Source organism: Pinus tabuliformis, chromosome Q (genome assembly GCF_031772625.1).
Source record: "Pinus tabuliformis cultivar Carrire ecotype Pingquan chromosome Q, CPIR1, whole genome shotgun sequence".
In the NCBI taxonomy this organism is placed as follows: domain Eukaryota; kingdom Viridiplantae; phylum Streptophyta; class Pinopsida; order Pinales; family Pinaceae; genus Pinus; species Pinus tabuliformis.
The window spans coordinates 1,141,467,126-1,142,043,841 of record NC_142296.1 but is presented as its reverse complement, the minus strand read 5'-3'; the positions used below and the strand labels follow the sequence as shown (position 1 = coordinate 1,142,043,841).

Genomic DNA, 576,716 nt, shown 5'->3' with positions numbered 1-576,716 from the left:
ACTGGATTTGGTTTCTCAGCAAAGGATGGTTTCACAGGGCAAGATAGCTAAAACAAGGAGCAAATGATAACTTGATAGGATGGGATGGACTTAAAAGAGAGGAAGGGAAATTAAGAATCCTTCAACATGCTTTAAGAGAAAAGAACTTTAATGATCACCAGTAAAGAGCAATTAAGAATTCTTTAATAAATTATCAAAATGATTAAACTAGGAAACAGGAGCAATTAAGAATTCATTGTTTAAGCTAGTTTAGAAGAAAACATAAAGAATATAAATGATTGAAAACAGATTGCACTGAAGCACTTTCTGAATTAAAATTTTTCATTTAAGTATTCAAATATGAAACATAATTGAAATATTTAAACAAGAGAATAGTAACAAATGAGTTATAAATACTTATTTGTCTGATGTATTTCACATGAATCCTGTGAAAAGTCCTTTGTTTTAATTCTTCATCTAGCCAGCCATGTAAGATTTGTCCAACAACACTTTATTCCAAAATAATTAGTTTTACAACAATGTCTAAGAATCCACCCTCAATACTCCGAATGGGGGTGTATTTATACAAAAAAATTTACAATAAAATATCTCATAACAAAGTGATATATATTCTGAGATGACTAGCTATACATTACATGAAAATAGAGACAGATGGTCTCGTAGGTAACAGATAGAGGAAAACTGATGGTTTGTTGTCTCTATTTTTTAGAGTGTTCTGGAGTCAGGTGCTATAATTTGGCATCCTACTGTCTTTGATGTAATTCTGTGCTTGCTGCCCTTCTTTTTATCTTCTTACTGATACACTTTATCCTGCTCTGATACTCTTTACCTGTTTGATCTCTATTTATCCTCTTTACCATCATTGACTGTAGTAAATAATCAAAATTTTCTTTTTACCAAGGATAAATTACAAAATTTCTAGCATTTCTTCCCACCATTTTGGCTGTGGTATTCTGGTTTTTTGAAGTTTTCTGAGGGTCTCATCAGTCTCGGTATATCTGAAAAAGGTAGGTTGAATTGGAAACAAGTGTTTTATTTCATGCTCGACATAGAATAAGTTCTCTAGGCTGTCATAGAGAACTCTCCCTGTAGGCAGTGCTTTTGATGTTGATGCACTTGTTGATGAACTTGCCTGGTTGCCTACATATTGATTCAATTTGTCCACATAATCTATATGCCTCATTAGTTTGTCATTAATAACTAAAAGGTTAGGCAGCCCTTTGCTCTGCAAAATACCAAATTTCTTCATAAAACATTAATTTCTTTCTGCATGTCATGGCATCTTCTTTCTAAATTTTGCATCAGAGTCCTTTTAGTTAATACCCTTTTGACTTCTAAAATAGTTCCTGTTCTGTCTTCAATGCCCAGTTCTTCAAGCTAGTACTTATTCTTATTATTCAAAAAATTTATGAGCCTGGTAGCTTCCTCAGTCATATTTCCTAATTCTACTCTTGTTCTCTGAATCTCTTCTCGGTCTGCCTTTACCAAATCAACTTGCTCAAAAATTATTTGGATTGATGGCCAAACATCATTTATTTACTGGGTGATGTTGGTCCATAAAATATTCTTAATGTCTGTCAGAGGCTTGTCAAATGTGAGATCTTTTTCTAATGATTTCACCTTGTTTTCTAATCCTTTAATTTCCCTTGTCTTTTCTGCAACATTTATCTTTAAGAGATCATATCTTTGTTCTAAGTTAACATATTGTTCTTCCACCTTCTGTAACTCTGAAACTTGGGGTTTCATCTCCTCCATTGATCTTATCAGTTCCTCTATACTTAGATTTGAAATCCCTGCTGATGCTGCTCTTGTTCCTATACCTGCTGTTGTTGTACCTGTGACCACCTCTGCTGTGGCTACTAGAATGTTTGGTGCCAGAGCTATTCCAAGGGTTGATGGGACTATATTCGAGACTACTGGTATCACATTGGGAGGTTGAGAGGTCGACTCTCCCTGCTTGTCCTTCAATGATTTTTCTAGTTCTTACTCTGTCTCATTCAATCATTCATTAAGTTTTAAGAGTAAATCCATCAATTGTTCTTCAGATTTTTGCTTTATGATCTCAGCAGTTTTTGGATGCCTTGAAGGAGGCATTTTTAGTTGCTTCCTTAAGGCAGCAATATCTTCATCTTTGTTTTTGAATAAGGCTTTTGCAGCCTTCACATCTTCGGGATCATGTCCCAACCTAATGATCAATTCTTCTAAAGATTTTATTCTGTTGTCTTTAGCTTGTGAGGAGGCTTTCTCCAGATGTAGTTGGGCAGTTGTATTATTCAAAGAATTTTCCAGCCTTTGGGCCATCATGGCCTTACCAGTCAATGTAGAATAAATCATCTCTCCTGTTTGTTTGTGCAACTCAATTTGGTCCAAAGGGTGAATTTCCTTTGCCATGACCTCAAAATTGGTCCTCAAATAGTCTGTTGTTGATTGAGGCTATTGCACTTTAGGTTTGAAATAACCCAGTATCATTTTACCATCCTTGATGTCATAGGCTGACATCAATCTGTTTTGATTAGTGGGAGCCATTTTCAAATATTGGTTGTAAACCTAGAGCCTTAATGGATCATTTCTGGCTTTTATTCCTATAAATGTTTTCTTGATATCTAAAGTATCTTTTCTTGGTGGCCTGAAAGATGATACTTCTACACTTTGTTGTCTCTCAAGCTCTTGTCTCTATGAGCTAGTACATGTCCTACCTACTGGGAAAGTTTGATGACTATCTACTCCTTCTTTCCTTTGACTATTAGTAGTCTCTTAAAAAAATTCCTCCTTTGAAAGAGGATTTAACCTTTGCCTTTTTGCACGAGGTTGTTCTGAGGGTCCACTAGCAGGGGTAGCTACTTCCCTGTCTCTCTTTTTCTTATTTTCCTCATTCAGAGGAGTCTGCGGGATTGGGGGTTCTCCCACACTACCTTGAGTTGGAGGAGTGTGCATTTGAGCCTGTTCCTTTGAAGTTTCAGGCTACTTAGACATTATAGATTGTTCTATAGCTTGAGTACTAGTCTCTGGTCCCTTTCCCTTGGCTGTTTCTGTAGCTGGTGTACCGGTATCTTGTGAGTGTTGCTGAGAGGTTCTTGCTGTAGAGGCACTAATCCCTGACCTCTGTGAAGACTCAAATCGTACCTGCCCAAAAGAATCCAGGTCAAGTGTTTTCTCAAGATCCCTCATAACATTTTCTATATTGACCTATTCACTATCAGTTTCTACTAGGGTCCCTTCCCTCCATTCATCCATATTGGAGAATTGTTCAATCTTTGGGATTCTATGATGTATGTATGGTGATAGCCTGTGCTTCATTCTTCTATCACAGATAAAGCTATTAGAGTCATATGGCATCCACCCATAACCTTTTTGTAACTTATGGTGATCTTTTAGAATTCTCTCTGCTTCTCTCCATGCTTCCTTAGTGTTGCAAAAAAGAGGGCCTAACTGGTTTTTGATTCTGAGTTGAGATTTCTTTTTGGCATTATAAAAATGGACCAAGTCTGAATTTATCATTTGTCTGAAATATTCCAATGCAAACAGTCTCATTGGAACATATTTTGGTAACTTGAAAGGGCAGAGCTCACACCCATATATCCTGATTTCTGTATGGTTCTTGTATAGATACCAATCACCTATTCTGTACTGCTTGGAGAGCTGTAGGATTCTCTTAATGTCACCACTGATTCTGGGAGGGGAAATCCCTATCAATAAGGTAGTTGCTGGATGAACAAACTGATCAATGAACTCATTGTAGGAGTAAGGGGACTCAGGGGTATCATGGAAGATAGAACTCCAAAAAATAACAGACCTTGGATTGCCTTTGGTATCAAGTTTCATGATAGGGAAAGGGAAGTTTTCTGACTGATAATACAGCATGAGATGATATATGAAGGTGGTATACTTGAAAACTCTTTCATTTTCTAGTCTTGTGAACTGGTCATGAATCTTATTAGCAATATAGGAGGCATAGTCATACTTAACAGCAGGGGGCTGTCCAGGAGTGAAAATTGACAACAACACTAGGGTTATCTCATCAACAAACTCACTAGTGTTGAATCCCATAATCAAAGATATTATATCAACTATGAGTCTTCCCATATCTGTAAAGAAAGTCTGCAAATAAGGAGGTGGGCCCTTAGGTTGATGTTTAGGCAACATGAAAGACTGACAGATGCGATTCAGTTCTAACTGGGACAATTGAGTTGATTTCTCAAGTAAATATCCCATGGAGATGGGAGTGAGAGCTTGACTGGAGTGGAATTGCAACATTTCATTGATGGAATCAGCAGTTATTGGGAAGAGGACTTTTTGGCTTGGAGACATAACTGCTCTGCGGTTAGGGTCATAATTGGCCTGGCATTGGTGAATTATGTCAGGGAAAACATGGACTGAGGGAGAAAATACATGGGAAGGTTAGATTCCCATAGTCCTAGTATATCAGAACCATTCAGGTAGTTGTCTCTACTTTGGCAAAAGACTTTAAGGTGGTTCTTATCAGTGGCTAAGTCTTTTATCTGGAAGTCTTTATCCGCAAGAGGCAAATAGTCTAAATCTTTATGAGGAGAATTCATGGGTGCAACATTCAACACCACAGCGGTTTCCATTTCTGGTTCTTGTGGATTCAGAAAGGGAATTTTAGGTTTTCTTTGAAAAATGGGCAAAATAGTAGGTTTAGGAACTTATATGATGAAACAAAGACTGAATTGTAATGAATTTGGGCCTTTTCTGTCAAATTACAGTGGAAAACGAGAACTTGCAGGGTTTTGTTGTGAATTTGGATAAATACCTGTGTCCGGGGGATGAACAGGGAAATAATAGGTACTGGTAGTGTCTAACAGGTTATGGGCTGCATCGGATGCGAGTTTTTGAGCCAGTTGGCGGTTGAAAACTCCGACTTGTTGACCTTGACGTTCTTTGCACGGGAGCACAGGTTTGCAATACAAAGCTGAGAAAACGACTTATTTGTTTTATTTACAAATTCAAGGGTTGGCAGGGTTTTTTGGTTTCCGGATGGGTGACATTAGCGGGTAGTGACATGATAGTTTTTTCGTATGTGGGAAGGCGGTAAGTGGTTCAGTATCACACTGCTTTTGGGGATGAGCGGTAACAAGCCGGGAGCCAGCGATTCCATAGGTTCTTCGACACATGGCGGGGGTGCTATGCAAAAAACCACTTTGTGATTGCACATTAACGCACGGTCACAAAGGGTTGCGTGATATTGATAACAGCCGTCAGATCCTAAGGACTTGATCAAACGGTTGACGGGAAGCACGATGCGATGGGGTTTAACAAGGCGAGCCCGACATAGTTAAGGGTTAATTTAATTATATCGAAAGTGGCATGATAGGTCGGGGAAGGTTCTTAATTAACCATGAGGGTTAATTAATCCTGTTTAATGATGTATTATGGTTATAACTAACCCGGGGCGGAATATATAGAATTTCGGGGTTTTTGATATATTTAAATAATATGGGAGAGGGTGAATTTTTATAGGGGAATTACATATTAAATAAGTTAATAGTTAATATGACGATGAAAGGTAAAAGCGCCAAGCATAAAACATTAAAGTGTGTATTTAAACTTAGGCTAAGGTGAAAAAAGGGTTTTTATGAGATATTATGTAATTTTCCTAAGTAAAATAGGATTTTACTTAGGAAAAGACTTATGAAAGTGAATGAAAGATTTATGGATGGTTTTAAGTACTTAGGCTTTTAAATTATTGGGCCGAGGGTCTGGTCCCTCCAGAAGTCAGAGAAATGCTCTGAGCCCCTCCAATTTAGCAAATGCCTTAGTCCTTAGGGGAAATTAGTGAAAATTAGGGAAAATGAGAAGGGGAGTTAATTATTCTGACTTTGCTTTGCTTGAAATGCTTCAATGTATTGTATGTTTTGGCCTTGTGATGAAAGTGAAAGATTAACACATTTAGAGACATTATCCATCACATATGATTCTGCAACATCATCTACCTACCCTACCTACTTTAACCTAGCATTTTTTCTTCTTTATTAGGGTGCACTTAGACTGGAAAACCCTTGTCAAATCTTCCTTTTCTTTTACATGGCAAAGCCTATCTAAGTCTGCACTTATTACATCCAAGGGCTCAGATTAAATTGTTGAGCTCCTTTTATTTACTATACCTATCTACTTATCTGCCAAGATTACACTATTTGGTCAGATATTTATTCTCTATTTCTACAACATGAAATTTAAATATGAATTAGCCAAGTTTAAACAATTTGACTATTCATGAATTGTGGCATAAGTGACAAGCTGCACACAATTGTTTATTATACAAAGTGAAAAAGTAGTGGCATTTAGACTTGCACACTTTCCTGGTCTATTTTTTGTTTGGGGTTCATTTTCTTTCATTTTTTTGACCATCTTTTATTCTTTTTACCCTTTGATTTTTCTTTTAGGGTATACCCTCTTTACATCATTTTTTTTTTTTTTTTTTTTCCAAAATATGGAAAACCTTTGCAACAAGAAAAGGTATGAACATATTACAGAGCTCATCAAGTCAAGCATGACATATGACACCTATTGGTATAGGGTCCTAACAGTGGCTCCACTTGGGGATGGCTTTCCCTGGTGGAAAGTCAAGAACAATAGATTAGATGGCCTCTGAATGACTTTGACTGTATTCTGCAATCTTCTTTTTCCTGCTGCTTTATTATATGTATGACAATGGTACTTCTGAAGCTTAGGGCCTTCTCTTCGGGCTTCAACTCCAAAGGTTACTATCCAATCAAAATTGTGACATTACAAAGGATATAGTATGTACATGTTAATCATCATGATAAATCCTAATAAGTAGGATCAAAGTAATGTTTTAACATTCGACCATTGACTGGTCCTTCTTTTGCTTCTGTGCCATCCAATTTTTTTATAAAATATGTGTTGATTCCTTGTAGGGCATGGATAATGTATGGCCCTTTCAATAGGAAGTCAAACTTCCCATGTTTCCCCTTATCTTCTCTTTTGGAATCCCATCTTAGCACTTTATCTCCAAGGTGGAAATATTTTGCCTTGGTTCTTCTGTCAAATATCTTCTTGAGCTTTTCCTGCCATATTTGGGATCTTTGGTACACTTCCTCTCTAGTCTGCTGTAAATTGATGGTCTGATTTATCCTCCTTTGGATATCATTAGGTTCCACTTGAGCTTCTTGAAGTAATTTCATAACAGGAACTCCTAATGATGAAGGAAATACAGCCTCCATACCATACACTAACTCATAGGGACTAGTGCCAATAGATTTTTTGGTTGTCAACCTGTCTACCCATAGTGCATTTATTAGTTTCTTATGCCAAGTCTTTTTATTTTCTTCCAGCAGTTTCTTAATGATATTAATAAGGATTTTGTTGGAAGATTCAGCTAAACCATTCCCTTGTGGATAATAGGCTGTGGAATGGCCTAGGGTAATGTGGTATTTGTTGCAAAAACTGATCATCTTTCTTGATTTAAAAGTTTCGGCATTATCAGTTATGATTTTAGTAGGGTAGCCAAATCTGGAAAATATGTTGGTTTCTAAGAAACCTATGATTACAGTGTCATTGGCCTATCTGGAGGGGATAGCCTCTATCCATTTGGTGAAATAATTAGTGGCAATGAGAATCCATTTATGCTAGCCAGAGGAGGGAGGATGGATTTCTCCAATGAAGTCAAGACCCCATTGTTGAAATGGTTTTTTAGTAGAGATTGGTTTCAGGGGTAAAGGTAATAGTTTTCTCTTGCCCTCAAAAATTTGGCATTTATGGCATGAAGTGACAAATTTCTTCACATCAGTAAACAAGGTTGGCCAATAGAAACCAGCCCTTAAGATCTTATCTGCAGTTGATTTCCAGTAGAGGTGTCCACCACAATCTCCTGCATGAAACTATTGAAGAGCCTTGTCAGCTTCATTTTTTAACAAATAATTTAATAAGATTTCTTCATGATTCTTCCAAAAAAGAATGTTATCTAAAATACAAAACTTTAAAGATTTGATCTTTAAAAACCTATTTTTTGTTATGGTTAACCCCGGAGGAGCTTGTAGGTTTTGTAATACATAAATTATGTCAGCATACCAAGGTGAATCTAAAAAGGCCTGGCTGATTTGTGGAGTCGCCATCTCCTGTTCGTCATCCAGTTCATTTATATCTAGGGCTTGACAATTTGTTTCTACCATGAGTTTGGCCAATCCCTGTCCTTTTATCAGTTTTGTAGGTTTTATTTCAATATCATATTCTAATATGGTAGCAATCCATTTGCCCCTTTTGCCTTCAATTCCATCCTGAGTCAGGATGTCCTTGACAACAACATTTGGTACATAGGCTATCACATGAGAATATAATATGTAAACTCTAAAGTCCTTAATTGCTTTAACAAGTGAAAATGCTTGTTTTTCCATGATCTTGTATTTCAGTGATGCATCTCTTAGTGCTTTACTAAAAAAGGCTATAGGTTTTTCACATCCTTGGTCGTCCTTTTGTAGTAAAACAGCTGCTATAGTGTGCTCTGAGGCAAAGGAAAAAATTATGAAATCTCTATCAAATTTGGGACTTGTAAGGACCGGTGTTCTAGTTAAAGCCATTTTAATTTCTTCAAATGCTTGTTTGGCTTCTACTGTCCATTTTATACTTGAATCCTTTCTTAACATGTTATTAAGTAACCTAATTAGTTCTGCTAAATTAGATATGAATCTTCTCAAAAAGTTTATCTTTCCTAAGAAAGCTTGAAGTTCTTTGATACTTCTAGGATGAGGTATTTGTAAAATTGCATCTATTCTGGCAGGGTCAATTCGAATGCCATCCTTTGAAATGATGTGACCTAAGAGCTTACCTTCTTCCAGGCCAAACAAGGATTTCTTAGGATTTAAAGAGATACCATATTTTCTGCATTTGAGAAATACCTGTCTGAGATGGTCCAAATGCTGCTTATCTGACCTAGAAAAAACAGTTAGGTCATCCAGATATATGACAAGAAAATCATGAATTTCTTTAGCAAATGCAATATCCATTGCTCTCTGGAAAGTAGCTCCTGCATTTTTAAGTCCAAATGGCATTTTGATATACATGAATGTGCCCCATGGTGTGGTAAAGGAAGTTTTTTCTTGGTCATCAGGATGAACTAGAATCTGGTTATACCCTGAAAATCCATCTAACAAAGAAATTCTAGAAGAACCTACTACCCTTTGCAAAATATGGTCCATCTTGGGTAAAGGGTAATTATCCTTCAGAGAAACCTTGTTCACATTTCTCAAATCTACACATAATCTGATTTCACTAGTTTTCTTCCTAGTAGGTACTAAATTTGATACCCATTCTGAAAATCTTATAGGTGCAATTATCCCTGCCTCATACATACGTTTAATTTCTTTTTCAATCAGTGGTAGTAATACAGGGTTGATTCTTCTGAGTTTTTGTTTGAATGGTTTCTGGTCTTCCTTCAAAGGTATTGTATGTTGAATTATTGAGGTATCATATGATTTCAAATCCTCATAACTCCAGGCAAAAACATCCTGGAATTCTCTCATGAGTTCAACATATTTTAACTTTTGGTCAGGAGGTAAAGACTTTGATAGTTTTATCATTTTTGGATTTTCTTTTGTCCCCAAGTTATATTCTTCAATGTCTGCCTTTAATGGTTCCATCTTTGGTTTCTTAGGAATGGCATTGGAATCAAAGAGGTCCTATAGAGGGGCTAATGGTTTAGGCAGATGATTATCTTTTAAATCAATGACCTCTGTTTCTTCTTCATTTATCTCATCAAGGTCCATCTGTTTTAGGTCTTGAACTTCCTGCTTGGTGAAAGTTGTGGGATGAAGCATTTGAATTGAGCTTTCTTCTAAAATGTTGGCATCTACCTCATCTATTTGTTTAGTGTTACTGTCTGTATCAACATCTATGTAATTGTGAGAAAATTCTTTGTCTAAAGTTAGAAAGTTATTAATCTGTTCATCACTTTTGAAAACTTGCCAGTTCTTCAGATTGTCAGGGATAGCTGGCCTATGCCTAATTTCAGCAGTGAAATGATGATTAGGTTCGAAAGGTAATTTACAGGTGCTGGCAAACATAGCCAGACTGTGAGCATGTAAGTTGTGTTTCCTAGGTACTATAGCAAGCTTAGTTTCCAAAAAAGTATTAAGAATCTCTATAATTGTTCCTCTATAGTATCCTAATCTAGGATCCCTAGTTAAATACTTCCCATTGATCTGTTTTATGATTAACTCTGAATCCCCTATTACAGATACCCTAATTGCTCCTAATATTTTTACAAGTTTAAGTCCAAGCAAAAGAGCTTCATACTCTGCCATATTATTGGTGCATTTAAAGTTTAACCTGTAGGCATGGCCTTCAGCATGGTCATTTTCTAAGTTATGCACCCAAATTCTTGCTCCAGCCCCTAATTTATTGACTGAGCCATCAAACTCTAAATGCCAAAGAATTTCATGGACATAATCAGTGTTAGGGGTGGTGGGAATTTGTTTAGCAGGGGGATTTAGTTTTTCATTTCATATGATTTTTCTTTACTGTCTGAATCATCATTGGTATCTGATATTTCCTGAATCTGAACACTTGTTTTTCCTTTTTTAATTTCTTTTGGTTCTGTTGCGAAAAATTGTTCATTGCTGGCAGGATTGGTTTCAGCATTGTACAAAATGAATGAATCCATATCAGAGTGTACTGAGTAGATAGGAAAATTTTGTGGTTTTTCCTGACTACTTACTACATATTTCATTAATGTCTCTCTGTATAGCTTCTTAGGTTGGCCGAAAACAGAGATAGTAGCATAAGACATGTCCAATTGAAGTGATCCTTGAAGCTTAGCACCCCAGGACCTGGATAATAACATTCCATATTTTGGAGGTATATCTACTACTACTATATCCATTAGGATTGTTTTGGCAGGGTATTGAACTAAAGAAACACACAAGTCTTTTATTAGTCCTAAACATCTCACTTGACTTGAATCAAAAGAAAAGAGATCTTTATATGGTCTAGTGATGTCAAGATCTAATTTCTCCATTACTGACTTGGGCATTAGGTTGTGAGATGCCCCAGAATCAAACATGGCATTGTGAAGGATTTTATCATGAATATTCAAGCTCACATAGAAGGGAGGAACACTTCCTTCTAAATGTTTCCCATTTACTTTAGGACCAAAGATTAATTCTGGTTGGTCATCAAAAACATTTACAAAATCTTCAGTCCCAGTGATGTTCAATGATCTGTTGATTTGACTTCGGTAGGCATCATGTTTAGCTAATTCTGACAATGGAACAACAATCTTTAACTTGCCTACTTCAGTTTCCAGATTGAAAGGTTTTTCTGTTTGGGCTTTGGTGTTTCGAACAGTGGGATTCTCTTTGTTTTCTATATTTTCTGTGTTTTTCTCCTTTTCAGGAGTAGGGTTATGATTAGTTGTTTCTCCTAAATCAACTTCTGGGGGTTCTTCCACATTTCCTTTGGGAGGAGGAGGAGTGGAGGAATGTCTGTTATTTTGTTGATTGTCAGAAACATCTTCAATTATAGGGTTAGATGGGTTATTATTTGATCTAGACAAAATTTGTACATGTGGAGGGACTGCTTTACCTTTGATATGCTATTTTGGAGCTTTCTATTTGTTGCTTTTAGGAACATCAATTCTTCTACTCCTTAAGTTATATTGCTTGTGCAATTCATAGATAGTTGTGTCATATCCCTCCCTGAAATCAAACGATTCTCCTAACTGAGTTTGAAATTGTTTGAGAATGTGGGCTTCTTGATCATCTTGAGTTAGGAAGATTTCTCCTTCATTGTTAAGGCCCATTATATTTATCTGAGTGTCTTCTGGTGGATCTTTGGAGCTAGAAGCTTCTACATAATTTTCCTGGAAAGGGTGTCTAATGTTTTGATATGGGCCAGTCTTTCCAAGGTTCTGGTTTTGGTTTTTTCGGAAATTTGGATTTCTCCCTGTGTTGGATGGTTGTTCATCCCAAGGAGATTTTCTTTCTATTTTTTCCACTCTATCTCCCAGTCTTTCCATCCCTTTTATTGCAGCATCCAGTTTCTGTTCAACAGGTGAAGTTTCTTCTTTCAGTGGTATCCTTCTTTCACTTCTAACCTTGGCTTGTTTAGACATCAAGTTAGCCTCCACACTAACAGCTATACTTTGTATTTCTTCTAAAGTTCTAGGAGCTCTTTCCCTTAGCTGAAAAGCCATTTCCGAATCAAATCCATCTAGGAATTTGATTAGGGCAAATCAGGTAGGGGTCTGAGATTTTGAGGAATGGCATTGTAAATAGCATTGAACCTAGTACAGTAATCTTGCATAGTTTGTTGGGTTCCTCTCTTGAGGTTTTCATACTCGGACAAGATCTGTAGAGGATATTTCTTTTTCTTCCAATGCTTCAGGAATTGTGTATAAAGGGTTTCTAGACTATCTATGATGTTTGCTCTTAGAGCCCTAAACCAGGTTCTGACTTCACCAATTAGACTCTGAACAAATATTCTCATTCTTACATCATGAGTATCAATCTCATATATTTCAAAGTAGTCAGTCATTTTTTTGGTATGCTGCTGAGCTGTGTAGGTACCAGAACCATCAAATGGAGTGATTTTACTTTGGTAGTCTTGAGGCATGGCACCTAAATTGGCTGGTAATACTAAAGGGGTATACATGTTTACCATTGTTGTAGATAGTGATGTAACAACAACTGGGTAGGGGTAACAATGGGGATTTGTGTTATGGATGGAGGAGTAGAAGGAGGGGTCTGTGGTGGAGTAGTTTGGGGTTGAGATGTATGGGGGAAAGGTGAGGAACTTTCAGAAGCAGCATTAATTTTAGAGGGATCAGGTGTTCTTTCAGAAGTAAGCTCAGATTATATTAAACTTTGTAAATGTCTGTCAATTCAGGAACTAACAGCTTCAAATTGTAACTCTTCAATAAATACTGGGTCTAGAACTAAGCGAACCAATTCAGAGTTAGAGAATGTTACAAACAAAGAGGTCTCAAATTGCTCATCAAAGGGTTCGTCCTCAAGATAAATCCACCTTACAGGGCAGGATATTGATCTGTAGATGGGCCGAGAAATAGCAGTAGTTTCTTGGCATTCTTGTCTCCTAAGAATTATGGGAATCAGATTGGGGTTCTCAAACACAAGTGGTGGATTTGGATCAGGATTTGACCTAGTGTAACGAGTTCTTTCTGAAGCCAAATTTCTTGGTTTTGATTTTCTAAATTAATGTCAACAACAACTTCTATGATTTCTCTAAGATGTTTCAGATTTGAATTTAAAACATTCCTAAATATTTGTTTGACTAAGGAACTGGTTTATGTTCAGTTCATAAACTAGACCGGAGATAGACTGAAGTAGCATTCATCTACTTATGATCTGCAGGGCAAGATTAGTTCGAAGGCTACGTGGCTAACTTCAGGCTTCGTCTGTAGTTTATAAAATAAACAGCAATAACAACAAATTTTTGTTCCCTAGTGGAGTCGCCACTATGTTATCACTCAGATTTTACTAGAAGTTGTAAGAAGAGGAAAGGGGTTTGAGGTAACCACAGACCAACTTTTGGGCACAGAATATAGCCAATCTATACCTAGAGAGGGCTTTCTCTTTAAGATTTAGCTTTGTTTTATAAGGTTTTAGGCTAGTTATTAGAGCTTTGGGATTTGATTGGATTCGATGGTGAAATTCAAGAGCAAAGCGTTGGAACTGAGTATTTAGGCCATTGGGCTAATGGAGTCAAGAGAAATGGCTCAACTGGATTTGGTTTCTCAGCAAAGGATGGTTTCACAGGGCAAGATAGCTAAAACAGGGAGCAAATGATAACTTGATAGGATGGGATGGACTTAAAAGAGAGGAAGGGAAATTAAGAATCCTTCAACATGCTTTAAGAGAAAAGAACTTGAATGATCACCAATAAAGAGCAACTAAAAATTCTTTAATAAATGATCAAAATGATTAAACTAGGAAATAGGAGCAATTAATAATTCATTGTTTATGCTAGTTTAGAAGAAAACATCAAGAATATAAAAGATTGAAAATAGATTGCACTGAAGCACAATTGAAATAATTGAAATATTTAAACAAGAGAACAATAACACATGAGTTATAAATACTTATTTGTCCGATGTATTGCACATGAATCCTGTGAAAAGTCCTTTGTATTAATTCTTCATCTAGCCAGCCATGTAAGATTTGTCCAACAACACTTTATTCCAAAATAATCAGTTTTATAGCAATTTCTAAGAATCCACCCTCAATACTCTGAATAGGGGTGTATTTATACAAAAAACTTTACAATAAAATATCTCGTAACAAAGTGAGATATATTCTAAGATGACTAGCTATACATTACATGAAAATAGAGACAGATGGTCTCGTAGGTAATAGATAGAGGCAAACTCATGCTTTTCATCTTCTTACTGATACACTTTATCCTGCTCTGATACTCTTTACCTGTTTGATCTCTATTTATCCTCTTTACCATCATTGATTGTAGTAAATAATCAAACTTTTCTTTTTACTAAGGATCAATTACAAAATTTCTAGCATTTCTTCCCACCATTTTGGCTGTGGTATTCTGGTTTTTTGAAGTTTTCTGAGGGTCTCATCAGTCTCGGTATATCTGAAAAAGGTAAGCTGAATTGGAAACAAGTGTTTTATTTCATGCTAGACATATAATAAGTTCTCTAGGTTGTCATAGAGAACTCTACCTGTAGGCAGTGCTTTTGATGTTGATGCACTTGTTGATGAACTTGCCTGGCTGCCTGCATATTGATTCAATTTGTCCACATAATCTATATGCCTCATTAGTTTGTCATTAATAATTAAAGGACTAGGCAACCCTTTTCTCTGCAAAATACCAAATTTTTCCATAAAAGCATTAATTTCTTGTTGCATGTCATGGCATCTTCTTTCTCAATTTTGCATCAGAGTCCTTTTAGTTAATACGCTTTTGACTTCTAGAATAGTTCTTGTTCTATCTTCAATGCCCAGTTCTTCAAGATGGTACTTATTCTTATTATTCAAAAAATTTATGAGCCTAGTAGCTTCCTCAGGCATCTTTGCTAATTCTGCTCTTGTTCTCTGAATCTCTTCTCGGGCTGCCTTTACCAAATCAACCTGCTCAAAAATTATTTGGATTGATGGACAAACATCATTTATTGACTGGGTGATGTTGGTCCATAAAATATTCTTAATGCCTGTCAGAGGCTTGTCAAATGTGAGATATTTTTCTAATGATTTCACCTTGTTTTATAATCCTTTAATTTCCCTTGTCTTTTCTCTAACATTTATCTTTAAGAGATCATATCTTTGTTCTAAGTTAACATATTGTTCTTTCACCTTCTGTAACTCTGAAACTTGGAGTTTCATCTCCTCCATTGATCTTATCAGTTCCTCTGTACTTAGATTTGAAATCCCTGCTGACGCTGCTCCTGTTCCTATACCTGTTGTTGCTATACCTGTGACCACCTCTGCTGTGGCTGCTGGAATGTTTGGTGCTAGAGCTGTTCCAAGGGTTGATGGGAATACAGTCGAGATTACTGGTATCACATTGGGAGGCTGAGAGGTCGACTCTCCCTACTTGTCCTTCAATGATTTTTCTAGTTCTTGTTCTATCTCATTCAGTCGTTCATTAAGTTTTAAGAGTAAATCCATCAGCTCTTCTTCAGATTCTTGCTTTATGATCTCAATAGTCTGTGGATGCCTTGAAGGAGGCGGCTTTAGCTGCTTCCTTAAGGAAGCAATATCTTCATCTTTCTTTTTGATTAAGGCTTTTGTAGCCTTCACATCTTTGGGATCATGTCCCAACCCAATGATCAATTCTTCTAAAGATTTTATTCTATTGTCTTTAGCCTGTGAGGAGGCTTTCTCCAGTTGTAGTTGGGTAGTTGTATTATTCAAATAATTTTCCAGCCTTTGGGCCATCATGGCCTTACCAGTCAATGTAGAATAAATCATCTCTCCTGTTTGTTTGTGCAACTCAATTTGGTCCAAAGGATGAATGTCCTTTTCCATGAACTCAAAATTGGTCCTAAGATAGTCTGTTGCTGATTGAGGCTGTTGTACTTTAGGTTTGAAATAACTCATTATCATTTTACCCTCCTTGATGTCATAGGCTGACATCAATCTGTTTTGATTAGTGGGAGCCATTTCCAAATATTGGTTGTAAACCTGGAGTCTTAATGGATTATTTCTGGCTTTTATTTCTATAAATGTTTTCTTGAAGTCTAAATTATCTTTTCTTGGTGGCCTTAAAGATGATACTTCTACACTTTGTTGTCTCTCAAGCTCTTGTCTCTGTGAGCTAGTAGATGTCCCACCTACTATGAAAGTTTGATGACTATCTACTCCTTCTTTCCTTTGACTATCAGTAGTCTCTTCAAAAAATTCCTCCTCTGAAAGAGGATTTAACCTTTTCCTTTTTGCACCAGATTGTTCCGAGGGTCCACTGGCAGGGGTAGCTACTTCCCTGTCTCCCTTTTTATTCTTTTCCTCATTCAGAGGAGTCTGTAGGATTGGGGGTTCTCCCACACTACCTTGAGTTGGAGGAGTGTGCATTTGAGTATGTTCCTTTGAAGTTTCGGGCTGCTTAGACATTATAGATTGTTCTGTAGCTTGAGTACTAGTCTCTGGTCCCTTTCCCTTGGCTGTTTTTGTAGCTGGTGTACTGGTATCTTGTGAGTGCTGATGAGAGGTTCCTGTTGTAGAGGCACTAATCCCTGACCTCTGTGAAGACTCAAATCATACCTACCCAAAAGAATCCAGGTCAAGTGTTTTCTCAAGATCCCTCATAACATTTTCTATATTGACCTGTTCACTATCAGTTTCTACTAGGGTCCCTTCCCTCCATTCATCCATATTGGCAAATTGTTCAATCTCTGGGATTCTATGATGTATGTATGGTGATAGTTTGTGCTTCATTCTTCTATCACAGATAAAGCTATTAGGGTCATATGGCATCCACCCAAAACTTTTGTGTAACTTAAGGTGATCTTCTAGAATTCTCTCTGCTTCTCTCCATGCTTCCCTAGTGTTGCAGACAAAAGGGCCTAACTGGTTTTTGATTCTGAGTTGAGCTTTCTTTTTGGCATTATAAAAATGGACCAAGTCTGAATTTATCATTTGTCTGAAATATTCCAATGCAAACAGTCTCATTGGAACATATTTTGGCAACTTGAAAGGGCAAAGCTCACACCCATATATCCTAATTTCTGTATGGTTCTTGTATAGATACCAATCACCTATTCTGTACTGCTTGGAGCGCTGTAGGATTTTCTTAATATCATGACTGATTCTGGAAGGGGAAATCCCTGTCAACAAGGTAGTTGCTGGATGAACAAACTAATCAATGAACTCATTGTAGGAGTAAGGGGACTCAGGGGTATCATGGAATATAGAACTCCAAAAAATAACAGACCTTGGATTGCCTTTGGTATCGAGTTTCATGACAGGGAAAGCGATGTTTTATGACTGATAATACAGCATGAGATGATATATGAAGGTGGTATACTAGAAAACTCTTTCATTTTCCAGTCTTGTGAACTAGTCATGAATCTTATTAGCAATATAGGAGGCATAGTCATACTTAATAGCAGGGGGTTTTCTAGGAGTGAAAATTGACAACAACAATAGGGTTATCTCATCATCAAACTCACTACTATTGAATCCCATAATCAAAGATATTATATCAACTATGAGTCTTCCCATATCTGTAAAGTAAGTCTGCAAATAAGGAGGTGGGCCCTTAGGTTGATGTTTAGGAAACATGAAAGTCTGACATATGCAATTCAGTTCTGACTGGGACAATTGAGTTGATTTCTCAAGTAAATATCCCATGGAGATGGGAGTGAGAGCTTGACTGGAGTGGAATTGCAACATTTCAATGATGGAATCAGCGGTTATTGGGAAGAGGATTGTTTGGCTTGGAGACATAACTGCTCTGCAGTTAGGGTCATAATTGGCCTGGCATTGGTGAATTATATCAGGGAAAACATGGACTGAGGGGAGAAAATACATGGGAAGGTTAGATTCCCACAGTCCTAGGATATCAGAACCATTCAGGTAGTTGTCTCTACTTTGGCAAAAGACTTTAAGGTGGTTCTTATCAGTGGATAAGTCTTTTATCTGGAAGTCTTTATCCGCAAGAGGCAGATAGTCTAAATCTTTATGAGGAGCATTCATGGGTGCAACATTCAAAGCCACAGGGGTTTCCATTTCTAGTTCTTGTGGATTTAGAAAGGGAATTTTAGGTTTTCTTTGAAAAATGGGCAAAATAGTAGGTCTGGGAACTTATATGATGAAACAAAGACTGAATTGTAATGAATTTGGGTCTTTTCTGTCAAATTACAGTGGAAAACGAGAACTTGCAGGGTTTTGTTGGGAATTTGAATAAATACCTGTGTTCAGGGGATGAACAGTGAAATAATAGATACTGGTAGTGACTAACAGGTTCTGGACTGCGTTGGCTGCAAGTTTTTGAGCATGTTGGTGGTTGAAAACTTCGACCTGTTGACCTCGACGTTCTTTGCATGGGAGCACAGGTTTGCAGTACAAAGCTGCGAAAATGACTTATTTGTTTTATTTACAAATTCAAGGGTTGGCAGGGATTTTTGGTTTCCGAATGGGTGAAGTCAGCAGGGAGTGACATGATAGTTTTGTTGTATGTGGGAATGCGGTAAGTGGTTCGGTATCGCACCGCTTTTGGGGATGAGCGGTAACAAGCCGGGAGCCAGCGATCCCATAGGTTCTTCGACACATGGCAGGGGCGCTGTGCAAAAAACCACTTTGTGATCGTGCGTTAACACGCGGTCACAATGGGTTGCACGATATTGATAACAGCCATCAGATCCTGGGGACTTGATCGAACGGTTGACGGGAAGCGCGATGTGATGGGGTTTAACAAGGCGTGCCCGACATAGTTAAGGGTTAATTTAATTATATCGGGAGTGGCGTGATAGGTCGGGGAAGGTTCTTAATTAACCATGAGGGTTAATTAATCCCATTTAATGACGTATTATGGTCATAACTAACCCGGGCCGAAATATATAGAATTTCGGGGTTTTTGATATATTTAAATAATACGGGAGAGGGTGAATTTTTATAAGGGAATTACATATTAAATAAGTTAATAGTTAATATGATGATGAAAGGTAAAAGCGCCAAGCATAAAACATTAAAGCGTGTATTTAAACTTAGGCTAAGGTGAAAAAATGGTTTTTATGAGATATTATGTAATTTTCCTAAGTAAAATAGGATTTTACTTAGGAAAAGACTTATGAAGGTGAATGAAATATTTATTGATGATCTTAAGTACTTAGGCTTTTAAATTATTGGGCTGAGGGTCCGATCCCTCTAGAAGTCATAGAAATCCTCTAAGCCCCTCTAATTTAGCAAATGCCTTAGTCCTTAGGGGAAATTAGTGAAAATTAGGGAAAATAAGAAGGGGAGTTAATTATTCTGACTTTGCTTTGCTTGAAATGCTTCAATGTACTGTATGCTTTGGCCTTGTGATGAAAGTGAAATATTAACACATTTAGGGACATTATCCATCACATATGATTCTGCAACATCATCTACCTGCCCTACCTACTTTAACCTAGCATTTTTTCTTCTTTATTAGGGTGCACTTAGACTGGCAAACCCTTTTCAAATCTTCCTTTTATTTTACATGGCAAAGCCTATCTAAGTCTGTACTTATTACATCCAAGGGCTTAGATTAAATTGTTGAGCTCCTTCTATTTACTATACCTATCTACTTATCTGCCAAGATTACACTGTTTGGTCAGATATTTATTCTCTATTTCTACAACATGAAATTTAAATATGAATTAGCCAGGTTTAAACAATTTGACTATTCATAAATTGTGGCATAAGTGACAAGCTGCACACAATTGTTTATTATAGAAAGTGAAAAAGTAGTGGCATTTAGACTTGCACACTTTCCTAGTCTATTTTTTGTTTGGGGTTCATTTTCTTTCATTTTTTTGGCCATCTTTTATTCTTTTTACCCTTTGATTTTTCTTTTAGGGTATACCCTCTTTACATTTTTTTTTTTTAAATATGGAAAAGCTTTACAACAAGAAAAGGTATGAACATATTACAGAGCTCATCAAGTCAATCATGACATATGACACCTATTGGTATAGGGGCCTAACAGGCACATTGTAAATTGTAAAGAAAAAATTATTTTGTCTTTAAAGTGTCAAAATACCTCCAAGATCAAGTCAACCTAATGAGTTGTCAAGTCGACCTACATGAAGAGCCACGTCCAGCCTTGAAGAAGCATATATATAAGAGGAATTCGTCCTCCACTTGGTTCACTCACTCACTCATATCTTATGCAAAGAAGTATAATAAGGAGAAGTAGAAGAAGGAAGTGCGAGGAAGTCCAAGTGTTTTTGGGCCTTATCTATTCTTCTAGGAAGATCAAAGTTAGGGTTTCTGCACTGGATCTTTTGGGGTTCGATTTTGGAAGCAAAAGAGAAGGGAAGGTAAGAGAAGGTCTCTTAGGGCATCTTACTAGCCCTAACACTCAAGTCAAGGCAAGGGAAGTCAAGAGGAAGGCTATTAGAGGGAGATCAAAGTCTCCTAGAGAATCAACAACAGTCAGTTGAAATATATGAAATATAAAGAAGATATTTATGGGTTTTCCCCTCCAGATTAGGGGTTTTGGCCCTGGCTTGCAGCCTATATGCTGTGTCATTTTTCTTACTGTTTTGGTATTTTTTTGATGTATTGCACATTGGAATAATAACGAACAAATATAATAAGTAAAAGGTAACAAAAATAGTTATCAAGTTAATAGAATCAACATATTCATTTCGCTATTGATTTCTCAACATGGTATCAGAGATTTGGTTCTCTAAGGGAATCATGAAGATCTCCTCAACAATGAAGAAGTTCATCAAGAAAATTGAAAGCCATCTCAAGAAAGGTATCAAGGAAGCATGGAGTTTCTTATTCTCTTCAAAGAAGATATCATTCAAAGAAAGGGATGAAGGTCACTTCTTGACTCTCTCTGGTACATTCTAAGATGAAGACCTCTAGGTAATTGATAGTTTTGCATCAAGGCACATGACTGGCCACTCCCACAGGTTGAAGACCTTATCAAAAGGAAAATCCACTTAATCTGTAGAACTTGGAGACAACAAGAGATATCATGTGAAGGGCATCGAATCAACTTCCATAAAACTTGAAGATGGAAGCATCATCCACCTCAACAACATTTTATTTGTTACAGGTTTGTGCAAAAATTTACTTTCTATTTCAAGTTTAGAAGACAAAGAAGATATATTAGCCTTCATTAATGGAAATTTAGTTGTTTGGGGAAAAGAATCAAGCATAGATCAACAAAAAGTTATTGGTATCCGAGAAGGAATGCTTTACAGCTTAATATCTCACATAAACCAAGCCCTAGTTCACAGTAATATTAGTCCATGTGAACTTTGGCATCGAAGGTTTGGTCATCTACATTTCAAAATGCTTCCAAATTTAAGTTCCATAGTAGATGGAATACCGAATTTGAAGGAGGATCATGAAGGTGTCTACAAGGGATGTGCATTGGGCAAGAAATTTACCAAGAGACCATTTGAGAGCAGTTCTTCGCGGTTGAAAGAAATCTTGGATCTCAATCACTCTGATGTGTGTGTCCTATGACTCCAAAATATCTTGGAGGCCATCTATACTATGTCACATTCATAGATCATCATTCAAGAAAAACTTGGGCTTACTTAATGAAAACCAATGATGAAGTACTTACATAATTTCAAGAATTCAAGGCTGAAGTGGAGAACCTTATAGAAAGAAGAATCAAGGTACTGAGATCTGATAATCGAGGAGAATATACATCCAAAAAGATTATAGCATTTTGTAAGGTGTCTGGGATTAAGAGGGAGCTGATAGTCCCATACAATCCAAAACAAAATGGAGTCGTAGAAAGAAAGAACAAATCCATTGAAGAAAGTGTAAAATAAATGTTACAAAATCAAGATCTACCTAAGTTTCTATGGGGAGAGGCAACAAAGACAACGATCTACATTCAAAATCTATGTTCTCACAAATCTCTAGACAACAAGACTCTAGAAGAAGTGTTCATTGGGAAGAAGCCATATCTAGGTCATCTCTGAATCTTTGGGTTTCCTATGATTATTCATATACCAAAGGACAAAAGAAAGAAGTTGGATCCTTCTAGTATGAAGGGAATATTTGTTGGGTATAGTAACTCATCAAAGGCCTATAGAATCTATATGAAATATGGACATCACATTGAAGTTAGTCGTGATGTCATATTTGATGAGAGTATAACATTCAAGAAGTCAAAAGAATTTTCCATAGAGTCTGATGACGAAGAACTTCCAATATTTGAGGAGGAAGTTGACAAGGAAGTAGAAAGATCACACCATGAAGAAGAAGGGCCAAGTGAACATGTTCAAACCATGGCCATTTCCAAAACAAGGAAAATACCTAATTGGTTGAAATCCACACTTCTTGATGCAGGAGGTTATGGGGCAGCACAAGGATCATTTAGAGAAATTAAGAGACCCAATAAATATTCTAGGTATGTTGCATAAATGACAAAATTAATATAAGCATAACCATCCACCTTTGAAGAGGTTGTAGAACATCGAGAATGGGAGGATGCCATGAATGAAGAGTATCAATCTATAATGAATAATGGAGTCTGGGAGATCGTACCTAGGTCCGAAGAAAAATATGTGGTTACTTCCAAGTGGATCTATAAGATCAAGCATTCAACTGATGGAAGTATAGATAAGAATAAAACAATATTTGTCGCTAGAGGTTTCTCTCAACTTGAAGGCATCAAATGTGAAGAAAAATTTTCTCCAACAACAAGATATACAACGATTCAAGCATTAGTCTGTCTGGCAACATTGATGGGATGGAACATTGACCAAATGGATGTCAAGATTGTGTTTCTAAATGGCACAATAGATGAATAATTCTATATAGAACAACCATTGGGATTTTAAGTCAAAGAGAGAAAGGCATATGTTTGTACATTGAATAAATCATTATATGGCCTCAAGAAAGCACCAAGGGCATGGTATGCTAGAATGGATGCCTACCTCCAATGAATAGGCTTCGCAAAAAGTTTTGTTGACTTGAACCTTTATATTAAGGTTGAAAATAATGAACCTATAATATTCTTATGTATGTAGATGATCTTCTCTTGACAGACGTAGAAGGTCAAATTGAAGAATGTAAGAAGCAGCTGGCAACATAATTTGACATCAAGGATCTTGGGCTCATGCATTACTATTTGGGACTAGAAGTCTGGTAAGGACTTAATGAAATCTATTTGGGTCAAGGAAAGTATGTGATCAAGATTCTAAATAAGTTCGACATGATGGACTATAAACATATGAGCACTCTGATAATCACAAACTTGAAGAGACTAAGGAGTTCTAAATCAAGCCGTATGGATCCTTAAAAGTATAGACAACTTGTTGGCTCATTGATGTACTAGTTATACTCTGCAAATACCAATATAGGGTAGCAACATCTCCAACCCTATGGGTAATATATAGGGTGATACCATATTGTTTAAAGATCCCTCAACCCTATGAGCCCTCCATATCAATTCCACACCCTGGGAGCTCAAATGTGGAGGAAGAGTTGACTCAATGTCCTGTTGAAGCCCCGAAAATCGGGTCTACAAAAAGGGGGATACCCACCTGGTCCGGACCTTGGTTAGCAACTCCTTTTCCATTTGGTATAGTGGGTCCGACTGGGGATATGGGACCAGTTTCCCAATTTGTGTATGTGTGTGTGACAGACTGATATTTCTCTTTCTAATAGTTTCTAAATGGAATACTTTTACTCTAACTCTAATCTAATAATAAGGAAATTGTATTCTAATAAGCAGAAATATCTAAGTCTACACTAACCCGGGGTGTAATCTTTCCGTTATGCGATCTAAAATGATTTCAAATAACAACTAGTAATAAAGATCATTCAACTGTTATGAGAAAAGAATTCAATAAGGATGAACCACTTCGTATAAAAAGTTAGACGAAACAGTTGTGAAAAACATATCGCATGATAAGCTATTCATACACCAAGCATAAATAAATAGCTATCACCGTATAAAAGTGCCAAATGATAACTCAGGCATTCATGCATCAATATATAAACAACTGAACATGAAAATCACTTTAACACAAAGGCAGAAATAGTTAAGAGATAGAAGTACCATTTATAACTAGTCCTACTCATAAGCTTCAAGTGATAATGATTTATCTCTTCTTGATCTAACATCCACTAAGAGTACAAAAGTGCAACATCAGTAGCAGATATCAAATGCAAATATCAATCAATCTTGTTCCATTCATTCATCAAAACCTCCTCAGAGGGTACAAAAGTGCATGTTCTAGGGATCAGTTTTTGACAAATTTTAGGACCCTTCTCTAAATGCATGAGAAGGGTTTAAATACTACTAACTAATTCTAAAAATAACTTATTACAAAAATGTAGGATGTGGTTTAAATTACTGTCCTCATTTCAGGAAAATAAAACAAAATTAAAACTAAAATTGAATCTAAAATTAAAACTACTTCTGTATCTGCTCCTTGAAATCACACGTATGCAGCATCTATTTGAGAAGAGTCGGCTGGCCGACTTCTGATTTTAGCTGAGCTGAGAAAACAGAATCGACAAGAGCCGACGCCATCTTTTCAGCCGAATTGATGATACACTTGATAGTCATCCACTGGCTATGTGGCTTTACCAAGTATGCCCAGTAATAATCCTAGTTCAACTTGGTTAACCCTTGGATTGCTTCTGCCTTTTCTTGAGCTTTCTGCTTCCAATCTGTCTCTATCGTTGCTTTCTTGCAATTTTCGGGGCTTGCAGGTGACTGAGCAATTAGCAGCTTTCCTTTTCGAGAAATTTTTCTCAGCGATGTGCGATTAGTGCTAGGCGCTAATCGCGCATCGGAAACTGCCTCCATTTCTTGGTCCAGACTTCCTTGATGCGTTTTTCGCCTTTTGTGCTTTTTCCTTTTAGCAGATATAAAGCTAAAAATTTGTAAAAATAATAATTCCGTAAGCTCTTGACCCTGAGTCTTAAACTATATATTTCTGATATCAACAATGTCCAGTATCCACTTAACCATGTCCGTGTATGGGATAATTTTGGGCCTTACTACTATCCAGTGTAAGAATGAACAATCTAGCTCTGTAATTGATGCCTCAGAAGAACTATGTGAGCCAACAGTAGCAGTAACTTCCATTACTCTAGGATTCTCCTCTTCAAGTAGATTATACATGCCTTCCCACGTAGCTATACCAGCATCTCTGTTACAGGTTGTGTCTGTATACAAGGGTGCCATTTCTTTCTCTTCAGAGCTCGAAGCTTTGCTTTTCTTTCCCATTTTATCCTGTGTATTGCTTTGTATCATTTTCTGTTCTCCGTTCCTGCAATTCACAAGTGAAGTGAAAATAATGGTAAGGCAGGGTGATGGGAAAGTTTTAAATGCTGAAGACGTATCAAATATACCACCTTACGTGAGATGATTTTTCGATAAGCACGAAACCATATTCCATTAATAACTGGCAACTAACTCATTTATTAGCATTAAAGCACATAACCAGGTGTCAGTTTATGGAAAATACTTTTTTGAACCACGCGCCCGAAAGATCTGCGATGAAGCGATTTTGCGATTTTCTTCGCAATATCGCAGATCGTAACATCACAGAATCACGATATTGCTTGCTTGCTATATCGCGGACTTTCAATATCGCATTATTCGCATAATCGTGCTATCGCATTGCCGCTTTTATCGCAAAACTGTGATATCGCAATATCACAATATCACAGGAACGTAATATATGACAATCTTTGTTAACCTGTTTTCTGTGAAATGCGATTTGCGATCAGCGTCATCGCATATCGGAAATTAAAGGTGTTTCAACGTAAGTTGTATTTGATGTATGTGATGCGATATTTTCTTATCGCGTATCGCGATCTCGCAATGATAGAATTCGGCTTGTAAGGAGGTATCCTTTTATTCTTTTGCGATGCGATATTTCCTAAGGAAAGATTTTTTGTCTTACCTTATCATAAAACTTAGACTTTTTAGATTTTTCAAGGGGATTTCCTAAGCTTATGATGGTAAGTTTTATTCGAAAAGGAAATTTAAGCACTAATTTGATTTTTGAATTTTTTAACTAAGGGTCCCCACTTATTTAGTATTAGGAATAACACTAAATAAGAAGGGGGGTTGTTGCTGGCCACAACAATTGGCGATTCACTTGGAAGAACCAGTTATCTCTGCTTTTCTTTTGAATTTTCAAAACTTCCAAAACAGAAAATTTTCCAGAAAATTGAACTTTATTATAGAAAGACTAAGTACATTATGCTTTTGCCTATCAATGATATTTCATTTCTTCTTTTTCCAACTTTGATTATTTACTCCCTCAAGCTAGTCCTTGTATCTACATCAGTCATTACTTGGTTTATAAAGATAAAAATAAAGCTTTCTCTATAAATCAGTTTTAAATATGCTCATTTGTCGTAGGTAGAGCCTCTGCTGCCAGCAAGCGTTTATAGCTTCGACAAGGTTACCTGTTACCCAGCAATGATCCTGTATCCCACTTAGAGAAATTTACAACTTTCAAAGAGGAATCCATTTCCACACTTATTGCTTTCATTTTCTTTTTTATCCTTAAAGAACAATGTCTTGGTTTGATAGCCAATTCATGACACAGTCATTCACTGATTTATAAATTTGTTGAACAAGCTGGCTCATGATGAGCCCCCTTGTCTTTTGATTGCAACAATCTTGAGTCATTGCCCTATTGTGGTATGCAGTATTGGCAAAGTCAGCAAGCTATAATATCTATGATCATGATAAGTCGGCTCGTGATGAGACCTCTTACTCTTTAAGTTAAAGTGTATCTTTGGATCATTCTCTGAATATTGTAGTTTCCTAGGTGGGGAGGAAGTCATTGTTTCCTTAAGACAGCTCTGGACGACAATGATAGAGTTTTTGGAAAGAGCTTTTCTACAGAGAACCTTCATTTTTGTTATTGATACCTTTCATTTGACTGAAATAAAACAATTTCTAACTAAAGGTGGCTTTTCATCAAAATTTATAAAGTTGAAACTAATATCATTTCTAGGCCTATAGTCTTTAACTGTATCTTTCAATAGTAATGATCAATTTTTTAGAAAGAATTCTATTTATACAAGTGAAAAAAAAAAATCCAGAAGAGAATTTGTGTCCTTTTCGTGAATCTCAAATGTAACCATTTACAACTGGTTTTATTATGAAAAGAAAAACAACTAGTCTACAAAAATAGAAGAATGATCTTCTATGGAAAATATTTTTTGAGTATCTGACCATTAACAGGTAAAGAATCTCTTCTCCCTGTTAAATCCTGTAACATGAAAGTGGACGGACCTATGACTTCTACAATTTGAAAAGGACCCAGCCACATTCTTTGAAATTTTGTATGTTTCCCTTTTTCCTCATGAGCCTTGTCCCATTTTAAAACTAGATCTCCTATCTGAAAATCTTTTCTGGATATCATATTGGAATCAAAAGAGGCTTTCACTAATGCTTGATGATGAGCGTGAGTTATCTTAGCCCGTTCTCATTGTTCTTCTAACTTAATCAATTCCAGCTACCTTAGTTGTAAGGAAGAAGTTGGTGCTTCATCAATATATTGAACCAAGGCTAAAGAAGGAATTGCCAGATGTGTTGGAAGAACCACTTCTTTCCCATAAACTAAATTAAAGGGAGAAGTGCCGATAGAGGCTTTCTGCATTATTCGATCTGCCCATAAAGCATATATTAAAGACTTATGCCAATTTTTATGATTTTGATCAATGGTTCGCTTAATGATTCTAATTAAGTTCTTATTTGTAGATTCAGCTAACCCATTCCCTTGTGGGTAATAATTAGCAGAGTATTTAAGCTTGAAACCCCTTTTGAGTGCAAATTCAGTCATTGCATTACCAGAAAAATATGATGCATTATCAAACATTAAAGCAGAAGGCAATCCAAACCTGGTGATTATGAATTGATCTATGAATTCGATGATATTTTCAGCGTTAGCCGTCTTGAGTGGGACTGCTTCTACCCATTTAGTAAAGTAATCTGTTGTTGTAAGGATATATCTATGCTGTTTAGAAGAGTGAGGAATGATCTCACCTATTATGTCCAATCCCCACTGATCAAAAGGTTGTTCAATGTTAACTGGTTGCAGTGGCAAGGATGGTTTCTTTTGTCTCCCAGCAGCAGTTTGACAGACTTGACATTTCCTCACGTAATTATGTGCGTCTTTGAATAATGTGGGCTAGTAATAGCCTGCACGTAAAATTTTGTGAGCAGTTGCATCTCCAGCATAGTGTCCACCTGCTGGCCCATCGTGGAGTTCCTGCAAGACTTTTTCAGCTTCAGATTTCTCAAGACATTTAAGGAGAACAAAATCATAATTTATTCTAAAAAGAATATCATTCACGAGCTGATATTGTTTGGCTTTTAACCTTAGAGATCTTTTCTTGGTATGATCTAGGTTTGAAGGAGAATATCCTTTCTTTAGATAATAAATAATATCAGCATATAATGACTCAACATCGTTTAGGCTTACCTCGTACACTTGTACCTCTGCAGATGGATTTTCAGACATTAGCAATGCTCCTGCCATCATTTTGCAAAAGCCTTGACCTTTTACAATACTTGCTGGTTTGATTTCTACATCATATTCTTGTAAGGAAGTAACCCAATTGGCCCTTTTCTCACCCACATCCTTCTGTATTAGAAGATTTCTTACCGCTGGAAACGGTACTATGATTTTGGTATGTGTTTTGAGTAAAAAAGGTTTTAATTGCTTTGAAAATAGCATAAGCTTGTTTCTCCACGTCTGAATAACTTAACTCAGCTCCTTGTAAATTGGAGCTGAAAAAAGCAATTGGGGCTTCCGCCTTTTCTTGATTTGCTTGAGTGAGTATCACAGCATATGATCTATCCGAGGCAAATGTATACAAAATAAAAGGATCGGAAAAATTTGGAGTTGCTAAAGATGGAGCATTAATAATTGCTTGTTTGATTAGATTGAATGCCTCATGTTCATCTTGGCCCCATTTAAAGTTTGCATTCTTTTTAATCATGGCTTGTAAAGGAGACACGATTCTTGAAAAATCTGGAACAAACCTCTTTACAAAGTCAATCTGGCCGAGGAAAGATTGCATGGCTTTGTTGTTGTGAGGTAGGGGTACTGCGGAAGTTTCCTTGATTCTGTCAGGATCAATGTGAATTCTAGATTTTGAAACTATGAATCCTAGAAGTTTTCCTTCACTTAATGCGAAAAAGGATTTTTTCGAGTTAAGTGAAATTCCATACCTTAAACAACGTTGGAATATTTTTTTTAAATCTCTGAGATGGTTGTTTCGCTTCTTGGAATACACAGTTATATCATCCAAATAGATTACCACTGATTTATTAACTAACCCCTTGAATGCGATGTCCATGGCTCTCTGAAATGTGACACCCGCGTTAATCAAACCAAATGGCATCTTTTGATATGCGTATGTGCCCCATTTAGTTCTGAATGTAGTTTTTAATTGATCGTCGAGATGTACCAAAACTTGATTGTATCTTGAGAATCCATCCAAGAATGACATTAATTATGAGCCCGCAACTGCCTGCAGTATTTGTTCCATGGGGGGGAAAGGAAAATTATCCTTTTGGCAGGCCTTGTTAAGGTTTCGAAAGTCAATGCAGATTCTAATATCTCCATTTTTCTTTCTAACAGGGACCATATTGGAGACCCATTTAGAATGTCTAACAGGAAAAATTATTTTGGCTTTCAACAACTTATTGAGTTCAGTTTTGATCTGGTTTTCTAAATTGGGATGGATCTTTCTCAACTTTTGTTGGACAGGTTTTTCATTATCGATCATTGGGATAGTATGTTGGATGATGGAGGTGTCGTATGTTTTGAGTTCATCATAATTCCAAGCAAAGACACTTTTGTATTGTCTCAAGAGACGAATATACGCTAATTTTTCTTCAGGGGCTAGGCCAAGGCCTAGGTTGATATTCTGCGGTTTGGCATCAGTTCCTAGATTTACTAATTCATAATTCAAAGTTGAGCTTTGGATTTTTGAATTGGTAGATCTTTTGAATCGATCTTTCAAATCATAAAGGTCTTCTAATTTGACTACTGATTTAGGTATAGCATTGTTAGTACTATCCTGCTGCAATTGTTGGTTATGTTCGTCTGCGTCAATTATTTGATTGGTGTAGGATCCTTCATATGTGAGGAAACTCACGATATCAGGATCGTCGTTGAAAATCCTCCAATTGGTAGTGTTATCAGGAATAGATGGTCTAAAAATTAATTCAATTGAAAATCGGTCAGGGCTAAAATCTTCTAAAGGAATGAGCTTGGAAGATACGTTGGCTAAGAGGTCTGCGCTAGCATTCTAGAGTCTGGGAATTGATGAAATATTAAATGCTATAAAGTGTTCAGTCAGATCTTGAGCTAAATATTGGTAATGCTTTAAATGACCTAATAAACAGTGTATAATATTACGTACCTGTCTGATTACAATTTCCGAATCTCCGAAAACTTGCAGGTATTTGACGTCTAATCCGATTGCTTTGTATAACCCTTGGATTAAAGCCTCGTATTCTGCAGTATTGTTGGTGCACTCGAATTCAAGTCTGCAAGTTAGCATAGTTTTATCTCCATCTGGACTTACTAACACACATCCTACTCCTGCTCCTTCGTTAGACTTAGAACCATCAAAAAATAATTTCCAAAACAAAGATTTATTTACAGGACTATCTATAAAATTAATGCATTTAGAACTATCTGTTTGAGAGAAATTTTCTATTTGAGATAAAACAGAATGTTCTAAGTAAGGTGAAGTATGAGCATTAAAATTTCCTAAGAAAGAATCTACTGAATAGTTGCCAATGATGTTAGAATTATATGCTACTGGTTCATTTTCTCCCTCGAGTTCTGTTACTATGTATTTCTGATGTCGTTCGCGTTCAACTTTTATTTGGTTTGGTTTACCATTGTAAGGGAGCCACATATGCGACCAGTCAGTTGCAAAGTATCCATGAAGTTTTTCTGGCCAATCTATGCTAAGAATTAAGCCACAAAATTTCGGAATATCAGCAACTAAAATGTCAATAACTTGACATACCTTTGGGTTGGATGACAGCCTTATGGTAACCTGATTTAATTCGCCAATCACTTCGACTTGCGATCGATATAGCTGAACTATGTGCACAGCGGATTTCTGTGGTTGAACATTCGATTTTTCACATATTGATCTTGGTAAAATATTCGATGAAGCTCCAGAATATACTAAGCAATTATGCACATTTTTATTGAAAATTTCATAAGTAAGGAGAAATGGGGGAGTATGAGATCTCGATCTTCCTCCAATTAAGGCAATATCATTTGGATCAACCTTATTCATCAGCTGGAGGTCTTCCCATGTCATGGGAAGCTTGAGAGATTACAGCAGCTGGTAAAGGTGCAACTGGTACAGCATGTAATTCTTTCAAAGGTACTTTTTGTTGGTGTTTTAACTTGCTCAATTCAAAAAGAGTAATATTGGCCCTAGTCTTTTTCATGTCTTCTGTGATATTATACTCCATTTCATCTGAAACGATTAGCGTTTTAGATGGAGTTGATGTGTCTGTTTGGACTATGCTAGTTTGAGTCACTTTAGGTGATGTTTTCTTGGCTGCGACTTTATCCTTAGTCATCGAGCTTGCACTCTTTGGCTTAGGTGTAGGTTGAGGAGGATCAAGTTGATTTCTGCTGCGAGTACTAACCGGGAATGCCTCTTGATCCTCTTCATCTGGGAGGATGAAATCCCACATACCTTGTAACTCTACAACTTCTTCTTCATCGGTATGTTCTTCAGTAGCGATTTCCTCTTCTTCTTCTTCTGATTCAGCATTTGTAATAGCATTAGGGGGTTTGGAATCGGTTGAAGGATTTCTTTTAAAAGGCCTGTATGAATTTTTAGAAGAAGTTTCTGCTACTTGTTTCTTAATGTCGACCATTTCGTTAGACATGGTATTCAAAACTTTTTGTAATCCTTCTAAATCGAATGGATCTTTCGATTGTTTTTTCTTGGGATCTTCTTTGAAAGAAACCTTCTTAGATTTTCATTCCTCTATCGTGTTTTTCTTTTCTAGGGCCATAATACGTTTCTCTACTGCTATTGCTTCTTTCATATTTTCAACTAAGGTTGTTTTGTTAGCCCTATCAACAAAGATTGCTAAGTTTGATGGTAAAGCGGTGATGTACCATTCACTTCGCACTTCTTCGCTAGGCTGAGAAGCAGTAGGAATTTTGTTTAAGATTTTATTGAAACATAAATTGAAATCTTTGATAGGTTCTCTTGACTCGGCCTTAAGGTTAGACAAGTCATTGATCAGTGTCGTTGTAGACCTGTCATCACCGAACTTGGTCAGGAATTGTTCTTGGAAGATGTCCCAACTAGTAATAGATCCAGATGGTAATGAGAAATACCATGATCTGGCTATTCCTTGCAGAGTATAAGGAAAATGTTGAACAACAGCATCTTCGTTAACAACTCCATTGAGATTTATGGATAGCATAAAGTTATTTATATGTTCTTCCTTTATCATGCCTGCCTCAGGATTAAACTTAGGTAGCCATTTTTCAGGATGGTCCGGTAACTGACTCAAGGGTGCAGGCATTAAGACTGCCCCTGGGTTATTCCATGGAGATTGGGCCATCGTTGAACTACTAACAGAGGAAAGTGCAGAAGATGATCCCTGCAGTTGAGAAGATGAGGATATTACGACTCCAGATGGTTGAGAAGGAGTTGTGGAAGTTCCAGTAGGCTGATGGACAATGATCTGAAGTGGAGGAGTGGATGGTTGACTTCACGGTGAAGAGGTTGAGATGGATGATGATGATGAAAGAGTCTCACTATTGGACCCTTTAGGAGACTTCCTTGCTCTCTTCCTAGTAGGTAGAGGTAATTCGGTCGGCTGAACACCAAAATTTTCACTCTTTAACCTGGTAAGAGGATGAGGAGGGTCATATTGGGAAGTCACGTTGCCTTGAGATTTATCAGATTTTTGAGGAGATATAGAAAATCGTTGAAGTTTGTGAATCAAAGATTCAACTTCAGGAGGTTCAATAGTAGATTGTTCTGAAATGTCAGGGTTTGTAGCAGCGGCTGTTACTCCAGCGACTTATGACTCTCGATTTAAATGAAATGGAGAAGTCGGAGGAGATGGTGAGGGCGATTTACTCTCAAAATGGTATTTAGATTTAGATTTACTTGCCATTCACAGTTCGGGGCCCTCCTTCTAGCGCCAAATATGTTGAAGCCCAGAAAATTGGGTCTACAACAAGGGGGATACCCACCCGGTCCAGACCTTGGTTAGCAGCTCCTTTTCCATTTGGTATAGTGGGTCCAACTGGGGATATGGGATCAGTTTCCCAATTTGTGTATGTGTGACGGACTGATATTTCTCTTTCTAACAGTTTCTAAATGGAATACTTTTACTCTAACTCTAATCTAATAATAAGGAAATTGTATTCTAATAAGCAGAAATATCTAAGTCTACACTAACCCGGGGTGTAATCTTTCTGTTATGCAATCTAAAATGATTTCAAATAACAACTGGTAATAAAGATCATTCAACTGTTATGAGAAAAGAATTCAATAAGGATGAACCACTTCGTATAAAAAGTTAGACGAAACAGTTGTGAGAAACATATCGCATAATAAGCTATTCATACACCAAGCATAAATAAATAGCTATCACCGTACAAAAGTGCCAAATGATAACTTAGGCATTCATGCATCAATATATAAACAACTGAACATGAAAATCACTTTAACACAAAGGCAGAAATAGTTAAGAGATAGAAGTACCATTTATAACTAGTCCTACTCATGAGCTTCAAGCGATAATGATTTATCTCTTCTTGATCTAACATCCACTAAGAGTACAAAAGTGCAACATCAGTAGCAGATATCAAATGCAAATATCAATAAATCTTGTTCCATTCATTCATCAAAACCTCCTCAGAGGGTACAAAAGTGCATGTTCTGGGGATCAGTTTTTGACAAATTTCAGGACCCTTCTCTAAATGCATGAGAAGGGTTTAAATACTACTAACTAATTCTAAAAATAACTTATTACAAAAATGTAGGATGCAGTTTAAATGATCGTCCTCATTTCAGGAAAATAAAACAAAATTAAAACTAAAATTGAATCTAAAATGAAAACTACTTTTGTATCTGCTCCTTGAAATTGCACGCATGCAGCATCTGTTTGAGAAGAGTCGGCTGGCCGACTTCCGATTTAGCTAAGCTGAGAAAACAGAATCGACAAGAGTTGGCGCAATCTTTTTTGGCCGAATTGATGATACACTTGATAGTCATCCACTGGCTATGTGGCTTTACCAAGTATGCCCAGTAATAATCCCAGATCAACTTGGTTAACCCTTGGATTGCTTCTGCCTTTTCTTGAGCTTTCTGCTTCCAATCTGTCTCTACCGTTGCTTTCTTGCAATTTTTGGGGCTTGCAGGTGACTGAGCAATTAGCAGCTTTCCTTTTCGAGAAATTTTTCTCAGCGATGCGCGATTAGCGCTAGGCACTAATCGCGCATCGAAAACTGCCTCTGTTTCTTATTCCGGACTTCCTTGATGTGTTTTTCTCCTTTTGCACTTTTTCCTTTTAGCGGATATAAAGCTAAAAATTTGTAAAAATAATAATTCCGTAAGCTCTTGACCCTGAGTCTTAAACTGTCTATTTCTGATATCAACACTGTCCAGTATCCACTTAACCATGTCCGTGTATGGGAGAATTTTGGGCCTTGCTGCTATCCGGTGTAAGAATGAACAATCTAGCTCTATAATGGATGCCTCAGAAGAACTCTGTGAGCAAGCAGTAGCAGTAACTTCCATTACTCTAGGATTCTCCTCTTCAAGTAGATTATACATGCCTTCCCACGTAGCTATACCAGCGTCTCTGTTACAGGCTGTGTCTATATACAAGGGTGCCATTTCTTTCTCTTCAGAGCTCAGAGCTTTGCTTTTCTTTCCCATTTTATCCTGCGTATTGCTTTGTATCATTTTCTGTTCTTCGTTCCTGCAATTCACAAGTGAAGTGAAAATAATGGTAAGGCAAGGTGATGGGAAAGTTTTAAATGCTGAAGACGTATCAAATATACCACCTTACGTGAGATGATTTTTCGATAAGCACGAAACCATATTCCATTAATAACTGGCAACTAACTCATTTATTAGCATTAAAGCGCATAACTAGGTGTTAGTTTATGGAAAATACTTTTTTGAACCACGTGCCCGAAAGATCTGCGATGAAGCGATTTTGTGATTTGCTTCGCAATATCGCAGATCGCAACATCGCAGAATCACGATATTGCTTGCTTGCTATATCGCGGACTTTCAATATCGCATTATTCGCATAATCGTGCTATCGCATTGCCGCTTTTATCGCAAAACTGTGATATCGCAATATCGCAGGAACGTAATATATGACAATCTTTGTTAACCTGTTTTCTGTGAAATGCGATTTGCAATCGGCGTCATCGCATATCGGCAATTAAAGGTGTTTCAACGTAAGTTGTATTTGATGTATGCAATGCGATATTTTCTTATCGCGTATCGCAATCTCGCAATGATAGAATTCGGCTTGTAAGGAGGTATCCTTTTATTCTTTTGCGATGCGATATTTCCTAAGGAAAGGTTTTTTGTCTTACCTTATCCAAAACTTAGACTTTTTAGATTTTTCTAGGGGATTTCCTAAGCTTATGATGGTAAGTTTTATTCGAAAAGGAAATTTAAGCACTAATTTGATTTTTGAATTTTTTAACTAAGGGTCCCCACTTATTTAGTATTAGGAATAACTCTAAATAAGAAGGGGGGTTGTTGCTGGCAACAACATGTCCTTGATCAATGATGCCCCTTATCAGGAGGGGTCACATCCATTAGTCCAAGCTACTCTCTGAAGAGTAAGAACTTCCTTTTGGTGAAGCCTTGGTGAGAATATCTATAATTTTCTCATTTGTTGATATGTGATGGAGTCTAACGGCTCCTCTTTGCACCATGCCTTGAATGAAGTGATATCAAATATGTATGTGCTTGAACTTATCATGAAATACAATATTCTCTGCAAGTGGTATCCCACTCTTATTGTCGCAATATATCATTGTCATGTCTAGGAATTTCTCAAATAGCTCTCCAAACAACTTCCTCAACCAAACTGCTTTGCAGTTAGCCATGCTAGCGAGAATCTACTATGCCTCGGCAGTACTCAATGCTACGAACTTATACTTTCTACTCATCCAAGATAACATGGTAGATCCAAGGCTAAAACAACATCCATATGTACTTTTCACGTCAAAAACATTTCCCGCCCAGTCAATATTGGTGTATCCATGAAGTCGAACATTTCTGACAAAATATCTCAGACTAAGTGTGATCGTCCCATGCAAATATCTCAAAATGTGTTTGGCGGCGATCCAATGTGCATGGATAGGCTTGGTCATAAATTGTCTCAACATTTTCACTACATAGCATATGTCTGGATGGGTGTTCACTAAGAACATTAGATCCCCAATCAACTATGTATAGTTGGATGGATTTGCCAAATTGGGTCCTACAACTTATCCACATAACTTCTTGAAATTCATCTCCATCGATATAGGCAAGGATTTTGCATTCAGTCATTCCAAATTTCTCCAAAAACTTCACAAACTATTTTCCTTGTGAAAATAAAATATCATCGAGCCTTTGACATGCCTCAAAGGCCTAGAAAATAGTGCATGATTCCAAGATCTTTCATCTCAAATTCAGAGGCTAGTTCCCTTTTACACTCAATCATCAAGGGATCACTACATGCCAAGAATAGATCGTCAACATATAAAACCAAAATCAATGACATGCCTTGGACTACCTCAAAGTAGAGGTTAGGATCAACATTGCTTCTCGTGAATCCCAACTTCACCAAATAATTGTCTATGTGGGCATATAATTCTCTAGGGACTTGCTTCAAACCATACAATGTGTTGTTCAACCTGAAAACATGTGTCTTTCGATCCTCTACTTCAAATCCCTGTGGCTTATTAATGTACACTTCTTGTAACATGCCATGAAGTAATGTTGTCTTCACATCCATCTGATGAAGGGTCCATCCTTGACTTGTGACAAGGGAAACTATTGAACAAATGGTTGTATATTGAGCCATAGGTACAAATATGTCGTTATAATCTTCTCCCTCTTTCTGGGAGAATCCTCAGGCCACGAACCTTTCCTTGTATTTATCAGTGTTACTGTCAAATCCATTTTTTATTTTGAATAGCCACTTTGAAGTTACCATGGATTTCCCTTTGGTCTCACTACAACATTCCATACATCATTCTTCATAATTGATTCATATTCTTTGGAAATAGAATCCTTCCAAACTTGTTCCTTCACGACTTCTTCAAAGGTGGGAGGTTCAACTTGAATCATAGTGCTCATGGCTGCAACATATCGATGTTATTGTTGGGTTGTGTTATATTATTTCCACAACTAGCCTACGTAGTTTTTTTTTTGGGGGGGGGGGGGGGGGGGGGGGGGGGGGCGGGGTGTGGGGCGGCGCAGAGCCCCCCCTTCGTTGTGTCGATTGTGCAGAGGGGGGTCACAGGGGGTTTGAGGGGGTTGGGTAGCCCCCCTCTACAGGGTCTGGGGCAGCACCCTGGGGAAATTTTTTTTCGACCCTATATTAGGTTCGACAGACCTACCTATAGTTTTGCGCATGGTTTTTGCACATGGTTTTTGACGTGATGGTTTTCGGTCCATTGTATTATATGCTTCAGCATGTATAAATATTTATTGTAACATTGAAAGGAAAATAATGGAAAATCAATCTGGTAGTCCCGGTTTTGGGATCCAGGGGAAAATCTCTGTGTATATGTGTTTTATGTGTTATGATCTCGCATTGTTTATTTTTTGTGTTTTAGAATTCGTATGCAAGCAATTTTTGTATGGGGTTAAAACCTACATTTGGTATCAAAGTTGTTTTGGCTTCAAGGGGACGCCTTTGTTGCTAAGGGGTTTCGCTCAGGCCTATGGTAGACCTTGTTCAATGGGAGATTTGCGGGATTGATTCTGGTGGTGAAAGAATATGGCGGGCATTGGAAAGATAGAGATCAAGAAATTTAATGGTCAGAGTTTTGAGTTGTGGTAACTCAATATGGAGGATCTGTTGGTGGATAAAGATTAGTGGATCATGGTATAGGTAGTAAACCAAAGGGAGTGCCCAATTAAGAATGGAAGAATTTAGATCGGAAGGCAAAGAGCACAATACGATTGTGTATCTCATATTCAGTATTGCTGAATGTATCAGTGGAAGTTATGGCTAAGGCTATGTGGGACAAGTTAGAGACTTTCTACCAATCTAAGTCTCTAGTGAATAAACTGTTCCTATGGAAAAGGTTGTATAACCTAAGGATGAAAGATGGAGACTCGATCACATAGCATCTGAACGCATTTAATGCTATGGTAAGTTAGTTATTATCTGTTGATATTAAAATTTCAGATGAAGATAAGTGCACCAGTTTGTTGTGTTCTCTACCAGATTCATGGGATAGTCTAGTTATTGCAATAGGTAGCAATGCAATTTCCTTGCAGTTCGATGAAATAGTATCATCCTTGCTGACAGAGGAGATGAGACGGAAAAATATGGAGAGCCAAAATGATGATGCCTTGTCTGTACGAGGATGGTCCTAGAACAGAAACAAAAATAATTCATCGAGTGGGAGATCTAAATCTCCAGGAAAACATGTAAAGGTGGTGTGCTGGAAATGCGGAAAGGAAGGGCACTACAAAAGGGACTGTAAATCTAAAGCTCTTGACAAAGGAAAGGGATCTGATGATGCTCCTTCTACAGAGTTGAAAATGACCTCAAATGAAAGTGGGGATGTGTACTCGGATTCTTCAAGTACACATGTAGATCACAAGGCATGGTTGATTGACTCAGGTGCATCCTTTCACTTCACTCCCCATAGAGAGTGGTTTTGTGAGTATGAGAAATACGATGGTGGTGATGTCTTCTTAGGGGATGACAGGAAGGTTATAATCATTGGTTGTAGAAAAGTAAAGTTGAATTTGCAAGGTGGAAGTGTTAGAACACTTCTGGGTGTTCTGCATATTCCTGCATTGGCCAGAAATTTGATTTATGTAAGCAAGCTGGATAATGTAGGTGTAAAAACAATGTTTGATAAGGATACCTACAAGATAGCTCGGGGAGCATTGGTATTGATGCGAGGAGTTTGGATTGGAACTCTGTACAAGCTATAAGGTAGCATTATTGTTGATGGGTGTAACAGTTATATGGTTCCTGAAAGTGGAGCAGAAAATATAGTGGTCTCTAGAGAGAAGACCATGTTGTGCCATCAAAGGCTTGGACATATTGGAGAGAAGGGCCTTCGAATACTTCATGGTAAAGGTATGGTAGAAGATATGAGCAATAACTCTTTGGATTTTGATTTCTGTAAAAATTTTGTATACGGGAAGCAGAATCGAGTGAGTTTCCCCTCTGGTGGTAAGAGGGCGAAACAGATATTAGAGCTTGTGCACAGTGATGTGTTTAGACCTGTGAAGGTTCCATCACTGGGTAAGTCTATGTACTATGTGTCATTTATAGATGACTTCTAAAGGACTACATGGATATATTTCCTTAAGAAGAAATCTAAAGTCTTTGACAGGTTTAAAGAATTTAAGGCTCTGGTGGAAAACTAAATAGAGAAGATAAAGATGCTGAGGTCAGATAATGGTGGAGAGTTTTGCAGCGAGGAATTTGAAGAATTCTATAAGAAGTGTGGTATAGCACGGCAGAAGACTACTCCATACACACCTGAGAAAAATGGAGTTGCAGAAAGAATGAACAAGATGTTGATGGAAAAGGCAAGAAGCATGCTTAGTGGTGCCGGGTTAGGACAGGAATTTTGGGCAGAGGCGATGGAGACAACATGTTATCTGGTCAACATATCACCTTCATCAACGTTGGAGGATAAGACTCCACAAGAGGTATGGATTGATAATAAACCCTCTCTTTCACATCTGAGGGTATTTGGATGTGATGCATATTGTTGGGGCGAAGTTATTGCTTGTCATTTAATTTGTCAACCGGGGGTTTTCTAAACTTGTGAAGCATGTGTGCATTGTATGTGCTAGAAATTGTCTTTCAGTTTAGATCAATATAACTACAAAATAATTAAAACCAATTCATCTAGTTTATGAAATCAAAATAATGAAAATGAAATTCAACTAACCTGTGAAACAAAAAACAACTAATGTATACTTAGTTACTCTAGCATTCAATTATGAGGTGTTACGTTCTTGAGATGATGTGTAAGCAACTATTTATACCTTAACTTCTAATGTCCTAGAAAAGCAAGTGTGCAAAAAATAACTCAGTAATTGCATGTATTAAATATTCAACCATTCAATCTTGAAATATGATTAAATCAATTTCTCAAAATGATATTTAGGAATATCAGTTAATGCAATTAAATGATAATCTTAAAAGCAAATATAAAAGCATGAAAAAGTAAAACTCAATGATTGCATAGGTTGAACATTCAATCACCCAATTTGAAGTCACCTTCTTGGTCTGATCCTTTATTCAATTATACAATGAATTGATGGTTTGATCTAAGAAAGTAAATAACAGAACATGAAAGGAAACTAAATAACTATGAGCCCTTCCCTCAAACTTAATCCAATTAGAAAATACATAAATCTTCCCTATTGAAATGTTTTTAGAAAAACAAAGATTACATAGTCATTCTAAAACTAATACTAAGAAAGAAAATGAAATTTAATATATAAAAACAATTAAATCTCACAATCATTAGATGGCCATTCCAATGGTGTATGAGGATGGCAAGTGAAGAAGCTCCATATGCAAGCAAAACTAAATCTTTAAATCTCCAAGTATAAGCTCCAAATTCTCTATTAAAAACATGAGCATTTCTCCAACTTTACACGTCTTTCAAAGGAGAAGGCTCTCCTATTTAGACAAAAACATAAGAAGCTACCCTATTCAATGAAGATCCACTAAAATCTCATATAGTTACAACCAAATAGCTCATAATGAGACACATATCCCCTAAGTGTCTCATAGAGTTTTAATCCAAATAGAGACACCTCATAGAGTTACAATCCAAATAGGACACATATCCTTCTTTGACCTTTATCCAAATCTTCTTTGAAGGGAATTCGAATTTGAGCATTGGAGGCCACTTAAGGGTGCCTTGGAAGCTTCCAAATGACCTACACATGTCATGAAACTCAAGCCACATATATAGATACATGAAACCATGTTAATTTCCTAGTTTTTAATCATAAATTCACTTTAAACACATAAAATAAATAACTTTGGTAAATAAGGATCCTAACCCATATATTTATGAAAATGGTGGCTAATGAAAGATTATATGGTTATGGAGTTGCGACATGTGAGTGAAATGGTGGCGATAAAGGTGAAAGTGGATGTCATTTTAAAGACATTTTGGAGGCCCAACATACCCCCCAACTAGAGTAATTGCATGTCCTCATGCAAATATTGCATTAATTCCTTTGATTTGCTCACAACGTCTTTGCTTTTGAATGAGCTTGGCTTATATCATATGTCCTTAAACTTTGCATTTGACAATTTTATTTATTTTTGCAAAGTATTCCTTGTCATACATTGAATTGCAACATGTTTGGTTGGTTCTTGTGTTTCAACCAAATTCTAATTGGTATTGGTTCTTGTGCTTCAATAGCTTGATTTTTTGTTGCGGCAAGATTCATTGAACATATTTAAGAATGCATCTTTAAAATCAGCCATATAGTGTGCTCATAATTTAGGCATTATTTGCAAATCATATAACTTTTTGAACCATAATGCAATTATAATTGATTAGGACAAGTATGGTATGATGAAATAAAAATGTGTGATGGTGTATGATATATGAATATGAAATGATGTCCCTTCCCCCAACTAAAGATATGACAATGTGAAAGAGAAAGTGAGGAATTTCCCAAAGTTACAATTTCAGTGTTTTAAGGAATTGCATGATTAAAAATCAGAAAACCACATACCTTCACTTACTTTTAATGTCCATGAGTTATGGAAATTGAAGAGTGTGGCTGCTTTTGGATCATGGAATGAAACGTAGAATTCATCTGTTTCTTGGTTGCATAAATGGTGGATGAGGTTGCAAAGTGGATTCTTTATTTCTGCTACTAAATTTGTTGTATATGCTACAAAATACTGAAATGATAGTCTTCATGTCTTCAAAACTCGTTGGCACAATTCATGCTATGTGAATAAATGTTCTAATGTCAAACATAGCAAGAAATTGTTGACTTAGTGATCATTAATGGATACCACTAGTCAGCACGAGAACTCTCACCATTGATGACAATGAGAGTCAAGATGCCCAAACACATCTTGCTAAGTACAAATAATTTTGTTGTTGTCAAGTACCTAGAAGATCCGATGAACAAAGGACATTGATGTATTCCCATTGTTCGTTGGCATGAGGACTTGCCATTAAGGCATGCAAGCCTTAAGGTGTTTTTTCAAGGATTTTAGACTCAAAGGACTATGGACTCAATAATTTGTATTGAAGCAGGGCTTATTTGCGAAATGAAAAAGGATAGGAAAGGAAAAATAAAAATGGAAGATGACAATGGAAAATAATAATGACAATGGGTAATAAGAATGTAAGTGAGTTTCTTGCTTTTATTTCTGGGTCAGGCGGAAAGTGTATGTGAATAAATGAAAATGAACAACTGACTCTTACTAGGAAAAATGACTGTGGCTTGCTTTGAATTGCTTGGTTGGATTTATAATTCAAAAGGGAGGAAAGGTAATGGTTTTGGTGGATATGGACATGGACTTATTCTTATGTTTCTCATGGAATCGATCCTTTGAAGACCAATTGTGCACACAATTAGTTTTCTTCAATGATCATTTGATCATCCCAAACCTGCAAAAAAACTTGACATAAAGAACATAAGTGTGTTAAAAAATAAATGGCCAAATTACTTTTTGATTCTTATGCAAAATGTAAATGTCAAATAAAATAGATTAAAGAAAATCAAAAGTGTTATAATCAGTCCAATTCATGATATAGATAACAATCCATTTTTAAGAAATAACCATGAAAATTAAATTAACTCCCTATTGTCAGATGACTTCATGCACTGCGCTCAATAAAACAATTGGCATCACAAAGATTTGTTGTGCTCTGCAAGTTAAAACTTCATAGAAAATACACAGCAACAATATTAATGCCAAATATTCATAAATCATCTAAATAATTTTCCAATTGTTTTGCAAGTCATTATTGAATCATCATTTGTGCTGCAAAAATAACATGCTGTCAAAAATATTTGAAGCGGCAAAAATATGAAAAAGTACTTGTAAAAAAAAAAATTATTTCAATCAAATTTTGCAAGTATTTTTCGTTTTTATAAGTTGCTTCAAAAAAGTTGATTGCATCATTGCAAAAAAGAAAAAGAAAAAAGAAAAAAATTATTATTTTTTTTTTTATTTTCTTTATCAAAAATAAATTATAATAAAGAAAACGATTTTTTATTTTTTTAATCATGAGACACATATGTGTCTAAAATCAAATTGGACTCTTAGACCTTATGCCATGTGGAGCAGATTTTGTTATTCATTTGAATTCTTTTAAAATCAAATTTATTAAATCAAATTGGATTCTTAGACCACATGCCACGTGGAGCAGAGCTTGTTATTCACTTGGATTTTTTTTCTTTCAATTTGCCATTTTAAAACAGTTCAAAACAAATTATTTTTCCCTCACGCAATCCGCAAAGTGGAGCTCTGAAGAACCCTGAATTTCTCCCAAATGGTTAGGAATCCAAGGAAATGGTTTCTAGGTTACTAAAATCATCTCATTCCAAAAAAATCCCATATCCCAGTTTTTTCAGATTCGCCCTAATTTACTCAGAAAATTCATTTTAAAATTGGGTGTCAAGACAGTTTACGATTTCTGGAAATTACGTTTTCGGCAAAAATCAATTTCAGATTTCTCCTAAATGGTTACAAAATCTAGGAAATTGTTCAAAATTTACCTAATTACCCCCGTTCTAGAGAAAACCCATGTCTCAGTTTTTTCAGATTCGCCCTAGTTTGCTCAGAATATGCATTTTAAAATCATGTGTTTATGTTGCTACGTTTTCTAGAAATGTTCCCATGATTTTTGATTTGCAGGTTTTGAAGGTTGGGCTTGTGTTTGTGTGGATGTCTTTTAGCAAAGAAAAAGAGAAGATCTATCTATACTTGAAATCTGGAATGAGATAAAAGATGGGACAACGCTTTGAAGAAATCTAACCGCATCATTTTTGTAATCCCGCAAAAAACTCTTGCATTACAGAGGTAAGGATTTTTGCACATGGATTTGCAAGTCTTACAGTAACTAAATATTTCTTATGATATACTAACAAAACAATTTCTTTTTTCTGATCCTCCAGGTCACACGAAGTGCAGAAGGAGAGCATACTTGAGAGATTTATTTTGTTAGCATAGTGAGGATTTTATCAATCGATTCTTTTGTACATTTTGCAAAAAAAAAAATGAAAAGACTTGATCTCATACCTTAAATTATTGTTTGTGATCTTCGCTTGCGCTCCTTGTTCTCAACCATTTGTTTTATTGCAAATTTTCCTACAAAGGGTTAGTAGATGGGTGGTTCTTATTGCACCATAAAACATCAAATTTATCCTAAAAACTATAAAAATTTATTTTTATTTTTCCTATCTATCTAAAGGCTATTTTTTTTAAGTATTTTTATGCTTCCAATGAATCCATTTACAGATTAGAATTTTTGAAATGCTCATATCCCAACTTGAAAAATGTATCTGATTATTTGTAAGGATATACGAAATCAACTTGACCTTTGGATTCGCTGCAAAGATCTTTTGAAGAATTGATGAATATTGTGGCATAACCACTTCTTGATACCATTCCTCAATGTAGTCTTTGGGCTGACTTCTAAATCCTTTGTCCATAAATGGTTAGTAAAAACAAAATCAAATAAAATACACTATAAACTGGAAGTTAGTTTCTATGCACACTTCCCCGACAACAACGCCAAAATGTTGGGGTAAAGTGATTGTCTGTCGTTTAATTTGTCAACCCAGCGGTTTCGTAAACTTGTGAAGCATGCGTGCACTGTATGTGCTAGAAATTGTCTTTCAATTTAGATCAATCTAACTACAAAATAACGAAAATCAATTCATCCAATCTATGAAATCAAAATAATGAAAATGAAATTCAACTAACCTGTGAAATCAAAAACAACTAATGTATAATTAGTTACTCCAGCATTCAATTATGAAGTGTTACCTTCTTGAGATGATGTGTAAGCAACTATTTATACCTTAACTTCTAATGTCCTAGAAAAGAAAGTAAAATGTGCAAAAAATAACTTAGTAATTGCATGTATTAAATATTCAACTATTCAATATTGAAATATGATTAAATCAATTTCTTAAAATGATCTTTAGGAATATTAGTTAATGCAATTAAATGAGGATCTTAAAAGAAAACATAAAAGCATGAAAAAACAAAGCTCAATGATTGCATAGGTTGAACATCCAATCACCCAATTTGAAGTCACCTTCTTGGCCTGATTCTTTATTCAATTATACAATGAACTGATTGTTTGATCTAAGAATGTAAATAACAAAACATAAAAGGAAACTAAATAACTATGAGTTCTTGCCTCAAACTTAATCCAATTAGAAAATACATAAATCTTCCCTATTGAAATGTTTTTAGAAAAGCAAAGATTACATAGTCATTCTAAAACTAGTACTGAAAAAGAAAATGAACTTTAATCTATAAAAGCAATTAAATCTCACAATCATTAGATGGCCATTCCAATGGTGTATGAGGATGGCAAGTGAAGAAGCTCCATATGCAAGCAAAACTAAATCTTCAGATCTCCAAGTATAAGCTCCAAATTCTCTATTAAAAACATGAGCATTTCTCCAACTTTACACATGCCTTTCAAAGGAGAAGGCTCTCCTATTTATACAAAAACATAAGAAGCTACCTTATTTAATGAAGATCCACTAAAATATCATAATAATGAGACACATATACCCTAAGTGTCTCATAGAGTTCTAATCCAAATAAGAAATAATGAGACACCTCATAGAGTTAAAATCCAAATAGGACACATATTCTTCTTTGAGCTTTATCCAAATCTCTTTTTAAGGGAATTCGAATTTGAGCATTGGATGCCACATAAGGGTGCCTTGGAAGCTTCCAAATGACCTACACATGTCATGAAACTCAAGCCACATATATAGAAACATGAAACCATGTTAATTTCCTAGTTTTTAATCATAAATTCACTTTAAACACAAAATAAATAACTTTGGTAAATAAGGATCCTAACCCATATATTTATGAAAATGGTGGCTAATGAAAGATTATATGGTTATGGAGTTGTGACATGTGAGTGAAATGGTGGTAATAAAGGTGAAAGTGGATGTCATTTTAAAGACATTTTGGAGGCCCAACACATATGTACATGTTCCAAAGGAGAAAAGAACCAAGTTGGATGGTAAATCTCCAAAGTGCAACTTTATTGATTATAAGGATGGTTTAAAGGGTTATAAGCTTTGGAACCCAGTAAAAAGGAAGGTTGTGTATAGCCGAGATGTGGTGTTCAAAGAGGTGAAAGATGTTATTAAATATGAAGTCCAACCAAAGGAACCTGAGAAGATAGAGTTTGAGCTTAAAGAGGAAAAATCAGACTCTACAGTAGAAGAGGAATCAGAAGATGAAGAACCACAAACTCCAAGTGTGAGAAGATCAGTTCGAGAAAGAAGGCAGCCAGAAAGGTATAGTCCATCTACTTTCTGTTCAAATTTTGTTTTATCTGTTACTGATGATGATCCCAGAATTGTGAAGGAAGCAGTAGATTCAGAGGATGGAAAACTCTAGAAAGAGGCCATGGTTGATGAAATGGCATCTTTGCATAAAAACGAGGCATGGTATCTAGTGGAGTTGCTGGCTGGAAGGAAATCCATTGGCAACAAATGGGTGTTCAAGGAGAAGACAAATGCAGAAGGAAAGGTGGAGAAATACAAAGCTTGGTTGGTAGCAAAAGGTTATTCCCAGGTGCCGGGAATTGATTTTGGTGATATTTTTTCTCCTATTGCCAAGGTAGCTTCTATTAGATTACTGTTATCTGTTGCTGCTGCTTTTGATTTTGAAGTAGAACAGATGGATGTGAAGACAACATTTCTTCACGGGGATCTGGAAAAGGATATCTACATGAAGCAACCTGAAGGCTTTGCGGTGAAGGGTAAGAAAGAACTGGTATGCAAGTTAAAGAAGTCTCTGTATGGGTTAAAACAGTCACCAAGGATGTGGTATCAAAAATTTGATACATTTATATGGGGACTTGGCTTCACTAGAAGCAAAGCAGATCACTATGTGTATTTTAAATTAATTGGTGACCGTGTTATCTATCTGGTCTTATATGTGGATGACATGTTGCTGGTTGGAAATGACAAAGAAATTATCCAGGATTTGAAGACCCAATTGTCCTCCAAATTCGACATGAAAGATCTTGGTGCTGCAAACTATATTTTGGGCATGGAAATTAAAAGAGATCAGGAAAAGAGGAAGCTCTGGTTAAACCAGAGGAAGTATGTCAAGACAATACTGCAGAGGTTTAATATGCAGGATAGTAAACCGGTGAAGGTTCCTATTCCTGTAGGTGTAAAGTTATATGTTGAATAGTGTCCCAAGACACAAGAAAAGGAAGAGGACATGTTCCGTGTTCCATATGAAAGTGTAGTCGGTAGCCTGATGTATGCGATGATCTGTACTAGACCAGACATTGCACATGCAGTGGGAGTATTGAGCAGGTTTATGTCAAAACCATGGAAGGAGCATTGGACAGTAGTGAAGCGGGTCTTCAATTATTTGTGTGGCACTAGTGATTATGGTTTGTGCTACCTAGGAAGACCAGGATTGGACAAAGTTTTGGATATTTGTGGCTTTTTGTATGCAGACTAGGCTGGAGATCTGTATTAGATAAGATCTACAAGTGGGTATGTGTTTAACCTATTTGGAGGTGCAATTAGTTGGATGAGTAAGAAACAATCTGTAGTGTCACCATCAACTACAGAGGCAGAATACATGGCAGCCACTCATGCAAGCAAGGAAGCAATTTGGTTGCAGAGATTGTGTTCAAGTATGGGGTTAGTACAGGGAGCTATAAGAATAAACTGTGACAGGAAAAGTGCAATTTTGTTGGTAAAGAACCCTGCTTACCATTCAAAGACAAAGCACATTGATGTTCAGTATCACTTTGTGAGGGATATGATAGAAGACAAAAAGGTGTTGCTGGTAAAGGTGGATACTTTGAAGAATACTGCAAATGCATCGACAAAATTTGTGAGCTCTGAAAATTTCTCTTGGTGTAGAGAAACAATGGGCGTTACAGGGCTGGATAAATGAGTAAGCTCTCATGTGGCCCCCTGTGGAAAGAAAGCAACAAGTAGGAGAATGTTGGGTTGTGTTATATTCTTTCCACGACTAGCCTACATAGTTAACTGGGGATTAGAGGGGAGGTGGATCCCCCCCTTCGTTGCACCGACTGCACAGTGGGGGGGTTACAAGGGGTTTTATGGGGGAGGGTAGCCCCTCTCTACGATGTCTAGAGCAACACCCTGGGGAATTTTTTTTTGGACACTATATTAGGTTGGGCAAACCTACCTATGGTTTTGTGCATGGTTTTTGCACATGGTTTTGGACACGATGGTTTTCGGTCGATAGTATTGGATGCTTTGGCATGTATAAATATGTATTGTAACATTGAAAGGAAAATAATGAAAAATCAATCTGGTAGTCCCAGTTTTTGGATCCAGGGGAAAATCTTTGTGTATATGTGTTTTATGTGTTATGCTCTCGCATTGTTTATTTCTGTGTTTTAGAATTCGTATGCAGGTAATTTTTGTATGGGGTTAAAACCTATATTACTTGCATGGATTTTTTCTTTCTCTAAATTAGCTTCAAATAGGAATGTGTTTCTCATCATCTTGTAATGTGTCATGAAGCCGAAGTGGCCTCTTCCTAGTGGGAGGATCACATGGAGGAGGATATAAGGGATCCATGGGCTCCATGGGAACATCAAAAATATTTGTCTAATATTCTAGCATGAAAGGACCATCTAAAATATCCATATCATCACTCTTCTCAAGAGGAGGGGGCCGAGGAAGGTGACTTTATTTACTAAGGGTAACATATAAATTGAATGTAACATCCCTGCTAATTGCAACCTTCCTTTGACCCAAAATATATATTCTAAATTCTTTATAATTTTCACAGTATCGAACAAATGTACATTTTCTTCTCGTGCCTTCCAACTTGTTTCTTTCGCCCTTAGGTATATGAAAGTATACACGGCAACCAAAGATACAAAGATGGCTAAAATTTGGCTTGACACCTATGAACACTTCTTTGGGGATCTTGCTGTCCAATGCTTGTTGAGGCACCCTGTTTTGAGCATATACAACAACATTTGTTGCTTCTCCCCAAAGGAACTTCGACAAATTTTGATCATGGAGCATGGCACAGGAAACTTCTATAATGGACCTATTCTTTCTTTTAGCCACTCCATTTTGTTCAGGAGTATATGGAACAATTTTCTCTTTCTTGATACCTTCCTTATTTCAAAAATCAATGAAATCCTTTAATATGTACTCTCCACCATTGTCAGACTTGAATATTTTGATTTTATTCCCTATTTGATTTTTATCAAAGCTTTGAACTCCTCAAACATTTAGAAGTATTCATCCTTGTGCTTCAAATAATATATCCACTTATTTCTTAAGAAGTCATCAATGAAGCTGATGAGTATAGATGGACACCAATAGAATGCACGGGCATCAAACCACATATGTCAGAATGAATGAGATGGAGGATATCATTTATCTTGTTTTCGCTAGAGGGGAATGGTCCCCTTGTCTTCTTTCCAGTGGACCAACCTAAATATACTCCATCATGTTAGTCCTGAACCTTGGGAATCCCTAAGACCAATTTCTCCATTTCAGAAGAGCATCATAATGTATATGGGTCAATCTTTGGTGCCATAGCTCACTTAGATTATTAGTATCATGGACCAATGCTATAATAGGTTTACCAGTGACTCTGTAGAGTCCTTCAAATCTTGATCCCAATGTGAAAGGATCTCTCATAACTGATTTAATAGGCCAAGTAAGAACCTTTACCTTGATGAAGGAAACACTCATCCATTTGTCTTCCAAAGTGGATATCGATACCAAATTCTTCTTTAATCCTGGCACATACATCACATTATGGAGAAAAAAATATTTCCTGGAATCCATATGAAATTTGACAGACCCAAAACCTTTGATAGGATGAGTGGAGTTGTCTCCAAGAACACTTTTCAAATTTGACTCCCTATCTACCAAATTAGAGAGAACTTCCTTATATCCAGAGAAGTGATGAGTGGCTCCACTATCAACCAACCAACTATTCCATGAATCCAGAGGAGATGAACTAGTATGGGTAGAAATAAGAATATATTCAAATTGATTGACAACATTACTTTCATACTTGGAGAATCTTTACTTCTTTTGGGGATGATGATCTTCTTCATGATTACTTGGAGCATCTATTCTTCTTCTTTCATCTCTTCCATTGTGATCATTCCTTCTGTCATCTCTTCTTCTTCGATCATCAAACACATTGTTGTTGCTTCTAGTATTTTAGCATGGTCCATTGTTTTTCTTGGGGAAATATCAAGCATAATGCCATTTCTTATGAAAATTGTAGCATTAAATGTGAAATAATTCCTTCCTTCTATTTGAATTTCGAGGAGGACGCTCTCTTGAAATTGATGGACCTCATTTTCCTTTCTTATTCTTCTTGTCATGAGTGATGAATGCAGTGGGCTTTCCCTCTTTATGCTTTTGAATCCTTCCTCTTGATATCATCCTTGACTCTTCTTTAGTGAGCTTTCCAACATCATCAAATGATGGAAAGACATTGTTTTTTCTTATAGTAGTAACAAAGTTTTCCCAAATAGGAGGGATACATCTAAGAGTAACAATCACCAATTCCCGATCAGGCACAAATTCCCCAACTCTTTGTAATTGATCTCTAATATCATATATCCTCATAATGTAGGATTGCACAAACTCTCCTTTGTTCATCTTCGTGTATTTGAGTTGATATTTCAAGGAGATTATTTTATTCAAATTTTTGACTTCATACATGCCAACTATCTTATCATACATGTCTTTAGACTTCCTCAAATTTCCAACATATTCAAGTAAATTATCTTGTAAACCATTAGCTATAATTTTGTTTCCATTTAAATCACCTTTCTTGTACTTGTCCTTGGCGATAGCAGAAGCATTCTTAGGAGGCTCAAGTACTTTTCCTTGAATGTATTCCAAAACATCATTATTATCAACTACAATCTTCAACCTGACTTTCCATGCAACAAAATTAGATGAGTCACCCAACTTCTCATTTTCCTTGAAGAAGGAATACATTTTGACTTAACTAGATTGGCTCCTTCAACTTTCCAAATATTATTTCTTCAATGCTTGTATCCTTTTGGAATTGTCCTTCACCTTAGCTATGATACCATGTAAATTTTTAGATTGTTCTATGTTGTATCAATTACATTAGCCCAATTCAATACTTCAATTAACAATATTTTCAATATCAATTAATGTTTCCAATCACTAACAGTAATTAAAGACAGAACGATAAATGAAATGACAAAGGAGACAATCAACACATCAATAAGAGATATCAGGTTTGGTCAAAGACCAGGGAAAAAACCCATAAGGGGGAAAACCCTTTGAAATTATTCCTCTATTAGATTGTCATAAAATGTGTAGTAGAGAGTATAATGAGGCCAATACAATATCATCCAACAAAATTATCCCAACAATATTTAGAAATATGTTCCTAACATCATTGTAGATCAGAGACAAATTTTCTTTTCTGCGGTTAGCTTCAATCAACTGTCAAATTTTAGCCCTACTTTCCAGTGGTAGGGAGGAGGAGATCTGTGTGCGACTGTGAGATTCCAGTTGTTCCCTTGAGCCTGAAAACCTATGACTGCAACCAAAAATATCATTTGATGAGCCAACGACTGTAACCCAAAACCCTAGAAACACATGCAAGCTTCGGACCCTGTAATCTCAAACTTTTGTGAACTTGTTTTGTTGACCCAACATCAAACCTGTGCAAACCAATCAATGAAGAATAGAAAAATAATATGCTTGGTGATGTCCAAATGAGCTTGAGGTCATTTGTATTTATAGGCTTCCAAGGGTGTCCAATTTCCTTTTAGGGTCAACTTGTCCAAATGTGCATATGTGGGATTTTCTTCATAAGTTCACTTTCCCTTATCCAAATTGAACGCTTTAATAGCCCAAATTGGTCCTCTCGAAAAGTGAAATATGTTCCAATGGTTGGAATTTGCCAATGAGCTTCCAAATTAATAGAAACAACCTGATTTTGTTTTGGATAAGGAAGCAAGAGTCCGCACCAGCTTTGATATCCTTTTGAAATGATAAAGATATTGTTAAACTGGGTGAATACTTCAACAAAATATAATCCAACATAAATCTTGAAAAAAAAAAGTGAACACATAAATAAGAGATATGGTGAATATAAGAAAAAATCAATCACTTAAGAATCCTAGATGATATACAAATTATTCCTGTGGCGAGTATTTATATACAAATAGTGGGGTTATAGACCCACACAAATGCTTAGGTTGGCCTTGGACTCCTAAATTGATATAAAATACGTTCACTAGGTTGATTATTAAACCATAACCTATTAACACAATAATGAGTTTTCTTAGCCATAATCAAGTAACAACAAGTGAAGATCACCATCATTTCAACAACTAGATCTTTAATCTGCATTTCAATTAACATTTATTAATGAGGTTCACTTTAATTTCTCATTAATATAATAATAGTGTAATACTCTTTTTTAACACTCAAATTGTCCCATATAAAAAAGAATTGATGGTAGATTCCTTTCCCCACTAGGAGAGTTATGGCCCCACTATAAATACTTGGGTTGGTCTTGACATCCTAGGAATAATCTAAACCATAACATAATGTGATTTTTTTAACTATAATCAAATAACCACAAATGGAAATTACCATCGTTTAAACATTGAAATAATTGAAATACTTTTTGTGCGGTAACTAAATAATACAATTCACTATAATTTCAAATTGATTCATATGAGAACAACATAACTAACACCAAAATTGTCCCATCTTAAGCAGAACCTATTTTAGATGCTTTAGCAGGCTCTAAATTTTCTATCATACTTTTAATATGACCATTTCATGAAGAAAATTATTTACTATATGCAAAACCTCCCTATTTTGGCCTTGGGTTTTTGCTCCTCTACAAAATTAATCTGCTTGCATTTTCAATGCAATTCACCACACATGTTCATGATGAAAAATAAAATACTCATTGCAGGCTCAAAAATGATTTTTGGTGCCTACTAACCATTTAACCATTGGAATCCCTTTTAGGGTTTTTAAACTAATTGATGAAAAAATGTGGTTGAGGTCAACTCACAACAAAAGAAAAGAGAATTTCCATTTCAGATATCGATATGTAGGAATCAAGTTAACAAATGAAAAAATACCAACTTCAAGTTGTCATTATTGCACCTTGATGGAAAATTTAGTAGCACTGATCACAATAATAATAGAATAGTGAGTGAGGACACACTCGACAAAAATTCAAACAATATGAAGCATGTACATAGATGATGTTTGTATCCATTCCCATGCCCTGAAAGCATAACTAACTCCTGATATTTGAACCTTCTATGTGGATTAGGCATATGGTTTATGTTCGTAGATGAATATTGGCCATCGATGGTTGCATAAATGCTTGTTGAATTGATATTGCAAAGGGGAGAATTGGGTGGAAAATCAATTATGCAACTCATTTTGTGCGTTCATCACTAGTACCAGCGTCTGACCATGTCCATGTGCATTTTATCAACTAATTATAAAGATTAATTCAAAAGAAAATTATGAACATCACATGCATGCCATGAACTGCAACGAGTTGTCCCCTCCAAAAATTATGGGCTAAATTGATGGATAATGTGTACCAATTCACTAGTATTATGTGAGCTACAATAACAAGTGAATAATTAGAACTAAAAGGATTGAGAAAATTATATAGGAATAGCATATATAGTTTTGAAGAAAACAATGCATTTTCTAAACCAGTATATGAGAAAAAACATTCCACTTTAGGCACCGTAATTGAGCGTTACATATGAGCTTCTATTAAAAGTATAATAAATTGTAGATTGTTACATATGAGATTCTCTTAAAAGTATAATAAACTGTAAAATGGAGGAAAGACATCTAACGAGTACAAATATATTCTACAGATCTAATAAAAAGGAGTTCCTCGGGCGTAATGTTTCCCTTTCTAAAAACATTTTTTTTAAAGATATACAATAAAACAAAAATATTCATTTTTTTTAGTATAAAGCTAACAAAAAATTCATTTCATATGATTTTTTTCAAAGGTTTATGATAAATTTTTTATTTCTAGCCCTACTTGCAAATATAGCTCCACACATTTGTGCCTGAAGGTTTTATCTCACCTATTTTAGATTGAATTAAAGTCCTTAATATTTATGGAATTTAATTTATAGCAAAAAGAGTCATATTTGGTGAAACTCTAAATCTAGTGTTTAACCCTAAAAGGTGCATGACTGTTTATAAAGCTCATTTAATACAATCTAACAATCAAATTCATCTAGTAAGTGCTTCATTGTGTTTATATTTCATTTTAGAGATTTTGGTGAAACCCTAAGTGGATTCAGAACCTGGTGATACAAATTAATGATAAATCATATTCTGAAATTTGTACACAACAACAAGTTTGTCCTTTTTGTGGCATACTATCTTGTAGTAACTCAAGTATATCATTTCCCCTTGATTTATGCAATGCTATTTCACTCTTGTATTGGAAAAAGTACTTATTCTTTACCTTGAAAAATGATTTCATATTGTTTAATTTGTATTTTTGTTGTAGCTAATATCTACTTCATATTTCATTCATTCATTAATTATCTCTTAACCCTCTCTATATAATGGTGATTGATGCCCTAGATTTTCGTTGAATATTCTTAAAGCATCTTATCATTTGATTGGCACTGGTATATCTAATTACATATTGGGGTATGTGTTGCTTGAAGTGAAATGTATAGTGCATACAATGCTTACTTTATAAGTTCATTTCCATAGATTGGGATGCCGCCCATAACTTCAAGGGGCTAGCCTAAAGTGAAGGGGAGATTCCACTAAGGTGACTATGTTGTGTTTCCCAAGTGTACTTACCCTTGCGACACCACTTGACTTTCAAAAGGGTATTATTTTGGGTACTACCACTACCAACACAAGCTTTAAGAAAACACTCTAAAAAATAAGACAAATCTACACAATATAATGTTTTTCCCAAAAAACAACAATGAATTTTGGCAAAAATAGAGAGAAAGATAGGGTGACTTACCTTATAAGTGTACATATCTACTGAAATTATTTCTCAAATTTGTTGGAAAAAACAAAAGCCACTAAAAATATGAAATTATTTGTGGTAAAGAACGTATAAAGCCTTAAAATAATTGTGTATGGAAATAGTGCTAGAAAACAATATTTTCAAACAATGAATAGAAACAAGGAGATATTTACCGTAAAAGGGAACACATCTGCAAAAGATGCCTTTATATCCATTGAAAAACCTTAGAAATATGTTGTTGTCCAAAAAACTTTGCAAATCCCTCATTTCAAACTTGAAACAACCTAAAAACAATTTTGGATAGGGAAGCAAGAGTCTATACTAGCTTTGATACCCTTTTGAAATGATAAATATATTGTTAAACTGGGTGAATACTTCAACAAACTCTAATCCAACATAAAGATTGAAAAATAAATATAACATAAAGAAAAGTGAATACATAAACAAGAGATATGGTGCTTGTAAGCAAAAAAATAAATCACATAATATTCATAGATGATATACAAAATATTCATGAGGTGAGTACTTATATACAACTATTGGGGTTATAAACCCACACAAATGCTTAGGTTGGCCTTGGCCTATTAAAATTATATAAAATATGTTCACTAGGTTGATTTTTTTTTTGTAAGTAAGAAAGTATCTATTAATTCAAAAGATGGTATTTATAAACAGAGTGGGGTAGCTCGAGCAGGATGCTCATACACTAGTTCCAGACTTTCCTTTTACAATAATTATAAAAAAAAGACCCTCTTACACCAATTATAGACTTTTATTTTACAATAGTTAACAAAAAATATCCTACTTCTAGGCAGAAAAGAGAGATGGAGGTTATGCTTGCAAATTATGCAAAAAGTTACAAAAATCGCCTATTAACTTGAGAGGGCGAGAACTGTGAGTATCAGGGGCAACCGAATCACAAACAGTAGCTTTACTGTCGAAAGTGCCACAATTATGAGGATAGTTCCAAAGACCTGTAGAAATCATCATATTCATTAAGCAAAGTCATCCAAAGGATCATCATACAACCTGAGGGGCTTCTCCAGAGAGCTGCTAGTAGGGGCATCCGACGTGACCTGGTGACTAGTGGAGGCATTGGTTGTCTCTTACTTAATGCTTGGAAAGACATCGTTGCTACCCTACATGGTAGCTATACGATGCTTTCGTAGAGCATAGTGTGGCGAATCATTCGTGACAAAGTGTCAGTGGTAGACACATTCCACATAGACAGTGAATTTATCATTCAACATGTCTAACTTTGCCTCCGCAGCTTTAGTATTCTCAGACTGTTCTTGCAATGCGAGTCCAAGAATGGTCTTAAGCTGCCATGAGAGCTCAATGGTGCACTAGGTTGATTATTAAAACATAGGCTATTAACACAATAATGAGGTTTCTTAGCCATAATCAAGTAACCACAAGTGAAGATTACCATCATTTCAACAACTAGGTCCTTAATCCGCATTTCAATTAAATCTTATTAATGCAGTTCACTATAATTTCTCATTGATACAATAAAGTGTAATACTCTTTTTTAACACTTAAATTATCCCATCTCAAAGAGAACCTATGGTAGATGCCTTTCCCCACTAGGAGAGTTATGGAAGCACTATGGATTGGTCTTGACGCCCTAGGAATAATCTAAACCATAAAATAATGTGAATTTTTATTTATAATCAAATAACCACAAATGAAAATTACCACCATTTAAACGTTTAAATAATTGAAATACTTAATGTGTAGTCACTAATTAATACAATTCACTGTAATTTAAAATTGATTAGTATGAGAACAACATAACTTTTTTTTGACACTAAAATTGTCCCATCTTAAGAAAAGCCTATTTTAAATGCTTTAGTAGGATCGAAACTTTATGTCATACTTTTAATATGACGATTTCATGAAGAGAAATATTTACTATATGCAAAACCTCCCTAATTTGGCCTTGGCCTTTTTCTTCTCCACGAAACGAAATTGCTTTCATTTTCAATAAAATTCACCAGCCATGTTCACGATGAAAAATAACATATTCATCGCAAGCTCAAAAATGATTTCCAGTGCCTACTAACCATTTAACCATTGGAATCACTTTCAGGGTCTTTAAAGTAATTCATGACAAAATGTGGTTGAGGTCAACTCACAACAAAATAAAAGAGAATTTTCATTGTGGAAAACGATATATTGGAATCAAGATAATAAATGAAAAAATACGACCTTCGAGTTGCCATTATTGCATCTTGATGGAAAATTTAGTAGCATTAATCACAATAATAATACAACAGTGAGTGTCAACACACTCAGAAAAAATTATAACAATATTAAGCAAGTCCATAGGTGAACTCTGTATCCACTCCCATGCCTTGTAACCATAACTAATTCCTAATATTTTAACCTTCTATGTGTATTAGGTATATGATTTATCTTCGTAGATGAATATTGACTACCGATGGTTGCATAAATGCTTGTTGAATTGATATTGCAAAGGGGAGAATTGGGCAGAAAATAAATGATGCTACTCGTTTTGTGTGTCCATCAGTAGCACTAACTTCTAATCCTGCCCAAGTGCATTTTATCAATTCGTTAGAAATCTTAATTCAACAAAATTTTGAACATCACATGCATGCCATGAACTACAACAAGTTTTCCCCTCCAAAATGTTTGGGATAAACTAGTGGATAATGCATATCAATTCACTAGTATTATGTGAGCTACTATAACAAGTGAACAATTAGAACTAAAAGGAATGAGAAAATTATATAGGAATAACGAAGACACTTTTGAAGAAAACAATGCATTTTCCAAACCAGTATATGAGCAAAAACATTCCACTTCAGGCACCGTAACTAAGCATTACATATGAGCTTCTCTTAATAGTATAATAAATTGTATACTCTTACATATGAGCTTCTCTTAAAAGTAAAATAAACTATAAAATGGAGGAAATACATCCAACGAGTACAAATATCTTCTACATCTGATAAATAGGAGTTCCTCGGGCATATTGTTTCCCTTTCTAAAAGAAAAAATGTTAAAGATATACAATTAAAAAAGTTTTATCCACTGTTTTAGTACAAAGCTACAAATTATTCATTTCCTATGCATTTTTTCCAAGGGTCTATGATAATTTTTTTATTTCTAACCCTACTTGCGAAAATAGCTCCACACATTTGTACTTGAAGGTTTTATCTAGCATATTGTAGATTGATTTAAAGTCCTTAATAATACTGGAATTTAATTTATAGAAAAGAAGTCATATTTGGTGAAACTCTAAATCTAGGGTTTGACCCTAAAAGGTGCATGATTTTTTATACAGCTCATTTAATACAATCTAACAATGAAACTCATATAGTAATTGATTCATTGTGTTTATATTTAATTTTAGAGATTTGGTAAAACCCTAAGGGGATTCACCACCTAGTGATGCAAATTAATAATAATGTCATTTTTGTATATCATAGGAACATGTAGATTATCATTTGCATGCTCTTTCTATAGTTATTTTTAATTACCCAAGGAAAGTTGTCCATGATCTAACATTCTAAGTGACTTTTAAGCACTCATAAGAAGTTTTTCCTCATTCAAAATGTGAATTTTCTATGTTTTTATTCATAAATCATATTCTGTAATTTGTACACAACAACAAGGTTGTCCATTTTGTGGCATACTATCATGTAGTAACTCAAGTATATCGTTTCCCTTGATTTCTGCAATATTATTTCACTCTTTTATTGGAAAAAAGTGCTTATTTTATAGCTTGAAAAATAATTTCATAGTTTTTTATTTGTATTTTTGTTGTAGCTAGTATCTATTTCATATTTCATTCATTCATTAATTAGCTCTTAACCCACTCTATATAATGGTGGTTGATTCCCTAATGTTTCGTTGAATATTCTTAAAGAATCTTATCATTTGATTGACACTGGTAAATCTAATTACATATTGAGGTATGTGTTGCTTGAAGTGAAATGTATTGTGCATACAACGCTATACTTTACAAGTTCATTTCAATAGATTGGGATACATCCCATGGCTTCAAGGAGCTAGCCTAAAGTGAAGGGAAGATTGCACTAAGGCAATAATGGTGTGTTTCCCAAGTGTGCTTACCCTTGCGGCACCACATGAATTTCATAAGGGTGTTAATTTGGGTGCTACCACTACCAACACAAGCTTTAAGAAAAAAGACTAAAAAATAAGAAAAATCCACACAATACAATGTTTCTCCCAAAAAACGACAAATAATTTTGGAAAAAGTAGAGAGAAAGATAGGGTGTATTACCTTATAAGCGTACATATCTACTAAAATTATTTCTCAAATTTGTTGGAACAAACAAAAACCACTAAAAATACCAAAGTATTTGTGGTAAAGAAAGTACAATACCTTGAAAGAAATGTGTATGGAAATAGGGCTAGAAAAAAATGCTTTCAAACAATGAATAGAAAGAAGGACAATGTTACCCTAGAAGGGCACACATCTGCAAAAGATGCCCTTATATCCATTGAAAATACTTAAAAATATGTCGTTGTCCAAAAAAAGTTGCAAATCCCTCATTTCAAACTTGAAACAACATGAAAACAATTTTCAAATAATAAAGATATTGTTAAACTATGTGAATACTTCAACAAACCCTGATCCAAAATAAAGCTTGAAAAATAAATATAACATAAAGAAAAGTGAATACATAAACAAGATATATGGTGCATGTAAGCAAAAAAATCAATCACTTAAGAATCCTAGATGATATACAAATTATTCCTAAGGTGAGTATTTATATACAACTAATGGGGTTATAGACCCACACAAATGCTTAGGTTGGCCTTGGCCTCCTAAAATGATATAAATTATGTTCACTAGACTTATTATTAAACCATAAACTATTAACATAATAATGAGGTTTATTAGCCATAATCAAGTAACCACAAGTGAAAATTACCATCATTTCAACAACTAGATCCTTAATCTGCATTTCAATTAAGTCTTATTAATTCAATTCACTATAATTTCTCATTAATATAATAATAGCATAATACTATTTTTTAACACTTAAATTGTCCCATCTCAAAGACAACCTATGGGAGATTCCTTTCCCCACTATGAGAGTTATGGATCCACTATAAATACCTGGGTTGGTCTTGACATCCTAGGAATAATCTAGACCATAAAATAATGTGATTTTTTGAGATAATCAAATAACCCTAAATGAAAATTAACACCATTTAAACATTTAACAAATTGAAATACTTAATGAGCAGTCACTAATAAATATAATTCACAGTAATTTCAAATTGATTAATATGAGAATAACATAACACTTTTTTTTAACACTAAAATCGTCCCATCTTAAGCAAAACCTATTTTAGATGTTTTAGCACGCTCAAAACTTTTTGTCATACTTTTAATATGATCATTTCATGAAGAAAATTATTCACTGTATGCAAAACATCACTATTTTGGCTTTGGATTTTTGCTCCTCCACGAAATGAAATTGTCTGCAGTTTTAATGAAATTCACCATGATTCTTCACGATGAAAAATAAAATATTCATCGCAGGCTCAAAAATTATTTTCAGTTCCTACGAACCAATTAACCATTGGAATCACTTTCAGGGTCTTTAAACTAATTCATGACAAAATGTGGTTGAGGTCAAATCACAACAAAAGAAAAGAGAATTTTCATTATGGATATCGATATATAGGAATCATGATAATAAATGACAAAATACAACCTTTGAGTTGTCATTATTGCACCTTCATGGAAAATTTAGTAACACTGATCACAATAATAATAAATCAGTGAGTGACAACACACTCGAAAAAAATTCTAACAATATGAAGCATGTCCATAGATGAAGTTTGTATCCACTCCCATGCCCTGTAAGCATAACTAACTCCTGATATTTGAACCTTCTATGCAGATTAGGCATATGATTTATCCGCATAGATGAATATTGACCACCGATGGTTGCATAAATGCTTGTTGAATTGATATTGCAAAGGGGAGAATTTGGTGGAAAAAAAATGATGCAACTCCTTTTGTGTGTCCGTCACTAGTACGAAATTCCAATCCTACCCAAGTTAATTTTATCAACTAATTATAAAGCTTAATTCAAAAGAAAATTATGAACATCACATTCATGCCATGAACTACAAAGATTTTTCCCCTCCAAAACTTCTGGGCCAAATTGATGGATAATGTCTATCAATTCATTAGTATTATGTGAGTTACAATAACAAGTGAACAATTAAAATTAAAGGAATGAGAAAATTATATAGGAATAACAAAGACACTTTTGAAGAAAACAAGGCATTTTCTAAACTAGTATACGAGAAAAAGCATTCCACTTCAGGCACCGTAACTAAGCGTTACATAGGAGCTTCTCTTAAAAGATAATAAACAATAGACTTTTACATATGAACTTCTCTTAAAAGTATAATAAATTGTAAAATGGAGGAAATACATCTAACGAGTACATATATCTTCTACATTTGATAAATAGGAGTTCCTCAAGCATACTATTTCCCTTTCTGAAAGAAAAAATGTTAATGATATACAATAAAAGAATATTTATTCATTTTTTTAGTACAAAGCTAACAAAATATTAATTTCTTATGCTTTTCTTCCAAGGGTTTATGATTTTTTTTTCTAACCCTACTTGCAAAAATGGCTCCACACATTTGTGTGTGAAGGTTTCATCTAGCATATTCTATATTGATGTAAAATCCTTAATAATTCTAGAATTTAATTTATAGAAAAAAAGTCATATTTGGTGAAACTATAAAGCTAGGGTTTAACCCTAAAAGGTGCATAATTGTCTATAATTAAAATTTAATACAATCTAACAATGAAAGTCATCTAGTAAGTGTTTCATTGTGTTTATATTTCATTTTAGAGGTTTTGGTGAAACCCTAAGGGGATTCACCACCTAGTCATACAAATTAATGATAATTTCATATTTGTATATCATAGAAACATGTAGTTTATCATTTTCAGACTCTTTTTACATGTATTTTTCATTACCCTAGGAAAGTATTCCATGATCTAACATTCTAAGTGGCTTTTAAGCACTTGTAAGAAGTTTTTCCTCTTTCCAAATGTGAATTTACTATGTTTTTATTCACAAATCATATTCTGGAATTTGTACAAAACAACAAGGTTGTCCATTTTGTGACATATTATCATGTAGTAACTCAAGTATATCATTTTCCCTTGATTTATGCAAATATTATTTCACTCTTGTATTGGAAAAAGTACTTATTCTTTAGCTTAAAAGATGATTTCATAATGTTTGATTTCTATTTTTGTTGTAGCTAATGCCTATTTCATATTTCATTCATTCATTAATTATCTCTTAACCCTCTATATATAATGGTGATTGATGCCCTAGATTATTCTTAAAGCATCTTATCATTTGATTGGAAATGGTATATCTAATTACATATTGAGGTATGTGTTGCTTGAAGTGAAATGTATTGTGCATACAATGCTATACTTTACAAGTTCATTTCCATATATTGGGATACCACATGTTGACCCTTAAGAAATCAATTTCCAGGTTGTGGACAAATTGTGCTTAAGACATTAAGTTTTGTTATGCATGTCACTTATTTGTATAATGTATCTTCATTTGAGAGGTCTGAAGGACCTGATCTTAAACCCTTAATATTTAGCTGATATGAAAGTCTCAAGATGCCATGTGATGCTGAATATAAATGTTGTGTGAAGAATATTTTGAGAAATTAAAGACAATATGTTGTGTTTGACAGAAACTATTATCTGTAACTTAGAAGAAATATAGGGAAAGGAGTTTTAAATATGGGAGCGCTATTTTAAGGAAATTTAACTTTATTCACATAAGCAAACAAAGACCTGCAACTTCATTACCATATTTAAAGAGAGGAAGAGACATAATGACACATAATAGAGAAATTACAAAATCATACCCAACATTGTATGGAAAACTCCTGATTCTTTCATTAATCATCAATTTATCAAGTACAAAATAGTATAGTCTTCAGATTCTTCAAAATTTGGAGCCTTTCTTCTATAATTTTCCCTCTTTTTATACATCATGAGACAGTTGGTAACTACCAAAACTGTCAAACTACTTAACTACTTTCTAACTGTCTAAAGTAAAAAGTCATTTCAGAACATTACATTGGAGGGTAAAAGACACCTCATTTTCCTCAGGAAATAAGATAACATAAAGTAAAAAGGAATTAAACTATGATTGGTGATTGTTGATCATTGTTCGAATCTATGGCTTGAGTAGGTGGTCCTGCTGGTGTATCTTTTGTCTGCTCTATCATCCATTCTTTGCATTTTCTCCACAATGGTACATTTGACTTTGGTGCTTCTTCCAATTTGTTGAGTGCTATTTTGCATGCTGTAATCCTACTATAAGTAGGCTTATCTATAAACAAAGTCTTCACCATCCACAAAAGCTTAAAATCTTTATTAAGGTAATTCACAATAGTGGCTCCCTTCAATACTGTTGTCTTTTCATGAGTGTTGTCAACTTTGATTTTTGCCTCAACTAGCAAAATCTCATATGTTTTCCATGGCAGCAAGTTTCCTTGTAGATCCCAACAAGAGGGAAGCCCAGCTCTAACCCTTTTATCAAACAGGATGTTAAACTTGGAAATTGCTTCCTTTATCTCCTTTATCTTCTTCTCAGCAGTATTTCTGTAAATATTTCTGACAATCATCTTGTTAAAATCTATTGCACATAGCATTCTGTCTGGAATGTCATGCTCCTTTAGTTCTGAAGCAGATTTAGAATTAATAAAATCTATCATTCTCTTTGCAAACTTTGATCTGTCTAAATATTTCTGCTTATCTTGCATAACCACACTTTCCATGTCTCAGACAATTGCTTTCTCATCAGACATAATAACAAGGAACTCCCAGATGCTCCTGATAATTTCAATGATTTCATCCCATAGAATATCCCTGGCTTGAATTAAGGACATATTGCCCTTCATTTTCTCCTTTAGTCTTTTAATTTCCTCTTTAGCCCTTAGAAGATCTTCTCTATACTTCTTTGTGTTTTCCTTTTCCATTCTTGCTTCTTCTTCACTCATATTCAATAGCTTACAGGCTGTTTCCAATTCCTTTTGTGCTTTCTTCACATCATGCTCAACCATTTTTAACTCTGTTCCCAACTGTAATACCTGTGCTGTTGGATCCTTTGTATTGGCTGGCATTACTATTGTATAGACATGAGTATCTACCTATTGTTGCAGCTTATCCAAAGATTCTTTAAGTAAAGAAACTTCTTTAGTTTTCTACAATACATCCTGTAACAGCTTCTCCTTTTCATTTTCAACTTCAGCTATCCCTGCAGCAATGGGATGCTCACCTATAGGCAGATTCAATTTCTTCTTTAAAACCCCAATCTCTGACTTAGCAGATTGCAACAATTTTTGTATTGCAGGTTGATCATTAGGGTTGACACCTATTTTTACAATAATCTTCTTTAATTCATCTACTTGGGCATTCAGAGCCCTGGAGTTGGCTTTCTCCAACTTTAATTGTTGAATTACTTTATTTAACATTTTCTCTGCTTTAATAGCAGTTGCATTTGTTTTATGTAAATCATTGACAATCAATTGCCCAGTTTGCATGTGCAAATTGATCTTGTCAAGCATTGGAAGCTTATGAGTATCAATAGTCAAATTAACAGTTTTGAAATTACTGGTGGACCCAACTGACATTTTAGTAGGATGAGAGAAAGCAATTTTAAGTTGACTTTTCTCCAAATCCATAGCAGATAACAATCTGGTTTGCTCAGGAACAACTTGAGACTCAACTTGAGCCTCCATATTTAACTTCACTTTCTGGTTTCTCTCAGCTATTTGAGCAAACATACTTTGAATCAAAGGAACCTGATCATGAACAGGTTCTCTAGAGGATGGAGAAGCTGGTGCACCCTCTGTTTCTCCCAATTGGATTACTAAACCAGGTTGTGTTGAAGACATTGCATCCAAAAGTTTAGTCCTTTTTGCTGCTTCTGATTCTTCTTCATCCAAATCAATAACATCTTCTCTAGCCCTCTTGACACCTTTTTCTGAAATACTAGGGGTTTCAATCTCTATCCCCTAGGTGTTCTGTAAACCTCCATTTTCCATTTTCTCTGTTTCTGGTCTACTCTCATGCACAAAGGCTGAATATCCATTCTCTAACCTCCTCTTTGAAATAATTTGATGAGGGTCATAAGCCCACTCAACCACCTGTAAAAGACACATGTCATTCAATAATTTCTCGACCTCTTGAGCAGCTTGTCTAGTGTTCACAATGAAGGGTCCTACTGCTTTGGGAAATTTAAAGAAATAGCCTTTCTTCATGGGAACAAAATGAACTTGATCCACATTCAAGCTCTGTCTGATAAATTCAAGAGAAAAGAGCCTCATTGGCACAAATTTCGGTAACCTATATGGTTTGATAGAGGCTCCATAAAGCCTAATCTCTGCATGTTCTTCAAATATGAACCAGTCTCCACACCTCACATCTTTACTCAATTGAAGGAATTCTTGAGCTTTAGGAAGAAATGTTGGGGGAAAGGTTCCATTCAAGATCTTGTAGGCCACTGGAAGGAATAAAGAAGTGAATTCAAACAAGCCACCATCTCCTGGATCACCCCTTATCAGGTCTGTCCAGAATACCACTGACTGCTTCTTTTTATTTATGTCAACAATATTTAGTTCCAAACCTGTAAAATGTTCAACATTCTGGTACAGAAATAAATAAGTAATAACTGAAGGAAACTTAAAGGACCCAGTAAGAGGCAGAGTCATGAATTGAGTATTGATAGTGTCTACCCAAAATGTTGGAATATCTAGTACTACTTCTGGTTTCATCATTAAAGAGAAAAATCCCAGCACTACTTTATCAACCTGCCTGGAGTCTTCCTTCCCCATAATCTTAGAAATTACTTGCAAGACTGGTCTTATATCTACTGCAAAGATGTCTAAAGAGAACAAATTTCCATCTAGAGAGAATTGTCCAGATTTAGGAGCTAGGAATGAGGTAGCATAAGAAAACTCTTGGGATGATAGGTTATCATAATATGAGACCAAAGACTCTTCAGTAAAGGTGGTGTAAGTTCCAGATACAGGGTAATTCAAAGCTTGGTGAATTAATTGAGAGGTTACTTGGAAAACACTCTCCCCAGACTAATTCATTACAAAAAACCTATTGGGGTACATTTTTGAGGCTAACCGCTGAATGAATTCAGGGAACTAGTGAGTCTTTGGGACAAATGCTGCTAAAACACCTGACCTAAACATTTCCATCAATATAGGGGACTTTTTATGGCTCAGAGTGACTTCTTGATATAGTGAAAGGGGCTTAATTGTGCAGAGGGTACAGTTGCTAACTCGGAATGCTGAATTGGGGGTGAGGTTGCTCGATACCGAAAGAAAATGTCTAATGCAATGGGGTTTTTTAATTTTCTTTTATATATTGTAAGAAAAACATATGGAAGCCTGCAATTAGTGTAATGAATTAATTGAGTGGTGGATGAGATGACGGGGTATGGTGGGTGAGGTGGACAGTAATGAATGGGAGTGACGGATGGCATGGAAGCGGTGAGGTGGAGTGAAACAGTGTGGGTGGTCCGCTACGAGGGTAGGGAGTGTATGGGAGGTTCATCAGGCTTGAACCCCCGCTGTGATCACGGTCCGTAAATCTTGGTCAACCATGTTGACGTCATGGTAAACTGCGGGGGTTGAGCTTGAATTATAATCCGTGCTCATTGTTCCCCCGCAGAGCACTTTGCTCACCTCCTGAACTATCTTTTGATCACACTTCATAGAACCGTTCGAGTTTTAGTAGATGGGTCGGGCCCAATTTATATTTCCTTGAATGTCGTCGATAACATAAATCAAATCACTTTGGACTATCAAATTCTCTTTTGATTTTTCAAAACTTTAGACATAATATTTTTATTTTTATTTTTGTGATAATATTAAAAAATTCAAATGACAATGGATGCTACAACACCACACATGGCTTCAAGGAGCTATCCTAAAGTGAAGGGGAGATTGCACTAAGGCGACAATGGTGTGTTTCCCAAGTGTGCTTACCCTTGCAGCACCACATGACTTTCATAAGGGTATTAATTTGGGTGCTACCACTACCAACACAAGCTTTAAGAAATAAGACAAATCCACACAATATAATGTTTCTCCCAAAAAACAACAATGAATTTTGGCAAAAATAGAGAGAAAGATAGGGTAAAGAAGGCACAAAATCTTAAAAGAATTGTGTATGGAATAAGGCTAGAAAACAATATTTTCACACAACGAATAGAAAAAAGGATAATGTTAACCTAAAAGTGCACACATCTACAACAAATGCCCTTATATCCATTGAAAAACCTTACAAATATGTTGTTGTCCAAGAAAAAGTTTCAAATCCCCCATTTCGAACCTTAAGCAACCTGAGAATAATTCTAGATAGGGAAGCAAGAGTACAAACTAGATTTGAATCCCTTTTGAAATGATAATGATATTGTTAAACTGTGTGAATACTTCAACAAACTCTAATCCAACATAAATCCTAAAAAATAAATATAACATAAAGAAAAGTGAACACATAAACAAGAGATATGGTGCATGTAAGAAAAAAACTCAATCACTTAAGAATCCAAGATGATATACAAATTATTCTTGAGGTGAGTATTTATATACAACTAATGGTGTTATAGACCCACACAAATTATTAGGTTGACCTTGGCCTCCTAAAATGATTGAGCCGAGAGGCTCATTCTACAACCCAGTATGATGTGTAACCCTGTTCGTCCATCATCAAAGTTGAAATTTTTCTCATGTCGGCTCAAATAAAAATTTAAAAAAATCTAAAAATTAAAAAATTAAATAACTATACCAAACATTTAAATAATGTCGGCTCATAAAAAAAATTGCATGTGAAGAAATTGGATCCCTCTCGGTTCATATTAGATCCGTATTTAAGATGGATCTACACTGGTATAAAATATGTTCCCAAGGTTCATTATTAAACCATAAGCTATTAACACAATAATGAGGTTGCTTAGCCATGATCAAGTAACCAAAAGTGAATATCACCATCATTTCAACAACTAGATCCTTAAATTTCATTTCAATTAACTCTTATTAATGCAATTCACTATAATTTCTCATTAATATAATAATAATGTAATACTCTTTTTTAACTCTTAAATTGTCCCATCTCAAAGAGAATCTATGGTAGATGCATCTCCCCACTATGAGAGTTATGGACCCACTATAAATACTTAGGTTGGTCTTGACCTGCTATGAATAATCTAAACCATAAAATAATGTGATTTTTTAACTATAATAAAATAACCACAAATGAAAATGACCATCATTTAAACATTTAAATAATTGAAATACTTAATGTGTAGTCACTAACTAATGCAATTTACTATAACTTCTATAACTTCAAATTGATTAATATGAGATTAACATAACACTTGTTTAACACTAAAATTGCCCCATCTTAAGCAAAACCTATTATAGATGCTTTAGCAGGCTCGAAATTTTTTCTCATACTTTTAATATAACAATTTCGTGAAGAGAACTATTTACTATATGCAAAACCTCCCTAGTTTGGCCTTGGATTTTTGCTCGTACGCGAAATGCAATTGCCTGCAGTTTCAATGAAATTCACCACGCATGTTCACGATGAAAAATAAAATATTCATCACAGGCTCAAAAATTATTTTCGGTGCCTACCAACCATTTAACCATTTGAATCACTTTCAGGGTCTTCAAAGTAATTCATGGAAAAATGTGGTTGAGGTCAACACAAAAAAAAAGAGAATTTTCGTTTTGGACATCGATGTAGAGAAATCAAGATAAAAAATGACAATACGAACTGCAATTTGTCATTATTGCATCTTGATGGAAAATTTAGTAGCATTGATAACAATAATAATACAACATTCCATAGATGAAGTCTATATCCACTCCTATGCCTTGTAAGCATGACTAACTCCTGATATTTGAACCTTCTATGAAGATTAGGCATCTCATTTATCTTCGTAGATGAATATTGACCACTGATGGTTGCATAAATGCTTGTTGAATTGATAGTGCAAAGGAGAGAACTAGTTGGAAAATAAATGATGCAACTTGTTTTGTGCATCCATTGCTAGCGCCAGCTTCCAATCCTGACCAAGTGCATTTTACCAGCTCATTAGAAAACTTAATTTAAAATAAAATTTTGAACATCACATGCATGCCATGAACTGCAACGAGTTGTCCCCTCTAAAACTTCTAGGCTAAATTCATGGATAACGCCTATCAATTCATTAGTATTGTGTGAGCTACAATAGCAAGAGAACAATTGGAACTAAAAGGAATGAGAAAATTAGATATGAATAATAGAGACACTTTTGAAGAAAACAAGGCATTTTCCAAACCAGTATATGAGTAAAAACATTTCACTTCAAGCACCATAATTGAGTGTTAAATATGATCTTCTCTTTAAAGTATAATAAATTGTAGACTATTACTTATGAGTTTCTCTTAGAAGTCTAATAAACTGTAAAATGATGGAAAGGCATCTAATGAGTACAAATATCTTCTACATCTTGTAAATAGGAGTTTCTCGGGCATACTATTTCCCTTTCTGAAAGAAAAAATGCTAATGATATACAATCAAAAAATATTTATTCATTTTTTTAGTACAAAACTAACAAAATATTCATTTCCTATGCTTTTTTTCCAAGGGTTTATGATAAAAAATATATTTCTAACCTGACTTGTGAAAATAGTTACACAAATTTGTGCTTCAAGCTTTTATCTAACATATTGTAGATTTATTTAAAGTCCTTAATAATTCGAGAATTTAATGTATAGCAAAAAAAGTCTTAATTGGTGACACTCTAAAGCTAGGGTTTAGCCCTAAAAGGTGCATGATTGTTTATAAAGCCCATTTAGTACAATCTAACAATGAAATTCATCTAGTAAGTGCTTCATTGTGTTTATATTTCATTTTGGAGATTTTGGTGAAACCATAATGGAATTCACCACCTAGTCAAACAAATTAATGATAATGTCATATTTGTATATCATAGGAACATGTAGTTTATCATTTCTAGGCTATTTTTACATGTATTTTTCATTACCCTAGGAAAGTAGTCCATGATCTAACATTCTAAGTGACTTTTAAGCACTCGTAAGAAGTTTTTCCTCATTGAAAATTTGCATTTTCTATGTTTTTATTCATAAATCATATCTTGGAATTTGTACGCAACAACAAGGTTGTGCATTTTGTGGCGTATTATCATGCAATAACTCAAGTACATCATTTTCCCTTGATTTATGCAATATTATTTCACTCTTGTATTGGAAAAAGTACTCTCTTTAGCTTGAAAAATGATTTCATAGTGTTTGATTTGTATTTTTGTTGTAGCTAATGTCTATTTCATATTCCATTCATTCATTAATTATCTCTTAACCCTCTATATATAATATTGATTGATGCCCTAGATTTTCATTGAATATTGTTAAATCATCTTTTCATTTGATTGGAACTGGTATATCTAATTACATATTGACATATGTGTTTCTTGAAGTGAAATGTATTGTGCATACAATGTTATGCTTTACAAGTTCATTTCCATAGATTCGGATACCTCCCATGGCTTCAAGGATCTATCCTAAAGTGAAGGGGAGATTGCACTAAGGGGAAAATGGCATGTTTCCCAAGTGTGCTTACCCTTGCGGCACCAAATGACTTTCATAAGGGTATTAATTTGGGTGCTACCATTACCGACAAAAGCTTTAAGAAAAGATCCTAAAAAATAAGGCAAATCCACACAAGGAAAAAATAAAGAGAAATATAGGGTATTTACATTATAAGTGTACATATATACTGAAATTTTTTCTCAAATATGTTGGAACAAACAAAAACCACTAAAACAATGAAATTATTTGTGGTAAAGAAGGTACAAAACCTTAAAAGAATTTTGTATGGAAATAGGGTTAGAAAACAATATTTTCAAATAATGAATAGAATAAAGGAGAATGCTACCCTTAAAGGGCACACATTTGCAAAAGATGCCCTTATATCCATTGAAAAACCTTACAAATATGTTGTTGTCCAAAAAAGAGTAGCAAATCCCTTATTTCAAACTTGAAACAACCATAAAACAATTTTGGAAAGAGAAGCAAGAGTCTGCACTAGCTTTGATACCCCTTTGAAAAGATAAAGATATTGTTAAACTATGTGAATACTTCAACAAACTCTAATCCAACATAAATCCTGAAAAAAAAATAAAAAATAAAAAAATAAAAAAAAAATAAAATAAAATAAAATAAAATAAAAATAAATAAATAAATAAATAATAATAATAATAATAATAATAAATAAATAAATAATATAAAATAATATATATATATATATAACATAAAGAAAAGTGAACACATGAACAGGAGATATGGTGCATGTAAGCAAAAAAAAAATCACATAAGAATCCTAGAGGATATACAAATTAATCCTGGGGTGAGTATTGATATACAACTAATGGGGTTACAGACCCACATAAACGCTTAGGTTGGCCTTGGCCTCCTAAAATGATATAAAATATGTTCACTAGGTTGATTATTACACCATAAACTATTAACACAATAATGAGGTTGTCTAGCCATAATCATATAACCACAAGTGAAGATTACCATCATTTCAACAACTAAATCCTTAATCTGAATTTCAATTAACTCTTGTTAATGTAGTTCACTATAATTTCTCATTAATATAATAATAGCCTAATACTCTTTTTTAACACTACGTTCCCCACTAGGAGAGATATGGATCCATTATAAATACCTAGGTTGGTCTTGACCTCCTAAGAATAATCTAAACCATAAAATGATGTGATTTTTTAAACTACAATAAAATAACCACAAATGAAAATTACCATCATTTAAACATTTAAATAATTGAAATACTTAATGTGCAGGCACTAATTAATACAATTCACTATAATTTCATATTGATTAATATGAGAATAGCATAACACTTTTTTTAAACACCAAAATTGTCCCATCTTAAGCATAACCTATTTTAGATGCTTTAGTAGGCTCAAAACTTTTTGTCATACTTTTAATATGACCATTTCATGAAGAAAATTATTTACTATATGCAAAACCTCTCCTAGTTTTACCTTGGCGTTTTGCTCCTCCATGAAACAAAATTGCCTACAGTTTCAACGAAATCACCACCAATGTTCATGATGAAAAACAGAATATTCATTGCAGGCTCAGAAATGATTTTTGGTGCCTACTAACAATTTAACCATTGGAATCACTTTCAGGGTCTTTAAAGTAATTCATGATAAAATGTGGTTGAGGTCAACTCACAACAACAACAAAAAGAGAATTTTCATTTTAGATATCAATATACAGAAATCAAGATAAGATATGAAAAAGTACGACCTTCGAGTTGTCACTATTTCACCTTGATGGAAAATTTAGTAGCACCGATCACAATAATAATACAATAGTGAGTGACGACACACTCGGCAAAAATTATAACAATATGAAGAATGTCCATAGATGAAGTCAGTATCCACTCTCATGCCCTGTAAGCATAACTAACTCTTGATATTTGACCCTTCATGCAGATTAGGCATACAATTTATCTTCGTAGATAAATATTGACCACTGATGGTTGCATAAATGCTTATTGAATAGATATTGAAAAGGGGAGAATTGGGTGGAAAATAAATGATGCAAATTGTTTTGTGCGTCCATCGCTAGCACCATCTTCCAATCCTGCCCAAGTGCATTTTATCAACTCATTAGAAGGCTTAATTCAAAAGAAAATTATGAACATCACATGCATGCCATGAACTGCAACAAGTTGTCCCCTCCCAAACTTTTGGGCTAAACAGATGGATAACGCCTATCAATTCACTAGCATTACATGAGCTGCAATAATAAGTGAACAATTAGAACTAAAAGGAATGAGAAAATTACATAGGAATAACAAAGAAACTTTTGAAGAAAATAATGCATTTTCCAAACTAGTCTATGAGCAAAAACTTCCACTTCAGGCACCGTAACTGAGCGTTACATATGAGTTTCTCTTAAAGTATAATAAATTGTAGACTATTACATATGAGCTTCTTTTAAAAGTATAATAAATTGTAAAATGGAGGAAAGACATCTAACGAGTATAAATATCCACTAAATCTAATAAATAAGAGTTCCTCATGCATATTGTTTCCCTTTTTTAAAGAAAAATGTAAAAGATATACAACCAAAAAATTTTTTTTTTTTTTTGAGTACAAAGCTAACAAAATAGTCATTTCCTATGTTTTTTTTCCAAGGGTTTATAATAATTTTTTTATTTCTAACCCTACTTACAAAAATAGCTCCACATATTTGTGTTTGAATATTTTATCTAGCATATTGTAGATTAATGTCCTTAATAATTCTGGAAATTAAGTTATAGCAAGAAAAGTCATATTTTGCGAAACTCTAAAGCTAGGGTTTAACCCTAAATGGTGCATGATTGTTTATAAAGCTCATTTAATACAATCTAACAATGAAATTCATTTAGTAAGTGCTTCATTGTGTTTATATTTCATTTCAAAGATTTTGGTGAAACCCTAAGGGGGTTCAACACCTAGTCATACAAATTAGTGATAATGTCATATTTGTATATTATTAGAACATGTAGTTTATCATTGTCAGACTCTTTTTACATGTATTTTTCATTACCCTAGGAAAGTAGTCCATGATCTAACATTCTAAGTGACTTTTAAGCACTCATAAGAAGTTTTTCCTCATTCCAAATGTGCATTTTCTATGTTTTTATTCATAAATCATATTCTAGAATTTGTAAACAATAGCAAGGTTGTTCATTTCGTGGCATACTATCATGCAGTAACTCAAGTATATAATTTTCCTTTGATTTATGTAATATTATTTCGCTCTTTTATTGGAAAAAGTACTTATCCTTTAGCTTCAAAAATGATTTCATAGTGTTGGATTTGTATTTTTGTCATAGCTAATATCTATTTCATATTTCATTCACTCATTAATTATCTCTTAACCCTCTCGATATAATGGTGATTGATGCCTTAGCTTTTCATTGAATATTCTTAAATCATCTTATCATTTGATTGGCACCGATATGTCTATTTACATATTGAGGTATGTGTTACTTGAAGTGAAATGTATTGTCCATAACAATGTAAACTTTGAAACGAGAATTGTAAACTCAAAACGTGAACTCTAGCCAAAAAACATAAAAAAACAGCCTAAGAACAAAAAATGTTGATGTTGGAACATTGAAACACTGGAAAATCTTACAATTTTGACAATTTTTCAATCATGACATTATGAACAAAAATTTATGACTAATTTTTTTTTTTAAATGAACACATGAATGAGAGAGTCATTAAACCAAGAGTAGTTTCTTTTTTAAATGTTAAAAATATGACGACTTGAAAATCTTAGCCTAAGACAACTTAAGACATTGCAAAAAAAATAAAAGTCAACCATCAAATTGACACAGTGTAGGCAAACTCGACCCACTGTAATGAAAACTTAAATATCAACCATGAAATTGACACATTGTGAGGGCAGACTCGATCCTTTATAACAAAAAATTTAAAAGCAACAATCAAATTGACACATAATGAGATCGGGTCACTAGTCGAGGATCGACATGGACCCTGTAGGAAAAATAAAATAAAACAATATAATAAATAAATAAAAATGAAAAATACAAAAGAAAACAAAAATTAAAACATTGAAAAAAATTAGAAAAATAATAGTAATAATAAGTAAATAAAAATATATATCTTAAAACATAAAAAAATAAAAAAACATCACAAACAAAGAAAACAAAAAACAAAACATTGAGAAACATATAAATAAAACAATAATTTTTTAAAAATAATAATAATAAGTAAATAACAATATATATTAGAATAAAAAAAAAATATGGCAAAAAAGATAAATATAGAAAAAAAAAAAAAATCAAACATAAAAATATGTCAAAAAAAAAATTATTTAAAAAACTATAAAAAAAATATTTAAAAACAAACTTAAAAAAAAAAAAAAAAAAATAACGGAAACAAAAAATTAAAATTAAAATTAAAAATTAAAAACCATTAAAATTAAAATTAAAACATTAAAAAAAAAACATAAAAAACAAAAATAAGTCAAATTAAAAAAATCCCATAATTAATAAAAAAAAAAAATTTAAAGCATACTTAGAAAAAAAATTTACTAAAAAGACTTTAAAAAAATTAAAAATTGAAGGCCCTGGGCTTGGGAGAGAAATTCTCAGAATCGACTTTCCAAACCCACAACCACCAGCCAACCCAGCGGCTAGGCTACCATGGGTCTGCTTGGTCAATTCTCGCAATCGGCTCGACATGCCCAGCCGTTGCGCTGGTCGGGCCACCCTAGGCCTGCCTGGGATTTGTCCAGGGCCAGGGTGGCCCGACCGCTGGACTAGCCTACCATGGGCTTGGCAAGCCAATTCTAAGGATCAACCTACCAAGCCCAGGGCCTCTGATTTTTTTTTTAAGCCTTTTTAGTAAAAAAAATTTCCAAGTATGTTTTTGGTTTTTAATTTTTCAATTTTTTTATTGATGATGGTGATGGTGGTGGTTAACATCCACTGAGACCAAATTGGTCTATTGGACCTATAATTTTCTTAGGTCTTAATTGTTTGGCTTCTCATCATTCTTGGCGAGATTGGTGTTGTAGCTTTCTTTTTTTTCTCTACAGTCTTCCAACTTCCTTTCTCTTGCATCTCCTTCATCTCTTCTGGTTCTTGGGACATTGGTGTCTTAGCTTCACGATCTGTTGTGTTCGTCCTTTTGAAGATAGTCGGAGAAGAAGCTTGGTCTAGGAGATCTGCTTTGCTGTTAAATGAAGATTTATTTTGTGCGGTATGCGAATCCTCATAACTGTTGATGCTTGAGGGGTTGTCGAGTTCACTTTTTTGCTGTTGGGTGGGGCTTTCCCCGCGCTTGTCTTGAGAGTTGTTTCTTTCTTGCCCGATTTCCTGCGATTCAGAGTTTTCTGGAGAGTGTTCTTCCTTGATGACAGTGTAATGTTCTTTTTGGGCTCCTTCCCACCATGTAGATTTGTGGTGATTCTTTCTAGCATAATTTTTCTGGGAGGATTTTGGGCAATTTTTGGCTAGATGGCTTGTCTCAAAGCACGATCGACATCTGAAGAGGACACTTTCATAATCGAGTTTCTAGTTCCACATATAGTCTTTACTTGTTAGGTTTTTTTTCAGCTGGGAATCCGGCGTTGAAGTCCATTTCCACACAGATGCGTGCATAGGTGGTTCTGGCATATTCCTCTGTTTCTGGGCACCTGCAGTAAAATTTCCCAATTGCATTTCCAATGGCTTTTAGTGAGGAGAAATTCTAGAGATGCAAGGGTTTATTTTTTAATTTGAAATTTTTATGTTTTTTTTCTTTGTTTATTATAAATTTTTAATGTTTTTAATTTAATTTTAACAATGTTTTTATTTTTTTTATTTTTTAAAATTATTTTAAATTGTTTTAATTTTTTTTTTTGGTTAATCTTCTAGTTAGTTAGTTAGTTAGTTTTTTTTTTGTATTTTTTATTTATTTATTTTTATAGTTTTTTTAATCTTTTACAAGATAATTTTGTTTCTTTTTTTTACATTTTTTTATGTTTTTTTGTCTTTTTTTGTCATTTTTATATTTTTTTAAGTAATCAACATTTAAAAAAACAGAAATAAGACAACTAGAAAATTTGTTAAGTAATCAACATTTAAAAAACAATTGTGAATAATTAGAAAATTTAAAGTGGCCAAAATAAGCCTTCTAAAAAAAGGGGTTGATGTTGCATCAACATGTTTCAAAACCAGCATGAAAATCACTAACATTTAAAAACAATATTTATACTTGATACATGAGAAAATTTAAAGTGTTAAAAATAGCTCAAAAAAAAAGTGTATTATGAATCAACGCTTTTCAAAATTGGATGATTTTTTGCTACCTCAAAAGAAAGGTTAATTGTACTAGTTCTCGTTTCAAAGTTTACATTGTTCCACACAATGATATACTTTCAAGTTCATTTCCATAAACTGGGATACCTCCAATGGCTTCAAGGAGCTAGCCTAAAGTGAAGGAGAGATTGCACCAAGGCGACAATGGTGTGTTTCCCAAGTGTGCTTACCCTTGCGGCACCACATGAATTTCATAAGGGTATTAATTTGGGTGCTAATACTATGAACACAAGCTTTAAGAAAAAATCCTAAAAAAGAAGACAAATCCACGCGATATAATGTTTCTCCCAAAAAACAACAATGAATTTATGCAAAAATAGATAGAAAGATAGGGTAAAGAAGGTAAAAAACCTTAAAAGGTTTGTGTATGAAAATAAGGCGATGAAACAATATTTTCAAACAATGAATATAAGCAAAGAGAATGTTACCCTAAAATGGCACACATACGCAAAAGATGCCCTTATATCCATTGAAAAACCTTACAAATATGTTGTTGTCCAAAAAAAGTTGAAAATCCCTCATTTCAAACTTGAAACAACTTGAAAACGATTTTGGATAGGGAAGCAAAAGTCCACACTAGCTTTGATACCCTTTTGAAATGATAAATATATTGTTAAACTGCGTGAATACTTCAACAAACTCTAATCTACTATAAAGCTTAAAAAATAAATATAACATAAAGAAAAATAAACACATAAACAAGAGATATTATGCATGTAAGAAAAAAATCAATCACTTAAGAATCCCAGATGATATAAAATTATTTATGTGGTGAGTATTTATATTCAACTAATGGGGTGATAGACCCACAAAAATGCTTAGGTTGGCCTTGGCCTCCTAAAATGATATAAAATATGTTCACTAGGTTTATTATTAAACCATAACCTATTAACACAGTAATGAGCTTGCTTAGCCATAATCAAGTAACCACAAGTGAAGATTACCATCATTTCAACAACTAGATCCTTAATATGCATTTCAATTAACTCATATTAATGCAATTCACTATAATTTCTCATTAATATATAATAATAGCGTAATATTGTTTTTTAACACTTAAATTGTCTCATCTCAAAGAATTATGGTAGATGTCTTTCCCCACTAGGAGAGTGATGGACCCACTATAAATACCTAGGTTGGTCTTGACCTCTTAGGAATAATCTAAACCATAAAATAATGTGATTTTTTAACTATAATCAAATAGCCACAAATGAAAATTACCATCATTTAAACATGTAAATAATTCAAATACATAAGGTGCACTCATTAATTAATACAATTCACTATAATTTTAGATTGATTAATATGAGAATCGCATAACACTTTTTTTAACACTAAAATAGCCCCATTTTAAGCAGAACCTAGTTTAGATGCTTTAAAAGGCTCAAAAAAATTTCGTGAATATAACCCTTTCGTGAATAAAATTATTTACTATATATAAAACCTCCCTAGTTTGGCCTTGGATTTTTGTTCCTCCACACACTTGGTAAAAATTCTAACAATATGAAGCATGTCCATAGATGAAGTATGTATCCACTTTATGCCTTGTAAGCATAACTAACTCCTAATATTTGAACCTTCTATGCGGATTAGGCATATGATTTATATTCGTAGATGAATATTGACCACCGATGGTTGCATAAATGCTTGTTGAATCGATATTGCACTGGGGAGAATTGGGTGAAAAATAAATTATGCAACTCATTTTGTGCATCCTTCACTAGCACCAACTTCCAATCTTGCCTAAGTGCATTTTATCAATTCATTAGAAAGCTTAATTCAAAAGAAAATTATGAACATCACATGCATGCCATGAAATGCAACGAGTTGTCCCCTCCAAATCTGGGCTAAATTGATAGATAATGCCTATCAATTCACTAGTATTATGTGAGCTACAATAGCAAATGAACAAATAGAACTAAAATGAATGAGAAAATTATATGGGAATAACAAAGACGCTTTTGAAGAAAACAAGGCATTTTCGAAACTAGTGTATGAGAAAAAACATTCCACTTCCAGCACCGTAACTGAACATTACATATGAGCTTTTCTTAAAAGTATAATAAATTATACTGTAATGTTACATATGAGCTTCTCTTAAAAGTATAATAAATTGTAAAACGGAGGAAAGACATCTAATGAGTACAAATATATTCTACATCTGATAAACGATAGTTCCTTGCGTGCACTGTTTCCCTTTCTGAAAGAAATTATGTTAAAGATATACAATGAAAAAAGATTTATTCAAATTTTTAGTACAAAGCTAACAAAATATTCATTTCGTATGCTTTTTTTCCAGGGGTTTAGGATAATTTTTTTATTTCTAATCCTAATTGCGAAAATAGCTTCATGCATTTGTGCTTGAAGGTTGCATCTAGCATATTATAGATTAATTTTAAGTCCTTCAAAATTATAGAATTTAATTTATAGCAACAAAAAGTCATATTTGGCAAAACTTCAAAGCTAGGGTTTAAGCATAAATGGTGCACGATTGTTTATAAATCTCATTTAATACAATCTAACAATGAAATACATCTAGTAAGTGCTTCATTGTGTTTATATTTTATTATAGAGATTTTGGTGAAACCTTAAGTGGATTTTCCACCTATTCATACAAATTAATGATAATCTCATTTTTGTATATCATAGGAATATGTAGGTTATCATTGGCAGACTCTTTTTACATGTATTTTTCTTTACCCTAGGAAAGTAGTCCATGCTTTAACATTTGAAGTGAATTGTAAGCTCTCATAAGAAGTTTTTCCTCATTCCAAATGTGCATTTTCTATGTTTGTATTCATAAATCATATTCTCGAGTTTGTACACAACAACAAGGTTGTCCATTTTGTGGCATACTATCATACAATAACTCAAGTATATCATTTTCCCTTGATTTAAGCAATATTATTCCATTCTTGTACTAGAGAAAGTACTTATTCTTTAGCTTGAAAAATGATTTCATAGTGTTTGATTTGTATTTTTTTGTAGCTAATATATATTTCATATTTCCTTCATTCATTAATTAGATCTTAACCCTCTCTATATAATGGTCATTGATGCCCTAGCTCTTCTTTGAATATTCTTAAATCATCTTATCATTTGATTGGCATTGGTATATCTAATTACATATTGAGTCATGTGTTGCTTAAAGTGAATGTATTGTGCATACTATGCTATACTTTACAAGTCCATTTTCATAGATTGGGATACCTCCCATGGCTTCAAGGAGTTAGCCTAAAGTGAAGGGGATAATGCACCAACGTGACAATGGCGTGTGTCCCAAGTGTGCTTACCCTTGCGGCAACACATGACTTTCATAAGTGTATTACTTTGGGTGCTACCACTACTAACACAGGCTTTAAGAAAAAACCCTAAAAGATAAGACAAATCCACACAATATAATGTTTCTCACAAAAAAAAAGAACAAATTTTTTTGGCAAAAATAGAGAGAAAGATAGGGTGCATTACCTTATAAGTGTTGGAACAAACAAAAACCACCAAAAAGATTATATTATTTGTAGGTTAAGAAGGTACAAAACCTTAAAATAATTGTGTAAGGAAATAGGGCTAGAAAACAATATTTTCAAACAATGAATAGAAACAAGGAGAATGTTACCCTAAAAGGGAACACATCTGCAAAGATGCCCTTATATCCATTGAAAAACCTCATAAATATGTTCTTGTCCAAAACAAAGTTGGAAATCCCTCATTTCAAACTTGAAACAACCTGAAAACAATTTTGGATAAGGAAGCAAGAGTACACACTAGCTTTGATACCCTTTTGAATTGATAAAGATATTGTTAAAATGTGTAAATACTTCAACAAACTCTAATCCAACATACAACTTAAAAAATAAATATAACATAAAGAAAATTGAACACATACACAAGAGATATGGTGCATGTAAGCAAAAAAATTAGTCACTAAAGAATCCTAGATGATATACAAATTATTCCCAAGGTGAGCATTTATATACAACTAATCGGGTTATAGACCCACACAAATGCTTATGTTGGCCTTGACCTCCTAAAATGACATAAAATATGTTCACTAGGTTGATTATTAAACCATAACTTGTTAACACAATAATGAGGTTGCTTAGCCATAATCAAGTAACCACAAGTGAATATTACCATCATTTCAACAACCAGATCCTTAATTTGCATTTCAATTAACTCTTGTTAATGTAGTTCACTATAATTTCTCATTAATATAATAGTAGCGTAATACTCTTTTTTAACACTTAAATTGTCTCATCTCAAATAGAACTTATGGTAGATGACTTTCCCCACTAGGAGAGATATGGACCCACTATAAATACCTAGGTTGGTCTTGACCTCCTAGGAATAATCTAAACCATAAAATGATGTGATTTTTTTAACTATAATCAAGTAACCACAAATGAAAATTACCATCATTTAAATATTTAAATAATTGAAATACTTAATGTGCAGTCACTAATTAAAACAATTCACTATAATTTCATATTGATTAATATGATATTTGCATAACATTTTTTTTAACACTAAAATTGTCCCATCTTAAGAAGAACCTACTTTAGATGCTTTAGCGGGCTTGAAACTTTCATTCATACTTTTAATATGACCATTTCCAAAATAAAAATATTGACTACATGCAAAACCTCCCTAGTTTGCCCTGTTGGCCATCAATTTTGATCTTCTTTTCCTATCCTAAATCCATTTATTTACCACCATATTCCATCCTATTTCAGCTATATATTCCTCATTTTAGTCCTATTTTTCATATTTAGGCAACTAAATTAATTTTTTCATTTTTTGGAAACTTTTGTAAAAGTTAGGTTTTAAGAGTAAATTTGGATTGCATTAAAAATTCTCGTAATAGCTTCATGAAAGTCATATGTGCATGACACCTGGGAAATATTTGAATGCATATTTGGAAATTTTGGAAACCACGGATGAAGAAACACCTATTGGTTCAGTCAAACTGAGCAAAAACAAGCTCGATCAACTCTGGTCAAACTTGACCTGTCATTTAGGAATTCCTAGTAAAAATGAGCATATGTATTATTTTGTGGGATTTTTCCTGATTTTGTGAACCAAACTTCATGAGTTCAACCTATATGGATAGATTATGATTGATAAGGTTGTTAGTGCCATTATAACAAAGTTTGTTTCTGATTTTCCTATTTAAACAGAGTTTATGGACCATTCAAAAAAAGTGTAATTTTGTATTAAGATTATTGGAGACTTTTGAGATAATTTGAAGAATCATTTCTACTGTTCTATTTGTTGTTCATGTTGTGGATGCTTTATTAAGTTAGTTTTAGCTGAAGAGTTCTTCAAGTGTACAAGGCAAGGTTGGAGGGCCCCCATACCAAGCTACGTACACTTTGGTTAAATTCTGTACAAATTATCATAGTTTTGATTCAGTATTTCTTGTTTCAGTGTTGTGATTTAGTTATTTAGGTGTGTTATGATTTATGTCTGATTTTTGGATGATTTTGGTTTGAAATCTAATTTGTGTACAAAAGGACAAACAAGTATTTAAGTTAAATTCTCTTTCAATCAAATTATGAATCACAACTAAAAATCATCATTTTGCATTTCTTGAATTGTTTCTTGAATTCCAGTTTATGATTTGATGCAATGGTAATGTTGTTGGAGTATAACCCCAAGGGTTAGCTTAGTTGGTCAAAATCAGTGCCTCTCTGTTCGGGAGGTCACAGGGTCCATTCTGCCTGAAGCCCTTGGGATTAGGCCTTGCTAGTGGGCTACGGGGCTAGATTCCCTTCAAGGTCGATCAGCCTAGATTTTTCTGTGGAGGTAGTGGCCACCCATTGACCAAGGTGTCCGTGAACCACATCCAAAAAAAAAATGTTGTTGGAGTATAACTGTAAGGAAGGACAACCAGGACCTCCTAATTTAGGAGTCTCTTCTCTTGCTTTCCACACATCAAAAAATTTTGCTCTTTAGTTTCTCTTCTTGAGGACAGTATTGTGGGGAAGAACAACCAAGACCTCCTAAGTTAGGTGCCTTTTCCTTCACTTCCCGCATCTTGAATCAGAGACTTTTTAGTTTCTTTAAACTTAGAACTTATATGTAATATGCATTTCCCTTGACCTTTGAGCATTGCCTTCCAAAATTGAATTATCTGAAATCCATATACTTTGGACGTGCTTCCAAGTCTATAAACCCATATTGTCAAGTAAAACACCTGCGTTAGTTTACTTAGTAAATTGACCTGACATTTTTGGCGCCGTTGTCAGGGAAGCACATCCATATATAATCAAAATAGGAAGATTTAAACAAAAACAGAAATAAAATTTTGTTGTTAGGATTTTTCCATTATGATTCTATATGACTAGAAAAAGAGATGAAAAAGGTAGATACATAAAACAAGACCCCCCAACTACTAAACCATTGGTAGAAGCATGACTACTTACATTCGAATTAATTACACCAATTGCAGGAAAACCAACTTTGGAATAGTTAGAGGAGAAACAATGTTCAGGACAGAGGTTAAAGCTTGTTGAAAGATAAACTTTTTTAGCTTATGAAGTGAAGAGAAAACAAAAAAAATAGGAACATATTCCATAGGAAAAAAAAAAGAGAAAGAAGAAAACCAATTGATTAGCCTATTCTTGAACAGTTAGATCGGCCTATCCTTGAACAACTAAATCAACCTATCTCTAAACAAACAAAACAAGTTGAAAACACAGTCTCAATTCATTACTGAAACATTTAAAACTATTGAAAAAGATATGGAAGAAGAAGGGCAAGGATCTAATATCCCAATACTAACTCCAAAACAAAGGTTACAATATGAAAAGCAACAAAAGGAATGGCAAAGAAAAAGAGAGGAAGATATGAGAAGAGAAGCAGAAAGAAAAAGAGAGGAAGATGCCAAAAGAGAATATGATCATAAGAGAAGACAAGATGCAGAAATAGATAATGATGAAGAAGCTACTTTTGGATTCCCAATTTTAGATACTAGAGCAATTCTTGGAGAAGAGGTAAAAATGAAGAATATTCCACCTTCGATTTTACCAAATTTCTATGGAATGTCTTCTGAAGATCCTAATTAATTCATGTTTGAATTTGATATCTTATGTTGTACTTATGGTTACACTGATGATACACATAAGCTTCGTCTTTTTCCTGCTACTCTTAAAGCAGTTGTATTTAAATAGTTTATGGGATTAGGAGAAGACACTATTACTTCTTGGAAAGACATGAATAATTTTTTTCTTAAGAAGTATCAACCCTATTGTATGCCTAGAGATTCAAAGGAAGATATTTTTAGGATGTCTCAACAAGAAGATGAGAATTTGGAACAATAATTAGAACGATTTCTTTACAACTTACAAAATCCAAACAACATTTTTTAAATCCTGATACCATTCGAACATTTTTTCTCAAATGAATACGAGATGAGTATCTTGATATTCTCAATGTGATGGGTAAAGGAGATATTCCATACTTACCATTCGATGAAATTTTTGAATTATGTCAGAAGTATTCTAGAGGTAGAAACAAAATAGGAAAAAGAGATATAACTTCAAAAGCTTCTAAATCAGCAACAAGAGGAGTAACAAGAGCAAAAATAGGGAGTTTATTAGAAAACTTTAAAACTAATATTTTGAGCACCTTAGAAACATAGGTTGATGTACTGAAAGCAAATAAGAAACAAGAAGAAGAAGAACAAACTCTATTAATCTTTGTCCTAAGTGTAGGAAGAAGCATCAATTACGAGAATATCCCTTGGATAATATACATGTTTGTAGACTTTGTACAGAAAATCATGTCACAGATGATTGTCCAACATTAAAATAGTTGCAAGTGGGCCAACTAGAAGAAACTCAAAGATTTTATTATATGGCACCAAGAAGAGCTTGGAAAACACGTTTTGCAAGTACATCTCAACAATTTCCTTAACAAATTCCCCAAAATTTTCAGTATCAAAATTCATGGAATACTCCTACACCATGGAAAACTTGGCTCACTCAAACTCAACACCAAGGTGGGAGAGGATATGCCTATCCATCTCAACCATTCTATCCATTTCAAGCTTATCCTCAATAGCCAACTCAACAACCTTACCCTTAGCAGCCATACCCTCAACAACCAATGCCATTTCCACAACAAAATCTTGCACCCTTACTAACTCAACCACAATAGATTCAATTTCCATCTAACTAACCACCACCCAGACCAACTCAATTACCATCTCAGCCAGTAGCAAATCCGAGTAATAGAGTGGAAAGGCCAGCATATAATGTGGAAGAAACAACATTATTTCCTACATATTCTATTCTTCCTATTCAAGACATCCACTTGAGGTCTGGAAAAGTTCTACAAAAAGATTCTCCACCAATCATAGAAGAACAAATTGAAGAAGGAGAACAATCTGAAAAATCTAATCCAAAGAATCAAATTCAGAAAAGTAAAACTATTATGACTCAAACACCACCTTTCCCAGAAAGGTTAGTAGAGCAGAAAACTTCAATTTCTCTTCCTGAATTTGATATCTTAGATGAATTAAAGAATTCTTATGTCAAAATTCCTTTGTTGCAAGCTATCAAATATATTCCAATCTATACAAAAACAATAAAGGAATTATGTATTAAGAAAACTAGCAGAAAGAAAAGAGATCCACCCACAATCCAAGTCATTGGCAAATTAGCTAGTCTCATGTCTGCAAAAACAACAATTGAAAAGTATATTGATCCTGGGATACCTATGGTTACCATTTCAATCAATAATTTTTTAGTTCCTAAAACTTTAATTGATTTAGGAGCTGTTATAAATGTCATGACAACAAAAACTATGAAGTATTTAAAATTGCCAAATATCCGACCTACTACTACAATTTTAGAACTAGCAGATAGATCTAAAGTTGTACCAGAAGGAATACTTGAGGACATCATTGTTTCTTTGGATTCATGGGAATACCTTGTAGACTTTCTGATCTTGCAACCAAAAACATATCTAGCAAGCCATACTTTAATTATTGGCAAACCATGGTTAGCTAAGCAGATGTCTTCATTGGATGCAAGTCAGGAAGCATGACCATAGCACATGGAAATGAAAGGAAACATATTACACTCTATCCTCCTACTCAATCTCCTTCTTTACTATCATGGCTTGATAACCAACAAGAAGAAACTCAACATTTTTTAAGCATTAATCAAGCCTTTAATTTTAGAGAAAAGGAAGAAAATGAGGATTTAATAGATCTTTTTATCTTAGAACCTGATATTTCTAAGCAGCTAGGAATAACACAATATGAAGTTGCAAATCATCTTTTAAATCAATGTTTTCAAGAAAAATATACTATTCAATCATTGCAGAATTCATTTGAAAGCATTTTTCCTGTCAAGTCAATTACCAATTCTCAAATCAAAACCATTAAAATCAATCCTGGAAAGAATTTAAATATTGGTAATAATCTACAATCATCACAAGAACAACATGTAATTGAATTTTTACAAAAATATTCAAAATATTTTGCCTGGGACTATACAAACGTGCAAGGAATTTATCCAAAAACATGTATTAACCATATTAGTATTGATGATAATATCAAGCCAGTTAGACAACCACAAAGAAGAATGAATCCAATGATGAAAGAGATAGTTAAGGAAGAACTACAAGAACTATTACAGGTAAGATTCATCTACCCTATCTCAGATAGTCAATTGGTTTCTCCCTTTGTTGTGGTACCAAAGAAAAATGGAAAATGGAAAATATGTGTAGACTATAGGGAACTGAAAAAAGCAACATTGAAATATTATTTCCCATTACCATTCATTGATCAAGTACTAGATTCACTAGCAGGAAAGAAATTCTTTTCTTTTCTTGATGGATTTAGTGGATACAATCAGATTAAGATATCATTGAAAGATCAGGATAAAACTACATTTACTTGTCCTTGGGGAACATATGCTTATAATGTTTTACCTTTTGGATTATGTAATGCAGCTGCTACATTTCAAAGATCAGTCCTAGCTATCTTTGCAGATCGTATACATGAATGTGTTGAAGTCTACATGGATGATTTTACTGTCTATGGAGGTACATTTGATGATTGTTACACTAATGAGATGCATAGAAACAAACTTATCCCTCAATAATGAGAAATGTTTTATGATGTTAATTGAAGGGATAGTGTTGGGACATCACATTTCTTCTTTTGTAATAAAGGTAGACCCAGTAAAGATACAAATCATTGGAAAATTAATGCCACCAACAACACATAAATAAGTAAGAATTTTCTTGGGATATGCAGGCTATTAGAGAAGATTCATTGAAAAATTCAGCAAAATAGCTTTACCCTTGTTCAAATTACTTGTAAAAGACGTAGAGTTTCAATGGACTACAGATTTTCAAGACGCGTTTAAAAAATTGAAAGAAAAATTGTCTATAGCACCCATTCTCAGAGGACCAAATTGTTCATTTCCATTCCACATATCTATTGATGTATCAAATACAGTTATAGGAGCATCTCTAGGACAAAAAGAAAATTAGTTTAACTATGCCATTTATTTCATTAGAAAAAGTCTAACTCCGGCAGAATTAAACTATACAGTAACTGAAAAAGAAATGCTAGTTGTTGTGCATGTAATCAATAAATTTAGGCATTATATAATAGGCTATCAAGTGTTTATTCATACATATCATTCAACCATTAAATATTTAATGAACAAAACAATTACCAATGGCAGAATTACTAGATGGTTGTTACTAATGTAAGAATTCAATCTCATTGTTTTAGATCAACTAGGAAAAGATAATCAAGTGACAAATTTCCTATCAAGACTTCATTCTCTTGGTGATCTTATTCATGTTTCATACAAATTTCCTGATGAACATCTATTTTCTATAACAGCTAAAACCCCATGGTTTGCAGATGTAGCTAATTATTTATCATCTAGAATATTACCATCTCATTTCACTAACAAGCAGAAAATAAAAATAATCAGAGAGTGTTAGATATAGTTGGGTCAATGGTGACGTCTTCTATACTAGTCATGATCATTTGATACAAAAATGTGTAAGAGAAGATGAAATTCTTGATATTCTAAAAGCATGTTATGATGAACCATGTGGTGGCCATTTTGCAGATAAACAAACAACTTACAAGGTACTCAAGCTTGGCTACTATTGGCCAACAATTTTTAAGGACTCAAAGGCCTATGTCAAAAGATGTGATAGATGTCAAAGAATAGGAAGACCTATAGTGTCAGATGAGATTTCATTCAAACCTCAAGTACTTATAGAACCATTTGAACAATGGGCTCTTGACTTTATGAGACCTCTTAACCTGCCTTCAAATGGAAAGAAGTACATCATAGTGTGTACAGACTATGCTACAAAATGGGTAGAAGCAAAAGCAGTGGCACGAGCAAAAAAAGAAATAGTGGTTTCATTCTTCTTTGAAGAAATCTTTTTAATATTTGGGGTCCTAAGACAGATTGTTACAGACTAGGGATCACAGTTCACTTCTAAATTTATCCGAGATCTTATGAAAAAATACAAAATCAAGTATAGAAAGTATACTCTGTATCATCCTCAAGCAAATGGACAAGTGGAATCTACTAATAAGGTTCGGGAAAATATCATGACAAAGAGAGTGAAAATGAACAGAAAAGATTGGTCAGACAAATTAAAAGATGTATTGTGGGCATATAGAATTACATGGAGAAATACTACTGGATTTAGCCCATATCAATAAGTATATGGTAAAGAAGTTTTGCTACCAATCGAATTTCAAATTCATACATTTAAACTTGCAACAGAATTGGGATTGGACCTGTCATAATCCCAACAACAGAGAATTATGTCACTGAATGAACTAGACAAAATCAAACAATAAGCAGTTGAGCATACATCACTGGTACAACAGCAGAGAATCAAATGGCATGACAGATTTACCAAAAACAAAATTTTGCATAAGGGATACTAGGCACTTTTTTTCGACTCCAAATACAAAGATTTGAAAGCTATGTTTACTACTCATTTGCTTAGGCCATATGAGATAGAAGAAATCTTTGACAATGGAGCAATCAAGATCAAGACAATTGATGAAGTCGCTATTTCATTTCTAGTTAATGGTCATAGACTCAAATTTTATAATACATCTATCAATAAAGAAGACTTTCTGAAGAGAGTCTCAACATAAAACAATATGGAAGTACTGGAACAACATAGTGATATGCCTTCCTTACTTCCAGAATAAAAAATAATAAAATTTATAAAATAATAGAGTTTGGTTGTGAAAATCCAAAATACTGGCACAATACAAACTCAAATTCATATTGGAAAACCAACTTGTTTTGCCAATATGAATTCTCTTTTATGTTTTTCAATTTCATTTTGCAAAATCATCCTCTAAAATTCTAAGACTTGAGGACAAGTCTCAAGATCAGAAAGAGGGAAGATTCATAATAAACCAACAAACTATGCAACTAGTTTAATGTCAAGCAGTTGTATTGCAGAAGGGACCTGAGACATCATAATCAATATTTATCAGTAAGGGGCCTGAACAAGATCAATATCATACATTATTGCAGAAGGGACCTGAACAAGATCAATATCATATGTTATTGCAAAAGGCACTTGGTTATTCATCTTGAAATCAACATCAATGGGACTTGAGAAGCATCTACAATCCAACAAAATCATTCAGAAGAATTCATTTTGAGGTCAAGGTATCATCATCATTAGCAAAAGGTCAAGTGTTGACAAAAGAGCTAAGGTCATCATCAACAAAAGAAAAGCATTGACAATGAGCTATCAAGCGAAAGGAAAGTGCTGTAAGTTTAAAGTATTCTTAATTCTTTCGATTTTGAATTTTTTCTAAGATTGACAAACTAGTTTAAACTTGAATATGCAGTACCCCTATCCATGTATATATTATCCTACATTATCCTACATTACCCTAGATCCTACATCACCCTACATTATATACATTTATCTCTTACATTATTCATTCATATTATTACATTCATTAATCTCATTATAACCTTACATTCATCAATTCATCATTCACTCAACCACATTTATTTCCATTTTTTACCAAACTTTTTGGCCACATCTCCTTTTTGGGCCAAAAAAAAAATTGCCTCATGAAAAATTGCATAAAAACAAGAAGGATTAGTCTCATATGCCTACAAAACAAGGACAAAGAGAATTAGTATCATTACAAATATACTTAACATCTTATTTCAAAAAGAATTTGATTTGAAATGACCCAAGATTATGGTCATTTAAAAACCAATCAATACATAAGTATATGTAAATAATGACAAAAAGTAGGGGCAAGTATGCAATGATAAAGGCATAATAATGGATATGCAACATGCAATGCAAGTATAATGGATCTAAAAATACACAATGAACAAGCATAATGCATAATAAAAAAAACATGCAATGCAAAATCCATAGACTAGTCCTAATAGTGATGAGTATTGAAAGCTCTAAACTACAAGAACTTACGAGCTATGATGCAGCATTAGCAAGAGAACAAAACAAGTATCGAGACATGTACAATGGACAACACTTATGTTACAAAGTGGTGATAAGAGTATAAAACCATGATGCATCAAGTGAAACAAGTGGCATATAAAGGTACAAGTGACAGGATGAACAGCCAGCTAGTCAAATCGAAAAAACGCAGCAACAAACGTCAAAATATGTTTCAAAGGGTTGCATGCACAATTGAACATTATCTGCACATTTTTCTTCATCATCACAGCAAAGTTTCATCATAACCCAGCTTAGAATCAAAGGACATTGTGTATTCATTGTTTATCCACAGCTTATAGAAAACACGACAAAATAAACCTTGTTTGACTAAGAAATACGCAGAGATTGGAAGAGAACTGTGTGCAAAGAGGAGCACCATGTGCAGTAGAGATAGTGTCAAACCAGGAGGTAACTCCTCAAATGTAAACATATTATTCATTCAGGTTGTTCATTATTATATACAAGAGGGAGTCTCTGTTCAGTTCATCTCCCAATGACTCTCCATTTTCTCTATTATTTATTTACACTAATTACAGTTGTTCACCCAATCCCTATGATTAAGTGTCAACATTTCCCCCCTTAATCTGAAGGGATGTTGGTGAGTCCAAGCATCGTTCTGAATCTTTCAATCTTTTCCCTTCTAAGCACTTTGGTGAAGATGTCTGCAATCTACTCATTAATGGAACAATGGAAAAGGTGGATTGTTTTGGCCTCAACATGATGTCGAATGGGATGATATTTTGTATTGATGTGCTTTGTTCGATCATGGAACTTTGGGTTCTTGGCCAAATTTATTTCTGAGGTATTGTCAATCATGAGTGGAGTCAATTGTACTTGTTTTACCTGCAAGTCTTCAAGAATTTTCCTGAGCCACACAATTTCTTTTGTTGCCTCAGCTTCTGCCACATATTCTGCCTCTGTTGTGGAATTTGTTGGAACTGATTGTTTGCATGATCTCCAGGAGACAACTCTTGATCCAAGACTCATAGAATAACCCGAAGTAGATACCCTAGTTCTTTGTCTCCATCGAAGTCTAAATCAGAGTATCCAATCAAGCTGAAGTTACCCACCTGTGTATACTTGATTCCAAAGTCTTGAGTTCCCTTCAAGTACTTTAGAACTCTTTTTGCAGAGGGCCAATGTCCCTCACAAGGCTTTTGCATAAACCTGGAGAGGATTCCAACAACAAACAAAATGTCTGGTTTGGTAGTAGTTAGGTAGTTGAGACTTCCTACAAGCCAACTATACTTTGTTGCATCCTCAAATTCTTTTCCTTCAATGGATGTGAGCTTTAAGTTTTGTTCCATTGGAGTAGTAAGAGGATTGCATTCTTTCATGCCAAACCTGTTCAACAGATCTCCAATGTATTTCTTTTGAGAAAGGAATATGGACTTCGGATGTTGAGTTACTTCAATACCAAGATAGTAATGAACATAGCTCAAATCAGTCATTTCAAAACCATTCCTCAATTCCTTCTTTATGGATGCAATTTAGCTCTCATTTTTCCTTGTCATCAAAAGATAATCTAAACATACCACAAGATATACAACTGTTTTTCCAACCTTCTTGACAAACAAAGTTGCATCATCAAGATCATAATGTTTGAAATTGAGTTTCAGAAGATGCTTAGTTAGTTTTTCAAACCAGGCTCGCGGTGCTTGTTTGAGGCCATACAAGGATTTCACAAGTTTGCATACTTTATGTTCATGTCCTTTTACAGCAAATCCTTTAGGTTGGGAAATAAAAACATTCTCTTTTATATCTACACTCAAGAAAGCAGCTTTTACATCCATTTGATGGACTTTCCAACTGTTTTGAGTTGTTAGGGCAAAGAGTGTCCGATGATAGCCTATTTTGCTGTGGGAGAAAAAGACTCCTCATAATCGACCCCTTCCTTCTGTGCAAAAACTTTTGCCACAAGCCTGGCTTTGTGATTGTCAAGTGAGCCATCAACTTTATACTTTTTCTTGTAGACCCACTTGCAGCCAATTGGTTTGGTTCCCAATGGAGGATCAACCAGCTTCCAAGTTCCATTCTTTATCAAGGCATCATACTCCTTTTGCATTACTTATTTCCATTCATCATGAGAAGAAGCTTCTTTGAAGGAATTTGGTTCAAAATCTATAGACAAATTCAATTCACAATCATAAGAAACATCCATATCAACAGGTGAATCAGATTCATCTACATCATCTCCATTTTGCCAGGTTGAATTTCTAGTTCCTATCTTTCCAACCTCATCATGATGAACACTTTCAAGTGTCTTTGTCAACCATTTTGGGGGACCTTTCTGAGATATTCCAGGCTACTCTGTTGATTGAGTTGGGACTGAATCAAGATTGAGTCTCCCAATTTCGTCAATCACATCAGTCAAAGTATCATCCATTGTTGGAGTTTCATGTGGGGGATAGAGTGCTTCAGAAGGAGATTCCATAGGTTGATCTAGTATAGGAATCCCCCCTTCAAGATGTGGAATTTAATTATCAAATTCTTGAAATGATTTTTCATTTGCGAATCTATCCAAGCGATCAAGTTGTCGCTCAACAACATTGTCAGTTTTGGATGATTCAAGAAAGATTACATCTCTAGATACAACAAACTTTTTATTGACTTCATCATAGAGATGGTATGCTTTGGAGGTGTTTGAATACCCCAGGATGATACACTTACGAATTCTTGCACCAATTTTGTTTCTATGTACCTTTGTTATCAAGGCATAACATGTGGAACCAAAGATGCTGAGATGCTTTACCAAAGGAATGTGCCCATACCACATTTCATAAGGAGTCTTGTTTCTAATAGCATTAGATGGACATCTATTCTTTACATATGCAACACATAAAACTGCATCAGCCCAAAACATCATTTTTACATTTTTGAAAAACATCATGGAGTGCACCATATTTAAGATTTTCCTGTTCATTCTTTCAGCTACTCCGTTCTATTGGGGATTATAACGCACAGTTGTTTGATGTTTGATTTCATGTTGGCAAAGATAGTTTTCAAATTCATTTGAAGTGTATTATTTTCCATTATCAGTGCAAATAGAGCCAATATGAGATTGTGCATCATTTTCAGTCCGTGTAAGAAATTTCTTGAATGTTTAAAAAGCATCAAATTTGTTCTTCAATAAATAAACCCAACACATTCTGGTGTAGTCATCAATAAATTTCATCATATATTTGTTTCCATTTGTAGAAGGAACAAGCATTGGACCACATAAATCTGAATGAATGAGTTCAAGTTTTCTATGTGCTCTGGAATGTGAATCATGAAAAGAATGTTTGCAATGCTTTCATAGAATGCAAGCATCACATTGCTTAAGTTTCCTAGGAATTGTAGGCAAACCAGTAACACCATTTTTCTTCAACAAGTGGAGGTTGTCATAGTTCAAGTGTCCAAATCTAGCATGCCATAATAAACTTGATTGCAATGTACCTTCTTCATAATGAGAATTGTGTGAGAAATTTTGTGCACGAGTAGAGGTACCCTGCAGCTTGAGAAGCCTTTCTTCTTCTATCCCCGTCATGACAAGTGAGTGGTTTGATGCTTTTTTCACCTCAAGCTTTCCATCAAACATATGAATGGAGTGTCCTTTCTGGCGGCTGTGGACCAAGGACAACAAGTTTCTCCTCAGTTGTGGGAGATATAAAACATGGTGCAAAAGAAAGTATGGAAGACCAGGAAATTTAAGCCTGATTGTACCAAGCCCTAATGGCTTGAGTTTTGATTTGTTTGAAAAGTATACTTCTCCATCAACATTGTCAGTAAATTCTTCAAACAATCTGTTTTAAAAGTCATGTGGCAAGTTGCTCCTAGATCAAGAAACCAATCATTTTTCCAAGAAGCGAGGCATTAAATAAGTCTTCATTTACTCCAATATTATAGTGTATCACAACATAGTGAGCGGATTCAGGTGCTATACCTTTTCTCTTTGTCATTAGTTTTACCTTTGGGTTGGTTTCTTTCATGGTCAATTATGTCCCAAGGCAACTTGCATGTGGATGCATCATGTGATCCATCTCTTTTGCAGCATATGCAGTGCAAATCTGACTTTTCTCCTTAAGAGTGTTTGCCCCCCCACCTCTAAAATTTCTTCCTCTTCCTCTTCGACCACCTCTTCCTCTTGAAGAATTTTGGGCAATATTCTTCTCTCTATGTGCAAGGCACACAACCTCTTCAGATGACTGAGGAGTTGTCTTCTTCCTAAGAACTTTCTCTCTTTAACAATTTTTTTCACAAGGGAGTCCAAGGTAATATCTTTGAGGTTTCCATTTGCTTGCAATGACTCAAGATAATTTGAGTAAGTGGGATAAAGTGCCTTGAGAAAAGCTATCAGAGGAATGTCCAATTCAACATTAGTGGCTTTGACATCATGCATAATAGATTTTACTTCTGATGCAAGAGCAAGAGGATCATTATTTTGTAATTCAAGGGTGAACAATTTAATCATGAGTTGAACAACTTCAAGTGCAGAGTGTGAGTCATAGAGTTCCTTCAATTTTTGTAAGGCTTCAAAAGCATTTGAAAATGGAGAAATATGGTGACTCACCTCTTCATTTACTGATGTTGCAATCAATGCATATGCCTTGCTGTTCTTATTTTCCCAAATGGCAAATTCCTTGTCTGAGGTAGGCTATTTTGGCTCTTTGTCTCTGTTACAAACACACACTTCTTTCCACAACTCATTAAAAATGAGAGTGTATTGTATTTTCCGAGACCACTCAGGATAGTTATCCTTCCCATTGAGAACCACTCCCACAACAGATATCAATGAGTGCATTTTAAAAATATGTATTGTGTAAAAAAAATCGCTCTTCTGCTGTGTACAAAAATGAGGTGGTAGTCTATAATTCGACTACTGGTTAACTTTGTAACCTCATCAACAAAGTTGCATCTTTACACAATTCGCAGACCTATGGGTTATGGGCCCTCAACATTTTATTAATTTATTTATCACAACCGAAATGAACATGATTTCTTTAACGTTTATGACCAAAACCCAAATAAATTTAATCTCCTTTATGATCATTTCGCATCCGCCAGAAATGTTAACCTATACGCATGTTGTGATGTGATTATCGTCCGATCAATCAACCAATGAACGGTCATGATGGCCAGAACTCAACGAGGTTTTAATCCCATTTTATAAAACCTTATCGCATCCAAAATTTAAATTAACTCACATGCATTTTCTGACACGATATGTGTCTGATTACCCATTAAATAGAAGGTCCAATCACTCTGAACCTTAAACTCTTTTTAATGATTTTATCAGATCCCCTAGCCGAGGTAACTTGCTTGCAAGTTCCCACGCGATCACCGTGGATCTTCTTAAATCCAGTTCTGTACGTGGATTTTCCCCTTGAGGGTCCCGCTTATCTGACCAATCACCGTCAAGGCCTCGTTCACTTCTCCTTTTATCAAGTGCTTCAATCCACGTCGTTGATCTCATTCTCCAGATCCAACGAATATCACGTCGTCCGCTCACCAACCAACCCGGACGATCTCCACCATCGATTTGACCCGTTCAATCAAGTGGTTGTCACGCAATCTCGCGTGAAATCTTGCACGACTAGTATCAGGTCGAGAGCAAGCGAGAAGAGTGGTTTTCCTGTGCTACGTGTTGCCCTATATGGTTAATCGTGTGAATTTTAGGAATACAGTTTACAGCCTTTAGGGCACGCGAGATACGTCTGCAACAGTTTCCAGAGAGGGGCAGCAGTTGCGATAGAGGGGAAAACCTACAAGAGGTCAGTTCTGCAAAATAGGCAGAACATAGGCAGAAGGGAGTTACAAAGTAGAGAAGGAAGCCAAAAATGGCGTTGGCTCTGATACCATGTCAGACCAAGCTCCTCAAATGTAATCGTATTATTCATTCAGGTTGTTCATTATTATACACAAGAGGGAGTGACTATTCAGTTCATCTCCCGATGACTCTCCATTTTCTCTATTATTTATTTGCACTAATTACAGTTGTTCACTCAATCCCTATGATTAGGTGTCAACAAATAGCTCGAGGAAATGCATGGAGAAATAAGGAGGAGCATTGTGTTTAAAAGGAGAGATAGGAAAGTGCAAAACCGAGATTTCTTATGCGCTGAGCAGACATATTTGTTGGCATTATGATTCAAGTGTTGTCCTTGATGGCAACTCACTCAGAGGATGGTACAGGTGCTCAGAGGTTGGTACAGGTGATGGCAACTTAATCAGAAGACAGATCTCAGTACAGCATACCAAGGAAGCTCATACATGCCGTTTCGTTAAGCCCAAGTCGCGTGTACACGCAAGTTCGATTCATAAAAAGCGCGTGTATGTGGAAAGGTTCCTTTGGTCCATGGTGGTTAGTCCTTGGAAGTTGTGCCTATGATTTCGGACCATTGTGTCTCGACGGGCGTGTCGATCCCTAGTTTTGAAGTTGATGGTATTGTGTTACTATGGTTTTGGCTCTTGGTATTGAGTTAGGCCTAAGACTATATAAGGAGAAGAAGATCATTAGGCAAGATCATCTTTCGACAAGGCTTGAATATCTAAGAGAGAAAGAGATCTGATATGCAGGTTCTGGGTTGCTTGATCTAAGCCAAGGAGAGATCACATCGGTTGATGGAAGACTAGATCTAAGGATAGATCGGGATCTAATGGTTTGAAATGCACTATCATGATATGGTTGATTATGCGTATTTCTAGATCTGCATATTGTCGCAATGTTACGTTTTGGATCTAACTAATGTCTGGTACAGCTGCAAATTGAGAAAGTTTATTTTTAGATCTGTACGCAGGTTGGCTTCGGTAAAAGAGCGTGTATACGCGGGTTTTGCTCATTGAAGTAGCGTATATCTTTTGAAGCTTGATTTTGGGTTTACAGTGGGGTCTGACTGTTATTGCAGAGTTCTGTAGTCTGCTCTGTGTTCTGGTAACTGGTGATTGACAGGGTTCAGTGGTTCAGTGATTCAAAGTTTGGTTGTTTTATGCTTCAATGATCTGTTGTGGAAATTGAATGATTTGTGGTCTTCAGATTGTAATGTTGTGCTTCAGGAATATCCAAGTCTGAAAATGTATGAAAAGTGATATCTGAAAGAAGGAAGATTGTAGGTCAGCACCTACGTACTAGTATCTTGGCTAGTACAAGAGCAAAGGGGGTTGGAGCTCCCTTCCAAGGAAGTTTGGAGAACGAGAGAAGGTTGAAGCCTTCTGCAGGTTGTAGCCTGCGTACTGGTATAAGGCTGCACCAGTACAAAAGATTGTAAACTGAAGTTTCATATTAAAGAAAGATAGAGACAACTTGCAGCAGGTGGTTTTCACCCACATTGGGTTTCCACCTTATATCTTGGTGTTCATGTGTGTGGCTTTTTATCTGTTCTGTTTTACTGCACATGTTTACTGTTAATGTGATGAATAATGTCCTGATGCACTTAATTGAAGAAAAAGCTAACTAAATTGTGAGTTTTCTTCCTATACGCTGTTTTACTTCGTCACAGTAGCGTGTACACGCTGGTTCACTTAACTGAAGTAGCGTATATGTTTCTGAGCATTTAAAAAGTTTGATTAATCAGATAATACTGATTCACCCCCCCTCTCAGTATTATTTCCAACAATATTCTCCATCAAATCCCATAAATTGTGCAGTGATAAGTTAAGAGTAGATCTCGGGGTCTTCTCAACAGTTAAAAAATTTCTAAGATTGTGTTATTCTCTCAAAAAGGGTTCAACATAAGCTCTTGTTTAAATTTATCATACTATGAGAGAAACACGACTTGAGTCCTAGATTAGCAATGCTCTGTTACCCTAAAAAGACTCTGCCACCTGTAGACCAATGATTTTTCGAATTGCTAGAGACAGAGAGTTTAACTAGGATTGTATGTTTACACATGAGCAAACAAACCTTAACAAGATAATCTCTACAAGGTTTCGACAGTCATTTGCAACTCATGTATCGTTCCAAAAATGATTTCCTCATACATTTTTAAACACAGTTTGCCAAATTTTGCACATAAAAAATACAGTGAACATGCTTTTGTATACAAAGTGAGCAATTTTGTATGAAATTTTGCAAACAGAGAAGGTTTTTCATCGATTTTTATGGGAAATTTTGCAAACAAAGAGGATTTTTAAACACAATTTTGCAAACAGTGAGAGATTTTTGCAGTGGAGATATTTTCACATGGTTTTTCACACAATGAGAGTTTTTCATCCAATTTTACAAACAAATGATTTTTTTAATTTTTTTTAACACCACTTGTTGGAGACATAGGAATTAAAAACCTGAAGGCAGAAGAAGTAATATCATTATTTTCTTTTTCAAAGCTACAGAGGTTTGGTAAGTACATTCACCACTCATGATAGTTCTCCTTCCTCATCATGATGAACACTTTCAAGTGTCTTTGTCAACCACTTTGGGGGACCTTTCTGAGATGGTCTAGGCCACTCCGTTGATTGAGTTGGGACTGAATCAAGATTGAGTCTCCCAATTCTGTCAATCACATCAGTCAAAGTATCATCCATCGTTGGAGTTTCATGCGAGGGAGAGAGTGCTTCAGAAGAAGATTCCACAGGTTGATCTAGTATAGGAATCCCCCCTTCATGATGTGGAATCTGATTAGCAAATTCTTGAAATGATTTTGCATTTGCAAATCTATCTAAGCGATCAAGTTGCCACTCAACAACATTGTCAGTTTTGGATGATTCAAGAAAAATTACATATCTAGATACAACAAACTTTTTATTGACTTCATCATAGAGATGGTATGCTTTGGAGGTGTTTGACTACCCCAAGAAGATACACTTACGAATTGTTGCACCAAGTTTGTTTATATGTACCTTTGGTATCAATGCATAACATGTGGAACCAAAGACCCTGAGATGCTTTACCAAAGGAATGTGCCCATACCACATTTCATAAGAAGTCTTGTTTCTAATAGCATTAGATGGACATCTATTCTTTACATATACAACACATAGAACTGCATCAGCCCAAAACACCATTTTTACATTTTTGAAAAACATCATGGAACGCACCATATTTAAGATTGTCCTATTCATTCTTTCAACTATTCTATTATGTTGGGGGATTATAATGCACAATTATTTGATGTTTGATCCCATGTTGGCGAAGATAGTTTTCAAATTCATTTGAAGTATATTCTTTTCCATTATCAGTGCGAATAGAGCCAATATGAGATTTTGCATCATTTTCAATCCATGTAAGAAAGTTCTTGAATGTTTAAAAAGCATTAGATTTGTTCTTCAATAAATAAACCCAACACATTCTGGTGTAGTCATCAATAAATTTCATCATATATTTATTTCCATTTGCAAAAGGAACAGGAATTGGATCACATAAATTCGAATGAATGAGTTCAAGATTTCTATGTGCTCTAGAATGTGAATCATGAAAAAAATGTTTGCAATGATTTCGTAGAATGCAAGCATCACATTGCTTAAGTTTCCTAGGAATTGTAGGCAAACCAGTAACACCATTTTTCTTCAACAAGCGGAGGTTGTCATAGTTCAAGTGTCCAAATCTAGCATGCCATAATAAACTTGATCGAAATGTACCTTCTTCATAATGAGAATTGTATGAGAAATTTTGTGCACGAGCAAAGGTACCCTGCAGCTTGAGAAGCCTTTCTTCTTCTATCCCCGTCATGACAAGTAAGTGGTTTGATGCTTTTCTCACCTCAAGCTTTCCATCAAACATATGAATGGAGTGTCCTTGCTGGCGGTTGTGGACCAAGGACAGCTAGTTTCCCCTCAGTTGTGGGAGATATAAAACATGATGCAGAAGAAAGTATGGAAGACCAGGAAATTTAAGTCTGATTGTAACAAGCCCTAATGGCTTGAGTTTTGATTTTTCTGTAAAGTATACTTCTCCATCAACATTGTTAGTAAATTCTTCAAAAAATCTATTCTAAAAGTCATGTGGCAAGTTGCTCCTAAATCAAGCAACTAATCATTTTTCCAAGAAGCAAGTGAAGCATTAAATAAGTCTTCATTTGTTCCAATATTATAGTGTTCCGCAACATAGTGAGCGGATTCAGGTGCTATACCTTTCTCTTTGTCATTAGTTTTACCTTTGGGTTGGTTTCTTTCATGGTCAATTATGTCCCAAGGCAACTTGCATGTGGATGCATCATGTGATCCATCTCTTTTGCAGCGTATGCAGTGCAAATCTGACTTTTCTCTTTAAGAGTGTTTTCCCCCGCTACCTCTGAAATTTCTTCCTCTTCCTCTTCGACCACCTCTTCCTCTCGAAGAATTTTGAGCAATATTCTTCTCTCTATGTGCAAGGCACACAACCTCTTCAGATGAATAAGGAGTTTTCTTCTTCCTAAAATCTTTCTCTCTTTCAACAATTTTTTTCACAAGGGAGTCAAAGGTAATATCTTTGAGGTTTCCATTTGCTTGAAATGACTCAAGATAATTTGAGTAAGTGGGATAAAGTGCCTTGAGAAAAGCTATCAGAGGAATGTCCAATTCAACATTAGTGACTTTGATATCATTCATAATAGATTTTACTTCTGATGAAAGAGCAAGAGGATCATTATTTTGTAATTCAAGGGTGAACAATTTAATCATGAGTTGAACAACTTCAAGTGCAGAGTGTGAGTCATAGAGTTCCTTCAATTTTTGTAAGGATTCGAAAGCATTTGAAAATGGCGAAATATGGTGACTCACCTCTTCATTTATTGATGTTGCAATCAATGCATATGCCTTGCTATTCTTATTTTACCAAATGGCGAATTCCTTCTCTGAGGTAGGTTGTTCTGGCTCTTTGTCTCTATTTCCAACACACATTCCTTTCCACAACTCATTAAAAATGAGAGTGTATTGGATTTTTCGAGACCACTCAGGATAGTTATCCTTCCCATTGAGAACCACTCCCGCAACAGATATCAATGAGTGCATTTTAAAAATATGTACTATGTAAAAAAAATCGCTCTTCTGTTGTGTACGAAAATGAGGCGGTAGTCTGTAATTGACTACTGGTTAACTTTGTAACCTCATCAACGAAGCTGCATCTTTACACAATTCGTGGACCTGTGAGTTATGGGCCCTCAACATTTTATTAATATATTTATCACAACCAAAATGAACACGATTTCTTTAACGTTTATGACCAGAACCCAAATAAATTTAATCTCCTTTATGATCATTTCGCATCTGCCAGAAATGTTAACATATACGCATGTTGTGATGTGATTATCGTCCGATCAATCAACCAATGAACGGTCGTGATGGCCAGAACTCAACGAGGTTTTAATCCCGTTGTATAAAACCTTATCACATCCGAAATTTAAATTAACTCACATGCATCTTCCAACGTGATATGTGTCTGATTACCCATTAAACAGATGGTCCAATCACTCTGAACCTTAAACTCTTTTTAATGATTTTATCAGATCTCGTAGCCGAGGTAACTTACTTGCAAGTTCTCGCGTGATCACTATGGATCTTCTTAAATACGGTTTTGTACGTGGATTTTCCCCCTGAGGGTCCCGCTTATCTGACCAATCACCGTCGGTGCCTCGTTCACTTCTCCTTTTATCAAGCACTTCAATCTGCATCGTTGATCTCATTCTCCAGATCCAACGAATATCACGTCGTCTGCTCACCAACTAACCTAGACAATCTCCATTGTCGATGTGACCCGTTCAATCAAGCGGGTGTCGCGCAATCTCGAGTGAAATCTTGCACGACCGATATCAGGTCAAGAGCGTGCAAGAAGAGTGGTTTTCTTGTGCTACGTGTTGCCCGCTAAGGTTAATCGCGTGAATTTTAGGAATACAATTGACAGCCTTTAGGGCACACGAGATACCGCTTCCCACTTATCAATACGACCCACGTCCTTAATTCATACTTTTAACAAAGGTGCTAAAGGAAAGGTTTAGCGCTAAAACTCAGTATTAATGCTCAACACAAATTGACTGTGATTTATAAATAAAATGTATGAACAGAGAAACATACCTCGCATAACCAGTTGAACATCTGCAACAATTGCTAGAGAGGGGCAGCTGTTGCGAGAGAGGGGAAAACCTACAAGAGGTCAGTTCTGCAAAATACACAAAACATAGGCAGAAGGGAGTTACAAAGTAGAGAGGGAAGCCAAAAATGGCATTGGCTCTGATACCATGTCAAGCCAGGAGGTAACTCCTCAAATGTAATCATATTTTTCATTCAGGTTGTTCATTATTATATACAAGAGGGAGTGACTATTCAGTTCATCTCTCGATGACTCTCCATTTTCTCTATTATTTATTTGCACTAATTACAGTTGTTCACTCAATCCCTATGATTAGGTGTCAGCAAATAGCTCGAGGAATTGCGTGGAGAAATAAGGAGGAGCATTGTGTTTAAAAGGAGGAGAGATAGGAAAGTCCTAAACCGAGATTTCCTCTGCGCTGAGCAGACATATTCTCCATCAAATCCCATAAATTGTGTAGTGATCAGGTAAGAGTAGATCTCGGGGTCTTCTCAACAGTTAAAATATTTCTAAGATTGTGTTATTCTCTCAAAAAGGGTTCAACTTAAGCTCTTGTTTAAATGTATCATACTATGAGAGAAACACGACTTGAGTCCTAGATTAGCAATGCTCTATCTCCCTAAAAGGACTCTGCCACCTATAGACCAATGATTTTTCGAATTGCTGGAGACAGAGAGTTTAACTAGGACTGTATGTTTACACAGGAGCAAACAAACCTTAACAAGATAATCTCTACAAGGTTTCGATAGTCATTTGCAACTCAGGTATCGTTCCAAAAATGATTTCCTCATACATTTTTAAACACAGTTTGCCAAATTTTGCACATAAAAAATACAGTGAACATCCTTTTGTATACACAGTGTGCAATTTTGTATGAAATTTTGCAAACAGAGAAGGTTTTTCATCAATTTTTATGGGTAATTTTGCAAACAAAGAGGATTTTTAAACACAATTTTGCAAATAGTGAGAGATTTTTGCAATGGAGATATTTTCACATGGTTTTTCACACAATGAGTTTTTTCATCCAGTTTTACAAATAGAGGATTTTTTTAATTTTTTTTAATACCACTTGTAGTTGGAGACATAGAAACTGAAAACCTAAAGGCAGAAGAAGTAATATCATTATTTTCTTTTTCAAAGCTACAGAGGTCTAATAAGTACATTCACCTTGATTGTTATCCAAGTATTGCATGAATGAGAAGGTCATCTATATATATATATATATATATATATATATATATATATATATATATATATATATAGATATATATATATATAGATATAGATATAGATATAGATATAGATATAGATATAGATATATTCATGATGAGGTTATTTACTGGACAAGGCCGTATTAATTGGTACAAAGATCAGATGCAAATGGCAACCAAAACTGAACCTAAAGACTTCAAGACACTACAACAAAACCAGCGATTTGCGCCAGATTTTGCGCCAGGTTTTAGTGCATTTTTTTTGTAATTGTGATGAGCAACCTGGCGCTAAATCTGGCTCTATTGTACAATTTTTAAAGCGTCCTTTTTTGCACCTGATTTTGCATCCTTTTTCACGCTAGATTTTGCATCATTTTTTACACCAAACTATGCATCATTTTTTGCGTCAAATTTTGAACCAAGATTTGCATCTTATTTTATGACAGGTTTTGCTTCTAGTTTTGTGTCATTTTTTGCATCTATTTTTCATTCTCTTTTGCTTCCTATTTTGTGTCATTCTTTGCTTCCATTTTTGCACCATCATTTGCATCAAGTTTACACTGTATTTTGAATCCAATTTAACGTCTTTTTATGCATCCATTTTGTGTCAGTTTTTGCATCTAGTCTTACGCCAAGTTTTGTATCTAGTCTTACACTAGTTTTTGCTTCTATTTTTGCACCAGCTTTGGTGCCTATCTTTGCACCATGTGTTGAATTTGGTGCTAGATTTAGCACCAAATTTTGCATCCATTTTTGTGCCCATTTTTGCATCTTTTTTTGGACCATTTTTTACATCCACATTTACGTTTGATTTGTCTCCATTTTTCCCATCTCATTTTGCACCATATTTTGCGTCATTTGTTTCATCCAATTTTGCATCATTTTTAACACCATCTCTTGCATCTAATGTTACATCATTTTGAGCATCGAAATTTGCATTTATATTTGCATCTTATGTTGAGTCATGTGTTGTGTCCACCTTTGCATCTTATTTTGTGTCTAATGGTACATTCAATTTAGAGCCATTTTTTACGTCTACGTTTTTGTTTTTGCACCAAGTTTTACATCCAATTTTAAGCTATTTTATGCCCCTTTTTGCACCATTTTTTTGTGTCTACTTGTGTCCAATGTTGCACGATTATTTACACCGACTTTTTCATCCAATTTTGCATTTTTTTGGTGTCTAGTTTTACATCGTTTTCACCATCCAAATTTGCATCTTTTTTTTCCTCATTTTGTGTCCACATTTGCATATAATTTTGTGTCTGAGTTCGAGCCTAAATTTGCATGTGATTAGGAATCATTTTTTACATCCAATATGGCATCCTTGGTTTCACCTTTTTTCAGCCCCATTTTGCATCTTGTTTTATGTCTTTTCTTACATCTTTTTTTTTCCTTTTTTGCACCCAAGTTTGCATCCCAAATTTACACCATTATTTGCATCATCATTTGGCATATTAATTTGTAACGTTTTTTGTTTCTTTTTAACGCTCAACTTTGCATCTTATTTTACATTTAGTTGTTGTCTTTTTTTGCATCTAATTTGGTGCCCATTTATGTGTCCTTGTTTTTGCCCAATTTGATATCCTTTTGTATGCCATGTTTTGTTCCCTTCTTTGTGTCAACTATTGCACAATTTTTCACTTCTAATTTAAAACACTTTGTATGTCAATTGTTTCCATTTTGTATTAATTCCTAGTTTAACATCCAATTTTACTTTCAATTTTGCATCCATGGTTACATCCGCATTTGACTTCTTATATAGAGTATATTTTTCTTTACATATATGACCCCCTTTATAGATTCATAGTGAAATATATGATAGTTTCTAAATATCATTAAAGCAGATATCACAATTCAAAATCATTTGTAAAGAAATTTAAGAGAAATTGACAACATCCATCCAAAAAAATAACAATGTGTCATTAACAATTTTCAAAACATGTATAAAATAGCAACATAATACTAATAAAATCAGTATTATTTTTAATCAAAACAACTAAAATTCAAATATGATTAACAAATCAAAATATTTCATGAATATCGTTATTCTACGATAAATTAACAACATACATAAATCAAACTCATCGTATGATTACAAAATCAAAATGTCTCATTGATATAGGGTAAATTCACAACACCCATCTAAACATAACAATGTCATTCTACACAATAATTTCTTCATAAAAAACAATGCATGTGCATGCCTAGCTACCACCACCAAGATCATCCTCATGATCATCTTGACCATCCTCATTACTCTGATCCACATCATCACCAACACCGCAACTATCATCATCATCTCCTCCTTCACCACCATCATCCTCATCCTCATCCTCATCATCTCCTGATATATGTTGAACATAATTTGGATCATCGTCTTGGCAATCATTACCTATAGCATTCTGACAAAAAAAATCAATATTACATGTTAGTATTAATTACATAACACAACGCATGTTTTTGTTATACAATGTTAACCATAAAATGAGGTAAGATATAATATCTAATAATACTAAAAAATAAAATGAAAATATGGTTTAAAAGTATATTGGAAATCCAACTAATATTACATACCATAGAGTCCATCCAAACAACAAATTCAACCCATCTCTTTTGCTGCAGCACCTCCTTTTCCAAATGATTTGGAGATCTTCAGGGTAAAAATATATATCCCATGGTTTATATTTGGCCTTAAAAAACAGTAGAAAAAAAAAAATTTGAGAACACAGGAGCAAGATGAAAAAGGAATTGAATGTCTAAACATTTTGAAGTCTCAAAAAGCATTCATCAACATAAAGAAGACTACAACACTACTCTTCACTTCCAAGTTTTCAACTAATGGATTTAACTGACCAGCAATGTTTTTTGCATGAACCATTCTCAAATGCTCAAGATGAGGTAATGAATGGATGTTATGCGCCTATCTGTGAATTGCAACCATAGGCATACATGTAAGTGCAAATTTGTAAATCTCATACCCAGATTTACCCATCATCAAGCACACAACTTTTGCGGGATCCATTTGACATATCTTATGTTTAAGAAGGAATAACATCCTTGAAGAGACTCATGGCTTTTCTTAGGGAAGGATCTTTGCATGCAGAATCTAGATTAACTCTGAACATTTCAATCAAACTAAGGTAAATGAAAGGCAACAATCCATCGGTCAAACCTCACAGGTTAAAAGCACCCGCTGAGTTTCACACAAATGAGAAAGCCTAAGGGAAAAGATTTGAGACATGCATGCTACATGATTTCATGTAGGATAAGTACCTAAGCTTAAGGCAAAAGATTTGAGACATGCAAATGTATGAAGTACAAGATTCAGATAAAGAGAAAGAAGCTCCTTCATGCCATATTCTCATTGACAGTGAATCTCAGATTAGGTACTTATCAAGCATGAAATCATGTTGCATGCCAAGCATGAAATCATGAAGCACACACCATGATAAGATTATCTGACTCCAACTACTGCATCAAGATGAAAAATTCAGCACTCTAGACAGTCACATAAGAATAAAAAAACATTCAAAAGATATGAATGCATATTAGCCACTATAGAGGACCAAAACATAAACTTACGCCATAGACAGTGTGGCTGAACCTTTCCCTGCTTTTGCTTCAACAACTTCATTTCCTCCATCCTGTGTGCGCTTTGTTAAGGCTTTAATGTCCTCCTTAGACAATACAGAGTTTGGCTTTGGTGTTGCCTAAAAAAAATTATCAAAACAAAAAAGTGTATGTTCCCTTTTTAACTGTATTGAAGGGTAGGTAATTATGATCTCATTTTATCTTTGATAAATTAGTTTTCTAATATCCAAGAGTAAAGAACAAACTCAAGATGAGGATCCAACAAAGTCATATACATGTGAAAAAAGTGGAAGAATTGTAACACCCGCATGTCCACCTACAATAGGAACATCAACTTCTGCAGACAGCATAGGATGACAACAACAACAAACATAAAACTGAGAATTGTATCTAATGTTAAAAAAAGCATGATGTTGGTAAGATCCTGCAGCATATCATGTATTGGGTCTAGCCTAGATGGTTGTGTGCAAAGACTGTTATCCTTCCCACCCGGGTTCAATTCCCTCAAGTGACATCTTGAGCTGACTATATTTTTGATGGCCTTGAGCCCTATGATACCATCCTTGAAATGAGGAGAAGTGCCTGGCATGTTTGCCCAGGATGCATATTTCATGATTAAATTATAAAAAATAAAAATATTTTACAGAATACTAAATATTTGAGAGTAGCTAAGCATAACAAGCCAAAATTTTAAATACCTTCAACAGGAACTCCTGCTTTTGAAGCATAGAACGTCTTTGCGCGGACAACATCAAGAGTAGTAACACCAAAGAGTTTCTTTTCATTATAGGTCCCTGCCTTCTTAAAAACCTCAGCAGCTATTGGTAGAGTAGAATTTACAGGATTGCTGATGATATTTACAATTGCCTGCCATGGATATCAAGTCCTCAGCAATGCCATAAAAACCAATTCTAGATGATTTCTTGAATCCAAATATACCATTCCTGATAGAAGGAAAACGTTATCCAGTACACTCTCCCCCCTCTCCATATCTCTATCTATATAATATGTAACAATATACTATACATACTGTACACACACACCAGTACATGAACAAAACAAATAATTGTGAAACATACTTCTTTATCTATTAACTTGCCACACTAATGGTAGTACATACTGATTGTATGTAATATATAATGTTATAGAGGATACCTCGTGATCAAGTGGATTTGTGCACAATTAAATAGAAGACCAAGGATATTTTTTATATTGATATTCATATGCCAATTTTCTCAAAAGTCCAAAAGCTAAGTTACTAACTACAAGAGGAGAAACAAGAATAACAGGGCTTTAACAGTGGCTGCAAACTTGCATTGGACTACACAGCTAATTACTCTTAAGTTCATTTCAATTAGTATTTCCTTCTTATGGGCAAAAGTTAGCTGCAATTTGTCTAAATAAAGAGTCAATAATGAGTCAATCACCTATTCGTTTGACTCAAAGAAGTCTTCAAGCTTCCTTAACCTCTCCAGTAGAATTGATTATATACAAGAACAGTATGTAAATCTAGATCAACAACTTGCTTAAAGATTCTTGCAAATATGTATTTGTATATATTGCCATCTCTATAGATCTGAAACATACAAAGCCTTCGACAAAGCAACTTACAATTAACGTCATGCTTATTCCTATGAAATAGTCAATAAGAAAATCGCATGAAAACAAAAACTTCAAAGAAGATCATAAATCATGACAACTTACCTCTGGGCAGTATTTTGCAATTGCAGAGCAAAGAGATTTAACAAACCCTGCATTGATGTTGAAGAGATCATCACGAGTCATGCCAGGTTTTCGAGGCACACCAACAGGAATAATCACAACATCTGCATTCTCCAATGCCGTGCCAAGTTGTTCCTCTCCCATATATCCTGCAACCTGCACCCAGGTCACACTGCTGTGAATTACTGACAAGGTCGTGACACAAGCATGATAAAATAAATATGGCAGTACCAAATTAAATTATAAATATGTAGACCAAAAAATAAGAAAAGAAATTATTATCGCAAAGTTCCAAAAGAAGTAAAACTTGTTATCCTTGTTCCATGACCCAAGCAATGGTATGTCCTCCTCATAGTGAACAAGAATAGGATTATTTGTATTCTATAGTAAAATCCACCTTTTGGCTTTTACCGAGGAGATAGAGCACCAAAAGCAATGATTATGCTCGTAGGAGATTGAAGACCTATACCAACCCACGTTTCAATCAGGGTATAATCTTGTCCAATCTAGGTATACGACATTTCAATCAGGGTATAGTCTTATCCAATCCAGGTATAAAAGTGATGCTGTGATAAATAATTAGCATCTCACAAGCCACTTTAGGGAGTTTATTCAACCTTAGTTTAATTTACGCTGCGAAGACTATTTTGATTTAATCTACTCATGGATAAAGAGGCAAATCTAAACGACCCCAAAAAGGTTGGATATAGAGGCAAATCCAATATGCAGAGGGTCATCAATTCAATCCTCACAAAATAACAAATTGACAATGCAATGAGACTATTCTAACTTCTAAGTAGTCATTAGGCCAAGTATGACTTAGATCCATCAGATCAAAAATCTTATTAAGCAGAGGCATATGATCCAGCCGTGGATTCTGCTAAAAATATAGATGCACTTTTCATCAAAAAAATATGAACTACCTCGTCCATTGGGCTGTGGTTTAGTGGCAAGTTGTAGGGTGCTTGTCATGAGGATGACCCAGGTTCAAAACCCAGGAGGCATATTCCCATGATAATGCGGCTGCGCATGTCATTCCAAAATATGAAGTCGGGTTAACGTGATAAACACCAGTTCAATGATAATGCAGAGGTGTTGTTAATGATGACCCCTGTGCTATTGAGGTTTGCACAGATGAGCCCACCTGCAAGTCATGCGTGACTTTGATGAATAGATGCAATTAAGGTGTTTCACCCATGCCAGTCAAAAGGCCTTGACCAAACAAAAACAATAATAGTGAGCCCAACCTCAATTTCAACCTTCTCCTATCAATAGCAAATACTACTACTGCTAATAATAATAATAAGCACAGCCCAAATTTCAATCTAGCCATAAATGTCAGGCAGATTGTAGTCAAGTAGTTAAATCATAGCACTTTCATTGCCCTCTTAGAAGTATGTTGCGGCATTATCTCACCATCGGAGTTAACTACCATATTGAGATTCAACAGACAAGATCAGGTGCAAATCCTGCATGAAATTGGTGGAATAGAGATTCTATGTTTGTAGCATCTACAATGAGGGCAAAACCCACTATGTTAACAGAAAGACATTTGCCAACAAGAAAACAATCAAAAATAATAATAATGTAGCCCTCAATATCTGCCTCTTTTGAAATGGCCCAAAGAATGTCAGGTATAGTCAAATCCAATATTCACGGTGTACAATACAATCGTTTTAGAATGACAATGCGATGGGCGTTGCTTCAATGGATTGTTGGGCCAAATGTCACCTAGATCCATAAAATTAAAAACCCTAATCGAGTAGGTGCACATGATGCAGCCATGGATTTCCACGAAATAAATATCTAGGTGCTTTTTTTCATCAATCAAAATATGCACAAACACATTTACAAACCGACCATGAAAGTGAATTGAGTTGACCATTAACGTGAATTGGGTTGTGTTTAAGAAATTAAATCATTGCGCTTTCAGGGCTCAAACCCACGTTCAAAAGCCCCAGAAGCCATATTTCCTGCAAAAATGTGGCCAAAAGAATAAATTCCACATTCGAAGAATCCCAGAGACCTTGACAGGTTATAGCAGTGGAGTCTAAGCCTGGTATAAGGCCTGGTTCCTTTAAAAAAATAGGAACTTACCAAAATAAATAAATTATCTGACCATGGACAATATCAGAAACGTAAAATCAAAGAACTAATAACAGGTAAAACACTAACGAAAAGTAGATCCTACCAAGTGGGTCGTCATACGATCGATCCCAATGGAGATCCCTTGAAACTAAAATCAAAACATCTCTATCGTTCGCAGAGAGAACAGATCCAGCATACAGAGAACGAAAAAAACGCAGTAAGAAAAATATATATCCCATGGTTTATATTTGGCCTTAAAAAACAGTAGAAAAAAAAAAAATTGAGAACACAAGAGCAAGATGAAAAAGGAATTGCATGTCTAAACATTTTGAAGTCTCAAAAAGCATTCATCAACATAGAGAAGACTACAACACTACTCTTCACTTCCAAGTTTTCAACTAATGGATTTAACTGACCAGCAATGTTTTTTGCATGAACCATGCTCAAATGCTCAAGATGAGGTAATGAATGGATGCTATGCGCCTATCTGTGAATTGCAACCACAGGCATACATGTAAGTGAAAATTTGTAAATCTCATACCCAGATTTACCCATCATCAAGCACACAACTTTTGCGGGATCCATTTGACATATCTTATGTTTAAGAAGGAATAACATCCTTGAAGAGACTCATGGCTTTTCTTAGGGAAGGATCTTTGCATGCAGAATCTAGATTAACTCTGAACATTTCAATCAAACTAAGGTAAAAAGGCAACAATCCATCGGTCAAACCTCACAGGTTAAAAGCACCCGCTGAGTTTCACACAAATGAGAAAGCCTAAGGGAAAAGATTTGAGACATGCATGCTACATGATTTCATGTAGGATAAGTACCTAAGCTTAAGGCAAAAGATTTGAGACATGCAAATGTATGAAGTACAAGATTCAGATAAAGAGAAAGAAGCTCCTTCATGACACATTCTCACTGACAGTGAATCTCAGATTAGGTACTTATCAAGCATGAAATCATGTTGCATGCCAAGCATGAAATCATGAAGCACACACCATGATAAGATTATCTGACTCCAACTACTGCATCAAGATGAAAAATTCAGCACTCTAGATAGTCACATAAGAATAAAAAAACATTCAAAAGATATGAATGCATATTAGCCACTATAGAGGACCAAAACATAAACTTACGCCATAGACAGTGTGGCTGAACCTTTCCCTGCTTTTGCTTCAACAACTTTAGTTCCTCCATCCTGTGTGCGCTTTGTCAAGGCTTTAATGTCCTCCTCAGACAATACAGAGTTTGGCTTTGGTGTTGCCTAAAAAAAATTATCAAAACAAAAAAGTGTTAGTTCCCTTTTTAACTGTATTGAAGGGTAGGTAATTATGATCTCATTTTATCTTTGATAAATTAATCTTCTAATATCCAAGAGTAAAGAACAAACTCAAGATGAGGATCAAACAAAGTCATATACATGTGAAAAAAGTGGAAGAATTGTAACGCCCGCATGTCCACCTACAACAGGAACATCAACTTCTGCAGACAGCATAGGATGACATCAACAACAAACATAAAACTGAGAATTGTATCTAATGTTAAAAAAAGCATGATGTTGGTAAGATCTTGCAGCATATCATGTATTGGGTCTAGCATAGATGGGTGTGTGCAAAGACTGTTATCCTTCCCACCCGGGTTCAATTCCCTCAAGTGACATCTTGAGCTGACTATATTTCTGATGGCCTTGAGCCCTATGATACCATCCTTGAAATGAGGAGAAGTGCCTGGCATGTTTACCCAGGATGCATATTTCATGATTAAATTATAAAAAATAAAAATAATTTACAGAATACTAAATATTTGAGAGTAGCTAAGCATAACAAGCCAGAATTTTAAATACCTTCAACAGGAACTCCTGCTTTTGAAGCATAGAACGTCTTTGCACGGACAACATCAAGAGTTAACACCAAAGAGTTTCTTTTCATTATAGGTCCCTGCCTTATTAAAAACCTCAACAGCTATTGGTACAGTAGAATTTACAGGATTGCTGATGATATTTACAATTGCCTACCATGGATATCAAGTCCTCAGCAATGCCATAAAAACCAATTCTAGATGATTTCTTGAATCCAAATATACCATTCCTGATAGAAGGAAAACATTATCCAGTACACTCTCCCCCCTCTCCATATCTCTATCTATATAATATGTAACAATATACTATACATACTGTACACACACACCAGTACATGAACAAAACAAATAATTGTGAAACATACTTCTTTATCTATTAACTTGCCACACTAATGGTAGTACATACTGATTGTATGTAATATATAATGTTATAGAGGATACCTCGTGATCAAGTGGATTTGTGCACAGTTAAATAGAAGACCAAGGATATTTTTTATATTGATATTCATATGCCAATTTTCTCAAAAGTCAAAAAGCTAAGTTACTAACTACAAGAGGAGAAACAAGAATAACAGGGCTTTAACAGTGGCTGCAAACTTGCATTGGACTACACAGCTAATTACTCTTAAGTTCATTTCAATTAGTATTTCCTTCTTATGGGCAAAAGTTAGCTGCAATTTGTCTAAATAAAGAGTCAATAATGAGTCAATCACCTATTCGTTTGACTCAAAGAAGTCTTCAAGCTTCGTTAACCTCTCCAGTAGAATTGATTATATACAAGAACAGTATGTAAATCTAGATCAACAACTTGCTTAAAGATTCTTGCAAATATGTATTTGTATATATTGCCATCTCTATAGATCTCAAACATACAAAGCCTTCGACAAAGCAACTTACAATGAACGTCATGCTTATTCCTATGAAATAGTCAATAAGAAAATCGCATGAAAACAAAAACTTCAAAGAAGATCATAAATCATGACAACTTACCTCTGGGCAGTATTTTGCAATTGCAGATCAAAGAGATTTAACAATCCCTGCATTGATGTTGAAGAGATCATCACGGGTCATGCCAGGTTTTCGAGGCACACTAGCTGGAATGATCACAACATCTGCATTCTCCAATGCCGTGCCAAGTTGTTCCTCTCCCATATATCCTGCAACCTGCACCCAGGTCACATTGCTGTGAATTACTGACAAGGTCGTGACACAAGCATGATAAAATCAATATGGCAGTACCAAATTAAATGATAAATATGTAGACCAAAAAATAAGAAAAGAAATTATTATCGCAAAGTTCCAAAAGAAGTAAAACTTGTTATCCTTGTTCCATGACCCAAGCAATGGTATGTCCTCCTCATAGTGAAAAAGAATAGGATTATTTGTATTCTATAGTAAAATCCACCTTTTGGCTTTTACCGAGGAGATAGAGCACCAAAAGCAATGATTATGCTCGTAGGAGATTGAAGACCTATACCAACCCACGTTTCAATCAGGGTATAATCTTGTCCAATCCAGGTATACGACATTTCAATCAGGGTATAGTCTTATCCAATCCAGGTATAAAAGTGATGCTGTGATAAATAATTAGCATCTCACAAGCCACTTTAGGGAGTTTATTCAACCTTAGTTTAATTTACGCTGCGAAGACTATTTTGATTTAATCTACTCATGGATAAAGAGGAAAATCTAAACGACCCCAAAAAGGTTGGATATAGAGGCAAATCCAATATGCAGAGGGTCATCAATTCAATCCTCACAAAATAACAAATTGACAATGCAATGAGACTATTCTAACTTCTAAGTAGTCATTAGGCCAAGTATGACTTAGATCCATCAGATCAAAAATTCCTATTAAGCAGAGGCATATGATCCAGCCGTGGATTCTGCTAAAAATATAGATGCACTTTTCATCAAAAAAATATGAAGTACCTCGTCCATTGGGCTATGGTTTAGTGGCAAGTTGTAGGGTGCTTGTCATGAGGATGACCCAGGTTCAAAACCCAGGAGGCATATTTCCATGATAATGCGGCTGCCCATGTCATTCCAAAATATGAAGTCGGGTTAACGTGATAAACACCAGTTCAATGATAATGCAGAGGTGTTGTTAATGATGACCCCTGTGCTATTGAGGTTTGCACAGATGAGCCCATCTGCAAGTCATGCGTGACTTTGATGAATAGATGCAATTAAGGTGTTTCACCCACGCCAGTCAAAAGGCCTTGACCAAACAAAAACAATAATAGTGAACCCAACCTCAATTTCAACCTTCTCCTATCAATAGCAAATACTACTACTGCTAATAATAATAATAAGCACAACCCAAATTTCAATCTAGCCATAAATGTCAGGCAGATTGTAGTCAAGTAGTTAAATCATAGCACTTTCAGTGCCCTCTTAAAAAGTATGTTGCGGCATTATCTCACCATCGGAGTTAACTACCATATTGAGATTCAACAGACAAGATCAGGTGCAAATCCTGCATGAAATTGGTGGAATAGAGATTCTATGTTTGTAGCATCTACAATGAGGGCAAAACCCACTATGTTAACAGAAAGACATTTGCCAACAAGAAAACAATCAAAAATAATAATAATGTAGCCCTCAATATCTGCCTCTTTTGAAATGGCCCAAAGAATGTCAGGTATAGTCAAATCCAATATTCACGGTGTACAATACAATCGTTTTAGAATGACAATGCGATGGGCGTTGCTTTAATGGATTGTTGGGCCAAATGTCACCTAGATCCATAAAATTAAAAACCCTAATCGAGTAGGTGCACATGATGCAGCCATGGATTTCCACGAAATAAATATCTAGGTGCTTTTTTTCATCAATCAAAATATGCACAAACACATTTACAAACTGACCATGAAAGTGAATTGAGTTGACCATTAACGTGAATTGGGTTGTGTTTAAGAAATTAAATCATTGCGCTTTCAGGGCTCAAACCCACGTTCAAAAGCCCCGGAAGCCATATTTCCTGCAAAAATGTGGCCAAAAGAATAAATTCCACATTCGAAGAATCCCAGAGACCTTGACAGGTTATAGCAGTGGAGTCTAAGCCTGGTATAAGGCCTGGTTCCTTTAAAAAAATAGGCACTTACCAAAATAAATAAATTATCTGACTATGGACAATATCAGAAACGTAAAATCAAAGAACTAATAACAGGTAAAACACTAACGAAAAGTAGATCCTACCAAGTGGGTCGTCGTACGATCGATCCCAATGGAGATCCCTTGAAACTAAAATCAAAACATCTCTATCGTTCGCAGAGAGAACAGATCCAGCATACAGAGAACCAAAAAAACGCGGTAGGAAAAGAGGAACCCACCTCAGCACGGCTATTGATGTGGCCGACATCTGCAGCCACACCTGGAGTGCCAGCGATATCATAGAGCGCCAACTTTGACACCAGAGGATTGAGTTTCATCAGAAGAGCCAATGGATGCCCGATACCCCCAGCAGCTCCCAACACAAAAACCTTGCGTGGCGGACTTCCACCACTCGAATAAAACCTTCTCGGCATAACATTAGTTTTGAAAGAAGAAGATGATGCATTCTTCAGTGCAGATCCCACCAATCGTCGCATTGCAGAACTCATTTTTGCCGCTGGTAACACTGAAAGAATGCAAGCTGAAGGCAGATGAAGAAGAAGGGGGAGATTCCAGAGCTTAAAGGCCGAATCAATGGAGATGTGTGGATACGACTTTGTTAAAAGGGATTTTAAAGCCTCACGGTACTATGCAGGGCTTTGGTTTAATCTATTTTATTGCGAAATTCTTAGTTATTGACAATCAGACAGCTCGTGATAGAAATCCATCTTTTGGGGGGACGAGGTTCGGGAATGGAACATCATGTGATCGAAATTTTCAGTTGGTCAAATGTTAATTAAGTTATTATAAAATAGAGATATTTTTTATTTTATTTTTTTAAATAAATTTAATAATATTAGGAGATTTTTATCAAACTCTGGTTAGGGGTCAGACTAGTTTACAATGTATTTAAACATTGCAAATCTCGGTGTGTTTAAAAGGAAAGTGTTTTTTTTTCAGGGGTGTTAGTTATTTATGGAATATGTCATATTGTGGATATTTTGATTGATATTGGACCATTTTAGTTGTTTGTTATGTATGTTGAATAGTCCAATCCCAAGGAATCCTCGAAAGTGGTGAATCTTTGCAGAGAATCTTTAAAAGTGGTGAATATGATGTTAGGGTGTTTTTTAAAAGGGAGTGATAATTGAGATAGCTATATATTTTAAAAGAATATGTTTTTAGGGGTTATAAGAGTGTGAAGGACCATTTTCCATTCTAGGGAAAGGGAAAGGTTTATATTTAGGGATTAGGATAGTTTTTAATTTTTATTTCAAGGTAATAAGATCATTGAGGAAAGATATTATAAAAATATAATTGTTGATGGAGATATATAATGATAATTAAATCTTTTTATAAAGGTATAAGGTAGGGTTAAAGAATGTTGTTATAAATAGTTTACAGGATAAATAAAGAGATAGAATTGTTTGAAAGAATGGAGTTATTTCATGCGCTTAGCGTAGTAAATAACAAGGTAGTTGGGTTAATGTAGCAAGTAAGTTAGATAAACGAGTATTTTAAAATAAAATCCGGTAAGTAAGGGTATTAATCCCATAAGAGTTCAGCCTTGAGCTAATAATGACATATTTTTGTAAGATTAGAGGATTTAGATTATATTACTGCGAGAAAAAACGTGATTATAACATAGATGGATTGGTTTGGTCTATCGTTAGGGAGGTCAAAGCAATAGCACATAAACAAAATTTTCATATTGCTCGCATTCTTTCTGACCTGAGAGTCTGGGAATTTAAACCAAAAACAAGGATATACATAGACAAAATTACATAAACTAAGAGACCAAAATACATTCTGAAACAAGTAGAAGAATAGAGACGGTATAGAGAGAGTTATCATTTTTCCTAGAGTTGCACTTGAGTTGTCATTCTACAGGGTGTTAAGTATGAGCTCGAGGGTGAGAGTCATCTCCTGTGGTTGATGGAGGCTAGGTAGTAGATAGAATTTGGTTGAGGTTGTCATCCATGTCATTCAGCATGTTCTCCATGTTGTTCATTCTGTTTAGGAGTTCTAACATCAAATAAGGAGCTCTTGTTAGGTGTCAACCCTGTCAGTAAGTACCCGGCCCATGAGTGTCTCAGTATGCCATTACAGGTTAATATTCTTAAGCAGAGGCCCTCGCCCTGGTGGAGTTTCTGTTATCATGAATATAATCTTGTGTTTCTCGCTCCACGTCATGATTTGGCACGTATCTTCTAGCCTAACGAACTTGCCCTTTGATGTAAGCGATAGCTCACTACATGACCTCAAGAACGAGACGTTGATAATGGTCCACGATGGCTCCGGTGGAATCCTGAGCATGGGAGGCATGCAGGGAGGGAGGAGTAGGAGAGGGGGGTTGACTCGATCTGCCCCTATGTTCTGCCTCTGTGGAGATGGTGGTGCAACATCGAACCATGACTGAGTGAGAGGTAGGGGCGGCAGAAATTCGATTGAAAGGAGGAACAAGTCGATGGTGGGTAAAAATAAACTAGATAGAGGTTAACCTTTCTAACTGAAAGTGGGGGGGGGGTTAAAATTGTGAGGAGGCTCAGGTGAGGAAACCTGCAACAAAAATAAAGCCAAGCATGGGGACAGAGAGACAAGATCCGAAATTCCAAATCGGAGCAAGAAGAGAGGTTGTGGAAAAGAACCAATCCTGAAGTGAGTTGCAAGGGGAGTAAAGGAGAAGACCAAACTTGATTGATAGAGATCCTTGTAAAGGAGAGGCATGGATGATAACCGAAAGTGGAGATCCTAAGGGGTTGATTGCAAGTGCAAACGTCGGGGATTACATGGCGCTTGCAAGCTAGAGTCATTGATAGAGTGTTGCAGGACCCCATGACCATATGCCCTATTTTAAAGGCTTCGAGAATTGGCTGTATTTTTCTCTTAATGATCCAACATGATATGCTTTGCTTCTTTAAATGACAGTGGTGTACTCACCTACACAAAACCATGAATGTGTGCTCGATTTGAAGAGTGTGAGATCTACGAAATGATAGTAGCCCACCTCCTTTCGTACAAATGCCTCTAATACCATAAATATCATCCTCTACTGAGAATTGTGATGGTGGTGGCAGATATGCCATGCAGGTCGCTAGGTGTGGGCATCTTGCCTCCCTCTCATATGATTACTACAGATCATGGTCAATCAGGAAAATTAATGTTGTGCACCCACCTTAGGGAACTTTGTCTTGTTCAACAATGTCCTGACATTCATGCTTCCATTGAGCAACAAAAATTTGTTCCCATAGAGATTCCATGACCTCTAAAGTGAAGTTGAGCCCTTCATTGGCAAGCATGTTTACCAACTTGTTGCCCTTTCTTAGTATGTGTTGGAAAGCGAGTGCATTGAAGTTTAGGAGTTGTTTTGTGATATTCTCTAGACTAGCCAAAAGTCTCCAACTCCTTTAGCTCGAGTAGCCCCGCCTACCACCATCTATTTGATCTCTGCAAAGAAATGTAGTAAGATCATTTCACAGACTAGGAAATTTGTTTTCCTTATGATTCACCCTCAGGACAAGAAGAAGATTGTGGCCACAAATTCCAAACATGGCTCCTCTGCACAGTAGTAGCAGATGGACAAGGTCATGGAGGAGTACAAGGACATTTTCACCTCACCTGCGGGGGTACCTCTCCATTTTCAGGTCAAGCACTCCATCGATTTGACCCCAAGCGCGTCATTCCCAATGGATCAATATATCGACGTTGTGTTCTGGAGAAGAATGAGATCAAGAGGCAAATTTAGGAGTTGTTGCAGAAAGGGCACATTAGGAAAATCTCATCACCCTGTGGGAGTCTGATTGTATTGGTACATAAGAAGGATGGGACCTGGAGACTCTATATTGACTATCGGGTGCCAAACAAAATCATTGTCTATAATAGGTACCCAATCCCATGGATTGATGACCTTCTGGACCAGCTCAAGGGGGCCAAATATTCCAGCAATATTAACTTGAAGTTTGGTTAATTCTGATGTGTGGAAGACTGCCTTCAAATCCAAGGAGGGACTTTTCGAATGGTTGGTCATGCCTTTCAAGTTGACAAATGTTACTGCAACCTTCATGAAGTTGATGGATGACATCTTGTGACCCTTCACCAATGCATTTGTGGTGGTGTATTTAGATGACATCTTAATCTTCAACCAAAGTTGGGAATGAACAAGAGGTTAGTCATGATGATAATACATGTAATGAATACTTTGATACAATTGTTATACTTTGTGGGTGTTATAAATAAGTTCATTTATAAATTAATGGACGATATAAGTACATCATATAGTCTAATCTCTAACCTTGGAAAAAATAATGCATGTATCAATTATTTTAGGTTGGCAATGGAATCAGAACAAATGAGGAGTTTAATCATTTTGATAGACCAATACAAATACCTGCATATGGACGTGGCCTACGTCGTACAATTAAATCACGCAAAAAGAAATGGGTGGAAGAGGATATGACAATGGAGTTTGTAAATGAAATAGAAAATCAACACAATGAACAAGAGGTTGGTCATGATGATACTACATGCATAGATGAATAATTTGAGACAATTGTTGTTTTTGGATGTTCCTAAGGTAGAAAATCTAAGAATATGAAATTAATGTGGCTTGTTTTTAAAATAATGTGTTCAAAAATAATATTTTTAATTTATTGTATACATGTATAATGTTGTTTTGTTGAGTAATTTATTGCATATATCTTTGAAATGGATCCATGTTCTATACAGTAATTGCTATCTAACATTAAATAATGGTTGCATTTAATTATAGGTAAACGATGTTGATGATACACCTATTAATGATCAAGATCCAACTAGACCATTAAGAATTCAACGAGATGATCCAATTCATCCTTTAAACCATACTAGGAGAAGAAGAGAAGCATTGAAGAGAGCACTACCACGTGAAAAATTTGAGGAATTGATGAAATTAGCATACATTGATGACATGCCATCCACTACTCAGAGTAGAGATGTCGATGGAAATGTAATGCATGAAGAATGATAGTAATACGTATCCAGAAGATGGTATTGAAACTAGTAATTGTTCATGAATCCATAAGATTGTAAGGTCATTCTCATTATCATAATCATTGTCATCATCATCACCATCATCCTTGTCATTGTTATTGCCATCATTACATTATCATCATAATCACCATTCATGCCATCATCATCATCATTATGGACATTGTTTGCAATTGTTCATAATTGTAGATGTTGTAAGAAATATCATCAACCCAAAAAATGTGATCAGTGCTAGAAAAGGGTTGTTTAGGACACATTGATATATGTAAGAGAAATAACAACTCTATTTTTGACAGATGATCGATGATCATCATCATCACCACCATTATCATCGTCATTGTCATTTTTATCATCCCCATCATCATCATTAATGTAATTTCTATCGACATTGTTGTAATCATGCATCATCATCATTCATGCCATTATTGTTTTTGATGATGACCTAGATGAAAATGATGATCATGACACCAAAGATAATGCTTATGATTATGACAATGACAACATCTAAAATTGGGAAGATTCGCCAACGTCATTAGCATCGTCATCATCATAATCATTGCCATCATCATCATTGTCATTGTAACCACTATCGTCTTTATCATCATAATCACAATTCATGTCATCGCCATCATCTTCATTTTCATCACTGTCAATATTATTGACATTGTCATCAATTGTTCATAATTGTCAATGCCATAAGGAATATCATCAATGCAGAAAATATGATGAGTGTTGGAAAAGGGATGCAAAAGCGAACATAGAAATGGGGGCAACAATAGAAGTAAAATTGGATGAAAAGTGGATACAACATAAGTAGATGCACAACAACATGAAAACCTGACACAAAAGTGGATGCAAAAGTAGATGCAGTTGTCAATGCAAACTTGGATGCAACCATGAAGGCAAAAGTGGAAGCAAACATGGGTCCAATGGTAGGTGTAAAACTTGGCACAAATTGTGGTGAAACAAATGTGGATGCAACAACGGAAACAAAAGTATATGCAAAAATGGATGAAACAAAAGTGGATGCAATAGGGGATGCAAACGTGGAAGCAAATGTGGTTGCAATGGTAGGCGTAAGATATGGTGCAACAAAAGTGGATGTAACAATAGACAAAAAATATGCAAAATAAGATGCAAAAATGGATGTAAAAGTGGAAGCAAACATTGATGCAACAGGCAAAACAAAATTGGATGCAAAAAATGGATATAATGTAAGTAGATGCAAAAGTAGATACAAAACGAGATGCAAAACCCAATGCATAAACCTGACATAAAAGTGGATGCAAAAATAGATGCAATATTTGATGCAAAAGAGGATGTGAACATGGATGCAAAATTGGAAGCAAACGTGGATACAACAGTGAGTGCAAACATGGTGCAAATTGTGGCATAACAAAAGTGGATGTAATGATAGATGCAAAAAAAGAATCAAAGTATGATGCAAATGAAGATGTAAAAAGGGATGCAAAAAGTGAAATTTAAAATGGGTGCAACAGTGGATGCAAAATTGTGTGCAAAAGTGGATGCAATAGAAGTCGATGCAAAAGTAGATGCAAAACGAGACACAAAACCCGATGCAAATCCCGGTCCAAAATTGGATACAAAAAGGGATGCAAAAATAGATGTAGTAGTTGATGAAAACCTAGACGCAAATGAGGATGCAAACGTGGATGCAAAATTATAATCAAAAGTGGGTGCAAAAGGAGGTGCCAAACTAGGCGCTAATTGTGGCACAAAAATATTAGATGCAATAGTGGGTACAATAATAGATGCAAAAGAGGATGTAAATATGGATGCCAAACAAGAGGGAAAAGTGGATGCAACAAAAGTAGATGCAAAATTTGATGCAAAACTAGACACAAAACTCGATGTAAAACTTGGCGCAAAAGGGATGCACAAATGGATGCAAAAATGGATGCAAAAAATGATTTAAAAAAGGATGCAAAAGTCGATGCAAAAGTTGATGCAAGTGTAGGTGCAAAAAGTGGATGCAAATGAGGATGCAAAAGTATGTCAAACAAAATTAGGTGCCAAACTTGATGCAAAACCTGGAACAAAACTTGGTGTAAAGGATGACACAAAACTTGGCATAAAATTTGGTGCAAAACGTGGTGCAAAACCTATTGCAATACCTGGTGCTAAACTTGGTGTAAGATTTGGTGCAAAACTTGATGCAAATTTTGTGTCAAGTTTTGCACCATATTTGATAAATGGATGCAAATAGCACCAAAAATGGGCTCTAGATGCAAAAAAAGAAGTAAAAAGGGACGCTAATCGCTGGTTTTGTTGTAGTGAGATAGAAAATTGGAGTAAGGGCACAGTAGCAAAACTATACCAGGTAGGGCTACTAAAGTTTCTTAAAAAGTTCAATGGTCACAATGATAAAATCACATAGGAGTTTATAGAGTATTTTCAACATGGACAAACCAGAGTTAGTGAAATTTCTATACCATTGAACCCAACCTTTCTTTCTCAAGCATTGGACCTTTCTTTGATAGAAGAAGAGTATCACAAGTGTTTGCATTTTAAGGAGAAGGGATGGACCTTTTTCCTGGAGAAACAAAGGAAGGGGTCCTTTGATAGGACAAGAGGGATTCCAAGAGATTGGCTCAGAGAGCCATGGTTAGAGTTGGTTTTGATTATCCAAAAGTACTTCACTTGTGATAATCGGTACAGTGTGGTATACCTCTATCATATCAAATTGCTTCAACATATGAAGGGAGATTGTAAAATCAACTTACCCTACTTCTTTTCAAAAAGCCTAACCAAAATGATAGAGAATGTCAAGAACAAAACAAAAGCCAAGGAAGCCAATATCTATCATCATGGGCTAATCAAGATACTTGTTGAGTATTAGGTAAGGAATAAGGGGTTGCTTTGGAAGGATTTTTTGGCTAAACATCATTTTGAAGAACAAACAACAAGGAATGAGGAGAAGTTTGAGCAATTGCATGTAAGAAGAAGTATCATGCATTCTCCTTTGTATCCTAAAACAATATTGAAGAAGAAGCAAGATGATATTATGATTGAAAAAGATAAATCCTTTATGTCCATTCCTAGGAGGCCTAGAAGAAAATCACAAGAGGAACCAAGCAACAAAGGAAAAGATCCAGAAATTGAAATTATTGGAACTGAGCCTCCACAAACATCAAAGTAGATTGATGAGATTATACAGAGATTTGAGGAGGAAGTTTAGGAAGAGCCCATAGAGAAAGACTCCTATTTTGTGATGCTTGGGTAGGAGCCACCTCATCTCACTCATATGCCAAAGAGATCAGGGAATAATCTAAAGAACTGCACAGTGAAGTATATCTTAAGAAAATAATAGAGCTGACAAGTGAGCTGGAAGACAGCAAAATCATCGAGATACATTTGAAAAAGGAGAACAAAATGTATAAATAAAATAACAACAACATAATCAAGGAGAACAAGAAATTGAGCAAGCAGATTAAAAATCTTGAGAGTCAAAATATCCTCATCTCCAAACAAGCCTACAGATGGCTAAAGGAGAAAAAGTTATGGCAGTACAAATATGAGAAACAAAAAGTGAATACTGCCATCTACAAAGAAGAGAAACATGAGGGTATTGACATTCTCCTCTAGGTTGCACAAGAAAAAGCTATAGGATTAGGAACAGCGAGGGCATCATCACTCAAGAGATCCAAACAGAGGAGGAAAGCATGAAGACATGCTTGAACATCAACAAGGGGGAGATGTTGGCCCTCAATTTTGGTCATCTTTGCCTATCCTAAATCCATTTATTTACCACCATATTCCATCCTATTTCACCTATATATGCCTCATTTTAGTCCTATTTTTCATATTCTGGTAACTAAATTAAGTTTTTCAATTTTTGAAAAAAAAAATTAAAAAATGGATTTTAAGAGTAAATTTGGACTGCATTAAAAATTCTCGTAATAGCTTCATGGAAGTCATATGTGCAGGACACCTGGGCAAGATCTGAGTGCATATTTGGAAAGCTTGGGAACCACGGATGAAGAAACACCTATTGGTTCAGTCAAACTGAGCAAAAATAGGCCCGGTCAACTCTAGTCAAACTTGACCTGTCATTCAGGAATTCCTAGCAAAATGGAGCAGATTTATTATTTTGTGGGAATTTTCCTGATTTGTGAACCAGACTTAATGAGCTCGCCTTGTATGGATGGATTAGGATTGATAAGGATGTTAGAGCCATTATAGCAAAGTTTGTTTATGATTTTCTTATTTAAACAGAGTTTATGGACCATTCAAAAAAAGTGTAATTTTGTATTAAGATTATTGGAGACTTTTGAGATAATTTGAAGAATCATTTCTATTGTTCTATTTGTTGTTCATGTTGTGGATGCTTTATTAAGTTAGATGTATCTGAAGTGTTTTTCAGGTGTACAAGGCAAGGCTGGAGAGCCCCCATACCAAGCTAAGTACACTTTGGTTAAATTTTGTATAAATTAGCGTAGTTTTGATTCAGTATTTTCTTGATTCAATTTTATGATTCAGTTACTTAGATGTGTTATGATTTCTGTATGATTTTTGGATGATTTTGGTTTAAAATCTAATTTGTGTACGAAAAGATAACCAAGGATTTAAGTTAAATTCTCTTTCAATCAAATTATGAATCACAACTAAAAATCATCATTTTGCATTTCTTGAATTGTTTCTTGAATTCCAGTTTATGATTTGATGCAATTGTAATGTTGTTGGGGTAGAACTATGAGGAAGGACAACTAAGACCTCCTAAGTTAGGAGTCCCTTCTCTTGCTTTCTACACATCACAAACTGATGTTCTTTAGTTTCTCTTCTTGAGGACAATATTGTGGCGAAGGACAACCAGGACCTCCTAAGTTAGGAGCCTCTTCCTTCGCTTATTGCATATTGAATCAAAGACTTTTTAGTTTCTTTAAACTTATAACTTATTTGTAATATGCATTTCCCTTAACCTTTGAGCCTTACCTTCCGAAATTGACTTTACCCGAAATCCATATACTTTGGACGTGCTTCCAAGTCTACAAACCCGGATTGACAAGTAAAACCCCTGCGTTAGTTTACTTAGTAAATTGAACTGACATGGCCTTGGATATTTTCTCCTCCATGAAACGAAATTCCCTGTAGTTCTAATGAATTTCACCACACATATTCACAAATGAAAATAAAATATTCATCGCAAGCTCAAAAATGATTTCCAGTTCCTACTAACCATTTAACCATTCGAATCATTTTTAGGGTCTTTAAAGTAATTGATGACAAAATGTGGTTAAGGTCAACTCACATCAAAAGAAAAGAGAATTTTCATTTCAGATATCAATATATAGGAATCAAGATAACAAATGACAAAATACAAACTTTGAGTTGTCATTATTGCACCATGATGGAAAATTTAGTAGCACTGATCACAATAATAATACAACAATGAGTAACGACACACTCAAAAAAAATTCTAACAATATGAAGCATGTCCATAGATGAAGTATGTATCCAATCCCATGCCCTGTAAGCATAACTAACTCGTGATATTTGAACCTTTTGTGCAGGTTAGGCATATTATTTATCTTCGTAGATGAATATTGACTACTGATGGTTGCATAAATGCTTGTTGAACTGAAATTGCAGAGAGAAGAATTGGGTGGAAAATAAATGATGCAACTCGTTTTGTGCGTGCATCGCTAGCACCAACGTCCAATCCTACCCAAGTGCATTTTATCAACTCATTTACAAAGCTTAATTCAAAAGAAATTATAAACATCACATGCATGCCATGAACTATAATGAGTTGTCCCCTCCAAAATTTTTGGGCTAAATTGATGGATAACACTTATCAATTCACTAGTATTATGTGAACTACAATAATAAGTGAACAATTAGAACTAAAAGGAATGAGAAAATTATACAGGAATAGCTAAGACATTTTTGAAGAAAACAAGGCATTTTCCAAACCAATATATGAGCAAAAACATTCCACTTCAGGCACCGTAACTATAAGTTACATATGATATTCTCTGAAAAGTACAATAAATTGTACATTGTTACATATGAGATTCTCCGAAGTTATAATAAATTGTACATTATTACATATGAGCTTCTCTTAAAAGTATAATAAATTGTGAAATGGAGGAAAGATATCTAACGAGTAAAGATATCTTCTACATTTGATAAATAGGAGTTCCTTAGGCATACGGTTTCCATTACTAAAAGAAAATGTTAAGATATACAATAAAAAAAAAAATATTCATTTTTTTAGTACAAAGCTAACAAAATATTCACTTCCTATGATTTTTTCCAAGGGTTTATGGTAATCTCTTGATTGCTAACTCTACTTGTAAAAATAGCTTCACACATTTGTGCTTGAAGGTTTCTTCTAGCATATTGTAGATTGATTTAAAGTCCTTAATATTTATGGAATTTAATTTATAGCAAAAAAACATATATTTGGTGAAACTCTAAAGCTAGGGTTTAACCCTAAAAGGTGCATGATTGTTTATAAAGCTCATTTAATACAATCTAACAATGAAATTCATCTAGTAAGTGCTTCATTGTGTTTATGTTTTATTTTATAGATTTTGGTGAAACCCTAAGGGGATTCACCACCTAGTCATACAAATTAATGATAATGTCATATTTGTATATCATAGGAACATGTAGTTTATCATTGACAAACTCTTGTTACATGTATTTTTCATTACCCTAGGAAAGTAGTCCATGATCTAACATTCCTCATTCCAAATGTGCACATGTTTTTATTCATAAATCATATTCAGGAATTTGTACGCAATAGTAAAGCTCTCCATTTTGTGGCATACTATCATGCAGTGACTCAAGTATATCATTTGCCCTTGATTTATGCAATATTATTTCACTCTTTTATTGGAAAAAGTACTTATTATTTAGCTTGAAAAATGATTTCATAGTGTTTGATTTCTATTTTTGTTGTAGCTAATATCTATTTCATATTTCATTCATTCATTAATTAGCTCTTAACCCTCCCTATATAATGGTGATTGATGCCCTATCTTTTCGTTGAATATTCTTAAAGCATCTTATTATTTCATTGGCACTAGTATATCTAATTACATATTGAGGTATGTGTTGCTTGAAGTGAAATGTATTATGCATACAATGCTATATAAGTTCATTTCCATAGATTGGGATACCTCACATGGCTTCAAGGATCTAGCCTAAAGTGAAGGGGAGATTTCAATAAGGCAACATTGGCGTGTTTCCCAGGTGTTCCTACTCTTGCGACACCACATGACCTTCATAAAGGTATTAATTTGGGTACTACCACTACCAACACAAGCTTTAAGAAAAACCCTAAAAAATAAGACAAATCCACACAATATAATGTTTCTCCCAAAAAACAACACTGAATTTTGGCAAAAATAGAGATAAAGATAGGGCGCATTACCTTATAAGTGTACATATCTACTCAAAGTATTTCTCGAATTTGTTGGAACAAACAAAAACCACTAAAAATATGAAAGTATTTGTGGTAAAGAAGGTACAAAACCTCATAAGAATTGTGTATCGAAATAGGGCTAGAAAACAATATTTTCAAACAATGAATAGAAACAAGGAGAATGCTACGCTAAAAGCACACAGATATGCAAAAGATGCCCTTATATCCATTGAAAAACCTTACAAATATGTTGTTGTCCAAAAAAAAGTTGCAAATCCCTCATTTCAAACTTGAAAATACCTTAAAACAATTTTGGATAGGCAAGCAAGTGTCCACAATAGGTTTAATACCCTTTCGAAATGATAAATATATTTTTACACTGCGTGAATACTTCAACGAACTCTAATCCAACAAAAAGCTTGAAAAAGAAATATAACATAAAGAAAGGTGAACACATAAACAAAAGATATGGCGCCTGTAAGCAAAAAAATCAATCACTTAAGAATCCTAGATGATATACAAGTTATTCCTAAGGTGAGTATTTATGTATAAATAATGGGGTTATAGACCCACACAAAGCTTAGGTTGGCTTTGGCCTCCTAAAATGATATAAAATATGTTCACTAGGTTGATTATTAAACCATAACCTATTAACAAAATAATGAGGTTTCTTAACGATAATCAAGTAACCACAAGTGACGATTATCATCATTTCAACAACTAGATCCTTAATCTGCATTTCAATTAACTCTTATTAATGCAATTCATTATAATTTCTCATTAGTATAATAATGTAATACTCTTTTTCAACAATTAAAGTGTCCCATCTTAAAGAGAACCTATGTCAGATGCCTTTACCCACTAGGAGAGTTATGGACCCACTATAAATACCTGGGTTTGTCTTGACCTCCTAGGAATAATCTAAACTATAAAATAACATGATTTTTTAACTATAATCAAATAACCACAAATGAAAACTACCATATTTAAACATTTAAATAATTGAAATACTTAAAATATTGAGTCACTAATTAATACAATTTACTATATTTTCAAATTGATTAATATGAGAATGGAATAATACTTTTTTTAACACTAAAATTGTCCCATATTAAGCAGATCCCATTTTAGATGCTTTAACAGGCTCGAAACTTTCTATCATACTCTTAATATGACCATTTCATGAAGAAAAATATTTACTATATGCAAAACCTCCCTAGTTTCACCTTAGGCTTTCTGCTCCTCCACAAAGCGAAATTGCCTACATTTTAAATGAAATTCACCATGCATGTTCACGATGAAAAATAAAATATTCATCACTGGATCAAAAATGATTTTTGGTGCCTACCAGCCATTTAACCATTGGAATCACTTTCAGGGTCTTTAAAGTAATTCATGAAAAAATGTGGTTGAGATCAACTCAAAAAAATAAAAGAGAATTTTCATTTCGGATAAAAATATATAGGAATCAAGAAAACAAATGACAAAATACGACCTTTGAGTTGTCATTATTGCACATTGATGGAAAATTTAGTAGCATTGATCACAATAATAATACAACAATGAGTGACAACACACTCGGAAAAAATTCTAACAATATGACGCATCTCCACAGATGAAGTTTGTATCCACACCCATGCCCTATAAGCATAACTAACTCCTTATATTTGAACCTTCTATGTGGATTAGGCATTTGATTTATCTTCGTAGATGAATATTAACCACCAATGGTTGCATAAATGCTTGTTGAATTGATATTGCAAAGGGGAGAATTGGGTGAAAGATAAATGATGCAACTTGTTTTGTGCGTCCATCACTAGCACCAGCATCCAATCCTGCCCAATTGCATGTTATTAACCCATTAGAAAACTTATTCAAAAGAAAACTTTGAACATCACATGCATGCCATGAATGACAAGGAGTTGTCTCCTCCAAAACTTCTAGGCTAAATTGATGGATAATGCCTATCAATTCAATAGTCTTATGTGAGCTACAATAACAAGTGAACAATTAGAACTAAAAGGAATCAGAAACTATATAGGAATAACATAGACACTTTTGAACAAAACAAGGCATTTTCCAAACCAGTATATGAGCAAAAACATTCCACTTCATGCACTGTAACTGAGCATTTCATATGAGATTCTCTTAAAAGTATAATACATTGTAGATTGTTACATATGAGCTTCTCTTAAAAGTATAATAAACTGTAAAATGGAGGAAAGAGACCTAACGAGTACAAATTTCCGCTACATCTGATATATTGGAGTACCTTGGGAGTTATGTTTCCCTTTCTAAAAGAAAAATGTTAAAGATATAAAAATTTATTCATTTTTTAGTACAAAGCTAACAAAATATTCATTTCCTATGCTTTTTTCCAAGGTTTTATAATAATTTCTTGATTTCTAACCCTACTTGCAAAAATAGCTCCACACATTTGCGCTCCAAGGTTTCATCTAGCATATTGTCGATTGATTTAAAGCCCTTAATAATTCTGGAATTTAATTTACATAAAAAATAGTCATATTTGGTGAAACTCTAAAGCTAGGATTTAACCCTAAAAGGTGCATGGTTGTTTGTAAATCTCATTTAATACAATCTAACATTGAAATTCATCTAGTAAGTGTTTCATTGTGTTTATATTTCATTTTAGAGATTTTGGCCAAATCCTAAGGGGATTCACCAAAATAATGATAATCTCATTTTTGTATATCATAGGAACATGTAGTTTATCATTGTCAAGCTCTTTTTCCATGAATTTTTCATTACCCTAGGAAAGTAGTCCATGATCTAACATTCGAAGTGACTTTTAGGCACTCATAAGAAGTTTTTCCTCATTAAAAATGTGCATTTTGTATGTTTTTATTCATATATAATATTCTAGAATTTGTACACAACAAGGTTGTCCATTTTGTGGCATACTATCACGCAATAACTCAAGTATATCATTTCCCCTTAATTTATGCAATATTATTTCACTATTGTATTGGGAAAAGTACTTATTCTTTAGCTCAAAAAATGATTTCACAATGTTCGATTTGTATTTTTGTTGTAGCTAATGTCTATTTCATATTCTATTCATTCATTAATTATCTCTTAACCCTCTCTATATAATGGTGATTGATGCCCTAGCTTTTTGTTGAATATTCTTAAAGCATCTAATCATTTGACTGGCACTGGTATATCTAATTACATATTGAGGTATGTGTTGCTTGAAGTGAAATGTATTGTGCATACAATGCTATACTTTACAAGTTCATTTCCATAGATTGGGGTACCTCCGATGGCTTCAAGGAGCTAGCCTAAAGTGAATGGGAGATTGCACTAAGGCGACAATGGTGTGTTTCCCAAGTGTGCTTACCCTTGTGGCACCACCTGACTTTCATAAGGGTATTAATTTGGGTGCTACCACTACCAACACAAGCTTTATGAAAAATGCTAAAAATAAGAGATATCCACACAATATAATATTTCTCCCAAAAAACAATGAATTTTGGAAAAAATAGAGCGAAAGATAGGGCACATTACCTTATATGTGTCCATATCTATTGAAAGTATTTCTCAAATTTGTTGGAACAAGCAAAAACCACTAAAAGTGTAAAAGTATTTGTGGTAAAGAAGGTACAAAACCTTAAAATAAATGTGTATGGAAATAAGGCTAGAAAACAATATTTTCAAACAATGAATAGAAACAAGGAGAATGTTACCCTAAAAGGGCACACATTTTCGAAAGATGCCCTTATATCCATTGAAAAACCTTACCAATATTTTGTTGCCCAAAAAAGAGTTGCAAATCCCTCATTTCAAACTTGAAACAACCTAAAAACAATTTTGGATAAGGAAGCAAGAGTCCACACTAGCTTTGATACCCTTTTGAAATGATAAATATATTGTTAAAATTCATGAATACTTCAACAAACTCTAATCCAACATAAAGCTTGTAAAAGAAATATAATATAACGAAAATTGAACACATAAACAAGAGATATGGTGTATGTAAGCAAAAAAATCAATCACTTAAGAATCCTAGATGATATACAAATTATTCCTAAGGTGACTATTTATATATAACTAATCATAGACCCACACAAATGCTTAGGTTGGCCTTGGCATCCTAAAATGATATAAAATATGTTCACTAGGTTGATTATTAAACCATAACCTATTAACACAATAATGAGGTTGCTTAGGCATAATCAAGCAACCATAAGTGAAGATTACCATCATTTCAACAACTAGATCCTTAATATGCATTTCAATCGACTCATATTAATGCAGTTCACTATACTTTCTCATTAATATATAATAATAGTGTAATACTCTTTTTAACACTTAAATTGTCCCATCTCAAAGAGAACCTATGGTAGATGCCTTTTCCTACTAGGAGAGTTATAGACCCACTATGAATCCCTGGGTTAAAATAATGTGATTTTTTAACTATAATCAAACAACCACAATTGAAAATTACTATCATTCAACCATGTAAATAATTCAATTACTGCATTCATACAATTCACTATAATTTCAAATTGAGTAATACGATAATAGCATACCACTTTTTTTAACATTAAAATTGTCCCATCTTAAGCAAAACCTATTTTACATGATTTAGCAAGCTTGGAATTTTCTATCATACTTTTAATATGACCATTTCGTGAAGAAAATTATTTACTATATGCAAAACCTCCCTAGTTTGGCCTTGGCTTTTTGCTCCTCCATGAAAAAAAATTGTCTGCAGTTTCAATGAAATTCACCACGCATGCTCACGATGAAAAATAAACTATTCATCACAGGCTCAAAAATAATTTATGGTGCCTACTAACCATTTAACCATCGGAATCACTTTCAGGGTCTTTAAAGTAATTCATGATAAAATGTTGTTGAGGTGAACTCACAAAAAAAGAAAAGAGAATTTTCATTTCGGATATTGATATATAGGAATCAAGATAACAAATGACAAAATATGACCTTCGAGTTGTCATTATTGCACCATGATGGAAAATTTAGTAGCACTATTCACAGTAATAATACAACAATGAGTGACGACACACTCGGTAAGAATTATAACAATATGAAGCATGTCCATAGATGAAGCTTGTATCCATTCCCATGCCTTGTAAGCATAACTAACTCTTGATATTTGAACCTTCCATGCAAATTAGGCATATGATTTATCTTCGTAGATGAATATTGACCACTGATGGTTGCATAAATGCTTGTTGAATTGATATCGCAAAGGGGAGAATTGGGTGGAAAATAAATGATGCAACTCGTTTTGTGCGTCCATCGCCAGCACCATTTTCCAACCCTGCCCAAGTGCATTTTATCAACTCATTAGAAAGCTTAATTCAAAAGAAAATTATGAACATTGCATGTGTGCCATGAACTGCAACGAGTTGTCCCCTCCGAAACTTTAGGCTAAATTGATGGATAACGCCTATCAATTCACTAGTATTATGTAAGCTACAATAACAAGTGAACAATTAGAACTCAAAGGAATGATAACATTATATAGGAATAACATAGATGCTTTTGAAGAAAACAAGGCATTTTCCAAACCAGTATATAAGCAAAAACATTCCACTTCAGGCACCGTAACTGAGTGTTACATACGAGCTTCTCTTAAAAGTATAATAAACTGGAGAATGTTACATATGAGCTTCTCTTAAAAGTATAGTAAATTATAAAATGGAGGAAAGACATCTAACAAGTACAAATATATTCTATATATGATAAATAGGAGTTCCTCGGGCGCACTGTTTCCCTTTCTAAAAGAAAAAAATGTTAAAGACATACAATCAAAAAGAAATTATTCATTTTTTTAGTCCAAAGCTAACAAAATATTAATTTCCTATGCTTTTTGTCCAAGGGTTTATGATTAAAAAAAAAATCTAACCCTACTTGTGAAAATAGCTCCACACATTTTTGCTTGAAGGTTTCATCTAGCATATTGTAGATTGATTTAAAGTCCTTAATAATTTTGGAATTTAATTTATAGCAAAAAAAGTCATATTTGGTGAAACTTTAAAGTTAGGGTTTAACCCTAAAAGGTGCATGATTTTTTATAAAGCTCATTTAATACAATATAAAAATGAAATTCATTTAGTAAGAACTTTATTGTGTTTATATTTCATTTTAGAGATTTTGGTGAAACCCTAAGGGGATCCACTACTTAGTCATACAGATTATGATAATGTCAAATTTGTATATCATAGGAACATGTAGATTATCATTATCAAGCTCTTTTTGCATGTATTTTTCATTACCCTAGGAAAGTAGTCCATGATCTAACATTCTAAGTGACTTTTAATCGCTCGTAAGAAGTTTTCCTCATTCCAAATGTGCATTTTCTATGTTTTTATTCATAAATCATATTCTAGAATTTGTACAAAGCAACAAGGTTTCCAATTTGTGACAAACTATCATGTAGTAACTCAAGTATATCATTTTCCCTTGATTTATGTAATATTATTTCACTCTTGTATTGGAAAAAGTACTTATTCTTTAGCTTGAAAAATGATTTCATAGTGTTTGATCTGTATTTTTTATTTTTGTTGTAGCTAATATCTATTTAATATTTCATTCATTCATTAATTAGCTCTTAAAACTCTCTATATAATGGTGATTGATGCCTTAGCTTTTTGTTGAATATTCTTGAAGCAGCTTATCATTTGATTGGCACTGGTATATCTAATTACATATTGAGGTATGTGTTTCTTGAAGTGAAATGTATTGTGCATACAATGTTATACTTTACAAGTTCATTTCCATAGATTGGGATATCTCCCATGGCTTCAACGAGCTAGCCTAAAGTGAAGGGGAGATTGCACTAAGGCAACACGTGTGTTTCCCAAGTGTGCTCACCCTTGCAGCACCACATGATTTTAATAAGCGTATTAATTTGGGTACTACCACTACCAACACAAGCTTTAAGAAAAAATCCTAAAAAAATGACAAATCCACACAATATAATGTTTCTCCCAAAAAATAACAATCAAGTTTGGCAAAAATAGAGAGAATGATAGGGTGCATTACCTTATAGTGTACATATCTACTGAAAGTATTTCTCAATTTTGTTGGAACAAACAAAAACTACTAAAAAGATGAAAGTATTTGTGGGAAAGAAGGTACAAAACCTTAAAATATTTGTGTATGGAAATAGGGCTAGAAAACAATATTTTCAAACAATGAATATAAGCAAGGAGAATGTTACCCTAAAAGGGCACACATAAACAAAAATGAGACAAGAGACACAGAATGTAGGCGATTAGCAAGGGAAAAAACCTCCCCAACTTGAGAGGAAAACCCAAAACGAATTCTTCTTCTTATAGAGACTTCAATTGACGAATACCAAGACCAAGACCCTTGACACAACAACTTCTCCAAGACCAAGTCACAAGACCCTTCTTTGTTGCTGCTTCTTGCCCAAGTCAACACAAGTCAAAATACCTCCTTGCACTGCTAGTCTCGGCTACCCTGAGATTTCAGTTCTTTTCCACAAACTTGCAATCTATACCTCTGCAAATTCGCATGTGGGAGGTGAGGGAGAGAGTATAGGGATGTTTTCCTCCTTCGCTTTACTTGAAGACTTCTCTTCATGATCTCGGCTAGCAAGGGAGCTGGAATGGAGACCTTCTTGATGAATTTCTCAAGGACTAATATATCATCACTATAGAAACCCTAGTTTTTGTCACACGTGTGAGGAAACTAACCCAAAAACAATGCCATAGATCTTCTCTCTTCCTATCTTCCTTCTCGCTAGTTATGAGGTTACTTTTCTTGTGATTTCATGTTCCTTTTCTTGTCTAGGATGCTTGACCGAGTTCTATCCTTGGTGAGGCTGAGATGCCCTATAGTTCAGTCCATGAGATATAGGTTGACTTGACATGGTGCCTAGGTTGACATGTCTTTCTTGAATCATCCTTATTCCTTTTTGTAGGACGACTTCAAGGGGTTCTTGTGACAAGGTCTTGGAGGGTTAATGACTCAAATGATTTCTCTTTTTACAATGTATAATATGCCCAAATGGGTCTTCAATCTTTGACATTGACTCATTAGACTTTATGACATGATGACTAACCCTAAAGGCTCACAATGGGAGCCTTAACTATAAAAATAAAATTCCTTGACCATGAAACCCATGATTCAAGCATTATAAAAATAATTTTATTTTCTTCTTTACATCAATTACATAAAATCATAATTACACATGTCATTATGAAGACCAAACTTAGTTACATATTTCAACACTCACTCTCAACTAGGGAGGTATTCATAATCTACATAAGCTACTTGAACATTCTCAATATGAAGAATTCTCATAAGAAGAGTCGGATTGGTAACCCATCTGTATAGCATCATACCATCCAGCATTGTCACATAGCAAGGCCTTAACTAACAACTCTATCTCTCCACAAGATTAGAGCTCAATGTTGGCGAGACCAACGATGTATAGACACCCTCATCATTGTTTCTCTTGGAACATACCCTACCCAGGTTCTCAAACTGTGTTCCATCAGGACTATTCTTGTCTTGGATTCCCAATCCTCAAAGAATAGAAGCCCTCTACAACTACTCTTATCTTGGATTCCCTAAGACATCCTCAAAGAGTATTGAATGCCAGATGTTTACCCAATCCTCCATTTTGTCTTCCCAAGTGAAGACAAGAATGATGTGTCTCTCTCTCCCTCTCAACTTAGGGAGGACATACCCATTCCACTGAAGGAATGTTCCCAAGCTCCTTCTTAACTAGGGACTTGACCAAGCTACCTCTTGACTAGGGACTTGCTTCTAGAAGCTCTTCAGGTGGAGATCATGAGATAACAGCTGCTTGTAGAAACCCTCCTTTTGATGTGTTGTAGATGCTGCAACACCCTTCAAAATTTTGGCTTGTACTCAAACTTCAGAGCCTTCCTTGGTTTCTCCCTTGATTTTCTCAAACGCTTAAGCTCATTCCACGAGCTTTCCCCAAGTTCTTTGAACCCTTTTGCTTGTTGGATTAATTTTCATCTTTTGGCATGTTTCATTGATATGTCATGTTTGCGAACCTTTTTTTAGTGGTTTTGAAGGTTCGTCTTTGTGTATATGAGTTGTCCTAGTCATGTAAACACTTGTCGCACTCATACACACAGTCTTGAGCATTGTCACACAAGTGTCATCATGGTCATCCAAAGGTCTATTTCAAGTGTCGTTTCTTGTCATGAGATAGTCACACAGAGGGTAATGCTCTATCTTGTTGTTCCAGTGGTCTATGTTGTCGTGTCATCAATGTATGCTAAGTGTGTGATCACAGTTCAAGTTTATCACGAGTCTATCTTCCTCCTCCACTTAGCCATTTTTGGAAAATCTTCCCGACCATGCAACTCAGCTTCACCGGGCCCCAACTGAGTTGCACACTATGCAATCTCAGCCCTCATTGATGTGACCTTGTTGCCTGGAACTGTGCAATCACTGTCCTCCAGGGTTGTTGTACAGTGCAATCCTAGAGCCCAGCAACCTTCCTTGACCCCTAGAATTGCGCAGTTGTGCCTCCCAGTCTGCCTTGAACTCCACACTTCACATTTTCAGTCCTCAAGATTTTATGTCGCCTACTGGAACCCTACAATGTGTAGAGAGCCCATCCTCCCTTGGCCTCCAAAACTACGCAAATGTGTCCTCCAATGTCCTTCCCTAAGCGAAGAACTGCGCAATTTTGTCCTCCAAGTCTCTTTGTTGCCCAGTCCCCCTAGCCTCTAAAAATTACGCAGAACTGACCTCATCCCGCTCCAGCCACTGCTTGCTTGAACTACACAATCCTAACTCTCAGTGGATTCTGCACAAATTTTCTCCCTAGTGGGGACTGTGCTGAAAAGTTCCTCAGTCAAGCCTGAGTTGCGCTCTGCACAGTCTTAGTGATCAAGCTCTCTCCCTATCACTTGGAACTATACAATGCGCAGTTACTGGGCCCTCTCTCGCAACCCATCACTTGTCACGGGCTCAGTTCATGGATAATAATGCATCATCTTAGGATAGGGAGTTGTCATGAGTGAATTGCAGGAATAGGTACACTATCAAGTCATTACGAGATGATGAAGAAGGATAAGAAGGGAAGAATGCCTAAAGACTCACTTGTAGCTGAACGGACAAGTGGACCTACCAAGAGCAAGCAAAAGGAACACAAGTGTGCAACCACCTTACAAGACTGAAGATCATTGAAGACCCTACATCATTAAGCTATGTGGAGAAGAGAAAGCATATCCAAGAACACATTTATCACTTAGCAACAATATCAGCTTGACATTGCAACATCATCAAGCCAGCCCATGTCAGCAATGTCATGTCAAGTTGTGTCATGAGTTGTCATATGCCACATCATTATTGTGGGCCATGTATATTGTAAATCAAATGTTTTGTAAAGCGGAAGTCTAATGGACACACATGAATATGAAGAGTCATGTAAGTTCAAAAGCCATAGGAAGTCGAATAGTCATGAGGGTATTCAAAGAGTCACAAGGCTAAGCATCACCCCTTAGTTATATATATCCCCTCATTGTATGAGCATATGACTTTTCACCTTCGCTCCTCCCGCAAGGCATTAGAGAGATCAGCGAGTTCTTTGAGGAGAAAGGAGTGGCTCCAATGTCCCACTACTAGGGCTAGTGATGTACAATGTAACCTTGAAACTTTTACTTAATAACATAAGCCTTTTCAGGCCAGCACGTTCTTCATGCATGAACTATAGATGTTTGTAAGACTGTGAATGTTTGTATTTCATGTTTGCTTTCACATGTACTAAGATAGTTGAACTATTTCGGTTATTTTAGTGCTTATCTTTTTGAGAATGTGTTGTAATGGTTGTTATCGTTGTCTCATCCTTGTGGACTATTCTACAGGATACTAGACAAATCTTTCTTTGCTTATTGGTTATAACGACTGTCGCATCCATTGTGGACTATTCTGTTGGATGTTAGACAAACATCCCCTTCTTTGTTGGTTGTAACGATTGTCGCATCCGTTGTGGACTATTTAGTTGGATGTTGGATAGGCCCTTTTGGTTCGTCTGCATCTCTTCCTAGGTGGTATTATTACCTCTCACTTAGAGGTTCACTTTTTCTCCCCCCCCTTTCGCAGTAAGAGAACCTAGACACAATTGCGCTGCACACTCACCAAGCGCACTCACCTTGCTTTTCGAAGATACCATTCCATCACTCTCTTGTGCTGACAACTAGAGCCAAGGCAAATCTTTAAGGAGTTGGCAACTGGGCCTTTATACTGGATGGGACTCCTACACCAAACGTTGTGAGGTCTCATTACGACTCCATATCGACGAGATCCCCTAATAGTTGGTGGGTCCAACATCGTCAACATTTTTGGCGCTAGAAGGAGGGCAACCAGTATTTTATGGTTGATTGTCCCACCAACCCCACTAATCCATCTTCTGGTCAAGGCAACAACGTTCACTCCATCTCCCCTACTCGTAATTCTGAAGTTGGTAACTCTTCATCGCCCAAGCCTGAATGTGAAATCCTGTATCATCAACTTCGGGCCATCTGCCCCATCACCCGTCAGTTTGCAAAAGTTGTTGGGTTGATTCCGGGAGTAATCAGTCTTCCATATTCTCAAAAGAAGAACAAGACCACCCCCACAAGAGTAGTGGTCTCATCTATTGAAGAAGTGGTCCTCGCCACTCTTGAAGAACTAGCAGACGTTGTGGAAAGGGAAGAAGAACCTCCACTCTTTCAAGGAGGAGAAGGAGGTCACCCCTTACTCTTGGGTTCAAATTCTGGCGGGACAGGCGGAGAAGAAGAAGAAGAAGAAGAGGAAGAGGAACCATCAGATTCAAAAGAGGAAGAGGAGGATAACGAAGAAGACATGGCAGAGCAGAATCTAGATTGGATGACTCAGGGCCCATTGGCACTTTTGGGTGTCCTGCACAAGATGTCGAGGCATGCGGAGAAGCTCTTGACGAAATATGACCATTACAAGATAGTGAAGGTTGAAGACCACTTGATAACTTCTACCTACATCTGCAAACAATTGAGGTACGTTATAATGATGTTGCATGCAAACTTTTTCCATGTACCTTGGATGGTAGAGCAGTTGTATGGTATCACAACCTTCCTCCAAACTCCATCCAGAATTGGAGGGCATTCAAAAGAATCTTTCTTGAGAAATTTGTTGAAGATAAGACCCCTGCCATGTTATTGAAGGAGTTGGGTAGTCTTAAGATGGAGCAAAAGGAAAAAGTTAAAGATTTCAATCAGAGGTTCAATCACATCTTGAACAAGTTTTCAGATGACACAAAACCTCATGACTCCATCACCATAGACTACACTTCTGCCTTGTTGACAAGTATTGCGCAATTTGTAAAGCAAACTGCGAGACCAACATTGACAGAAAACTACGAAGAGGCTATTGTCGTTGAGAAGGACTTGCGCGCTATTGGAGTCATCACAGATGATGAACCCACAAAGGACTCCAAGGACACAGGTAAGAGGTCTCAGGCCTCTGTGAGCAAGGCTAAGGAAAAGGAACCGAATGATCTTGAAAGCCTTACTCGTCTCATCAAGTCCCTGACCACCGAAATGGCTAAAATCAAACAAAGGACAAGCAAGACTACCATGAGTAGTAGACCCCCCAAGTTCATGCTTAGAATGAATGAAAATTCCAACAACAACAGCAATCAACCGGCAAAATCTACACAGAGTTCCAATGTGGTGCTGAACATTGAAAAAATGGACACGGATTCGTACTGCATGTTTCATAATGAGCATCATTCAAAGAAGACGTGCCCACAATGGAACTAGCTTATGAGCAGAATGGTTGCGCAGTTTGTTGACTCAGTCATGGTTGAAGAGCAGGCTGAGCCCAATGAAGAGAAGGAAGAAGTTGTTGCAGTTGATGAAGCTCCAAGCACTAGGCATATCATTGGATTTGAGGGTTTTCTTATTAAGCAATATTAGAGTACAATCTAGGCACTGAAACTAGCCTACCCAACAAAGAATTTCCTTGGTAGTAATACCTCTCAGTTTCTGACAAATCTCCTAGCTGAAACCCCGGATAATCCTTCTGGCAACTCCTCAACACAAAACTACTTAGAAACCCTAGCATCTGCCCAATCTGGACCGCGTCAGCCTCTCCTAGCCCAGTGTTGGCCCTGGGTCAGCCTATCTTGGCCTGCGTCAGCTCTCTAGGCCTCTGCATTAGATACGTTGGCCTTTGCATTAGATACGCTGGCCTCTGTGGTGCTCTACACAGCACTTGGCTACCTTTGCGTGGCTCTGCGTGAGCACTGGCTGCTCCTCCGTCACTATCTCTGGCTGCTCTGCTGCTCTCCCGACGTTATCTCTACCTCTCTGTCTCTCTGTACTCAATGCCCCTTAGCTTCTCTCCAATCACTGATTCTATCTCTCTTAGCAAACCCCACTCTAGAGAATAGAATCACTGATCATCTGGTGTATTCTCCAAGTGACCCTCAAGCCTCCTCTTATACTTTTCCTGTTGACATATCAACGACCGAAATTAAGTCCCTAATCAACGGCTAGGATTAGATCTGACTTGATCCACATCTTTTGGACCATTCTAACACATATTCATATTAATACACATTAATATTTTATTTTCCCTAAGTTTAGACTTAGGGACTCCATTAAAAATATTAATTATTTTAATATTTCCTGATTTCTTTAGAATCTACCCAAACCCTTTCTGAGTATTGGAGATCTCATGTACCCCAACCTCTCCACCAAATTTCATGGCTAGAGCACATCCGATGCTACCCCAAATCAACATACCTTTGTTTCTTGACAAACCTTATCTTGAGTGGCTTTCTTCCATACTCTTTGAGGATATAGCCAATGTTTTCCTAATCAAGACAATAGAGGGAGAATGGTTATTAGTATTTAATATAATCAAAACTAAATGAGAACATGAAACCAAAAACTGAAAGGAAATGAGATACTTATCTTTGGGAGTTTTTGGGGGCTCCCTCCAAAGCTTGAGGGATACCTATAAACTTATAAAACAAAAGAAAATTTATTTTCCAAAAACATGTTAAAAACCTATAAATTCTAAAAATCCAAAATAGAAGATCTAAAGACTAAAACAAAGGACTTAATATTGTAAATTCCTTATATCAGATTCTTCGGGTTTGACTTTCTTTGGGTCTCCTTCTTCAGCAATGTTAGTGTGATCTCTATCTCTCTTCTTATTCTTTGGATTGTCGGGGCAGTCACTTCTGTAGTGACCCTTCTTATGACATTGATAGCATTCTACCTTGGACATGTCTACTTTCTTCCTTGGTCCTTTCGATTTCTTTCCTTTGTGTTGAGCAATGTAGGCATTTGATACTCCTTCAAGATTGGCAACTAGAGAGATCCTCAATTCTTCTTGACTGCAGGCAGTCCATAGTTCTTCAAAAGTGGGAGCTTCCTTCCAACTGTTAAGTCCTGCAGCAAATGCACCCCAAGTAGGTGGCAATCCTAATAGAGTAGTGATCACGAGTTCTTTGTCTGGAACAATTTCATCAATGGCCAAAAGATCATCTCTGATTCTTGTTATCTTCACAAAGAAGGAGGTCACTGTATCTTCTTTAGTCATCTTTGTGGTCCTTAGTTCATTCTTCAAGCTTGCCACTTGACCAATGTTCTTAATAGTGAATAACTTTGATAAGGCTTCATACATTTCCTGAGCATGATTGATGTTGGCTATAAATGGGACAAGATTGTCCTTTATTCCTTCTACCATTAGAGTCATGGCCACCAATTCTAATTATCTGAATTTTACTTTGTCAGCATCACTATAGTAATTTGTAGGCTTGTTTGCTTTGCCTTTGACCAAGTCTAGAACCTTGTTCTTTTCAAGGATGAGATTAATCCTCTTCTTCCAAGACCTGTAGTTTGAGGCTCCTTCAAGTTTGTTCTCTCCCATGATTGTTTTACACATCTTCCTTGAATATAGTAGATTCCTTCCCTGAGATAATCCTTTTGAATAGTTCCTTGATCAAGTGCTTAAGACTGCCTTTTTCTTCTTTCTTCACCAAAGCTCTGATACCGTGTTAATAAATCAAAAAGGCAGAAAGATTTTCTTAATCTTGATAATTATTTGTGATGTTCTTGATTTGTTATTATGATTCTTTATATCTTCTTTCTTTTAGATCATCAAGCAATTACCAAAGCGAAAGCACAGAAAACAATGGACACTAGATGTAGGCACTAAGCCAGGGAAAATCCCCCTCAAGGGGAAAACCCAGTCAAAATTATCTTCCTTTCAATAGTATTCTTTGAGAATCTTCACCTTAGACAAAGACCAAACCTTCTCTCCACACCAAGGCAACCTCCCAGATCTTCGACCTTTCTTCCAACAACTTCGACTATCTAGCAGCTTTCGGCATCAGGTAGTTTCCGACATTGAAAAAACTTGGAAGACTTCGATCTCCCAATCTAGGGCACGAAACAGAGAGAGAGAGGCACCAAAATTTTGTTTTTCTTCTTCTTCTTAGACTCCACCCAACTCGCACTTCCTTTGGCTTCCCGGCTTCATACTTCGCACTTTCCATCTTCCTTAGAGATATCGAACTTGCTTGAGATGAAGTGCTCAAAATGAATTCGACTTGCTTCTATTTATAGGCTTCAAGGGAGGTTGAATTGATATCCTTAGGCCAACTTGATCTCTTCTAGGCCGACTTGATGTGGAGGATACATAAATTATATTTGACTCAATACTTAACCTTTTTTACATGATTCAAAAACCCAAGAAGGGTCTCTTTAAAAGTACAATGACTTTATTGACTCAAAATAAATCTTAGAAGTCCTCAATGGGGACTTTGACCTAAAACATGGTGACCCAAGCATGAGACCCATGCTTTAATACGTCACAATAATAATAATAATAATAAATGTATTCTTTTGACAAGTACATTACAAGATGACTCAAATACATTAAATGAAGACCAAACTTGTTACATTTTCCAACATAAAGTATATGACAGTCTTGTCGAGCACAATAAGCAAGTAAAAAGTTGATGGAGGATATTTCAGTTATCTTGTAATAATCTCAATGGTTGAAGAACCATGTCGATTCTTCAAAATTTTCCTTCTTGGAGTTTATTGAGTCTCATCTCTCATGGGAAGTTCATGAAATCATCTAAAGCAAGGCTTCAATGAGAGCTATAAAATCTCTTAATTAATGTCAGGATGTAGATAGCTCGATGGATACATTTTGGGTAAGATTACATTCCCAATAGTTAGAGGGAGCTATGATGTTTAATCTTTGGATACATCCATTATTAACATCAGATCAACACACAATGACCCTCTCATTTATCCATGTAAGAGGAAGTTGGGTCAAGATAAAAGACCCTAAGACTAAAAGTCTGAGATATTTTTGTGATTGTCCAGTTCATTGCCGAAATTTTTCTATTCTGACAAAGTGCACATCTAGGTGCTATATCTCTTAAAATCCACTTCACTTCGTGAATAATCTGAAATTTGGGATCACCATTGAGGCTGAAATCAGCAAGCATAACTTATCAGGATGAATGTGCAGGTTTTTGTCATATTCTCAAAATCCCTTGGTAAGGATAGTTTAACTTCCTTCAAAGAGAGGTTGGGAGTCATGGATAGACCCTACCATGAGGGTCTTTGTTGAAAATTGAGCTTTGGGAGCTCTTGGGGGCTTGGGGTACTTATTGAGCTATAAGCGACCATAGGGTGAGTGATTCACCTCACCCTATTGTTGCGATGTGTACAGAGTGAGTGGTTCACCTTCCCCTGTGATACCCCGTGTACAAGATGAGTGGTTCACCTTCCCCTGTGATACCCCATGGTGGTTGACATGTGTGTAGGGTGAGTGGTTCACCTTCCCCTATGATTGTGGACACATGTATATAGGCTGAGTGGTTCACCTTCCCCTACTGTTGATGACTAATGTTATTGTACTCTCTCATTGTTGAACATTTGATATAATAATAAGAAGATTTGATCAAAGGGTTTTCCCCATCTTGGCGTTTTTCCCTAGCATCCGCCAAATATGTTGTCTTCTTGTCTTGGCTAGTCTTCTGCATTTATATTTTATGTTCTTTCATCAATTACTGTCATGGTTAATGTGATTACTTATGGATTAAGGGAATTTTAATGGGCTAATGGATAAATTAAGTATTTGATCTAAGCAAAGAACAAGTTAACTAAAAAATTAAAAATTTCTCTTCCAAATTTGGGGCTTTGAACATGTATTGGTGTTACCTTCCTAGGTGGGAGAAGTTAATGAAGGACCCTATTAGATGGTTTCAACCTCTAAGGGAATGACAAGTCGAAGGCACACCTTTCAAGTGGTAGGTGTCATGTGAAATAATGATGCAATGGAGTGGGAACAAAGGGAAGGGTCCAAGCCAAGCCACATGCCATGGTACAAGGGTAGGTATGATGAGGGAAGCCCACACCTTTGAGTATATGAATGCAAGAGGGAGAAATTGTGGTGCATGTGTTACTTCGGTCTTTGTTTTTCCACCTTTCTTCATTTGTCTCTTGCCTTTTATTGATTTTTCTTCATTTATTGCTCAGGGCTCAAGGGGGCGAGAGCATGATGTTTAAGATATAGCAGTGATTGCCCCCATAAGATAGGGTTGTTCATTGGCCACCTGGGGTTGGGACATTCATGGGTTCCTTAATGATGTAAGAGGCACTCATAGAAGCCTTAGGAACCAGGGTGATGGCCATAATGATAGGGGGTAAAGCTCATGTTTGGCATTTTCCCATGTGCTAAATTTTGTTGTCTCAACCATCATTTGCATTTTGTGGTACATTTCTTGCTGTATATGGTAGTGTTATGTTTTTATCTTTCTTTTTAGCTGCACCGACCTTTGGGCATCGTTGTAGGCCCGACCCAAGGTGTGGACAAGGGGAAGGGGAAGGGGATGTTAATACCTTGTGGACCCAATGGACAAATGTGGACCCAGATGGGAAAAATGTGAAAAAGGCTCGTAATGAGCAGAGGGGAGTGAGATATATAGTGTTAGGAAACGAGAACACACAACCAAAATCAAGGTTTCCCATGTAATGTCACTCCTAAAGCTAATAGCCAATAAAGGATATCCCACGGGATTAGGATACAAGATTAACTCCCTAGTTAAGGTAAGGGAACAAGAGTACAGTCAAAGCCCTTCCTTCTTCCAAATCTCGTAATAATCCATGCCCAAGTGTGCCCAAGAAAAACAAGCATTAACTCCCAATTACATAATGAAAAATCATACCTTTGGGATTAGATGGCCCACCTTCAAACATACGATCATGACAAATGAGTGAGGGTACACAATCGCTAGTTGAGGTGGAGGAGGATGGTAGCACATAAAAGCTATCAAGTCACTGCAAGGGGCTGCTGGATATTGAATGAAGACAAATTTAGGAGAAAATTCTCTCCTATGGGGTCACCCACCAATGGTGGGCAACAATTCTAATAGCTGATTTACACAAGACCTCTGATATGGAAGGGCATATCACATGTGCAAAAGATAGATGGACTTGTTTATAAATATTCTTCCATAAACCAATGTTAACTAATAGATGTGTAAAAGTATCTTGCAACACAATATAAATGCAATATCAAAACAATAACATAGAGAAACCTATTCTTAGTGGAATAAGGTTCAAGATTAAACTTTATATCTATCAAAAGATGCCCAATATGTATCCAGAAGATGGATAGAAGTTCAAGAATTCAGCATTCGACAACAACAACATGTCAGGACATTACTAGAACTCTTGCATGTTCACATCAACTTAGGAACGTTAGTATACGATGGAGAAAGATGTATGCATACTTCTGATCATAGTATGCAATAGAAACAAACTATTACCAATTAGAGAAACATAAAAGCATTCAGACTAGAATATTGCACATCCTCGAAAGTAAATACTAGTAGAGTTCTGTATGTACGTTGATAAGACAAATCATTCAATGCTTCCCCATTAGGTGGATGACAAAACCTTCAACTATTGATATTCGTTTATATAGTTTCTAATGTTACATTTTACCTATCTATCGAATGTGACAATATCTACTCTAATTCTTGCAATAATGACAAACACCAAAGACCAAGGTGCCACTTGTAATGACTTTAAATTCCTGAACTATTGGACAACAATTTCAGTGTTTAATGGGTACGTAGTTTTTATTTCTAGTCACATTTTGTATTCTGATGTGTCCTTAATTTGCTGCAATTTCAGAATATTGTGTACACTACACGTCTTCATAAACCATTGAATGTTTAGGCATTTCTAACTTTAAAATTGACATTTCTCTAATCTGAAATTTTGTGGCATGTCATGTCTGAAATTCGTTGGCCCTTGTTTCAATACCTACACCACCTTAGATTTTTATTGCCAGTCTCTCTTCTCACTGATATTGTATGGGCAATTTGTGTGACAGTGCTAATTGTGGTGTTTCCTTAAATCCTATCCATTTTGTTCTAGGAAAGCTTCACTGTGCTCTAAGGAATCTACCATGCTAACAAACTTAGAAACCTTTTAATTTTTTTTCACTACAATATCCATCAGACCAACAGTTTTTTCAAAAACTCATCCATTAAAGAGATACCATATTGTTGACTTTTAGTGATTTCCTTAACTGATAATTACTTCCAATGATTTTTAACAAATTCATCTTATACCACTTTCATCATTAAGTAATTATAAAAGAAAAATCATCAACTGTAAAACATTAATGTTAGTGAAAAACATGAAGAGACAGCCAAACACAAGAAATACAAAATTTACCTTAGGGAAAACCCAACAACCTTTTCTTAGAGAAATCTGTCCATTCAAGAAGAGCTACAATCTGAAAATTTTCAGTCAAATCAAATCAAACTGACCAGTTATCAAACAAAGATAAAATTCGATCTCCTGAAATTCTGGCCTCCTGCCTTGGAGAATTCATCCTCCTCTCATGCCTCAGAAATTTCCTCAGATTTGTTCTTTTACTCTGCCTCAGATTGGCCCGAAATTCTGCCTCATAAGATTTATTATGTGATCCGAAAATCTTGTTTGAAAGGAGAGGACAAACGGCTTATTTATAATGAATGTGTTAGGTCCCTATAATACTAGTGATTACCCCATTACTATTGTAGTTGTATCCCTTATTAATATTGTTGTGCCCCTATTTGTCCCCATATTGTAATTACTGTGCCCCATAGAATCCCTCTATTGTTATTTTTGTGGCTATATATTATTATTGTTAGGTCGGCTGGGTTATATTCTGACTCCTTAAACTCCTATATATAGAAATGAGGTTTTGTCATTTGAATCATCAAAGAATCATTCATTTGTGTAATGTAAAGGAGGTTGCCCCCTCGAAGAGGCTGAATTCTAAGGCGTTGATCTATCTTTTCTATCTTTTTGTGAGCTGGTTTTATAACATTTGGTATCAGAGCTTTGGATTCTAGGGTTTCGCTGCTCCAAATAGGTCATCGTGGCATTTTCGCTATAACTTTTTTTCTGCGACGTTTCAGAAGTGAAAAAAAAAACCATTTGAGACGAAATCGCGTTGAACCTCGGGTCCGAATTTCAAAGCTTTTCGCGTTATATTTGCGGAGATATGATCTAAGGAAGTTGGTCTTTTTGCAGACTCCTGAATTACATTCCAAACAGGTGACCTAGGGAAAATCGTCATAACTTTCTCTCTGAGCATCAGATTGAAATTTCGTAAGAAGGTACAAAAAGAGGACGGACTGTAGTTTCTTGTATGTATTTTTCAGAGCCAAAGGTCGAAACAGGGACACGTGGCACGTCATACAAGTTCGCTCTACTGAACTAGTCTATAATCAGGTCACTGTGGGAGATTTGGCATCTCTTCCTTAGAGAATCCAATTTGGATCAGACTGGTGGCATTGGAAAGAGGATACAGAGGACTACTGCAGAGCGCAATTTCAGAACTAGATGATCCGAAATCACATAGATACATTAGAGGCAATATCGAGCTCCTACAAAGTGAAAAAAGGTATGTATATTTTTTTAAATTTTTGCTTAAGCTTAGTTTGAAAAATTATTTTGAAAGAATTCAAAGGGCATAGTAGAGCACTATTATCGGTAACTGATGCCCCGAGGAAAGAAAATGCAAACACCTAGTAAGCAACCTGAAAGCTCTAGCATGACTCATGAAGAAGAGGAAGAAATGCTACATGATATATCAAAATTACAAGACCAAGTGCAACAAATGTCACTCTCACAAAAGCTAACAGAAGCTAAGATAAATGGTATGGAATCTAAGATAAAGGGCATGAAAGCTAAGATGAATGGCGTGGAAGCTAAGATGGATGATTTGAAGATAGATTTGAAGACAAATTTGACGACAGGCATGGCAGATTTGAAGACAGATTTGACAAATTTTCTACAAGAAATACTTACTAATGGTGAAAGGGTAGTAAAGGAAACTCATGATGCAAACAAAAGAAATGTTAATCATGATTTCATAGACTCTAATGTTGGATCGAAGACCCACCATATTCCAAAAATCGATATGAGGAAGTTTGATGGCAAGGATCCCACAACATGGATATTACAAATGGAGCAATTTTTCAACCTCAATAATGTGCAAAACACACAAAAGGTACGTATTGCAACTTTATATTTGGAACCAAATCAGTTTGTATGGTATCAATGGCTTTGCTCTCGTAAACAAATTATCACTTGGGCAATTTTTACGGAAGAATTGACAGCACATTATGAGGATACAAAAAGCAACACTTTTTTTAGCCAATTGATAAATCTCAAACAAAAGGGTTCAATAATGGAGCACATTGAGGAGTTTCAAAAATTGAACATAAAGGTAAAAAATATTCCAGAGGAGCATAGGATTGATGTGTTCATAGGGACTTTAAAGGATAATATCCAACATGATGTTCGCCTTTGGGAACCTGATTCATTAGAGAAGGCATTCACATTAGCAAGAAAAATGGAAAGCAAAATTATGGCAACCAAGAAGCATACCACTCACAACTATAAAGATGGAAGTGTTGTTGCCCCTAGTCTTCCACAACCTATAAGGTTGACACCACAACAATTGGAAGAAAAAAGAGCAAAAGGGCTTTGTTATAGTTGTGATAGCAAATACACTAAAGGTCATAAGTGTGCTGAGAAGAAATTATTCTACATAGATTGTCAAGAAGAAGAAGAAAATGAGCAAGAAAGGTCAAAAGAAGAGGATATACTCCAGGAACAAAGCCTAGATAAAGAAGAAATGAATTCGACCATATCTTGTAATGTATTGGCTGGAATTACCACTCCTCAAACCATCAAGATAGAAGGACAAATCAAGAAGAAAAAGGTAATAGTGTTGATTGATTCAGGAAGTACCCACAATTTTATTCATTGTAAGGTAGCAAAAGAATTGAATTGCTTCCTATATCCAACACCAGAGTGTCAAGTGATGGTTGCAAGTGGAGGAACAATAAATTGCTCTGGAAAGTGCCATAATATCAAACTATCCATGAGAGAATATGTATTGACTAGCCCAATGCTTTCCATTCCAATGGGAGGTGCTGATGTTGTACTAGGAGTCCAATGGCTACAATCCTTGGGTACAATAGCTTTTAATTTTCAATAACTTTTCATGAAATTTTCTGCGGAAGGAAAGGAAGTTGAATTAAGGGGTATTGCAGAGAAACCGGGAAAGGTAATCAGCTCTAACGGTATGACCAAGCTTCTAAAAAATGAACAAAGAGGTGTAATTGCACAATTATGTTCGCTAGATGTTTCCACATCAGAATCATCTATTTCTCCAGATCTCCAAAAAGTCTTGGACAATCATTCCAAGGTATTTGAGACTTCCAAAGGTCTCCCACCTATTCGTGATCATGATCATGCTATTCATCTGATTCTAGGAAGTCTTCCTCCAAACATCAGGCCGTACAGATATCCCTATGCCCAAAAGAGTGAAATTGAACGTATGGTTGCAGAAATGCTAGAGGCTGGTACAATTCAACCTAGTCAAAGTTCTTTCTCTGCTCCAGTAGTATTGGTGCACAAGAAGGATGGATCATGGCGCATGTGTTCGGATTATAGGGAGCTCAACAAGCTCACTATTAAAGATAAGTTTCCCATTCCTGTCATTGATGAATTACTGGATGAATTGCATGGATCAATTTACTTCACCAAGTTGGATCTTCGTTCAGGATATCATCAAATAAGAATGAAGATTGAAGACATTCCGAAAACAGCGTTTAGAATTCATGAGGGTCATTACGAATTTTTGGTCATGCCTTTTGGCCTTACCAATGCACTTTCTACATTTCAAGGTTTGATGAATTCCATTTTCAAACCCTTCCTTAGAAAATTTGTGTTTGTATTTTTTGATGATATACTAATCTACAACAAGTCTTGGAAGGATCATGTTGATAGGGTGCTACAACTATTGGAGGAGAAACAATTATATGCAAAAAGATCCAAATGTTTCTTTGGAGTACAAGAGGTGGAATATCTAGGTCATATTGTATCTCATGAAGGAGTTAAGGTAGACCCTAGCAAAATTAAAGCCATTAAGGAATGGAAAATCCTCACATCCATAAAGCATCTGCGAGGATTTCTCAGGTTCACAGGGTATTATTACAAGTTTGTTAAAAGTTATGGGAGAATAGCAGCACCTCTAACAACATTATTGAATAAAGATGCATTTTCATGGACTCCAGAAACAACAAAGGCCTTCGAACATCTTAAAGAGGCAATGTGCCAAGCACCGGTCTTAGCTACACCGGACTTCACAAAAACCTTTATTGTGGAATGTGATGCTTCAGGAAATGGAATTGGTGTTGTTCTAATGCAAGATGAAAGACCCATTGCTTTTGAAAGTCGTCCAATCAAGGGAAATTTTTTACACAAAGCTATTTATGAGAAGGAAATGTTGGCAATACTACATGCGCTTAACAAATGGCAACCCTACCTAATGGGAAGACACTTCAAGGTAAAAACGGATCATGATAGCCTTAAATACTTTTTAAAACAAAGATTATCCTCTGGAGAGCAACAAAAGTGGGTCACAAAGATGTTGGGTTATGACTTTGAAATCATCTACAAAAAAGGGAAGAAAAATGTGGTGGCAGATGCACTCTCAAGAAAGGATGAGGATGTGGAAGCATTGTTGTGCGCCATTTCTATTATCCAACCAGATTGGATAAACGAAGCAAGAGAGGAATGGAAGAATGATAAAGAAGTGTGGGCACTTATTTGAAAGTTACAACAAGATTCCAGTACATCTGATACATTTAGCTGGCAAAATGATTCGTTATGGTACAAAGATCGCTTATACCTCTGTAAGAATTCCCAACTCAAACAAAAGATTCTTATGGAATTGCACGCTTCTCCCTTAGGAGGGCACTCAGGATTTTTAAAAACTTACCATAGGGTTAAGAAGGAATTTTTTTGGGATGGCCTTAAATCGGATATTCAAAAGTTTGTGGCGGAATGTTTGGTTTGCTAACAAAATAATGTTGAAACAATTAAGACCCCGAGTCTATTACAACCTTTATCCATTCCAAGCCAACGTTGGGAGGAGGTTTCAATGGATTTTATCACAGGTTTACCCAAGTCTGAGGGAAAGAGTGTCATCATGGTGGTAGTTGACAAACTTACCAAGTATGCACACTTTTGTGCATTATCACATCCATTTAAACCCAGTACAATTTCTACTGCATTTATGGAAACAATTCAAAAGTTACATGGAAACCCAAAGATTATTGTAAGTGACAGAGATCCCATTTTCATTGGAAATTTTTGGACAGAATTATTTTCTTGTCTTGGTACTCAGTTAGCTCATAGCTCATCTTATCATCCTCAATCTGATAGGCAAACTGAGATAGTAAACAAATGTTTGGAAGGATATCTTCGTTGCTTTGTATCTGATAAACAGACACAATGGGTCAAATCGTTGCCTCTAGTCGAATGGTGGTAGAACACTTCCTTCCATACAGCAACAAAAATGACCCCATTTATGGCACTTTATGGATATCAGCCACCATCCATCACATCATATTTACAAGAAAATTCTAAGGTTCAAGCAGTGGAACATCACATCGAACATCAACAACAAGTCCTTCAACTCTTAAAGGATAACCTCATGTTGTCACAAAATAGAATGAAACAACTAGCAGATCAACATCACAGCGAAAGAAGTTTTGATGTAGGTGATTGGGTATTCCTACGACTACAACCATATAAACAAATGTCCCTCAAGCAAGCTAAGAAGGATAATAAATTATCACCAAAGTATTATGGTTCGTACAAGGTGTTGCAAAAGATTGGTACTATGGCATACAAATTGGAGCTTCCTGCAGATTCTCGAGTGCACCCAGTTTTCCATGTTTCATGTTTAAAGAAGGTTATAGGCGACAAGCTCCCAGCTCAAACAATATTTCCAGAACTTGATGATGAAGGAAAAATTATATTGAAAATGAAAGCAGTCACAGAAACAAGAACTCGACATCTACGAAATCGATCAATTTCGGAGTATCTCATCAAGTGGAAGAACTTATCCGCTGAAGATTCCACATGGGAGGATGAGAATTTTATACAGAAGCATCCAGAACTACTCAAGCATTGAGAACAACACTTTTTTGAAGGAGAAGGGCATGTTAGATCCCTATAATACTAGTGATTACCCCATTACTATTGTAGTTGTATCCCTTATTAATATTGTCGTGCCCCTATTTGTCCCCATATTGTTATTACTGTACCCCATAGAATCCCTCTATTGTTATTTTTGTGACTATATATTATTATTGTTAGGTCGGCTGGATTATATTGTGACTCCTTAGACTCCTATATATAGAAAGGAAGTTTTGTCATTTGAATCATCAAAGTATCATTCATTTGTGTAATGTAAAGGAGGTTGCCCCCTCGAAGATGCTGAATTATAAGGCGTTGATCTATCTTTTCTATCTTTTTGTGAGTTGGTTTCATAACAGAATGGATGAGGCCAAATAGGTGTAACTTTTGGGATGACCCGACTCGAACTTGTGGAGGAGCTGAGGCAAAAATTCAATATTTGAAAATTCAAAATTCCCTCTTTTGAAGCCAAGATGAAGAACAGGTCTTACATATATTTGGAGGGTTAAAATATCAATTATGAAGACCAACCATCACTACAAAAGTCAACACTCCCTCTTAGCTAGGCTGGTATTCATAATGACTATCCTGATGTTCTCTTGTTGACAAATTTCTCTATGAAAGGGTTCATCATTTATCATCAACAGCATCATTCTGTTACCATAATCCTGGTCAGCAACTTTGACTCATGGTAAATCAACAATATCACTTAGTTACCATAACTCTGGTTGGTACCTCTAACCTATTATTGTTAGCATTTCCATTACATGATTAATCATATAATGGAAATTGTTAATTACTTGTGAAATTGTTAGCATTTTGTTATTATGTTTTCGTTCTTTATTAAGCAATTATCATAAAACATGAAGATCACAGAAGACAATAGAACACTAGATATAGGCTCCAAGCCAGGGAAAATCACCTTTAAGGGGAAAACCCAGAAAAATCTCTTCTTATAGAATCAGATCAAATAAGACATCCAAGACCCATAACCACAAAAACTCCCACATCTAGATGCCAAGTCAAATCATTCTTCCTTCCAGCAGATTCACCATCAAGAAACCAGCAACAAGAGATGTACCAAGGCAAATCTTCTTCCAGACTTCAGCCTTCCTCATCTTCTATGCGATATTTCAGACTAAAAACCATTCAAGTGTGTGTCCAAATGAGTCCATCTACCCTCTATATATATAAATTAGAGGCGTTGTTGATAGACACATCCATTGGGGCATAGCCAACTTGACATGTAAGCTGACTTGGCATCTAGAGGGGTTTTTGTCCCAAAATTTACATTTAAATTTGTTTTTTTCCTTTTTCTTTTTTTACAATAGTTCCAAAATATGACTTTGACTCTTTGACTCAAAAAACTAGAAGCACGAAGAACATGCTTATCTAGAAAATAATAATAATTTTTCTTTTTTCTTTTCTTTTGTCTTTTCACATAAAAAATACATAATGGTACAATTATGAAGACCGAAACTAGTTACATTCTCCAACAGTCCCTCTTAACTAGGGAGGTATTCATAATTGTACACCTGGTACAAGGATATTCTCAAACTGAAATATTCTCATAAGAAGAGTTAGATTGATAAGCCATCTATAAGCATCAACATTATGACCAACACAGTCATTGAGGCCTAACTTGACAAGCTCAACTTCTATTGAAAGCATTATGCTAGGAGACTTTACGTGAGGTACCACACTACCACTAAGGCACATACCCCATCCAAATGGTCATCGGGGATGTCCTTTTAGGACTATTCTTATCTTGGATTTTTATCCCTCAATCCTCAGAATATCAGTCCTCTTCAACCACTCTTATCTTGGATACTTGTCCTATCCTCAACAAGTGTCGGCATCTTTCCTTTCTTGGATTGTCTATCCTCAAGGAAACCACAGATGCTTTATCCAATCCTCCATTGTTCTCCCTCCATGGCCTTCCCATAGACTTACGGTTGTTAGTCATGGTCAAGTGCATGACACATGAAGAAGAGAATGCACACGTGATGCTCATCACTACTCCCTCTCAGCCAGAGAGGATATCCCCAACTTCCTTTCAATTGTATGTCATAACCACAAGCTCTCTAGCTTGTTCCCATAAGAGTATTAGCTATCAGTTCTTCGTGGAGATAGTTGCATGGTTCCTTCTTTCCTTAGTATCTCTCCCTTCAATCTAGTGAGAGGAGAGGAATTCGAAGTGATCTTTTGCAGTGAGGGGAAGGATAGTTCCGGATGGAGATTTCTCCTAATCCGAGAATACTCAGCAAATAGGTAGAGAGAGATCCAGCAGAGCCAGAGAGGCTAACGCAGGGCCACGCAGAGGCAGCAGAAAAGCCCAAAGGGGATCCGTAAATTTGTTGGAGAATCGATTTTCAGAGCCAGAAGCCAAGGTGTGAGACCGAGAGGGCAGAAGTCAAAGTTTTAGAGGCAAATCGATCAGTCAAGAGGAGTGACGCAGGGCCTATGCAGAGATTGCATAGAGACTGCGCAGAGGCAGCCAGGGACTGTCCATTCAGTGGTTGGATCAACGAGGATTTGCAGTCGTAGTGTGAGGTAATCTCACTCATCTCTCCATCAGTAATATTCTCTATACTAGATAGCCAACAGGGAATCCAAAGATTGTATTCAGAATTACTACTGCATAATAATAGAACCCTCAGTTTCTGCACCAGTTTTCCCGCATTGGGTTTTTCTGGGGACATTTGTCCAAAAATAACTGTATGGATGTGTTGTGTATTTCTTTCTTGTTCAGTTTCTTGTTTCCGCATTTTATTTAAATGGTGAAGGTTGTAGTGTATTAGTTTCGGTGTTTACTGTAGGAAACAATAAATAATTTTGTCCAGTAATTAACAAATAGAAGAAACTTAATTCGTTGTTGCAGTAGAAATTTGGCTTCCAAATTTTCACATGGTATCAGAGCTGCAGGTGAAACAAGAGAACAAAGTCGGAAGAGCCCAACGCTGAAGGAAGAAGGGAAGTCGAAGTGCTACATAGGCAACAAATCAAATCCCTAGAGGGTTGACGCAGTGCAGGACAGGAAGGAAAGATCTTCATGGAAAATATCTCTAAGTGAGTCAACAGAGAGGAAGGATTTCCATATCGAAATTTGTCAGCGACAGAAGGAGCAGCAAAGAGGGGTTTCTAGTGTGACGCAGTTTTTGCAAGCAGTTGCTAGGCGGAAAGACGTCAAAAGGAAGAAGAGATACACCTGAGGGAATTTCTTCCTCAGAGAATTCCTAGCCAACGAATTCGAATTCTCATTTGTTGAGCAGCAGCAATGGGCAGCAGATCTACCGATTTCAACAGGGAGTGCGTAAGCTAGCCCAGCAGTAGCACAAAGGAGAGAGGAGGTCATTCGACTTTTTCGATTGGCAGAGATGGCAGCTAGTGGATTGTGAGATCAGGATCGATTGGATGGTGCATCCAACTATGTGATCTGGAAGGCAAGGATGTCATGTCTTATGAATGAACATTTTCTCAAGATCTACATCGACAATGTGGTAGTTGAGCCCGCGGATCCAAATCCACTCAAAAAGTACAAGGGAGAGATGGCAAAGGCCAAGCGGATGATCCTTGATGGAGTGAAGGATCATGTAGTGTGTCACATTGTCGACAAGGATACTACCCAGCAGATGTGGGAAGCATTGGCCACGTTATACGTAGGATCTTCCAAACAATGGAAGATTTACTTGGAGCAGAAAATGAGATCCACGCAGATGCAGAAGGGGGAATGCATTGATTTGTTCCTTACGAAGCTTCAGGAGATCTGAGACTCGTTGGCAGTTGTGGGGTCAACACCTCAACCTACCGAGATGGTGAGGCTGGCCCTAAACTCAGTTTCAGAAGAGTGGCAAGTATTTGTCTAGAGCATCTTGGGCAGGGAGAAATTGCCAGACTAGGAAGGAATGTGGGCTGCTATTCAGCAAGAAGAGATGAGGACAAACTTGGTCAAGTGTAAACTTGATGGCAGCAGCAACAGTGTGTCGAAGCCCAAGGAGGAGGATGAGAATGCAGCCCTCGCATCTAAGGGGCAGCAGGAGCAGCGGAAGAAAAAGAAAGATATTTCGAAGATCAACTGCTTCTGATGCAGTAAACTTGGTCACTACGCTACATAGTGTCCTCTCAAGAAGAAGGCAAGGACAAGAAGCATGATCCAAAGGTTGCATCCGCAAAGATCGAGGAGGAGGAGTTTACCATGATCGTCTGGAGGTGGGGTGATACAAAATTGTAGTTCGGAAGAACTACAGATGGGCAAGATCCTTGAGGAGTCCACCTCTTGGATCAATACCTTACTACGGGTGCCCAAATCAGAAGTAGCAGGATGGACCGGGTCAATTGATGCAAAGGAGTGTCGGAGTGACAGTTGTAGTGGCTAGGAGTGCCCAAGACTAAGCAGCACAAAGCTAGAGTTGGTAGTAGTGCAGTTGGCACAGAGCAGAGTCAACAGCAGAGCATACGCTTCAAAGGGTCAACGCAGAGACTATCAGCAATCAAAAATCCAACAACAGATGCATCATGTTGAACACCAGTTCAGTGATTTTGGATGCTTTTCCGTTGTTGGTGCAGTAGCAATAGCAATTGGATAAGATTGCCGTGCAGATGCAGTGTCGGCAGTGGAAGTGCCAGCAACAGCATGGATGTAGAATTTGAGAGGGAGTGGCAGTACAGATGCAGAGTTGACAGTGGCAATTTCAGCAGCAGTACAGATGCAACATTTGTAAAGTAGTTGATGGGCAACGATGTCAGACATCAACAGCGCAGAGGGAGATGTTACAGAAAAGGGTGATGCTTCAGCAGGTTGCATTACTAGAGTACATCCCTTGCTAAGAGGGAGTGTTGATTTCTAGTAGCATCAGATGTGCTCTGAGCCTCAAAATTTGCAGGGAGGCTTGGACACATGTATTCCACAATTCCCAGAAATCGTTTTGGGAAATTCCACCTGGAGATAGTTTTATTAAAATAATTAATTATTTTTAATGGGTGCCTAAGTCTAAACTTAGGAAATTAAAATAATTAAAGGGTTTTAATTTAACTATGGGTAAAACTTCTAGAAGAAGATGAGGATCAAGCCAAAATGATCTGAGCCATTAATTAGGATCTAATCTGGGTCGTTGGTTCTCAACAGAAGGATTATAAGAGGGGGTTTGAGGGGCATTTGGAAAATATATTGTGTTGAGATCAAAAGGTCAAATTTCTAAAGGACAACAGTTGTCGGGAGAGGAATTCGAAGTGATCTTTTGCAGTGATGAGCAGAGGCAAATCGATCAGCTGGGAGGAGTGAAGTAGACCCCAGGAGCTGTGACGCAGGGCCTACATAGGGATTGCATAGAGACTGCGCAGAGGCAGCCAGGAGCTGTCCATTCAGTGATTGGATCAACCAGGATTTGCAGTGATAGTGTGAGGTAATCTCACTCATCTCTCTGTCAGTGATATTCTCTATACTGGATAGCCAGCAGGGCATCTAGAGACTGTATTCAGAATTACTACTGCATAATAATAAAACCCTTAGTTGTTGCACTAGTTTTCCCGCATTGGGTTTTTTCGGGGACATTTGTCCAAAAATAACTGTCTAGATGTGTTGTGTATTTCTTTCTTGTTTAGTTTCTTGTTTCCGCATTTTATTTAAATGGTGAAGGTTGCAGTGTATTAGTTTTGGTGTTTATTGTAGGAAACAGTAAATAATTTTGGTCAGTAATTAACGAATAAAAGAAACGTAATCAGTTGCTGCAGTAGAAATTTGGGCTTCCAAATTTTCACAAAACCCTCATCTGCCAAACTAATTTTCCTTTTGGGGTTTTTCCAAGGACAATTTGTCCAAAAAAATCGATTGCAAGTATTTTGTGTATGTGCATTATTTCTCAGTTCCTATTATTATATGTGAAAATTACAATAGTGATTTAATCATTATTTGTCATAAATTATTTTGAAGACAAATAATCTCCAGTAGATAGAAGATTAAACTCTAGTGGCTACAATTAAGGAAATTTCACATGGTATCATAGCAAATTAGTGCAAAGGGTTTGCAGGAGTAAAACAACGCAGGGCATAGGAAGAGAAAGCCGAGGGTGTATAACATAGTTTATTATTCTCTAGATTTATTTGGGATTCGCTATATTTTCAAATTTTCAGAGATGCTCGCAACAGGTTTAAGAGATCAAGACAGATTGAATGGAGCCTCCAACTTTGACATGTGGAAAGCATGAATTTCTTTTCTATTGGACGAGTTTGGACTGAAGGAGTATGTGAATAATGTGATAGTTCTACTGACAAATCCATAGCAGCTGGCAACCTACATGAAAGCTAAGTAACCTAACACAGGTATTCGAGATTCTTCGGATACAGGGATTCAAGTGTTGGATTCGAACACGTTGACCCCCCGGAACAAGACACGTTAGGATACGTTATTCGTCGGATACAGGGATCCAAGTGTTGGATTCGAACGCGTTGACCCCCCGGAACAAGACACATTAGGATACGTTATATATATATATATATATATATATATATATATATATATATATATATATATATTACAAATTAGATATTTCTTACACAAGTTCTCATTAATTATACAAATTCATTGATTTCAAACATAGATCTTCATCTAGATGTAAGTTTTACTGGTTACAAAGTAAGTTAATAACATTATAGCATGCATAGTACATACAAAGTTCAAATACATGTCACATAAATGATAAATCAGTGAATCATAAATTCTAAATTCATAAATGATAAATCATAATATATATTCAATTCATCAATGATCCAATAGGAGAAAGACAAGATAGTAAGATAAAGACACTGACAGCTATAATTTTCTCATTAAGTCATCAAAATCAAACTGTGTTACATAGGTAGTGCAATGCCAATGGAAAATAGAAATACAAAATACAAAACAACTACAGGTATACAAGCCTCAAGGCAGCAGGTAGCCCATGACTCATGAGTCATCAATCCTCATAGTCATCATCAAAATCAGCATCACTGTCCTCATCACCATGGTCACCACTGCTCTCCTCTGCATCCTCCTCCTCCCCTATACCCATAGTTGTCTCTGCATCTGCTGGTGTGGAGGATGACCCCTCTACAGTATCACCATCATCAAATCTAACAGGCTCTAGCATTGAATCATTGAGATCCATGTTGGCCAATGCCAACTCAACACTGTTGTCCAGACCCATATCATCAGAAAAGACATCCCACATCTTTGTCTTTGCCTTCAACCACTCTTCCCTCTGCCTATAAATAAGACAAAAGTTAGTGTGCACATACACCATTGTCTCTGCCCTGGATTGCTCAAGCCTGCTCTTCTTAACACTATACAAATTCCCATATGTGCTCCAATTCCTCTTGCAACAAGAGGATGAAGTCACCTAAGAGAGGAGCCTCATGGCTAACTATTGTAGAGGAGGGCTTGTTGCCCCATGATTTGCCCACCAAGAATAGGGCTTCTTAGCCCCCCTGTCTCTAATCACATCATAACCTACAAATCGACCAGTGCCAATGGAACACTCTGCAAAGGCATCCTCCACCTCATCAAGCAATGCTCTATCCTAAAAAACCCACCTGAATGCATTTTTCCTCCCCTGTGAGATTTCACCATCCATGTGAGGAGGTAATCTGCGGGAAGGTCCACCATTCAACCACCCATGGCCGTAGTATTTTGGGTTCAATGAGTGAGCCAAACAATGTAAAGGTGTGCAATTCTTCTCCCATCTGCGGACAAGAATATCCTATATAGTACCACAGAAGGCCTCTGGTGATGTCTCATACTTGAGGCACTCACTCTATAAAATAATGCTCCTCACAGACTCAATCATGGAATCCCATCCCTCACAAACCTCTCCTACGATGGGTTTGTCTAGATCTGCAAATTGAAGCAAAGAAATGATAGGGTCCATGATCTGAATAATTAGATCTACCCTCTCCCACCAAGCATCATCTAGCACTGTGTCCTTCACTCTTTTAGAGGCTAGTTGATTTGTCTTTCTCCAAAAAAACAAAAACTCTGAAATAGCCATGGCCCCAAGAGCGGTCTTAACCTCCCTCAACCTATTCAACATGATGAATGAAGAGGCAAACCGTATCAGCAATCTTCAACAATGATAGATTGTTGTACTCCTTGTAGATAGTGAGGGCATTTGTATGATTTTGCACAAAGTTATGGATATGCCATGCATCCTCAATAATGTTACCAATCCAAAGCACATCAGAAGCAATGAATTTCAGTGCTAAATTCAATGAATGGACAATGCAAGGTGTCCAAAACACTTGTGGATATTTAGCTTCCACAATCATGCCAGCAGCCTTGCAAACAGGTGCATTATCTGTAATGATTTGCACACAAGAATCAACACTTACATCTTCAATAACTTTAATAAACAACTCACCCATATATTGTGCATCCTTGTATTCTCCAAGTGTATCAATTGCTTTCTAGAAAATTGGACCATTCAAGGAAGACACCATGAAGTTGATGAGTGGGTGTCGTGTTGGATCTGTCCATCCATCAAAAACAATGCTAACCCCAGATGTTGGCCATGATGCTTTAATAGGCTCAAGCATTTTTTGCACCTATTTTTTTGCCTTCATCAACAATGTGGTTCTAAGCTTCTCTGAACTAGGAGGCACATAGCATGATGGAGACCTGTGAGTTAGAGCTCGGTAAATTTCAATAAATAGAGGTGAACATGCAACATTAAAGAATATGAAGTTTTGATAGAAAAAAAAGGCAATGGTGAGATCAAGCTCTTCTCGTTTCTCTTTTTGAAAAATCTTGTCCAATGGACCAAGTGAAATTGTTTTTCTTTTTGTTGCTTGTCCCCCAATAGAACTCAAATGGAAATTTGGTGGTGCCTTTCCTCAAAAATGGTAGGGGGTCATCATTCTTGGGTTTTTTTTATTTTGCAGCCACGTTTGCCATACCAACAGTGAACTCTTTTTCCATTTCTTTCCTCTTTTATAAAGAAACTTATGTACAAGTTCCAACTCCACAACTTGGTAAAGCCAACAAATGGCATTTCACATGAAAATATGTGCTTGTAAAAGTATTGTGGCAAAAGTTACATCTCCAATTCACATTGCCTCCTCCCTTCCCCTTGTTGCTTGGCCCATCCTCTCTTGTGACATATTTCCACAAGGGATATTTCTCAATGTTACCTTCAGGAGGAAGTCTTCCCTCAACATTACTTGCAGCAAACTCTAATGATATTGGGGGAGGAGGGGCATCTCCAATGGGGACATTCTTCCCCTTCCTTTGCCCCTACCTGCTGCCCTTGATTGAGCCATGAATACTGTAAAAACATAAACAAAACATGCACAAATTTGTAAAAGAAATGCATATACAAACTGTTGTAATACAAATGCAAAAAAATAGAGAGGAAATGCACTTACCTGTTGCTTGAATCTCCTTGAAAATGCTCCAAACCCTTGGCTCCTTGCACCTAAATCATAACAGCGAACCCACATCTCACTTCTTGCAAAAGGAATGACACAAAATGATAAAAAACATAAGCATTTCGCCCTTTTATGGTCGCACAAGTCCCAATTTGCCGGATCCGTGTCCGGATGTTGTGGCACATTGTGTCCGAATGGGACACGATCCGGATTCGATAATGTCCCATTCGAACATGATTTAGGGTGAATCGAATCCGATTCTCTAGATTCAGACATGACCAAAAAATAACGAATCTGGTTTCAGAGGAAACAAGAGATTGTGACATCACCATGGGAATCATGAAGGACAAAATCCATGGCAGACAAACATGTAGGATATATAACTCTTGGGAACCTTAGTAGACATTGAAGTAAAGAAAGGAGTCATCTAAGGCTCATCATACATCAAGTCAAAAAGGAAACATCTGCCAGTTGGGGATATACAAGATCCTCAAAAATTCTCTGATGGAATCCTCATCGTCAAGTTCACTTATCTAGAGAGGACGCAAGTGTTTCAACAAGAAATCCAACTTATGGAATCCATGAGATAATGGTGTGATGACATGAAGCAGATCATGGGATTGAAAATCACTTCAATCAAGGATGCTGCTAGAAGAAGCCTAGATGACCTAAAGGTAAGATGAGGTATGTATGTATGTATTTAATTTTATAATGTCATGTCGTATGGTTGCAAGTAATAAAGATCATCACTTCTATCTTAAGAAGCATGATCAAAAGAAAAGGATCTCCTCCTCTGAAAAGATGCAGAAAGGCATAAGTCACACTAGATGAAATCAACATAATATGTCCTCATATGAAGTATGAGGTGGTTGACTACAATTAAGAAACTCTGATTGAAAGATCCTGGGAATGGAATGTGTGAGGAAGGAAGAGATCAATATGCAACCCTAATGAAGGCGATCAACATCCAAAAGACCAAGAAGACTTGACTAGGAAATCTCCCGGAGAGATATGAAGACTCTGATAATGAAGACCCTTGACAATGGATATCTTTGGGAGGTGTGTCAACATGTATGCAGGATGTTGATACCTACAGGAAGATGTCATGATGAAGAGCCATCTCGTAGGTTATGATTTGATTTAATATGATGTTTTGATTTCTTGAGTAATATCTAGATGAGTTTATGTAGGGCTACTAGAATAAGCTTGTAAGAACAAGTACAACCAACATTCATGCGATGGATGGAAACTCCTGAAAGAAGCATGGAGAGAAAAGAAGTAGCCATATGAAGAAAGTTCCAGATGTATGCCAAGAAGGCCACTTTCCATGAAGAAAGGAATGACATGACAGAATAAGAAGGAAAGTGATCGATGGATGTTGGCCTACAAGGAAGAAGCTCAACTAAATTTCATGACATCAAGGAGAGAAGTTGATCAAGCAGCTGAAGAACCCACAAAGAAGAAGTTGTTGATGTATAAAAGAGTCCCTAGCTAAGAGGGAGCTCTGATAGGTCCCTGATCAAGAGGGAGTTTGAATTAGATCACCCCTTATTACAAATGAGTGACAATTGTGATTTTCCACTTCATGTGTCATGCACTAGACCAAGACTAACAGTCGTAAGTCTAGATGAAGGTTATGAATGGAAATGTAGACACATGGTAGACACAACATTCTTGTCTCCACTTGAGAAGAAAGAATTGGAGGATTAGGTAATCATCTGGCATCTGATACTCTTTGAGGATGTGTAGCGCATCCAAGATAAGAGTAGGCAAGAGGATCCATATTCTTTGAGCGCTGGGAACCCAAGATAAGAATATTCCTACAAGGTCATACTCAGTGAACACCGAGTGGGTATGTCTTGAGAGACAATGATGAAGGTGTCTATAAATCATTGGTCTCGCCAACATTGTAGCTCATGGTCTCGTGGAGAGATGGAGTTGTTCGTCAAAGCCTTGCACTATGACAATGATGATTGATATGATGCTATACGGATGGGATTACCAATCCCATTCTTCTTATGAGAAATTCTTCATATTGAGAATAACCAAGTACTACTATGAATACCTCCCTAGTTAAGAGGGACTTTTGAAGAAAGTGTAACTAGGTTCGGTATTTACAAATATAACATTGATCTTTGTACTTGTCCAGAAAAAGAAATATTATTTTTGTAAATTATAAGAATGAGTTTCTTGCTCATTCTGTAGGTCTAGGAAAGTCAAAGACATGTAAAGATCTCTTCTTGAGCATATGTGTAAATATATATACTAGTCTAAAAGGCCCTCCAAGACGAGCACGATGATGTCTACCAGCAAAACGATGAAGAAAGGCAAGCATGTCGACCTCAAGATAAATATAAATGACAAGTCGGCTCACAAAGGAGACACAACACTTTCGGTGGATATGTCGGCTCAAATATAGGGACAAACTACTATATAAAGGAGCCTGCACCCTCTCATTTGGACAGTAAGATCCTCGCACTCCTCTCTGAAATCTCAATCAAGTTCGGGGTTACAGAAGTCTCGGAAAAAGGTGCAGGATAGTGTTTTGGTTACGAGAAGGATCCCTCCGGCTTTTCAGATAAGGATGACTGTTGTAAACACTCACATACTCGCACAATTGTGGATAAGGATGATTGTTGTACATACATAGTTACATTCTCAGTCAAGGTGCAGTCATGATTCTCACATGGTCATGATCTCAGTAAACACTATGAGAAGACAACGATGATCTCGGTGGATCAAAAGGCAGCTCTCCAATACATATCTCAACATGGAAGATCTAGTTGATGAAGACTTCGGTGAAGGGACAACAAAGATGTTGCAGCAGTAATGAAGTGATGCAATAGTGATGGCCTCGATGGTGCAGCAATGAAGATGATCTCAACAGTGACAAAGAAGAGGATTGGTGTCTTGGTCTTGGAGTGGCCTAGTAGGTTAAGGATCATGGTCTTGGTATTCGTCAAGTAGAATCTCTATAAGAAAAATTTTGTGCGGGTTTTCCTCTCCAAGAGGGAGAGGTTTTGGCCCTAGCAGAAAGCCAACACCTTGTGTTCTTGTCTCTTGTATTTTGGTAACTGTTTGATGAAGTAAGAAATGCACACACTAATGATATCAAGATAAGATTGTGCTAATAAGAAAAAAGTTAAAATACCTCACAAATAGTTATCATGCTAAGAAGAATCACAGTAACTACACTTGCCCTAGATTCTTCAACAGAAAAGGCCTTCAGAGGATCTCGCAGGTTGCCAGTAGATGATTAGAGTGGGCCAGCAAAAGCTCAAAGGGTTGAGCAACAACCGCAAAGCACAAGTACTATTACCAATACGAGTACAAACTCAAGTGCAGGGGCTCATTGCCTAACTTGGATATGAACAAATGCAAAGTTATGATGGTCTAATGTTTAGTGGTTTTTGTAAAAGGACAGGCTCAACTAAATGTCCTTATTGAAACTTGAAAGTGTGAAACTATACTTATCATTGGATAGTTGTTCAATGTCCTCATCGTTGGATGCAGTGATTGTTATTCTTGGCATCTTCTTGTATTTGAAGGTGAAACAATAAGATACGCAAATGAGATATTTATTTCTCTAGTATGATGCCCTTGCATTGGACATAGCAATCTAGAAGTTTTTGTTGAATTATAGGATATTCTTTCATTTGAGTCTAAAAGACACTAGGGATTATTTGTTAAGTTGTTTCATCCAGCTTTGTTGGTTGCATAAGAGATTGCATAAAGGAGCTAATAAGAGGTAGTTGGACACTAACCAATTATAAGTATCACTCATAGCCATCCAATTAGATTATTGAAGCATCATTGACAAAACATTTATTCATAAACAATTCAACTCCAACATTAAGAATTGTAACTTGCAAATAGTATTTTGTAAGTTTAGTTGTAATTCTTTGAAATTAAGTTGGATTGCATTCTAAATAGGTGCATTTTCGATTGAAACTCACACCTTTCATTTGTCAAGTTTGAATTGTTTGGAAAATGGCTCGAAGTATTAGAGTTACTTTATTCTCTGATACTCTCTACTATGGACGATACAATCAAAATCATCAAAGCCACTCTTTCTGATGTTTGAACTTTTTTACAAGATTCTCGGGACAAAATTGTGTTTCTCCAGCTTGAGTTACAACTTCAACAACGTGAATTACAACAAAAGAGTCAACATTTTGAACTAGTTCTTGTTCAAAATAATTCTCATTTTGAGTTTGGGAAAGAGTCCTCTTAGCAACAAGCAAATCATTAGATCAGTGATGCCACTTCAGAAGTATATTCAAATCAAGATGAATAAGTTTTGCTTGCACTTCCCAAGCCCATCATTAGACCTGGTAAGAAGTCATCAACAACAAGCGCAAAATTGGTCTTGGATACAAAAAGGAAGTGACTTTTCACATTCAAGACTATTCCAAAAGAATCCAGTTTCAGAGTGTTGGGTTTCTTCAAGAAAGTTCATCTTCGTCAGTGCCACTTCCACATCAAATTCCCAAATTCCAACATTATCATCGAGTTGGACACATGAAGGATTAGTGTTTTTATCCTCATCCCTGTGAGCATTGTGGCAAGCATAATCATCATTTTGACAGATGTTCCAGACACGAGAACCCTACAAGAGTAAAGATTCACCTTGGGTGGGTTGTTTGCTTACAATGGTCATCAACAACCAAGAAGATATATTAGTGATTTAGTAGAATCCATTATCGAGTATTGCTACATCTTGCAATGGAGATATATTTGACTTCTCACCCTAATTTGACAGGGGGAGTACAATGTTAATTTGGCAGCTCAGTGACAATGTCCAATCAATGGACTAGATTCCTCATTCTAAGAGGACCAAAACTGGCCTTCGAAGAGCTGAATTTGGATAAGGAAAATGTATTTTTGAAGTCAAGCCCATAGGTACACAAATTGTCAAGGTTAGCCTAAGGACAAATTACCCCTCCTCCAACACATAAATACAAGTGACCTCAAGCTCATTTGGACATCTCAATGCCTCCCATCTTCTCTCTCTCAATCTGATTGGTTCGTACAAGTCTGCGGCAACTCTTTCTCTCCACATGTTCGAAGGGTTTCTTGGCATCCCTGACTTCTACGTTGACTCTGAAATAGGGACCTTTGACAAGCGTTGACTTGAGTGATTTTGACATGCTTTGACTTTGTTAAGTTATGGTATGTTCTATGCTTAGAGCAATTTACTTTTCTTTCTTATTATTATTCATAGATTAGCAATCACATGTGCATAAGTAAAGTGCAGATAGAACATTAAACGATCAACAGAAAACAAGCCAAGACAAGAGACACAAGATGTGGCGGCTAGCCAGGGACAAACCCTACAATGTGTGGGGAAACCCTTTGATCAAATCTTCTTTTATCTTCAATAATTCAACAGAGAGAAATAGTACAATAAATCTGATTTATATTAGCAGTAGCAAACCCTAGATCAGCAACATCAGCATTAGTGGCTTCATCATCAAAACTAGGGCAATCAATATCTCGCAAACTGACCGTCGGATCGGCTTGATTCCACCACCAAAAATTGCGGCCTTAAGAGGAGGTCCAAATGGACCTACAATGTAGTTCAAAAGAGGAGGTTTGATGGTCAATGCTGGTCAAAGTTTGGATCTGCAGTTGCAACTTCAGGTTCAACTTCCTTCCAAGTGTGAGAGAGAGTCTCTTTTCTGCGCAGTAGAGAAGAGCCTCTTTTCTGCACAGGAGAGAGAGAGAGATGTGATGAGATGAGTGAATGCAAATGAGGAAAAGTCCTCCTATATTTATACACAATTGTTGATGTTTGAATAGATGTGACTGTTGAGCTTCGGAGCCTACATGAGTTGTAGGTCGGCTTGATAATAATTCCATAATCAAAATAAATTCATATCTCCATAAAAACTTATCGGAATCGGATGATCTTTAGATCAATCCTACACCTCTCAACAAGAGGAATCTACTAAAAATATTATCAGCCATGAATAAGATGACCCACATGGAGTTTGGCCCTAGTTGCCAATTTTAACACTCCCTCTCAACTAGGGAGAACTCCATCTGCAATCTGTCTGTCGGTCGCTACTATTCATCCATTAAATGCACTGCCCTCTACAACCTAACCCTTGCCCTGCTTTGCTCTATTCTGCCTATACTGCTTTGTCTTGTTCTGCCCTATATTGATCTGTATTGCTCTGCTCTGCTTTGTTCTGTTCTGCTCTACTTTTGTCCGAATTATGAAGAAGAAGAAATGATCGAGGATGTATCATATTGACTCAAAGTCAGTCTCAGAGTATGTACCACTGGTCCCGGACCAGTCTCAACCAACCCGAAGTCAGCGTCATAGTGAGTACAACTCCTACCACTAGTCCCAGACCAGTATCATCCTCCACTGACTCGAAGTTAGTCTCAGAGTGCGTACCACTGGTCCCAGAAACTGACCCGAAGTTAGCGTCATAGTAGGTACCACTCCTACCACTGGTCCCAGCCCAGTATCGCAGGCTCAGAGAGTGTACCACTAGTCCCAGACCAGTCTCAACCGACCTGAAGTCAGCGTCATAGTATGTACCACTCTCACTGGTCCCAGACTAGTCCTGCATTGACACGAAGTCAGTCTCGGAGTATGTATCGCTGGTCCCAAACCAGTCCTGCACTGACACGAAGTCGGTCTCGGAGTATGTATCGCTGGTCCCAGACCAGTCTCAATCGACCCGAAGTCAGCATCATAGTAGGTACAACTCCTACCACTAGTCCCAGACCAGTATCATTGATCCCAGATCAATGAAGGTCATCCTAGCGTAGGAAGTACGGTAGATATAGCGATGCATCCATCGGTACTACTATGGTCCCTAACTTCATTTCCCTGCTCATTGATCAGATGAGAGGTACTTCCCATGAGTCCCAGACTACATGGTTAGGATGCCTCGACAGGAGAACTTAATCAATCATGTCCTCACAGGAGAACTAATCATCCTGCTACACAAACGCCATGGAGAACACATCATCCAGGCCTCACAGGAGAGCTAATCATCCTGCTACATAATCATCATGGAGAACTCATCATCCAGACCTCACAGGAGAACTAATCATCCTGTTATATAGTCGCCACGGGGTGTACATGCACACCACCAGGGGATAGTGAATCACCCTGTGGTCATATGTTGCTCCAAGAAGTACCCTGCACCCCCTCGAAGCTCCTAGAGCTCAATGCATCATACAGGACCCTCATCAGAGGGTCTTTGGACAACACCAAGTTGTTCTCGGAAAGCTAGGAATTCGACTTTCCCTAGGGGCTTTGTCAGAATGTCGACAACCTGTTCATCCGTACCGATACGTTGGAGCCTTATAGCTCTCCGCTGCACCATATCTCGAATATAGTGGTACCTGATATCGATATGCTTGGAGCGATCATGAAATACGAGATTCTTTGACCAAGGAATCCCACTCTGGTTGTCACATAGGATCACGATGGTATCCATTGTAAATCCAAACAGCGCACTGAAGAGCTTCCTCAACCAGATTGCCTCACAGAAGGCCATGCTAGCAGCAATATACTATGCCTCGGCGGTGCTCAAAGCCATCGACTTCTGCTTCCTGCTCATACAGGATATTGAAGCAGATCCCAAGGTGAAACAACACTCGAAAGCGCTCTTACGGTCCACCACACTGCCTGCCCAATCAGCATCAGTGTATCCAAGTAGTTTCACATCTCCAGCAGTGTATCTTAACCCAAAAGTGATTGTGCCACGAAGATATCTCAACATATTCTTAGCACCAATCCAATGTATGTGGTGAGATTCAACGATATGTTGATTGCAAAACATATGTTTGGACGAGAGTATACCAAGAACATTAATGCTCCGACAAGTTGACGATACTCAGTAGCATTTCGTATAACAAGTCCAGCAGCACTACCGCTTAACTTCTTGAAGTCAAGCTCCATCGGGGCAGTTACAAGCTTGCAGTCTACCATACCAAATCTTTCCAATATCTTCACCACATATTTTCCTTGAGATAGGAAAATTTCCCCTAGCTTCTGCCATACTTGAAGTCCTAGGAAATAATGCATCAATCCTACATCCTTCATTTCAAATTCAGAAGCCAACTCCCTCTTACATTTGTGAATGAGAGAGTTTGCACCTGTTAGGAAGAGGTCATCCACATACAGCACTAGTATGAGAGGTTTGTCATCTTCAACCTTAAAGTAAAGGTTAGGATCGGCTTCACTCCTAGTGAATCCCAGCTTCATCAAGTAGTTATCGATCCTCTCATACCATGCTTGGGGTGTTTGCTTCAACCCATAGAGGGCTTTTTTCAACCTGCATACATGAGATTTTCGATCATAAATCTCAAATCCTTCGGGTTGCTCCACGTAGACCTCTTCTTTGATCGAACCATGCAAGAACGCGATCTTGACATCCATCTAATGTAGGTTCCATCCTTGTGAAGCCGCAAGGGCTATGATCAAGCGGATGGTGGTATATCTGGCAACAGGTGCAAATATCTCATCATATTCTATACCTTCCTTTTGGGAGAAGTCACGAGCAACAAAACGAGCCTTATACTTTTCTGTACTTCCATCTACTGTATGAATTATCTTGTAAAGCCATTTTGAAGTGACAACTGTCTTGTCTTGGGGTTTGGGAACTACTTCCCAGACATCATTCTTCATAATAGACTCATATTCTTCGATCATAGCATCCTTCCATACTTGATGCTTGACATCATCTGAGAATGATGAAGGCTCATTTTGTATGATCGTGCTCATGATAGTCAGGTATACCTGATACTTGTTAGGTTTCTTACTTTCACGGAAGGTTCCTCGAGGTGCAACATGTCCTTCAGCATCATCAAATATCCCCCCTAAGCCATGAAGGCCTATTCCTAGAAGAGGAAGGCTCAGGTGGATAAATAGGATCCATGGGTTCCTCCATATCAAGCATTGTTACATCATCTACCCATAGAAACTTCAGAAGTCTCTGAACAGCTTCCACAATCGTACGGTTCTTCCTATCCGCCACACCATTCTGCTCGGAGTATGTGGTGTAGTAGTTTCCCTCTTAATGCTAGCCTCAGATATGCCTAAGTGAACCAACTGTAATATATCGGAGGTCTTTCTTTGGCTTGAGGGTAATGGTCCCCTTTTGAGCTTTCCTTCGGCACATCTTGGACATACACCTTCTTTCTCTACTCAGAATTCGGGCATCCCTGTCACAATTTTTCTTACATCGGGTAGAGCTTTATAATGAAGGTGGGCAAACCTCCAATGCCAAAGTTCAGACTGAAGAGATGTGTCATAAGACATGACACCTAGTGGACTTCCACTGGCCTAATATAATGAATCAACACGAAACCCAAGAGTAAAGGCATCTTTCACATTGTTTTTCCATATACGTACCTGCCATCGCAGAAGTTCACCTTGTAGCCCTTGTCTTCCATTGCCGAGATGGACACCAAGTTCTTCTTGAGGTCAGGTACATATAATACATTCTGTAAGTGGATCGTATTTCCTTGATTCAATTTGAGAGAGACATTGCCTACACCTTTCACGGGATATTTCATATTATCTCCAAGGACAATTTCCAGGTTAGTTTCTTCCTCTATTAGATTATGGAGAACTCCTTTGTAACCAGTGAAGTGCCTTGAGGCACCACTATCAATGAGCCAAATTCCCATTGAGTCCAAAGGAGCAGAGGTAGATAGAGCAGCTGGTAGATAATATTCATCTTGCTTATTTTCAACAATGTTGGATTCATACCTGGAATTTCTAGCCTTCTTGAATGGCTATCCTCTTCCTTGGTTTCCAGCGCTCCTTTTACCTTTGGTATTGAATTTGGCATTCCTTTGATTGCCATCAGAGGGATTTTGATCATCGTCTCGATGTGAGTCCTTTCTAATAGGGCACTCCCTTGCATAGTGACCTGCTTTATCGCAGATGTAACATCGTCCTTTTCTTCCACCCTTAGATCCAACCTTTCTTTTTTATTTAGTCCCAGAATTATTTCTTTTCTTAGCATGAGAAGAAAAGGCAGCAGGAGGACCTTTAGGTATGGGCATTTCTTGCTCTTCTACCCTTGTTTCTTCTTGGATGCATCTAGCCATTAATTCCTCGAAACCAGGAATTACATTATTGTTCAAAAGAGTAGTCCTGAACACGTACCATTCGGATGGTAATCCTCCAAGAGTCATGAGTGACATTTCCCTATCAGTAATAGTCTCCCCAATAGATAGGAGATCGTTCCTAATCTTGGTGATTCTTAAGAAGTATGCTTGCATACTCTCATCTTTACCATTCTTAATTTCCTTCAACATATTTCTAAGAAACAAAACTTGATTTGCATCATTAACTTTAAATAAACTCACCAGTCTATCGCAGATTTCCTTGGAGGTGTTCAGGTCGGAGATGAAAGCCACCAAGTGCTTGTCAATCGAGTCCCGGATGATCTTCTTTGCTTAGACTTCTCCAGTTTTCCATTTGTTCTTGGCAGCAGCAGATGCATTTGATGGAGGCTCAACAATATTGCCTCTTACATGGTCCAACACTCCTTGATCTTCTAGGGTTAGATCAATAGACATCTTCCATCCGTGATAGTCAGCTTTCTCACGGAGCTTATCATCGGCAGGAAAGAGTGATGAGGACCCCATAGCTCTTTTAGGATAGCCTTGCCAATCTTCTCTTCGGTGATTGCTCTTGCTCTTGCTCTTGCTCAGGCTTTGTCTTCACCTCAACTCTGATTCCATGTTAAGTTATGGTATGTTCTATGCTTAGAGCAATTTACTTTTCTTTCTTATTATTATTCATAGATTAGCAATCACATGTGCATAAGTAAAGTGCAGATAGAACATTAAACAATCAACAAAAAACAAGCCAAGACAAGAGACACATGATGTGGCGACTAGCCAAGCACAAACCCCACAATGTGTGGGGAAACCGTTTGATCAAATCTTCTTTTATCTTCAATAATTCAGCAAAGAGAAATAGTACAATAAATCTGATTTATATCAGCAGTAGAAAACCCTAGATCAGCAGCATCAGCATTAGCTGCTTCATCATCAAAACTAGAGCAGTCAATATCTCGCAAACCGACCGTTGGATCGGCTTGATTCCACCACCAAAAATTGCAGCCTTCATAGGAGGTCCAGATGGACCTACAACACAGTTCAGAAGAAGAGGTTTGATGGACAATGTTGGTCAAAGTTTGGATCTACAATTGCAACTTCATGTTCAGCAGCGTCCTTTCACATGTGTGAGAGAGAGTCTCTTTTTTGCGCAGTCGAGAAGAGCCTCTTTTCTACGCAGGAGAGAGAGAGAGATGTGATGAGATGAGTAAGTACAAATGACGAAAAGTCCTCCTATATTTATACACAACTGTTGATGTTTGAATAGATGCCACTGTTGGGCTTCTGAGTCTACTTGAGTTGTAGGTCGGCTTGATAATAATTCCATAATCAAAATAAATTCGTATCTCCATAAATACTTATCGGAATCGGATGATCTTTAGATCAATCCTACACCTCTCGACGAGAGGAATCTAATAAAAATATTATCAACCATGAATAAGATGACCCACATGGAGTTTGGCCCTAGTTGCCAATTTTAACAGACTTCGTTCTTTTGGCATGCTTTGACTTCGTTTGAATGAGTTTGACTAAAATTTCGTTGATTGTTTGGCGTTGACATTGAGCAGCGGTGGAGGCTAAATTTGTGGGTTGTTGACCAAACTCTTGGAGGAAAAATTTCACTGTTGACTTTCACTGGTTAGAGCACACCTTGAATGTTGTTGAGTTGGACAGAATTGCAGATTTTTTATAGTTGACTAGAGTTGGCTATTTCATCATTAGTATATTGATTTTTGGTTGGTTGATTTGTTGGTCAAGTCAAGGCTTTGACTTTGACTCTTATTATTGAATTTGGCTCATTGTACTCTCTGCTGAACATTTGAAGACAATCTAATAGAAGAAGAATTTCAAAGGGTTTTCCCCCTTGTGGGGTTTTTCCCTGGTCTTTGACCAAATTGGTGTCTCTTGTTGATGCTCTTGATTGTCTCTTATTGTCATTGCATTTACTGTTCTACTTTCAATTATGATTGATTATTGGAAGAAGTAATTGTTATTGAAAAAATTGCTCATTGAAGAATTGAATTGGGCTAAATTAATTGATATAGCATAGAGCAATGGAAAATTAACATGGTATCAAAGTTGAGGATACGGACAAGCCCAAAGAGACAAGAGCTAGAGCAATCATCTTTGGAAAAGTTGAAGGAATCTATCTGAACAAGTCAAGATGACTACCTCATACTTCAAGAACGCTGAGAAGTTGGGAGACTCGTCAAATTTTGTTGCTTGGAAGATTAGGTCGGAAATCATATCCAACGACAATGATGTCCTAGAGTACATTTAAGAAAAAGTTCTTGAACCCCCAAAAAATGCTCCCACTATTGCCAAGAAAAAGTACAAGAAAGGTGAGCTAAAAGCAAAGAAAATTATTGTTGATGGTTTGCAAGATCATTTACTTGTTTATGTTGGAAATTTAAAGAAATATAAGGATATGTATGATAAGCAATCCGGCATGTATGAGGTCAACAATTTGAGTGAAATCATCTCCTTGAAAGATCAACTTAAAGATATGAAGATGAATAAAGGAGAATTTGTTCAATCCTATATCATGAGGATATCTCGTCTTAGAGATCAATTGCAGAGAGTTGGGGAAAATGTTTCTGATGGGGAGTTGGTGTTGGTAACCCTTAAAGGTCTCCCTCCTATCTAGGAAACCTTCATTACCACCATAAGAAATAACAACAATTTCCTGTCATTTGATGAACTTGTTGGAAAGTGCATTCAAGAAGAATCCAGGATGATCTCAAGGGGAAGGATTCAAAAGCATGAAGAAGGAGATCCCTCTTCTTTGGTTACTCATGACAAAAAAAAAGAAAGGAAAGGGAGGTTCATCAAGCTCAAAGAAGCCTGCTCCCCGAACCTCAAATAGAAGGAATGGAAGGGAAAAGGAATCATTGCAAATTGATTGCTACAATTGTCACAAGAAAGGTCACTATGCTCGAGATTGCCCGAAGAAGAACAATACTCCAAGATACAACACTTGAAGCAACAATAGCAGGTTCAATAATCGTAGAGGAAGAGATGATCGAAGGAATGATTGAAATGGAAGAAATGGAGGAAGAAGAAGAGATGCTTTGGATGATCATGAAGAAGACCATCGTCCTCAAAAGAAGTCAAGAAATTCCAAGTATGAAAACAATGTTGTTGCTAGTCAATTTGAACATATTCTTATTCCTTCCCTCTCTAGCTCTTCTTTGCCAGATTCATATGATAGTTGGTTAGTAGATAGTGACACCCCTCAACACTTCTCTGGCTATAAGGAGGTCCTCTCAAATTTGGTTGAGAGGGAGACAAGCTTGAAGATTTTTATTGGAGACAATATTGAATATCCTATCAAGGGCTTTGGATCTATCAAATTTGATTTGAACTCTGGGGAATCTGTTATTCCTCATGAAGTGATGTATGTTCTGGAATTAAAGAACTTGGTATCTATTTTTGCCTTGGAAAACAAAGTATTGATAGTAGCCTTTATCAAAGGAAAGGTTCTTAGCTAGCCGAAGGAATCCCGAATGAAAGATTCCTTTACATTGAGATCTAGCGAGGAAGGACTCTATAGAGTCACTGGAAGACCTCTTCTAGCAATGGTCCATGACACTAATCATCAAAGCGAGCTGTGGCACCAAAGATTGGCACATCTACATTATGAAGCTCTTCCGAAATTGAAGAATTTGGTCTCTCAGATCCTTGATGTTCAAGCTCAACATGATGGAGTATGTCCAAGATGTGCTAGTGGAAAGAAGACAAGGGGACCATTCCCCTATAGCAAGAATAAGACTAATGACATCCTCCAACTCATTCATTCTGACCTATGTGGACCAATGCTCGTACATTCTCTTGGTGGCCATCTCTACTACATAAATTTCATCGATGATTTCTCAAGGAAGACATGGATATATTACTTGAAGCATAAGGATGAGGCCTTCAGTATGTTCAATGACTTCAAGTCTTTGATCGAAAAGAAAACAGGAAGGAAAATTAAGGTCTCCAGGTCTGACAATGGTGGAGAGTACATTTCAAATGAGTTTATAGGCTTTTGCAAGAAGGAAGGTATCAAGGAGACTATTGTGCCCCATAATCCCAAACAAAATGGAGTCGCTGAGAGAAAGAACAGGTCTATTGTGGAAGTTACCCGAGCTATGCTCCATGATCAAAATTTGTCGAAGTTCCTTTAGGGAGAAGCAACAAATTCAACAGTATATGTTCAAAACAGGGTTCCTCATCAAGCATTGGATAACAAGACACTAGAAGACATATTCATATGTATGAAGCCCGACATTAGTCATCTCGGGATATTTGGTTGCCCTGTATATTTCCATGTGTCGAAGGACAATAGGAACAAGTTGGAAGCCACCAAAAGAAAAGGTACGTTTGTTGGGTATTGTGAAAATTTTAAAGCATTTAGAATATATATTCCTGGTCAAAGGAAAGTTGAGATTAGCAGGGATGTAACATTCGATGAAGATGTTGCCCTTGAAAAAGCAAGGGACCTTCCTCTGCCTCCTCCTCCTGAGAAGAAAAGTGATGATATGGATATTCTAGAAGGTCCTTCTGTGTCAGAATCTGAGAGAGATATTGTTAATGATCCCATGGATCCCATGGACCCCTTAAATCCTCCTCATGTGATCCTCCTACCACGAAAACTCCTCTAGATAAGGGGCTTTGCTGATCAAGAACACTGAGCATAGCTCTTCCCCCTTGGTTGAGCTCCCAAGGTGGGAATGGAGCGTTGAGGGCTCTTGGGGTTGAGGGATCTCTGGACAATAGGTGTGTGTGATCCCTACTCTTGTAGTAGGTTAGGTATCTCCCCTATTGTCACCCATAGGGTGTGTGTGATCCTTGTCCTTTATGACAAGTCGGGTATCTCCCCCTATCTTGGTCTAGCAGAGTATACCCCAGTTGGCATCATACCCACAAGCTGGGCTTGTTGGGATTGTCCCTCCCCATCTGGCCAATGGGTTGAGGAGGCTTGGGGTATGTGATCCTTACCTTTGGTAAGTCGGGTATCTCACCCAAGCTTGGATTATGATGTAGGTGTTCTACCACATGACTCTTAAGGGTCATTGTTGGGAAGATTGATAGGCAATAGGATGGATGTGATCCTTACCTCTTATAGCAAGTGGTATCTCGCCCATTGATTGCACAATGGGATGGTTGTGATCCTTGCTCGTTAAGTTGTATCTCTCATATTACTCATTAGAGGGTGGTAATTGTGGCTCCCCTATGATTCTTCTTCTTTAGATTCGCGAATGATTCAACAAATAGAGTTGAGCCGAGATGATTTGATGAACAAGATATTTGCGATGATCACATGATACAGTTGGAATTTCTCCCTACCTAAGAGGGAGTGTTAATTTGGCAGCTTAGTGACAAATTCCAATCATTGGACTAGATTCTTCTTTCCAAGAGGACCAAAATTGACGTTTGAAGCACTGAATTTGGATAAGGGAAAATGTATTTTTGAAGTCAATCCCACAAGTACACAAATTGTCAAGGTCGACCTAAGGACAAATTGCCCCTCCTCCAACGCATATAAATACAAGTGACCTCAAGCTCATTCGGACATCATCTCAACACATCTCAACTTCTATCTCTCAATCTAATTGGTTGGTATAGGTTTGAGGCGGTTCATTCTCTCCACACGTGCAAATCGTTTCTTGGCATCTTTGACTTCTATGTTGACTTTCTGAAACAAGGATCTTTGACCAACGTTGACTTGGGTGATTTTGGCATGCTTTGAATTCGTTCTTTTGGAGGATATTTCTGCTTTATCATGCTGCATTAATTGGCACACAAATCAAGAAATTCTGGGTTGTTTGACTTGAGTTGACCACAGGAAGAATTGCAAACTTTGACCGCAAGGTTTCTCTCTCATTTGATCAAGTTTGATTGTTTAGTGCCCTTACTGTGCAATTTTAACCAGATGATGTGAAGCCTTAACTATGCAATTTTAACCAGATAGTGATTGAAATTTAAAATTTAAATTACAGAAGAATACCTGGAATCAGTTGAAGGTGTCTTGGACTGTGGTTGTTCCCGCTGCTGCAGCTACCAAACCGCCCTTTACCTCCCAACCTATCTGGGGTCTACCTGTACGATCCCCAGATCCAGAAGACAAATCTTCTGGCCCCCATGCCCAGAACCCCAAGAACAATCAAGATCAATGTTTGCGACTTTGCTAGAAATTCCTCTCTGTAAAGCTCACCAAAATCTCCTCTGCTTATGATCTCCCCCAATCCCTTATATGCGTAACTCCACCGTCTCCCAACCTCCTCGCTAACCTCCTCCTCCTTCCACTGTTTCCTCATTTCTCTTTGTTGTCACCCCACAATATTCTCAACCCTTCTTCTTTTGGATAGAGGCAATTTAATTGAAATGAATCCAATAAATGGTTCATTTATTTAGTTTAGGATTTAATAATATTTTATTACATTTAATTTCCAATTTAACTAAATTGTTTTATTTATAGATTTTTAAACAAATTGCTTTATTTAATATTTAAATAAATAATTTTATTTCTTTTAATTAAATATAAATTAAATAAAATTAATATATATCTCATTATATATATATATATATATATATATATATATATATATATATATATATATATATATATATATATATATTATTTAAAGGATTAATCATATATATGTAGGTATGTAAGGGTGGTTCACATATCAGGGCTCCACTCAATATATTTATTTAGGAATTTATTTCGATACTCGATTCATCAACTTAAACATCGACTTTTCCTAATATTAGCCAATATATACTAGTGCAATACATGTGGTTCATGCATATGTAGATATCATATGGATGCCTCGTATGCATGCTAATATTCACATTTTGTTTATAATTGTAAGTGGGTCATTACAGATTGGACTTTCATTGATTGTTTTGCGCTGACTTTGACCAGCGGTGGCGGCTGAATTTGTGGGTTGTTGACCAAACTCTTGGAGGATAGAATTGACCATTGACTTTGACTGGTTAGGGCACACCTTGACTATTGTTGACTTGGAGAGAATTACAAACTTTTGACAGTTGACCAGAGTTGACTATTTCATCATTGGTATATTGATTTTTGTTTGGTTGATTTGTTGGTCAAGTCAAGGCTTTGATTTTGACTCTTATTATTGAATTTGGCTCATTGTACTCTCTGTTGAACATTTGAAGACAATCTAATAGAAGAAGAATTTCAAATGGTTTTCCCCCTTGTGGGGTTTTTCCCTGGTCTTTGACCAAATTTGTGTGTCTTGTTGATGCTCTTGATTGCCTCTTATTGTCATTGCATTTATTGTTCTATCTTCAATTATTGTTGATTACTGGAAGAAGTAATTGTTACTGAAAAGATTTATTATTGAAGAATTGAATTGGGCTAAAGTAATTGATATAGCATAAAGCAGTGAAAAATTAACATATGAGTGATTGATATTCAGGTTTCAAGTTTCGAAGTCCTATTAATCAAGTAGAAACAAGTGATTAATCAAGTAGAAACAAGTGAGCCTGTAGAACTAGATCCAACAACCAAATCCTAGAACCAAAGTCAGAGCTATAGCCAGAGATAGAGTCATGTTCCATGACCACGATTTAGTTTGTGGTCATCCCAAAACTGCCATTTGATTTGTGGTCTTCCTTAAACCCCCACTCAGTAGAAGATGTGACTCCTCTGCTAGACAACAGTTTGTGGTCATCTTTAAACGACCATTCCATCAATTTGTGGTCATCTTTTGTTAAAATTGGCAACTAGGGTCAAATTCCACTTTGGGCAACTCATTTGATGGATATAATTATTGCATTGAATTCCTCTTTTCGGGAAGACCAAGGTCGACCTAAAGAACATGAAATTTGGACAATGAAAAATATGTTTTTGAGGTCAAGTCCACACGTGCAAATTGTCAAGGTCAACCACATCATCATCTAGGCTCATGAAGCCCAATGGACATGTCTTTTGACGCTCATTGACTTGTATAAATAAGAGAGACCTCCACCCTCATTTGGCACCTCATCAACTCACACATTATTCTCTCTCCTCATCTGATCAGTTCATACACCTCATTGGGTCACTGATCTTTTCACACGTTTGGCAGAAAGGAGGACGAATTTCAAAAGGCCAAATTTCAAATCTATTGCAGAGTTTGATTAGCGTTGACCAAGGGCTATTTGACCTCCTTTGACTATGATTTTTGTGGGAGAATTTCTATTTGGGCAAGCCGAGTTTTTGGGCACAGAAACCGAGGCAAAAGGAGCACTTTAACCTGCGTTGACCACAGGGCTATTTCACTGCAAACATGACTTCAAGTTGACCGAGTTTGACTATTGTTTGGATGAATTTTTTGAGTTGACTTTGACCAGCAAGAGAGGCCAAGTTCTCTCCTTTGACCGAGATGTTTTGAGAAAGTTCGACCAGACTTTGACTGTTGTTGAGTTTCTGGTTAGGGTTGATTTGACTGTTGTTCATTGAAGACAGAATTGCAGACTTTGTCAGGGTTGTTTTGATCATCTATTGGCAAGTCAATTTTGACTTTATGTACTCTCTCTCTCTCTGTTGAACACTTGAAATTTATAATAAGTAGAATTGATCAAAGGGTTTTCCCCATCTTGGGGTTTTTCCCTGGCATTATCCAAATACTAGTGTTCTCTTGTCTTGGCTTGTCTTCTACATTTTATTGTTCATGTTCTATCTACAGTTACTTGGCAATGTGAATGGTTAATGTGATTGCTATTGGAGATTAAATTGGAAATTATCGTTGGGCTATGTGCAAGGAAAAGTGGTGGAGCCTCCTTCAAATGCACCAGTTGCTGCAAAAACGAAGTATAGAAAAGGTGAGGTCAAAGATGAGAAAATTTTGATTGACTTCATTCAAAAGCATTTGGTTGCCTATATTTCTGATTTGGGAACCTCTAAGGAAATAAATGATAGGCTGGTTGGGATGTTCAAAGTAAACAATGCAAATCATATTCTTTTGCTCAAGAACAAGGTGAAGGATATCAAGATGGATAAAGGGGAGTCTATCCAATCCTACTTCATGAGAATAATTCAAATCAAGAATAACCTTCTATCTATTGGAGAAGTCATTGTTGACCGGGAGCTCACTCTCATTGCACTTGGAGGTATTTCAAGACCATGGGATGTATTTACCACCACAACAATGAAAGGATACCTAGTTTCAATGAGTTATTGGCTAGATGCACTCAAGAGAAGACTAGGATGATGGAGAGAGATAAGCCCTCCAATGGAAATGTACCTACTGCTTTCTCCACACATGCAATGAGGAAGAATGATGTTGGTCCGAGGAGACAGGATCAAGGATCCAAGAATGGATTCAAAGGAGGAAGAAAAGGAAGGTGCTGCAATTGCAACAGGTTCGTCCATTATGCTACAAAGTGTCCTCACAAGAGGAATACTCCAGGTGATGATGACAACAACAACAACAATCACAAAGACAATGGAAATCAAAGGAACAACAAGTTCAACAACAAAGAAAAGAGGAATGCTCTAGCTACTCGAAATGGAGATGGTCGACCTCCCAAAAGGACAAAAAAATGCCACGTATGATGAAAATAATGTTGTAGAAAAACAAGTTGAATTCTATCTTATTTATGCTCTATCTGCTGCCTCTCCTCTAGATACCTTGGATCATTGGTTGATTTATAGTGGAGCCTCAAGGCACTTCACTGGATACAAGGAGGTCCTCTCAAATTTGGTTGAAAAGAAAACTAATTTGAAGATCATGCATGGAAATAATGCCACCTAACTCGTGAAAGGGATAGGTATGATCACTCTTCACATGAATTAAGGTCAAACCATTCATCTACAAGAAGTGTTATATGTATCCGATTGGAAGAAGAACCTTGTGTCTATTTCTACGATGGAAGACAAAGCCTTCAACGTAGCATTCATTGATGGAAAGGTACATATTTGGCATGGAAACCCTAAAGAAGCATTTACTATTGTATTTAGGATTGATGGTCTCTATCAAGTTGGCGGAAGTCTGTTGGGAGCTTTGGCGAGTGATACTTCACTTCAGTGTGAATTATGGCACCGAAGATTTTCCCACTTACATTACAAAGCCTTACTTGGGGTAAGGAAGATGGTCACATGTATGCCCGAGTTTAACATGAATCATGAAGGAGTTTGTCAGGGTTGTTTAGTTGGACCGTTCCCTTCTAGTGAAAGCAAGACAACCGATATTCTTCAATTGGTCCATTATGACCTATTTGGTGCCTTACTCATAACCTCATTGGAAGGATGCATATATTATGCAATCTTTGTGGATGACTTCTCATGCAAAACATGGATCTATTCTTGAAGAGGAAGGATGAAGTGTTCAAATGGTTTCGTTCTTCCAAAGTATTAAGGACAGACAATGGAACAGAATATGAATGAAATGAATTCAATGACTTTTGCAAAGAGGTTGGCATTAAAAGGGAGATGTTGATTTGGGATAGCATCGGATGTGCTCTAGCCACGAAAATTGGTGGAGAGGCTAAGGCACATGAGATCTCCAATACCCAGGAATGGTTTGGGAAGATTCTAAGCAGTTTGGTAGATATTAAAATAATTAATATTTTTAATGGAGTCCCTAAGTCTAAACTTAGGGAAAATAAAATATTAATGTGAATTAATATAAAACTATGTTAGAAGGGTCCAAAAGTCATGGATCAAGCCAGATCTAATCTTAGCTGTTGATTAGAGACTTAATCTCAGCCGTTGAATTGTTAATGAGAAAAGTATAAAAGGAGGGTTGAGGGTCACTTGGAGAACACACCAAGAGATCAATATTTCGACTTTCTAGAGCTGGCTTTACTGAGAAAGTTGAGAGAGTGATTAGAGTTGCAGCTGAGGGGCAGTGAATACAGAAGCAGAGAGGCAGAGATAGCACCGGGAGGATCAGCACAGTAGCCGGAGAGAGGGACGCAGAAGCAGCCAAGTTCACGCAGAGCCAGCCAAGGCTCACGCTGAGGTAGCCAGGAGCTGCGCAGTGCCTCAAAGGGCTAGCATGGGTGACACAGAGGGCCAGAGGAGTGACATAAGGCCTCCAAAGGCTGACGTAGGCCAAGCCAAAGTGACATTGGGCTAATGTTGCGCCAAAGAGAGGCTGACGCAGTCCCTAGAGGCTAACATTGGGGTTTCGTGGGGCAAATTGGAGCTGTGGAGCTGCCAGAGTGTTTATCTGGGGTTTCCACTGGAATATCTGCTTCCGAGTAGAGAGGTACTACTACCAAGATTTTTCTCTGTTGGGTGAGTTGGATTTGGCACCTAGAGTATATTCTAAAGCTACTTAATAAATCAAAACCTCAGATAATTGCACTGGTTTTCCCACATTAGGATTTTCCGAGGACATTAGTCCAAAAACAACAGTGTCACTTGTGTGCTTGTTTCTATTTCCTTCAATTGATGATCTGTAACGTGTTGAACATGCATTTGTATTTATTTCCAGTATTTACATGGTAAATAACTTGTTAATTAACAGAACAAATAGGTAGGAATAAATCAGTAAAGTGCATGAAGGGTTTCTAACGTGTTAGACTTAGAAATTCCAACATGGTATCAGAGGGTGGTTGCAGATCACAGGATAACTAAGGACATCAGCCAAACAGAGCAGCAACAGCACAAAACAACTGTCCTAAGAGATAGAAGTTATTCCTAGCAGAGTAGTAGGAAGGAAGGGGTGACACAGTGCCTGTGTCATCAAGATTGAGCCAGGACGAGGCAACGCAGAGGCTAAGGGAGGCAAAGGCAGGCTCACGCAGAGGCCAGGAGGGCTGACGCAGTTGGCTCAGGAGGTTGATTTGCCAGCGGCGAGATTGCGCAGAGCCTAGGAGCTCTAACCTTCAGTTTGTTGGGGTTTAGGAGGCTATGGGTAAGTTGCAGAGTGGAGCTGGTGGGGTACTGTAGTCAGAACAGTACCTAACAGGGCAAGACCAAGGTAGAGGGAGTTGCTGCCGAGGTGGACTAGCCAAGGAATCCAGATCAATGTTGCAGTTGCACAAACAATTGAAGAGGGGCATCTTGACATTGGCAGAAAGGTTTCCAGGAGGGAAATCGAGGCCCAGAGGAGTCATACCGAGAACTTCCAAGAGGGAAGTAGAGGAGCAGCGAAATGGCACTACACAGAGTAAGAAACCAGGACAGACTAGACGGAACCTCAAACTTCGTAGTCTGGAAGGCCAGAATCTTATCCATACTAGACAGGAATCGTGTCAAGCACTTCGCCTTGAGGACAATAGCTATCCCAGTTGACCCGATTGATAACGACGAGTACGAGAATGCAATGGCGAGGGCTAGGAGTATCATACTTGACAGGGTCAAGGATCATATAGTAACACATATTGCCGAGAAGAACATGGCACAGGAGATGTGGGAGGCCCTGACCAAGTTGTATTAACATACTTTCGTGTAGAGGAAGATGCTACTAGAAAATCAGCTGCAATCATACTAGATGAAGAAGGGAGAACAAACTGACCCATTCCTCAATCAATTGAAGGAGATCCGAGATCAGCTGACTTCCATAGGGGCAATGCCGAATCCAGAATTGATGGTGAGAACAACCCTAAACGCAGTCTCAGAAGACTGGAAGGTATTTGTCCAGAGTATACTGAGCAGGGCAACCCTTCCAGATTGGAGGAAATGTGGGTTGCTCTTCGCCAAGAAGAAATCAGAAGGCTGAGCAAGGTGGGAAGCAGCGGCAAGGGGATCAGAATCAAGAAGGAGGAGGAAAATGTTGCCCTAGCATCTGAGGGAAAGCAAGAGAAATGAAAGAATGACCTCTCCAAGGTCAAATGCTTCCACTGTGGGGAGCTGGATCATTATGCGACCCAGTGTCCAAGGAAGAAGAGTAAGGGAGAGGCCTCCGAGACCAAGGTAGCGCCAGCAAGTGTAGAGAAGGAAGTGGAGACAGACAATGATTGTGCCATGACTGCTCATGTGCCACTTCAGAAGAAGTGGGGAGACATCGAGCTGTAGTCTGATGGACTATAGGCGATAAGGGGTAGGATCTTCAAGGTACCCAGCCTCTTGGATTAGACCTTGCTATGGAAGCCTCGAAGAGGAGTAGCAGTACTGGCAATGTTAGTAGAGACGGATGCAAATGGAGCAACAAAGGGAGCTACAGTGCAGGATTCCCAGGACAACGTGAGGCTAGCAAGCTGCAACAGTGCGAGAGGCACGGGAGTGTTGCACCAGTGCAGGATGGCATAGAGAGGTGTGCAACGATGCGAGATGCACAGAGTTGTTGCAGTAGCACAGAGGTCAGAGAGGGAGCACTTGTCAGTGACAGAGGGAGCTTCAACATCAAGAGTGTTTCTAGCCTGACGAAGATGTCAGAGTTGGGAGATCAGTTACTTCTCAGCAACTGAGTTGCAGTGTAGCAGTTAGCAGTGGTAGTGTTATGGGCAGCAAAATGCAACATAATGAGAGGGGTTGCAGTGCAAATGTAGCAGTGGTAGTGGCAGGGCCATGGGCAGTAGCATGGAGGTAGAGGGAGTTGCAATACGGATGCAGCGGTGGCAGTAGCAGGGCCATGGGTAGCAGTACAGGATGCAACAGTGCAGAGGATGTTGGGCAGCAGGTCTAGCATCAGCACAAGGACCAATGCCAGATGATCAGAGTGATGCTCAGTGAGGAGTATTACTAGAGCACAGTCCTCGCTAAGAGGGAATGTTGATTTGGGTTAGCATCGCATGTGCTCTAGCCACGAGAATTAGTGGAGAGGCTAAGGCACATGAGATCTCCAATACCCAGAAATGGTTTGGGCAGATTCTAAGCAATTTGGGAGATATTAAAATAATTAATATTTTTAATGGAGTCCCTAACTCTAAACTTACAGAAAATAAAATATTAATGTGAATTAATATAAAACCGTGTTAGAAGGGTCCAAAAGTCATGGATCAAGCCAAATCTAATCTTAGCCGTTGATTAGATACTTAATCTCGGTCGTTGAATTTTCAACGAGAAAAGTATAAGAGGAGGCTTGAGAGTCACTTGGAGAACACACCAAGAGATCAAGATTTCGCCTTGTTGGGGCTGGGTTTGTTGAGAAAGTTGAGAGAGTGATCAAAGTTGCAGCTGAGGGGCAATGAATACAGAAGCAGAGAGGCAGAGATAGCACCGTGAGGATCAGCACAGTAGCTGGAGAGAGGGACGCAAAAGTAGCCAAGGGTTCACGCAGAGCCAATCAGGGCTCACGCAAAGGCAGCCAGGAGTTGTGCAGTGCCTCAAAGGGCCAGAGTGGGTGACGCAGAGGGCCAGAGGACTGACGCAGGACCTCCAAAGGCTGACACAGGCCAAGACAGAGTGACATTGGGCTAACGTTGGGCCAGAGAGAGTCTGACACTGGGGTTTCGTGGGGCAGGTTGGAGTTATGGAGCTACCGGAGTGTTTATCCTGGGTTTCAACCGGAATATCTACTTCCGAGTAGAGAGGTACTACTGCCGAGATTTTTCTCTATTGGGTGAGCTGAATTTGGCACCCAGATTGTACTCTGAAACTGCTTAATAAATCAAACCCTCAGATAGTTGCACCAATTTTCCCACATTGGGTTTTTTTGGGGACATTAGTCCAAAAACAACGGTGTCACTTGTGTGCTTGTTTCTATTTCCTTCAATTGATGATCTGTAATTTGTTGAGCATGAATTTGTATTTATTTCCAGTATTTACATGGTAAATAACTTGTTAATTAACAGAACAAGTACGTAGGAATAAATCAGTAAAGTGCATGAAGGGTTTCTAAAGTGTCAGACTTAGAAATTCCAACATGGTATCATAGGGTGGTTGCGGATCACAGGAGCACTGAGGACATCAACCGAACAGAGCAACAACAGCACAAAACAACTATCCTGAGTGATATAAGTTGTCCCTAACAGAGGAGCAACAAGGAAGGGGTGATGCAGTGCCTGTGTCATCAAGATTGAGCCAGGAAGAGGCAACGCAGAGGCTAAGGGAGGCAAAGGTAGGCTCATGCAGAGCCACGAAGAGGCTAGGAGGGTTGACGCAGTTGGCTGAGGAGGCTGATTTGTCAGTGTCGGGATTGCGCGGAGCCTAGGAGCTCTAGCCTTTAGTTTGTTGGGGTTTGGGAGGCTGTGCGTAAGTTGTAGAGTGGAGCTGATGGGGTACTGTAGTCAAAACAGTACCTAACAGGGCAAGACCAAGGTAGAGGGAGTTGCTGTCGAGGGGGATTTTTGGCCAAGGAATCTAGATCAGTGTTGTGGTTGCACAGACGATTGAAGAGGGGCATCTCGACATTGGCAGAAGTGTTTCCAAGAGGGAAATCGAGATTCAGAGGAGTCATATCGAGAACTTCCAGAAGGGAAGTAGAGGAGTAGCAAAATGGCACTGCACAGAGTAAGAGACCAGGACAGACTGGACGGAACCTCAAACTTCGTAGTTTGGAAGGCCAGAATCTTATCCATACTAGAAAAGAATCGTGTCAAGCACTTCGCCTTGAGGACGATAGCTATACCAGTTGACCCGGCTGATAACGACAGGTACAAGGATGCAATGGCGAAGGCTAAGAGTATCATCCTTGACGGGGTCAAGGATCATATAGTACCACATACTACCGAGAAGAACATGGCACAAGAGATGTGGGAGGCCCTGACCAAGTTGTATCAGCATACTTCTGTGCAGTGGAAGATGCTACTAGAAAATCAGCTACAGTCATACCAGATGAAGAAGGGAGAACAGATCGACCCATTCCTCGGTCGATTGAAGGAGATCCGAGATCAACTGACTTCCATAGGGGCAATGCCGGATCCAAAATTGATGGTGAGAACAGCCCTAATCGCAGTCTCAGAAGATTGGGAGGTGTTTGTCCAAAGCATACTGGGCAGGGCAACCCTTCCAGATTGGGAGGAAATGTGTGCTACTCTTCGCCAAGAAGAGATCAGAAGGCTGAGCAAGGTGGGAAGTAGTGGCAAGGGGATCAGAATCCAGAAGGAGGAGGAAATTGTTACCCTAGCATCTAAGGGAAAGCAAGAGAAACGAAAGAAGAAGGACCTCTCCAAGATCAAATGCTTCCACTATGGGGAGCTGGATCATTATGCGACCCAGTATCCAAGGAAGAAGAGTAAGCGAGAGGCCTCCGAGACCAAGGCAGTGCCAGCAAGGGCAGAGAAGGAAGTGGAGACAGATGATGATTGTGCCATGAGTGCTCATGTGCCACTTCAGAAGAAGTGGGGAGACATCGAGCTGTAGTTAGATGGACTACAAGTGATGAGGGGCAGGATTTTCGAGGTGCCCAGCCTCTTGGATTAGACCTTGCTACAGGAGCCCCGAAGAGAAGTAGCAGTACTGGCAATGTCAGTAGAGACGGATGCGAATGGAGCGACAGAGGGAACTACAGTGCAAGATTCCCAGGACAGCGCGAGGCTAGCAAGCTGCAACAATGCGAGAGGCTCGGGAGTGTTGCACTAGTGCAGGATGGCACAGAGTGGTGTGCAACGGTGCCAGATGCACAGAGTTGTTGCAACAGCGCAGAGGTCAAAGAGGGAGAACTTGTCAGTGACAGAGGGAGCTTCAGCATCAGGAGTGTTTCTAGCCTAACGGAGATGTCAGAGTTGGGAGATTAGTTACTTACTTCTCAGTAACTAAGTTGCAATGCAGCAGTTAGCAGTGGTAGTGCTATGGGTAGCACGATGTAACATGATGAGAGGGGTTGTAGTGCAGATGCAGTAGTGGCAGTGGCAGGGCCATGGGCAGCAGCACGGATGCAGAGGGAGTTGCAGTACGGATGCAGCAGCGGCAGTAGTAGGGCCATGGGTAGCAGTACAGGATGCAGCAGTGCAGAGGATGTTGGGCAACATGAGCACAGGGATAGATGCCGGATGATCAGAGTGATGCTCAGTGAGGAGTATTACTAGAGCATAGTCCTCGCTAAGAGGGAGTGTTGATTTGGGGTAGCATCAGATGTGCTCTAACCTCTGGCCACGAAAATTGGTGGAGAGGCTAAGGCGCATGAGATCTCCAATACCCAGAAATGGTTTGGGTAGATTCTAAGTAGTTTGGGAGATATTAAAATAATTAATATTTTTAATGGAGTCCCTAAGTCTAAACTTACAGAAAATAAAATATTAATGTGAATTAATATAAAATTGTGTTAGAAGAGTCCAAAAGTCATGGATCAAGCCAGATCTAATCTTAGCCATTGATTAGAGACTTAATCTCGTCCATTGAATTATCAACAAGAAAACTATAAGAAGAGGCTTGAGGGTCACTTGGAGAACACACCAAGAGATCAAGATTTAGACTTTCTGGGGCTGGGTTTGCTGAGAAAGTTAAGAGAGTGATCAGAGTTGCAGCTGAGGGGCAGTGACTACAAAAGCAGAGAGGCAGAGATAGCACCGGGAGGATCAGCGCAATAGCCGAAGAGAGGGACGCAGAAGTAGCCAAGGGTTCACGCAGAGCCAGCTAGGGCTCATGCAGAGCCAGCCAGGAGCTGTGCAGTGCCTGAGAGGGCCAGCATGGTCGACGCAGAGGGCTAGAGGACTGACACAAGGCCTCCAGAGGCTGACGTAGGCCAAGCCAGAGTGACGTTGGGCTAACGTTGGGCCTGAGAGAGGCTAACGCAGTCCCTAGAGGCTGACGTTGGGGTTTCATGGAGCAGATTGGAGCTGTGGAGCTACCACAGTGTTTATCTGGGGTTTCAGCCGGAATATCTGCTTCCAAGTAGAGAGGTACTACTGCCGAGAGTTTTCTCTGTTGGGTGAGCCGCATTTGGCACCGAGATTGTATTCTAAAACTGCTTAATAAATCAAACCCTTAGATAGCTACACCGGTTTTCCCACATTGGGTTTGTCCGGAGACATTAGTCCAAAAACAACAGTGTCACTTGTGTGCTTATTTCTATTTCCTTCAGTTGATGATCTGTAATGTGTTGAGCATGCATTTGTATTTATTTCCAGTATTTACATGGTAAATAACTTGTTAATTAACAGAACAAGTAGGTAGGAATAAATCAGTAAAGTGCATGAAGGGTTTCTAATGTGTCAGAATTAGAAATTGCAACAGGAGACAACTGTTCCATACACTCCTGAGCATAATGGTGTTGTTGAAAGAAAGAATCAAAAGATTATGGAAGCCAGTCGTGCCATGATCTATGATCAAGATCTACCGAAGTTTTTATGAGTAGAAGCTGCCAACACCGCCATATATGATCAAAATAGGAGCTTGCATCAAGTCTTGGATTTCAAGACACCTAAGGAAGTTTTCACTGGTAAGAAACCTGATGTTTCTCATTTTCAAATCTTTGGTTGTCCAGTATATTTTCATGTGCCTAAAGAGAAAAGGAATAAGTTGGAAGCATCTGGGAAGAAAGGTATATTCGTCGACTACAACAAAAATTCAAAGGCATATAGAATCTATGTACCTAGTCAAAGAGATGTGGAAGTAACCCCTAATGTTACCTTTGATGAAGATACTGCTCTTGGGAAAGACAAAGATCTCCCTATCCCAAGGAAGGACGATGACGATGCTGCAAGAAAACAAGATGAACCTCTGACGAATGAGCCTATGCCCGATGTTGATGGTCTGATGGATCCTACTGATACACCTCCTGGTGATCCCTCTACCTCACGAAAAAGAACCACTATGGCTCAAAGATACTCTTGAGGATGTTGAAAGACATACTTATCTAAGAGGGGCATTTTGCAAAAGTAAGAAGCCAAATAGGTATCAAGGGTACTTGGTTGCCATGAGTACTATTGTTCAAGCTAAACCTTGCATGTTCGAAGAAGCCATAAAACTCCAAGTGTGGAAAGGCGTGGTGCCTATACCTAAGGACAAGTCCCTAGTCGCCTCAAAATGGCTTTACAAAATAAAACATGGAGTTGACGGAAGTGCTAAAAAATATAAAGCTAGGTTCGTTGCTTGTGGCTTCTCTCAAAAGGAAGGAGTGGACTATGACGAAATATTTGCACTAGTTGCTCGATAAACCACTATCATATCTATTATTGCTCTCGCTGCCAACCAAGGGTGGAGCCTTCATCAAATGCACGTCAAGACTACTTTCTTGTATGGCTCACTTAAGGAGGAAATCTACTTGGAACAACCTCAGGGGTTTAAAGTACAAGATAGAAGGACTCATGTCTGTCGGCTAAAGAAATCCCTTTATTGGTTGAAGCAAGCCCCCAACGCTTGGTACAAAAGGATTGACAGTTATCTTATGAAGTTGGGATTTACAAGGAGCTACGTTGATCCAAACCTATACTTCAAGGTTGAAAGGACATGCCACTTATTTTGGTCGTTTATGTTGATGATCACTTTCTGACAGGTGCGAACCCTCTCATTTATCAATCCAAGAGGGAGTTGACGTCTGAGTTCGAGATGAAGGACCTGTTACCACTCAAACTAGTAGGGGACCTAAGGGGGATCGCTAAAGGGAAAATGCTAGATCAAGGGCAACAAAATGAAACTTAGCCCACTATCACCTCAGCTAAGGCTCCCTTCCATTTACCGACTTTCACCAATGGGAGGAGACCTAGTATGATAAGGATCACAAAGATGAATAGATCAAAGATAGGATGAAGGGTGATCCTAGAAGCCTATTCACAAGAGAGGCTCAAGATTGTGGCTTGCTTGTTTTGGAAGACAAGATGCAAGGCTCTCTAGCAAGGGGTTGGGGAGAATTTCAAGGGTTAGGTTTTGAGTATGCGTATTATAAAGGAGATCCCTAAGCCCTAGAATTCTTGAGAAAACTTGGGTTCCAAGTGATCTTTGAAGAATTAACCTTGATAGTGCATGGGACCACACGGGACCAACTGGACCCGAGGTTAGGTCAAGAGGATAGGATTTAGCAACCAATGATATACTTGACCTAATTAGGGAGGGGAAAGGGATCAAGGAATGAATTTTCAATGAAAGGAAATGCAAGGATCCCAGTGAAGTTTCTAGCCTAAGGGAAACCAAGGGCAAGAATTGGTCTTCGAGCTAGGGCTTGTGATATCTCAAGATCCAACCCTCGGAATCTCAGGAAATTTGGAGGGCTTCTTGAGGACACACCAGCGCAGTTGTGTACCAAAAATCTAAGTATTTGGATGCTAGATTGTGAGATAATTGATGCCCTAGGTGACCTATGTAGGCTAGGCCTAGGAAAAGATGGGAAGGTGAAATAAATAAGCTTTAAAGTGATCACCAGAGGAGGACCAGTGCTTTTGTCCTTTGGGAGAGATGGAGTCATGGAAGATTTAGAGTTTGGATTGATTTCTGCTTGTCAAGGAAGCCTAAAAGACGACTTCGGTGGGCACTAGGGCTTAATGGAAGTAGCTTCAAGGTCATTCATAATTCGTTCAACAATATTTGGTGACTTTTCAAGACAAGGATGTCTCTAGGAACATTCATTCATTTAAACATGGCCTAATCATGATATAACAATATTTAGATATTTAATTTCCACAATTTCGTTCCAAGAAAAGCAACAAATTAACCCTAGAATAGCGAAAATCCCACTATCATGAATGCAGCAAAAGAAAGAATCAAAACAGCATTAACATAGTACTTACATGTAAGAAGAATATATCCAATCACCAAGATATGCCAACCATAGAAGCTCCAAGACAAATAAAACTAACCAAACATCAAAATTCATCCATTCATCCAAAAAGTCTCATCCTTAAAAGAGAGCGAAAATCTCACAAGAAGATACGATCCAATCCAAGTGATGATACAAATGAATTCATGTCTCTCCTATTTCTACACTCATTAAAAGTTTGAATTACCTAAATTGAGCTTACATTAGCCCATCAACTAAAATAATGTGCAAATAACTATCTATTGGTGACAATCCCACCAAACTAGCTCATAAATAAAATAATAAGCCTCCCAAGAGGTTAAATAATCAATGATGCATGTTCTGGGCTCTCTAAGAGGCCTGATGAAGTTTATAAGTGCCAAAATGATGAGTTAGACTTCCAAAAGTAATGGACAAAGGGTTGGCCCCTTGTTCTCCACATAATAAAGCTATGGTGCTCCCAATGGCTATGAGGGCACACAAGTGACCTCATGGGTCTCCAAGTAAGTAGAAGATGCCTATAGACCATCAGTAAGGGCTCAGATGATGGTGTAAGTGATGCCACATCAACACACAAGTCCTGAGTCATCTGCCAAGTCCATGGTACAACTGTGGGGCTGGTTGGACAAAGGTGAACCAGGTGCATCTTCCTCGTCCAATAGGTGAATTGCGAGTAATCTTTGAACATCTCTAGAGATCCATGGAGTGTTGTCTACTGCTATGGATGCCCATGGTTCTCAACACACACCCTACATGTGTCAATGTAGCCCTCTAGAGGATTAGGACCCCGTATAGGGAGACCAAACCCAAGACGAAAATCACCTAAAATCTTGCATAAAATCCAATGGGTCCCCTAGCCTTCCAGTACAACAAGTCATCAAGGAAATCAAGTAAAAGAGCTTACTAACCATGGACAACATGTTGGGACTTCATAATGGCATGCCCTTCCATAATGGGCTTTGGCATGTGCTAATGTCTCCATGCTCCAAATGGGGTTAACCAAGTATCCTATTAAGTGGTTTCTACTTCGAAAGGGGATAATAAGTCCAACGTACATCCTTCAAAAGGTGATGGCATCTGGTAGAGGGATGAATGGAGTAGGTAATGAAAAGAGGCAGCCCTAGGCCACATGGTGGGGTACAAGGGTAGGTAGTAAAGAGGAAGCCCACACTTGGGTATATAATGTATAGGAGAGAGAAATCGTGGTACATGAGGTGCCATGGCCTTGATTTTTCCACCTTTCTTTATATGCATTTTTCCTTTTTATGATTTTTCTTTAATTTATTACTCGGGGCTCAAGGGGTAAGAGCATGATGTGTGAGATATAGCAATGGATACCCCCTCTTAAGGTAGGGTGGTTCATTGTGCACCAGGGGTTGGGGCAATCATGGGTTCCTATATGATGAAGGAGGCTCGTAGAGCCTATAGGAACCAGGGTGTGGCCATGATGATGGGGTAGAGCTCATGTATTGGCTTTTGCCTACATGCTAAATGTGTTTGTCCCGGCCAACTTTTGCATTTTGTGGTAAATTTCCAGTTGAATGTGGCCAATTATGCTTTTACTTTTCTTTTTAGTTGCATCAACCTCCGGGGCATCATTTCAAGCTTGACCCAAGGTGTGGGCAAGGGGTGGGCAAAGCTAACCCTATGTAGACCCAGTGGAGAAATGTGGACCCAGGTGGGAGAAATGGTGAATGGGGTTATAATGAGTGGAAAGGGGGCAATATAATTATATATGTGGATGAGGGAGCAGGACCACGCAACCAAAATCAGGGTTTCCCATGAAATGCCATCCCTAAAGCCAAACGATCAATAAAAGAGATCCCACGAGAACAGTATCCAAGGTTAATATCCAAAAGGGGACTAGGGGACAAGAGCACAGACCTAGCCCATTCTTTCTGTCGAATCCCCCCATTAATATATGCCCAGAAGTGTCCATGATAAGCAAACTATAATACTCAATTACCAAATGACAAGGTATACCTTTAGGTTCAGGAGGCCCGCCTTCAAACATACGATCATGACAGATGGGTGAAGGACCACATGTCTGGCTCAGGTGGTGGAGAAGTGGCACAATGAGCTAGTTGATGGTTGCAAGGGGTTAATGGCTGTCAACTGAGGACCATCTTGGAGAAAATTTATCTCCTAGGGATATCACCCACAAAATGGTGGGTAACATTTGGCTCCAACTGGAACGTGATCTCTCAAAGAAGTGGACGATGCTACTTGAACGGGAGATCACGAGAACTCCAGCAATCTCTTGGTTACCGTAGATCTATTACCTGCACATACCAATGATTGAACCCACGGGGCAGCATGCTTTTCACGGTGTCTTGTGATCACTCATGCTTAGTGTTAGGGCGTAAAATCAACAGAAAAATACAATATGCAAATCTTGATTTAAATGTAGCTATGTGAAATATCATATGACATTAGTTCTCATGCGAAAATCAACATGCAATGCATCCTACACTAACATGCATATAGTAAGGGAAATACTAAGTGTAATCATAAAGCCAGTGCAACCAACATATTATCATATCACTATACATATGCCTGCCAGTATGATTACTCATGAAGCAAAACCCAAAGTGAATGCGGACATAATCATATGGAGGGTGAAGGAGGTGGGAGGTGGGAAAACATGATCTCCATTTGATGTAAAAGGAAGCCCTAAGAGAAGGGGGATAGGCCAATCTAGAAGTGCGGGGCTTTCCCTCTAAGTACACAATGATGGAATGAAAGATCACTCTCAAGAACTCCCTATCACAATCATTGCTTGTAATATCATGCTTTGTAGATGTCGCAAGGTCGTGATGAGAGGGGAATGAAGGGTGAGGGACAAAATGAGTGCAACAAATAGGTTTCTCACAGTGATGGTCACATTGGAGAGGGGAGGTCGCAGAGTGATTATAGTCCTAAGGATGAGTCAAAGGAGATAAAGTACATTCAATGAAGGGTTCTTCCTTGACACCATATTCAGAAGGGGGAAAGGGCTCATGGTCACTTGAGATCATATGAAAAGGTGCAAGGGACTCGCTTGAGGAAGACTCGATATGATGAGCAAGAGGGAAAGGCAAAGGGAAGGTTGAAGTGTCATATTCAATGGGTTTTCCTTCCTCAAAATCATAATCTAAAGGCTCAAGTGATTTGAATATATAATCATGAGGGGGATTGGTAGGAGCCTTATTGCTTTCTTCATTATAAGCATCAAAGATTGGGTTTTCCTTAAAAGGAGAATCGATTACTTCCAATTGTCCCTCTTCATGCAAGGGAAAATAACAATTCTCCTTCCCAAGGGTATCGATGGATATGTCATCGCAAGTAATGCCCAGGATAAAGGGAAAACCAATCTCAGCCTCATCCTCTTTGTCGGTGTCATAAATGGGAGCACAATCAAATTGAGGCCCAACAATTTCCCATTTCTCCTTTTCAATACGGAAGTAATCTCCAATGTCATCTTCCAAGGGGCCAATGGGGTCAACTTCCTCAAGGTTCTCAAAAGAAGAGTCATCGGGATTAATATCCTTGAGAAAGGTAAGGTTGGTCTCGATTTCAGTTTCAATAAACTCACCTTTCCCAACACCTATATTTTCAAAGTCATCTTGTTCATCATGTGAACCTAATGAGGACTCATCTTCCTGCTCATCACTAAGATCTTCAAGGTTATCTCCAACTTCTTCATCTTGACTAATGAAGTCTTCCCTTCAAAGGGCTTCCTTTAAGTTTTCACAAGAAGCTTCATTAGATTGGAATTTGGGTCCCTTATACTCTATAAATTTGTTGAGCAACTTGATAAAAGATGAAATGCTTTCAGGCTCACACGAGTCTAGCCAACCTCAATGCTTGTATTCAATAGAAGCAATAAATAATTCCATGAGGTTATCTATATGAACCGCATTCACTTCGAAAGCATGCTTCATAAGCTTTTCTATGTGGTCCATTGCTGTGGATGGATCGCCCTTCAATTGTGGCATATTTTGCATAAACTTCCAATCCAAGCCATTTGGGTATGCCGGAACCCATGTGATATCAAAAGCAGGAAACCACTCATGAAGCCTTTTAGAAGCCATTGACCTTTATATATTGACATCATAGGGAGTCACCAGGCTAAGATTGCCTTAACAATTGCTTGCTTCCCCCTACAAGCATTGACTTTGAAGTTCAATGAAAAACCAAGGCTTCATTCATCAATGGAGTCGACAATGATGATATTGTCAATGTGTCATATGGGGAACAAAATACATGTTTCATGTCCCTGGTAACGGCGCCAAAATGTTACCACTCACACTTCGAAAGCATGCTTCATAAGCTTTTCTATGTGGTCCATTGTTGTGGATGGATCGCCCTTGAATTGTGGCATATTTTGCATAAACTTCCAATCCAAGCCATTTGGGTATTCCAGAACCCATGTGATATCAAAAGCAGGAAACCACTCATGAAGCCTTTTAGAAGCCATTGACCTTTATATATTGACATCATAGGGAGTTGCCAGGCTAAGATTGCCTTAACAAATGCTTGCTTCACACTACAAGCATTGACTTTGAAGTTTAATGAAAAACCAGGGCTTCATTCTTCAATGGAGTCGACAATAATGATATTGTCAATGTGTCATATGGGGAACAAAATACATGTTTCGTGTCCCCGGTAACGGTGCCAAAATGTTACCGCTCAAACTAACAAGGGACCTAAGGGGGATCCCTAAAGGGAAAATGCTAGACCAAGGGCAACAAATGGAGACTTAGCCCATTATCACCTTAGCTAAGGCTCCCTTCTATTTATGAACTTTCACCAATGGGAGGAGACCCGGTATGATAAGGATCACAAAGATGATAAATCAAAGATAGGATGAAGGGTGATCCTAGAATCCTATTCACAAGAGAGACTTAAGATTCTGGCTTGCTTGTCTTGGAAGACAAGATGGAACGCTCTCTAGGAAGGGCTTGGGGAGAATTTCAAGGGTTAGTTTTGAGTATGCATATTATGAAGGAGATCCCTAAGCCCTAGAATTATTGAGGAAACTTGGGTTCCAAGTGATCTTTGAAGAATTAACCTTGATAGTGCATGCAACCACACGGGACCAAGTGGACCCGAGGTTAGGTCAACAGGATAAGATTTAGCAACCAATGATATACTTGACCTAATTAGGGAGGGGAAAGGGATCAAGGAATGAATTTTCAATGAAAGGAAATGCAAGGATCCCAATGAGGTTTCTAGCCTAAGGGAAACCAAGGGCAAGAATTGGTCTTCGAGCTAGGCCTTGCATTATCTCAAGATCCTACTGTCGGAATCTCATGAAAATCGAAGGGTTTCTTGAGGACACACCAGAGCAGTTGTGTACCAAAAATCGAAGTATTTGGATGGCTAGATTGTGAGATAATTGGTGCCCTAGGTGACCTGTGTAGGCTAGGCCTAGAAAAAAAGGGGAAGGTGAAAGAAATAAGCTTTAAAGTGATCATCAGAGGAGGACTAGTTGTTTGACCTTTGGGAGAGATGGAGTCATGGAAGATTTAGAGTTTGGATTGATTTCCACTTGTCAAGGAAGCCTAAAAGACGACTTCGTTGGGCACTGGGACTTAATGGAAGTAGCTTCAAGGTCATTTATACTTTGTTCAACAATATTTCGTGACTTGTCAATACAAGGATGTCTCTTATAACATTCATTCAATCAAACATGGCCCAATCATGATATGACACTATTTAGATATTTAATTTCCACAATTTCGTTCCAAGAAAAGCAGCAAATTAACCCTAGAATAGCGAAAATCCCAATATCATGAATGCAGCAAAATAGAGAATCAAAATAGCATTAACATAGTACTTAAATGTAAGAAGAATATATCCAATCACCAAGATATGCCAATCATAGAAGCTCCAAGAAAAAGAAGAATAACCAAACATCGAAATTCATCCATTCATCCAAAAGGTCTCATCCTCGAAAGATAGCGAAAATCTCACAAGAAAATATGATCCAATCCAAGATATGATACAAATGAATTCAGGTCTCTACTATTTCTACACTCATTAGGAGTTCGAATTACCTAATTTGAGCCTACATTAGTCCATCAACTAAAATAATGTGCAAATAACTATCTATTGGTGACAAGCCCACCAAACTAGCTCATAAATAAAATAATAAGCCTCCCAAGAGGTCGAATAATCAATGATGTGTGTCGTTGGGCTCTCTAAGAGGCCTGATGAAGTCCGTAAGTGCCAAAATAATGAGTTGGACTTCCAAAATTAATGGACAAGGGGTTGGCCCCTTGTTCTCCACATAATAAACCTATGGTGCTCCCAATGGTTGTTAGGGAACACAAGTGACCTCATGGGTCTCCAAGCAAGTAGAAGATGCATATAGACCATCTGTAAGGGCACAGATGATGGTGTAAGCTAAGTCACCAGGTTCATGTTCGAGTTCGAGTTCGGCGACCTTGAAATTTGAATAAAGTTCGGCAACTAAAATTTTTCCAATAAAGTTCGACATATAGAAATTCGAAAAAAAAAATGTATATATATAAAAAAATCAATTTAAAGTCAAATTCAAAGTCCATAATGCACATTGCAAAGACATAAGATTATTGCTCAAACATTTAAATCATTTCGACATAATTTTATAAACCATGAAAGCGAGTGCCAAATTCCAATAAAGAACCAAGTTCCAACCATAGTTTTAAAACTCCGACTCCGACTCGGCCAAGGGTCGACTCCGACTCCGACTCCAACTCGGTATCGACTCGGCCGGTTCGATTTCAATGACTCGGTCGTTGTAAAAAATACATTAAATATTTATTTTTTATAAAAACACATAATTTTAAAGATTTTTATTCATGTTTCCAAACACACATCGTTAGAATATAGATAGAACACAACATATAATCAAAGTAGGCTCATGAATATATCCATTATATCAAAATGGCACCCAGTGCATTGTCCAATACATAACGATGATGATATAGAGATCAAAACAAAAACACATAACCAAGGAGGCTATAAATGGCCTCTACAACAAAAGTTTGTGACCAGTACTACTGGCTACTACTAGAGTTGCCAACATCATCTGGCTTAGTGTTACTTGGGAGCAGGAGCGAAAGTGGGGAGCGAGAGCGAAAACAGGAGCGGGAGCGACATTTTCAGAAGCTCCTGGTTTGGGAGCAAATCCCAAAGGAGTTCGACAACCAATGTCACTAACATCAAGGTACATAGAGGGATTGGTGCTCTTGATTAAATACAAGTTCCATACCCTAATACATGACAACATTCAATGGAAACATTGCAATCCTCCAATCCTGAAATCCTGAAAAACTGATAAGTCTGCTGGATTTTGAATGAAATCTAAAATTCTACTTTCTCCATATGAAATCCAATGAGGCCGAAACCACTCTCAAACATCCTGAGTCATTTCATGGTAATGTTAAAAATTTAAGTAAAAGGATGAAAATGAAGATTAAGGAGAATGTCACTTTTACTTTAAGAATTTAACATTACCATGAAATTTGAATAGCATATCAATAGTAGAGAGCATTTGAGTGTGTTAAATAGGGTTTGGGAGGGGAAAATGGACCCTGTTGACCACTACCAATCAACTACCCATGCAGTACACCCCCTTTTCTTGGCAAAAAGGGGTAGCACCTGATCGACGTGTCTGTGCCATCCTGCGGTCATCAGCAGCTTGATCATTTTGATTGTAAACCCAGTCTGCATGTATGAATTGTAAATAATCTTAGCAGATATGAGTCGTGTATGTAAATTGCCTAGGTGGACCTAACTTTCTAATGATAATCTACGTCCCGGAAGGTTTTTTGTCTCACCGATCTACGATTGGCAGAGTTTTCCTTCAGCCTGACCCCAAAGCCAGGATGCATTTTGTTATTAGAACTTTAGGAGAATCCTAGTGTGTTAATCTGCTAGATTATAGTTGTGTCGCAGAAACTGGGTGATTTTTGAGGGTCTATGATGAAGTGGGTTTGTCCCCTTAAGATGTAAATTGTAAAAGTCATGATGTAATGTGTCTTGAGGGTTGAAAAATGTTTTAAATCCCCTCATGAGTCCTAAGTCCTAGGTCCTAGGTGATGTTTCCGAAGGCTTAGTTCGATGATCCATTTGAGAAAATAAATAAAAATAATAAAATAAATAAAAATTAAAAAATTAAAAAATGAAATAAATAAAAAATTATAAAATAGAGCAAAACCCCTAAATAATAAAATAATAATATTTTGAGTGAATGCATGCAAAATATTATTTTTAATAATAAGTTAACAAATTCGACGGATGAGATTAAGAGATGTCTTGATCCTCATCGACGGTCGAGATCATTTCAACATGGATCACTCGAACTAGCCGTTGGGATCATTTCCTTTAAATAGGGTGCTAGGGGTCATTTCAGATAATTGGATCTGTGAGTCTGGTACTGAAGAAGCTCTCTTGTAAATCTGTTTCTGGTTAATAAAAGAAGACTCTGGAGTCCAAATCTTGCTGGTGTTACTCTCTGGAAGTGCTGTGAGCTAATTTAGTTTCTGCATATTTTATGTTTCAGCCATTAATAATAGCTTATTGTAGAGTATTGTGAGCACAGGTATCTTGTTCACTTGCTAGGGTTTGAGTGTTGTTAGGGTTTCTGAAGTAATGGCAGGTATCTCCATTACTTTTTGAGATCTAGCAGCATTTTTGCCCTCTTTACTGATGGTTGTTCTGAGCTGTGCAGAAAACCCTTTCTGAAGAAAATTTGTGGGCGTTTGGGGAAGTTCTCGGCTGAACCAGCCAACTCCCGCAAGCATTTTTTGCTGAGCCCAGTTGGATTTGATCCTGGGTCTATCATTCAGTTTATTTTTCTAATTTGCATGAGAGATTTTCTGAAGTTCTTCACAGTGAAACCTGAAATTTTTATTCTTTAAAATATTTCCGTGCTTATTGCTGAATCTGGCTGTTAAGGGGCCAAATCTGTAAATCAATCAGCTGATCTAGGGTTTTAATTTTTTTGCTTTATGCAGTTTTCATTAGGGTTTTTGTACAGGGTTTTCACAAAAATCTGTCAGAGCGTAGCTGCAAATCAGAATTCCTCAGTGTGAATAAATTCCAGATTGATGGTGCGTTCGGAGTCAGAGAATCAAACCGAATTCAAGAAAGCCGACAGGCTGGTCAAGCGATTCGGTGAGATTGAAACAAAACGAAAGGCCATATTACTGTCATGATCAAACCGCAAGTTATCGCCTTATTCTCCGTCGGCTCAGGCAAAGTTCACGCTGGTCATCACGTCAGACTTGTCTCAGGTGTTAAGCGTTTAAATCCATCGTTGTGGGCAGGTAATTTTGATGCGTGGATCATTCAAATGCTCAGACGGGAACACAGAGAATAAATATACGTGGGAGACAACTCGTTTTTTGGGATGGAGGACGAGATTACTGCAAATCATCTCTCAGAAACGTGGAAGGAACCATATGTCTTACGCACAGTAAATCTGTAGATTGTGTTTCAAACGCATTCAGCACAGGCAACACCGTCAAGCTCCGGGTTAACCAGACGAGATACCTGCAAGCAGTTCTATACACGCCATATTCGACTGCGATCAAGGCAAGGTAATTTTTTGAATCGATTTCCATTCGCCCGTTGACTGTGCATTTGTGCACCAAGGCTGTCCATGCATCTGGTCATCGTATGCATCTAACGTCTACCCTCGATCACGCGATTGCAAAACCCTGCTGCGCCATCACCTGTGAAATTTCTCTCGGCCCGTGAGGTAGCATGCTTTCCTTTTAGAGTTTACGCGTAGGTATTTTCTCACTGTTTTGGTTTTACGCATTAGTTAGGGTATAATTCTCCTTTTTAGATTCAATCGTTTTCAAATTTTATGTGCCTTCATTTATTTTATCAGAAAACAAAAAATCGTAATATGTTTTGTAAGATTTTAAATTTAGGCTTAGTTTTATTATTAGGTTTTGACATTACGTTTTAAATAGATTTTGATGTTTTAGATTTAGCATAGTTTTAGTTAGATTTCAATTTTGTTTTGTTTTAATTAGTTTTGTTTCATAAATCTTTGATTTTGTTTTATAAGATATATATATAAGTTTAAAAATAATAATAATAATAATAATAATAATAAATTCGTGGGAAATATTTTGCCAGTTTCAATCTTGGCTCGGGAAATAACTATGTTTCATCTTTTATGTTGAGGTTGAAAATTTTAACGTGGGAATTAGTGTTTAATTTGATTCGATTTTCATCTGATGATTAATTGCATGAATGTGGCCTCTTGTTGTTATTTTACATGGTTGTTCAAAGCACTTTATCTTTCGAAATCTTAATTTGCTGGAGTATCACTAAGTCATTAAGCATTTTTCTCATTTGATAAAAGTTAATGATAAATGATTGCTCCTAATGAGATCATATTTCTGCAGCATCTGGTAATTAATCATTTAAACATTAACTCCACAAGGCACTGGTCTTTTAACTTCTAAATCCTTTTAGTGCTTATCATATCGTGTCTCCCAACCAACTGGTCGACAGTTGGTCTTCGTCATATCATAGGGTCTACCCCCCTTAGCCGTGGGAGACAGGCTTAAACGGAGGGATCCGGGATCAGAGTGACAGCCCCCGGTATGAGCGTTGTCGTGTCAATCTGCGCGACAACAGACCCCAAATAACATTTAACTAATTCATAAAACACATTGGAGTCCAAACCAATCAGCAAACACCTTAAAAAATCATTAAAAAATTGTTAAATCGCTGTTTTACTGGGGTTACAGGCCGCTGTCTGTGACTCGGCCGAGTCAGTATGGAAACGGCCGAGTTGGCCGAGTCAGCCATGATTCAGCCGAGTCTTTCAATGACTCGGCCGAGTCATGGCTGACTCGGCCAAACGAGCCGTTTCTTCTACCGAGTCACTCTTGAGGGCAACAAAACAGATCAACTCAGCCGTTTCGGTTTCGAAACGGCCGAATTTTAAAACTATGGTTCCAACTTCCATACATAGTAAACAAGATGAGAAATTCATCATAGACATTGGCAATTTGGCACACATATCAAATTCAACAAAACCATGGGCCATATCAGATTTCATATATTGAAAAACGATCTGATAAAAAAGTATTCAAAATATATAAACTCGAAGGTTTAAAGTAAACTAGAAATCTACAAACAGGAACACAGGTTTTATTCTTGATGTTCTTGTGGCCCACTTGTTATATCAAAAAGTTCTATATCATCAAGAGCAGTAAGAGTTGTGAATCTGCTAGATGCTTCAGCATTAGATTCATCAGTCAATTCCCTGTCAATGTCACTATCAATGTACAAATCAGCTTCATCCATTGATGCATTTGGAACAGGATCGATCCACGGAGTAGAGGAATTGGATGACTCTTTAGCCACATTCTTCAATGCCAACTGCAAGTTACTACGAACATAAACAAGATCTTCTAATCTTCCAAATAACAATCTATTTTTTTTCTTGGAATGAATGTGGTCAAAGGAACTCCAATTCCTTTCACACGTTGATGCACTTGCTCCCTAGCTTAAGATACGAATTGCAAAATTTTGCAATTCTGGTGCCCCTGAACCATAAAATTCCCACCATACTACTAGATCACTTCTGCTCCTATCATACTTTGCTGATTGTGTTCCAAATAACCCTCCTTCTAACCTGTATGCCCTCAATTGACTTCTGATCAAACCTGCAATTTCTGGATTTGGATTTAGCTTCTCAATAGCCTAGATAAGTCCATTCATGATTTCTTCTTCCCTATGTCTTGGTAACCCAAACAATCTAGGGTTCAAATAGCATGTTGCTGCATGTAACGGACTATGCATCATCTTCCATCTTTGATCAATTAAATCCCATATCTCCTAGTAATCAGCTTCCACATTATTAAAAGCAGTTGCAATGGTCTCTTTGCAACGATCAATGCTTTCATAAACAAAACCCATACAAGGTTTGTCACCATCAACCATGCAGATCACATTAACAAATGGGCCACAAATTTTAAAACCTTGTTTGCATTTTACCAAAGGCCATTATTGAGCACTATTCATTCAACATTTTTCCCCTTAGTTTCTTTTGAAAGGGTAAATCTCTCCCACTCAGTGTTGCAAAAAACAGCTCTTAGGCTCGCTTTTTCCTCAACAACTCTTTTGATGCATTCTTCCTGTATATCCTCAAAGTGAGACGATGGTTGATGATGAAGTTTGCAATTGTCTTGGCTCTTTGGATTGTCTCATTGACCCAAGGAAATTTGGCTAAGTCATGCAACATTAACTCCAAGCAGTGAGCTGCACAAGGGGTCCAATAAATCTGATTATACTTTTCCATAATCAGCTTCCCTGCACCAACACAATTTGATGCATTATCTGTAATAACATGGACAACATTTTCCTCCCCAACCTCTTGAATCGCTTCATCCAAAATTCAAAAAATAAACTCTAATGTCTTCACTCGATCCATTGCATTCACTGCCCTCAAGAAAATTACCCCTTGAGGACTATAAACAAGCACATTGATCAATGGGCGATGACACAAATCTGACCAACCATCACTCAAAATTGTGCATCTTGTAAGCTTCCAACACTCTTTAATCTCAACCAAATTTCCTCACTCTGTCTTTTGTTTTCTTTAGCAAAGTTATCCTTAAAGCTTCAGATCCGGGAGGAACATAACCCTTCCCAAAATCAATGGCCTTTTTAATTACATTTTTAAAATATGGACTCCTCGCCACATTAAAGGGAATTGCACATGCATAAAAGAATTCTGCAACAGCATCATCAACTTCTTGTTTCTCAACAGGTTTCCAGAATTGATTTAATGTTTTGGTTCCACCTGTTTTTGCTTGAGTAGAACTTGATCCACCAATGTTTGAGATTGAATTAATGGTGTTGGAGGAAGACATGGCAATCTCCCTCTCAATTCGCTGCCTCTTATTTACCCTTTTCTCCTTTTGCATCTTTGAATTGGATTGGTCTTTCTGCACTGTGGCTTTTTGTTCATCAGAGATCTTAGTGCAGGCTTCAACACCACCTCCACTTCCATTGCTAATACTGAGAAGGTGATCCACTGCTCTAGTTAAAGTGCCAACGAAATCATGTCCGCATAGCTGACATGAAAGATTATAACCATCTTTTTTGACAAAATTCCAAGCTACAGCAGTTGATTTTGGGGATGCCATTGAAATTTGAAGGTTTTGAACCTCTGATTGTTGAAAAATGGTGAAGGCTTGAAGTCTGAAATGTTTGCAATTTTTTTTTGAATTTACATTTTCATTAGTTTTTTTTTTTTTTTTTTTTTTTTTAGAATGAAATTATGAAAATTTGAAACTATATTTTATATAAAAATAATTATCAGTTCAAAATTCAGCCTGAGCCTCTTTAAATACTGATAAATTGTATTTAAGTTTTAACTGATAAAAACTAGTAAATTTTATTGAACTAATAAAAAAAAGTGTATTTTAATTTTTGAATTACCTGGATAGTGGAGGCTAGACAGTGCGGCTTGCTGGAAACTTGAGGCTGCTTGAAAGTTGAAGGCTCACTTCTCTTAGGCTTTGCTAGGACTCAGAACTTCAAAAAAAAAATCTGAGCTATCTCACAGTCACCACTACTTAGATTTCACGATTATAATTTATACCAATCAATGATATTGATTGCAGCCTGCAGGGTTTGAGGAGAGGAGTCAAGACAGATCAATACAACACAGGACCGAAACATCGAAAAAAAAAAAATATATATATATATATATATATATCATCACAGCCTACAGCCTACAGGTTTATCGAACCACTGAACTTTGATTAGCCTAGGTCTCATCATTGAACACTGATTATCTCATTAAAATCCCTTCATTGATCTTTTGTAAAACATGCAAAAAATGCATTCATTTCTATAAACTTACAGTGTAAAGTCTGTAATGTTTATGTGCCACGGCCCACTGTGCATTGTGCAGGCAGCAGGAGTCAAGACTGGCGGTTGGCCAAGCTGTGTATCAGTATGTCGACGTGTCGGCGCTGCACAAAAACTCCACAAGTCATCGACATTGCCAGTGCCACAAGCCACGGCCCACAACCCATCAAAAACGCCATCCAAAACCTGTCGAAAAACCCTGTTAAACGATGAAAACCCGTGGCCTGTCACTGTATGTTGCTCACGCGGACTGGTAGTGGTCACTGGGTCAGTGGTCGTCGGTCGCTCGATGGTAGTGGTCGTCAGTCACTCGGTGGTATGATTTTGCAAACAATGAAACCTAAACCTCCGCAAACAATGAAACCAAAACCAAAACGTGTTCGCAATTCTTTTCGAATTTTTTGTAAAACAAGGAAAAAAATTGAACCAAAACGAATTTAATCGATTTTGTTCGCCTTTCTGTTCGAGTTCACCATAAAGTTTGGCGAACTTGAACAAATAAGTTCAAATTCGTTTGAATTTCGGCGAATTTGAACTTATTCGTTCAAATCCGTCGAACCTGGTGACTAAGCGTGTAATTGATGCCACATCAACATACAAGTCCTGGGTCATCTGCCAAGTGCATGGTACAATTGTGGGGTTGGTTGGGCAAAGGTGAACCAGGTGCATCTTCCTCGTCCAATAGGTGAATCTCGAGCAATCTTTGAACATCTTTGGGGATCCATGGAGTGTTGTCTATTGTTGTGGAGGCCCATGGCTCTCAACACACACCCTACATGTGTCAATGTAGCCCTTTGGAGAGTTAGGACCCCGTATAGGGAGACCAAACCCAAGATGAAGACCACCTGCAATCCTACATAAGATCCAATGCGTCCCCTAGCCTTCCAGTACAACAAGTCATCAAGGAAATCAAGTAAAAGAGCTTACAAACCATGGACAACAAGTGGGGACTTCATAATGGCATGCCCTTCCATAATGGGCTTTGGCATGTGCTAATGTCTCCAAGCTCCAAATGGGGTTAACCAAGTATCCTATTAAGTGGTTTCTACTTCTAAAGGGGATAATATGTCCAAGGTACATCCTTCAAAAGGTGGTGGCATGTGGTAGAGGGATGAATGGAGTAGGGAATGAAAAGGGGCAGCCCTAGGCCACATGTTGGGGTACAAGGGTAGCTAGTAAAGGGGAAGCCAACACCTGGGTATAAATGTATAGGAGGGAGCAATCGTGGTACATGAGGTGCCATGGCCTTGATTTTTCCACCCTTCTTTATATGCCTTTTGCCTTTTTATGATTTTTCTTTAATTAATTGCTCAAGGTTGAAGGGGTAGGAACATGATGTGTGAGACATAGCAGTCGATACCCCCTCTAAATGTAGAGCAGTTCATTGTGCACTAGGGGTTGGGATAATCATGGGTTCCTATATGATGAAGGAGGCTCGTAGAACCTGTAGGAACCAAGGTGATGGCCATGATGATGGGGTGGAGCTCATGTATTGGCTTTTGTCCATGTGCTAAATGTGTTTTTCTTGACCATCTTTTGCATTTTGTGGTAAATTTCTTGTTGAATGTGGCCAATTATGCTTTTACTTTTCTTTTTAGCTGCATCAACCTCCGAGACATCATTCTAGGCCTAACCCAAGGTTTGGGCAAGGGGAGGGGGAAGTTAACCCTATGTAGACCCAGTGGAGGAATGTGGACCCAGGTGGGAGAAATGGTGAATGTGTTGATTTTTGGGTAGCATTAGATGTGCTCTAGCTCCGAAATTTTGTGGAGGGGCTACAACACAAGAAATATCCAAGACCCAGAAATCGTTTGGTGAAATTCCACCTGGATTGTATTTTATTAAAATAATTAATATTTTTAATGGCGTTCTAAGTCTAAACTTAGGAAAATTAAAATATTAATGGGTAATAATGAAAATATGGGTGAGAAGCTTCTAAGAGACGAAGATCAAGTCTAATTTAATCTTAGCCATTGATTAGAGATTAGATCACGGTCGTTGATATCTCAACAGGAAAAGTATAAATGAAGACTTGAGAGTCATTCGGAGATACACCAAGCAAATACCCAGTAACCCGAGGGAAGTCAATTCTCAAGAAGTAAGAGTTCGATTTCAGGGGGAGAGTTGTAGGGTGAAGGAAGAAGAGGGTATCAGCATCAGTCGAAGACTAAGGAGGAGAGGACACAGTGCATCAAAGGGACAACTCAAAGAGGTAGCGCAGCAAGGTATGCAGTCCTCACGCAGAGATGACGTAGAGGTGACGCAGTGGAGGCTGGAGGGTCTCTTGGGTGTCAGAATTTCTCCAAAGGGTGGAGGAAAATTATCTCAGGTGTTTTCACAAAGGTTTCTCTATGTTCTGCAAATCATTCCTTGTAAAGAGATTGTTGCTGAAGAATAATAAATAAACCCTCATCTGTTGCACCAATTTTCCCGCATTGGGTTTTTCCGAGGACTATTGTCCAAAAACAACTATGTTGATGTGATTGATTCTTGTGCTTGTATTTCACTGTTCTTTTCTCTATGCTATTATGTGACAACTACAGTAGAATTTACTTTGATGTTTATTGAAGGGTTTTGTAAATAACTTATTGTGGAAAATAAGTAGGAGAAATAAATCAGTTACTGCAGTAGAATTTCATGTTAGAAATTTTCACATGGTATCAGAGCTGAGATCGGGCAACAGGATTAGAGAATCTACAATGGGTCGTGAACATGATGCTAGAGCAGCAACTCAAAAGGACTCACATAGTTCTCCGAAGGAAAAGGAAAGCACCAAGAATATGATGGATCACGACAGTTCTGTGTTGGCTTCCAGACTGGAAGAAGAAGTTGATTGCTTGTGAAGTTTTGCTTCCTTTGAGGTTTGGTATATTGATAGCGGGGCTTCTGCACACATGACGGGAATACGAGAATGTTTCTCGAGCTATCAAGAAGAACAGATGAACTTCCAAATCACCATGGGAAATAAGGAAAAATGTACCCCTGTAGGAAGAGGTACTATAGTTTTTCAAACAAAAGCAGGGGATCAGCTTCGAGCTACCAATGTGCTGCATGTGCTTGGATTGGGAATGAACTTACTCTTTGTATCTCAATTACAAAACAAGGGCTATGATGTATACTTCATTGGGAAGAAAGTATATGTCAAACATCCGAGTTGGAAGAAGAAGGCCCAAATTGCAGTCAGAAGTAACAGGCTGTACAAGTTATAGCTAGAATCTCCAATGGCACTGATAGGCAGGAGTGGTGAAAAAGATTTGAATGAACTATGGCATAGAAGGATGGGGCACTTACACCATGGGGCTCTAAGAATTCTCAGAGGAACCATCATAGGAGTTCTAGAATTAAGTACCAAACGAGATGATTTATGCAGAGGTTGCGTACTAGGCAAGTACGCTAAAGCAGCTTATTCCAGAAGTAAAAATAGGGCAAAGAGTGTTCTGGGATTAATAAATTCAAATATTTGCGGACCCATGTCCACAAAAGCTCTTAATGGTGCCAAATACTTCGTCACCTTCATTGATGACCATTCCAGGAAGACTTGGATATACTTTCTAAAAACCAAGGATGAGGTTTTTGATCGATTCAAAGAATTTAAAGCTCTGGTTGAGAATCTGACAGGAAAGAGGATAAAAGTGTTGCACTCAAACAATGGTGGAGAATATATTGGTAAAGACTTCACTAAGTTTTGTGCAAGGGAAGGCATCAAAAGAGAATGGACAACTCCATATAATCCGACGCAGAATGGAGTAGCAGAGAGGAAGAACAAAACTATTGTTGAAGCAGTGAGGGCAATGTTGTATGATCAGGAAATGCCCAAATTTTTAAGGGCAGAAGCATGCAGCACAACAGTATATGTTCAAAACAAGACTCCTCACTGGGCATTAGGTAAGATTACTCTAGAGAGTGTCTTCACCGACAAGAAGCCTGAAGTGAGTCATTTCAAAATATTTGGGAGCTTGGCATACTGCCATATACCCAAAGAAAAGAGGAAGAAGTTGGATCAAACTGCAGAAAAAGGATATCTTGTTTGGTTATCATTTGATTTTTTGCCTCTAACACTTGGTGTTTGCAGAGATTTTGGGCTAATATTAATATACTTGTGGTTGCAGGTGATCATTCCATTGGACAAAATTTAGGCAAGCAAGTTGGTCATCTTCTAATCCTAAAGGCCTATTGGTTTTCCCTTCCAAACCCTCATTTCATCTCTGTTTTGCTACCAGTCTCTAATCATTTTGTTAACAGTCGTAAAAATCTCATTTAAGTGGCATAAAATCACCTAATAAGCTAAGTCACCTGACACGGGGACACGAAGGACGCGGGGATTTGAGTGTCAGATACGAACACATTGACCCCCTGGAACAGGACACATTTGGATACGTTATATATTATTTTATTAACATACATATATATATATATATAGTAAAAATTAGATATTTCTTACACAAATTATCATTCATGATACAAATTCATTGATTCAAACATAAATCTTCATCTAGATGTAAGTTTTACAAAGTAACATTATGCATACAAATACAATTGTGACATAAATGATAAATCATAATACATATTCAATTCATCAATGATCCAATAGGAGAAAGACAAGATAGTAAGATACTGTAGTTTTCTCATTAAGTCATCAAAATCAAAATGTGTTACATAGGTGGTGCAATGCCAATGGAAAATAGAAATACAAATTACAAAACAACTACAAGCCTCAGGGCAGTAGGTAGCTCATGAGTCATCAATCTTCATCATCAAAATGAGCATCATTGTACTCATCATCATGGTCACCACTACTCTCCTCTGCTACATCTTCCTCCCCTGTATCCAAAGTCATCTCTGCATCTGCTAGTGTGGAGGATGACCCCTCTACAGTATCACCATCATCAAATGTGACAGGCTCTAGCACTGGATCATTGATATCCAAGTTGGCCAATGCCAACTCAACACTATTGTCCAGACCCATATCATCAAAAAAGACATCCCACATCTTTGTCTTTCCCTTCAACCACTCATCCCTCTATCTGTAAATAAGACGGAGGTTGGTGTGCACATACACCATTGTCTCTGCCCTGGACTGCTCAAGCCTGCTCTTCTTGACACTATACAAATTCCCATATGTGCTCCAATTCCTCTCGCAACAAGAGGATGAAGTCACCTGAGAGAAGAGCCTCATGGCTAACTTCTGTAGAGGAGGGCTTGTCGCCCCATGAGTTTCCCACCAAGAATAGCGCTTCTTAGCACCCCTGTCTCTAATTAGATCATATCCTGCAAATCGACCAATGCCAGTGGAAAACTCTACAAAGGCATCCTCCACCTCATCAAGGGATGCTCTATCCTGAAAAATCTGCCTGAATGCATCTTTTCTCCCCTATCAAATTTCACCATCCATGTGAAGAGGGAATCTGCAGGAAGGTCCACCATTCAGCCACTCATGGTTGTAGTATTTTGGGTTCAATGAGTGAGCCAAACAATGTAAAGGTGTGCAATTCTTGTCCCATCTGCTGACAAGAATATCCTGTATGGTGGTGAAGAAGGCTTCTGATGATGTCTCATACTCGAGGCACTCACTCTGTAAAATAATGCTCCTCATAGACTCAATCATGGAATCGCATCCCTCATAAACCTCTCCTAGGATGGGTTGGTCTGTATTTGCAAATCGAAGTAAAGAAATGATAGGGTCCATGATCTGAATAAGTAGATCTACCATATCCCACCAAGCATCATCTAACATTGTGTCCTTCACTCTTTTAGAGGTTGTTTGATTTGTCTTTCTCCAAAAAGACTAAAACTCTGAAATAACCATGGCCCCAAGAGCGGTCTTGACCTCCCTCAACCTCTTCAACATGATGAATGAAGAGGCAAACCGTGTATCCGCAACCTTCATCAATGATAGATTGGTGTACTCCTTGTAGATAGTGACGGAATTTGTATGATTTTGTACAAAGTTGCAGATATGTTGTGCATCCTCACTAATGCTTCCAATCCAAAGCACATCAAAAGCAATATATTTAAGTGCTAAGTTCAGTGAATGGACAATGCAAGATATCCAAAACACTTGTGGATATTTAGCTTCCACAATCATACCAGCAGCCTTGCAAATAGGTGCATTATCTATAATGATTTGCACACGAGAATCAACACCTACATATTCAATAACTTTAATAAACTCACCCATATATTGTGCATCCTTCTATTGTCCAAGTGCATCCATTGATTTCAAGAAAACTGGACCATTGAAGGAAGCCACCATGAAGTTGATGAGTGGGTGTCGTGCTGGATCTGTCAATCCATCAGAAACAAAGCTAACCCCAGATGTTGGCCATGCTGATTTAATAGGCTCAAGCATTTTTTCCACTTCTATTTTTGCCTTCGTCAACAATGTGGTTCTAAGCTTCTCTGACCCAAGAGGCACATACCCTGATGGAGCCCCTTGAGTTAGAGCTCGGCACATCTCAACAAATAGAGATGAGCGTGCAACATTAAAGGATATGAAGTTTTGATAGAAAAAAAAGGCAATGGTGAGATCAAGCTCTTCCCATTTCTCTTTCTGAAAAATCTTGTCCATTGGACCAAGTGAAATTGTCTTTCTTTTTGTTGCTTGTCCCCCACCAAAACTCTCAAATGGGAAATTGTTGTTTCTTTTCCTCAAGAATAGAAGGGGATCATCATTCATGTTTTTTTTAGATTTTGCGGCCACATTTTCCACACCAACATTGGTCTCTCTTTCCATTTCTTTCCTCTTTGGTAAAGGCACCTTTGTACAAGCTGTAATTCCATAACTTAGTAAAGCCAACAAATAAGCTTTCACACGGCAATATGTGCTTGTGAAATTTGTGTTGCAATCATTGCATTTCCAACTCACATTGCCTCATCCCTTCACCTTGTTGTTTGGTCGCTGCTTTCTTGCAACATATTTCCACAAGGGATATTTGTTATCTTGAGGAGGATGTCTTCCCTTAACATTTGAAGCTTGCAGCAGACCCTAATGAAATTGGGACAAGAGGGGCATCTCCAATGGGGACATTCTTCCCCTTCGTTTGCCCCTTCCCTACTGCCCTTGATTAAGCCATGAATGCTGTAAAAAAATAAACAAAAAATGCAAAAATTTGTAAAAGAAATAAACATGCAAACTGTTGTAATAAAAATGCAAAAAAATAGAGAGAAAATGCACTTACCTGTTGCTTGAATCTCTTTGAAAATGCCCCCACACCCTTTTCTCTTAGCTCTCACACACCCATAACAAACCCACATCAAACAAGAGAGATGAATGTGAAATTAGAATGGCCAAATCGGCCTTTTATCGCCGCATGGAGGTCCGAATTTCGGGATTCATGTCCGATCAGGACACAATCGTGTCTTGATCGGAAGGACACAAATCCAACCGAATTGTGTCTGATTTGCCAGATTCGGCATACAATGGGCCAAGGGGACGAATCGAGTTTCATAGCTAATAAGTCACCTAAATTCATTAGCTAGTCATTGCATAAATTGGGTAATAATTATTTGGCATGTTTCATGAATTTTGAGGGTTGTCATATTGATTAAGGAAGAAAAGATCTTATCATAACAGTGATATAGCATCTAAAAAGAACCTAACTTCATTAAGAATCTTGTGTTGGCAAACTTGTTTAGTATTGTGCTGTCTCATTTACATTTTTTTGCACTCATATGCATTTTGTTCTAAGTGCTCTCATTGAATTTACTTACTGTTGTCATAAAAATTGAGCATAAGTTGCATAAGGTTCATAACATTGGTTCATGCTCTATTGATAAGAATAACTCATTGAGGAAAGGATTGTTTACATTGAATTGTTTAAGTGACAATTGGTTAAGTTGTTGCATTGCTAATAAGAGCACTAACACATTGGTTTCTTGAAAGCATCATAATCCTAAAGGTCATAATTGTGCACGAAGTAACTCACTCATAAAAACACCTAATCCTAAGATCTAATATAATCTTGAATGGTTAATATTGTTTAATTGGTCATTTGATTTTGGTATATTGGCATATCTTGTTCTCTCACCAATAGCATTGGATATCTAATTGTTACACATTTAATTTGGCATTGTGATAATTGGCTGACATAACTTGGAGAATTTCTAATTGTGTTTAAAGAACATTAACCATCTAATTTGTCAAATTCTTGAACAATTGTTCATTGGCATCCTTTTCATTCTTGTGTTATCTCATATAAGTGCTTTGGCTAATTGTTCCAAGTACTATTGTGGATAAGGGCTCTAATCTATTTTATTGGCCATTATTTGTCATTGGATCTATTGTTCATGGTTAAATTGAATATCTATTGTGGATGACAATTCCTCTTTGGCATATTGGTAAATTGTTGTAACTTTACAAGAGCATCTATCTTGTTTCATTTTAGTACTCAAGCAATTATCTATTGTTTACATTGAGTATACCTTTTGGGCACTATTGAGTTAAGAATTTTCTTTGTGGTTGAGATTATCCTCTATTTGTCATTTACGTACATCGTTGTCATAACTAAGGATCAATTGTAATCAAGTACTTGAAACATTAAATAATCTCACCTAAAAGAGCACTCCTCATCTTGCATTTGCATACTAAGTCTAGTCTCGCATTAATCAATTTACCTCCAAGCCTAAGCTTGGTTGATAGAAAGATAGGGCCACCCTTCTTCCTGTAGGTTGCGAAGGATAGACCCTCTCTAGTGGTTAACACGGTGACCTTGCAATCGTCAGAGCCACAGTCTCTATAGCGCCAGAGGCATTGGGTAGTTAGATTTCAAGGAGAGGTATGGTTAGCGAAGTCATTGCTTACTTTGCCTTGACTTCTCTCTACAACATACTTTTGAGACTAGCCTCAAAACAGCTGAGGATTAAGGGATTCACTTAGTTAGGCATATAAGTAAAATAAACCAAGATCTTGCATCTCACATAGATTCTAGGACTTGCACTCAAATAGGATAGCTAAGCCTCTTAAGAAGCAGTGATTGTTCATCCAATAATTTGGTATTTAATTGATATAAAGCAAGTAGTTGACTCCATAAGCCATTGGTCTCACATAACAATCTAATCTAATCTCTTAACTTGCTAAAATCAACCAAATGGGTAGGTCATTCAATCATGTCTCCCAGACTCGTTGGTTGCCAACAAGTCTTGCATTATCATTTTTCATAGGGACTACCCCCCATAGCCTGTTGTTGGGAGATAGCTAGAACAACGAGGTCGGGGATCAGAGTGACAGCACTCAACCTGAGTCATTGTCGCACCGTGCCTGTACAATTTGAGCGACAACAAGAAGTAAGCCATTGCATAAGAAAAACACTGTAATGTAGTGCAAGTTTCAAAGCATATAAAACGAGCCTCAGTGCATGCAAGTACAATGATATCAAGCCACTGTGTATATCGAGCAAACCAATATAGCGAACAATGGAATATAGAGAGCAAACCACATAACATAGGTGTGAGTCATAGTAACATAGCCATTGCGAGCCTTAGAACTAATACTACTATGATGTCATGAAGATAGTGGAGCCATGAACCAATAGAACAAGCCATTTCAATAATGTGATGCCACAAAACCATTGACAATGTGATTTCATTGAGTCATTGTATAATACGAACCAATAGAATAAGCCATCACAACAATGAGATGCCACAGAACCATTGCTAAAGAGATTTCATTGAGTCACTATATAATGTGAACCAATAGAACAAGCAATTGCAACAATGTGTGCCATACAATCCACAGGAATCAAGTGATGCCACACACTGAGATTAGCAAGCCATAGACCCGAACCTCAACAAAGATTACAAATGCAAGTCACAGTGAGATTACACTGTGAGCCACAAAAAATGTCATGCCATACAAATCACAAAACATAGTGTGAATAGCTTACCAAATGGAGAAATGGGTGTGCCAATATATAGAGGATTTGTCATGCGGAAGGTGCCTCTGGGAGGCAGGCCGGCTTGACCTTGATTATGAGGCCGACTTATGATTTTCATTCGACCCTTTGATAATTTGAAAAAATAACTTAATAAAAACCCCTTTCAATTTTTGTTTGACATAAATATATTTTCCAGATAACTGATTGCCCAAATAATAATGAGGGAGTGCTATGTTGATTACATCAAATACCATGAACACATTAATAGAACTTCTCTTAAACCAATTCAGGCAAGGTGGACTTCTTTTTGGGCCTTTTGCAAATTCGTCCCATAGCTGCCCCAAATTTCAACATGAAACATCTAGTAATGTAACCCTGCAAGCTCGATCATAGTGAGAAAAATCAAAATTACAAGTGTTGCGATGAAAATCACAAGTGCAAGCCTCATGCAACATGACAGGTAACAGCTCTCAAGAGAAAATCATCCAAAGTGACACACTACTACATCTTTGCACTGAAATGCATTCAGGAATGGAATAATGTTAATTTTAGGTATGTTTTATGCTTAGAGCAATTTATTTCAATTTTCACAGTTAATATCTTTTCCAGATTAGCAATCACATCAGCATTAAAGTAAATTGCAGATAGAACATAAACATAAATCGCAGAAGACAAGCCAAGACAAGAGGATATGCGATGTGGCGCTAGCCAGGGACAAACCCCAATGTGGGGAGACCCTTGATCAATTCTTCTTATATGTTCTTCAACAGTTCAGAAGCGAGAGAGATAGTACATGGATCATTTCTAAGAAGATGAGATCAGTTGAAGACACGCTGCTTCAACTGATTCTCCAAGGTGACTCCTTCACCTATCATCATGTTGCATCTCGTCGCCATGTTGCACCTCACCGTGCCGCACCATGCTGCACCCATCATCACAATGCTAGACCTTATGCTGCACTATTGTCCCAGTGTTTAGCACTGCTATACCTTGTGCCACTGTTGCACCATGTTGTCACCCATGTGCTTGCTGCACCATTGCTGCTTTGTGTACTTGTTGCACCAAGTACCAAACTGTTGTCCCAATGTGCTTGCAACACTATGCTTGTTGCACCTTGTTGTTGTTGCTGTCCCATGTACCATACTATTGCAGCACCATGAACTTGCTGCACTAAATACAATTGTCCCATGTACCATACCACTATGTACAGCCACCATGTACTTGTTGTTGTTGTTGTCCTATTGTACCACTGCTACACAATGTCATAGCTATCCTAATCATAGTGTTGTCCCAACATGCTGCTGTCCCAACATGCTGCTATCCCATCATGCTGCTTTCCCAACATGCTGTTGTACCAACATGATGTTGTCCCATCATTGTGTTGTCCAATGAGTTTGCAGTGCCATGTACCTTTGCTGCTTTGTCACAACTGTTGTCCCATCACAGCTTTCTATGCTTGCCATGTTGTACATGCTTACATTGATTCTTCTAACAACATTCTCATCATCAAGTCATCCTCATACTTATACTTGAATGTTGGTGCACTATTGTAGTTCTGCAACTCTGGTTAGGGCATTAATAGTACCCTAACAACCACCTCTAAACTCTGCAACAGTCCTTGAAAAGAGTGTGGCTTACCTCCCTTGAGAAGTTGTTGTCCATACATCCCTTCACGATGTCTAGGGTAGCCTCCACGTTGTCCCTTTGACCCTTTCTATGATGGCTAATACTCTATTGTCCACACAGCCCTTCACGCTGTCTAAGGCAGTGTACATGTTGTCCCTTTGACCCTTAATGTTGTTGCTAAGACTCTCTTGTTTGACTGCGGTTAGGGCTGAATTAGACCAGCGTTTAGGGCTGGATTAGATCAGCGTTTAGGGCAGCCTTTTAGGTCTGCGTTAGGGCTACCTTCCATCTGCATCTAGGGTTGTAGGCCTCCTTCTAGACTTGCATAGAGACCAGCGTATAGGTTAGGGCTCCTTCTTGATATCGTTAGGGCTTCTCTTCATGACTGTGTCCTCTAGATTAGGGTAGTGTATTTCTTCTTCTTGACTGTGGCTAGGGCAGCCTCATTCCTCCAATGTCTAGGGCTACCACTCCTAGATTTCTCTTCCACTAAAAACCAAGACAAGTGGAGAGAAATCAAAATAGAAGTGTGTATTGAAATGACTATCAAGTCATCTCCTTTAATAGTAAAACGTTGAGCACATGTGGGGTTTATTTGGTTGCTAGCCGACCTTGATGAATTGTCTTATAACACAAATAAATTCATAACTCCATGAATACTTATCGGAATCGGATGATCTTTAGATCAATCCTACACCTCTCGATGAGAGGGATCCAAGAAAAATATCAGCTGCCATAAATAAGATGACCCACATGGAGTTTGGCCCTAGTTGCCAATTTTAACACTCCCTCTCAACTAGGGAGAACTCCATCCGCTGATCCATATGTCCGACTGTACTATCTCTGCCATCAGTGCCCTGCACTGCTCTGCTTTGCTCTGCTGAACCATGAAGAAGAAGAATTGATCGAGAATGTCTCATACCATTCTCTACTGACCTGAAGTCATTTTTATTGATCCCAGATCAATATCACAAGAGAGTGTCTCAAACCACTCATTCTGATCCCATATCAATGGAGGTTATCCCAGCATAGGGAGTACGGTAGATACAACGATGTGTCCATCGATAGTACTACTATGGTCCCTAACCCCATTTCCCTGTTCATTGGCCAGATGAGAGGTACTTCCCATGAGTCCCAGACTGCATGGGTAGGATGCCTCAACAAGAGAACCATTCATCCTGTCCCTAAATTGCCTCGAAGTATCATGGGGGAAGGTTGAGCCATTCACCCTATACAAAGCGCACCATTAGGGGAGGGTGAGTCACCCTATGGTTGCTTGTTGCTCCAAGCAGTACCCCAAGTCCCCCAAAGCTCCCAGAGCTCAATGCATGCATCATGCAGGACCCTTATAAGAAGGTCTCTCAACGACTCCAATTCGTTCAGGAAAGTCACAAATTTGACCTTTACCCGGGGCTTTGACAGAATGTCTACGACCTGTAAATCAATCTCAATGCGATAGAGCCTCCTCGCTCATCAACATACCATATCCCAGATAAGGTAGTATCTGATGTCTATATGCTGGAGAAATCATAGAATACAAGATTCCTCAACAATCGAATTCCCCCCCTAGTTGACACAAAGGATCCCAGTGGTATCCATCATGTGTACAAACAACTCGCTAAAGAGCATCCACAACCAGCTAGCTTCACATGAGACCATACTTGTAGCTATGTATTCGGTCTCAACAATGCTTATAGCAATATAGCAACCAACTTCTGCTTCCTACTCATCCAGGATATCAAACAGAACCCAAAGAGAACCAGCACTCGAAAGTGCTCTTGTGATCCTCCACACTGCCTGCCCAGTCAACATTCGAATAATCATGCACCTTCACATTTCCGGCAGTGTATCCCAATCCATGAGAGATTGTACCCCGAAGATATCTCAGAAGATTCTTGGCACCAATCCAGTGAGGCTCAACCATATATGAGCTCATCATACTAACTGCAAATCATATGTCTGGACGGAAGTTCACCAAGAACATCAACGCGAATGAGTTTAAGAAACTCAAAGGCATTTCCCAAATCTGGTCCAGCATCACTACCATATAACTTCTGAAAGTTAAGATCCTCGAGGTAGTCACGGGCTTGCAGTTTACCATTCCACATCCGGAATCCAACTCCCTCTTACTTCTGCAAATGAGAGGGTCTGCACCTATCAGAAATAGGTCGTCCTCAGAAGGTGCTAGTATGAGAGGTCTATCATCCACAACCTTCGAGCAATGGTTTGGATCGGCTTCACTCCTAGTGAATCTCAACTTCATCAAACAGCTATCAATCCTCTCATACTAAGCCTGAGGTGATTTGCTTCAAGCCATAGATGGCTTTCTTCCACCTACATACATGAGACTCCCGATCATGAATCTCAAACCCCTCGGGTTGTTCCAAACCTGTGGATCTGTTACATGAGGGGAATGGTCCCCTTGTAATATTTTCCTTCGGTACATCTCAGACATGGACCTTCATGCTCTTCTTCAATTCAGGCATCCCTGTCACCATCTCACTCACATCGGGTAGGGCCCCATAATAAGTAGACCTCCAGTGCTATAGATGAGATGTGACAACTAACATGGTCCCCAATGGACCATCCTGCAACTTGATACAAATTTCCAACCTTGAACCCATAAGTAAAAGCATCTTACAAAATTCTATTTTCAAACACGTACCTTTCCATCGATGAATGCCACCCTGAAACCTTTGACTTCCATTGCCAAAATGGAAACTAGGTTCTTCTTGCGATCAGGTACAGAAAAGAGATTTTGTAAATGAATCGAGTTTCCCTCATTCAATTGAGGGGTAGTATTCCCTACACCCTTTCTGGGATAGGTGGCATCGGCTCCAAGTATAATCCCACGATTGTTTCCATCTCTACTAAATTAGAGAGATCACCCTTCTATCCAATGAAATGCCTTGAAGCACTATAATCAATAAGCCAAATTCCCATAAAATCTTAAGGAAAGGGCCAATACAAGATAACGCTTCTTTATCTTATCAGAAACAACATTTGATTCTTCATACTTGGGGTTCCTTGCTTTCTCTGAAGAGTCAGCCATTTCTTTGATGACCTGCATTACCTGTCATTCCTCTGATCATTGATGATGTCCCTGGAATGATTGTTATCATCATCAAGTGATGTGTCCCTACCATTCAAACACTCCTTCGCATAATGGCCGAACTTGTTGCAACCAAGGCATCTGACTTTCCTTCCACCCTTAGATCCAGACTTTCCATTGAAGTGATCTTTAGGTAGGCCATCAGAAACTTCCGCTGTGCCATTCTGATAATATTCTCTGCTTCGACTTCACCCTCGGTGAATTTGAAGAGGGATGAGGAATCCATTGATCCTTTTGTCCTTTCCCAACTGTCTTTGATGATTTCTCTTTCACTCTTGCTTGGGCTTTGTCTTCACCCCAGCTCTGGTACCATGTTAATTTTAGGTATGTTCTATGCTTAGAGCAATTTATTTCATTTTTCACAGTTAATATCTTTTCCAAATTAGCAATCACATCAGCATTAAAGTAAACTGCAGAAGAACATAAACATAAATCGCAGAAGACAAGAGGACACAAAATGTGGCACTAGCTAGGGCAACCCCAATGTGGGGAAACCCTTGATCAATTCTTCTTATATGTTGTTCAATAGTTCAGCAGAGAGAGAGATAGTACATAGATCATTTCTAAGAAGATGAGATCAGTTGAAGACATGTTGCTTCAACTGATTCTCCAAGGTGACTCCTTCACCTATCATCATGTTGCATCTCGTCGTCGTGTTGCACCTCACCGTATTGCACCATGATGCACCCATCATCACAGTGTTGGACCTTATGTTGCACTATTGTCCCAATGTTTATCACTGTTGTACCTTGTGCCACTGTTGTACCATGATGTCACCCATGTGCTTGTTGCACCATTGCTGCTTTGTGTACTAGCTACACCAAATACCATATTGTTGTCCCAATGTGCTTGCAGCACTATGCTTGTTGCACCTTGTTGTTGTTGTTGTTCCATGTACCATACTATTGCAGCGCCATGAACTTGATGCACTAAATACAATTGTCCCATGTACCATACCACTATGTACTTGTTGTTGTTGTTGTCCTATTGTGCCACCGCTGCACAATGTCATAGCTGTCCTAATCATATTGTTGTCCCAACATGCTGTTCTCCCATCATTGTGTTGTCCAATGAGTTTGCAGCACCATGTACCTTTGTTGCTTTGTCACAATTGTTGTTCCATCACAGCATGCTATGCTTGCCATGCTGCACATGCTTACACTAATTCTTCTAACAACATTCTCATCATCAAATTATCCTCATGCTTATACTTGAATGCCAATGCACTATTGTTGTTCTGCAACTCTGGTTAAGGCATCAATAGTACCCTAACAACCACCTCTAAACTCGGCAGCAGTCCTTGAAAAGAGTGTGGCTTACCTCCCTTGAGAAGTTGATGTCCATACATCCCTTCACGATGTCCCTTTGACCCTTTATACAACGGCTAATACTCTGTTGTCCACATAGCCCTTCACACTGTCTAGGGTAGTCTACACGTTGTCTCTTTGACCCTTCACGCTGCTGCTAAGAATCTCTTGTTGGACTGCGGTTAGGGCTGAATTAGACCAGCGTTTAGGGCTGGATTAGATCAGCGTTTAGGGCAGCCTTTTAAGTCTGCGTTAGGGTTGCCTTCCATTTGCATCTAGGGTTGTAGGCCTCCTTCTAGACTTGCGTAGAGACCATCGTATAGGTTAGGGCTCCTCTTGATATCGATTTGACTTCTCTTCATGACTGCGTCCTCTAGATTGGGGCAGCGTATTTCTTCTTCTTGACTGTGGCTAGGGCAGTCTCATTCCTCCAATGTCGAGGGCTACCACTCCTAGATTTCTCTTCCACTAAAACCCAAGACAAGTGGAGAGAAATCAAAATAGAAGTGTGTGTAGAAATGACTATCAAGTCATTTCCTTTAATACTAAAACGTTGAGCACATGTGGGGTTTATTTGATTGCTGGCCGCCCTTGACGAATTGTCTTATAACACAAATAAATTCATAACTCCATGAATACTTATCGGAATCAGATGATCTTTAGATCAATCCTACACCTCTCGATGAGAGGGATCCAAGAAAAATATCTTCTGCCATAAATAAGATGACCCACATGGAGTTGGCCCTAGTTGCCAACTTTAACAAATAGACCATTAAGACTGCTAGATTAACCTGAAAATTGATTACAATATTTCACTTTGACCATACAATTTGCTAATAATATTGAGCTTCCCTTTCATTTGTTTGCATAATGTTTGATGTACTTAAAATGGGATTTTCGTCATGTTCACACTGAAATATGATACAGGCAATAGTTCAAATGGTTCTCAGGTTTTATAGATGATCTCTCGCAAATGGATTGATTGTGTAACTTGCATAATGAATGCACTTGGAAATTTGGAATAATACATATTACATGCACTAGCAATTCACAACCATTTATAGTTTATAAAGATTACAATATATATGATGTAGGGTTCCACTAAGACAATAGACTAGTTCAACATTTCTTTAGACTGGATTGTCCTTGTTCCTCCTATCCAGCGAATCTTAATCTTGTTCAGGTAATTGATATGTAAGGCTTAGAATGAATTCCCTTTACAAATACCATCAAGAGGTTAAGAAGGTTTAGAATTTCTATAACAGGATTGTCTTTGATCCTCTTAACCAACAAACTTGCACCAATGATTGTTTAGCCATGAATTTTCTTCCTCTCGGATCCTTTTACAAATTTCACAAGAGATTAACAATGCCCAGCATGTCTATAACAGGATTATCAGTGATCCTCTTGACCAACAAATTTGCACCAATCACTTTGTGGCCTTGAAATTTCTCGTTATGGGCTTCAAGTTCAACAAGGGAAGCCTATAATTCATCCCGTATTCCCAAATAGCCATTTTTAACATTGCTACCATTATTTCTACATTTCAAATTAAAATAAACTTCATTTTATATTTCAAAAGTAGCCCCAGAAAATACAAATGTCACTTTGGATTACGCAACCGTGTACTTCAATGACCCACAGAATTATGCAGAAACAATAAAGCCCGTATAGTTAATGTACCTGGATTGATCTTAAACTTCAAGGTATTTGGGTATCGCTTGGATATAAATTTGATTGGGTGCTCCATACATTGTCTATGTTTATCTGTTGCTGAAATCAACTGCAGATATAAAACAACATCACGAAAAATAAGATTTGATTAAATGTCAAGACACACTTCAGCTAATGTTTTGTACAATATGTGTGAAAAAACACCAGAAATGTGGGACAAATATAAAAAGCAAAACCACCTTTAACAGATGTATTGCCTGCTTGACATGAAAAGAGCAACAGACACAAAATGATATGTCTTGTATGTACATCATCCCACTATAAATCATAGGAAAAAGGGGTCTCTTTTCATCAAAAACAAGTCCAATATTACAGAAAAGAAAAGGAGAAAAAAACAAACTGCAACAGGCCAAGCCTTACAATGCAACACAACTCCCTACCCAAGTAAGGTGCAAGAATCTCTAAATGGGGACCCATATCAAACGAAAAAAATTAATCCGTAAGGAGCTGAGCATGAACATCCAACAATCACTAATTCATCCAACAATCTATGGAATTACAATATCCAAAATTCCTTTTTCAACCCCTTGATAGTATCATTACATCCTGTTGAGAAAATTAAGGGCAATTTAAATATTCGATTTCTCTTAACTGTGATAACTGCTTGTGATATTATTTCTTTAGATTCTGCTTCTTATTGATTACACGAATTATTATCATCAACCAGCTACCAAACAAGAAGATCAAAATGCACAAGTACACAAGATATTGGCACCAAGCCAGGGCAAAAACCTCTCCTAAACTTGAGAGGAAAAACCCTTTGAACTCTTTCTTATAGAATCTTTATTGAGAAATTACATGACCCAAACATTGACTCAGAAATGCCTTCAACATCAAATGACAATACCTCAAACATGTACCCAAACAGTTTGTCTCTTTCTGCAGTTCTGGACAGTATGCTAGGTCTGTAACAAAAATATGACAGTCAGCGAATATGGTCTAGGACAGGCTCATCTAGCCTTCTCTTATCCTCGCACTTCATGTAGACCCTTCATGCTTTTGACAAAGTGCTTGATCTGAGAAATTGTGATGCCGAGGGAGTGACTGTTCTAGGACAGCGAGAACAGAACCTTTCGTTTCAGATAGTAGGCACTCGTACTAGGAAGATTAGGGCTCCTCTAGTCCTACGATTCCTTCGATCTCTTCAGCAGTGGCTTTCACCTTTCAACTGCGGCTAGAACAGACCTTCAACCCAACAATATAATCATAAAACGTGAAGCCCTAGACCAAGTCGGATTGCCGCATAAGAGAGCAGACTTGATGATGACTTCGCATGAGGGAACAGACCTCCTCAATGACTGCGGCTACCTTCCTTTCTTCGACCCTTTCACTTCTGCTTTTCTTCATGAACGAATGAAGGTTAATGTATTGTGAGGAGGAGCCAACGGAGCCTTTATATAGGCTTGCCTCCGCACCTATTAGGCCGATGTGATCCTAGATTAGGCCGACGTGTTCCTTGATTAAGCTGATGTGATTCTTGATTAAGCCGACATGAAAACAAGAGGCTTCCAGAATTTCTTCAAGTGGTTTCTTTGTATTAATTCTGTGGGTACATGTTGGAGTATTTCATTGATGATCTAGAAGGATTTGACTTACATCAATTGCATTTACAAGTGTACTAATACATGATTGTCTTCATTATACATGACTTATTTAAGGCTCTCAATTGGAGCCACGACTTCAACCAAGAAACTTCTTGAGCATGAAATCCACGTCTCAAGCAATAACATAAAAAAAAAATCTTGATACAAAATTACATCATTACAATATTTTACATGATGAAGACCGAACCTAGTTACACTATTTTCAACACTCCCTCCTAACTAGGGAGGTACTCATACATACATGGTACATGGACATTCTCAATACAAGAGTTCTCATAAACAAAGAGTCGGATTAGTTATCCATTTGCTCTAGCATCATTTCAACCAACATTGTTTCCATATAGCAAGGCCTTGACTAACTGCTCGATCTCTCAAATAGATTAGAGCACAATGTTGGCGAGACCAATGACTTATAGACACACTTGTCATTGTCTCTCTTAGGGTCATACCCACCCGAGTGTTCTCTGAGTATGCCCTACTAGGACTATTCTCATCTTGGGTTCCCAGCCCTCAAGAATATCGGTCCTCTTGCCCACTCTTGTCTTGGATGCCCTACCACATCCTCAAAGAATGTCGGATGCTAGGTGATTACACAATCCTGCATTCTTTCTTCCGAACTGAAGACAAGAATGTCGTGTCTAAATCTCCCTCTTAATTAGGGACAAGTTCCAAGTTTCTCTTCACTCAGAAACTTGCTCGAGTTCCTTTACTCATAGGAACCTTCCAGAGCTCCCTCTTACGCAGGGACTCTATCATCAATGCTTTATAGGATCTTCTAGTTGACTGATGATCCAAGACTTAGATGTCATCAATTTTCTCCACATGTAGCGTTCAGCCATTCATTACTTTCCTCTGTCATGTCATCTCGAAAAGTATCCTCCTTGGCTTTACATCTGGGACTTCCTTCACCTTTTTTTTTCATCAACGGTGGTTCACAAGGTACATAGTTGTGACATCCTTCACAACTCTCCTTACCTTGGCCCTGCACACATACCCAGAATTTTCCAAGAGGTCAGACACCAAAAATAAATCACATGTTACCTTTTGGTGATGGCCTTTTTCCAGTGACATCTCCTTGTAGGTATCAACATCATGTATACATGTTGACACATCTCCCAACGATATATGTTGTCAAGGGTCTTCATCTTTTCAGACTTCCATCAGAGTCTTCACATCATTCCAAAAGATTTCCTGGTCAAGTATTCCTAATCCTTTGGATGTTGATTGCCTTCATTATGGTTGTGTAATTCACGATCTCTTCCATCCTCACATCCTTCATTCCCAGGAGCTTTCACTCAGAGTTCTTCAATTGTAATCAACTACCTCATACTTTATATGAGGACATATTATGTTGATTTCATCTAGTGTGACTTAAGTCTTTCAGCATCCTTTCAGAGGAGGAGATCTTTTCCCTTTAGATCATGCTTGATCCATGTTACCTGCAACCATATGACATAATATTAAACAAATACAAGCATACATACCTCATTATTCCTTCAGGCTTCTTTCAGCGACTTTCTTAATTGAACGGATCCTCAATCCATTGATCTACTTCATCATGTCATCAGTCCTTCATCTCATGATTTCCATAAGTTGGAATTCATGATGAAGCTCTTGCTTTTTTCCCAGACTAGGGGATCCTCCGCTGAGGTTTCTATCAGAGACTCTTCAGGATCTACTATATCCCTATCTAGCAAATGTTCTCTTTGACCTAGATGACTTCTTCCTTTCCTTTGATATTCAATGAGATTCCCAAGAGCTATGTTCCCATGATGCCATGATGCATCTTCTTACCATGATCATATCTACAAGGACTTCTGATAGGATCCTATTGAGAGGGATACCATCTCATTCATACTGGAGATTTATTACTCCCTCTTTCCTTTAGCTTCCTCTATCCTTCAGATGACATGAATTCTTATCCATAATCTTCCCATAGCATTGAATCTTAGCTACACTAAACTATCTCGTTTGAGGACCAAACTTCCCTTCTCATGCTTTAGTCTTTTAACCTTTAGCACTTTTGTCCACAACTTATCCTTTTTCCATTTTGCACAGGTACTATAAGTTGTTAGATGAGGAAGCTTCCTTGTCGCAAGGATACTTGACATCTTTCTTATTAAGAAAATAAATGAGTGTCTTCTTATCATTTTCTCAAATCTCCCAATTGAGATCTCATGAAGATGACCTTCCTTACAGCATATCAGAGAGTACGTCTTCTAGCATTTCAATTAGGTCACTGTTGCACCATTACTGCAATCATCCTTGTTGCTCCTTCACCGAGATCATCATTGTTGTACCTTTATTGAGATCATAACAACGAGGTCTTCGTGACAGCTACACCGAGATAGGGATCAGGGCCTTGCCTTCATCATAGCTGAGATCATCTCCATGACCTTTTTCTTCATCACAGAATAAGATCATGGTTGCTATTTTGTTGTCACATCTTCACTAAGAACTTTACTATTCTTTTACTGAGATAATCCTTGTGCTCTTACCGAAACCATCACTATAACATTGAGATCTCTCTCTCTCTCTCTCTCTCTCTCTCTCTCTATATATATATATATATATATATATATATAGATCTTCATGATAGCTACACCAAGATAGGGATCAGGGCCTTGCCTTCATCATAGCCGAGATCATCTCCATGACCTTTTCTTCATCACAAAATAAGATCATGGCTGCTATTTTGTTGTCACATCTTCACTAAGAACTTTACTGTTCTTTTACTGAGATAATCTTTGTGCTCTTACCGAAACCATAACTATAACACTGAGATCTCGATATATATATATATATATATATATATATATATATATATATGATAGCGATACCAAGATCTTCTCATAATCAATGCTGAGACCGAGATCATGATACAGACTCATTCTGCCACTCCAAGACCAAGATCATCAATCCCTTTCTTAGACACTGCTGAAATCATCATCATTATTGTTGTTACGTTGAGGTCCCTGCGATTAACAAAAAATGAATTAACCCTTCCTATTAACTGATTCATTCTTACTTCTTGTTCTCTAACCTTACAAGCCGCTTCTTGCTTATCTTCTTCTCTTAATCTCAAGAAGGCTTGCCATCGATAATCAAAGTCTCTTTTTTCTTGGTTTTTCATTCCTTGCAACATTTTCTCAATGTTATCTATTTTTTTAATATCGCTTGCTAATTCCTCTTGAGTTTCGATTATCTTATTTTGACCTTCTCCTAACTCTGCCTGCTTCTTTTCAACATTGTTGAGGTGACGTCATACCTTATCGAGTTCTTCTTGATATTTTTTTGAGTCGGCTTCATCATTATTCCCCATCTTTGATTTGTTTTTCTTCCTTATAGAACGCACTTTTTTTATACTAACTAATATTTCTTTATTTTTCTTTTTTCTTTAATTATAAACAATATAATTTAAAAATTATAAAGCTTTATAACTATAAATTATATAATACAACTATATAGTTATAATCATATAATAGTTAAAATTAATGTAACAATTAAAAAAAATGGCATGACTGTTTGTGGGGACAGGATGGTGGGTTCAAGGCAACGAAGGTAAATGGAGGACGGCAGCTCGAATAGATCAACGACCGACATCAGAAGACAGGGTATGAACGCGACAGGGGAATGGTCGAAGCAACGAGACAGCGCGACTGATGGCGGATAATTGTCAACTGGTCAGGGAAACTGCGGAGTGTTGTCAGAGAGGATCAGATGGGTTGTCACGGAAGGTTGGGGCACAATGCGAAGTGAACGTTGGGCAAAAAAAGGGATGGTGGACAGGAGTAGATTGGACCACGATGGACAGCAATGGGACCAATGTAGGCCAGCAAATCAGAGGGTGTCAGGGAGTATTGCGACGAAATGTTGACATAGTGGAACAAGGAGAACGCGGCAGGGGCGGTGCAATACTATCGATGAATGTGGACCGAGACAGGGACGCAAATGGAGCGTGAACAAGGACGACATTAATAACATAGCGGAAGGTGAACATGTGACACGGCGATGCATAGGTGAGAGAAAAGTTTGCTCTAATACCACTATTAGCAGAAACTCCAAATAAAATACATGAGTTGTGTAATAAATATTTATTAATTATTGAATACTTGAATAATGATTTACATTCCCTCGGATGGTATGCCTAAATAGGTATTGACTGGTCACGAGGTTGGTTGGTCATGCCTTTAGACAATAACCTTTCCATAATTAATAATAATTAAAATTGTTTAAATAAATATTTATTTATTATTAATATATATTTATACATATTATTTTATTTATTAAATTATTTTATGAATTATTTATCCATAACACTTGGACTTCTATGATTGTTGACCTTCACTTGAGGATTTTTGCCTTCCACTCAAGTGAATGTGCCAAAATGACATAACCCCAAAGGATTATGTTTCCAACAATGAATATTCCAACCCCAATGAATAATAAATTGCTTCACCCTTAAGGGGTCAATGATGCATAAATGAAAACTAGTAACCTAAGCTATGCAAGAAAAAAGAAAATCAATGAAGAAAAAGGCACACAAAATGGGTGGTAAAAATTGGTCGAGGAAAGGTGTAATTCAAGTCCAATGATGGCTCCCTCTTCACATCATGCTCCATGAGGTAAACCTCTACCATATCACCAACCATTTGCACCTGTTGATTGATGGGTTGGCCTAGGAACTATCTCTCACCTAAGGGTTGGAAGCACCTAATAGGGCCTTTTGATAACCATCCCATATCTAAGGATGGTAACATTTTTGCAGATGATGCTTGAAGATGATAACCCTTCCATATCATAAGCTAGGAAGAAATTTGAAGATGATACTTGTTGCAAGTACATTGATGCCTTTTGCATTAGATATGGTCGTCTATGATACTCTTATGGTTATTTTAAGGATATGTTTTAGATGCTTACTCCCACGTACAGTGACCATCCCTTGAGGGATTGTATGAGGCTTGTCCAACACTTTAGAGAGGATGTCTAGCCCCATTTAATGACCATTTAGGGCACCAAAGCCAGGACCTTGACCACCTATTAAGGAGCATTGACCTTGGGATGAATCCAGCATTGATGATGAGTTTCTCTTCTCCCTCCAAAGCCTGAAACACTACACTGAGCTACGATGCTACCTAGAGAGTTGATGTATCGCAAAGATGACTGGACACCCACAGGCTAGCATTGTACCTTCTTGATGGACATTAACATGTTTCTTAGCTGATTTGGTGACGATGGTGACTTGAGAACCCTCTAAAGGGAATGGTACACTTCTTTAGATGATAATGTCATGCCCTAGCCTTGTGATGTCCCTTTCATGTGGCTTGGAGTGTGGGTTTTTCTTGATGATTAGACAACTTGTAGATGAGGAGTTGGGCTATTGAGTGAGGAACACCTTTTTGACCCTTCCATGGCATAGTTTGATGGAGACATGCACTATTAGAGGATGACATCACACATGGAGGCCTTTTGCTCACACGTGAGTTAAAAGGACACTTATTTTTATGTTTTTCCATTGATATAGCTATCTTTGAGGTCGGCTTCCAACCTACTTAACTTGTGATCACATGCTTTATTATTTTTAGGGCTTTTAGTCAATTTAAAGCTAAATCGACTTGGTTGCCCTCTTATAAATAGAGGGAAGTCAATTTAGCAAAGCATCATGGTAACACACCATGTGCACTAGTGTCTCATTTATCTTGGGCGAAATGGAGCGTTGATTGAGAAAATTGTATTGGGAAGGATATTATGATTGGAAGCAAATTCCTCTTGGATGATAGAGTGATTCTATGGTGATTTTGTGCAAGTTTATTGTGGGTATCTTCTTCCATTTTCTAATGATTGTAGATTTAGGCTTAGACCAAATTTTCATCATATGTATTGAATATTTTATGGCTCTAAAATCTCCTTCTATAAAAGTATCACCAAGTTTCCATCAAGGAACCTTAGTGTAGCTTCCTTGCCCTCTTATCTCTGATTGATAGAAAGTCGCTAGGGTTTTGATGGAGACAAACCTCATCGTAGCATTTTTTCTCTCATAACCCTTGTTCCATCAGTCCTTTGACATAGATATCACCTTTGACTCCATTAGCCCAAGATTGAGAAAGGCATTAGTCTATTAGTAAGTCAATCCTATAAAAAATTAAACCCCTAAATTTTTAATTTTTATGCTTTCTAGGATAGATTAGGGTAAAGTTATAGAAAAATATGCATTTAATAGCTTAAAATATCTTGGACCTCATAGTCTTAGGGTTAGCCTTTGCATATACTAAATTGGTAAAAGAAAAAAATATTAATTTTCATGCTTTTTCAGCCACTTTTTAGGGATGCCATCTAGGTTTTATAGCTGATTTATGTGTATTCTGTTGAGAAATGTAACTAGTATGGGTCTTCATAATTGTTGTCTAGCTCATAACATGATGTAATTTATATGTATTTGTAAAAAGAAGAAAAGAATAATTATTGTAAAGATCAGAGAAAATTAAATTTGTAAGCATGGGTTTCATGGTCTATTTATTATAATTCTAGATCTAACCATGCATTGTGTGCTTCTAGGGTTGAGTCATCAACCATTATCAATGTCATTATGTTCTAGACCCTTCTTAAGCTTATTATCTCAAAGAATGAAAAATTATTTCATGTAATTTGGTCATGTAAACCTCCTCCACTTAGTCAGCTTTCCCTCTCCTCATGTCGGCCTCATTAAGGAGCTTCAACCACTATATATAGTTGTGCATTCGACCTATTGTGAGGCTATCCAAGCAAGAGATTTGATCTGCAGTTTCTAAGTGAAGAAAGAAGTGCAAAGGGCCTAGAAAGGAAGGTCTTAACATTGCAAGCAGGAAGGAGTCCAAGCGAAGAAGGGAGGGATCAAAAAATCTACTCTTATTCTGGCACACGTGCGAAGAAATTTGAGATAGAAAAACAAAATTGCAGGGCCAAAGGTGCAGACCAAATTTTACAGTTGCAGAGAGGGTTGGACCCTCGTTGACTTATTTTGAAGAGCTGACTTGTGTTGACTTTTGAAGAAATTGGCTAGAGTTTGACTAATCTTCTTGGAACGCTGACTTGGTGGATTGAAGGAGGTCTTTGTCTTGGTCAAAGGGTCTTGGTTGTCTCATTTGATTTGGTTCTTAAAGAAGAGGAGAATTTTTAGGTTTTCCCCTAGGAGAGGGTTGGGACCCTTGTTGACTTATTTTGAAGCGCTGACTTGTGTTGACTTTTGAAGAAATTGGCTAGAGTTTGACTAATCTTCTTGGAAGGCTAACTTGGTGGATTGAAGGAGGTCTTTGTCTTGGTCAAAGGGTGTTGGTTGTCTCACTTGACTTGGTTCTTAAAGAAGAAGAGAATTTTTGGGTTTTCCCCTAGGAGAGGGGTTTTGCCCTTGGCTAAAATCCTACATCCTGTGTCCATGTTGTTTTGATCTTCATGCATTTATGTTGGTAGTTGCTTGACAATAAGAAGATACAAAAACATAAAAGAAGATAATAAGAATACTAAGATATTACACGTAATTATCAAGATATGAAAATCTTTTTGCCTTTCTGATTTTCTAACATGGAATTAGAGTTAAGGTAAGGTAGAAGGAAAAAGGCAGCTTGAGATCAATAGCTCTCATCATGTTAAGGAAGGATTCAAGAAAGTTTTCAAGGTAGACCATAAAGAGAAGTGAAGTCTTACCTATTGAAACTTTGAAGATCTATTGAAGGATTTCATCTACAAGAAGGAAGGAATTTTTGGGAAGATCATCTACTAGTCTTGGTCTACTATAAGAAGAAGCCTAGAAGCAGTTATTGGAGATCCAAGAAGCTAGGAAACAAGCCTAGTCTAAGCCGAGAACCTTATAAGGAAGATCGAAGGTCTGAGGATCTTGAAATTACCACTGGGATCTATGTAATATTATAACCAGATCATACGCTTGAGGTATGTTTTGTGGACTAAAAGTAGTCCTAATAACCAACAAAGAAACTATTTTTGACTTAGTTACTGAAGAATCCACAGTAAAAACCATTTTTTGTCAACGTTTCAAATCCCAACCGGGATCCATCATCAGGACTTCTTGAATGTTGATAGTAGAAGAGCTTGATTTAGGTATTTAAATAATTATGAGTAGATTTTAAGGAAGAGATTAATGTCGGCTTGTTTTAATAATATTAATTGCAAATATTCATAATAATTGATATATTAAAATTATTTAATATTAATTAAAATTAACAATATCAAAAAATAATTAATACTTAATAATTACTTAATAATTAAATAATATTAATAATAGTTGATGATTAATATCAAGACCTAATAATTAATATTAATAATTAAAATTAGGACATGTTTAATTTTTATTTAACTAATTAATAGATTTAATTAATTAAACACCTCTAAGACAAAACTAAAAAGAAGAGTGGTTAATTTGTCTTCCCAGAATTAGATCCTGAAGTCATCAGTGTCCTCAGCAAAGGTTTGGGGTTTGCAATTGCTCCTAAAAACCTTCCTATTGAGAATATGATATGTAACATAGAGGATAGGATCAATAACCTTCCTTTGGAAGACAAGGAAACATTAAGACGAGTTTTCCCTCATTATGAGAAAGGCCAAAACTCCCAAAAGCAATTTGAGTAAAGATGAAGAAAGAGCCTTTAAATCCTTGTGAAACAATGATAAAATTGTGGTTCTTAAGGCAGATAAGGGAGGAGCAGCGGTGATCTTGGATAAAGAAGACTACATATGTAAAATGAATGAACACCTCAGATGTGGCAGTTATAAGAAGCTGAGCAATAATCCCATCCCCAAGATCATGAAGGAAGTAAAAAAGACAATTTCAGATTCCAACCTTGAGGATAAATTAAAGAAGAAATTAATCCCTTCTTGTGAAACTATCCCTAGAATTTATGGGTTACCCAAGATCCACAAAGAAGGGGTTCCTCTTAGACCAATAGTTAATACGATTGGTTCCCCAACCTATGAACTTGCTAAGTATGTTGCTAAAATCCTTAAGCCCCTTGTCGGGAATACTGATTCTTTCATCAACAACTCCCATGATGTTGTGAAACTTATTAAAAATGAGAAGACAGAACGTGATGATATCCTTGTTAGCTTTGACATAGTGTCCTTATTTACCAAGATTCCTCTTGATGAAGCCATTCAGGTCATAAAAGATGTCACTGATCCAGGGACTGCAAAATTGGCCGAAATCTGCTTGCAATCCACTGTTTTCACCTTCCAAGGAATATATTATGAGCAGACATCTAGTGTGGCAATGGGATCACCCCTTTCACCAATCGTGGCCAACTTATACATGGAATACTTTGAAAAGAAAGCCCTTGAATCATACCCTTTGAAGCCAGCCTGGTGGAAGCGATTCGTCGATGATACCAATATAAAATGGACACATGGTAGAACAGAGCTTGACAAGTTCTTTATTCACCTAAATTCTATCTCTCCAGAAATAAAATTTACTATGGAGTTGGAAGAAAACATGAGCATCCCATTTTTAGACGCACTCATCATCAGAAAAGAGGATTTCTCTTTAGGGCATAAGGTTTTCAGGAAGACAACCCACACAGAAAGCTACCTCCACGCTGATTCCCACCATCACCCAGCCTAGAAGTTTGTTGTTCTAAACACTCTTGATATTAGAGCCCTTCGAATTTTTGACTTTGAACATCTAAATGAAGAAAAAAAGCATTTAGTTTCAACCTTTAAGAGTATAGGCTACAAAGAAAAAGAGATTAAAAGAGCAATAGAGAAAGTTGAAAGAAGGATGTTATCTCATGATCCTAAGGCTCAAGACCAACCTCAGTGTGGTAGGGTATTTCTACCTTATATTCACGGAGTAATAGATAAGATTGCTAAAATCCTAAGGAAGAAAAACATAATCACGCAATTCTCAGCTCCCGGAACTATTAGGCAAGGTATGAGGACTGTCAAAGATAATATTGATAGACATCAACTTAAGGGAGTCTATAAAATAGATTGTTCATGTGGGAAAAGCTACATCGATGAAACAGGTCGCTCCCTGCAGACAAGACTCAAGGAACATGAAGCTGATATTAGGAATGAAAGGTCCCGTACTTCGGCCTTGGCGGAACACTCCTCAAAAACTAAGCACCATGTCTGCTTGGAAAACACCTCAATTGTCGCAAGGGAAGAACAGCATCATAGGCGAAAGATTAGAGAAGCTCTTGAAATTATCAAGCATCCACATAATCTCAACAGAGACAATGGTATGGAGATTAGTGGTAGTTGGCTTCCCTTAATCAGAGAAATTAAGATCACCAATACAGCTCAGGTATAGCAATCAGTGGGTAGGTATCCCTCTCCTGGTTTAATAATTAGTAGTTAGTAGCATTGCTATAATAATTTAAGTATAATAATAATAATAATTAGTATTTAATTATAACATTTACAATAATAATTATGATAAGAGCTATTACAATTATCATTAACTATTATTATAAATTGTTATTATTAAGTATTAATTAAAATCTATTAATGAATCTATTAATTAGTTAAACTAGTTATATAAAAATTAAGCATGTCCTAGGAAAATTTTCATAATAATGATTACTATTTTAATTATTAATATTAAGTATTAAGTCTTGATATTGATTATTAATATTAATTAAGTATTTATTATTAATTAATGATTACTAATTATTAAGTGATTATTAATTATTAATTATTAATATTGATTTTTAATATTATTAATATTAATTAATTTTAATATATTAATTATTATTAATATTAATATATTTTAAATAATAACAGTAATAATTTTAATATTAATACAATATATTACTATTCACTAAATACTAATATACATAAAAATAAATAAATATTTCACATACTATTATCATTAACTATTAGTATTAGTATTAATTTAAAATCTATTATTAAATCTATTAATTAATTAAATCTATTAGTTAGTTAAATAAAAATTAAACATGTCCTAATTTTAATTATTAATATTAATTATTAGGTCTTGATATTAATCATCAACTATTATTAATATTAATTAAGTATTAAGTATTAAGTATTAAGTATTAATTAATTTTTGATATTGTTAATATTAATTACTTTTAATATATTAATTATTATGAATATTTGGAATTAATATTATTAAAACAAGCCGACATTAATCTCTTCCTTAAAATCTACTCTCATAACAATTTAAATACCTAAATCAAGCTCTTCTACTATCAACATTCAAGAAGTCCTGATGATGGATCCCGGTTGGGATTTGAAACGTTGACGAAAAGGGTTTTTACTGTGGATTCTCTGGTAATTAAGTCAAAAGATATAAACCACAGATGTCTTAAATCAAGAAACTACTTGTAAAAGGAGATCAAGACCAAACTGTATAGAAGCATATCAAGCCCATTCGAATGATCTGATGATAAGCTATAGTCACTTTAAGGGCCTCAAATCATTTTCAGAAATTTTGAGTATCGTATGAGCTATTGCCAAGGGTGGTAGCAGCCTCTCCCTCCATCAAATTATGACACTTTGAAGAAGAATCAAGTTCACATTCTCTGGAGTAGTATAGTGATATATTACTCGAACACTTTCTATGATTATTGAAAGCCCTAAAAGGACCAGACATACTATTAAAGGTAGCAGAAGGAAAATTTTGTGCAAACCTATCGTTGAGCAACCATAAATCTCTACAAGGGAAAGAAACAGTCTATTACATTAAGGAGTATCCACAACCAAAGGAACAACAGTTAATTATTTTGAGAACATCTTGACTCAACATCTTGAAGGCAGCCTTGAAGGAGGTACAAATTTACCCTTGAGAAGCAGTCAATTTCAAGAAAAGGTAAGGTTGTTATAAGGTATGTATGACATTATTTTTGTTTAAATATAAATATGCATTAGGGTTTTGCCTATGTTTTGAGTCTAGGGTTTGTAGTCTTATATTTATTGAATATTTTTTGAATATCTAGAATTATAAACTCTAGATAGATATTGATTAGAGAACCCTAGTCAATGGAAAAACCCTAACCCTAGTCTAATTATTCCTTCATAAGAAACCCTAGCTTTTGGTCTCTAGGGTTTGTAGGTAGTCTAGGGAGAAATGGCAAACCCTAGTGAAGGTAAAATTGAATTTGAAATTCAAACCCTAGGGTTGATGTTTTGAAAAGCAACATCAAGAAACTTAGGGTTTGGATCTGGAAACCCTAGGAATTCTCCCTCTAAAAATTCCATGAAATCCCTAGATTATCAAAATCATAATCATGCTCTTGTACTTGTATACTTTTGGTAGTACTTGTCAGTGAATGTTGCAGGTACATAAAGAAATGTTGATCTTATGCCATGAAAAGCATGATGAATGAAGAGAATAGTAACTTGGTAATCAAATTGGATCCTTGGGCACTCTGATAAAGGTAGACTCATATGAAGATGGACCATGAGGATGTGGATGCTTCGTTGAAGAAGATTGTCATGGTGAGAGGGAGCCCTTCAAGGTTTGTAGAAGAAGCAACTAAAGGTATGTTTAAGATTATAAGAATTGTAATAGGTCTCCATCATAAAAGAAGGTACGATCATTTTGTCTTTAAAGTTTTTCTTTATGACTCTCTCATTTCTAGGGTTTTGCTATAGAATCATAAAGATTCTTATATTGTTAGGGTGCTTGATTAAATCAACACTTGTAATACTATCTTTTGTTATTTGTTAACTTTGGTAAAACCCTAGCCTTTCAATTTTTAGGATTTGTTGATGATATCTAGGTCATACGATAAAAACCCTAGCTTTTTAGGGTTTGGTGATAGTATACAGGGATTATAACAAAACCCTTGTAGAAGCTGATAAAAGATCCTATGGCATGAACAATAAAACCCTAGGTGTAAATGCTTCTGACATGGTTAACATGGTTTAAGGTTGGATATCTAAGGTTTATTATTAAAGTTTTGATGATAATATCTAAGGTTTGTGACAAAACCCTAGCAAAGGTTGTTGTAAGAGTTTAGGGCATGAAAGTGTAACCCTAGTTAATTGAAACCCTAACAAGGTTTAGGTCTTGATATCTAAATTTTAATTTCTTATTCAAAGTTTTTGATAACCCTAGATGCTCTCATTGATAAAGTTAACTTCATGCTCTTGTATATTTGTGCTTGGTCGTACTTGTTGATAAGATTTGTAGGTACATAGTTTTCAAGAGGTTGATGATGACCTTATGATGATGTTGAGCATGATGGAAAGAGGGAGTTGTAAGAACCCTGATGACATTGAAGTTCACGTTGATGTTTGAAACATGACCTTGTTGCCATATGAAGATAAAAAGAATGAAGTTTAGGAAGGTCGAAAGTTCTCCAATGACATAATGATGCAAAAGGAAGAAGAAAAAAGTTGTTGATGATGGGCTTATCTCAATAGCTTGGGGACAAGGACATGATATGTCATGACTAATAGTCGTACAGGCCATGAAGAGAGAATAAGATCAGAGAATGGCTAAAGCACTGTTGATGGTCTATCTTGTTTGATGAGTGGTGAACAAAGACTCAGTTGTTTTGAGAAGTGTTAAGGTTGAGTTTGGTGTTGCATGAGAAGGTTGGAAAAGAAAGCTTCCGTCAAGAATTGTTTGGATATTGTGATGACCTCAGCAGCATCAGAATGATTGTAGACCCAAGATTCTATGCTAGCATATTGATAGTAAGAACCAATATATTGCAAGTTTAATACTGGTTGGGGTCATGAAGCTACAATATGTTCTGATGGATGAACAAGCAGTGGATGTGTTGATCTCTCCCTGAGAAGTTTTGAATATTTGATAAGAATGCTTGGATTAATTTGGTTGAGAGGGAGACATGAGTACCTTGGGCTGTGTGTTTGAATGATGGTACTTGGGAGGACATTTTAGCATGGTTGGTATTGAGATCTCAGTTATTCTTTGGCCTTGATGATGTTTAGATCCCAGTGTGGGAGGGTATCTTGGTCTTGAGGATAAGGAGCTCCATTTTAGTGATATCTTGACCTTGATGATACCTAGATCCCTGTAAGGTTTAGTGTCCTAGAATGAAGGCCTAGATGGTACCTATATCCTATTGGACTAATATCAGGGTTGTTGCCTGGCAAAGTTGCCTTGATGACACCGTAGACCCTGTTAAGTTAGTAGATCCTTCAAATAGTGTCTTGGAAATGACACTTGGATCCTTGAATTGGTGTCTTGGTGGTAACACGTGGAGCTTTGAAATAGTGTCTTGACACTTATATCTTTGATACCTTGGCATTTTCTGGCCTTGATGGTATCTAGCATTGTATATGTTGTTGTACTATTCTTGTAACATTTCAAATTGAGGTCAACCTTGTACTGGCTGAACAATTATGAATGCCTCTCTAGTTAAGAGGGAGTGTTGAGAAATGTAACAAGTATCGGTCTTCATAATTGTTGTCTAGCTCAAAACATGATGTAGTTTATATGTATTTGTAAAAAGAAGAAAAGAAAAATTATTGTAAAGATCAAAGAAAATTATTTTTGTAAGCATGGATTTCATGCTCTATTTATTATATTTCTAGGTCTAACCACCCATTGTGTGCTTCTAGGGTTGAGTCATGAATCATTGTCATTGTCATCATGTTTCAGACCCTTCCTGAGCTTGTTATGTCAAAGAAAGAAAAATTATTTCATGTAATTTGGTCATGTAAACCCCCACCAAGTCAGCCTGCCCTCTCCTCAGGTCGGCCTCATTAAGGAGCTTCAACCACTTATATATAGTTATGCATTTGACCTATTGTGAAGCTATCCAAGCAATAGATTCGATCTGCAGTTTCTAAGTGAAGAAAGAAGTGCAATGGGCCTAGAAAGGAAGGTCTTAACATTGCAAGAAAGAAGGAGTCCAAGCGAAGAAGAGAGGGACCAAAAAATCTTCTCTTATTCTGACACACGAGCGAAGAAATATGAGATAGAAGAATGAAATTGCAGGGCCTAAGGTGCAGGCCGAATTTCAGAGTTGCAGAGAGGGTCGAGACCCTTGTTGACTTATTTTGAAGAGCTGACGTGTGTTGACTTTCAAAGAAATTCGCTAGAGTTTGACTAATCCTATTGGAAGGCTGACTTGGTGGATTGAAGGTCTTTGTCTTGGTCAAAGGGTCTTGGTTGTCTCATTTGATTTGGTTCTTAAAGGGAAGAGAATTTTTGGGTTTTCGCCTAGAAAAGGGGTTTTGTCCTGGTTGAAAGCCCACATCCTATGTCCTTGTTGTTTTGATCTTCATGCATTTATGTTTTGGTAGTTGCTTGATGATAAGAAGATAAAAAGACAGAAAAGAAGATAATAAGGATACTAAGATATCACAAGTAATTATCAAGATAAGAAAATCTTTCTGCCTTTATGATTTTCTAACATTTTCAACCATTGAAAAATTGTTGCAACCTATATCCTAATTTGCTCATCAAGTAGCCTTTGTTTACTTCTTGCTTATCATCCATTTTAGGCTATTTTGTTATTGTTGTGATAAATTTTGCATGTTGTAAATTGTATTGCTTAAAAATCCTAATATATAACAACAATTGGTACCTTAAACGTAGCATGCGTTTGGGAACCTATTTGAGCCTCTCTAGGACTAATGAAGCCCTCTAGATTTAGCCATAGGGTCCTCTGGACTCGTTACTTTGAAATTACATTTCATCTCACACAGAGCCCTACTTTATTGGACATTATCCTTGGGTGCTTTATTTAGCAAAACAATTGGAGGGTATTTGGCCTGGGTTATCTAATCTCCAAGATCCATCGAGGAAGCCTCCTTCATGGGGATAGTATCTATAATATATATACAAAACAGTAGAGGAGCAATTGCTAAGGTGAAAATGGCAACTAATCGTATCGCTGTGCTTAAACTAGAGTGCTTAGTAAGGATTTGCAGTAAGGTGCTAGTTTTTGTGGTAACAAATACCATAAGTATCAAACCTATACAATGAGAACATGACCACATGTAAAGAAGGCACAGTACATCTGTAAATTGAGGGCCGAGGCATGAGACTGGAGATGGTTGGTATACCATGGTTGCGGGATCAAATAGTGACGAGAGCTCTATGACTAAGGGAGAACAAGGAAAACATCTATATCTGACTAGCATGAGCAAGGGATCTCACGTGAAATAGAACACACAACATTTACAGATTGTGTGGCTCTGAGACTGTTACCCCTGAGTGGGAAACATGCCTCAAACTATGCCATTGATGCAGTCCTCACTTGACATGAACATTTAGTTGCCTATCACAATGATAATTTCTTTGATGCAATTCACAAATACCCCGCTTATGACAATAAGCTTTACACTAATGTGCAGGCTTGTCATTCATGGAAACATTATCTAGCAAAGAATATGATCATCCAAACTGACCAGAAGCCTCTACAATTTATGCAGACATATGAACAATTGCAAAATGGCTGCTATTTGAATTTTGGAGTCATCCATGCATCTTCAACAGTTCCACTTGAACATCAAGTCTAAGAACAAAAACACCAATTGAGTTGTAGACTGCCTCGACTGACATCTAGGGGACCTTAGAGTTGGGCATGCCCCATATATATCTTCTCACTGGGTCCCATGCAGCACCAGGACTCCTAACAAGAGATTCTTCACCTTGGCCTCTGATGCTAGGAGAGATAGTTCAGTTTGCTCCAAAACCCATCTCAGGATTGTACAGCTAGGCCCCCTCAACTCCAAGTTTTTCCCAAATGATGTCATTAAGTTTTGCATCATTTCTTTCATGGTGATAAATGAACACAACAATAGCTCTTCTCCCTCTACTTCTATTTTCAGTTATGATGCAGATGGTCAGCTAGGGCCTTCTGCCTCCAAGGGTTTTCCTCTTCTATTTGACATATATCCTACTTCTTTGTTTTTATTGTCATTTATATCTCTTGTTTTTTTGTTAATATTTTAACATCTAGGAGTGTTCTAAATATTCACAGTCTATTAACTACTAATTTACGCTCTAGAATCTAGACCCATTGACCCTTCTTGGTCATTTGCGGACACTAATACAATTAACAGGTCCCTTCTTCGTCATTTGTGGACATTAATAAAAGTATCTTATCTAACTTATCTATTAACTATTAAAAGATTATAATAATAACAGATCCTATAACAAGATGCCAGAACAGGACCCAAATGATGTAAGGATAACAGGATGAGTATGCCCTGCCATAGAGACCAGTATAAAATCCATATCTTAGTTTGCACAAGCATAATCAAGAATCCGTGTGGATGAAATATATATCAACTTCTTGTGAAAATAAATATAAATAAAGTTACTTACTAGGACACTATCGTCAAAATATTATATGGTATAAAGTTACTACAATAAATAATTACCTTCTCATCAAAGTGGAAAAGAGATTGATCAAAATAAGGAGAAGGGCTCTGTGACTGAGAATTGAAAGGAATACATGCCAGCGTCTTCATCACAAACTGCAATACAAAATTGCAAGAATTCACATATTTAAGTTTTTAATACAAATGAAAATTGAAAAAATACACTACATCAACCACAAAACTAACCGATATTTAATAAAACTATTTTGAAGTAAAACGTAGAATAAAAACTGAGATAACAGGAAGACATTCACAACATACAAGGTCCAATAAGAAATAGGATAATTTCAGAAATGTAACAAATTTCCTATGAATGCATATATTCAAGAAGAAAGATGGATATTGAATGAAAGAAAGAGTAAAGAAAACCTTGTGGAAAGAGCTATGTTGCCAAGGTATTTGGGTTCACCAATGGGATGAGGCTATGGGGGCAAGGATGGAACATTTTGAAGCAGCAGACTTGTGTTTGTCTTGGGTACAGTTTATGTGTGTGTGCATGTGTGAAATTTATATAATTTATAATTAGAGAACATGCACATTGCATAATGTCATTTTCACCAAGTAACAACAAAAACATGCACAACGTTGCATTGCATAATCATGACATCTAATTCTATTATGATTTATCAAATTCATAATTCTCATTCGGCATTTATTCATTGAAGTTTTGAACAGTCCAACAATGATTGGAGCACCGAATCCCTTCACTGCTGGGCTGCCCTCTTCCTTCCTTGTGGGACCGTTTCTCTCTTCACTGCTGGAAATGAAATTGTAAAAATGAGAGGGTAATTAACTGTCTCGAGTGAGGGGTGAGGTCATTGAAGGAGCAGGGTTTTGGGGTAGGGCCCCACCCTATCCTTGCATTTTTTGGCCTTTTTTTTACATTAAAAACATAAACTTTTTTTGGTGGATGCAACCAATGTTCCACCAAGTTTCTGAGGCAGGGGGACATGTGAATGGAGACATACAGGGGGGACACGCGGGAGCACCCCCAAATTTTAGGGAAATTCAAGGGGGGCGGGGAGTGTTGGTGTGTGTGTGTGTGTGTGTGTATTCAAATTCAAATTCAATAATGAAATACATTGGTTCATACATAATAAATGATTCAATGAAATAAAAATAGCAAAATATTGTATACATCGACTTAAAGTCATCATTCATTATTCTAGAATCTAATTATGTTAAAATTAGCAACTATGGCCAAATTCCACTCTAGGCGGGTCTTTTGAAGAAGATAATTATGGCATTGAATTCCTCTTTTTGAGAGGACCAAAATTGACCTAAAGATCGTCAAATTTGGATAAGAAGAAATGGGTTTTTGAATTTATGTTCTCTCTCATGTAAAATATCAAGGTCGGCCTCACCTCTATGTAGGCTCATCAAGCACAATGGTCACGTCTCTTGACCCCCATCGAATTGTATATATACAGGTGCTTTCACCCTCACTCACACATCCATACTTCATTCTTCTTCTCTCTAAAATAGCCGCAAAAGATAGAAGTCTTCAGCAAAGATGTTAAGGGCAAGGTTGGCATCTTTCTTAGACTCCTTAAGATAGAAGTCTCCAGCGAAGATGTGAAGGGCAAGGTTGGCATCTTTCTTAGACTCCTTGGCGGGCCGAGTTCCACAGCAGGATGTCGAGTTTGTTTAGAGGAAGTCTAGGCTAATGTAATAAGTGTTGAAGGGCTATTCTGGGCTGCGTCTATTTCTCTTACAGGCCACAGTCCCTCTATGAAGATTACAGGGTTTGAACATACGTTCAATGAAGGTAATGAAGCCTAAATGTTATCCTAGCCAAGACCGCACCTACAGCAAGAAAGAGCAGAGTATTTTGAGGTCACTCTCATGGGTTTGCTGCTGTAAGTTAGGGCTGATAAGTGCCCTAACCAGAACTATAATATTGCCTAAATTCAAACTGTTTTGGGTGTTTTATCTTCAACTCAGAAAGCAATATTTATTGATCTAGGATCGAGCTCCTTTTGAAGTCAATTTTGTAGCTTCTATGACCATCATTGATTTCTGATTAGGGCAGAAGACTAAAGAGCAGACTTGGATGGGCTATCTCCTTAGTATTTGGACAATGATATTGGCAAGTCTATTTTGACTATGATTGTACTCTCTCTCTCCCCTTCTCAGCTTAACATCTGATATTTATAATAAAGAAGATTGATCAAGGGTTTTCCCCACCTTGGGGTTTTTCCTGTGTTCTCTTGTCTTGGCATGTCTTCTGCATGTATGGTTTATGTTCTTTCTTTAGTTATAATGGTTAATGTAATTGCCAAAGAAAAGAAATGGACTGTTAATAAGGCTTGTTGTCGCACAGATTGCCACGACAACGCTCAAACCGGGGGCTGTCACCTTGATCCCCGATCCCTCCGTTTAAGCCGTCTCCCGAGGCTAAGGGGGGTAGACCCTATGGGATGAATGAAGACCAACTGTGAACCAGTTGGGTTGGGAGACATAACAAGGCAATTTAGCACTTGATTGATTTTGGAAATTAATGTACTAGTGCCTTATGAAGTTAATGATTAAATAATTATTTATTAAACGTTGCAGAATATCAACCATGTAAAGCAATCATTTATCATCAAATATCCCAAGCGATACAAGCTATTCAATAAACTCAACGCTTTAACAATGATCCAGCAATTAAACTTCAAGAAAAATCAAATGCTTTAAATTATTATAAAATTTAAATGCTGACCAATTTCGAATAGTTAATTTCCAGATATAAACATTTAAGCACATTAACTATACCACAACAGAAAAAAGACTTCAAAAAGAATTTCCAATTTTTAATTAGTCTTTTTTCAAAAAAAAAAAAAATTTTAAATATTTTTTTATATGTTTTATAAAATTCTAAGCTTAAAATATAACAAAACTAATTTAAATCTAAACTAAAGGAAATTTAAAATTATTAAAAACTAAATCCTAAAATCAAATAAATCTAAAAATCAAAGCAAAAAATGAAAATCTAAAATTTTTTTTTATGATTTTTTTTTTTATGATTTTTATTTTTTTATTTTTTATGATTTTTAAATGAAAACAAAATTTTGAAAATTTTTTATGAAACCTAAACTAAATAAAAACTAAAGATTATAAAACTTTAACCTACACATGAATATATATATGAAAATCAAACGCATGAGAAATTTAACCTATCCTAACACTACATCACCGTACGCATATGTCAAAAATACCTACGCTAAATCTTTACAAAATAAAAATGCGTTCATAAATCTTAAGTCCTAACTATACCATAGCTTTAATTTAACCAACGCATAAAACTAAATATAACCCTAGCCGTATATACAAAGAAAATCGAAATGCTTTGTTATTTTTACGTTTTAGATTTTTTTATTTTTTAGATTTTAATGATTTAAAACCATAAAAGTAAAATAAATAAATGTGAATGCAAACAAAAATTGAAATTTTATTTTTTATGGTCCTACACATATAACAAAACAAAACCAAAACTGGGGCGATGGAAGCGATGAGGGTTCACAGTGATGCCTGCCTGAACAACAAAGATACGGTGTTTCAAGCGCGAACGAAGGCCCATAGTCGTGCCTCTGTTCGGCAGTTAAAACTGGTTTCTGTGTGGGCGGATTTGCTGGGCACTTTTCATGGCTCGGCTTTGAACAAATCTCCGGACGGCTGCCAAAATGATTCTTCCGCACCTCTTCTGCCTAAGGTTAACAACAAGCTTTTCTCATGGCCGAGGAATGCCAGCGAGTCCTCTGCTCACGTCGCAGGCCAAACCCAGAAAGTATTCTCGATAAAGTACTCGTCACTTCGCCAAGGGTTAATGCCGGTGCTGGATTCCCAAGCGAGTATTCTCCAGGACAGAATGCTGAGCTCAGTGGAACAGCGGCATCTGTTGGGGTTCTTTAAGCTGTTGCAAAACTATGGTGACGCAGAGGAGCTGAACATAATGGTTCTGGAAAATGGATTCTCGGATTTTCTGGACCAGCAACGGATGCCTTCATTTGTCATATCCAAAGAGGATGCGAGGCAAGTGTATGACGAAATGTCTCACCGAAATTTGGTCTCTTGGAGGGGCCTGATCTCCTTCTTTGCACAGAATGATTTTTCTGAAGAGATCTTAAGAAACCGGCGTGAGATGAGGGGTTTAGCTGCCGTAGGGCCTCTGCTCAGCCCTGTAGACAAGGAAGCAGTGGGTTTCAGAGAGGTTTCGAACCCATGCGAGCCTTTCCTAGCGATTAATAGTGCTGGCTGCCCTGTGAAGAAATATCAAAAACAAGCACAGTTAGGGCCCTCAGTAAGCTATGCTTGCACCAGATTCCTCTCTTCTCAGATTCACAGAGGAAAGCAGGAATTAGATCTCCCAGAATCTTTCCAGATCTTGATTGTGCTCCTCTCTGGCAAATCTCTACTTCAGTGGGTGAGCTCTTCAGATCTAGTCCAAGACCTCAAACAAATCCTGGAATTTAAGTTGGGGATCCCCTCGGCATCTCAACGACTCCTATACGAAGGTAAACAATTGGAGGATTCTTATCCACTTTCTTTTTACAACATTCAAAGAAATGCATCCATTATTTTTTCCCTGCGTCTGAGAGGGGGAGCTGTTGGACAGTCATCTTCAGCTGCAGCTTCTTCTTACAAAGATGCTGTCCATGCTCAGATGCCCAAGAAAACAGCACCACCAGCCCAGGCTCCAAAACCTTTTTTGGTGGACAGACTGGAGGAAATCCCATCCATTGAAATAATGCATCCTACGATGGATACGCAATACCAACTGTTCGCAGAGAATGGAATCATTTGCAGGTTCAATGGGCTATGGCCACGCACAGCAGATCTTTACCAATGGATTCACTCTAACTGGACCAAAAATTGCAAGGTCCTTCTCTGTTCAAAAGGTTTCTTCATTGTGTTGTTTGCTTGCAGTGAGGACTACCAAAAAGCATTAACTGAAGGCCCATGGTTTTGGGACTCAGCGGGTTTATTCCTAACCCCTTGGTTCCCAGATTTTGATCCTTCCACAGCAATTATCACCAAACTCCCCATCTGGGTCAGACTTCCTAACCTCCCGGCGCATTTATGGCACTCTGTTGTGTTTCAAGGAATAGGCAATTCTCTAGGACGCTATCTCGATACAGATACCTCTAGAGGGGAAAAGAGCATATACACATTCGCCAGAATCTGTGCAGAAATAGATATTAGCAAAGGTCTACCTGATCAGATTATTCTCAAAATTGGAGATTTCCATTGGACTCAGACTCTGGATTTCGAGAACACAGCCTTTCGCTGCCGAAACTGCCATCTCACAGGGCACCTTCAGAATTCGTGTCCTTCGATGCCTGCCAAGAATAAGAAAGTCAATTCTAAGCCAAAATCCAAAAGCTGGAAACCTCATGCACCTCCCCCAATGGATGTTTTTGTTTCTAGCTCAGATGAAGAGGATGAGGAGGAGGATGAGGAAGATATGGACGCAATGCTGGCACAGGATCCGCCATCGACTGGTCCTAAGGAATCCAAGGTCCTTCCTAATTCACAGAAAAGAACTCATGAGTGATCTCCTTCGGATTCAGACAAGGAGATCTCTCCTTCAGCCTAGCTCAGTTTACAAATCATGCCAGCCCAGCAGAGTAATCTTGGTTGGGTAAAAGTTGGTAAAAAGAAAGGAAAAAAAGGCCGAACCAATGCTTCTACCCCCGGTGAGTAGAATCCGTGGTTCGGCTCATGCTTTTCTGCTCGTCTGGTTTCTTCTTGCTTAGTTCTGCTCTCTTCTGAACCTCTCTTCGGGACCGAGGTGGATTGTCTATCCTTTCCGGCTGCCCGTTTTCTTTTTAGGGGTTCTGAAGTTGTTCCTTTTAGCTTGTAGTGTCCTCTGTCAAGTATCTTTATGATTATGTCCTTCTGACAGTTTTGGCTTTCGACCGCCCTGCGCGATGCGCTATTCTAAGTTTTCATTTGCTCTGTTTTCTCATTTTAGTCTCCTGAAGTTAGGCCTGCTGTTAAGCGGCCCGTATTCTGCAGATGCAGAAGTTTGTACTATATTTTCTTTTGTTAATATCAAAAGCTGACTTACACAAAAAAAATAACAAAACAAAACCAAACCTACGCTAAACCTATATCAGCAGGCATAATAAAAAGGTTTGATAACGCTTACCCACGCATAAATCAAAATCGATTTATTTTTTTTATGACTTTTATCTGCAGGCTTCCGTGAGAACTTGACTGCTGCAGCGTCGAGAATTTGCGGGCTTGGAAAGTAGAAAACGCAGCAAGGAGAAGATGGCAGCACTTAGATGATGAGGATGTGGGTCGATGGATGAAGGCAGAAAGAGTTGATAGCAGACTTGTTGCAAGGAGAAAGGAGATACTGCGTGTGGATGGACGCTGGCAAAAGTTAAGCAACGAATAAAGGGAATGGAGCAGTGTTTGAGGGATATACGACTGTGCAGCGAGGAATGGAGCAGGTAGAGGAGTGATGAGTTGAAATGCTGAAGTTTTTTGGACAGCAGAATCGCGTGGAGGAGAACAGCGACTTGGAGAGGCAAGATGGAGTTCTAGCAGAGAGCCACGGGAATGATTTTTGTTTGCAGGTGCGTGGAATGGCTCGAAGAATGGAGGACGCAGGCAAAGGGCTAGCCAACTAGAACAGCGTTGAAGGCTGCAGAGAATCGTGGCAGCGTGAGGTGAAATGAGAGGCAGAGGGGCAGCGTAGGGAAAAAATCGAATGGCAATTGTGGATTGCTTAAGGCAGACGTGAAGAGAGAAATGCATAGGTGGGTAATGGGTGCTGCAGAAAGGCAGCTTGCAAGTGAGGTAGCTGACTGCGATAATGGAAGAAGCTGGAAAAGGTAGGAGCTGAGCAAAAATAACAATGCTAAAACTTGGCACAATCTAGGAGCCTCCCTAAAAAAATTTCGAAAATTTTCCTGCAGAAATGAAACCCCAGCAAGCAAATAGCTGACCCTCTTCAGAAAACCTGTTGAAGATTATCCCTGCAGAATTTTCAAAACCTGTACCTGCAACCTGAAGACAATGGAAACAAACAGCCAGAACCTGAAAATGCAAAAAATAAATGAAACCCTAAAAACCAGCTAAATAATTACAGTATTTACAAACTAAAGGCTCTAGATAGCCAGATTTATCGGATGCTTCAGAAAAACCATTCATGCATTCATAAAAAAAATAAATTTCAAATGATAAGCCTAGGATCAAAACCGGCTGGGCTCTTTCAGAAAACGCAATCCGGGAGTTGGTTGGTTCAGCCAAGAACCTCCCCGAACACCCGGTAAACTCAAAACTAAAGATATCCTGCACAGCTTAAATCAACCATTAATCATAGAGGGAGAAAACAACAGTGAAATTCAGATCAAATGGAGATACCTGCCATTATATTTCAGAAGTTAAACTATCATTCAAACCCCAGAGATCAGACAAGATACTTGTGCTTAAATCAATATTCATCAAGCTATTACCAATGGCTGAAAATAAAATTATGCGGAAAAATAAAACATCTTACAGCATTTCCAGAACAGTAACACCAGCAAGATTTTCAACCCCAAAGTCTTTCTTTATTGCACAAAAAATGACTACAAGAGAGCTTTCTTTAACACCAGACTCTAAGATCCAATCTGATCTCAAATGACCCCTAACACCCTATTTAAAGGAAAATTTCCCAATGGCTAGTTCGAGTGATCCATGTCAAACTAATCTCGACCACCGATGAGGATCAAAATCCCTTTCAATCTCATCCGTCGAAATTTTAAATGCATTTTTAAATATTAAAAAATTAAAACTTTGCATTTATTTTCTCAAAACTTTGACTTATTATTATTTTATTATTTTACTTTATTTTTTAAACTTTTTTATTTATTTTTAATTTACTTACTTTTTTAAATTTTATTTTATTTTATTATTTTTTAATTTTATTTTTTAAATTTTTAAATTTTATTTTTTTTTGTTATTTATATATTTTTTTATTATTTTTATTTTTTATTTTTTTATTGTTTTTGTATTTTTATTTTTTTTTATTTTTGGATCCTCGAACTTAGCCCTTTGAAAAAATCACCTAGGACTTAGGACTTAGGACTTATGAGGGGATAAAACATTTTCTAACCCTCAAGACACTTTACGTCATGACTTTTACAATTTTACATCTCAACGGGGAAACCCATTTGATATAAACCCTCATAGACCCCTCAGCTCTGCGACACAAATATAATCTAGCAGATCAAGCAATTTGTAATAACCTAACCAAATAGTTAGAATTATTTCCAAATTACTTTTACATAGACTCGAAGCACACTAAGATTCCCCTAAGATTCTAATGACAAAATTCATTCCGGCTTTGGGGTTAGGTTGAAGGAAAACTCTGCCGATCATGGATCAGTGAGACAAAAAACCTTTCGGAATGTAGATTATCACTAGAAAATTAGGTTTGCCTAGGAAATTTACATACATGACTGAGATCTGCTAAGATTATTTACAATTTACACATGCAAACTGAGTTTACAAGATAACATGATTAGGCTGATGATGATAGTCGAATGGCACGGACACGTTGATCAAGCGCTATCCCTATTGTGAAAAAAAAAGGGGGTGTACTGCTATGGGTAGTTGACACGTAGTGGTCAACATCTTGCTCTACTTGGGGACACGTTGCTGCACTGCAGGAATGTAAGAATCCAGAATCTGCATCCACGCAACACACATTAAAACATAAGTAGCGTCCATCCCAAAAATCATCATATAACATTAAGCACAGGAAAGATATAAGCTCTTCATTTATTAACTATCTAGTAACATGAAAAGTAAATCTAATCCTAAAACGGAAATGAAAATGCTAAGAAAAACAAGGAGTAGGGTTAGAAATACAGAGGATGCCCCATGGCATCAGAGGTGTTCAATATAGTGTATACTGAGCATTTGCCTGCTTTCAGGCAAATCTGTTGGCTGCTTATCGGATGTGCCATGTCCAATTCTGCATACGGTAGGACTTTTCCCTATCCGAAAATCAAGCTGCTCGCGGCCGTCTGATGCATCAAATCTTTTTCTCATTTTCTTTTTCTTGCGCTTTTTCTTCGTGGCAAGCTGTATCACTGATGACGTGGAACTTTCTGCTTCAAAGCTCTCAGATGAAGTATGTAAGATATGCGTGACATGTCTTTCTTCATTCTGCATCTGCCCTGTCAAGGATGATGGATCAATCTCACAGGTGCCATGAGTTATAACTTGATCTTCTATGACTGGTGGATTAACCGTGTGAGCATCAATCTGATTATTAATTTCCCTTTTATCCAAGTCACCTTCAATTATCCACTTTTCAATGGAACAAAGGACCTCATAATAAGATGGAGCTTGTTGCAACAGATAAGGAGGCTCCTGATTTATTGACGTTCCCTGGTTTCTTTCATCCTCTGACCATTGTTGAAATTTTTGAACCTGTATTTTAATGGCATCTATCTGACTAGAGTGTTCAACCTTCATAGCACTGATTTCCCTGGCATGGTCTTCTTCCATATCTTTTATTACTTTATCGTTCTTTTCCTTTATGGTCATCAAGCAATGCTGCATAGAGTTTATCTCTTCCTTATGATTTGCTTGCATGGTAGCCAACTGATTATTATGATCGAACGTCATGATAGTCATTTCTTCATCCATAGTTAATAACTTGTTTTGCATAAAATTAATTTCCCTATCATGATTAGCTTTCATGGTCGTCATATTTTCCTCTAAGCCTGATAACTTGCTTTGTATAAAATTAATTTATGTGTCACGATTAGTTTTCATGGCCTCAATTTCCTTAGCATGTTGATTTTGCATGATCTCCATCTCCTTATTACGTTTTTCCAGGTGGGTGCATAAAGTTCTCACATCACTGGCGTAATTAGTTTGATTGATCTCCATATTTTTTACCAACCACATTAGTTCTTGTATAATTTGCTTCTGATCTTCCTTTTCATTGTCGACACTGATTTTGTAATTTGTCCCTGCTTTTCCACTATCATGGATTTGATCTGTAATGATACAGGTGGATGGCACATTCTACTATGAAGAATTGCCTTGAAATCTTTCATCGACAGCTGGACCTTTTATAAGATTACTTTCATTTTGTTGCACAATTTTAGGGGCACAAGGCGAGCTATCTTGATCACCATATCTATCTTTAAAAGCATTGTAAATGTCTTGTAAAGAAGTGAAAGAGTCTTCAGGACATTTATTAAACCAATTCAAAGCATCACCCTCTAAAGAAAGGACAAATAGACGCATTTTGACATCTTCATGATCATATTGAGGAAGTCTACAATACATTACCATTATACGATAAAAACTCCATAAATGCCCTCTAACAGTGACTGAACCACCACCCAAGAACAAAGGTAATTTAGCAATGGCTACTTCCGGTAAATCATGGAAATCATCAGTAAAATGACATGGTTTAAATGAATAATCCATGATGAATAACGAGGGACCAAATGGATGATAGAGAGAGATCTCTGCTCAAGAAAATCAAGAGATGAAATAAGTGGAGTCGCCACTTGAACAATGAATCTAATTCCAGGATCCAAAAAGCAACCAACAAGCAGATATGAGGGAGGCTTTTTGTCTGGGAAAAATAAATGAAAAGAAATGGAGTCACCACCCAAACAAGAAACGAACTGAAGAGTAGTTGCTGATATGACAAAAGATAAGGTGATGAAAAGATCCAAATGATGCCAAAAAATGTTGAATCTGCTAGCTCAAATGAGAGATGAGAAAGATGAAAGAATGATGAGAAATGAGAAGATGAATGCCGTTGAAACGCCAGGGACAGAAAAACTCTATCCCCGACAGTGGTGCCAAAAAATGTTGTCGCACAGATTGCCACGACAACGCTCAGACCGGGGGTTGTCACCTTGATCCTCGATCCCTCCGTTTAAGCCATCTCCTAAGGCTAAGGGGGGTAGACTCTATGGGATGAATGAAGACCAACTGTGAACCAATTGGGTTGGGAGACACAACAAGGCAATTTAGCACTTGATTGATTTTGGAAATTAATGTACCAGTGCCTTATGAAGTTAATGATTAAATGATTATTTATTAAACGTTGGAAAAATATGAACCATGTAAAGCAATCATTTATCATCAAATATCCCAAGCGATAAAAGCTATTCAATAAACTCAACGCTTTAACAATGATCCAGCAATTAAACTTCAAGAAAAATCAAATGCTTTAAATGATCATAAAATTTAAACGCTAACCAGTTTCGAAGAGTTAATTTCTAGATATAAACATTTAAGCACATTAACCATACCACAACATAAAAAAGACTTCAAAAAGAATTTCCAATTTTTAATTAGTCTTTTTTCAAAAAAAAATTATGTTTTTAAATATTTTTTTTTTATTTTTTATAAAATTCTAAGCTTAAAATAAAACAAAACTAATTTAAATCTAAACTAAAGGAAATTTAAAATTATTAAAAACTAAATCCTAAAATCATATAAATCTAAAAATCAAAGCAAAAAATGAAAATCTAAAGTTTTTTTTTATGTTTTTTATTTTTTTATTTTTTTTATTTTTTTTTATGATTTTTAAATGAAAACAAAATTTTGAAAAAATTTTATGAAACCTAAACTAAATAAAAACTAAAGATTATAAAACTTTAACCTACACATGAATATATATATATATATATATCAAACGCATGAGAAACTTAACCTGTCCTAACACTACATCACCGTACGCATATGTCAAAAATACCTACACTAAATTTTTACAAAATAAAAATGCGTTCATAAATCTTGAGTCCAAACTATACCATAGCTTTAATTTAACCATCGCATAAAACTAAATATAACCCTAGCCGTATATACAAAGAAAATCGAATTGCTTTGTTATTTTTACGTCTTAGAATTTTTTATTTTTTAGATATTAATGATTTAAAACCATAAAAGTAAAATAAATAAAAATGAATGCAAACAAAAATCGAAATTTTATTTTTTATGGTCCTACGCATATAACAAAACAAAACCAAACCTACGCTAAACCTATATCAGCGGGCATAATAAAAAGGTTTGATAACCCTTACCCACGCATAAATCAAAATCGATTTTTTTTATGACTTTTCTCTGCAGGCTTCCGTGAGAACTTGACGGCGACAGCGTGGAGAATTTGCAGGCTTGGAAAGCAGAAAACGCAGCGAGGAGAGGATGGCAGCACTTAGATGATGAGGACGCGGGTTGATGGATGAAGGCAGAAAGAGTTGATAGCAGACTTGTTGCAAGGAGAAAGGAGATACTGCGTGTGGATGGACGCTGGCAGAAGTTAAGCAACGAATAAAGGGAATGGAGCAGCATTTGAGGGATATACGACTGTGCAGCGAGGAATGGAGCAGGTAGAGCATCAATGAGTTGAAATGCTTAAGTTTTTTGAACAGCAGAATCGCGTGGAGGAGACCAGCGACTTGGAGAGGCCAGATGGAGTTCTAGTAGAGAGCCACGGGAATGATTTTTGTTTGCAGGTGCGTGGAATGGCTCGAAGAATGGAGGATGCAGGCAAAGGGATAGCCAACTAGAACAGCGTTGAAGGCTGCAGAGAATCGTGGCAGCATGAGGTGAAATGAAAGGCAAAGGGGTCGCATAGGGAAAAAATCGAATGGCAGCTGCGGATTGCTAAAGGCAGACGTGAAGAGAGAAATGTGTAGGTGGGCAATGGGTGCTGTGGAAAGGCAGCATGCAAGTGGGGTAGCTGACTGCGATAATGGAAGAAGCTGGCAGAGGTAGGAGCTGAGCAAAAATAGCAATGCTGAAACTTGGCACAATCTAGGAGCCTCCCTAAAAAAAACTCGAAAATTTTCCTGCGGAAATGAAACCCCAGCAAGCAGATAGCTGACCCTCTTCAGAAAACCTGTTGAAGGTTATCCCTGCAAAATTTTCAAAACCTGTACCTGCAACGTGAAGACAATGGAAACAAATAAAAAATAAATGAAACCCTAAAAACCAGCTAAATAATTACAGTATTTACACACTGAAGGCTCTAGATAGCCAGATTTATCGTTATGTCACAGAAATATTTTCAGAATTTAAATTTAATGTGAGATGCTTCAAAAAAACCATTCATGCATTCATAAAAAATAAATAAATAAATTCAAATGATAAGCCCGGGATCAAAACCGGCTAGGCTCTTTCAGAAAACACAATCCGGGAGTTGGCTGGTTCAGCCGAGAACTTCCCCGAACTCCCGGTAAACTCAAAACCAAAGATATCCTGCATAGCTTAAATCAACCATTAATCATAGAAGGAGAAAACAACAGTGAAATTTAGATCAAATGGAGATACCTGCCATTATATTTCAGAAGTTAAACTATTATTCAAACCCCAAAGATCAGACAAGATACCTGTGCCTAAATCAAAAGATGAAATACATGATCACTAGTAAGGAAATCCAGTTAATCATCCTGTAAATTATGTACATACAGATTTAGAGTCATTTGTTTTGTTTGCGGATGATTTTAATGAGATAGATAGTCAGTTAGTTCAAGCAGAAGATATACCAGACATTACAGAAAATTTTAGAAAAATTTTGAGAAAGGAAAGTGAAGAAAGGTCCGCTGTCATAGAGTCAACAGCTGAGATCAATGGGCAGCAAACAGAAAATGCAGAGACATCACATTTTCAGCACTTAGAAGACGATGAGGATGGTCTTTGGACCATGGATTTTGATGGCGTTGTGGGCAGCGATGGTGCTGGTATAGGTGTGTGGATTCGAAGTCCATTTTCTGTCCGAAACAAAGTCCCAAGCAAGGTACGAGTATGTTCTTACAAATTGGCATTCGATTGTTCAAACAATGAGGCTCTCATTGCTGGCCTGAAAATCCTTCGGAAGCTGAAGGCAAAAAAGATAGCAGTATATGGCGACTCCGAGTTGGTTATAAAGCAAGTGAAAGGTGAGTTCCAGGCCAAGCATCCTCGTATGCGAGCATATCGAAATGCTGTCCTAGATATCTTGAAGCTGTTTTCAGAACATACTTTGACATGTGTGCCCCGTATCCAAAATGGTGTTGCGGATGCATTGGCTAAGGCAGCAAGCAATCTAAAAATCCCCATGAATTCCAGCAATAAGTTTGAGATTTATGTGAAGCACCGTCCTACGGTTCCAGACAATCAAAGATGTTGGCAAGTTTTCCAAGATGACGAAGAAATCAAGGATTTTCTGCAAGTTGAAGGTGAGTTCACAGATGACGTAGAAGTTGTTGACACCTAATCCGGAACGGATGGGTGAACTGGACAGTCATCTAGAAGATGAATTGATTCGTCATATGAATGTATATAAATAAATAGTTAGCTAATGAATAATACATCAGTTCTTTTCTCCCGCTCATCCTGGAGTTACCCTGGCCTGACATGGTATCAGAGCACAGGTCCCAGAAATAGCTGTAACTCCTGTTGTTCTGAGAGCTGCTCATACCTGAGCGCTGCTCTCTCCTGAGCGCTGCTCTGCTCTGACATCCTGAGCGATTCCCTGAATGCACTATAAGCGTTGATGGGATATTGAATGCCCTGCGCTCTCTGACTGCCAGAGACTGCGCCCTCTCAGATCATGAGTCATTGATAATGAATGCGCATAAGCGTTGATGCGTTTCACCTGGACTTGAATTCGAAGACTTTGAGCGTTTACCTATCCTGTAACCCTCGTAATCCTCTAGGGTTTGCTCCAACACCTGCTGTGCATCACGCAATTTCCTAGCAAAAACGCGCATTGCAGAATCCTTGGATACAATCTCTTGAAGCTCTGTCACGGCTTCCTCTAAGAGATTCTGGTGCGATTCCAATATGGATAATATTTCTTTCGTCGTTGTCGCCGCGGCTGCCTCCAGAGGAATGCGAGACCCTTGAAGAAATGTGGGAATCGAACCCCGATTTTGGTCCTGTGGTAATATAATTCGTGGAGCTACGTCCTGTCCTGGAGAAATGCTGTGAAAAGGTTTTTTTATAGCGAATCAAATTCAGTTTGATGTCCCAATGGTTATGCGCCTCCTCGAATGGTAAGACTGCAGTGTGCATTCTGTGTCGACTGTGTTCAAATACCGATGGCATTTTGTAAGTCCTCTTAAAGACCGAGATCCATTAACAAACTCATATATTGAAGAACTTTGATGGTGAATAGCATATATGGTGAATGCATAACGTTTTTTTGGTATTCAATTGAATGGTGATTCGGTTCTGTGGAGAAGTCCTTTCGGACTTGTAGAAAAACAAGTGCTGCCGCATAAAATTTCTGAAGTTTTGCAGTGACCTATGTACGCTATGGGGAGATCCGCATAAGATTGTATGTGGCTCGGTAATTGAAGCGGAAATAATCAAAACGTTTTTTTTTACCATGCATTCATTTGGACACAAAGCTGCGGGGATTGTTGGCTTCGAATTACAGTGATAGATATTTCTTTCAAATGTTTTGTGCTTTATTTTGTGATCTGTGCGTGGCCTTTGAGATTGCGGGAATTGGAATATTAATACAGTGAAGTGAAGTGATATAGTGAAGTGATCCTTGCGCATCTTTTCAATTGCATTATATATTGATATATTGAAGAGATATATTAATAGGATGAGGTGATATATTCCATTGCGCTTTTTTTCAAAACGTAGTAGTATTGCAGTACAATGAAATGCTGATGTTTTTAGCAAATATTAGAGGGATTTGAAGGCTGTAACGTAAGGATTTTTTTTTAGCAGAAGTAATTTTTTACAGAATGCATTCAATCATCTCTATGGTCGGAATAGTTCTCACTGGCAAGGAGAACTATTCTGAATGGTCTCGGATGGTAAACCACACCCTCATCTACAATGAGCTGTGGAAAGGAGTGTGTGTCGGAGAAGAAGACAAAGACCCTGTGCAGCCTACATCAGATAAAGAACTTGTCATTTGGGAAAACAAGAACAGCAAAGCCTATGCATTGATCGCAGCATCTGTAAATGAAGAAGTAAGTCGTCATATTTCATCCTATTCCACTGCCTTTGAAGCTTTACAAAAGCTGAAAGAACTCTATGATACACATTCTGCACTTGAAGTTGTTCAGCTCATGATTAAACTCTTCACTCTTGAACTGAAAAATAATGATCCTCTTGCTCTTGCATCTGAAATAAAGTCTATAATGCATGATATTAAATCCACTAAGGTTGAGCTGGATATCTCTCTTATTGCCTTTCTCAAAGCACTCTATCCTACCTACTCTAATTATCTTGAGTCTTTACAAGCAAATGGAAATCTTAAAGATATAACCTTTGACTCTCTTGTGAAAAAGTTTGCTGAAAGAGAGAAAGCCTTTGGAAAGAAAACAGTCCCTGAATCTTCTGAAGAGACTGTTTGCCTTGCTCATAAATAAAAGCATCCTGCTCAAGATTCTACAAGAGGAAGAGGTGGACGAAGAGGAAGAGGAAGATACTTCAGAGGCAGGGGGGGCAGACATCCTCAAGCAGAAAAGACAGATCTGCATTGCATTCGCTGCAAACGAAATGGATCACATGATGCTTCTACATGCAAGCTACCATGGGACAAAGTTGAGCAGAGAAGAAATCAGCAGAAAGGTAAAACTGATGACACAGACAAAGGTAAAGCACCTGAATCCGCTCACTATATTGAGGCACAATGTAACATTGGAGTAAATGAAGATTTGTTTAATGCTTCACTTGCTTCTTCGAAAAATCACTGGTTGCTTGATTCAGGAGCAACCTGTCATATGACTCATAGGAAAGATTTCTTTGAAAATTTCACTGACAATGTTGATGGAGCAGTATACTTTGCAGATCAGTGAAAAATCAAGCCATCAGGGCTTGGCACAATCAGGGTTAAACTGCCTGGTCTTCCAGACTTTCTTCTGGATCATGTTCTATATCTCCCACAGCTCAAGAGAAACTTGCTATCCCTGGTCCACATCCGCCAGCAAGGTCACTCCATTCACATGTTTGATGGCAAGCTTGAGGTAAGAAAGACATCTGACCACTCACTTGTCATGAGGGGTATAGAAGAAGAAAGACTTCTTAAACTGCAAGGAACCTCTGCTCATGCACAACATTTCTCATATATTTCTCATCATGAAGAAGGTGCACTTCCATCAAGTTTAATATGGCATGCTAGATTTGGACATTTAAACTATGATAGTCTCCGCTTGTTGAAGAAAAATGGTGTTGCTGGTTTGCCTACAATTCCTAGAAAACATAAACAATGTGATGCTTGCATTCTAGGAAAGCATAGCAAATAGTCTTTTCATGATTCACATTCAAGAGCACATAGGAAGCTTGAACTTATTCATTCAGATTTATGTGGTCCAATGCCTGTTCCTTCTGCAAATGGAAATAAATATATCATGACATTTATTGATGATTACACCAGAATGTGTTGGGTTTATTTATTGAAGAACAAATCTGATGCTTTTCAAACATTCAAGAATTTTCATAAGTGGATTGAAAATGATGCACAATCTTATATTGGGTCTATTCGCACTGATAATGGAAAAGAATATACATCAAATGAATTTGAACACTATCTTCGCCAACATGGGATTAAACATCAAACAACTGTGCCTTATAATCCTCAACAGAATGGTGTAGCTGAAAGAATGAACAGAACAATTTTGAATATGGTACGATCTATGCTTTTCTTCAAAAATGTAAAGACAATGTTTTGGGCTGATGTTGTTCTATGTGCTGCATATAAAAAGAATAGATGTCCATCTAATGCTATAAGAAACAAGACTCCTTATGAATTGTGGTATGGACATGTTCCTTCGGTAAAACATCTCAGGATATTTGGTTCCACCTGTTATGCTTTAATACCAAAGGTACATAGAAACAAACTTGGTGCTAGAAGTCGTAAGTGTATCTTCCTGGGGTATTCAAACACATCTAAAGCATACCGCCTCTATGATGAAGTAAATAAAAAGTTTGTTTTATCTAGAGATGTCATTTTTCTTGAATCATCCAAATCTGACAGTGTTGTTGAGCGGCAACTTGATCGCTTGGATAGATTCACAAAACCGAAATCATTCCAAGAGTTTGATAATCAGATTCCACATCTTGAAGGGGGGATTCCTATATTAGATCAACATGTGGAATCTCCTTCTGAAGAACAATCTCCCCTGCATGACACTCCAACAACGGATGATGCTTTAAGTGATGTAATTGATAGAATTGGGAGACTTAATCTTGATTCAGTCCCAACTCAATCAACAGAACAGCCTGGACCATCTCAGAAAGGTCCCCCAAAGTGGCTGACAAAGACACTTGAAAGTGTTCATCCTGATGAAATTGGAAAAACAGGAACCAGAAATACAAACCGACAAGATGGAGGTGATGTAGATAACTCTAATTCACCTGTTGATATGGATGTTACTTATGATTGTGAATTGAACTTGTCTACAGATTTTGAACCAACTTCCTTCAAAGAAGTTGCTTCTCATGATGAATGGAAAGAAGCTATGCAGAAGGAATATGATGCCCTCATAAAGAATGGCACTTGGAAGCTGGTTGATCCTCCATCTGGAACCAAACCAATTGGCTGCAAGTGGGTCTACAAGAACAAGTACAAAGCTAATGGCTCACTTGACAAGCACAAAGCTAGGCTTGTGGCAAAAGGTTTTGCACAGAAGGAAGGGGTCGATTATGAGGAAACTTTTGCTCCCACAGCAAAATGGGCCACCATCCGGACACACTTTGCACTAGCTGCTCAGAACGGTTGGAAAGTCCATCAAATGGATGTAAAAACTGCATTCTTGAATGGAGATCTAAAAGAAAATGTTTTTATGTCCCAGCCTGAAGGATTTGCTGTGAAAGGACATGAACACAAAGTATGCAAACTTGTGAAGTCCTTGTATGGCCTCAAACAAGCACCACGAGCCTGGTATGAAAAACTAACTGAGCATCTTCTGAAACTCAACTTCAAACATTTTGATCTTGATGATGCAACTTTATTTGTCAAGAAAGTTGGCAAAACAGTTGTATATCTTGTGGTATATGTAGATGATCTTTTAATGACAGGGAACAATGAAAGCTATATTGCATCCATAAAGAAAGAATTAGGAAAAAATTTTGAAATGACTGATTTGGGCTATGTTCATTACTATCTTGGCATTGAAGTAACCCAACATCCAAAGTCCATATTTCTTTCTCAAAAGAAATACATTGGAGATTTGTTAAACAGATTTGGCATGACAGAGTGCAATCCCCTTTGTACTCCAATGGAACAAAACTTGAAGCTCACATCTATTGAAGGAAAGGAATTTGAGGATGCAACAAAGTATAGACAGCTTGTAGGAAGTCCCATCTACCTCACTACTACCAGACCAGACATTTCATTTGCTGTTGGAATCCTCTCCAGGTTCATGCAAAAGCCTTGTGAGGGACATTGGTCTGCTGCAAAAAGAGTTCTAAGGTACTTGAAGGGAACTCAAGACCTTGGAATCAAGTATACACAAGTGGACGACTTCAACTTGATTGGATACTCTGATTCAGACTTCGATGGAGACAAAGAAACTGGGGTATCTACTTCGGGATATGCTATGAGTCTTGGATCAGGAGTTGTCTCCTGGAGATCACGCAAACAATCAGTACCAGCAGATTCCACAACAGAAGCAGAATATGTGGCAGCAGCTGAAGCAACGAAAGAAATTGTGTGGCTCAGGAAAATTCTTGAAGATTTGCAAGTAAAACAAATACAATCAACTCCACTCATGATTGATAACACATCTGCAATAAAGTTGGCCAAGAACCCAAAGTTCCATGATCGTACTAAGCACATCAATACTAAATATCAGCTGATTCGACATCATGTTGAGGCCAAAACAATCCATCTCCGTCATTGTTCCACAAACGAGCAAATTGCAGACATCTTCACCAAAGCGCTTGGAAGAGAAAAGCTTGAAAGATTCAGAACGATGCTTGGACTCACCAACATCCCTTCACATTAAGGGGGGGAATGTTGACACCTAATCCGAAACGGATGGGTGAACTGGACAGTCATCTAGAAGATGAACTGATCCGTCATATGAATGTATATAAATAAATAGTTAGCTAATGAATAATACATCAGTTCTTTTCTCCCGCTCATCCTGGAGTTACCCTAGCCTGACAGAAGTTACAGGAGCGCATAAAGAAAATCTATGACAGGAAAGCAAAACCGGATGATTTCCAAATCGATGATATTGTTTTGAGGTGGGATGCCCGAAATGAAGACAAAGGGAAACATGGAAAGTTTGACAACTTGTGGAAAGGTCCCTACAAAATTGCAGCATACCGTGGTCCAAATGCCTTTCTTCTCAAAGAAATGAATGGTGATGATTGTCTCGGAGGGTCGGTCAATGGTCGACTGCTCAAAAGGTACCATGTCTGAGCATTTTCTGCTCTAGTCATTATCATTGTAATTACCATTTTACTTTTATTCCACTGCAAGTGTGAACTGATCTTTCATCTTTAGTCTGGGGCCCGCGGTGAAGGCTATAATTCTGAAGATGAAGATTAGTTGGTGTGAGTTTGTCATGTTGTTTTTATCAGTTCATTTTCTGTTTAAAGTTGAGTTAGTTTGAGTCAAAGTTGGTCTAATTTTCAGTCAGTTGTCAAGTCAATAAAGCTGTCCCAGTTTGGGTCAAATATGTAAATAATGACTCCATTGCCCAATGATTAAAAGGCACTGGTCTGCTCTCCCAGAGGTCTAAGGTTCTTGGCACCTCCAAGGAGCTACCATCCCCATTGGAGCCAATGTTAGAGTCGGTCTAGTAGCCCTCCATCAGCGATCAAAGCTCTTTGCATTTGCATTAGTAGGTGTCTCATCAGTGTCATCTTATTGCATTCCATTAGGCATGCCATAACCCTGATGGAGGAGCTTGTGTCTTTATTCCCCTCTTGGCACTGCTGGATCCAGTTTGTTTCAGTCAATAAAATTCTTTACAGGGTCATTGGTCTTGTCTTGAAGTCAAGGTCCTAGGTTTAGGGTTTAGTCCAATTTTGTCTTTTGAGGTCATGTCTTTAAGGTCAATAAATGCCCAGCAGGCCAGAGGGATGTCCAGCAAAGCACCACTTCAGAAGATTTCATATTGTACAGCTAATTTTTACCTTGAGTTCAAAAACCCTGTTTTTGAAGGCAAGGTCATTTTCTCATTTTTTGTAAAAATTTGTAAAAATTCAAATTCTCCAGAAGTTGGCATGCAGCCCTGGTCTCCTTTGCCAAGACTCCTCAGAAGCTATCCCTGCAAAAATTTTCAAGAAAAAGCATCATTTCAACCAATTTCATGACAAAAAGGAAACCACAAGTCAGCAGTAATTAGTTTTAAAAAGTGTCATTGCATAAACATTATAAAGTGGGTTTGAAGGGAAATTAATTTAAATCAAGCTTATAAAAGCCCCTCTCTCCTCATTTTGCAATTCATTTGCCTCCAAGACTCCAAGAGCAAGTGTGAAAGGCGATTTAGTGTGAAACTGGGCGAATTGAGCGACAGCACCTGCGCGCTACGCATCAGGGCCTGCGCGCTACGCGTTGGGCACGCGCTACGCGTCAGGGCACACTCTGCAGTGGAAGATTTGGTCGGGCGCTACGCGTTGGGCGCGCGCTACGCGTCAGGACCCGCGCGCTACGCGTTGGGTTTTCACCTACAGAAACCGCCAGTGAAGCTTCAAAACGACCTCAAATCTCCTAAGTTTTACAGGTAGGCCTCCAATCATCAATATTTTTTGCTTGCCTAAAGAAAATGAGCATGGAAAATGTGTCAAATACCAGCAAGTGTGAAGCATGAAGAAAATCATATGTATCATGTTAAAAATTTCAAATTGCAAGTGAAGCTAGGGTTTTGAGTTTGCTGCCCAAGGTCATTCTTTTTCAATCCCTCATTTCCCCACATTCCCATTATCACCTCCCTTGTCATCTTCACCTAATTTCCCTAACAAAAAATCAAAAGCCCTAAAACCCTACCTATCCCTAAAATTCAATAAAATCTCCCTAAACTCTACCTCCTATCAAACCCCTACAAACTATGATTATGTGATGGTGTATGTGTCATAATTTCTTCCCTACATTCCCTTTTTTATATATTTTCCCTAAATCCCCTCAAAAGTCCCCCTCCCTAACATCTCCCTTGTGTTTTTTGTTCCCTTGGAGCAGCATTGAAACAGTGAAAACAGCAGGTCATTTGAGCAGAAGCAGCAGTACATTTCAGCCATTTTGCTCTTGAAATCATGTCAGAAACCGAAACAGACTATGAGCAAAGTGATGACCGTGAGTCAACACTGGAGGTTGAGGTGCCAAGGAGGCCTCACAGGGGTGGTAAGGGTGGTCAGCATGTGAGAGAGGAGCCCATCTCTTTGGCCTATTTGCAAGCTTGTCCACTTGCAGTCACATGTTTCCGTCATCAAGCATGCTATGAATATTGCGAAAGAATTTCTCAAATTCAGCACCACAGGGAATTGGTCCGCTTGTTTGTATTACATTTGCACAACGGACATGTGAATCTTGCAGGGGTGGATTTTACATTGTCACCTGAGATAGTTGCTCAAGCAACAGGGATACCCAATGTTGGAGAAAAATGGAACAAGCGCCAGCTGTTGGACAGACTTCAGTATGAGCCCTACATTAAACTTGTATATATGAGGCACATGACTGGTGTATTTCCTTTCAGATTCTTGAGAGATGAGTATGCACCCTTGATGAGGGTCATCATTCGCTATTTCACCTGTGAGGGCAGATTTTCACGTTTGTATTCGTACCATATCCGCTTGTTGATGCATTTCACACGGGTACAGATGATGAACATTCCTTTCTTCATGTGCCGGAATATTGAGAGGATGGTGCCCTTGGTGCAGAGAAAGAGCCCAGCACAGCAACACAGGAGCATCTACGATTATGCTTTGATCAAGATTGTGGTCATGCATTAGTTGGCACAGCAGGGTATTCCGTGGGAGGATTTCATCTCTCGAGATTTCTTCACAGTGCCACAGCCACCCCCTGAGGTTGTTCATGAGGAGGGAGGACCTTCACAGCAGTATGACATCCCTGAGCCTAGACATGTCAGCTCCCCTTCATTGATCACATATCAGAGAGGCCACAGGGCCTTATTTGCATCAGCTCGGCGAGTATTTTCTCCACATCAGGTGGAAGGGGTCTCGCCTTCTTCATCAGCACCGCGAGTGTTATCTCCACACCAGGTGGAAGGGGCCTCGTTTCCGACAGCAGCACAGGTATCAGAGAGGGGCAAGCAGCCCATGATTGAGGAGAGATTGTCAGGTGATCCTGATATTGACATCATTGATCTTGACATCCTTTCTCCTAGCCCGGAGCTTAAGGAGATCATTCAGCAACGGGAGGCTGAAAATCGCTTGTTGCAAGAAAAATTAGAGATGGCACAATGGACAATCACATATTTAGAGCAACGCAACAAGCAATTAGAGGATGAGCACACTCTCGATGAGTTGCGGAGGATCCATGAAGACCGCAACTTGGCTCGTAAGAGACCCGGTGATTTGGTACCCATTGAGCGAGAGGCTATGCTTCTCCAGGTCAATGCTCATTTGGAGAGGTTGCTGGCCAAGGCTAACAAAGATAAGGACATGCTCCGGAACATGAAAAATCATTATTGGGCTCGAATGCACGTATGTAAGGCAAAAATGAAGGTGCTCAAAGGACGGTTGGCCAAGGCACTAAAACGAAGAAAAAGGCCCGATCCCCTCCACATCTTGGCTGAGGCTTCCTTGAAGGAGCATGGTGCTAAATGACTTACCTTCTGCACAAATTTCAAAAAAAATTGAGCATTTTTGGTCATTTGTGAATTTTTTGGCCAAAAAACAGGTTTTCCTCCCCAACGCGTAGCGCGCCGCGCGCTACCCTGAAGATGGGCAACTCCATTTCATGAAAACTCAGCATTTTTGGATTTGTCATGCAAAAATACACTTGCTCAGCAATTGCCAAGAAATTTCACCAAGTTTTGAGCCTCCAGAAGGTCAAAAAACAAGCAAAAAATGACTTTCTGCCACCTTTTTGACACACAGGAAGCAGTCTTGGGAGATTGCAATTTTGGAGGGGCAAATGGTCACCAAATTCAGAAATTCCACTTGGGTTGGAAAGTAGACATCCAGACCTTTCCAACAAGCCCACTTTTGCCTCATTTGGACTCCGGGAAGTGCCTCAAAAGCAGGCCCAAAGGCGCGCTACGCGTTGAGATTTAGGGCGCTACGCATCAGGCTATTTTCACAGAAATGCACCTACAGCTCAGCAAAACGCAGTTTTGACTAGGTTTGACTTTTTGGAGTGGGTTTTGATCCTCCTTGATGTAAATGATGTAATTTTATGATACTTTGACACTTATTTATCTCTTCTAGAAGATTCATTCATGAAATAAGCAAAAATTTAATGAATGAATTGGTTTCCTAGCTTATAGAGGCAAGTTGTTTTCACTGCCTAGATTTTAGTGCTCAATTTGAAATTGGTTGAAACAGCTCCTAGGATAGTGAGCTCGACCCCTAGAGGCAAGGAAAGATGTTAGATTGCCTATATTATGTACTTTCTTGGTCATTTTCATGGTTGGACTCTTGAGGGAGAAAGCTTCTATTGTATTACTCATTGTATCTCTGCAATTTTGGCAAAGGAAGAAAGACCAGGGTTTTGCAGTCCTTTTTGGGATTCCTGTGGTTACATGTATTGATAGTGTGTTTCTCTTTGTACTTGTAAGTTTGTTATGTGAATCATCTTCTTACTTTTCCTTCTGCAAATTAGGCAAATGAAGTGTTAAAGTAGAATTCATGATTGCCATGCTCTGCTTTTAAGTTTGCTTAATATCAATGTTTTCATCTGTTTAAGGAGAACTCAAGGTGTTTACTTGCTCTCCTTAGCTCCTCACCAATCATTCTTGCCCATCTGACTCTTTCAAAGGCATCAATACAGTCTCCTACCTTACCCCAAAGAACCCCCTGCAAAAACTGTGTCCAATCCCCGCACCCAAAATTGTCTTTCCCCAATTTTCCACCGAAACCCTAAAAATCGCAAATCAAACCTTTTTATCAATTTACTAGCCTAAAATCAGTGTTCTTTATTGGTTATCTCTGCCCGTTGAAGATCTTTGCCGAGATAGACCGGAGAGAGCCCTCTCCTGCCCCGTAGGGCTAGCTACGAGGCTAAGTGGTTTGATGTTGCCTTGGAGTTTGCCTTTCTCAGCCTGAGGTGAAATTTCAATTTTTTGCAGCTTGAATCTCAACTTCAACAAGATGAGTTACAACAACATAAGCATCATGGCATCCATCAACAACCAGCAAGTCATCAAGTTAGTAATGTTGAATTTGATCCCCATCAAGTGCTAATTTCAAGTGCAGTTTCGCATAAAGATGCAGAAATTCAACCTGCACTTCCCAAACAAATCATCAGACCTTGGGAAGAGCTTGTCCACAACAAGCACAGAACTGGTCTTGGATATGACAAGGACGTGTCCTTCCATATTCTAGATTACTCAAAGCCCATTCAGTTTCAGAGTGTTGGATTCCTTCATGACAATTCACCTTCAGTTGTTCCAGATTATACCCCTCTTCCACAGCAAGAACAACAGAATGTTATATGCCAACATTGTGACCAAGTTGGCCATCTGAAAGATCACTGTTTTGATCTTCATCCATGTAAGCACTGTCATAAAACTGGTCATTCTTCAAACAAATGCTTCAAAAACAAGCCCCCTGCAAGAACAAAGATTCATCTTGGATGGATCGCTTCTTGGCAATGGGCATCAACAACCAAGAAGATATTTCAGTCATATGTCCGAACTTGTTCTAGAGTATTTGAACAATCTTGCAGTTGAAGTTTCTCCATCATCTCACCTTGTATCTGATGGGGGGGAGTGATGGTCATCTACAAGCTTTAAAGCCACATCAAGTGAGACTGAGCCAAAACCTGCCATACCAGATTCAGAGTTGTAGCCAGAGACAAAGATGCCCCTGAGCATGCCTTTAGCTAGTGATACCTCTTCAAAGAATTGGGGACACTTCCTCTAGTAGAAGACTTCAGCTTCTTTCCGGTTTTGGAAGAGTTCCAAGAATTGCATTAAGCATTTGAGAGTTAGTGGTCATCCTTAAACCATCACAGGTTGAGGCCTCCCTTCTCAGGTTGAGGTTCTCCCTTTTATGCAGGGTGAGACCTCCTTTTCATGGTTGAAGGTTTCCCTCTTCAAAACATTAGGAGCACTTCCTCTAGCAGAAGACCTCAGCTTCTTGCCAGATCTGGAAGAGTTCCGGGAACTACACTAAGCATTCGAGTGTTGGTGGTCATCGTTAAACAACCTCCCTTATACCAACATTTCAGAGAGCACATTCAGCCTAGTGTTGCCATGCATTTTTGCACGTTTTGTATTACAGCTATCTTCTTGGACTCATACATAACCCTTCGGATTAAGGGGCGGAATGTTGAACACCTAGTCCTCTAAAGGTTGGTGTGGAAGCTAAACAACCAAAGGGAGTCCAAAGGACCACCTGGAATATGAGACCAAGGGTCACTCCTATGTATTATAAATGTATATCATGTCAATAATATATGTACTCTCATGCTTATCTTTCATATTTTGTAGCTGCCATGTATGTGTTTAACAAAATGGACCTATCATACGCAACCATCCCGCAATCCGATGGCACCCTTTTTATCCTTTATAGGGAACCTACTTACTTACCTCATTTTCCCAAGCCTTGACCATACTATGAGACATGCGAGATCGAGAAACCTTCCCCTATTCTCCCTAATCATGAAGTTTGAATCCTCAAGTAGCCAATCTCTCAAACAAGTAAAAAGTGGAAGCCTAATAAAGAGTATAAGGTTGGGGATTTAGTCTTGGTTGATAAAAATCCCATACCTATAAATTAAGTCGTATCACCTCCTTCCTTGAGACTTGACACTGTATCATATGCATGGTAGAGTAGGATGCATTGCATGATGATTTTTGCATTAGAAATAACATCATATGATATGTCTTATGGTAAACAGGTGCATATACGCATATTTTATTTTCTGTTGATTTTATGGCCTAACATATAGCATGTGCGATCATTAGACATCGCGAAAGCATGTTGCCCAGTGTTTTTCCATCTATTATATGTGCAGGTGATAGGACTATAGTAACCATTGCTAGAGTTCTCGTGACCTCTCATTCGAGTAGCTTCGCCCACTTCTTCGAGAGATCACGTCCTAGTTGGAGCCAGGTGTTACCCACCATTTTGTGGGTGATATCCCTAGGAGAAAAAAGAAATCTCCATGATGGTCCTCAGCCGATAGACAGCAACCCCTTACAGCCACCAGCTAGCTCATTATGTCATTTCTCCGCCACCTAAGCCATCTATGTGGTCCCTCACCCATTTGCCATGATCGTATGTTTGAAGGTGGGCGTCCCGAAACTAAAGGTATGCCTTGTCATTTAGTAATTGGGTATTGTAGTTTGCTTACCATGGACACTTATGGGCATGGATTAATGGGGGGGTTTGGCAGAAAGAATGGATTAGGTTTATGCCCTTGTCCCCTAGACCCCTTTTGGATATTAACTTTGCATTATAGTCCCGTGGGATCTCTTTTATTGACCATTTGGCTCTAGGGATGGTATTTGTTGATTTGGGATAACATCGGATGTGCTCTAGCCACGAAATTTGGTGGAGAGATTAGGGCACAAAAGATCTCCAATACCCAGAAAGGGTTTGGGCAGATTCTTAACAGTTTGGGAGATATTAAAATAATTAACATTTTTAATGAAATCCCTAAGTCTAAACTTAGGGAAATTAAAATATTAATGTGAATTAATATAAAATTGTGTTAGAATGGTCCAAAAGACATGGACCAAGTCAGATCTAATCTTAGCCATCGATTAGGGACTTAATCTCGGTCGTTAATTTGTCAACGAGAAAAGTATAAGAGGAGGCTTGAGGGTCACTTGGAGAAAACACCAGAGTGATCAGTCATTCTATTCTCTAGAGCAGGGTTTGCTAAGAGAGATAGAATCAGTGATCGAAGAGCAGCTTAGGGGCATTGAATAAAGAGAAACAGAGAGGCAGAGATAGTGTCGGAAGAGCAGCAGAACAGCCATAGAAAGAAATGCAGGAGCAGCCAGTGCTCACGCAGGGCCACGCAGAGGTAGCTAAGTGCTGCGCAGAGCACCAGAGAGGCCAGCATAGCTGATGCAGAGGCTCAGAGAGCTGATGCAGGGCCTCCTGGGGCTGGCACAGGCCAAGATAGGCTGACGCAGGGCCAGCGTAGGACTAGGAGAGGCTGACGCAGTCCAGATTGGGCAGACGTTGGGGCTTTTGGGGCAGATTGGTGCTGAGTAGCTACCGGAAGGATTATCCAGGGTTTCAGCCAGTAGATTTGTCAGAAACTAAGAGGTATCACTGCCAAGGAAATTCTCTATTGGGTAGGCCAGTTTTGGCACCCAAATTGTAGTCTAATATTGCTTAATAAGAAAACCCTCAGATCGCTGCACCGGTTTTCCCGCAATGGGTTTTCCCGGGGACATTAGTCCAAAAATAATGGTGTCGTATGGTGTGTTTGTTCTTGTTTCTTTTAGTCGCTGATCTATAATATGTTGAGCATGCACTAGTGTTTATTTTCAGTATTTACATTGTAAATAGCATGTTAAGTAAAATAACAAGTAGGTAGGAATAAATCAGATAAAGTGCATGGAGGGTTTCTAACCAAGTAAACTTAGAAACTTCAACATGGTATCAGAGCGTGATTGCAGATCACAGGAGGACTAAAAGACATCAGCCGAGTGGAGCAATAGCAGCAGAAAACAGTTGTCCCGAGGTGACAAAAGCTGTTTCTAGCAGCGCAGAAGCCAAGGAGTGTGACGCAGAGCCAGCCAGGGCCACGCAGAGGAAGTCGGGAGCTGCACAAAGCCTCAAAGAGACCATCGTTGCTGATGCAGAGGGCCAAAGGGCTGACATAGGGCATCTCAGGGCTGACGCAAACCCATCCGGGGTGACGCAAGGCCAACATGAGGCAGAGAGGGGCTGACGCAGTTCACAGAGAGGTAGTTCCTAGGGTCTAGAATGCTGCAGGAATATTGCAGAGTGGAGTTGGTGAGGTACTGTAGTCAGAATAGTACCTAAGAGAGTAGGACCAGAGGAGTTGTTACCGAGGGTTTCTAGCCGAGGAACCCGGATCAGCAGCACAGTTCCACAAGACGATCTGAATAGGGGGCATCTCAACAAGCGGCAGAAGGATTTCCAGGAGGAAATCAGGACTCAAGGGAGTCTAGAAGAGAACTTCCAGATGGGAAGTAGAGACTTAGAGGAGTCGAACAGAGAACTTCCAGGAGGGAAGAAGATGAGCATCATGGCACTACACGGAGTAAGAGACCAGGATAGACTGGTTGGAACATCGAACTTCGTAGTCTGGAAGGCCAGAATCTTATCAGTTCTTGACAGGAATCATGTCAAGAACTTCACCTTGAAGGTAATTGTTGTCCCAGTCGACCCCAATGATAATGATAGGTACGAGGAAGTGATGGTGAGGGCCAAGTGCATTATCCTTGACGGGGTCAAGGATCGTGTGGTACCACATATAGCCTAGAAGGAAATGGCATTTGAGATGTGGGAGGCTCTCAAAAAGCTGTACCAGCATACTTCTGTGCAGAGAAGAATGTTGCTTCAGAATCAGATGAGGTCGTGTCAGATGAAGAAGGGACAATCGATTGACACCTTCCTCGGAGGACTAAATGGGATCCGAGACCAGTTGACCGCTATAGGAGCGACACCAGATCAGGAGCTGATGGTGAGGACAGCCCTGAATGCTGTCTCAGAAGACTGGGAAGTATTTGCCCAGAGTACACTGGGCAGAGGGACAATTCCACCTTGGGACGAGATGTGGGCAGCTCTTCGCCAGGAAGAGATCAGATGGCAATCGAAGGCAGGTAGCAGCAGCAAGGGCATCAAAGTCAAGCAGGAGGAGGAAGATATGCCCCTAGCATCTGAGGGAAAGCAGGAAAAGCGAAAGAAGAAAGATCTCTCCAAGATCAAGTGCTTCCACTGCGGGGAGCTGGGTCATTACGCGACCCAGTGTCCAAGGAAAAAGAGTAAGGGGGAGTCTTCCAAGACTAAGGCAACGCCAGCACGGGCAGAGAAGGAAGTCGAGACTGTGCCATGAGTGCACACACGCCACTTGAGCGGAAGTGGGGAGACATTGAGCTGTAATCAAGAGGACTACAGGCGATGAGGGGAAAGATCCTTGAGGTACCCAACCTCTTGGATTAGACCTTGCTATGGGAGCCCTAACAAGAAGTAGCAAGATTGCCTGAGTCGGGTAGAGACGAATGCGGATGGAGCGGCAGAGAAAGCTACAGTGCAGGAGTCCCGAGACAACGCAAGGCTAGCAGGCTGCAACAGCGTGAGAGGCGCAGGAATGTTGCACCAGTGCAAGATGGAAAAGAGAGGTGTGCAATGGTGCAAGATGCAGGGAGTTGTTGCAGCAGAGCAGATGTTAGAGAGGGAGCACATGTCAGCGGCAGAGGGAGCTTTAGCATCAGTGAGTGTCTCTAGCCCAACAAGGAGGTCAAATTGGGAGATCAGTTACTTACTTCTCAGTAACTGAGTTGCAGTGCAACAGTGGGCAGCACGATGCAACTTGATGAGAGGAGGCGCAGTGCAGATGCAGTGCTAGGAGAAAGGACCATCAGCAACACGGATGCAGAGGGAGTTGTCGTACAGATGCTGCAGTGGCAGTGGGAGAACCATGGGCAGCAGTGCAGAGGATGTTGGGCGAGAAGGCCTAGCATCAACACAGGGACCAATGCTAGATGATCAGGGTGATACTCAATAAGGAGTATTGCTAGAGCACAGTCCTTGCTAAGAGGGAGTGTTGATTTTGGATAGCATCGGATGTGCTCTAGCCACGAAATTTGGTGGAGAGGTTAGGGCACATGAGATCTCTAATACCCAGAAAGGGTTTGGCCAGATTCTAAATAGTTTGGGAGATATTTAAAATAATTAATATTTTTAATGGAGTCACTAAGTCTAAACTTAGGGAAATTAAAATATTAATGTGAATTAATATAAAATTTTGTTAAAATGGTCCAAAAGACATGGACCAAGCCAGATCTAATCTTAGCCGTCGATTAGGGACTTAATCTCGGTCGTTGATTTGTCCACGAGAAAAGAATAAAAGGAGGCTTGAGGGTCACTTGGAGAAAACACCAGAGTGATTAGTCATTCTATTCTCTAGAGCGGGGTTTGCTAAGAGAGATAGAATCAGTGATCAAAGAGCAGCTGAAGGGCATTGAGTACAAAGAGACGGAGAGGTAGAGATAGTGCTGGGAGAGCAGCAGAATAGCCAGAGAAAAAGGCGCAGGTGCAGCCAGTGCTCACGCAAAGGCAGCTCAGTGCTGCACAGAGCACCAGAGAGGCCAGCATAGCTGACGCAGAGGCTCAGAGCACTGACGCAGGCCAAGATAGGCTATATACATGGAACAACAAAAGAATTGGGAAAAACAACATAAAGGAAAGCTTGGATAGAATTCTAATACAAGACAAAGTTGCCAATGCCTTCAGCGAGATAAAATCCAAAATCATCCACAATATAGCATCAAATCACAAACCAGTGGCTCTCACCTTGGGAAGTTAGAAAATATCAGCCCAGTTCCTTTCAGATTCAGCTCCACTTGGAACGACAATGAAGAAGTAAAAAAAATCATTGTTGAAGTATGGACAAATCCAATTATTGGCTCTCCTAGCTATGTTTGGGAAACTAAATTAAAAGCCCTGAGGAGAGAGCTAAAACATTGGGCAAGGATCAATCAACTAGAAACAAAAAAAAGAAAGTTAGAAATAACAAAAAAAATTGATAGAATCCAAGTGGAAAAATAGCAGCAAGCGGAAACACAAGAGAGCATATGGCAGAAAAAATAACCGTATTGGGAGATGTGAAGAAAAAAAAGAAAGGAAGAAGAAGAGTAGCCGCTAAAATCGTGAAGTCTATGGCTCAAAGCAAGAGACAAGAACACAGCATTCTTCCATAATGCAGCGAGGATAAGAAGAAATCAAAACCAAATAAACAGCATAAAAGATAACGAAGGCAAAGAAGTCAGAGGTCAAGAGGAAATCAAGAAGGAGGCTTACAAATACTATAAAAATCTATTATCGTCCCCAGCATCAAATAACGAGTATGAAGATTATCTTCAACATACCCCTAGGAAAATCAGTGAAGCAGAAAACAATGAACTCACAAGAGCAGTTGAAGAAAAGGAAGTTGCAGTTGCTATTTGGGATTTGCATCCAAATAAGGCCCCAGGCCTGAATGGGTTCCCTATTTCCTTCTATAAAAACAACTGGATCATTATTAAAAAGATTTGATAAGAATGATCAGAAATGTTTTTGGGAAATTCAAGGTTGGAGGATTCACAAACTCTTCCTTCCTTGCCCTTGTTCCAAAAGAGTCAAATGCTAACTCATTTAGTAGATTCAGGCCCATTTCTCTGTGTAACTCCTCCTACAAAATCATAACAAAGATTCTGGCAAACATAATAAAAGTATTGCTTCCAGAAATAATATCAGAAAACCAAGGAGGATTTGTCCCAAAAAGACAAATCCTTGACAACATTCTAATAGTGCAGGAAGCTTTGAACTCTAGCCTTGTGAAAAAAGAAAAATGAATGATTATCAAGCTCGACATGGCTAATGCTTTTGATAGGGTCAACCTGGGTTTTCTTGCTATTGTCCTACAGAGATTTGGTTTCTCAAAAAAGGCAATAGATATAATAAAACCATATATTGTGGGTCCTTGTATTGCACCATTGGTCAATGGAAGACCAAGTGAATATTTTCAAAGCACAAGGGGGCTTCGCCAAGGTTGTCCTCTCTCTTCTTTCTTATATATCATAATGGTGGACTCACTGAGTAGAAGTCTTGAGAAATGTAGACAAGATAGGACTATCACAGGATTCTCAATCTCTCCTGAAGTTAAAAGCATAAACCACTTCCGATTTCTTAATGACACCTTGGTCATGGAAGGGGCCTCCTGCATAATGGCAAGAAGAATCAAAAAGGTACTACACAGTTTTTTGGAAGCCTCTGGAGGACTACTAAATAATCAGAAATGCAGAATCTTTGGATGGAACACACCCTCTCGCACTCTACAAAAAATCTCAGGAATTCTGGAAATCCCATTTCAAGAAAAATGGAGCCATTTCTAATATCTTGGACTCCCGATCTCAAAAGAAAATTTGAAGACCGAGATATGGAATAAGTACATTGAGGAAATGAAACAAAAAGTGCAGAATTGGGGTATGATCTGGCTCAATATGGCAGGAAGGGTGGTACTAATTAACAATGTTGCATTAATTGTTATCGGGATAATATCGGTGCGAGGAAAAAAAGGGAAAAAATTGTAATTATCAGGAAATAATCAGAAATAATCGGGAAAAAAATCGTTTGGTATAAAAATATTCATTTTTTTTTCATTTTCTTTCAATTTTTTTAATATCTAAACCATCTACAACATAAAATGAATACATTGACACATAAATATGATAAAAGAACTAATATATAATATGTTTAATATCATTTCTAGTGCTAAAATCACACATAACATTGAACCATGTCCTGAATAGTAAGTCCTGACTCCCGAGTCCCAACTCAGCCTCAAAATATTAACAAAAAATATAATAATGTATCTCATCATGACATAATGTCATATACAATAAAATGAAAAAAATAACGAAAGTCTAATCCTATTGATTTCCTCTGCCCCTCTTGCAAGAAAAAACCATAGCTTTCCCTTTCCCTCTAGATGTAGATGTTGGTGCCAGTGGAGTTGGCAGTGGAGTCTGTTGTGCTCAAAGAAGCTGAAGAACTAGAAGTAGGAGCTATAGGAGGTAGACCACGTCCTCTACTGGTGGCAGGGGTAGCCCGGGCAGGTGGTGTCACCTCCTCCTCCTGTTCCTCCTCCTCCTCCTCCTCCTCCTCCAATACATCCTACACTAACCAATCATCAGCAAACTCCATGAGAGGTCGCTCGGCCTCAACCCTCCATGTAGTAGTGGTGTCAATCCCATCCAATGAGATGGCCTCCACATCAGGTGTCCTCTCAAGTTGCCTCACCCACAATCGAAGATTGTAGTAGACGTAGACCATGTCATTAAGTCACTAGGACTCCAACCTGTACAAAGATCATGAAATAATAATTAATAATTATAAAAAATATATATATTGTTTAACGAATTCAAAAATTTATTTGGAAATTTGCAATATTTTAAATGTTTAAGTGTTAACCTGTTGCGCTTCTTGTTGTGTATTTTTTCAAATACACTCCAGTTGCGCTCACATCCTGAGGAGCTACATGTTTGGCTGAGGATGCAAATGGCAAGCTTTTGCAGAAGGGGTACCCTGCCACCATACATTCTCCGCCATGCATCTACAACAAAATTACAAATAAAATTTTAAATAAACATAAGAAAAAAATGGAATTTGAAGAGAATGAAATTTGAAACAAAGTTACAAACTAAAAAATTCCTGGCATTTTAATCGTCCTATCAGTGACAGCCATTTCAAAGCCAAATGTGCCACCTGCCATCCTATATGTCTCAATTTCTTTAGAGATCTCTATACGTTCTGCTGGAGATCGCACCATCTTCTGGACACAGGATAAAAATCCATCCATGATCTCAGCATCAAATACAAACCCACATGCGTAAGAAAATGCGAGGTTCAGGAAAAGCCCAGCAGCATGAATGGGATGATGGAGTGTGTTGTTCTATCACTCATCAATCACTCCCCATAGGAGCTGTCTCTGAAACCCATCATCTCCCTTATCATCATAGTAGGCCCGAATGGCTTCTTTGGCCCTGTCCATGGCCTCATACAAATAGCCCATTGTGGGCTTCTCACCATAAACCAACCGAAGAACCTTTACCAAAGGTTCAATAATGGCGCACACCTCCTGCACTCCCGCCCAGAAGTCTTCTTGGTATGAAACTAGTTTGCATACGGCTTCTCCCTCTGGTTTGCGGCTCATTGGCAAAGCATGCCACTCCTCTGAAAGAAACATTCTCTTCACATCCCACATAGAATTCAAGAAGGATTGAAGAGATATGAAACTGGTGGCAAACCATGTAATGGCAGGGCACACCAACTCTTTGTTGTTGGTGAATCTTCTCATAAAGATAAGCACAGATGTATGGTTATATATAAATTTTGTAATGCTTTTGGATGAATCAACAATATCTTTGACAAAGGGAATTTTCCCTATGTCCTCCAACATCAAATCAATACAGTGTGCAGCACAAGGTGTCCAAAATAAAGTAGGATGCCTGTCCATAAGCATCCTGCCAGCAGCAACATAATTTGCAGCATTGTCCGTTATGACTTGGACAACATTTTCTGCACCCACCTCCAAAATAAACACATCTAGCAAATCACATAAAGTTCTTGCATCTTTGATTTGTGCAAATGCATCAACAGATTTGATAAACATAGTCCCTTTGGGACAACTAACCAAGAAGTTTATAAGGGTTCTCCCCTTTTGGTCAGTCCAACCATCTGACATAACAGTGCATCTTGTTTGTGCCCATGATGCCCTAAAATCCTCCAATCTTTGGGTGTAGTCAAACTTTTCATTTTGAAGAATTCGGCCTCTGAAACCATGATAAGAAGGGATTTTGTACCCTGGGCCAACATTTGCAATAGCATCAATAGCAGGTTGGAAAAATGGATCATTCCTTACAATGTTGAACGAAATATCACTCCAGAGGAGAAATTTTGCCAGCAACTTGTCAGCTTGTTCTTTCTCAGTTCTTTTTAGCACTGAACTGATAGATGGCTATGAACCAGGTGTGGTTCGAGGAACAAAAAATGATGTGGTAGCTACAGGATTGGTTGATGCTGCAGTAGAACCAGTGCCACTTGCTTCAGCTAACTTTTTTAGTTGCCTCTTCATTTCTTCTTTGGCCTCTCTATTCTGGTCTAAAACTTCCAATGCTTTCATGGCTCTTCGGATGAGTTCAGGATTTGTTTTTGTGCAAGGCCCTACATCAAATCCAGGGATTTGTGCAAGGTGATACTTCAATCTGTACACCCCCCCGGACATTTGGAACCCACACAACTTGCAAGTCAAGTTTAGTCTATCATTCGGAGCTTTAGGTTCACCAAATTCCCAGAAAGGGTCCAATTTCCTTGGCATATTTGTTTTTGAACTTTGAAGTTGAAAACTTGAATGGTGTTTCGGTGAAGTTGTGAACCTATGGGAAAATAAGGATTACAATTTAGTATTTACAAGTTACAAACTTACAATTTAGTATTTTAATTTTTACATTGTACAAAAACTAAAAAAAAATTCATACATTTAAGAAACCCCATTCCAAGAATCCAGACCCAACCAAAAAAACTAAAAAAACAATACATCAAAAACCCCATTCCAAACCCAACCAAAAAACTAAAAAAAAATTACATTGGGCAAATTTCATAAACCCCATTCCAAACCCAAGTTACCCAACCAAAAACAATGAAAAAAAACAAAAACAAAGTTTCAAAACAATGAAAACAAAAAAAAAATTGGTGCCCATACCGTTTCTATGGAGATAATCGGTCTCCTCCTCTTGATTTTCTCCTCCACGCACTTGAAATAGCTCCAATCCTCTCCAAGCAAAATCTCCAAGCCCTCTCCAACACTCCACTGCCCTCCGCGTGCCTAACTGTGCAAATGAAATGAAAAAAATCGACTTTTGCCTTATAAAACCGCGCTGCCCCGACCCTCGGCGATAATTTTGGAAAAAATCGTGATTTTTTCAAAAAAATCGCGTATAAAAAAAACACGAGTATTACTCGCGATATTATCGGCTTCAGGAAAAAATAGCGATAAAGCAATAATATTGCAATATTATCACGATTTTAACAACACTGCTAATTAAAGCCCTACTCACAGCTCTCCCAATTTACCAGTATGTAGCAATACTAGCCCCGGCAAGTATACACAAACAAATTGAGCTAGTAATCAAGGGTTCCTATGGCAAAGAGATAAAGTGGAGACAAAGAAGCACAGCCTTGTGAAATGGGATGAAGTAACTCTTCCATATGAGAAAGGTGGGTTGGCAATAAGACTCCCAGAGATAATGAACTTGGCTCTAGGAGAAAAAATAACATGGAGATTTATAACAAGAGAGAGCAACTGGTGGAAGCAAATCCTGGAAGCAAAATACATGAACCACAATAGAACCCTCTTATTGAGAAAAGTTTATCCAATCAGGCCCTACTCCCAGGTCTGGAATCTGATTAAAAAAATTGTTTCCCTCATCAAAGAAAACTCTTCTAAGATCCCTGGTAATGGTAAACTCATCAAAATATGGAAGGATAGAATAATGGGAAATCAGCCTATAGCCTGCCAAGAAAATATTCAGGATCTGAGAAGATGGATGAAAACAAAAAGAATCATTACACTAGATGACATATCTCTTTGGAGAGATGGAGAATGAGGAGACTGGAGGATTCTCGACCTCCCTCATGGTCTTGTCCCTCAGTGGAAGTCCCTAATCTCATATCTTAAGGGGGTTGCTCCACTAAGTCTAGACTCAAAAGATTCCCTTCGATGGGATCTTGATGGAGGGTATTTCTCAGTCAAATCTAGTTATGCTACTTTACATCAACATGGAAATCGAGACTGGGATTACTGGAGGGAGGCATGGAAACTTGAAACACTGCCAAAAACTAAAGTTTTCATGTGGACGTTGCTTAAACGAAAAATATTGACCACTGATAATCTTAAAAAGTAAGGATATGAAGGCCCATCACACTGTGCTATGTGCCAAGGAAGTGAAGAGAATATTCAGCATCTCTTTGTGTGATGCCCCTTTGCTAGGGCTTGCTGGAAAGGGCTAGTTAGTCCCTTGGAGGTTAGTATTCTACAATCGCTGCCTTTACATGAACTTTTATCAACCTGGGGAAAAAAATACCCATATTCCTTCAAAAATAAAGAAATAATAAAAAGATATTGGTTGATTTTTCCCTCATTTATGTGCTAGCAAATTTGGTTAGCAAGAAACCAGAGGATCTTTAAAGATCGCACCCCAAATACCAGAACAATCCTAGCTAAAACTTGGAGCATGTCATTTGAATTCATCAACTCTAAAGGAGTTAAAGCAATAGATGTCAAACACATGCAGCACGAGGAAAGAGTCTGGGCTGAATTCACGATGAGCAAGCAACAAAAAATAAACATTAGCAAATCTCCTAATAGCATGCAAAATTGGAAAATCAGAATTAAAAAAAGAGGAGTTCAAAACATGGACAGAAAATTTAAATAGGCCCTGCTTACTGTTTGATGGTGCTTCTAAGTCCAACCCAGGCAAGGCTGGAGCAGGAGGTATACTTTTCGACCCAGGAGGGAAAAATCCTATTACTTATGAATGGGGATTAGGAGAACTATCCAACAACAGGGCAGAAGCATATGGCCTCCTCTTGGGAATGGAAATCTTAAGGCAGCGAAGTATGAAGAATCCGGTCATAATGGGGGACTCTTCAATAATAATCCAATCGATGGTGGAAAGCAGAAGCCCCAAGAACAAGGCTCTGAGACAAATAACAAAAAGGGTGGGAAAAAATTTGCAGTTTCTAGGTGAAGTCACCTTCAAGCATATCCTTAGAGAAAATAATCGTACCACCGACATGCAGGCTAATCTGGTTGTCAACCATCCTATGGGAGAATCTAGAATTGATAATGTGATTGCTCATAAACTGATTCCATAGAATCTCTCACCTCAATGTTCAGAGAATAGCAATCAAAAAGAGAACTTCAAGGTGGGCAACAGTCACTTCCGCTTGAATGGTTAAATCTCAGAAGATCAGGAAATCCCCAAGAACAGACAGGATAGTCAGTCTACGGCTATCAAGCGAACTGCAGCTACTCAAGCTTCCCGTGAAAAGCTAATGTTCTCTTCCCTGATGTGGCATGTTGCGCAGCAATATATTCTCCCCCTCCGCTCGTCTTATTTTATCTCTGCCATCTTCGCCCTCCCTTTCTTTCCCCTCTGTCTCAGAAGTTGTAATCTATTTTATATCGTTGCGCCCCTTTGGGGATTGAGCTTATCTTCTCTGTTTTAGCCTCGCCTCTCTCCTTCGCGCAGCTCTGGTGGTTGTTTTCCCAATCATATTGCCTTCGCGCAGCTCTAGTGGACATCACCTTCGCGTAGCTTTGGTGGTTATTTCCCTGATCCTATTGCCTTCGCGCAGCTCTAGTGGCCCTCGCCTTCGCACAGCTCTGGAGGCGGCGTCCCAAAATATTTTGCCTTCGTGTAGCTCTTGTTTCCCTCACCATTGTGCAGCTCTAGTGGCCCCTGCCTCCCAGATTCTTTAGCCTTCGCGCAACTCTTGTGGCTTCTGCTTTCGGAGCCCGGTTTCCCTCTCTCTAGCAACTGTGGGTCTATGCAGGACTGGCTAGAGGATGGTTTTGTTTCTTCTCCTTGTTTCTTATTTCCCCTTCTATTCTCCGTTGAATCGGTTGCCTTCTTCCTTCAAGAAAAATGGAATGGAGCTTGCTTACAGATGTTCCAAAGTGCGAAAACGGCGCAGTCTGTCGAGCTAACAAATTCATGATTGAGTAGGTCAAAGAAACAGTGAAAGACTACAAATTTGAAGCAAAATCTGAGAATTCCTTCCTAAAGAAACAAATGGAAGGGCGAAGGAAAAAAATGCCTGCACTAAAACAAAAGTGTTGGCATTTGGAGGACACGATCAATTATCTGAAGAGCTTACTTATTAATCAGACAGGAGAAAACTCTAATGTTCAAAGTAGCAAGAACTGGCCTCAGTCCCATCAAGAACCCTCAATCAACAAAAATTAATTGTAAATGCCTCATTCTTCTCTTTTCTGCAAAGTCTTTCCGCTACTAGTTTTTTATGTTATGTAGGTGTAAATTGATGTTGAATCAGTATGTAAGTATTTATAAGGATAGTGCAATTAGTAACCTCAAAAACAAAAGGGAAAGAGCTTGGAAGATAGGGATTGTTTGCCCTCTGTTTTTCTTCCAGGATGCCTTCTCCCATTTTGGCTTGATGTAATGGAAGCATGTTTCCCTCCTTTTCTTTTTTGGAATAGAAAATCAGTAACCAACTTTGTTAAAAAAAATTAAGAATATGGGTGAGAAGGTTCTAAGTGATGAGGATCAAGCCTATTTTAAGCTTAGTCATTGATTAGAGATTAGATCACAGTCGTTGATTCATCAACAGGAAAAGTATAAGAGGAGGCTTGAGGGTCAGTTGGAGATAAACCAAAAGAGATCAAGAATTCGATTTTTTGGGGCGAGATTTGCTGAGGAAATCGAGTTAGTGATCAGTTGCAGCGAGGGGCAGTTCAACAAGGGACTTTCATCCAAGGCTGAAGAATACATAGCAGAGAGGCAATGAAGTGTCAAGAGAGACAACGCAGGCCCAAGAAGGGCTGACACAGAGGCCAAAGGAGGCAGCACAGAGGACGCATAGGGCCGTAGAGGCCGACGCAGAAGCTGTAGAGGCTGACGCAGAGGACGCAGAGGACGTAGAGGGCTTCAGAGGCAGCGCTAGGAAGATTTTATGGGGCAGACTGAGAGCAGATCAGTCGGGAGAGGGTGACACAGTTCCTAAAGAAGTGACGCAGTTCCAAGGCAGTGCTTGAAGCAGCTTTTGTTGTTTAGCACAAGGAACAATTAGAATCACTGTGGGGTTGATCATCCGGTTGCTAGTTTGCTAGAATATCTGTCTCCAGATAGAGGTACTACTGTCGAGGACATTCTCTGTTGGGTGAGCCATTCTGGCACCCTAGTTGTATTCAAGAAATCTGCTTAATAATAAAACCCTCATATCTGTTGCATCAGTTTTCCCGCATTGGGTTTTTCCAGGGACAATTGTCCAAAAATAATGGTGTCCCTTGTGTTATTGTTTCTGTTTACTTCAGTGCATGATCTGTATATCTGTGAAGGCTACATTTGTGTTTACTTTGATGTTTATGTAATTAAATAACTTGTTAATGTAAAGAACAAGTAGGAGATAGTAAACTAGAAATTGCAGTAGGGGTTTCTGATGTGTTAGATTCAGTAATTTTCACATATGTATTTTATAATGGAGGTTCCTAGGCCTTGAAAATCTTGTGAAAGCTTGGATTCTCATTCATACTTGAAGAATTACCCTTAATAGTGAATGGGGCCACACAAGACCAACTAGACTCGGGAGTACGTCAAAGGGGTAGGGTTTAGCAACCAATGATATGCTTGACCTATTCGAGAGGGAGAAAGGGAAAAAAGAAAGAATTTTTAATGCAAAACAATGTGAGGGTCCTAATGAGGCTTCTAGCTTAAGGAAACCAAGGATGAGATTCAATTTCGAGGCTAGGTCTTGAAATATCTCAAAATCCCACTGTCAAAATTTTTTCAAAATTGGAGGGCACCGAGGAGACACACCAGCGCAATAGGGGCCAAGAAATTGAACTTTTTGATGGGTGGTTTGCAAGATAAATGATGCCCTAGGAGACCTAACGGGCTAGGCCTAGAAAAGGAGAGGAGTTGGATGAAAAAGGTTTAAGATGATCACCTTTGGGTGGACCAGTGCCTAATCCTTTGGGGAGAAATGGAGTTAAGTAGAATTATGACTATCGATCTTCGAATTTTCTGTCAAGGAGGCCTCAAAGACAACTTCGCTCGACACTTGGGCAATAGCAAAAGCAGCTTCAAAGACTTTATACTTTGTTTTGCAAAATAAATGACTTATCAAGATGAATTTCAGTAGTGAAACATCCCTAGGAACATCCATTGATTATACATGGCCCATACATGAAGGATTCACTATCCAAAAATCAAATTTCCAGAACTTCGCATAAGAGATCAAGCAAATAAGCCCTAGTATAGCGAATCCAAGCAACAATGTATTTGACAAAATTAGAATTTAAGAATAGCATTAAAATGTACTTACATGTATAAGAATATATCCAACCATCCAAAAACATGCCATCAAGAAGCTCCAAGATATATGAAAATTATCCAAACATCAAAATTCATTCCATGCTCCAAAAATTCGTCCTCTATGAAGTATAGAGAAAATCTCTAAAGAGATACAAGTTCCAAATCCAAGTGATAATGCTAAAATGAATTCTCATCACTTTTATTTATACACTTCTAATGAGTTCAATTTAGCTACTTGGGCCTACATTAGCCCCAAAAATAAAATAATGTGAAAACAACTAACTTTTGGTGACAAGCCCACCAAACTAGCTCATAAACAAAAGAATAAGCCTCTCAAGAGGTCGAATGATCAATAATACATGTCATTGGGCCATCTAAGAGGCCCGATGAAGTCCATAAGTACCATAATGAGAAATAAGACTCCCAAATGTAGTGGACAAAGAGTTTGCCCCTTCTTCTCCAAATAATAAACCTGTGATGCTCCCAATGGGTGTGGGGGCACACAAGTGTCCTCGTGGGTCTCCAAATAGATCGAAGATGCCTGTAGCCCATCTACAAGGGCTCGGATTATGGTGTAAGTGATGCCATATCATCATACAGGTCTTGGTTCATGATGTAGGAGCATTCAACCCAAGAGAAAATCATTGTAATTAATTAGACATAGGGGGTCATGTATTTTAAGGAAGTTGGATTCCTAAGTGATGAATTAATGTAATATTAGGCTTTTAAGTGCATAGAATAGGAATTAAATTAGATAATGTGAGGATGCTGTAAATGCTCTCAAATAAATGAGAACGTGAGTGGATAATAAAGACAAAAGAGTTAAAACTCAATTAGGACTCTTAAAACGTTCCATGATGCAAGGAACTAGAGAGCACTTAGGAATTAATTGAAGTAGAAGTGGACATAGAGGATTTCGAATCAGTTCAGTAAATTTAGGAGGGGAACCAGAATTAGTTCAACAAAGCTTTCTGGTATAAATGTAAGTCTACGGGCAGAGTAGAGAAAGGAGGCCACTGATATTGAAGATCAGGCCTGTGAGAGACAGAGAGTCTCGATATGTAATCAATTGTTCATATTTATATATACAGAGGTTTATTCCTAACTGTGTAATTGTGTGAATGAGTATTTAATGAATGAATTACATATAAGTTGTGAATTCGTAGGTTCTATAACAGGGGTTGCAGGCAGAGTTCTAAAGGACACGCAGAGGAGCAGAATGATTCAGAGGAATCATAAAGGGATCTTTGAATCCAGTTGAAGATCAAAGTGGAGCTCTGGAGAAGTAGCAAAGTGAGAATTCGCAAAAGTTAAGCTCAGAGAAAAGGTTGAGCAGCGGAAGAGCGGAAGCCGAAACCCTGAAGGAAAACCCAAAACCACAAGGAAAAACATTGAATGACGAATTAAAGTTAAAGAAAAGGAACGAGCGGAGAAGTGAAGAGGTAGGGCATATGAACCGTTAGATCTCAAAGATCAACGGTCATCGCACGAAAGAGCGCGTGGAAGATAACTCGCGAAGAAGCGATTTTTATATAGGAAAGTGGATTTCGGGCGGAAGAAGGACCGTAAGTGGTATTCTTCCGTTTGGCTCCGATTCCATTCATAACACGACACGTAGCAGAGTAGTGGAGAGGGGAAACCACTTTATCAGGTGGTTAAACCCCATGCTTGTTATCTACCCGAAATCGAGGTGAACTGTCGGATCTATTAAGGATAGATCAACGGCAAAGGTTATAACGCAAGTTGTTGATCGGAGATCGGAGGAAAGGACGGCGGAGTATAAAGGTAATAGACCAGGAGTGTGGACCCGACGATTTATGGAAGCGGATGTATAAATTTTGAGATCCGGCTTAAGTGTTTCATAGCGGGTTATTTCCTTTGTATTACGATAAAGTTAAAGTCCTGAGTTAAAGGTGAGTTTGTGTGTATTTATTTCTATTAAAAGGGCATAATAGAAATAATGCACGGATAAAGGGTTATGGGTAAAGTTTATGCATAACCAAAGTAAAGAGAGGATTTCATGGTTAGGCCGATATAACGAAGCAAAATGTGGGGTTTGGTATATATGCGGCTTATGGGTTAATAAAGGTTAATGAAGGTTTATAAGGAGTGATTGAGTTCCGATATAAAAGAAAAGGTGAGTTAAGGGTTAGACTTTATTAGTCTATAAATCATTCTGCTTGAGACTATGAAAGGGGCCTTAACCATTGATGGTTGAAGATTTTGACTCGCTTGTGAGTTAAATTCCTGGGACTAATGCGCTTATGCATTGTATATGCATATTGTGGGTGTAAGCGGGGGTAACCCTGCGTCATTTAGTATTAGAGCAGAATTGTAATCAGAGCGGGGAAAGAGTTCCTATGAAAAGGAGTTTGCACACAGAAGAAGGTAATGTGCATAAGTTAATTGATGAATGATAGAGGCTACAATAGAAGTTTGTAGGGGAACTTTTGGAGTTCTTGGGAGATTGTAACAATTCCAGCAGAGGCTTGGAGTAGACAGGAACAGAGGATTCCTTGAAGAAAAGTAAGAGCAAGATTGTTTAGTACAAGTTCTGAAGGAAAGAGGACTTGGAGACCAAACAGAAGGACAATCCATTCAAAGTGCAGAAGAATAGGAGAATAAGATCATACATAAATCTTGGAGGTAAGATAGTGTGTTTTGTTTCAAATTGAAATTGAAGATTGTGGTTGCAAATGAAACATCTCAGCGAAGGACAGCAAGAGAAGCTATGAGAGGAGAACCAAATGTGTTCTTGAAGATAGAGTAAGGAAAACACTCTAAAGAAAAAGTGGCGGTGAACCTGAAAAATCCAAAAAGAGATTGGACAGAGAGGACAGCTGAAGTGTTCTCAAGAGAGAGTGAGAGATTGCAGAAGCCTAGAAGGGGCAAAGGTGTTTCTCAAGGGGAGGTTCCAGACAGAGGACCCGTGCTTACCAAAATACTGAATGAGGAGAGCTTAGTGAGGTAAGATTGCAGCGAGGAGGACTAGCTATTGCAGAGGAGTGAGGAGCTCATGAAGGAAGAGGAGAAGAATATGACTACTGATAATCATAGCAAAGGTTCAGAGAGAAGCCACAGCAGAAGATATGAGAAGAAGAATGCCAAAGCAGATGGCAAGAGGATGAGTCAAGAGGAAATTGACCAAGAGATTCCAGAGTTAAAAGAACAACTCGATGCATTAAGGAGGATACTAGAAGAAAGCCAGAGACTAGGTTGGGTCTTGAGGAAGAAGCCAATGAAGTGGCATAAGTTGCAGAGAAGGCTACAACAAAAGCAAGTAAGGTGGCTGAGGGAAAAACTCAAGGAAGTTGAGTTAGAAATGGAAGAGTCCATTTGTGAAGCAGAATAGGGAGAAATTCTGGGAGAAAGTGAAGATGAAGACTTGAAGACTGAAACTTCAAGTGAGGCCAAAGGGTCACATGGTTTTAAATCTGACAATTTGTGTATGTTTGCAGGTGAAACATGTAAAGAAAGACAATTTGTTGATATTGTCATAAAGGACAAAGAAGACAAGCAGAATCTAAATTCTATTCTGGAAGAAGATGAGATAGATAGGTCTCATATACAGTTGAGGAAAGATATCAAGCAACCAAGTGAAGGGCTTGAGGAGATTGAAGAGGAGACCATCGAAGAATTTCTGAATCATATGAAGGATTTAGAACAGCAAGGAGACATGATGACTGAAGCATCAAGTGAGACCACAAGGTCTTATGTTTTTAAAACTGATAGTTTGTGTATGATTACAGGTATTGCAAGAGGAAAGCAACCTATTGAAGATATCTTCAGAGTAGATGAAGATCTAGAAGTAAAAGGTGACAAAGAAAACTTCTCAGAAGAAGAAGAATTTGACTGCATACAAAAGAAAAAGTCTATGGATGAGTCTAAAGAAGCTGTCATAGAGATGAAGAATCAGAATCTTGTTCTGATGAAGAATGAAGGAAAACTGTCTCAGAAAGGTAATCAAATGAGTTTGATTAATGTTATTGATGAAAACCAAATACAGGAGAATGTTAATGCAAATGGTGAGACAAGGATAACTCTGGGAGAAGAGTTACAGAGGGACAGCAAGGCAAAATGAACAAAAGAAGAAGAGACTATGTTAGCTGAAAACATAGTAAAGGATCATCAATTCACCATGATGATAGGCATAGTGGAAATAGTCGTGGACGTTGTTGAGACAGTCAATAAAAGGGAAGGACATCTACTAAAATATGTTAAGAAGGAAGAAGTCTATGCAAAAGACTTAGCAAAGGGAAAAAGGACATCTGATGATTTATCAGTAACAAAGGAAGGTATGGAAAATTGTGTAAAATTTACAAAATCTACTCCAATTGAAATTATTGAGTTATATAGAAAATTAGATTTTCAAAGAACGGAAATGGAAAAACATGTTCAAAAGAGATTGTTGAAAAAGGGGAACAAAAACATTGTCATGAATGACAATCATAAGAAAAAGGAGGTGGATATGAAAGTTCAGCAGATTGACACTGCAAAGGAAGGAGTTCACTACAGTGGACAAAAGCAGGAAGACATCATTAGAGCAGATGATGTGGAAGAGAGACTAGTTGACAGTCTCATGAGTTATTTTGAGAATTCAACGTAGCATACTGATGTGCTGACAGAGGAGGAGAAAGACAGAGCAGCAAACTAAATTCCAAAGAAAGATAAGGCACAAAAGTCTTATGTTTTTTTATTTTAACAAGTGCTTTGTGAGTACAGGTTTTGTTGCAAATGCTAGACGAAATTTGGCATAGATGAGCAGCCAAATCAAAATGAAAGAGGAAGATTTTGTGGAAGAACTTAATCCGTGGAACAGAAATGCTAAATCGTTGGAGAGAATGTTGGAAAGTCATGATTCAGTGCAGACATAAATAATCATGAGAGAGGGTAAGGATGATAGGGAGGCAGTAAGCATTTCAAAAGTTGGAACCAGAGCAAAAGAAGAATAAAAAGTAAACCAGCAGCTACAAAGTGGAAGTAACTAGCAGCGGTTTGAAGAATTAGTGGACAGCAACAACAACCTGAAGCAAAGAGAAAGAGGAAGAAGTAAGAAGCAGAACAAGGACCAGTGCAAGGATGTACTGGAGACAGAGATTGAAGAGATGTGGCAGCTGATGATGAAGCAGTCCAAATGGAGGAAAATGGTAGCAGCAGGAAGGATGATCAATCAGAGTATGAACCTGATTGACAAAGAGAGGAAGATGTAACAAAATGCAGCAGACATACAGCAGCAGCAAAGATACAAGGCATTTGGGAAATTACAAAACAAAGTGTGGAATCCAGGAAGACAAAGACCAGAAGACACATGATTAGGAAATCATGAATATTTTCTACTTTGGGAGTCTGATGCAGGAGCATTCAACCTAAGAGAAAATCATTGTAATTAAGTAGACATAAGGGGTCATGTATTTTAAGGAAGTTGGATTCCTAAGTGATGAATTAATGTAATATTAGGCTTTTGAGAGCATAGAATAGGAACTAAATTAGATAATGTGAGGATGTTGTAAATGCTCTCAAATAAATGAGAACATGAGTGGATAATAAAGACAAAAGAGTTAAAAGTCAATTAGGACTCTTAAAACATTCCCATGATGTGAAGAACTAGAGAGAGCACTTAGGAATTAATTGAAGTAGAAGTGGACATAGAGGATTTAGGAATCAGTTCAGTAGATTTAGGAGGGGAACCAGAATTAGTTCAACAGAGCTTTCTGGTATAAATGTAAGCCTACGGGCAGAGTAGAGGAAGGAGGCCACTGATATTGAAGATCAGGCCTGTGAGAGACAAAGAGTCTCGATATGTAATCAATTGTTCATATTTATATATACAGAGGTTTATTCCTAACTGTGTCATTGTGTGAATGAGTATTTAATGAATGAATTACATATGAGTTGTGAATTCATAGGTTCTGTAACAGGCGTTGCAGGCAGAGTTCTGAAGGACACACAGAGGAGCAAAATGATTCAGAGGAATCATAAAGGGATCTTTGAATCCAGTTGAAGATCAGAGTGGAGCTCTGGAGAAGTAGCGAAGTGAGAATTCGCAAAGGTTAAGCTCAGAGAAAAGGTTGAGCAGCGGAAGAGTGAAAGCCGAAACCCTGAAGGAAAACCCAAAACCACAAGGAAAAACACTGAATGACGAATTAAAGTTAAAGAAAAGGAACGAGCAGAGAAGTGAAGAGGTAGTGCATATGAACCGTTAGATCTCAAAGATCAACGGTCATCGCATGAAAGAGCGTGCGGAAGATAACTCGCGAAGAAGCGGTTTTTATATAGGAAAGTGGATTTCGGGTGGAAGAAGGACCGTAAGCGGTATTCTTCCGTTTGGCTCCGATTCCATTCATAACGCGACACGTAGCAGAGTAGTGGAGAGGGGAAACCGCTTTATCAGGCGGTTAAACCCCATGCTTGTTATCTACCCGAAATCAGGGTGAACCATCAGATCTATTAAGGATAGATCAACGACGAAGGTTATAACGCAAGTTGTTGATCAGAGATCGGAGGAAAGGACGGCGGAGTATAAAGGTAATAGACCAGGAGTGCGGACCCGACAATTTATGGAAGCGGATGTATAAATTTTGAGATCCGGCTTAAGTGTTTCGTAGCGGGTTATTTCCTTTGTATTATGATAAAGTTAAAGTCCCGAGTTAAAGGTGAGTTTGTGTGTATTTATTTCTATTAAAAGGGCATAATAGAAATAATGCGTGGATAAAGGGTTATGGGTAAAGTTTACGCATAACCAAAGTAAAGAGAGGGTTTCGTGGTTAGGCCGATATAACGAAGCAAAATGTGGGGTTTGGTATATATGTGGCTTATGGATTAATTAAGGTTTATAAGGAGTGATTGAGTTCCGATATAAAGGAAAAGGTGAGTTAAGGGTTAGACTTTATTAGTCTATAAATCATTCCGCTTGAGACTATGAAAGGGGCCTTAACCATTGATGGTTGAAGATTTTGACTCGCTTGTGAGTTAAATTCCTAGGACTAATGCGCTTATGCATTGTATATGCATACTGTGGGTGTAAGCGGGGGTAACCCTGCATCAATTCATCAACCAAGTGCATGATACAACTGTGGGGCCGGTTGGCCATGGTTAATCAGGTCCATCTTCGCTCTTGAGTTTTAAGAAGTATACCCAAGTGCGTCTGGAGAAATCATCAATGAAGGTTAAGAAGTATTTGCAGCCAGAGAAAGAAGCAACAGGAAGAGGACCACATAAATCACTATGCACAAGCTGTAAAGGGGCTGAGGTGTGCCAAGAGGCACGTTTGTCAAAACTGTCCCGATGATGTTTTCCGAGTACACATCCGGAACAAACACCATCTCTGCAAGATACCATAGGAAGACCTGTCACCATATTTTCTTTACATAGATGCTGAAGGGAGCGATAGTTTAAGTGACCAAATCGCTCATGCCAAAGTTTGCTCACTTCATCATTATGAGCAACAAATACTGAGGGAAGATTTGATGACCCAAAGTTGTGAAACTTATACAACCTTTTGGAATCATCAGCAAGACCAGTAGCTAGAATCTGTTGAGGATCTTTTAGATCCTTGATTACAACATCATGAGGTGAAAATTCAACAATTTTACCTTCACCTGAATGAGTTATCTGATAGACAGATAGAAGGTTGCAGGATAAGGTTGGAACACATAATACATCATTAAATTGACCATTGTCTAGATGAACAGTTCCAGTCCCTACAACATTAAGAGATCTATCATCACCAATATATATATTTTTGGTGTTACAATCATTTAAAGAAGAAAACATGGCTTGGTTTTTGGCCATGTGACAAGAGGCTCCAGAATCAATGAGCCACTCATGAGAATGAGAAGAAGAAGAAGATACATTTAATGCATAACCAGACTGAGATGATTGACAATGACATGCAGAAAGTGCCATTCCGGAAGTTGAAGTTGAAGTAGGCTCCACATGGATGTTATGTTTCTTCATTGCGGCTTCCAAGGCTTCCATCTTCTTAAAGCATTTAGATTCTAAGTGGCCATCTCGATTACAAAAGTTACAATGTCTATCAGTCTTCTTCCATTTGTTTTTATTGGTCTTATCATTTTGCTGAAATGATCTTTCATTTTGAGGTTGAGATGGTTTAGGACCATTCTTTTGAGGATATGACTTCTTAGGATTCCTTGAATTTGGTTGCTGCTGGGCGGCTAGCGCTTTCGTGGAAGAGTTTCCAAGATTAAAAAGACCAAGGTGTAAGAGTTTTTCTTGTTCTCTTATTAAGGAATCACAAAAGGAGTCAAAGGAAGGGGCCTTGTAGTCTTTTCCTTGACAAATGAAAGCTTCCCTTGTAGAATGGAAAGTGGAAACAAATACAGAGTAGGCTGGTCCCAACTTAGTAAGGATGGAATAAATAAGGTTACCATCTTCTTTCTTAACTTTAACACCTTCCAAGAGATATCTAAGGGTCTTGAATTTGGACAAGAAATCTTCAATGCAAGAAAAATTATTAGGATCCAAAGTAAGCAGCTCATTTTCAAGTTGATGGGCTCAAATTTCATTTTTAATCCCAAACACTTTAGCGAGTTTTTCTAATGCTTCATGAGGAGTCTCAAGGTCTGCAATGTGGAATCTAAGATCAGGAGAAATAGACATTCCTATCAAACCACGTGCTTGATCTTGTCTATTTTCCCATTTTGCAACCTTGTCTTCATCTTTTGGTTTCTTCTCTTGGTCTGTGGCTATTCTGAAGAGACCTTTACTTCTAAGTAAATCTTCCATGTAGGCTACCCATTGGAAGTAGTTAGTGCTGTCAAGAATGACTTGGCATGGACTTTCCATTTTTTTTTTTAAACTGAAGCTGAAGATGCTGAAAGTAAGTGTTCCAATGGATAGATCTCGAAAAAATAGGCGGTTTTAAAAAAAACGGCTCTGAAAAAGGCTTCCGGATGAAGAAGTTATGGCTTTTTGAAAAAAAATTGTTGAAGTTGCCGGCAAAGTGCGCGAATGTGCGGGAATGAAAGAATCCGCCCCCACAAAATGGAGACTTGAACCCAAGACCTCTACTCTCTTAAAATAGCTTTGAACCAATTGATCTATACAAAAAATTTGAGAGAGAGAGAGAAAGAGAGAGAGAGAGAAAGAGAGAGGGGGGGGGCCTTGGTTTGCGTGCTTGCCTTGAGAAAGCTCTTTTTCCCTACAAAACACAAAACACAAAACCCAACACGAATATGCAAAGAAAAACGAACCTTGCGGCTCGAAGTTAGCTTTAGCCAAAAAAAAACTAGAAATTTTAAAAAAAATCTCGAAGTTAGCTTTAGCCGAAAAACTAAATATTTTTCTCAATGTTTCTGATTGGGCTGGTGACCCTGATGATCGGAAGTCTACTGCCGGTTATGTCTTCACTCTTGGTTCAGGACCTATTACATGGGCTTGTAAGAAACAGGCTGCCATTTCTCTTTCGTCAGCAGAAGCAGAGTATCGTGGTGCCGTGGAAGCTAGTAAGGAAGCCTTGTGGCTTCGTCAGATCCTATCAGAGTTTGGCTTTGAGCAGCAGCATCCAACCACACTTTGGTGTGATAATCAAAGTGCCATTCAGCTATGCAAAGATCCAGTCCAGCATCAGCGCAGCAAACACATTGAACTACACATGCACTTCATCAGAAAGCTCATTCATGACCATGTTCTTGAAGTGCAATATTGTCCAACAGATGATCAGGTTGCAGACATCTTCACAAAGGCTCTCACAGAGGCGAAGTTCACTAAACTTCGATATATGCTTGGAGTTCAGGAAGTTGTCACTAAGGGGGGATAGGCTCTAGTGCCTCCTTCCTTCTCCTATTGTGTCATATTTGTAAATCCTTCAATCCTATCCCAAGTTGTTCTTAAGGGGGGATGTTAGGATATTCCGACACATAGGATATAGTTAAGTTCAACTTGGTCTAGTATAGAGTTAGGTTAGAGTTAGGTAAAGTGTGTTTCTTTACCGTTGTACATTTTGTAACTTACAATCCGACGGTCACGATATGTAGTGATCCGACGGTTCACTCTCACCTCGGTATTACCGACACTTGATCCGTGGCTTGACACCCGATTGGTCCATGAGTTCTATTTAAAGCGCATGGAGGGTCATTGTTCGGGTAATCCGTGCATGAGAGAAGCTTATGTAAATTTTCATTCTTTGATTAATAAATTGCCTGTAGTACCCACGTTGGGACAGGCCGTGGACTGTTTCCCTCCTTGCACTTTGAGGGTTTTAACCACGTCAAAAATACTGGTGTATTGATTTGAGATCTGGTTGTGAGCGGTGTCCTTTTGGTGTTCTTTCTGAGGAACTTACCCTGTAAATTCCTACAGGCTTTGGCATGTGCTAATGTTACAAAGCTCCAAAGGGGATTAACCAAGTACCCTATTAGGTGGTTTCTACTTTTAAAGGGGATGATATGTCCAAGCTACATCCCTGAAATGGTGGTGGCACGTGACAAAGAGATGGAACGAAGTAGGGGATGATGGGGGCAACCCTAGTTCACATGCCATAGTACAAGGGTAGCTAATAAAGGGGAAGCCCATACTTGGGTATATAATGTATACGAGGGAGCAATCGTGGTACATGAGTCACCCCGGCTTTGATTTTTCCACCCTTCTTCATTTGCCTTTTGCCTTTTATGACTTCTCGTTGGTTAACTGCTTGAGGTTCGAGGGGTAAGAGCATGATATGTAAAGTATAGCAATGGTTACCCCCTTTGAGGTGGGGCAGTTCATTACCCATCATGGGTTGGGACAATCGTGGGTTCCTGAATGATAAAAGAGGCTCATCTAGGGCATATAGGATCCAGGGTGATGGCCATGAAAATGGAGTAGAGCTCATGCATTGTCTTTTGCCCACGTGCTAAATGTGTTTGAACTTTGTCTTGGCCATCTTTTGCATTTTGTGGTACATTTTCCTGTTGAATGTGGCCAATTATGCTTTTAGTTTTCTTTTCAGCGACATCAACCTTCGAGGAATCGTTCCAGGCCTGACGCAAGTGTGGGCAAGGGGAAAGGGAGACTAACCCTACAAGGACCCAGTGGAAGAATGTGGACCCAAGTGGGAGAAATGATGAATTGGGTTATAATTAGCGGAGGGGGAGTGATGTATGTGGATGAGGGAGCAGGACCACGCAACCTAAATCGAGGTTTCCCATGAAGAACCATTCCGAGGACCCAAAGGTTAGTAAAAGAGATCCCACAAGACTAGGGTCCAAGAGTAACATCCAAAAGAGGGCTAGGGAACAAGAGAACAAACTAGCCCACTCTTTCCGTCGAATCCCCCCATTAATTTATGTCCAAAAGTCTCCATGATAAGTAAACTACAATACTCAATTACCAAATGATAAGGCACACCTTTAGGTTTGGGAGGCCCATCTTATGATCATGACAGATGGGTGAGGGACCACATGGCTGGCTCAACGTGCGGAGAAGTGGCACAACGAGCTAATTTGTGGTTGCAAGGGGTTGTTGGCTGCTGGCTAAGGACCATCTTGGAGAAAAAAATTTCTCCTAGGGACATCACCCACAAAATGGGTGGTAACAAGACCCTTGGTTGTAATCAAATCATCATATCTCACATCAACTCTTTTACATTATTCAATATAAACATTCTTATCCTCAATGGATGTTTTTGTCTTCCAAGCATTCTGAAGATTATTGCTAAGTACGAACTTTGTTTGTAACATTGGTATCAGAGTTGTTTGACCCTCTGGTCGTTCGTTCGCTGCATAGAGTCAGTCTAATCCACGCCTTTGGCCATGAACTCATCGTCAAGTCCATTGTTGTTCAATCGAGGCTTTTATCCAGAGAAATATTGTTTGGAGATTCTCCATTTTGTTGTCAAGCCTTTGGCGATATTAAAAAAAGAAAAAGAAAAAAGAGTAGGGGTTATTAAAAATATATATTTAAAAATATATATATATAAAAATGAGAATCAAAAACTAACAAGATATATTTAACAAAAATAAATAAAAATAAATAAAAGTTCTATTAAAAAATAAATTTAAAATATACCCCCAAAAATATATATATAAATGAAAAAAAATCAAAAATCAAAAAATTGACATGACACGACCTTGCAGCCATCTGCAATCATCGTGCAGCGAGCTAGCCATTGGCCCTACCACCACATCGCTTCTAACCACCAAGCTAACACTAGATCACCTCCCCGTTGTCGCCTATGTCATTGTCGACTTGTGCGGTTTCCTTGTGTATCCACCCATGCAACCCTCGACACAACTACCACTGCAAGCAGTGGCACGACCGCAGACAAGCACCATCAAGCTGGTCAACTCTACTGACCCTGTCTCTACTATGTACCAATTATTCCGCTGTCAGTCATTAACGTTGCCTAACTCCTACGTGCCCATACCATGTCGCCACCCAAACTACCTCAGCGTTCTACCCTTGAGCCTCCACGACAATGGCCAACCGCTACCTCTGCTCCATTGTGTGCAGCCACCACACACACTGTCGATTGCCATACCATTATTCGACCGTGTCTAACCTTGCGTCATATTTTGCATCCACAACTCTATTCTATTTCCATCGCCAGACATACTCTCAAATGCCATATCCACAACCAACTATCACACCCAATGTTGTTGTCCTATCCATTGTGTTTGTATGCCCTTGCATATTAATCCCCCACATTTAATTAATAAATTAATATATCATATTTCTATCAATCGTATATTACAAGGGAAGGAAGGATTTTATTAAAGGAATTACTTTTTAAAAGTTAAAAGCTAAGAAGATATACTAATTTTCTTAAGGTGGAAATATATTTTTATATGTGAAGAAAAGTATTATAAAAAGTATTTTGAAGGAAGATAAAGGATTATTAGGATTCAATAATAAAATTTCCATGGTTTATAATTAAAAAGATATATAAATATAAAAAAATTGCATATCAATTAAAAGGTGAAAAAGAAAAAGGGACAATGTGAGCTCTATGAATAAGTCAACATTTTGGACTAAATGCCCATTTTGTTTAATGGAAATTGGGTATATATATATTCAAAAAAATTGCAAATTATATTGTCCAACATGTGGGAGATTATTTAGTACCGAAGGACATCAAGGTAATACACATACACAAATAAAAAAATTGGAGGAATAACTCGCAGAGCTTCAACAACAACAAAAAATTGTATCTAAAAAGAAATATAAAGATCTCGAAGAGATTTTTTACAACATTTCAAAAGTAAAGGACGAGGAGATTTTGCGTCTAAGGGACCATTGTCAAAAAATTCCTTGCGAAGGTCAAGAAGTCCAAAGATATAAGGAAAAAATTAGAAGAAGAAAATGAATGTCTCGAAAAGAAAATCAACAAGAATCTATTAGGAAAGGAAGAAGAAAACTTGCATTTAAAACCCCTTAATCAAAGGTTATTAGAACAAATCAGAGATTTAAAAGATGAGAAACTTAAACGTAGAAACATTGAAAATAAGATTGATGAATCAGATGACAAAAACTGAAGAACTTTTACATCTCATAGATTATAATCAAAGTCTACTCACTCAAATTAAAAAACTTAAAAATGATAAGAAATCATTGAAGAACAAATTCGAAGAACTTATCACAAGAGAAGCATCAAAGTCCTCAGACATAGTAGTCCAAATTGAAGAAAAAGGAACCAACATAGATCCATTTAATCTCACAGTCCCGACAAATCCAAATCCAATTGAAGTGAAGACATATTCAGATGTTGCAATTCAAACAACAAAAATATCAAATGAAGATCTAGTAATTAAACAAACGACTTTTGTACCTGAAGGGAATCATATACCTCTAGTAAACCAAGAAATTGACACAATCAGATCATGAGAATTCCTTATCGACATCCGAATCACAAGAGCAGACATCTCAATCAATCTGCATATCCGTATTACTCGAAACCAGAATCGCAAACATCGCGATGTTTTGAAAAAATTGTGAGATTTTCATGTGGCGATTTTATCGGCCAATGTTATCGGCAATTTTTTCAACTTCAAAAAATTGTGATTTTTACAAAATATCACAATCCGATCTTTGAAAATCACGGGGGCAGAAAACAACGAAGTTTTAAAGCCAAATTCGTTTTTTTTTGCTCATTTTGTGGAAAGAGGGCATGAGTGAGAGCTAAGGAGGAGGAGGATTCATCTACAAGGGCAAGAGAGGAAAAAAGTGAAGGAATTTCGCATCCCAAGCAAAAAGAAATCAAGTTTGAACCAAGTTTCTTCAGCAACGCGTAGTTTTCAGGTATGGGCATCAAATTTGGCCCCTTTTTTTGTTTTTCTCTTGTTTTTCCTTGGGTTTCTATCATCCATTTATTTTCCATGATTTTTGTTTGCATTTGAGTGTGTTTTTTTGTTATTTTTGTTGCATTTAGTGGAGAGTTTTTTTTTTTTTGGTCAAAAATGCAAAATCTTGATTGTTAATTTTATTTGTTTAATTTATTCTTGTGCCCTAGTTTTTTTCAATCATTTTTGCTTGGGTTTGAATTTGTATTTTTTGTCATTATTGTTGCATTGAGTTGAGGGTTTTTTGGTCAAAAATTCAAAATGTTGTGCGTAAATTTTAATTTCATTTGTTTAACTTGCAATTCTTCTTGTGCCCTATGTTCAAACTTCAAACTTCAATCTTACATTAAAACTCAAGATTTAACAAAGTTACAAATATGCCAAGGAAATTGGACCCTCTATGGAAATTTGGTGAACCTGATGGAGGGTTTGACAGATCAAATTTGGCTTGCAAATTATGCGGGCATGATATGACAGGGGGGTATACAGATTGAAGTATCACCTTGCACAAATTCCTAGACATGAGGTAGGGCCTTGCTCAAATACAAATCTGCAAATCATCCAAAGAGCCCTCAAATCATTGGAAGAAATAGAGACAACCAAATTGTCCAAGGCAACTCTGAAGCGTCAAATAGAAGAGAGTAGAGTGTCAGGATTGGGAGGTGATCGTGAGAGTGGTAACTATTCTACTTCACCATCAGCATCTACACCCAACCTTGTAGCTACCTCATCATTTTTTGTTCCTAGAACCACACCTAGTGCACGACCATCTATCTCGACAGTTATTAAAAAACGGAGAAGGAAGAAGCAGACAAGTTGTTGGGAAAGTTTCTTCTTTGGAGTGATATTCCTTTCAACGTTGCCAGGAACAATCCATTTTTCCAGCCCGCAGTTGATGGTATTGCTATTGTTCGCCCGGAGTACAAAGTCCCTTCATATGATGACATTAGAGGGCACATTCTTCAAAAAGAAAAGGTTGACTACACTAAGAGATTGGAGGAGTTTAGGTAATCATGGGCACACGCAAGATGCACTGTGATGTCAGATGGTTGGACCAATGTTGCAGGAAACGTCCCCCCCCCCCGCGGGATCTAATGCCCGAAGCACGTACCATATGGATACATCCAAGAAGCGTCCCCGGAAGTGCGGTTCCGAAAATGGACGCTTCCTGGAAATTCCGAAAGCGTCCTTCCGAAATGTGTTTCGGAATCTCCGAAGCGTGTTTCGTATGGCACTTCGGCCGTACAAAGCGCGGCGCTTCGGAGGGCAAATCATACGGTTCCGTACACGCTTCCGGAAAGTGCGCCGCGCAGCCTATGAAAATCGATTTTTTTTTTTTTTTTTTGGTGAGTTTGCTTGTTGGGGGTAGGTCCACCTTGGGTTAGGGCGAGGAATGAAGGCAAAAAAAATATTAAAAAAATATAACTATAACAGATGCTCCCTCATGGTAATGTTAAATTCTTAAAGTAAAAGTGACATTCTCCTTTATTTTTCATTTTCATCCTTTTACTTAAATTTTTAACATTACCATGAAATGACTCAGGATGTTTGAGAGTGGTTCCAGCCTCATTGGACTTCATATGGAAAAAATAGAATTTCATATCATATTGAAAATTCAGCAGACTTAACAGTTTTCAGGAATTCAAGATCAATGGGATTGTGGCATTTCATTAGATTATATCAAGTATGAAGGTATGCGATTAGCATTTAATCAAGAGCACCAAGCCCTATATGTACCCTAGTGTTGGTGGTGTTAATTGTTGAACTCCTTTGTCATGCCCTTAGCAAAAAATTACCTTTCAATCAAGTCAGAATCATCGATCAAGCATGTTAAGCTTTTTCTACCATATTTTAAGTCATGAATTAGGTAGTTTGATCAAAATTGGGCAATGTTGACTAATATCCCTAGACAATCGAGGTAGAGGCAAAGGCTAGACAAGAGGAGAAGAATCTAGATTCTAGATGGTTGATGCTCGAATAATTAATCATTAATGTACAATGGATACTATATCTATCTTGATTTAAGCAAAAATATGCATGTTTTCATGTCTTCTACAACTAATTTGGTATTTGGGATGTTTGTTTTGAGTATAAATGCAAAAAAATATAAAATATATATATATATAGCAGATGCTTCCGCAGTTGCTTCGCTTCCTAGATTTTTGGAAAATGACGCTTCCGCGTCCCCACTTCCAAAAAACGTCCCCGTTTCGTTCCCGCTTCGTGCAACATTGGGTTGGACTGATCAAAAGGGTAGAAGCCTTATTAACTTCTTGGTTAATTGTCCCAAGGGGACAATGTTTATGAAATCTGTGGATGCATCTGCACATATCAATGATGCACGGTTATTATGTGATTTGTTGGATGAGTTCATTCAAGAGGTGGGTCCAGAACATGTTGTCCAAGTCATAAAAGACAATGCTGCAAATTATGTTGTTGCTAGCAAGATGCTTATGAAGAGGCATCCTAACTTATTTTGAACACCTTGTGCTACACAATGCATTGATTTGATGTTGGAGGACATAGGAAAAAATTATTTTGTCAAGGATATTGTTGAATCATCAAAAAGCATTACAAAATTTATATATAATCATTCATTTGTGCTTCATTTGATGAGAACATTCACCAATAACAAGGAATTGGTGCACCCTGCCATTACGCGGTTTGCCACCAGTTTGATATCTCTTTAATCCTTCTTAATTCTATATACGATGTGAAGAGAATGTTTCTTTCAAAGAAGTGGCGTGCTTTGGTATATAGCGGAAAACCAGAGGGAGAGGTCATATGAAGGTTAGTTTCATACCAGTAAAGCTTATGCGTGGGAGTGCAGGAAGTGTGTAGCATTGCTGAACCTTTGGTAAAGGTTCTTCGATTATTTGATGGAGACAAGCCCGCAATGGGTTACTTGTATGAGGCCATGGATAGGGCCAAATAATCCATTCAGAGCTACTATGATGATAAGGGGGATGAGGGGTTTGAGAAACAACAACTCCTATGGGAAGTGATTGATGAGCGATGGAACAATACACTCCGTCCCATTCATGCTGCAGGGATCTAACCTGAACCTTGCATTTTCTTACTCCTATGGTTTTTTATTTGATGCTGAGGTCATGGATGAATTCTTCACTTGTGTTCAGAGGATGGTGCCATCTCCAGCAGAACCTACAGAAATCTCCAGAGAAATGGAGATATACAGGATAGAAAGTGGCACATTTAGCTTTGACATGGTTGTTGTGGATAGGAAGACTAAAATGCCAGGTAAGCTTTAGTTTGTTTCAAATTTCATTGTCTATTCAAATTCATACTCTACTTCAACTTTCAAATTTCATTTTTTTCTTATGTTTATCGTATTTGTTGTAGATGCATAGTGGAGAAGCTATAGTGGCAGAGTACCCAATCTCTGAAGTCTTTCCATTCGAGTGCTCAGCCAAACATGTAGCTCCTCAGGATGCGAACGCAACTAGAGTGTATTTGAAAAAAGACACACCAAGAAGCACAACAGGTTAAAAATTAAAATATTCCAAATTTCCAATTAATTTTTTGAATTCATTAAATAATATTTTCTTATAATTATTAAGTTATTATTTATAATTTATTAACTAATAATTTATGACCCTTGTACAAGTTGGAGTCCCAACGACTTAATGACATGGTCTACGTCTACTAAATCTTCGATTGTGGGTGAGGCAACTTGAGAGAACACCTGATGTGGAGGCCATCTCATTGGATGGGAATGACACCACTGATGCATGGACGGTTGAGGCCAAGAGGCCTATCATGGAGTCGGCCCCTGATTGGTTAGCGCAGGGGGTAGTGGAGGGGGTAGAGGAGGAGGAGGAGGTAACACCACCTACCCCTGTCACCAGTAAAGGACGTGTTCTACCTCCTATAGCTCCTAGTTCTTCAGCTTCTAGAGCACAGCAGAGTCCATTGCCAACCCCACCGCCTTCTTCATCTAGAGGGGCAGAGGTTCTCGCAAGAGGGGCAGAGGAAATCCGTAGTATTAGTTATTTGGTTCATTTCATTGTATATGACATTATGACTCATGATATGAGATACATTATTATATTTTTTGTTGATATTTTGAGGCTGAGTTGGGACTCAGGACTTAGTATTCAAGACATGATTCATTGTTATGTGTGATGTAGCACTAGACATGATATTACACATCTTATATATTACTTCTATTTGCATATTTTTGGATTAATGCATTTATTTTATGTTGTGAATGCTTTAGATATTAAAAAAATTGGAAAAAAAAAATGAATATTTTTGTATTTGTTGATTTTTACTGATTTTTCCGATTTGGGACCCTCGTCGATTTAATCTCGATCACGATGTTCGCAACATTGCTCAAAACATAAACAACAAACTTATGTTCCAAAGAATATTGAAGTTTGACAATCCAATTCTGTGAAAACAATTCATCACAAGTTTTCGGTAACTGCAAGATTCCGCAGAAGATTGATTTAGGATGGTCAGATCCTTTCTCAATTTGACAATTTTGTTTGTCACTCAAAGGATCCTATCATCATGTATCAACGAAGATGACAATTCGAAAAACTCCGAAAGATACGAAAATATTAAAAGACAAAGAAACAAATGACACGCCTTGTCAAGCAATAAGCTTTGAGGGCAACGCTTTTTGAAGAGGAAGGCAATGTTATGAATAAAATATATATAAATAATAACAATGAATAGTGATTAATTACCTAATAATTAGTATTGAAGAGTCATGTCTCTATGGACGTGACCATTCGTGAAAGAGTGCCTACCTAACTATATATACGGGACCCTTAGTTGTAATCAAATCATTATATTTCACATCAACTCTTTTACATTATTCGATATAAATATTCTTATCCTCGATGGATGTCTTTGTCTTCCAAGTATTCTGAAGGTTATTGCGAAGCACGAACTTTGATCGTAACACCATTGTCTTGTAGTTTTGGACCTTTTCTGCAAAACTGTATCTTTTGTCAACTCTGCCTGAGCATTTGCCGCTAAATCCTCTACAGAAAATAGGACTTGTTCCTCTAGCATGGAAGGTTCATAGAGTTTCATATTCTCTAGATTCACAACTGAGTAAATGCACATATATGGTGCTAAATTGAATCGATAGGCATTATCACCCACCTTTTCCAGTATCTCAAAGGGACCACACCTCAAAGCCTTGATTTTCTTAGTAGGCCCTTGTAGCTTCTCCTTGTTCAACTGTAGCCATACTTTGTCTCCCACCTGTTAGTTTATGGTAGCATCCAGGGTTGCTTGGGAGTGGGAGCTAAAGCAGAAAGCGGGAGCAGAAGTGGGAGCAGGGAGCGACATTTTCAAAAGCTCCCGAATTGAAAGCGAATCGGGAGTGAATTTTTATATAATATATATTTTTAAATATTTTGATGCATATATGTCAACAAAAGCACGTAGAACGATGAATTAAATATAAAATGAATAAAAACATGGATTAAACCATATAACATCAATCATCTAGAAGTTATCATTTTCATCAACCACAAGTCCATAAGTTACTAGTTCTCATTTATATAGCATGTAAGGGTGCACATAACCAAAATAACATCAAGTGCAATCCATCTCTGAACCGAAAATAGATCAGCAAATACACTCTAGATGGCCTCTAGCATCCAAAAAAACCATGCTACAACAAATACCTACATATCATCAAAACCATTACCTATATTGGGATCTTTGTCATTAATATCACCCTCTAAGCATTCACATCAGATAGATAAAACGTAGCATGTCAAATCAAGATTGTTTGAGTGATGGGTACATTTTTAGTAGGGTCATGATAGAGAAGTTTGACAACCAATGTCACTAACATCAAGGTACATAGAGGGCTTGGTGATCTTGATTAAATACGAGTTCCATACCCTAGTTCATGACAAAATCCAATGGAAACATTGCAATGCCCCAATCCTGAAAGCCTGAAACACTAACAAGTCTGTTGGATTTTGAGTGAGATCTAAAATTCTACTTTCTCCATATGAAATCCAAAGAGGTCAGAACCACTCTCAAACATCCTGAGTCATTTCATGGTAATGTTAAAAAATTAAATAAAAATATGAAAATGAAAGATAAAGGACAATGTCACTTTTACTTTAAGAATTTAACATTACCATGAATTGCATTTCAATACTAGGGAAGCAAAACCCTAAGGTAGCTCTATGGACCTCAAAACCCTAAGTTAGCTCTATGTACACTTCTTCATCTTCAATTACTTCATTAAGGGAAGCAATGCAGTTTCAAAGTCATGGTAATAGTTCTAACAGAAGTGTACCTCTAAGCTTGGAGCAAAGGTCTTATCATGATCCTCTCCCTCTTTCTCGGATAACCTTCTATTCTTAGTTTTCACTTTATGCTACCATTTGTTGCATACCAGATCTTGAATATCTATTTGGAAGTTACCATTGACTTCCCCTCGGCCGAATCCAAGCATACTTCAAACTTGCTAATCTGTCTGCTCCCTCTGAGCTTGGATCTCATCTAGTACAATCTCTCTCAACACAAACCATGATTCAGGGGAAGTCCTCTTATCACACGCTTTGCTCTATTCTTCCATTTCTTCTTTATGTTATCAAAGCCTTGGCAGCCTTCACTGTGTACCTACAATCCTCACTAGGAGGCCATGGAAGAACAATTACAACCAAGCAAAGGATACAAAGGCAAGAGTATAGCTAGCAACAACAATAGTAATAATCAAAATAGGTGAGATAAAAAATACTTATCTTTTGAGGATGTCAGCTCCCTCTTGATCTTAGCTTTCCTCGTCCTCTTCATCAGCATGATGTCATTTCCTCCTTGCTAGGGTTAGGGTTTCTTCTTTCAATGGAAGCTTCAACCTCCAATCTAGCCCTAGGGTTTTGTACAAAGCCTAGACCTTTCTTTACTCATTTTTCTTGTAGGGATTTTTTTGCTTTTAGGGAAAATGTATAGCTAGGGTTCTATCTTCAAACCCTAGGACTTCATTAAGATTAATCTAGGTTTACAAACCCTAACCTTTCAGAACTCCTTTTGCAAGGCCGTCTTTATAATGTGTCAACGTCCCTTTCCATACCTTGCCAAACAATCATGGATATACCAAACTCATTAAGGGTCTCAATAAATGCGAGATATCTCTCTTAGGAGAGCATATCTAATCACTTCTTTGCAATGATATTTTCGCAAATATGTATCTTCAACTAATCATTAATTTTTTACTTTTTCAACCCAAGAGATTTATCATAGAAATAGAAAGAGTACATTAAGTTTTGCAAATGACACATTTATGGATTTCTCAAACTTAAAAAGGGAACTCACCCTCTTTATCATATTCAATGTACTCTTTTGAATAGGTTTCTGAATAACAAGCCCATAGAGTATCTTATGCAAAGCATCTTTCCAGGAGTCCTACTTCTAAACATATAAAGCAATAGATAAGACTTCAAAACTTTAACATATATATGTCACTTCAAAATATCAAATACTCTTGGCACAAACACAGGAATTTCGCATGCTTCATTCCTTATATATTCAGAGAGAAATGTTGAAATTTGGGTAGCGTCGAGACGAATTTCCCCAAAGGGAAACCCTAAGCCCGAAGGAAAGACCATTAAGCCCCAATAAGAATTTGAATTTAAATTTCCCGCCAAAGTTTTATTAAGTCATCCTTTCATGGATTAAGGTCAAATATTTAAATTATAAGAGATAAAAGCTCAAGTCGGCTTAGTAGAAGGATGTACCCTTTCATCCATGTAATTACCAATATATTACACCCTCTTATGATCATTTGAATTATCAATTTTGTACGATTTTCTCTGTGGCATTTATATCTCTATAATTGAATGAATTTACATGGCATCTATCTGTGATTGGATGAGCTTTATATGTGGTGTCTATCTTTCTGTGGAACTGTTTTTTTCATGTTGACACGGCCTTATTCCTATGGTTCGTTCTGTGGTGTGCATAGTGTCTCGTGGCTCGCAATTATAATTTACAAAGGCTCGCTCTTGATTACAGAGTCGCATTCTGGCTCACATTTAATCTTTTTGTTGTGGCTCGAATGCTCTGTGGTGGGTCAAAGTCTATTGGGGCTCACATCTTATCTCAACTACATGCCTATTGGTCAAGCATGGTATCTATATGAGATTTGTTGGTTCATTACTCTATACACTGTGGTATCTTGTGTCTACTCAGTGGCTTCGATTGGCTCATTACTATGTACAATGGAATCGCGTGTCCACACAATAGCTTCGCTTGACTTCCACTTATCTATTCAGTGAGTTTCGAATTATAAAGGAAGGTGTGTATTTACTTACAATAAGTTATAGGAATTTGTAATGGAATACTATACTCCATATGGATCGCTATAGTCTCTTAAGTTCGAAACTTATATTCCAAGGCTCGTATACTCTACTTAGTGATGATGGCCCGTTCTGTTAGAAAAACAGAAAGGCGGAAAGATTTTCTTGTATTGAAAATTACTTGAGATATTTTTATGTTCTTATTAATTTATTTATGTTCTTTTATCTTCTTTTTATCAAGCAATCATCAAAGTAAAAACATGAAGATTAAGAACGCCAGGTGTAGGCACTCAGCCAATGCTAAAACCCCACTATGGGGGAAAATGTCAAAGTCTTCCACTAGCAAATTCAAGTTGAGATAGACCAAGACCTTAGACCACAACATCTTCCTCCTCGACCAAGTCAACCCTTCCTTCTAATACATGATATCTCCCAAAGTCACCAAGTGTCACCTTCTTAAATGCAGCTTCAACCCAGAATTTTGACCCCCAGCTTCAAAATTTTGGCCCAACTTCAAGACTGCAGTTTTGGCCCTCCAAGAGCTTAGCAACTTCACACGTGTGACAGAAAGAGAGAAAATTTGACTTCTTGAGCTTGAAAAAGTCCTCCTTTTTCGCTAGCCTTTTCCTTACTTGTTCCTTGAATTTTGCACTTTTCTTGTCCCAGAAATTGCAGATCGAACTTGTTAGTGAGTGATCCAAATGAGGTCGAGTAGCTACATATTTATAATTGTTTCTGGCTCTAGTTTTAGGGCAACTTGTCCAAGTTGAGGCCGACTTAGCAGAGGAGGCCTACATGACATAATTTACATTAAAATAAATTTCTTCTTTGATAGATGAAGCCCAAGAAGCATCTTCTACATATTTACAAGGGCAATGACACTTGACATAAACCCTAGAAGCCTACAATGGAGGATTTGACCTAAGAACATTGACCCAAGTATGAAACCCATGCTTTAATAAGTCAATTTCTTTTATAATAAAAATTTATTTTTCTTTCTTTTGACAAATATATTACATCACGACTCAAATACAATTATGAAGACCGACACTAGTTACATTTTTCAACACTCCCTCTTGAGTCTTAACTAGGAAGGTATTCATAATTATGTATATACCAAGGTACATTGAAGATCTCAAAATGATATGCTCTATGAAGAGTCACAGCACACACGTGGTGCTACAAATTAGATACTACACTCCCTCTTGAGTCTTAACAAGGAAGGTATTCATAATTATGTATATACCAAGGTACATTCAAGATCTCAAAATGATATGCTCTGTGAAGAGTCACAGCACACACGTGGTGCTACAAATCAGATACTTGACCAGTGTACTCTAATCGGGTGGGACTAAGGTGAACTCAAGCTTTAGCGACTCTAGGTACCATCGAGCTTTTAAGCTCTATCACCAACCCAGGGAGCTAGGTGCGTATCCAAGGTTGGAGCTCCATGACCAACGCCACCCTCCCTACTTCGAGATCTAGACGTCAACACATAGGCCGATTAGATGTCCTCGCAAGCATCTTGTTGCCATAAGATGTTTCATCTCTCGCTGTAAACTAAATCAGATATATCCATTTGTCTAAGCATGCTTCCAATGTGTCCAACCTTCTTATGGAGAGATTTACCTATACAAACACAACCACAAACAGTAATAAACCTTCAAACATATAAACAAATAAACACAAACCTTTGGGATTCTCAAACATCCTGATGCTACTTATATCATCATCAAGTTATCCATATTCAACTTGTCAGAAGCTTTCTTATTCTTTCACTTCTTCAGCAGCACCAAATAGTTTCAATACTCTTCAAGTCTTTTGCAAATCCATCTATAGTACTTTCATTCAATCTTTGGTTTCATTCTTTCTTAAAGGTATTCACTATGACTGTCATAATATGCCCTCCCTCTCAACTAGGGAGATATGCCTTTTCTTCTATCCAATCTCCTTAATTTAGGGAGATCGACAGCGTCCTTCTTTTATAACATCAAAGAAACTTCAACCTTTCAATGTTTCATTTTTTCTCATGGCATCAAGGTCATCTTGATCATTATCATTCTTATATCTTCCTTCATCATGCTCATCATTATGAACATCTTCAGCATCTTGAAGATTATGTACCTACAAAACTTTAATAGCAAGTATAACCAAATACATATATATAGAAGCATGAGGTTAATTATATCAAATCATTACAATGGAAGCATCAAAGCATTCAAATTTTAGACATCAAATACCTAAACCTAGTTAGTTTCATAATCAACAAAGGTTACATCCTTTTACATACTAGACTTCAACAACTTGCTAGAGTTTTGTGACAAACCCTAGACTTCATCATCAAGGCTTAAAGCAACTCAAAAAAGATATCAATCCCATTATAGCACTATACATCTAGGGCTTCACTATTACTTTCAAAATTACATGATAGACTCTACTAGGGTTTGTTGCAAACCCTAGATTTTATCATCAAAACTAAACCATATAAGTAATATCATCATGTCCTGGAATATCAATCTCTACGCTAGATTTCATCATCAATCAAGATAACATATATATATATATATATATAGGGTTTCATTATCATGCACTATCATCTCATATCAATATCTATTAGGTAAACCCAAGATACAAACATCAATATATCAAAGTTAGATATACAACAATTTTTTACCAAGGCTAGGGTTTCTATCATACAGACGAATACACCTAGGGTTTCATTCCTAGGATCTTACTATAACTATTACAAGGATTTTGTTCATAAACCGTAAATATCTACGGTTTCATATTAACTACAAACCCTAAAGGACTGGGGTTTTTACCATAACATTATCAAAACCCTAAACTTCAAAAGAATAGGATTTGTAGGCTTTATCAATCAACCCTTAAGTAGACTAGGGTTTCATTATTAACATTGATAAATCATTAGCCTCAAGAGGCTAGGATTTTATAGTGAACCCTAAAGGTTAGGGTTTTACAAGAATGATCAAGTGATAATATACCAAGGGTAGATTCAATCTAATGATTAATCACCCTAACAAGAATCTTTAAGATTCAAAACCCTAGACATGACAATGTCAGTAATGTAAAGCAAATTTCAAAAGAGAACGATCATACCTATTATATGAAGAGAACCTTATATCAAAACTTGTAGTCTAAGACATACCTTATGTTGTTCCTTGACAAACCTTGTATCACATCACTTCTCGGGACATTGATTTTTGTAATGACCCATCTTATGAAAGTTGTAGCAATTGTAGCATTCAATCTTAGATAGGTCAACTTTCTTCTTTGGTCCTTTGAACTTCTTGAATGTTCCCTTCTTGTGATGAGTAGAATAGGCATTAGAGGTGTTGTTTTCTTCATCCTCCTTCTTGTTGTTTACTAATGAGATGCGGGCTTCTTCTTAGCTACATGCATTCCACATTTGTTCAAAGGTAGGTGTGCCTTTCCAACTGCTAATTCCTTATGCAAAAGCACTCCAAGGTTTTGGTAGTCCTAGAAGAGTAACAATTATGAGTTACTTTTTTGGTACAACTTCATCTATTACCTGGAGTTCATCTCTTAGTCTGGAGATCCTTACAATGTATGATCAAACAGTATCATCTTTTGTCATCCTTATTGTCCTTAGTTCATTCTTGAGGCTAACTAACTGACCAACGTTCTCGATGGTGAATAACTTGGAAAGAGCTTCATAAATTTCTTGAGCATAATCTATGTTGGATATGTAAGGAATTAGGTTGTCCTTTACCCCATCAACTATAAGATTCATGGCCAAGATTTTGGTTTCTCTGAAATTCTCTTTTCTTGCATCATATATAGGTTTCTTGACTTTTCCTTAAACAAGATCCAAAACTTTGTGCTTAGTGAGGATAAGATCTATCCTCTTTTTCCATGCCCTCTAGTTGGAGGCTCCTTCTAGCTTGTTTTCTCCCTTCATTGAGGTTGACATAGTTCCTATAGTACTCTTCATATATAATCATTTTCCTTAATGGCCTTCCTTTGATCCCCTTTTGTTCAATAGATCTTCAAGCTGCCTTTTTCTTCCTTCTTCACCTTAGATTTGAAACCATGTTAGAAAATCAGAAAGGCAGAAATATTTCCTTATATTGATAATTACGTGTGATATTCTTATGTTCATCTTAATTTCTTTATGTTTTTCTTTTATCTTCTTCTCATCAAGCTATCATCAAAGTAAAAACATGAAGATCAAGGACACCAAGTGTAGGCACTCAGCCAAATCTAAAACCCCTCTATAGGGGCAAACCAAGTCAAACTCTTCCACTAGCAAATTCAAGTTGAGATAGACCAAGACCCTAGACCAAAAGAGCTTCCTCCTCCACCAAGTCATCCCTTCCTTCTAATAGATGATCTCTCCCAAAGTCACCAAGTGTCACCTTCTCAAATGTAGCTTCAACCCAGAATTTCGAACCCCAGCTTCAGAACTTCGACCCCCAAATGATCTCTCCCAAAGTCACCAAGTGTCACCTTCTCAAATGCAGCTTCAACCCGGAATTTCAACCCCCAGCTTCAGGACTGCAGTTTTGGCCCTTACAACAACTCAGCAACTTCACATGTGCGAGAGAAAGAGAGAAAAATTTAACTTCTTAAGCTTGACAAAGTCCTCATTCTTTTTTGCTAGCCCTTTCCTTTTGTCGCTTGAATTTTGCACTTTTTCTTGTCCCAAAAATTGCAGATCGAACTTGTGAGTGAGTGATTGATCCAAATGAGGTCGAGTAGCTGCCTATTTAAAGTTGTTTCTGGCTCCAGTTTTAGGCCGACTTGGTGGAGGAAGCCTAGATGACCTAATTTACATTAAAAGAAATTTCTTCTTTGATAGATGAAGCCCAAGACGGGTCTTCTACATATTGACAAGGACAAGGACACTTGACATAAACCCTAGAAGACTACAATGGAGGCTTTTACCTAAGAACATTGACCCAAGAATGAAACCTGTGCTTTAATAAGTTAATTTCTTTTATAATAAAAATTTAATTTTCTTTCCTTTGACAAATATATTACATCATGACTCAAATACAATTATGAAGACCGAAACTAGTTACATTTTTTAACACGTTCTATATATCTGGTCTATATGATTCGACAACACTATATTATAGTGATTTTGTTCTATAACCTATGGATGTATGATAGTATACAGTGATAACAATCTAAGGAATGGCAACGTTCTAATTCAGTAGTATGACCATGTTATAGTACCCTTGATTGTCAAAGGGACATAGTTCTTCAATTTTGTTCTCATGATGTCTGTGATGTTCGTAAGTCGTGACCTAGTTGGCAATAAATGTGATGGTATTAACCCTATGTATATGACAATGCTCTTGACATAGTACTATCATCAATAGAAAGTGAGAGAGTTATCTATGTCACTGTCATCATGACAGTGACAAACCATCATACCTATGCTTGTGAAATCCATATAGCAGTAAGCTTCTGATAGTGATCTTTATGTACTTCAATGACTTGGCACAACAGTGATTCTAATGACTATTATGATAATAATAAGATTCATGATGACAGTAGTTATGCTCTTATGATGACAGTAACCTTCAGTATTATAATTGAAGACAGTGACCTTGTCTATGACACAAAGATGATAGTGACTTTGTTGTATGGCAGTAATCTTGATCTATATGTTAGTAAGAAGGCTTGACAACCATTTTTCATAATAGTGACCTTGTTACACAACAGGGATCTCAATATATCATTATGACAGTGGCAGAGATGTATGGCAACTCATTTGACAATGGTATACTTGGCTTGTTGTAGTTTGACATATGAGGATCACGATTGATCCCTAGTTGGTCCTAGGTGGCCTAATATGTTTGATATGTTGTACTTTGTATCTCAGCTGAACAATTAATGAATATCTAATAAAAGAAGAATTTGGATGGGTTCCCCCCTTGTGGGTTTTTCCTTGGTCTCTGACCAAAATCTCGGTGTCCCCTTTGTGCATGTTTTTCTTCTGTTGTTCCTTTATGTTCCGCTATAGTATTGATGATATTGTTCTTTCTACAAAATTGCTAATGATGTTAAGATGTTAAGGGGTGGATGTGATACGTAAATAATGAAAAGTTTAAAATTCAATTATCTACAGCAAAGAACAATATAGCCCTATGGAAATTTAACAAGGAATAACTTTCTTCAAGCCTTATCATGCTTATGGCGCTGACATTGTACCATATCTCACACAGTTATACTTACAATTGTGCAATGCAAGACATGTTGAAGTATATAGTATTTTATACTTTGCATGTTCAATATCGAAATCTCATAGGTCATTGAATTCAACTCATATTATACCTGATTATGTGATGATGGCCTTCATGCTATCCATCAGTAGATGTATCTAACATTTGAGTACTCTTGATATTACTTAAATTTATTTGTAGGTGAAAAGATTCCTTTAGCATTCATAATTGTACTCAAAGATTTCTTCAAGGATCCTTACAATCCTTTGACTATTTCGATTTTTCAATATTCAAGATATACATGAATTTAGCCCCACTTTATTAAACTAGAGATTTATAAGGAGAAACTTTGATACGGGTCTTATTGATGACTTGTATACAAATGTTTCCAATGGAACTTGACTTTAAACAAAATAATTGTTACCAAAACTTGGTGATCATACATACCATTTTATTCCAGAGGGTTCAAGAAGGCATCAAACTTTAGATTTAGTCTTTGAATCATCCAACTTGTAGTATGCTTTCTTGGTGGCCATACATGATCTTTAATACTTCAAGGATCATGTCAGTACTTAGCATCTTCTGCTTCAAGGATCGACATCACATAGCATCCTCTACTCCAACGTATACCCCAATGGTTCGGCCATTTTGATAATATGATCAGTGACCTTAGTGAAATCTTCACAAGCTCATTCAAACTTTGGACTCCTAAGATGCCTCGGCCTGAGGTTGCTCCTTGAGACTGCTTCGGTGGCCTTTTGGCCTTCTACAACTTGACAAAGGTATTCTCAGACCTTATGAGATTTTTCAGCCTTCACAAGTACTGAGGCTCCTTCGATCTAAGGTTTTCCGTTTTGCTTATAACAAGGATTGGAGATTTCGATCTTCTCACAGATGTAAGAAAGGATCACGGTCTTTTCTTCCAGTAAAATCATAAAAAAAAAATCCTTAAACTAGGGTCCCTTTCATTGCATATTTTCGGCTTATTGAACTTTGGTCTTGAGATAATTTTGGCCTTACATAGACCAGATAAAAACTTATGCCTCCCTAGTCATGACACAGAGGCATATGAGTTCAAACTTCTTCATAGTCTTGACCAGGGTTACAGACATATCTCTAGAATACACTTTTGTTGAACTAGGACACTTTTCATCGGACTTTCGGCCTTGATTAGGACTTTTACTAGCATACTTCTCTGAGATATTCACATTGTTATCAACTAGGATTAGGGCACATAAAAATTCTTGATCTCTTTTGGATCTACTCATTTTAGAACTCAGATTGTGATAAACAAACTGACTACTTCAAGGCTACTCTCATATCCCGACTCTGATACCATGTTGAGTTTTATAGAATCTTCTAAATGGATAATTACTTCAAATGATTTAATTTGTTTTTGATATTCTTATTTATCATCAAGCAATTACACAAAATACATCAACTACATAACATATATAATAGTAGAATCATGAAGAGATAGCCAAACATAGAACATAAAAATTTACCCTGGGAAAACCCACATGGGGGAGAAACCCAACAACCTTTTCGTTAGGGAAATAATCAGGGTGAACAAAGATACATCAGTCAAATACAAGGTCAACCAGACCAACAATGTAGATAGATCAAGCATGGACCACTACCTCCTAGTCAAGTCAAAATGGTTGGCTAAGAATTTCAATCTAGTATGCTATGTTAGGGCATAATCTTGACCTCATATTGTGCCTAAAGAAGCTTTGTTCTACTGCCTTTTCATATTCTTTCTTTTGATTTTGTTTTGTGGCCATGATATGCTTTTCCTTTTTCTTTAGTTGCATCAACCTCTCACATGCACAAGAATCAATCACATCAACACAGTTGTTTTTGGACAATTGTCCCCAGAAAAACCCATTGTGGGAAAACCGGTGCAACAGATGAGGGTTTTATTAATCTTCAGCAACAATCACTTTACAAGGAATGATTTTACAGAGATATCGAGAGAAAACCCTTGAGACTTTCCCCTGGAAAATTTCCGACACCTTAGAGACCCTTCTCCCGCTGCTGCATCACTTATGCGTCACTCTGCGTGGTTTTGCGTCCCTCTACATCATCTTGCGTGAGGGTTGCATCTCCCCTGGACTGCATTGTCTCTCACTGCCCCTGCATCACCTCCTCCTCAGTCACTTACTGTTGTTGATGTCCTCCTCTTCCTCCACCCTACAACTCTCCCTCTGAAATCGATCTCCTTCTCTTTGAGAATCGATTTTCCTTGGGATAAAAGTATCTATCGGTGTGTCTCCAAATGATCCTAAATTCTTCTCTTATACTTTTCCTGTTGATGAATCAACGGCCAAGATTAAGTCTCCAATCAACGGCTAAGATTAAAACAGACTTGATCCTCATCTCTTAGAAGCTTCTCGCCCTTATCTTTATTAATACCCATTAATATTTTTATTTTCCTAAGTTTAGACTTAGGAACCCATTAAAAATACTAATTGTTTTAATAACTCCTCATCTGGGTGGAATTTCTCCAAACGATTTTTGGGTCTTGGAGATCTCATGTGCCTTAGCCTCTCCACCAAATTTCAAGGCTAGAGCACATCCGATGCTACCCAAAATCAACACTCCCTCTTAGCAAGGAATGTGCTCTAGCAATGCTTCACCATAGAAGCATCACACTGATCCTCCGCATCGGTCCTCTGTGTTGATGCTTGGCCTGCTGCCCCACATCCACTGCACTGTTGCTTCCTGTACTACTGCCCATGACACTACCACTGCCACTGCTACATCTATACTGCAACTCCCTCTCAACATGCTGCATCATGCTACACATAGCACTACCACTGATAAATGTTGCACTACAACTCCCGATACTTATCCATTTCTGCTACTGAAATGGATTCTTCGTCATCCCCATCTTCTCCCTGAAATAAACAAACTTTGTTCTTCCTAGAGCCTTGGTGAGGATGTCTGCTACCTATTCTCTTGTAGGAGTGTACCTCAACTGTACTGCCCCTCGTTGGACACAGTCTCTGACAAAGTGACACTTGATATCAATGTGTTTCGACCGATCGTGAAACACTGGATTCTCAGAGAGCTTGATGCAACTCTGATTATCACACAAAACCCTGGTCGCTTCCATCCTTCTCCTGAATAGATTCACAAGCAATTTCCTAAGCCATATGGCTTCGCACAAAGTTGTGCTAGCTGCCATATATTCTGCTTCAGCTGAGCTCAGAGCCACGGATTTCTGTTTTCTACTACACCAGGAGGTCATTCCTGATCCAATGTTGAAACAGTACCTCGTTGTACTTTTCCAATCTATTGAACTTCCAGCCCAATCTACGTCAGTGAACCCACTCAACTTGATGTCATTGCCTTGTGTGTACAATAGTCCATGCTCAATTGTTCCTTATATATACCTAAGAACATGTTTAGCTACTGCCCAATGCGCCCTCTTGGGTTCCACCATGAACTGACTGAGGGTGTTGACAGCGTAACAAATGTTTGGCCTGGTATTGACCAGATACATCAGGGACCCTATAAGCTGCCTATACAAAGGGCGATCAATGTCTTTATCTTCTGATGCATCAATCTTCTTCCAATTGGTGATCATTGGAGTAGCCATAGGTCTACAGTCCTGCATTCTGAATCTCTTCAAGGTCTCTGTAGCATATCTCCCTTGTCCAAGGAAGATCTCACCCTTTTGCAGACAAACTTCCAACCCCAGGAAATAATGCATCTGTCCCAAATCCTTCATGTCGAATTCTATGGCTAGGTTCTTCTTGCAATCTTTGATGAGCCTAGATGATCCTGTCAGGAAAAGATCATCCACCTATAACACCAAGATTAGAGGTTCATTCTCCATGACAAGATAGTACAGATTAGGATTTGCGTCACTCTTGACGAACCCCATCTTCTATAAGTAGCCATCAATTCGACCATAACATGCTCTAGGTGCCTGTTTAAGCCCATACAAGGCTTTCTTTAATCTGCATACATGCGATTTCTTCTCATGTGTCCCAAAACCCTCTGGTTGTTCAATGTATACTTCTTCTTCTATCACCCCATTCAAGAACATTGTCTTGACAATCCATCTGGTGAATCTCCCACCCCATCTGTGCTGCAGGGATATCACGGTTATAATAGAAGTATACCTGGCTACTGGGGCGAAGGTTTCTTCGTAGTCTATCCCTTCCTTCTGAGCATAACCCTTAGCCACAAACCTGGCTTTGTATTTCTCCACACTGCCATCTACAGCATATTAGACTTTATAGATCCATCTCAAACCTACCACTGACCTGTCCTGAGACCTAGGTACCACTTCCCAAACATCATTGACCATTATAGAACTATATTCCTCCACCATAGCATCTACCCATACATGATGTTGAATGGCCTCCTGAAAACTAGAGGGTTCCCCAACCTGAGCTACTAGGGCCTGGTATCTGTCTAGCTATCTTCGCTCCCTTTTTTCACTTTTGGGTGCACCAATGAAGTCCTCTGCATCCCGTAGAATCTGTCGGAGTTCTTGGCTCGTTCTTCCACTGGTAGTGGGTACATCTATCAGCTCTTCCTCTTCCTGAGATTCCTCCTGTTCTGAAGCTTTGCCTTTAGGAGAATTGCTGGTACTAGTTTCTGCTGGTTGAAGTGGTTGGAACAACGGATTGTCTTTTGACTACTCCTCGGAAGGCATTTCTCGAGATTTCCTGAAAGCTCTATCCTCCATGAAATTTACATCCCATCGAACTACTACCTTCCTACTCCCTAGAAGATAGACTCTGTATGCCTTAGCATTCTCGCTATATCCCACAAGATATCCTTTCTCAAAAGGTTGATCTAATTTCTCTCTTTTCTTCGGGTATACGGCAATTCGCCAAACTCCCAAATATCCTTAAATGACTGACTTCAAGTGTCTTCCCGGTGAAGATCCTTTCTGAAGTGATTTTGCCCAATGCCCTATGTGGAGTCTTGTTCTGGACATAAACTATTGTGATGCATGCATCTACCCATAGGAATTTGGGCATATCCTGATCATACAGCATTGCCCTAGCTGCTTCCACAATAGTCCTGTTTTTCCTGTCTGCTGCTCCATTTTTCTCCAGATTGTAGGGAGTTGTCACTTTCTTCTGATGCCTTCCCTAGCGCATAAATTGGCGAAGTCCTTGTCAACGTACTCTCCACCATTATCTGAGTGCAACACTTTTATCTTCTTTCCTGTCAAATTCTCTGCTAAAGCCTTGAACTCTTTGAATCAACCAAAAACCTCATCTTTGGTTTTCAGAAAATAGATCCAAGTCTTCTTGGAATGGTCATCAATGAAGGTGACGAAGTATTTAGCACCACTAAGAGCTTTTGTGGACACAGGTCTGCGGATATCTGAGTGTATCAATCCTAGAACACTCTGAGCTCTATTGTTACTTATGGAAAACGTTGCTTTGGCATACTTGCCTAGAGCGCACCTTTTGCATACATCATCTCGTTCGGTACTTAATTCTAGAACTCCTGATACTGTTTTCTTGAGAATTCTCAGAGCCCCATGGCGTAAGTGTCCCATCCTCCTATGCCATAGTTCATTCAAATCTTTATCTCCATTGCTACCTATTAGTGCCATTGGAGTTTCTCGCATGTAATCTATACAGCCTGTTACTTCTGATTCTAATCTAGGCCTTCCTTTTCCAACTCGGGTGTTTGACATATACTTTCTCCTTAATGAAGAAAATGTCATAGCCCTTGTTTTGAAGTTGAGATAAAGAGAGTAAGTTCATCCCCAATCATGGCACATGCAACACATTGGTTGCTTGAAGCCACTCCCCTGCTTTGGTTTGAAAGACTATAGTACTTCTTCCTACGGGGTACACCACTTTGCCTTATTTCCCATGGTGATCTGAAAATTCATCCTTTCTTCCCGATAATTTGAAAAACATTCTTGAATTCCTGTCATATGCCAGGAAGCTCCACTATCTATATACCAAACCTCAGAGGAGGCAGAGCTTGCTAGGCAAGCAACTTCTTCTTCCAGTCTGGAAGCTAACATCGAATAATCGTGATCCATGTCCCTCGTGCTTTCTTCTAGAAATCTGTGTGAGTCCCTTTGAGTTCATGCCTCTGCATCATGCTCCTAACCCATAGCCGATTCTTCTCTCCTGTTGTCGGATCTCCCCTCTAATACCATGTAAAAATTTCTATCCCAAAATTCTACTGCAGCAACTGATTTATTTCACCTACTTATTCTTCACAATAAGTTATTTACGAAATCCCTTCAACAAACATTAAAATAAATTCTACTACAGTTATCGCATAATTACACAGAGAAAATAACAACGATATACATGCACAAGAAGCAATCACATCAACACAATTGCTTTTGGACAATTGTCCCTAGAAAAACCCAATGTGGGAAAACTGGTGCAGCAGATGAGAGTTTTATTAATCTTCAACAACAATCGCTTTACAAGGAATGATTTTACAAAGAAACTGAGAGAAAACACCTAAGACTTTCCCCTGCAAAATTTGACACCCTGGAGACCCTTCTCCCACTACCGCATCAATTCTGCGTCACTCTGCGTGGTTTTGTGTGGCTCTGCGTCAGCCTACATGAGGGTTGTGTCTCCCCTGGACTGCGTCTCCCTCTGCGCTGTCTCTCACTACCCCTGCGTCACCTCCTCCTCAGTCACTGATGTTGCAGATGCCCTTCTTTTCCTCCACCCTACAACTCTCCCTCTGAAATTGATCTCCTTCTCTTTGAGAATCGATTTTCCTTGGGATGCTGAGTATCTGTCGGTGTGTCTCCAAATGATCCTCAAGTCTTTTCTTATACTTTTCCTGTTGATGAATCAACAGCTGAGATTAAGTCCCTAATCAACGGCTAAAATTAAAACAGACTTGATCCTCGTCTCTTAAAAGCTTCTCACCCTTATATTTATTAATACCCATTAATATATTATTTTCCTAAGTTTAGACTTAGGAACCCATTAAAAATATTAATTATTTTAATAACTCCTCATCCGAGTGGAATTTCTACAAACGATTTCTGGGTCTTGGAGATCTCATGTGCCTTAGCCTCTCCACCAAATTTCAAGGCTAAAGCACATCCGATGCTACCCAAATCAACACTGCCATATCTAACACATTGGGACATGCCAAGGTAGCATGTCCAACACATGTCGAACATTTATGCTGTGAAGAAATTTCAACCCCCACTCTGGTTATCAGTTTTCCTTATCACTCCATGCATTTAGTTTTAAATCCAAGCATGATAAAAATTCTAAAATCTGGAAATGACAATATTTTTCTAAAAACACAATTTTAGAGATTTCACAATTGCTAAAATTGCAGGAATAAAACATAGCAAAACTATGACAGCCACACAGAAAATAACACTGATTTTTGGTCAATGTGACCCTGGAAAAACCCCCTACAACTCTTGGGGAAAACCAGTTTGAGAGCTCTTCTTTATTTCTGAAAATGCTTTTGCAGAGAAACTGAAACACACAGTAAAAATTCCAGCAACAACAAATTACAACTTATCTCGATTTTCGTGCTTGAACTCCTCGAAAATCATGCTAATCAGTAAACATCCAAAACAAAAAAATTTACATCAATAAAATAGCATTAAATGTTGTACGACCTGCCTCGAAAAATGTGCCCATAACTTGTTGTACAGTCTGTATGGATTTCATCGATACGGTTACCTCAAAATTCATGCCCTTGTTGTTGTCCCTCTTCCTCGATTTTTGTGCCTTTCTCCTGTTGTATGGTTTTCCCTTGGGATGCGTGCCAATAAATGTTGTTGTCCAGATTGGCTGAAATGTATTCTTGCTGCTCTCCTTCACTTCCTCATTGCTTAGAAATTTTCTCCTTGCTCTCTCTTATCTTTCTCTCAAATGCTCATGAAAGAATGAATTGATCTTTTCATCTTCTCTTCTCTTTTTATTCTCTAAATGACCTTTTGGGTACCCTAAGATCTAATGGCTAAGATTCATTTAGATCTAGGGATGAGAATAAATGTGCATTTAATTCTCACTTTCTATTTTTTAACTCACCCACTTAAATAAATACCCACTTAGCCTTTTATTTCCATAGTCACTTTTTCACTTTCTAGTTCTTCATTAACTTTAATAATGTCACCTTTAAATTAGAATGTAACTTTACCACTTATAAAGTTACTTTTAAATTAGAATGTAACTTTACCATTTATAAAGTCACTTTTAAATTAATTTGACTTTACCTCTTATAAAGTCACTTTAGGAGAAAAGTACAAATAAATTTGGACACTTTTCCCTAGGCCAAAGATCAAAGCCTTAGGGAACCACTTGTCCTTTGGTACCCAAATTTTAACACTCCCTCTTACCAAAGAAAGTGTTCCTCACCACTCCCATCTTGTCTCTGAAGTAGACATGCTTGCCCCGTGGTAAGGCTTTGGTGAAAATGTTCGCTACTTGCTCATTTGTGGAAATGTACTCAAGCTTGACAGCTCCCTTTTGGACATAGCCTCTGATGAAGTGATACTTGATCTTAATATGCAACTCTGATTATCACAGTAAATTACTGAAGGTCTCAATGCCTGACCAAATAGACCAAACAACATCTTGCGAAGCCATATGGCCTCACAACTAGCCAAACTAGCAGCCATATACTCTACCTCAACTGAGCTCGATGCAATTGACTATTGTTTCCGGCTGATCCACGACACAACTGCCGAACCCAACCCAAAGCAGCACCCGGAAGTACTCTTCCTATCTGAAGCACAACCTGCCCAATCTGAATCCATGTACCCTGCCAGTCTAACTCCATCACCCTGTCTATAATCCAGACCAAAATCCACAGTCCCCTGCAAGTAACGAAGAACGTGTTTTGCAGCCACCCGATGCACTCTCCTGGGCTCACACATGAACTAACTCATAGTGTTAACTGCAAAACATATATCTGGTCGACTGTTGACCAAATACATCAAACAACCAATCAGTTGTCTGTATAGAGTAGGATCCACCAACTTAGAATCAGAAGCATGAAGCTTCTTCCAGTTAGTGATCATAGGTGTAGATATGGGTTTGCAGTCCTCCATGTGAAATCTGCTAAGAATATCCACAATGTACTTCCCTTGTCCCAGGAAGAAATGCCCCTCCTCCTGCCACACCTCCAATCCCAGAAAATAATGCATCAAGCCAATATCCTTCATCTCAAACTCTGAAGCAAGATCTCTCTTGCAGCCCTCAATGAGTCTCTTTGCACTAGTGATGATCAAGTCATCCACATACAACACTAGAATAAGAGGCTCCTCACCCACCACAATGAAGTATAGGTTCGGATCATCCTCACTCTTTGTGAAACCCAACTGCTACAAGTATGCATCAATCCTCGAGTACCAAGCTCTAGGAGCTTGCTTCAGGCCATAGAGTGCCTTTTTCAATCTACATACATGGGACTCCTTCCCATGCACCTCAAAGCCCTGCGGCTACTCAATATAAACCTCCTCTTGAATGAAACCATTGAGAAATGCGGTCTTCACATCCATCTGGTGGATCTTCCAACACATCTTTGCTGCAATCGATATAATGGAGCTAATAGATGTATATCCAGCTACGGGAGCGAAGGTCTCCTCATAGTCAACTCCCTCTACTTGTGAGAACCCTCTCACTGCAAATCGAGCCTTGAACTTCTCGATGCTGTCATCTGCAACATGCTTTATCTTGTAGAGCCATCTGGAAGTAACAACTGATTTACCTTCAGGCCTCGGCACTACCTCCCAAACATCGTTCTTCATAATAGAAGAATACTCCTCCATCATGGCCTCTCTCCAAACCTGCTGGCTGGCTGCCTCCTCATAACTAGAAGGCTCAGAGTCAACAATGCTTGTTACCAATGCCATGTAACTACAAAACTGCTCAGGTGGTGTACTCTCTCTAACCTGTCTTTTTGGCCCTGCAACTGATGTGGCCTCGCACAAGGTATCTTGAAGCCACTTGGGCTTCCTCTTCCCTGAGCATACTTCTCCCACCGGAGTGAAAGAATCCTCATCATCATCAAAAGCCTGAACTCTTGAAGACTTGCCAAGTGACCTCATGCCTGAATCTGTGCCTGCAGATGCTGAAGTACCATGCGAACTGTCCATTAGTGGACTACCCTGTGCACTGCTCTGTGGACTGCCCTGCATGCTGCCCGCAAAACCACCCACCTGACTTTGAGAGCCACTGCTCACTGATGGACCTGACATTGTAATCGATGTACCTCCTGATCCATGTGACTGACTCAGTTGCTCCTGAGGGTCTGGTGACTCTGGATACTCTTAACTCCCGTGACCTCCTGAAAGCTCTCTCCTCGAACTTCACATCCTGCATGACAACCACTTTCCTTTGCGCAGGAATATAAAACCGATAAGCTTTCAAGGTCTCACTAGAACCCACAAAGATGCCCTTGTCTGCAGTGGGCTCTAGCTTGGTCCTGTTCTCCTTGGGGACATAGGAATATGTAAGGCACCCAAAGACACGAAAGTGCCCAACATCAAGCTTCTTCCTAGAAAAAGCCTCCTCCAGAGTCACATTCCCCAAGGCACGATGTGGACTCCTGTTTTGCAAGTACACAGCAGTGTTGTAGGCCTCTGCCCACAAAAATAAAGGTAATCCCTGATCATGAAGCATGGCTTTGGCAGCCCCTGCAATGGATCTATTCTGCCTCTCTGCAACTCCATTCTACTGGGGGTTGTAAGGAACTGTGAACTCCCTCCTAATGCTTGCCTCAGCACAAAAATCAACAAACTCTCCAAGGGTATACTCCCCTCCATTGTCCGACCTGAGGACCTTGATCTTCCTACTTGTGTGGGTCTCCACAAGAGCTTTGAACTCTTGAAACCGCTTGAAGACCTCACTCCTGGTCTTCAAGAAATAAATCTAGGTCTTCTTGGAGTGGTCATCAATGAATAGAACATAGTACTCATAGCCACTCAAGGATACATGAGACATCCGACCACTCAAATCAGTATGAATCAAGTCAAGGATCCCGGTCGCTCTGCTATCACTACTGGGAAAAGGGGATCTGGCAAACTTCCCCATAGCACATCCTCTGCATACATCAAGGTCATCAGAATTGAAAACTGGCACACCAGTGGTGATCTCCCGCAATGTACTCAAGGCCCCATGATACATGTGCCCCATCCTGCGGTGCCAAATCTCACACAACTCTGAACTGCTAGATCTGCTATCGGTCATGTCTCGAGTGCTGCTACTCAATGCCATCGGGAGCTGGAATGAGAACTTGTACACCTTGGCATTGCGCACAACAATCTCTCTAGCTAAAAAAGCTAGAGTTCCCCTAGGATATATAAGCACCTGCCCTCTCCTGAACAACACATCATACCCTTTGTCCTCAAGTGCTGAAACGGATATCAGGTTCTTCTTCATTCCAGGCAAATATAGAACATCTGACACTTTCAAGGGAGGTTTGAGTCCCCTATCAAATGTAAATTTTCCCACACCGACTACTCTAACAATGTTGTCATCACCAGGTATTGCCTCCATATCAATATCACCCTCTGAAAGCTCTAAGAAGTACTCTCTGACTCCAATCATGTGGCGGGAAGCGCCACTGTCAACATACCAAATGCTAGAAGATGCTCTGCTAGTAGTGGGGAATGCACACTCCCTCTGAACCTGTATGGCAAGTGATCCTGCACTAGTGACCTCACAAGCTATGAACCCAAACTCCCGATCAAAGCTCTCTGAGAAGCTCTCTATCTCTACAGAAGCTGCCATGGGTTTGTCTTTCCCTTTCTTGTTCTTCTTCTCCGAACACACAACAACATAGTATCCCAACTTTTGACAATTCCAACATTTGACTTTGGAATAGTCCTTCTCCTTGTTTTGTTGCTTGCCTTTACCTTTGCCTTTGCCTTTGCCTTTGCCTCCACTATTGGAAGCTTGCTTCTTTGCTCTGCCCTTCTTGGCTCTTGCTAACAATGCCACATTGTCATCCTCCTCCACCTGTTTGGCTGCCCCAAGATGGTTCTTTCTGATCTCATTCTGAATGCAATCATCCTACAACCTCTCCCAATCGAGAAGGTTTTCTCGTGCAACAATGCCATCCACAAAATCCTCCCAAGTCTTGGGAAGACCATTCAAAGCAATTCTCGCCAACTCAGTGGGTGCAAATGATCTCACCTACGGCTACCAACTCATCTCTCACTGAAGTGATTTTTGTGAGGTATGCTATAGCACTGTCAGCCTTAGCCATTTTAATGGCCTTCAGTTTCTCCTTTAGGACCATTTTTCTGTTTTCATTTGAGCTCTGGTAAAAACTGGTCAAGGCTGTCCACATCTCATGTGCATAAGTCTTTCCTCTCACATGAGGAATGACATGGTCTTTGATTCCTTCCAGAATCAATCTTTTTTCCTTAGCATTCTTTTTGTTAAACTCTGCCAACTGTACATGGTCAGCAGGTACTACTACTGGGTTCTGTGTGGTATTTACCATAATTCCCCAAACTTTTGCATCCTCAAAAATGCTATGGATTCTCTCCTTCCATGCACTGTAGTTGTTCTTCCCATCCAACCTGTCTTCAACTCTCAAGCCCAAAGACATGTTTCACTGTGCTACCAGATTGAAATTTTCAAATCTATGGTTCGGTTTCTGTTTTCTGTGTAAAAATCAGCTTGCTGTAATTTTCACCTCGCTGTCCCAACTGCACTTTTCAGCGAACCAAGCTCTAATACCATGAAGAAATTTCAACCCCCACTCCGATTACTATTTTTCCTTATCACTCCATGCATTTAGTTTTAAATCCAAGCATGATAAAAATTCTAAAATCTGGAAAAGACAATATTTTTCTGAAAACACAAATTTAGAGATTTCACAACCGCTAAAATTGCAAAAATAAAACACAGCAAAATTATGATAGCCACATACGGAAAATAACACAGTGATTTTTGGTCTATGTGACCCTGGAAAACCCCCCCTACAAATCTTGGGGAAAACCAGTTTGAGAGCTCTTCTTTATTTCTGAAAATGTTTTTACAGAGAAACTGAAATACACAGTAAAAATTCCATCAACCACAAATTACAACTTATCTCGATTTATGTGCTTGAACTCCACCTTAAAAATCATGCCAATCAGCAAACAGGGAAAACATAAATTTTTACAGCAATAAAACAGCATTAAATGTTGTATGGCCTGCGTCAAAAAATGTGCCCAAAACTTGTTGTACTGACTGTACGGACTATACGGATTTCAGCAATATCGCTGGCTCAAAATTCGTGCCCAAATTTGCCTCAAAATTCGTGCCCTTACTGCTGTCCCTCTTCCTCAATTTTTGTGTTGTCCCACTTCCTCGATTTATGTGCCTTCCCCTGTTGTACGATTTTTCCTTGGGATGCGTGCCAATAAATGTTGTTGTCCAGATTTGCTGAAATGTATTCTTGCTGCTCTCCTTCACTTCCTCACTGCTTAGAAATTTTCTCCTTGCTCTCTCTTCTCTTTCTCTCAAATGCTCATGAAAGAATGAATTGATATTTTCCTCTTCTCTTCTCTTTTTATTCTCTAAATGACCTTTTGGATTACCCTAAGAACTAATGGCAGATTCATTTAGATCTAGGGATGAGAATAAATGTGCATTTAATTCTCACTTTCTATTTTTTAACTCACCCACTTAAATAAATATCCACTTAGCCTTTTATTTCCATAGTCACTTTTTCACTTTCTAATTCTTCATTGACTTTAATAAAGTCGCCTTTAAATTAGAATATAACCTTACCACTTATAAAGTCACTTTTAAATTAGAATGGAACTTTACCACTTATAAAGTCACTTTTAAATTAAATTCGTTTTACCACTTATAAAGTCACTTTAAGAGAAAAGTACAAATAAATTTGGACACTTTTCCCTAGGCCAAAGATCAAAGCCTTAGGGAACCACTTGTCCTCTGGTACCCAAATTTTAACATGTTGTCACATGACGCATGTCCAACATGTGTCAGACATACTACTGTAGCATGTCCCACATGTCATCATGAGCAACACAATGATGCGGGACAAAGGCCTAAGGGGATGTATCATGTTTCATAAGTAGGCTACCTAAGAAGCCTCCGTAAGTTGTCCATCCCTAGTGGACCTCATAATCAAAATTGCCCCATCTCATAAGTATAAGACCATGTCACACTAATCATTATCGGGATATTATCGGCGCGGGGAAAAAATCGGTAAAAGTCAGGAAAAAATCATAACATACAAAAATATTCATTTTTTTGCAATTTTTTTAATATCTAAAGCATCTACAACATAAAATAAATACATTGACACATAAATATGATAAAAGAACTAATATATAAGATGTTCAATATCATTTCTAGTGCCACATCACACATAACAGTGAATCATGTCCTAAATAGTAAGTCTTGACTCATGACTCGCAACTCAACCTCAAAATATCAACAAAAAATATAATAGTGTATCTCATATAATGGGTCCTAATGTCATATACAATGAAATGAACCAAATAACTAAAGTCTAATACTATGATTTCCTTTGCCCCTCTAGATGTAGATGTCGGTGGAGTTCGCAGTAGACTCTATTGTGCTCTAGAAGCTGAAGAACTAGGAGCTACAGGAGGTAGACCGCGTCCTCTCCACACTTTTTTCAAAAAATCGCGATTTTGTCAAAAAATTGCGATTTTTTTATAAAAGTCGGCAACAAACAAAAACCCTGATTTTATCGCCCGATTTTATCTTCTTTTTGAAAAAACCGCGATAAAACGATTTTATCGCGATTTTTTGGTGATTAGTGCAACAATGGTATAAGATTACCTCTTGCACTTATAAGCCATACAAAAGAGTTGGTTGTTCTAACATAAAACAAAATTCTTGCCAACTAACACACAAACGATAAGAGAACACTAAACACCGAGTAACATAACGTAATTCTTAACATGACACAAGCAACAAGTTCTATTATTCATAAGTCCGATAAGCAAATACTACATTTATTATTTATTTATAATAATGATTTCAATTTGAACATTACACAACCTGATTTCCCTATATACAAAATTGTTGAAGAAAAGTATAACTAGGTTTGGTATTTGTCAAAGTAATTTTGATCTTTGTACTTGTCAAGAAAAAGAAATATTATTTTTGTAAATTATAAGAATGAGTTTCTTGCTCATTCCATAGGTCTAGGAAATTCAAAGAGTCAAAGAGCTCTTCTTGAGCATTTATGTAATATATATGGGTCAATCGAATGTCCAAGAACAGCCCTTCAAGACCAACACAATCATCTTGAAGACAAGCAAGCAAAACAATAAAAAGCACAATCACATCGGCCAGCAAACGAATTAAAAGGGAGTCATGTCAGCTCACAAGATGAGACACATCGGTTCATAGGTCCATGTCGGCTTGAATACATGGTCAAACACCTATATATAGGCAGTTGAAGTCACCGCAAAAACACAGAACACAATCTCGCAATTCTTTGAGGAAGCTCAGATGAAAACAGAGCCTGCAACCTTGCATGATTTGAAGAAGGATATGCCCAGATGACTATTGTTAGAATATTATCTTGTTACCTCGCAGGAAATCTCAGTCACCTCCTGGGTATATGTTTCAGTGCAATGTTAATACTCCTCGAAGAAAGGAAATGATACAAGTCTCAGCAATGCAGTCACAAATGACTATACTCTCGGCATGAAGGATCTATGTAAAAACTATGTCTCAGCGTATATATAATAGACTCAATCACTATCTTGATGACTACTGTCTCTAAGCCTCGGTGCATTCGAAATGAAGAGGATCTCTGTGATATCTGTATAATAATGTATCAGCAACGAAGCTCATAGCTATGATGAGTCTCTCTATGAAAGTACAATATTCTCGATGATATTGCAACACCAATGTATGTCTCCATGGTGCAGTAAAAATGATGATTTCAGTAGTATGAAGAAGAGGATTGGTGGCTTGGTCTTGGAGTGGCTCAGCTAGTCAAGGGTCATGGTCTTGGTGTTTGTCAATTGGAATCTCTATAAGAAGAATTTTATGCAAGTTTTCCTCTCCAAGAGGGAGAGGTTTTGGCCCTGGAAGAATGCCAACTTATTGTGTTCTTGTCTCTTTGTTATGGTAGCTATTTAATGATTAAAAGAAGACACACTAATGTTAACAAGCTAAGCATTAATAGTTATCATGTAAAGAAGAATCTCATTAACCCCGTGCCCTAGATTCTTCAACATGGTATCAGAGCTATGGTTGCAGTCTAAGGAAGGGCATAAAAGAGACACTTAAAAGATCAGTCTTCAACCAGCAACAGCAAGACAAGTCAATATCAATCTCAGTTAAGGTGAAGGAGGACTTCTCTGCAACTTCGTATGAAGAACAGAATTCGGATAGCATACCTCTCTGTGGTAATCACAGTGACACCCTCGTATATATCTCAGAAATCTCGGACAAGGAACAGTGGTACAGTCTCTTCACATAAAGGTTCAGGCTTCGGATGGTCATCATCATTGTAGTTTCAGATGGATGTCACTGAACTAGCTACAGTCTTGGCATAAGCATCATGATAAGGGTCTCGGTACAAGAAGGAAACACTTTGTATTATGGAAGTCTCAGTATAGAAAGGAAAACGCAATCTCTGCATAACAGTGATGACAAGGATCTCAGGGATCCCACATTAGCATACTCAGTCTCGGTACAATTCGGATGGAGAAAGTCTCACAGTAACACACTATGCAATCCTGATCTTAAGCATGAATATGATGATGATGGTATGATGAAACAATCATGATCTCAGAGGATCTAGGTACAGACCTCATGAAGACCTCAGTAATATAATGAAGACCTCGATGAAAGTGCAATGATGTTGCAACAGTAATGAAGCTCGGGTGGGGACAGAGTATACAGTCTCGCATTAATGAAGAGGATCACTAAAGCACTCATGGTCTCGGCATAAATTATAATCTCAATTTTGATGCTAAATTACGAGAGTAAGTCTCAGGTTCCTTACTACCATGATCTCAGTCAAACAAAGTATTGTTGAAAAAGGAATCTCGGTAATAAGACAGTCTCTCTATACACAATCCAGTTACTATCTCTGTCTATGTTATTTGGTGGCAAGTTCGAGCTCACATCACAGTGCCTCTCTACATACTTTGTGTGTATAATGCTCATATGTTAATTTTAGGTATGTTCTATGCTAGAGCAATTTATTTAATTTCTTTTCCATATAGCAATCACATCAGCATAAAGTAAACTACAGATAGAACATAAATATAAATCGCAGAAGACATGCCAAGACAAGAGGACACAAGATGTGGCGCTAGCCAGGGACAAACCCCACATTGTGTGGGGAAACCCTTAATCAATTCTTCTTTTATGTTCTTCAAAGTTCAGCAGAGAAAGAGAGAGAGAGAGTACATTTACAACAGAAGTCAACACTTTGACTTATCTAGATCTAGCATAGATCATTTCGTATAACGATGAGATCAGTTGAAGACATTCTGCTTCAACTGATTCTCCAAGGTGACTCCTTCACCTATCATTGTGTTGCATCTCGTCCATTTGCTGCACCACTGCATATGGCACCATGCTGTACTAATCATGATTATCATCATGTTGTCCATGCTACCCATGATCTCTTACATCATTCTGTTGTCCAATGCTCATATCATCATGCTGCCCTTACTATCCTTCTGTATATCAGCCTTAGCTGCTTGCTATGGCTTGCAGCCTAGCAAAGCAGCTAGGCTATCCTCCACGCAGTCCCATTATTTGCTTATCACTGTCTCAGCGTTCTTCATAACCATGCTGGACAGCAGTTATGACTGAAGCAGATTATATATACCTGACACAATGAAGCGTATATATGACTGTGTCTAGATGACTATGTTCCATACCGCGTATGATCCCATGACTGTGTATGACTGCGTGGTATATTATATGAATGCCCAGTGTATATATTTAGCGTATATATTCAGCGTATATATTTCCAGCATATATACATAATGCCCAGTGTATATATTCAACGTATATACATAATGCCCAGCATATATATCCAGCGTATATACATAATGTGTTGTATGGACTGCGTGGTAGTGTTGTGCGTTGTATGGACTGCGTATAGCGTGGTTCCATATTGCGTATATATACGTGGTTTCATATAACGTGGTTCCATATTCATATGACTGTGTATAAATGAACGTGAACAGCTTATAGATATATAACATGGACAGCGTTTGATATATGAACAGCGTTTGCATACATATGATTCCATGCACAGCGTATAGGTCTCACCATGAATAGGCCTACGCTATCTGCAGCATTTTCATCACGTTGACTGCTGCTTCAATCTAGACATTGCCAGGATTGCGTTTCACCATAATGCCACAGCGTTCACCATGACTGTGTTTCACCATAATGCCATTGCGTTCACCATAACTGCATTTCACCATAATGCCACAGCGTTCACCATGACTGCATTTCACCATAATGCCACTGCGTTCACCATAACTGCATTTCATCATAATGCCATGGCTACCCAGATTACACGTTGCCTGTTGTTCTACGCTGCCAGATCTGTAAGGCAACGTAGGTTTCTCTTGGACTGCGTTATGAGATCTTAGGCCTTCATGTTGCTGCGTATTTAGTGACAGCTTCTAGGGTTTCTTCCATAGCAATGTTTAGATCTAGATCATTATGCTACTGTGCTAGGGCATCATAGCAAATATTCTTAGCGTTTTCTCCTTCTCCAAAAACCCAAACATGGAGAAGAGATCACATGAAGAGTGTGAAAATGACTTCGAATCCTCTTCTATTTATACCAAAACGTATAGGTTGAATAGACATGACATTTGGGCTTCTTGAGCCTACATAAGTTGTTGGTCGGCTAGATAATAAATCCATAATCAAAATAAATTCATATCTCCATAAATACTTATCGAAATCGGATGATCTTTAGATCAATCTTACACCTCTCGACGAGAGGGATTCAATAAAAATATTAGCTGCCATAAATAAGCTGACCCACATGGAATTTGGCCTTAGTTTCCAATTTAACACTCCCTCTCAACTAGGGAGAACTCCATCCGCTGATCCATAAGTCCAACTGTACTATCTCTGCCATCAATGCCCTGCACTGCTCTGCCCAGCTTTGCTCAACTCTGCTCAGCTTTGCTAGCTCTGCTAGCTCTGCTAGCTCTGCTCTGCTAGCTCTGCTCAGCTCTTCTCAGCTCTGCTAGCTCTTGCTCTGCTCTGCTTAGCTCTGCTGGCTCTGCTCTACTCAACTTAGCTCTGCTGAACTATAAAGAAGAAGAATTGATCGAGAATGTCTCATACCATTCTCCACTAACCCGAAGTCAGTCTCAAAGTGCGTACCACTAGTCCCAGACCAGTCTCAACCGACCCAATGTCAACATCATAGTGGGTACCACTCCTACCACTGGTCCCAGACCAGTCTCAACCAACCCAATGTCAGTGTCATAGTGGGTACCACTCCTACCACTGGTCCCAGACCAGTATCGCAGGCTCAGAGAGTGTACCACTGGTCCCAGACTAGTCTCAACCGACCTGAAGTCAGCGTCATAGTATGTACTACTCTCACTTGTCCCAAACCAGTCCTGCATTGACACGAAGTCAGTCTCAGAGTATGTACCACTGGTCCCAGACCAATCTCAACCTACCGGAAGTCAGCGTCATAGTAGGTACAACTCCTACCACTAGTCCCAAACCAATATCATTGATCCCAGATCAATGAAGGTCATTCTAGCGTAGGGAGTACGGTAGATACAGCGAAGCGTCCATCGGTACTACTATGGTCCCTATCTTCACTTCCCTACTCATTGATCAGATGAGAGGTACTTCCCATGAGTCCCAGACTGCATGGGTAGGATGCCTTGACAGGAGAACTTAATCAATCCCATCCTCACAGGAGAACAAATCATCCTGCTACAATTGTCATGGAGAACACATCATCCAGACCTCACAGGAGAACTAATCATCCTGCTACACAGGAGAGTGAATCATCCTATCCACAAGAGAGCGAATCATCCTGCCCCACAAGAGAGCGAATCATCTTGTCCTACAAGAAAGCGAATTATCCTGTCCACAGAAGAGCGAATCATCCTATCCCAGTGTGCACCACCAGTGGAGGGTGAGTCACCCTGTGGTCGTATGTTGCTCCAGTAAGAACTGCAAGCCCCCAAAGCTCCCAGAGGTCAATGTATGCAACATGCAAGACCCTTGTACAAGGGTTTCAAGTCGTTTGGGAAAAATCACAGATTTGATCTTTCCCCCGAGGCTTTAGCGACCTGTACATCATCTCAATGCGATGGAGCCTCCTTGCTCATCGACTTACCATATCCCAGATAAGGTAGTATCTGATGTCTATCTATTGGAGCAATCGTCGAATACGAGATTCCTCAATAATCGAATCCCACCTCTGGTTGTCACAAAGAATCACAGTGGTATTCATCATGTGTACTCACTGAAGAGTTTCCACAACCAGGCAACTTCATACGAGGTCATACTTGTAGTTATATATCCGGTCTCGGCGGTACTTATAACAACCGACTTCTGCTTCCTGCTCATCCATGATATTGAAACAGAATCCAAAGAGAACCAGCACTGAAAAAGTGCTCTAGTGATCCTCCACACTGCCTGCCCAGACAGAATTCAAATAATCATGCAGTTTCATATTTCCAGCAGTGTATCTCAATCCATGCGATATTGTGCCTTGAAGACATCTTAGAAGATTCTTGGCACCAATCCAGTGAGGCTCAACCAAATATGAGCTCCCCGTGCTAACTGCAAAACATATGTCCGAATCCAACTCCCTCTTACTTCTGCAGATGAGAGGGTCTACACCTGGCAGAAATAGTTCGTCCGCATAAGGTACCGGTATGATAGGTCTATCATCCACAACCTTTGGATAATGGTTTGGATTGGTTTCACTCCTTAGTGAATCTCAGCTTCATCAAAAAGCTATCAGTCCTCTAATACTGCGTCCGAGGTGTTTTGCTTCAAGCCATAGAGGGCTTTCTTCCACCTGTATACATGAGATTCCTGTTAAGGAATTTCAAACTCCACGGGTTGTTTCAAACCTGTGGACCTGCTACATGAGGGGAATGGTCCCCTTGTAAGATTTTCCTTCGGTACATCTCAGACATCTACTTTCATGCTCTTTTTGAATTCAGGCTTTCCTGTCACCATCTGACTTACAGACCTCCAGTGCTAATGGACATGGTCCCCAGTGGATTTCCTGTAACTTAACATAACCCTGAACTCAAAAGCATCTTTGAAAATTCTATTTTCAAACACGTACATTTCCATCGACGAATGCCACCTTAAAACCTTTGACTTCCATTCCTGGGGTTCCTTACTTCCTTGAAGAGTCGGTCATGTCCTTGATTACCTGCATCTCTGCCATTCGGACACTTCTTCGCATAAGGGCCGAACTTATAACCAAGACATCTGCCTTTCCTTCCACCCTTAGATCCGAACTTCCCAATGAAGTGATCTTTAGATAGGCCAGGAGAAGTTCTGCAGCGCCATTCTGATAACATTCTTTGCTTCGACTTCACCCTGGGTGAATTGTGAGGATCCCATTGATCCTTTCATCCTTGTCCCCGCTGTTTTTGGTGATTGCTCTTTCACTCTTGCTTGGCCATTGTCTTCGCCTCACCTCTGATACCATGTTAATTTTAGGTATGTTCTATGCTAGAGAAATTTATTTAATTTCTAATTCTTTTCCATATAGCAATTACATCAGCATAAAGTAAACTGCAGATAGAACATAAATATAAATCGCAGAAGACATGCCAAGACAAGAGGACACAAGATGTGGCGCTATCTAGGGACAAACCCCACAATGTGTGGGGAAACCCTTGATCAATTCTTCTTTTATGTTCTTCAAAGTTCAGCAGAAAAAGAGAGAGAGAGAGAGATAGTACATTTATAACATAAGTCAACACTTTGACTTATCTAGAGCTAGTATAGATCATTTCATATAACGATGAGATCAATTGAAGGCATTCTACTTCAACTAATTCTCCAAGGTGACTCCTTCACCTATCATCGTGTTGCATCTCGTCCATTTGCTACACCACTCCATATGGCACCATCTTGTACTAATCATGATCATCATGTTGTCCATGCTACCCATGATCTCTTACATCATTCTGTTGTCCAATGCTCATATCATCATGTTGCCCTTGCTATCCTTCTGCATATCAGCCTTAGCTGCTTGCTATGGCTTGCAGCCTAGCAAAGCAACTAGGCTATCCTCCACGCAGTCCCATTATTTGCTTGTCACTGTCTCAGCATTCTTCATAACCATGTTGGACAGCAGTTATGACTAAAGCAAATTATGTATACTTGACACAATAAAGCGGATATATGACTGTGTTCCATACCGCGTATGATCCCATGATTGTGTATGACTGCGTGGTATATTATATGAATGCCCAGCATATATATTCAGCGTATATATTTCTAGTGTATATACATAATGCCCAGCGTATATATTTCCAACGTATATACATAATGCCCAGCCTATATATCCAGCATATATACATAATGCGTTGTATGCACTGCGTGGTAGTGTTGTGCGTTGTATGGACTGCATATAGCGTGGTTCCATATTGCATATATATATGTGGTTCCATATTCATATGATTGTGTATAAATGAACGTGAACAACTTATAGATATATAACATGAACAACGTTTGATATATGAACAACATTTGCATACATATGATTCCATGCACAGCGTATAGGTCTCACCATGAACAGGCCTATGCTATCTGCGGCATTTTCATCACGTTGACTGCTGCTTCAATCTAGACATTGCCAGGACTGCATTTCACCATAATGCCACAGCGTTCACCATGACTGCATTTCACCATAATGCCACTGCGTTCACCATAACTGCATTTCACCATAATGCCATGGCTGCCCAGATTACACGCTGCCTGTTGTTCTACGCTGCCAGATCTGTAAGGCAACGTAGGTTTCTTCTTGGACTGCGTTATGAGATCTTGAGCCTTCCTGTTGCTGCATATTTAGTGACAGCTTCTAGGGTTTCTTCCATAGCAGTGTTTAGATCTAGATCATTATGCTACTGCGGCTAGGGCATCATAGCAAATATTCTTAACGTTTTCTCCTTCTCCAAAAACCCAGACGTGGAGAAGATATCACATGAAGAGTGTGAAAATGACTTCAAATTCTCTTCTATTTATACCAAAACGTATAGGTTGAATAGACATGGCGTTTGGGCTTCTTGAGCCTACATAAGTTGTTGGTCGGCTAGATAATAAATCCATAATCAAAATAAATTCATATCTCCATAAATACTTATCGGAATCGAATGATCTTTAGATCAATCTTACACCTCTCGACAAGAGGGATTCAATAAAAATATTAGCTACCATAAATAAGCTAATCCACATGGAGTTTGGCCCTAGTTGCCAATTTAACATCATAAGTACAATGTCACAGCGATATACTTTTCACAATTTCGGATCTTATCTATGAACATGATCTCAATGGCATGGCGCTCGGATCAAAATATGAGTCTATCTATATCATAGTTTGGATGATGCTCGATATAGAAGTCTGTTGATACACTCCTGGGAATACTAAGCATGATAAAGTTCACTTGTGGAATAGCAATATCTCTAGCATGACAACAATGTGTTCAAATGTAGGAGTCGAAAGTACCTTGAAGATGAATTAGGAGTCAAGATGATCTCAAGATCATAAAGCAATTTCGGTGATGTCAAGATCACAAATGTCATAATGCTAGAAGGTCTCTAAAGAAGTTTTTGGTAAAAGGATATGGTTCATGATGGGCAGCTCAAGCAAAGGAAGCATCAAGGTGAAGATCTCCTCTTCACATGCCAAGTAAGTATCTCTCATGTTTAATCAATTTTTGGTTTAATGACTTCAATTTGCAAGGTAATGGAAATGCTAGAGGATAATCATAATCCTCATAAAAAGGTCCTTGCATGAAAAAAGGACGATAGTTATGATCCTCATAGATGAATGAAGTCATTGAATAAGGTCTCCTTTGAGTTCATGAAGGTAGGCATTAGGGAAACTAGTAGAGGAATCATGAACATTATTCATATCACTAGATAAGATGGAAGGAGTTGAATAAGAGGGAGTAGAAATCTTTAAGGTAGTCTCTCTCTATAAGTCTCTTTTTGGGCTCCTAGATCCTACATAAAATGTGACTACAATATAGGATGTGGTGTAACATCATGAAAGAAACTCGATCTTGTGACATCATCACGAGGGTGACTAAATGTTCAAGGATAAGTAAGATATCTCAATCAACATATTAGGGTTTCTATGAAAGAAGACAAGTTGTAGGCAACAACTTTGCAGAAGTCAAGCACTTAAATAAGTCTCGTCATGCAACAAAAGGAAAACATCTGCTGGATAGGGATCTTTAAGATCCTCAAGATTCTCTGATGGAATCTTCACTAGACGATTCACTGATCCAGGGATGAAGCAAGTGTTTCAATAGAAACTCCAACTTGTGGAATTCATGATATGATGACATAAGAGCAGTTCAAGGGGTTGAAGATCTTTCAATCAAGAAAGTTGTTGAAAGAAGCCTGGACAACCCAAAGGTAAAATGAGGTATGTATACTTGTCTTTAAGTTTTATAATGTCATGTTGTATGGTTGCAGATCAATACTTATATCTTGAGAAGCATGATCAAAGGAAAAGGATCTCCTCCTCTGAAAGGATGCAGAAAAAAATAAGTCACACTAGATGAAATCAACATAATATGTCCTCATATGAAATATGAGGTGGTTAACTACAATTACATAACTCTGATTAGAAAACCCCTGGGAATGAAATGTGTGAGGAAGGAAGAGATCGTAATATATGCAACCATGATAGAGACAATCAACATCCAAGAACCAAGAAGAGTTGACTAGGAAATCTCCAGAAAAGATATGAAGACACTGATAAAAGTCTGAAAAAGATAAAGACCCTTGACAATGGATATCTTTGGAGATGTGTCAACATGAAAGTAGGATGTTGATACCTACAGAAAGATGTCATGATGAAGAGCCACCTAGTAAGGTACGATTTGTTTTAATAATATATATTTGATTTCTTGAAGAATATCTGGATAAGTTCATGCAGGACTACTTACAAATACAACTAGCATTCATGGAAGAAGCATGATGAGAAAGAAGTAGTCGTATAACGAAGGTTGTAGATATGAAGAAGGCCACTTTCCATGAAGAAAGGAATGACATGACGAACTAAAGAGGAAAGTGATCGATGACAGTTGCCCTACAAGAAAGAATCTCGACTAACTTTCATGGCATAAAGGAGAAAAGTTGATCAAGAAGTTGAAGGACCCACGAAGAAGAATTTGTTGATGTATAGAAGAGTCCCTAGCTAAGAGGGCACTCTGACAAGTCCCTGATCAAGAGGGAGCCTGGATTAGATCATCCCCGATTAAAAAGGAGTGACAGTTGTGTTTTTCCATCTCATGTGTCATGCACTAGACCAGGACTAACAGCTGTAAGTCTAGGTGAAGGCCATGAATGGAAATGTAGACACATGATAGACACAACATTCTTGTCTTCACTTGGGAAGAAAGAATGGAGGGTTGGGTAATCATCTGGCATCTGATGCTCTTTGAGGATGTGTAGGGCATCCAAGATAAGAGTAGTTAAGAGGACCGATATTCTTTGAGGGTTGGGAACCCAAGATAAGAATAGTCCTAGAAGGTCATACTCAGTGAACACCCGGGTGGGTATGTACCTTGAGAGACAATGATGAAGGTGTCTATAAATCATTGGTCTCGACAACATTGTAGCTCATGGTCTCGTGGAGAGATGGAGTTGTTAGTCAAGGCCTTGCACAGTGACAATGTTGGCTGATATGATGCTATACAGATGGGATTACCAATCCGATTCTTCTTATGAGAAATTATTCAGATTGAGAACGACCAAGTACCATTGTAAATACCTCCCTAGTTAAGAGGGAGTGTTGAAGAAAAGTATAACTAGGTTCGGTATTTGTCAAAGTAATTTTGATCTTTGTACTTGTCAAGAAAAAGAAATATTATTTTTGTAAATTATAAGAATGAGTTTCTTGCTCATTCCATAGGTCTAGGAAAGTCAAAGAGTCAAAGAGCTCTTCTTGAGCATTTATGTAATATATATGGGTCAACCGAATGTCTAAGAACAACCCTCCAAGACCAACACAATCATCTTGAAGACAAGCAAGCAAAACAATAAAAAGCACAGTCACGTCGGCCAGCAAACGAATTAAAAGGGAGTCATGTCGGCTCACAAGATGAGACACATTGGTTCATAGGTCCATGTCAGCTTGAATACATGGTCAAACACCTATATATAGGCAGCTGAAGTCACCGCAAAAACATAGATCACAATCTCGCAATTCTCTGAGGAAGCTCGGATGAAAACAGAGTCTGCAACCTCGCATGATTTGAAGAAGGATACTCCCAGATGACTACTGTTAGAATACTATCTCGTTACCTCGCAGGAAATCTCAGTCACCTCCTGGGTATATGTTTCGGTGCATTGTTAATACTCCTCAAAGAAAGGAAATGATACAAGTCTCAGCAATGCAGTCACAAATGACTATACTCTCGGCATGAAGGATCTATGTAAAAACTTTGTCTCAGCGTATATATATAATAGACTCAGTCACTATCTTGATGACTACTGTCTCTAAGTCTCGGTGCATTCGAAATGAAGAGGATCTCTGTGATATCTGTATAATAATGTATCAGCAACGAAGCTCATAGCTATGATGAGTCTCTCAGTGAAAGTACAATATTCTCGGTGATATTGCAGCAGCAATGTATGTCTCCATGGTGCAGTAAAGATGATGATTTCAGCAGTATGAAGAAGAGGATTGGTGGCTTGGTCTTGGAGTGGCTCAGCTAGTCAAGGGTCATGGTCTTGGTGTTCGTCAATTGGAATCTCTATAAGAAGAATTTTATGCGGATTTTCCTCTCCAAGAGGGAGAGGTTTTGGCCCTGGCAGAATGCCAACTTATTGTGTTCTTGTATCTTTGTTATGGTAGCTATTTAATGATTAAAAGAAGACACACTAATGTTAACAAGCTAAGCATTAATAGTTATCATGTAAAGAAGAATCTCATTAACCCCGTGCCCTAGATTATTCAACAAAAATTCCCCTTCTCGAAACTTCAACCTATGTTCTTGTATAATATACAAAAAAACAAAAATGCATCCCTTCTCATGATTATACCATTATCAATTCTAGTTACAGCTAGCTTTACACTTGTCAAACTGAGTAGCAACTTTGTGATCACTATTTGTTTTCAAAGCAATTCCTTCTAGGAAACAAATGCAGGCAAGCCTGACTGTTTCTAGAAACTTCTACATGTGTTCTTGCATATAATATTAAACCAAAATTTATCAATATTTGTATAATTTTATGTATCAATTCCAATTGCAGATAATTTCTCATCTGTTAGGCCAAAAGTAACATTTGGTACTATTACCGCTTTGTTTAGCGGATTGCCAAAGATGGTACAATCCACTATGGTCAGCACACGCAAGGTAAAGACCCACTGTCACCGTGACCTTAACCTGCTCTCTTTAAGCCCTAACTCCTACCAAAAGGCTAAGAAAAGCTTCCCAGATAATTGCTTCAGCCAACCAAGAAAGAGCAGTGCCTTCGAATGGATCTGGAGTCTGAATGGAGGAATTTATGTTGTTTCCCTGTTTAACTATAAGGATGGATCTGCATAAACATGTTAGCAAAACAACATACAAATACACTAAAGCTTGTTAATGTTGACCAATAGATAAGAGACCTTAGTGCTTCCAAAATATGATTTAACTTTTAAATAATATTCTGGTTAGTGATATTTTTGAATTAATTACTTTGTCCTATTTATCAGAATTATAGATTTAGCAGCAAAGTTTGTAACAGCAAGCTTAATACTAAAAATACTCTGAAAATATATCATGAAAGTACTTGATTTTAGTCTACTCTGAAAAATCTAATAACAAATGTGAAAATATTTAAGTTATAAGTTGGTCTATTGGCAAGCAACAAGCTGATTGCGCTTTATATTAACACAGAGACCTGGGTTCAAAACCCCCCAAGTGGGTGTAAATAAGGCCAGGTGCAAGTCCTGGGTGACTTTGACAGCAGAGATATGCCCCTCATATCATGGCAGCATAATCAAAGAGATACTATAAGAAGAATTTCTCAAAACAAATGCATGTGATAAATATTTTTTTCAAAGCAATGACTTCTACAAAACAAATGCAGGCAGGACCAACCATCGGCATGCTGCCATGTATGGACATGCTGGAGAACAAGCTACTGCTGGTTTATACTTGTTTAACAAATAAGCCAATTGCAACAAATTAAAAGCATGATGATGATTATTGGGGACTAGATTTCAGATCAATGTTGCAAAAACTGTCCAAGGCAATAACTTGGTGAGATCTGGATTTTAAGTCGTAAAAATCAGGAAAATTTTGAAAACTAAGAACAAGAAATCATAATAAATAATCCTAATGGGCTATCTCAAGTCATTGAGTGCTCTGAATTATAAGCAGGAGGTATCCATGTCAAGTTCCGAGCTGACTCCCTTAATGTACTTGATATTGTCGGTCTCACTCAATGTCCCTGCCAGGTCAAGGGTAGTAAGTTTACTGTTAAAATTGGCAACTAGGGCCAAACTCCATGTGGGTCACCTCATTTATGGCAGCTGATATTTTTCCTAGATTTCTCTTGTCGAGAGGTGTAGGATTGATCTAAAGATCATCCAATTCCGACAAGTATTTATGGAGATATGAATTTATTTGTATTTACTTGACAAACTGTCAAGGTCGGTCAGAAGTTAAATGTGTGGCACACATGCCCAGTGAAGCATATAAATACAAGAGAGGTTGATTCATTTTCTCATCATCTCATCTCACTCATTTTTCTCTCTCTCTCCTTAGCTTTGGGTTATACAAGGAGCAGCTCACACGTGGGAAGGAGGAGGATGCATTAAGGCAAGGAGGACATTGAAAGGAGGACGCAGAAGCTGTTGAAGGTCTCTTTGACCTGCATTGACCAAGTGTTAACTCATCAAGGGTGTGGTTTTGGTGTGGCCGCCTCTCCTAGGCAGGCCGCAGATTTTGGCACAAAAATCGAGGCAATCCGTCCACAGGTTTGAACAGCATTGACTGCCCTAGTTTTGGGCAGCTGGTTGACTTCAGTCAACAACAGTTTGACTGTGTTTTTGGGGTTGTTCAAGGGCTGTTTTTTCAGGCTGTTCAAGGGCTAGTTGACCGGAAATTGACCAAGCATATTGGAGGTCAATTTCAACTCGTTTGACCAAGTTTGACTTTGCTGATTTAGGGTTTGCTGCTGCTAATATAAAATTACAGAATTCTGATTTTGTACTATTTCTCTCTGCTGAACTATTGAAAATAAAAGAAGATTTGATCAAAGGGTTTCCCCGCATTGGGGTTTGCCCCTGGCTAGCCGCCACATCTTGTGTTTCTTGTCTTGGCTTGTTTTCTGTTGATCATTTAATGTTCTATCTGCACTTTACTTCATGTATATGTGATTGCTAACCTGTGGCTAATAAGAACAAAAGAAGTAAACTGCTCTAAGTATAGAACATACCATAATTTAACATTTACCCAACCTACTTTACATTAGGTATGATCCTCAAAATGAAGGGAAGTGTCCAGGATTTCTTGGGGATCTATATTCCAAGAAAAAAATCATAATAAATTAAAATAATTGGCAAAAAATTGGCAAAAAACAAACAATCAATCTTTTTGAATCACCATTTAATCAGCAAATCCATTCATGCTGATTCAGATACCTTAAAGAAGCTATGGAAAAGAACGACTACTATGGCATTCTTGTCATAAGCTCCTCTCCTTTATGATAGGAAAAATAAAGGATACAGAATAAGATGACAAGGATTTAAAAAATGAAAACAGGCTAAGAGAATTTCTCATTGCATGTTTGAAGAGATACCTGTAAATAACTACTAGTTTTGCTTTCAATGCATGCAGCCTTTTGCTTTCTTAATTGCTCTCTTGCATGGATATTATTGTTGTACGAAGATATAAACCTTGTGTACAAGGGATACTGTGATGGTGCACGGAATTCATCGCAATACTGCTCCAACAAGCAAAATAACTCCTCTGAATTATTCTGCAGTGGTATTTAACCAAAGATGTCACAATGAAAACTTGCAACTAGAAAGTTTAGAATGCACTCCAAGGAGATAAGTGAACAGAAAAGGAGTATTTGCCTGGTAAAAAGCAAGTAGTTCAGTCGTCTCTATATTGTATACAGCAAAAAATGCAGTCTGACAATCTGAGGTTCTTGACATCTGGCATCACAAGCAAGTAAATAAGAAGTATGAAACTAATACTGATCTTAAACATACAAGAACAGCCAAACTGTGTCATATAACACAGTTAATGCATAACAAAAGTGCTATAGTCTTGAGTCCTGTGTAACATCTGCCAGAACTTCATATAAGCATTTATTTCATTTTCCTTGTGAAGGAAACAACTCTACATGTAAAATAAACATGAGTATAAAGTTATACCCATAAAACAAATGTTAAATTGATTAGAAAGAAAATCTCACCCCACCATCTACACTACCAAACTTGATAAGAAGATGATGGCGGTCTAAGAATTGTGCCTGTTTCATCAGAAAAAAAAATTATTATGATACTTAATGATGAACTGAATATAGTAATAGAAGCATCGGGAAGACAAAATAGAATAATATAATCAGCCATCACCCATTTGATTAATAATTTATCAGATCTATTTTGTGTCAAGAAAAATGATTACTTTTCCAAATACCCATTCAGATGCCATGGCAATCATTCAGCATATCAAGTTAAATAATAAAGAAAAACTCTTACCTTCCACATTACAAGGTCAATATAATGCTGGAAATGATAATAGAACCTCTTCAAATGCTTAGCCCTCTGAAGTCATGACAACATGTTTTTATAAAACTCCAGCTTCTTCAGAAAAAGAATCATTTAACAACTAAAAGTAATATTAAATATCAAGATTATACTATTGCCAAGCATGAAGAAATCCTCAGATGGGCAGTGAAGTCTGATATCCGCAATATTCACAGTAAGCTAATTAGTAATTGCTGAAAATATGGGCAACATTTTATTTACTGTTATGTCAATTTACATATGCTTTTGCCAGCTAACTGTTATATCAATTTACAGATGCTTTTTCCAGCTAAAAATAGATCATGGAATCAAGGAATGGGTTTGTATTAAATACTAAAACCGGTGCCATGATTTCACCTCTTTGAGATTGAATCCTCTTCTTTTTTAGGAACTTTCAGAAGCAAAAGAAAAATAATTGTACAAATTGAACCTTCATCAAATGATAGGAAGAAATACCGCTAGCAATGTGCACAAGAAATCAAAATTGATCAATAAGTGTAGAAAAATTTGAGTACAGATTAAATCAAAGACAATGACTAATGCACCTACAAAACAAAAGGAACTATGAAAGAAATGAAGGAAAAGGATATCAAAACAAGGCCAAGGCCCTAAACACAAAGATAGCCAAAGTTCAATTCCTCATAAGAGAAACAAGATAGCAGGATTACGAGATAATCAAGGGATGAAAGTTGCACAGACCACATGAGGGAAAACAGTCACTTGGGATTTGACGGGAGTCACATGAGGTTCAGGCCATCTAAGGGCCCGGGCCCATAACAGTACAATAAGGAGGAGGAGCGCGCATGGTCAACCAAATCCAGTCCTCTTTGAGGGGAGCCAAAACCCCATATTAATATACTTATCACATGATTTGAATTTTAATATTTAAACTCTTCCATAAAATAACATCCTGATTTGTTGGCTAATGATGAACCGCCACATCACCTCTTTTTAGGGACATTGACCACAACAAAGGGGGTTTGACCTTCCGAAAGGCATATCTTGCGAACAGTGAGGAGCAAGGAAGCATGCCACATAACGTTGGAATCGGTAGGACGAGGAGAATCAAATAAAGGTGGCCGTGCAAGCCAATAAGTTGACCTACATCCTCAAAATCTTCAATAAGTGCAGGGATACTAGGGTTTCCTACCATCCTTCCAGGGCTGCTTGTCCATTGAAATTTTCCATTGATGTAATTTATGACATGTATTAAGAGCATTCCAGAACCGACGTTAGCATCAATGACAACACCATTCAACATTTCAAACAAATTCGATCCTAGTTGGACGAATTTCAAATCAAATCAGAACTGGATTGGGAACCCGAACTTGAAGGCAAATAAATTCGGCAATAACTGCATGAGTTCATTGAAATTCGACCCCAGCAAAGTATAAAATTAAAAAATAATAATAATAAATAGAAAACCCTAGCCACCCATTCCACCTGATTTTCATTTCACCGTGTTTTGAGAGAGATTTCAATTTAGATTTCTCTCTAGCATGCGCCGACTCTCAGGGCCAACGTCAATTTTCTTACTCCGGTGTCTGCCCAACATCAACACCAACGCCCAATGCCTCCATCGCCGCTCAATCCATATTCATATCCAAGCATGGATTGAGGGTTAGCTCACACGAATCGAGGGATAGGGTTGGTAGATCCTAATTTGCACCAGCACACAAATACTTAATAAGTTGAGTCTCTTTCCTCATTACAGATTTTAATGTGATAGATGGAAACCTACATAAACACCTTAAAGGCAATAATTTAGATCATACTTTTATAAATAAAACTTTATTTTGCTCAGAAGAGTTTTAAGTTTCATGCAAAGTTATATCCAAAAAAATACAAAGATAAAATAACAAAAAGAAGTTTTTTTTTATAGAATAAACAGAAGCAAATGTTTTAGACTCTAGTACAATAAACAGAAGCAAACGGATCCAATGAATATAATTGGAAAACAATGAATTTTATGAAATTGTTTTTAAATTTTAAAAGTTTTTAAAATATATGTTTAAATTTTTGTTTATGGTATATGTGTTTAATCATAACTATATATATATATATATATATATATATATATATATATATATATATAATATCATTGAAATTTTCACTCAATTTTTGTTGAACTTCAAGGTTGTCGAACTCGAATTCTGGTTCAGACCAGGTAACTTAGGTGAACAGTGGTTCACATGGGAGTGGTATCTCTGTGGAACACTCAGACTCTTAGCAATCTCTGATTATGTCATTGAAGCTGCAAATTCATACCAACCTGCAATATGATATCCCTAGGGATGGATAAGACAACAACCAAAAATAATGCAATTTGACAAAAAATTGAAAACCATTGATGACTCATGGGATGACGATAACAAAATGCCCATTGACAAAACCTAAATGTCATCAAGCACCTACCCATTTCCTATCCATATTCAAAAGCTCAAATAGAGACATGGTTAAAACTTAACATACCAATCTTATCCAGACTTTCAACTATGACAACAATTCAGCTCCAAATTAGGCCTTCGTGGCACTTGACATCAAATCAAAACCTGAATCTATATGCAAAAGGGAGATTTCTAACCTACTACTTTCAAACAACCATAAAACCTGGTACTGCTTATATGCTTTATGAGAAAAAGTTATTTTTTAATAATAAAAGAAAATAAAATGAGGCTTTTCATGCTCATGTGTCTCTTATTAAAATGTTAACCAAATGTGTACCATGGTCATTTCCAAATTATCCTGTCCATAGCAAAATGCAAGCATAGAACGTCCAACTACAGCTCAATGAAGCATATTCATCATTACACCTTGACACATTGCACCATAGACAATCAGCAGGAAAGGCTGGATAGAAGTAGATAACCAAAAGAAAACGACTTTGAAAGACAAAAGGTAGATATTCCTACCAAGACCACCCCACAGACATATAGGACAAAATCTTAAGATCGAAGGAGAAGCCTCAAGACTAGTTTAGTTTCTCTCTTCAAGGGGCAAAAAGAGTGCTGCAAAAATAAAGGTGGTATACAAGAAAACAATAATCATTACCACAAGAGGCATAAAAAATGCTACAGTTCTTGGTTTTCCTTGATAAATTTGTTTAACTTTGTTAAGTTAGAACTTCAAATCCTTTTGCCTAATGGAAAATTCCAACATTTTGTTTATTGTTGATCTTGTGAGTAATACAAACTTAACTTTAGGTTTTCCTGCTCAGAGACGTTCAACTTGTATAATTTTTCTATTCAAATTTCATGCAGTTATATGATGATAAGTCCATGACATTCACATGCAATTATATATCATAGTTTACTCTTTTTGCAAATCAATGAAACATCCATCCACAATATACTAAGGCCATTATAGACTATTGCTATGAGATCGTTAGAAGGTACACAGAATTCAAATGTGGGAAAGCTCAACTAACGCACCAGCACAGGATCTATATCATTGTTCCATATCCTTCGAAAAATAAACGAAAGTAAGCGTTGCTTGATACCACCTAAAAATGTGCCACACTGGATTTGTTGACTTTGCTGAATTCCATTTTCAGCCTGGTCTGATGATGCTTCTTGATCTGTATCATTTACTCGATTGGAACTTCTCTACACATGGAAAAGAAACATCTCATAGGTATTATACACACGTTAAAATAATTTATCAGTTATATCTTATATAATGCCAAAAGTATAAACTAAGATGCATTTCAATTTAGATGATTCAAATTCAACTCCTACCAAGTCTATAAATAAACAATACATGCATTTGCAAATCAATATTCCTAGAGAATAGTTTCCTTATTAATGCAAGTTTATGCTCAAAAGTTGTATTGGTTTTCATCAAACAGAAGTTCCTTCAATGAAATGAGAAAAAGGAATACTGGAATTATTATTTTCATATGTTATCTTTTAAGACATATAACTTGGTCATCTATAATAGTTTCTGAAATATCGTTTCACACATTCCATACATGATACAAGCAATGCTTAGTTTTGCTACCCACCATTTTGTGGGTGATATCCATAGGAGAAAATTTTCTCCAAGATGGTCCTTAGCCGGCAACCAGCAGCCCCTTGCAGGCTGCAGCCACCAACTAGCTCATTGTGCCATTTCTCCGCCACCTAAGCCAACCATGTGGTCCCTCACCCATCTGTCATAATTGTATGTTTGAAGGTGGGCCTCCCGAACCTAAAGGTATGCCTTGTCATTTGGTAATTGAGTATTGTAGTTTGCTTATCATGGATACTTCTGGGCATGGATTAATGGGGGGATTCGGCGGAAAGAGTGGGCTAGGTCTGTGCTTCTGTCCCCTAGACCTCTTTTGGATGTTACCCTTGGATCTTAGTCCTGTGGGATCTCCTTTATTGACCATTGGGTTTTAGGGTGGTACTACATGGGAAACCCTGATTTTGGTTGCGTGGTCCCACTTCCCCATCCACATATATCACTCCCCTTCTGTTTATTATAACCCCATCCATGATCTTTCCCACTTGGGTCCACATAGGGTTAGCCTCCCCTTCCCCTTGCCCACACCTTGGATCGGGATTGGAGCGATGCCTCGAAGGTTGATGCAGTTGAAAAGAAAATTAAAAGCATAATTGGCCACATTCAACAGAAAAATGTACCACAAAATTCAAAATATCATCCGAACAAACATATTTAGCACGTGGGCAAAAGCCAATGCATGAGCTCTACCCCATACCCATGGCCATCACCCTAGTTCCATAGGCCCTAGATGAGCCTCCTTTATCATTTAGGAACCCATGATTGTCCCAAGCCCTGGTGGGCAATGAACCGCCCAACCTTAAAAGGGGTATATACTGCTATACCTTACACATCATACTCTTATCCTTGAGCCTCGAGCAGTTAATCAAAGAAAAATCATAAAAGGCAAAAGGCAGATAAAGAAAGGTGGAAAAATCAAGGCCAAGGCACCTCATGCACCATGATTGCTCCCTCCTATTACCCACCATTTTGTGGGTGATATCCATAGGAAAACAAAATTCTCCAAGATGGCCCTCAGCCGACAGCCAACAGCCCCTCGCAGCGACCAACTAGCTCATTGTCCCACTTCTCTGCCACTTGAGCCAACCATGTGGTCCCTCACCCATCTATCATGATCGCATCTTTGTGTTGGGAATCACAATTGTCATTAGACCAAAACCTGTAGGTGTTAGTTAAAGATCGCATCGCCAAAGATAAGGATCCACAAGAGGTGGTTAGTCCATGGTGCAAAACACACGGGGAGTGCTGGTTTATCCAATGCCAACAATCACCCCCCCCCAACCTGAGCCAAAATATATAGTGTATTGCTTATGTGAAAAGGAAGGTCGGTTGGTTTCATGAGCCAACCTTGAAGCTGTCTTATAATTTTAGGAGTATTTTATAAATTTTATCATGGTTTCGAGCCATCGAATAGGAGAATAGGAAGGGGACTTTCTTTCTTTTTTTTGGTATAGGAAATTTAGGATCAAAAGTTTCAAGATTGTGTCAAATAAATAGAGATAGAAGTTACAACCCTTTTTTATTATTGTATTTTTTGTATCAAGTAAATGGGAGTTTTGGAATTTTGGATTTAGAATTAGGGTTAGGATTTTCATTAAAGGATTAGTCTACGGTTTGATAGAGCTAGGGTTTTTAATAGGACATGGATATTAGGGGTATTAGGGTTAGGTTTTTATGTTAGATTCTTCAACCAATGTTAGATTAGGGCTTTCAGGTAATTAGGGTTAGGGCATTATTAGGGTTTTAGCCATCTTCAACAATGCCATATTGACATCAATGACAACTTTGACCAACAATCTCCCCCTTTGTCACTGATAGCAACATTCTCGCCCTTTCAACATTCTCTCCCCCTTTGACATCAATGGCAAATGGGGTGTCCCAACATCGCCTTTTTCCATCAAGTGCTCCCCCTGTAATGTTTTTTCTTATCATGTAGGTCCCTTTTATCATTTTCATGCAACTCCCCTTGTCATCATGCCTTCCTTAATTGTTGATTTGGGGTAGCATCGGATGTGCTCTAGCCATGAAAATTGGTGGAGAGGCTAAAGCACATGAGATCTCCAAGACCCAGAAATGGTTTGGGCAGATTCTAACCAATTTGGGAGATATTAAAATAATTAATATTTTTAATGGAGTTCCTAACTTCCTAAGTCTAAACTTAGGAAAAATAAAATATTAATGGGTTGTAATATAAAACCGGGTTAGAAGGTTCCAAAAGTCATGGATCAAGCCAAATCTAATCTTAGTTGTTGATTAGAGATTTAATCTCGGTCGTTGAAGGACCAACAAGAAAAGTATAAGATGAGGCTTGAGGGTCAATTAGAGAAGACAGTGAGGGACACCAGTCAGTTCGATTTCTGGAGCAGGGTTAGCTGAGAAATTCGAACTAGTGGTCTGGAGAGCAACAGGAGGTAGCAAGTACAAAATAGAGAGTCATGATCAGCACCAGAAGATCAGTGTAGAGGCAGCAGGAGACTGCGCATTCACTAGAGGGCCTGCGTGGATGATGCAGAGAGGCCCAGGGCTGACGCAAACAAGCAAGGGTTGACATAAAGTGTTTGGGAGCTACGCAGAGGTCAACCAAGCTGACGTTGGGACTGGGAGAAGTGCTGGAGAATTTTTCTCTCTACTGGGTAAGCCAGTTTGGCACCCTGTTGTACGAAAGAATTGTTGAATAATAAAATCCTCCCTTGTTGCACCGGTTTTCCAGTTTTTCTGGGGATTGTTGTCCAAAATAGCTGTGTCGATGTGTTGATTCTTGTGCATGTGTTTATTTCTGAATTATGGTGTGATATCTACAACAAAATTTATTTTAATGTTTATTGAAGGAATTTCATAGATAACTTATTGAAAATAAGTAGGCAAAGTAAATCAGATGTTGCAGTGATAGAATTTTCACATGGTATCAGAGCAAGTAATCAGAGACAGGAAGGGAAAATCAATTATGGGTCGAGACCATGATGCGGAGGCATCCACGTCAGGAGACTCACACATATTTTAAGAAATCTGCACAAGAGAAAGTGATTTCGATTTCTCTATGTTGGCTTCCAGGCTGGAAGAAGAAGTGGCTTGTATGACTAGTTTTGCATCATCAAAAGTAGGGTATATAGATAGTGGAACCTCTTGGCATATGACGGGAATCAGAGAATGTTTCTCAGATTATCGAGAAGAGAATATGAACTTTCAAATCACCATGGGGAACAAGGCAAAGTGTACTCCAGTAGGGAGGGGTACCATAGTTTTTCAAACAGAATCGAGAGAATGGTTTCGTGCTACCAATGTGCTGCATGTACCAGGATTGGGGATGAACTTACTTTCTGTGTCGCAACTTCAAGGAAAGGGCTATGACGTCTTCTTCATCAAGGAGAAAGTATACATCAAACACCCGAGCTGGAAAAGGGAAGTGCAGATCGGGATCAAAAGTAACAAGTTGTACAGATTACAACTAGAATCACCAATGGCACTAATAGGCAGTCATGGAGACAAGGACTTGAAAGAACTATAGCATAGAAGAATGGGACATTTGCACCATGGGTCTCTGAGAATTCTCAGGAGCTCTGTAACAGGAGTTCCGGATCTTAGTACAGAACGAGATGATGTATGCAGAGGATGTTCTCTAGGAAAGTATGCCAACGCAACATTTCCTAGAAGTAAAAACAGGCTAAGAGTGTACTAGGATTGATACACTCAGATATCTGTGGACCTATGTCCACTAAAGCTTTGAGTGGTGCCGAGTACTTCCTTACCTTCATTAATGATCACTCAAGGAAAACTTGGATTTATTTTCTGAAAACCAAGGACTAGGTTTTTTGTCGATTCAAAGAGTTCAAGGCTCTGGTGGAAAATCTGACTAGGAAGAAAATAAAAGTTTTGTGCTCAGATAATGGTGGAGAGTATGTCGATAAGGACTTCACTGATTTTTGCGCTAAGGAGGGCATCAGAAGAGAGTGGACAGCTCCTTACAATCTGGAGCATAATGGAGTAGCAGAAAGGAAGAACATGACTATTGTAGAAGCAGTTAGGGCCATGATGTATGATCAGGATATGCCAAAATTCCTGTGGGCAGAAGCATGCAACACAGCAGTCTATGTTCAGAATAGGACTCCTCATCGGGCGTTGGGCAAGATTACTCCAGAGAAAGTTTTCACAGGGAAGACACCTGAAGTCAGTCATTTCAGGATATTTGGGAGTTTAGCATATTGCCACGTACCCGAGGAAAAGAGGAAAAAGCTGGATCAAACTGCGGAAAAAAGGATATCTAGTGGGATATAGCGAGAACGCTAAGGTACATAGAGTCTATCTTCCAGGGAGCATGAAGGTAGTGGTTCGATGAGATGTGAAGTTCATGGAGGACAGGGCTTTCAGAAAATCTTGTGAGATGCCTTTCAAGGAGCAGTCAAAAGAAGAGTCGTTGGTTAAACCTCTTCAACCAACGGAAGTAAAGAATTCTTCCTCGGATCAAGAAGATTCACAGGATGAGGAGGAGCTAACAGAAGCACCTGCTAGCAGAGGAAGAACTAGCAGGGAACTTCGTCAAATTCTGCGAGATGCAGAGGACTTCATCAGTGCACCAATAAATAATAAGAGGGAGCGAAAACACCCAGATAGATATCAGGCATTAGTAGCTCAGGATGGGGAGCTTGCCAGTTTACAAGAGGCAACTCAACATCAAGTTTGGCTAGATGCGATGGTAGAGGAGTACAACTCCATAATGGTGAATGATGTCTGGGAGGTAGTGCCAAGGCCTCAAGACAGATCAATGGTAGGTTCGATATGGATCTACAAGATCAAATATGTTGCAGACGGCAGTGTTGAGAAATATAAGGCCAGGTTTGTGGCTAAGGGGTATGCTCAAAAGGAAGGAATTGACTACGAGGAAACCTTCGCCCCGGTAGCTAGGTATACATCTATTAGGACCGTGATATCTCTTGCAGCACAGATGGGGTGGGAGATTCATCAGATGGATGTCAAAATGGCTTTTCTGAACGGGGTAATAGAAGAAGAGGTATAAATTGAACAACCAAAGGGCTTTAAGACACATGAGAAGAAGTCTCATGTATGCAAGTTGAAGAAAGCTCTGTAAGGGTTGAAACAAGCACCTAGAGTATGGTATGGTCGAATCAATGGCTACTTGCAGAAGCTGGGATTTCTCAAGAGTGACGCGGATCCAAATCTCTACTATCTAGTTGTAGAGAATGAGTCGCTAATCTTAGTATTGTATGTGGATGTGGATGATCTCTTTCTGACAAGATCATCCAGGATCATTGGGGACTACAAGAAGAATCTAGCCACAGAATTCGATATGAAGGATTTGGGACGAATGCATTATTTCCTAGGGTTCGAAGTTTGGCAGCAGAAGGGAGAGATCTTCCTTGGGCAAGGGAGGTATACTACAAAAATCCTGAAAAGACTCAGGATGGAGGACTGTAGACCCATGGCTACTCCAATGATCACCAACTGGAAGATGATTGATGCATCAGAAGACAAGGATGTTGATCCCACCTTATGCAGACAACTCATAGGGTCCCTGATGTATCTGGTGAATACTAGGCCAGACATTTGCTACGTTGTCAACACCCTCAGTCAATTCATGGTGGAACCAAAGAGGGTGCACTGGACAGCAGCCAAACATGTTCTCAGGTATTTACAGGGAACAGTCGATTATGGACTCTTGTACATCAGGGGTAAGGATATCAAATTGAGTGGATTTACTGATGCAGATTGGGCAGGAAGTTCAGTGGATCAGAAAAGTACCTCTGGGTATTGTTTCAACATTGGATCAGGAATGACTTCCTAGTGCAATAAGAAACGGAAGTCCATGGCTCTGAGCTCATCTAAGGCAAAATATATGGCGCCGAGCACAGCTTTGTGTGAGGCCATATGGCTTAGAAAACTGCTTGTGAACCTATTCAGAAGAAAAATAGATGCAACCAGGATCATGTGCTATAATCAGAGTTGCATCAAGCTCTCTGAGAATCCCGTGTTTCACGATTCGTCAAAGCATATTGATATCTGGTGTCACTTTGTCAGAGACTGTGTCCAACGAGGAGCTGTACAGTTGAGCTACACTCCTACAGGAGAACAGGTGGCAGACATCCTTACCAAGGCCCTTGGAAGAACCAAGTTTGATTATTTTAGGGAGAAGATGGGGATGATAAAGAATCCATTTCAGTAGCAGAAATGGGTATGATGTTGCAGTGCAGTAGCAACGATCAGTGGCACAACGCAAACATGATGAGTAGGAGTTTGCAGTGCAGATGCAGTGTTGGGAAGAAGGGCCAGCAGCAACATGGATGCAGAGGGAGCTGTAGTATAGATGTAACAGTGGTAGTGATAGAGCCATGGGCAGCAGTACAGGATGCAGCAGTGCAGAGGATGTTGGGAAAGGAGGCTTAGCATCAGCACACATACCAATGCCGTATGATCAGAGTAATGCTCAGTGTGGAGTATTACTAGAGCACAGTCCTCCCTAAGAGGGAGTGTTCATTTGGGGTAGCATCGGATGTGCTCTAGCCATGAAAATTGGTGGATACGCTAAAGCACATGAGTTTTTCAAGACTCAGAAATAGTTTGGGCAGATTCTAACCGATTTGGGAGATATTAAAATAATTAATATTTTTAATGGAGTTCCTAAGTCCAAAGTCATGGATCAAGTCAAATCTAATCTGAGCCGTTAATTAGAGATTTAATCTCGGTCGTTGAAGGACCAACAAGAAAAGTATAAGATGAGGCTTGAGGGTCAATTGGAGAACACACTGAGGGAGACCAGTCAGTTCGATTTCTGGAGCGGGGTTAGCTGAGAAATTCGAACTAGCGGTCTGGAGAACAGTAGGAGGCAGCAAGTACGAAGCAGAGAGTCAGGATCAGCACCAGAAGATCAATTCAAAGGCAAAAGAGGCAACGCAGAGGCAGCAAGAGATTGCGCAGTCACTAGAGGGCCTGCGTGGGTGACGCAGAGAGGCCCAAGGCTGACGCAAACAAGCAAGGGCTGACACAAAGTGTCTGGGAGCTACACAGAGGTCAGCCAGGCTGACGTTGGGACTCGGAGAAGTGTTGGAGAATTTTTCTCTCTGTTGGATAAGCCAGTTTAGCACCCAGTGGTACGAAAGAATTGTTGAATAATAAAATCCTCCCTTGCTGCACCTGTTTTCCCACATTGGGTTTTTCCGGGCACTGTTGTCCAAAATAACTATGTCGATGTGTTGATTATTGTGCATGTGGTTGTTTCTAAATTATGGTGTGATATCTGCAGCAGAATTTATTTTAATGTTTATTGAAGGAATTTTATAAATAACTTATTGAAAATAAGTAGGCAAAGTAAATCAGATGTTGCAGTGATAGAATTTTCACATCAATGTGGCACAAGAATGATGCCCATAGTCTACATCAAATAGCTCCCCCTACCTGCAGAAGCTCCTCTTGCTCTCCTTTCTGCCTATGGAACCCAGTACAAGAAAGATTGTTGCCTTGTGATCAAGTGAAAGACATCTTCAACAATGGTCCATCGGATGTGTAGTGGGGTCAAAGGATCATGTTCTTCAATGGACCTGCTCCCCCTAACAATATGCATGTTCTCCCTTTTGGCAAAATCTCATCATCAAAACTTGAAATATCATATCTGCCAAAGATGTACTTATCAAATCAACAACATGAGTTGATGCCTTGAGTGTCCAACACACTTTCTGCTTCAATTTGATTCCTTCTCCATACTTGTTTGACTTTCTTTTCATGCTTGCATGTCATGGTTTTAGCTTGTTTAGGAGCCCAATTCAAGTTACAATCACAAGCCATATGACCAATATTATGACACTTGTAGCATTCAATTTTGTACATAAATGAGGCATAATTTCTTCCTGCAAAGTTGCTTCTGGGAGGCTAATGAGGACCATTATATTTGTCCTTGTTGTATGCCCTACAATCCTTTGCCATGTGCCCAAAATTTGTACAAGAGTAGCAATAACCAAAAATATACTTTGATACCTAGAGGATGATACTTGCCTTGATGTACTTCTAAAGTCTCTTTGCCTCGAGATCCTTTGATGATATCCATTGCCTCTTGCATCCTTGACACCTTTTGTATACCTTCTTGGAGTAGGGTTTCCTTTAAGATTATCTTGATTAATCTTCTTGCTTTTGCTAGAACTGGGGGCATCAACATTTCTTTCAAGCTTCTCCACATCCTTGTTGTTTGATGCATTAGGGTTTGCATCATTTTTGCTTGAGGGTTCACCTGCATAACCAAGACCTGATTTATCAAGGGGGGATCTTTGATGACTTAGGATGTCATTTAGGGTTTGAGAGCTCTTTAGACTCTTATTCAGCAAGTCGACTTTTTTCCTTAGGAGATCAATTTCTTCTTTCATCATCTTGCATTCTTCATCTTTCTTTGCTAGATGGTTCTCCAATTCTTCCTTCTTCCTTGTTGCTTCACATGTTTGGGCCTTGAGAGAGGAGACATCTGATTTCAATCTTAAGATTTCTTCATCTTTTTCTTCTAGTTGGTATGTCATGACATTTCTTTCCTTTTCTGCTTCACCTACTTGTCCTTCCAAGAGGGCCAAAACTTCCATCACCTTTTCAGCTCCTTGTGCTTGTTTCTTTGCTTCTTCCAGCTGAGATTTAAGGGAGGAGACCTCTTCCTTGTATTGACCAATTTTTGCTTCAAATTTGTTCAAGTCCTCATGTCTTTGTTCAAGATGGCTTGACAAAATGTCTTCCCTCTTCTTTGCTTTATCTAATTGATTTGTCATGGATATGACTTCTTCATGATGCCTTTTCTTCTTTGATGCAATTCCTCCTTAAGGTTGGTGAGCTCTTCGTCTCTTTCTTGTACTTGAAGCTTGAAAAGGTCAACTTCCTTCCTTGTCTTTGTCAAGGTCATGGTCACCATCTTGTGCTTTCCTTTATCAAGTTGCTTATTTCTTTGAGGGCAACTACAAGCTTTGTCTTAAGATCTATTTCAAATTCTACTTCAAGGATTTCTTCATCATCGTCTTCCTTTATACAATTAGTGCCCGCATCTTTATTTTCAATTACCTTCTTTGGTTCATCTTTGTGTTCTTTGTCACTATCTCATGATCACGACTAATAATCCTTTTGAGTGATCTTGTAACTTTTCCCAAAGCTCTTTTGTTGATGAACATTTCTCCACTTTGACCTTTATAGGATTTGGTAGCCCACTCAAAATTGCCTTTATTTCTATTGCATTATATTCCTTCAACTCTTCTTCCATCGTGCTTCCAATAATCATTGCTCCCCAAACTTCAAAACCTTGAGCCATTAAGAAGTTCTTCATTCTTGCCTTCCATATCTCAAAGTTTCAATTGAACAACAGAGCTTTATCAATTTGATTATCCATTGAGGAGGTGACAACTTCGAATGGTTTGCAAGCCTTCTTCCTTGACTTTTCCATTTGTGTTCTAAGGATCTACCTTCCAGCTATAAGGCTAAGACTGAAGGTACTAGCTCTGATACCAATTGTTGGGAATCACGATTGTCGTTAGACCAAAACCCGCAAGTGTTAGTCAACGATCGCATCGCCAGAGACGAGGATCCATGACAGGCAGTTATAGTACATGTCGCGAAACACACGAGGAGCGTTGGTTTATTCAATGTCCAATAGTTTGAAGGTGGGCCTCCTGAACCTAAAGGTATGCCTTGTCATTTGGTAATTGAGTATTGTCGTTTGCTTATCATGGACACTTTTGGGCATGGATTAATGGGGGATTCGACGGAAAGAATGGGCTAAGTTTGTGCTCTTGTCCCTAGACCCCTTTTTGGATATTAACCTTGGATTCTAGTCCCATGTGATCTCTTTTACTGACCATTTGGCTTTAAGGATGGTATTTCACAAGAACCTGATTTTGGTTGCGTGGTCCTGCTCCCTCATCCGCACATATTACCCCCTTTCCACTCATTATTACCCCATTCATCATTTCTCCCACCTAGGTCCATATTCTTCCACTGGGTCCACATAGGGCTAGCTCTCCCCTTTCCCTTGACCACACCTTGGGTTAGGCCTGGAATGATGCCCCGGAGGTTGATGCAAAGCACAATTGGCCACATTCAACAAGAAAATGTACCACAAAATGCAAAAAATGGTCGAGACAAACACATTTAGCACATGGGCAAAAGCCAATACATGAGCTCTCCCCTATAATCATGGCCATCACCCTGGTTCCTACAAGTTCTATGAGCCTCCTTCATCATATAGGAACCCATGATTGTCCCAACCTCTGTTGGGCAATGAACTGCCCTACCTTAAAAGGGGGTATGCACTACTATATCTCACACATCATGCTCTTACCCATCGAGCCCTGAGCAGTTGATTAAAGAAAAATCATAAAAGGCAAAAGGAATATAAAGAAGGGTAGAAAAATCAAGGTTGGGGCACCTCATGTACCACGATTGCTCCCTCCTATACATTATATACCCAAGTGTGGAATTCCCTCTTGCTAACTACCCTTGTATCGCAACGTGTGGCCCAGAGTTGCCCCTTCTCATTCCCTACTCCATTCATCTCATTATCACATGCCACCACCTTTTAAAGGATGTACCTTGGACATATTATCCCCTTTAGGAGTAGAAACTGCCTAATGGGATACTCGGTTAACCCAATTTGGAGTGTGGAGACATTAGCATGTGTCAAAGCCCATTATGGAAGGGCATGCCATTATGAAGTCCCCACTTGTGGTCCATGGTTTGTAAGCTCTTTTACTCGATTTCTTTGATGACTTATTGTACTGGAAGGCTAAGGGATGCATTGGATCTTATGCAGGATTCCAAGTGGTCTCCATCTTGGGTTTGGTCTCCCTATACAGGGTCTTGACCCTCTAGAGGGATACATCCGCACATGTAGGGTGTGTTGAGAGCCATGGGCCTCCACAGCAGTAAACAGCACTCCATGGATCCCTAAAGATGTTCATGGATTGGCTCGAAATCCACCTATTGGACAAGGAAGATATACTTGATTCACCTTTTCCCAGCCAGCCCCATGGGTGTACCATGCACTTGGAAACTAACCCAGGACTTGCAGGATGATGTGGCATCGCCTACATAATTGTATGGGCCCATACAGATAGTCTACAGGGATCTTCAACTCATTTGGAGACCCATGAGGTTATTATCGTGCCCCCACACCCACTACGAGCACCACGGGTTTATTGTTTGGAGAACAAGGGGCTACCCCCTTGTCCATCACTTTTGAGGGTCCTATTCTTCACTATGGCACCTATGGACCTCATCAAGCCTCTTGCAAGGCCCTACAACATGTATTGTTTATCATTTGACCTCTTGAGGGGCTTATTATTTCATTTATGAGCTAGTTTGGTGGGCTTGTCACCAAAGGTTAGGTTATTAGCACATTATTTTATTTTTACGGTTTATGTAGGCCTAAGAGACTAATTCCAACTCCTAATTAGTGTATAAGTACAAGTGAGATGAGTTCATTTCCTCATCATCACTTTGGATTGGATCATTCTTCTCTTTAGAGAATTTCTCTGGGATGATGAATTAGAGCATGGATGAATTTTCATGTCTGGATTGGAGTATTTTATCTTGGAGCTTCTTTATGGTCAAATTGTTGATGGTTGGTTATGTTCTATTACATGTAAGTATACACATTTAATGATATTTTTGTTTTACTTTTGTCATATGCATTGAATGGGATTTTCGCTATACTAGGGCTAATTGTTGCATTGCATAATTGCAAAATTGTGGAATTATTGTTTCTATATATCATCTCTCAATGTTTGGGCCATGTATATGAATGAAATTTCCTAGGGATAATTCCACTGGTGAATTTATCTTGATAAGCCATATTTTTTGTCAAGTGAAGTATAAAAGCTTTGAGGTCTCTTCTTCTTGCCCTAGAGGCCAAGCGAAGTAGTCCTTAAGGCCTCCTTGATCGAAATACAAGTTGTTTTTTCATCATTCTCCTAGACTCCATTCTCCCCAAGGGATTAGGCAATTGGTCCACCAATAGGTGATCACTCAAAGAACAATTTTCTCCACCTTTCCCTCTCTCTTCTAGGTCTAGCCAAGTTGGGTCACCTAGGGCATCACTTTCTCGACAAAATAGCCCAAGAAAAAGTTCGATCTCCTAGACTCTACTGTGTTGGTGTGTCCTCAATGCCTCCTCCAATTTTGAAGCCATTCTGACAGTGGAGTTGTGAGATAACCCAAGACCTAGCCCTGAGGTCAATCTTTTCCCTAGTATTCCCAAGGCTAGCACCTCATAGGATCAATTCGACACTTTTAATTGGAAATTTTTGCTTTGATTCTTTCCCCTTCCTTGTATGGGTTAAAAACATCATTGGTTGCTAGATTCTCTCTCCTTAACCTAGGCGGGGTCCACTTGGTCCCGTGTGGTCCCATACCTTTTGGAAGGTCAATTCTTCAAGAACCATACGGTAAGTCAAGTTCAACAAGGATTTTAGGATTGGAAACTCCTTTACAAGGCATATTCCTCTAACCTTACCCTCAAATCCTCACCCCCTTGTCCTAGAAATCTCAATACCTTGCATGAAGAGTAAGTAGGCTACATTTTTAACCCCCTTCTAGGAAAAGGATCATTAGGGTCACTTCATATCCATTTGTTGACTCATCCTTTACAAGTGACTTCCATATACCGAGTTTCCACCCATCGGTGAAAGTTCATAAAGAGTAGGGAGTCTTAACTGAGGTGATAGTGGGCCAAGTCTCCATTTGTTGCCCTTGGCCTAACAGTTGTCCCCTTTAGGAATCCCCTTTAGGTCCTGTTACCCACCACTTCGTGGGTGATATCCCCAGGAGAAATTTTTCTCCATGATGAACCTCAACCGGTAGCTAGAAGCCTCCTACTAGCTCGTTGTGCTATTTCTCTGCCACCTGAGCCAACCATGTGGTCCATCACCCACCTATATTGATCGTATGTTTGAAGGTGGGCCTCCCGAATCTAAAGGTATGACTTGTCATTTGGTAATTGAGTATTGGATTTACTTATCATGGACACTTCTGGGTATGGATTGATGGGGGAATTTGGCGGAAAGAGTGGGCTTAGTTTGTGCTCTTGTCCCATTGATCTCTTTTGGATGTTACCCTTGGATCTTAGTCCAGTGGGATCTCCTTTATTAACCATTTGGTTCTAGGGTGATACTACTTGGGAAACCCTGACTTTGGGTGCATGGTCCCGCTGCTTTATCCACATATATTACTCCCTTTCCACTCACTATACCCCCATTCATCATTTCTCCCACCTAGGTCCACTTAGGGCCAGCGTCCCTATCCCCTTTCCCCCACCTTGGGTCAGGCCTGGAATGATGCCCGGAAGTTGAAGCAGCTAAAAGAAAAATAAAAAAAACATAATTGGCCACATTTAACAGGAAATTGTACCACAAAATGCAAACAATGGCCAGGACAAATAATTAGCACGTGGGCAAAAGCCAATGCATGAGCTCTACCCCAATCCATGGTCATCACCCTAGTTCCATAGGCCCTAGATGAGCCTCCTTTATCATTCAGGAACCCATGGTTGTCCCAACCCTTGGAGGGCAATGAACCACCCTACCTAAAGGGGGGTAATCACTCCTACATCTTACACATCATGCTCTTGTCCTTTGAGCCCCGAGCAGTTAATTAAGGAAAATTCATAAAAAGCAAAAGGCATATAAAGAAAGGTGTAAAAATCAACATCAGGGCACCTCATGTAACACGATTGCTCCCTCTTACACATTACGTACCCAGGTGTGGGCTTCCCCTTATCTAGCTACCCCTATGCCCCAATATGTGGCCTAGGGTTGCCCCTCTCATTCCCTACTCCATTCCACCTATTTATCGCTTGCCACCCCCATTAGAGGGATAGCCCGAATATTATCCCCTTTAAGGGTTGAAACCACCTAATAAGGTACTTGGTTAACCCCCTTTGGAGCTTGGAGACACTAGCACATGCCAAAGCCCACTACGAAAGGGCATGTCATTATGAAGTGCCTACTTTGTTATCTATGGTTTGTAAACTCTTTTACCCAATTATTTTAATGATTGGTTGTACTAGAAGCCTAGGGGACGCGTTGGATCTTATGCAGGATTAAAGGTGGTTTCCATTTGGGTTTGGTCTCCCTATATGGGATCCTAACCCCAGAGGTCTACATTGGCACATATAGGGTGTGCATAAAGAAGCAGCAGCGTACTAGCAACCCACTTTTGGGATGATGGTGATATGCTTGATACATTATTCCAAGCAGACCCCCGCAGGATCCCCACACTCTTGGCAGGTGTCCCAGGACATGTATGATGTCATGGCATCATTCATTCTACCACTTAGACCCTTGCAGAGGATCTACAAAGATCCCTGATTCATATGGAGACCACAGGGTCATTTATGTGCCCTCAGACCCACTGGGAGCACCGCAGGTCTACTACTTGGAGAACAAGCAGCCACCCCCATGTCCATCATATTCTGAGGAATTTATTCCTCAGTATAGCACTTCGAGACATTATCAGGCCTTTAGAGGGCCCCACGACATGCACATATTATTATTTGGCCCCTTGTGAGGCTTATTTTTACACTTGTGAGCTAGTTTGGTGAACTTGTCACCAATAGGGGTTTTATTTGCACATTATTTTATCATTAGGGGCTAATGTAGGCCCATAGGCTAATTTGAACTCCTTAGGAGGCTATATATTGATGTTAGATACATTCATTTGAATAATCACTAGATTTTGGGATCTCTCTAGTCATAGAGAACTTCGCATTTTTCCTTGGAGGATTTTTTTGGAGATGGATGAATTTTGACGTATGGATTTGGGCTATTTTTCTTGTCACGGAGCTTTGTCTTGCAAACGAAATGTTGGTTGGATATATTCTATAACGTTGTAGAGAAATTTTGATGTTATTATTCTTGTTGCTACATACTACTAAAATTAGGGCTAGTTGTTGCATAATTGAAATGTGGAATTAAGCATGTTTAAGCTAATTTAATGTATGGTTGTCAAAAACTTGGGCACTATAGAAGAGATTGTCCTAAACGTAAGAGGGGCATGGAAGAAGCCCATATTACTGAGGAAGTGAAAGAACCTGAAACAAAGAAGCTTAAGAAGGGATAAGTAAAAAGATCTAGTCTATGACTGAGATGATCTTCTTCACTAGTAGGTACTTTTCACTTGTAATTTATAGATAGGAGGCAGTGTAAATAAGATAGGATGCATCAGATTAGAAAATAGCATTCTGATCTATGTTGCACACAACTTCTAGGAACCCGGCGTTTTGGGCCGTATCCATACCCAAAACTCCAAAACTTGGTCGAAACTTGACTATCATGTAATCATCTACGAAAATTAATATAGACTTGTTTTTCCTTCTAAATTGTCATCTATGGATCTTCTTCCCTTTTTTCTTGCAAGTTAATGTGTTATTCACTTATATATATATATATATAGACACACATATATGACGTTTCAACTAACGTTTCGGCCAATGTTCCTATTTTTGGGAGGTGACGTTTCTAAACATACCCGTTTCGGAAACTCCAAAACGTATCGGCGTTTTGTGCAACTTAGATTCTGATAGAAGCATTAGAAGTAAGAGCTCGTGACATGGGAAGTAAAATAATGTCTGGAAGAAATTCTATTGATTACAAAGAATAGAAGCTCTTGGAAACCTCATTGAAACCTCAAGTGATACTTATAGAAAGAAGAAGAGGTCATCATTAACTGGGATCATCATACAATAGTCAATAAGGAAAACATATGTTGAGTGAGGATATGAGAAATCCTCAAGCTTCTCTAATAGAATCCTCATCAAAGGATTCATTGATCTAAGAGGAAAGCAAAAGTTTCATCAGGAATTCCAACTCGTGGGATTGAAGTGATGATGGTATGATGACATAACAATGAAGCAGGTCTAAAGCATAAAGTTCTTTCTTTCAGATGAAGTTGCTATAGGAAGTCTAGATGACCGAAAGGAAATATGAGGTATGTATGCTTACATAGGATATTATGAGGATGTTTATGGGTTCACCTAGAGGTTATAGTGGTAGCAACCAGAATCAACCTTGTGTCACATGAGTACGAAACTAGCCCAATTGTCAATCCTATCGATACAAAAAAAACAAAACAAACAAAAAATGATCAAATTAAATGGAGGTCTTGTTACTGATCTTTCTAGCACGACTACTAACGTCTCAGCAGCGTTGCTAGATGGGCACAAATACGACAGGGACCCACTGTGACCTTAATCCAATCCCTCGTTATTTAGGCCCAACACCCGCTAAACAACCAAGGGAGGAGTCTCTAAATATCCCCGACAGCTCTAGTTTGTGGCCAATGCCTTGTGTTGAGTCAATGGGGTGGAGGTGTTCATGATATGTCTAGTGTCTTGCTTAAAACTAGCGCTAAAACAATGCATATTTCTAATAGCATATGTTAGTAGCCAAAATGACTCAAAGATATGGCATATCACATATGGATTTTAGTCTACTAAATTTGTCCTAACCAAATATGAAGTTATTTATCAATTTTGATATCTGGTTAGGAAATTATAGTTGAAAGTAGCTTGAGGTCCTCTATGACTCACTGTAAATTTTGTGTAAAAGTACAAGGGTATGTTGCACGAAACTTCTAGGAACCCGACATTTCGAGCCATACCTGTACCGAAACTTGGTCGAAACTCGACTATCATGTACATCTATGAGAGTTAATATAACTTGGTTTTCCTTCTAAATTGTCATTTGCGGGTCTTATTCCTTTTTTTCTTGCAAGATAATGTGTTATTCACTTATTTATAAATTTATTTATGTGTGTGTGTGTGTGTTGTTTTAGCCGACATTTCCATTTTTGGGAGGTGACGTTTCTAAAAGTACCCGTTTCGGAAACTTCGAAATGTTTCAGTGCATCATGCAATTTAGGTATCGAGATGGCAACCTATTTTATTTTTATCAACCAATCCATTGTGTCAAAACACCTCTAAGGAGCTATCCTAAAGCGTGGGATAGATAGAGGATGATTATAGAGACTCTAGGGCCTCCCCTCTATTAAATTTTGACTGAACATGCCATTTCCAACTAGCTGGAAATTGATTTTCAAAATTTTGGGTTATGTTTATTTACTCAGAAATTTGTTTCTTGATTTTAACAATTGGAAAATGAAAGAAACTCAACTCTAATGTAAAAATGTGACTATAAATCAATCTAGAGTTGAAAATATCAAGTTCTAGTATAAGGTACTCACTTGTAGGCCTATAAAACTTGTTTCTGGTGGTTGGAAAGCGCGGGTTCTGTTGAGAAATCTAGGGCATAAAGATTAGGTGATTTCTCTTCTTATGATAATGCTTGTGAATGCTTTTTACTTCTTTAGATTAGGATCTTCCCTTTCTTTAGATTATTATGGTGTTCTTCTTCATCAAATAGTAATCAAGGCATTAAACAATAAAGAGACAAGAGACACAAAATGTAGGCTATCAGCCAAGGCAAAACCTCTCCCACTTGAGAGGAAACCCCAATCAAATTATTCTTCTTATAGAGACTTCAATTGATGAATACCAAGGCCAAGACTTTCTCCTTTTCCTTCTGACAACGATAGTCAAACTGTTGACTTCTCCCTCCTTCTTGGTTATCCTTCAGATCTCGACTTCTTAGATTAGACCTGCAACTTTTCCGGCCTCCTTAGAAACCCTAGCTACAACATGTGTGAGAGATATATGGTGAAGTGGCCCCTTAGTCTCCTTCGCTTAGACTGAATGACTTTCTCCTTTACCTCGGCATGATGAGCCAACTTGTCTTATTCTTGATTCGGCTTCTATTACAGCAGTAAAGACTTCGGCCCTTTTCTGCAGCAAGTAGTACTCCTTTTCCTCGCATGTGTAAAGGTGATTACCCTAAACAGACACAAAAATACTTCGACTTCTTTTCTCTTTTCTTCACTAGATGAGAGGCTTCCTTCTTGTCCTTCTTCGCACTTCTTTCTAATTTTAGATGCTTGACCGAATTGTTCTCAAAGTGAGGCCAAGCTGCCCCATATATAGTCATTTGCCCATAAAAAGTAAGCCGACATGAACCATGGGGTAGGCCGACTTTGGAAACTTCTTTATTTCTTTCAAAGGCCAACATGAGGGAGGGCTTGTGACAAGGTCTTGGAGGGTAATTAACATAATCAAAATGACTTTTTACAATGTGTAACATGTCTTTAATACATGACAATGACTCCCTAGACTTTATGACTTGATGACCAACCCTAAAGGCTCACAATGGGAGCCTTAACTAAAATAAAATTCCTTGATCATGAAACCCATGAGTCAAGCATTACAAATAATTTTATTTTATTCTTTACATCAATTACATAAAATCATAATTACATATGTCATTATCAAGACCGAACCTAGTTACACTTTTCAACACTCCCTCTTAACTAGGGAGTATTTATAATCCATACAAGGTACTTGGAAATTCTCAATCTGAAGAATTCTCATAAGAATCATTGGATTGGTAACCCATCTGTATAGCATCATATCAACCAGCATTGTCATGTAGCAAGGCTTTGACTAACAGCTCTATCTCTCCACAAAATCTGAGCTCAATGTTGGCGAGACCAATGATGTATAGACACCCTCATCATTGTCTCTCTCAGAACATACCCCACCTAGGTTCTCTTGGAGTATGTTCCACCAGGACTATTCTTATCTTGGATTTCTAGTCCTCAAACAATATCGATCTTCTACAACCCTTATCTTGGATGCCCTAATTCATCCTCAAAGAGCATCAGATGCCAGATGTTTACCCAATCCTCCATTTTGTCTTCCCAAGTGAAGACAAGAATGATGTGTTTATCTCTCCCTCTCAACTTAGGGAGGACATATCTATTCCAATGAAGGAGTGTACTCATTCCTATAGAAGGAATGTACCTAAGCTCCCTCTTGGCTTAGGCATTTGTTTCCGATTTTCTACCAAGTTAGAAACTTGTCTCCAGGCTCCCTCTTAATTAGGGACCTACAACAGCTCTTTAGGTGGAGATTATGAAACATCCAGCTGCTTGAAGAACTCCACGCGATGTCATGAGCTTCTTTTCTTTATTCGGGAGTATTCATGTTTTGGGACCTCTTTGTAGGGCACAGACCATCCATCACTTTCATCCATGAGTCAGTGATGTCATTATTCCTTTGATCGAAAAGTGATCCATCAGTTCATAGTTGGCCTTCCTTCATGCCATGTTTCCTTAAGGATCTTTCATCCTACTACATGGACATCAGTGGTGAAAGATATCCATAGCTCTTCCCTAGGTAGCCCTGCATAAGCCCATCCAGATATCATTCAAAATTAAGAAATGAACATTAAATCAAAAATTACCTTTGTGATGGTCTTTCATCATGACATCTTCTAGTTTGCATCAACATCCTGCACACACATTGACACAACTCCAAAAGATATATATTGTCAAGGGTCTCTTTCTTTTTCCGACTTCATTAGAGTCTTCATATCTTTCATGGAGATATCCTAGTTAAGTCTCTCAGTCCTTGGATGTTGATTGCCTTTTCCATAGTTGCATATTTCATGATCTTTTCCTTTGTGTCTTCACACATTTCATTCTAGGAACTTCCAGTCTTAGTTCCTCCAATTTTTTCAACCACTTCATATTTCATATGAGGACATACTATGTTGATTTCATCTAGACAATGTGTGACCCATGCCTTCCTGCATCCTTTCAAAGGAAGAGATCCTTTCTTTTGATCATGCTCTCGAGATAGATTATTTATCCATGTTACCTGCAACCATATGACATGACTCTACAATATCAAATACAAGTATACATACCTCATTTTTCCTTTAGGTCATCCAGACTACCTTTAGCAGCTTCCTTGATTGAAATAATTTCAATCCCTTGATCTGCTTCACCTATTTTGTCATCATACCATCATCCATGAATTTCCACAAAATGGAATTCTTGATGAAAACCTTGCTTCCTTTTGATCGGTGAACCTTCCAATGAAGATTCAATAGAGGATCTTGAGTATCCTCATCCAGCAAATGTTCCTTTTTGACTGATGTATGATGAGCTTTGTGTTAGATGACCTTTTTCTTCGTAAGTGCCACTTACGCTTCTAATGAGGTTACCAATAGCTATATACTTCCATAGGTGACTGGCATAGACTTCAGCTATCTTCCATGTTTTTCTATGATGGTGTCATGAGCTCTTGCTTTCAATGCTTCTATGATGCCATGATACATCCTATCATTTTCCTTAGTGACTCATGATAGCCATATCTTACAACAAAAAACTTGAAAACAAGAACTAGGTGAGGAAGACTATCTCAATCATAGTAGAGATCTTTTACTTCCTCTTTCTTGGACTTCTTCCTTTCAGCTTCCTCCACTTCATCGGTGATATGGGTTTCTTCTCTACCTCTTTTGTTATTGTCCTTCTTGAGATTAGGACAACCTCTTTTGTAATGCCCATATTCTTGACATCCATAACATTGAACCTTAGCCAGGTTCTTCTTCTTTTTCTGAGGACCAAACTTCCCAGAATTTTCTCCTCTTTGCCATAGCAGCATATGCTTGATTTTGCTCACTTGATCCCACATCAATTTTAGCCTTCAGTCTAGTTTCTTCAATCTTGCATAGAGACCATAGATCTTGGAATGCAATAGCTTCTTTCTTGAAGTAAAGTTGCCCACTCCTCTAGTAGTGCATTTAATACTACAATGGTCATCTCCTTGTCAAACATTATTTCACCCAAATCTTGAAGTTGATCCCTTATTTCAGATATCTTCATAAAGTATGAGGCTATTCCTCCTTCCTTGATACCCTTAGATTGTAGAGTTCCAGCCTTAGAGAGATAACTTCTCCTGCAGTGCTTACAAATAATAACTTTACCAATTTGTCATATATTCCTTTTGAGGTGTCGAGTTTAGATACATATGGAATGAGGGGATCCTTGATGGATTCTATGAGAATCCTTTCAGCGCTCACTACCCCTTTCATAAACTTTGCGAGTGCTTGAGCATCATCTTTTGTTGGTTTCGTGATAGATCCTTTGACATGATCCATGACCTCATTTTCAATGAGATTCAAATCTGTCCTATTCTTCTATGCAAGATAGTTTGAAGCCCCAACCAATTTGTTGTTTTCCTTGCAAAAAGACATTTTGACAAATTAAACATAAATATACTTACTTATGAAGATGCTTCTTTCACTTGTTGCCTCCTTGAATTTTGATGACAACATAGTTAATAGAGAGCTTCTCCTTGATGAAGGTAGCTCTCTTCAAGAATGATCCTTGACCCCACAAAGAGGGAGATCACTTTAGATCCTTTGATGTTGTTGTCCTTGTTGATGATGATCAATGATGACTTCTTGGATAATCTTCTTCAAAGGTAAGGTCCTTGCTTGAACGAGAGGAAGTTGCCTTAGAATTGTTGAAGATGATGACAACGTCATATTTGTAGGTCTCTTTAACTTGAGTAGGTCTTTTGATGATGACTTGAGGATCCCAAGACTTCTGCTAGTGTAGAATTCTTCTTTGATCTAGGGTTTTGATACTTCTTTGTCGATCTTGACTCCAAGATGATCTTCTTAGATTTGCTTTGAAGTCTTTCTCGAGATTTTCTCCTTGAGTGTCCCTCGATAACATGCCCTTCCTTGACTTTGTCACCATAGCTCTGATACCATTTTGAGAAATCTAGGGCATTAAGATTAGGTGATTTCTCTTCTTATGATAACTGCTTGTGAATGCTCTTTACTTCTTTAGATTGGGATCTTCTCTTTCTTTAGATTATTATGGTGTTCTTCTTCATCAAATGGCTATCAAGGCGTTAAACAATAAAGAGACAAAAGACACAAAATGTAGGCTATTAACCAAGGCCAAAACCTCTCCCACTTGAGAGGAAAACTCAAACAAATTCTTCTTCTTATAGAGACTTCAATTGACAAATACCAAGACAAAGACCCTTGACCTATTTACCTCTCTAATACCAAGTCACAAGACTTTATCCTCTTCCATCCGACAACGATAGTCAAACTACTGACTTCTCCCTCCTTCTCGGCTATCCTTCAAATCTCGACTTCTTAGATCAGAACTGCAACTTTTTCGGCCTCCTTAGAAACCCTAGTTGCAACATGTGTGAGAGATATATGGTGAAGTGACCCCTTAATCTCCTTCGCTTGGACTGAATGACTTTCTCCTTTAACTCAGCTTGATGAACCAACTTGTTTTCTTCTTGATTCGACTTCTATTACAGCAGTAAAGACTTCAGCACTTTTCTGCAGCAAGTGGTACTCCTTTTCCTAGCACGTGTGAATGTAATTAACCTAAACAGACCCAAAAATACTTCGACTTGCTTTTCTCTTTCCTTCGCTGGATGAGAGGCTTCCTCCTTGTCCTTCTTCGCACTTCTTTCTGATTTCAGATGCTTGACCGAATTGTTCTCAAAGTGAGGCCGAGTAGCCCTATATATAGTCGTTTTCCCATCAAAAGTAAGCCGACTTGAGCCATGGGGTAGGCCGACTTGTCATTCTGGAAACTTCTTTATTTCTTTCAAAGGCCGACATGAGGGAGGGTTTGTGACCAATGTTTTAAAACTCCGATTCCGACACCGACTCGGTGAGGGTCGACTCTGACTCCGACTCTGACTCGGTATCGACTCGGCTGGCTCGATTTCAATGACTCGGTCATTGTAAAAAATACATTAAATATTTATTTTTTTTATAAAAAAACATAGTTTTAAAAATTTTCATCATGTTTCCAAACACACAGCATTAGAATATAGATAGAAGACAACATATAATCAAAGTAGGCTCATGTATAAATCCATTATATCAAAATGGCACCCAGAGCACTGTCCAATACATACATGATGATGATATAGAGATCAAAACAAAGACACATAACCAAGGAGGCTAGAAATGGCCTCTACAACAAAAGTAAATTGTGACCAGTACTACTGACTAGTGGCTACTGCTAGAGGAGCCAAGATCATCTGGATCAACCTCTGGATCGGAGCCAGACAGGGGGCCACATGGCTCCTCCTCATCATCATCTCCAACTGCAACTATAGAAGTGGTAGCGCTAGCAGGCTGTGCAGCAGCTATAAGCTGAGATAGACGAGATATGTGCTTCTGTCGTGGCTAAGCAGAGAAAGCGCCTGCAACTGGAGGACTTGCTGGCTCTGAGGCTGAGGCTGGTACAAGTGGATCAAGATCTGCATTCAACTGAACATGTTGTTCGAGTGATGCTATCGTCTGTAATTCATAATCAATATCCTCATCAGAAGCAAACTCTGTTGGATGACTCTCCACTACCCAATCTGATGTTGGATCAATGTCTTCCAACACAATGGGATCTGAATCAGGTCTTTTGTTCAGCAATTGGTTGCGTCTGAGCCGGAGGTTGTATTGGACATAGACTAGATCATTTAACCGTTTTTTATCCAAACAGTTTCTCTTCTTTGTGTGAATCCTCTCAAAGACAGACCAATTGCACTCACACCCAATAGCACTACAAGTTTGACTCAAAATACGAATTGCAAACTTTTGCAATTCAGGACAATGGCTACCAAAAGCCTCCCACCATTGTGCTACAAAAAACATAGGAGTGTAATGAGTTAGCTCAACAAAATTACAAATTATATCCAACTTTCAAATTATAAACGATTTAACAAAATAAGTATTAAGAATTTGAAAATTGAAATTTTTGTTTACCTGGCTCATCTGCTTCCCTTGCAATCTTTGTTAGGTTCTTCCCAAAGGTACCTAAGGCATTGCTGAAGGTTGTGACCTGTCGGTGTATCTCTAGTTGATCACACTCCAATGGGATCATGCAATCAATGCAGTCATCAATCCATCTCTAACCTCCCCCCTCAAAGCTCTTGTCTACTTACCTTTATAATGATACTGTGGGTTCAAAAAATACCCAGTTGCATGTATAGGGCGATGGAGTTGATTGTTCCATCTTTCATCTATGATTGCCCAAATGGGCCCATACTTAGCTACTCTATCCTTGTATGCCCTCTTTATTTGCTCCTTTGCTTGATCCATAGCCTCATAAATGAAGCCCATAGCCAATCTTTCCCCATCCACCAACCGCAACACCTTAACCAATGGCTCAGCAAGCTTCACAATCTCTGTTGCCTTTCTCCAAAATATTTCTTCATTAACTTTATTTTTCAATTCTTTGCCTTCCAGTTTGTGAGACCACTAGCTTTGATTCCACTCTTCACTGGAAAAAATATTTTGCAAGTTTCTATGTTGTGAAAGCATAGATTGCAATGTCAAAAAAAGAATAGCAAATCTAGTTGGCAAGCCTAATAATATCCCTGCCCCTGTGTGTTTCCTCATCAAGCTCAAAATCCATGAATGATTGTAGATAAATTTTGTCATGCTTTTGGCATGATATACAGTGTTTTTGACCCAATCTAATTTGCCAAAATCCTCAAGCATGAGGTCTATGCAATGTGCAGCACATGGGGTCCAAAATATGGTTATGTGTTTTTCCTCTAACAGTCTACCAGCAAGAACATAGTTAAAGGCATTATCTATGATGACTTGAACAACATTAGCCACCCCCACCTCCTCAACAACCTCATCCAATAGCTGAAACAACAATTGTCCATATTTTACCTTATCAGATGCATCAACTGATTTTAGAAACATGGTTCCCTGTGGGCAGAAGATAAGAAAGTTTATGATGGTACAGTTTCTTTGATCAATCCATCCATCTGACATGATGGTACATCCTGTTCTTGCCCATGAGTCCTTGAAATCTTTCAAATACTCATTAATGGAGGCAATTTCTTTCTGCAAACGATACCCCCTTAGCTCATGCATAGTAGGGCCTTTGAAGCCTTTTCCAGCAACATGTATGGCATCAAACATAGGCTCATAATATGGTGAACAGGAAGCATTGAAGGGGATATCAGCATCATACCACCATCTAGCTATGTAATCACAAGCAGTCTCCCTCAATTCTTTCTTCCAATGGTCATCTAAAGTGGGTTGCATATGACTTCTACTAGCTTGAGGACCATGTGCATCTGATGGAGGAGGGAGTGAAATAACTTTTGATATTCATATCACCCTTTTTCATTTTAGCCTTTCTCTTTTCTTGAATAGACTCAAAAGAGGGAGGAACATATCGGAAGGGGTTGGATGCATCAGTACAAGGGATAGAGGAAGAACCCTCAAAATCAAAATGGGGGTTGGTAGCCAGCATTTTTTGTATATTCCTCTTCCTCCCAATTTCAGCCTCTAACTCTTTTTGCCTAGCCTTATCTTCTTTAGTATTCTCAAAGCTGGCTAACAAATCCTTCCTAATCTCCCCAATTTCTCGTGAAGTACATGGACTAATTTGGCCTCTAATCCCAGCCAAGTGTTGTTTCAGCCTATTAATGCCCCCAAGGCCTTCCTTAATTTTCCTATGGCAAAATTTGCAATGCATTTGACTAACAACCATTTCAACATATGCCCAAGCAGCTCTTTCACTCTAGGTGCCATTTTTTGACTTGGAAATGAAAGCAAAAAATCTGAAAATGAAAACAAACAAAAAAAACATTGATTCAATGTTCATTTCTTTCACAAAAAACACTCTTTAGGATTTCCAGATTTTCACATAAAATTTAATAAGCAAAAACAGATTTTTACAAGTGAAAAAAAATACCTCCGGGCACAAACTGCCTCCTCAAGCTTGTTCCAAGAAACCAACTCTGCAATGCTGCTCCAAATGGTTGCCCAAGAAGCTCCTCACTCCATCTACAATGCCTGCCCAAGACTCCTCACTACTGCTCCAAAAACAAACTCAACAACTCCTCACAAACTCTCATTGAAATTCTCACTCAAATGCATGAGATGGTTGTGAAAAAATGAGAGGGGTTGGGTGGGTTAAAAAGGAATTAGGAGAGGGGAATGGACCCCAAAGACAAACTAAACAAAAAACAAACTGGTTTGGAGTCCCCCAAATAAAACATTTATAAAAAAATGTTGTTTTTACAGGTTACTGAGCCGTTGTACGCAACCTGGCCGAGTTAATACGGACTCGGTCGAGCCAGCCGAGTTGTTAGACAACCCAGCGGGCTCGTTATTAACCCGACCGGCCGAACCGTTTCCTAGGCCGAGTCATAGATGGAGGGTCTGGCTCGGACCAACTTGGCCAAGTTAATTCCAAGCTGGCCATTTTTGAAAACAATGCTTGTGACAAGGTCTTGAAGGGTAATTAACATAATCAAAATGACTTTTTACAATGTGTAACATGTCTTCAATACATGACAATGACTCCCTAGACTTTATGACTTGATGACCAACCCTAAAGGCTCACAATGGGAGCCTTAACTAAAATAAAATTTGTTAAAATTGGCAACTAGGGCCAAACTCCATGTGGGTCATATTATTTATGGCAGCTGATATTTTTCTTAGACTCCTCTCATCGAGAGGTGTAGGATTGATCTAAAGATCATCCGATTCTAATAAGTATTCATGGAGTTATGAATTTATTTGTGTTATAAGACAATTCGTCCAGGTCGGCCAGCAACCAATTAACCCCCACATGTGGTCAACATTTTAGTATAAAAGGAGGTGACTTGATAGTCATTTACACTCACAATTCACTCTTGATTTCTCTCCACTTATTCTAGGTTTTAGAGGAAGAGAAATCTAGGAGAGGGAGCCCTAAACGCAGAAGGTAAAGAGCCCTAGCATGAGCCCTAGACGCAGTCAAGAAGGAGGCCTACACGCTACCCTATACGCTGGTCTCTACAAGCCCTAGCCGCAGTCCTAGAGTGGAGATCTAACCCTAGACACAGTGAAAGGAGGAGCCCTAATTGCAGACACCTATACGCTGCCCAAATGAAATCAAACCGCAGTCAAGGAAGAGATTTACACGCTATCACAAGGTGGATCCTAAGTTGTCTATAGGATGCCCTAACCGCAGTTAACAGAAGGTCTTAGCCGCAGCAAAGTCATGGGTCTTTTGGAGGGCCGAGTTGCTGTAAGGGAGGCCGAGGTAAGGCAAACTATTTCAGGGCTGCGTAGAGGTGTCCTGGGTGCAAGAAAGGGCAGCGTATGACGCTATATGGAGAGGCCTAAACACAGGACCTATGATGTTATTCTAGAGTGCCCTAGACGCAGTCACGAGAAAGGTCATACGCTATCACAAATGAGGCAATTCGTTTCAGCAAGGAGAGGCTTAAAGGAAGACTCTATACGTTATCCAATGAAGGCCTAAAGATCCCTAGCCGCAGTGAATAAGTGGAGAGCTAGCCGCAGTCCTTATGGGGTTGACTATGGGATAACATTGAGGCTACAGCAGTGTACTCTAACAAACAGAGTTGGAGCAGCATGACAATGTGTGAAGATAGGTAGGACTGTTGATGGCCTAACCTAGAGGCTGCCCAGAATTCCAATGCAACAAATAGAAAAGTTCAGGAAGGTACAACAATGTTACAATGATGTCATGGTATAGCAATGGGACAGCAATAATGGCATGATGGCGTGGTAAAGCAATGGCACAATGGAACAGCAACAATAGCAAGGTGCAGCAAGCACATGGGGGCAAGCATGGTGCTGCAAGCACATTGGGACAACATGGCAAGCAAGGTACAACAAGCACATGGGGCAAGCATGGTGCTGCAAGCACATGGGACAGCAGTATGGTACTTGGTGCAGCAAGTACATGTAGCAGCAATGGTGCAAGAAGCACATGGGACAGCAGTGTGGCGGCATGGTGCAGCAAGCACATGGGACAGCAATGTGACAACATGTTGCAGCAATGGCACAAGGTACAACAGTGCTAAACATGGCAATCAAGGTACAACAAGCACATGGAACAGCAGTATGGTACTTGGTGCAACAAGTACATGTAGCAGCAATGGTGCAAGAAGCACATGGGACAGCAGTGTGGCGGCATGGTGCAGCAAGCACATGGGATAGCAGTGTGGCGACATGGTGCAGCAAGCACATGGGACAGCAGTGTGACAACATGGTGCAGCAATGGCACAAGGTACAACAGTGCTAAACATTGGGACAACAATGATACTTGGTGCAACATGATGATGAGGAGCAACACAATGACAGGTGCAGCAAGGCGATGGAGTCACCTTGGAGAATCAGTTGAAGCAGCATGTCTTCAACTGAGTTCAGCGATCTCATGTATCATCTACTTAGAGATGATCTATGCTCTTACTTAGATAAGTCAATGTGTTGACTTCTATTGTATATGTACTATCTCTCTCTCTCTCTGTTGAACTATTGAAGAACATATAAGAAGAATTGATCATGGGTTTCCCCACATTGGGGTTTGTCCCTGGCTAGTGCCACATCTTGTGTCCTCTTGTCTTGGCTTGTCTTCTGCGATTTATGTTTATGTTCTATTTACAATTTACTATAATGCTGATGTGATTGGTAATCTAGAAAAGATATTGAGCTAACAGTGAAAATTGAAATAAATTGCTCTAAGCATAAAACATACCTAAAATTAACACGGTATCGGAGCTGAGGTGAAGACAAACAAGCAAGAGTGAAAGAGAAATCATCGAAGACAGTTGGGAAAGGACAAAAGGCTCAATGGATTGCTCATCCCTCTTCAAATTAACCAAGGGTGAAGTCGAAGCAGAGAACATTATCAGAATGGCGCAGCAGAAGCTTCTGATGACCTACCTAAAGATCACTTCAATGGGAAATCTGGATCTAAAGGTAGAAGGAAAGGCAGATGCCTTGTTTGTAATAAGTTCGACCATTATGCGAAGGAGTGTTCGATTGGTAGGGACACATCAATTGATGATAATAACAATCATTCAAGGGACATCTTCAATGATCGAAGGAATGTAGGTCATCAAGGAAATAGTTGACTCTTCAAAGAAAGCAAGGAACCCCAGGTATGAAGAATCAAATGTTGTTTCTAATAAGATAAAGAAGTGATATCTTACATTGGCCCTCTCCTTTAGATTCTTTGGGAATCTGGCTTATTGATTGTAGTGCTTCAAGGCACTTCATCAGTTAGAAGGGTGCTCTCTCTAATTTGGTAGAGATGGAAACAATCGTGGGATTATACTTGGAGTCAATGCCACCTATCCCGAAAAGGGTGTAGGGAATGTTACCCCTCAATTGGATAACGGTAACTCGATTCCTTTACGAGAATCTCTTTATGCACCTAATCGCAAGAAGAACCTGGTGTCCATTTTGGCAATGGAAGTCAAAGGTTACAGGGTGACACTCATCGATGGAAAGGTACATGTTTGAAAATGAAATTTTCAAAGATGCTTTTACTCATGGGTTCAGGGTTGGAAATTTGTATCAAGTTGCAGGATGGTCCATTGGGAACCATGTCAGTTGACACATCTCATCTATAGCACCTAAGGTCTACTTATTATGGGGCCCTACCCGATGTGAGTCAGATGAAGACAAGGATGCCTGAATTCAAGAAGAGCATGAAGGTACGTGTCTGAGATGTACCAAAGGAAAATCTTACAAGGGGACCATTCCCCTCATGTAGCAGGTCCACTTGTTTGGAACTACCCGAGCAGTTTGAGATTCATGATCGGGAGTCTCATGTATGCAGGTGTGGAAAGCCCTTTATGGCTTAAAGCAAAACACCCTGGGCTTAATGTGAGAGGATTGATAGTTGTCTAATGAAGTTGAGATTCACTAGGAGTGAAGTCGATCCAAACCATTGCTTGAAGGTTGTGGATGATAGACCTCTCATACTGGCACCTTCTGAGGACGACCTCTTTCTGACAGGTGCAGACCCTCTCATTTGCAAAAGTAAGGAGTTGGATTCCGGAGTTGGAATGGTGAACTGCAAGCCCGTAACTACCTCGATAGAGCTTAACTTTCAGAAGTTATGCAATAGTGATGCCGGACTAGATCTGGGAAATGCCTTTGAGTTTCATAAACTCATTCGCATCGAAGTTCTTGGGGAACTTCCATCTAGATATATGTTTTGCAGTTAGCATGATGAGCTCATATATGGTTGAGCCTCACTGGATTGGTGCCAAGAATCTTCTAAGATATCTTCAGGGCACAATCTCTCATGGATTGGGATACACTGCCGGAAATGTGAAGCTGCATGATTATTCGAATGTTGACTGGGCAGGCAGTGTGGAGGATCGCAAGAGCATTTCTGAGTGTTGGTTCTCTTGGGGTTCTGTTCGATATCCTGGATAAGCAGCAAGCAGAAGTCGGTTGCTATAAGCACCGCCAAGACCAAATACAAAGCTACGAGTATGACCTCGTGTGAAGTTGTCTGGTTGCCGAAATTCTTCAGTGAGTTGTTTGTACACATGATGGATACCACCGTGATCTTCTGTGTCAACTTGAGGAATCTCGTATTCTATGATTTCTCTAGCATATAGACATCAGATACTACCTTATCTGGGATATGGTACATCGATGAGCAAGAAGGCTCCATCACATTGGGACTGATGTGCAAGTCGCAGACATTCTATCCGTGTCGAAGCCCCAAGGAAAGGTCAAATTTTTGACTTTCCGAAACGACTTGGAGTCATAGAGAGACCCTCTTATGAGGGTCCTGCATGATGCATGCATTGAGCTCTGGGAGCTCCAGGGGGCTTGGGGTACTTCTTGGAGCAACAAGCGACCATAGGGCGACTCACCCTCCCCTAATGGTGCGTTGTGTACAGGGTGAATGGTTCAGCCTTCCCCTGTGATACCCCGTGGCGACTTATGGATAGGATGAGTGGTTCTCCTGTCAAGGCATCCTACCCATGCAGTCTGGGACTCATGGGAAGTACCTCTCATCTGGCCAATGAGTAAGGAAATGGGGTTAGGGACCATAGTAGTACTATCGATGGACACATCGTTGTATCTACCGTACTCCCTATGCTAGGATGACCTCCGTTGATCTGGGATCAATGAAACTGATCCGAAATCAGTATGAATGGTTTGAGACACTCTCTTTTGATATTGATTTGGGATCAGTATGAGTGGTTTGAGACACTCTCTTTTGATATTGATCTGAAATCAATTGGAACTGACTTCGGGTCAGTAATAGTGATATGACTCACTCTCTTGGAACTGATATGGGATCAGTAAGAGTGGTATGACACACTCTCTTCATATGGGACTGACTTTGGGTCAATAGAGAATGGTATGAGACATTCTCGAATCAATTCTTCTTCTTCATGGTTCAGCAGAGCAGAGCGGTGTAGGGTACTGATGGCAGAGATAGTACAGTCTGGCAGATGGATCAGCGGATGGAGTTCTCCCTAGTTGAGAGGGAATGTTAAAATTGGCAACCAGGGCCAAACTCCATGTGGGTCATCTTATTTATGGCAGCTGATATTTTTCTTAGACTCCTCTCATCGAGAGGTGTAGGATTGATCTAAAGATCATTCGATTCCGATAAGCATTCATGGAGTTATGAATTTATTTGTGTTATAAGACAATTCGTCAAGGTCGGCCAACAACCAATTAACCCCCACATGTGCTCAACATTTTAGTATAAAAGGAGGTGACTTGATAGTCATTTACACTCACAATTCACTCTTGATTTCTCTCCACTTGTTCTGGGTTTTAGTGGAAGAGAAATCTAGGAGAGGAAGCCCTAAACGCAGAAGGCAAAGAGCCCTAGCATGAGCCCTAGACGTAGTCAAGAAGGAGGCCTAAACGCTGCCCTATACGTTGGCCTCTACAAGCCCTAGACGCAGTCTCAAAGGGGAGATCTAACCCTCGACACAGTGAAAGAAAGAGCCCTAATTGCAGACACCTATACGTTGCCCAAATGAAATCAAACCGTAGTTGTTGACACCTAATCCTCACGATTGGGTGAATTTATGTAAATAATTAAATTAGGAATGTGAACAGTCATCAGGAAATGAACTGAGCAGTCACACCCTTTTGTATATAACAATAACATACCTAATGGAATGAATCGAATCAGTTTTACTGCCTATTGGAGTTACTGCCTGGCCTGACATGGTATCAGAGCCAGTTCTCAAAATAGTTGTAACTCCCTTCATTTTTGCTACTGTGGGTTGTATGCTGGTCTGTCATATGCATTCCTATTCCTAAGCGTTGTCCTGACCTGAGCACTGTCCTGACTGAGCGCTGTCATAAAACAATAAAACGTTCCCCTGAACGCTGTCCTACTTGCCTCAACGCCTCTGTCCTCTGAAATATCTCTCGAATGTTTGGACTGACCCAACTGCGTTTTTGGTATTGTAACGTTGCGTTGCTCTAATCCGAGGAATCCTGTAAAGTCTGCGTTTTTGGCATAGTAACGCTGTTGGATTTGTTTGTCAAATGATTCTCTGAGTTTCGCAGACCAGAAGAACGCCTCTGTGTTTTGTGGACCAGAAGAACGCGTTAAACGTTTTCGGCGTATTGGTATTACGTTTGATAGCAATTAGTATTGTGTTTCACTGCAATTGGTATTGCGTTTTACTGCAATTGGTATGCGTTTGACTGCAATTCGTGTTGCTTTTGATTGCAATTCGTGTTGCTTGATTGCAATTGGTATTGCGTTTGACTGCAATCCGTGTTGCGCTTGATTGCAATGGGAAATCGTGCTTGGATCATGGCGTAATGGTGTGTGAGCCCAGGTCTCTTCCCAAGTTCGAATGGTATCAATGCAGCGGAATGGTGTGTGTGCCCAGGTCTCCACGGAAGGTCGTATCATAGCTTGGCGTGGCAAAGCTCCTGAACGCCGGTTATGAACGCTCCTGCTCTGGTTATGAACGCTGGCTATGAACGCTGGTTATGAAAGTTTTGAACGCTGCCTGCTATTTCAAATAAATCTTGAACGTTGCCTGCTATTTCAAATAAGTTTTGAATGTTGTCTGGCGTAATCGACATACTCTCTGGTGATTGTTTTGGTTTGGTTACCAGCGCAGTTTTTTAAATTATTGTTCAGTTTGGTGCGATACATTTTTACATGAAAACATATGTTCATGTGTGAAGGCCGTGATTAATGGTAATAATATATTATATGGAGTGATAATATATTATTTTGAATGGAAAAAAAGTGAACATGACATGAAATTCATTAAGTTTTTTTATGGCAATATGCTATATGGTATAAAAAAAAAACATATATGGGTATATGGAAGGTATAGCATATATATTTGAGAAGTGGAAGGTATAACATATATATTGTTTTCTATCAGCAGAAGTAATTTTTTCTTACAGAATGCATTCAATCATCTCCATGGTAGGAATAGTTCTCACTGGCAAGGAGAACTATCCTGAATGGTCCCGGATGATAAAACACACCCTCATCTTCAATGAGTTGTGGAAAGGAGTGTGTGTCGGAGAAGGAGACAATGACCCAGTACAGCCTACCTCAGACAAAGAGCTCGTCATTTGGGAAAACAAGAACAGCAAAGCTTATGCATTAATCGCAGCATCTGTAAATGAAGAGGTGAGTCACCATATTTCGTCATATTCAACTGCCTTTGAAGCCCTACAAAAGCTAAAAGAACTCTATGACTCACATTCTGCACTTGAAGTTGTCCAACTCATGATTAAACTCTTCACTCTTGAACTGCAAAATAATGATCCTCTTGCTCTTGCATCTGAAGTAAAGTCTATAATGCATGATATCAAATCCACTAAGGTTGAATTGGATATTCCTCTTATTGTTTTTCTCAAGGCACTTTATCCTACTTACTCCAATTATCTTGAGTCATTGCAAGCAAATGGAAATCTCAAAGATATAACCTTTGACTCTCTTGTGAAAAAGTTTGCTGAAAGAGAGAAAGCTTTCGGAAAGAAGACAGCCCCTGAATCTTCTGAAGAGACTGTGTGCCTTGCTCATAAAGAAAAGCATCCTGCTCAAGATTCTACAAGAGGAAGAGGTGGACGAAGAGGAAGAGGAAGATATTTCAGAGGCAGGGGGGCAGACATTCTCAAGGAGAAAAGGCAGATTTACACTGTATTCGCTGCAAAAGAAATGGATCACATGATGCCTCTACATGCAAACTACCATGGGACAAAATTGAGCAGAAAAGAAACCAACAGAAAGGTAAAATTGATGATACAGACAAAGGTAAAGCACCTGAATCCACTCACTATGTTGAGGCACAATGTAACATTGGAGTAAATGAAGATTTGTTTAATGCTTCACTTGCTTCATGGAAAAATGATTGGTTGCTTGATTCAGGAGCAACCTGTCACATGTCTCATAGAAAAGATTTTTTTGAAGATTTCACTGACAATGTTGATGGAGCAGTATACTTTGGAGATCAATCAAAAATCAAGCCATCAGGGCTTGGCACAATCAGGCTTAAACTGCCTGGTCTTCCAGACTTTCTTCTGGATCATGTTCTATATCTCCCACAGCTCAAGAGAAACTTGTTGTCCTTGGTCCACATCCGCCAGCAAGGTAACTCCATTCATATGTTTGATGGCAAGCTTGAGGTAAGAAAAGCATCTGACCACTCACTTGTCATGAGGGGAATAGAAGAAGAAAGGCTTCTCAAATTGCAAGGAACATCTGCTCATGCACAACATTTCTCATACAATTCTCATCATGAAGAAGGTACACTTCCATCAAGTTTATTATGGCATGCTAGATTTGGACATTTGAACTATGACAGTGTTCGCTTATTGAAGAAAAATGGTGTTGCTGGTTTGCCTACAATTCCTAGAAAACTTAAGCAATGTGATGCTTGCATTCTAGGAAAGCATAGCAAACAGTTTTTTCATGATTCACATTCAAGAGTACATAGGAAACTTGAACTCATTCATTCAGATTTATGTGGTCCAATGCCTATTTCTTCTGCAAATGGAAATAAATATATCATGACGTTTATTGATGACTACACCAGAATGTGCTGGGTTTATTTATTGAAGAACAAATCTGATGCTTTTCAAACATTCAAGAATTTTCATAAATGGATTGAAAATGATGCACAATCTCATATTGGGTCTATTCGCACTGATAATGGAAAAGAATATACATCAAATGAATTTGAAAACTATCTTGGCCAACATGGGATCAAACATCAAACCACTGTGCCTTATAATCCCCAACAGAATGGTGTAGCTGAAAGAATGAATAGAACAATCTTGAATATGGTACGATCCATGCTTTTCTTCAAAAATGTAAAAATAATGTTTTGGGCTGATGTTGTTCTATGTGCTGCATATATAAAGAATAGATGTCCATCTAATGCCATAAGAAACAGGACTCCTTATGAATTGTGGTACGGACATGTTCCTTCAGTAAAACATCTCAGGGTCTTTGGTTCCACCTGTTATGCTTTGATACCAAAGGTACATAGAAACAAACTTGGTGCTAGAAGTCGTAAGTGTATCTTCCTGGGGTATTCAAACACCTCCAAAGCATACCGCATCTATGATGAAGTAAATAAAAAGTTTGTTGTATCTAGAGATGTAATTTTTCTTGAATCATCCAAATCTGACAATGTTGTTGAGCGGCAACTTGATCGCTTGGATAGATTCGCAAAAACAAAATCATTTCAAGAATTTGATAATCAGATTCCACATCTTGAAGGGGGGATTCCTATTCTAGATCAACATGTGGAATCTTCTTCTGAAGAACACTCTCCCCCAAATGAAACTCCAACAACGGATGATGCTTTAAGTGATGTAATTGATAGAATTGGGAGACTCAATCTTGATTCAGTCCCAAGTTCCAACTCAATCTTGATTCAGTCCCAAGTTCCAACTCAATCAACAGAGCAGCCTGGACCATCTCAGAAAGGTCCCCCAAAGCGGCTGACAAAGACACTTGAAAGTGTTCATCCTGATGAAATTGGAAAAATAGGAACCAGAAATTCAAACCGGCAAAATGGAGGTGATGTAGATGACTCTAATTCACCTGTTGATATGGATGTTTCTTATGATTGTGAATTGAATTTGTCTACAGATTTTGAACCAACTTCCTTTAAAGAAGCTGTTTCTCATGATGAATGGAAAGAAGCGATGCAAAAGGAGTATGATGCCCTCATAAAGAATGGCACTTGGAAATTGGTTGATCCTCCATTTGGAACCAAACCAATTGGTTACAAGTGGGTCTACAAGAACAAATACAAAGCTGATGGCTCACTTGACAAGCACAAAGCTAGGCTTGTGGCAAAAGGATTTGCACAAAAGGAAGGGGTCGATTAGGAGGAAACTTTTGCCCCCACAGCAAAATGGGCCACCATCCGGACACTCTTTGCACTAGCAGCTCAGAACGGTTGGAAAATCCATCAAATGGATGTAAAAACTGCCTTCTTGAATGGAGATCTAAAAGAGAATGTTTTTATGTCCCAGCCTAAAGGATTTGTTGTGAAAGGACATGAACATAAAGTATGCAAACTTGTGAAGTCCTTGTATGGCCTCAAACAAGCACCGCGACCCTGGTATGAAAAACTAACTGAGCATCTTCTGAAACTCAATTTCAATCATTTTGATCTTGATGATGCAACTTTATTTGTCAAAAAAGTTGGCAAAACAGTTGTATATCTTGTGGTATATGTAGATGATCTTTTAATGACAGGGAACAATGAAAGCTACAGTGCATCCATAAAGAAGGAATTGGGGAAAAGTTTTGAAATGACTGATTTGGGCTATGTTCATTACTATCTTGGCATTGAAGTAACCCAACATCCAAAGTCCATATTTCTTTCTCAAAAGAAATACATTGGAGATTTGTTGAACAGGTTTGGCATGACACAGTGCAATTCTCTTACTACTCCAATGGAACAAAACTTAAAGCTCACATCTATCGAAGGAAAGGAATTTGAGGATGCAACAAAGTATAGACAGCTTGTAGGAAGTCTCAACTACCTAACTACTACCAGACCAGACATTTCATTTGCTGTTGGAATCCTCTCCAGGTTTATGCAAAAGCCTTGTGAGGGACATTGGTCTGCTGCAAAAAGAGTTATAAAGTACTTGAAGGGAACTCAAGACTTTGGAATCAAGTACACACAGGTGGATGACATGAGTTTGATCGGATACTCTGATTCAGACTTCGATGGAGACAAAGAAACTGGGGTATCTACTTCAAGATATGCTATGAGTCTTGGATCAGGAGTTGTCTCCTGGAGATCACGCAAACAATCAGTTCCAGCAGATTCCACAACAGAAGCAGAATACGTGGCAGCAGTTGAAGCAACAAAAGAAATTGTGTGGCTCAGGAAAATTCTTGAAGATTTGCAGGTAAAACAAGTACAATCAACTCCACTCATGATTGACAACACCTCTGCAATAAAGTTGGCCAAGAACCCAAAGTTCCATGATCGAACAAAGCACATCAATACTAAATATCATCTGATCCGACATCATGTTGAGGCCAAAACAATCCATCTCCGTCATTGTTCCACAAATGAGCAAATTGCAGACATCTTCACCAAAGCGCTTGGAAGAGAAAAGCTTGAAAGATTCAGAACGATGCTTGGACTCACCAACATCCCTTCAGATTAAGGGGGGAACGTTGACACATAATCCTCACGATTGGGTGAATTTATGTAAATAATTAAATTAGGAATGTGAACAGTCATCAGGAGATGAACTGAGCAGTCACACCCTTTTGTATATAACAATAACATACCTAATGGAATGAATCGAATCAGTTTTACTGCCTATTGGAGTTACTGCATGGCCTGACAGTAGTCAAGGAAGAGATTTACACGTTGTCCCAAGAGTGATCCTAAGCTGTCTATAGGACACCCTAACCGCAGTTAACAGAAGGTCTTAGCAGTAGCAAAGTCATGGGTCCTTTGGAGAGTTGAGTTGTTGTAAGGGAGGCCGAGGTAGGGCAAACTATTTCAGGGATGCGTAGAGGTGTCTTGGGTCCAAGAAAGGGAAGCGTATGATGTTATATGGAGAGGCCTAAACGCATGTCCTATGTTATTGTTCTAGAGTGCCCTAGACGCAGCCACGGGAAGGGTCATATGCTATCACAAATGAGGCTATTCATTTCAGCAAGGAGAGGCTTAAAGGAAGACTCTATATGCTATCCAATGAAGGCCTAAAGATCCCTAGCCGCAGTCAATAAGTGGAAAGCTAGCCGCAGTCCTTATGGGGTTAACTGTGGGATAACACTGAGGCTACAGCAATGTGCTCTAACAAACAAAGTTGGAGCAGCATGCCAATGTGTGAAGATAGGTAGGACTGTTGATGGCCTAACCTAAAGGCTACCCAGAATTCCAATGCATCAAATAGAAAAGTTTAGGAAGGTACAACAATGTTACAATGATGGCATGGTACAGCAATGGGACAACAGCAATGGCATGATGGCATGGTAAAGCAATGGAACTATGGGACAGCAGCAACAGCGAGGTGCAGCAAGCACATGGGGGCAAGCATGGTGCTGCAAGCACATTGGGACAACATGGCAAGCAAGGTGCATCAAGCACATGGGGGCAAGCATGGTGCTGCAAGCACATGGGACAACAGTATGGTACTTGGTGCAGCAAGTACATGGAGCAGCAATGGTGCAGGAAGCACATGGGACAGCAGTGTGGCGACATGGTGCAGCAAGCACATGGGACAGCAGTGTGACAGCATGGTGCAGCAATGGCACAAGGTACAACAGTGCTAAACATTGGGACAACAATGATACTTAGTGCAACAAGTACATGGTGCAACATGGTGCAACATGGTGCAACACAGTGAGGTGCATCATGATGATGAGGAGCAGCACAATGACAGGTGCAACAAGGTGATGGAGTCACCTTGGAGAATCAGTTGAAGTAGCATGTCTTCAACTGATTTCAGCTATCTCATGTATCATCTACTTAGAGATGATATATGCTCCTACTTAGATAAGTCAAGTGTTGACTTCTATTGTATATGTACTATCTCTCTCTCTCTCTCTCTCTCTCTCTCTCTGTTGAACTATTGAAGAACATATAAGAAGAATTGATCATGGGTTTCCCCACATTGGGGTTTGTCCCTGGCTAGGGCCACATCTTGTGTCCTCTTGTCTTGGCTTGTCTTCTGCAATTTATGTTTATGTTCTATCTGCAATTTACTATAATGTTGATGTGATTGCTAATCTAGAAAAGATATTGAGCTAACAGTGAAAATTGAAATAAATTGCTCTAAGCATAGAACATACCTAAAATTAACAAAATTCCTTGATCATGAAGCCCATGAGTCAAGCATTAAAAATAATTTTATTATCTTCTTTACATCAATTACATAAAATCATAATTACATGTGTCATCATGAACACTGAACCTAGTTACACTTTTTAACAGGTCCAACAAGGAAAAGCCCTCCTAACCTATAGATCTGCAACCAAAAGGCTAGATAGTAGATACAAGTGTAAAATGGAGGAAATAGGTACTTATATCAAAATGGGGATTAGATCTGACAATTGATATGTAAATAAAAACAAACAAGTAGATCCTACCTTAACTGCAAAAAAATAAGAAGAGATTCTAAGACTTTTTTGGATTTTTGGTTGTTAAAATTATCCCTGTGCATTGGAGTCTCATCTCTTACCTTAGTGTAAAGTAAATGTCACTCTAAGTCATCATGTCTGCTTCTTGTCATGTGAGTGGGCTTGTTCCTTACAAAAATCGCCCCCATTATTGCTTAATTTACCCTACAATCTTTCAACTCTCCTCAAGAGCGGCCTCCTCTTGTGGCATCTCCAACATTTGTCCTTTGTGTGCAACAAAATACAAAACACTCGTGGTAGGAAAACCGCCTTTTTGAAGTAGTTTAAAACAAGTGGATTGACTCAATTGCAAAACAAAACAAACAAGTGGGAAGGCCCTAGTTGCTTGCTTCCACATAAAGCATTAGCTCCTCAATTGTAGACAACGTTAGTCTTAGGATAGAATTTACTTGTTAGCAAAATAGAATTAGATTTAAAATTATTACCCAATAACAATAGCAAGAAGAGAAACAATAAGAAAAAACCACTCCACAATTATACAAGAAAGTACAAGAGTTTGCAAATAGATGAGATCTTTATTAATGATAGCACTTGTCTCAAGTGAACAACAACAATTACAATGGAGGAGAGCCTAACCCTTTATAGAAAAATCTCTAACAGCTACTAAGACTCTCATCAATAAAAATATTGTTGGTCTTCCACATATCGAGACTTACCAATTTTTTAATTCCTTGGAAATATTACAAAATAGATTTAATTATTCCTCAAGGGGGTTTAATTGACTCAAATCTCCCAAGAGAGGCCATGACTTCCCTTTAAAAAAGGTATTCGATGGTCAAAGGTAAAAATAGTAATTTCTCCTCTCCCAACGACTAGCCTACTGGGTCCATCTCCCATTCAATTCGTCCGCAAAGGTGGTGCGAATTGTCCTTGGAGATTTGACTTGCTCTCTTGGTTGTTATTTCCTTCTAACTACTAGATTTTTGGCCCATCCTATTACTTTCTTGATCCAAGTTAGTTGCAACGGCTAGTAGACTCTTCTCCAACAGCTTCTCTAATGGCTAGATTTATCCCAACGACTACTTTTTGACTCAATTCAACGTTGACTTCTCCCTTGATAATTCAACTTGGGCCCCTAATGCTAGATTTCCAATGTTCTTTCCTTCTAGAAAATCTAGAACATGGGTTTAGCTACTCAAGTCCTTATTTCTATAGAGTATATCTCTATTTTTCCCCATTCTCTAGGGCATTACCACATCATCACCTTGACTGCCACATCATCCTACCCATGTGCCTAACCTCTGTTGAAAAGTGTAACTAGGTTCGGTCTTCATAATGACATGTAATTGTGACTTTTGTAACTGATGTAATAAAGGAAATAAAATTATTTTTGTAAGCCTTACTTCATGGGTTTCATGAGCAAGTGATTTTATTTTAGGTGGCTCCCATTGACAGCCTTAGGATTTGTCATTAAGGTCAATGAATTAATGTCATGTATGAAGAGCTCTTCTTGAGCATATGTAAAATGTATATGAGTCTATGAATATGTCTAGATAGCCCTCCAACGACAAGCACTTGCCATCCTCTTCTAAGTCGGCCTCCAAACTGTATGGAAGATCTCATGTCGGCTCACTTCAATAGACACATCCATTCATAATGATCATGTTGGCTTATATACATAGGCTAACCACCATATAAAAGGACCTCAGCCTATTCCACAGAGGTAGTGAATTTCGAACATCCCTCTGAGATTTCGGGTGAACAGAGGCAACGAAGAAGCTTGGTGGTCTTTCTGTGATTTCGGAGAACAAAAGGCAGTGAAGGGAAGTCTAGAACTTCACATCTCTGAAATTTCGGTGAACTGAGACAACAGAGGAATTCAAATCATCTATGTTTCGGTAGAGGCTATAGTTGGAAGTGAAACATCTCTGGATTCGGATATGAGAAACAGAACTCGGTCTATGAGACAGAGGAAGAGTTTTGGTGTCTAAAGGAATTCGGATATCTCTACAGTTTGTATTTCAGTAGCAGCGAAGAAGATGAGATAGTTCGTAGGGTACCACAGTCATACATTTCGGTACTATGAAGGCCATGACAGCGAGAAGAAGATCTTGAAGGCAGTGATGAGAAGATCTTGAAGACAATGATGCATAAAAGGTTGAAGCGAAGGAAGGATCACGAAGAAGAAAAGACAGTCAAGAGAAGCAGTGTCTTGGTCTTGGAGTGGCTAATAGTTCAAAGGTGTTGGTCTTGGTATTCGTCAATTGGAATCTCTAGAAGAAGAATTTGTGTCGGTTTTCCTCTCAAAGAGTGAGAAGTTTTGACCTTGGTTCATAGCCTACATGCTATGTCTCTTGTCTATTTATGTTCTTGCATTGGTTACTATTTGATGAAAAAGAACACTAAGAATCTAACGTAAAGAAGATCCTAATCTAATCAAGTAAAAAGCATTCATAAACAGTCACCAAAGAAGAGAAATCAACTAATTCTAATGCCCTAGATTTCTCAACAATCTCCAATGCCTTGCATGAACTCGAAATTCTAACACTTGGATCTCCTTCATCTTTTCGTGCTAATCACTTTTGGCATAATTCATGCAAGATTTTGCCCAACGCTTTGCCTAAAAATCCACATGAAATATTTCCCTATCCTACTAACCAAGTTTGACCAAGCGATAACCTTTCACCAGATGGTCTAATCGAAAAATTTCCACATGACATGGAATCCTCTAGTCCTACTCTACAATCTGAGACTTAGTTGACTTTTTTACCAGCTAGACCATTTTGCGTTGGCATAAATTACCTCGAAAAATGTGAAAGTTGTCACAAGAGACTGCTATGTTGTGAAAGTTGTCATGAGTAATACTACACCAAGACCAAGTTCACCAATAGAGTCTATGAACACTAACCAAGGTTCTCCAATCTAATTAGGGATGAGATTGCCTAGGTGAGGCTTTCAAGGGACAAGACATGGTTTGACCAAAACAAAATGGATACAAACTCAAACTAACAAAACACAGATCTAGGAGACCTAATACAGGGCCTCACATGCTTTTTACATAGCTTTAACTTGTGACATTGGGCTTACAATGGTGGTGAATTATGCACTGAAAAAATCTATGTACCCTCACTAACAGAGAGGTAACAAGTCCCATATGTATACCTAAGTGGGAGTGCCCTTTCATAAAGAGGCATGCCCCTTAGTTAAGACATGTCCTTTCATCAAGATGTGTTCCTTCACTAATTATTATTATTTGTATCTATATATTTAAATTTGTTACAAAGGAGAAGTAACCCAAGATAATGAATCTAAATATATATATATATATATCCTAGATGAGATATACATTTCTTTTCATTTGAGACAACTTTGTCTTAGTGAATATTTTCTAGGTTTAGCCCCCAAGGGGCAACTCAATTGGTTGTCATTGTGATAATGAAGTGTTATGTACCATGAGATTTGAGGTTCAAATCCCCCTGACTTACCCATGTCTTCGGAAGGGGCATATGTAGGCACCTAGAGCTATAGTGGTAGCAATTGCAATTGACCCCGTGTCATGCAAGTACGAGATTAACCTAGTTGTTGATTCCTCTAGTTACAAAAAAATAATTCTAGGTTTCCATCATTTGAAATATAGCAATTTGTTCTCATTTTACTTGAGATTGCTCCAAGTGCAAAAATGATAAGTTGCAAACTTAATATAGGTACAAAATTGATTAGGACATCAAATGATTGAGGAAAAGATTGTTAGGTGCTAAGAAGAGTGAGTACTATTAACGCTCTACATATGCTTTATGAATTTTCCCTTAGTTCTCCTCCACAACTAGTAAAAGTTGGTCTCCAACTTTGATTGTACCAGCAAAATTATGGAAAGCTAGTACAAACATCGGAAAGATTGTCCAAAGGAGAACAAGTCTAAGGATTCCTATATTTGAAAAAAGGGTTTCAATTTTTCAAAAAATAGCGAAACAAAGCCTCTAGGCTTGATTTTGAACCAAAAAATCGTTGATGAAGTCCAAAATGCATTAGAACTCCCAGAAAGTATCTCTTAATGAAACTTTGTCTAACAATTTCTTATATAGAGTTAGACACTTCTGCATATCCAATACAATCTCAGAGAAGGTTTGTGGAAAGAATTGAATTGAGGAATCTTTGAAGAATTTGTACAAGGATGAATCACAAGACCTTTTTAAGTATGACGAAAAAGTCACGGGAGTAAATCAAAATAAAAGAAACTCTAAAACAAAATCAAATGGGCATTGAGACCCACATTAACCTCATGAACTTGTGGAAACCCTAAGGAACTTAATGGTAGAAGTCAAAGTTGTCGAGTAAATTTTGAGAGGCTAATTAAATCTCAAGCGAGACAAAACCAAACAAATGTCCAGTTGATCCAAAGCTTGACAAAAATACAAAGGAAATTACATCCTCGACATGGTTCTTGTTGAACCCTAAAAATGCACAATTCATTTTCTATGTTTTAAACCACTCATTAGTCAATTTTCTTATGAAAACTCCAAAGGTTAGCAAGTAGTGAATAGAGGTGTGAACCCTTTGGAGATTAGTGACATCGGTCTGTTATAAGCAAAATCTTGGAAGACACTTTTGGTAGGATCTTAGCCTAGGTATGTTTGCATTCACTTTGCGTGGTTAGGTCAATGCCACGAGGGTTGGCACTTGGGGTTGTTGGGAGTGTCATATTCGCATGACATTTAACACCATTCCAAGGCTTTGTTTTTTTCAAAGGATGAGTCAACAAATGTAATATATGATGAATGGAACAAAACGTGAAAGATGAGGGTGACAATTGACATAAAACCCTTTCATGTGACAAATCAAGACCCTTTCACATATTTGGGGGTATATCTCACATTTCGGAGGAATGCTTGGCTATAGAAAGCTATTATATGGAAGATCACCAATTATGTAAGGCACTAGCTACAAACTTGGAGGAGTGCTATTATAGGAGCCTAAAAGAGAAGCCCTAACACCATTCACATGTCAAACAAGGCTCTTCTACATACTTGGAAGCACTTCTACATATTTGGAGGCATGTTTCCCCTTTGAGAACGTATTTTGGGATTAAAGGCATATTGTTCAACGCATTATCTACATATTTGGAGGGAAATGCCATGACACCAATGAACGGCCCTGTTGTTCTACAAACTAAAGACTGAATTAAGATCAACAAATAATGTACCGATATTTCTTATTGAAAATTTGTAGACTGTTAGAAAATTAGAAATGTAGTTGTTACCCCTCTCAAACCTCATCTATTAGCATCCTCTATTGATCATAAGCAGACTTGTATCATTCCAAATTATTTTATTGATGGTATTCTCTAATAGATGTGAGCAGTGTTGCGGGAAGCACCCCCCTCCCCCTCGATCCCGCTCCCAATCCGCGCTCTGAGAGGGAGCAACTCGGGAGCAGGTCGAGAGCGCACTCCTGAAATCGCTCCCAAAATGGGAGCGCGCTCCCTAAAAAAAATTTTGCTCCCTGCCTTTTCGAGAGCGATTTCGGGACCATTTTGGCTTTTTTGCAAAAAAAATTTGTAGTAATGTTTGAAATGCAATTTTTTTTTAAAGAAACAAATAATTTTTGAGTGGGGCAGCTTAATGATCAAGTCTAGGCCCTAGTATTGATATGCTATTCATGGTAATGTTAAATTCTTAAAGCAAAAGTATCCTTTTACTTAAATTTTTAACATTACCATGAAATGACTCAGGATGTTTGAGAGTGGTTCCAGCCTCATTGGATTTCATATGGAGAAAGTAGAATTTTAGATTTCATTCAAAATCCCGCAAACTTATCAGATTTTCAGGATTTCAAGATTGGGGGATTGCAATGTTTCCATTGAATTTTGTCGTGTATTAGGGTATGGAACTCGTATTTAATCAAGAGCACCAATCCCTCTATGTACCTTGATGTTAGTGACATTGGTTGTCGAACTCCTCTATCATGACCCTCCTAAAAATGTACGCATCACTCAAGCAAAATCTTGACTTGACATGCTATGCTTGTTCTATCTTATGTTAATGCTTAGAGGGTGATATTAATGACAAATATCCCTATACAGATACAGAGGTAATGACAAAGATACCTCTGGATATTAATGCTTAGAGGGTGATATTAATGACAAAGATCCTGATTTTCCAACAAGACTATAAAATTAGACATTTCTAGTGGTGGCAAGAGGCCCAAGCATAAGAAATAGATAATAGATTTACTTCTCTTTTCTAGTTTCTAGTAGCTTCTATAACTATTGACTCTTTCATATTTACTATGATATTTTTTTAAACAATATATGACAATTTAAGTTTGAAGTTGGCAATTATAACTCATTAGTAATGAATTATGAAAATGATGCTTCATGAAAGTTGAAAGTTGTTTCATTTCATGTTATAACATTTCATTTCATGTTAGATATTATTTGTTGTAATGGTTACACTTAGCTTACAAGTACAGCTTTGGTGATCAATGATGATAAATGTTATATATTGAATTTTGAAAGCTTGAAACTTTAAGATTGATGAATCATGAGACTCAATATGTTGTATGTTACTATGTTACTAACTTGTGGACGTGGTTGATGAAGATTATAACTTCTAGATGATTGTTGTTGTATGGTTCAATCTATGTTTTTTATATCTAATTCATTATTCTACATGTTTTTGTTGACATATATGTATCATAATATAAAAAATAATATATATATATATATATATATATATATATAAAACGCTCCGGGATTCGCTCCCAAACCAGGAGCTTCTGAAAATGTCGCTCCCGCTCCCGCTCCCAAGTAACACTGGATGTGAGTTATTACTGAATTAAGGCTTCTGTGATCCATATCAAGTTTTTGAACATGTTTTTCGGTGATAATCACACCAAAGGCCCCAGTTTGTTTTTCCAGCATGCAGTCAGGACTCAGAAGTACAAATACCGTTGTGCTATACATGACTAGAAGCACTTGTGTTGAGTCCTGCCGTATTAGTATTATTTAGTATTGAACAACCATCTATATTAATACTTTACTGCTTAACTATTTCTTTAGATTCAAAGCTGGACTTGGCCTGTGCACAAACAAGGCAGAACTAATAGCTCTTAAACTGGTTTTAGTACTGGCTGTTCAGATATGGGTTCAAAAACTTCAAGTGATGGGGGATTCTCAAGTGGTCATAAAATGGTTGAGAGGGGAATCCACTTTGAGAAGTTTTCTACTCTACCCTGTCTATGAAAAAATTCTGAATTTCAAATCCATCATTGGTAAACTCTCTTTCATACATATCTACAGAAAGAGAAATACTAAAGCTGATTCCTTATGTACATATGGTTTGCAGTTAATTCCAGGTACTTGGCATCTGTGAGAGCATTAAGATGGTCGAGTACTTGAACACAATCCAGTCCCTTTCCTTTACCAGATTATGCCCCGGGACTATTCTTTTGCTCATTTTGTTTATACCTATGGCTGGAATACCCTAGAGAGTGCTTGATGACTGGTTTTCTTTTTTTTTCTAGGAGTACGAGGAAGATTGTAATCAGTCAGGACTGTATGTAGGCCAGATTGGGATATTATTTTGAACTCTATTGGTTTTAGTTTTAGAAAATCATAGACAGAATCCCTTTGAAGTTTCTTTGTGAGGTTTTCCATGGTTGATTGTACTGAGCCTAAGGCAGATTCAATGGATCCTTACACACTCTGAACATTTGAATAACAATATGGTGTCTACAGAATGTAATTTTTTTTTCAGCAATGAAATTAAAAAAAATCAAGGAAAAAAGAAACTTTACTGATTAATTCTGCTTTGCATCTTCATGCTATATGACAACAATGACAACCAATGCTTCCACCAAGATTTTCCGGACATTTTAACCATCCATAAGATATGGTTTAACAAATTGTATTTCTTGCCTGAACCTGAGAGTTGAGAATAAGCTCATCATCTTCTCTACAATATGTTCCAATTGCTCGCACATCCACAAAAGCCCCAGTCTCTCGAATTTGTAGAATATGAATTTTCTGGTAACGAATAGACATAATTGACAATAAATCATCATATAGGAAGACTCCCATGTTGTGACCCAAATGAATGAAGTCATTGGGGAATATCCGTTTATCCATGACTTCTCCATCTGACAACCTGCAAAGCACACATAGAAAGCGGGTCAGTGCACCTTTCCAGGATAAGAACACAGCCCCAACTATTGTATCATCTAATTAACCATAGTCTGCTTTACTATTTTATCTTGGATGTGTTTGCGAGAATATAGTGTCAACAATAAGTACTAATTTCAAATGTACCTTACAATAGCCATCATAATGACTCCCCAGAAAGAGTGTATAAATTCTACAACTCTTGGGGATATCAAGAACGAACCTGACAAGAAAAAAGGTTATTTTTTCTGCTGAAGGAACTCCTTGAATGGCTCCCTCAGAAACTGGTGCATCCTGGTCTGGTGCAGTTGATGTAGCGACTATACCAAACTGGTTGTTTTCAGTGTACAGAAAGAAGTCTTTGCAGATAAACTCAGTACCAGAAGTAAGGGGTAGAGAGTATAGATGGCAAAAGTAGCTGTCAAAGTTCTTTGCCTTTGGAGGAAGATCATTATAGTTACAATCTTCACCCTTGCAACCAAAACTTAGCCAGCGGTGCCTGTAAACAATCAAATCCTGGTAGCTCCTGCTGAAACATATAAGATACTGACCATCGCTTGTAAACTTCTTAATTGAGTGGTCTGGAGATTCAACATCATAGATTGTGCTGCTTGGAACCAGGTTTTCATAAAATTGTCTTACCCTGTGGATCTGCCAGTCAATGCAACAATGTTCAAAATTAAAAGACACTGAAAAAGGAAGCAAGTAAGCAAGCTGATTATATTTTTTAAAACATTAATATGTCTCCTAGAGAAAAAGGCCAGTAAGAGGAGAATTGCCATATGAAGATGTACAAAGGTAATTTAATTAATCAAATGACAAATAAACATCATTCTAAAGGACATATGCTACACAGGTGAATAGAACAATATAAAAGGATAATCTAAATTAGGTCATTCCAAAAATCTAAAAACTACTTAATTGATTCAATCATTTCCCAATAGATTTTCTTTAAAGACCACAAAATGAATCTAAATAAGATAAAGCATCAAACAATGCATCCATGGTAATCTACTTCCAAAGAGAAATGGATCTTCAGTGAGTAAAAAGGCAGCTCACATAACACAAACTTTAATAAGAGGAGCGATGAACAGATTCTCATATCCTAAACAACCTATATTTCAAGACTGGCATTGTCAACTCTGTATCTATCCGAAATCCTCAAAATCAAAATTATAACAGTCTGAAGTTTGAACAATATCCCCTTACTATAAACTACATCTGCCAACGTCAAGGGATTCACATATGATGCATTGAGTATCCTAACCATCAAAACCTAAAGCAAAGGAGGCATCAATGCTACATCTAACATGCCAAGGAGCCTATGTCCACATATCACTTCATTCTAAACTTCAAAGGAGACAGAACTCTGAAATAAGTTTCGTCATTGAGAAATATTGAAAAAATTTGAACATAAGAGACCACAAGATAAGTTCCCTTGTCATGGAAGATGAAAAGGAAAATTATATCATGGTCCTCCTCATATCTCCTTATCTTGTAAATCTTAGAAACACCAAGATTCCTCCTTGCGTATAAATTGGTCATAAAGGTTCTTATCAGGCTAGTACATATATTTCACTATAAAGCATGACGACCACTAAGAGGAGATTCTCTAACAGCGGCCAATGTAACATTATTCCAAATAATTGATGAAATATATTCTCATATATACTCTAGATAGATCAGAACATGTTTATGTACATCGCAGATCTTGTTAACTTCATATTAACCTCACATAGACCATCATAGTACAAATATGAATATCAGACTGTAGCAACCTCTTTCATATATGTTAAAATTGGCAACTAGGGCCAAACTCCATGTGGGTTATCTTATTTATGGCAGCTGATATTTTTCATGGACTCCTCTCATCGAGAAGTGTAGGATTGATCTAAAGATCATCCGATTCCGTTAAGTATTCATGGAGTTATGAATTTATTTGTGTTACAAGACAATTTGTCAAGGTCGGCCAGCGACCAAATAAACCCCACATGTGCTCAACGTTTTAGTATAAAAGGAGATGACTTGAGAGTCATTTCACACACACTTCTCTCTTGATTTCTCTCTACTCGCTTTGGGTTTTAGTGGAAGAGAAATCTAGGAGAGGAAGCCCTAATGGAGATCAGGTCTCAGCCATGGAAGGAACCTCTACGCTGCCCGAGCACTGACCTAAAGAAGCCCTAAACGTAGTTCTAAAGAAGCCCTAAACATAGTCCTAAGGAAGCCCTAGCTGCAGTCATAAAAATGCCCTAGACGCAATCCAATCAAATGCAATGCATACCTTGGAGAGCAGCTCATTGGAAAGGAGAAGAAGTTTGTTTTGGGCCGCAACAAAGGAGGCAAGACCAACAAAGAATTCAGGGACTGATTCAGGGGTCCGAAGTGCTGGAGAAGGGGCCGAGTTCCCTTGTCGTCATAAGGATTGTTTTAGGGTCGTTTGGAGGAGTGCAGGCTCTTGGGAGGGCTGCCGCAGTTAAGAAGAGGCTTGATGTAGCAAGCCGCAGCAAAAAGAGGTAGGCCAAAGTTGTTGATGAGGGCTAGACTGCCCAGAAATTGCAGCGTAGGATCTCCTCCCCTCTTAGAAGGGCAGCTGCAGTGAAGGAGGACACTTCTGCGCAGATTGAAGGGTTGTTAGGGACTATGTTTGAGTACCCTAACCAGTCCAAGATTGCAGCAGTGAAAGGACCCTAGAACAGTGAGCTGAAGCATGCATTTTAGGTACAGTTGCTACAGCAATACCACTGGGACAGCAGCAATACAATTAGGACAGCAGTGGCAAGTATGGAGCTGCAAGGGACAGCAGCATGGTGCTGCAAGGGACAGCATCATGGTAAAAAGACAGCAATGACATCGTGCAGTGGTAACACAATGGGACAGCAGCAACAGCAAGCACATGGTGGCAAGCATGGTGCTGCAAACACATTGGGACAGCTAGGCTATGATGGTTGGTGGAGCATGGTAAATGGGACAGCAAGGACAGTGCTTGGTGGAGCATGGTAAATGGGACAGCAAGCAATTATGGTGCAACAATGAGATGTAGCATGATGGGCACAGTGAGGTACACGATGAGGCAGCACTGGTGGGTGCAGCAAGACGATAAAGTATAGCAAGATGTTGCAGTACCGGAAGGTGCAGCAGTATGATGTGTGCAGCGTGGTAATGAGGTCCAGCATAGTGATGATGGGTGCAGCACGATGCAGCACAGTGAGGTGCAGCATGATGACAAGGTGCAGCACAATGCATGGTGATGGAGTCACCTAGGAGAATCAGTTGAAGCAGCATGTCTTCAACTGAGTTCAGCTACCTCATGTATCATCTACTTAGAGATGATCTATGCTCTTACTTAGATAAGTCAAAGTGTTGACTTCTGTTGTATATGTACTATCTCTCTCTCTCTCTCTGCTGAACTATTGAAGAACATATAAGAAGAATTGATCAAGGGTTTCCCCACATTTGGGTTTGTCCCTGGCTAGCGCCACATCTTGTGTCCTCTTGTCTTGGCTTGTCTTCTGTGATTTATGTTTATGTTTGATCTGCAGTTTACTTTAATGCTGATGTGATTGCTAATCTGGAAAAGATATTGGGCTAACTGTGAAAATTGAAATAAATTTCTCTTAGCATAAAACATACCTAAAATTAACAATTTATCATATTTTAGAATCTACTGAATAGTTGTTCTGTAACTTCCCTATGGGGCTTAGCCACATATCCTATCAAACAATAACAGCCTTTAATGCATTCTGTCACAGGCTTACAGCCATGCAAAAGAAAAGTAATGAAGAAACAGAGATGACAAATATTTTGATTAAAGAAAGGACAAATATTTTGATTACAGAAAGGACATGCTGATTAAAGGAAGGACAAATATTTTCATAACAAAAAGGAAAAAGAACAATGATTAGACATCAGAAGGAAAATTATCTACCAAAAAATGTAAGGAAAATATAATAAGATAAAATAGGAGATGAAATGTGATTATGATATACAGTATCTAGGAATATTTATACCTGTGAAGCGAAAAGGTCACAATGAGCAGTGGTGACTCTGTTTCTTATAGTTGATTAATTATGTGTACAAGCCATTCCCCAGAAATGGCCTTGTCCTCAAAGCAAAGAGAAGGGTATTTACTTTTAAATGCCTCACCTTCCCATAAAATGCCATCAACTGGTAAGTTCTTCCACTTGATGCAGTAATATGTTATCTGTCTAAAACACAAATATTTGGTACGTGCTGACAAAATGCCTTAAAGTTCTAAGATGAGTTTTCTCTCTTCATCAAGGAGAGTAACTCCATTTGTATTGGACAATGATTTCCTAATTCTGTGTTTGAGCAGGATATGTGGAAGACATCTTGGACTCGACTTTTGTCACAACAATTAACAGCAATTTTGAAAAAATCAAACTCGGGAACAACATTGTGGGGGCCAACAGTTCTGACAAGCCCAACAAAATTTCAGAATGACTCGACAAAAAATCAGCAGGCAGGGGGGAATAAGAAAAAAGTAGCTAGGAAAATAAATTGAAAAGAATGAAAAATCATCAATTTATTGGAGATTTGCTTTTATTTAGTCTATCAAGGCCCATAGAAACACAGTGCTGTCTATTCTTTCCTCCTTGCTTAAGGGATAACTTTTTGTATATTGAAGGTGTACAAAGACCCAATCAATTTTTTGAACCTCCCATTATAAGCGATGACAATTGGCTTGTCGTTTGATCCCCTTTTGATCGTTTGCTAGGTTTCCCTTTAATATGCATACAATCTTCTCAGACTCTTAAATAGCCTATGACAGTAGGAACTTCGATGTGACACTGTAAAAAGAACTGTGTTTATAGAGGATCATAAACATACAAGGCTTTAAAAGGAGTCATCTTAGCAGAAGTATGTTATCTTGAATTATGCCATCATTTTATTAAATGCAACCATTGAACCCACTTTTTTTTAACAATTTCAAAGCTATGTTGCAGGAAATGCTGGTCCTAAGGGCATTTCTAGGCTGAAACGAAACGGAAACACGGAAACGCGTTTAGTACAGCCTGGAAACGCGTTTCAGGCTGTACTGCCACATTTCATGTGGGGGGAACGTGACCCAGTACGACCTGAACCGCATTTCCAGGTCATATAGCCACGTTTCAGCAATAAAGTGACTTTCAGTTTTTTTAGATTTTTTGTTTCTTATTTTTTTGTTTTCGCTCCCTGCCAATTCAGGAGTGATAGAGGGAGCTATTGAAGATTGGAAACAAAATATTTTGAGTGGGGCAGCCTAATGTTCAAGCCTATGGCCCTAGTGTTGATATGCAGTTCATAGTAATGTTAAATTATTAAAGTAAAAGGATGAAAGTGAAGGAGAATGTCACTTTCATCCGTTTACTTAAATTTTAACATTACCATGAAATGACTCAGGATGTTTGAGAGTGGTTTCACCCTCATTGGATTTCACATGGAGAAAGTAGAATTTTAGATCTCACTCAAAATCCAGCAGACTTATCTGTTTTTCAAGATTGGGGTGATTGCAATGTTTCCATTGGATTTTGTCATGTACTAAGGTATGGAACTTGTACTTAATCAAGAGAACCAAGCCCTCTATGCAAGGGAGACTCCCAATAATCAAGATCACCTAGGGTACTAGGGTATGGAACTTGTATTTAATCAAGAGCACTAAGGTCGTTTGATTATCCAAGAGGAGACTCCCAATCAAGCACGAGACAAAAAATTAGAAATTTCTCGTGGCTGATTTTGAATGTTGCTATTTTCATTATGTGATCATCCATGAGTAAATGTGATATAAATTTAGAGACTTATAGTTTATGCATTGACATTGGACAATTTAATCATAATGTAATAAATTAGAATGTATCATGTATGCTTTACGATCGCACATATTTCTTAAATGTCCTAATATATATATATACTCGTTTCCCCGTATCGTGCAACTTAGTTTCAAAGCATCAGAAGCAAGCTTCAAAACAATTTTGTCACAAGTTTAATTTAGTCATTTGTTTGTGGATGATAATTTGAGCTCCTAGTAAGTGATATATCCACTTGTGGACATACTTCCTTGCATAAATTACTTCTTAAACTTAGGGTCTCAGTCACTTCCAATAACTTTTGGAAACTCATCCAACTTGCATACATTCTTGGTAAAAACATCCCTAATCTATGTAGTTGTATCGGCCTTGTTACCCACCCAAAGTGGGTGACCCCATAGGAGGCATTTTTCTTCTATCATCTCTTGCAACCAACAACTCTTGACAGCCATTAGTAGTCGATGATGATGTGCCATTTATATCTCTGCCACCTGCATCAATCATATGTTTCCTCGCCCATCTGGCAAGAGCACATGTTGGAAGGTGGGCTTCCATTCAAAAGGTACTTTATTCATTTTGCAATCAAGTGCTTATGCTTGTTTGTATTTGGGCTTTTGATATGGATTATGGGGTGACCTAGAAGGAGGGGTTTTGACCGTGATTTTGTTCCCTCACCTTAAATGGGGGGGTTAATCTTCGATCCTAGTCTAGTGGGACCTCCCCTAATGGCCCAATGGGTATAGGAGGGTCACTACTCAGGAAACCCTAATTGAGATAGCATAGTTCCATCTATCCCTATTCCATACTTACCACTTTCCATCTTACATTACAAGCCCCATGTTCCACCTCCCTTCTTTGGGTTCAACTAGCCATTGGTTCTCTAGGATTTGGCACCATACATCCTCATACCTAGGTAGGGCCCAAAACTTGGCCCTAGGAGGTTGATGCAGGTAAAAGAACATGAAAAAGCATATGATGGCCACAATAACAAACAATAGAAGATCAAAATGCAAAACATTGTTGAGACATACACATTAGCACATGGGAAAAAGCCTAGCGTGAGCTCTACCTCACTCATTATGGCCATCACCTGATTCCTGAGCACATGTTTCTCTTCATATTATGAGAAGGAACCCTCGTATGTCCCAACCCCTGGTGGGAAATGAGTTGCCTCACCATTAAGGGGGTAATCATTGTTATATATCATACAAAGTAAGCTCTAGCCCTTTTAGCTACGAGTAGTAATACAAAGAAAAAAATCAGGAAAAAGTAAAAGGCGCACAAGAAGGGTGGAAAAACAAAGGCCGAGTTGGTAACTCATGCATCCATGATTGCTCCCTCCCCTTTGTTTCATCTATACACTCAAGATGAGGAGCCCATCATCGTCAGTCCCTTTGACCATGGCACTTAGCCATGAAATCTTCTCCCCTTTGTTTCATCATTACTCACATGACACCTATCAATTGAAGGGTGGACCAAGGACATGTCACTTCCCCTTGGGGGCTGGAAACACCTAATATGGTGGTCTATTAGCCACTCCTACCTAGGGAGGTAACACCATTGTGAGCTCAAAGCCTTAATTTTGGAAGGGGAACCTTATTTGAAGTGTCAAGTTGCCCATTACTTTCGAGTTTGGTTCACTTAGATGCAAAAAATGATTAAATGTACCTAATGGTGTAGTTGCTAGCACTGGATATTGTGTAATTGTCAAGTGGTTCCACAGCCATGGCTTGGCCAACTTAACTGGGGTCCAAGCCTTTTAGAGGAACATATTGGCACCCACAAGTGGAGCGTTGAGATTCGTGGGTCTCCAAGCTTAAGCAAAGCCTCACACAGCCATGAGCACCTCCAACACCCGCAGTGTTCCAGCACTTTGCCCTACATCAATGACTTTTATAGGATGATGCACTTGGACCCAGCATGACCCCAACCATAAAACAAGTGCTTAAGGAGGAGAAGGCGCACCCAGGTCAATGTACATGGCTATACCCTCCTGTAAAAAATAAAAGAGATCAATCTCTTGAACCTGAAAGTAAGTGCACGCAACAAAAACAGGCATAAGGAATTGGAACGATTTTTGGGCTAGTTGCAGGAACGACAGGTCTGAAGATATTAATGGTAATCCAAGAACAAAAAGAACAGAGTGCAGAGGTAGCGTCATTAAGTGTGAAATATGGCCTGGAAACTCCAGGCGGAAAAGAGGATGCTACACAAGTGACTCCCAAGATTGATCAAGCACCTGAGTTAGAGGATAAGAGGCACACTGGTGATGAGATCAAACAATATATCTCTCTAGGTGAAAGGGATATGGTTCATGTTGACAGTGAAGAAGTATTGACTAGCCATGATTCTTTGGCAATGAGCATTGTTACATCAGATGACTCTGGAAAGACTACCCCTTGTAAGAAGTATGCATAGTAGTATCAAAAGAAGGTTGCAGATCTTAGTGCTTGTTGACCATGTACATGTCAATAGTCCAAGAAGCAAAGTACAAAGCAGTGGAATACAAATTTTGATTCCATATCATCATTGTAATCCCAAATCTCTGACCTTAACCTCACTAATCCTACAAGTTATCGTAAGTTGATGGGCTCGTTGATGTACTTGGCAAACACAAGACCTGATATATGTTTTGTTGTGAATGTTCTTAGTCAATTTCAGTTGGAGCCTCGTCATGACCATTGGATAGCTGCCACACATATTTTGAGATATCTACGTGAAACAATTCATCATTGCCTGAAGTGTATGATGGAAAGGAAGTTAAACTAATATGTTTTACCAACTCTGATTGGGGTGGCAATGAGACAGATGGAAGTACTACTAGTAGTTGTTTTAGTTTGGAATCCGCAATGATTTTGTGATAAGTAGAAAACAAGATCATGTTGCTTTAGTAGTGCAGAAGTTGAATATGTTGTTGCATGGGAAGTAGGAAAGGAAGCAGTTTGGTTAGGAAAACTCCTACCATATTTGTTTGGAGGACCACTAGATCCTACTGTGATAAATTCTGACAATCAAAGCAAAATCAAGATGTTTGAAGACCCCGTGTTTCATGCCAGGACAAAGTATATCAATAACAAGTACCACTACATTAGAAGTTTGGTGAAAGATGGGTCGTGAAGTTACAATATATTTCAACAAATGAACAGGTAGCTGACGTGTTGACAAAGTCTCTTCCAAATAAGAAGTTCGAATATTTTAGAAGCATGCTTGGATTGGTTGATATTACAAATTTAGTAAATAGGGAGAGATGAAGCATTTTGGGGCGACAAGATGCTTGGGAGGACATCTAGCTGGCTTGTGATGATGTCTAGATCTCGAAGTAGGGAGGGTGGCGTTGGTCTTGGAGCTCCGACCTTGGATACGCACCTAGATCCCTAGGTTGGTGTTAGAGCTAAAGCCTAATGGTACCTAGAGTGGCTAAATCTTGGTACACACCTCAGTCCCACCCGATTAGATTCCCTGGTCAGGTATCTAATCTGTAGCACTGCGTGTGTTGTGACTCTTCATAGATCATATCATTTTGAGATCTTCCATGTACCTATGTATATATGTAATTATGAATACCTCCCTAGTTAAGAGGGAGTGTTGAAGAATGTAACTAGTGTTAGTCTTCATAATTGTATTTGTCAAAAGAAAAGAAAGAGAAATTTTATTGTAAAAGAAAAACATTTGGGTTTCATGCTCTTTTATTTATTTTCTGGGTCAAAGCCTCCATTGAAGGCTTCCAAGTTTTGTCAAGAGTCAAGAATCATTATCATATTTGTTAGACCCTTCTTGGGCATTTGTATCATGTAAAGAAATTTATTTTTGAGTCAAAAGTGTCATTTGTCACCTCCTCACCAAGTCGGCCCTGTCCTAATGAACTCGACCTGAATTAGGGCTATTCAACCCAACAAAAACAGTATAAATAGAAGTGCAACTCAACCTATTGGACATCAATTCTCTCACAAGTTCGATCTACAACTCCAAGGCAAGAAAATAAGAGCGAAGAGCAAGGAGAAGGAAGAAAGAAGCTAGAAAAGACAAAAAAGAAGTTTTGGGCATCTCTCTCTCACACATGCGAAGTCTTCTAGGGTTTCTGGGCAAGTAGCTCGAGGCAAAAATTCTTAAGAGCTGCAGATCCAAAATTCTATAGCAGGGAGGCCGAAATTCTAGATTGAAGTTGTATTCATGAAATTCTGGAGCCATTGTTGTATTAATGAAATTCCACAACTTGTTCTACTTTAATTTGTATAGCATTACAAGATCTTTTATGCCCATAAATGAAGCAACCCTTATGGATCGAATAGGGTTCTCGAGCAGCTCTAGTGTGATGAATATGTGTGTTTTGTGTAGCACTTAATTCCAGTTTAAAATAAATAAATAAAATCTTCATAGAAACAAGCTTTGTCTCCTGCAGACCTCCCGCAAACCTCCCCGCAGACCTCCCCATGTCCTCCCTACAAACCTTCGTGACCTCCTGTGACCTCCCCGCAAACCTCCAGCAAACCTCCCGTGAACTTCCCGCAGGCTTCCCGTGACCTCCCAGCAGACCTCCCGTGACCTCCCGTAGCTCCCGTGACCTCCCGTCCTGGCTCCCGTGGCTCCCATGACCTCCCGTCCAGTTTCCCGTGGCTCCCATGACGCCCGTCCAAGCTCTCGTGGCTCCCGTGAGCTGCTCTCCCGTCCACACAGTTGTTCAACCCATCCACGCAGCTGCTCAACCTGCTGCCACGGAGCTGCTCGAGTCCCGTCGAGGCTCCACGTCAACCCGTCCACCACGTTGCTCGGCTCTTCCATGACTTGCTGCCACGGGGCTGCTCGACCTCCTCTGCAGACTTCCGTTGAGGCTCCACACCCCTACTCGACCCGTCCACGCTGCTGTCAGAGCTGCTGCTTGTTGGAACGGTTGAAGCTCCACACACAGCAATGTCAATTGCCACAACGCTGCTGTCGTCGCTGCCACAGTGGACATTCGCCACAACGCTACTGCCGTCTGCCGCCGTCGACCTTGGCCACACAGCCACCGTCTACATTTCGACCCTCTGAAATCTCAGCCTCCTAGAAACTTTCAGCCCTGGAAAAATCAGCTGCTCCAACCATGACAGAGCAGCAACACAACAAGGACCCCGAGGAAGCTGAAACGCCACCGTCCATAGATTTCAACAACAGAGGTCCACTGAAGTACTTACAACAGTGCCACAATAAAGGTGAGGATGTATACAGCCCCACCGATATTGCATTAGAAACAGATTTTGCTTTCTAGACATCCCAAATTAAACAAATTATGAGGAAAATGGAACACCTGGAGGCGGAAAATCGCGGGCTACGAGCCGACATCGACACTTTGTCAAACAGAGTTCTATCGGTAGAGGGAGAGAACGCATCTATCAGAAAAGCACTGCAGGAATACCGAGAACAAAGTGCAGGGCAAAATTCCGACGAAATTTTACAAGCGGAAATCAGAGATCTTAAAAACAAACAGGAGGAAATTAGATCCCAACAAATGTCCTTTAAACAAGAAACGGAGTCGCATATCAGCACATGGGCACAGGGGGTCAGAGGAAAGGACAAAGCCCCTTCGCTCATAGCGGTGGAGGAAGTAGTACAGGCAAAGCTCGTGGAGGAAGGAACCCAACGAGCAAGAGAATTGAATCTTAAGGTAAGAGGACTCCCTACACCTCCCCCCTCAGCGGACCCAATGGAACAGGGGAACAGGTTTCTATGCGACACTCTTGACATACCAGACATAACCTTGGACAAAGCCTGGATAGGGCAGGACTCTACCCTCTTCCTCAGGTTCTGTGACTCCTCGGATAGACTTCAGGGACTCCGAGCCAAGCGGAAGCTATTCTCTCTTCCGAATAAAGTGTTTTTGGATGAAGACCTCACAAGAGCCCAAGTCGTTGAATTGAAACAGGCCAGGAAACAGGTTGCAACAACAAGACAGGCAGGGAAATGGGTAGTGATTAGAAACCTTCGGGCAGTTATTCGGGACACCTTCCCCCCAGGGTGGGCATCTCGTTTAGGTAACTCCAAATGACGGGCCCGAATGGAGAGGAGGCGGGGCACGGATCTCTCGATTCATTGCTGGAATGGCAATGGCTCCTTCTGGTCTTCACCAGGCCTACTTTATGAAGCTCTTAGCTCAGCAGACATCCTCCTGGTTACCAAGACTCATGCGAGCCCAGTCCAACCTCTCCCCGACATTACAAGATGCCAGTGGACCGCAATTTGCAAACAAGAGACACGAAGTTCAGGAGGTGTCAGGGGATCAGGGGGTGTTGCTTGCCTCATCCGTGATAGCCTCAAGAGCAGAGTATCAGTGGTCACGACTGATGAGTATGCCAAATTCATGTGGATTTAGATCAGAGCCAGAACATCACCTCCAAGAGACATTTATGTCACAGTCTATTACTTCCCGCCTATTTCATCTTCCTACGCTATTCACAATAGCTCAAACGGAGACCCTTTTACAGACCTGTACTTTAACATCACCAGGTTTTCGGCAATAGGGGACACCATTCTCACGGTGGACTTCAATGCCCGGACCAAAGACCTCCAAAGTCCTATACACGACCAGACAGAGGATATATTTTGCACTCAAGGGATTGACCCGACCACGATCGGCATGCACCGGACCTCCAAGGATCACTTGGGACCCACCACAGCCTATGGGAGATATCTGCTACAGTTGGGAGAATCTCATGAGCTGGTAATTCTGAATGGCCTACCATGTTTCCCATCCTCGCACTTCTTTACCTGCAAACCATTTGGAGGCGAGGCAAGTGTGGTTGACTACGCTATTGCAAATCCAGATCTCCTCCCTTACATCAAAAACTTCTCAATCACCCCCATCCCTCTCGCAGATCATGCACTTCTCTCACTCTCTCTGTAGTTTGACCTCCTGAATCCATCTCCTACTCTTCCCCGCAACCCTCCTAGGACCACCTTCCGATTTGAGGAGGGTGACCCTGATCTCTTCTCCTCTATCCTCAGACAGACACTCCCATTGGAGTCCCAGTTCGCCTCTCTTAGCTTCGCCAAGGACAAATACCAGTGCCTCTCATATGCAATCTGGGAAGCTACGCTCCAATCCTTCCCCCATTCTACCCGTACCACCACCACCTCCCGCAAACCCGGAAATTGCCCTATGAATAAATGGTATGATCAGGAATGCAAGTCTATGCATCAACACCTCTGACATGCATTCCGGAACTCCTTACCAACATACCTTGACCTCTGTTCAGCCTATCATCGCCTCCTTCGCCGCAAGAAGCACCTTTTCATTGCCCATAAGAGACAGGTTCTTTCTACTCTCCTCCTTCACTCCCCTAAAGATTTCTGGGGGACCATCCTTTCCCAGCGCTCACCTACCCCAATCGACCTTGATCCTACCTCAATGTTCTCTCACACCTCCCAACTGTATGACTCTTGCCACCTTTTCTCCGACAAAGATATCAGAGAGGCTATATGGACAATGAATAGCAGTAGGGCAGCAGACGAAGAAGGCTTCCAGGCAGAATTCTTCAAGCATGGACTTCGCCCCCTAGTAGGATATCTGGTGGACCTTTTCAACCAAGTGGTTCGGGATGGATTTCCGGATGGTTGGTCACACCACATTATCTACCCGATCCACAAGTCAGGGCCTACTTCCGACCCCAACAACTACAGGACAATCATGGTTGGGCACACATTCTCCAAGCTATATGCTACAGCACTCCACAGGACACTCTCCCATTTCCTTGAGCAGAGACAACTCAGGGCCAAGGGCCAAGCAGGATTCTGCCCAAACCACCAGAAGATCGACCACATCCTTACTCTTCGTGCGGTGATCGAGGAGGCTAAGCATCGATCCTCTAAAGTGTACTACTGTTTTGTAGACTTCCGGAAGGCCTTTGACTCAATCCCGAGGGAAGATCTTTTCCAGAGACTAAGAGAGATTGGCATCTCCTCGACTCTCCTGACAGCTATCATGCGCCTCTATGAGGTCGTCCTTGGCCGTCTCCGCATAGTTGGAGGAATGTCAGATTTCATCCGTAGCACCATTGGAGTCAAGCAAGGATGCCCCCTTTCTCCTACCTTATTCTGGATCTATATCAATGAGCTTGAGTCCTTCCTCCGAGAACATATCCAGGGGACAGATGGGTGTCTTCTTCACCAGGTCCTGATTTCCATCCTCCTCTTTGCATACGATATCGCCCTTATTGCCTCCTCCCAAGAAAGCCTTCAGAGACAGCTGAATGCTCTCGCAGCTTTTTGTGACCGGAGGCATCTAACTGTGAACTTGGGTAAAACCAAAGTGATTATCTTCAATGGAGTCAAGAAAACCTCGGACTTCCACTTCCTATTTAAAGGAGAAGAGATCGATATTGTCAGCACCTATACATATTTGGGAGTTCAGTTTTCAGGGCCTCGCTTCAGCCTGCGACCAGCCCTTCAGCCTCGGATCAACAAAGGGTATGGCTCCCTAGCCCTTCTGGAGAGGCAGTGTTTCCGGCACCATTTCCAGGACATCTCGTCCAAAATGAGCATCATGAACACTTTGATTCGCCCCACAGTACTTTATGGCTTAGAGATTTGGGGTCCCTCTCTCCTAGAGTCAGATTGGGCTTCAGCGGAGCGGGTCCAGGCCCTCCTTTTGCGTCGTTTCATTAGGTGCAAGTAGATAGTTCCTTAGCACATCATTCTAGCAAAGTTCGGGGCTCAACCTTTCTGCCTAGAGGTGATATTCAAGTTAGTGTCTCTCCTGCACAGGCTTCGAGGCCTAGCAGATGCGAGGAAGGGTCAAGATAGATACCCATATTTAGCATATTGCTCCTTGGAGAACATGTCCCGTCTGCAGACAAGCCGATCCAAATGTTGTTACACTGGTGTGACAAAGCTTCTGGAGGCTTTAGGAATCCAGATTGACCATCTTCCTCCCTTTTAGTACTCTCTGAATGCTCCAGGCCACCTCCTTCCCAATCAGCAAGAGCTGAATAAAATCATTAAGGAGGATATTACCAGACGATACGTTCAGACTACATGGGCCAATCCTCCCAATGGGTTGCGTCCAAAAATGGCCTTCTACGCGGAGCATTGCCTGGAGATCAGGGATGGGCTCATCATCAGACCCCAGTACACGTTCCAGCATTGGATGCATGCCCTTAGAATCCCCCTCAAGCAGCTCAGAGTTGGGTCTCACAGACTCCGGGTGGAGACAGATCACCACATCGATAGGGCAGATAGGATTTGCCAACTCTGCCACTTACAAGAGATAGAGACAGAGACACACTTCATCTTCGGATGCCCTGCTTACTACGAGATTCGAGGTCATTTCCATTGTCTCTTCAGGTCTTCTCAGACTTTGTCCAGCTTCCTCAGATATGTTGATCTGAGACGCCTTGCACTTTATCTCTAGGAGGCCTTCAGATTTCGGGCCCATTTTCTTCAGCCCCCCACTAGATCGGACACCACGCAGAAGATCACAGACTTCTTTAGGGCGCTACCATCAACGCAGGGCGACCCACCAGACTGCACCAGCGCTCCAGGATTGGATCCACCCCTAGGAGGCGCCCTAGAACCTCCAAGTGACAGCAGCGACAGACCAGTATGCCCACAAGACAGCAGACTTTGACAAGCTTCTCTCAGTTTTCTTCTCTCGACCTCAGATGTTAGGAGTAGGAACTGGACAAGAGACTCCTTTTTTCTCCTTCTCCTTCTCTGCTTCATCGCAGAGCTTTGTTCCGAAGCCGAAAGCTTCTAGCTTTTACATTTACATTTACTTAGATTATAGATGAATTTTCTGCTCTTTAAATAGAAATGTTAAAGGGGTCCGTTTGGTCCACCGGCTTGGCATAATGTAATCATTGTAACCGACAGTCCCATTGACTTGTTATGGTCATTTGTTGGACATTAATAAAATTATCTTATCTTATCTTATTCGGAGAGCTGACGCTTGGAGGATTTGGCAGAGATCATCTACTTGAAGGGTGGGTTGACTTGGTGATTGGAGAAAGTCTTTATTAGGGTCAAAAAGGTGTTGGATTGTCTCATTTTTATTTTGAATCTACTAGTGGAAGAGTTGGACTGGGTTTTCCTTTGGATAGGGATTTTGCCCTGGCTAAGTGCTTATATCTTGTGTTCCTTGTTTTTGTGATCTTCATACATTTTAATTTGGTAATTGATTGATGAAAGATAATAGAATAAAGAAGTATATAGAAGCGAACATACATCACAAGTAATAATCAAGAAAAGAGGAATGAAACACTAATATCTACATGCATTGATTTCTTAACAGAGCAGAGGGGAGTGAAATATATGGTATCAAGAAGCGGACCACGCAACCAAAATTAGGGTTCCCATGTAATGCCACTCCTAAAGCTAGTAGCCAATAGAGAAGATCCCACTGGACTAGGATACAAGATTAACCCCCAAGTTGAGGTGAGGGAACAAGAGTATAGATCAAGCCCATTCTTTCCTCTGAATCCCCCCACTAATCCATGTCCAGACGTGCCCAAGAAAAGCAAGCATAAATACCCAAGTACATGATGAAAAGTCATACCTTCAGGGTTGGAAGGCCCACCTTTAAACATATGATCATGACAAATGAGCGAGAGTACACAATAGTTGGCTCAGGTGGTGTAGAATAATGGTACATCAAGATATCTGGTGGCTGCAAGGGGTTTTTGGCTGCCGACTAAAGACAAATTAAGGAAAAAATTTCTCCTATAGGGGTCACCCACTGGTGGTGGGTAACAAGTCCACTTGACCATGGGTCCATTGGGATTTAGCACACCCCCTCCCCTTTTCTACATATCCGAGTCAGGCTTGGAAATGTTGCCCCAGAAGGTTGATGCAGCTAAAAGAAAGGAAGAGCATAAAATGGCCACAAGAAAGAAACAGAAAGAAAATTATAAAATGCAAAAGATGGTCAGGACATTAACATTAGCACACAGGCAAAAGCCAAGCATGAGCTCTACCCCTTATCATTATGACCATCACGTGGTTACCAAGGCCAATGTTGCCCTATCACATCATAGAAAGGAACCCTTGCATGTCCCAACCCTTGGTCGGCGATGAACTACCCCACCACTAAGGGGGTAACCACTGCTACACATCATTCAAAGCATGCTCTCATTTCCTAGAGCTTCGAGCAGTAATACAAAAAAAAAATCAAGAAAAAGAAAAATATAATAAGAGGGGTGGGAAAACAAAGGTCCGGTAACTCATGCATCTATGATTGCTCCCTCTTCGCATCTGTATGCCCAAAATATGAAATTCCTCATTATTGTTACCCCTTTGTCCATGGCATTTGGCCTTGAGACCCCTTATTCACGTCTGTTGCATCATCATTCACATAACACCTATCAACTGAAGGGAGGACTAAGGACATGTAACTTCCATTTGGGGTTGGAAATGCCTAACAGGATCATCTATTAGCCACTCCTACCTAGGGAGGTAACACCATTACGTGACTAAAGCCCCAATTTTGGAAGAGGAACCTTCTATGAAGTGCCACATTGCCCATTACTTGCAAGCTTGGTTCACTTAGATACAAAAATGATTAAATGTACTCATTTCATAAGTTGCAACATTGGATATTACATGTGATTGGCAGGTGGTTTCATTATGGGTTGGGCAACTTAACCGGGGCCCAAGTCCACCAAAAGATCATATGACACCCTATAGGTGAAGCATTGAGAGCCATGGGACTCCAATTACTTGCAAAGCATCACTCCATTCCATGAGCACCTACAACCTCCCCAACAATTTCCACTTTTCCCCACACATCCTTCATGAGATGATGCACTTGGACTAGTGTGCCCCAGCTAACATCGTTGTGATCACATGGTTTAGCAGTTGATCTGAGGCCTAAATGAGGTTTGTCTCACCCCTTGAGACATAGGAGGGCTAGCACCATCCTTAGAACCCTAAACGTTGGAGCAGAACCAAGTTATTTTATCACTAGGAGACCCATGAGACCCAGTTTGTGCCCCAAACTCAAAATTGGGGTCCATAGGGTGATTTGCATGGAAGTCTAGTGGCCAACCCGTAGATCATGATTTTTGGAGTCCTCTACACTTACCGTGGCACTGGAGGAGCCCAACGCATGCCCTAAAAGGGAATACGCATGCATGGCATCAACGTTCCAGCCTCTTTGTGGGTTAATCGTTATGTTTGCACATTGGTTACTAGGTTGGGTTGTGACCTAGAGTGTTTCTTCACATTACTTTATGACTTAGGAGGGACTTTGTTATCACATTTTTTAGTCACTAGTTTTAAAAACGTTGACAGTTTCAGTGTCAGTAGTGATTTGTAAAAATATTTTTAAAAGCGTCGACAGTTTCAATGTCAGTGTCAGGTTGTAATAAAACAGGGTTAAAACGTTGAAAGTTAGAATATCAACATTGTTATAAGTTTGTAAAATAAAAATATTGTGCTCACATTCGGAGTAGCAACGCATTTAGTAAAAAAGGGTCAGTTAAATCTCTAATCAACTAACCAAAGTGAGAAATTCAAATTTTTGTCTTATGTCCAAAATATGCGCTAATAAGTCAAATGGTACGTGATATGTTTATGGGTTCCGCCGACGAGAGGTAACATCTAGTTAAAAAGTTATGATTGCACAAGAGATTTTTATGTAAGCACCAAGTAAGTTGATAATATGTTTTAATCATTACCGCACTGTAAAATCATTTATTTTGAATGGTTAAACCCGTATGATGATGGTTAAATGTTATGTGTTTATGCCGAGAGAAAAAAAGTTCTTACTATCTCGAAGACCAAGGATCGAATCCCTCTCCCGATTCCAGTGTTAACATTTTACGGTGTGAACTATGGGAAGAAGTAGAAAATTACACAAAGGCGAACCTAAAGCACCCAATTTGCCCGAGATTTATCTAGAGATTCGGCAATGTTTTCAGGAAGTAGGTTGGGAGAAATTTTTCTCTCGTTGTGCAGGCTACCATGACGGAGTTGCCAGAGCTTTTGCGAAGGGATTTGATGGTCAACAAGTTAGTGTTGGAGGAGTTTCGTTTCATGTCACCGAGGAGCTAATTGCAGAGGTCACGGGCCTCCATGCCGATGGAGAAAGAGCCTTCAAGAGCCATGTTTTGGCTAGCATTGATGTGCCATTCTTTCTGAGGGACGAGTTTAAAGACAAGGATTGGCGTTCAGGAATTCAGAGGTCCTGGTTGAAGGATGAGTGGCATTGTCTTCTACAGATTACCCAATCCTATTTCACATGTGAAGGATACTACAATCGGGTGAACCTCTACCATTTCCGGTTCCTAGCTCACATAGCAGGTCAGTTAAGGATAAATACTCCCTATTTCCTGTTAGAAAATCTGAAGCATATGTCTGTTAGGGTTAGGGCCAAAGCGGATGCATCTACCCATTTTATATATCATAAAAGTTTGATTAAGTTGTTAATTGAGAACCATTTGAGAAAAGTTGGGAGGACTTGGGAACATTTTCTGTTTTGGGGAGGGTTTGAAACTCAAACTGTAAAACCAAAAAGGGGTAGGAAGAAAGGGAACAAAAAGAAAGTCAAGCAACCCTAAAACCTAGAACAAGGGACCTCGTCTATGCAAACAAGAAGCTAACAAAAAGAACCAATTCCTCCCTTAGTTCCCGAATTGCCCAAGGTGTATACCAAAAAAAGTGATAGGCTGAGGAAAACAAAGGATGCCCCTTCTCCCACTGTACCACTATCTACAGACACAGAGGTCAACAAGCAGACAGAGAAAGCCAAGGGCAAAATGATTGAGCCCAAAGCAGAGCAAACACCAGTTGAAAAGGAACCCACCTTAGCAGAAATGTTTAAAGGTGGAAAAAGACCACACACCAGACCGTGGAATAAGCTGAGACTGAACATCAAACTGAAGCAGAATCTTGAGTTGGCAAAAGAAGTCATAGATGTAGATAAAACCCCTCAAAAAGACTTAATCATAAATCAAGAGGAGTCCACAAGCTCAAAAAGATCCAAGAAAATCAAAGACTCAAAGAAAGAGGTTGCTACAGAGGCCTAGAGGACCAAGAGAAAAAGGAGAACTAATGTTGATATCCTACTGGAGGTAGCTAGCACACTCAGCTAGCTGATTTTTGATAGCACAGTTTTGGTTGCCAACTATCCAAGTGGAATTTTCACTAAAGGTTGATAATTAGCATGTCAGCAATTTTTGCAGGGTGAAATTTTGATGAGCGTTGACAGTTTCAGTGTCAACAATTTTCACTATGAAGATTTCGAAGATCGCTGACAGTTTCAGTTTCAGCGCAATTTTGCAAAACGATATCTATAAAGCGTTGGCAACCAACCCGTCAGCGATCCTGATCATTTTCCGGTTTTGAAAGGATATCAATGAAATTGTCAACGTTGGCAACCAGCCCGTCAGCGATCCTAATCATTTTCTGGTTTTGAAAGGATATCAATAAAATTGTCAGCGTTGTTAGATCAGGAAGCCCGAAAAGAGTAGCTGCATAATAGAGATGCCATTTTTAGTAGGAAGATGAGGCATAAGTTCCAAAAAATCAAGCAGGATATCAATCAATGCTTTTTACCCAATTTTCTAACAAATGTTTTAGCAGATTGTTGTAGTTTAGATACAGATATGTTTAAAATTATGTATCAAGTGCATGTATTCAACATATACTCTTTATCTCTTTATCTTTAGAAGATTGTAATTAAAGTGCATACAAGAAACACACTGCTAGTTTGTAATCTTTTCTATAAAGACAAGCTCTGTAGAATGAAGAAGGGTTCGGAATTTTTTTAAAATCAGACCTAGTGTATATTATTTTTTTATATTAATAGAACTTGCTGCAAGCAGTATTACAGAATTTCAAAGATTCATGTGTTGAAGGTTTCCAGTCAGTCTCCTATTGTGTTTTTCCTCCTCCTTAGTCAAAATTTGAATCCATAGATCTTCAGTATTTGAATAAAGATTATGAATCACATTTCGGTGTAAATGCTCTGTTTCAGATTATTCAAATTTCTTATGTGTTTTTCAGCTTAAATGTCAATTACAGAAATCACATGGTTGCTCTGTTTTTTGATGTTTACTTCTACTATCTCCTACCATATCTCATTAATGATTTGTCTATGAAACCTACAGCTATCTTGCCTCTGTCAAACTGATTTGTACAACCTGCAGCTAGTGTCTTTGTATCAGAGACTCCACGCCCAATGGTTTTACCTTTCCTTTCCAAACCAATTTCGTATGATCCAATCAAATCTAGCCATTGTTCTAAGTACATAACCAGTGAGATTTGACTAAATTATAGAAGGGATCCGCCTTCGAATTTAAAGGGCTAGCTTTCAGTTCAAACGATTGGTTAGAGCTTACCTTAGAGCTTTTCCCACAACAAGGGTTTTCTCTAAGTGATAATAGACTTCTTGTCCTAATTTGATTTAGTACGACTCATATATATTTGAGATCACTTCATTGTGATCAATCATCATCAATCTTGTCAATTTCAGACTTCTTAGAGAATCCGCACTTGCTTCTTATGGGTGATTTTGGAGATACATGGAGGCATTTTGATATATGGAAGCTAATTTTGACCTTCTTTGGAACTATTTCTTGGTCTAATGGAAAGATATAATGCATTTTATCTTGTAACTGGAATATTTTGTTGAACATCTTTTTCTTGAACATATAGTGCATGGAACTATTGATTCTAGGTAGAAATTATGTGCCTTAATTTGTTGAAGATCAATTTATTGAAGAATATCTAGATGATTGTTGTATGCATTACTCATTCTAACATGTAATGAATGTTCCTAGTGGAGTACTTCTTATTATTGTCCATTAAAATCCATTATTCCATTAAGTGGGTAAATGTTGAAATTTTGATAGCTAGGGCATCAAATTTCGATCTCCTTAGAAGGAATTTGGCTTATCTTAAACATCCTTGACTCCATATCCCCATAGGACAAGGCACTGGTCCCAGCCATTTTTTGCATTTTGTGGTAAATTTCCTATTGAGAGTGGCCAAATTATGCTTTGTATTTTCTTTTTAACTGCATCAACCTCCAAGGCATCCTTCCAGACCCGACCCAAGGTGTGGACAAAGGGAGGGGGAAAGTTGACCCTATGTGGACCCAATTAACATATGTGGACCCGGATGGGAAAAGAGATGAATGGGGCTAGAATGAGTGGTAGGGGGGTGATGTATATGGTGTCAAGAAGCTAGACCACGCAACCAAAATCAAGACTTCTCATGTAGTGCCAACCCTAAAGCTAATGGCCAGTAAAGGAGATCCCATAGGACTAGGATACAAGGGTTACCACGAAATCGAGCAGTGGAGACAAGAATACAAACCTAACCCACTCTTTCTGTCGAATCCCTCCATCAATCCATGCCCCAAAGTGCCCATGACAAGTAAAGAGAATTACTCAATTAGACCAATGAAAAGCCATACCTTCAGGTTCGGGAGGCCAACCTTCAAACATACAATCATAACAAGTGGGCGAGGGACCACATGGTTGGCTCAGGTGGCGGAGATAATGGCACATCGAGCTATCTAGTGGCTGCAAGGAGTTGTTGGTTGTCGACTAAGGACCATTTAGGAGAAAAAAAATCTCGTATATATATATACACTACCCACAGGTGGTGGATAACATGGCCATACTATGTTTTTTCCTCTTCTTTTATCTGCATCAACCTCCCAAGGCAAAGTTCCAAGCCCTACCCAACTATGTGGATGTATGGATGCCAAATCCCAGAGAACCCATGGTCGGTGGAACCCAAAGAATGGAAGTGGAATATGGGCTTATAATCTAAGATGGAAAGTGGTAAGTATGGAATAGGGATAGATGGAACTACGCTATCTCAATCAGTGTTTCCCGAGTAGTGCCCCTCCTACACCCATTGGGCCATTAGGGGAGGTCCGACTGGACTAGGATCGAAGATTAACCCCCCCATCTTAAGGTTAGGTAACAAGATCACAGTCAAAACCCCTCCTCTTTTAGGTTACCCCATGATCCATATCAAAAGCCCAAATACAAAGAAGCATAAGCACTTGATTGCAAAACAAATAGAGTACCTTTTGATTAGAAGCCCGCCTTCCTCCATGTGCTCTTGTCGAATGGGTGAGAAAGTATATGACTAATGTTGGTGGCAAAGATAAAATGGCACATCATCAATTAGTGGTGATTGTCAAGGGCTACGTGGCTAGCCAACTGGATGGGAGAAATTTTTTCTCCTATGAGGTCACCCATTTTGGTGGGTAACAAGGTCAACAATAGAGTTAATTAAGGTTAGGATAAGCCAAAAATAAGTGAGAACTAAAAATAGAACTCATACATGCAACTCCTATGACCAAAAGTACAAATAAACTCCAAAAATAGGACTAAAACTCGAAAGGTAAGGTTTCCTGGAATAAAGGGATAAGTTGATAAGGTTTGTCCCCAAAATAGGAAGGAAGTGCACACTTGTGGATAAGGTGGCTAGGGATAAGGAAGTGTGCATTAATGGATAATAAATATCCATGCCACTGCATAGTCAATGCCCGATCACTATCACATGTCATCCTATATGGCAGCCCCTGCTAAAAATATGATATTATAAACAGTAACTGCTAAGAGGGTAGGTAATACGCATGTACACCAACACATATTTCATTTTTTGTGGAGAGATATGTCATATATTTGTAGAAAAAAATAAAAATTAAAAAATTAAATAATGCGTGTGAGAGAACAAAGTGTTAAATTTGGCAACTTGGGCCAAACACCACCTTGAACAACTCATATAATGAAGCTGATATTTTTATTGGATTCCTCTTTCCGAGAGGTGTAGGATTGATCTAAAGATCATCTCATTCTGACTTGTACAAATGGAATTATGAATTTATTTCGTTTCTGGACAAATTATCAAGGTCGGCCATCGAACTAATGTAGGCTCAAAAGCCCAAAAGACATGTCTTTTCATCCTCAACATTGCATATAAATAGAAGGTGCATCTACCTCATTTGAACATCATTCATTCTCACACATATCTCTCTCTCCTCATCTGATTGGGTCGTACAACTTCAGCGCATCCTTCTTCTCCTCCACACATGCAAAGTTTGACTGCGATTTTCTGTTTCCGGCGTTGACCAAATTGCAGGAAGTTTGACCAGTGTTGACCGGGCAACGTTGACCATGTTTGACTATGATTTCTGTGGGATTATCTCTGTTTAAGCAGGCCGCATTCTTTGGCATAGAAACCAAGATTTTATGTGTTGTTGACCAGCGTTGACTTCAGCAAGTTTGACCGCAGATTTGACTCTGTATTAACTAAGTTTAACTAATATTTTCGAGACCATTTTGGATTGATTTGGACTATCCTTGGAGGCCGAGTTGACTGGGCTTGACCGAGCTAATTTGACCAGTGTTGACTTTCTGGTTAGGGCATCCTATTGACTGCAGTTTGACTGGACAAATTTCACTGTGTTTGGGCAAGTGAATTTTGTATAGTGTACTCTCTCTCTGTACTGAACTTTTGAAGAATAATAAAAAGACTTGATCAAAGGTTTCCCCACATTGGGGTTTTTCCCTAGCTTCCGCCAAATATTGTGTCCTCTTGTCTTGGCTTGTCTTCTGCCTTTTATTTATGTTCTATCTGCATTTACTGTCATGTTAATGTGATTGCTAATTTGGAAATTGATATTGGGCTAATAAGAAAAATTGAAGTAAATTGCTCTTAAGCATAGAACATACTATTGTTAACTAAAATTAACATGGTATCAAAGCTGAGGTGAAGACAGGCCAAGAAAGAGTGAAAAGAGCAATCACTGAGATTTGTTGGACAAGGACGAGTCAATGGCCTCTGCATCTTACTTCAAGCCTGATGACAAGCTCAATGATACGTCTGATTATCATGCATGAAAGATGTCTCTTGATTTGACTTTGAAAGAACAAGATGTTATGGATTATGTCCAGGGAAAGATCATTGAACCTCCTCCAAATGCATCGGCTACTACTAAGACAAAGTACAAGAAAGGTGAAGTCAAAGCAAAGAAGATCATCAAGGATTCTATTAACAAGCATTTGGTTGAATACATCTCAGATTTGAACACATCTAAGGAGATGTATGACAGGTTAGTTGGTATGTTCAAAGTTAACAATGCAAACCAAGTTCTCTTCCTCATGAACAAGTTGAAGGACATAAAGAAGGGAAGAGGTGAAGATATCCAATCCTACTTCATGAGGATTACCGAGATCAAAAATGATCTTCTTTCAATTGGAGAAGTTATTGCTGATAGGGAGCTCACTCTCATTGCCCTTGGAGGACTCCCTCGTGAATGGCATGTGTTCAACACTACTATCCTCAACAATGACAGGATTCCAGGTTTTGATGAATTGTTGACTAGATGCACTCAAGAAGAGACAAGGATGATGGAGAGAGACATGCCTTCAAATAGGAATGAACCTACTGCATTCTCCGCTCATGCTAAAAAGAAGAACAATGCAGGTTCAAAGAAGCAATGTCAAGGAAGACCGGGATTCAAAGATGGAAGGAAGGGAAGATGCTTCATTTGTAACAAGTTTGGCCACTATGCTAGGGAGTGTCCTAATAGAAGGGATACACCTCATGATGATGACAACCACAACCACAACAATTTCAGGGGCAACAACAATCAAAGGAATGGCAGATTCATCATTCACCAACAAAGGAAAAAGGAATGCTCCCGCTACTCAACATGGAAAAGGTCGACCTCCCAAAAGATCAAGAAACTCCAGGTATGATGAATCTAATGTTGTAGATAAAAAGCAAAAAGAAGTGTATCTTATATCTGCCCTCTCTACTGCCTCTCCTCCAGATACCTTGGGAAATTGGTTGATTGATAGTGGTGCCTCAAGGCACTTCACTGGGTATAAGGAAGCTCTTTCAAATCTGATAGAAAATGATACAAATTTGGAAATCATTCTTGGGGACAATGCCACCTATCCTGTGAAGGGAGTTGGAAATGTTACTCTTCAATTGAATCAAGGTAACACCATTCATCTACAAGAAGTTCTATATGTACCTGATCTAAAGAAGAACCTGGTATCTATCTCGGCGATGGAGGACAAAGGATTCAAGGTGGCATTCATTGATGGAAAGGTACGTGTTTGGAAAAGAAATTTCAAAGAAGCATTTACTCTTGGATTCAGGGTTGATAGCCTATATCAAGTTGGAGGAAGCCCATTAGGAGCTATGTCTTGCGACACATCTCTTCAATCTGAATTATGGCACCGGAGGTTTACTCATCTACATTATAAGGCTGCACCCAATGTGAGGAAGATGGTGACAGGTATGCCCGAATTTAAAGTAGAGCATGAAGGTGTTTGTCAGGGATGTACCAAAGGAAAACATACAAGGGGACCATTCCCCCTCAAGTGATAGCAAGACTCATTTTGCAATCGGTTCATTCTGATCTATATGGTATGATGCCTGTGACATCTTTGGGAGGATATTTATATTATGTTATCTTTGTGGATGATTTCTCTCGCAAAACTTGGATATATTTCTTGAAGAAGAAGGACGAAGTATTCTCATGGTTCCATTCTTTCAAAGCCTTGGTCGAAAATCAAACCAGGAAGAAGATCAAAATATTGAGGACCGATAATGGCATTGAATATGAATCAAATGAGTTCAATGACTATTGTAGAGAAGCTGGCATTAAGAGGGAGACTGCTACCGCATATACTCTTGAGAAAAATGGTGTTGTTGAAACCATTATAGAAGCCACTCGTGCCACGCTTCATGATCAAAGCCTTCCAAATTTCTTATGGGCGGAAGCTGCCAACACTGTTGTGTACGCTCAAAATAGATGCCCTCATCAAGCATTGGACTCCAAAACTCCTGAAGAAGTTTTCACCAGTACGAAACCTGATGTTTCTCATTTTAGAATTTTTAGTAGCCTCGTATATTTTAATGTGCCGAAAGAGAAGAGAAGCAAATTGGATGCATCTGGGAAGAAAGGAACATTTGTGGGCTACAGTGAAACTTCTAAGCTAAGTCACCAGATTTGTCCTAAACCCCCTACGAATCCCGAATCCAGCGAATACGACACGATTCGGTCCGGATTCGTGTCCAAATCATATGACACGTCGTGTCCTTTTCCGACACGTCGAATCCGAGGTCGTGTCACGATTTTCAAAAGCGTGTCGCGATTTTGGGAAACGTGTCCTGTTCATGGTAATGTTAAATTCTTAAAGTAAAAGTGGCATTCTCCTTAATCTTCATTTTCATCCTTTTACTTAAATTTTTAACATTACCATGAAATGACTCAGAATGTTTGAGAGTGGTTCCGGCCTCGTTGGATTTCATATGGAGAAAGTAGAATTTTAGATTTCATTCAAAATCCAGCAGACTTATCAGTTTTTCAGGATTTTAGGATTGGGGGATTGCAATGTTTCCATTGAATTTTGTCATCTATTAGGGTATGGAACTCGTATTTAATCATGAGCACCAATCCCTCTATGTACCTTGCTGTTAGTGACATTGATTGTCGAACTCCTGTATCATGACCCTCCTAAAAATGTACGCATCACTCAAACAAAATCTTGACTTGACATGTTATGCTTGTTCTATCTTATGTTAATGCTTAAAGGGTGATATTAATGACAAAAATCCTTATACAGATACAGAGGTAATGACAAAGATACCTCTGGATATTAATGCTTAGAGGGTGATATTAATGACAAAGATCCTGATTTTCCAACAAGACTAAAAAATTAGACATTTCTCGTGGTGGCAAGAGGGCCAAACATAAGAAATAGATAATAGATTGACATGTATTTGAATTTTGTACATACTATGCATGCTAATAGCTATAGATGAAGATCTATGTTTGAAATCAATAAATTTGTATCATTAATTAAAATTTGTGTAAGAAATATGATAATATCTAATTTTTAATATATATATATATATATATATATATATATATATATATATATATATATATTTAATAAAATAATATATAACGTGTCCTGTTCCAGGGGGTCAGCGTGTCCAAATCTGACACCACGAATCTCGAATCCTACATGTCCCAAATCCCTGTGTCAGGTGACTTAGCTTCTAAGGCATATAGAATCTATGTGCCTAGCGAAGTGGAGATAAGTCATGATGTCACCTTTGTTGAAGATGTTGCCCTTGGGAAGATTAGTAATCTTCCTATTCCAAGGAAGGACAAAGAAGCAGATACAGGAAAGCAAGGAGAACCTTAGGATGAGTCGATGCCCGATGTTTAAGGACCAATGGATCCCATTGATCCACCTCCTCAAGAACCCTCCTCCTCAAAAAGGAGACCCTTATGGCTTAGGGAAACTCTCGAAGATGCTGGGAGACATGTTGCACCAAAGGGGGCATTTCGTGAAAGTAAGAAGCCAAATAGGTACTAAGGGTACTTAACTGCCATGAGCACCATTGTTCAAACTGAGCCTTGCACATTTGAAGAAGTTGTGAAGCACCAAGTTTGGAAGGATGCTATGAACAAAGAGTACGAGTCAATTATGATAATATGAAGAATGATGTCTAGGATGTGGTCCCTAGACCCAAGGACAAATCCGTTGTCACCTAGAAATGGCTCTACAAGATCAAGCATGGAGCTGATGGAAGTGTTGAAAAGTTCAAGGTCGGGTTTGTTGCTCGAGGCTTCTCTCAAAAGGAAGGTGTGGACTACGATGAGATATTTGCACCAGTTGCTCGATATACCACCATTCGTTTGATTATAGCCCTTGCTGCCTCGCAAGGATGGAATCTACAGTAGATGGATGTCAAGACTGTCTTCTTGCATGATTCAATTAAGGAGGAAGTCTATGTAGAACAACCCGATCATCAATCTCATGTATGCAAGTTGAAGAAAGCCCGCTATGGGTTGAAGCAAGCTCCCCGAGCTTGGTATGAGAGGATCGACAGCTATCTGATGAAGTTGGGTTTTACAAGAAGTGAAGTTGATCTGAACCTTTACTTTAAGGTTGAGAATGACAAACCTCTCATCTTGGTACTTTATGTGGATGATCTCTTTCTGACAGGTGCAGACCCTCTTATTCATCAATGTAAGAGGGAGTTGGCTTCCGAGTTTGAAATGAAGGACCTAGTACTATTGCATTATTGCCTAGGGTTGGAGATTTGGCAAAAGCCAAGTGAGATTTTCCTTTCTCAAGGAAAATACATTATGAAGCTACTAGAAAGATTTGGGATGGTGGACTACAATTCTGTGACTACTTCGATGGAACTTAACTTCAAGAAGTTATGCAGAAGTGTTGCTGGGCCTGATTTGAGAAATCCTTCTGAGTATCGTCAACTCGTGGGGGCCCTGATGTTCTTGGTGAACTCCCATCCGGACATATGTTTTGTTGAATACATTGATTCGGTTTATGGTCGAGCCTCATCACATATATTGGATTGCTGCCAAGAATCTCTTGAGATATCTCCGGGGCACAATCACCTATAGACTGAGATACACTACCAGGAATGTAAGGCTCCATGGTTATTTTGATGTTGACTGGGTTGGCAATGTGGTGGATCGTAAAAGCACATCGGGATGTTGCTTCTCTCTAGGTTCTGTTTCGATATCTTGGATGAGCAAGAAACAAAAGTCGGTTGCTTTGAGCACCGCTGACGCTGAATATATTGCTGCTAGTATGGCCTCCTGTGAAGTTGTTTGGTTGAGGAAGCTCTTTAGTGAGCTATTTGGACATGTGATGGATACCACAGTGATCTTCTGCGACAACCAAAGTAGGATTCGTCTTTCTGAGAATCCTGTGTTTCATGACCGCTCCAAGCATATTGATATCAAGTACCACTTTATCTGGGATATGGTACAACGGGGAGCAATAAAGCTCCATCACATTAGGACTGATGATCATGTCACAGATATTCTTACGAAGCCCCTGGGGAACGTCAAATTCTTAACCTTCTGTGAAGGACTTGGATTCGTGGAGAGACCCTCCTATGAGGGTCCCGTTTGATTTGGATATTGAACTTTAGGAGCTCTGGGGGGCTTGGGGTACTTCTTGGAGCGATGAGCAACCATAGGGTGAGTGGTTCAGCTTCCCCTAGTCGTGCATGATTTACAGGGTGAGTAGTACACCTTCCCCTGTGATACCCCATGATGGTTGAGATATGCATAGGATGAGTGATTCGCCTTCTCCTGTCGATAGATCCCACCCATGCAGTCTGGGACTCATGGGAAGTACCTCTCATCTGGTCAATGAGTAAGGAAATGAGGATGTAGACCATAGTACTATCGATGGACGCATCGTGTACTACTGTACTCCCTATGCTAGGATGTTTGATATTGATTTGGGATCAATAGAGACTGGCTTTAGGTCAGTGGAGAGTGGTATGATACACTCTTGATTATTGGAGACTGACTTCGGGTCAGTGGAGAATGGTATGACACATTCTCAATCATTTCTTCTTCATTATTTCTTCATGGTTCAGTACAGCAGAGTATAACAGGGATGTCAGAGATGGTACAAATTGACAAATGATTTGGCAGGTGGAGTTCTTCCTAGTTGAGAGGGAGTGTTAAATTTGGCAACTAGGGCCAAACTCCACCTTGGACAACTCATATGATGAAGTTGATATTTTTATTGGATTCCTCTTTCCGAGAGGTGTAGGATTGATCTAAAGATCATCTCATTCTGACATGTACAAATGGAATTATGAATTTATTTCGTTTATGGACAAATTGTCAAGGTCGGCCAACAAACTAATGTAGGCTCAGAAGCCCAAAAGACATGTCTTTTCATCCTCAACGTTGCATATAAATAGAAGGTGCATCTACCTCATTTGAACATCATTCATTCTCACACATATCTTTCTCTCCTCATCTGATTGGGTCATACAACTTCAGGGCAGCCTTCTTCTCCTCCACACATGCGAAGTTTGACTGCAATTTTCTGTTTCCAGCGTTGACCAAATTGCAGGAAATTTGACCAACATTGACCGGGCAGTGTTGACCTTGTTTGGTTGCGATTTTTGTGGGATAATACCTTTTTGGGCAGGTCGCATTCTTTGGCATAGAAACCGAGATTTTGTGTTGTTTGACCAGTGTTGATTGCAGCAAGTTTGATCATAGGTTTCACTCTGCGTTGACCGAGTTTGACTAATATTTTCGGGACTGTTTTGGGCTGATTTGGACTATCCTTGGAGGCTGAGTTGACTAGGTTTGACCGAGCTAATTTGGAGGAAGATTTCTGCTAAGTTGACCAATGTTGACTTTCTGGTTAGGGCATCCTGTTGACTGCAGAACTGGACAGATTTGACTGTGTTTAGGCAAGTGAATTTTGTATATTGCACTCTCTCTGCTGAACTTTTGAAGAATAATAAGAAGACTTGATCAAAGGGTTTCCCCACATTGGGGTTTTTCCCTAGCATCCGCCAAACATTGTGTCCTCTTGTCATGGCTTGTCTTCTGCTTTTTATTTATGTTTTATCTGCATGTACTATCATGTTAATGTGATTGCTAATCTGGAAATTGATCTTGGGCTAATAAGAAAAATTGAAGTAAATTGCTCTCAAGCATAGAACATACCATTGTTATCTAAAATTAACATAAAGAAAAAACGCAAGGCTCTCTAAAATGGAACTTATATCCTCTTCCTCAATATTACTAAGGCAAAAATAAAATCAGAATAGGCTACTGCATCTAAGGATTTGGCATCCTTTGTCAGCAAGGCACCTTTTGCCAACAACTATGTACATACCTCATTCTTGCGCATGCAACGAAAAGCAAGCAAGGAACCACTATTGAAATTTGACATTCACCCTTGCCCATCATAAAAAATTAAAAACATTCCAATATTTCAACTACCCTTCAATTTATGTTCAAATAAATTAATATCTAGTCAATTGCAGGTTCACAAAAAATTATCAATACAAAATGCTATTAAATTGGAGTCTATAATTGGATCATCCATAGGTATTAGATAAAACAATGTTTAACTTAATAATGCACATGATTAACTTGATAACAAACACAAACGAAAAACATACTTTGATTTAGCCAGATTCCTCCTCGTAGGTTAGATTCACGCTACATTATTTAAGTCATAGAAAGTTGTATGTTGTACAAAGTTTCAATAATATTTTTGTTAATAGATTTGGTTTTCTAATAGAAATTGGATTTAATATTGATTAAATATTATCTCACATTTACAATTTCGAATAATCTTTACCTATAAAACTATTTAAAAGAAATTTTGATTTCTCAAAGTTAATCAAGCCATTCATAAAAAAATGAAATCCACAGAAAATTACCTAGAAAATTATTTTCATCTATTTGTACTTTGCTCTGAAGCAGCTCTTCACCAGCACATCAACAGACTTTGCTTCATCTATTTTTTTTGCATATGGCAGCATGGGCATTCCGATGGAGCAATAGAATACATCCTTGAAATTTAAACAACCCCTAGGCTGTGTTACCGGATCCGGCAGCCGCTGCTCAGAGATCTCCGTATCCTCGGATCTGATACGGATCCGGATCCGGATACGGAGAAATACGTATAAAAAACGGCACGTGGCGGATGGCAGAGTTTGGAAACGGATCGTCCTTCCCGGAAACGTATAGCAGTCAAACGCCGGAACCCGCAGAACTTAAAACCGAAAAAGCGAAAAGGTAAAACAATTGTATGCGTTGGAGTTTAGTTTAGGGTTTTTTCTTTGATGTATGCGTAAAAGGTTGGTGGTCCCCCATTGGTCGGCAGACAAACAGAATAGAACAGCGGAACAGCGTTTGGCGTTTTGCTTTGAATTTCTTGGCGTTTAGCTTCAGGGGGCCCAGCGTTCCAGTTCAGGTTTCGAAGTCTGTCGGCTGGACCAGAAACCGCGGAAGGTATTTTAAATTTTTAATATTATCGCCATTGGACCGCATTGTGCCGCATTGTTTTTATCGAGGGTTTACACTGCCGCGCTAATTCTTTTTAATTTATCAGCGTTTACATTACAACTTAGTCTTTACCCATCGATTATTTTCTCGTTCCGGGTTTACCACAGTCGCGTTAATGTTTTTTAATCCGACGTGTTCCCAAGTCAAATCCATGTTAGGATATTCCGACACATAGGATATAGTTAAGTTCAACTTGGTCTAGTGTAGAGTTAGGTATAGAGTTAGGTAAAGTGTGTTTCTTTACTGTTGTACATTTTGTAACTTACAATCCGACGGTCACGATATGTAGTAATCCGACGGTTCATTCTCTCCTCGGTATTACCGACACTTGATCCGTGGCTTGACACCCAATTGGTCCATGAATTCTATTTAAAGTGCATGGAGGGTCATTTGTAGGGTAATCCGTGCATGAGAGAAGCTTATGTAAATTTTCATTCTTTGATTAATAAATTGCCTGAAGTGGCCGCATTGGCTCAGGCCGTGGACTGTTTCCCTCTTTGAGGGTTTTAACCACGTCAAAAATACTGGTGTATTGATCTGTGATCTAGTTGTGAGCGGTGTCCTTTTGGTGTTCTTTCTGAGGAACTTACCCTGTAAATTCCTACATGGTATCGGAGCATCTGTTCTAGTGAGGAACCCCTTTCGTTTCACGCGAAAAGGTTTCTGGTAGCCCTAGCTGCGTCATTTTTAAGATCTGGAGGTATACAGTGTTTATTTGCAGTTTACTGTTATTTTCTCTCTGCTTATTTCGGTTTCGATTTATTTAGCTTTTTTTAACCGGATCTATACCTTTCATTTCTGTGTATGCTCTTTGCCCTGCGACTCTGTGCGATCTGGGCAAATCAGAAATAGAAATGAAGGATTTTTCTCATGCGTATGCTCTTTTCCCTGCACCTTAGTGTGATCTCGGAAAATCAGAAACATTGAGAAAAATATTTAGTTTTTCGGCTAAAGCTAACTTTGAGCCGCAAGGTTCAATTTTTGAAAATATTTAGTTTTTTGGGTAAAGCTAACTTCGAGCCACAAGGTTCGTTTTCTTTGCATGTCCGTGTTGGGTTTTGTGTTTTTTGTTTTGTAGGGAAAAAGAACTTTCTCAAAGCAAGCACGCAACCCAAAGCCCCCCCCCCTCTCTCTCTCTCTCTCAAATTTTTTGTATAGATCAATTGGTTCAAAGCTATTTTAAGAGAGTAGAGGTCTTGGGTTCAAGTCTCCATTTTGTGAGGGCGGACTTTTTCATTTCCGCACATTCCCGCACTTTGTCGGCAACTTCAACAACTTTTTTTCAAAAAGCCATAACTTCTTCATCCGGAAGCCTTTTTCAGAGCCGTTTTTTTTAAACCAGCCTAATTTTTCGAGATCTATCCATTGGAACACTTACTTTCAGCATCTTCAGCTTCAGTTTCTGTTGAAATGGAAAGTCAATACCAAGTTACCCTTGACAGCACCAACTACTTCCAATGGTTGTCCTACATGGAGGATTTACTTAGAAGTAAAGGTCTCTACCGAATAGCCACAGGCCAAGAAAAGAAACCGAAAGATGAAGACAAGGCTGCCAAATGGGAAAATAGACAAGATCAAGCACGTGGTTTGATAGGGATGTCTATTTCTCCAGATCTTAGATTCCATATTGCAGAACTTGAAACTCCTCATGAAGCAATGGAACAAATCAATAAAGTTTTTGGGATTAAAAATGAAATTAGAGCCCATCAACTTGAAAATGAGTTGCTTACATTGGACCCTAATAATTTTTCTTGCATTGAAGATTTCTTGTCTAAGTTCAAGACCTTTAGATATATTTTGGAAGGTGTTAAGGTTAAGAAAGAAGATAGTAACCTTATTTATTCCATCCTTACTAAGTTGGGACCAGCCTACTCTGTATTTGTTTCCACCTTCCATTCTACAAGAGAAGCCTTCATTTCTCAAGGAAAAGACTACAAGCCCCCTTCCTTTGACTCTTTTTGTGATTCTTTAATAAGAGAACAAGAAAAACTCTTACACCTTGGTCTTCTTAATCTTGGAAACTCTTCCAAGAAAGCGTTAGCCGCCCAGCAGCAACCAAATTCAAAGAATCCTAAAAAGTCATATCCTAAAAAGAATGGTCCTAAACCAAACAAGGGTCCTAAGCAATTTCAGCCCCAAAATGAAAAATCATTTCAACAAAATGATAAGACAAATAAAAACAAAGGGAAGAAGACTGACAGACATTGCAATTTTTGTAATCGAGATGGGCACTTAGAATCAAAATGCTTTAAGAAGATGGAAGCCTTGGAAGCAGCAATGAAGAAGCATAACATCCATTTGGGGCAATCTTCAACTTCAACTTCATCTTCAGGAATGGCACTTTCTGCATGTGGTTGTCAAGCATCTCGGTCTGGCTATGCATTAAATGTATCTTCTTCTTCTCATTCTCATGAGTGGCTCATTGATTCTGGAGCTTCTTATCACATGGCCAAAAACAAAGCCATGTTTTCTTCTTTAAATGATTGTAACACCAAAAATATATATGTTGGTGATGATAGATCTCTTAATGTTGTAGGGACTGAAACTGTTCATCTAGACAATGGTCAGTTTAATGATGTATTATGTGTTCCAACCTTATCCTGCAACCTTCTATCTGTATATCAGATAACTCATTCAGGTGAAGGTAAAATTGTTGAATTTTCACCTCATGATGTTGTAATCAAGGACTTAAAAGATCCTAAACAGATTTTGGCTACTGGCATTGCTGATGACTCTACAAGGTTGTATAAGTTTCACAACTTTGGGTCATCAAATCTTCCCTCAGTATTTGTTGCTGATAACGATGAAGTGAGCAAACTTTGGCATGAGCGATTTGGTCACTTAAACTATCGCTCCCTTCAGCATCTATGTAAAGAAAATATGGTGACAGGTCTTCCTATGGTATCTTGCAAAGATGGTGTTTGTTCTGGATGTGTACTCGGAAAACATCATCGGGACAGTTTTGAAAAACGTGCCTCTTGGCACGCCTCAGCCCCTTTACAGCTTGTGCATAGTGATTTATGTGGTCCACTTCCAGTTGTGTCATTCTCTGGCTGCAAGTATTTCTTAACTTTTATTGATGATTTCTCCAGACGCACTTGGGTATACTTCTTAAAACTCAAGAGTGAAGTATTTAACACCTTTTTAGCCTTCAAGGCCTTTGTTGAAAAACAATCTAGACATCAAATTCTTAAGTTAAGATCTGATAATGGCAGAGAATATGTTAAAAACACATTCATCAACTATTGCACTGAGAATGGAATTCAAATGCAACATACTGTTCCATATACTCCACAACAAAATGGTGTAGCTCAAAGGAAGAATCGAACCTTAAAGGAAATGGCTAATTGTATGCTACAATCTAAAGGACTTGGTCTTAGTTTTTGGGCAGAAGCAATTAACTGTGCAAATTACATAATAAATCGCACTCCTACTAAGACTTTAAAGAATATCACTCCAGAAGAAGCATGGAGCTCAATCAAACCAAATGTAAGTCACTTTCGTGTTTTTGGAAGTGAAGCGTGGGCCCATATTCCAGATGAAAAGCATAAAGCTTTAGAACCTAAGAGTGAAAAATGCACTTTTGTTGGATATTCTGAAGATGTCAAAGGCTATAGACTTATTCCATTTAAGTCCAAAAATGTTATCATTAGAAGAGATGTAAAATTTGATGAAAATATATCGGCCTGCGAGCCTAGTCCGGCGGATGTGCCACCTCTCCCTATCTCTTCTACCTTTGAAAACATTTCTTCTTCAGATGATGAAAGTGAGGATGACAATCCTCCCCCACCATCTCAGGATCCTCCTTCAGCTCCTCAGCTTCCAAAATGGGTTCGTGCTACTCGAGATGCAGCAGGTGATCTTGCCGGTGATCCTACAGATCAGCGACGCACACGTTCTCAGTTCGAGAGAGCCTCTTCTTTACTGGCTCAAGCTCCAGTAAATTATGATCCTGACACCTTTGCAGAAGCTTCAGGCCATCCAGCTATGAATGAAGAATATCATTCATTATTGGCAAATGATACATGGGATCTTGTTCCTTTACCAAAGGGACGAAAACTTGTAAGATGCAAATGGGTTTACAGAACCAAGTATGGACCAGATGGGAAAGTTGATAAACATAAAGCTCGTCTTGTTGCTAAGGGCTTTTCACAGGTTGAAGGCATTGACTACACTGAAACCTTCTCCCCTGTTGCCAAAATGAACTCTATCCGCCTTGTTCTTTCCCTTGCTGCCTCTTTCAAATGGGAAGTCCATCAGATGGATGTTAAATCTGCCTTCTTGCATGGGGACTTGCATGAAGAAATCTATATGGAACAACCCATTGGCTTCATACAGCCAGACTCCAGCCTTGTTTGTCGACTTAAGAAATCCCTTTATGGTCTCAAGCAAGCTCCTCGGGCTTGGTATGCCAAAATGGATAGCTTTCTTTTAGAATCTGGCTTTTCTAAGTGTCATTCTGACAATACTGTCTACACCAAGAAAGTGGGCAACTCTCTTATCATCCTTGTTCTTTATGTTGATGATCTTATCCTTACTGGTAGTGATCCCAACCTTATAAACCATGTGAAGTCTAGCCTCAAAAGGAAATTTGAAATGACAGACTTAGGACACTTACACTATTTTCTCGGTCTTCAAGTCTTGCAATCCAAGGAGGGTATTTCCCTTTCCCAGTCCAAGTATGCTTGTGATATTCTACGTCATTTTCACATGGAAGACTGTAAGCCAGCCCCTTCTCCCTTTCAGTCTGGAGTCAAACTCTCGGTCACTTGTACTTCTCCTGAAGTTGATGCTACCTTATACCGTCAACTTGTAGGAAAACTTTTGTATCTAACCCATACTCGTCCTGACCTTTCCTTTGCTGTTGGCCTTGTTGCTCGGTTCATGCAAAACCCCCGTGAAAGTCATTGGAAAGCAGCTAAAAGAATACTTCGTTATGTTCGAGGTACAGTTCAGTTTGGGATTCATTACAGTGCCAAAGCATCTCCTCTATTGGTTGGTTTCACTAATTCCGATTGGGCTGGTGACCCTGATGATCGGAAGTCTACTGCCGGTTATGTGTTCACTCTTGGTTCAGGACCTATTACATGGGCTTGCAAGAAACAGGGTGCTATTTCTCTTTCATCAGCAAAAGCAGAGTATCGTGGTGCCGTAGAAGCTAGTAAGGAAGCCTTGTGGCTTCGTCAGATCCTGTCAGAGTTTGGCTTTGAGCAGCAACATCCGACTACACTTTGGTGTGATAATCAAAGTGTCATTCAGCTATGCAAAGATCCAGTCCAACATCAGCGCAGCAAACACATTGAACTGCACATGCACTTCATCAGAAAGCTCATTCACGACCATGTTCTTGAAGTGCAATATTGTTCAACAGATGATCAAGTTGCAAACATCTTCACAAAGGCTCTCACAGAGGCGAAGTTCACTAAACTTCGATTTATGGTTGGAGTTCAGGAAGTTGTCACTAAGGGGGGATAGGCTCTAGTGCCTCCTTCCTTCTCCTATTGTGTCATATTTGTAAATCCTTCAATCCTATCCCAAGTTGTTCTTAAGGGGGGATGTTAGGATATTCCGACACATAGGATATAGTTAAGTTCAACTTGGTCTAGTGTAGAGTTAGGTATAGAGTTAGGTAAAGTGTGTTTCTTTACCGTTGTACATTTTGTAACTTACAATCCGACGGTCACGATATGTAGTGATCCGACGGTTCATTCTCTCCTCGGTATTACCGACACTTGATCCGTGGCTTGACACCCGATTGGTCCATGAATTCTATTTAAAGTGCATGGAGGGTCATTTGTAGGGTAATCCGTGCATGAGAGAAGGTTATGTAAATTTTCATTCTTTGATTAATAGATTGCCTGAAGTGACCGCGTTGGCTCAGGCCGTGGACTGTTTCCCTCTTTGAGGGTTTTAACCACGTCAAAAATACTGGTGTATTGATCTGTGATCTGGTTGTGAGCGGTGTCCTTTTGGTGTTCTTTCTGAGGAACTTACCCTGTAAATTCCTACAGTCCACAGGCAGAAGCATAGAACGGGTCCCGCATCTGTGTGTGGCTGTCGAGTATGATATGGTCGAAATTTTAAAACTTGTTCGAATTAGCTGCCCTGCCATCGAATTAGTGTAGAGACCATATGGCATAGGGGTTTTGAACCGTATATATAAATTTATTAAATTATAACCACAATACCCTTATTATTTTATATATTATAAATGGGGCTTGGAATGTATATAGTAAGCCTCTCTACAAACAAAAACAGAAAACTTGAGCCTGAAATATAATTAAAATTTAATTAACAGTCAGTCAAAATATGCATTTCCGAAGAGGACCTTGAAATGGGTGCATTTTCTAGATGGATGAAACGTCATTTTCTCCTGTCCATAAAATTAATGTTTTGCCAATATATATTTTTATTTCAAGGAAACCTTGTGGGATTCCCCAGAAATTTGAGATGAGGGGCAGCGTGACTGCTAGCCATGATAGCTGTTGGTAACCCATAAAAATAAATTCAGGCTTTTAAATAGCAATACCCTTAGTTATTTAATTCAAATTGTGTATGGATAATTAATATTATTAAATTTTAATATGTTATATTTTGAATTTTATATGCAGTTGTGAGTAACGTAATTTATATATCATTATGGAGCCATCACAGCGCGAGCAGAGTGAAGGGGAAATCATCAAGACAGACCCAAAATCTCCTCTATGGCAGTATGTGGAGATTATTGGAAAAAATCCCGGAGGTGGTTCATTTAAATGGAAGTGCAATGAATGCCAAGATATAAAAAATGGCTCATATACTAGAGTGAAGGCCCATCTCACTGGTCAAACTAACACAGGGGTGCAAGTATGCACCGGACCAAAAGATGCAAATGGCAAACTTGGCAAAGGTTTGAGTCCTGGAAAAATGCAATTCTATGCATCTTTGCAAGACGTTGCTAATAGGAAGCATGCTAAGGGAAAGTACCATGTGCAAAGCTCTACAACTAGGCCTCCATTGCCATCTAGGCCTATTGCCACAACTAATAAAAGGCCCACTCTAGGCCCTCTCGAAGCATCATTCAATAATCAAGGTAGAGAGATAGCTGATGAACATGTAGCTCGTTGCATCTATGCAAATGAGCTAGCATTCAATTTGGTGCGTTCCCCTTATTGGCAACAAATGATTAAAGCAGTGAATGAAGCGCCGAAAGGGTACAAAAGCCCTGGATATGAAAAGGTTCGCACTACTTTGTTGGCATCAAAAAGACAATCTGTGGATAGACAACTACAGGCAATCCGGGATACATGGGCAGAAACAGGGGTGTCCATCATTTCTGATGGATGGAGAGATCAAAGAAACAGTCCATTAATTAACGTTGTTGCAGTATGCCCCCAATGGGCAATGTTTTTGAAGGCTATTGATTGCAGTGGAATAGAGAAAGATGCATCTTTCATATCCACAATTCTTATTGAGGCAATAGAAAGTGTGGGGCCACATAATGTTATCCAAGTCATTACGGACAATGCACAAGTTTGTAAAGCTGCAGGTTTGATTGTGGAGAGTCAATATGATCACATCTTTTGGACTCCATGTGCAGTACATTCACTGAACCTTATGCTTGCCAAGATTGGTGAGATTGAATGGATTAATGAAATATATGTAGCAGCAAAGGAAATCCAAATGTTCATAACCAATCATTCAATGTCCCAGGCCATTTATAGAGGTTTTGCAAAGTTGGAGCTACTAAAGGTATTTTCTTTTAATCAATATTATTTGTATTGGAAATTCTTTTAATTGCAAATTTATATATGATTTCTCATTTCAATTTGAGATTTGACTTTTGTACTTTTTGAAACTTGTAGGTTGTTGAAACTCGTTTTGCCTCCCACACTCTTGTCATAAAGAGGCTTGTGGAGGTGAGACAAGCATTACAAGCAATGGTCATTGACCCTCTTTGGGAATCATGGAGGACTTCCACTTCTGATAGAGGGAAAAAAATCAAGTCCATCATTCTTGATGATGCATGGTGGGACAAGGTCCAATATCTTCTACGGTTCACTGAACCAATCTTGACCTTGATCAGGGCATTTGATACAGATACACCTTTCTTGGGGGAAGTTTATGAAAACATTGATAGTATGTTAGAGAGGATAAGGGAAATTATCAGGGCAAGTGAAAATGACCCTGATGAAACATTCTATTATTTAGTGAAAGACATAGTTACAGAAAGGTGGAACAAAATGACCACACCATTACACCTTCTAGCATATGCATTGCACCCTAAATACTATCATTCCAAAGTTTTGTCTTTACCAGGTAGAACAGCACCAAACAAGGATTCTGAAGTGGTACAAGGATACAAAACAGCTTTGAGGAAAATTTATAGAGATATGGGAGTTGCAATGGAAATCCGCCAAGAATTTGGAGGGTTTGTACAGTCTACAGGTAGCTTTTCAGATCCAGTAGCTATGGACGATCGAGGACATCTTGATCCTATTACTTGGTGGGGCTTCCATGGTGGGGATAGCATTCATCTCTCTACTTTAGCCACCAAGTTATTATCACAGGTTGCTAGTTCCTCATCAGCTGAGAGGAATTGGAGTACATATGGCTTCATCCATTCAGTGAAGCGAAACAGGCTAGGAGCGGCAAAGGCTGAGGATCTTGTTTATGTTCATTCCAACCTCCGTCTTCTATCACATGTTGAACCAGAGTATAAAAAAGGTCCGAATAGGATGTGGGATGTGGAGCCTGAGATCTCTGACTTGAACCTGACACTAAATGCCATGACTCACCTCAACCCACTTGAGGACATTGTTCCACCACCAGTCCAGCCTACTGATGCAACTTCCTACATTCCAGGACCCCCATCATCTATTCATGATGTAGAGTTGCAATATGCAGAAGATAGAGATCCATTTGAAGATATGTAAATGTATTTACTGTTAACATTTATGATATTATGATCTTTTTTGTTACTTTGTATGACGGATGATGCATCATTTCAGTGTTTCAGTCTTCCTATTCATAATATATCTAATGGTTTCGGTTCTAAAAATGTTTGATGGTTCAATGGAGTAATTGATTTTTGAAATCTAAAGTGTTTTTTAAAATTTTAAAAATATTATTATATTTTATTTTTTTGTACGTGACGTATCCTTGCTGTATCCGGATCTTGCATTTTCAAAAAACTAGCGGATCCGGATCCGGATCCGTATCCGTATCCGTATCCGAATCCTGGTAACATAGCCCCTAGGATTCAGGAACCCCAATATTTGAAAATTCAACTTTTCCTTCTTCTCACCATAAAGTATTTTGCCAACGAATACATACATACATACATATGCTTTCTCCTTGTAAAGCAATTGTTATTCAACATATATTAAATAAGAGTCTAGGTTATGAGAAGAAAGTATTAAACATTTAAAATTATATATATAGACATATATAAGAGTTGGTTCATAGAGTACCCCTATAAAGAGAAAATGAAGGGTAGGTAGTTTTCTAACCCATAGAATTTACATGTTGACAATTTTACTCCACGTCAATATTGATGGTTTCCTCTCCACAACCACACGTAAAATCATTCAAAATAAGGAAAATTGTTCATGTTGAACATAAAATTTCAGCATTGCAAAGAATTGACCTCGTGATCGAAAACATGCCTACATCAAATCTTTCAAAGGGTAAATAGGACAGAGATCCTTAGGCAAAGCCATATCCTAATAAAATATGTATGAATAATGAACCAAATAACTACAATCACCCAAAAGGGTCTCCCTCCAATGAATCCTCCCCTGGAGAAGGATTGAGTACTGATCCTCGACATACTGCCAACCTTTCCTCAGAAACTGAAAATACCAAAAAATTCACTATCTAAGAGCACTACCATATAGGGTTAAGACCATCAGAAAGCCCATCCTTTGCCAACCCAGCCATCAAGTGAAGCCCCTGATATATATAATCAACCAATAGCAAGCCTTGGCATCCTCTCTTTTATATTAAGCATAGACTCATTTATTTTTAGCATTCTTCATTTCCATTTGCATATACCTGGTACATCTTCTTTTAGCTAACTTCTTGGATTTCCACCTATCTTTGTTAGCATTGCTTTAGGAGTTGCTTTCAAACTCCCACTTTGCACTGACACTAGCTGTATTTTTCAATCACGTTATTATTATTCTCTTGTCTTATTATTATCATATGGAAAACTTTTCCTATGCCTGGTAGGATTCTGTCTCTTGTTTCCAATCTATTATTCCTATAGCAATAACATACACCTACAAAATAACAAGTTCAAGATATTCAGGAAATTATAAGCACTGCATTACAAGTGAATTAAAAGAGATTTTGATTAAATGTTAACACAAGAGAACACTGGAATTGCAACCCAAACACTGGAACTTCTACCTTTGTTAGCATTGCTTTAGTAGTTGCTTTCACACTCCCACTTTGCACTGACACTGGTTGTATTTTTCAGTCATATTATTATTATTCTCTTGTCTTATTGATATCATATGGAAAAATTCTCCTATGCCTGGTAGAATTTTGTCTCTTGTTTCCAATCTTTGATTGCTATAGCAACACATTAATCACCAAATACATCTACAACATAGCAAGCTCAAGATACTCAGGAAATTATAAGCATCGGATTACAAGTGAAATACAAGAGTTTGTGATTAAATATTAACACAAGAGAACACCGGAATTACAAGCCAAAGCCACAACAAAATACTCTTCATTGATTCGTATTTATAGTTGCAATTTACATGTTACGCACTTTTGTCAATGGACAGAATTGTCTAGAAGATTCATGATAAATGTTTCTAGGTATAAGTCATCTGGAAGCTTTCTCACTGTTGTTGTATTGTAGAAGAGATTTCAGAATTTTGTGTGCAGGCCACAATGGAGCGTTTAATGAAGACCTAAAAACATCACTACTCAGTAACACACCTATTCCCCTCTGTACTACTCGAACGCACAAGGTACTAACCTATTCTCTTTACTGATTTATATATAATGTTTAATACCACCTGTAACTAGCCCAATTTCCTCATGGCATTCAGGAGGTTGGCTCATAATGATTTCTAGACCTAAACATCGAAAATCCTGACCCTTCCACAGCTTGTAGAAGCTAGGTTCATGCTCTATCTATCGGTTTAACATGGGTTTGGGTTTGGTTCCTGAGACTTATGCAAAAGCCCTTAAATAATGAGCTACAGTAATATATATATATATATATATATATATATATATATATATATATAAGAGCACTCAAATCTTGAAGATTACAGTGGCCCTTAATAAGACACAAATATTCTGAATTTATCCAGGATGCTTTATAGGAAGAACTGATTCCCACTGGCTTGAAAGAACCATTGTATTTGCCCAGAAGAGGCAAATAAAATTAAATCCTTGATCACTCCTCCTCTCTTACTCTCAACCAACATGACATGGAATCGATCAAAGTCTTTCAACTCAGCCCTTCACTTTTGCACAATTTATTCCCGACCCCATGAACTGTTCTCCCACCTCTTTTGAGCTTCATATTGAGTGCATCAACTAAGGCCCAAATTCTGATCAACAATATCTACAAGCTTCCCTTAGATAAGCCCATAATTTATGAGACTAGTACCTCCACTCTCCACAGTACGTAGAAGGCATGAATCCAACTTGCGCACCAACCAATTGAAAATCCACAAAATTGACAAGACTAATTTACTCAAATCCCATTGATCTAGAAGAATTGAACTCCACGTAAGGAAGTCTCCAAGAAACAAGACAGTGCAAAATCAGCCAACTCTCAGGATGGAGGTAAAGAGGTAAAGACCTCAACTCAAATTGTCGACGAGGTGTGAACTTTGGCCTGGAACACCGACGAAGGAAGAACAATGACCCTAAGCATTGATGACCTAAGCATCAATAAAGTGAGTATGTTGGACTAAAATGTCGACAAGGTGAAACCCTTGGCCAAATTCATCAATAAGGTGAAATTCTCAAACCAAGCCACCAAATGGGTGTGAACTCAGGGCTCGTTACCCACCAAAAGTGGGTACCCTTAGGAGAAATTTTCTCCTATTCATCTTCTTCCAACCATCAGCCCCTGACAGCGACCTTATAGCCGATGTGCTACTTTATCTCCACCACCTACATCAATTGTATGTTTCCTCACCCATTTGTTAAGAGAACGTGTTAGAAGGTGGGCAATCCAACCCAAAAGGTATGTTTTTCATTGTGCAATCGGGTGCTTATGCTTGTTTGTCATTTGGGCATATTCACATGGATTATTGGGTGACTTGGAAGAAGGAAGGGCTTTAACTGTAGCTTTGTTCCCTCGCCTTAAATGGGGGGTTATTCTTCAACCTTATTCCAGTGAGATCTCCCCTATTGGCCTACAGCTTTAGGAAGGGCACTACTTGGGATACCCCAATTTTGGTTGCATGGTCTCGTTTTCCCATTCCATATATATCACTTCCTTCCACACATTACGAGCCCTATTCACTATTTCCCTTCTCTGGGTCCACAGGCGTTGGCACACCCCGTCCACTTGTCCACATATCTGGGTCGGGCCTGTAAATGTTGCCCCGGAGGTTGATGCGGCTAAAAGAAAGTTAAAAGCATATCATGGCCACAAGTAAGAAACAAAAGAAAAAGAAAATCATAAAATGCAAAGATGGCCAGGACATTAAAAAAAGCATGTGGGCAAAAGCCAAGCATGAGCTCTACCCCTTATCATTATGGTCATCGCCCTGGTTCCTGGGCCAATGTGTGAAAATTCCAAACTGGAACCCTATTGCAGCAACTGGAAATTATTCTCCTGATCATTAATGTTATTTAACAATTTATTTGTTGTTTGCTACAGCAAATACTGAATAAATCACACTGCAACCTTCACAGATTAAAATTGCAGAAGAATAAAACATTGGAAGAAATGCTAGCACACACACATAAAAATAACACAATTATTTTTCGAAAAAAGTCCCCGGAAAAACCCAACTTGGGAAAACTGGTGCAGCAAACGAGGGTTTTATTATTATGCAGCATTGAAAAATCCAAGTACAATCTGGATGCTTGAAACTGGCAATCCACAGCAAGAATATCTAGGCAAAATACTAAAGGGAATTTCCCTTCTCCCACAAGCAATCTCAGGCACGACTTGCCTTCAGCATATTGCTTGTCCAAAGTTCAAACCCCAGCGTAAGCCCTTTTGCATTGTCTCCCACACGTGTGGCTCGAAACTACCTCTGATGAAGTCGTTTTGCCTCCAACTGTTGAGAAATCCTCTCTTCGGCCTTCTGGAACCTCTACCCAGCCTCTGGAACTGAGACCAATTTTTCTCACCAGCAAATCGATCTGCCTTGTTGAAGCTACTGCACAGAGCCTCTACGTTACCTCTCTAGGATAACTCGACCCTCTTGTTGTTGCCTCTCTGGATCTGGAAATCTTTCCTTCAAACTCATTGTCCCTGCCCCTCTCACACTGCTTTGATCTCTAGCTCTCTCTCTAGCAACTGACTACTGCTACTCTGGAAATCAATTTGCTCAGAAATCGAACCTCTCAAGTGTCTTATCCATCACCACATCGACCTCCTCTTATAATCCTCTGATGGAGCACCATCGACCAAGATTAAAACATAATCAATGGCTAGGATCATCTCTGGGTCGATCTGTGTGAGTTTCTAGATAATTCTCGCCTTGACTTAATTAATACTGATTAATTAACCATATTCCCTAAGTTTAGACTTAGGAAATATTTAAAAATTGGTTAATAATCTAATTAAGTCATTTCTAGGCAGAATGTCTACAAACAATCAATGGGTTTTGGAGATCTTTTGTATTCTAGCCTCTCCATAAAATTTCAAGGCTAGAATACATCTGATGCTACAAAAACTAACACTCCCTCTTAGTGAGGAATGTGCTCTAGTGCTACTGCACCCCCTATAGCAGCACCCTGTCTCTGCATCATCTCCTGTCACGATGCTGATGTCTAGCCATACTTCCCACCAACTACTGCGCAACTTTGATGTACGTTGCATCTGTGTTGCTACTGACACTGCCATACTGTTGCCAACACTGCGTTTGCACTACAACTCCCTCTCATATGTTGTTGTTGCAACTGCAATAGCTGCACCTGAGAAGCATCCTAAATACTTAATCAACTGTGATCAATATGATGCATCTGTAAGCCGAGTCTCTGACTGCTGCTAGTATCTGCACCGTCACTGAAGCATTTGCGTTGTTGCTGACTCTGCATTGTGCCAACTGCACTACTGCCAACTCTGCACTGCGCTCCCCAGCATCTGACTACTACTAGTCTCTGCAACTGTCACTCTGGCATTTGACTGCATCAACTGCCATGATCCACCCTACTACTGAATACTGTGGGCCCCCGTAGCAAGGTATTGATCTATGAGGTGGACTCCTCAAGGACCTTGCCCAATCTCGCACACCGGAGTCTCTTACTCCTCCACCTGGATCTGGTGCCCCATTATCTCCTTTTGAGCCTTGTCCCTTACTGGGACTTTTATTCACTTTACAACCCGCACTAGACAACTCGCACGTCCTCTGGTACCTATTTCCGTTAACTAAAAGTCAATCTGCTGCCCAGATCTGCATTCTGGCTAACTCGCACAGCCACCTCTACAAAGCTGTAAAATCTACGAAACTCAAAACCTGGAAAAGTAAACCTGAAAATCTCCCTCTTTCCCGCCGCTCGATTACTGGATCTGCTACTCACACTCCCTTATGGAGTGAGAAGATTTGCTCAGCTACTGTCAATTAGCAAGGAAAATCGAACTTCTGAGACTAGAAGTTCCCTGGGGAAAATTTTCCCTCTTGTGTGTGCTTCTCTCTCTTCCACCCAATGCTGGCTCTGCTCTAGCGAACTGCTGCAAAAAACCTCTGCATCCAGCTAGAGATATGCCCACATCAAATTTTTCTGACCCTCTCTTAGAAAAATCGATCTTCCTCAAGCAACTCGGCCTCCTGGCAAAATACTATGTTGCCCTTGGGAATTTCAGCCTGCTACCCACAATGAGCAGCAAAATTCCTTCTTTTTGCCTCTGAGCTCTCTGATTGATCAACTGTGCTCTGATACCATGTGAAAATTTCAAACTGGAACCCTATTGCAGCAACTAGAAATTATTCTCCTAATTGTTAATTTTATTTAACAATTTAATTGTTAAAAAAAATTGCGGAGAATAAAACGTTGGAAGAAATGCTAGCACACACAAAAAAATAACACAATTATTTTTCAACGAAAGTCCCCGGAAAAACCTAACTTGGAAAAATCTGTGCAACAGATGAGGGTTTTATTATTATGCAGAAGTGAAAAATCCGAGTACAAGCTGGATACCTAAAACTAGCAATCCACAACAAGAATATCTGGGCAAAATACTGAATGGAATTTCCTCTCTCCCACAAGCAATCTCTGGCACGACTTGCCTTCAACAAATTGGTCGTCCAAACCCTAGCATGAGCCCTTCTACGCTGCCTCTGCACTGTCTCCCACACGTGTGGCTCGAAACTTCCTTTGATGAAAATGTTCTACGTCCAGCTGCTGAGGAAATCGTCTCTCGAGCCTTTTGGAACCTCTGCCCGGCCTCTGGAACTTAGAACGATTTTTCTCACCAGCAAATCGATCTACCTTGCTGAAGCTACTGTGCAGAGCCTTTGCGCTGCCTCTCTAGGTAACTTGACCCTCTTGCTACTGCCTCTCTGGATTTGGAGATCTTTCCTCCAGACTCACTGTCCCTGCCCCTCTCACATTGCTTCGATCTCTAGTTCTCTCTCTCTAGCAACTAACTATTGCTACTCTAAAAATCGATCTACTCAAAAATCGAACCTCTCAAGTGTCTTCGCCATCACCACATCGACCTCCTCTTATAATCCTCTATTAGAGCACCAACGGCCAAGGTTAAAACACAATCAATGGCTAGGATCATCTTTAGATCGATCCGAGTGAGTTTCTGGATGATTCTCGCCCTGACTTAATTGATATTGATTAATTAACCATATTCCCTAAGTTTAGACTTAGGAAATATTTAAAAATTGGTTAATAATCTAATTAAGTCATTTCTAGGCGGAATTTCTAGAAACGATTTCTGGGTTTTGGAGATCTCATGTATTCTAACCTCTCCACAAAATTTCAAGGCTACAACACATCCAATGCTACAAAATCTAACACAATGATTGCCCCATCACATCATAAAAGGAACCCATGCACATCCCAACCCCTAGCGGGCAATGAACTGCCCCACTTTCAAGGGGGTAATAATTGTTATACATCATTCATAGCATGCTCTCATTTCCTAGAACTTCGAGCAATAATACAAAGAAAAATCAAGAAAAAGCAAAAGGTGAATAAAGAGGGGTGGAAAAACAAAGGTTGGGGTAACTCATGCAACCACAATTGCTCCCTCCTCACATATGTACACCCAATATGTGGACTTCCTTATTATTGCTACCCCTTTGACCATGGCAAATGGCACTAAGACCCCTTTATCCCCATTCCATTCCATCATTATTCACATACCACCTATTGATTGAAGGATGTACATGTGCGGAACTGCCCCCGAGGGTGAAATATAGCAAGCAAACTCCATTAGACCCCATAAAACTCCTCCAAAACCCTCTTAATCCTCTAATGACATAATCTTGCTCCTATAAACTGGCTGCCACCAACCCTAGCAGTCCATCCTGACTGCATCATAAGGGAAAATGAAAATGGGGACATTACAATATGTTTGGTTGTTTATCAAACATATTTCACCATCGAGGGCAGTGTTGCACAGTTCGTTCTTGGTTCCATTGCATTTTGATGAATCTCATAAAACGAGGTTATAAGATATAGCAAGCAAACTCCATTCGACCCCATAAAACTCCTCCAAAACCCTCTCGATCCTCTGATGACATAATTTTGCTCCTATAAATTGGATGCCACCAACCCTAGAAGTCCATCTTGACTGCATCATAAGGGAAATTGAAAATGGGGACATTACAATATGTTTGGTTGTTTACCAAATACATCAACAACCCTATTAATTGTCAGTAAAGTGAAGGATCTACTCGCTCTGATCTAGATGTATCCACCTTCCTCTAGTTTGTGACTAGAGGCGTGGTCATGGGCCTACAATCCTGGATGTGAAATCTCCTCAGAATCTTCAAGGCATACTTTCCCTGCCGCAAGAAGATCTCTCCATCACCCTGCCAAACCTCCAACCCAAGGAAATAGTGCATCAGCCCCATATCCTTCATCTCAAACTCACCTGCAAGATCTCTCTTGCACTCTTGGATGAGCTTATTTGTGCCTGTCAAAATCAGATCGTTAACATATAACTCCAAAATAAGCGACTCACCTCCAACATAATGTAGTAAAGGTTAGGGTCCTCTTCACAATTGGTGAAGCCCAATCCATGAAGGTAATTGTCTATCCAAGCATACCATGCCCGTGGAACTTGATTGAGCCCATACAAGGCTCTCTTAAGTCTGCAAACATAAGTATCCTTACTGCATGTCTCAAATCCCGTCAACTGCTCAATATAAATCTCCTCCTCAACCCCATTGAGGAATGTTGTTTTAACATCCATCTGGTAAATCCTCCACCCCATTTGTGCTATAATAGTTGCAATAACCCTAACAAATGAATATCTGGCCATTGGGGCAAAAGTCTCGTCATAATTGATCCCCTCTACCTGCCAGAACCCCTTTGCCATGAATCATGTCTTATATTTCTCGCTGCTCTCATCAACCCCATGCTTGATCTTGCAAACCCAGCAAAAGCCCACCACAAATTTGCCCTCTAGTCTCGACAGCACCTCCCAAACATCATTCTTCATGATGGAGGCATACTCCACCATGGTATCTCTCCACACCTCTTGAGTGGTTGCATCCTGGTAATTGAAAGGCTCAACATCCAAAAACTTTGTCATCAATGCCATATATCCTACGTATCTTTGTGGTTGTCTGCTCTGTCGAATTGATGTACTAGGAGCACCAACTCACTCCTGCACCTCCTAGATCAGCTAATCTGCCTATCTCACTCTCCTTCTCCCTGTGTTGGGAGTCACCACTTGAGTGGGCTCGACTCTGTCGTCCAACTGCATGTTCCCCTCATCCTTGTGTTGCTCAGCTTGCCCATCAACATGTACAGTTGTAATTTGAGGTGTTGGTTGAGCTTCTTGCTTGTGAGTTTGTTGCTCCTCCTCCTAAAATTTAGGTTGCTCACACACTAAGGACTTACTCAAATCCCTTTCATCCTCAAACTTCACATCTCTCTATATGATTGTTTTCCTGAGTGTCGATATATACACCCTATACGCCTTGGATGTCTCGTTGTAGCCCACTACGATGCTCTTCTCTGTACTGGGCTCCAACTTCTTCCTTTTCTTTGTTGATACATGGCAGAACACCAGACTGTCAAATATCCATAAATGTGACACATCCAGTTTCTTCTCGGTAAAAGTCTCCTCTGGTGTAACTAGCCCCAACACTTTGTGTGGACTCTGGTTCTATAATAAAACTATTGTATTGCATGCCTCAGCCCAAAGAAACTTGGGCAACCCCTACTCATCCAACATGACTTTGGCCACTCCAACTATGGCCTTGTTCTTGCGCTATGCCACCTCGTTCTGCTAAGGGTTATATGGTGCAGTCAACTCCCTCCTGATACCCTCCTTGGCACACAACTCCTTGAATGTGTTTGAAGTGTACTCACCACCATTGTCAAAACTCAGAGCCTTGATTTTCTTGCTAGTTTGGTTCTCAACCAAGGCCTTATATTCTAGAAACTTCAAGAAGATCTCATCCTTCTTTTTCATGAAAATATCTCGTTATTTCTTGAGTGATCATCTACAAAGGTGACATAATACTTGTACTTGCTAAGGGATACTATAGAGGAAGGACCACAAACATCTAAATGATCAAGGTCCAAGATACCCTTGGCCCTGTTATCTTTGCTAGGAAGACAGGTTTTGGCATACTTTCCAAGCGTGTAGCCCTTCCACACCTCATGTTGATCCACACTACACTATGGCAACCCTATCGTTGTGTCCTTAAGAATCTTTACCACACTATGATGCAGATGCCCGATGTGCCTATGCCATAATTCCCCAAGCTCGCTGCCTGAGTCACGACTCCCTCTATTAGTTAATGTTGTGGCTATCTCAAACCGTAATTTGTACAAACTCTTGTGCCTAACCCCAATCTACTTAGCCACCTTGGAGTCTGAGGGTTTTGTCAAAACCCTACCCTGTCTAAAGGTCACCTCATACCCTTAGCCACCTTGGAGTCTAAGGGTTTTGTCAAAACCCTACCCTGTCTAAAGGTCACCTCATACCCTTATCCTCCAATGCTGAGACTAAAAGAAGGTTTTTCTTGAGCCCAGGTACGTGAAGGACATCTCTGACATACAAAGGATTTCCAGACTCCCTCTCAAATCGAACTATACTAGTTCCCTCGACCTGGTACTTGTTGTCATCTCCCATCACAATGTCAAATTGCATGTCCCTTTCTAACAATTTGCTAAAATACTTCTTGTTTCTCGTCATATGATAGGATGCACCGCTATCTGCATACCATAAATTGCAAGCCATTGAGCTTGCCATGCATGCGATGAGTGAAAACTCTTCTCATAATGACAAGAAAACTCATCTATCTTTGCAGAGGTTGCTACTTGGTCCTTCTTGGACACTCTCTTCATGTTAGGGCATTTAGTAGCATAATGCCCAAATTGGTGGCACGAAAAGCACTTGATCTTGTTGAGATCCTTCTTCTTCTCGCCCTTGGAATTCAGCTCTCCACTAACACTGCTATTTTTTCCCTTTGACTTGCCCCCTTTGATGGCTAGGGCAAAATTTTCTTATCCTCCTTGGTCTTAACTCGAGACCCAGATTGAACTTGTCTGCGAAATTCCTTTGGGGTACAGTCACCCCATAATCACTCCCAATCTGAAAGCTTTTCTCTAGCACATATCCCATCTATGAAGGCTTGCCACAATTTGGTGAAACCCAATATGATAAAATTCACCAGATCCCTATCTGGAACTATTTCGCCCACACCAACTCTTACCTCACCAACGCTCACTTTGGTAAACTTGGTGAGGTGAGACACTACAAAATCTGACTTGGTCATTTTAATATTCCTGAGCTTGTCCTTCAATACCAGCTTTTTGGCCTCACTCGAACCCTGATAGAGGCCAATGATGGTTGTCCACATGGCTTTGGTTGTCTTCTTCCCAATTAAGTGAGCAATAATGTGGTCTTTGACTCCCTCAAAAACGATTCTTCTTGACTTGGCATCCCTCTTATTATGTTGAGCCAACTGCTAAGGGTCAGTGGGTGCAGCGGGGATGTTATCAACAAACTCCCACACCCCTTGCTCCTCCAGCGCCATTGTTATCCTTTCAAGCTATGAACAGAGGTTAGATGCACCGTCCAATCTATCTTCAAATCTGAGACCCTGATATGTCATACTACCAAATCGCACTGCACAAACAAATCACATTGCCCGAGAACCCTAGCGACCAAATCAATCTGATAAACTCGCTCCTTTTGAATCGTAGAACTTGCTCCTAAAGATAAAACTATGTTTGGTCTTCAATCAAAGGCTTGCTTTCACACCATGTTAGATTTCCTTAAAACCCAGTTACTAATTCGCAGTTTTCTAAGTGTAAAACCATAAATATAAACAACTGTTGTTCTGGAAATTTAAATTACAAATACACTGAGTTTTCTAACTTAGCATGCACAGAGAAAATTAATAATAAATAAGAAGACAAACACATAGAACGCAAGATATACCCAACAAACCCCAACTCTAGGGAAAATCTGCAACTTTGTATATCTTTTTATTATCTTCAGCAAAAGGGTTTTCTTCATAAAATTACAACAAGGGAGAACTTCCCTTTCACCACAAGAAAACAACTGATCAACCTCCAAGATAACTCAATCTTCCTTCTACGCACTTGATCTGCTAAAAGACCACACAAATCTGCCTATCTGTGCACGGTGCAAGCGCAAATCCCTCCTCCCTGCGCACACATGCAAACTGGAGATTGCGCAAATGGTGTCTAAGTTGAGGCAATTCAACCCTCACTCGATCTCTTCCTCCGGGAAGTTGAACCACTACGATCTGCTAAACTCTAGCCTTTTCCTCTTGCTGATCTGACACACTACTTGTGCTCAACTAACTTGCCACTTACTCGCTCTATCTCCTCTTATAATCTTGACCTCAACCTTGACATATCTCTCAACGGCTAAGATTAAATCATGATGAAGGGCTGAGATTAAATCATAACTTAGGATTTGTTCGCTTGGGGTAGCTCAATTGGCAGTGGTTGTGGAAATGAAGTCTCACCAAACAAGAAGTCTTGGGTTCAAATCTTGTGCTATCCCCCCCAACCGGGGTGAGAAGTTGGACATGATGAAGATGTAGTCCTAACAAGCTTACAAAAAAAAATCATAACTTAGGATTTTTAAATTTTTGCTAAGCCTAACTTTAGGAAATAGTTAAATAAATTAATATTCTGCTAAAGTGGTTGTCTTGTGGGTCCCTTTGCTAGCCTTAGCACTTAGGCAAGCAGAACCCTTACTTCTCTACTCCAATCAACACCCTTAGCCAAGCCATGATACCAAAAAGGGAGTTGTCAACACTAAGGAATTTGGCGAGGTGAAGGACACTTTCCTTCACAAACAGAAGACAATCAAAGAACTATTCCCTACTAAGCTTGGGGCATCCGTGATCTCTAGATACCTCTCAAATGGCTTCCAAAGCAAATAAGGAAATCCCTTCACTGCTCCACAATCCCTCAATGATTCCCTTGCCTCTTGCCTATCACGGTCACCCAGCACACATTAAAACATGATCCCCCCACCCAACTCTTCTGCAAGGATTTAGCAAGCAAAAATCCATCTTGATAAGCCCAAATCATGCTAGTGGGTTGCGGTTTCACTAGCCTGGACTATAAGCTTAGAGAGTACAAGACAGACAGGGATTCACAGACAGACACAGAGAGACAACCCTTGTCCTCCTGTGTGTGGGTATGCCCTGAACGTTCCTTGATTCTGGAAGCACTGAACCTCTTGTTTGGATGTATTTGGGCAACCAAATCAAGTTCTAATCACCCAGAATGCCACAGCAATAATTCCACTAGGGAATAGCAGTACTCTACTCATGAATTCACTTCTCCAGGCACTTGTGTGTTCCTCTGCTCTCTGTGTATGGTTTAATGAATCTATGAATAACTAGTCCCCCATGATTTTTACCATTCTCCACACCACTAGCGGGTCAACTCCTGAAATTCAGATGGGTACTTGCCCATAAAAATGATTAAATTCTGAGGGAGCTTCACCCAGCATCAATAATTGTGGCAGGTGGGTTGCTCCAGCTACCAAGTTCCTCATTCAATGAGCTTTGGGCTGGAGGGAAAGGTAAGGCAACATTTTTCAATTCAAAGTTTGGCTGAGGGCTCTGGTGAGGTTTTTCGGCGATTGCAAATAAGGATAATTCTGACAACCCGTTCACCAATTCCCACTCATGGTATCATATAGCCCGTATTAGTGTTCGCATTCCAAGTCAGTCGCTCAACATTTTTTATTAACAAAGAGATATCTACATACACATTGTTTCTGAGATATCCAGTTGCACTTCTTATGACAACACCACATGAACCCGATGCAGGCAATAACAAAAAAATTGATTGCAGTAATCCTGGGGATTAAAATGGGGTTGTTACATACTCTAGCAGTTTGAAATTTGTAAATAACATATGTACATTGCATTGTCGACAAATAATGTACTAACGTCTCAAAGTTTGCATGCACTACAATCCAAAGTTTAAAATTCAGTATTTCGAATGGACCACTTCATGTCTTTTCTCTTTCGAAGGATAAGGAAAAATATATTCTCTAAAAAGGAATTATAAAACAATTCTCATCTTAAATGCACACTCCGTCTCCGATATAGCCTCAATGAATGAGAATAAGTTCAATTTTCCAAATTGGATTGATTGCACAGAATATAGGCATACGCTAAGGCTGATTTAATTACTGTGATTACTCTGTTTTTTTTGTCGATAACAGGAAAATTGATCACTCCCCTGTGAAGCTCGGGATGCCGTGCTACCCTTGATTGAAACGTATTTGGACCGCATGACAATGCCTAGATAAACCTTTGAACTTTAAATTACACGAAAGTTAAATAGAGACATCTAACTTTTTAAGTTCAATGCACAGATTGAAGGGGAGTAGGCCGAGGATAGATATCGTCGATAGGTAGCCACGTATCATATGCCCCCTGCTGGCATTATAAGTACAATCCCTCACAGCTTTTTGGCATCTTCTACTTTAGTTTTCCTCTCCCTCACCGGGCAGTCTATATAGAGAGATGCCACTGTCGTATGTTGAACCACAAGTGAAAGACAGTCCCAGTTAGCTATGTTAATACTGAAGTGAAGGCAAGAACCCATGGTACATGGTAACAGACTCGGCAACTAGGGTTTTCGAATTCAATGATTTTTTTACAAAAATAAGGTAACTTTAACTACAATTCGATTTTGGGATAATTGCGATAATTGAAAAATAGAAGACAGAGAAATTGAAAGAGAAAAGAAGACTCTAATGTACTGTACATGAGTGTTGGGAGGCGAAGTAGAGATTTGGCGACGGAAAATTTTGTGAACGATGTTGTTATTCCTCCTCCTCCACATCCGTACCAGTTCCTCCTGTCGATGCTGGTTCTGCTTAATCCCGATCGAAGATGATAACAATAATGAAGAAGAAGGAAGGGGGATGGGCATTGAGGAAAAGGATGACGACGCATTGGAGGTGGTGTGCATGGGAGGTCACTGCAAACCGATAGACGATTGCATGGGAGGTCACTGCAAACCGATAGACGATACAACCATGACATTACATTACTGAAAGAATGGCTAGGAGAGAGGAAGCTATGTTGGAATCGATGCATATGGCGTGGGAATGGGGAAGAACGAACGAGTGTGACCACATACGGTGCGTGCCACCCAGCAATGGAGACATAGCCCTGGTGGAAGCCCCTGCATCACACACATAACAGAAGAAACTACTAGATCAGTAACTACTAGTTTTGTGTCGATAGTCCCACATACATGAAAAGCGAGACTAACGGGTTCATCACAGATAAAAGGCCGATTCCATTGGATAGCCATGAAATTGATCATTTATATTTATCATTCTTAGTTAACTAATGACTCGGTTCAAATAAAATTAAATTCAATTAAAACTAAAAAATTAACATTTTTAAAAAATATAATAAATTAACCAATTAAGATATGTAAATTCAATTAAAATTAAAAAATTAACATTTTTAAAAATATAATAAATTAACCAATTAAGATAGGTAAATAAAATTAAATTCAATTAAATTAACATTTTTAAAAATATAATAAATTAACCAATTAAGATATGTAAATAGTGATTTGTGTTATTTAAATTAGTTAAATTTGGGGTGAAATCTTGATTTGTGTTATTTAAATTTTTTTTACTATATTATGGATTCAGCACCAAAACTTTTAGGGCATTTGGATTGTGCATGGGTTACCCATCAAGCTAATCTTGATTTGTGTTATTTAAACTAGTTAAATTTGTTGTGAAATCTTGATTTGTGTTATTTAAACTAGTTTTTTTTTATTATATTGATGGATTCAGCGCCCTGAAAAACCTCTAGAGCATTTCGAAGCGCAGATCTATCCTAAATACAGATGTAACATGACCCGAGTGGGATCCAATTTCTTTAAGTGCAAATTTTTTTATGAATAAATATTATTTAAATGTTTAAATGTTTTGTATAGTTGTCTTTTTAATTATTTTGGCGGACATGAGCAAAATTTCAACTTTGAAAATTTCAACTTTGATGATAGACGGGACATGAGCAAAATTTCAACTTTGATGACAGACAGAAGCGTTACACATCATACTGGGCTATAAGCTCAATAATTATGTTGATATGTTTGTTTATTTGAAATAAGGCTTCCAAATTTTAAATTTAATTTCAGATGCTCAGATTTTCCCGAGAAATCACATAGATAACAAATCTCACGTACATCACACTACGCTATAAGCTCAATAATTATGTTGATATGCTTGTTTATTTGGAATAAGGCTTCCAAATTTGGGCTATAAGCTCAATAATTATGTTGATATGCTTGTTTATTTGGACTAAGGCTTCCAAATTTTAAATTTAATTTCAAATGCTCCCGAAAAATCACATAGATCACAAATCTCACATTGATAACAAAGAGTCGACGCATTTGGAACCTATATCTAAGTTCATCATCAAAACCTAGTAGCTCATGAGTCCCTTTCCTTGATTTATTCCAGCGTTAGTTTCTTTCTTTCTTTTCTTTTTTTTAATTAATTAATTAATTTTTTATTTTTTAAATAATCTAATTATATTTATTATAATATAGTTATTTTTATTAATAATATCCTATTATTATAAAATTATTAAAAATATATATTTTAAATTCAAGATAAAATAAACTAAAATAAAATTCAAAATGGACTAATTTGCCTTTTCGTCTTTGACCTTTTATTTTATAATTCTTTTAATTTTTATTAAATGAACGTCGGAAGTTATTTATATAACATTATGAGGAAGTTATTTATATAACATTATGATGAGTTATATTTATTAATAATATCATATTATTATAGAAATTCTACTCATATGTTTATAAAATTATTATTTTAAATTCAATATAAAATAAACTAAAATAAAATTCAAAATTAACTATTTTATTAATTGAAAGTTGAATTTACTATTGTATTTTTAGGATTTATATAATATTGGTTTGTTGATTTTGCTTCTCATCCTTGTCCTAATGATAATGATGAACCTAGATCTAGGTTCGAAACGCGTAGACCCTTTATTATCTATGTGATTTCTCTGGAAGATCTAACCATTTTAAATTTAATTATTAAGTTAGAGATTTAATTTAAAAAAAAAAACAATAATAATCATAAATTAAAATTGAAATTTATCTTAAAAATAATTAAGCATTTTTTAATTTTTTATTTATATTGATTAATTAAAAGAAATGTGATATAAAAAAATATTCTTAAATGTTTTTTTAAATGTATAATTATCATAATTCATATATTAATTCATTTTGTAATTAATAATATTAATTTAAAATAATTAATTTTTATTATTTTTTTAAATGTATATATATTTGATTCATTTTGTAATTAATAATACTAATTTAAAATAAAGTTCTAATTTAGTTAATTTCTATAAAAAATAAATAAATGTATATATATTTAATTCATATATTAATTTATTTTGTAATTAATAATACTAATTTAAAATAAAGTTCTAATTTAGTTAATTAATAATCTTTTTTTAAAATAAAGTTCTTGATATTGTTGTTCTATGTTAGATAACTTGAGGATTATGTTATATATTGTTCATGAGCGTGATATATAACTTAGTGTTGCTATATGCTATTAAATTGATGATTAGGGTTATTTCATTGAGATCTTGATATTGTAATTTGGATTGGTCATATGCGTGATGGTTATGTTCATTGCATTGAAGATCTTGATGTTATATGTATCGTGTTACGATTACGGTATGAGTCGACATAGTTGTTACATGATTTTATGATGTGAACGTGTTAGTTAGTTAGTGTTATGGATATCGTGATCTTATTTATGTTTGAGTTGACATATTGTAAAGTTATACCTTGCTAACTAGATTGATAGTGCACACAAGATAGCCTCCCTTGAGGTACATTAAGAGTTTTCTTGTGTCATATATTTGGTACTTGACTGTTTGATTATGTTGTCTAGTTGATTGAATTGCATAATATGAGTATGTGTTAAAATGGTCTTGTTTTAAGATGATTTTACTAACACCTATGTGTTGAGACAATTGATGTGTACTTGAATGTAGTTGATAGTTGTAGCATTATGTCTAATGACTATGAGTTGATTATGGATTATGACATGATTGTTAGTCCTGGTAAAGGTTGATTTCAAATTGATAGATATGATTGTCTTGATATGTGGAACATGTGGTTGACATGTGTGAGCAGTTGCAGGAAACACGCTTGGTATTAGCGTGACAAGGTAATAGTTGATGTGTTTATACTAACAGTTGGGTGATGCGAAAATGCATAGTAAGCCTTGATTGCAATGAGGAAAAAGGTAAAAGAAAGGAATTGGGCAAAAAAAATCTTTGGCTAGGTTTGGAAACCCTAATTCCAAACAAATGAATGCTTTGCATACAGGGAGTCTTCTTAACCTTGATTTTGCTGACATTATGTGGATATGTGTTAGATTCATGAATACGTACTTCACAGGTATATTAGTTAGTCTCTACTTACAAGTGGATCTGCCAAAATAATTGAGTCTTCTTAACCTTGATTTTGCTGACATTATGTGGATATGTGTTAGATTCATGAATACGTACTTCACAGGTATATTAGTTAGTCTCTACTTACAAGTGGATCTGCCAAAATAATTGAGTCCCGTTAGAGATGGTGTGGATGTGTTCAGTTGCAAGCAATGCACTTGGCACAACAAGATGAGGTAATCAATGTATTGTTATGTTTATTTATACATTGAAAGTTATGTGTTTACGGTGATGTGATGCAGGGGATTGCATGGCAAGAGAGACTACCATGAAATCTTGGAGAAGGATCTAATTGAGTTTCCATGGGAACCATGGGGATTGAATCATGGTGTTTGTTGATAGTCTTGTGTTTTTGGTCTTTTATGATTTGTCGAGCTTGATTTGCGATTTTGTTTATGTCTGGTGCAAGGCCTTGCCAATTTGGTTGTGGTGTCGTATTGTTGTAATTGGTTTTCATGATCTTCTTCTTGTTTGTTTCTTGACTTACCTTTTATGTTTTGAATCTTGGGAATTGGTTGGGAAAGAGGAAAAGTTGATGGAGCTCGGGGAGAGTTGTGTGGTACCCAACAGGTAATGTAAGACACGGATGAAGCTCAGTGAATGAGTAAAAGCAACGGAAAGTAAGACTATGAAAGTCGGTTGGACTGGTTGGGTCCATTATGGTAAATGGACGATGACAAAACAGTCATGGGAAAGGTAATCAAGAAAAGATAAGGTGAATGGATTTGAGGCGTCACATGCCTTGGCTATGTTGGGAACTGTTGTTCTCAATATTGCGCAAGTGTTGCATGAATAAAGGAAGTTCTCTTAACCTTAACTTTATGATATCTCGTAATTATGTTATGATCATGATTATGTTGATGTTTATATTTGTATACATGTAGGTGTGTATGTATGTCATGTTTGACAGGGTTGTCATGGATCATGATTACTAACGTTAACAGTTATGTGTATATATATGTATGTATGTCATTATCCAACAGGGTTGTCAGGGATCATTCTTGTGGAGGAATGATTTCTTATGCAGGTGAATGACATGAAGAGATTCTTGGTTCGTGAGGAATCAAGTGGGAAGAGTAGTCATGACAAATATATGAAGTTAGTATCATGTGAATATGAATTTATATTGTATGTTTGTATTATGCCTATGCTTATGTTATGGACAGGTTATACCGAGGGATACATCAACAAAGTGAAAGCAGTGTGGTTTGCAGTATGCTAGGATAAGCATGGATAAGACATTGGAAGCAAGGTTTCTTGGTAAAGAGTCAGTGTGGTTTTGGATGTGTGGTATGACTATTGTGCATATGTCGTATATGTTGTACTTGTTGCACCTGTGATGTTGTGTGCATGCAGTGTGGTGTATATTTAGTGTGTGTACATGTTGATTATGTAATGTTATGTACATGGTGTAGTACAAATAGTGTTGTATGAATGTTGCATATTCAGTGTTGGGTATAGATGGTGTTATGTACATGTTGGATATGTGGTATTGTGTACATATTGTACTGTGTGCATGATGGATATGCGGTGTTGTGTGCATATGGTGTTGTGCACATGTTGGATATGCAGTGATGTGTACAGATGATGTTATGTACATGTTGGAAATGCAATGCTATGTACAAGTGGTGTTGTGTGCATGTTGTACATGTGGTGCTATGTACATATGGTGTGGTGTGCATGATTGTACAAGTGGTGTTGTGTGCATGTGGTGTTGTGTACATGTTGTACAAGTGGCGTTGTGTGTAGGTGGTGTTGTGTACATGTCTTGCATGTGGCGTTGTGTACATGTGGTGTCACATACATGTCGTGCGTGTGGTACTGTGTACATGTGGTATTATGTACACGTTGTATAGTGGTGCAGTGTACATATGGCATTATGTACACGTTGTGTAGGTGGTCTTGGTACATGTGGTACTGGTGTACGTGTGGGATTGAGTGCATGTTGTACATGTTGTGTTGCGGGCATGCGGTATTATGTATGTGCATTATGTAGTCATGGTATCATGACATATGAATTCATTGGGTTGCATTATAGACACATATTTGTGTTATGTTGTACATCAGGTGTAGGTACATGTATTGTGTTGTACATTGGATGTAGGTGTACGAGTTGTGTTGTATACCAGGTGTACATGTACGCATTTTGTGGTGTCATGCATTGTGTGTGGACGAATGGCTTCTGATGTACATTGTGCACATATACGTACATACAATGGTGTAGGTGTATGTGTTGTATGTCAGGTATAGGTGCATGTATTGCATGGAGTTATATGTCATGTCTGGTTGTTTGTGTGTGAGGCACACTATGAGTATGTGCACCTAGTGGAGGAGAAGGCACTGGGTGTTTGTTGGGTGTGGCAACCGATCTAGTGTGTGTACAAAAGAACAAAGGCAGAAGTAAGGATTGATGAAGGATAAGTATTGGTATTGTATTTCAGTTTTACTATGCATATGATTTATGATTCTGGTATATGATGATTACATGTGATCTATGATTTTGGTTTATGATGGTTACATGTGATTTATGATTTTGATCTATGATTGTTATGGTTTGAGCTAGCTTGATGTGATATTTTTGTGCATGTTGATTTGGTCAAATATGGTAGTTTGACTTGTTGTGACAGGATGCGAACATGATTTCGAATGTACCTTATTGATGAGCTACCAATGAGGTATGATTTGAAGTTATTTCAATTTATTTTGAATCTAATGGAAGTTATGTGCTTGGTATAGGAAGCACAGAAATGCCTGGTTGGGTGGTTAAAATCAACTGCAAGAATCAACAGTGAAAAGAATTGGAATATGCAGCAACATGTTGGTAAAGAACTTCAGGAACAGGGCCATTGTGGGACACTAGTACCCAATTGTGTCCATTGATTTCTAGGAGCATGCTATGATCGGTATGATGGTTTTGAGGCAAGCATATTCCTTAGTCTTTATATCTTCCGATGTGAGGAAGCCTTGCCACGAAATGGGATGGGGCTGCCAGCGAAACTTGGAAGGTGAGTGGCTACATGGAAGGGGTGACCGGATTCCCGAGGGACTGTGTAATAGAGAAGGGAAGGTTACAGATGGATTTGTCTTGGTCATTAGCATTTACAGATGGAATCAGATGCACATTGGGAGTACACCCTGGAACAATGAGTCGGTAACGATTCGTTGAGAGGACAAGTGGCACAGGATTATAACGTTAGGCATTGGATGGAGATTTGACTATGGTAGTGGATTCTGGACTTCTTGGGAAAGAGGTGAATCTTGGTATTATTTTGAGGGTGGAGATGTGAGCCTCTGGATTCCCTTGTTGCGGATGCAAGCATCAATTCCCTTATTTGATGGTTTAGGAAATGTGCACATATGTATATGTGGTTATTGTAAATACCTTAATGAGTTGTGTTATAAAGCTCCAGTAAAACAATATGTTTGTTATGTTTCACTGATGGTCGTAGTAAACTGCAACGAGCTATGTTGTAAATCTCCATTGGTAGTATGTTAGGTTTTCAGTAGTCTTGTTGGTTATAGATGTCATTGAACACCGAGGACAATGTTCCCCCAAGGAGGAGGGTTCTGTAATAGCCCTAGTGAAAATTCCATGTAAAAATATAAATACCACAGATCATGGGACATGTATTCCAAGTTGAATGGTGGGCAGGACATCCTAGGGGGTGTTCATTTGGTTGTTTATGGCTAAGGAAATTGGCAAAGGCAATGGCAAAGGCTTTGGAAAGGCAAAATGGCATTTTTGGCACAATTATTTATTAAAATAATGGAAATTAAGAGAAAAGGGAGGTGAAAGGTCAAAGGTTGCATGTGAGGAGGAAAATGAAGGAAAATAATGGAAAATGGAGAAAATAGAGGCCTCATTCATAAAAAGGTTCCTGACGATCAGTTGGTAACCTTTTGTCAATTTAGCTTTGGAGCTCTTTCATTATTCTCGCTCTCTATCATACTCTTGGACAATTAGAGTTTTCTTGGAGCACTTTGGCATTGGAACAAGAAAGGCAAAGAAGACAAGAGGAAGCAAATATAAAGCAGGGAAAGGTGGGATCAAGCAACTACAATAGGTTTCATTGTAGGTATCGAATTGCATGTGTATTTTCGTTGCTAGATTTGGCATGCATGGGATTGCATGTGTTTCTTTTCTACCATGGCATGGGTTTTCCAGGTATGACAAAATCTTCAGCCTAGCCTTGCCATTTCTTGATGTCTTTGATGAGATGGGTTCTCTCATTCGATTTATGTGGGATGGTTGGATTGGATTCGAACCTGAGTGGGGTGGATCTCTGAATTGACAAACACATGGTGTAGCGACCCTTGAATCGGACTGAGGATTCAAGAAGCCACTAGCCTAGTAGCCCCTGAACTGGATTGTGGGTTGCAGTAAAGCCAGATTGTGTGCCTCGGTGGGCCTAGGAATCCTTGTCGGTGAATGGCGGGATATATAGTAAATCCAAGAGGCGGATTTTCTCTCCGTTGGGCCTAGTGATTCTGAGATGGAATGCATAGTAAAGCCTAGAGAGTATGTCTCAATGTAGGGCCTAATGATCCCTGGATCAAACTGCGGATGCGTGGCAAAGCCTAAGAGACTAGGAGGCACTTAAATTCCTCATGGTGTAGGTGGAGTACTCCAGTGGCATCCACTTTTATTGGTGTCTTTGATGTGTTCTATGAGTCCCACTTTCATGCTTGGAATATGGCACGAGGGTGATTAGCTGAAGAGAGACTTGGCTCAGCCAATCTATGGTCGGGTTGAATGTGGTAGTCCCATCATCGGTTGGTTCATTGCATTGATTAATGAGAAATTCATTCCATTGATTTTCATGTATAAATGTACTGGTGTATATATGGATTTTGATGGCTAATATGTTTATTCTATTTATGTTCCTATTATGCTGGTTATATGTACATTTTATGGGAGCAACTATGTTTAGCTCTCATCATGTTTTGACTTGTATTTGAATGGATATTGTATCTATGACCTAATAAGTGATAAGGCAACAAATGACATGAGGAAACGATGGTTCATGGCGATTCTCATATAAGTATGAGATCCCTACACTTAATTCTGTTGTTTACACCTATAAGTTACATGTTGACAATATGTTTGATGAAATTCCTGTCATGGCTAGTAGGGGTCTGGTTAAGGTCTTGATCAACTATTTACTTTTGCAACATTGTTTCCTTTTACTTTACTTGATTATAAGATTTCATTCCATTTTAGGCAGTGGCCTAGGCTCTGGGCCTGGAAAAATGGCTTAATTCCTGGGGTGGCTAGCATATAATTGGCAACTTTGGTCCACAGTCACTGGCAGGAAGGCCTATGAGAGTGACTTTAGGTCTCTGGTCGCCCTCTTGCCCATAGCATGAGAGCGACTATGGCCTAAGAGGTCCAAAACAACAGTGGGACCCAGGGATAGGTTTTCTAAGTGGCTGACCTGTCTCTTGAGGGTTCTGTTGATGGTGTTGGATGACTATGTGTGATGTTCTGTCGATTCCACTTCCTTAAGGTCACCTAGGAGGTTGAATCTGATCATAGTAACCTCGCGTCTCATGTTTACCTCGGTTGGCATGGTTACTTGGGTGGATGTCGGACGAGGGTGTTACAAGTTGGACCCAAGTTTTAGATTATAAGAAAACAACTTTTAGATGCTGAGAATATTTTCAAACTTACCATTTACAGAACACATATCCCCAAGCCAAAAAGAACCTAACAAAGAAGAGGAGGTCGACAAATAAACAAAAAGGTTGGCAGTAGTGCTTCGTTTTAGAGTGCATCACAGGATCTTTTGAGATATTGCTAATACTATTATTGTTACACATAATAGAGTGAGGTTGATCACAAATTTCTTGAAGATCCTTGAGATTTTGCTTCATCCATAAAACTTGAGTACAACAAGAGGTTGTTGCAATATACTCTGCTTTAGTGATGGATAGAGAGATTTAGGTTTGTTTCTTGTTGAGCCAGGAAACCAAACATTTGTCTAGAAAGAAGTCTCCTCCACTACTGCTCTTTTTTCATCAACACTTCCAGCCCAATTTGCATCTGTATATGCTTTGAGAGTAAGGGACATTCCCCTTGGATACCATAAGCCATAATCCATAGTACCTTCAAATATATGAATATTCTTTTCACAACATTCACATGAGATTCTTTTGGACATGATTGAAATCTGCCCACCAATCCTACCGCTTGCATAATTTATCGTCTTGGTGTTGTTAAGTAAAGCAGGTTTTCAATGATAGACATATACATGGTTTGGTTTACTTCTGGAGACTCATCATCCTTGCTGAGTTTACAATCTATAACCAAGGGAGTGCTTACAAAAGTAAAGTTTTCCATACCAAAAATTTTCAATATTTCCTCAAGGTGCTTAGTATGAGAAATGAAAATTCCTTTTCTAATTGATTAACCTACAAGCCAAGAAATAAGGGCAATTCCCCTAGCATAGACATTTCAAATTGCTTCTACATACTTACTGCAAAACTCCTACTCATAGAATAATTATCACTACCAAATATAATATCATTTACATAGACAACAATAATCAACATGTTATCTTTTTCAATCTTAATATAAAGAATGATGTCGATGGTTCCTCTTTTGAAACCCTACTACTAAAGATATTTATCCAATTTGGAATACAATGCCCCGGGTGCTTGTTTTAAACCATACAATGCTTTCTTTAGTTTGCACACACAATCTTTATCGCCTAATAGTTGAAATCTTTTTAGTTGTTCAACATAAATGTCTTGTTTGAGTTCCCCATTCAAAAAATGTTGATTTCACATCCATTTGATAAACCTTGAATCCTTTAAAACAAGCACAGGCTAAGAACATCACGATTGCTTCAAGTCTAGCTACTGGAGCAAATGTTTCTTTGAATTCCACACCTTCAAATTGGGCATATCCTTTCCATACGAGTCTTTCCTTGTTCCTTACAACCTGTATGTCCTCATTGAGTTTGTTTATATATACCCATTTGGTCCCAATCACATTTTTGCCTTCTAGTCTTGGAACATATTCTCACGTCTCATTTCTCCATCCAATCTAGCTCTTCATTCATAGCTTTAACCCAATGCTCATATTGGCTAGCCCAAGCAAAGTTTTGAGGTTCCATAAGTGATAAGAATGTTAGGTTCTCTTGGTTTGATGCATTAATGAGCTTTATTTTTGTTTGAACTCTTGAATCTTTGTCTCCCAGACTTTGATTATCTCATGATTCTTTTGAGCATATATGGATGGAGTTTTTGTGTGCAATGGCTCATCTTCTTCTTTCTAATCTTCTTTGTACTCTTCATCATCATGTTCATTTGATTATGATTCTTGGAAGATGGTTTGTTGTGGTTGAGCTTGCAATAACGCTTCATTATGGGGCAACACTTCATTTACTTTCACATCAATACATTCAATGACTTCTCGAGTTTTTTTATTATAACATATATATCCTTTGCTTCGATATGCATATCCTAAGAAGATTCCTTCATTAGTTGTAGAATCGAATTTCCCTATATTTTCTTCATTTACTTTAATGTAGCATTTGCTTCCAAAAATTCTTAAGTGTTTGATTGTGGTCGATCTTCCTTTCCATAGCTCATAAGGATTTTTGGTATTATTTGTCCTTATTTGAGCTATGTTATTCTGTTATGAATAAAATAATAGAATATATATATATATATATATATATATATATATATATATATATATATATATATATATATATATATATTAAAATAATTAATTATGAAAGGTTGAAGTCAAAAGATGTGACCATTATTCCCTTATGGCTTGTCAATGCCTATATAGGAAAACTGCCACAAAGCAATGTACTGACAATTTGATTTAATATAATAGAACTTGCATTCTACATTACACAAAAAATACACTTCTCACTACATATTCTAAATTGTCTCTAACATTGGTATTAGAGCACTTTGTCCTCGGTTGCTCCCCCGCTACACAAGCCATCCGTACGCCACTCACACCTATGTCCACTTCATTCTGCATTCACGAATCAAGCTTCATCATCCCCGATTTCCATACTCCTGTTGTAGCAACATGTCCGCAACTTCCCATATTATATTGCTGATAACCTTCATGCAATTAGGTAGTTAATCGGTCAACTCTACCAAGTGTTGTCTTTTGTCGTGATCGAGTCCCTATTTTTTTCTCCGAGCCTCCACGTACCCTCAAGCTGCCACCATATCTGAGCCGTGTTGTCCTGGTCTGTTATTTTCTATGTGCAACGTCATAACCTTCGCTCGCCAACTAACCATCACTCGCGCTGACATCTTCCTCATCGCATGCATCAACCCATTGTGTCGCTCATCCTTTTTTTTTTTTACATTAACCCGCCGCACCGATCACCAAAGTCACAACCAATCACCCATCTCCATCACAACATCGTAAAACCCTACCACCATTTATCTCCATGTTTTCCTACTGGCTGCATTCCCCTGTGCCAGCATTTTTGACCAACCATCGATCCAAATGTTGCCAATCAACGAATCAAGGCGATGAGTTTAATAAAATTTACTTATAATTGTAAGCTTAATTATGAGGTTGCATAAAGTTGTCGGTCTCGTTGTTTTTTTATAATTATATGTTAGTGTAAACATTTAATGTAACATAATAATTATATATTATATTATATAATTTAAACTATATAAAGGTGGGTTCCACCAGGAAAAACATGAACAAGATGGTGAGAAACGAGGAGTTACAAGTTGACGTGAACCACTATGGAGATGAAGTCAACAATGTGTGATATCGTCTCAGTAACATAGAAAAATCGCAAACAAAATTTAGGGAAGAACAAAAAAGGTTGATGTCAATGATGGAGCAAATACTACATAAAGACTTCAAAATTGACAAAACCACCCAAAGGCTTGACAACCATAGCAAACAATTTAATCAATTAATGGAAAAAGTGGACATGTTAATAGTTCAAACTTTTCAAGGACCAGAATCCAGCCCACAAAACTAAAAGGTGGATGAACTTGTTGATCCGTCTGAGATATGCTTTTCAGGTAGCCAATATTACACTAAATTTCCATAAAAGGACTATCAGCGGATTAAAAAGGAGCTACCCAAGTATGATGGTAAAGACGATAGAGGCTTTATTATTTGGGTTAATAAAATGGAATCCATTTTCAAATCAAACCCACCATTAGGTGAATGTGAGAAAATCGTGACGACATCCAACAATTTGGAAGTAGAAGCATATGATTGGTTCCTATGGTGGTCTAACAAATGTGACGCTCATTCTTTTCATTGGAAGAATTTCATGGATGCCTTGCTAAAAAGATTCTATGACAAAGAAGAAGATGATGTCTACAACAAATTTGTTCATCTCAAGCAAAAAGGGTCTGTAAGCAAATATACCCATGAATGGGAAGTATTGGCTACACGACAAAGAGGATTTATTGATGAACAACTACTTAAAATGTATAGATGTGGACTTAAAGATTATATTCGTGTAGAAATGAAATTGTACAAACCAAAAACTATTGAAGAAGCTAGACATGTGGCAAGGCTTATTGAACAAAAACATAAGTTCAACATGCCATCATTCAAGGAAGACGAAAACCAACAACAATACTCAGGTAAAAAAGAGACAAACAAATGTAGATATTGTGGAGACAAATGGATGTTAGGACATAGATGCCTTAACAAGAAATTATATACTTATGAAGTTGAGAAAGAGTCAAACACTTCAAGTAATGAGTTAGAGAAAAGGATAAAGAAGAAAAATAATTGTCACAAGTGTGGAGAAAATTGGACACCAGGACATAAATGTGAAGACATGTCCTTATGTTACTATAAGATAGTAGATGGAAGGCAAATTGAAGTACAAGAACCTGATGAAGAAATCACTATAATGCACAATGCATATTTAGATTATGAGGAAACATTGTAAGATGCATCATTAGCTGCAATTTCATATGTTTGGAAAAATTGGGATGAAGAAAGCAATTTTTCAAAAGATAAAACACTAGCAGCGACTGCAAAATACATTCCACCGCACGTTTGAAAGCAAAGAGACCAGTCTCTAAAAATAAAGAACACTAAGCTTACAACACCACCAATAAACATGACGAGGACATTACGCCCTAAAACCCTGAAGCTTAAAGGGATCATAAGAGGCAGAAATGGAAATATACTTGCAGATTATGGTAGTACTCATAATTGTATAAACATTGATCTTGCTAAACAACTTAGTGTTAGTGTGTGTCCAATCAAGGACCTGACCATGATTGTCACTACTGGGCAAAAGTTCGAAGAGATAGGAGAATTTCATAATGTTTCAATCCATATACAAGAACTAGAATTACAGACAGAATTATTTGCCCTACTGTTCAAAGAAATGGATATAATTCTAGGTGCAAAATAGTTAATACAATTAGGAAATTATACTGCAAACCTTGGAGAACAGTTCATAGAGTTTAGTTGGCAAGGACACAATATAATTATATGTTGTTGACACTATAAATAATTATTAATTATTTATTAATAAAATCATTAATTATGAAAGGTTGAAGTCAAAATATGTGACCATTAATCCCTTATGGATGCCTATATAGGCAAATTCCCACAAGGCAATGTAATGACCATTCGATTTAATATAATAAAAATTACATTTTACATTACACAAAAAATACACTTCACACTATAGATTCTAAGTTTTTCTCTAAAATTGGTTTTAGAGCACTTGGTCCTTGGTTGCTCCCCCTCTACACAAATCATTTGTATGCCACTCGCACCTCTGTCCACATCATTCTGCAATCATGAATCAAGATTCATCATCACTCGGTTTCCATACTCCTGTCGTAGCAACACGTCTACAATTTCCCATACCGTATTGTCGATAACCTTCACTCAATCAGGTAGTTAGTCATTCAACTCTGTCGGTCGACGTCTTCTGTTGTGACTAAGTCCCTATTTTTTTTCTCCGAGCCTCCACATATCCTCGAGATGCCACCATACTGAGTTGCATTGTCCTGGGCCATTTTCTGTTATGCGCAACATCATAACCTTAGCTCGCCAACCGAGCATGGTCTGCGCTAACATCTTCCCTGTCACTTGCATCAATCCACCATGCTGCTCATCCTTTTTTTTTACATTACCTCTCCGCACTGATCACCAACGTTACAACCAATCACATGTCTCCATCATGACATTATCGAACCCTACCATCATCTATCTCCATGTTTTCTTGTTGATCGCATTCCCCTGTCCCCGCATTTCCGACTAGCCATCGATCCAAACGCCTCCAGTCAATGAATCAAGGCCACGAGTTTTATAAAATTTTACTTATAATTGTAAGTTTAATTATAAGGTTGCATAAAGTAGTTGGTCCCATTGTTTTCTTTTTATAATTATATGTTAGTGTAAACATTTAATATAACATATAATTATATATTATATTATATAATTTAAAATATATAAAGATGGGTTTCATGAGGAAAAACAAGAACAAGATGGTGAGCAATGAGGAGTTACAAGTTTACATGAAAATCTATGGAGATGAATTCAATAGCACGCAATATCTTCTCAGTAACATAGAAAACTTGCAAGCAGAATTTAGGGAAGAATAAAAAAGGTTGACGTTGATGATGTTTCAAATACTGCAGAAAGAATCCAAAATTGACGAAACCACAAAAATAATTGACGAACATAGCAAACAACTTAATCAATTAATGGAAAAAGTGGACATGCTAATAGCTCAAAAGTTTCAAGGACCAGACACTAGCCCGCAAAACTGAAAGGTGCATGAACCCATTGATCTGCCTGAGATATGGTTTTTAGGTAGCCAAAATTACACTAAATTTTCATAAAAGGACTATCATCAGATTAAAAAGGAGATACCCAAGTACGATGGTAAATACCATAGAAGCTTTATTATTTGGGTTAATAAAATGGAAGCCATTTTCGAATCAAACCCACCATCAGGTGAATGTGAGAAAATCATGACAACATCCAACAATTTGGAAGCAGAAGCGTATGATTGGTTCCTATGGTAGTTCGAAAAATGTGACACTCGTTCTTTTCATAAGAAGAATTTCATAGATGCCTTGCTAAAAAAATTCTACGATGAAGAAGAAGACGATGTCTACAACAATTTTTTTCATCTCAAGCAAAAAGCATATGTAACCGAATATACCCATGAATGGGAAGTATTGGCTACATAACAAAGAAGATTTATTGATGAACAACTACTTAAAAAGTACAGATGTGGACTTAAAGATTATATTCGTGCTTAAATGAAATTGTACGAACCAAAGGCTATCGAAGAAGCTATACATGCGACAAGGCTAATTGAACAAAAGCATAAGTTCAACGTGCCATAATTCAAGGAAGATGAAAACTAACGATAATACTCTGGTAAAAAGGAGACAAACAAATGTAGATATTGTGGAGACAGATGGACATCGGGACATAGATGCCTTAACAAGAAATTATATACTTGTGAAGTTGAGAGAGAGTCAAACAGTTCAAGTAATGGGTCAGAAAATAAATAAATAAAATAAAAATAAATAAATAAATAAATAAAAATAAAAATAAAAATAAATAAAAATAAAAATAAAACTAAAAAAAAATAATATAAAAAAACAAAAAAATTAAATAATATAAAAAATAAAATAAAAAATAAAAAATAAAATAAATAAAATTTGTCGCAAGTGTGGATAAAATTGGACACCATGACATAAATGTGAAGACATGTCCTTATGTTACTATAATATAGTAGATGTAAGGCAAATTGAAGTACAATAGCCTGATGAAGAAATCACTATAATGCATAATGTGGATTCAGACTCTGAGGAAACATTGCAAGAAGCATCATTAGCTGTAATCTCATGTGTCTGGCAAAATTAGGATGAAGAAAGCAATTTTTCAAAATATAAAAAAACAACAAGAGACTGCAAAATACGTTCCACCACACCTTCGAAAGCAAAGAGCCCAATCTCTAAGAAGAAAGAACACTAAGCTTACAACACCACCAACAAGCATGACGAAGAGATTACACCTTAAAACCTTGAAGCTTAAAGGGATCATAAGAGGCAAAAATGTCAATATACTTATAGATTCTAGTAGTACTCATAATTGTATAAACATTGATCTTGCTAAACAACTTAGTCTTAGTGTGTGTCCATTCAAGGACATGACCATGATTGTCACTATTGGGCGAAATTTCGAAGATATATGAGAATGTCATAAGGTTGCAATTTAGATACAAGAAATAGAACTACAGATAAAATTCTTTGCCCTACTGCTCAAGAAATGGATATAGTGCTAGGTTCAAAATGATTAATACAGTTAGGAAGCTATACTACAAACCTTGAAGAATAATTCATGGAGTTTAGTTGGCAAGGATGACACTGTAAATTATATGGTGTTGACGCTCTTGGCTTCAAGGAAGGTGCAAATACATATGAGAACTTCACCAACTCACAAGGTACAAAGAAACTCAAAGTAAATAGACGCCATTCCATAACAACATGCTCAACTAAAGATAACCCTGCTTGTTATGCTTTGAGGACAAAGCATCTCTAAGGGGGTGGCAATGTTATTAATAAAATAATACGAAATATTAAATAAGTAAATATGTATATAATAATAGTCATAATAATAATTAATCAACTAATTAATTAGTAACTATTTATTAATAAAATCATTAATTATGAAAGGTTGAAATCAAAAGATGTGACCATTAATCCCTTGTGGCTTGCCAATGCCTATATAGACAAACTGCCACAGGGCAATGTAATGACCATTCGATCTAATATAATAACAAGAGCCACGTGGTGGCATGTCACTATATTTTTGCATAACTGATTTTTGTACATATTTACTTTTAAAATACAATGATTAGGAGACAAAAGAACAACATTCATAACAAGGATCACTCGATTAAAACTTTTTTGGATGCATGTACTAAGCAGTTAATTGGCCCTATTAGTTGGCCTCAAGGGAAAACATATATTTTTATCACAAAATTTCTATATTTAAAATTGCTAGATCCATGTATTGAATTTTTAATTGGTGTCACCAATGCTCACAAGGAAAATTTGCATAATAGGAAAAAATAGGAATAATTGATATAAAATAGTAATAAATAAAAGATAAATATTTGTTTACAAAGGACGTTTGAATTGCACACAAATCAATTCCATTAATAAGCAAGGAACTATGAGACTGGATGCAGCTTCTTTAGTGCAAGCACTTTATAATATTTTTGCAATTTTTGCAAAACAAGTACATGCAATCATATATGCTAGTTGCAGAACATGGAGACACAAAACATTGCATGTTTTTTTGTCCCGACCAAGGAGATGGTGGAAACCATAAAAGCTGGCACATTGAGTTGTCTAAATCTGGTTGCACCATGTTCATAGGCTTATTCTGCTATGCTAAAAGTGTTGGATAATATTTCTAGTGAGTTCCAAAACAACTAGAATTCCTTGATACAAATATCTGCAAAGACAACTCCAGTAAAAAAATGGTTTCAAATTGATACACAAATTTAGTATTCCAAATACACTAGTACAAAAGAAAGCTCTAGTAAGTTTTACAACTACTTCAAATCATAGTAATCAATTTTGTCAGATTGCAATACCTGAGATGTTTGAATTTGGTAGCGGTATGTTAGACTTGTATCCATAAGGGATATGTGCTAGAAGCTCAGGACACATATAATTTGGAGCTTCCACAACTTACAAAGTGAATGCATTAAAAAAACAAGAGGTAATTACCACCAAGGGTTCATGATAGTAGACTGTCCAATTAGAGTGTCATGTAACAACAACGAGACATAATTTCATCTTTTTTGGCTTTTTTCATTTTGAAAACTAGCCAAATAGGGCCTCCAAATTCTATTACAAGAAACCTCTATTTGGTTGAGATTATCATCCAACATCCTTCGAAAACATATGAACTTATATTGTAGCTCTCAAAAGAAAAAGTTCTTTTGGGAGCACAATGTTCATGGTAGAATAACTAGAAAAATGACATTTTATTTCAAAATATTTGGAATTCAATTGCACCTTTGACAATTGTTTAATGTTTTAAAATAAAACCCTAGCTAAATTAATCAATCAAATCATAGTTCAACACCTGGGCGCAAAAGGTCCTTATAAGACTCTGTATTTGTTAATCTAGGTTATCATTGATGTCAATATGGCAATATTTTGGACAGTAAACAATGATGTGAAGCCAAGTAGAGTAGATCCATGTAGCAACAGGAGTATGTCAATATGGAAATATTCTAGGATACTAAATGATGATATGAAGCCAAGGAGAAGTAGAGCAAATCTGTGAAGAAATAGGAGCAAGAAGCCATGAGGAGAAACCAAAGGAAAGCCAAGACAGTCAAGCCATTGGAGAGAATATTGGAAGTCATAGGAGCTATCAGAGCAAAGCTATCAAAGCAGAGAAGAGGTATTGGAGCGGTATCGGAAGCCACAGGAAAGCCAAGTTAGTGTAAGAGCGGGAGGTTGAGGAGGAGCCTAATCGGGAGTATCGCATGTAATATATGCCAAAGAAGAACTGCAGAGTATTAGAGGAGTTAACAGAGGAGCCATATCAGACCAGAGAAGAGCGGAAATTCAAGGGAGCTGAGATGATTAGGTTTTGAGTGAGAAGTGAGAGGTTGAGTTTTAGACGGGGTTGGAGACAGAGGCCAATTTATTGTTGTAATTGAGCTGAGAGGGCAAGACTCGTGCCTGGTGTGGACTCTCGTTACTCTGTGTATCCGTGTTCAACAGTTAACCGGGTATTTCTTTGTATTCCCACTGAAAAAAATAAATCTCAATGCTTAACGCTTTTATTCACAAATCATGACTATCTTGTGATTAAGTGTTAATATCGTGGTTAAACGATTAAGCGCTTTATTTAAGTGATTGATTAATGCACATGGTTATATTCAAAAAAGCGGGTTTGTAATAGTGGTAGTAGTTATCAGGTGGATGCTAGGTAGTAAGCGATATTTAGAGGAGCTCCCCCGATTCCATTAACTGAGCGACACGTAGCACTCAGGTGGAGAGAGAAAACCACCTTTTCGGGTGGTTATTTCCCTTGCAAGTGCCTCACCCAAAATGCATGTAGGCCGTTGGATCTAGCGTGGGTTGATCAACAACGAAGGATCAACGGACGGTTTTGAGTTGATCGGGTTAAGTCGGGACCGTTAGATTTGGAGAGAAGAGATCTACGATGCAGCGAGCTTCCAATGGATTGTGTTGATCAGACCGAGTGTTGATCGTTGGATCTAATACATAAGAAATCGACGGTGCGGAATGGGGACCACTATTATAACATGCCCTAATGTTATATCACGGCCGCTGTGTCGGAAGGTATGTATCGCAAGTTATAAAGGGATGACACAACTTGTAAAAGACCTCTAGAAAGTTGAAATTGCGATTGGATAGTGACGTGGCATGTGGGACCTCTCTATTGATACCGCCTCTCCAATGAAATCCTCAGTAAATAATGATTGAGTCTATTATATAAATATTAAAGAAAAAAGGGCCTCTCTGATATTTTTTAATATGCAACATTTCTTTGTAATTCAGCCTCTCTTCTGAATTTACGTGTCCTGTGAGTATTGGAACACTCGAATAGACAGAGGAAGCCATGGACCGGGAAGCCAAAGAATCAAGCGAGCATAGATGGATGAGCGAGTGCAGAGGAAGCTAAAGTGACCAGAGGAGGGAAGCCAAAAGGTCGAGTGAGCGTTGAGGAAGTCGAAGCTCAAGCGAGTAAGGGGGAAGCCGAAGGTAAGGCACATCAATGTAAGAAAATAGAGAATTGCCTTTATGAGTGGTTGTTGGTGAACTGGAAGAAAGAAGGAAGCCGATAGTCCAGCAGGATAGAAAGAGGCCGAAGGTCCAGCCGAACAGGAGGCAGTCGAAGGACAAGCAACTCTGATGATTGTGTTACCCTGTGAAAGACTCAGACCTGTGATGAATTAATCAGGTACATAATGCATTCTAAAGAACAATTCTGTGATATAATAAATAAAGTTTTATCTGACATCGTTTGAAGGGAGTAGTAACCAACACTGGCATTGAAGCATATGTGATTTTGTTTTTGGGAAGTAAGAGAACAGTGACAAACAGTCACACTTGAAGAATTTACTGTGACTGGTAGAACAAAGGCTTGAAACAGAGAGTTGGTTCTCGTGCAGAGCTTAATACAGCTAATAGTAGACTCACTAAAGTTGTGTGGAGACGTTATCAAAGATTGTGATGGCTATTTGATATCATCATGAGATAACTTTGCAGACTCTGTGTGGACAGTATGAAGAGTTGTAAAGACTTCTTCATATGAAGGTTGGTTGCCATTGATGCTATAACATGGAGACTATAGTGAAGTTGTAAATAGACATAATTCAGTAAATAAGAGTTTTGGGAGCAGAGAATCACTATCAAACATGCCTTGACAAGATTGGGTCGGAGCCCTTGGGGTTGGAGCCTCGGAAGTGGAAGGATTGGTGTCCTTGGGATTGGTGCCTCAGAAGTGTAAGGATTGGTGTCCTTGGAGTTGGTACTCCTATATCCAAGGTTGGTTCCTTGACAGCAGAGGGTTGGAGCCCTTGAGGTTGATGCCTTAGAACTGGAAGGATTGGTTTCCTGGGAGTTGGTGCTCTTAAGTCCAAGGTTGGTGCCTTGACAAAACAGAGTTGGTGCTCTGGAGGTTGGAGCCTCACAAAAGTCCAAGTTGGTGCTTGGAAACATATTGGAACCATATATATATATTGTATATATTTTATTGCAAAGATTATATTAATAAAAGCATTTATTCTTGTTGTTCATGTTGTGTTCTGAATATAAATGCTTTAACTAATAAAATAACAATTGAAAAGAAATATTGATTCACTGCCCCCCAGTATTTCCAACAATATTTTATAATCAATTATGAATTCAATGGAACATTTGTTAATAGTTAAACCAAGAATCTCATAGTTCCTAGATGCATCACCTAATAAAAGTACAATTTCCATAGATTTTATTTGTATGATATCTAATTTTCTCTCATTCAAGTATTAATTATTATTATTATTATTATTATTTTTAATTAATTAATTAATTTATTTTTATTTTTATTTTTATTTTTTAGTTAGACTTGCACTTTCATGAGAATTTTGATTGCTCTTATAATTGATTAGTTAGACTTACACTTTGCACATACTAAAGCGTGTTGGAATATGAACGACACATAGATAAGAAACACAATAGTAATGGTAGGTGAAACAACTCTCTGATCAAAAGCCGTTTTAATACCCCCTTGTGCTAGTTAAGTGTTGATAGATCAAGCATGCATCAAATTCTATGGAAATGACCATTCCAGCTTGGGTTCCTCTGCAAATCAACAACACCCCATGAACTACCATCCATATTTCCATACACCAATTCAATCATGTGTCCAATAACACAAATAAAAATGGCAGTTCAAATTCCCTTGTTCCGAACAAATTAAGATTGTCAAACACTATGGTTTGTGATGCAGTTGAACTCATCATACTATGCAGCATAGAATAACTAAGTGAAATAAAATGGCATTTGAGTTATTGTGACTCACTAGGAATGTAGTAAAATAGTCTAACAAGGAAGACCAAAAAGGTAGTGCACAAACCATAATCATCTTTGTAATAATGTAGACAAAGAAACCCATTGTCAACAAAAATAAATAAATGTGGGATGGAACATGGAGCGGCTACGCAAGACTCGAACCTGCATAGAAGGGGGTTAGGGTTTCCTCCTAGGTTTACTGCATACCGATAGCTCCGGTCAAGCCTTTCTCTCCATCTATTTGATGACTCTGGCGCCCCTTCCGTAGTCTCTCCAGGGAGTTCACTCTGCACTGTTTACTGACTCGACAGATGGCACAGTTTCCTCGTTGTTTGTTAGCTAAAGGAAGTATGGAGACAGATATGGTGGATTACTCATAAGATCCCTTCTTATCAATCCCCATATGGATGACCACCCCCCGATATCGGATGTGTCTTTGCCCTAGCCTCCTGCATCCCTTGACGGTTACTCCTTGGCGGTTTCTTTGCCATATCTTTTAGACCCCGGTCCCTCATGTCTGGTGGATCAACTTCTTGATATCTCCCTCCCCTCGATGGATTATGTTACCCCTCCTCTCTCTCCAACATCCCTACACTTCTTGACATCTTGCATTGACCCAACTTTCCAGTTTTACCTGTCAGATTATACCATTTCTCCCCCTATCGACATTTCATCCCTCCCCTCATCATCTATGCCAGCATCCAACCCTCTAGTTATTCCCTTAGGACCATCCTTAGATTTACTCATTAGCCACGTATCCAGCCATCCCTCATCGGGGTATTTTGAAGGGATTCTGAACTGCCTGACGGAAGGAGATTCCGAACAATGGATGGAAGAGCAGGAAATTCCTCCTCAGCCCTCCTTGGGTGCTCGAGTTGGAAAGCAAGCGAAGTAAGGGAAGAAATCGAAGTGTGTAAAGGCTAAGAATCAGGACTTATATCTCCGTTTCAGGGAAGGAATACAGATGGGGGAAGTCGTGGATACTGTGGACTGGGTACTGGTTGGGCATGTTCAGGGGTGTACCTATTCATCTGCCTGACTTCAACAATGGATCTCTGAGATTTGGGGGAAAATCCTATCAGAGTTACCGTCTGTTACTACCCTAGCATGAGGTTGGTTTTCTCTTCGCTTTCAATGGGCTTATTACACATCATGGGTGCTCTCCAAATACTGGCACATTGAACTAACTTTGGTCTTGTTAAAGAGATGGAGCCCTATGTTTGACTCGGAGTGGGAGCAATTAGGAGTTGGACCATTGGGTGAGACTTCCTGGCCTTCCTTTGAATTTACGGTCTGATGACATTTTCAAGCACATTGAAAATGCACTGGGCACCTATTTGGACCATGATAAATCTTATATTTCATCTAGAAACATCTCTCTGGATTGCATACGAGTTCACTTGGACACGCGGGAAGGCTTGGAGGAGAAGATTACCCTCTACTGGAAACACTTCACTCGCATATAGATTCTAGATTATGAAGGGGTACCCTTTCAGTGCCGACGCTGTTACAAAGTTGGGAATATTTTTAAGGAATTCCACCTAGTCAAGAACTCCTCGACTGTTGAGCATATGACTATGGAACATGAGAATTCTCTGGATGCACAAGTCCATCACACTCATACAGGCTTTCTCCCCTTGTCTACTACAAATTCACAAGAGAAGAAGACCAACACCTCTCATATCCGACCTCCCTCACCACCTCTTACTAGGGCTCGAGCGGTGGCTGTTGCTCTGTTTTCTTTTGGTAATTCCAATATTTTCTCCTTTGTCAATCCCCTTTCTTCTTCTACTTCTATGTTTTTTACCACTTCATCTCTTTGTAGCTCTGCTTTTGCATTAGCTCCCCCCTCCTTGACCTGCCTGTTGAATCAACCCTCCCCTATTTTCTCTTGTACCCCCCCCGGAGCTCAACTCGACGACCACTCCCTCGGAGGCTTCGGACTCCTCTCTCCCTTCCCATTCCTACAACCTTCGCTCCTTGAATCACCCTCTGGTCCAGGACCCCTGTGGAATTGGAATTATCTCCCCCCTACCTCCTAAGCCTCCTCGGGGACGCCCATCCTCTATTTCGAAAGCTATTTTACAAGATGGTATTGATGTGGTTGCTAGTTGACAACTAGCTATTGATCGGGTTCTTAGAGCACAAAATACTCTGGTGTCTTCCCCCCCATGAATTGGCTCTCCTTTAACTGTAGAGGATTAGCTAGTCCCGCTAAAAAACTAGCCTTCCGAAGACTCATGGATTTAGAGAGGGTAGAAGTCATCTTTCTACATGAGACACTTGGGCTTATTGATCATATTATTCCTACACTTGAATCACTGGTTCCCGGATGGAATTTTCATGCTCTGGATGTGTGTGGGAGATCTGGAGGCATCACCTTTGGATATAATCCTAGACTGGTCAAGCTATCCAATATTTGAGCAGGTTATGGATACATCGAGGTGTACATTTATTCTTCTAATCTCTGTTTAGATATCAGGTTGATCAATGTATATGGTCCCTGCCACAATAGGGATACCTTATGGGATCATCTCCTTAGATTTGGCCCCCTAAAAGCTGGTAATATCATTTTGGGTGGCGATCTAAATTTTTCCATTAGACATGATGAATCTTGGGGTCACAATTCCTAGATTGACTTCCTATTTGATACATTTAAAACACTCCTTGAGGAGCATGGGTTTATTGACATACCCATGGCTCATCTTCAGCTGACTTGGGGGAACCAGAGGACTGGGGAAGCAATGCTAGCTCACAGATTGGATCGTTTCCTCATCAAGGAGAGACTTTTAGGGAAAATTCACAACTACAGACAGTGGGTTGGATTGGGGGGTTTATATGACCATTCTCTCATTTTCCTTGAAATATGTGGCCTCGATCATAAACCCAAAGCAGCTTTCAAATTCAACACTACATGGCTAAAGGATCATGAGTATATTCGTCTTGTATCTGACTTTTGGAAGGCTAACCCCCCTAGTATGGCTCAATCTATCTCGAAATATTTCTCCCATAACCTCATAAATCTCAAGCGTATTTCTATGAAATCGACCCATAACAAAAGATTTCATGATGATAACTCTCTTTTTTCAATTGAGATTGAGATAGCTAGCTTAGAGGATGAGCATGGAAGAGGTTATTTGTCTGACGATACTAAGTCTCATCTCATCTCCATAGCATCTAAATGGGATAGAATCTTGAAGGACAAGGAGGAATCATGGAGACTCTAGAGCAGAGCCATTTGGCTGAAAGAGGGTGATGATAATACTAAATTCTAACATAAATTTTCCAACAGTGGTCACACTATCAATACTATATGGAAGATGACTAATGATCATGGACAAGGAGTCCAATCTTTTCAGAAATTGGCTTCCCTAGGCTCATCTCACTTAAGGAATCTTTATAGGGCTCCTCGTGATGCATTGTTGGCTAAAGTTATAAGAATGGCTGGTTTATTTCCTTGCTATGTGGAACAGGAGGATGCCGAGGATCTGCTTAAGCTTGTCTTGATGGGGGAGCTGGAGAGTACTCTTAAATGGTTTAAGAAGGATAAAAGCCCTGGACCATATGGCTAGCCTGTTGAGTTTTATATTGCTTTCTTTGACATACTAGGGGAGGACCTTCTTAACATTATTGAGGATTGTCGTACTTCGGGGCGCATGTATGAACCATTCAACTCCAAATTTACTGCTCTCATTGTGAAGATAGACTGTCTTGAATCCTTCAATGACGTTCGACCTATATCCCTCTACAATTGTGTCTACAAAATTATAGCCAAAATCATTGCCAATCGTCTCTGACCCATCCTCTCTGCTCATATTTCTCCTGAGAAATTTGCATTCCTCAATAATTGCCAGATTCATAATGTCATCGGTACAGTCCAAGAGGTTCTCCACTCCATCAAGACAAATAGATTGAAAGGTATGATTATTAATATTGATCTTACAAAAGCTTTTGATTGTGCTAGCTGGCTATATCTTAGAATATTATTAATAGATCTGGGATTTCCTCTAGAGTTAATTAACTGGATAATGTGTTGCATCACTAAGGTCTCTTTTAGTGTACTCATAAATGGCTCTACATATCCTTTTTTTCATTTTGAAAGGGGACTTAGACAAGGATGTCCTCTCTCTCCTCTACTATTTTTTCTTATTATGGAAGGGCATAGTTGCCTTATCTCAAAAGAGCGACGATTGGGGCACATTCAGGGCATCAAGATTACCAATAATTTCACATTAACACACTTATTATTTGTAGATGATGTCCTTATATTTCTCAATGGAAGTATTGGGGATCTGACAAATTTATACTCTGTTATGCTTTAGTTATAGGCATGGAGTGCAATGACAGAAAATCCACCATTACAATATATGGATGTTCTCCCAATGAGATTCAATATGCTCTCCACAGATTCCCCTTTACTATCAATCTTTGGATGATGGCCTCAAGTACCTTGGTTTTAGACTTAAGCCCTTACATTATAGAATCGCAAATTGGATCTGGCTAGTCCCAAAGATTGAGCGTAGACTCAATATATGGCATCATAAATACCTCTTTAGGGTTGACCGCCTTGTACTCATCAAATCAATTTTGGAAGCAACTCCAGTCTACTGGATGTCCATGGCTTGATCCCAAGGGACATCCTAATGAGAATTCAAAAACTATGCTGCATATTTCTATGGAAGGGAAGACGTGATGGTCAAATCTATGTCTGGGTTCGGTGGGAGTTGATAACCCTCCCAAAGAAATGGGGAGGGTGGGGATTAAAAAACCTGGTTCACTTCTCCACATCCCTGGTAGCCAAAATGGGGTGGTAGATCCTTACTGCACATAGTCTGTTGGGCCATTTGGATTGTTAGGAATAGGCTCATATTCAATACCATTTCACCTCTCTGGAATATTGTATATGCCCGTGTCCTATACATCTACTCCTTAATTCCAGACAAAGATAAACCTATCCTCCAATTATCATCCTTGAAGTAATTGATAAAAGTATCCCTTGGGCATATTTTGATGACTCTGCACAAGCTACGGGATGTGGGGGGGGGAGCCATATTATATCTTTATGCCACTCACCTCTTCAAAATCCAGATGGGGTTGCGCAATGGGACCAATAATTTCGCTGAACTGATCACCCTGAGATATATTCTACAATTTTCATTAGAGAAACAATGTAGGCATATGCAAATATATGGGGATTCTAAGATCATTATAAATTGGTTCAACAACATATCTATCTGTCATGCATTTTCTCTGAGACAGATATTGGATGATGCACTTTGTTTAAGGGACCAATTTGATTCCATTGTATTTCACCATATTTACAGGGAACACAATCAAGTTTCTGACCAACTTTCTAAAGAGGCTATGGTCAGGCCTCGAGGTTCATGGCTGATTCTGGAGCAGCTGGACAGGTAACATTACCAGTACTACCACAAGCCATATATTGACATCAGAGTAGAAGGGCTTGTGATTTTTTGTTTATTTTTATCCCTATCTTGTGTATATCTTTACTGAACACTATGATGTCTATATATATATATATATCGACATGTAAATATGCTATCATTATCAACACTCCTTATGGGGGTTTTCTTGTACTTGTATATTTGAAGGGCGAATCGCCCCATCCTACAACATATGATTCTTCAAGCATCTACAACATGTAATTTTCAAATATTAATGGAAATTGCGATTTTTCCTTAAGGGAAGAAAATAAATGTGGGATGAAGTTTAAAGTCTCAATTCATTTCACTGGAGTTTGTCTAATTTTGCAACTGGGAAGAACTTGGTCACCTGATCCAAGAAATGACATCTCCAAGTGTCTCTAGGATCAACAGTGGTACAAGAAAATATTCATTGATGGCTGTGTGCTTTGATAACATCAAAACCTTGCAACACCATAATTGAATCATTTTTTGCCTCAACAACTACCTGAGTCCCAAAAGAAAAGGTTAAATTGTAACCAAAAAAGAATTTGTGGAAACCATTTTTCGAGTACTGACATTTGGAAACAGGCAAAAACAAAAGTAAATAAAACTCGAGAGATTTTTGTATAAAGATATAAAGCTGAAATAAAAGTTAAATTATGTCCCCCAAGAGAGCCTTTGAGGAATTCTTTTTTCTTAGAGAAATATGTTGGCATTTGGAAATAGTCAGAAAGCAAAATCTAAAAAGCTAAACACATTGTTGTAGAAAGATCTAGTCAATTGAGGTTGCCTATCCCAAATTAGTTAGCACTCTGAAGGAGGCCTTGGTGTCAACACTATACTTGAGAGGGATTGTCATTAAGAAATTTATCTTTAGCATATTTGTGAGTTGATCTTTAGATGGGGAATTTTGTAGTTGTAAAACCAACCATAAGGCAAGCTTATCCAATCATTGTTTTACACAAATTCTACACAGTAGGAATGGGTGGCTGAGCATGTAAGATTGCTTATCTCAACCAATCAACATTATGTTAGTAAGAGAGACCACTCCATGATGATTATCTTAGTAGGAGACACCACTTTGTAGGATTCTGAACAAGCCCTTAGTCTCAACATTATACTTGAGAGAGATTGTCATTAAGAAATTGATCTTTAGCATAGTTCAGAGTTGATCTTTAGATAGGGGATTTTGTGGCTGTAAAACCAACTCAAGATGCCAGAAACAAGGCTTATCTAATCATTGTTTTACACAAATTTTACATGGTAGGATTTGGTGGTTGAGCAAACATCTTATGTTAATAGGAGAGACCACTTCATTCCATTATCATAATGTTACTAGGAGACATTATAATTATATTTTACAATTAAATATGAATTCAGTGGAACATTTGTTAATAGTTAGACTAGGAAAGGCAACATTTGTATAGTCTAAACTTACAAATGCTTTAAATTATGGCATGTGTTGAGTCATGTCATGCATGCAACATGTTGCAAAATGTTGAGCTCTTAATTTAAGGACCTTTTAAAAGAATGAAGGGATGAATATTCATTAAGGAAAATGCAATTATGTTCAACACCATCGTTTGAACAAGAGAAGGAAATATTGACCTAGTGACCAAATGTCACACTTGAATCCATAAGCGATATTTGCTAGCAGCTCATGACATATATAATTTGGAGTTCGCACAACTTGCAAAGTGAATGCATTCAAAAACCAAGAGGTGATTGTCACCAAGGATTCATGATAGGAGATTGTCCAATTCGAGTGTCATGTAACAACAACCAGACATTAATTCCAATTTTTTCATTTTGAAAACTAGTGCAATAGGGCTTCTAGATTCTATTACAAGAAACATGTATTTGGCTGACATTATCATGCAATAACCTCCCAAAACATATGAACTTGTAGTGTATATGGAAAAAGCAAAATGTATTCTCCCAACACAATGTTCATGGAAGAATAACCAGAAAAAATGAAATTTTATTTCAAAATATTTGGAATTCATCTGCACGTTTGACAAGTGTTCAATGTTTTATAATCAAATTCTAGCTAAATTAGTCAATCAAATCCCAGTTCAATACCTGGGTGCAAAAGGCCCTTACAAGACTTTGTATTTTACAATCAATTATGAATCCAATGGAAAATTTGTTAATAGTTAAATCAGGAAACCCAACATTTGTATAGTAGAAACTTGCAAATGTATAATAGAAACTTACAAATGCTATAAATGATGACTTGTCAGTAGTCATTTCATGCAAAATCTTGCAAAATATTGAACTCTAAATTTAAAGAGTTTTAAAAAAATGAAACAATGAACATTAAATTAAAACAATGCAATTTTGATCATGAGCAAGTTCTGAACAAGAGAAGGCAATATTTACCTAGTGAGCAAAAGTCTCACTTGGATTCGTAAGGGATATCCGCTACAAGCTCAGGACATGTATACTTTCGAGTTCCCAGAACCTGCAAAGCAGATGCATCCAAAAAATAAGAAGTAATTACCACCAAGGGTTCATGACAGGAGACTGTCCAATTAGAGTTCCATGTAACAATAGTCATACATTAATTGCATTTTTTTTTTTGAAAGCCAGTCAAATAGGGCCTTCAGATTCTATTACAGGAAACATGTATTTGGCTGAGATTATGATCCAACATCCTCCCAAAACATATGAACTTGTATTGTAGATGGAAAAAACAAAAGCTCTTCTGCCAACACAATGTTCATGGCAGAATAACCAGGAAAATGAAATTTTATTTCAAAATATTTGGAATTCAATTTCATGTTTGACAATTGTTCAACATTTTATAATTAAACCCTAGCAAAATTAATCAATCAAATCCTAGTTGAACATGTGGGCACAAAAGGCCCTTACAAGACTTTGTATTTTACAATCAATTATGAATTCAGTGGAACATTTGTTAATAGTTAAACCATGAAAACTAACATTTGTATACTAGAAATTTACAAATGTATAGTAGAAACTTACAAATGCTTTAAATGCTGACATGTGTGTAGTCAATTCATGCATGGCACATCTTGTAAAATATTGAGCTCCCAATTTAAACACTTTTAGAAAAAACAAAGGCATGAACATCTAAAAATAAATATGTTGAGAATAACAACAAGAAATGTCGAAAATAGCATCAAGAAAGATCCTAATTTAATTTATCCCCAAATTAAATTGTAATTCTAATTCTCATAGCAACTTATAATAGTTATCTAAGTTAATTTGAATTAGTTGGCTTAGTTAATTCGAGTTGGGAGTCTATCTAGAGTCATGTAGAGTGGATCCTAAATTTTAGGGGGTCAACTTGAGTTCTTTTGAGTTGTAATTATTTAATTCAGTTTAACTAAATTAAATTAAGTTAAAATAGTTCCAACTGATGGAGGAATTTGTGGGAGATCTAGTAGTGGGGTGTAACAAGCACTGCTCAACTAGTAAATTGAGGGTTCACTCATAATTATCTCATGCATGTTAGATCAGAAAAAGACCCATTTGAGATTGGAGTTCAGGGATAATGTACTATCAATTGTAAAATCATCTCAATTAAACAGATTGTGCATGCAATCAGAAGAAGGCCTAAAATAAATCATTCTTTAATTAGAAAACTCACTAATTTTAACCATTCGAATTGCCTTTAAAAGGAGGAATGAAGGCACAAGTTTAATCATTGTTTTGGTGAGCATAAGCTGGTGAGACCAAGGATTAGGAAGCACAAGTTTGTGCATGGAGCTTGTGAGAGCAAGGTAGTAGGAGCTTGGAAGGTAAGGAATTTGGCTAAGTATTGGTCGAAGGTAGTTAGTCAGGTAGAGGATAGAAAATACTTGTGCATGGTGAGCTAAAGGTTGAGCAAAGCTTATTGTATTCATCCAAGTCTTGCCTAAGAAGCAGTGAGACAGATAGAGATAGTACAGAGGTTGCTCGGGCTTGAGCAAAGCAATGTAATCTTCTCATATTTTTTGATTAATGCAATATACATATAGCATGGGTTTTTAGCTATGGCTTTCCCCAGAAAATTATTGTGTTATGTGTAATTGAATTATTTCTCTTTTATGCTTCATGATTTCATCAATCATTTATTGTTTTTTCTGATGAGTAAAGTAGATTAAAGTCAATTGTTTTAGCATATTACAATTAGCAGTTTGAATCTACAAGGAAGTTTTACAAAAATGCAATTATGCTCATTAGCAGGGTGTGAACAAGATAATGCAATATTTACCTAGTGAGCAAATTCCAGACTTGAATTCATAAGTGATATCTGCTACAAAATAAGGACACATATAATTTGGATTTCTAATAACCTGGAAAGCAAATGTATTCAAAGAACAAGAGCTAATTACTATCCAATGCTCATTGAAAAATAACTAGAAAAATGAATTTTTGTTTAAAAATAATTGGAATGAATAAAACAAATTGATGGATGTCCAACTCATAGGCACTATTTGATATAGCATGATAACAATGGTTAATATTGCAAAGAGGAGTTAATAGCACTACAAGAAATATCACTAACTTGGTAGAAAATGGTTAATAAATGCTTGAGACATATATTCTTGAAACCTCAGAACACAAGGCAGATGCATATGTATTTGAAGGAGTAGAAATTGAACATAAAACATGTCTACTATTGGAAACAATGTTTGCATTACATACTTTACAATTAGAAACAAAGGAGTTTATGAATGAGGAGACACAAGATGTTGCATTGTGTTACACAAAAGGATGATAGAACGAAAATTGTGTTAAACATGTCTTGAAAATGAACTAGTGTTCCAAGACATGTATTTGAAGGTGTTTCCACTGTTGCGTATACACACATGGAATGAGAATCAACCAGGATTTAAAAAAGAAGAAGGGATATTTGAATGGTTATGTTATGTCCCCAACTTCACCAAGTAGACAAATTTTCAAATCTTATTGAAGAAGGTACAAAATTACAAACCCTACACTCTACTTATGAATCATATGGAAAGATGAGCATTTAGAGAAACAAAATTTCAAAATACTTGCAAGTGACCAAAATGAAATCACTGTGGCATTGTGTCAAGGCCAGTCGAAAGCCATAACACTCATCTACCTAGCCAAAAGAAAGAAATTTTTCCATTCCCAAGCATAGATGTGGAATGTGGGAGCTGCATGGGCATGGATTCTTGCACCCTACTCTTGCCATTGTACTGACTTCCCATTTGTTTATACACACCAATTAATGTGCCCCACTTTCTCCTCTACAAAAACTAGGCACGAGTCCTCACTATTTCAAAACTAAGGAGACATTTGGTGCACATATGAGCTATAGCCCAATGCCACAAACCACATATTTCTTTGTGTTTTTTTTCCTTTTCCTTTTTTGGATGGTTGTGAAGGTTAAAAGTTAGACTAGATTTTGCCAACCAATGAGCCAACGCTCCCTTCAAAGCATACATACACAAACTAATGGGGTTTACATTCAACACCCCATCTCCCCTCATGTAGTTTTGTTGGATTCTTTTGGGGAGAATGATTCAGAGAGTGTTTGGCATCACCAACATCACTATAAGCGAAATCATAAATGGAGAAACCAAAATAATCGAAAATATGTAAGTGATAGATGTGGGCTTCCCAAACCACAATCTAAACATGGATGCCTAATGAGCATGAAATTAGTATGTGACAGTTTATAGCTGGAATGACATTTTCCAACCAATGAATCATGATTTAACGCACATTTAAGGAGGCCCTGCGCTCTCTTCAAAGCACACATAGGTAAACCAATTGGGTTTGATGTTTAACCCTCCTTCTCCCCTCATGCAGTTTTGTTTGATCCTTTTGGATAGCATAATTCGGATAGTGACGCAGAGACAAACCAATGGATTTTAACTTTTTATGTTCAACAATCCGTCTCCCATCATGCAGTTTTGTTTGATTTTTTTGGAGAGCATGATTCAGAGAGAGCTTGGAGTCACCAGAACCAGTATGAGAAAAATCATAAATAGAACTATAAATATCAAAAATCTGTAAGTGATTGGTGTCAACCTCCCAAAGGAACCATAATCAAGACATGGCTGCCTAGTAAACATGCAGTTAAGTTTGAAAGATGTGTTTTACCAACTCAAATCAAAATACTGGGTATTTCCAACCTAGAGTGACAAGCTCAATATTGAGGAATCCTAACTTGAACATACAAGATGTGAATATACAACAAAGGAAACTGAGGCCTCACATCATATAGGGACCTCAATTACAACTGTTCATTCTTCTGTTAATTGTCATGACTCATAACTAGTGACCAAATTAAATTCATATGCATTAGAACTAAAGCAAAACTGTGGGAAATTCTCAAAGTCGAAGATCAATTCATGGGCCATACAATTAACATGGGAAATGCCCAAATTGAATTCATGCTCAATACAATTAACAGGAGCAATGCCTAAACTAAACCGGTGGGCATTAAAATTAACCTGGACAATGTTTGAATTGAATCTATATCATGTGACAAGAACTTACCCAGAGATTCATGGGAAGATTTCTTAGACTTTTAGGCAGAGGCCCTGGTAAACATTCTTGTACCATTTGAACGAGGACCCAAGTCAATCCTTGTATTGTTCAAATACAAATCCAAGTCAAAGGAAAGAATGGGCGAAGAATTTAGAAGCCCTCTAGACCATGAGGGTTTCCCTTATCACAAATTTTCACTTTATCACAGATCATAGGATTGACATTAAATCTTCTGACCATTTGACAACGGATTTCCTAAATAAAGAGCTGGAACAAAAGCGGCAGAGAGTCAATTCCAATTCCGAGGGCTAAAATTTCATGAAGCGCTCGGAAATAAAGCATGAGGAAGAGAAAAAGGAGCTCCATCAAAACACAGGCCAGAAAAATCCTGAATCTCGCCCATCTCTCCTTGAATGCAAAATCTCGTCATCTGCTATAAACGATTAGATTTCCATTTTAGCACGTTGTATACGCTATTTTTAAAATGATATGATGTTGAACAACTTATAGTTGAAAGTGAATTTATCTCTTTTCAATAATGACTTTTTAGGGCGTTTACAACTTTTTAAGGGATAACCTCACTAGTCTTGCTTACCTGGGATTGCTGCTTGTTGGCTTTTAGTTGGTTGCTTGCTTAGAGAGTTACTGGTTGAGACAAGAGGTGGGATGATGCGTGCTCAACTACGACTGGTTTTAGTTCTAATGACGATAGGATTTTGGGGTGTGAGGCAGGGCACTTAAGCGGGTAAATTCCAATTCTATTCAAAGCCCAATAAGACAACGACGCTAGGCTTGACAGGTTGAAATCCAGAATTATGGAGCTCGACAACTATATGAAATGATTTCCTATGGGAATGAACCTTCAGATTGGAATAGTAACAATATTTAGGACTCAGAAGAGACAAAATAAAATCAATTCTAGACAAACAAATCAATTGCAGACAAAGAAAGTACTCGCGAGACAAGAGCCTTGACTTATAAATGATGGACAAAGCTGTAGGCAAAAAAACTATCAACTGCACAACCCATGCGAAAATTAGGGATTGGACTAACCTTATAATTGATGAAGAGCATTATCGTTCTTCCACCCTCTGAACCCTGCAAAACCAAGGAAAGAGAGTCGGAACCCCGCATAACTACAAACACTGCAATATAAAATTCCAAAAGCGACATGAAAATAAAAACCCATCAGAGCAGCACCAAAACCACTAACCTCAGAACCCCGCAAAACTACAAACACTGCACCAGAACCCTTATAACACCGCAAAACTGCAAACACGGCATCATAACCCTCAGATTCCCACAACTACAAACACCACAATAGAACCCTCAAATCCCCACACAACCTCAAACACCGCACCAACTCGAAACGCCACACTGCACAATACAGGTTAAATAAACGTTAAATGAAAATACATTGACCTAAAAAACACGAGAAATACATAAAAAACCCAATAAAACCTGCATTCAAGCCTCTGTCCTAGTTCCCGAACAATTGCAAATGCCACACCAGGTCAAAACGCCACATTACCAATATAGGTTAAACAAACGTTAAATGAAAATGCAGTGACATAGAAAACACCAAAAAAAAAAAAAAAACTTGCATTCAACCCTCCGTCCTGGTTCAGATTGCACAACAGCCAATGCCATCATCCCTCAATTGCTAAAGCGGGTATGCAGCAACGTAGTGACAGGAGGAGAAAAATTCACCATGAAACCCAATATTAACATTACACCACTAGGAAAAAAGAACCAGTACGGACCAAACCCTAATTTGAAGCAGTGTTGTGAAAAGCGCGATTAAATCACGCTTTTTTCCCTGCGCCGATTTAATTGCGCTTTTTACACGAAAAAATCAGCTATTTTTTTGCAGGGTTTTTTTCCGAAAAAGCGCGCTTTTTCCGAAAAAGCACGATTTTTTCCTAAAAAAGCTCGGGGTTGTCGGGACAACACGATTTTATAACTTTTTTTTGGTTTTTCATTTGGTCATTTGGGTTTTTCATGCATTTTTTTTGAAAGAAACAAATAATTTTTGAGTGGGGCAGCTTAATGATCAAGTCTAGGCCCTAGTATGGATATGCTATTCATGGTAATGTTAAATTCTTAAAGTAAAAGTGACATTCTCCTTAATCTTCATTTTCATCCATTTACTTAAATTTTTAACATTACCATGAAATGACTCAGGATGTTATAGAGTGGTTCCAGCCTCATTTGATTTCATATGGAGAAAGTAGAATTTTAGATTTCATTTAAAATCCAGCAGACTTATCAGTTTTTCAGGATTTCAGGATTGGGAGATTGTAATGTTTCCAGGTGACACCACCTGCTCGGGCTACCCCTGCCACCAGTAGAGGACGTGGTCTACCTCCTATAGCTCCTACTTCTAGTTCTTCAGCTTCTAGAGCACATCAGACTCCACTGCCATCTCCACCAACACATGCACCAACATCTACATCTAGAGGGAAAGGGAAAGCTAACACATATTTCATTAAAATTGGAAATTTTTTATTACAAGGACATCACTAAAATTGAGTTTTTTGGTTATTTTAAAATTCTAGATCCATTATTTAATTCCAAATTTAATGAAATATGTCTTAGCTGTGGCATTTTCTTGCAAGAGGGGCAGAGGAAATCAATAGGATTAAACCTCATTTTATTGTATATGGCATTATGACATGATGAGATACATTATCATATTTTTTGTTGATATTTTGAGGCTGAGTTGGGACTCAGGAGTCACGACTTACTATTCAGGACATGATTTAATGTTATGTGTGATTTTAGCGCTAGAAATGATATTAAACATCTTATATATTAGTTTTTCTATAATATTTATGTGTCAAAGTATTTATTTTATGTTGTAGATGGTTTAGATATTAAAAAAATTGAAAAAAAATTGAAAAAAAATGAATATTTTTGTACCAAACGATTTTTTCCCGCTTTTTTCCGATTCGTTCCCCGCGCCGATTTAATCCCGCTCACGCTTTTCACCACATTGATTTGAAGTGTTCCCTAAATGTCACCTACAGTGACATAAAAATTACATTTTACGTTACACAAATAATACACTTCTCACTACAGATTCTAAGTTTGACTCTAATAATCTCTATTTGAGATATAGACTGTTGTATTCATTGCTTTTGCCCAAAATTGGTCTACTAGTTAAACTTAAAAGAGTAGAGATCTTGTCATTTCTTGAACTGTTCAATTATTTCTTTCAACCGCACCATTTTGCTAGGGAGTTCTTGCAATAGTGAAATGTATTTTGATTCCATGATGTTCAAAAAAATCATTGAATTCATGTGAGGTCTTATCCTCTATCTGTTCTCAAACATTTGATCTTTAAATCTATTTCATTTTCAACTAGATCCTTGAAAGCCTTAAATTTTTCAAAAGATTTTGATTTTTCTTTAAGAAAGGTAACCCAAGTCAGTCTTGTACAATCATTTATGAATAGCATAAAGTACCTTTCTCCCTTAAAAGTTTGAGTTTTAATAGTCCACAAAGATCAGAGTGAATGATTCCCAAAGGCGTGGATGTTGAATATTCTTTTTTTTTGAAGAAGAGCATGCTTTGTAAATGGCATTGTGAGGCTTTAATATTTTAGGCATGTCCTTAATGGCCTGTGCTCTTGTAAATTTTACCAAATTATCGAAATTGATATGTCCCAATATTATGTGCCATAACCAACTTTAATCTATCCTTCCAATGCAACACTTCTCAATTTCTGATCCATCAAGAGTGTATACATTGCCTTTGGTCATGTTAGCTCTTGTTATCAATTTTCTTGTATCAAAATTTATAATTTCACATCTCTTGGAATTAAATGTGAGATCATACCCTTGATCACACATTTGACTAACACTCAAGAGATTGTGTTTTAGTCCTTCCACATACAAAACATTTTGAGCCTTAGTTCTTCTATTATCAATGATGACTATTCCTTTCTCAACAATTTTTTTAAATGCATTGTTTCCAAGAATTGCTTTGCCTCCATCTACCTCTTTAAGCTTGATGAACTTACTATGATCTCTTTTCATGCATCTTCAACAACCATTGTCAACATATCATTTATCTTCTTATTTTTGAGAATACAACATCAGGCCACAATTTTCTTGCTTTCCTTCTTTCTTCCACACAAATGTTTTTCTACGAGGATATTTTCCTTCCCTTAGTTGTAAGTTTTGACTGGATGGATTCTATAATATCATGCCTTGTGCCCAAAGTTGCTGCATATGTAGCATTCAACATAATTCTATAGTGGATCAAAATAATTTATTCTAAAAATACCATGTTCATATGTACCTCTAGAGTTGTTTCTTAATTAACTATTCTTCTATAACCACCCCATCCCACATTTACCCACCTTTACAAGCTCTCCAGGGTAAACATGAGCTGAGTGTTACCATGACATGACTCGAACTCCAAGTTTTAGTATGGAAGCGAGATCTACTAACCGGAAACATATTTCCATCCCTCAGGAACACTATGTCACCCAGGTGACTAACCAAAACCACTGGTGATCAATCCATGAGCTGTAACTTTCACTTCTTAGACTTTACACCCTAACCGCATGGTTGAAACATTGTGCATGTGGTTGGAAGGTTCCAAATGCACTCGTGATCCTTCTTGCATGCAATTATAACTCAAATTCTCTAGTTCATACGGTGCAGTTGAAATATTTGTGCCACTTTTTTAGGGCTAACCTACAAGCCACTACCCAGTACCATCCAAAACCCTTCACAACTCATTCTAGAATGAAAACAAGTCTGTACAACGAATAATAAGACTAGAACTTGATCAAACATGCCAGTCACATGATAAACATTTCATCAAACATGTAGTAAACATAGTAGCTATAGGTCATGAATGCATATTTGATCATGATCTTCTTAACTTCATTAGAGAATCATCAAGAAGGCTCAATTCCCTCTCAAGCTAGTTGCAACAACACTTGTTAGCCCATGCATACATTAACCATTCCATAACTATGTGAATCATGAACAAGATCCATAGTAATAGCACATCATTCAACCATGCCTATAACAACATATAACTAAAATAGAATCCATGACAAATCAACCATAAGATCAACATAATAACCAGTGCTTGTGCTCATCAATCATAATAGGAAAATAACAAACATTAATCATGTGCAAAATCAAACCAAGTCAGGGACTTCCATGTACCACCCGACCATAGATTGGGCTAAACCAAACCTCTCTTTCAGCCAATCACCCTATGCCATATTCCAAGCATGAATGTTGGATCATATGGGTTAAACCAAAATAGAACTAACTAGGGATTCCAAAGGCCAAACCATCTCAACCCTCAACCATAGTGATTTCACCTAAATCAGTCCAGAAATCACTAAGATCAAAACAAACTTGTATGCCTCCGACTTCCTTCACTAGCTCTAGAGGAATTTTCCCTTCTCCACGCATCTGTCAAGAGTTTCAGGAGAAATCCCATCTCCACCCTTGACCCTTGGGAATTTTCCTGAGAGCACCTTAACCAAGATCCAAGCCTATCGGTCATCTAAAGCTTAGTCAAAATAGAAAACCCACTACATCATGGTTATCCAAGAAATGGCAAGGAAAGGTTGAAACCACTATCAATTGAGGAAAATCCCATGCCAATGACTACAAAATAACCAAGGGACCACATGAATTTACCATGCATCCAAATCTTAGCGAGGAAATCACACATGTATGTACCATGCATCCAAATCTTAGCAAGGAATTCACACATGCAACTTGTTACCTTCAATGTACACCTACTGTAGCTATTGTTCCAAGATTTTTCTTGTGCTCCCTTGCTTCCCTTTGCTTGATTTCTTGTCAAAGTACTCCCTCTCACTTCTTTAAGAGATCTATTTCTAAAAGTGATCGAAGCTAGAACTGACAAAAGCTATGAACTATTTCTCTGATGCCTTTTTATCATTAATGTCTAGTCTCTTCCTTCCATTTTATCCTTTTTCTTCATTTCCTTTATTTTCCCTATAATTTCCCTTGCATGCATATTTGTGTCTCTTCATCTACATTTTCTCTTATTTCCCTTTATTTCCTTCATTAAATTCCATTTATTGCCTCTTTCCTTTGCCAGTTTCCATAGCCATTAATAAACCACAAGTGATGCCCACTAGAATGTTTAGCCACCATTCAATTTGGAATACGTGTCCCATGACCTTAGTTTTATTTTATTTACATGAAAAATCAACCAGGGGTTGTTATAAACCCCTCCCCCTCAGGGGAACACTATCCTCGGTGTTGGATGACAGTTATGACCAGTGAAACAAATATCCTATGGAGCTTTATACACATATCTCGTTGGCGTATTTACAATGACAACTGTTGAAATCATGACGAACATGAAAAAGATATCAATTACTAGAGATTTATAACATATCTCGATGTTATATTTACAATGACACACACATGCACATATATACTAAAAAGTCATTTGCTTCAATCAACAAATTAAGAAGAATATAATGCCCACATCTGATCAACCATCTACCATGTAGCTTAATCGGGCCCAAAGTGCTTCTACTACACTTTAACCTGATCTATTTCTTTGTTTTGGAGCATAAGTTTTTTCCGCTGCAATATGCATTGTGGATTTGGCTAGAACTCTTCCTCTGGTTCCACCTGCGATACATACCAATTAATCACATGATCAACGTCCTGCATATATCTCTTAAGCAGTGAAACATGGAAAACATCACGGAATTTCTTTGTTGGAGGTAGTGCAAGTTTGTAGGCCACTGGTCCAATCCTCTCTGTGATCTCAAAAGGCCCACAATACAGAGGTGCTAGCTTGGCACATGACCTAATCCTCAAGGATCTCCTTTTGGGCTTGATGCGCAAATAGACATCCTCCCCAACCTGAAACTCCTTGAATTATCTACATAACTCTTATGCTTGTCCTATGTTGCCTTCAAATTCCTTCTAATAACCTACATCTCCTGCTCCATCTTAGCCAACATATCTGGTCCAATCAACACCCTATTCACTAGACCAGTCTAGCTTATAGGATTATTACAACTCCACCCATAGAGTGCCTCAAATGGACTCATATTCAAGGATTCTTGATACCCATTATTATAAGCAAACACCACCGGTGGAAGATACCCCTCTCACCTCCTCTATTGATGCATGACATACAACCTCAACAAATCCTCAAGAATCATGTTAACCCTCTTTGTTTATCCATATTTTTGCGGATAATAAGTTGTGTTGAAGGCTAAGTTTGACCCCAAGCCTACAAAAAACTACTTCCAAAACTTAAAAGTGAACGTAGGATCTCCGTATCATATAATATTCTTGGGAACACCATGCAACCTCACTATCTCCCTGATGAAGATATGAACTACCTCATTAGTTGAATTAATAGACTTCATTGCAATGAAGTGAGATACCTTGCTCAATCTATCAACCACAACCATGATGGAATCATGTTGCCTTGATGTCCTCGACAATCCTATAATGAAGTCCATGGAAATGACCTCCCATTTCCATTCTAGAATTGGAATAGGCTACAATAGACCAGCTGGATGCTTGCCTTTAGCTTTCACTTGTTGACAATCCAAACAACTAGTAACAAACTCAACCACCTCTTTCTTCAAGTTCAGCCGATAATAGAACTTATTAACAACTATGAAAGTGTTATGGTATCCTGGGTGGCTTGAATATGGCTTGACATGAAATTTTCTCAAGATAGGCTTCTTCAACTCACCATTGTCAGAAACATAGATGCTTCTCTTAAATCTAACCAAGCCATATTACGTGAGTTGATACTCTTCATCCCTATCACCTTGTTGCAACCTCTGCTTCAACTGTTGATACCTCTCATCATGTTGCCCTGCATGTAAGATTTGCTCCTGTAAATCTGTCCCATAAGAGCTCACAACTGAAATATAGTTCAACTGCACTCTCCTACTGAGAGCATTTGCAACCCTATTATGCTTTCCTTTAATGTACCTGATCTCAAAATCAAACTCACTGAGGGTAGCCAACCATCTAACTTGTCTGGGATTCAAATTGAGTTGGTCAAACAAATGCCTCATTCCATTGTGATCCCTCATCATAACAAACCTCCTGCTAAGGAGATAATGTCTCCACATCTTCAATGCATGAATGATAGCTACCAACTCAAGATCATGAGTCAAATAGTTCTACTTGTGCTCATTTAGATCCCTTGATTCATAACAAACTACCTGCCCTTTCTGCATCAAGACTCCAATAAGTCATTCCTTGCAAGAATTTGTACAAACCACAAACTCCTTATCAAGATATTTAATCTTCAAAACCAGAGCATCTGTAAGAAAATGCTTCAACTGTTCAAAACTAGCCGCACACTCTTCAGTCCATTCAAACTTCTTCCCTTTCCTCTATAAATATGTGATATGATAGCCAATCTTTGAGAAGTTCGTGATGATCTGCTTGTAATAACCTGCTAGTCCCATGAATGATCTGAAATCATCCAAATTCCTAGGAGTTGGCCACTCCATGATAGCTTTAATATTTTCCAGATCCACTGTTATCCCTTCCTTGGAAACAACATATCCCAAGTAATGAATCTGTGTCTGAAAGAAACTGCACTTGCTGAGCTTGGCATACAACTGATGCTCTCTCAACAACTTGAACACCGCTACTAGGTGCTTTGCATGCTCTTCCTCATTCTTTGAATATACCAATATGTCATTAACAAAGGCTATCATAAATTTATACAAATAAGGGCACAACACACTATTCATCAAACACATGAAGGTGGTTGGAGCATTGGTAAAACCAAAAGGATCACAAACTCATAGTTCCCATACCTGGTACGAAATGTGGTATTGTAAATTTCGTCTTCTTTGATGCGCACGTGATGATATCCTGATATCAAGTCAATCTTTGAGAACATTTTTCTCCCTTCAGTTGATCAAACAAATAATCAATCTGTGGCAATGTACACCTGTTCTTGATAGTCACTGTATTCAACTGCCTGTAATCAATGCACAATGTGAGAGTACCGTCCTTCTTCTTTACAAAAAACACCCCAAGGTGATACACTTGTCCTTATGTATCCATTATCAAGCATCTTCTTAAGCTGCAACTTTAGTGCCACTAACTCCGGAGTACTCATCCTATATAGTGCCTTAAATTTTGGTGTTGCTCCCGACATCAACTAAATAGAAAAGTCCACCTCTTTATGAGGAGGAAACTCTAGAATCTTTGCAGGAAACACGTCATGAAACTACTACAAGACATGATACTTCTTCAAGACTTCATCATCCTACTGCCCTTTTTCATTGGCAATATGAAGTACAAACAATACACATCCCTTCCTGTGACTTCACTTTTCCTACTTAGCTATAACCATTCTCAATGATGTAGACTTCTTCTTTCCTTGCAAGTTTCTATTTTCCCCATCATCATATAGGCACTCAATGGCCTTGTCATAATAGTCTACCTTGGTCTTGTGAATGAACAACCAATCCATGCCCAAAATCATGCTATATGAACCCAAAGGAAGCACATTTAGATGTGTTGATGTAGGCATGCCGTTAAGCTCAAATGCAGAAGATCTCACCCAATGCTAAACTCTTTTCCTTGTTCCTATAACCAACTGCACCAAGCAAGATGTTGCATGCACTTATTTATTTAATCAACACTGATCCACCAGGTCAAGACTAATATAGCTATAATTAGATCCAGGATAAATTAAAATAGAAACAACTTGATCACAAAGCTTACCTTCCATTTTGACAATAGATTCATGATGATCTTCCTGCTTATTATCCAATGCTGCATAGATTCAGGGAATACTATGGCCTACATCTCCAATTGTTCGTGCCTCCTAATCACTGTAAATATGAGGCCTGCCACCTTGATGTGATGGAAAATCCCTCCTGCAAAGCTCTCCACCACAACTCCAACACCTCAAAGGTTTCATGCCATCGTCTTTATTCTATTGTTCATCAAGATGAGACCCATGTCCTCTCTCACCTAAATTGAACTTCCTATGAGGTCCCACATTCTCCTTGCCACTTGCATCCTGAGAACTTCCTCACTTCTTAGACCATTTCCCTTTAGTCTTCTCAATACCTTTCGAGTCACGCTTGAACTCAGTATTATGCTTAGACTACTCATAACAATGCTTCAACTTCCCGATGACTTCCTCCAATGACCGAGGCTCATCATACTCAATCTGATCTTTGAATGCTAAAGGAAATCCACTTATGAACCTTTGGACCTTTGTTTTCTCATCTTTGAGGTAGGGCATATGCCTCAACAACTCCAGAAACTTGGTCATGTACTCTTCATCTGTCATGGAACCCATATTGAGCTCATAGAATTCCTTGGCATTCTTGTCATAATATATTTGAGACATGTACTTCTTCTTGAAGAGTCTTTTAAACTCATTCCAACTCAACTCCTATTCCCTGATGCCTATGACATGCTTCACATCTTCCCACTAAATATCTATTTTTCCCTTGAGACTGAATGTAGCTATCTTGGATTTCATGTTCTCTGAATAATCATGCAATATGAAGAACTTATTCATCCCAAGAACCCATTCTTCTGTACCTTCTGATTTATTTACTTCCCCATCAAAAATAGGAGCCTTGGCTTTCTTGAACTCATCTGGAAAGTATCCCTTCTCACTCCTCCGGTAAGGATGTTGACGATAATGGCGACAATGTCTTTTGGAGCTAGAGCTAGAAAAAGATCCATGATTGTTGGCCCTCCTGTTAGGTGTATCTAAGGACCTACCACCTCTGAATGTATCATATTTTTCCATCATGTGTCTCCTTTTAAGGTGTACTACCATATGCCCCATTTGTCTTTTCTTCTTGTCCATAAATAATCCCCACTTGTCCCTACTTCTACAAATCTGAAAGGCTCTGAAGAATCACTACATTGACTTCAAATTTCTTTTTCTAAACTCTTGCAAGTCTTTCTTGTGCCTTAATCAACCTGTTATTATCCGCCTTGCAACTTAGAATCTCTGTCCTCAGACTCCTTAGTGTATCTGCTAGATCAAGAGAATACTCTTCTCCTTGTTACTCAATTGACTTTTCCCATTCCATTGATTTCATATTAGGCCTTTAAGGGGAGTCATGTGAATTGTAGTCCACCATTCTACTCTTCACCTATGATATTCCATTTCTTACAAACATACCATTGTTGGGTCACTGATTTGTCATCATTCTCACTTGTCTTTGTCATTCATTAAGCCATTATTTCCAACCATCCATTGCACCATTTCACTTTCTTACCACCATTTTTACCATAATTCTTCATGATGTGCCTCTATATTTCTAAGTGATTAATTAACATCATTTTCCTTTATTTTTAATAGATTAAGAAGAATTATGCATGGTTTACTAATGACAGTTTGGCCAATTCAAGTTTTTGCAATTCAGTAAAGTTTCTGTAGCTATCTCCATGGTTGAGGTAGTAGAACCACTCTACAAGTAAATATGGCACATGAGCATTGTTTATAAAGGTTCCAATATGGATTTGTATTGGTCAAATTCCACCTATCTCACACGTGTGGACCTCCAACAAGAAATCAAAGGAAAAACACATCAGTTTTTACCAGTAAACTTCAAACGTGTTTTCTAAGCGAAGGAAAATGAATTTTGAAAAACAAAAACATGAGGTTTTTTTAGCACGAGCCCAATTAGGTTCTCAACAAGCAGTTTCCTCAAATTCGTTACTGTTTGGGATATTTTTCAGGTTCTTTAGAGCCCTATTTTCTAGATTGCGTGAGAAAACAGTGCACAAATGCATCAATTAACGCCCAATCAAGAAAACGAAGGTTGGAATGGACTATGCTTCAGTAAATTCATGGCAATGAGGTGTCCCTTCAATTCTGATTCTTAGCCATAAGGATCTCAATGTAGCTGTAATTTAAAAACTACAACAATTATTCAATTACAAGAAAATGATAGCCAACATATTAAGTTTAGATTACTGCTATCATTCTTGGAGGAAGGCTCTGTTTCAAATAACACAAACACTTTGTTTCATGGAGCAATTTTGAAGTGTTGATGATTTAGTCCAGTGATCTAAAATTCCTACTTCCTCACACTCAACAGGAGGGACCCATATAGATTTGTGAGACAATGTATTTGTTCTTTTGATTTAATTATTTTCATTAAGCATTCATTTTTATTTAGTTTATGAAATAAAGAGATGCTTTGATGCTATGTTTCAAGCACAATTTACTCATCAATATTTTGTTTATAATAGAATGTGCGCTCAATATTAAATAAAAAAAAACCACAAAAACATTTACTTTGAATTGTTTTTTTTAAAGATTTGCTTTTGCTTTCATACTTCAGTGTCCATGGTGAATTCACATGATCAATTTTGAAGTAGGAAATGCACACTAGTAATTCTCATAGTTGTCATACTTTAGAATAGTTTTCAATTTCCAAGCTTCATAGTTTTAGATTAGTTTCAATTTCATAATTAATATTCCTTTCAAGTTGGAATAGATTAAGTTTCCTTCTGATTTCTTTTTAATTTTATAGAGTAGTTCTGTCTTTCAATTTCATAGAATAAAATTGTCATTCAAAGGTCACTAGAATAAGAGATTTCCATTGTTAGAATAGACTTTGAATTTATTTCATTCAGAATAGTTTGCTTTGAAACCACTTCTTAGTTTTGAGTAGAGAAAATAATATGTGTATGCTTAATTAGATCTAGTCTAGATTTCATTTCCATTTGCAATAGTTCAATTTTCTTTTCCATGATCTTGTCATAAATAAGGTTCATCTTCATCTTACAATTAGAATAATTTCCTTTAATTGAAAGTAAATTGCCTAGCACATACAATGCATGTATACTTCACAAGTTCACGGAACCCCGGGTTTGACAATTAATGACAAGTAATTTAATAGTCAATTAAATTATCCAACATTTTGGCGCCGTTACTGGGGAAGTATACATAGGTGTTAGCTTTCAATTACATCTCATTCCTAGTTGCATCCATTTAGTTGCATAAGACTAATTTCATTTTAGTACATCCTAGAAGTAGATTCATTAAAAAGAAAGAAAGAGAGACTTCAATCACCTACCACCCCCACTATATAACGTGGTGCAATAAGAGCCATATGTCCACATCATGAATTCTTATTTTTGCAGGTAGAAGAAGAGGTGACAAAGGAGGTAGAAGAAATGGCTGGAGATGATGACAATGAGGAAGATCCTTTTGGATTTCCCATTCAATAAACTGATATCAACGTTCATATGAAGAACATCCCTCCATCCATACTTCCTAACTTCAAAGGTATGAGATCAGAAGACATGGAAACCTTTCTTTCCAAATTTGAAATACTTTGTAGATCTCATGGCTACTCATTACACATTTGAAAATTGAATTTGTTCCCGGCAAGATTGAATGATAAAGATATTAGATGGTTCATGAATTTAGGAACAAATTCTATAAGGACATGGGATGATATGAAAAGAGTATTTTGGGAAAAATATAAAGATTATTTCACACACCATGACCTTATAAATGAAGCCATTAAGATGAACCAAAAAGAGGATGAAAGCCTAGAAGATTTAGTGTATTGTAATGTCAAAAGATCTAAATTGCATGATTTAGGATTAGACACATTAAAAACTCTCCTACTAAAAGCTATAAGGGATGAATGGATTGATCTTCTTAACCTAATGAGAAAAAGAGATGTCTCTCAATTGCCATTTCAAGAGATTTGTGAATTGTGCAAGAACATATCAAGAGGAAAAGCAAAGTATGGAAGATACCCTCAAGATCTAGTTATGGCAAGAGTAAGTAAGTCAACATCAGGATTGGCAAGTCAAACTGAACTTAACAATTTGCTAGACATTCATAGTATTTTAAATGAACAAATTGATATGCTAAGAATACAAAACAAGCAAAAAGTTGAGAATGTTGCTTCGCTTATATTTTTCCTTAAATGTAGAAAGAAACATCCTTTGCATGAATGTCCACTTGATAACATTAAAATTTGTGAAATTTGTGCATACTCACATACTACTAAATAATTCTCTTCATTAGCACGGCTAAAGGAAATTTACCACAAATTAAACATTGGAACAATCCGATTATGTAGTTACAAGAAGACCATGGCAGCCTCATCAATCTGGTATGATGCAAGATCTTAATCCTCAATTTCAGGGTTATGCACAACAATCTCAAAGTAATTGGAAAACACCCTTGTCTTGGAAACCTTGGACATCTCAATCCCAACCTCAAAACCAACCTTGCCAACCTTGACCATCTCAATCCCAACCTCAAAACCAATTTGGGCAACAAGGTTGGCAAGAGCCTTATAGAAGAAATATACCATATCCTCAATATTTTCCTCACTATCCTCAATACCAATATCAACGTTATCCATACCATTCACCTCCACCACAACATCAGTTTCATCCTCAGTTGACCTCAATTCAACCTTTCCCATTACCACCCACACAAGCACCACAAATATCCATTCCCACTCCACTACCTACACAACCATTTCGAATCCTCAATAATAAAACACCTCAATCCACTTACAATGTTGAGGTATTGCAAAATGATTCTCTAGCTGCCATTGAAGAACAACAACTAGAAGAAGAAGATTCAGATAAGGTCCAAGAATCATGGATGCTTGTTGAAGAAGAGCAGTTGTTGGAACTTGAGATTGAAAAGTTTCTTGCATGCCTATCACCAGATTCTATGAATGGGGATCACATCTCTGAAGACTTGCATGATAACAGGAATATAAGGAAGACAAGATTACATTGAATCTTGGTTCAAGACAGTCATCGGATCCCAGTGCTCAATTCTTCAATATTTTTCGACATCATCTCAATCAAGGTAGTTGGTCTCTCATATACTAGTACATATCAAAGCGTATCTTTCAAACTTACATATGAGTTTATCTATTGTCTTGTTACGCACATGGTTCCATTGGAAGTATTCATATACTTGAACGAGATTTTTTTTCCAAGTAGAGTAGTACAATAAAATAAAAAAAAAGTAAAGATAAAAATAAGTGCTATTGTGAAAACTAGCTTACTTGCATAATTGGACATGAGATTTGATTGAAAACCAGGAAAATGGCGAGCAATGTTCACAATAAATTTTACAAATTTATGATGGTTTTAATCTTTTATTATGGTTCTTCAAATAACTTTTGGCTCTATGCTCGAGTAGGTTGATGTGGGATTCCTTAAGGCCCACCTTCCAACAGATTTTGTCCCATCGACTTCAACACCTCATTTGGGATCAAGATCAGAGATTATTTGGAGGGACTTGGAACTTGCATACATCAATGGCAAGCCTCCTTGTTGACAACAATGGGAATCCATAAATGTCTCTTGATTGTCAGATTTTGCAGGTGACTTGACTTCAACACATTCATTCGTCCCTATTTTGGTACCTTGACACTCATTTACATTATCGGTGAGTTGTCTCACATTGGTTAACGATTTTCATCAGTGATCGGTAATCTAATGATTTATTTCCATGCTCGAATTCGATACATTCATTCACATGGTAAGAATTGTACCAACAACAACTTGTAGCAATATATTTTATTAGTTTCTTGTAGTAGCATGTTCATCTTTTTGTCATTCAACAACAACATGATGGCACCACTACAACTCTTCTTCATTCATTTCCTTTTGAAGTAAATCAATAAAATTGGGTCTATTTAAATCAACTTGGAATCTTAGGAAGAACGACATTTCTCCCAGCATTGACATCTCAAACTCCTTTGCATTTTTGCTCCAAACATTTCAATCATTAGACCAACAACAATTCCAAAAAAATGTCATAGATTTTTGTTATTAGTTTCGATATAGAGATTGTTGTCAATTCCTTCTCTTTGGAAACCTTGCTTTTGTAGATATTTGTCAAGTCTTGAGTACCAAGCCCTAGGCACTTGCTTTAGACCATACACTGCTTTCTTCAATATGTGTAAATCATTTTCATTTCTTGACAACCGAAATCCTTCTGGTTGTTTATTGTTCCTCAAATTGTTTCAATGACTAGAACAATGTTAAGGCATTCAATGAAAATAAAATGATCTTCCCACGACTAGCCTTCGTTAACTACGAAGAGTATTCGCATATTTATACACAAAATTGGCAGTGTTTAACTTATAAAAGTAAGTTGGGTTATAAATATATGAAAATTTTAAATAAAATAAATAGAAATACCAGTAATGTAAGAAACATTGTTAATAAAAACATAAATCAATAATTGAATACTGATATTTGACTATGTATGTCGATATATTAATTCAAACAACAAAATCACAAAACAAAAACATGCACGATATAATCCATTGGCATAAAGTTAACTTGAAATTAAATAAAAAGAAAATTAAAACATTTCTGAAATTTTATATATGTTCAATTTATTTAACAGAGCAGAATCATACTATAGCGTGTATTCATATAATTCAAGCGAGGACAAAATCAATTAAAGGTTTGTTTTTTTGTTTTTTGTTTTTTGTTTTTTTTTTTTTTTTTTTTGTTTTTTTTTTTGTTTATTTTTTGTTTTTTTTGTTTTTAATTATTTTTTATTATTATCAATTTTTGTCGAATAATGTATATCTAAAAAGTTTTGTAACCATATGTAATGAGATAGCTTAATAATTTGTACATGTCAAATCATCAAATATCATTTATACTAGAATTAAGAAAAACAATAAATTAGAAACACAAACACAACATGAAACACTAATAATCACAAATACATGTAGTGAGAGTTCAAACTCTCACCAACAATGTGTAAATAATGCCTTAAATTCAAAGTTTCAATTCTGTCAACATCCAACCATTACAATGTACAAAAATGAGTCTTTCAAACTATTTAGAAAGCAACTTCCCTCACAACTTTTTTCTAGTGAAAATATTACATTATAAGAGTATTAAAATTATATTCTTCTTCTCCTTTTTTTTTTTTTTTTTTTTTTTCCTCTTTTTTTTTTTTTTTCTTCTGTGATGATCTCTTTTTCTTAGCGTATTTTTTTTGTCATTTTTCTTTTTCCTTTTGTAGAAGTGTTGCCTTTAGAGTGGCCCTTACCCTAGGTGCTCCCTTGTTAGGTTGTGGGAAGAATGTGTATCCTCCTTCTTCTACACCTACAATCACTTCTATCATAAATTGTAATGTTACATCTGATTTGACACCGTGTACTGTTTAGATGTGACCGATTCTCAGAGATATGGTTCTCTTTAACTTTAAAAATTTATCCCAAATGACAAGAAGGATTAACTGTTGCTTTGTAAATTTTAAGTAGGCCACATTGAGCTTAAATTACAATTGATAAGGAGTATTAGGCAATTGCTGAATCATTTTATCCAACAAAGCTAAAACATTAAAACCTCTACATAATGACTCTGCTAATACCTATTTAGAAATTGGTTCTTTACTAGTAGCTGGAATATATTTTTAGTCTTCTTTAGTCTTTTTAAGTGATTCCTGAAAATACTCCAAAAAAACAATACAACTAGATTGTTCCCATAATGATGGTATCCCAAACGTCTGTATATACCCCCATTCTCACTTGAAGTAATTGATGATTTTTTAGATCTAAAAATTTCCACATCCATTTCATCTATGGTTTACCTTTTTTTCCTTGGCTGACAGAAGAAGCAAAATACATTCTACTCTGGTAGGAAGATCAAATGCCTTTATAAAAATTTCATTAATCAAATTCAGATGTTGTATAAGTTGATTGAAATCCTTTAGTTTCTCATCCACAATAGGGGCTACATTCCTCATGTCTATTCGAGCATTAATGATAATGACAATCTCACAATGTTGTAATATGCCCACACAAGGATTGATCACTGTAATATTTTCATTGATCATGTCCCAAATTTTATTCTTTTCCCCAGTTATCATTGATTTGCTCAGTGTATTAGTTTCTATATAGTATTTAAATATTTCAACTCCTCCTCACTTGCTCTTAGGATGGATTCAGTTCCTTCAATAATATTGTTTTGTGATTGATTTCTGTAGTCGTATTTTTTTATGAGTTGTTGTTTTTCAAATTGGGAATTTTTTATTTGCTCTTATAACCCAGTAACCTTTAATTCGAAGCATTTAAGATTATTTGAACTAATATCTCAATTTGCATCCTCTTTAAGAATAAGGTCAACTTTAATCATATATTCATTGATTTTGTCTTGATGCTGCTTCTCCTTAGTCTCAGGTTTTCTAGTTTGCTTTGTTGTTTGTTCCTTCATATCTTTCAATTATGACTCCTTCATATTTAGGGTCATCTACAGTTCTCGTACTCGATATTCCTCCTCTTCTTTATGTTGATAACCCATAACCAAAAATGAAAATTCAAATTTAGCAACTTTGAAGGTTGATTTTAAGTTTCATATTTCTCTATTCTTAGACTCCAATAATTATTTTGTGACATTCCCATCTTTGGGAAGATATGACAAACTAATATTAGATTCTCCATTTCTTTAATCATGTTTTCTTTAGCCTTCATTATTGTTCTAGCATTTATTAATTGTGCCTCTACTCTAGCCAAAAGAGTTTGTAGTTTTTTAACACTGGAGGTGGATTTAATCAACCTCATATCTACCATTTATCCTGTTTTATTATGCCATTCCACCATATCACCAATAATCACTTGATTCAAGTCTACTCTAATAGAAATTGTTCTTGAAACAATGCGCCCAGTTCCTGCTTTAAGCTATAGCTAGACAACATTCAAACTAAAAGTGTTTTGATCAAATCTGTGGATGACAAAAAACTAGGACTTGTATTCTCTTCAAAGGAGGGGTGATGGTAGGCATAACCATAGTAGTTGACATAATTGTAGCCTCTGATCCTCTCTCTAAGACCATCATCTCCTTTTATTTTTCCTTTGAATATTTTTTAGCAGTCACATTGGTTGTGACATACATTGCACACAAGTAAGTTCCTTTTGCTATGTATCTTTAATCAATTCCTGGAGTTGTTTAGTCAATTCTTTACCAACTTCCTTAAAGACAATATCTTCCTCACCCATATTACTTTTTGTAATTTTCACTTGATCACTAAGATCTATTTTTGCTGCCTTTCTCTTAAGTGGGTTTTGTTGGGGTCTGTTTCACATGGAAGACATATTTTTTTTTAACAAGGTTGGATAGTTGTTATATTATCAAAAAAGGATTTTGGAGCAAGCTCCTTTTACATTCCGTTGTTCTGATATGATAGACTGAGCGATTGAATAGGCACGCATACCTTTCTCCTATGCTTGGTATCAAAACTTCAGAAGTTTTTTTAGCTATTCTAGAGTACTGTTTAACATATTGACCCGCTAAGAAAACAAATTTACATCGCATATTTCACAAAAATTTATGGTTTGTAAGCTGGAAGAGTAAATTCTGTTCCTTAAGTTTACTGTTCCTTGTGCTGTTATTTGTTCTGCTTGTTGTTCCTTGCTGTTGTTCCATCGACCTGCTGTTCCTTTGGTCTATTTTTCTTTCGTCTGTTGTTCCTTATGTTGCTATTCCTTTTTCTAGTTGCTGTTCCTTCTTCCGTTGTTCGTTCTGCTTGCTATTCCTTACTGTTGTTCCTTCGGCCTACCGTTCCTTCGGTTTGCTATTCCTTCGGCCTGCTGTTCCTTCGGCTGCTGCTTCTTCTGCTGCTACTTTTCTTTTTGGTTGATGTTCCTTCTACTGCTGTTCCTTCGTCTTCTTGTTGTTCCTTTTGCTGTTGTTCCTTTGGCCTGCTGATCCTTTGGCTGCTGTTCCTTCGGCTGCTGTTCCTTTTGGTTGCTGTTCCTTCTGGTGCTGTTCCTTCTGCTGTTGTTCCTTCTGGTTGTTGTTCCTTCTACTGATGTTCCTTCATCTTTTTGTTGTTCCTTCAATCTGCCTCGATTTTTCCCAGTGCCTCTGCTTTTCTCATGAAAGTTATGGTTTGAACTGCCATCACTGACATCTATCACGTGTTGTTCCTCGCCGTCATGATTTTTCCTTTGACTATCCGAGTTTTTTTGGATTTCCTGATGGTTGTGGATTCCTTGTTGCATTGTACATTCTCTTCCTTGATGTTTTTCTCTACTCCTTTTGCGCTGTCCTCTGCTTAGCTCCTGTGTATTGATAATTGAAGTTCGCTGCTCTCTAATTTCTATTTCCCAATGCTACCTCTGATAATGAAGGTTCCTGCGCTTGAGGTTATTTTTAAAGGCTTGATTGAGCATGCTGAGCTCGTGACTCTTCTCGGCCTGCTCATGAATATCTCGCTGACTACGGTGCTTGCCCGATTTTCCATTCAACTCAGAACGAACACTGCCAAGATTGATTTGACCTTTAGTTGCTATGTGCTGATCTTGGGGGTGATTCTTTCTCTGTTGTAAATCATGATGCCTCAAATTCTTAATTATGAGGATTCTCCTCACTGTTCGAGAAGGATTGGCTAAGATTTTTCTTCTAGTCATGTACAGATGGATCTCCTGTTTCTTATTCATATTTTGATTCCTTGCTGCAATTGATTTGATGTGATTAACTATGCTTTGAGTCTTAGGCCTGTCCCTTTGAGGGAACGAATTATGGGATTGCTTGTTCATAGATTTCATGGTTTTCTTTCACCATTTCGGCTCTCCGTTCCATTGCCTTGTTGGCCAGTGAGTCCTCCTCCTTGTTTTGGGTTCTAAGAACGTGTTTAAAAACAACATTCCCCAGCTTCTTTATGTTGTCCATAATTCTTTGTCGAATTTTATTTAAAACTAGATTTTTGAAGTCTCTCCCTGCTTCCATTGCTGCTATTATAATTGCCAAGTCGCCAATTATAATATGATCTTTTAACTAATATTTTTTGAGGATATTGGTGCCCATTAGCAAACTGTATGCCTCTGCCCTATTGTTTGTCATTGTTCCTAGCCCCCATTCATAAGTAGCCATTGTCTTGCCTTTCAGATACAAAATTAATCTACCTGCCCCTGCTCTTCCAGGGTTGTTCTTTGAGGCTCCATCAAAGAAAAGAATGTGATTTCTTTGATTTTTAATCCATTCCTCCATCTCCTTGTCATTCCCACGAAGCTTCCAATCTCTGATTTTTCTTCCTACCTTCTTTGGTAATTGATTCCTTGCTGAGTCTTCAATGAGGGATTTTTTATACCAATCCTTTTCTTCTTGCTGTAGACTGTTTTGGTCCAAACTTGGCACTCCATTTGCACTTATCATTTCCGAAATTTGACCCCATGTCTTGGCTAAAATGGTCCCAATATTTGGCTTTTTGCCTTTAAAGATACACTTATTCCTGGCTAGCCATAAATGCTAGCACAAAGTGGAGGGGAGGCACTTCTAGATTCGATTTATGACAGTTTTTTTTTCCTTGCATATGGATAAATTTGCTCCCAATTTACATTTAGAGTTGTCAGCTGCTCAAATGTGTCAATGTTCATTTCAAGAGGACTGATGATTTGCTTCCAGCATTGTCTGGCAATAATGCATTTCAAAAATAAATGTTGAATACTTTCTTCTTCCCTTTGACACATAACACATATAGAAGGGCCTTGAAAACATTTTTTCCTTAAATTTTCCGCCGTAAGAATCTTGCCTTTAAGAAGAGTCCATGTAAATTGTTTTTTTGGGTAGACATTCATTCTTCCATGTTGCTGTCCATAGATTCCAGTTTTCGTAATTGTGGTATTTTTGAAGAAAATTGTAGCCTGATTTTACTGTAAATTTTCCTCCAATTGGGTCCCATATATAACTATCTTGGCTCTCTTCATTTATTGGGGCTGCTCCTGCAAGTAAAAGCTTTAATTCTTCCCACTAATTTTTCAGTCTATCTGGAAGAAATTTCACTCTCCAAGCTGTCCATATGTTTTGTTCCCACTCTGATATGGACTATAATGAAGTAGTTCCTTTCTCCTCCAACCAATCTTTTAATCCTCTTAAGTTTTGATATTGATTCAAGGGAGCTGTTCCCATGATCTTGTCATCCCAAATAGAGATAGAGTTCCCATTCCCTAGGTTCTTAGAGATTTGGTCTCTAACTTGAAGAATATTTTTTTTGATGAGTTTCCATACTTGAGTACAAGGACGATCAGGGATAATTTCAGTGAGCATCTTGGACCGCTGACAGTTGAGGTATTTCCTTGAAAGTGCTTCGCCCCACCAATGATCCTTCCCGTTTAACATTCTCCAAACTAACTTGATCCCAAGTGCATTATTTGAAAAACTTGAAATTCTAATAGAGATACCTCATTTTTCAAATGGAAGAGTCACTTGATCCCAACGAACCATACTGAATATTTTGGATTCTTTTTTTCCTCCTTGCCATAGAAATCCTCTAATGATTAATTCCATTTGTTTGTGGGCGCTTGCCAGGGCCATAATTATAGCAAACTAATATATTGGTAACGCTGAAAGAAGAGCTTTGATTAATATTGTTCTGCCTGCTAGATTTAACCATGTCATTCCCCAACTTTGTATTTTTCCCCTCATTTTTTCAATATGTTTGTTCCAGACCTCTGACTTAACCACTTCTTTTGCCAAAGGTCAACCTAGATAAGTAAAATGGCTCCAGTTTAGCTGAATCAGAATATCCATTATTTGAGAAATCCTCTGCATAATTTTAATTGGCACATTCCAAGAGTAGATTCTGCATTTTTAATTGTTTAGAAGGCCTCCTGAAACATCAAGGAAATCATCTAGAACTTTTTAAAACCACCTGGCAATTATACTGGAGGCTCCCCCAATGAGAAGAGTATCGTTAGCAAAAAGCGAGTGGTTTATTTCTTTAACTCCTGTAGCGATTCTAATACCTGTGATTTTCCTCTTTACTCTTTGGTTTTCTAGCTAAATACTCAACGTTTTCGCCATTAAGATGTAGAGGAAAGGAGAAAGCGGGTACCCTTGCCTCAGACCTCTTGAGCTGCGAAAATATCTGCTTGGCCTCCCGTTGATCAACGGTGCTATCCAAGGGGTGGAGATGCATGCCATAACAATACCTATGAACTTAGGAGAGATGCCAAACTTTTGAAGGACAACTACAAGGAAATTATGATTTACTCTGTCGAAAGCATTGGCCATATCCAACTTTATGACCATGCCCTTTTCCTTTCTTTGAATACTGCCGTGTATACCTCCTACACTATAATAACATTATTTGTAATCTATCTTTTTGGGGCAAAGCCACCTTGGTTTTCAGAGATGATGTAAGGCATAATTCTTTTCAGTCTATTTGACAAGATTTTTGTGATGATTTTATAGGAGAAGTTGCATAAAGAGATAGGCTTGTATCTATCAAAGGAGATAGGATTCAGATCTTTTAGGATGAGAGCCAGATGAGAAGCTTTGGTATTTTCTCCCACTTTATTTTTTTTAAAACATTTTTGATCATTCTTACTAGATCTTTTTTGATTGTCATCCAATGGTTCTTGTAGAAAGCAATTGTAAAACCATTCGGCCCTGGTGCTTTTTTCGGGTGCATACTCCAAATTTCCTCTCTTATTTCCTCCTCTGTGACCTCTTTCTTGAGCTCTCTATTTTGCTGTTCATTGATTTTGCTTCTAATTTGCTGAAGAAAGTCTTCGTTGTCCACTTGTTGGTCCCCTACTGATAGAAGGTTTTTATAGTAGTTATGGGCAACCTTTTTGATAGCTTCCGTTTCCCTTATTTCCTGTCCTTCCACTTGAATTTTTTCGATTTGGTTACTTGCTCTTCTTATCTTAAGGCTGTTATGGAAAAAGGCGGTATTTTTGTCTCCCTGTTTTAGCCATAAACATCTTGACTTTTGCCTAATTTCCTCCTCCTCTAGCCTGTTTTGCTTGTATAGGTCCATGAAAATTTCTTTTTCCTGAGCATGCTTTTGCTCACTATCTTGCTGATTCTCTTTTTCCTTGCTCATTTTTTTGAGTTTCTCTTGTAGCTCTATTTTTTTTCCTTGAGAGCGTTTTCTCTTGCCCATGCTTTTAGTTGTAATATTAAATTTTTCAACTTGGTTTCCCATACATAATGGGGGGAGCCTATTACATTGGTTTCCCAGCTTTCCCTTATTAGTTTACCAAAATCTTCCTTGTTGTCCTAGATTTTGTTGTATTTGAAAGGTATCAGACCTTGATTCTTCAATCTATCCAATATCAACACAACATACTTATGGTGAGAGGTTGAAGCATGCACTATTTTGCTTTTGATTATAGAGAAGGTTGCTGCCAAATTTTCTTGTATTAGAATTCTATCTAATCTTTCCTTTATATTGTGTGCCCCTGAGCTTTTATTACTGCAGGTGAATTTTTCATTACTTGGAGGAATATCAAGGAGTCTGTTCTCTTCTATAAGTTCTTCCAATGCTACTCTTGAGAAATTGCTGAAATAATTACCTCCCAGCTTCTCATCTATATTTCTAATCAAATTTATATCCCCTCCTATCACTAATTTTCCCCTCTATCCTTCTTGTGCTTCTTCTTTTACTGATTTCCAGCATTGAGCTTTATCTCTATAATGGTTTAGAGAGTATATATTTATGAAGGTATACTCTTCCTTTGTGCTCCCTTTTTTTAAAATTTTCTCTTACCCAATATTTATTGAGTTTTTGATTAACAAGTTCCCATTTCCATTTGTTCCAAATTGTGCATATAATGCCTAAGGCTCCATTGGAGTCCATGGCTGTTCCTTAGAATTTTTTTTGAGTTTTGGTCAGTTTTTGAACCTCTTGATTGCTGACTTTGGTCTCTTGGATCATAAGAATATCTGGTTGTTCCTGTTTTATTATGTCTCGTATTGCATTGATTTTCAAATAGGATTCCCGACCCCTACTATTCTAAGAGACCACAATCATTATTTACTAGATTTATGATGGGTCCCTCCCTTTTCCTTTTGCTGATTTTTCTCTCCACTTCCCTTTTGTTTGCCGAGAAAAGAGTCCATTGGCTGTTGGGTGCCTATGGCCATTTCCTTTGCTGCTGCCTCATCCCTTATTTCTTTGTTGGATTTCCTTCCGACTTTTTTCGGTTGTTCCCATGCTTGGTTGTTTTCTTTTACTTTGTTTCTTGTAAGAATTCGATCAACTGTGGGTGGGGGAGAGAATGGGCTCTGGGTGGGGGATGAGATGATGGCTAATGCATTAGCTTGGGAAGGAGAACGAGGAGATGGCAGGTCTTCTCCCAGAAGTTCGAATGGATTTGAGGAAGGATTTGCTGGAGGGTTTGTGTTTATTGGGGGGAAGAGAGGCTGTTGCATTGGTTTCATGAGGCTAAGAGGAATTAGTGGTAGCTTGTTTATTATGGGGTTTCTTTCTTTTTACTTGTTCCCAAGTATCTTCTTGAGCTTCAGCATTCTCAATATTCTCTACTTCTTTTAGCTTGCTACATTTATTTGCAAAATGACCATATTCATGGCATACCTTACATTTGAATGGGATTTGTTCGTAGTCTAGCTACTGGATGTGTGTCCATTGATCCACCTTGATTTTAATAGCCTTCGGTAGCCCTTTCCCCAAGTCTACTTCCATGTAGATTCTAGTGCAGGCGTGCATATTATCTTTTGGTTCACATTTGTCTATGTACTTGCCTATCGCATTTCCGATTGCTTTCACCGACTCATCGCCCCAACAGTGAAGGGGAAGATGACGCAACTTGACCCAAACCGGAATAGCACTTGGGATGTCCATCTCTGGATCAAAATATGGAGACCATCAGTTCAAATATAAGCCTCTTGAATCCATAAAATAGGGTCCATTTCTAAATATTAGATTCCTGTCTTCCTTAGTTTCGAATAGAAAAGTAAAATATCCTCTTCCACAGAATGTTATGGCTATTTTCCCTTGGATATTTTCACTCTAGTTTCTCTCTACCCATTTTTGGACTGCTTTGGGAGAGGGCCACAACCCTGTAAATTGTCCCACCAAACTACATTAAGCTAAAGAGATAACAACTTTTCTGGGGAGTGTTGGAGGTAATGAGATCTCTGGAATGGCTGCTAACTTCTTCACGAATTTACTAGCGGTTGGCCTAGCTTTTGGAGCTCCATTTTCCAGCTAATAGAGAAGCAAAGGTTGCTTCGTGATCATCTGTTCCTTGCTGGGAGGAAGAATCTCCTCCTACAGAGAGAGGCATAGTGAGGGAGAACTCAACAGCAGGAGGCTGCCAAGAGGAAAGAAAACAGCAGGAAGCTACGCAGGGAGAGGGAACGCATTAGAGGGGCCAAGCCCGAGCTTAGGAGAGCTCAGCAGCAGGAGGCTGCCAAACGGAGGGGCTGCAAGAGGCAGCAATGGCTGCTAGGTCAGACTTGCGCGCGCTGGAACTCCACACACACCATTACATCCTACTCAATCTAACTCTTCCTCATGGAAGACATATTAACCATGGTTTCAACGATCTATTAAATAGCACCAGAGGCTGGACTTGCTACTAATGAAATATTAATATATTCACCTGTTTGAAGATATATGTCCATTTGTGAAATATCAGTTGTGATTCTTTCTGAACCCTTAGTATATCCATGGCTACCAACTTCTTCACTCCATATATCAGTATTAACATATCTTTCAACTTGAGGATTAGGCATGAGTTCATAGGAAGATAAGCCTACTTTTTTTCCCAATCCATATATAATGTAGTGAGGGTCATATCTCCAAGAAAAAATTCTTTGAAATCCATATGATGTTAATTCCTTTTCAATAATCTCGAAAGCACTTTTATTTTTAATTAGTAAAGGTAAAATTTCACAAGGCATTACAATTATTGCATATTTGTTTTTAGAAAGAAAGTGAGCTTTTGGCCACTTCTAGAGTAAAAAGGTGAGGAGTAATGAGTTTAGGCGAACAATAAGTCTTGCCTTCAAAACCATAGATTCTTCTAAATATGTGGTTTCGAAATAAGAACCAATCCCTTATTTTGGTTTCTTTGGTTAATAGCAAAAGCTTTCTGAAATCATTAGACATCCTTTTTGGAGTCTTGTTCAATCGTTTTGCATGTAGATGAAAAAGGAAGCAATTTGCATATAGGGTGTAGACTTCTTCTAATTTCCCTGGGTATAACATTTTGGTCCATTTGTCTATTTGTTTTTTTTTCCAATGAATGTATTTATTTTATAATACTATCCCTTTACTTGTAAAATAATTTGGATAACAGAAAAGGAATAAGTATATTAGGTATGTATTATACCTAAATAAACTGAAAGACTATATAGTGTTGAGATGAAAATGTATGTTTTGGGTGAGGAAGCCAATAAAATTATTCTAACCTCATGAGGTTTGGTCATAATTTCCCTAATACACATAAAAATGGCCTCATCCATTGATGAATCACTTGTGTATCCTAATACAATGGCGAGTAAGGAGACCATAACTTGAAATTAGGGCTTGATTAATTTATTATCGATTGAAAAATTAAATTCTAGTATTTGGTTTGGGTTTATTACCAGATTCTTGAGAAAAATTAATTTCTCTTCTCCAGCCTAGGTTATAAAATCTTCATGTTTCTCTTTACCATGAATGTTTTTACTAGTAACGGGTATCCCTAACATTCTTGCTAGAATATCCTCATATATATGCAAGAAAGTAGATCCATTTGAAGAATGAACAATACTTCCACTAGATGAGTCATAATTCTTAGATAATAGGAGGATGGTGTCAGAGTCAAAGTGTGTTGGTGGTAGAATAATTTCGAGAAAGTCAAAACATATCAGATAGGAATCCAGGCTACCAAGTTGGCCATTCATTCCTAATATAGGTCTAAGAGGAAATACATCTGTAGGCAATAAATGGGTATCACTTATTTGAGCTAAAATGTTAATAAAAAGCTCTTTGAAATTTTTTGAAATTTTAGAGGTAACATCTTTACCAGTTATCATTTTTAAATAATGTACTTGGAGAGGGCCTCTAATGATTTGTAATTTGGAGTTTTATCTCAAGTGCCTGTGCTTGTACTTGTGGGCAGGTGTGCTTGCGACATAGCAGACGTGCAAGTTCCTGCCCACAGGAACTGTGCCTATGGGCGGGCGCGCTTGGCTGTGGGTGTGCCCTCTCGGGGCACAATGACCCCTTGACATGCAGGGGGAAATTCTTAGAATCAACCCCCTACCTTCTAGGGGGTGATTCTCAGAATCAACCCCCTGCTTGTTAGGGGGCCGATTCTCAAAATCGCTCCTCTGACTTGCCAGGGGCCGTTTCTCGAAATCGGCAACGTGGCAGGTAGGGGCCTAATTCTCAAAATTGGGAATCGACCCATTGCTTGCTAGCGGGCCGTTGTGCCGCTGGTGGGCGTACCCACCCAAGGTACAGTAGCCCCTTGGCAGGCAAGGGGCCGATTCTGAAATCGACCTCTTGCCTGCCAGGGGGTCGACTCTGAGAATCGACCTCTTGCCTACTAGGGGGCCAATTATGAGAATCGACCCCCTGCCTGCTAGGGGGCCGCTATGTCACCGGTGGGCATGCCTGCCTGGGGCACATCGATCCCTGGCAGGCAGGGGGTCGTTGAGCCCAGGCTGGGTGCACTTGGTCGTGGGTGTGCCTGGAACACCCGTTGTGTCGCGGGCGGGCATGCTCACCCATAGGCACAGGCACATTGCCTGTGTCTGTGGGTAGGTGAGCTCGACCGTGGGCATGCCTACCCATGGAAAAACGAGTGTGCACCTGCATGGCCATGGGTGTGCCCTATTGCGGCACAATGGGCGTGTAGGTTGCATGCCCATGGCCGGGCTTGACCTCCTGCGACACAACAATCATGCCTGGCAAGCCTAGGGACCACAGATAGGCATGCCCATGGCTGGGTCCACAGCATTCATTGGTGACATAACGGACCCCTGCCTGCCAGGGGGCCGTCAGGCAATCCTAGCCAATGTGGTTTTTTTATTTTTGTTTTTATTTTTGAAAATGAATCTATATTTCGTTAACTATTTTTTTTTTTAATGGAATGCATTTTTTTTCTGGTATTTGCATGAACATAAAAACCCAGCTGACACATAACTACTAGTAAACCTATGGGGTTTTAGGACCTACACTCAGTGGGATTTGAACTCAAATCTACCTTCTTTAAAAAATTTCCTATACTTTGAATTAATAAATTGAGTTGCTCCCCAAGACAAAAAAAGTAATTAAAAAAAATATTTGTCAGAATATAACAAAATATTTTGCCGAAATTCCTCCTTGAATGGTCGAAGTAAAAGGGAAACTAATCTTTGAAATGCGATAATCTCCTGTTGAATGTGTTGTTGATGACAATGTAGTTGCTCCACAAAATACGAAACCTTGAGAAGTCTTGATGTGATGAATAGTGATAACATAATTTATTATATAGCGAAAGTTATGGAATTGTTTTATTTTTTCTAGGGGAAAAATCTGTAACCTTTTATTAAAAAATGAAAAGTTACAATTGCAGATGCATTAAGCATTTCCATAAGCTGCCCATTGGGCTCAAGTGCTTCCGCACTCTTCACAACAATACACAACTAGCGTGCAAAAATGAAGAAAGAAGAAAGAAGAAGAAGAAGAGGGGAGAAGGGAGAAAGCAAGGAAAACTGAAATTGGTCTTCAGGTTTTCCTTCCCTTTTTCTTTTCGACCTTGCGCCACTCTCCTTGAGTAGGCTCGATCGAGGCTATGACTAACTGTGTTTCTGCTCTCTGCGGGCCTAGTTCCTTGTCTGAATCTGAAGTATCTGATTGGTGAAGTCGTTTAATCCCTCCCATGCTCTGATCTTCGATTGTCTTCTCTGCCTGATTTGGATAGGACTGTGGGGTCTTGTTTTCTGATGTATTTTCCTTCTGGGTTCCCGTTGCTCGGGGTACCTCAGCATTCTCCGTAGGGGTATCGTCTTCGTCTGCTTCTGATTCTTCATCCTCTGAGTTGTGTGTGGAGAATTTCCATCCTTTCCTCTGCTTCCCTTTCTGCTTTCTTTTACTATTAACTTTCTTGGCTTCTGGACATGTGCTTTGCAAGTGTCTTGTTTGTCTGCACATCCTACATCTGAAGGCGGTATTTTCATAGTCTAGTAGTTGCAGCCAGTCTTGTTGTTTGTAGATCAGCCTTATGTTATCTAGCAGCCCTTTACTTAGATCTACTTCCACACAGATGCGTGCGAAAGTGAAAATTATTTCGTCAATCCTTTCTAGATCTGTTTTGATGTATTTCCCTATGCTGTTCCCGATTCCTTCCAAAACTCTTTCACTCCAAAAATGAAGGGGAAGGTTATGTAGGCGTACCCAAACCGGGACTTTTGATACAGTCATTTTATTTGGGTCAAAATCTTTAAACCATGGGGTGATGAACAACATAGGGAAATACATCAAAATAGATCTATAGTATCTCTTACCTCCGTAGATGGAAATCTGACTATGAAAAACCCTTTGGAACATAGATGAATGTCACATTCCATGGTCCATTTGGTAAAAATCCAATGAAATAGGTCCATTGGTTTTGGCCAGAAGCTGTTGAAGCGACATATTAGAGCTTGTGTTGCATAAGACTTAACATAATCATCAAGCCTTGTGGCATCAATATTGAAGGCTGGAGTTTGTCCTAGCTGATCAACTATATAAGGTCGGGGTGTATATCCACCTTGATCTGGGGAGGATTCAGATTCTCTGTTGCCTTGGAGAATGTTTTTGTAGGATGAAGCTCCCTTGGGTTTTTGCTGGGTTGCTGATTTCCCCTTGTCCCCTCTTGAACTGCTTGGTTGTCCCTGAGATGGGGCCCCTCCTCTCAGCCTGAGATTCAAAACAATGGTTTCTCCTGGGCTGATCTCGTAACTTCCCAGGGTTCTGTTGTCCTGGAGGGACCACCTGCCACTGACTAAGTGTTGGATCTGGCCAGGATAGCCAGTGAATGCATAAATTTGCTGCTTTAGCTGTGAAACAGAGCTATCTGCACTTACCCATAATAAGAGAGATTTCATCTCAGGGGTTTTAATAAAGATCTGAAATCGATTTTTAGTTACCTTATGTCTGCATTTTGGCTGAGCTCTGTCTGAACCGGTGTCTTTGCTGGCTGCCAGATATTCCGGGTGTGTGCATTCTTCCAGGTCTTGCCTCCTATTGGGTCGATCTGCTGCGTGCTCTCTGCTCAATCGATGCCCATTCCCGCCGATCTGCTGCCTGGGATCTTGAAACTTACTCCAAAACGTTAGATCTGGCCTGGATCTGTAATATTTGAGGCCCAGTTCGAGTAGATCCGGCCCAGATCTGCAGAGATTGGGCCATGCCGTTATGTGATGGGGCAGATCTGCATCATGCAGTCCCCCATCTTTGCATGCAAAGGTCCTGAGAGAAAGACCAATGTTGGCGTGAACGATCAATCCAATCCCAGGCGATTTGCCACCTTCGAATTGGGTTCTGTACCCAAAAACGATTATTGTGTTCAGATCTCTGATCTCGTGCTCCTTCACGAGCTTCACTTCCAGATCCGTCTCTGATCCGTTTGGCCCATCAAGTAAATGATGATTTGGGCGAAGGGTATCTACTTTGCCATATGGAATTGTTTTATTGCTTCTTGAATGTGGTATTATTTTTTTATTATAAAAACTTAATATATAGCTAATATTATGATGATACAATAATTTATGTTACATGTGGGATAAAAAAATATAACAAAAATTTTAAAAAAAGTTCAATTGTCTAGTAAATGCTATATACTTTAAGTAAAAGATTTAGTTTAATTTTGAAGGAATGTATTAAACGATTTTTTTTTTTGGAAAATTTGAATGGAAATTAGAGTCAAAATTTTCAAGAGAAATTTTTAGTAGAATTTTTTCACTAAATTATAGAAGAAAATTTTGGAGGGAAAATTTTCGGCGAATTTTTTTGGAGGGAAGCTTTGGAGGGAATTTTCATTCTTTAAGCTATATATTAATATGAGGAGAGAGTGCATTTGTATCATTCAGCTTCTTTTGTTTGAAAGCCATGGATTCTCGTGATAGTGAAATTTCGCTTTGTGAAGTATCAACACCTTTGTCATGTAACAACTCTATTCATATTGATGAATATAACAAAAAATCTTTCACTATGAATAGAGAGTCAAATATTCCACTTAGTCTAATCCTAAGGACTATTTGAGCAGCATTGACGAAGGGATTTCTTTCAAATAAATAGATAGTCACAGTTTCCACATAGTCCTAATCCTATGGATTGTGAGCGTAGTAGTGATGAAGAATTTTCAGTAAATAGAGAGTCACACTTTCCACTTAGGTCCTAATCCTAAGGACTATGAGAGCAACAATGACGAAGGGAAAGATGAATAATTTCCAGTAAATAAAGAGTCACATTTTCCGCATAGTCCTAATCCTAAGGAATATGAGAGAGAGCAATAAAGCACATTATGAAGAATATAAAGAAAATAGAGAGTCAAATTTTCCATTTAGTCCTAATTCTAAGGATTATGAGGGTAGCACTGACAAAGGGAAAGATGAAGAATATCCTCCAAGGTAGTATTTCAAAAGCACTTATGATGGTAGTGAAAAATATCCTGCAACTGAGGATGGTAATGAATATTTTTCAAACAATGACGGTGATGAATTTCCTAACTATGTTCAAAATGATCATAGTGAGGATAAGATTCCTCCTAATGATGATGAAAATGCTTAGACAGATGAAATGATGGAGACATTGCCAACAAATATTGTATCAAGGAGTAGGAATATACCTTTTCGTATCAATCCAAGATGTTCTAGTTATACAAGGGGTAGAGCAGAATATCTCACAAGAAGAAGTTCTATTAGTGATCTCATTTCAAGTGAATGTTGTCAAAAAGATTGCTTGAAAGATATGGATTTCAAGTTTGAATTGGAGAAAAGGAAGATATATTTGTCAATGAATACAAGCATGCAAAATTCATATTTAGTGGGGTGCATGCAATCTACTTTGTCAGGTTATGATTATCATATCAGGTCTTTATTTATCTATAGAAAGGCTTTCAAAATGTTTCATTCAATTGGTAATTTTCGTTTGTCAAGAATACAAGAAAATTTGGAAAAAAATCCCACATTTTATTTAGAAGTATGTCATAAATGAGAGTTTGGGCCATTATCAAACACTGCAATGGCATGGATGAAAGACTTCTTTTCAAAGCATGGAGAGTGTATTCTAAATAGAGACACAATAAATATTCCAAATAATTTCTCAAGATGAGAAATATACAACTTATACAAAGAATATGCAGAAGGTGTTGAAGGAAATGCTCATTTTATTACATATCAATATTTTGTCAAGTTATGGAAGAAATAATTCAACAATGTATGTATTCCTAAGAAGACAAGGATGGTGGTTTGCAGTACATGTGCTTTTCTTAAATAAATAAGGGAGAAATGTCAAGGGGAAGAAAGAGGTAAGCATTCATAACATTATTTTTTAAAATTGAATAGTCATCAACTATGAAAACATATTTATTAATAGCTTTCTTTTATGTTATGTTTAGATTCTATTGTCAGAACACTTCAAGAGCATCGCGAACAACAAACAAGTGAAAGGAAAAATTTGTACAAGCATAGAAAGAAGTGTTATGATAACCCAAATAAATATTTGGGTTTGATAATTGATGGTATGGACTAGAAGAAAAAACTTCTACCACATTTTTTTCGCACACCCAAAAATTTACAGGAGGAAAATTTTATTCAATTTCATTTGGTCAGTTGTATGGTCTTCAATAGGAAAAATGTTTCCAAGGGTTTACTTCACAACTCCAAATATTCATAATGATGCAAATCTAACAATAACCATAATTCATGACACGCTTTCTCATCGTTCTAGTAATCTTCCTGAAGTTTTGTATCTACAATTGGACAACACTTGTTGAGAAAACAAAAGTCAAATTGTTTTTAGATATCTAAACATGCTTGTTGAATTGAGAATTTTTCAAAAGGTAAAGGTTGGTTCCATTCTCATTGGGCACACTCATGACCATATTGATCAGATTTTTAGTCATTTTTTAGTCACATTGAGGAGGAACGATGTTGGGAGCTTGCCATCATTAATTGAATGTATTAAGACATCATACATTCCAGAGCCTATTTTTCATGTCTTGGAAGAAACTGTTTTCATGCGAAAGCTTATTCTGGGATCACATGATGAGGAGAAATGTATTGAATAACTTAATGACATTAGCTTCCAACATCAATTTTGTATCAAAAAAATTGATGGGAAAACACTAATATGGGGAAAGAAGTATTGAACTACTATAGAATAGGTGTCGTCATCAGGTTTGGGATTTTTGAAGTTCATTCCAGATCATCCAAAATTTGTGTCAAATATATTGTTATTACAATCAATTGCTAAAGTTCATATGCACACAGGTAGAAGAGAGATATAAATTATTTTGATTGCCTGAAAGAAATTAAAAAATGTATTAGATATACATACGAGTACTTTGATATTTCTGATTCTGTTTGAAGGGAGTCTTTTTTTAATAATCATAGTGATACCATTTCAAGATCAAAAAATGAATATATACTTTTGAAGACCCAATTTATTTGGCCACAAAATGTGTCAAATGATCATGAGGAAAGAAACATTGTTGAACAACAACAATCTCAAGGTATTATTAATTCTTCATAGGTAGAGGAAAGATAAATGTGTATTGGTTCTAGAAGATCCTGTGCATAATGTGAAGCCATGGAAGACCTTTACAGGCGTTCAATACAGGATATTAAGGAGGGTTGCATGATCGCAGTGTTAGCAGATGGAGATGCTAATGGCTATCCATTCTGGATTTCAAGGTTTTAAATATCATTACAGAAAATGAAGATGTTGCAGTTGTTGAAGTACATTGGTATGCCACAAATACACACCCATTCAATGACGTGCACAAGCCAAAGATGGCAGTTGATAAAAAAATTGGCAGAAAGAGAAAAAGGATTGGTATAAATATAAATCGTCATCGCAAAAACCTCTTAAAATTGGAGGATGTTGACATACTTGTTTATGACTTCAACTTACAAAGAGAGGAACTCTTCGCTTTAGGACTATGAAGAGGTTGCTACTAGAAGAAACAATGTCGAGATGGGAGTCTGTTGAACCCAGTCGTAGATCTAGAAGAATTTTGAAACCTAAAATGGTGGGCATACATGTTGACTCATATGGGGCACTCGCTGATGAAAGAGAAGAATATGGAACATTCCCATCTGCATCTAGTCATCATATGAAGATGTGAATTTTGATGGTGTGCAAGAAGATATAAGTGATTTTGAATAATTGTCTAAGATAGTTTATATAACTGATGTTTGCAAGCCCCAAGGGTTATCCCAATCGGTCAAGACGGGGCCTCGCTAGATAGGAGGTCATAGGATCAATTCCCGAAAGTCCTTGGGGTTAGGTCTTGTAGTAGGCCGAGGGGCGTCAACCCAGATTTCCAGTGGATGTAGCGCCACCCATTGACCGAAGGTGTCCGTGAACCACACGCAAAAAAAAAAAAACCTTGATGTTTGCATGGTATCTTGAAATAAAAATTGTAATTTCTGGATTGAAAACTACATGAAGAGAATTTAGAGTGATGGGGTTAGGGTTACTTTGCTGTTTTCGTCCGCAGGGTTCAGGGTTTGCAGTATGCATATATCGACCGCCCTCGTAACTACTATTCCCCCTGCTGTTCTAGTTTACCTTTCTACCTCAGCTGTTAATGGGCTAGACCTTCAGTTAGGCATCTTTATTTGGCAGTTAGGACCATCCCACTGACTTCCCGTTTCCCTGTTTTGCATCGAACCTGTAGGCAGCTGTCAGCCAGCAGTTTCGACAGCTATGGAAGACCTCTTAGACTATTCAGCGGACCCTTTGGAGGGTGTGCCAATTTGGACGCAACCTAGGACCACACTGAAGGATTTTTTCACCTTCAACAATGAATTCTCTGAAGAAGTAGAAGCCCTCCCCTCCATTTCAAGCTCTCGCATTACTTCTATCTCGTTGCCTGAAGACGCCCCGAAAAACCCTGATTACATCACTTAGCCGCTCTCATCGAATTCCCTGGCATTTGCTGAGCCTCCGAATACCCCGAGTGAGCAAACCCCAGGCATAGTTTCTGGTTCGATTCCCTATTTGTCTGGGATTTGCAAACGCTCGACAGTCCACCATTTGGCTTCTGCTTCTCATGCATCCGTCTCTTTTTCCCCCTTGTCCTTGGTGGCTCCTCCACAGGGTAATTTCACAGGTATTGGCTCCATTCTGGGCTTTTTTACCTCCATTCCGTCATCTACAGCTAGGGTTTCACCTTCCTCGACAGTTGCACTTCCATTCATGGTACCTGAAGTTTTGGTCACCAGATACAACGGGAGTTCTAAGAGAAAACGTTGCCTAAAGCTCCAGAACTGCGAGGTATTCCTCAAACTCTCAGAGGACACACAGTTATTGGATTCGATGGAATCTGCGGAGAAAGTTCTTGTTGGCCAGGTTCGCGGCAGGCACTTTAGTGTGGAGCGGCTTCAGAAATGGACAGTGGAGGTTTGGGGCCATCATCTAAAGGACCCCCCTAGGGTTCAAACCTTTGTTAAAGGTTGGTTCGCGCTACAGTTTAGTTGTTTGGCTCACACAAATTGGGTTCTTTCTATAGTATGGCACATTGATCAAGCTCCTGTTCTTCTTAGGAGGTGGACGCCGATGTTCGACCCAGAGCTTGAAAGGGTGGATGCGGGACCTATTTGGGTATGTCTCTCGGGGCTTCCCTTTCACTTCTGGACAGAGGATATCTTCAAGCGAATTGGGAATGCAATTGGAACCTACCTCACCTTTGATGCCTCCTTTCAGACTATGGGGCGTATGGCCTATGCCAGGATTCTGGTTCACCTGGATCTCACTGATGGCCTTCTGGAACATATAAACATTAAATGGAGGAATGCATCAAGGTGATAGATTTTGGACTATGAGGGCATCCCATTCAGGTGCAAGAGATGCCACAAGGTGGGGCATCTATTCAAAGATTCCCCCTTAATGGTGGGACACTCAGAAAGACTCCGAGATAGGAGCCATTGACTCGAGAGGTACCTGTACAGGAGGAACAACCTCGAAATTCTGAGGAACAACCTCGAAATACATCATCCCCAGAAAGGAAGACTGATGCACAGTCAGTTCCAGTGGAAATGGCTTCAGCTCCTGCAAAGACTACCTTGAAGAAGCGTGGCAGGCCTCCCCTCCGTCCACCTCCCCCACCACCTGATCGTGCCATGACGGCCTCCGGAGACTCCAATACCTCGGGTAAGAGCATCCCTCACTCTTATTCCTCTCTTTTTTGCACAAATTTTCGTGATATCTTATCATTTTGTCTTTCTTTGGCTTTGGGTATGGGTTTGGCTACTTCCTTTGCTGCCTCTGCTCAGATTATTTGCGACATTGTTCCCCCACATCCTATCATTTCACCCAATCCTCCCTCTCTGTCGATTCCCCTCCCTCCTCCACTTACATCCTCCCTACCTGCCTCTCCAGCACCGGGGTATCTGACCCACTCTAAAGCCAAGAGACAGGCTTTGGACCATGTCGGCCTAGACATCATCCTCTGTGCCCCCCCGCATAAACTCCATCGAGGTCGACCCTCATCTCTCACTATTGCACAATCTCAGGCGGGAGATGAAATCACATCGGGTAAATAGTCCACTATTCCTAGGGTCCTTAGAGCTAGAGAAACCCCCTCTGAACCCCCGCCATGAAGGTTTTCTCCTTTAATTATCGAGGGCTTGCTAGGCCTGATAAAAAACTAGCACTCTATCGGTTAGTCAATACCGACTCACTTGACCTCATTTTTTTACAAGAGACTCTTGGCCTTGCTGCAGACATTACACGGTCCCTTGAGCATATGTTACCTGGGTGGAAATTCACTGGCCTAGATGCACATGGGAGATCTGGGGGTATAGCCTTGGGATACAACTCCCGTTCTATCAAATTGCTCAACTGTTGGGGAGGGGTTGGACATATTGGAGCCGATATTCATTCTGTGGACCTAGGCATGAAATTTAGAATTTTCAACATATATGGGCTGTGCCAAAATAGACCCGAATTTTGGGAATATCTCCTGGGTTCGGATTTATTTTCTGTTGATCATCTGATACTTGGAGGAGATCTAAATTTCTCCATTAGCCACTCAGAGTCCTGGGGTCGTCGTTCACAGAGAGATTCTCTCTTAGATTACTTCTCTGCCATTATGGAATATCATCATCTGATTGACATCCCCTCAGCCAAGATTCAAGCCACTTGGAGAAATAATCAGACCGGGGAGAATGGTCTAGCATGCAGACTGGATCGTTTCTTAGTTAAAGAGAATGTACTTGATTTGGGGTTCTGCATCAGACAATGGGTTGGATCAGGGGGGATCTCTGATCACCTCCCTATCTACATGGAAATTGAAGGAGGCAGAGCAAAGCCCAAGGGACCATATAAATTTTGTTCAGCCTGGCTCAGGGAAGCCTCTTATGTCAGCATGGTTACAGATTACTGGAAAGCAAATCCACCTAGGGTAGGGGGAAATTTCACTAATGGATTTATACAAAACCTTACAATGCTGAAGAAAATGTCCAAGCAATGGGCACACAATAAAATGACTCAGGATGATCTCTCTCTGAGACAAATTGAATCCAAGCTGTCTGAATTTGAAAATGCATAGGGTGGATTATATAGTACAACTGACCATAAGGAGAGGATTACATCCCTATACACTGCAAGAGGGAAAATCCTTAAAGACTGTGAAGAAGTCTGGAGGCTGAGAAGTAGGGCGATTTGGATGTAGGATGGGGACACTAACACCAAATTATATCATAAGTTTGCCAATGGTAGGAAGGCGATAAATACTATTTGGCAACTATAGAATTAAGAGGGACAAGTTGCAAACACTTTTCCGCAATTAGCCTCTATAGCTAGCTCTCATTTAAAAAAGCGTACAGTGCTCCTCAGGAAGCAAATATGGCCGACATCATTAGAGTTGCTCAACAATTCCCAAGGTTTATGGAGCAAGAAGAGGGAAGAGAACTCATAAGAGAGGTTACTCTCGAAGAGCTGGAGGCCACATTGGAATGGTTTAAAAAAGACAAAAGCCCTGGTCCTGATGGTTGGACTATTGAGTTCTACTTGGATTTTTTTGACATATTGGTGCATATCTACTGCATGTTATTGAGGACTTCAGAATTAGTGGACATATTGTGGCATCCATCACCTCTACCTTCATCGCAGTTATCCCTAAATTTGATAATCCCACCTCCTTTGACGAATCTCGCCCTATCTCTCTTTTCAATCGCATATACAAGATTATAGCTAAAATCATAGCTAATCGGATGCGGCCGATTCTTTCCAAACACATCTCTCCAGAACAATTTTCCTTCCTCCAAGACAGACAAATTCATGAGGTTATTGGCACTGCTCAAGAAGTGTTACACACTCTACACACCAGGAAATGCAAAGGTATGATCCTAAAAGTAGATTTATCTAAGGCTTTTGACAGAGTAAATTGGCTATACATCAGAATGCTTTTAACCTATCTGGGGTTTCCCTTCATTTACATCAAATGGATCATGAGTTGTATCACTAACATTCTATTCAACATCCTGGTCAATGGAAGTGCATCCCCTTTTTTCTCTCGGGAAGAGGATTAAGGCAGGGCTATCCACTTTCACCATTACTTTTCCTCCTTGTCATGGAGGGGCTCAGCAGGACTATAAAGGATGAGCATAAAAGAGGCAGACTATAGGGTATCAAGATAATATATGATTGCATGCTCACACATCTAATTTTTGTGGATGATGTCCTGATATTCCTCAATGGAAGCATTGGTGATCTGACCAATATCAGAGCCACATTTTCCTTATTTCTGTCGGCTACTGGTATGCTAATAAATGAAAACAAATCAATGCTGATAGCGGCAACATGCACTCAACATGAAATACAATTTGCACTTCATCGCTTCCGGTTCACACAGCTGGATCTTGCAGAAGGCTTGAAATATCCGGGGTATAAGTTAAAGCCTTTGGGCTACAAGATAGCAGATTGGACCTGGCTAATAGCTAAGATGGAGAAAAGACTCAACATCTGGTACCTCAAATATCTTTCTCGTGTCGGCCGTCTCACTCTCATTAAGAGTGTATTGGAAGCCACACTTGTTTACTGGATGTCCCTGGCTTGGATTCCTAGAGGGATCCTTACCAGGATACAAGCCCTTTGCTGCAGATTTTTATGGAAGGGAAGTCAGCCGGGCAAGATATTTGCATGGGTCAAATGGGACGCCCTCAATCTACCTAAAAAGTGGGGGGGATGGGGGTTAAAAAAACTTGATGATTTCTCCTCTGTGCTGGCTGCAAAGCTCAGGTGGCATCTGATCACAGTTGACAGCCTTTGGTCGAGAGTGAAAAAATCAAAATACATCGCCCCATTGCAGATCCTGGATTGGATCAGGAGACCTATTAGAAGCACTACTGGGATTTCAACTATTTGGAAGGCAGTAATCAAGGCACTGGATCCTATCAGGGCAGGACTCACTTGGAGAATCCACCAGGGACACAGGGTGTGAGTTGGAATTGACCCATGGATCGGGTGCGGAAACACCCATAGGCTGCCATTAGATCTCCTACAACATCTACAGGAACACAATGTTACTCACATAGCTCATATAGCTGATGGAAAAAACTCCACATTTCTACATCACACCTGGAAAACTGCTCATCAACAAAACTTACCCCCTCAATGGAACCAGCTCTGGGAGGACTATACTCAGACACTTTATGAAGCTCATATTCGAATAATTGATGAAGATGATGAGATCATTTGGGTCCTCTCAAAATCACGTAGATTTCCCCTAAAGATGGATATTTGGTGGTGTCTGAGGCGAGGAAGCCACAACTTATAGAAGCATGGTGGAAACATCTTTGGAAGCTGAAGGTACCCCCCAGAACTAGGTTTCTCATGTGGTGTATCCTGAAAAATAAGATCCCTATTGGAGATAATCTCCTCAAGCAAGCACATTACGGACCACACTGGTGCTACCTTTGCAAATGTGAAAATGAATCTGTTAACCACCTGTTCCTCGATTGCGTGGAAGCCCGTAGGCTGTGGGAATTGGTTATTTCTGCTATCTCCCCCCCTTGCAACTGGACTGCTGTATCTATCATTGAGGCCTGGAATATCTGGTATACCTCCGTCTCCTCCCCCAAGCAATGTAATCTTCCCTTACTGATTTGTTGGGCCATCTGGATTGCCCGCAATAACCTTATATTCCTGAACTCACCTCCTCGCTGGCCTATCATTGCGGCCAAGGTGCTGGCCGATTTTTCTCTTATCCCAGACGACCCTCCTCCCCCGAGGCCCAGAAGTATCATTCCTGAACATATTGACCACAACATGCCTTGGGCGTATTTCGACGGGGCCGCACAAGAGAATGGCTGTGGAGGGGGGGGCATTTTACATATCTCTCCTCATCATTCATACAACATGCTCTTGGGTTTCAGAAGAGGCACAAATAATTTCGCAGAGTTATCAGCAGCAAAATACCTTATTCAATTTGCTTTGGAGAAAAATTGTAGAGACTTACAATTATTTGGGGATTCCAAAATTGTTTGTGACTGGTTGAATAGGACCGCTAGATGCTCTACTTACTCATTGAGTCATATTCTGGATGAGACTTTGAGATTGATTTCTTATTTTGTCTCTTTTACTTGCAAAGACATTTATAGGGAGCGGAACGTAACAACTGGCGGCCTTTCCAAAGAAGCTATGCTCTGGGAGCCGGGCATTTGGATGATTTGGGAACTGCTCGATGGAGCACACTATTAGTACTACTATTGACCTTTTATGGACATCATTGCATAAATACATAGGGCATATGGTTTTTTTCTTTTGTATATATATATCGCCTGTTTGACAGTTCAGTCTTTCTATAGTTTGTGATTATCTCTTAGTATATAATGGATATTGTTACCTCCATGCGTGGATCAAGGTAACAATCTTTTTTGAACTCTGGTTCTGTAGACGATGACGGTGATGTCATAGATATTATCCGAATATGCATATGCATCTACAAAATGTAATTTCTCTTCATTAATGAAATTACGATTTTTCTTAGGGGATTTTTTTTTTCATATGATGTTACATCAAGTTATGAGTCATTTTTATGTTTGTTGGATTATATGTTTTAATTATAATGAATTTATTTGTTTAGACTATCCACAATGCAACAATAAATTTGAGAAATAATTTATGTTTCATTCAATATACAAGTACTGATATTTTGATTGATTTAGTCATGTAATTTGTTCATAATGCTATGGTTAAAATATGTTGAAAACTTAAAGTTTTTTTAATTATATTGTTGAAAAATTGTCAATTTTTTTGTTTTTTTGTTTTTAATGTTATGGTTGAATTAGAATTTTAGCGATCTTTAGTGTCATGTTATTATATGTTTAACGATATGGGTAAAAATTGTTGGAATTTTAATGTGTTTCAGATCCCATTATTTTATCTTTAATGCCATTATTAAAAAATGTTGAAATTATACCGGGAAATTAAAATGTTATTCTAGCAACAACATTAGTGTGTTTTTTTCATTTATTTTGCACAAAGAAATTGGTTTTATTGCCATTTTTTAAAAATGTTGAAAATTAACCCTAAAAAAATAAAACATCATTCCAGAATACACAATTTAGTTTTTGGGTTGTTTTTCATGTTTTTTGAGGTTTTTTTTGCTAGAGTTCTCATTTTGAGTTTATAGTTCTCGTTTCAAAGTTTACATTGTTAATTAATTAATTTTCGGTTCTTTCTTCATCTTTCTTAGTTTTCAATGAGTAAGACCATTTGCACTTACATTTGGAGCAATGTGCTGAGACCACATCTCTTGGGTGATATCTTTTAAAGTCTAGCTCTCTAAATTTGAAATCCTCTAGGTCCGCAACTTCTACATGTGCATGTTTGTAATTCTTTATACTGTACATGCCTACTTAAAAGGGGTATGTAGGCCATGGTGCCTTATTTAATCATGCTAACATCCCACCGACACTTGTGGTTACTTGGTATGCAATTTCTTACAAAATTATCTTATCAGTCACAAACAATGGGAGTTGGTGTAGTGGTTTCCAAGAGCCAAATACTTTGATACATGTGGAGTTTGATGGAGTGAACTAGTCAACAAATTCTTGTATTGATTATTTAGCACGATTTGACATGCATGATGAATCATGATCAAATAACATATGGAACAATGGTGAGATGAAGGCATTGACTATATTTGTTTATGATACCGTGTGTTGGCTATCCCATAACTCCTTGCGGTAAATATGTACCTATTGAAATTTTGGGGTGAGAGTCCACATCCACCCCATCATCTTGATTTGACATCTAGCACATATGCCATCAAGTAGTTAAGAAGCCATGTGGAATTTAGTTTGATTCTATTATGTTGGATTTTGAGAAAGTGCTACATTGGATTGGACAGTTGTGGAAATACTTTAAACCTAATTGAAAATGACCCCATCATTTGAGCATGTATACATAAGTGGAACCGATATCTCGTTGAAGAACTCTTTTGTTTCCTTCCCGTACATACAACCATTTAATATGATTTCCTGGGTGATTTTTTTTTCTATGTCCTTTATGTTCTTCTTTTGAACTTATTGGGGTCTTACCACCAACTCCTTAAGATGTATTTTCTATTCAGATTAAATTTGTTATACTAGGCTGCTGAGAATGCATCTTGATGTTTCATCAACTCGTAGTATTCAAATATGTGAGAATAAATAAGTGCACCGAATTTATTACCATGGATTTCTCTGATAGTCATATCTCTTGTATAAATACATTTAACTATCCACTCTATAGTCTCACTACATGGAAACACTACCAAATGAGAGGCTAGTTTATGGAACCATGATTTTCTAATATTTTGATACACTCTAAGGTCTTCCTCTTTGTCATGGTATTATTTCCTTGTGAATAAATGATATATTTCTAACTAATCAAGATAAATCGACTTATCAATAAAGCACTTTATATCAACATAAGTGGGTACTGATGTGATCAGGCATTTTTCAGATTCTTCCCCCATAAGTTATTTTCTAGGTCTTCTCTTGGGAGGAGCCATACCTTTAGATGATGATATAATGAAAAATCACAAATCAATTGAACCTAGAAGATCAAAGATATTCATTAGAGCAAAATTAGAAAGATAAAAGTGATTAGGGGCATAACACAAAAGAGCAATGCATATTTAGTTTGGAAGTTGCGTTGTTGCACTAGGTAGAAGATTAAACCAGTAAATAATATTGTGACATGACATGTGGATGGATTGAGATATAACTATGTATCACATAAAAAAATGTCATATTAGGCTCAACAAAGGGATTGCGCTGTAGGGAAACACTGAAAGGTAGATGAATAAACCAAATTGCGATGCGATGCAAGGATGGATTGAGACATGATTACGTATCACATCAGAAAATTTTAGTGCATTATGTGTAAAGGGTTTGTGTCATAGCACAAAATTAAAGATTAGACTAATAAAAAAAGTTGCAACATGATGAATTATTAAAGCACGATGTGCATTGTGCATTGCACATGGAAGAAACATAGAGATGCATTGTGGAATTACTTTTGCAATGGTAGAGGAGAATGCAATAAATGGATAAGTGTTGGAGAAAATGGGTTCCACCATGTTTATATATATGTGTGAAAGGTTAAGGGTTTTGCAAAGAAATGGTCATGTAAATATAGGTTAACACCTACTGACAAAAGAAGTGAGAAAAATATGTGTTGTACCTACCTACAATGTGGTGTGGGCATTACAACTCCAGGCAGTGGAGCACAAACTTGAGTGACAAGGATATAATATCAACTAGAACAACACAAGAAAGAAATAGAGGCTTGCGACAATGTTACATGGTGAAAATGAAATAGGGGGGGAGGAGAGATTATATAGCAATTTCACCGTGGGAAGCACATTGAATGCACATTTATTGTGATATTGCAAGGAGATTTAAGATGGAAGGTAGCGATGAAAAGATGTGATGTGATGAATATTAGTTTTTTGTAGCATTGGATGTGTTCGAGCCACAAAATTTGGTGGAGAGGCTAGAATGCGTGAGATCTCCAAAACCTAGTAATCGTTTATGGAAATTCCACCTAGAGATGACTTAATTAGATTATTAATCTATTTTTGAATGTTTCCTAAGTATAAGCTTAGGAAAATTGGTTAATTAATCATAATTAATTAAGTCAAGGTGAGAATAGTCTAGAATCTGACATGGATCAATTTTAAAATGATCCTAGCCCTTGGTTGAGTTTTAATCTTGGTTGTTGGTGCTCCAATAAAGGATTATACGAAGAATTTGATGGACACTTGGAGAAAATACCAAAGAAACTTGGAAAATTCAATTTTCCAGAGTAGCAGTATTCATCGTCCGGAGAGTTTGAGCTTTAGTGAGGAAGAAAATACAATGAGGGGCAGGGATAGTGAAGTTAGAGGATTTTTTTGCAGATCCATGGGTACATTTATAGAGATGATGAGATTTCTCCAGGAGGCAACAAAATGCCTTAAGAAGGAAGTTTAATTTGTTGAAGAGGGCAGACGTTTTCAGTTCTAGAGGCCGGGAAGGAGTCCCAGAGTGTTGGAGAGACGTTTTCCCATCTAGCCACAGGCAGGATGGCTAGATTAGTAGTCAGTTCAGGTAGTAGCTGCAACATGTAGCATCAGGTTGACGTAGAGCCTGAGCAAGCCCAGTTAGACGACTTTCTTTTCAGAATTAGTTCAGCTTCGAAATTTCCCTGAGTGAGGGTAATTTCCCTCAGATATTTTTGCGAGTATTTTTCTCTGTAGGATTTCCAGATTTTGATATCCAGATTATTGTACTCAGAATTTCTCACTGCTGCATAATAATAAAAACTCTCAGCTGTTATACTAGTTTTCCCAAGTTGGGTTTTTCCGAGGACATTTGTCCAAAAATAGCAGTGTCATAGATATATATTTTTATGTGTGTGTGCTAGATTTTCTTCATTTCCAATGCTATTTTCTTTCGCAATTTTATTTGTGAAAATCATAGCGTGAATTATTTGATATTTGCCATAGGAAAAAACATATAATTTGTTAAATAAATTAACAATTAGGAAATTAATTTCGGTCGTTGTGATAGATGAAATTTTCACATGGTATCAGAGCATGAGTGATCAGCCAGGAAGCTCAGAAGAGGAGGAAAAAATTTCGCTGCTTAGAGGGAGAAACATGCCGAAATTCTTAGGGGTAGCAGAATGCTCAAACAGGCAGGCCAAATTTCTGGGGAAAAAAATTGATTTTCAGTTGCAGCATTGCAGAAAATTTGAGTTGCCCAGGTTAGTGATTCCAATAGTCAAAGGGAGCTGATGTAGCTCATATTTTTGCTGATTAGATTCCTTGGTTGGACGTAGAGGGTTTTGCAATAACAAAACCAACGTCGAGTGGAAGATAAAAACACACATAGCAGAGGGAAAATTTTTCTCAGGGAACTTTGAGTCTCAGAAGTTTGATTTTTTGAGGAAGATTTGTAGTAGCAGCTAGCAGATCAGCGCATTCCAGAAGAGAGTGCGAGTAACAAATCAATAACCAAGCAGAAGGAAAGAGCAGGTTCTCCACATTTTTTCGATATGGCCACTGTGGGGCTTAGAGATCAAGATAGGTTGGATGGAGCTTCAAACTACGTCATCTGGAAGGATAGGATGTCTTTCCTCATAGATGAATATGTACTGAAAGCCTACATAGATAATGTGGTGGCAGTTCCTTAGGATGCAGATCAACTCGAAGAATACAGGAAGGAAATAGTGAGGGCGAAGCGGTTGATATTGGATGGAGTTCGAGATCATATAGTCTCACATGTGGCAGACAAAGGTACAACCATAGAGATGTGGGTAGCTCTCTCTATGCTATATATGGGTACCTTAAAGCAGAGGAAGATGTTCCTGGAATAAAAGTTAAGATGCAGAAGGGAGAAGGCATATATCCCTTCCTCACTAGGATTCAGGAGGCCCGAGATCAACTTGCAGTTGTTGGGGCAACACCTCATCCATCAAAGCTAGTATGGTTGGAACTAAATAATGTCTCAGAGGCTTTTCAAGTCTTCGTCTAAAGTATGTTGGACAGAGACATGCTACTTAGATTGGACATGATGTGGGATGATTTGTAGTAGGCCCATAAATGAGGTGAGCTTTTCTTAAGAGCTCCATCAATGGTAACAGTAGGATCAGATCGAAGGGTGTGAAGGAGGAGGAGAATGTGGCCCTAGCATCGAAGGGTCCCAGTCAGGGGCAGGGGGAGCAGAAGAAGAAGAAGAAGGACTTGTCAAAGGTCAAGTGCTTCAGGTGTGGTGAGTTTGGTCACTACAACACGCAGTGTCCTCTCAGGAAGAAGGACAAGTAGGAGAAGCAGGACTAGTAGGAAGCATCCATGGAAATAAACAAGATTTCCTCTAGGCTAGAGGAAGATTTTTCTATGTTCACAGATATACCTCCAGGAGTGAGGTGGGGTGGTTTGGTACTATAGCCCCAGTGAGCTACATATATTAGGCAAGGTCCTTGAGGATTCCACCTCATGGATCATTACCTAGGTACAGGGTCCCACAATATTCAGTATCAGGATGGATTAATGGCAGTTGATGCAGTGAGTACCAAAGTGACATTTGCAGACTAGTAGTAGTCAGATGCTGAGGAGCACAATGTAGTGTTGACAACATAGTATGTGGCTTAGTGTAGAGATAGTAGCAATGCATATTCTTCGATGACAATGTAGAGGCTATTAGCAGTCAGGACTCAGGAGACAGATGCATAGATGATTTAGTATTTTGGATGCTTCTCAGTTACAGTTGCAACAACAATAGATAAGAGGGAGTTGTAATGTAGATGCAGTGTTGGCAGCAGTATGACAATGTCAACAACAACACAAATGCAACACAAGAGTTGTGCAGTGGTTGGTGGGCAGTATGGCTAGACATCAATAGTGTGACATAGGATGATACCAAGACAAAGTGTTGTGGGAAGGTGTGCAACACTAGAACACAATATTCACTAATAGTGAGTGTTATTTTTTGTAGCATTGGATGTTTTCTAGCCACAAAATTTGGTGGAGAGGCTAGAATTCATGAGATCTTCAAAACCCAGTAATCGTTTCTGGAAATTCCACCTAGAGATGACTTAATTATATTATTAACCTATTCTTTAATGTTTCCTAGGTCTAAACTTTGGAAAACTAGTTAATTAATCAACATTAATTAAGTCAAGGTGAGAATAGTCTAGAAACTCACACAAATTGACTTCAAGATGATCCTAGCCCTTGATTAAGTTTTAATATTGGCTGTTGGTGTTCCAACATAGGATTATAAGAAGAAGTCAACGGGAACTTGGAGAACACACCAGAGACACTTGGAGAATTTGATTTTCGAGAGTAGCAACAATTAGTTGTCGGATAGTTCAAGATTTAGTGAGGAAGTAGAGACATTGAGGGGCAGGGATAGTGAGGCTAGAGGAAGTTTTCTAGTTCCAACGAATATATTTGCAGAGAGGTTGAAATTTCTTGAGGAGGCTGTGCAAAGCCTCAAGAAGGCAGTTTGATTTGCTGAAGAGGGAAAAAGTTTTTAGTTTCAGAGGCTGGGAAGGAGTCCAGTGTTGAAGAGACATTTTCCCAGCCAGCAGTTGGAAAGACAACTATATTAGCAGTCAATTCAGGAATCAATTGTAACATGCAACATCAAGTTGATGCAAAGCCTGCGTAAATCCAGTTGGATGAATTGCTTTTCAGAAGCAGTTTAGTGCTGGAATTGCTCGGAGTGAGGGTAATTTCCCTTAGATATTTTTTCCAATACTTTTCTCTGCAGGATCGCCAAATTTCAGCATCCAAATTATTGTACTCATAATTTCTCACTGCAACATAATAATAAAAACCCTCAGTTGTTGCACTAGTTTTCCCAAGTTGGGTTTTTCCCGGGGCATTTGTCCAAAAATAACGGTGTCATATTTTTTTTATGTGTGCGTGCTAGATTTTCTCAGTTTCTAACCTTTTTTTCTTCCGCAAATTTATTTGTGAAAATCATAGTGTGAATTATTTGATATTTGCTATAGCAGACAACAGATAAATTGTTAAATAAATTAACAATTAGGAAAATATTTTCAATTGCTGTGATAGATGACATTTTTACAATGAAGGTTTTCTATGCGATGTGATGATATGTAAAGATGCAACACATCCTTAATTTTTCATAAAGTTTCCAAGTGTAACCTCATCATCTATCATAGCTCCAGGGTATGAAGAGTAGTCTTAAGGTATAGTTGACATAGATGTCTTATATTTTTGAATTAGAAGACCTAAATTTACCTATTGTCAGAAAAATTTAGGGTTGTTGTACCTGCTACAACACATTGTCAAGAAGCAATCCATCCAAGGTGAATCTTTTCTCTTAGAAGATTCTTGTGTCTGGAACATCTGTCTAAATGATGAGTATGCTTTTTTTAATGCTCACAAGGGTGAAGATAAAAACACTAACCTTTCAGGTGGCAAACTAGATCACAATATTAGCTTTTGATAATTTTAAGTGGTTGTGGAAGTGGAGTATGTGAAGATGAGTTGTCCTGAAAAAACCAACACTCTAAAAATTGATGGATTTAGCGTAGTTTGGAATGTGAAAGGTCACATCCTTTTCATATCCAAGACCAATTCTATGTTTGCTATTATTAACTTCTTCCCAAGGTCTAGTGATAGTCTTGGGAAGTGCAAGCAGAACCTTTACATCTTCATGCAAATATGCTCCATAAGTGGTGTCACTTATCTAATCAAGTGTTGGTGACAGATGGGAATCAACTTCAAACAATAAATTTTTCTAAACAAGAACTAGTTTAAAATGTTGATTTCTTTGCTGTAATTCATCACTTTGGAGCTGTGACTCATGTTGAAACTAAATCTTCTCTCGTGCATCTTGTCAACATGTTTGAATATTAGTGAAAGTGGTCTTTCTAATTTTAAATGTACTATGATTCAAAAGTAGAGACTATTAGAGTGTTAATTTACTCTAATAAATCATCAATTCTAGCTATTCTCTCAACAAATCAAGGTTATAAAATGGAGGGTTCCAGCCTTAACAAAAAATACAATCCAACAAAAATAATCTTGTTGTTTTGAGAATGATTCATGATATCCTAGAAGGTGACTCAACATATAATCCCATATCGTTATTTCCAACTGTTTTGGGTCATATTGAGAATGACTTGGTTGCTAGTGGAAATGATAAGTCAAAGTCAAATTATTCTCATTCCAAGACTAACGACAATGCACAAAATGAAGAAAATCTTATATCCACCAATAGAGTGAATATTGTGTATCCCTCTCTGGAAGCAAATGAGGGTTTTTCTTTTAGTGATCAAGAAGAAGTAGTTGTGCCCTGAAAGAAAGGATAATGTTGTTTTTCTCTTTTAACAGAATGTGAAGGTGCTAATTTGCTCTTAATTTACAGATTTCCTCCTTTAACGAGAGAAAACAAGTTGATTTATATGCATATTATCGTGCTAGAACTTCACCAAATTACTCGTAGTTGATAGTAGCATCATAATTATAATAAGACAATCCTATAGTTGGAGCATATATTATTGAAGCAAACCCATCTACAAGAAACTTGCAATATGCCTTTTTGATAGAGCTTATTAATTTAGTTGATCCATCTTGTTACATGTACTACAATAATTAGCTCTACTTATGCTTGTTTCATGAAATAATTATCGATATTGGTCACTAAATGAAGAAGTAAGAGTAACCTTGATCAATAGTCCTTAGGATGATTTCATGGAACTCGTCCTTGGTATTAGGCTTGATACTCACTAGCCGGTTCTTGTGCTTGAAGTTGTGAACCATACTTGAGGATAATCATTGGGTTGATAAGCATATTTACCTCATTCTTTAAAACTATGAAGTGATCATGCCTTTCTGTATATGTCTTATGGTCAATGGATATAAAAGAAACCATGAAATGATCAGATTGTTGTGAAAATAAATAATGCATGGTACAACCTTTCTTTTAGGTTTCCATGTTTTCACAACGTCAAAATAATTCTTCAAAATGATATTTTTTATATTCAACCAATAATATAGAATACATGTTATTGTTGCAACTACAACCTATTGATATTTTCACTTCGACTAATGTACTCAAAGGCCAATGAACTCTACCTCGTGTGTCATTTATTCTTCTCTTTGATTCAATTTGAATCCCTTCTTTTTCATTTCCTTTACTCCAGGATCGCGAATGTATGAAACAAATTTGTAGGTTAAGATAGGAGGAGCATAAGCACACTATGAAAATCTCTAATAAGAAGCAAACTTGTAGTAATTACTCTTTACTAAGCTAATTCTGCCTTGAATATCTATTGCAATTGGCTTGTCCTACATACGAACAAGTTGTCAATTAATTGTTCGACCAATGTCTCTAAGCTTGTAAAACCACCAATGTATAGCCGGGGTGCAGGATAGGCTCATTTCAAGATAAGTGCCATCATATTTCCTTGGAAACTTAAATAATAAAGAAATATGAGAGATCTCTATGAAGATGTATAAGAATAAGTATAGACAAAAAAAAATGTAGGATGAAATGGAAAACTAAATCAAAAGGCCAAGTTGCACTGGTATGTAGGTGATGGTATGAAGGAAGGAAAGTTTTAGGAGGCCTATGAGGACTTGGATGCTTTTGATAATAATTATGAAGATGACGACGTAGAGTTTACAAATGAAAATTTCAAATAGCAACAATGAAGATGGAAAGAAAGAGCAGAAAAGTTTGGTTCATCCCTCTTATCAACCATTATAGTTTATTAAATCTTAGATCCTAGCAGTAATCAAAATCAATTTGCGTGAATTCCATTTGGTGGCTCCTTGTCCTTAAGAATTGATGATGACTTATAATTTACTTTGGTGAACATTATTGGCACTACTAGTCATCCCATAGCTAATGGCCCACAAACAACATAACCATCAACCTATACTTAGACTTGCACACTTTGACCCACTTGGCCTTCATGTTTCCCTTTCATTAGTAGTTGAGATACAAGCCTTTACAAGGGTGCATGATCCAGGTGGATGTTGGTGGCCACCTATCTATCCCACTTGGACCCCCACCACTGTCTCTTTTAGTTTTTCAGTTTCCTTAATTGTAGCACAATTTACTATTTTTAGTAGTTTTTTAGGTCCCGAATTTCCGGAGCCGTTTTGAGGCCCTAAACGATGTTTTTTGGGAAAACTAGGAGCAACATGGGTCCATGGCCCAATGTTTTTTTTTTTTTTTCCCAAAGTTGTAGTCCTCGGATAGATCTTTCTAGCAAGGTATTGTGCACGTCAAATAGAGATCATATGCCAAAGTTACGACCTCGGGAAGTTGATGTACCAATTAACCCAAAACGGGGCCCATAGTTTGGCGCTTCATCTCCTAGGGTTAGGTTTTCAGATGTTTAGGGTTTTCCATCATTTCTCAACAATAAATAGGCTTTCCAGCATCATTGTAACGTAGTTCAGAGGCATGTAGCCGCCACATCTCTTCTCAGAGATAAGCTACCATCGCCCTAGTTGATTTACTCCCATTTCTATTTGTAAGCATATTTTAATGTTTTACATTAATGAAATGAAGCATTATTTCTACTGCATCTCTGCATTTATGGTTATATTTGTAATTTTTTGCGTTCATGTTTAAATCTGGATTAGTGGTATCAAAGCGGTATGCTCTTTCTCTGTTTTTCTTTGCATGTCCCCAACGAGGTCGGGATATAAGGAGTTAGGGCTTGAACTGGTCGAACCTTTGCAAGACCAACCTTGCAAATCCTAACGGCCTCCCATGGCGGATGAAAAGAAAGATGAGAGGGCAAGAGATCCTATCAAAATCTTGCTTGAAGAAGCCCTCAAGCGGCAAAGGAACATGATGATGAAAAACTTTGCTCAGATCCTTCTGCGACTACCCAGAGGCGACGCATCGACTTCCAACATCTACTCTCGAAACGCCACACCCTTTAAGGTACAAGTTAATTTTGAAATCCCCATATTCGAGAGTCAGATAGACGTAGATGCTGTAGATAAATGGTTAAATCAGTTAGAAGGGTATTTTTCTATTCATCATTTTTCCAGCCAGCAAAAGATCACTTTCACTCTTCTTAAAGCTGCCCCCCACATCAAGGACTGGTGGGAAACCTACTAAGAGCAGAAGGATGAAAGTACGAGCTCACTATTTTCAGTCGCACCCACTTGGAATCCATTTCGAGATGCCATCAAGGAGCAGTACTACCATGTTAAAAGCTATGAGGATAAATACATAAAGTGTACCACGTCGCGGCAAGGAAGGGACCAAGATATGTCAGAGTTCACAAATTCTTTTCATACCCTTCACACAAAGTGGGGTATCAAGGATTTCGAGCTGCGTTTGGAATCAAATACCGCGGCTGCCTACATAGATACATCCATAATGAGATGGAGTTCCTAAACATCTCCTCGCTTGGCATGGCATATCGATACACTTTTAAGATCGAGCAAAATTTTAAACAAAAGAAGTGAGACTTTGGATCTTTGAATTCGAAGAACAAAGGACAAAGCCAAGGAGGGGTGACCCAGGACAACCCGTCAAAGTCGCAGGAAAATAACAAAACCACGAAGTAAAAGAAGGACACAGGAAAGTGGTGTGAGTTCCATAAGAGCCTCACTCACAACACAAGTGAGTGTCAGACCAAGCAGTCGCTGGTGGCCGACTTGAAGGCTTCAGAATCATATGCATATTCCGACCCTGAGTCAGAACCCGACAATGGGAATGGAAAAGGGAAGCAGATCATTGATGCGGAGCCTAGTGCCACTGTTGCCGCCACCAAGATCTAGAAGAATGAGCCCGAATATCTAGAGGAGGGGGAGCGTCTTTTCCACTCATAAATGTGGGTGAAGGGTTCTCCGCTGCAATTCATTGTCGATAGTGGCAGCCAAAAGAACCTCATTTCAGCAGAGGTCATGAAGCATTTAGGCATACCGACTACACCACACCCACAGCCGTACAGTATCAGGTGGCTTCACCAAGGACGAGATCTCCGAGTCCGCCAACAGTGTTTCCTTCCCTACAGCATCAAGCCCTTCACAGATGAGGTATTGTGTGATGTTGCACCGCTTGATGTTTGTGATGTATTATTAGGCCAACCATACTTGTGGAGGCAATGTGCTGTGTATGAGTCAAGGCCTTGCGTTGCTATTATTTCTTTGTGTAATACATTATACAGGATACCAGAGGTAGCCCCACCTACCACCACTTCTTTGATCTCTGCTAAGAAAGGCAGTAAGATCATCTCCGAGACTAGGAAATTTATTTTCTGTTTGGTTCACTCCCAAAGTAAGGGGAAGATCATCGCCACATCCATGACCCCCGTGAAGGGTTCCTCCACGCAGCAACATCAATAGATGGATATGGTCATGAAAGCATATAGGAACATCTTCTGCTCACCCATAGGGACACTATTACACTGTCAGGGCAAGCATTTATTCGATCTGACTCCTAGAGCACCTCTACCCAATGGGTCGACATATCGCTGCTCCATTCTAGAAAATTCCAAGTACAAGCAGCGACATGATCAACATCAAGTACCACACAAGTTTCAGGTGGGAAACAAAGGCTGGTTGCATCTGCAGAAAGAATTCTTTACAAGAGCCCATCAGAAGCTTAGACCACTCCAATATGATCCTTACATCATTACCAAAGCTGTGGGAAACAATGCTTTGGAGCACAACATCCCCCCATTCCTTCGCTTGCATGGAGTGTTCAATGTGGACCGCCCTCGACCATGCTAGCCACCATTACTAGACACATCAAAGGTTGCAGAACAGCTCACTAGGGACCAAGTTCAACAGAAGTTTCCTCGTCTCATGGAGGAACTCAATGCAATGGGGACCATTGCTTCTTAAGGGGGGAGGAATGATCCGGGTGGATGTTGGTGGCCACCCACCTGTCCCACTTGGAACCCTACAATTGTCTCTTTCAGCTTTTTAGTTTCCTTAATTGTAGCACAATTTACTATTTTTAGTAGTTTTTCGGGTCCTCAACTTTCAGAGTCGTTTTGAGGCCCTAAGCAACGTTTTTTTGGAAAACTGGGAGCAACATGGGTCCATGGATTGATGTTGCTTTTCCCAAAGTTGTAGTTGATAGATCTTTCTAATGAGGTATTGTGCGCATCAAATAGAGATCATATGCCAAAGTTACGACCCCGGGAAGTTGATGTACCAATTTACCCAAAAAGGGGCCCATAGTTTGGCGCTTCATCCCCTAGGGTTAGGTTTTTGGATGTTTAGGGTTTTCCATTGTTTCTAAATAATAAATAGGCCTTTGAGCCTCATTGTAACAAAGTTCAGAGGCTTGTAGCCCCCACATCTCTTCTCAGAGATAAGCTACCATCACCCTAGCTAGTTTATTTCCATTTCTGTTTGTAAGAATATTTCAGAATTTTACATGAATGAAATGAAGCATTATTTTTGCTGCATCTTTGTATTTATGGTTATATCTGTAATTTGTTGTGTTCCTATTTAAATTCGGATTAGTGCATCGGTGAATGATGTATATATATATATACATATACATACACACACACACACACACATATATATATATATATATATATATATATACATATATATATATACATATATATACATATATATATGTATATATATATATATACATATATATATATATATATACATATATATATATATACATATATATATGTATATATATGTATATATATATATATATATATCTATATATGTATACATATATATATATATATATATATATATATATATATATATATATATATATATATATATATGTCAAGTAGCTACAACTTGAAACTCTTATAAACATAAACAACAAATAAATCTACCCTCCAATGGAAATTACATAGGTGATTGGATACTTTAGAATCAAACACCACAACTAGGTTTACTAAATGTTGAAGGGACAATAATGAGTAAAACTTTTCTCATCCCTAACACACAATTTGAACATTATTTCATGGGATAATACATAGAGCATGAGATTGACATAAGTGCTCAAGCCAATAGAAGTGACTATGGACAACCATGATATGAAACACTTAAGCAAGAATAATGAATATTACATGCAGAGAGAGGGATAAAATTCAACAGAGCTACAAGCTAAACACTAAGTGGATGATAGAAAGGAGTTACACTGTGCTCTGATACAATTGTTGGAACTCATGAAAATAGAGCACATTTTAGGACAAATGTGAGACACATATTATTAATAAAATATACATATTAATACACATTTTTGTAACACTTAGTTTCATACTCTAAGAGGTCTCTTGGGCTTCTCATGACTGTTAGCTTTCACTTGAGGATTTTCGCCTCCCACTTAAGTAAATGTGCCAAATTTACATAACCCCAAGGATTATGTTTCCAAAAAAAAATCACTAAAGTGAATGCACAAGTTATTACCTCTCATCTTACTGCTTTCACTCCTCCTTGTCTTAAATGTTTGTATTGGAAATAAATGCAAAAAATCAACAAATTCTTGTAGATCTAAATCTAACTCTTAACATGTTTCCCTAGTAACAACACTAAAAATGTCAGTCTAATCTATTAACATAAATTAGGACATAATATTTTAATCAATTTGAGAGTTCATAAGCTTAGAAGAAAACCATTTTATATGAGGAACTAAGTGTATTTCTAATGTCACATTAATCAAATGGAAAACCACTTAGGCTATCTATTCAAAGAAATTCTAAACTAGGGTTTCTAGGGTTTAACTAGAAAGCAAATTTTAAATTGGGATCTAAGATATGAACTGATAAAATAAAGAAAGCATGAAACAAAACTACAATTTATCAATCCAAACAATAGAAAGTAACTAATCTTATAAACCTAGACTACTCAAACTTACATTGGCAGAATATCAAGTTGTGAGGTGAAGTATGAGTCTTTAAAAGGCCCACACAACGATGTTCCATTCACAAATGTTGGTTGTTGGTTGAATAAGAAGTTTTAATCAAACAATTTTGAAAGCAAAATCAAGGAAAATGACTCACTTGGAACTACTTGATTGATCAAGTATCCTTTACTATCTCACATGTATAAAATCATGTTGCAATGTCTTTAGCTTACTTCCTGAAGTGACTTAACAACTTGAAATAGTACTCCAATGTCTCATAATTCTTACTCCCATCATCAAGTTCAATTATAAGTGTTAAAAGTAAATGAAATATTTAGGAAATGAAACTAAATGCTACAAAAAACTAATCTTCTAACATTTGAAATAAAGCAATGAGTAATTGAATTACACATTAGTTAACAACTAGTAAGCATATAACATGAAAGAGTATAATGATTAGTCTATGAAAAAAAAATATTAACTGATATGAACATAAAATAAATTACATAATAAAATGAAGAAAACAAATATATTATACCAACAAAGTATCTACAACAAATATACATATGGAACAATTGTGCAAAGCATGAAGAACTAGGGCCCTCCAAGCTCCAAACTATGCATACTCAAGTACTCTAAGCTAGGAAAACTCAATGAGGCTGCATATATTGATAAATAAAGCAAGTTCAAAACTACAATAAAACTCTTCAGAGTTGAAATTCAAGAAAAAAGCTTCAAAGCTAAAATTTGGAAAAAAACTCCCTTAATGTCTTCACATGTTTGAGAATATATACTTCAAAGTTTGAAACTAAAATACCACAAAAAATATACCCAATTACCTAATGGTCATTTTATACAAATAATTAGGTTGAATTCCATCCTTGGAGTGCTAAAAATTAAGTAAAATCCCATCAATTCCAAAACAATTATGAGTTTTAATGCCTAAAACAGGGTTTTTTCTTGAAAACTGGCAGAGTCCACTGTGCATTAACCAGGAACACGTGGAACGAATTTTTGAAAACCAATAGGAAATTATTTATCGATGGAAATTAGGGATATTTTTCTTAGGTGGCTTGCACGTAGTCCAATAAATGAGTGATAACCAAAACCCTACTTTCCTGTAATTCTAGTAAAATTAACTTTTTAATGCACATATTTTGCTAAATACTCACAACTGGAAAAGAAATGATTTAAATACCTTTTTGATATGTTTTTAAGCCAAAATTAAGATAAAATAGAGAAAATGAAGTGTAAAATGGGTTTAATAATCCATATAAGAGTTTAGGATAAGGAAAAATAGGCATAAAAGACTGGGCCAAACACCACCATTTCTTTTGTAGTAGGTTAACCGCATGTATCATATATCTATATCTATAGTTCCCCACAAAATTACTCATGAAAGAATCAATTTACCAACCCTCTTAATAGGGTGGATAATGAAACCTAGGTCAATAAGGTGACATCAAGAATCCAAGACAATTAAGGACTACTTGACTCACTCTCAGTTGATAAAATCAATAGGGTGACGCTTCTTAGTAGTTCCATAAATACACAAACACAAATTTACTCTGAAGAATGAGCTCCTAAGTCAATAACATAATCCTAATTCATTAATAGGAATACAATCAAATGGGTAACTAGACTCTTAAGAGTAATTCATCAAAGCAACACGACCTTACTACAAACATGAGTAAATGCTTATATCCTTGGGAAGGAGGGGTATGAATAACCTCATTAGTGTCTCCTCAAACACTTATCCATGGTAACATCTCTTGGGAAGGTTTGTTCTACCCCCTATTCCACTCATTTTTTGGAACCCTTAAGTATGTATTATGGTCCAAGTGCCTATTCAAAGAGGTTTAAGCCAATTAAATGAAAACTTTAGGTCATGAAGTAATACACAAACTTTTAATCACATGGGCGTTCACTTAATAAATTTGTTACCTAAGGATATAACACGTTCATTCACGGGATAAGAAAGAGTACCGCTAATTTCTTTCATGGGTCCCATAAATATTTGGTGAGGCTCCCCCTAATAAATCTTTCCAATAAAAAAAAAAAACCCTATTTTCACTATATATCACAAGTACTCATTTTCTTGTGAAATTTTTCATATCCTTTTATTTCTAGCCCTAGGATGTTGGTCCCAATTATTGTCATCTTTTCTTAGCATCTACTTTAAGTCATGCTATCCCAATCTCAAGTGATAAATCAATACACTATATATATATATATATATATATATATATATATATATATATATATATATATATATATATATATATATATATAAGGTATATTCTATTTTATTCAACCAAAATATATATTATACAAAGCCATAGTTTACAAGTTCCTTAACCCATAAAATTTGGTTTCATAGAAATATTTTCTCTCTCAAGGTCAAAGTTAATCTATTTGTTCTCTATTTATGGTTAATGAACTCATTAATGAAGACTTGATTTTATACCATAATTATATCATGTTAAAGTGGTAATTCTACCAATATTCTTTAACTTCTCTACTTGTGTGTTAGTGTATCTTCCTTTTGTAGTTGGTTCTCTTAAATTTGCATCATCTATGTTACATATGCTAGGAATTTATCTCCTTTGTACATGTGTTAGGATGTTCATGCTAGGGATTCCTTTCGCTTCTAATCCCTGTCACCTAGTTGGTTCATATGCTTTAGATTCCTCTTCCTTTTGAATCCTCATTGTGTATGTTAGAACTTCCCTACCTCTCAAATCCCTATACCCGTGAATGACTATATCCATAGGTGTATTATAAAAAATCCCCTTACCAAGCCTTAATTCTAAGAAGTACATTGAGTCTAATTTTATTTATTTTAAAACCTTTAATATAAATAGATGGGCTAAGTTATTGCTTATATAGTGAATTTTGTGTGGTCAACTACCATGACCATTCTCCTTAAGCTTAATGATGCTCGACGATTATAATATATATGTAGGCATGACATCTCCAAAGCAACTCATATAACAATTCTAATAATGCGAACATAAATGCCAGCACTAGCAATCATGTCACAAGCATAAGTATATCACCATATTACATGGAAAATAACAAGGCCATGTACATCTCCATGCTAACCATGGAGCAAGGGGACTTTTTCCTAGTGGTACACTCACACATAAAATCAACTATAAATACATAATATAATCCCTATTAATAAAAAAACAATTTGTAAACCAAGGTTCTTATTGCTAAAAGCTTCACTTATCACACTAATAAAACATGAAAATAAAAAATGATAGCAACATCAAAGAGGGGGAAGCCTTCATACTTAATTATTTTGATTTATATTTGTCAATAATATATAGATCATAACTATAAATTTTATCATATTATATAATTAATTAATTTCAAAAAATATTTATTTTTTAAGAAATAAATATTTAAAAAACTAAAAAACATTTTCTTGGAGAATTTTTTTCTTCGATAAATGATGATTATATCTCATTTAAAATTGACAATATAAATTTAAAGTATAATTTAGTTGTTTTATGTTTTACCCCATATTACAATTAAAACATTCCAAACAACTTTTAAATACCATATTTATTTATGTAATAAAAAATATAATTTAAATAATAAAATATATAATCCTATCAAATATTATATAATTAAATTTCAATTAGTAATTTCCCTACCATAAAGTCTTTATAGACTATTTAGTTACAAGGTAAATCTACCTTACTTCCCATATAAACTGTACATGAGGAACCCATAAATTAACCTAGAAATAGAGAGATATATTCCTATATATTAAAAATAAAATAAAATAATTCTAATAAAAAACAACTACATCCCTTCAATGTATTTAATTGTATGGAAAAATCAATAACATATAAACCATAATAATATTTAAAAATATTTAATGTATTTATATTAGTGAAAAAATCAAATAATCTAATGTTAGGAAAAAATAAAAAACAAAATAACAAACTACATCACATCCCTTCCTATTTAACTCTGTGAAAACATATACTATAATAATATTTAATGATTATAATAATTTTTGTGTTGCAAAAGCATATAAATTATAATAACAATTACTCATTATAGTAATTTTTGTGCTACAAAAGCATATAAACTATAATAATATTATAATAATTTTTGTGCTGCAAAAGCATTTATTATACTTACTATTGAGGAACCATAACAAACTACATCACATCCCTTCCTATTTAACTCTGTGAAAAAATTAAAAACATATACTATAATAATATTTAATGATTATAATAATTTTTGTGTTGCAAAAGCATATAAATTATAATAACAATTACTCATTATAGTAATTTTTGTGCTACAAAAGCATATAAACTATAATAATATTATAATAATTTTTGTGCTGCAAAAGCATTTATTATACTTACTATTGAGGAACCATAGTTGCTGGTTCTAAATGTCTATAGTAAATATAAAAACAGCATATAAACTATAATAATATTTACTGATTATAATAATTTTTGTGCTGCAAAAGCTTTTATTATACTTACTATTGAGGAACCATAGTTGTCGGTTCTAAATGTCTATAGTAAATATAAAAACACAGATTTACAGTACCATGAAAATGGTTTTAGAAATTTAAAATTTGAAATAATAATTTTTATTAATAATATATAAATAATGATAATAATTTTTTATTCTTTTCCATCTGATCATTCAACGTGTTTTTTAAAGGAAAGACAAAGGAACTTTGTGAATATAAGAGCTATCGCTGAAATAATTCTAGTGAATTTTTTTCCAAATAAATATTGGATATTCTTAATTAGACACTATCCATTAAAGTGAGCAGTGTTTTTTCAATTTAATTAAACAATAAAAATAAAGCTATAAAGTATAAAAAGTTTATTGAATTGAGGCTTCTGTGATCCATCATATTGACTGGTTTGAAAAGCGTTCACAAACTAAAGCTCTGGTGATTTATGCCCAAAAATCTCTTCTAAACCTAAAAAGTTTTCCATTTTTTTTGAAAAGTAACTTTAAATCTAGCACAGCACATCCCACGTGAAAAGCATCCACTGGTGGTTGTTACCGCATCTCAAAAGTAACTCGCCGCATCTCAAAAGTAACTCGCATGTTTAAAGTTGCTAGAAGTGTTGATTCGCTTGGGCAAATGTACGCTGCGTTTGGAAATGGAGAGTCAGTTCGGAATTTTATTTTGGGCAGAGTGGCGGTGGAATATGGCTTTTGCTTTAATATTTCAATCATTCAACCTTTTTTTGTCACGCGGAGATGGGCATACGATTCTGGTTCTCAGTTTACGTATAAAATGCCCACAGAGCTCTCGGAAAAACCCAGATGCTCACTGCACTCATCTTCAATGTGCAGCCGTAGGTAGTGATAATTTAGTTAGTATTGTGATTTTTGTTTTATTTTGTTGATAGATAGAAGTGAGACAGGTTGATTTAAGAAATCAAGATGGTGTCGAACAAGCCCAAGTCGAAGCAGGCGCAGGCGATCGGAATCGATCTGGGAACCACGTACAGCTGCGTAGCTGTATGGCAACATGATCGAGTGGAGATCATCGCAAACGATCAGGGCAATCGCACCACTCCTTCCTATGTTGCTTTCACTGACACTGAACGCCTCATTGGCGAGGCCGCCAAAAATCAAGCCGCCATGAATCCCACAAATACAGTCTACGGTAACCATCTCCCTATTACACTCTTCCGTTTGAAGATATCGTGATCTCCCTGTTACAGTCTTCTGTTTGAAGATATCATCTGTGTTTCGTTAGAGCTATAGCAAAAGCCAACTACTGGCAGATTGAAGGAGCCAAAAAGCATTGAAATCTTAACTTTTTGGTGCTTCAAATTAGCTCAGATTAAAACAAATTTATTATTTTGTTTATATTATTAATATATTTTCTTAGCTTTTTCATATACTCACATCATCCCAGTTTTTCAATATCATCACATCATCATGGTTTTTATGTTTAAATTTTATAAGAGTTATGGATCTGAATTATTTTAGGGAAATTAAGGAGTTAATGATGGAAGTTATTTTAGGATTTAAAAAAAATTTGAAATTATTATTATTTATTTATTTTAAAATTTATTTATTAGGATTGTTTTTTTGGAAAAATTTCAAATTTTAATTTTTAATTTTTATTTATTTTAAAAATTTATTTATTTATTATAAAACTAGGTGGTTAATTAGATTGATTATTATGATAGATATTTTTTCCAGATTAAGATTTTTCATACATTTTTTATTTATTTCTTATTCAGTGACAAATTTAGAAAGTGTATAATTAATATTTTAATAGTGAAGTAGTCAAGTAGGTATTGATGATGATTTATGGATGTGTCAATCATGTGTTTGTCTTACGTTAAGGGTGAACCTTTCACCCATTTTTAACGGCTTGAAGTTTACTGAAGATATGAAGAGTGCTAAACCTTTATAAATAGAGAATGGTGTTAAAAATTATTTTTTAATAAATGAGACTTAGAAATATATTAAAGAATGGAAATAAATTATTAATGAATTAAATAATTAACTAATAAATTTGATTTAAATGATAAAAAAAAATTTAATTGAAAAAGTTAAATAGGAGGAATATATATATATCTATATATATGATGATGATAATGATTAACTTCCACTAAGACCAATGTGGACTTCAAGAAAAGAGATCTTGTTTCTGTGATCAAGGAGCACGAAAAGAAGCATTCCAAGATCACTATAGTTGAGCTTACTTAATAAGTCAATAAGATTGGAGATGTGGCTCATGATAGGGAATTGAGAACGGATGTGGGTAAGAGTTGGACAGTTTAAAAGGAAGTCCTTTTCATCTTCCACCTTCTTAGTATCACAAATATGAAGGAAGTCCTTTTCATCTCCCACTTTCTTAGTATCACAAATATGAGAGATTCTATCGTCCCTAGGGAGTCTTGGGAATAGACTATCAGGCAGATTCACTCTGAAACTCACGAGAGTTAGTTCTAATCCTAGCGATGTTCATTTTCTTCTTAGTGCTAGTCAACATAAAGAGATAATTCTGGTTATCAAGAGTGGGGTTGATCACCTCCTTATGGTACCTTAGCTTCCTTTTACCCTCTAGCATCCCACGTCTTGTCTTTAAAACTGGAGGTAATAGTATCTTTGATACTATTCTTGTTTCCCATGATGATTTCCTCCTTAATCCCCCAAAAGTTGAGTGAAGTCTGAGCATCCCAATGCTACCAGTTGGTGGGGGTTTTGACTAAAGTTAGAAGCAATTTTTGGGAGCCTCCTAGATTCCATATTGTGAAGCTTCTTCTTATACATCAAATATCTAAAAATAGCCGCACTTTCAATGGGGGACATGCCAGCGTTGATCAAACGGATAGGATATGAAATATTTCCCTTGATCTTGATGTTATAGCCTATGAATTGCTTTTGGATCATCTCAATCTTTCTCCACGACTCCCTAGATATATTGTACCCCCAAACTTCACATCCGTATAAGATAACAAGGTTCACGAGAGTCTCAAAGAGGAACCTTTTTTTACTCTAAATGTATAAATAACAGGGTTGACCAGAGTCTCAAAGAGAAACCTTTTTTTACTTGATTACTAAGGCTTCAATTATTTTCACCAATACAATAATATAAAATTCAAATTTCAATATATCATTAAAAAATTATATATAGATAATTTCTATTTTTAATTTCCAACTCAATTTTTAATTTTCCTTATTAACTCTACACATACATGTATTTATTGAATATTTTTATTTTTGTTTTTATAAGCTTTTAATTCACTTTAACATCTTTTTTTTAATTGTTTTTAAGATGCTCAAGATTTGTAAACATAAAATAAATATAGTTTTTTTTGAATGTGACGAATTACAATTATTCTCAAATGTATAGTAAACTTTTTTTTATACTATAATATTAATTAAACTTATTATAGATGTGGATTCTATGAAGAAACTTTCTCTAAATAACAATTATCACATATGAAAATATCATATCTGATTTATTTATTTATTTTTTTAATTTAACTACTATAACTTAAAATATTTAATAAAACTTTCCATATTTATTAAATTTTTTAATATTTAATAATTTTAAAATTAATATATATAAATAAATAAATGTAAAATTAATAATGACAATTATTAACATTTACTAAAATTATTAAGAATCTTTAAAGTTTATAAAAACTTTAAAAATCTCAAACATGTTAATATTTCAATTAATATAGATTAATATTTTTATTATAAGTAAAATTATTGTTTATAGTATAAAATATTTTTTAATAAATTATAGAAATTTTATTTTTAATAAAGATTCATTAAATTTTAATAAATTATATTACAATTAAATTATAAATATTAATTAGGAATTCATTATTTTAAGTCTATAAAGGTAGTAATTTATTATTAATATGGTAGTAATTCATTATTAATATTATAAAGTATTTTTTTTGTATTTAGCTTTCTTTCTGGATAATGAACTATATTTGTTAGTTCGAAATAAAATATTATGTGAAAAATAGAATTCAAAGTTAATAAAATTCAAGGTTAATGTCTACTTAAATCAAAAACAAATTCTAAATTATTTATTTTAAACGCCAAGTATTATTTCTTTAAGACAATTTCTATTAAAATGCATCCTATTTTCTACATTCGCCGAGGACATACAAAATGTATTGATTACTTCTTTTGAAAAGATGAACATCCGAGACTAGAGATATTTGCTTGCACTGGGTTATGGTGGTTCTACTGTACACTCATAATTATGTTAATGACTGAACAGATGCAAAGCGGTTGATCGGCAGGAAGTTCAGCGATGCAATCGTGCAGGCAGACATGAAAATGTGGCCATTCAAGGTGGTTGCTGGACAAGGCGATAAACCCTTCATCGTAGTGGAATATAAAGGAGAACAAAAGAAATTCGCCCCAGAAGAGATTTCGTCCATGGTGTTAACCAAGATGAAGGAAACCGCGGAAACTTACATGGGAAGAACAGTGAAGGACGCAGTCGTGACAGTTCCCGCATACTTCAACGATTCTCAGAGACAGGCCACGAAGGACGCGGGAGCCATTGCTGGACTAAACGTGATGAGAATCATCAACGAACCAACGGCGGCGGCAATAGCGTACGGGCTGGACGATAAGAACAACACAGGGGGGTCCTTCAGAGAAAAGAACATACTGATATTCGATCTGGGCGGGGGAACTTTCGACGTATCGATCTTGGCCGTGGCAGGTATGGATTTTTTTTGAAAGGTTTAAATATTAAGCGAGTATTAGAGGGTATTTGTATTAAATGTAATGATATTTTAATGTTTACAGAAAAGATAATGTCAAGAAACCGATGCTAATATATTTTCATAATTTTCTTTGATGCTTTTGACTGCATCACATTCCAAAATGAAATGTTTTTCCACTTCCAATAAACTAGACTTGCAAAATGTTTTTCCAATTCCACTATCCTAGAGTTGCAAAATATACACACTCGTTCTTCCCGAACTTCTTTAGGCTTTTTACACCATCGTGCTTCACACAGAAGTTGATGCTAGTTGGTTTTTAAGCTCAATTAAGAGCCTTTGTCCTCGAACTCTTTTTCTTGTAGATCACAAGTATGGTTGAATTTCTCAATGTAGTACTTCTTCTTTCTACCCAACTCTTTTCTTCATCCCAGTTTACAAAACTTCTCCCTAACAAAATTCTTTAACTCTTTGCTATTTGTGGGACATGCATTGAGGTAGATATTCCATTTTTGCATCCATGTGTAGTTTTGTTTCATCCATGCTTTCTTTCTTTCACTCATGTCTTAATTGAAAATAACATTAGGCCATCTACGGACTCCCATTTGCTCAATTTTTTTAGTTATTGCTCAATGTTTTTAGTTCTCTTCTGAGCTGCACCATAGCAATTGCTTCGATAAGAGTTGCTCCTGTTTCACTCAACATTATCTCATAAGGTACAAAACTTTTTATTTTGAATTTGCTCATGATCAAAAGTTTTTGGATTTTCTCAATTTGTTTCCATTTTGAGAGGGGGTGTTGCTAGCACACAATTCACACCCATATAGAATCACTGGACAATTCACACCCACACCCATATACAATCACTGGACAATTCACACCCATATAGCATCAGTGGAGAAACTAGAGTCCAAAAAACACTTTAATCGTTTTCCAATCCCATAACTTTGCCTCTCTACATCTGGTTTGAAGAGCATATAATGTTTTCCACCCTCCTGCAGTGCTCCCAATTAAGTTTGTTGATGAAATCAATCCTGAGGTACTTATACTCATTTACTTCTTTAAGAATGTAATTAAGTTTGTTGATGAAATCAATCCTGAGGTACTTGTACTCATATACTTCTTTAAGAATGTTGCTTTTAAAAAGAACATATGCTCACTCTGCTTCTTTTTATTAGAGAAAATCATTATTTTGGTCTTGCTAGTATTGACTTGCATCCCAACTGCTCTACAAAATGGCTCAAGGGCATATAGGTGCATTTGCAATCCATGAGAGGATTTATAAATCAATACAAGATCATCAACATATAAAAGAAGCTTAAAAAGCCATAAATATAAAATGTGATAAACATTTAATTAAAAATATGAAATGATATTTTAAGGTCCACGAGGCTAAAAATAGTCTATGAGTCCATTAGAACCCTCTTTTTAGCTTTTTGCAATTCAATCATTTTTCTATTGAAATTGATGATTAGCTAACCCAACCTTCTAACATTCCCCTCCCTAAAAAGTCAATGCCAACAAATTGATATTAATATATATTTGATTATTAAAATTGCTAAATTCTTGGCCATGTTAAATAATTATTCATATATAAACTGCTTAAATTTTCACTAAATTATTATTATTATTTTTTCGTAATTTTTTTAAACAAAACCGATTATTATTTTTTCGTAATTTTTTTAAACAAAACCGATTAAATAAATTTAGCTCTAAACTTTTTAGATTTGACCCCTAAAATTTTCCTGGTTTTTCCGTGTGCCAGGCGGGCTGTTCGAGGTGAAGGCCACGGCAGGGGACACTCATCTGGGCGGAGAGGATTTCGACAACAGAATGGTGAATCACTTGGCGCAGGAATTCAAGAGGAGACACAGGAAGGACATCACCAGCAACGCCAGGGCACTGAGGCGCCTCAAGACGGCGTGCGAAAGGGCGAAGAGGACTCTGTCCACGACCACGCAGACGACCATAGAAATCGATTCGCTGCACGATGGAATAGACTTCTATGCCAAGATGACCAGAGCCAGATTCGAGGAGCTGAACATGGACCTGTTCAAGAAATGCATGGAACCTGTTGAGAAATGCCTCAGGGACGCCAAGATAGATAAATCCAGGATAAGCGACGTGGTGCTGGTGGGAGGATCCACAAGAATTCCCAAAGTCCACAAGCTTTTGCAGGACTTTTTCAATGGGAAGGAGCTTTGCCAGAGCATTAATCCAGACGAAGCTGTTGCCTATGGTGCTGCAGTACAGGCTGCAATTCTGAGTGGAGAAACCAATGAGAAAGTGCAGGATGTTTTGCTGCTGGATGTGGCACCTTTGAGTTTAGGGCTGGAGACTGCAGGAGGAATAATGACTGTTCTAATCCCTCGTAACACTACAATTCCATGTAAAAAAGAACAGGTTTTTACTACTTATGCAGACAACCAGAATTCAGTTCTGATTCAGGTCTATGAAGGTGAAAGGGCCCGGTCCAAGGACAACAATCTTCTTGGCAAGTTTGTGCTCTCTGGAATCCCTCCTGCACCAAGAGGGGTTCCTCAAATCAATGTCTGTTTTGATATTGATGCCAATGGGATTCTGAATGTCAGTGCAGAGGACAAGACTGCAGGAATCAAGAACAAGATCACCATAACCAATGACAAGGGTAGACTGAGCAAGGCAGAGATTGAGAGAATGGTGCAAGATGCAGAAAAGTACAAGCAAGAAGATGAGGATGTGAAAAAGAGGTCTGATGCTAGGAATACATTGGAGAATTATGCTTATAACATGAGGAACACTGTCAAGGATGAGAGGTTCGGTAAGAAGCTTAGCTCTTCTGACAAGGGGAAGATTGAGAAGGCCATCCAAGGTGCCATAGATTGGATGGAGAAAAATCAGCTTGCAGAGGTTGATGAATATGAGGACAAATTGAAGGAGCTTGAACGCCTCTGTAATCCCATCATCTCTAAGGTTTATGGAAATTCTGGTAATTATAACAGCAACCCTGATGGGCCAACGGTTGAAGAGGTTGATTAGGGTTTTACAAAAGTAACGTTGATCTGAGATGCTCTGCTCCAGGGTATTACTGGTTTATGACTAGTTGTCTGAGTACAGTACGTCTCTGCTGTGTCAAGATATAGTGATATAGTAAACATGACTGTATGTTATATTACATAGTTTTACATGCTGTAAACTTTGCTCAAATAGATTTAGAACCTTAAATAATTATATATATTTATAATGTTGCCTTTGTGACTTGTGATGGAGTAATTTGTAGGTAATTTTTTATTATTTACTGTGAAGAAAGTTTTGGTTTACGGGTAGTAAGCCAGTGAAATATATTTTTGACATTTTTAAGCGAATTTATTTTTAAACAATTTACAGAGTCGAATTTACTTTAAATAGTAAGAGTTCTGTCTGAAATTTCAAGCTTAAGATTATTAAATGATTTTTATTTAAAGATAATTAAATTTATATAATTATTTAAATAAAGATAATTAAATTTATATAATTCTGATAGTTATTTAGAATTATTTTATGATTTTTATTTAAAGATAATTAAATTTATATAATTATTTAAATAAAGATAGTTAAATTTATATAATTTTGTTAGTTATTTAGAATTATTTTATGTTTTTGAGATGTAATCAATGTAGATCTATCTTAATTCTGGATCTACCAAGCTTTCAAAGGGATCAAATATTTTTGTACTCTAAAGGAGGTTTGCATTTCAAGAGATTTTATATATTTTTGCATTCTAAAGGAGATTTGCACTTCAAGAGGTTTGCTATCTTTACTTTCATGGATGTTAAAAATAATTGCTTTCTTCTTTCTTTCTTTCGGCTCTTGGTAGACATGAAGTTAAGATGGATCTATGCTGGTTTATATAAACAAATATGGTTGTTAGTTTTTAGTTTTACCATAAATACATAAACACATTAAAAAAAAGATAATCAAGTTAAGTGTTATTTATTCCAACTTTGAAGTCGATTATACACTATTGTGCACTCTTGGCATGATTACTTAGCATCATAAACCTAACTCTCCACATGTATATGCTCTATACATGTGTGTGAACATTATGATGTGTCCATGTAGTGTTTGTACAACTCTTGCTAGTGGAAATCATGTTACTTCACTTGAGGCTTGGATTCATTAAAACTCAAATAACTTATGTGTACTTTACATCTAAAAGTAACTTTTCTCTCTTCTCCCTCACTCTCTCTCATTCTCTCTCTGAAGTCCTCTCTATATTCCTCTCCCCCCTTTCTATCCCACCTCCCTCTATCCCCCCAATCTCTTTCTCTTTGTCTCTTCCCTTCTTCCCCTCTCCCTTTCCTCTCTTTCTCTCTCTCTTCCCTCCTCTCTTTCCTCATCTCCTCCTTGTCACTCCCTCTCTCCAACTTTGTCTCTCATGTCTTTGTTCTTCCCTCCTCCTCTATTCCCCTTCAACTCCATTTCTCCCCCCCTCTCCATGATTCAAAATCTTGTTATATTGTAAGTATTAAGTTTTTATGTGCTTCTTAATTAAATTTAAATATGGCTTTTTGGCATCTCGTATTGATATGTCATGATATTGTAACAATTCCTATTTACAAGTTAATAATATCATAGTAGTCATGATATTGTAACAATTCCTATTTACAAAGTAAAGTGGTGGTTGAGAAATTTGCATGGTTAAAAATCTTGCTATATTGTAAGTATTAAGTTTTTATGTGCTTATTAATTAAATTTAAATATAGATACAAAATCATTATTTTAATTTATATGGATTTTATGTTTTACATTTTACATGATATCCCACATTATACAATTTGTTTGTTTTAATTTGAATATGAAACCAAAACATTTTTTTACTATATATATTTTTCTCAACATTTAATAAATATTGACAAACTTACTTACATTACAAACATCTCTCTTATATTAAATGTCCATCTCATAATTTAAAAATAAATTTATTTATTTTTAAGAATTTAATATTTTTAAAAATAAAATTTAAATTTAGAAAATAATACTTCATTATACAATTAAATTAAATTTCAATCTCATATATATGGAGAAATAGAGGCGTTTCAAAATCCCATGTACATATCTTTATTTTTATTTTTTAAATTAAAAAAACAATATTACTTTCTTATTAAAATGTCCTAACTATTTTTATATTAAATTCCAATTTTAAAAAATTTATAATATTTTATTTTTATTTTTTAAATTAAAAAAACAATATTACTTTCTTATTAAAATGTCCTAACTATTTTTATATTAAATTCCAATTTTAAAAAATTTATAATATTTTCTTAATCTTTCATTGACACTACAAAAATTTAGGTGCCAAATCAAATTATTTTTTCAGGTCCATATATCAAAACTAGTTGTAACGGACACTAGCAATCATCATTCCATATCTATAAATAAAATAATTGTACCAATGAATTTATCCCATTTGAAAATAGAATTGTGAGGTATATGTAAATTTTCTACCTATTTCTTTATTATTGGGGTTTTCAACCTGGTTGATTATTAGAATTTTCTTCAGGAGGTCCTTAGTTTTGGAGGAGAGTATGGTTTTTTGGGCTACTCTATAATTACCATATTTTGATACTAAAAAATCATGTATGTTGTCGAGATGTTTGTTGGGGTTTATTTTTAAATCTACTATTTTTTGACACTAAAATTATACATATTTTTAAGATGTTTGTTTGGGTTCATTTTTCAAATTTATCTGGATATTTTTGGCACACATTAGTTTTAAAGATATTATGATTACTCAACAATTAAATTTAATTTTAAAGATATTATGATTACTCAACAACTAAATTTAGATGATGTAGATGATTAGCCTGCATAAACTCAATGAACATCAAAATTAGAGAAGGAAAATAATGCTGGACTAGAAATGCATATTGAAAAATCAAATGCTTTCTTAAAAATAAATAAAGGAAAAAAACAATTAAAGTTTCCCTTTATTTAGTGAGCTAATAATAAATGATATATATATATATATATATATAAAATACAAAACTAAATATGAAATTACACATCCTTACCAATATTATAATTGCAATTAATTATATTAATATTTTTTTTGTATAGTTATTAGATGTAAATGAATTAAAGACCAATATCAATTATATAGTTCTATAGCAATTGATGAAAGATGGTTGATAGGAACCATAAAAAGCCATGAAAGGAAAATAAATCTAACAAAATAAATTTTTGTATAGTTATTGGATGTAAATGAGTTGAAAGACCAGTATAAATTGTAATTATGCCAATATGCATTTTATAGTGGAGTTTTTCGTGGTAATACTGTTGAGATTTTTCGTCTTTCACAACTGGCACGAATCTCAACAATGTTGCCTTTACCGGTGCTAGGAAAAATCAAGCATTCAATGCCTTATTACATGCGCGATTTCCCTTGTGCCGAAATTTAGCCAGAATGCTCCCCGACGCCGGCTTGAGCCTCCTCCGCCAGCACCCGCCACACTTCCTCCGCCCAAAAAAGCGATCGGTAGTCGTCGTCATTGGTGAAGAGCATAGCGGGCACGAGACCTCTGGTGCCGGTCCTGATTGCGATGTCGAAAAAGTTCACAATTCTAGTATTGGGGTCGCCGATTTTCGTCTGCATGATCTCTTCCAGATACGCCAGTGTGTGCCCCGCGACGATGCCTTGCATCCCCCCGCCATCGATGCTCAGAATGCGGACCTTTCAGCTTGAGTTGATGTGCACATTGCGTATTGTCATAGGGGATGTGGGATTTATATCCGCCATCGATGCTCAGAATGTGGACCTTTCAGCTTGAGTTGATGTGCACATTGCGTATTGTCATAGCGGATGTGGGATTTATATGGAGGTAGGCTATGAATGGTTTGGTGGAATCTGGAAACCATCGGAAAGTAAGATCTCCGGTGCAGACTGACCAAATCTTCTGCGACCTGCCTGGAAACTCAGAAGCGCCAATGTGTTCTTCAAACTTCTCTTCTACATTTTCTAGTTTCATCGGAGATTCTCTGACATATCATTTGACTACTGATGTAGAATGTTGTACATCATTTATGGATTTATTTACATCATTAATAGAAACTTGAACAATATTGAACTATTCTTTTACTTCTGTAGATTTGGCTACATTCATCTCTAGCCCTGTTACAACTGTGTTAGTCCAGTTTAGCTGTTCGCTAGCTTTTTGTATTCTGCCATCAATGCCTAAAGCATTGTCATCTTTTAATACTAGTGGAATGGCTTTAGCAGAACTCTGGCCTTCTCCTAGGACTATTCCTTTGTAAGGAGGGAATGTGGTTGGAGTTTCAACCTTGTCACCATTTAATGCTGACCAGGAGTGTTTGGATGATGTAGTTGCAGTGGAATCAGTCATCATGATTATTTCTGACTGTTTCTTCTGCATCCATGAATAGAATGAAATCCAGGTATTGGTGTCTTCCATGAACTGTTTCCATTCTTGAGACAGTCTAATCTTATCTTCAATTGAATGACTTAGACCAAATTCTTCAGCCTTTGGATGAGTAAATATATCCCAATTTAGCATAGCCTTCATCCATTGAGCACCAATTTTGTGCTTTGGACATCCATCCATTAAAGTAAAGAATTTCTGCATTTCCATGACTGCAGGCTTCTTACAGTCATTTGGTATTTTGCCAAATCTTGAATCTGGAATTAAGCCATTGGCTTGCTCTAAGTATCCTAGCCCATATCTAGGCTTTGCTGGCCTCATGGTGCTAAAGATAGCTGTTAACCTCGGATCTTCATTTTCTAAAGTGGTTGTTTCATGCATCATTAGAATATGCTCAAACTCATGGGGAAATGGTATGTCTGAACATTTAGGGTTTGGACAAGGATTTACAGAAGTAGAAGGTGGAGCTTCTCCTGTCCTAGGATGATGATTCTCATGCATGACCATTTCAGCAAGATGGCTAAGATTTACAGAGCAATGGCATTCTGGACATTTTACTTCAAGTGAAGAAAAATTTACTATCTGTGCAAACTCAAATAATGAAATATGTTTACAAGAATTTGAACTGGAGCTAGAGCAAGCTGTATCTACAAGCTCAGGATTTCTGTACAATGGTGAACTTCTGCACATTTGATCTATTCTTCGCCTATCAATAGTTGATCTTCGAGGGAAGGAAAGAATAGCAGAAGAGGGTTCTTCTCTAATATCAGCAGAAGTAATTTTCTTTATGGCAGGAGGCTTGGGATTGGATACCACCCAATGTTCTGGGAAAGTAAGATCTTCCCATCTTATAGTTTGGTGTTCAATCTTTTGATTTCGAGAATCTGTTAACACCACTACACTTGCTTTTGACTCTTTGCTGGGGGCATGTAAGACTGCAGGATAGAGGGTGTTTGTATGACAGAAGCAACCTCTGGTTTGTATGGCAATATTGTGTCTCTTTTTGGCCATGTCAAATCCAGTTGTCTGGATTTGCAGCTGAAGAATACTTTCAATTGTTTCATCAAAAACATATACAGAGAAATTAGGATAACAATCGAAATAGACAGGGCCATTGGACAGAGGAGCTACAATCCCACCTATCAATGAGTCAGTGTATTTGTTATGGGTCAAATCTCGAATAGTGGCTAAGACAAATGTATTTAGACCCTGATGCGTTAAAGCATGTATCCCAATACGTATACAACCCAAATGAAGGTACTGAGTTTTTAGTCTTTTTGCCTCGGCCTGAAGTTGTTTAGAATTTAGAAGAGGAATGGATTGGACACAATCGAAGTTTTCTTGAATTTGGCTTATAGATTCCTTAATAGAAATTCTAGTTGCAGCTTTTAAATGAAAAGCAGACAGGTCTGAGTAGACTTCAGATGCATTTATTCTAGGTAGCTACCATCTAGCAGAGGGTTGTGTTTCCTCATATTCTAACTCAGCAGAATTTAAAACTCGACTAGATGCAGATGCGAACATATCCCTGAGGGGATTTTCTTGAACAAATGATTCTGTTTCTTCTATATCTCAGAAAGAAATTGATTTTCTGAAAGGATCCATTTTCAATATAGAGTGTTTTCTGAGTACTAACCTGAACCAAACGCTTTGGCTCGGATACCAATTTCTCGTAGGGGCTTCGATGAAGCTTGCAACAACAACACAACTGCTAGGCCTTGCTGAGTCTCTTCTCTACTTTTGCCACTTACTCTGACTTACACGAACCCATACATGAACCCATACACGAACCTACTAGCACATTTCTCGCTCTGTCGACCTTCTTCCACGGCTTCCTCGCCTTACTCGGTCTGGCGTCCCTTCTGTGCGTTGGCGAACCTCTAGCGAACTTCTGGCGAACCTCAATACAGAGTAACTCAAGTAGATACTATCTCAACAGATCATTTATAATGCACAAGTACTCAGATGCGGAATCAAGATAACACTCTTTTATATTAATTCAGAAATGGATTACAATCTGTTCAATCCTGAGATAGACTGTGTTCGCTTTTACCAGAATTTTGCTACTCAACAAGGAGATAGCATACTGGAGGCTACCTGGCGAGATCATAGACTCAGTCTTTGAATACCAACACAAACTCAACAATCTCTCTAAAGATCTGGCCACTTTAGGTTCTCACCTGTGCCGGACACACAGATGCACAGGCTTCTCAGATCACCTAAGACTTTGAGATTTCTTTGTGATGCAAGCAGATCAGACCGAAGTCCGTAGTTGCAGAGCAGGAAAATCGCTCTCGAATCTAGACTCTACACACTCCAAACTATCCAACCCCGAATGCCTCGAATGAACCTTACTCCTTTCTTATATAGGAAAAGGAGGGGACAAGCATCTGACCATTGGGCAGACAAACTGTGTACATAATATTCTGTCAGTGCATGAGATGTGGCTCAAAGCACACCAAAAGTCGGAGAAGTCCTCCGAGTCTCATCACTTAAGAATCTACGTACTTAGGTACTTAAAATAAAAGCTTTCTTTTTACAAAGTGGATGCTTTTGGACAATAAAGCCCACGAGAAAACCGGTCACAAATAGTCTTTGTGACTAGACATCATAATTACAGTGTGGAAGCTTTTAAGGATAAGCCCATGAGAACCATTTATGAAATGGGGCCACCAAGAGGAGTGATACCTGGAAAACAGATCCTAGGATATATGAGACCATCCCATGCTTTAGTATAAATTCGTCGGACGATCATGGGTTTATTGAGTACATATTGATGTTTTATTTTAGTCATAACTAGCCATTCATCATGCCTAGCCATGAATTGTTGTAAAGTTGCATGGTCAGGATATTGAAATAAATCTCTGACCTTTTTACATGGTATATGGAAACATTCTACAATATTTCTTTCACGACATTTTTCACACTGCATTTGGAAGTAACTTTCATAGAAAACTGGATCAATTGCAGTTCTATTTACTCCATAATCTTTCCACCAGTCTCTTAACCATTCTGATTGTTGATTTATTTTCATGCTTCCTGTGGATCCCAATTTAAGCTTTGTATAATGAGTTTCATCTTTTCCATCGACATTTAAAATGTCTCACCATAATTTTTTATATCCAGAAAAATTATAAATGGCATCAGGAAAGATGAGATTTGGGTCATTTCTTGACCAAAGTGCAACGTTATTTCTCATGATTTGCCAATTTGTATTTCTGGTTCTATTAATCGAGAAAAATCTATGAAAGATTTTTCTTCTGTTTCCTCCTTCTGACCATATCATTGCAATATCGTGAAAAGCATACTGTAATGCTTCTTCAGCTTTGTGTGCTGCAGCCATACTGCTGTCCTACACCATATCATTTCTTGACCAAAGTGCAACGTTATTTCTCATGATTTGCCAATTTGTATTTCTGGTTCTATTAATCGAGAAAAATCTATGAAAGATTTTTCTTCTGTTTCCTCCTTCTGACCATATCATTGCAATGTCATGGAAAGCATACTGTAATGCTTCTTCAGCTTGGTGTGCTGCAGCCATACTGCTGTTGTACACCATATCATGTATCCACCGATTTCCTTTCGGAAATACTCTTCTTTCAGGAACAAGATGTAGGATGTCAGTGTGAGGCTGTAAGTCTGCATCTAAAACCTTTGTATTTCTGAGCTGCCATGTAGGTTTCCAATTATTTTTATATTCATCCCAACTTTGATCTTCATTGATTGTTCTCAATACTTCTTGTTGCTGAGCTGGGTCCCATTCTGTTACAATGATCATCACATGTTCTTGATGCTGGTTCTGAATATGTTCTCTGCTGAGAAAGTCTGGCAAACAATTTTCATCTCCTTTTATATGCTCAACTTCAAAATCGAAGTTAGCAAAGAGAGCTTGCCATCTTGCGAATTTTGCTTCTCCTGGCTTTTTGATGTCTTTGGTTAAGACTTTTTTGAGAGCTGATGCATCTGTTCTGAGGAGAAATGGCTTATTGACAAGATGTATTTCAAATTTATCTATACAATTCCATGCTGCCTTAACTTCTTTTTCTATAGTAGAATAATTTTTCTCAGCAGGATTCCATGTGCCTGAAACAAATTGTACAATTTGTTCTTCACCATTCTTCTTTTGCTTCAGGATTCCTCCCCATCCAATATTGTTGGCATCAGATTCAACAATCTTATATGCCTCATCATCATAAATGTGCAAAATGGGAAGAGATTTCACCTTGGCTTTTATATTTTTGACTGCTCTGGTATGTGCTTCAGTCCAAGGTTCTTGATTTTTCCGAAGACGCCGATTCAACAAACTTCTATCTTTAGCACAACCTTTATAGAAGTTGCTAACATAATTTAAGCATCTAAGGAATCTTTGGAGCTGCGTCTTATCTGTAATAATATCTGGAAATTTACTAGAAAATTCCAGAGCATGTTTTTGCAGAGAGATCTGGCCATTAAAAATTGTATGGCCAAGAAACTTAATTGAAGTTTGAAAGACTTCAATTTTCTTTTTGCTAAGAACAAGACCATTCCTTTTGATGGTATTTATAAAAATCTGTATGTGCCGAAAATGGTCCTGGACATTCTTTGAAAATATAAGAATATCATCAATATATACAATTAACCAATCAAAGAAGGGTTTAAAAATGGAATCCATCACCTTTTGAAATTTAGATGGTGCATGTTTGAGACCAAAAGGCATCACATTCCACTCATAGTGCCCTGCTGGCACACTGAAAGCAGTCTTGAATTTATCTTTTTCTGAGATTGCAACTTGCCAAAACCCTGACTTTAGATCAAACTTGGAGAATACTTTAGCACCTGCAATTCTGCTGATAAGATCTCCTTTATGAGGGATTGGGTAGGTGTTGTTAGCTAAAACAAAGTTCAAAGGTTTATAATTTATTACCAATCTTGGGATTCCTCTGACTTGTTCAACCCTTTTATTTACATAGAACCCATAACAATTCCAAGGGCTATCAGATTCTCTGATTAGCTTTTTCTCTAGTAGTCTCTGTACCTCCTTTTCACAGAGATCACGGTACTCTTTATTCATTGGTATGGCTTTGCTTTTGCAAGGCCTTCCTGTATATTCTGCCTTGTATGGCAGTTCCACTGAAAATTGCTTTCGATGCTAGAAAGCATTTGGCTCTTCAGCACAACATTCTTCTTCAATCTGCTTTTTAATTGCAACAATCTTCTTCTGGTTGTCTGGATGTTTTAGCTGTTGTGAAACTTGAATAGTGGATTTTAGATCTTTAAGATCTAGCAATTTTGACTCAGCTTTATCCAACTCCTTCATGGCTTGTACCATTGTTGAGACTCTGGGATTTGAGATGTAAGGCATCTCGATCCTTTTAGGAATGCCACTGGAAGTTGGAAGTGTAATGAAATATCCGCCTCTATTTTTCTTCAACCTGATTGACCCATGAGGCTCTACTGCTGCTAGAAAGATATTACCTAAAATGCAGTCTACTGGGATGTCACCGACTGCAAATTTCAACTTTATACAATGATTTTCAAAACAAATTGAAGCCTTGGGGACTTCATAGTTAAGTGTTTTGCTGCCCAAACCAATCACTTTTCTTTGTGCAGACATCCAATACTTAGCTGGTATTACTTTGGTGCTTAGGATATTGACATCTGCTCCTGAATCAATGAGAGCAGTTAGACAAAACATTTCTCCTTGAATGCATATGTTTACCTGCACATGGTGTTGTTGATACTCTATTGCAAGTATCCTCATTTCTTGAAAACCCGCAGAAGGATCCTTTTTGCCTTCAAATATCTGAATATTTGATCCATGGAATTCTGGTGGATCATATTCTTCAAATGGATCTGCTGCAATATTTTGTTTTCCCTTTTCTAACCTTTCAACCTGAATTTTTAATGCAAAAATTTCAGATTTAAGGTTATGAATTTCTTTACTTACCTCCCCCAAGGTAAGTGCACGAACCTTGTCTTGCTGTTTTTTCCTTTGAAAGGATTTTGCATTGCATTCAAATGAGGCATCAATGAAGAGGGGCTTCTTTGAAGCTCCTTTACTGTGGCTGGAAGATTTAAGCTAGTATCAGGGCCCCTACGAGAAATTGTGGTATCAGAGCCAAAGCATTTGGTTTAGGTTAGTACTCAGAAAACACTCTATATTGAAAATGGAGCCTTTTAGAAAATCTATTTCTTTTCGAGATATAGAAGAAAGAGAATCATCTGTTCAAGAAAATCCCCTCAGGGATATGTTCACATCCGCATCCAGTCGAGTTTTAAATTCTGCTGAGTTAGAATATGAGGAAACATAGCCCTCTATTATGTAGGAATTTACAGGGTAAGTTCCTCAGACAGAACACCAAAGGACACCGCTCACAACCAGATCGCAGATCAATACACCAGTATTTTTGACGTGGTTAAAACCCTCAAAGAGGGAAACAGTCCACGGCCTGAGCCAACGCGGCCACTTCAGGCAATTTATTAATAAAAGAATGAAAATTTACATAAGCTTCTCTCATAGACGGATTACCCTACAAATGACCCTCCATGCGCTTTAAATAGAAATCATGGACCAATCGGGTGTCAAGCCACAGATCAAGTGTCAGTAATACCGAGGAGAGAATGAACCGTCAGATCACTACATATCGTGACCGTCGGATTGTAAGTTACAAAATGTACAAGGTAAAGAAACACACTTTACCTAACTCTATACCTAACTCTATACTAGACCAAGTTGTACTTAACTATTTCCTATGTGTCGGAATATCCTAACATCCCCCCTTAAGAACAACTTGGGATAGGATTGAAGGATTTACAAATATGACACAATAGGAGAAGGAAGGAGGCACTAGAGCCTATCCCCCCTTAGTGACAACTTCCTGAACTCCAACCATAAATCAAAGTTTAGTGAACTTCACCTCTGTGAGAGCCTTTGTAAAGATGTCTGGAACTTGATCATCTGTTGAACAATATTGCACTTCAAGAACATGGTCATGAATGAGCTTTCTGATGAAGTGCATGTGCAGTTCAATGTGTTTGCTGCGCTGATTTTGGACTGGATCTTTGCATAGCTGAATGGCACTTTGATTATCACACTAAAGTGTAGTTGAATGTTGCTGCTGAAAGCCAAACTCTGACAGGATTTGATGAAGCCACAAGGTTTCCTTACTAGCTTCTACGGCACCACGATATTCTACTTCTGCTGAAGAAAGAGAAATGGCACCTTGTTTCTTGCAAGCCCATGTAATAGGTCCTGAACCAAGGGTGAACACATAACCTGCAGTAGACTTCCGATCATCAGGGTCACCAGCCCAATCGGAATCAGTGAAACCAACCAATAGAGGAGATGCTTCGGCACTGTAATGAATCCCAAACTGAACTGTACCTTGAACATAACGAAGTATTATTTTAGCTGCTTTCCAATGACTTTCACGTGGGTTTTGCATAAACCGAGCAACAAGGCCAACAACAAAGGAAAGGTCAGGACGAGTATGGGTTAGATACAAAAGTTTTCCTACAAGTTGACGGTATAAGGTAGCATCAACTTCAGGAGAAGTACAAGTGACTGAAAGTTTGACTCCAGACTGGAAGGGAGAAGGGGCTGGCTTACAGTCTTCCATGTGAAAATGGCGTAGAATATCACAGGCATACTTGGACTGGGAAAGGGAAATACCCTCCTTGGATTGCAAGACTTGAAGACCGAGAAAATAATGTAAGTGTCCTAAGTCTGTCATTTCAAATTTCTTTTTAAGGCTGGACTTCACATGGTTTATAAGGTTGGGATCACTACCGGTAAGGATAAGATCATCAACATAAAGAACAAGAATGATAAGAGACTTGCCCACTTTCTTGGTGTAGACAGTATTGTCAGAATGACACCTAGAAAAGCCAGATTCTAAAAGAAAGCTATCCATTTTGGCATACCAAGCTCAAGGAGCTTGCTTGAGACCATAAAGGGATTTCTTAAGCCGACATACAAGGCTGGAGTCTGTTTTTATGAAGCCAATGGGTTGTTCCATGTATATTTCTTCATGCAAGTCCCCATGCAAGAAGGCAGATTTAACATCCATCTGATGGAATTCCCATTTGAATGAGGCAGCAAGGGAAAAAACAAGGCGGATAGAGTTCATTTTGGCAACATGGGAGAAGGTTTCAGTGTATTCAATGCCTTCAACCTGTGAAAAACCTTTAGCAACAAGACGAGCTTTATGTTTATCAACTTTCCCATCTGGTCCATACTTGGTTCTGTAAACCCATTTGCATCTAACAAGTTTTCGTCCCTTTGGTAGAGGAACAAGATCCCATGTATCATTTGCCAATAATGAATGATATTCTTCATTCATAGCTGCTTCCCAATCTGGATGGCTTGAAGCTTCTGTAAAGGTGTCAGGATCATAATTTACTGGAGCTTGAGCCAATAAAGAAGAGGCTCTGTCAAACTGAGAACGTGTGCATCACTGATCTGTAGGATCACCGACAAGATCACCTGCTGCATCTCGAGTAGCACGAACCCATTTTGGAAGCTGAGGAGCTGAAGGAGGATCCTGAGATGGTGGGGGAGGATTGTCATCCTCACTTTCATCATCTGAAGAAGAAATGTTTTCAAAAGTAGAAGAGATAGGGAGAGGTGGCACATCCGCCGGACTAGGCTCGCAGGCCGATATATTTTCATCAAATTTTACATCTCTTCTAATGATAACATTTTTGGACTTAAATGGAATAAGTCTATAGCCTTTGACATCTTCAGAATATCCAACAAAAGTACATTTTTCACTCTTAGGTTCTAAAGCTTTATGCTTTTCATCTGGAATATGGGCCCACGCTTCACTTCCAAAAACACGAAAGTGACTTACATCTGGTTTGATTGAGCTCCATGCTTCTTCTGGAGTGATATTCTTTAAAGCCTTAGTAGGAGTGCGATTTATTATGTAATTTGCACAGTTAATTGCTTCTGCCCAAAAACTAAGACCAAGTCCTTTAGATTGTAGCATACAATTAGCCATTTCCTTTAAGGTGCGATTCTTCCTTTCAGCTACACCATTTTGTTGTTGAGTATATGGAACAGTATGTGGCATTTGAATTCCATTATCAGTGCAAAAGTTGATGAATGTGTTTTTAACATATTCTTCGCCATTATCAAATCTTAGCTTAAGAATTTGATGTCCAGATTGTTTTTCAACAAAGGCCTTGAAGGCCAAAAATGTGTTAAATACTTCACTCTTGAGTTTTAAGAAGTATACCCAAGTGTGTCTGGAGAAATCATCAATGAAACTTAAGAAATACTTGCAGCCAGAGAATGAAACAACTGGAAGTGGACCACATAAATCACAATGCACAAGCTGTAAAGGGGCTGAGGCGTGCCAAGAGGCACGTTTTTCAAAACTGTCCCAATGATGTTTTCCGAGTACACATTCGGAACAAACACCATCTCTGCAGGATACCATAGGAAGACCTGTCACCATATTTTCTTTACATAGATGCTGAAGGGAGCGATAGTTTAAGTGACCAAATCGCTCATGCCAAAGTTTTCTCACTTCATCGTTATGAGCAACAAATACTGAGGGAAGATTTGATGACCCAAAGTTGTGAAACTTACACAACCTTGTAGAATCATCAGCAATGCCAGTAGCTAGAATCTGTTTAGGATCTCTTAGGTCCTTGATTACAACATCATGAGGTGAAAATTCAACGATTTTACCTTCACCTGAATGAGTTATCTGATATACAGATAGAAGGTTGCAGGATAAGGTTGGAACGCATAATACATCATTAAATTGACCATTGTCTAGATGAACAGTTTCAGTCCCTACAACATTAAGAGATCTATCATCACCAACATATATATTTTTGGTGTTACAATCATTTAAAGAAGAAAACATGGCTTTGTTTTTGGCCATGTGATAAGAAGCTCCAGAATCAATGAGCCACTCATGAGAATGAGAAGAAGAAGATACATCTAATGCATAACCAGACTGAGATGATTGACAACCACATGCAGAAAGTGCCATTCCTGAAGATGAAGTTGAAGTTGAAGAATGCTCCAAATGGATGTTATGTTTCTTCATCGCTGCTTCCAAGGCTTCCATCTTCTTAAAGCATTTGGATTCTAAGTGGCCATCTCGATTACAAAAGTTGCAATGTCTATCAGTCTTCTTCCATTTGTTTTTAATGTCAGCTACCTAGAATAAATGCATCTGAAGTCTACTCAGACCTGTTTGCTTTTCATTTAAAAGCTACAACTAGAATTTCTAAATCGAAATAGACAGGGCCATTGGACAGAGGAGCTACAATCCCACCTATCAATGAGTCAGTGTATTTGTTATGGGTTAAATCTTGAACAGTGGCTAAGACAAATGTATTTAAACCCTGATGTGTTAAAGCATGTATCCCAATATGTATAAAAACCAAATGAAGGTACTTAATTTTTAGTCTTTTTGCCTCAGCCTGAAGTTGTTTAGAATTTAGAAGAGGAATGGATTGGACACAATCGAAGTTTTCTTGAATTTGGCTTATAGATTCCTTAATATAAATTCTAGTTGCAACTTTTAAATGAAAAGCAGATAGGTCTGAGTAGACTTCAGATGCATTTATTCTAGGTAGTTGCCATCTAGCAGAGGGTTGTGTTTCCTCATATTCTAACTCAGCGGAATTTAAAACTCGACTGGATGCGGATGCGAACATATCGCTGAGGGGATTTTCTTGAACAAATGATTCTCTTTCTTCTATATCTCGGAAAGAAATAGATTTTCTGAAAGGCTCCATTTTCAATATAGAGTGTTTTCTGAGTACTAGCCTGAACCAAAAGCTTTGGCTCTGATACCAATTTCTCTGTATATGTTTTCGATGAAACAATTTAAAGTATTCTTCAGCTACAAATCCAGACAACTGGATTTGACATGGCCAAAAAGAGACACAATATTGCCATACAAACCAAAGGATGCTTCCGTCATGCAAACACCCTCTATCCTGCAGTCTTACATGCCCCAGCAAAGAGTCAAAAACAAGTGTAGTGGTGTTAACAGATTCTCGAAATCAAAATATTGAACACCAAACTATGAGATGGGAAGATCTTACTTTCCCAGAACATTGGGTGGTATCCAATCCCAAGCCTCTTGCCATAAAGAAAATTAGTTCTGCTGATATTAAAGAAGATTCCTCTTCTGCTATTCTTTCCTTCCCTTGAAGATCAACTATTGATAGGCAAAGAATAGATCAAATGTGCAGAAGTTCACCATTGTACATAAATCCTGAGCTTGTAGATACAACTTGCTCTAGCTCCAGTTCAAATTCTTGTAAACATATTTCATTATTTGAGTTTGCACAGATAGTAAATTTTTCTTCACTTGAAGTAAAATGTCCATAATGCCATTTCTATATAAATATTAGGCATCTTGCCGAAATGGTCATGCATGAGAATCATCATCCTAGGACAGGAGAAGCTCCACCTTCTACTTCTGTAAATCCTTGTCCAAACCCTAAATGTTCAGACATACCATTTCCCCATGAGTCTGAGCATATTCTGATGATGCATGAAATAACCACTTTAGAAAATGAAGATCCGAGGTTAACAACTATCTTTAGCACCATGAGGCCAGCAAAGCCTAGATATGGGCTAGGATACTTAGAGCAAGCCAATGGCTTAATTCCAGATTCAAGATTTGGAAAAATACCAGATCATTGTAAGAAGCCTGCAGTCATGGAAATGCAGAAATTCTTTACCTTAATGGATGGATGTCCAAAGCACAAGATTGGTGCTAAATGGATGAAGGCTATGCTCAATTGGGACATATTTACCCATCCAAAGGCTGAAGAATTTGGTCTAAGTCATTCTGTTGAAGATAAGATCAGACTGTCTCAAGAATGGAAACAGTTCATGGAAGACACCAATACCTGGATTTCATTCTATGGATGCATAAGAAACAATCAGAAATAATCATGATGACTGATTCCATTGCAACTACATCATCCAAACACTTCTGGTCAGCATTAAATGGCGACAAGGTTGAAACTCCAAACACATTCCCTCCTTACAAAGGAATAGTCCTAGGAGAAGGCCAGAGTTCTGCTAAAGCCATTCCACTAGTATTAAAAGATGATAATGCTTTAGGCATTGATGGTAGAATACAAAAAGCTAGCGAACAGCTAAACTGGACTAACACAGCTGTAATAGGGCTAGAGATGAATGTAGCCAAATCTGCAGAAGTAAAAGAACAATTCAATACTGTTCAAGTTTCTATTAATGATGTAAATAAATCCATAAATGATGTACAATATTCTACATCAGTAGTCAGAGGATATGTCAGAGAATCCCTGATGAAACTAGAAAATGTAGAAGAAAAGTTTGTAGAACACATTGGTTCTACTTCAGGAAAATTACATGAACTGGTAGAAAGAGTTGATAAAATGTCTCTATCAAAAGAAGATAAACCAGTTCCATCCTCCTTTATGCACAAAAGGAGTATAAAAATACAAGATCCTGTCAAACCTGTTGACAGATTTCCCCATTTATTCCTAAAGAAGTTGTAGATAAAACTGAAGCCTCTAGCTCAGAGGATCACATCTCATTGGCATCTCTGTTCAAAGAAGAAGAAAAGGAAGCAGAAGTACTTCCTATCTATGAGCCTTTAGAAAGCCAATACAATAAATATTCAGCTCCAGATCTAAGAGGCAAAGGAAAACTTCCTGATTCTTATACATTTCTTCCAGATTCTCACAAGGAATGGAAAATTGACATTCTTAGTGTTGGGCAAATCCGACAGATGGTGGACATGATGTTCACTGAATATAAGCTAATGTGCCTAAGAGGAAAATAGAAGCCTGTAAGACCATAATCTAGTGCTTCATCAGAACTTTTCCTAGGTGGTGGGAGACTGAGTCTTCACTAGATCTAGTAGTTAAGATGGAAGAACAATTGCTCAAAGATGAACAAGGAAATATCATACACAATTTTGATGGGATTGTTCAGAATAACATGATTGGAGCATTGACCTCCATGATTGTAGAGCACTGGTGTGGATCAGAAGCAGAGATGGCTGATAAACATGAAGTCATCTTAATGAATTTAAAGTGCAATAAAATGTCCCAATTTGAAGATTTCCATCGAGACTGGATGCAACGCATTTATGAGGTAAAAGATTCAAAGAATCTTCTCTGGAAGCAGGTATATCTAGCAGCCTTACCTTCAAGGTTTGTTGATTACATTCGCCTGCAAGAAATTTTTCAAATGCCATTTGAATCTTACACATGGGGACAAATTTATTCTCATATAACAAAAGCTTTGGTTGGCTTATGTACTAGCTCAAAAGTTAACAAATCTCTTGAGAAATTGTCTAAACTCCCAGATAGTAAGTCTATTTGCAGCAAATATGGATTATCTATTGATGACCCATTAGTCAGAAGAAGAAAGATCAAGAGAAGAGCCAAAAAGGAAAAGAAGACAACCAAGTTTCACTACAATAAAAGAGGCCAACCTTCCAAGCCTAAGAAACAACAAAGAAAGGGATATTACAGGTATGTCCCTAAGACCCACTACTACAAGCCATCAGATATTCACTTGCATAGTGCTAAGAAAGAACAGTGGAATAAGCTAACATGCTAGCTTTGTGGTAAAACTGGACACACTACAAATAGATGTCCAGTAGGAGAAGAGTCCAAGAAAAATAGAGGTACAAAGTCTCAACCTCTATCACAGAAAAAGCCTGTAAAAACATAAAAAAAAGAGACCCCAATGTTTTGCATGAGGTGCGGGTCTAGAACTCATAAAATAGATCACTGTCTGAATGTGGTAATCAGAGATCATCCTCAAATTCAACAACAACAATTACTTTATTCTTCTGCTGAATATTCTAGTTCCAGTTCTGTTTATACATCAGAAGAAGAATATGAAGAATTGAATCTTCACACCCAGGCTTGTAATTGCTCAGATTCTGAAGAATGTCAATGTAATATTTTAAATACAGATTCTGACTCTTTTGATGATTCTTCTGATGATGAACCAGAAGACAAGCCGCAAAAAGAAAAAGTATTAATGGCCGCGATAGAAGAGGATGAAATGAAAATCCTGTCACAAATAAGAGCAATGGAAGATGGCGAGATGAAAACTCATCTTACTGAAGCATTCATGGACCAGCTTAAATCTTCCAGCCACAGTAAAGGAGCTTCAAAGAAGCCCCTCTTCATTGATGCCTCATTTGAACGCAACGCAAAATCCTTTCAAAGGAAAAAACAACAAGACAAGGTTCGTGCACTTACCTTGGGGGAGGTAAGTAAAGAAATTCATAACCTTAAATATGAAATTTCTGCATTAAAAATTTAGGTTGAAAGGTTAGAAAAGGGAAAACAAAATATTGCAGCAGATCCATTTGAAGAATATGATCCACCAAAATTCCATGGATCAAATATTTAGATATTTGAAAGCAAAAGGATCCTTCCGCGGGTTTTCAAGAAATGAGGATACTTGAAATAGAGTATCAACAACACCATGTGTAGGTAAACATATGCATTCAAGGAGAAATGTTTTCTCTAACTGCTCTCATTGATTCAGGAGCAGATGTCAATTTCCTAAGCACTAAAGTAATACCAACTAAGTATTGGATGTCTGCACAAAGAAAAGTGATTGGTTTGGGCAACAAAACACTTAACTATGAAGTCCCAAAAGCTTCAATTTGTTTTGAAAATCATTGTATAAAGTTGAAATTTGTAATCGCTGACATCCTAATAGACTGCATTTAG

At 37.9% G+C, this 576,716-nt stretch overlaps 3 protein-coding genes across 11 annotated transcripts; 1 reads left to right on the top strand and 2 right to left on the bottom strand.

Annotated features, from left to right (window-relative positions):
• Window positions 1–106,291: 106,291 nt before the first annotated feature.
• On the bottom strand, window positions 106,292–117,386 carry LOC149223604 (malate dehydrogenase, mitochondrial-like). Of its 4 annotated transcripts, none has more exons than XM_089383361.1 (2): window positions 116,947–117,385; window positions 106,292–106,749 (listed from the first exon to the last, which is right to left on the bottom strand). In XM_089383361.1, the coding sequence occupies exons 1-2, from the start codon at window positions 117,214–117,216 to the stop codon at window positions 106,552–106,554; spliced, it is 468 nt and encodes a 155-aa protein (XP_089239487.1). In that variant the 5' UTR covers window positions 117,217–117,385; the 3' UTR covers window positions 106,292–106,551. The 4 variants fall into 4 exon arrangements, 3 of the variants coding, with proteins under 3 accessions (XP_089239487.1, XP_089239489.1, XP_089239488.1); XM_089383363.1 differs by lacking the exon at window positions 116,947–117,385 and adding an exon at window positions 109,643–110,479; XR_016248982.1 differs by lacking the exon at window positions 116,947–117,385 and adding an exon at window positions 107,930–108,005 and having other exon boundaries at window positions 106,615–106,749.
• Window positions 117,387–127,262: 9,876 nt separating this feature from the next.
• DET1 (light-mediated development protein 1 / deetiolated1 (DET1)) lies at window positions 127,263–489,992 on the bottom strand. Of its 6 annotated transcripts, XM_089385889.1 has the most exons (14): window positions 489,832–489,992; window positions 489,672–489,716; window positions 484,524–484,605; window positions 454,388–454,810; window positions 398,367–398,794; window positions 397,901–398,129; window positions 350,142–350,315; window positions 346,663–346,728; window positions 346,377–346,433; window positions 346,033–346,113; window positions 345,753–345,932; window positions 245,147–245,242; window positions 226,173–226,272; window positions 134,028–134,433 (listed from the first exon to the last, which is right to left on the bottom strand). In XM_089385889.1, the coding sequence occupies exons 4-14, from the start codon at window positions 454,592–454,594 to the stop codon at window positions 134,297–134,299; spliced, it is 1,755 nt and encodes a 584-aa protein (XP_089242015.1). In that variant the 5' UTR covers window positions 454,595–454,810; window positions 484,524–484,605; window positions 489,672–489,716; window positions 489,832–489,992; the 3' UTR covers window positions 134,028–134,296. The 6 variants fall into 6 exon arrangements, with proteins under 6 accessions (XP_089242017.1, XP_089242016.1, XP_089242015.1 ...); XM_089385891.1 differs by lacking the exons at window positions 134,028–134,433; window positions 484,524–484,605; window positions 489,672–489,716; window positions 489,832–489,992 and adding an exon at window positions 127,263–127,414 and having other exon boundaries at window positions 454,388–454,917; XM_089385890.1 differs by lacking the exons at window positions 134,028–134,433; window positions 484,524–484,605; window positions 489,672–489,716; window positions 489,832–489,992 and adding an exon at window positions 130,546–130,960 and having other exon boundaries at window positions 454,388–454,916.
• Window positions 489,993–550,715: 60,723 nt separating this feature from the next.
• On the top strand, window positions 550,716–557,778 carry LOC149223602 (heat shock cognate 70 kDa protein-like). The gene is made up of 3 exons (XM_089385887.1): window positions 550,716–551,057; window positions 554,157–554,609; window positions 556,376–557,778. Exons 1-3 carry the CDS (start codon window positions 550,832–550,834, stop codon window positions 557,626–557,628), a joined length of 1,932 nt encoding a protein of 643 aa, XP_089242013.1. The 5' UTR covers window positions 550,716–550,831; the 3' UTR covers window positions 557,629–557,778.
• The last annotated feature ends 18,938 nt before the right edge of the window (window positions 557,779–576,716 follow it).

Excerpts from the sequence above, each read along its gene's own strand:
- LOC149223604 (XM_089383361.1), bottom strand. The coding sequence starts at position 117,216 with ATGAGTTCTGCAATGCGACGATTGGTGGGATCTGCACTGAAGAATGCA. Across the intron at positions 106,750-116,946 it reads ACATCAATAGCCGTGCTGAG|AATGCTATAGGTAATGATTG; the intron begins GTGGGTTCCTCT and ends TTTTTTTGTCAG.
- DET1 (XM_089385889.1), bottom strand. The coding sequence starts at position 454,594 with ATGCACACCACCTCCAATGCGTCGTCATCCTTTTCCTCAATGCCCATC. Across the intron at positions 398,130-398,366 it reads ATAACCTTTTTTCTTGTCAG|GTTGTCAGATGGAGAAGTCA; the intron begins GTTCGTTCTTGA and ends TGTGCTTTGCAG. Across the intron at positions 346,729-350,141 it reads ATGATATAGATCCTGTGCTG|AGGGCTAAGCATTTGAAGAG; the intron begins GTGCGTTAGTTG and ends TCATGACTTCAG.
- LOC149223602 (XM_089385887.1), top strand. The coding sequence starts at position 550,832 with ATGGTGTCGAACAAGCCCAAGTCGAAGCAGGCGCAGGCGATCGGAATC. Across the intron at positions 551,058-554,156 it reads TCCCACAAATACAGTCTACG|ATGCAAAGCGGTTGATCGGC; the intron begins GTAACCATCTCC and ends ATGACTGAACAG. Across the intron at positions 554,610-556,375 it reads ATCGATCTTGGCCGTGGCAG|GCGGGCTGTTCGAGGTGAAG; the intron begins GTATGGATTTTT and ends TCCGTGTGCCAG.